The sequence below is a fragment of the Schistocerca serialis genome, chromosome 3 (genome assembly GCF_023864345.2).
Source record: "Schistocerca serialis cubense isolate TAMUIC-IGC-003099 chromosome 3, iqSchSeri2.2, whole genome shotgun sequence".
Lineage (NCBI taxonomy): Eukaryota > Metazoa > Arthropoda > Insecta > Orthoptera > Acrididae > Schistocerca > Schistocerca serialis.
Window position 1 is genome coordinate 862,624,696 of NC_064640.1, and position 576,716 is coordinate 863,201,411.

At 41.5% G+C, this 576,716-nt stretch overlaps 2 protein-coding genes across 3 annotated transcripts; one reads left to right on the forward strand and one right to left on the reverse strand.

Annotated features, from left to right (window-relative positions):
- The first annotated feature begins 1,094 nt into the window (after positions 1-1,094).
- LOC126471001 (rapamycin-insensitive companion of mTOR) lies at positions 1,095-266,354 on the forward strand. Its single transcript, XM_050099053.1, has 29 exons — positions 1,095-1,508; positions 1,593-1,637; positions 38,468-38,627; positions 38,709-38,840; positions 39,008-39,198; positions 43,462-43,690; positions 47,480-47,633; positions 73,954-74,132; positions 84,116-84,246; positions 95,659-95,903; positions 104,413-104,514; positions 111,987-112,172; positions 114,423-114,631; positions 126,995-127,084; positions 138,078-138,279; positions 149,811-149,980; positions 155,095-155,302; positions 173,691-173,934; positions 177,975-178,181; positions 178,272-178,416; positions 191,466-191,581; positions 217,447-217,687; positions 231,875-231,987; positions 234,247-234,420; positions 238,379-238,570; positions 240,829-240,957; positions 242,380-242,509; positions 257,347-257,485; positions 264,413-266,354. The coding sequence occupies exons 1-29, from the start codon at positions 1,448-1,450 to the stop codon at positions 265,676-265,678; spliced, it is 5,790 nt and encodes a 1,929-aa protein (XP_049955010.1). The 5' UTR covers positions 1,095-1,447; the 3' UTR covers positions 265,679-266,354.
- Positions 266,355-348,262: 81,908 nt separating this feature from the next.
- On the reverse strand, positions 348,263-496,922 carry LOC126471002 (acyl-CoA-binding domain-containing protein 5). Of its 2 annotated transcripts, XM_050099054.1 has the most exons (9): positions 496,761-496,922; positions 487,826-487,867; positions 389,790-389,983; positions 383,179-383,341; positions 365,890-366,047; positions 365,134-365,401; positions 357,021-357,184; positions 356,045-356,211; positions 348,263-350,006 (listed from the first exon to the last, which is right to left on the reverse strand). In XM_050099054.1, exons 1-8 carry the CDS (start codon positions 496,819-496,821, stop codon positions 356,068-356,070), a joined length of 1,194 nt encoding a protein of 397 aa, XP_049955011.1. In that variant the 5' UTR covers positions 496,822-496,922; the 3' UTR covers positions 348,263-350,006; positions 356,045-356,067. The 2 variants fall into 2 exon arrangements, with proteins under 2 accessions (XP_049955011.1, XP_049955012.1); XM_050099055.1 differs by lacking the exon at positions 487,826-487,867 and having other exon boundaries at positions 496,761-496,921.
- Between the last annotated feature and the right edge of the window lie 79,794 nt (positions 496,923-576,716).

Below are 576,716 nucleotides of genomic sequence, written 5' to 3' on the forward strand. Positions count from 1 at the left end.
TGTAAAATTGTCACAGTATGAAAATTTTTTCAAGATCTGCTTCGGCTAAAAGAAACACGTTGGTGGCAAAGTTCGGTTGTGAAACAAGGCAAAGGGAATAGTAACTTTGGAAAAACAAAACTTGCTCCGGGCTTGGTTGATAGCTACTTGGCGACTGCATGCGGCGAATGTGGAATACTTTTTGTTTTATTGAGTTTCTCTACAGATATTTGGAAAACTCATGCGCAGTGTATTTTCAACGCAAATACTCCCACTCCACTGCCTATTCTGATGATCATGTGAGCTTGCCAGTTCCAGCCACAGGCTGAGGCATAAGGCCCTTCCCAAAAACATAAAACTTTGATATTAATTATTGACTAAAGCGCTGACTAAACCAAATATCGGAGCAGAATTTTTCTCTGAAAATTATCTGTGCTTTTCGACGTCTTCGTAACCATCGAAATGTCACCCGGTACCGGTGTACTACAAAGAGAATTTTCACTCGCCCAGAAAACATGACATTTGTATTCCAGAAAATATCAGTTTTACGTGGTTTGTTTCTGACTGAACATTCAGGTGGAAGATTTTCATATTTATTCCTTCCTGTATCCAAACAAATACTGTATAAACGCTGTCTATGGAATTTTATATAGGGCATAATGCTCCGCCTTAAACTCAATTATACCAGTTCATCGTTACCCACGAATGTTTCTGGGGGATTTTTCTACGTGGCGATACCAGTACAGAAATGGAAATAACGTCCCAAGTAAATTTGAAATCCATCGTTCCACACTCAGCTCGTCTGAATTTAGTAAAACATACTGTAATTTATAAGACATGCCCATTTTGACGGGATATGGAATGTGCACAAATAAGAAAGTGTATCAAAGATCATTAGTAGTATAAAGACGCAATAGTAATTGATGTGTTGAGTCTCCGCTCCTTCTCTGTCCTTAGTGTTCAGAAAAGTCATATTTTAATGTATGCAGCTTCATATTTGCAATTCTGCCCTTACATTTTTCCCTATCAAAATACGCAATCGTACTTTTGACTGCAATGTCACGAAATGTCCTTTTTCATTATAGAACAGTATCGGCCCTTTTTTTGTTGATGTAGTGTATCAGGTGTAGACAGGTGGCTGCAAATAATATCTTTGCGTACGTTCACTACCGTCTAACTGCCCTAATTTAAAATTAGTTGAATTACCGCTTAATGCTATACAGCACATCCCATACAATGTGATAATAAAAACTGATGTGATGTAGTGATTTGATTCTTTTGGAGCGGCCTGCGATTTGTATTGTCACTCTAGCTTGTAGGAACTTTGGTTAAATTTGTATTGGTACAATTGAAGATCGTGACTTGTCAGTGTAGTGCTCTGACAGTAGTTGAATGAAATCCGTAATAAAATACGATGTATGCCATCGTGTTTGGGGTTTCTCATTGTCCTTTACATATGTAGTAAAGGATGGCAATCGCAAGTTGGATGTTAAGAGGGAGGAGTTCGCGTGCTGGCCGTTCCATACGCAGTGAGTGAGGTTGCGAGTGTCTTTCAGGCTACACTATATTAAAGATCGCCTAGTAGTTCACTTTTATTTTTTTTCAAATTTCAGGTCCACAGGATAGTGAAGACGATGTGCAGATCGACTTCTCCAGAGGTCAGTGAAAGCAGCAAATTTTAGACACATTACGATGTAGTGTTTTGGATTTTTGCTTACACAAGACTTGTAAATAAATATTGTAAGGAATTTTTTATTGGAAAAATCTGACGCGTCCAGTGTACGATGATTTGCTCATATTGCGGTAATAAGAAAGTACATATCACGCTGTAGGCCTATAGTTTCCCAGTGGAAAGCTATTGTTTATAGGTATGCCACTGACTGACAGGTAGCAATGTTTTCCCTAAAAGTGTTTGGCAACACTTGTTATAATAACAATATTGTTAAACTCTCAACAACTATATTACATTTAGACAAAGATTCCCAATTTCCACTTAATACTGGGACTTTGTATATGGAGCGTCGGTATTTAAATGAAGGATGTGTATAACAAGAGCTGGAGTGATTGAAGTTCAAACACTTATTCAGCCATTAATTAATTAAATGTTTTTGTTTGTATTGTAGTATTAAGTGCTTGTTTTGTAATACAAGACATTATTCTGGTCGTATTCATGAAATTTCCAGTAGTGAAGCTGAAGTATTAACAAAGTCTTCTACTTTATTTAAGTCCCTTACATTAATGAATATGACTATCATTGCACATATAAACAATAGTTAGGTAATTTTAGATTTAGTTTTTCATTCATGTTGCAGCGGTGGAGAAGGAATAATATTCGGAAAGTAATGTTGAAAACAATTATTAATTCACATTTTATAATAGTTTTTATGTTATAACTGTGCCAAACTTGCTTGGAGTAACACACATTTCTAATTTTATGCTGTGGACAGTATTATGTCACCTGTGTTTCAGTGCTCAAACAAATGGTTACTTAGTCATCAAAACTTTGATGTTAGCAATAAGAGAGATATAAAACTTAATAACTGTGCTAATGATGCAAGTAATAAATTTCTTTGAAGCAGTTGAAGTGATTAAACTTTGCATCAGTGGGAGAGCTCAGTTTCTTTTAGATTGTCAGACTGAGAATTGTTGTCTGTTTCAAAGTGTGATCAGCTTGTCATATATGTCTGTATACAACTATATACAAAATGTTTATTCTACATTCTCGACTGCATGTTAATTGCAATTAATATAGATTTAATTATCTTAGTAGCTTATCTTACATCTGTCCATAATGTACTTCAGGCCTTGGTTCAATACTTGCAGTATACACAAATCATAGCTTATTTATGAACTTCATATTACATATGTGTTGAAGTAGACCACCATACATTACTTTAGCATAGACAAATAATTTTCATGTCTAATTAATTTTCTGTAACAGAGATTATTAAAAGTAAATGAAGTTTTTCGCTCTGACTTTTTCTTCCTCCTGTCTACAGCAAGAAAAATCAATTACGAAATAAGTAGAAACATTTTAAAAATGATAGAAATTTCTGGAGACACACAGAGGTTAATCTTAGAGAGTACATTAAGAATAATTGAGGTATTTGTACATGTTCATCAGACTACAGTTCAAGAATTTTGTAGCTGATATTATAGTGTGTGAAATGGAAGATACCAGCTGCCATCACCTTTTTTTAAAGTGCCACTTGCTTCCTGTGTTACCTGTTCTTAGGTGTACAGGTGTATGAGGATGTATGTGCTGTGCTGCTCGAAACACCAATTGCAATCTGTCCGTCACAAAGTTAGTTTGAGCTTACTTCCTCCCGTATACAGCCCCACAGGGTGTTTAGAAAGTGTCCTTTATTCTTACTGTCATAAGTACTGGCCAACACTTCGGAAGAAAACGCACTATGTATTGAGAAACAAATACTTGAGATTGACTCATTCTGTGCTGTGACAGCAATTTTTCTGTTGACACAGTAAGAGCTGCTCAGTGTGTTTACCACTCATTCTTATACATCCTTCAGCCTTCAAAGAATCACACCATGGATTTCGTGTAGTGTTGGGCATATGCTCCTGCAACATGGTCGTTGTTGATGGATATGGGATCCAACAATGACATTAGAGGACATCACAGCAAGATCAAAGATATTACAGTCAGATGAATGTGGAGCTGGATTTTTGATCAGTTCAAGACTCATCGAACACTAGTTATATACTGTTGCATGAGGGAAATGGTAACATTCTCCATTAGTGCAAGCAGTTTGTACTCAGAAAAGGGAGTGATAAACCTCACCCGTCAACGTGCCAGCTAAACTGAATGGTCTTATTTTTATTGGGTCACCAGTAGTTCCTGCTCATGCACTAAAACTAAGTGAATATGATGCCTTGCTTCCACAATTACTTGAGCGTTGGCATGTGACTACATATGCATATTGTGTTAATTTATTATCCTGTTCTGTGTGAATCCCAACTTATATGTAAATGAAATGCAAGCTGTGAATGATGGTTCTCCATTGCTCCATCTTAGAATCCGTTGGCAGAAGTGTGATTGCGCATGAATATCTTGTGTGCTAAGTACTAGAACATGCTATTAGTGAAATGGAGAAAGTAACTGCTCATGCAGATGTCTGTACGTGAGCCTGGTTTATGTATTCAGTAGCTTCAACACGTTGCTTAGTTGTTTTAGGATTAAATTCTTCTCATTGCAATGCTAGCTCCTCCACATTTCCTAAATTGTAGAGTAATACCATACCTCCCGTCTCATGTATGGAATAATAAGTCTCCATTTCCATGTTTGAATTGTTTCCACCCCATAGAATTACTAATTTGTTCTGATGCCAGCACATCCTCAAAATACACATGGAATGGCTGATGTATATAGTTGTGTATATGGGTTAACTGAAGCTACTGATACTGGATTTTGGCTTTGTACCTTGATGTTATGATGTAGAGTGTGAACTCGTAAATTCAGTAGAAGGAAGAGAACAAAACACTTGGCAGTATTTCCTTTCTTTTTATACAGGGTGTTACAAAAAGATACGGCCAAACTTTCAGGAAACATTCCTCACACACAAAGAAAGAAAAGATGTTATGTGGACATGTGTCCGGAAATGCTTAATTTCCATGTTAGAGGCCATTTTAGTTTCGTCAGTATGTACTGTACTTCCTCGATTCACTGCCAGTTGGCCCAATTGAAGGAAGGTAATGTTGACTTCGGTGCTTGTGTTGATATGCGACTCATTGCTCTACAGTACTAGAATCAAGCACATCAGTATGTAGCATCAACAGGTTAGTGTTCATCACGAACATGGTTTTGCAGTCAGTGTAATGTTTACAAATGTGGAGTTGGCAGATGCCCATTTGATGTATGGATTAGCACGGGGCAATAGTCGTGGTGTGGTAAGTTTGTATCGAGACAGATTTCCAGAACGAAGGTGCCCCGACAGGAAGACGTTCGAAGCAATAGATCGGTGTCTTAGGGAGCACGGAACATTCCAGCCTATGACTCGCGACTGGGGAAGACCTGGATCAACGAGGACACGTGCAATGGCCAAGGCAATTCTTCGTGCAGTTGACGATAACCCTAATGTCAGCGTCAGAGAAGTTGCTTCTGTACAAGGTAACGTTGACCACGTCACTGTATGGAGAGTGCTACGGGAGAACCAGTTGTTTCCGTTCCATGTACAGCGTGTGCAGGCACTATCAGCAGCTGATTGGCCTCCACGGGTACACTTCTGCGAATGGTTCATCCAACAATGTGTCAATCCTCATTTCAGTGCAAATGTTCTCTTTACGGATGAGGCTTCATTCCAACGTGATCAAATTGTAAATTTTCACAATCAACATGTGTGGGCTGACGAGAATCCGCACGCAATTGTGCAATCACGTCATCAACACAGATTTTCTGTGAACGTTTGGGCAGGCAATGTTGGTGATGTCTTGATTGTGCCTCATGTTCTTCCACCTACGCTCAATGGAGCACGTTATCACGATTTCATACGGGATACTCTACCTGTGCTGCTAGAGCATGTGCCTTTACAAGTACGACACATGTGGTTCATGCACGATAGAGCTCCTGCAGATTTCAGTCAAAGTGTTAGTAGGCTTCTCAACAACAGATTCGGTGACCTATGGATTGGTAGAGGCGGATCAATTCCATGGCCTCCACGCTCTCCTGACCTCAACCCTCTTGACTTTCATTTATGGGGACATTTGAAAGCTCTTGTCACGCAACCATGGTACCAAATGTAGAGACTCTTCGTGCTCGTATTGTGGAAGGCTGTGATACAATACGCCATTCTCCAGGGCTGCATCAGGGATTCCATGCGACGGAGGGTGGATGCATGTATCCTCGCTAACGGAGGACATTTTGAACATTTCCTGTAACAAATTGTTTGAAGTCACGCTGGTACGTTCTGTTGCTGTGTGTTTCCATTCCATGATTAATGTGATTTGAAGAGAAAGTAAGCATTTCCGGACACATATCCACTTAACATATTTTCTTTCCTTGTGTGTGAGGAATGTTTCCTGAAAGTTTGGCCGTACCTTTTTGTAACACCCTGTATATAGGTTGGATTGAAAGGTGCCAGTCTGATTTGTGAATTGGTCAAGCTAACAAATGTGAATGTATAATCTTAGTTGTGGTGAAGTACCGATTTGTAGCATATCCTGAGGGCTATCTTAGGGTGAAATGTGGCAAAGTGGTATCAAAGGATTTGGTTAATCTGTATGTGCTGTGTGTCCAACAGAATCACAGTCATGATTTAAGTACGGAGACACACACAACCAATAATCAATCACTGTCATCATAAGGACTGACTGCTAACAATTGTCAGCACAAGTGAAATGATCTGTTATCTCAACAGACATTTCCAGACAAATGTTTGTAGGACTTTTCATTTTGACCACTACCTGTAAGAATATAGAACACTTTAACATCGTGCCTACATTTCACACAATGATTAATGACAATTTTACTTCCAGTGCAAAATGCATGAGTAGAATAGTAAAGGATAGAAATGGTTGTACCCTCCACTACACACCGTAAGGTGTCGAACAGAGAATATATCTAGATAATAAAAACTGACAGACACCTAAGCCAAAGTGTGTTTTTGTGTTCCACATTTTTGGGTCAAGGAAAAAAATGTCTAATTTGATCATCTTACAAAAAACTGAAATTTAAAGTGGAATAGTTAAGTGGCCTCTGGTAGGGTGTTTTTTGTGTGTGTGTGTGTGTGTGTGTGTGTGTGTGTGTGTGTGTGTGTGTGTGTGTGTGTGTGTGTCACGTGCAGGTACCTGTGAACTGCCAGTATTCAAAGTCCTTTTAAATATGGAAATTGTACATTTGAAAATGTCCTGTCATGCATTTTACATTGAATGCATACAGGTTTACTGGACATGGCTTTTTGTCCTAAGTTACATGTGGAGAGAGAAATATCTTGGGGCTGGTCTTTGATACTCTTATTGATCCAAAATCTTTCATTCCCTTGTAGTGTACCCATCACAGTGTAATTTTTGTTTTTAAATGCTCCACACTCATTCTTCAAAACTCAGTCACATTCTCAGGCATTAAAAATGTTGAGCATGGATCCTTTTATTTGGGAAGTGGAATGTACAGTTCAACTTTTATTGCATAAAACTTGCTATTGAAGCCTTTTACATTGCAAAATTCAGTAGCTTCAGATGGGAGAAAACAACATTGTAAGTTTCTGTCTTTGCCAATGGTACATGCTGCTTAGCTCAAGTTCTCCTACTGATGTAATTCCAAGCATTTTGTGTTGCTGTATGTGCCCTTATTTAAGGCTGAAGCAGTGTGTCTTTACTCACTGCCCTATAATAATCTTTTAGGTGCTCCCTGGTGGAAATTATTTTGGAATACCCTTTGTTAATGCTTTTAAGACTATATGGTACATATAACGTGCTATGAAGCTATAATTTGACCTGCTTCAGGACAGATTATTGTGTCTGTATCTGCTCAATTCTAGGCATATGCTCACTTCTGCACACTAACGTAACCATGTCTTTTCATTACTTTTATTTTTTTTTTCGAACTCTTAAGTAGGAGTTCATTAATGCCTTGTTATTCTTTGTTCATCTTGAACTGAGTGGTGATTGAAAAGTGTGGCCAAAAAATGATGCCAAATAATGTTTGCCTCTATTCTTGCCTGCAGCTTGTTTATATAAAAAAAACTTATGCCGTGAATGACTGAATGAGGGTTTCATATCAGAAGTCATAATGATTCTTGTGCATGATAAGAACCAACTAATTCTGCTCCTCCCTGTGGAAAATGAATAAATTCAGGAATGATGGAAAATCAAAGCAATGGTCTCAATAGGGCAGTCTATATGTTGTTGCAAAGAAACACATCAGAGAGAGTGGGAGAGGGGGGGGGGGGAGGTGGGGGAGGGGGTTCAGCACGTCTGTTGTCACATTCTCTTTATGTCTGTAACCACTGAACTACAAGCAGCCGCAACTGTGTCTGTGTGGATTTGTGTGCTCTTTTTAACTGCTATACTGCCATCTCTCATCTCCCACAGGGGATGACTCATAGAGGCTTGTCATTATCAGAAAACATGTACGTGCTTAGTGAAGATCAACACACTTCATCACAGCAATACGGTTAACCGCAGAGGATAATCTTTTGCTGTTTTCCTATCATTTGAACCTGTTTGGTGGTAGGTGGCTGTTGACCTGCACTCCAGTGAGCATTTCCTTATGTCAGTATATTTCCTCCATGACCTGCTTGTGTAGCTTAATTTGCAGCACTTGCAGGACTGAGGTGAGCCAGATGTGTATTGTCTCTCCACACCAGCTTAGCAATCATTTACCTGTTAGTGTATTGCGTGACTGTAATTTTCATGTTAGATTAAATATAGTTCATTCTGTACACTTGAAGTGGGGTGATCCTTGACAATGTGGAATGTGTCAGAAAAACAGAAATACATATTTTAAATAATCTGATGTGATAGTGCTGCTTCTAAAAATCCTGAAGAATGCTGGTTCACAAGGGTATGGGAAGTAAGTTTTTTCCCCATTTTCTTATATACAAATTGATTTAAAAGTGTACCATAAACATTGTAATGCATAAATTGTTTTTTAGGCTACTGCAGGAAGCATAATCAAAACAAAAGTAGGTTACAAGCCTCCTTATACAGATTGCATTACTTCACTGAAACTGTGCCAAAATCAGATATTACAAAACATTCATGTTATGTAATAGTGTTAATAACACAGGGCTGTGAAACTAAATTTTTGTCCAAGGCCTTTAATGCTGAAGGATGATTTTTATTAATTGCTTGAAGAATGTGAAGACACAATATGAATACATTTTAATATATATTAATACAGACCCATCTTTACTAGTAACATAGACCTAATTACACATTCCAAGTAATACGGAGACACTGCACTTTTATAGTACTGCTTCATCTTAATATTGAAATTTTGTCTTCGAGATTTTCTTCTATGCTGTAGCTCCACATTATCTCATTTTAGAGACCAAAGTAGTCAGCCGTCATCCCACCTGCCTTGATAATGTGATTCTATTTTTTTTGTGTCTTGGTGAGCCCTTTTGCCATGTTCTTTGCTAACATCTCCGAGATTGTCAGGGAAAAAGTCAAGATGGCTAGGAAAAAAAATGAATTTTAAGGTTCATATTTTTCAGAGCTGTTATATTTTCCACCATGGCTTTGAAACCTGGGTGTTCCCTATTACTTAATAAATTGGCAGCCACATTCATAAATTCTGTCAAAGCCAGTTGTTCTTCTTGTGTTAGTACGTTTTTATATACTTCATCTTTTATCAAACTTCAAATGTTTGGTCCCAGAAATAGTAGTCCCTTGAGTTTAGCCTCAGACAGAAATGAAAATTTGGAACTTTTGTACTTAAAACAATCACCATCTTCAGGCAGTGCTTTGACACACTGATTTGTGATTCACAGTTTAATATGAAGAGGCAGCAGAATGATTTTCTCTCATTTCACCAGAGATTGTCTAATCACATTTTTCTCCCTAGGATTCATTGTTGGTCTGATAGACCATTCTAGTCTACTCGAATGCAATTCACAGGCACGACCATCCCAGAGGCACAGGAAACAAGGAAACTTTGTAAAGCCTGACTGTTGTCCAAGCAGCATTCCTATTAGTTAAAGGTCTCCACATACAACCCATTAGTGTTTTGAATAGCTTAATGTCTTCAGCAGGATCTCCGTATTTTCATAGGTTTCTTTTACAGTGCACGGAATATGCTGCTGACACTGTCATGCTTATCTTCAGTATGTAGAAGTATGGGTGTGACGCCTCTTGTGTTAGAATCTATAAATATCCTTCATTCATTCATGTTGTATGTAACACCATATCTGGATAACAAACCATCAATGCTCTTACAATAAACAAGAGACCCAGATCTCCTTACAAGTCATTCAGTTCTTGTGTAAACTGCTCTTGTCCTTTTGTGGGTGTGGAGTCAGCAGGGTATGTAATTTCACTTGACGTTTGGTTTTTGGGGCACTCAACTGCACGGTCATCAGTGCCCATACAGAGTTCCAATTTTTACACAGTCCATTCTAGCTACTGTCATGGATGATGATGATGATGATGATGATAACAACAACAACACCACAAACACCCAGTCCCTGGTTAGAGAAAATCCCCAACCCAGCCAGGAATCGAACCCAGGACCTTGTGATCCAGAGACAGCAAAGCTAGCCACTAGACCACAAGCTCTGGGCAGTTTCACTTTATGATGATGATTCTAAGTAGTGGGCGGGTCGGCACAAGGATGTTAGAACCATGTGGTATGGGTCTTATGGCTGCTTTTAGGTTCAGATAAACAATTTCTTTCATTCTGTTCTTGCTATGCCTACCAACTTTCACCATACAAAAACAGCAGTCATCTACGCAGTTTTCTTATTCTCTCGATACCATTGGAATCTGGAAAAGTAAAGATATCTGTTTACCTTTTCTCCATATCCTCAAACTTGCAACAAGACAGATATGCTTTTTTAGCACATGAGATTATGTTCGCTCTCTTGCTTTTGAGAGTCAGAGTTGCAGATGTAATAAAACACATCAGGGTCATTCACATATGATCTTCTTGATAAAGTTGCCATTATTAGACTGATTTGAAATAACCTGGTGATACGGACACACACAAATTTGACTTAAAATTAATACTCAGATGATTTGTTTATTTGTAGAGTCTGAAATCCTTAGCATGACTTGATGAGTTACCTGAAAGTATGATACTTCGTCATCGTGGAATGAAAGTAATTAAATTATTCCAGATTTCTTTTTACACTATTGGCCATTAAAATTTCTACACCAAGAAGAAAAGCAGATGATAAATGGGTATTCATTGGACAGATATATTATACTAGAACTGACATGTGATTACATTTTCACGCAATTTGGATCCATATATTCTGAGAAATCAGTACCCAGAACAACCACCTCTGGCCGTAATAACAGCCTTGATACACCTGGGCATTGAGTCAAACAGAGCTTGAATGGCGTGTACAGGTACAGCTGCCCATGCAGCTTCGACACGATAACACAGTTTATCAAGAGTAGTGACTGGCGTATTGTGACGAGCCAGTTGCTCGCCACCATTGACCAGACATTTTCAATTGGTGAGAGATCTGGAGAATGTGCTGGACAGGGCAGCAGTCGAACATTTTCTGTATCCAGAAAGGCCCGTACAGGACCTGCAACATGTGATCGTGCATTATCCTGCTGAAATATATGGTTTTGCATGGATCGAATGAAGGGTAGAGCCACAGGTCGTAATACAGCTGAAGTGTAACATCTACTGTTCAAAGTGCCGTCAATGCGAACAAGAGGTGACAGAGACGTGTAACCAGTGGCACCCCATACCATTACACCGGGTGATACGCCAGTATGGCGATGACGAATACACCCTTCCAATGTGCGTTCACCACAATGTCGCCAAACACGGATGCGACCATCATGATGCTGTAAACAGAACCTAGATTCATCAAAAAAAAAATGACGTTGTGCCATTCGTGCACCCAGGTTCGTCGTTGAGTACACCATCGCAGGCGCTCCTGTCTGTGATGCAGCATCAAGGGTAACTGCAGCCATGGTCTCCGAGCTGATAGTCCATGCTGCTGCAAACGTCGTCGAACTGTTCGTGCAGGTGGTTGTTGTCTTGCAAACGTCGCCATCTGTTGACTCAGGGATTGAGACGTGGCTGCACGATCAGTTGCAGCCATGAAGATAAGATGCCTGTCACCTCGACTGCTAGTGATACGAGGCCATTGGGATCGAGCACGGCATTCCGTATTACCCTCCCGAATCCACCAATTCCATATTCTGCTAACAGTCATTGGATCTCGACTGACATGAGCAGCAATGTCGCGATACGATAAACCACAATCGTGATAGGCTACAATCCGACCTTTACCAAAGTTGGAAACATGATGGTACGCATTTCTCCTCCTTACACGAGGCATCACAACAATGGTGAACTGCTGTTTGTGTATGAGAAATCGGTTGGAAACTTTCCTCATGTCAGCATGTCGTAGGTGTCACCACTGGCGCCATCCTTGTGTGAATGCTCTGAAAAGCTAATAATTTGCATATAACAGCATCTTCTTCCTGTCGGTTAAATTTCGTGTCTGTAGCACATCATTTTCGTGGTGTAGCAATTTTAATGGCCAGTAGTGTATTTTTTACATCACCCACATCTGACATTTTCACTACATCAAAGATTTTTTAAAGTGTTTTAGAAGTTGTGCTGTATGTTCCTGCCAGCTGATTTTATGATGAATTTATAATGCCAAGAATTTTACACTGTCAACCTCCTACATCCATGGGTCTTCATATTTTAAGTGAAAATGTCTTGCAGTTTCTGAACTGAGCTGCACGTAAAGTGTTTTCCCGAAGTTGAAAGACCGTTATTTGGTGAGAAACAATTTATTACTGTCCATGGAAGTTTCATTGACAGTTTCATTCTAAAGCTGTAGCTAATTAGCATAGACGTGCATCATCTGCAAACAAAACAACCTTAGCATTTAATAGTGTTGCCATTGAAAGGTGATTTATATACACAAAAAAAGATGAAACATTGTAGGATGCTACATTTAACGCATTCACATGGACACTGACAACATATAGTCCAGTTAATGAAGGAAAGTTAGGGGAAAAAATTGTGTAGTTGCAAATATTTGTACTGTGCTAGGAGGGAGTGGCATGAACAACAAACAAAAATCTTGTCTGGAGGGGTGTAAACATTGGGGTGAGGGAAGTTTAAATGTCACTTTTTATGTTTTTTCTCGAATAAATAGAAAACTGCAGCTAACAAAATGTTTTCCGGTACAAAATTAAATTACATTAAATTTCCTACAAATAGGCCCTATTCATTTTTTTCTCTAGGACTAATAGTTCCCACTTTTCACAGGTTGGAAGTGACACAGGTTGTTGAAAATATTATTCTAACAGTGTGCAATTAATATTTATTTTTAAGTCAAGTGAGTTAAAAACAAATATTAAATATGTATTCCAAACCTAAGTGCAGTAGACCTGTATTAAGGGATAAATTGTGTTTCAGATGTGTAACAGGGTGGAGGGGGCAAATGGGAGGTAGGAGAACCAGAGAAGGTAGGTTTCCAGCTTGTGATCATGCACTTTACTCCTTCATAGGTTTGCAAAATTAGGAGCAAGCAGGTGATTCCCCTCTCTTACCTACACCACTATGTCACAAGAAGCAACTACAGGGTGTTTCACAAAGCTATAGTGACCATCCTCAGCCCACCTTATGAATCACTGGCAATGCAGTGTGCAGATGTTTCTGGGGGTGATTATTTACCAAAATGTGTGTTAACACCACATAGAAAGCAGGTGTGAGTTACTAACCACTAATGCAAGTAATGTATATGAGCAATGTTTATGCAAATCTCTGCTCATTGTTCTGCAATGCTAGAGGGAAATTGATTCTTAGTCATCCCTTATGGCAGCTGTAGTCTTCTTCTGGGAAAGGCAACTTCTCCTACATGAGCAGTGCTTGCTTTTCAGTTTACAACAGACTATACCTCCACAGCCTCTCCTGTCCAGTTATCTTATGTGAATAGATGAAATACTTCACTGAGAATGTGTTTTTAAGGCGGAGCTATTTTCAATTTATTTAGTACTTATTTGCAGTTAAGTTAGCTATTACAAAAAAGCTCAACAGCTGGAGCTGTCACCTGCTTGCCACACTGAAGAGCCTTTTCCAAGTGTAACATTGTGTCAACATGTATTTGACAATGTTGATTTACTTGTCTCCACTATCACTGCCTGGCATACTTTCCACAGAATGAGGGGATATCAAATGCATCTCCCCAGACTTAACTCTCCCAACATCTAAAGAAGCCCAGAGGCTTAAATTCTCCCCCTCTCCAACAGGAGGTCATTTAGGTGTTATATAACTTCAGATATTTCAACATAAGTCAAGCAGTGCATTTCAACAGATTACTCTTCTAGACATGAACATGATCGATTCCTTTGTATCAAACATTATCACTCCCATTTGAAGATATATTGATGTTCTGTGGTAATTGGCCCCACTCAGGGCAGCCTACACTACAGATGCCAGTGATTCATTACTGAAAAAAGTTTGTGCAGTCTGTGTGTAACAGGATTAATGGTAAGAGAAGCGAAGTAACTTTTTGGTCATTCATTAATTCACCACCAAGTGACTAAAACACAGTTACAAGGTTTTACAGTGTGCTGTCAATCATAGACGGCAGCAAGGTGCCACCAATCCAATCCAATCCAATCCCTTTCCCAACAACACTACATAGACCACTGACAACATCACACTCACAAATTAAACACACAGGAATGTATTTTACATAAAAGCTCGCTTAACAGCTGCAAATAAATAGTCATTCAGTAAACTGAAAATAACTCCACTTTATAAGTATGAGCTCATGGAAGCTTTTTGTCTATTCATTGGACAGGAACTGCAGGGGAGGTATAGTATATCTGCAAACTAAAAATCGAGAAGTGATCATGGTGGAGGAAGTGGAAGTCGCCTTTCCCCGAAGAACACTACGGCTCCCATACAGGATGACTAGGAATCAACTCCCCATTAGCTGCGTAGATATGTTGAGTCTGTCCAAAGGCATTACTTGTGTTAATGTTATTAGTATCTCATATCTGCAATCCATGTAGTGTTTATGCATTTTGTGCAAAATAAACACTCACCCATCATGTCTGCACTCTGCATCACCAGTGATTCGTAAGGTGTGTTATGGTGGGGCTATATAACTTTCTGTAGTTGTTTCTTGTGACATAGTGGGATAGATAGTGGAGAATCCCCTGCTTGACCTTCAGTTTGCAGACCTCCAAGGGAGGAAAGTGCATGACCATAATCTTGTGACCTACCTTTCCTTGCACTTCTATCCCACCCATCTCCCCCTTCCATCCTGTCACCCCCCCCCCCCCCCCCCCCCCCCCCCCGGAACACAGTTTAGCCCTTAATACGGCTTTCCTGCACTTAGATGTCATACACATTTAATATTTATTTATAACCCACTTTAAATAAAGATAAACTTTAATTTTATACCATTAGCACAATATTTTTAATAATTTACGATTTTTCCGTCTTCAGCAATGTGGACACTATTAGTCCTAGAGGAAAAAATGAATAGGACTATTTTTGTGGAAAATTTAATGTAATTTAATTCTGTATATCTGCATAGATACTCTGCAAGCCACTGTACGGCACGTGGCGGAAGGTAACCTGTAACACTACTTGTCATTTCCCCCCCTGTTCCACTCGCATGATGCTGTAATGAGGAAATGGAGGAAAAAAGGTTGTATGAACCTGAGTCTGGAAATGCATTGTTGCCACAGTAGATGGCGCTGATGAGAGAAAAACGACTGTTTGTACACATCCGTGTGGGCCCCAATTTCGCGCGTCTTATCTTCATGTTCCTTATACACGATGTATGTTGGTGGCAGTAGAATTGTTTCACATTCAGCTTCAAATGCTGGTTCTATAAATGTTCTCAATATTTAGTGTTTCTCGAAAAGAACATCGCCTTCCCTCCAGGGGTTCTCATTTGAGTTTCTGAAACACCTGCTTAATACTTTCATGTTGTTCAAACCTACTGGAACCAATCTAGCAGCCTGCTTCTGAACTGCTTCGATGTACTGGGAAACTTTTTTGCTAGAAGCTACAGTTTTTTAGTAATTTTGAATAACATAAAAAAGTGACATTTGAACACCCTCCACTCCAAACACACAAACTCCAATGGTCAAGATGTTTAGTACATTGTTCATGACACTCCCTCCTAGCAACATTCAAAAATTGGTGACTATATGATTTTTTCCCCCTATTGACCTTTTTTTGTCCTCATTGACTGGACTATTAATACATAACTCTTCTTCATGATATCATAACCATTTAGAATTCCAGATTTTGCCTAGGACAATATTTTATTTGTGGTCAGATGGTCAAGAAGTTGCTTATCTATATCTATACTACTATATAAAGACAAAGCATTAGATTAACATTGTTACGGAAAATCTCCAAAAAATACATGACTGATTAACTTCAAACTTTTACATGATGCTGTAATGAGGAAATAGAGGAAAAAATGTTGTATGAACATGTGTCTGGAAATGCAGTTGCCACAGTAGATGGCGCTGATGAAAGTTCCTGTGCCATATACTGTGTATTCCTTGTGTGTTGCAGGCTGTGTGATTGACGCAGCATATTGTAAGCAGCAGAATAGTCGATGGTCCAGTATTCATGTCGGGGATGGAAACAGTCTAGAGGCAGCACGGCTGTACCAAATCAAGTACCCTCACAGACCCCAACCACATCACACAACATGTCAAGCCTTTTTTAGGGCATTTGTGAGATCATGTGTCCTTTCAGGCAGATGTGCAGGGGGGCAGTAGACTGTGCGTACACCAGATTTTGAGGGCTGGGTTCTACAGGATATGCTGCCTCTCGACTATTTCAGTCTGCTTGGCTGTACACAGACACCATCTTGGCTTGTTCCTAGTATAAATACTTGACCATGCTGCTGCTTCCAGTATGCTGCATCACACGCACACGGTACATAGTCAGTGGAACTTTCAATTGTCAACATCACCTATCGTGGCAACGATGCATACTCGGACACATGTTCTTACAGCCACCTGTCCTCCATTTCCAGTCAGGAATCTGGCCCTGCAGTTTGTCGGTGGTATTAATGTTCATCCTGTGTAAATACATAACCACCTATGGGAGTATATGGCAGTGAGTCGTGGATCCCTAAAAAACGCAATAAACGTAAACTACAAGCAGCAGAAATGAGACTCCAAGAAAAGTGAGAAGTATTATAAGGAAAGACTGTATAAGAAATGGAGAAAATAGGAATGAACTAGATGTTTATGATATTAATGAAAAGATTAAAGAAATTTAAAAAAATTATGGAAACATCACCTACAAGCAATAAGTGCAAAGAGAATCCCACAATGCTGTGCCACCCAAGAGGAAGGAGAGGAATAGGAAGACCCAGAATAAGGTAGCAGTGAAAAGTGAAGATGGAACAGGCACAAGTGTCTAATCTTGAAGTGCAAAATAATAATAATAATAATAATTATTATTATTATTTAATAATAAATAAATAAATACTTTTATAATATCTAAAAGGGAAACTTTGTTAGCAAAAAATCTCACAAAGACCTTGATCAATTTACTTCAAATTTTTACGTGTGTGTGTGTGTGTGTGTGTGTGTGTGTGTGTGTGTGTGTGTGTGTGTGAGAGAGAGAGAGAGAGAGAGAGAGAGAGAGAGAGATGGCATTGTCAAAGCTTTACCCTCCATTGCCGGTGGTGAACTGGAGCCGAGCTCGCTACCGCAGACTATATGTACCTGGCGCGCCAACGTCAGAGGGCTTCTCACAGTCATTTCCGGTGCGGTTCTCCTCTTGCTACCTGCGACGGTCATTCGCTGCAGTACGGGAAGCCAGGATCCATTTACCTTAAGGCTTTCCTCTTTCTTGTTGAAACTGTTCGTGTGTTTTTGTATTTCTACAGCTTCTTTGAACAAGCGCACGTGATGGTGCTTCTCTACAGCCAGAACTTCCGTGTCGTCGAATTTTATTACGTGGTTGGTCTCGCTCAGTGCGTGCTCTGCCACAGCCGATTTCTCCACCTGCCCCAACCTGCAATGCCACTTATGCTCTTTGATCCTGGTGTTAATTGATCGTCCAGTCATTCCGACATAAACTTTTCTGCATGTGCGTGGTATACGGTATATTCCCAACATTGCAAGTGGGTCCCTTTTGTCCTTTGTCGATCTAAGGCACTCTTTGATCTTCCTTGTCGGTTTGAAAATCGTCTTTACGCCATGTTTGCGCAATATACGGCCAATTCTGTCTGTCACTCTGGGAATGTGTGGCAGAAAGGCCATACCCGACATTTCTTTTTCTGATTCCTTACGTCGCCGAGTGTTTGGCTCTGTTACACTTCTGATATAATTTGTGGAGTACCCATTGCTCCTCAGAACACTTTCCAGATGTTCCATTTCTCGTCTGAGGTGCTGCGGCTCACATACTCGTCCTGCTCGCGTTATGAGCGTATTAATCATGCCTCTTTTTTTGGCTCTGGTGGTGGTTTGATAGTTTATGCAGGTTGGTCCATGTGTGTCAGTTTTCGGTACACACTGTGTCCCAGGTTTTCACTGTCCCTTGTGACCAGCACATCTACAAATGGCAGTTTCTTGTCCTTTTCTACTTCCATGGTAAATTTTATGTTGGCATGGAGGCTGTTCAAGTGTCTTAGGAAGTCACCGAGCTGTTCTTCACCATGGCTCCACACCACGAAAGGATCATCATTCATGCAATCAGGAAAACAGTGTAACCACACTCTGCAGGGTGTCCCAAATACCTTGGGACAAAATTATGCAAATAGTTAGAGGATCCCAAACTGAATATTTTCAGACAATGAACTAATGATCAGAAAAGAATATTTAGTTCCTTATATAGGTATACAGATTTATACTTGACAAATTTTTTAAGTAATATAGGTGATTCTAATGTTTTTTGGTATGCTTAGTTCGTAAATGCTGAGGGTTTCACTCTATCACACAAGATTTTTCTCAAGATAATGATGAAGATCCGGAAAATTCATGCAAAATACGTACACTGAGGTGATGAAAGTTGTGGGATAGTGATATGCACATATACAGATGGTGGTAGTATCGCATACACAAGATATAAAAGGGGGTGCATTGCTGGAGCTGTCATTTGTACTCAGTTGATTAACGTGAAAAAAGTTTCTAACGTGACTATGGCCGCAAAATAACAGACTTCATATGTGGAATGTTAGTTGGAGCTACACAAGGGACAATCCATTTCAGAAATTGTTACGGAGTTCAATATTCTTAGATCCACAGTGTCAAGAGTGTGCTGAGCATACCAAATTTCAGGCATTACCTCTCACCATGGACAACGCAGTGGCCGATGACTTTCATTTAACAACCGAGAGCAGCAGCATTTAGATAGATTTGTCAGTGCTATCAGACAAGCAACACTGCATGAAATAATGACAGAATTCAGTGTGGGATGTACGATGAACATATCTGTTAGGACAATGTGGCAACATCTGGCGCTAATGGGCTGTGGCAGTAGAGCAGTAGATGACCGACACAAATGCCTTTGCTAACGGCATGACATCGCCTGCAGTGCTTCTCATGGGCTCATAACCATATTGGTTGGGCCCTAGATTATTGGAAAACTGTGGCCTTGTTAGATGCATCCTGTTTTCAGTTGGTAAGAGCTGATGATAGCTTTCAAGCGTGGCACAGACCCCATGAAGCCATGGACCCAAGTTGTCAGCAAGGCACTGTGCAAGCTGATGGTGGCTCTAAGATGCTGTGGACTGTGTTTACATGGAACAGAATGGGTTCTCTGGTCCAACTGAACCAATTATTGACCAGAGATTGTTATGTTTAGCTACTTGGAGACCATTTACAGTCATTCATGGACATCATGTTCCCAAACAACAATGGAATTTTTATGAATGACAGTGCGTTATGTCGTCACGCCGCAGTTGTTTGTGATTAGTTTGAAGAGCATTCTGGACAATTCGAGTGAATGATTTGGCGACCAAGGTCGTCTGACATGAATCGCACCTAACATTTATGGCACGTAATCAAGAGATGAGTTCATGCATAAAATTCTGCACTGGCAACACTTTTGAAATTATGGACGGCTATAAAGGCAGCAAGGCTCAGTATTTCTGCAGGGGACTTCTGACGACTTGTTGACACTATGCCACGTACTGCTGTACTACGCTGAGCAGGAGGTGGTCTGACATTATATTAGGAGGTATGCAATGACTTTTGTCACCTCAGTGTACATTCAGTAAAACTTTATTAAAAATGAGAAAATAAGGCACTCCTAACATTATAGTGAAGTACAGGATGATTCAAAAAGAATACCACAACTTTAAAAATGTGTATTTAATGAAAGAAACATAATATAACCTTCTGTTATACATCATTACAAAGAGTATTTAAAAAGGTTTTTTTTTTTTTCACTCAAAAACAAGTTCAGAGATGCTCAATATGGCCCCCTCCAGACACTCGAGCAATATCAACCCGATACTCCAACTCGTTCCACACTCTCTGTAGCATATAAGGCGTAACAGTTTGGATAGCTGCTGTTATTTCTCGTTTCAAATCATCAATGGTGGCTGGGAGAGGTGGCCGAAACACCATATCCTTAACATACCCCCATAAGAAAAAATCGCAGGGGGGTAAGATCAGGGCTTCTTGGAGGCCAGTGATGAAGTGCTCTGTCACGGGCTGCCTGGCGGCCAATCCATCGCCTTGGGTAGTTGACGTTCAGGTTTCATAACTAACCTTTTTCGTAGGACTCTCCATACAGTTGATTGTGGAATTTGCAGCTCTCTGCTAGCTCTGCGAGTCGATTTTCCTGGGCTGCGAACAAATGCCTGCTGGATGCGTGCTGCATTTTCATCACTCGTTCTCGGCCGTCCAGAACTTTTCCCTTTGCACAAACACCCATTCTCTGTAAACTGTTTATACCAATGTTTAATACACCACCTATCAGGAGGTTTAACACCATACTTCGTTCGAAATGCACGCTGAACAACTGTCGTCGATTCACTTCTGCGGTACTCAATAACACAAAAAGCTTTCTGTTGAACGGTCGCCATCTTAGCATCAACTGACGCTGACGCCTAGTCAACAGCGCCTCAAGCGAACAAATGTACAACTAAATGAAACTTTATAGCTCCCTTAATTCGCCGACAGATAGTGCTTAGCTCTGCCTTTTGTCGTTGCAGAGTTTTAAATTCCTAAAGTTGTGGTATTCTTTTTGAATCACCCTGTATTATGTTCTTCACGTCTAAAACAATGGCATAAATCTCAACGTTGGCAGTTGTGTTATCGTCAGTGCACTGACTGAGAACACTCATGTGCGGCATCCAGCAATTTTCAGCTACCATGCTAACTGACATCCTGTTGGTCCTAGTATATCCATTCCATTTGTTTAATGTTTTGATGGAACCTTTCTCCCTGTTCCTCACTCACAGCACCTAGATTTTCTAGAAAATAACTGATGCAGGTGCCCAGAAAGTAGAAGTTATCCAGCATGTTTAATACTAATTCTTATAACCAAGTTCTTTGCACTTGCCAAGAAACTTGTTGACAACTTGTTTAAAGAATATTCAACATGATCTGTAAATCTCATTCATTTTCCCTTCAAACATTTTGTCTTTCATTAGTTTCTGAATGTTAGGGCTGATGAAAACCCCTTCTTTCGTCTTAGCTTCTGATAGCCGTGGTATACTGACTTAATTGCCACATATTTGAAAATGTCACCACATTTTGGCAGGGCTTTAATGAATTCTTACATGATGCCAAGTTTCATGTGAAGTGGAGGAAGATTGATTTTTTTTTATTTTGTCCACTTTCGAATCGATTAGCATGTTTTTCCCTTCAACTTTTGACATTCTGTCTGGCGAACTTTCTTGAGACGAGTGCTTGTCTTTTGCATGACAGTCTCATCTAAACAGGAAGCAGTGGGATCTTTCTCACAACTTGAACACACTCAATGTGGAGTCCATGACTTGTTCTAATCCCAAACCCTTACATCAAAATATGCAAAATACATTCTTTGACAAAACTTGAGATAGCCTGTTGCTTCTTTTTCACTACAAGTTTGCCACAGACGTGTCAGAAATGACCAGAAAAATTAATATAAACTCTTGAAGCCACGAAATCTGCAAAAGCAGGCACCAGCTGATTTATTATTATTTGTTACTCATCAGAGAAGTTCGCATGAAAAACGTGTAAAACAAACATGTAGGCCTTAACATTACAATATCACCTAAATATATAGACTATAAAATTAAAAATCTATTTGTAGCAAGTTACATTGCAAATCTTCATAAAACAATACTGGCATTTTATGATGATTAAACAGCTACATTTTGCATATGTCATAGAAATTCTAAATTTGTGTCAAAACTGCATGTGAGTGAATACTTTACTTCAAATCAGCACCCAAACATGCACCAGGAAAATTCTTTGCTGTTAAGAAAAAATTTCGTTGTCAACCAGTGTTATTGACATAAGCAACATACATAGTAGAGCAAGAACTTAAGATCATAGCAACTGTTCAGTGACAATGGTCATTCTCAATCCATGCATTTTATATTTGCTGTAAATACTGCAAGTCACCTTTCAGTATGTGGTAGAGGGTACTTCGAGTACCACTAGAATTTCTCCCCTTCATGTTCCAGTCACAGGTGGTGCTCAGAATAGTGCCAGAAGCCGAATTTTGCCACACACACTCGACTGTCACTTCACTCTGTTTTAAAATGAGACAGCCAGTTTCTCTTCAGACTCTGAAGGGATATAATATGATGACAGTTTCATACAACCCCACAGGGAAAGATTCACTGTGGACACACCACAATCAATTGTGTATTGTTCTTCAAGGTACCATCACTTAACTTAATGCTATTGATCCCTAATTTCAAAATATTCATTTTGGGTTTACTGCTGTATGTATAATTTTGACCATAAAGATTTAATACATGCTGTATATCTAAAATTATTCCCAGTTCTTTCAAAATCCAAGACCCACTTCTTGCAGACAAACCCTTTGTTTTATAAACAGTGTGAATGCTCAGTGTATTTAAAAGAAACAGGCTGTGATGACGTGTGGAATTCAATAGCTTCTTGCATGATCAGGAGTCAATGTCAGATCAAAAGAACAATTATTTTGTAGCAGCTGCTCACTGTAGACTGATACCATTGTGCGGTCATTACAGTAACACACCCTCCCCCCTTCAAAATGATCACATGAAAAATGTTTTAGTAATTCTGTCATGCCAAACAGGCAATAATATTGCCCTATTTGAATTGGAGCTTAACGGATGCAGTGTAGATCATCATCAGCCCCTGAGAACAAGAGCTGTTGCCACAGTTGCAACACCTAAGTTTCCCTGTATGTAATCTCAGTGGCTGATTCTATTCTACTTCATATGCAAGAATCTAAAGGTTCCAAGCAATTCAGTTTTTCTGTTTGGCCTACAGACTTGTTGATCCCAAGAAGAAAGTGCAGTCATAAAGATTGCAAGATCACAAGTAAATGATTTCAGATGTAACATAGTTTAATTTACTTATAGGTTTCATGTGTTTTTAGTGAAAGAAAATAAGTTGCACCCTATATACCATGCTATTTGTGTTTCTGCATAGTATTAAATACACTCCTGGAAATGGAAAAAAGAACACATTGACACCGGTGTGTCAGACCCACCATACTTGCTCCGGACACTGCGAGAGGGCTGTACAAGCAATGATCACACGCACGGCACAGCGGACACACCAGGAACCGCGGTGTTGGCCGTCGAATGGCGCTAGCTGCGCAGCATTTGTGCACCACCGCCGTCAGTGTCAGCCAGTTTGCCGTGGCATACGGAGCTCCATCGCAGTCTTTAACACTGGTAGCATGCCGCGACAGCGTGGACGTGAACCGTATGTGCAGTGGACGGACTTCGAGCGAGGGCGTAAAGTGGGCATGCGGGAGGCCGGGTGGACGTACCGCCGAATTGCTCAACACGTGGGGCGTGAGGTCTCCACAGTACATCGATGTTGTCGCCAGTGGTCGGCGGAAAGTGCACGTGCCCGTCGACCTGGGACCGGACCGCAGCGACGCACGGATGCACGCCAAGACCGTAGGATCCTACGCAGTGCCGTAGGGGACCGCACCGCCACTTCCCAGCAAATTAGGGACACTGTTGCTCCTGGGGTATCGGCGAGGACCATTCGCAACCGTCTCCATGAAGCTGGGCTACGGTCCCGCACACCGTTAGGCCGTCTTCTGCACACGCCCCAACATCGTGCAGCCCGCCTCCAGTGGTGTCGCGACAGGCGTGAATGGAGGAACGAATGGAGACGTGTCGTCTTCAGCAATGAGAGTCGCTTCTGCCTTGGTGCCAATGATGGTCGTATGCGTGTTTGGCGCCGTGCAGGTGAGCGCCACAATCAGGACTGCATACGACCGAGGCACACAGGGCCAACACCCGGCATCATGGTGTGGGGAGCGATCTCCTACACTGGCCGTACACCACTGGTGATCGTCGAGGGGACACTGAATAGTGCTCGGTACATCCAAACCGTCATCGAACCCATCGTTCTACCATTCCTAGACCGGCAAGGGAACTTGCTGTTCCAACAGGACAATGCACGTCCGCATGTATCCCGTGCCACCCAACGTGCTCTAGAAGGTGTAAGTCAACTACCCTGGCCAGCAAGATCTCCGGATCTGTCCCCCATTGAGCATGTTTGGGACTGGATGAAGCGTCGTCTCACGCGGTCTGCACGTCCAGCACGAACGCTGGTCCAACTGAGGCGCCAGGTGGAAATGGCATGGCAAGCCGTTCCACAGGACTACATCCAGCATCTCTACGATCGTCTCCATGGGAGAATAGCAGCCTGCATTGCTGCGAAAGGTGGATATACACTGTACTAGTGCCGACATTGTGCATGCTCTGTTGCCTGTGTCTATGTGCCTGTGGTTCTGTCAGTGTGATCATGTGATGTATCTGACCCCAGGAATGTGTCAATAAAGTTTCCCCTTCCTGGGACAATGAATTCACGGTGTTCTTATTTCAGTTTCCAGGAGTGTATTTAAAAATTGTCTAGTATGATGGAGTCCTACATTTAATGTAGATGACTTGCTGTAAAATACAGTTTTGATCCATGTGTCTTGATATCTTATGTTGACTTCACATTACAGTCTTTTGTCGTCCTGTCAAGGAAAGCAGAAACAGTATTGTTTCCTGCTCCTTAACTTTTTTCAATATCTGTCATTTGATATAGGGCAATTTATTCTTGATGTGTTGCTTCAAACTTCACCAACATGCTTCTCAGTGTCTTCCTCTACTGGAGGTACAAATACTATTTAGATGTCATGCTCTCCTGAAAATTATTGTATGGTTTGAAACTATTCACTACGAGAATTTCAGTCAGAAACCTATTTTTATACTCATCTCTAGTGATTTACCAATAAAATCATAGCCAGCAATGTAATGTTTCTTTGACTCCCTCAGCATTACTTATTCTTTTCATGTATTTCATTCATTATGCAAGCACCACAGATTTTCTCCTGCACCTGTTTGCTGGCAGTGCAGCATTTGCTTAATACCTATCTTATCTTCCCTCACAAATATGGTAACTTTGCTGTCTTTTAGAGAAGCACACACATTGCTTTTGTTAATTTTCAATTTGTATCATATTCCCTTGGGTGTTTGCACTGTTTCCTTGAATTATAATTTTTATTTCTTCCACGGTTGAGTTCCCAGTCATTCTTTTATAACGCATATCTGTGAACATCTGGAAATCTGTGCAGCCAGAATTTTGCAACAGTTCAAAACAACTAACATATCCTGTGTTACAATCAGCCAGAGCTCAACCATACATGCTCCAGTCCATTGGTTTTTGTGGCTTGTACATTCTGAAGTTGATGTTTGCTTTGAAATGTACTGTGCTTGCTTGGATGGTAATGTTGCCTCTGTGTGTAAAAGGTTCCAAGAATTTGCTCTTCAAGAACAATACAATGTTTCCTACCTCTGTCTCTGGTGGAAGAGACTTGAAATGTCCAAACAGTTTGTATGAGTCCATGGTATGAGAACATATCTAAATAAAACAATTTGTAATCGAGCCAGAAATTTAAAAATTTATGTTTAGCATTGGACATTGGAGTGGCTATCATGGTCTGAATCACTCTCAGAAAAATTTTCAATTGCTGTATAGTCAAGCTTCTCTAGTTGTTTGACACATGTTGCTTTTGTAATGAGTGATACACAGATTATGATGTGCTGTATTGTTTTGTTTCCAGTGATCTTCAATAGCTTGTTACTAACGGTCTGGAAAGATCATACTGGTGTTTTTGGTGACCAGGTGCTTTGAATACGAATGCCATTTTTTGAACATAAATCTTCTGATTCTAATGGTGGTCACAATGCAGTGTGCACATTTCTGCAACCCCTAGCATTGTTGTAATCACCACTCACTCTACTGTATTCATCACTACTAATAGTTTTCAGAAGAATCATCAACTAATTGACCCACTGTCAGATTTTGCAGCTTCTAGTAGTATCGCAGCAATGACAAACTTAATGCTGTATAAAAAGATTTTAGTCATGAATTCAAGGAGAAGCTAGTTGGGCCATAGAAAATGGAAAATTGCTAAGTACTACATTGTGGGTAGATATCTTCCCTTGAATAATGCCCCACAATTCCCACCTTTTTATTGTTTAAGTGAAATTGCATTCTTAGATTTCTCTTTACCTACTGTCACTGTATCTTAAGACAGTAGAAAGTGGGTCACATCTATTGAACCGATGTTACTTTATGAAGCTTATAATGGTTCCTTGAGCTAGCTTACAGAAAGCTGCTTAGACTAGTTCTTCAAAGCTATTGGCAGAACATACCAAAGTTCAGTCCTTAACAGTGTACTGACATTATTTCTGCTTTATATTTCACCAAAATTTCCCTGAAATTCTTGTGTCAGTGTTATGGTTAAAGTCCTGTATTTCCTTCCAAACTATTCCATGTTTTAGAATATATTTTGTTATTTGCATCTTATAGGCTTGAAAAACATGATGGTGGTTATACACAAGTTCATTAGGATTAAAACTTAATATGCAAATGCTTTTGTGACTAATTATGCAAGACATGCCAAATGTAATTTCAATGAAATAAATCTAAAAAGACAAAAATTCTTTACGGGAACTGAGCCAATTTGTTATCTTTTCAGTCTACTATGTTATTACTTGAGTCACAAAAATGGGATGTGAATATACATTAACTGCATAGTGCAGAAGGAAAGTAAATCATGAAATGCTTATTTAACTCAACAGTATAGATATTATGCTGCTAGCACTCACCCACCAACCTTACTAACATGCTCTGCAAACTGCTTGAAAGGAGGTTTTCCCACTGCTTATGCTGGGTTGTCGAATCCACCTAACAGTGTTTTTCTAAAAGGCAACATCTCATTGCAGTCTTTTTGACCTACATAAGGCATACAAGAGTACCTGGCACCATCACATTTTACTTACCCTCCATGACTCTCACTTTCAAGGCTCCCTATCAATTTATATTCATCAGTTTTTATCTCACTGGTGTACTTAAAGACTGGAAAGTTGTACAAGTCACACCAATACCAAAGATATGAAATAGGAGTAACCCACTAAATTGCAGACCCATATCACTGACATCGATTTACAGTAGGGTTTTGGAAGATATACTGTGTTCGAACATTATGAATTACCTCGAAGAAAATGATTCATTGAAATATAGCATAGATTCAGACAATATCGTTCTTGTGAAACACAACTAGCTCTTTATTCTCCTGAAGTAAGGAGTACTATCAACGGGGGATGTCAAATTGATTCCATATTTTTAGATTTCCAGGCAGCTTTCGACACCATTCCTCACAAGCATCTTCCAATTAAATTTTGTGCCTCTGGAGTATCACCTCAGTTGTGTGACTGCATTTGTGATTTCCTGTCAGAAATGCCACAGTTCATAAAGATTGTCAGAAAGTCATCAAGTAAAACAAAAGCAATATCTGGCATTCCCCAAGGAAGTGTCATAAGTGTTTTAGACCCTCTGCCTTTCCTGATCTACATAAATGACCTAGGAGAGAATCTGACCAGCCCTCTTAGATTGTTTGTGGATGGTGCAGTCATTTACTGTGTTGTAAAATCATTAGATGGGCAAAACCAATTGCAGAATGGTTTAGACAAGATACCTGTATGGTGCATAAAGTGATTCTAAATAATGAAAAATGTGAAGTCATCCACGTTGAGTAATAAAAAAAACTGCTAATTGGTTACACAATAAATCTCACAAATCGAAAGGGTGTAAATTCAACTAAATACTTAGGGATTACAGTTACAAATAACTTGGATTGGAATGATCACCTAGATAATGTTGTGGGGAAAGCAAACAAAAGACGGTGATTTATTGGCAGAACACTTTGAAAGAGCAACAGGTCTACTAAAGAGACTGCTTACACCATAGTTGTTTGTCCTCTTCTGGAGTATTACTGTGTGCTGTGGGATCTGCATGAGATGTAACTGATGGAGAACATTGAATGCAAACAACTAGAAGTAGTTTAAAAGTTGTACTTTCAGGAGGTCATAACTGTGTACTATCACAGGTATGCCCCAAATTTTTGCACATGGGATATGCTGGGGTTGTCTTGCAAGTGTGCTTTTTTTCTCCTTATAATGGGAGGACAATTTGAAACTTCATCAATGTCAGACAAGAATGTGCCAAGTAAGGTTGAGAGAAATGGAAAAGACCAATCATGGGCCAATTGCCATGTTATAAAATTCCCTCAAAAGTAAAGAGAGTTTCATCTTCAATTTAAGCAAGATCGAGACCTAGTAGACAAACAGAAGCTGGATGAAGCCAAACTGAGTGTGAAGAAAATGAGTGAATTTGAAAGTAAAATTGTTCCTAACAATCTGATTAAAAATTGTAATAAATGAAGCTGGTAAGTGGATTGAAATATTCTGTTCAGTCACTCAGTGACCATACTGTCATTGAAACGGAATATGATGGAGAAACGCCTGAAATACTGAATTTGAACTTTTGAAAGTGTTTCACTGTGGAAGATGGTAATACAGTTCCTCCTTTCAGTCGGCGAACAAATGCCCTAATGGCAGATATTGAGCTATACATCTGGGGAATAGAAAATAACAAAAACTGGTCACCAATGGAAAGGCAACTGTACCGGATGAAATACCTGAAGGTTCTACAAATATTATGTGAAAGAACTTGTTCTCCTTATAGTAGCAGTTTATCATAGGTCACTGGAGCAACAAAGGGCATCTAGTGATCAGAATAAAGCACAGGTCATTCGTGTTTTCAAGATGGTCATTGGACAGTCACTCTTAATTATTGGCTTATGACTCTGAAGTCGATCTGCTGTAGAAATATCGAAGATGTTTTATGCTCATGCATTATGACATTTTTGGAGTTTGTATGAATTTCTGGCAGTGCAGTTGGTTTCTTCCACCAACTTTACATCTTGTGCCTGTTGCTCTTCTGTATGTTGACACTACGAAATTCCTGGAGCTCATGATCGATATGAAACTTTCTTGATCCTCCCACATGTCTTACCTGGAAGCCTGCTGTATGTGGTCCCTCAATGTCCTGTGTGCCCTCAGTGGTACTTCCTGGGGAGCAGATCGAACCACCCTCCTCTATTTGTACCAGTTTCTTGTCCATTCAAAACTAGACTATGGGTGTTTTGTTTATGCATCTGCATGTCCGTTGCTCTTATGCTGTCTCAATACTATCCACCATTGTGGCACGCATTTGGCCACTGGCAACTTATACACTAGCTTGGTTGAGTGTCTGTATTCAGAAGCTGCCGAACTACCGCTGTCCTACTGCCGTGACTTTCTCCTCAGCAGATATGCATGGTGTTTTTCTGCCATGCATGGCCACACATCCTATGCCTTCATGCCTCCTCCTTGGCTGACTCCTTTGATCACCAGTACAGGGCACATCCCTCTTCTCTGTTACCTCCTGGAGTTCACTTTTGGCTGTTGTTCTGGCAGCTTAACTTTACGCTACCTGCAAATTTCCTGGTGGGTGTGAACTCTTCACCATATTGGCTTCGTGCAGTGGCTAGTGTTCATGTTAGCCTCCATTTGCTTCCTTAGGACACTACTTCAGCCTCGCTTCATCGCCTTCAGTTCCATAACCTTCGCACAGGTCTTCACAATAGTACCTTGGTGTACACTGATGGGTCTCAGACTGACCGTGGTGTCGGGTGTGCCTTCGTCATTTGCATCGACGTTTTTTGGTATTGGCTTCAAGAACACTGCTCAGTATTTACAGAAGAGCTCTTTGCCCTGTATCAGGCCACGCAGTACATCTGGCGACACAGGCTTTCAAACTGCGTCATTTGCTCCAACTCTCTCTGTGTCCTTCAAAGCCTGTGTGTGCTGTATACCGTCCATCCCTTAGTGCAATGGCTCCAGGAAAGCTGTCACTTGCTCACTCTTGATGGAGTCACTGTGATGTTTGTGTGGGTTCCTGGTCACATCGGTCTGACAGGAAATGAGACCGCTGACGCTGCTGCCAAGGCTGCAGTCCTTGTATCTCAGCCCACTAGTTCTTACATTCCCTCCGATGACCTCTGTGTTTGCCATCTGTCAGCAGGTGGTGTCACTTTGCCATCACCACTGGTCCTCCCTTTAGGGGATCAAGCTCCGGGTTATTAAACCTTTCGGGTGACCACCTCTCTGCCCTCTCGCCATGAGGAGATCATCTTAGCTATGTTGCGTATCAGGCACTGTCTTTTTAGCCATCACCATTTGTTAAGTGGTGCTCTCCTACTACTTTGGGCTCATTGTCCTTTATTTAACGACTTACTTTCTCGTTTGTGTTTGCCGTCTGGGTTATCAACCGTTTTAGCGAATGATGCGTGGGCTGTCGACCGCATTTTACTTTTTATCTGTCATAGCAATATGGTGAAGGACATTTAATTTTTAGTTCAGGGCCTCCATTTTTCTATGGCGGAATTTCTCCATGTCCGTCTTTTAGCTGTTTTCTCTTCCGTCGATTGCGATTAACATGTAGTCATTTGTAACTCCTCTCTTTGTCTTCATGTTCTACAGTTTTGAAATGGGTGCGTATGACCCTAGTTGTTTTTGCACCTTAAAACGAAACAAAACAAAAACAAGAATGAAAGTCTCCACTGTAAAAAGCATCATGGAATCAGCAAATAAGAGATCTTGTGAAACTCTGTTCACTCTGAGATCTAGAGTGCTGTACATATATGTACATGTTCCTTGACTTCCAGAAGGCATTTTATACAGTTCCACACTGTTATTTAATGGACAAAATATGAACTTACAGAGTATTGGACCAGATTTGTGATTGAATTCAGGACTTCTTGGAAGGGCATTATGTCATTCTTACTGGAACAAGATTGAAAAATGTAAAGGTAATTTCTTAAGTATCCCAACAGAATGGTATAGAGTCACTACTGTTCACAATTTATATTCATGGTCTGGTGGATGATGTTGGAGGCTCTTTAAGACTCTTTGAGGATGATGCTGTTGTCTGTAGGAAGGTTGCAATACCAGAAGATGGTAGCAAAATGCAGGAAGTCTTGCAGCGGATCGACAATCTGTCCAAGGACTGGCAGTTGACTCTAATGCAAATAAATGCAATGTATTGTGCATAAGTAGGTGAAGAGGTCTTCTATTGATCGATTACGCTGTTGGCATCAAAACACTGGAAACAGTAACTATCGTAAAATACCTCAGTAGCCATCCAGAGTGACCCAAAGTGGAGTGATCATATAAAACAAATAGTAGGAAAGCAGGTACCAGACTGAGATTCATTGGCAGAATCTTATGAAAATGCCCTTAGGGGTTCAGCTTTCTTTTGCTGGGTATGAGCTTGGCAACCCCAGGATTCCTGAGGTGTGGACTGGTAAGCGCCGGCAGTCCCCTGTCACCGTAAGCTCTGGGCATGCTTCGGCAACCACTGTACGGTGTGGCAGTGGAACGTTGTGTGTCACAGGGAACGGGGCTCTTGACTTTACCACCTAGATTGTGAGGGTGGTAAAAACCTCTATAAAATACACCTCAGTCTGAAGATATAGTTTACGCTGATGAGATGCCTGGATGTTGAGGTGAAACAGTCATTAGCGGGCAACCTCTGGGGAACCTGCTGCACCTCAATTGTATAAGGCTTACTCAGGCATGCGGGGCTCTAAGTGGACCTAGCTGCTCGTGGGGCCGTAATGGAACCCTTGGAGTTTTCTCCTTCTCTTCAAGTGTGGCCCACTAGTAGGTACTAACACCCAATCAAATAAGAGGGCTCGTGTAGCTCCAGATTCAGGGGTTGCGCAGAATTCGTCTGTGAATAGTAACAGAATGCATGCTGCTGGTCAGAATGTGTTTTTAATTGAGAAACAGAAAGAGGGCAGTTTTGTAAAGGTTACACCTTTTTATATTCAAAAGTTTGTGGAGGGCATCACAGACACACTGAAATCCATTAAGCGATTGCGTAATGGCACACTGTTGGTTGAAACTGCTAGTTCCCCACAAGCAAGAAACCTCTGGAAAGCTAAATGCCTTGGTGAATATGCCATCAACATAGGGCTCCACAGCACCTTGAACTACAGCAAGGATGTTGTGTTGTGTAGAGATCTGGTAGACATGACCAAGAAGGACTTGAAAGATGGGTGGGCTCAAGAAGGGAGTGTCGATGTGTGGAATATATTGAAAAGGGTGGATGGGCATCTGGTAAAATCTGACTCCTTCAGCGTTACCTTCAATAGCACCAAACTCCTGGAGCATATCAAGGTAGGTTTCGTGTGCCCAACCCAATGTGCTGTTTAAGATGCCAGTACTTTGGGCAAACCACCTTAGGATGTAAGGGTGAACCCACTTGTGGGGAAACATGGCAAGGCCGCCCATGGCAGAGTTGCTTGCTTCTCACTTCCGAAGTGTGTAAACTGTGCTGGGGATCACCCTATCTGGAGTAGGGACTGCATTGTCTTCGTTGAAGAAAAGAGATACGAGAAATTAAAACATCTAAACACATCCCAACAGTGAGGCCAAGAAGATCTGTAAGTCCATGCAGCCTCCCTCATTTACTATATCTTTTGCTTCGGCCATTAAGAAGCCTATTTTGACAGCCAATGCTTCTACGCAGATTGAGTTTGCTAGTGTTAACACTAGTACCTGCGTTTATCAGTGTACTTGTCAAGCTGATGTTGTTTCAGAGCCCAGAGCCCCTCTAAGAGCATCTGAAAAGCCACAGTTACCACCAATGCAGAGCTCCCAGTACCTCCAAAGGCAGAGTCTTGTGAAACATCCAGCACAGCCTCTGCCACTGCTGCAGCAATTCCCACAAAGCCCTCCCAGACCAAATAAGCAAATGGGAAGCTTCCACCACACGTAAAAACAGGCGGTAGACTGTCAGACCATGTGACGTGATTTGACATGATGGTTATGCTGCTTCTGCTTCAGAGCCAATGGAACTCAGAATCTTGGCAAGGTCGACCCTCCACCCATTGTGGAGGGTTGGGTTCATTTGGGGGAAGAGATCAAACAGCGAGGTCATCGGTCTCATTGGATTAGGGAAGGATTGGGAAGGAAGTCGGCCATACCCTGTCAAAGGAACCATCCCGGCATTTGCCTGAAGCGATTTAGGGAAATCACGCAAAACTTAAATCAGGATGGCCGGATGCAGGATTGAACCGTAGCCCTCCTGAATGCGAGCCAGTGTGCTAACCAATGTGCCACCTCGCTCGGTCCCATTGTGGACTGCCCATCCTGGCAGACAGACAGAGTGAAGGTGTTAAATGTCTCCCGTACTACAGTGGAACACGACTAGGTTCAGGACACGTGGAGGAACTGAAATTCCTGCCACAGGCAGAACCCCTATGCTTGTGTTTACAGGAAACACATTTCAAAGCCACAGATGCCCCTGTGAACACAGACCACTCTTGTGCTCTCCCCTTGCTTACTGACCTACAAGCAGTAACCATTGCAGTTAATGCAAGTCAGATCATCACTATCTGCTCCCTGTACTTACCTCTGCAGGATGCAATAGGCTCTGAGACTCTTGCAGACCTTATTGAACAACTCACTCACATGATTTTTCTACTGGGTAATTTCAATGCCTGTAATGTATTATGGGGTTCAAACTATACTTGCCCCAGGGGTCAAGTCTTGGAGACCCTCATGATGTATCAGGAGCTCTGTATCCTCAACATGGGCAGTCCCAATCCTTTCTCAGCTGCTCTTGGGTTATCCTCAGCGATAGACCTGTCTTTCTGCTCTCCAGTCCTTGCAGACTCAGCACAGTTGGAAGCAGTTGATGACCTTCTTTCCAGTGACAGCTTCCCACTGTGGATCCACCTACTGAATGGAGGATTGCTTGAACAGAAGCCACCAAAATGGAAGATCAGCAGGGCTAACTGGGTGGTGTTTAGCCAGTTGGCTGTGTTTGAACATCGTGACAGCATCCAGGAGTGGGTGGACTGCATCACGTGTGTGATCCATCCCAAAGTCTTCATGTTGCCATAGGAGGCGACCTGTATCTTGGTAGACAGATGAGTGCCTTTCAATGATCCAGGACAAGTGTGTGGATCCTTGACAGTTTAAATGCCATGTGAAGACAGACAACATCACAGCCTTTTGCATCACAAGAGCCAAGGCTCTATGTGTAATGAAGGAGAGCAAGAAAAGGTCATAGCAAGTGTTCCTGGTCTCCATCAATCATTCCACTTGTTCTACAAAAGTTTGGGAATCCATCTAGAGGGTTTCTGGCAAACACAGTTGTTTACCCATAGCTGCAGTGCTGAAGCAGGGGTGTCTCCAGACAGTCCCTAGAGACATTGCTCAGATGCTTGCCGATCATTTTGCACAAACTTCAGCCAGTGCAAGCCAGGATCTGGTGTTCCATCGCTACTGTGCAACTGTAGAGAGGGGCAAGTTGGATTTCAAATCCAGCAGTTCTGAGTCTTACATCTACCCTTTCTCCATGTGGGAACTGGAATCAGAGCTGTCTGTCTTTCCTGTGGAAACATCACTGTTTGACATATTCTTTGGTATCATTAAGCCATATGACACTACTGAGAGACACAATTTACTCACACAAATGTATCAATAGGGCTTTCGTGGCCGCCTCCCCATCTTCATCGTACAGTCCGTCCTGTCTCAGTGGTTTCTTAGGATCCATGTTGATGACATGCTGTGAGATCATTTTGAGCAGGAGAATGGTGTCCCTCAGGACAATGTTTTAAGTGTTACCCTCTTTGCGATAGTAAGTATCATATCTATGGAAAGGAGTGCTGTACAGTGCTCGTTATTTGTGGACAATTTTACTTTTTTCTGTTCCTCCTCCAGTGCTGCAACAGTGATCTGTCAGTTGCAACTTATGGTGTAGAGGTTAGAGGAGTAGACTGCAAAGACAGGTTTTTAGTTTTCTGCAAACTGACTTGCATCTGAGGGACACCATTCTACATTTCCAAGACTCGGTGAGGTTTCTGGGCCTTATTTTTGGCTCTTAATTTGTCGTGCTTACTACACCTGAGGGACCTGAAAGCCATAGCCTAGAAGGTGCTAAATATCATAAACTGCCTTAGCCACAGGTCTTGGGGAGCAGACTGGGTCCATCTACTCCAGTTTTATTTGGCTTCTGTGCACTCACAGCTGGACTATGGATTCACAGTGTATGAGTCAGCAAGGGCTTCTTACCTTGATATTATCCACCATTAGGGGATTAGGCTGGCTATCATTGCTTAAAGGACCAGCGCTATATCCTCTCTCTGTGCTGAGGCTGGGGAATCACTACTCACCATCTGGTGGCACCTCCTCATGCTGCGTCAGGCATGTAAGTTCCTCACAGCTCTGACTTCACCCACATACCATCCTGTTGCTCATCTGCCTTTGGAATGCCCTTTCTTCTACAGTCCACTAGCTACAATGCCATTTGGGATCTGCGTGCAGCATGTGCTGGAGTCACTCAGCGTGGAGCAAGTACAACTCTAAATCCACAGTTTTAACCGCCTGCTGCACTTGCTACTGCAGAGGCCCAAAGTAATTTTTTAGATTTGGCGCAGTACAGGAGAGATTGCACTCCTATGTGTGTTTTTAATGCAATATTTTATGACGTTTTAGATGAACATCACAACTATGTAACTCTCTTTATGGATGTATCTAACAGGGGGACGCCGTTGGTTGCTCTGTTGTTTTCCCAGATCGTGTCCTCAAGGCCCAACTGCCTCAAGACATTATGGTCTTTGACACAGAATTATATGCAATCTTGCAGGGACTGGAGCAGATGGGATATCCTTCCAGTGCTCAATTTCTTGTCTGTTTCAGTTCTCTGAGTATCCTTACTCTCTAAAATGTTTGTACCCAGTAGATAAAGTAGTTCAGAATATCCAGGAAGCCATCCTCCAACTAAAATGACTGGGGAAGGTGGTATCTTTCTGCTGGATGCCAGGGCACATGTGTATTGTGAAGCACAAAGGGGTGGATTTTCCATTGTGTGGTGCTTGTGGTGTAGGGTCATTGTGCGCCATGTTTTAGTGGACTGTGTTTTAGTTTCCGACCTGCGGGCTGCTCTGGGTTTGGCAATGGATATACCCTCAATTTTAATTGATGTGCAAATGAATGCGATTAGAGTTTTAAAATTTTGTGAATTGTCCAACACTTTTCCCAAGATTTTAGGGAGATGGTTTTAATGTGTTAACAGGGTGACTGGCTCACTGATGTTTTTTGTTGGTGGTCAGCCACAGACATTTTCCTGTGCCTTTGTTTTACCTCCTTTGCCATTTTACTTGTGTTTCAATATTATGTATAGCCACTTTTACTCTTTCTCCATTGTTTTATGTGTGGTGGAATGATTGTGCAGTCAATTTGAGTACATGAGTGAGCAACAATTTTTGAAGTTTTATTCACACTCATTTTTTTTTTAATGAGTGTAAGGACGCTGAGAACCTCGCCATTTAATGCCCGTAAGCTACACACACACACACACACACACCTCTTATGAAAATGTAATTCATACACAAAAGAAGTGGCTTACAAAACACTAGTTTGTTTGATTCTTGAGTACTGTTCATAAGTTTGGGACCCTTATTTTACTAGGATCAGTGGTAGAAATAAAGAAGATCCAATGAAGAGTTGTGCATTTTAGTCAGCACGAGGGTCTTATGCATATGCATGAAAAACTCCCATGGAAGATTCTACAAAAGAGACATCGTGCATCTCATAATGCTTTATTGTTGCAAATTTGAGAGTGTACATTCAGAGGACCACCCCTCCCCCCTCACCCGCTTAGTTTGATTGAAAATGAGGGATGTTTTTCACATAGGATTTGTCAGTTCACTTGTATTAAATATTTACATTTATTTAATGTAAAAATAAAGTAATAATTTACTAAAAATGTAGGAAAATAATTTTATTATTAAAATTTTAATTTAGTGTCAACAGGTTAAACTAAGCAGTAAAATCACTTAGAAAATTTTTGACTTGGCTTTGTGGAATTTTGTACACATTATAATTCATTCAGGCACCCACAATCTTTCCCCGTGAAGTGCACTGATACCGCACGTATTGCGTCCCCTGTGCTCATTTGTTATATTGACAGCCGGTACAAGCTCTGCTGACATGTCAGACTATTCTAGTTGCCGTGGCAATAGGAACCCCCCCCCCCCAGACCAACAACTTTTTAACTCAATTGCTAGTGTGCGGATACATTTTTTTACAGATATAGTGATTATCATAATGCTTTTAAATATTGGTTTTACAATTGTTATTGACTTCAGTATGTGGCTATTAGATGTGACATGTTTTTGAGGATTTGTCTGCCTATTTTTATTTTGAAGGGCTTATAGTTTCCACTGTGTATGGCATTTTCTTTTGTAGGCCAAATCATTTTTCTCTCTGTACCATTATTTTTTTTTTTTACTTTATCGAAAGTTTTGTCAGGTCTGTGAAATTATTCTACTCACAGTAGTGAATTTATTTTCAATGTTTTGAAAAAAGTGAGATACCTGTAAACTTGCCCAGCTGTTGTCGCTTTCAATAAAACTTTTCTGGGTATGTGGCTGAATTGTAATGTTATTATTTAACGAAAGTTCCTGAAACAGTTGAAGGCAGCCCTGTTAAGGTTAATGTAATTACTGTAAATTAATTGCCCTGGTGATGAAGGCCATTTGAAACAGTGGTTCCAAGATTGGTCAATATAACAACATGATGATGCGTTCACTTACCTGGAAGAGTTATATTAAAGAACTTGTAGTGCTTGTTTATCAAAGATTTGAACTGAGGGTCAGTTCAATGATTTAGTTCAGTGGTTAGTTCCAGTACACACAAATGCATCCATCTAATGAACAGTTGCTGACAACCCTTGCACTTGCTGCAAGTTAGGCATATGTGGATTTAGATAACATTTGATATGACCATAGTAGTAGTTCATCTACTTTCTTTTGTGTTGAGAAGGTGCTCCATGTCTTATACTGTCAAATATGTTGACTGATTTCATCTGTACTCTTAGCAGCCTATACAGGGTGAACATACCAGACCAGCAGAGTTTGTTACTCCTCTAGCTCCTGTGACATGATATGTGAGATGGTTTTGTGATCGCCATTTCTACACTGTATACTTTAATGTTTTTGCTTTACATAAAGTGTTGCTTGAGCATAATGACATAATTATGTAACAATGGCACAGATGTTCATCTGAATACAAATTAAATTAATCTGTACAGTGAAATTATCTGTCCTTTTATAATGAAACATGCCTACATAGATGTTTTTCCTTCGGATTTTTTGAAGAAAAATCTGAGTGTTTGAAAAAGCCTCGTGCTGTAGTTTATGTTTTACATGTTAATTATTTACAATATGGCCTAGTAAAATGATTCACTGCATTTTTGCTTTTAGATGCTTCTGAAATATGCAAGGAAGTTCTGCATAATTTGTGCAGAAAAAAAGGTCTCACAGAGGGGAAAATATTTAGTTATATCAGTGCCCTAGTAAAACTGATATCGAAGGTCAATGGACCTTCAGAGCTTGGGTATTCTGTGGAACAATTACAGTGTTGGTAAGTCATGCCTTCTGTTTTTTATTTGTACTAACCATTGATGACTAGGAAATATGATATACTGCATCTAAACCTTTGTAGTTTGCGTGTTCCATTAATTCACGAGGCATCCCGTGTCAGAGCAGCAACTCTGCAGGCTGTGAGGTACACAGTGAAAGAAGAGAAGCATGTAAGGTCACTGTACTCTCTAAATTACCCTTATCTCATTGCCAGGTAAGTTTCATGAAATGTATTTTCTCTTTGAGTAGAAATTCATAAATAGGTGAAGTTTTAACTGTAAATGTAATCTTCATTTTGAGGTAGTGAAGTTTAGGACATTACAAACAATGATTTAAATAATTCAGCTATATACCCATAATAGTAATTTGTGTTTACTTCAGGTGCCTTGATGTGAACCTTCGAAATGATATGGAAAGGGTCCAGGCCCTGCGCCTTGTGCGCCGTCTTTTGGCTTTAGCACCAGGCCTTTTTCCTCCAGCTATTGTGCGTTCCCTTGTGTCTCTCGCTAATGGGGCTGTTGAAGAGAAAGATCAAATGCTGAGAGCCTGCCTTGCCACACTGGCTGAAATATGTATGTTCAGTATTTGCATTATTTTCATTTGTAAACCTTTTTTAATTCATAAGGAATTAATATCTTTCATCTGTGTGTGTGTGTGTGTGTGTGTGTGTGTGTGTGTGAGAGAGAGAGAGAGAGAGAGAGAGAGAGAGAGAGAGAGAGAGAGAGAGAGAGAGAGAGATAGTCAAATAAGAATGGTATGATTCCTCTAGAGTTCATTAAGTGAGCTTGAGACTGTTAAAGGCTCAGTAAAGTCAGTACGAGATGCTACAGGAAAGGCTTGATGCATCATGGGGAGTCTTGCTGTCAAGATTGTGTTTGCAGAAATTTGGGCTTAGAGAGGTAGTCACAATCTTTCTTCCTGCATACCATTTGTGAATGTAATATAAACAGAATAAAATGATTCTGGTGAACCATGCACTCACTGCCACATACTCTATGATTGGCTGTGAATTGCAAATATAGATATATATGTAGATGTAAATAATTTAGACAGTTCTGAACCAGTATTCTGAAATAACTTTGTTGTTTGTTTGTGCAATTGATCTCCACACAATTCGTCCCCTTATTTTTCTGTTTATAAATGCTTCATATTAATACAAATAATGAATTTAGTATTATTATTTAAGTGTAGTGTCATATTTTTGTTTATTTCAGCATGTGAACGTGAGTAGTAGGGCAGAATTGGGATCACAAGAGGTGTAAATGTGAGGACTGTTTGACATATTTAGAATAAATACGGTTTGGAGGCAGTGAGTTTGAAAATGATAGTGAAATGGTGTGACACGCCAGCTGAGCTCTTGACATTCACTTCTTTCTGTTGCAGTGACTGCTTCGATTGAACCGCCCAAAGTCAGATAGCTCCACATGGACTCAAATGCGGTAATCAAATCTGTCACATAGCGGAATAACGATATGGATAAGGGTGGCCCTGCAAATGAGTCCTGGGCATTGGTTCTCACACAGTATAATAAAAAGGGATCATCTAACTAATTAAATTAAAGATCAATTCAAATTAACCCCAGTTTATTATAATATTCTCTCTTCTTACACAGATCATTGTGAATTAGTGTCCAAATGTATTGAGGTCAATAAGTCACAGAGAACATGAAAACTAACATTTATAAACATTAAATAAATCTAAACTAACAATTGAAAAGCTTGACAAAGTCCATGTCAGATAGGTGAATGGAATGACCGTCATCTCGCACATCATCTCTAAAATTACATAACTGCGGTGACACACAGTGATCACTCAGATTTCGCTAGAAGGGCATATGACTACTATGTGCCAACAACATAACTACCCAGGTCATAAATGAGCCCTCAAATAGAAGAAAATGTAGAAATTGTGGAAATGAACAGTTGATAACTTTCATTCCTCCACTTGCCTACTCTGCAATTTCTTACTGTACATAGCATTCTGAAAGTGGAAAGCCGCAAGTGATGCAAGACCACAGCCACAAGTTGGGAACTGGATGCTGTAACCCCGTCGTTGACAACCAAGCATCTTCCTCCCAAGCGGAAGTCCTAAACTTGGCACTGCCCTGGGCTCAACTGCCGCAGACTGTTTCCTAGAGTTGAAAGTCCCTGACTGTGTCTTAAACTCCAGTGTGTCCTGAACATAACTCTCTGCCCTCTGCAAGTTTTTGAAATTCTCCTTTGACTTTAAAAGCTCCACTAAACACTGGCCAAAGATATTACTGTTAACAAACTAACTCCCCACCTTGAAAAAGTTTGAAATATAAGTCAGTTGGCTTCCTCCCCATGTATACTGGTTTTAAACAATTTAGTACAAACCTCCCAGTTGTCGATTAAGTCTTCAGTACAGCCAGTATGCTGATCCCTCGCACCTGAAATTCTCAGAACCTTGCACTCTGTCTCCCACATGTAATTTTAAGACTACCCACTGCCACTTTTTAGACATGAGGCATTTCACCCCACCTGGAGTGGTACCAAGATGTCTACACATTGCACTTACAAATAAAATTTCTGTTTTCAAGGCATCCATTTTCACGAGACAACAGAGATCTATGACCAAACTGTACTACTCTGCTTTCTAGGAAGTAGGCAGTCAGACAAAATTACATCCTTTAGAACTGTGGCTTGACCGGATTACTGGCCTTGTAAAACAGTAATATGCAGCATAGGGCTAGATTCTCATCACGACTCACTATACAATTTGTTCAGTTAAAACTCTGATCACATACCACACAGGGCATGGCTAGCGCGAGAATGTATGGGTGCCAGTGGCTGGGTGCCCAGCTGACATTGTGTGGCCAATGTTTGCTTTTGGCATCCAGAAGGGACATGTCTTCTCATACTCTCTTCATTGAAATCCAAGCCCGCTCCCCTGGGAGCACTGCCATACATCGTTATTCTCTTCCCAGATCATCACGACACTCCTAAAAATGTGCAACTACAGAAATATGCAACATGCAAACTATCACCAGATTAGAGGAAACAATGTGAGAGGAGTTATGGGCTGAATCCTTGCAATCTCTGCTATTTCCCATAATCTGCATTGACTATTTATTAATTGACCGGAGTATTGAATTAAACATAATGAAATATGAGAGGTGTCGGTTCAACAATGGACTGATGCATTTCAGTGGGTACTATTAAATGATACACAGAGCTTAAGCATTGAAAGTCAATGTATAATTTTTTGTTTTATTATACCTTAGGGGTTCAGATTAATGGAACAGATTTGGGCATAAATGTTTTGTTTGTCGTTGGGCAACAGTCTGTTGGTAGTAAATATGAAAATAGCGGTTTATTGACCATTTTTATGGTCATAGCAACAGATCAGGAGCAGGATAGTTTCTTAAGAAGTAGTATGTGACATAATGATTGGGAAAAAGACAATGCACTGGAAACTCAATCACTGGCTATAAAGGGAGGGAAAGTAGTTACAGTGTCAGATAGTATCTCAGTTTGTCCCTTTTTACTTTCTTACAAAACTCATAACCGAGATCTGATAAGAGTATTTAACCTTAAATGGGACAACACAATCAAGGTTGGTCTGGATAAATGAAAATAATTTGCAAGATGGAGAAAAGATGAGAAAAAGTTAGTGTTGTACTGTAAGTGGATGCAGCAAAGGAATGTGAAAGAGAATCCAACGGATGTTGCAGGAATAAGAGAGAGAATCTAGGAACAGAAGTAAGTGGCTAATGAAACTACTGTATTGCATCTTGTAGACAAAGTCACTGGGTGTATGGAGATGCTGGTTTTGACTGAGATGGAAGTAATTATAAGTACTTACTATAATTACATTGCTGTTCCATGGCTGTAATTAATGTATGTAGTAGTAGTAAAAAAAAACAAAACATTATGTAAATGTGGTTTTCCAGTGATCCATGAAACTTGCGAACTGGTAGTGGAAAATCATCCTTATCTCCCTCAACAGCATATTAAAATGTTAGTTAGTGCTGCATATGTTGGTGGTAAGTTCCTATGGGACCAAACTGCTGACCAAGCGAGATGGCGCAGTGGTTAGCACACTGGACTCGCATTCAGGAGGATGTTGGTTCAAACCCGCGTCCAGCCATCATGATTTACGTTTTCTGTGATATTCCCTAAATCGCTTCAGGCGAATGCCAGGATGTTTCCTTTGAAAAGGCCAACTTCCTTTCTCAGCCTCCCCTAATCTGACATGACCGATGACATCACTGTTTGGTCCATTCCACCAAAACAATCAGCCAACCAATCTGCTGAAGTCATTGGTCCCTAGGCTTACACACTACTTAATCTAACTTCAACTAACTTACACTAAGGTCAACACACATACCCATGCCAGAGGGAGGACTTGAACCTCTGACGGGGCGAGCCACATGAACCATAACAAGGCTCCCTAGACCACGTGGCTACCACGTGCGGTACACATGCTGGTTTAGTTGCATTTTTAGCCTTTGATAAGGATTGCTTTGAACTGCAGATTAATATTTACTCCAAGTGCACCAAGAAAGATCAAGGATTGAGAGAATCAAATTGCATTAGTAATAGGGTTGAAATATTTCTGCTGAGATACAAACAAGTGCAATTAAGACAGTGATCTAATTTAATGTGACTGTTGAAACCTGTCGGCATACTGTTTGGTTATTTCCTCAAATTGTGTTAGTTTAGTTTCCTGTCAACCTGCTTGCACCAAGAAGTTCCTGTGTAGTGTTTCCTGTAAATATCATAATTTTGCCTTTAGATGTTCTTAATAAATTAACTTGTTTTATGATGTGGCTGAGTGAAGTGGTTGTTAACCAAATTTAATTTCTTTTGTAGGTGTCCTTAATTCACCATTATTTATTGAATGTGGGGGTGTTGCAGCAGTATCTCGGAATGTATTGAGTTGTCAGATGCCTCGTATAAGTGAGACACTTTCAGGAGTGCTATTGTTCCTCTTGAACCATCCCAGCACACGAAGGCGAGCAAGTATTTTCCTGTCTACACTAGCAGCTCCATACTGTGACTTTCATGTAGATTGTAGCAGTCGAGCTGCAAACAGTGCAAAGTAAGTGCTTTCTTTTAGTTTTTAAGAATATTTTTAGAACATTCTATAGGTGTTTCTAGTGGTTGAGAATTTCCTGTTGGTGGGTGGGCTTAATGTGGTGTAGAACTTACCAGATGTGAAATACTTGGTATAGGTCTTAATATATTATATTTGAAAGTGACTTCAATTATATTAGAGGTCATCTGGCAACAATGTCTGAACTCATAAAGACAACATATGAAAATTTCGATACCAGATAAATTGAACCAAAGTCCTTGTTATTAAAATACCATTTTGTTAATCTCTTTCGAACTGAGACACTGGTGTTTCTGACCTGAGGCATTCGGTAAGATATGACCACAGCTTTTGCCAGTGTTTCAGCACATTCCTCTGGCTTTCCACAACAGTGCACCTGAGTATTCATCAAAACCACTGCTTAGTACAAATTTGCTTGCGTTTAATGTAACATCATTATTATAGATAGCACAGTTACATGTCAGCAGAAGATGTATTTAATGTATGTCTTGCCCAGGCATTGCCAGTCAGTGTGCAGATAATACTGTCATAAGCATGTACCTATATTTGTACAAAAAGGTATAGTACATTACAAAACATAACCCACTGACCAATACATGGAAACTCCAATTACTTGTATGCTGCTGCATGTGCTTAAATGTTTTCTATGTGTATTGTTGTGACTGCTATCTAATTACAGTTTGCCGTTGATACTAAGAAATTTAATGCACAGTGCATCCTTAAGTCACATCACTCATATACATCGCGTGCTTTGCAGCAGGCGTAGAGTTTTTGATATGTTCTGGGATTTTACATTTATTTCCTTGTGATGACTTCAATCTTTCCTCTGCCTCTCCGTGTCGCCCTACATTCTCCCTCGCTCTCCTCCCCTCCCTCGCCCTCCTGCCCACCTCCCTCCCTTTTGCTCCTTCACTCTCCATCCCACCTTGCCTCCCAGTGTCCCTCCCCCTCCCTTCCACCTTGCCACCCAACTAATGCCCCTCCCGCTCCCTCCCACCTTGCCTCCCAAATAATGCCCCCTCCCTCCCACCCTCTCACCCTACATGCCCCACCCCCACTCCTCCCCATTTCCCCCTACATGCCCCTGCCCCACTCCTCCCCCTTTCCCCCTACATGCCCCTCCCCCACTCTTCCCCCTTTCCCCCCACATGCCCCTCCCTTGCTCTCCCACTCCCTCCCCCTCTCCCCCCTACATGCCCCTCCCTCGCTCTCCCACTCCCACGCCCTCTCCCCTCTACATGCCCCTCCCTCCTCTCCCCCTCCTCCCCCTAGCCCTCCCCATCCCTCTCGCCTGCCCTCCCCATCCCTCCCTCCCGCCCTCGCCATCCCTTCCTCCCGCCCTCCCCATTCCTCCCTCCCGCCCTCCCCATCCCTCTCTCCCTCCCTCCACATCCCTCTCTCCCTCCCTCCCCATCCCCCCTCACGCCCACCTCCACTTCCCCCTCCCCCCACACACGCTCCCCCCTCCATCACTCTCCCTCCCCACTCCCTCTCCATCCACCACTCTCCCTCCCTCCCCCACTCCCCCTCCCCCCTCCCCTCACTCCCCCACTATCCCACCCTCCCCCACTCTCCCTCCCTCCCCCACTCTCCCTCCCATCCCCTTCCCCCTCCATCCCCCACTCTCCCTCCCATCACCTCCCCCCTCCATCCCCCACTCACCCTCCCATCACCTTCCCACTCCCTCCCCCACTCCACCTTCCTCGCCCACTCCCCCTCCCTCCACATCTCCATCTCCCTCCCCCTCCCTCCACCTCTCCACCTCCCTCCACCTCCCTCCACCTCTCCGCCTCCCTTCCCCTCCCCCCTCCCTCTCCACACCGTATCCATCCATCCATCCTCCCCCTCCCTCCCCTTCTCCACCTCCCTCCCCCTCCCTCCCCTTCTCCACCTCCCTCCACCTCCCTCCCCCTCTCCACCTCCCTCCACCTCTCCACCTCCCTCTCCCCTCCCCCTCCACACCATATCCATCCATCCATCCATCCTCCACCTCCCTCCCCCTCTCCACCTCCCTCCCCCTCCCTCTCCCTTCCCTCTCCACACCATATCCATCCATCCATCCATCCATCCATCTATCCATCCTCCCCCTCCCTCCCCCTCTCCCCCACACTCCCCCTCTCCCCCTCCCTCCCCCTCTCCCCCTCCCTCCCCTTCTCCCCCTCCCTCCACCTCTCCCCCTCCCTCCCCCTCTCCCCCTCCCTTCCTCTCTCTCCCTTCCCCCTCTCCCCTCCCTCCCCCTCTCCCCCTCCCTTCCCCTCTCTCCCTTCCCCCTCTCCCCTCCCTCCCCCTTTCCCCTCCCTCCCCCTCTCCCCGTCCATTCCCCTGTCCCCTCCCTCCTCCTCTCCCCCTGCATCCCCCTCTGCACCCATCTACCCCCTCCCCCCATCCACCCCCTCTCCCCCAGCCACCCCCTCCCCCCTGCCACCCGCTCCCCCTCCATCCCCCTCTATCCCACTCTCCCCCTCTACCCCACCATCCCCTCCTCCCCTCCCTCCACCCACCCCTCCCTCTCCCTCCACTCTCCCCTCCCCCACCCTCCACCCTCCCCTCCCTCTCCCTCCCTACCCCTCTCTCCCTACCACTCTCCCCCTCCAACCCCTTCCCCTTCCAACCCCCTCCCCTTCAACCCCCCCCCCCCCTCAACCCTCTCCCCCTTCAACCCCCTCCCCCTTCAATCCCCTCCCCCTTCAATCCCCTCCCCCTCCAACCCCCTCTCCCCCTCCAACCCCCTCTCCCCCTCCAACCCCCTCTCCCCCTCCAACCCCCTCTCCCCCTCCAACCCCCTCTCCCCCTCCATCCCCTCTCTCCCTCCATCCCCTCTCCCCCTCCATCACACTCTCCCCTCCATCCCCCTCTCCCCCTCCATCCCCCTCGCCACCCCCTCCACCCTCCCCTCCCCATCACTTTCCCCATCCCTCTCCCCTCTCCCTCACCCCCTCCCCACAGCCCCCTCAATCCTTCAATTCCTTTCCTCAGTCACCTTCCCTCTCTCCCTCAGTTCCCCTCCTTCAGTATCCTTCACTCTCTCCCTCAGTTCCCCTCCTTCAGTATCCTTCACTCTCTCCCTCAGTTCCCCTCCTTCAGTCTCCTTCACTCTCTCCCTCAGTTCCCCTCCTTCAGTCTCCTTCCATCTCTCCCTCAGTTCCCCTCCTTCAGTCTCCCTCCCTCCCTCCCTCGCTGGGCCCTCCACCCGAGCCCCTTTCTGCTACGACCCGCGACCCCCACCCCTTCGCTCCTCTCCTCTGCCCATTTCGTCTCCTTTTCCTCTGCACCCCGCTGCCCTCCTGAGGCGAACCCCCCGCTCCCCTGCCCACACCATTCCCCCAGCACTGTGCCCCGTTGTTCACTGTGACCTATGTATTACCAATAATTTATTATTAATAGTATTCATGATTGTAAATCATAGCTATAAGGAGGCTGTTACATCTGAATTGTTTTCTGAACATTCTTTCTCCTGGTCAGGACTACGAAGTAGGTTGCCACCCATTTTGCCATCTTCACATTGTATAACTTCCTTTCCATGTTTAACTTGTATCCTTTCTCTTGTGATTGGGTAAATTAAAAACAAATTAAAGAGTCTGAGATTAAATCTGGCTATTAAATTTGTGTATTGCCCAACTGAATATGTTCATGTTCCATTGCTCATTTTGCTGTCAGTATTCAAGAAAATACCTAATCGAGAGAGTTGATATTTTAAAATGTTATGTCATATGTCCTATTTTACACCACACCAATGTGTTCGCAGACTTCTTTTACTGCTTTTGCATTTTTCAGAGAAGACAGAGTTTCGAAGTTTGTAAGCAGCCGTTTAGCACTCCTGTCAGTACTTAGGTCATGGCCTGGTGTCTTGCACTTCTGTCATCCAAATAATGTTTCAGGCTTCCAAGCTATTGTGGACATTCTCTATCTGAGACAGCAAGAGGTCCGAGTAAGTAATTCATTTCTCATTTTTATAATAATGTTTGTGAACCAATCCTAACCTTAAACGTCTTCATCTTGCTGAAACTAAGAATTTATTTTTAGTGTTTATTGTTTCAGAAATAAAGATTCCATGATTCATTGTTTATTTTTTTGTTATGCTTGGGGACATTGATTATGGAGAAATTTTACATTAGCAAAGTTGACATCCACTTCAACATTATTTAGTGAAATGTAAATCTTGACTGACAGTTGATCAGCAGTACAAGTAGCATCTTTCAGATTTTGCCACAGATAGTGATGCAGCAGGCTGGATATTACAATTAATAATTTACCACAAAGTTGAACAATAATTTATGTTAGGAAAACTTAAGATTTGATGATGCAGCTAACATGACTTCATGCCATCTCTCACGACATGAAGAGACAAGTGCCCATGGACCAAGAAATTTATAATGTCCTTATTTTTGCTGTCTTGAAGATTCCTTTGTGTCCTATCACACATATGCTTGTAGACAACATGTTTTGGAGACTTTCAGCAAAGCATTGCATGTCATGAGGTGTAAGACAATTTAAAAGTGCACACAATGTGTAAGGGACAGACCTTATTGTGTTGGAATATGGAGATATGAAGCATTTTATTTGCAAAACTAGCTTTTTCCCCGCAGCATAGTTTGTGTACATTTTGGACTAATATATTGCCCATGTCATCCTCCCTCCCTCCCTCCTCCCCCAATCTCTCTACCCATCTCTTCCTCCCCCTCTCCGATTGTCAATCTCATCCTCCCACTGTGGGGTCTCCGAGGCCTGTTCTCAATTTATATCCAAAATTTCCTGTCGCTTCGTACTTTCTGTGTCCACGTTGGTGCCTCCCATATCCTGGAGAATGGGGTCCCGCAGGGCTCCGTATTGAGTGTATCTCTATTTTTATTGGCCATTAATGGTTTAGCAGCAGCTGTAGAGCCATCTGTCTCACCGTCTCTGTATGCAGACAACTTCTGCATCTCATACTGCTCCACCAGTATTGGTGCTGCTGAGCAGAGCCTACAGGGAGCCATCCAAAAGGCGCAGTCATGGGCTCTAGCTCACGGTTTCCAGTTTTTGGCCGCAAAGTCATGTGTTATGCATTTCTGTCGGCGTCGTACCATTCATCCGGAACCAGAACTCATGATCCACTCACTGTAGTGGAGCCATATCAATTCTTAGGACTGGTTTTTGACACCCAGTTGACTTGGCTTCCTCACCTTTGTCAGCTTAAGCGGAAGTGCTGGCAGCATCTCAATGCCTTCTGCTGCCTGAGCAACACCAACTAGGGTGAAGATCACTCTACGCTGCTGCAGCTCTACAGAGCCCTTGTTCAATCTCACCTTGACAATGGGAGTTTGGTTTATGGTTCAGTGGCACCCTCAGCGTTGCGTTTACTCGACCCAGTGCACCACTGTGGCTTTTGCCTAGCAACAGGAGCTTTTAGGAAGAGTCCTGTGACCAGCATCCTAGTGGAGGGCGGAGACCCTTCATTGCAGGTTAGGCGTGCGCAATTGCTCTCCAGTTATGTTGCACACGTTCGTAGTTCTCCTGCGCATCCGAATTACCGTCTCCTCTCCCCGCCCACGGCGGTTCATCACCTGCATCGGCAGCCCAGGTCAGGGCTTACAATTTCAGTTCATGTGCAATCCCTTCTCTCCTAATGGAGTCCTTGGCTGTATACTTGAGGTTCATTCACATACACTTCCATGGTGTACACCTAGGCCACAGCTTTGCCTGGACTTTTCACATGGCCCTAAGGACTCAGTTAACCCAGCGACTCTTCACTGTCACTGTCTCTCGATTTTCGACATGTACTAGGGTCATGAAGTGGTTTACACCGATGGCTGATGGTCACGTTGGCTTTGCCTATGTTCATGGAGAACATGAACAGCACTCCTTGCCAGATGGCTGCAGTGTTTTCACTGCAGAGCTGGCGGCCTTCTCTCGTGCTCTTGAGCACATCTGCTCATGCCCAGGTGAGTCATTTCTCCTGTGTACTGACTCCTTGAGGAGCCTACAAGCTATCAACAGTGCTACCATCATCATCCTTTGGTAGCGACTATTCAGGAGTTCATCTATAACATGGAACGGCCCAGTCGTTCAGTGGTGTTTGTCTGGACTGCAGGTCACGTCGGAATCCCAGACAATGAACTTACCGACAGGCTGGTCAAACAGGAAACGTAGAAACTGCTTTTGGAGATGAGCTTCTCTGAAACTGACCTGTGTTCAGTATTGTGCCACAAGGTTTTGTGGCTTTTGGAGATGGAACGGCATAACCTCAGCACGCACAGCAAGCTGCGAGCCATTGAGGAAAGTGCAAATGTGTGGAAGACATCTGTGTGCACCTCCCTCTGGGACTCTGTGGTTCTCTGTCGGCTCCACATTGGCCATACGTGGCTGATGCATGATTACTTCCTCTGTTGTGGGGACTCACCTTGGTGTCGCTGTGGCTCACGAATGACGGTCATCCATCTCTTGCTGGACTGCCCTCTTTTAGCTGCTGTGCGGTGGACTTCTATCTTTCCCAGCACCCTGCCTTCGGTGTTGGGCAACATTGCCTCAACAGCAGCTGTAGTTTTATGTTTTATTTGTGAGGGTAAGTTTTATCATTTGCTCTAAATTTTAGCACATGTCCTTTGTCCCTGTGTGTCCTCCACCCTAGTGCTTTCAGGGTGGGCGTTTTAATGTGTTGCCGAGTGGCTGTCTTTTCGTTTTATCCTCATGGTCAGCCAGCCATGGTAACCTGCTTTCTTGTTTTAAGCTCTTCTACCTGTTTCTTGCGTCTTTGTGGTTTTCTTTTCCCCTTTTTTCTGTTTAAGTGTTTGTTGCCCTTCAGTCATTGTTGTGGTTTTTCCTTTCATTTTGTTTTGTGTAGTCTCATTCCCACCGTTGTGGAATTATTTTAATTGGAACAAGGGATCAATCACCTCATAGTTTGGTCTCTTCCCCCCCCCCCCCCCCCCCCCCCCCACTTTTAAACCAACCTCTTCCTCTCTCTCTCTCCTCCTGCCCTATCCTTGTTTCCATCTCTTCCTGGCCTGCTCATCCTATCCCTCACTTCCCCCCCCCCTCCCCTCCTGTCCCTGTGTCGCTATCCATTCCTCTTCCCCACTTCTTGCCATTCATATTCTCCTGCCTCTCACCCTATCCACATCCTCCTCCCACATCTCCCTATCCACATCCTCCTCCTTCTCCCTCCTTATCTACATCTTCCTTCCACATCTATCAATCTACATCCTCCTTCCCCTCTCTCTGTCTACATCCTCCTTCCCCCCTCCCTGTCTACATCCTCCTTCCGCACTTTTCTGTCTACATCCTCCTTCCCCACTTTTCTGTCTACATCCTCCTTCCCCACTTTTCTGTCTACATTCTCCTTCCCCACTTTTCTGTCTACATTCTCCTTCCCCACTTTTCTGTTTCTCTCCTCCTTTTCCCATCTCTCTGTCCATCCCCTCCTGCTGCTTCTCCCTATACATCCTCTCTTGCCGCTCCCTCTCTGCCCATCCCCCCCTCTATCAAATTCAGCCTTCCTGCAGCCATGTCCATTAGCACATATAGCTCCTGCAAAACAATAAATAAAGAAGGCTGTTTTTACTCCCACAACATGCCTGTTGTGAAGAGTAGCATACATGTCTGAACTTTAAAACCGTTTTTTGCCCCCGATGTATAGGCTGCCATGTAAAGTATGTTGATAACCCAGGCCGACTCTACTCGAACACAACACAGCATTCGTGCAAGGCAGTCTACACTTCAGGGGGCAGAAAACCCTTCCTGATCTTGATCTATAGGTTGCTCTGCAAAGCAGGTTGACATGGCAGGCTGGTATGACTGCCACACAACATGCCTGTTATACTGGGTAGCCTGTATGACAGGGGCTGAAGAAAAATGTGTTATTGCTTATGTATCTACTCCTATTGGACCTAGGAGACAATAAACTCCACAGTGCTGATACATGCGAAGTTTTTTGTTTGTTTGCCAAATTTGATTGACCAAATTTGATTGAAATTGATGCAGTGGTTTTGGAGGAGATGCTGGATGTACACACATGCATACCATTAGCTCACTAAAGTTCTTGGAGGTGGGTGGTCCCACTGCCTGTACGAGTTACACTGTGATGTGAAGCCATTGGTTATAGTGAACTGACAATGTTATTTGATAAGGATAGATTGCTTCTTCTTGTCCATCCCTACTCTACCCCTACTCCCAATCTCTTGCCTCATGGCTCACGTCTCTGTAATAGATCTTGATGCAAGACCTTGGAAGACCTGTCCCATACATCCTCCCACCACCACCACCACCACCACCACCACCACCACCACCTACTCTACTCTGGTCACAAGCATCACCTACCCATCAAAGGCAGGGCTACCTGTGAAAGCAGTCATGTGATCTTCAAACTAAGCCACAACCACTGTGCTGTGTTCTATGTGGGCATGTCTACCAACAAGCTATCTGTCTGCATGAATGGCCACTGACAAACTGTGTAAAAGAGACAGTTGGACCACCCAGTTACTGAGCATGCTGTCCAACACGACATTCTTCACTTCAGTGACTGCTTCACGAACACCAGCTTTTCTGCATTGCACAGGTGGGAACTCTTCATGCAATATATCCTACATTCCTATAACCCTCATTCTCCACCCCTGCCCTGCCTCGACATTTGTTAGTTCCTGTCCTTAAACCACCTATCCACTTTAGAGTGCCTGTCTGTGACTTAACAACTCCACTGTATGGTGAGTAGCAACCTATTTTTCCATGATATATTTATTACTCCATCCTGGATTTTCCATTGTTTGATTTTGCCTAATGGCTTTTCTTCCATTCCGTAAGCCAGTGCTGTTTTCCTTTGTTACTATTTTCCATTGCATTACGTTACTCAGTGTCCTTCTATTCCTTTCCTGTGTTGTACATGTCGCCTTCTGAACTGCACCATATGCCCCGACTTAAAAAGCCACACTGAATCAACCGCCTCATCCATGTACAACACATGGCTTCATGACCTGGCTGATTGTTGTTGCAGCAGCATCTTATGTCCCACATTACTCCCACCATTATCATTAATGCTAGACCTTCAGACTGACCTCTCCTCCTGCATCACTCTCCATTTTTTGTACCTTCCTGTGCCACACAAAATTGTACCTCGTCCTCCCAACTAGCCTCGTGACACATTTTGTGATGGCATTAGTGTCAGCCTCCTACCCAGCTGCCTTCCTCCTCCAAAACCAGCAGGCTGAAGCTTCCCCCTTATGTTTTACCCCTTGTTGGGCTGAATCCTACAGTGAACCTTTTATTGAATGGGAGCTTCTTTTGGCGCTTTCTTCTTGCTATGATTCAGCTCCTCGCCCTGATTCTATTCATAACCAATTACTTCAATACGTCAATCCTCCACGATGACAGTATCTCCTCCAGCTGTGTAACTGTGTTTGGCTCCAAGACATTTTCTCCTCTCAGTGGAGGAACAGTATTGTGGTTCTTGTCCTTAACCTCAGCAAGGATCTATCAGCCCATCAACTTGACCGTTGTCCCATGCAAGTTATTAGAACTGATGGCAGCTCATCAGTTCAGTTGGGTACTTGAATCTCATGACCTTTTATCTCCTTACATGTGCGGCTTTCGGGAGGGTCAGTGTACGATTGATCATCTGCTTCAATTCAAAACCAGAGTTCGGCAGGCCTTCTATCAATGCCGCCATCTTGTCACGGTTTTCTTTGATCTTCGTAAGGCCTATGACACATCTTGGTGCTTATGCTCCTTGCGTGGGCTCTTCGGGGCCTCCTCCCAATTTTTATTCACCTGTTCCTGTCCCATCAGTCGTTCAGAGTCTGTATTAAGTGTCCTTCTTTCTCTAATTGCTATTAATGGAATTGTGGCCTTTGCTGAATTGTTGGTCACCACTGCTGTGCATGTGAATGATTTCTATATTTGGGCTAGCTCCCATTCTGTAGCCTCTATGGAATGACAGCTACAGGGTGACATCTGATGCACTTCCACGCGGACACGCTCACACGGTTTTTAATTCTCTCCCCTTAAGTCGAGGGTGGTGCATTTCTGTCGCCATACTATGGTCCATCCTGATCCAGAGCTCTACTTCGATACCCAACGCCTGACAGTGGTCCCCCAGTTCCATTTCTTTGGTCTTATTTTTGACAACAGGTTTACTTGGTTGTCCCCACATGCCTCATCTGAAGGTTGGCTGTTTGCGTAAACTCGGTGTTTTTCACATCCTTGCCCCCACCTCTTGGGGTGTGGATTTTTCAACCCGTCTCCACCTTTACCGGACTTTAGTTTTGTCTCGTCTGGACGATGGTTGTTAAGGTTATGGATCAGCTGCCCCTTCCATGCTGCTCCTCTAGGACCCAGTTCATCATTGTGGCATCCATTTAGCCACCAGTGCCTTTCGCACTAGCCCTGTCGGTAGTCTTCTGGTTGATGCTGGGATCACTCCCTTTTCAATTCGGAAGTCCCAGCTCCTGGTTTCCTATACCATCACTGTCTGCTCCCCCCTCCCCTCCCCTCCCCAGTCTATTCTTTCTGTGGCTTCTGGCCATTGCCCACCTACTGCTTGCCCTCGGGTGGGTATACTGGTTGGGCTCCCCTCGCTTCTCTCCTCCGTGACTTCCATATCCCCTCCATGTCCTCTACCCTCCCAAGCAACCCCTCCCCAATTGGTTGGTTCCTCGGCCATGGATTTGGATGGGACTCTTTTGGGGTCCAAAAGCCTCCATTGTTCCAGTGGTGTTATGTTGTTTGTTCTGAATGCTCTTATGGGAGTTTCAGGATGTCATTGTTTTTTTACACTGATTACTCTAAATCCACTGACCATGTGGGATATGCCTTCATGTCTTCTGTTGGCATGGAACACCATCTCTTGCCTGCCACATGTTGGGTGTTTACTGCGGAATTGACCCCCACTGTGTGGCGTTCTTCCCTCTACCTCTCATGGCAGGAAACCAACATCCTCTGCCTTCTTTGTATTGGTCATACTATGTTGATCCATGTTTTTTACTCTGCGATGAGCTGCTCCCCTTTTGTAGTCACAGGGCTCTGTGCATGGTGATCCATATGTTGCGAGTCTGCCCCCATCGTTTGGCCTTTCACACTAAATATGCCTTCTCCTCCCTAGTCTCGGGCGTTAGTGGATGGCCCTTGCATGATTATGTAGGTTATGTCTGGCCTTGGTTTTCTTCACAAAAGTGGTTTGTACTCTCAGGCATAAATCCTTGAATTTTCCTATGGAATTTGAGTCCCTCAGTTAGTGTAGACATTGGTTATGGAGGCCTTGACCTTGTCTCCACACTGGCTAGGTTCTCCCCACCTTTTCCCTGCATTTTGTCTGGTCTGTTGTGCTGTTTTGTTTCCCCTTCCCTTGTCTTCTTCCCCTGGTGTTGTCCCCATTGTATCGTGGTAACAGTATGTTATGGTGTGGGTGTGTAAGGACAGTTCAGTGGTGCTGCTGTTGCCCCAGTGCACATAGTGCTTCTGTGGCACCCTGCTCTCCCTATTTCCAACCACCTCCCTCCTGTTCTTTCCTCTTCCTGCTTCCCAGATGTCTCTTTTCCCCTCTTTGTTTGCGTACTATCCCTTCCTCTTGACTGGACTGTGCTGTTTCTTCCCTGATTTCTTCCATCCTACATCATGGCACCGATAACCTCGCTGTTTGGTCCCCTCCCCCGAATCAACCAACCAACCAACCAGCGTCCTCCCAATCCCCACCCCACCCCGCACTCTTGTTCCAGTATTAATTTACTAACCTCACCTAATCCGGTCTCATCTGTTGTCATCCTCAATCACATATATTCACCCACCAACCTGCATCCAAATTATCATCTTTTTATTTATTTTTATCTTTGATCTATTGTGTTTTCATGTCAATTTCAGTTTGTTTTTGACTTTCACTATTGGCCCTACTCCCTCAAGTTTCGCCTTGTATCCATACTTCATTCATTCCATCCTTTTGCTGATTTTTTTCCATGTATTTTTATGCATTTTCTGTATCTTTGTGATTGTTTTTGCACACATTTCTACACGATTTACATATTTTTAAGCATTTTTATCCTCCACAGTGGATCCTTGCTCCTTCCATCTGCACGGATATAGAGAAGTTTCCTTATCCTCAGCCAGAACGCAGTCCCACATACTATTCCTGCATTGTTGTTTGGCACGTGGAATCTCCCCAAATGGCCTCACCATCGAATTACCCATCTCCAGCTACAACCCCTCCTTCCACAATGACCTTCATCTGTTCACATTCCACCAGTCCTTCACTGTCACCAACCTACTACTGCAAAACCATGTAAATCAGGCCAAAAACACCTTGTGATACATCCTCTGCTTCTGTGAAATTCTGCTGCACTGCAATTCTAAATTCCTGTATCTCTCACATTGAAACTCTTGCAGTCTAGGAGCTATAGCAGCATGCACAATGCCACCTCAAAAAACTCTACAGCCTGTTCACCTTCTTCTCTTACCTTGGATTACCACCATCCATCACCTCTACAACAGCCTCCAAACCTCCTCTACATCCCCTCATAGCTGACAAACCCTGCCTTGCAGACCTACTACATTTATCATACCCTCAGAAACTCCCTCCCACTACCATGCAGAAAGTAGAACCTAAACAGGCCTGAAACACAGTCACGAACCTTTCATCCAAAAGCCTTGGTCTCACAGAAATATCAATCCTTTATAGAGACCTTATCTTTTGCCCTACTCCCAAATTCAGTCATGCTGGACTTGCTAAAGACCTCTCCTTCCTCCGGTCCCTACCGTGGAAACATTTTTTGCCAGCAACCTTACCAACAGACTCAACCCAAAACCAGTGTTGAACCCTGCCTATCTCAAGTCACTCCCCCATCCAACCGTGAGCCACCCCCACTGCACCAAAATTAACCCTTTTAACATTTCAGGATTTCTCAACCTCAAACCTTGCCTCACCATCATTCCCCAAATCCCTCAACATGCAAGCTAACCTTACATCCACAGAAAGAACCTCAATCCACCACCTAAAATCTGATCCCGGCCTTATACTCCTACCTGCAGACAAAGGCACCATCACTGTGGTTTTAAACCACAGGGATTACCTGATGGAATGACTCCACAGCTGTCAGATTTGTCTACCTACACAGTGTACCACAGTGACCCCATTCCAGAACCTCTCCCACGAGTCTGTCTCTCTTCCTCATACCTACCACTCCCAGCACTCCTACCTTCTACATGCTTCCTAAAGTCCATAAAACTAACCACCCAGGACACCCTGTAGTGGCCAGTTACTGTGCCCCCACTGTGAGAATCTATGTTCTTGTAGATGAACACTTTCAGCCTATTGCCTGCAACCTACCTTCCTATATAAAACATACCAACCATTTTCTCCACTGACCCTCCACAGTTCCTGTTCCTTTACCGTACGGTGCCCTGCTCGTCACTGTTGATGCCACCTCCATTTACACTAACATCCCTAATGCCCATGGCCTAGCCACTATTGAACACTACCTTTCCTAACATCTGATGTATTGGGTATCTACAACCTCCTTCCTGGTCACCATCACCAACTGTATCCTCACCCATAATTACTTCACCTTTGAAGGCATCACCTACAAACAAATCTGTGGTACAGAAATGGGCACGTGCATGACACCATCCTATGCCGACCTATTCATGGGCCATTTAGAGTAATCTTCCTAATCACACAGAATCCCAAATCCCTCATTGGTTCAAATTCACTGATAACATATTCGTGATCTGGATCGAGGGAGAGGACATCCTATCCACATTCTTTCAGAACCTCAACACCTTCTCCACCATTTGCTTCACCTGGTCCTCCCCAGCCCAACAAGCCACCTTCCTCAATGTTGACCTCCACTTCAAAGATGCCTACATCAGTACCTCTGTCCATATCAAACCTACCAACCACCAGCAGTACCTCTACTTCAACAGCTGCCACGCATGAAGTATAGCAGAATGCACAGTGCCACATGCAGTGATGAGCAGTCCCTCTCCAAATATACCATGGGTCTCACTGAGGCCATCACAGACCAAAATTACCCTCCCAACCTTGTACAGAAACAGATGTTCCATGCCTCATCTCTCCAGTCACCCACCACTTCCAAAAGCCCCACTGTCCGGCCACAAAGCGGCATTCCTCTCATGTCTCAGTACTACCAAGGACTGGAGCAACCCTGGCAGAGAATATGATTCAGTATTCTCCGCTGGGGTTTTGACTACCTCTTGCCATACCCTGAAATGAGGAATACCCTACACGGTATCCATCCTGCACCTCCCACAGTGGTATTCGCAGCCCACTGAACCTACACATCCCTACTCCACACTTGCTCCCAAGCCCTTGCATCATGGTTCACGTTCCTGTAATAGACTTAGATGCAAGACCTGACCCATAACCCCCCCCCGCCCCCCCCCCCCATTACCTACTCTAGTCCTGTCACCACCAATCCCATCAAAGGCAGGACTAAATGTGAAAGCAGTCATGTGATCTACAAGCTAAGTTGCAACCACTGTGCTGCGTTCTACATGGGCATGACTGGCAGTAAGTTGTCTGACCCCAAGAATGGCCACTAACAAACTGTGGCCAAGAGACAGCTGCAGCACCCAGTTGCTGAACATGCTGCCCAATACAACATTCATCACTTCAGTGACTGCTTCACAGCCTGCGCCACCAGGATCCTTCCTATGAATAACAGCTTTTCTGAATTGCAGGTGAGAAAACTCCCTGCAAAATAGCCTGTGTTCCCGAAATCCCCTTTGCCTCAATCTTCGTTAGTTACCACCCACATCTCTCCTTGCCTGCTCCCACTCTAGCACTACACAGCCTTCAATTCCACCACTGCACCCACTGTCTGTTTACTTCTCTCCTTCCTGCTGCCCCCCCCCCCCCCCCCTCCGCAACTCCCTCTTACTTCCCGACTCACCTAGTGCTCTACCCTGTCCCCATCATGTCCCTATATGCTTCCATAAGCAGCACTTAACTGTCCCTACTCTTACCCTGCTATCCCACCCCACCCCACTCCACCCCAACCCTCCTCCTTACCCCCCTGCCAACAAGATTGCCCTTCTCATCATTCATAGTTGCGTGCAGTCCAGCCCCAGTGTCCAGAGACATTGGTCGTGTGTGTAAGTTGTGCTTCTCTTTCTTTCTCTCTTTTTTGTATGTGTGTGTGTGTGTGTGTGTGTGTGTGTGTGTGTGTGTGTGTGTGTGTGTGTGTGTGTGTGTGTGTGTGTGTGTGTGTGTTTTCTGTTTAGAAGAAGACCTTTTTGGCCAAAAGCTCACTTGGTTTAGCAGTCGTTTTGTTGTGTCTGTCTGTGACTCAGCATCTCCACTATATGATGAGTAGCAATCCCTCCTTTCCATAATGTTGTCATTATTCCATCCTGGAGTTTCCAGTGTTTGAACATCAAAGTAAGACACATTTTTACTAAACCTTGGAAAGAAAAGCTCCAAGAACATTGATATTAACATTGATAACTTTCTCTTTAGAATAACAGAATGTAGCAGATATTAGAAAATGGAAAGCAAAGCTCGTTTACAAGGTTGAGTAGCTGTACTCGTATCTTGTGTAATTCTTCACAACATTATGCCACCTTAGGAGGTCGGACTCAGTACCTAACGTCATTTATTTGTACAGCCCATTTGTATCCTGCCCATTCCATGCATTTATTGACACCTTTCTGTGATCACATCACCAATGGCAGAGAGAATGAGTATCTGATCTCCAATGTAATCTTCTACTATTCCAAAATTATTCATGCTAAATTGATTTTTATTTGTTTATTCAGAGTTCTATTTTTGCTATCAAGACCCATTTGTTACTTCATTTGGAACACTTTGTGTGGATTGGTGTTCCTCCTCAAAATATGAGCCCATATTTCATGCTTTTATGATCAGTATCTGATTAAAGATCTGATCCCCAGTCTCCTCCATCTAATTGCTGTGCTGCTATTCATCATATTTTTTTCTTTCTATTCAGTTGTGTCCATTTGAGCATGTTATCAGTTCCCTCTATGCATCATGTCACTCTGTAATTCTGAATCCCTCTGATCCATAACTGTACCCCCAACCTGAGGAAAGAAAGACAAAACCCGTACTAATGAAACTGGTCCCATATTACGATGGAAGAGAAGAGTATTCAGGATAAATGTGGAGAAAGATTCTAGTACCTGTGTTCAAAGCATGCCCATTTTCAGATTACTGGCACATCTGTTCAATAGATAGACTCTATGAAGAAAAGGTGAGTAAGGATAGTACTAAAATGGAAGTGACTTTTTTTTCAATGACACAGAGGACATTTTGCTTCTCTCTACCATTTCTAACTGATATACATGTGGTGTATCAGTGCTCATGCAGGCCCGCTGAAAAAAAAACTATCAAAGAAGAAATGTTTTTGAATTATTAAGAGGTGATTGGTGCATTTTCACTGCAGTAATAAAATAGATAGATAGCTAAACTCAAGAGTGTGAGCTTAGACAATTGCAGAAAACAGTAATGTGTCATCCTTCTGCCACCTAAAAGGGACCGTGTGGGATGCAGTGCAATTTGCAACTGTTCCTTCTGTGTGGGGACACTGGCTTCACTTGTGGCACAAATGTGAGGCTCAGATTAATTATAGTGTACTGAGGCATGTCACACGATCCACAATCCTCTTAGTCATTTTTAATTCTCGGAGAAAGTTCAGCTTCCCATCTTGTGGAAAAATGTCATATTAAGACATCTCCTGAATCCTGCCGAAGACTGGAGCTGTTGAGGTGATACTGTCATCATTTGTTTTGTTGGAAAGATAGTGGATTAAATTGTGAACTACTACTTCATATGGCTGTCGAATCCAGAAAATTCGTAGTTGACTTCATAGTGGATCAGCAGATATCACTCCATCCACAACAACCTGACTGGTGGAAGCAGCTGTACAGCGGGCTTCCTTAAGCAGGCAACACACAAAATATATTTGTGTTGTCTTAGAAGACAATTACTGGAGCTGATCTCCTTGACATTGGGCTGCGACATACATGTTGATGGAACATGAACCTCTGACCTCAATTCTCTTAAGGTAGGTTTTAGTGTGTGATCATCATGGTTTGAAGTCTAGTTATGTGCTCCTTATTCATGGAAGAGTTGTCAGTTCCCTGGTATTCTTCCAGCCATGACACTATTACAGAAGCTTGCAGTTGCAAGATTGGTGGACTGAGTGGGAAAACTAGACATCTGTGTATGTTTTGTTTATCATCTCACGCATTACTGTTTATTTTTCCATAATGGAGAATGAGGTATACAGCCTAGAAACATTGTTAAATAAAACTGTTTTTGATCAAAAGCTTATGCAGTTGTAACACCTGAAGATCTTAAAATCTTAGGCTTTCTGTGCACTTATTGTAAATTGTTTTACCTAAGCAGACAACTCATTTTGTTTCTGGATTTCAGTTTTTGTTTGCAATATCACATCCTTGGCATTCAGTAAGCTACATGTGCCCACTGGATTGTGCCAAATGGTAAATACCTTGGGAAGCTCCGAGTTCGTTGGTTCTGTATGAATTTGATGAACACAGGCTTCCTGAGCTGGGCCCTCAGTTGTATAAGGGTTATCCAGGCAGGTGGAGCTCTGTCTGGGGGGATTTTTGTATCCCTCGTTGCTTCGTGGGAACACCATTGTGAATCCCATACACAGCACCATATTCCCAATGAGATGGGTGTACCATCTGGGAGTATTCACATCCACTCAGCAAAAAGACTGCAGCAGACTAGTCATCCTGTTAGTCTGATTAAAATTAGTAAATGAACACAATAAATATTGAATCAAAATGTGTTTCTGGTTATAAAGAGGAAAAGGAGGGGGGGGGGGGGGGGGGGGGGGGGAAATTTAAGTCTCCCATTTTCATATTCACACAGGTGTAGAGGGGACTTGCAGGTATCTTAATAATGACTAAAATATTGTGAAATTGTTCCTTTTGGGTTGAAAGTAACAGAGTAAAGCAAATGGAGCTTTGGTGAATTTGAGATAGTTGTTGATATTCACAACTCCCTCATCTTAAGCAAGGAAATGGTCATGTGCTGCAATATAATGGAAATGAATATCTCTGAACTTAAACAAGAATGGGTGTCAAAGGGAGCAGTTGACATGTTACAAAGAATATGAAGAAATAATGGAGAGATACAGAATAGACCATCAGTTCTCTGTCACTACCTGAGTATGTCACGGCATTGTTCCTCTGACTTGGGTCAAACCTTACATACCTAAAACTATTATGTGATACAAACGACAGCAATTTGATCACATAACATCGAGTTGCAGACGTGAAGAAACTGGCAGAAAATGTGTAAAAGTAGCCTATGAACCTGGGACTGATTGCACATATCCCACTGTATCATCAACCGCTGTGGGAACGATGCAGTCTGGAGCCAAGACTGCCCAATATTTCAAGATAAGAATAATTTTAATTTCTTTTAATTAATGTTGTTGTAATTGAGGTAAAATCTTAGTTCATGTGAAGTACAATGGTTTGTTGATAGATGGGCAATATGAATGTGAGGGGAAGATACAACTTCAAGTATCAGAATTACAACTTTTAAAGATGGTTTATAAACAGCAATTGAATAAAGTGATGCTTAATAAAGATTTCAGTTTGAAATAAAAATGGAAAGAAGAGGAAAATGAAATCTTCGGTGCACTTGTACGCTGATGATCTAAAAAATTATGATCACCTGTTTAATAGCATGTAGGTTCACATTTTGGAATGAAGTACAGCAGTAGTTCTTTGTGGCATAACTAAGTCATTGGTAGATTCTCAGAGCATGGAGCTAGTGCTCAATATCATTCCACATGTTCTCCACTGGGTTCAGATCAGGCAAATTTGGTGACCAGCACAACAATTTGAGTTCACTGTCATGTTCCTCAAAGCACTGGTGCACGATTCTGGCCTTCCTGTTAGAAGTTGTCATCACTGTTAGGGGAAACATCAAGGATGAAAGCATGTGGGTGGTCCACAGTAATGTTCACAGTCTGCAGCCATCATGGTGCCTTTGATTACTACCTTCAGGTCCCATGGTAGCCCAGGTGAATATCCTGCATATCATAATATTGCCCCAAATGGCCTGCATCCATGCAACTGTGCATGTTTCCAACATCTGTGCACCCAGTTGTGGCGTATCAGGACATGGCCATTGACCTGGTGTAACAAGAATTGTGATTCATTTGACCAAGAAACACACTTCCATTAATCCACGGTCCAATTTCTGTGATCTTGTGCTCACTGCTGCTGTAATTGACAGTGTCATTGAGTCAACATTCGAACATGTATGGGTCATCTGCTGCAGAGCCCCATGTTTGACAGTGTGCACCAAATGATGTGATCCAAAACACTTGTGATTCTTCCAGCATTGTATTCTGTCATCATATCATCACCTGTCCTGCTTGACAGAGCAGCCAAATCTGCAATCTCAATCTTCTCTAATGAGGCATAGACGTCCAACACTCTCTCCCCCCTCACCCCCCCCCCCCTCCACCCACGTCAATCCCCCTCCCCTGTTGTGGCTTTGGGGGTTAGAATAGACCCGAGGTATTCCTGCCAGTCATAAGAGGCAGGGGCAACTAAAAGGAGTTTCACACGTTTTGGCCTTTATGCGATGGTCCCCTGTCGGGTTTGACCTCCATCTTTCTAAATTTTCCCAAAGAGCGAGCCAGTTGGAGAAGGGCGCCTTACGTGTTGCATCGTGTCCATTGTGCAGTGAGATCTTTAGCCCACATTCTCGTCATCGCATTGCAGTCCCACTCATTCTCCATCTTCTCCAGCTCTTGGGTGAAGACAGCTTCCTGGGTGCGTTTTCCACCATGCACTATGCAGTGTCGCTTTCTTCACCGATGATGACCGTGAACTTCTTTGCACCTCATATCCAGCACGTTAGCCAGTCCGTTGTGGTGGGGCTGCCATGTACCCTGTTGGTTATAGCCCCCTGACCACATAGGGATCGCTCTGCTGATGCTTGCGCCATTAACTCCCCACATCAGCCAAAGAGTAGATGCCAGTCACCCTGGGGAATTGGGACTCCCAGCAATTGCATCCTGTCAGGTGGTCTTTGCTGTGGCGGTGGCGCCCATGGGGAGGGCCCCTGGTCAGAATGGGTGGCATCAGGGCCTATGACATGCGATGAAGCGTAGTACGTCATCTCTTGCTGGTGGTCAAACACCAGCAGTCTCTAAGCTTTCACGGGCTCAATTCAACGCACAGGAGTACGACCCCAAATTGTTCCCCTCCCTGGTCACACCATGGGAGGAACGTCAGGCTAAGGATGGCAGCGGCTCTTATTCGCCCCGGTACCTTGTAAGTTCAAGAGCTGATGGGGAATCTTTCATGACAATGAAGCCTCAGTTTTTTGTAGAGCACTTAAAGGACAAGTTTGGGGAGGTGGAGGGATTGTCCAAATTGAGATCTGGGTCAGTCTTGATCAAAACAGCATCCTCTGCCAAGTCACGGGCGTTACTCACTTGTGACAAGCTGGGGGATGTTTCTGTAACCATCACACCCCATAAGAGCTTAAATATGGTCCATATTTCACAGGGACCTTCTTTTGCAGTCTGACAATGAGCTGCGCGCCAATTTGAGCAGCGAGGTGCACATTTCGTTCGGCATTTCCTCTGGGGTCCGAGGGATAATCAGGTTGCCACTGGTGTCTTAATCTTGGCCTTTGAGGGTGATACATTACCCGAGAAGGTCAAGGTGATACTCTACCGCTGTGACGTGCCATATGTCTTCCCGCTGTACTTCCAGCCCCACATGTCAAGATTACGGATGCCCATCACATCCCAATACTCCATGTGACCCCCGTCTCATCTGTGTCAACTGCAGAGAGCACCATTTGTCTTGTTCGCCAGATTTCAGGATTCTCCAGAAAGAAAGGAAAATCATAGAGTACAAGACCCTGGATCGACTGACCTACACTGAGGCTAAGAGGAAATTTGAACACCTACATTCTGTACGTCTGACATCGTTTTACACCGCCACTACAACAGTTCTATCCCCATCAGCTCCGCCACCTCTCAGTCACATCTCAGAGCCAGTAAACTACACCTGCCCCCTTTATGGTGGGGGGCACTCCCTCCCTGTTACTCCTGCACCACCTACTTCAGAAGCAACACCCCCCCACCCCCTCGCCAACCATTGGGGATATCAGTCCCCACTTCTGAGCTGGAGAAGCATAAGTCTTCTTAGGCTCCTCTCGCTAGGAAGGAGTCTCTTTGGGTCACTCCCTTCCCAAGTTTCTGCTAGTCGGAAAGATGACACCCACCAATGGCTGAAAAGCCCAAAGCTGCTGGTTTTAGGGCTTCACAGTCATCCTCAGTCCCAGAGACTGAATCAGTGAAGTCCTCCCAACCAGGGAAACCCTAGGAGCAGTGAGAGAAATCCAAAGCACGCACACCACTGCTACCTACAAGCTCTGTGTCTTAGAATGTGATGGAGATTCTGGCATCTGCTGAGGACCTAGATCTCACCAGACCCTCGGACACAATGGATATAGACTGTTTAGGCAATAATTCGGTGGCAGCAGGTGACCCTGAGGCGTAAACTGCCTCATTGGATGTTCCATGCCTTCCCAGTCTCACGATGACGTCATCCTCCAGTGGAATTGTGGCTGTTTTTTCCACCGCCTGGCTGAGCTACGGCAACTGTTAAGCTTTACACCTGCTTTCTGCATTGCCCTCCAGGAAACCTGGTTCATGGCAGTGTGGACCCCTGCCCTCTGCGGCTATAGGGGTATTACAGGAACCGTAGCAAATATAATAGTGTGTCAGGTGAAATTTGTGTCTATGTCCTGAACTCCATATGCAGTGAACCTGTGCCCCTTCAAACTCCTCTTGAAGCTGTGGCCGTCAGGATGAGGACGACACAGGAAATAACTGCCTGCAAAGTATATCTTCCTTCAGTTGGTGCAGTACCCCTGAATGCATTGGCTGCACGGGTTCATCAACTCCCTAAACCTTTCCTACTTTTGGGAGATTTTAATACTCATAACCCCTTGGGTTCACCGTGCTTACTGGTCACGTCAGAGATGTCAAAACTTTCCTGTCTCAGTTCAACCTCTGCCTCTTAAATTCGGGGGCCCCCACACATTTGTGTGGCCATTGATTCAGCCCTCTGCAGCCCAGGACTTCTCCCATCCATCCACTGGAGGGCACATGACAACTTGTGTGGTAGTGACCACTTCCCCATCTTCCTGTCACTCACCTAGCACCATTCTCCCGGACGTCTACCAAGATGGGCTTTAAAGAAGGCAGACTAGGAAGCTTTCACCTCTTCTGTCACCGTTGAATCTCACTCACATGGCAAAATTGATGTGATGGTTGAGCAGGTGACTACAACAATGGTTTCTGTGGCAGAAAACGCGATCTCTCGCTCTTTAGGGTGCCCCCAGCGAAAGACAGTCCCTTGCTAGTCGCTGAAGTAATTAAGGAGCTTTGGCGAGCTCTACAGTGGCATAAGCGGCACCCATCCCTGGAGCACCTCATAGCCTTTAAATGGCTCCATGCCTGCGTTCGCCAACTTATCGAACAACAGAAGCAGGAGTGTTGGGAGAGATACGTCTCGACCATTGGGAGCCATACGTCACCTTCCCAAGTTTGGGCAAAGATCAAACGTCTTTATGGGTACCCGACCCCAACAGGTGTTCCCAATGTTAGCATAAATGATTTGTTATCTACCGACGCAAATGCAGTTGCTGAGCACTTTGCTGAGCACTATGCACAAGCCTCTGCTTCCGAGAATTACCCCCCAGCCTCTCGCACCCTCAAACAGCTGCTAGAAGGGAAAGTCCTCTCGTTCATTACATGGCACAGTGAATCCTATAACGCCCCATTTACTGAGTGGGAGCTCCTCAGTGCTCTTGCACATTGCCCCGACACAGCTCCTGGGCCAGATTGGATCCACAGTCAGATGATTAAACATCTCTCATCCGACTACAAGTGACATCTCCTTGTCATCTTCAACTGGATCTGGTGTGATGGCATCTTTCCATCGCAGTGGCGGGAGAGCACCATTATACCGGTGCTCAAACCTGGTAAAAACCCTCTTGATGTGGATAGCTATTGGCCCATCAGTCTCACCAACGTTCTTTGTAAGCTGCTGGAATGTATGGTGTGTCGGCGATTAGGTTGCATCCTGGAGTCATGTGGCCTACTGGCTCCATGTCAGGGCGGCTTCCGCCAGGGTCACTCTACCACTGATAATCTTGTGTCCCCCGAGCCTTTTCCAGATGGCAACACCTGGTTGCCGTCTTTTTTTTTTATTAACAAAAAGCGTATGACACGACCTGGGGACGACATATCCTTGCAACGACATATCCTTGCAACTACGTATCCTTGCAACTACATATCCTTGCCACATTATATGGGTTGGGTCTGAGGCTCGCTCCCGATTTTTATCCAAAATTTCCTGTCGCTTCGCACTTTCCATGTTCAAGTTGGTGCCTCCCATAGTTCCCACCCATATCCAGGAGAATGGGGTCCTGAAGGGTTCTGTATTGAGTGTATCTCTCTTTTTTAGTGCCCATTATCCGTATAGCAGCAGCTGTAGGACCGTCTGTCTCACCCTCTCTGTGTGCAGATGACTTCTGCATTTCGTACTGCTCCACTAGTACTGGTGTTGCTGAGCAGCACCTACAGGGAGCTATCCACCAGGCGTAGTCATGGGCTCTAGCCCACGGTTTCCAGTTATCGGATGCAAAGTCGTGTGCTGTGCACTTTTTCTGGCATTGTACCGTTCATCCGGAACCAGAACTTTACCTTCATGATGATCCACTCACTGTAGTGGAGACGTGTCGTTTCTTAAGACTGGTTTTTGACACTCGATTGACTTACCTTCGTCAGCTTAAGCGGAAGTGCTGGCAGCACCTCAATGCCCTTCGCTGCCTGAGCAACACCAACTGGGGTGCAGATCGCTCTACACTGCTGCAGCTCTACAGAGCCCTTGTTCAATCCCGCCTTGACTATGGGAGTGTGATTTATGGTTCAGCGGCGCCCTCAGCGTTGCGTTTTCTCGACCCACTGCACCATTGCGGAGTTAGACTAGTGATGAGTTTTTAGGATGAGCCCGGTGACCAGCGTACTGGTGGAGGCTGGAGTCCCTCCATTGAAGATAAGATGTGCACAACTGCTTGCCAGTTATGTTGCACACATTTGTAGCTATCCTGAATATTCTAATTACCAGATTCTTTTCCCAACCATGGTGGTTCACCTCCCGCATAGGTGGCCTAGGTCAGGGCTTACGATTGCGGTGCGCATCCACTCCTTTCTGTTTGAATTGGAGTCTTTCCTTTTACCACCTCTTCTTGAGATCCATTCATGTACGCCTCCATGGTGTAGCCCTACGCCGAAGCTTCAACTGGACCTTTCGCGTGGCCCTAAGGGCTCCGTTAACCCTGCTGCTCTCCGCTGACAGTTCCTCTAGATTCTTGAAATGTTTCACGGCTCTGAAGTGGTTTACACCGATGGCTCTACGGCTGATGGTCACATTGGCTTCACCTGTGTTCACGGCGGCCATATCGAACAGCATTCCTTACCCGATGGCTACAGTGTATTCCTTGCAGAGCTGGTAGCCATATCTCGAGCTCTTGAGTACATCCGTTAATGCTCTGGCGAGTCGTTTCTCCTCTGTACTGACTCACTGAGCAGCTTACAAGATATCGACCAGTGCTGTCCCCGCCATCCTTTGGTAGCGACCATCCAGGAGTCCATCTATGCCCTGGAACGGTCCAGTCGTTCCTTGGTGTTTGAGTGGACCCCACGACACGTCGGAATCCCAGGCAATGAACATGCTGACAGGCTGGCCAAACAGGCTATGTGGAAACCGCTTCTGGGGTTTTGCCCTCTCTGAAACTGACCTGCGTTCTGTCTTACACTACAAGGTTTTTCGGCTTTGGGAGGCAGAGTGGCATAACAGTACGCAGAATAAATTGCGTGCTGTTCAGGAGACTGCGAATGTGTCGAAGTCTTCCCTACTGGCTCTCTCCGGGAATCAGTTGTCCTTTGTCGACTCCGCATTGGCCGTATGTGGCTCATGCATGGTTACCTCTTCCATCACGAGGACCCACCCCAGTGTTGCTGTGGCTCCCAAATGACAGGCGCTGACCTCTTGCTGGACTGCTCACTAGTAGTCACTCTGCGGCGGGCTTTTAACTTCTCCAGCACCCTACCTTCGGTGTTGGGCGACAATGCCTCAACAGCAGCTTTAGTTTTGTGTTTTATTTGTGAGGGTGGGTTTTATCATGTGATCTGAGTTTTAGTGTATGTTCTTTGTCCCTCTGTGTCCTCCACTCCAGTGCTTTTGGGATGGAGATTTTAATGTGTTGCACCATGGCTGCCTTCTCCTTTTTATTCTCGTGATCGGTCAGCCTGCTGTGATCTGCTTTCTTGTTTTACTCTCTTCTGTTTCTTACGTCTCTGTTGCTTTCTTGCCCTCTTTTGTTCCATTTAGTGTTCATTGCCTTTCCTTTGTTCTTCTTGGTTTTTCCTTCTTTACGGTATTGCACTGTGCCTGTCTTTTGTTTTATTCTACCCTTGTTTTATAGGAACAAGGGACCAATGACCATGTAGTTTTGTCCCTTACCCCTCACCCCCCCATCCCCTCTCTTAAACAAACCAACCAACATCCAACACCTTGTCACCTACTCCTGGTTTCACTGTCATTTAACCACTTTCGACCTTTCCAAGCGTTCTTGTGGTAGTGGACGTCCGGTTTACAGCATGTATCATTGCTAGAATGATTTCCATTCATCCTTGCTCTGCTTATTTAGTTTTCTTACTGTGTCACATGCCTGTAAAGCCACAAGGCAGCATTCAGCTTCGTGGTGGGCAGTGGTCATGTCCTTGTACAACACAGTACACCAACCTATGTGAAGACACTCAGAAAATGACTGAAAATACCATATTCAGATGGAATTTCCAGTGAAATTTGGTGTATGTTGATGTTGTGTTGGTTGGCAGATTGGTTTAAGTAGTTTTTCAGTATTTTTTCCCTAATATATTGTCCACCCACACAGCAAGGGCCTATGAATTACAGAGATAGGTAACCCGAAATTGGCCTTAAACACATTTTGCTTGCTGACATTCCCAGCTCTCCATAGCTGAAAAAGAACTGTTACTTGATAATGCTAACTTATTAACTGTCAATTTATTTGTATTCTTTCCCCATTACCTGGCAGAATTTAGATTCGAAATCTTTTTCAAAGTTCCACTAACTACAGTTTTTTGTCTGTATTACACACTGGCCAGACTAGTCAGAGTTTTGACCACATGGAAGTGGAAAGTCTAATGCTTCACTTACCACTTAGACTTTGATTATTTATGGTGCACACAAACTCCTGAAGTACATCTGTATTCTCTCTCGGGATAACTTTGATTTGATTTGATTTAACCAGCAAGACGAAACAACATCGGCCTTAGCCCGCTGTAGCCCACACCAAAACTAAGTTGTAATAATTTAACAGTTTACCGTATGCAGCCATCCTAGGCCAGCACTCACAGTTGCAACTACCATCTCAAGTGAATGCATCATGAGGCTGGAACTGACTGACTCAATACCGACTGCAGACTAACTGAAACTGACCCCAAATGAAACACTTGACTGAATACCGACTGTAGACTAACTGACACTGACCCCGAATGGAACACTTGGTTCTTGATTGGCGGCAGATGCAACTCTGAGCGTGAAAAGCACTGACTCGCAACATTAAATTTCCAGTAACTCTCCCAGATGTGGTTATATCTGCTTCCTGTTTTTCTTACAATAAATAAATGTTTTAAGAGTGTTCTGTTTAAACTTTGATTCTGTTTTCCAATAAACACTGCTAGTACATTTTTTTAAATATATTGTGAGTATTGAACTCCACTTTCTGTCATCACTGTACCACTTAGTAACACATTGCTTCACTTAAAATTTGGTACATCTTTACCATTTTATAGCCAGAGTATGGTGCTTCTGACTTCTGAGTTATATCAATAAGGGTAAGATAGATGCCGCCTACAGAAAAATTAGAGAGATCTTTGGAGAAAAGAGAACCATATGTATGAACATCAAGAGCTCAGATGGAAAACCAGTCCTAAGCAAAGAAGGGAAACTGAAGGGAATTAGTAGTATGTAGAGGGTCTACACAAGGGAGATGTACTTGAGGGCAGTATTATGGAAATGGAAGAGGACATAGATAAATATGAGATGGGAGATACGATACTGTGTGAAGAATTTGACAGAGCACTGAAAGACCTAAGCTGAAACAAGGCTTCAGGAATAGATAACATTCAATTAGAACTACTGATAGCATTGGAGAGTCAGCCTTGACAGAACTCTTCCATCTGGTGAGCAAGATGTATGAGACAGGTGAAATACTCTCAAACTTCAAGAAGAATATAATAATTCCAATTCCAAAGAAAACAGGTGCTGATAGGTGTGAAAATTATCGAACTATCAGTTTAAGAAGTCAAGGTTGCAAAATACTAACACGCATTCTTTACGGACAAATGGAAAAACTAGTAGAAGCTGACTTCGTGGAAGATCAGTTTGGATTCCGGAGAAATGTAGGAACGCATGAGGCAATACTAACCCTACACCTTCTCATAGAAGATAGTTTAAGGAAAGGCAAACCTATGTTTATAGCATGCATAGACTTAGAGAAAGCTTTTGACAATGTTGACTGGAATACTTTCTTTCCAGTTCTAAAGGTGGCAGGGGTAAAATACAGGGAGCGAAGGGCTATTTACAATTTGTACAGAAATCAGAAGGCAGTTATAAGAGGTTAGGGGTAGGAAAGGGAAGCATTGGTTGAGAAGAGAGTGAGACAGGGTTGTAGCTTATCCCTCATGTTATTCAATCTGTATAATGAGCAAGCAGTGAAGGAAACAAAAGAAAAATTCAGGAAACAAAAGAAAAATTTGGGGTAGGAATTAAAATCCATGGAGAAGAAATAAAAACTTTGAGGTTTGCTGATGACATTGTAATGATGTCAGACACAGCAAAGGACATGGAAGAGCAGTTGAACAGAAAGAACAGTGTCTTGAAAGGTGGATATAAGATGAACACCAACAAAAGCAAAACAAGGATAATGGAATGTCGTTGAATTAAATCAGGTGATGCTGAGGGAACTGGATTAGGAAATGAGACAGATGAGCTTTGCTATTTGGGCAGCAAAATAACTGATGATGGTCAAAGAAGAGAGGAGATGTAAAATGTAGACTGACTATGGCAAGAAAAATGTTTCTGAAGGAGAGGAATGTGTTAACATCGAGTATTGATTTAGGTGTTAGGAAGTCTTTTCAGAAAGTATTTTTCTGGAGTGTAGTCATGTATGGAAGTGAAACATGGACAATAAACTATTTAGACTAGAAGACAATACAGGCTTTTGAAATGTGGTGCTACAGAAGAATGCTGAAGATTAGATGGGTAGATTACATAGCTAATGAGGAGGTACTGGATAGAATTGGGTAGAAGAGGAATTTGTGGCACAATGTAACTAGTAGAAGGGATTGGTTGGTAGGACATATTCTGAGGCATCAGGGGATCACCAGTTTAGTAGTAGAGGGAAGTGTGGAGGGTAAAAATTGTAGAGGGAGACCAAGAGATGAAGACAGTAAACAGATTGAGAAGGATGTAGGTTGCAGTAGTTACTCGGAGATGAAGAGGCTTGCACAGGTTAGAGTAGCATGGAGAGCTGCATCAAACCAGTCCTGGACAGAAGACGACAACAGCAACAACAACAACAACAACAACAACAGCAACTACAACAACAACATGTAATGGTAGATAATTTGTTAAATTTTACTATATTATAGGCCAAAATTTACAGTTACATGAAGAACCTTGAAAACTGGTGAAGGTAACACTGCAGAAATTTCCATAATATGGTTTTGTACCCAACCACATGTACTATTAAGATCTCAGCTTTATAGCTACAAATCTCAGCATATGTATTATTTTTGTAAAGCATCAATACTTCTGAAAATTATTGATCGGATGAATTTCAAACTCTGGGTTAATTACCTTTACATGTTTCTGAACTATTTTTATAAGAATCTGCACGATTACACATTTTCAGAATTTTTATTATGATATTAAGCAGTCATATGGAGACAATCACAGACTGGCAGTGCATGTCCTTAGCTCAGCTCCCAGTGCTACCTGGCACATATTGCTAGCTGTACAACACACTTGCTGCTCCACATCTGATTTTCAGCTAGAATAGTCTGGTTGAGTGGATACTTTAACCCTCGAGTGGGCACGCGGTTTTTCTTAAGATAAGCAGGTGCGCAGCGACTTTGTACACATGTAAAGAATAGCTGTCTTTATGTTACCAAGGTAAATTTGTATGAGCAGAATCACAGTTTAATCTTAGCTGAATTAAACAACGATAACATAAACTTACACAGTATGAGCTAATGCACTGTTTATTTAAACAACAATGAAATAAACTTTCATTTTATCACTTTGTTGCCACAGGCAGATGTTACTCCACAGTAATGGCCCACTTGCAGCAGCACAGTTGTATCTGATACCAACCAACTGCTTATTCAATTACTAATTGTCTCATAGATAAGTGCCTCATTGTAGGAGTGTGCTGCTAGCTCATAGTCTGGGTCATGTTCTTGCAGTGAAAATAAATTTTTTCTCACCTAGCTCACAGTTTGTTTTTTATTACTGCTTGTCACTTGGACATATGGCAACACAATTTATTACAGTGTTAGCTGAAGCAATAATGAAGAAATATGTATGGGATCGCAGTTGTGAAACAACAGTGGAATGGTGCAAATTAATTTTATGTGTGGCTGACGCACCTTATACACAGGCATTCCCACTCAAGCACACGCTCCGTCTTCAGGCCACAAGTGGTCCATCGGGACCATCCGACTGCTGTGTCATCCTTGGCTGAGGATGCGGATAGGAGGGGCGTGTGGTCAGCACACCGCTCTCCAGGTTGTTATGATGGTTTTCTTTGACCGGAGCCGCTACTATTCGGTCGAGTAGCTCCTCAATTGGCATCACGAGGCTGAGTGCACCCCGAAAAATGGCAACAGCACATGGTGGCCTGGATGGTCACCCATCCAAGTGCTGGCCATGTCCGGCACTGCTTAACTTTGGTGATTTGATGGGAAGCGGTGTATCCATTGCGGCAAGGCTGTTGCCTCACTCCCACTCAAGGGTTAAATTATTTGGGTTCTTTATTAGTAATATAATACAAATATTATTTTGGGGTATTCTGTGGTGTGTACGTTTGAAATTGTAATGTTGTTAATTTTAATGTGACTGATTATAATTTTCATTTCCTGCAGAAAGCAGTATTGGAACTTTTGTATGACCTGATTGATCTTCCTCACCCTGAATGGACCGATGAATTCAGTGTAGCCTTGGAAGCTGTGGATCCAGCAAGGCCACAAAGTGGTTGGAAGTTATCTGAAGGCTTTGTTGCTGCTGAAGGAAGAGCTGTGTTACCACATCTATCAAAAGTCAGGCAAGTCATTCTTACTGTATTGTTGTAGCTGCAACTGGTTTGTCACACTGAAGGAGTTAAATGTGGGTACAGCATATGCATTTTGGAAATATAAAAATTCTTATTAACTTCCAAAAAGCGGCTTCAACTGTATGTCACATGAATATTTAAAAAAATTGTTTAGATTTATCTAACCTCTTGCTTTCTTTCTGCTCTGCAGAGTAAAGTCGTGATTGATTATATGTAACGTAAATTAAGTCAAGAAAATTAATCAGTTATGAGGCAAAATTGCTGACCAGTACTTACGTTAAGGATGCAAAATGTAAAATGCCACCAATAGACACACATAAAAGTAAAAACAAAAGGGATGCGATACCCAGCTTTCAGAACTAATAGTGCATTCAATGGAGAGGACAGTGGGACAAGTTGGGGAAGGTTAAAAAGAAAGGGAAGATCACTCAGATCCGAGAATGAGAGAGACCCACCTGTAGTGAGGACAAGAGTAGAAAGCCTTGGATTCAGTTGTCCACCATTGCTTATTTGACAAAATACGTGCTTGCAGAATGTCTAGACAGGTACATGATATTAATGAAGGCTTTTATTGGAGAGTCCTCAGTGTCCCATTAATTTAGGGACCTGAAAATGTAGCACCTATTTTTTGCAAAATTAACATCTGTGTTTGGTAAAATTAGCATCTATTTTTTATTTATTTATTTTTTAAATTTTTATTTTTATTTTATTTTTTGTAAATGATTAGCCTCAAACCTGTTAGAATTGAGATACTTGCCTTTCAGCATAACAGGTTTACTTTTTGCGGAGTTACCTGCACATTTGCATGCAGCATGTCCTAATGTACACTGAAGAGCCAAAGAAACTGGTACACCTACCTAATGTCATGTAGGGCCCCTCCAGAGCATGCAGAAGTGCCGCAACACGACATGGCGCGAACTCGTCTAATGTCTGAAATAGTGCTGGAGAGAACTGACACCATGAATCCTGCAGGGCTGACCATATATCTGATGATTACCAGTGATGACCTTTAAAGATTCATAGCAAAGTGTCATGTCCAAAGCACTGTTCCTAACAAACACTTGTACAGTACTATGTGGTGCGATGTACTCATATAGCGTATCCAATGTTATGTGAGAACATTTTGTTGCATTTATTGATTCTAGCAATTTCACAACAGCAGGAAATGACTAGCATTCTTCTGCAGCTGACACTCCAAAAAGGACAACAAAAACGCAGTGTCACATTCTGTCTGTGGTTTCATCTTACAGGATGTTTGTCTTTCTTGTAGCTACAGCATCAGTGGTTAATTTCTTGTAATCAAAAGAAATTTCTAGGAATGGAGGAAAATTATTATGTAACACACAAGATTCAGTAGCCACCAATCAATCGTCACTGTTTCAATAGGGTATTTGACTGTTTCCTGAAAATTGTCTTAAATGATTAATTATGTCATTTTATGCCCCTAGCATGCTTTTATTCCTCTTGAATTCTTTTATAAAAACATAAATCAAATTCAAATAATTCAAAATCCCACTAAAATGCTCCATCTGAGTCACGTGACATCACTGGCTAGCTTGCTGCTCCTACTGTAATAATGCTAATTCACAGTGATGTCTTGTTTTGGAAAATGGGTTGCAAATGTTGTGTAGCACTGAACTATACAAATACATCTATAAAAACTCCTGGCACCACATTGACGCACAAGTCACTAACTTAATTAGAAACGTGTTGCACTTTCAAGTTAACATTAACTTATCTCCAAGATATGCTCTCCCATTGTTACAGTGAAGGATCGTGTCGTTCAACGAAATTAAACACCTAGTGGAAATTGCTTTTCCATCTACACCTCAATTATTCAGTGGCTCAGTTGTTAGAACGATAGACCATCAAATTTAATAAGATGATGTCCATAGATTGCTGGTTTGAATCTAACCTGAAAGAATATTTTAATTTATGTGCAAAACGACTCTACAGTCATCTCATTTAAAAACCAAATCATAATTACAAAACTTTATCACACTGATCAGAAAATGAATATTATTGTGTTTTCCTTGGTGTCTACATGTGCTTATATTTGCGATTGCTGTTCACACACGTCACATTCAGAAAGATATTTTGTAGTTAATGTGACAACACCCTTTTTACTTTATTAGAAATAATGTTCTTGTCTTTGTACTGTCCAGCTAGGATCCTTACTATTTAAACTTTTTGCAGTTACATCATGTCACATAAAGGTGAAGTAAGTGTGCTTCAGATGCTAATGTTAGTTTACGCTCACAAAAATCGTGGCCTTTACATTTGTGTCACTTGCATGTTGTACATGCTTTGTATCTTTCCCTATAACCTCATCGTCCTACACCTCGTTGTACTTTGACGTATGGTAATGCCTTCACTACTAGCAATGCTTTCCAAAAAAGTGAATTGTTTGTTCACAAAGTAAATTCATTTATCCTCTGTTGTCCATTTCTCAGACTAAGACTAATGTGAAACTATATATAATACATCCCACAGTTGAAACAGCTGCTGCAATCCGTTCTTGCTAACATTATTTTCGTATTTTGTGTAACACTTTTAAAAATATATGACACTTACAGGATTCAAACATGTGACCCCTTTATCTGCATTCAGATGCGCTGTCCATTGTGCCACTGAATGCCTGCACAAAACAGTAGTCTCTCTGTTGAGTGTTATGTACAGAGGAAATCATCACTAACTTTTGCCAAGAATAATTTTATTGTGCTTTCGTTCGGAGCTCATAACAATCTAGTTATAATATACATATCCATTTGCAAAAGTTCTACAATTCTTTAGTTTTGAGCGATTTTAATGATGTTGCAGGGAGCAGCGAAAAGAATGTCCATTACTGCACACATCTCTGCTGTAAATGGGTGGAGCATAAGCGCATCAACTTTTGCGAGGCTTCCACTATCAGTGTTCACAAAATTCCTTTCTGTTGTTACTTAAATGTTGTAATTGCATTTTCCATCACTAAACAGCTAAACTGTTTGCAGAAAAATATGTAAAAACCTCGTAACATCAGCTAATGCTCTTATAACACACATATAGCTTTGTCATACTCCTAGTCTGCAATGTCACCAGAGCGTCAGCCAACAACAGAGCGTTTTCATTCACATAACCCGATCTTGATATTTAATGATTTTTTTGTTTTTAATTATGTAAAAATAACAAATATTTTGTGGGAATATTGACCATAACTGCTATTTAAATGTTATAATCAGTAAGAATAACAACAATCTGAACCATATTTTTAACATAAGAAAATAGCCTGTTCAGTTAGAAGTTACTTTGAGCTGCAAGGTTATTTTAGGTCTGATTTTTTACAATTTCATTTTATCCACAGTAAAACAACCTTACAATGATAAAAATTAATGGGTTCATTATATCCGACGGTCATGATTTTATTTAATTTGTGCGAGACATGTTATGCCAAATAATTCCAATCGTCAGATGCTTTTTCTCTCTGTATTGTGATATCTTACTTGTGATGCTTGCTACGTATGACCTACTGCATAATTGTGAAGATTGTAATGTAGTGTGAACATGAAAATTTTACCATTACTGATGTATCTTGTCATATAGCTAGTGTCAATGTGAAAGTAATAATACTTGTAAAACATTGAAGTGAACTGTGTAAGTTATGAGTTGCATATGAGTTTCTGCATAAGAGAATATTCAAAATTTTGCTAGCACAGTTACTTTTCTATTGATCAGTATATATAGGACAACATACATCATCATTTTTGTGTGTTTACACTTCAGTGAAGTCACAGTTACACTGTAGCAACTTACACATGTCACATTAAACATCACACACAAAACCTCATAATATAGTAATAAATCACACTTCACAGTGTACCATCAAATTTTTGTATAGACTATGTCTTGTGTACATCAATTTGTCAAGAGTACAATTCGGCATTTTGTTGTGCACTATGAAACTAATTTCCATGGATGTGTGAGCACATGGAACAGGAAATCCATTTGTGGAATAGGTTTGGGGGTAGTGCCTGTTTGTGAAGGCCACCATGAGACGTTCAGCACAAAAAAAGAAAAAGTCTAGTTTTGTGAGTAGGGCTTAAATAATAATTTTTTCATTAATGTTAACACTAATCATGTCTACATATCCTGTAAATTGACTCGTTCCACATCATTTCAATAAAATAATTGTTTAAATGATCTATGGAACATTTAACTAACTAACTAACTAACTAACTAACTGTCTAACTTACTGGGTGAAGGAATTGCCATCACCACAGATATGCCATCCATGGGTGGCCGGGCTAAATGGGAGAGATTTTCTGGTGTGGAATGGGTGACAGTTGTCAAAATAAAGATACAGTTGGTACTTAGTGGGCTAGATATGGACAGAGGTGTGGATAAAGCCATCAGAGAAGGGGATGTTGATGTACAAGAAGGTGGCATATTGGGCTGAGGAGGACCAGATGAAGCAGATGGGAGAGGTGATGTTGAGGCTGTTGAGAGGAATGAGGCTAGGGAGTCTTGGCCCTTGTTTCAGATCATGACAGTATATTCAGTAAACCTGAACTAGGCAAGGGATTTGGTATTTTAGGAGGCCTGGAACGTTTCCTCTAGATGGCCCATAAAGAGATCGGTGTGGGATGGTGCCATGTGGTTGCTCATGGATGTTCCGCAAAGTTGTTTTTATACCCTCCTCTCAAAGGAGAAGTTGTGTGTGAGCATGTAATTGGTTAGATGTATAAGGAATGAGATAGTGGGTTTGGAGTTGGAGGAATGGTGGGAGAGATAGTGATGGGTCATTAAAGGATTCATCCATAAATTAGCAAAACTTTCACTTTGTGTGCCTGTCAACAACTTAATGTCTCTACTATTCAGTGAGTGGCCACCCTTAATCCTAAATTATTCTACCACAAGTTTCCTTACCATATTTATATCTCCTAGTGGCTCTCTTCAATCTCAGATCTCATGTCACCAGTTATTTGTTACTGTCCCACAATTCACATCTGCTTTGTCTCTCCCACATTGTCTGTCCATATCTTTCCCTTTGTTTTCCTTCTCAAGTTTGTTACATTCACTCATCAGTGGCCCTGGCCAGTGTGGTTATAAATGACTTTTGTAACAGCCAGAAGCACCAGTCACTACCACTTCGACTCTAGCGCAAGCTGTTCTGTAAACCACCTGTCAATCGGATCTTAGTTAAACATTATCCAAGCAGCAAATTACTATGTTTCATCTCCAAATCAACCCACCCCTCCTAAAACATTGCTCCTGTCATGATTTTACGTCTGTTCTTCTTTCCCTCCCTTCTGCCCATTGTGTGCTGCAATAGCTAATGTGTAATGCGCAAACTAATTTCCCCATCTCACAGAGCTATGCTACCGTCTTCAATGCCATTTCTTTCAACCTTTTCATTTACTGAACCTGTGCCTTGTTATCCATAGTTCCCTTTACAACGATCTAACTCTTTCATTTGTCTCTTTCCCGTGTCGTCCACTTCTCCATCCTAAGTAAGTAGAATCCTGTGCCATATGTCTGCATCAGTTCATAAAAGTTTCTCTATCCCTAGAATCCAGTGCCACATCTTGTTCCTTAAATGCTGCCTAAGTCATGGAACCCTCCCCCCCCCCCCCCCCCTCCATGACCTAACCAAAAAAATGCCCTTCTCTTGGTTCCACCCCTTCCTTTCACAATGACCTCCAAATCTTCATATTTCACCAGCACCTCTCCCTCTCAAACCTGGTACTACAGAAAAAAGTCTCTATGGCACAGGCTTCCCAGAACCTTCTGTGCTCCCTTCACAAGGAACTGTTACTGTGCAATCCCAACTTCCTACACTATATTTCACAAATTGAAACCCTGCCCTTCAACCCATGTTAGAGCACTTCAGACCCCACCTCCAATAATTATTAAATTTCTTGACATCCTGCACCCACCTCACGGCACCACTATCCCTCAACACCTGTACTACCCCCAGTGAGCCCGCACATCAATCCCTCATAATACCCAGACCCTGCCTTGCTGACATTTTCCACATCCTACAAAATTCACTTCCTTTCATGAAGCCCAGAACCTAAACACATTCAAAACACTGTTGTCAACGTATCCATCAGAAATTTCAATCCTAATGAAGTTTCAGTCCTATCTGAAGGTCTCACTTTTAGCCCCACACCCAAATTCCCCATGCTGGATTGGGTTGGGTTGTTTGGGGGAAGAGACCAAACAGCGAGGTCATTGGTCTCATTGGATTAGGGAAGGACAGGGAAGGAAGTCGGCCGTGCACTTTCAAAGGAACTAACCCAGCATTTGCCTGGAGCAATTTAGGAAAATCACAGAAAACCTAAATCAGGATGGCCGGACTCGTGATTGAACTATTGTCCTCCCGAATGCGAGTCCAGTGTTCTAACCACTGCGCCACCTCGCTCTGTAAACTATGCTGGTCTTGTCAAAGACCTACACTCCTTCTGATCCCTACAGTGGAAACACTTCTTTGCTACCAGTCCTTCCAACCAAAGCCTATCTCATCCCAACACTGAATCATGCCTCTCCCTGTTCGTACTACCATCCAACTGTAACACTCCCCCTCCTCCACCTAACCACCCCCCAATTCACCTTCCAGTAATTCATTACCTCCAACTTGGCCTCGCCATCCTTCCCCAGGTCCCTTCCCAAGAAAACAAACATCTCACAAGGGAACCTCCCCATCGCACCCCTCTCAGATTTAGTTATAAGTTGCCACAGTGGATAGACCCTGAAAAACTGAACACAGATCAATCGAGAAAACAGGAAGAAGTTGTGTGGAACTATGAAAAAATAAGCAAAATATACAAACTGATTAGTCCATGTGTAAGATATGCTCCATCAAGGAGAGACAGAACTCAGGAGCGCCGTGGTCCCGTGGTTAGCGTGAGCAGCTATGGAACGGGAGGTCCTTGGTTCAAGGCTTCCTTCGAGCGAAAATTTTAATTTTTTATTTTCAGACAACTATCAAAGTTCAGGCACTCACACATAAATCAACTTCGCTCTCCAAAATTCCAGGGCATATTCAGATTTGCTTGGACATATGCAGGATTTGGCGGTCTACACACGGAAAAATTTGAAAAAGTTAAAAAGATATGTTTTGACAGAGCGCAGGGAAAAGTGTGCGACTGTGAGACTTTTGGATTCATTTGTTGCAGTTTATGTGACAAATTCTGATGTTTTCATCACTTTTTGGGAGTAATTATCACCTCCACAAGAAACCCTAAATCGGGCAATGTAGATGAATCTTTTTACCCATTCGCCAAGTGTACAAGTTAGGTGGGTTGACAACATGTTCCTGTCATGTGATGCACATGCCGTCACCAGTGTCGTATAGAATATATCAGACGTGTTTTCCTGTGGAGGAATCGGTTGACCCATGACCTTGCGATCAAATGTTTTCGGTTCCCATTGGAGAGGCGCGTCCTTTCGTCTACTAATCGCACGGTTTTGCGATACGGTCGCAAAACACATACACTAAACTTATTACAGTGAACAGAGACGTCAATGAACGAACGGACAGATCACAACTTTGCAAAGAAAAATTTTTCGCCTGAGGGGAGACTTGAACCAAGGACCTCTCGTTCCGTAGCTCCTCAAGCTAACCACGGGACCACGGTGTTCCTCAATCGTGTCCCTCCTTGATGGAGCATATCTTGCACATGGACTAATCAGTTTGTATATTTTGCTTATTTTTTTTATAGTTCCACCCAACTTCTTCCTGTTTTCCCGGTTGATCTGTGTTCAGTTTTTGAAGGCCTATCCACTGTGCCAACTTATAACTAAATCTGAGGGGGGTGCGATGGGGAGGTTCCCTTGTCAGCAGAAGAAAGAGCAACAATTTTCAACCTCACTAATGACCCTGATTTAATCATTCTTCCTGCAGGCAAAGGCCCCACTACTGTCACTAAGAATCACAGTGACTACATGGCAGAAGGCTTTTGCCTTCCGTCTAACAGTTCCACAAACAAGCTCTGGCATAGTCTTCCTATCTCGGAAGACTAACACAACTTCCAATCCGTACTCAAATCCTTAGTTTCGTCTCAGGATCTTTCCCCTGAATCTATCTCTCCCATCACCTCAGTATTCCCCAGCTCACCAACCCTCGACATGCTTCTCAAAATTCATAAACCTGACAATCCTGGGCACCCCATTGTAGCTGGTTACTCTACTCCTGCTGAAAGAATTTTGTCTCTTATCAACCAGCACCTCCAGCCAATTACCTGTAGCCTATCCTCTCATATCAGATGTACAAACCCATTCCTCCACTGACTATTGACCATCCCCATCACATTACCAAGTGGATCCCTGCTTGTCACTTTAATGCTGTCTCCCTGTAGACCAACATCTCTTGTTCCCATGGCCTTGGTGCCCTTGACCACTGTCCTGACCCAAACTCCACTACCTTATTCGTAATACATCTAATCAGTTTCATGCTCACACACAACTACTTACCTTTTGAGGGGAAGATATATAAACAAATCTGTGGCATGGCCATGGGCACCAATGCCAGTCTGCTTACGGGCCATCTAGAGAAAACCTTCCTAGCCTCCAAAGCCTCAAACTCATTGTCTGGTTCAGATTCATTGATGATATCTTCTTGATCTGAATGCAGGACAAAGACACCCTTCCTCATTTCCTCCACAATCTTCTCAGCAATCTGCTTCAGCTGGTTCTCTTCAGCCCAACATGCTATCTTCCTGGATCTGCATCATGACAGCTGTCACTCGTTCCACAACAAAAAATTGTTCCAATTTAGCCTGGCCCCATGTGGATGACTTCTCTGGAGTGATGAGAATTCCCTTGTGCAGTATACTGAAGGTCTAACAAGGCCTTCACAGACATGCAGTACCCCCAAACCTAATCCACAAACAGTTTCCTTTCTCCATATCCTTACACCCTTCGAATCCTTCCACCATACTCAAGAACCAGCTGCAATGGAGCACTCCACTCATCGATACCTGATCCAACCACCAAGCCAGCACATCCTACTCAAGTCCTTTCACAGGCTTATTCTATCCTATGAGAGGCAAGGCCACCTATGAAATCAGCCATGTCATATACCAGCTCTTCTGAAATTTCTGCGCAGCTTTATATGTGGGTATGACCACCAACCAGCTGTCCACCAGAATGAATGGCCACTGCCACACTGTGGCCAAGAGCAGAGATGACCACCCAATGGCAGAACACACTGCTGAGAACAACTTGTTTGAGTTGAATGGCTGATTCACAACCCATACCATCTGGATCCTTTTCCTCCAGCATCAGCTTTTCTGAGCTACACAGATAAGAGCTTTCCTTCCCCTGTCCTGACCCTTCATCCCAATCCATGCCCCCACATCATCGTCATCATGCACTGCATGAGCTCATTGGCTCTAGTGCTCATGCGTCACATTCCTATCCTGTGCACTTGCTGCCACTCCCTCCCACATCTCTGTTCAACACATTTGCTCTCTCCCTCTGAGCCATCAACTACACTTCCCCAACCCCTCCTCTCACTTCCGATTCTTTCTCCTTCTATCCTCCCCACCCAACAAAATCCCACTCACCTCAGTCTGCCTGCAAAACTACAGTCCTGGTATTGGTGGTTCAACTGGCACAACACTGTAGCTGCACAGTTTTGTGTGTGTGTGTGTGTGTGTGTGTGTGTGTGTGTGTGTGTGTGTGAGGGGGGGTTAACAGTAGCGAAAAGCTAGCAAAGCATTTCTTTCTTTTTGTGTGCCTGTCGACGACTCAACATCTCCACTATTCGATGATTCGCCCCCTTTACTACTAAATTATTTACATTCTGTCAGAACTTTTGTTACCATAGTTCTTAATCTAGAGTTATGTTTCTCATTAGATGAAAAATAAATATACACGTTATCTGTGCAGAAATGAAACTACCAATAGGATATAAAAGGTGAATATATTTTGACCTGTATTTGTATGTAAATCATTAAAAGGTCTAATTTTTTCCTCTTTGTTCATTTCAGGCCAAACCTTTCTGAAGTACACATGGCTCTGCTGATGTACATATTTGTAGAAACAGGCCTTCTGGAGGCTATTGTTGAAGTTATTGTTACTTCAGATCTTTATATATCTGTTCGTGCTACTATGCTCCTAGGTAAGTAAATAAAATTTTCTGGCAATAAGAGAGACAGAAATTAAGACTCTCTGTATGCTTGAAAAGTTCATTCTTTACTTTTTATATATCTCTTTGCTTCTGTTATATACAGATTCCAGACCATTATCCATAAAATTGACATCCAATTTTAAATTCACCAATCTCAGATGAATTTTGGTTGAAACCAGTTTAGGCTTGTCGTTACTCATGGTATTCTTACATTTGATCTTTGCATGTATGTTTTCTCCCAGCACTAAGGAGTTGTGAGAGATAAACAAAAGTTGGTAGGCATGTTTCTGTATATGAAAAATGACGTCTCTTCAGATTTATCATCAGTCGCACAACAGTGGTGCTGGTAGCACCCCTATGAGGATGCAAATTAGGTTTGCTTTAAATACGCATTGTAATGAAACTTCCTGGCAGATTAAAACTGTGTGCCCGACCCAGACTCGAACTCGGGACCTTTGCCTTTCGCGGGCAAGTGCTCTACCAACTGAGCTACTGAAGCACGACTCACACCCGGTACTCACAGCTTTACTTCTGCCAGTACCTCGTCTCCTACCTTCCAAACTTCACAGAAGCTCTCCTGCGAACCTTGGAGAACTAGCACTCCTGAAAGAAAGGATATTGCGGAGACATGACTTAGCCACAGCCTGTTTTCCGCTGCAGAGTGAAAGTCTCATTCTGGACGCATTGTAATATTTGTGAGCATTAGTTACCTTTGAGATTGGATGTAGTTAGTTGATGTTAGTCAAAAATGACTTTAAAGCAACAATGACACCATTATCAAAACTTCACTTAGTTTGAATGAGGTCATGTAATAGGTCTGTGGGGAGCTGGATGTTCCTTCTGCGATATTGCAGGAAGACTTGGCAGGAACATAGCCACTGTACATGTTTGCTGGATGTGGTGGTCACAGGAAGGTATGGCAGCAAGAAGACGGGCTCCAGATAGCCACATGGTCCTACAGAGAGGGACGATTGTCATGTTCAACGTGTGGCTGTGGTGCATCGTACTGTGGTCTGCAGTAGGAATTGAGCAGAAGTTGGCACCTCAGTGAGAGAACAAACTGTTAGAAATCCGTTACTTCAAGGAAAGCTTCGAGCCAGATGCCTTGTAGTGTGCATTCCACTGGTCCCAAACCACTGCCTTTAGCGACTTCAGTGGTGTGAGACGAGAGCTCATTGGAGGGTGGAGTGGAGGTCTGACGTGTTTTCTCTTGATAGCCAGTTTGCCTCAGTACCAGTGATGGCTATCTGTTGGTTAGGAGGTGGCCAGGTGATGTCTGCAGCATAGATATACTAGAGCTGCACCTCGAGTTATGGTCTGGGGTGCGATTTCAGGAGCATTTTCATGGTTATCCCACACACTCTGACTGCAAATTTGTGTGACAGTGGTTATTCGACTTGTTGTGCTTCTGTTTCTGAATAGCATTCCAGGTGGTGCTTTCCTACTGGATAACACTCAGTCACATACCACTTTGTAACCTAACTTGCTCTACAAAGTGCACCATGTTGGCTTGGCCTGCTTGATCCTCAGATCTGTCTCCAGTCAAGTATGTATGGGAAAGCATCAGACAACAGCTGCAACGTCATCCACAACCAGCATTAACTGTCTCAGTATTGACTAACCCGGTGCAACGGGCATGGGACTCCATCCCGCAAACTGACATCTGACACCTGTCTGACACAATTCATGTACGTTTGCATGCTTGCATTCAACATTATGGCAGTTACACCAGTTATTAATGTACTAGCATTTCACATTTGCAATTGCTTTTCTCACAGTTACATTAACCTGTGATCTTTGCAGTGTTAAATATTTTACCTACACAAAAGTATTCCCAAAATTTCATTACTCTACATTAATTATTTTTTGATGCTAGGGTTTCTTTTCTGTCGATGTATCATGATTGCCACATATAAAATAAACAACAAGATGCTCATCACACACTTGAGCACAACTCTGAATCACTGTCCTGCCAATCATCTTTGACCCCTGCACCTCTATATTCTCCATGTCAGATAGCCCAGTCGCCCTTTTGAGGAGAACATCATGTGCTTTCATATCAGTAGTGTGGCTCTTTGCAGAAATTTGGTAACAATTTTACCTCCTAAGTTATACTGGTAAGGAAAATTTGAAATAAATAACATATATTTTTAGTGCATCATTAAGAGCCTTGTGCACTTCAGGTACAGTCATTGAGAGTCCTTGCTTGGACACTTTGAAGAGAGATGTCAAACTTTCAACAAAATCAAAAAATGCAGTGTTATTGCTCTTCTCTTTTTTAAAACAACATTGCATTTCTGTAGTCTGTCTCTTGCTTCTTTATTACTGGTTGAGTCAAACTGACCAAGTGTTAGAAGTGTTCCAATGACATGTTATAAAAATGTTCAAACTTTTCATCAATTTTTTGGGGTCGTCTGACTTCTAATTGGTTTGATGCAGTCACCAGGAATTCCTCTCCTGTGCCAGCCATTTCACCTCAGACTAGTACTTGCACCCAACATCCTTAGTTATTTGTTGGATGTCTTCCAAATGTCTGTCTTCCCTTACAGTTTTCACGCTGTACAGCTTCCTCTAGTACCATATAAGTTATTTCTGATATCTTAACATGAGTCCTATCATCCTGTCCTTTCTTCTTGTCAGTGTTTTCCACATGTTTCCTCTTTTGCCAATTCTGCAGACAACCTCCTTATTTCATATGAAGATGTGTTACCTAATGAGATCACTTAATTTTCAATATCCTTCTGTAGCGAAACATCTCAGAGACTTCTATTCTCTTCTTTTTCAGTTTGTCCACAGCTGTGATTTATTTCCATACAAAGCTGTGCTCCAGATGTGCATCCACATCTTCCTCAAATGAAAGTTGATGTTTGCTACTAGTAGGAACCTTTTGGATAGAAATGCCTTCTTTGCCTGTGCTAGTTTGTTATTTATGTCCTTCTTGCTTCGTTCAGTGTGTGTTATTTTGCCTCCAAGGTACTAGTATTCCGCCTCTTTGTCTACTTTGTGGTTCCCAATTTTGATGGTAATTTTCTCATTAATCTCATTCTGCTACTCCTCATTACTTCCATCTTCTTGGTTTACTCTTAGTCTGTATTTGGTGTGTAGTAAGCTGCTCATTCCAGTTGGTATGTCCTGTAAGTAAGCTATTTCCACTGTATATCTTTCGACTTTTCAGCAGTGGTGCCCCCCACTGACGCCATGTTCTACGTTTTTCCCCTTCACCTTCTGATAAACAACTGTGAAAGCAACACTTGAAATTTTCGGAGTTTCCTTTTCTGTTTTTACTGATGAGCATGCATGCATGCACACTGGAACCATGCTGTGCAGCTACGAACACTCTGCTCCGTTCGTTTGTGTGTGGCTGGTGTGGACATGGCTTAACAAGGAATCTATCTGGTATCAAACTTTTAAGAATCACCTCTGTGATGTCATGCACAGTAAATAGTCTGTCCTGTTTCACAGTTTCTTCTTTATATTATTGAAACCCCTAGGACGAGAGTTAAAAATCTGTGTCCCCTTGTGGAAAATAACTTTGAATTTTGTTGAATCTCCCAGAATCCATTAGGTACAATAGAAATCTGCTGTGTGTGTGATTCCGATTCTGAGCTGAACAGTTACCTGAAAATTGACAAAGTTCAATCCTTGTTCTTGCCCATGATGTTCTCATCTTCCATTAAGGACCTATTTTACAAATTTGAACCATTATGGCATTGTGTCAATGTTTTGTTTCATGGCTTTGGAAATGAATATGTCATTCAGAATGCTGTTGTAATCTATCATTATGATCCATGAAACAGTGCACTGTCAGCCGTAAGAAATAAAGCAGATCGAGCTGGAGATGTTGTGATGTCTGCCCTAATCAAACTAAAAGAAATCTTAACAATTAGTGACAATGAATGTAATTGTACAGTACTTTAACAATTGTAAGATTCTAAACAAGCAAATAACTAAGTTTCCCATAAACCCTGTTAAAAATACAAATTACAGTTGCCTGAGATTCAGTTTCTCAGAACAAAAATGTAAGTGTTTCTGTGTGATTTTGCATGTAAGTTCTGGTAGAATGTAAATACTTTAGGAATAAAGGAGACGACTTACCAAGGGTAGAAGTGCTGAGTCGTTAACAACGCACACAAAAAAGAAAGAAAATTTACTTGATTTCCTGGACGTTCACTTTCACCTCTGTGATGGCACCAATCACACAGCTATCCACATTAGACGCACTAACCGCCAACAGTACCTGCATTTTGGCAGTTGTCATCCCTTCTACACCAAAAAGCCCCTCCCATACAGCCTGGCCACTTGGATGTCGTATCTGCAGTGATGAGGACTCCCTTGTTGCTCAGTATGCCGAAGGCTTTCACAGACAGGCTCTACCTGCCCCCTATCCCCCAAATTCTAGTGCACAAAGATAAACAGATTTCTCGTGCCGTATCCTCACATACCCCTAATCCCCCCTTCCCAAGAATCGTCTACAAAGTAGTGCCCCCTTTGTCACCCAATATCACTTTGGCCTGGAACAACTGAATCATATAAGCAAGGGTTTCAATCATTTCTCATCGTGCCCTGAAATGAGGGACATCCCACCCCTCCTGAAGTGGTGTTCCATCGCCCACCCAGTTTACACAACATTCTATCCATCCCTATGCCACTCCCACTCACATCCCATTGCCAGAGGAATATGATCCCTGTGGAAGACCAAGGTGCAAGACCTGTCCAGCCCACCTACCCAGAAATTCCTATTTCAGTCCTGTAACAAGCTTATTCTACCTGATCAGAGGCCGAGCCACCTGTGATAGCAGCCATGTTATATGCCAACTCTGCTGCAAACACTGCACAGCTTTTTATATTGGTATGACTGCCAACCAGCTGTCCATCAAGATGAATGGCTACTGCCAAACTCTTGCCAGTAACAAAGTTGACCACCTGGTGCCACGACCTGCAACTGAGCATAAAATGCACAATTTCAGTGGCTGCTTCACAACCCTGGGCCATTTGGGTCCTTCCCTCAACCACCAACTTTACTGAGCCTTACAGATGGTAGTTATCCTTGCAACACATCCTTCACTCCCATAACCCTTCTGACCTCAACTCCATTAACCCCCTGTCCCCACATCTCCACCCAACAGTATCTCCTTCCTCCATCCTGCCACCCCCTCCTAATTCATGTCCCCACATCACTTTCAGTGCCCGCCACTTCCAACCAGGTCCAACAATCATACATCTCATGCCTAGCTTGTGCACCTGCCACCCCTCCCTCCCACATTGTTAGCAGACAAAACAGTGTCTTCCACCTCTCTCTCCCTCTACCCACCTCACTCAACACAACTTCCACCCCTAGATAGTCTGCCCCCTCACTCAAAACAACATACAACCCTACCTAGTCCACTTGCCGAAATGCAACACCGGTGTTGTGCATATAGAGGCATAGGTCGGCTAGAGAGAGAGAGAGAGAGAGAGAGAGAGAGAGAGAGAGAGAGGAGGGAGGGAGGGAGGGAGGGGCGGGGGGGTGCGTGCTTTGTACTCTAAGCTCGAATAAAGTTTTCCTGTGTAATAGAGAAATAACAAAAATCTATGTTGTAATTACTGTTCTTCACAGTGACCAGACATTGAGCAGGCTGGCTGTACTGATGGTTTTATTTTATAAAGAACATGGCACCTTGGTGACAACAGGGCGTTAATCCATTATCCCATTTGTTGAGGTCTTAATTATTTATCTGTGGCATGTGATGGACTGGATGACAGAAGTTAAAAGTTAATATTGCTCATTGATCAATAGAAAGGAGCTGGAAATCCCTGTAGGTTGAAGGACTGAAAGTTCCTATTAGCTGCATGAGAAACAAACATGGCATTGTAAGTAGGCTTCATATATTGAAACTCTGTTAATTTTTGCAACTCTGAATTTGGTCATATGAATATTAAATCAGCAGTGACATAACAGCAGTTACTTAATAAAACGGAGGGAGCATCAGTTGTTTTTACCATGTAAAATTAGCTTAAATATGCACAAATAACGTATAGCTGTTTAATTACAGCTTGTTGTTAGATTAGTGTACAGAATTAGTTTCCTACAGCTGCTTGTATCTTTTAATTTGTACCTTGACTCCATCTCATCCCTTCTCCACATTCTCTTTCATGATGGAATTTATAAAAGACAAATAAATAAATAAATAAATAAATGTTTTGTATTGCTACAATGTATTGCAATAAGATTCATCCAATTTCACAAGACCCTCTCTTCTATGCAAATGAAAATAGAAATGTGAACTAAATTTTAACTTGTACATATACATTAAAAGTTTACCTTGGCACTAGTTGTAAGTTGCTTGTTCAGGTATTTGCCAGCAAAGGTCTCCCTGGTATAGCTAGCTCTCTTACTCATTCATTACGTAATGCGTGCGGAGTTGAGATGGCAATAATGCAGCAACAAAAGGCCTTTTGTGTTCTGCGTCTATGTCCACATGTGCACTTTGCAATTCACACTTAAGAACATGGCATTGTTTTCGTCAAACCACTTTCACACTATTTCTCTACCATTCCACTCTTGAACAGCACTTGGGAAAAATGAACACTTGAATATCTCTGTGCAAACTCTGATTTCTCTTCTTTTATTATGATGATCATTTCTCCCTTTATAGGTGGTCATGAACAATGTAATGTTTTATTTGGAGGAGAAAGTTGGAGATAGAAATTTCATGAAAAGATCTCGCCACATTGAAAGACGCCTTTAGTTTAATGGTTGCCACCCCAATTCGTGTATCGTATTTGTGACACTCTTCCCTATTTTGCAGTAATACAAAACAAACTGCCCTTCTTTGCACTTTCTTGATGTTCACATCTTGAACAGGAACAATTCAGTCACATACGTGCAACACGATTTCATTGAGAGTACAACACTACTACCTACTACAGCTCAAAGCATTTGACAATGACACCAGCCAATTCAAGGCACTGATTGTTTATAAAAGGAGATAGCCACAAGTTGCCCACCATGTGCTCATTAAAGAATTGATTCTCCTGCTACTGGAGAATGATACAGCAGAATAAAATAGAAACGAGAGGAGGAAAAAAATAATAAAATAAAACTTTAGTGGCAAAGGAAATGCACCATTTTCAACAACAAAACACCGAGCACACACAAGCACCTGCAAGTAGCAAAAATATGTCAAAGGCCGTAGGGTGAAGACTATGTAATTCTTTGTAACAATAAACTGCTTGCTGCATGATGTCACAACTGTTCACATTAGGTTCATTAGTAGCAGCAAGCAGCCAGATGCCAACGAGAAAATTTTTTATCATGCGCCCTAGCTGCCAGATTCGCGCATGCACAGAATTGTCTGAGTTGTAGTGGGGAGGGTGTTAGTCTCTACGTGACCCTTGTTTGCGTTAAGTGATCTTGTTTTGTCAGAGAGAACACTCAACAGTTTTCCATGTCATCAATAAAAGTCTACACATCGCGCCAGCCCAGAGTTAGCCATTCCTCATGTGTGTCTCCGGGGTGTTCCATGTGGTGATAATGATTCAAACCATACAGGATTCATTTGCTACAAGCCCATGAAAATGAAGACAGACAATAATGTGTAGTTTTGTGAATTCATTCTGAGGATGAAGGTGGAAGAAAAGTTTCCTTTCACACTTAATGTTCAGTGATGAGGCTACATCCATTTAAGTGGAAAAGTGAATGGCCACATCATAATGCTGAGAACTCATCAGCCACACACCATAGTTGTGCATGAGAGAGACTTTCGAAGCTTCATGTGTCTTATGCTGTTTCCTGAGAAAAAATTCATGACCTGTTCTTTTTTGCAGAAATACAGTTAGAAGAATAATGTATCTGAATATATTTGAGATCTGACATTGTCCACAATTTGCAAGAACATGTGTAAATTTGATTTTCAACAAGTTGGATCACCACTATACTGCCATCTGCATATAAGAGTATATATTAACAATGAGCTGCCTCAGTGATAGATGAGCTGTAAGTGGTGTACAGGTATTGCATTGTACCATTCCATTGGCTTCAGAGGTCACCTGATCTCATGGTATATGAATTTTTTTAGGAGGGGGGGGGGGGTGAGAAAGGCTCTGTCTGTGTTTCTTCCCTTCTAACAACATTGAGCGAGCTGGTACAAAGTGTAACATCAGCAGTGAATGCAGTAACCCACATGCTGTCAAATGTATTAGTTGTGTTTTACAGCCTTCTGGATGCGTGTTGTACATCCAATGGAGGGCACATTGAATATTTGTGAAAGGTTGTATGTGAATGCATATAAAAGATCCAAACTTTTTGAAACACCTTGTGTAGTGTAAGGGCTACACAAATTTTCTGTAGGAAGCTTTTACATTAGCAATACTTGTGCAGGGTGTATACGATCCAGGACAACTGGGAAATCCTGGAAAACCCCGGGAATTTTTCAGAATTCCGGGAATTTTTCATTGTTTTAGCTTTCAGTTAAATTTTTGTAATTTTGACTGGTAAGAATTGATTCTCCTGCTACTGGAGAATGATACAGCAGAATAAAATAGAAACGAGAGGAGGAAAAAAATAATAAAATAAAACTTTAGTGGCAAAGGAAATGCACCATTTTCAACAACAAAACACCAAGCACACACAAGCATCTGCAAGTAGCAAAAATATGTCAAAGGCCGTAGGGTGAAGACTATGTAATTCTTTGTAACAATAAACTGCTTGCTGCATGACGTCACAACTGTTCACATTAGGTTCATTAGTAGCAGCAAGCAGCCAGATGCCAACGAGAAAATTTTTTATCATGTGCCCTAGCTGCCAGATTCGCGCATACACAGAATTGTCTGAGTTGTAGTGGGGAGGGCGTTAGTCTCTACGTGACCCTTGTTTGCGTTAAGTGATCTTGTTTTGTTTACAGCTCCCATGTAAAATGAAAACAAAAAGTATATCTGTGGCCGGGAGCTATCAAGTGAATTAAATTACATTCACATAACTACGGAGGGCAAAAATGGATTATTAGTTTCAGTTTTCTGATTTTATTTTATTTCCAAGTTATTAGCAGTCGAGTATTAATCACCATGCAGAACAATGAAGTTATTTTTGTAAGTCTGCTAAAAAAATTTGGCTTAAATCTTTCCGCTGAGGCAATAATTTTATTTGAAACGAAGTGTTTCTTTCCACAGTATTGGCTAGTTCTAACTGTTCGCTGAATTTCAAGTGCACGTTATCATCTTCTGCCATGTATGGCATTATGCCATAATAAAGAACCAAAAATGAGATCGTAGAGTACTGGTACTTCAAGAAAATTTACATCCCAAAAACCACACTGAAAACCTTAATATCATTGTGAATCTGGAAAAAACCAATGTGCACTTCAAGCTGAATTATGCATTTTAGTATGGTTTATGTAAGCGCTCTTAGTGCTTTATACATATGAACATGCGGGTTTCCTACACCACTGCAGCTGTGTACATGCAATAATGCCTGTTTTCTGGCGCTCTCGGGCAACTGGTAAATCAAACCTATTTCTAACAGTCTCTGGATAGTATTGCGGACGGCGGTTCGAAAAGCGTTACTTTCAAAGTAAATTTCTTTTTGCGCAAGATGAATTATGTTACGTGTGAGAAAGTGGGATGAATTTCTTGAATCACAGAGCGTTTAAAACTGAACACTTTGAGGACCAGCCACTTCCAAGAATTTCGAGCCCAGACATTTATGTCATAATTTTAAATGTACTGGCACATTTGTGTGATATATCTTAAAGTATAACACATGCAAAAAAAGATCAGTATTGCATGTGAAAGCTTAGCTTTTGTTGTAGCTTGTTAATCTTAGAGACCAATATTATATATGAAAGCTTAGCTTTTCTTGTAGCTATACTATGTATATTAATGTAAACCGTTAACTTTTCCTCTTTGTGTGTTCACGCTACGTAACCAGTGATCTTGCTATTGACTGACTATAATACGTGCCCTATGCTCTGAATATCTGCTGTCATCGGCTGGTGAGGTCACGTTGCGAGAGATATGAGTGGCCTACAAAAGGAAATCGCAAACTCGGTTTCAACACTCCGAAAACTAACGCTCTGTGTTTGGTGGAATTCGAATTTATACTTTTGTAATACAAAAATATGCAGTGTAAATGTTCCTGCAAATCAAAGGTCTTTCCAAAACTTCTCTCTCCCATCTTTATTTTTTTTCCGGGAAGTTCTACGCGAGGGTATAAAACGTTAACCATTCAAAGCATTGATAAGTTTTACAGTCCCGAGGGAAAAATCTATGGAAAACCTACTGTCACTTAGCACAGAAAAAGTGTATTTTCGCCCGGGAAAACGCATATTTTTAAACGGGATATCTGGGAATAATCTGGGAATTTTTTTTTTCCTTGTCCCCATATACACCCTGTTATAAGATCTCTTGTTAACCAGCAGTCAGTTTATTAAGTATTTTTTCATGAAAAAAAATAGTTCATAAATTAAGCTGCTGTTGAATATCCTTTGAGATTTTTCCATATAGATCTTGGAGCTTATGCAGACGTGGACTTTTGCACATCAAACTGATGTTTTTCATTAATATTAATTCCTGTTCATGAAGTCAATACTATTTGAAGAATTGCTGTCAAATCTGCCCATTTATGTAAAAGAGCTGAATTCAAAGTTATGGGGAAATGTTGTCAAATTGCATTATTTTCATTTAAATATCTCATCAATAAATTTTTTCCACATCTCAATGGCTAAGGTTCTTTATCTTTTAAAACCTTATTTGCTTTTTCTGGGTTTTATTCACACTAAACTTTTTAAAGTTCTACTTCATATAGTTATTTAATAATAGTGGTGCAACAGAGATATATTCACATAAACTGCTACATAATATGATTTCATCCAGAAGTTTATACTAGAGCTCTTCCAGTGGATGGTAAGAAGGCCTGCTTTGGAGGACTCCAGTCCTACTGAAGATATATTGATAAATGTGGAACACTTGTTGTGACCTAGAAAATACAGATATTTTTAAAGTTTAGCACATTGTATTATAATACTTATGGCTCTGTATTGATAGTAAATACTTCCCACATATATGAAAAGTGTGTGTGTGTATGTATGTGTCAAAACTAAATCAGGATGAACCAACAAAAACCATGAAAACAAAGTTACTCTCATGTACAAAACTGGTTCAGTGTGTTTCATTAGCAAATTGTGGTTAGATTTAATCTCTGTTTTCACTGCTGCAAAGACCCATATTATGTAACAACAAAGATTCAAAGACTCTGTAAGTAATTTATGCTACACACTTGTCTGTCTTCTATAATTTAGCTGTTATTGTTACAGTTTGATAGTTTTGTGCACATGTTTAACAATTATTGTAATTAAAGTGAGGTGGTGGTTTTTTAGATGGGTATAGTGTAGAAATGATTTATTTAGCCTTTTTTCCCTATATTTTCAGGTGTACTGTTGCACAAAGTACATCTGTTGCTGCCTCCAGAATGCTGTGACTTGACTCCAGCCTTGCCCAATCTCCTGTCTCATGCTGCTAATACTGAAGATAAAGTGTGTCAGCAGCGGGCCTTGGCTGCTGTTGCAGCACTTCATCGTTTGCACTCATTATTGAGCAGGCGACCTGCTCCTGCCTCCCTCTTCTTGGATCAGCTACTGCAGCCAGGAAGGAAATCTCATTCACGTTCTCTGCAGGTACTTTTTCAGATAAATTTCTCTCTCTCTCTCTCTCTCTCTCTCTCTCTCTCTCTCTTTCTCTTTCTCTCTCTCTTTGTGTGTGTGTGTGTGTGTGTGTGTGTGTGTGTGTGTGTGTGTGTAAAATTGATCACTGACTAGGCAAAAATCTGAAGTGTGTCAGCTTCATAAATGCATGTGTGCATGTTTCCACAACACAAGAATATGTATTGGAGGAAGCTGAAAAAGGTAACAAACTTTTATTATTTTAAGAACCATATGAAGTAAAATCCTCAAAAAATATCACTTCCATCTCTGAAATAAACAAAGAAATTTGAAGCTGAAGGATAGAGAGATGTTTGAATGGTACCAAGCTGAAAAGCTGTTACACCTACATTAATACTGCACAAGCCACCATGTGGTATGTCATGGACAATATGTTGTCTTTTACTATCGTTTCCCCTGTCGCAACCCTACACATCCTCCTATTCCATTTGAGAATGATGTGCAAGAAGAGTAATTACCAGTGAACCTCTGTAGCAACTGGAATTTCTCTGACTGAATTGCCATGTTTATTTCGTAAGTTATATAAAGGAGGAAGTAATTTGTTGCTTGACTCTTGTTGGAGGATACACTCTTAGTTTTAAGTGTACTTCTTTGTGGAGCACAATGCCTTTCTTGGAGCACCTGCTGTTGGAGTTAACTGGACATCTTGAGGATGAGCTCTTGACATCACTACTTATAAATATCAATAGTTTGAGTTTACTCTGTGTATGACTATCATGTGTTGACATTGTCTTAATGCATGCAATAATATTGGCTCCAAAACACTATTATTTGGGAGCTAGGGCAACTCATAGAGAATGCAACCTCAAATAAATAGCTGGTATGATTACAAGGTGGTCGTACACTTTTCAGAACTGGGGTTACACATAAACCTCCTGTTTCACCCTGTTGATGGTGGAGACTTGTCATGGTGAAGACTCTGCAAGACACTGGATGAATAGGGGGACAATGATGACCTATTAGGGGGCAAAGCTGATTCACAGCTGCTCAACAGCTGTCCACAACTTGTGAATGTTGGTCAGAACAATGTCAAAGAGGCACACCCTCTTGACAACATTCCATAAGTGCTCCAAAGGACTGATGTGAGGTGGCCACAGTGGAGATACAAGTAACTTTGTATCTGAAGAAGTTTGATTTACTTCCCAATGCATAGTGGGAGATACAGGGTTGTACATCACTGTGTGGGCATACAAAGTACGCTAACTGGTCCCTGTTTTGTTCACCCATGAAAGATGATGGCAGTTAAACCCTGAATTTGTTTATTTCCATGTCTAGTTCTGTAGGAGCAAATCTCCAAGGTCATGGAATGTGTTAGAACATGAAATTACAAAATAAAAGTAATAACAGATAAAATAAAATGTTTATGAACCCAAAAAAAGCAAGCCATAAGTTTAAGTAAACACAATCAACAATACAAATAAGAATCATCTTAATTTTTCAAGGAATTCCTCAATGGAATAGGAGTAGGGACGCTTGAGGAAACTCTTCAGTTTTGATTTGAAAGTGTGTGGATTGTTGCAAAGATTTTGAATTCTTGTGGTAGCTTATTGAAAATGGATGCAGCAGTATACTGCACACTTCTCTGCACAAGAGTTGAGGGAGTGTGATCCAAAAGCAGATTAGATTTCTGTTGAGTATTAACTGAGTGAAAGCTGCTGATTCTTGGGAATATGCTGATATTGTTAACAAGAAATGACAGTAAAGAATTTTTTTTTTTTGAGAGGCCAGTGTCAAAATACCCAGACTAATGAACAGGGGTTGACGAAAGGTTTGCAAACTTACACCACTTATTGCCTGAACTGCCCATTTCTGAGCCAAAAATATCCTTTTAGAATACCATATGACATAAGCAAATGAAAATAAATAGACTAATTTTCATGTTGAATGATCACTTACTTCAGATATTGCTCGAATAGTAAAAATGGCAGCATTAAGTCTTTGAACAGTACCCTGAACGTGGGCTTTCCACGACAGTTTACTATCTGTCTGAACACCTAGAAATTTGAACTGTTCATTTTCAGTAATCATATGCCCATTCTGTGAAATTAAAATGTCGGGTTTCGTTGAATTGTGTGTTAGAAACTGTAAAAACTGAGTCCTACTGTGATTTAGCGTTAGTTTATTTTCTACAAGCCATGAACTTATGTCATGAACTGCACTATTTCAAACTGAGCCAATGTTGCACACAACATCCTTTACTACCAAAGCTAGTTTCATCAGCAAACAGAAATATCTTAGAATTACCCGTAATACTAGAGGGCATATCATTTATATAAATAAGGAACAGGAGTGGTCCCAACGGTAATCCCTGGGGCACCTGTCATTTGACCGTACCCCACTCAGATCCCACATCACAGCCATTCTCAACACTGTGAATAATGACCTTTTGCTGTCTGTTGCTAAAGTAAGAGGAGAACCACTTGTGAGCTACTCCCTGTATCCCATAACGGTCCAACTTCTGGAGCAATATTTTGTGATCAACACAATCAAACACCTTAGTTAAATAAAAAAAATATGCCTAGTGTTCGAAACCTTTTGTTAAATCCATCCAGTACCTCACGGAGAAAAGAGTTGTTAAATGACTTCTAAAGATGAACTGTACATTTGATAGCAAATTATATGCTGTCATCATAGATACATGTGCCCCATAAAATGTTTCTTCCTCTAGTCTGACTTTTTTCATATGGGAAAGCTTCATATACTTTTTGGGCTTCTCTTATTCTGCAAGGGGCAGGAACCAATATGTGCCATATTCATCACTTCATACAACATTTATCCATCACTTGATGTTTTGTGGTCCTTTTTATTAATCCATGGTAATCTGTGTGGCACTACACATGCACTTAGCAGAGGTGCTTGTGTGAGGTACTGCCGTCTGTATCCTGAAATGAGGAGGCGCTAAGTGTAATGGCTCCTCAGTTTTGTTGTTGTTAACTTACACTATTTAACTGCCAAGTTATATGCTACTTTTCAGCTTTTCTGTCTATTTTACTAGCCTGTGGTGATTTCTGCAGTCTGGGTGTTATTTGCCATTGTAATTGTATCTGAATCAGAATACTCTGAACATCCTTTACATGGTGACTCATTAAAATTGAAGTGGCTGCTAATTACATAGCGGGAGTGTTTGGTGCCTTGTGACCCTAATTTATCTTAAAATAAGATGCACATACAGCTTGTTTTACCTGGCCTTCCCGCGACTGTCACTCACTCAGTCGGTTCAGTCTCTGTTGGGATCACATTCATCTACCACTTTAGTCTACCATATTAATCAAGGCAACAGGTTTGCCATCACCAATATGGCAACTATCTCTGACTTGATTACCCATGGGAGTGTCCGCCCCCGGTAGCTGAGTGGTCAGTGTGACAGAATGTCAGTCCTACGGACCCGGGTTCGATTCCCAGCTGGGTCGGAGATTTTCTCCGCTAATGGACTGGGTGTTGTGTTGTCGTAATCATCATCATTTCATCCCCATCGACGCGCAGGTCGCCGAAGTGGCGTCAATTCGAAAGACCTGCACCAGGCGAACTGTCTACCCGACGGGAGGCCCTAGCCACACAACATTATTATTTATAGCCATGGGAGTGTATTGTCTATCTGTCTAGATGCTAAAGGTAAGAGTGTTGAAACATATAGACCATATCAGTTTCAAGTTTGTCAGCTAACAACAAGTTCAAGTTGTGAAAAAGTATCCTGCAGTCACTGTCAATTTTGAACATCCTACCACAAAACATCAGAGTAAAACCATGGGCTGTAAAATGGAATCATCGCTGGCCGCTGTGGCTGAGCGGTTCTAGTTGCTTCAGTCCAGAACTGCGCTGCTGCTACAGTCGCAGGTTCAAATCCTGCCTAAGGCATGGATGTGTATGATGTCCTTAGGTTAGTTAGGTTTAAGTATTTCTAAGTATAGGGGACTGATGACCTCAGATGTTAAGTCCCATAGTGCTTAGAACCATTTGAAACATTTGTAAAATGGAATAGTCTTCCAAAGATGCATTGCACTGCATCTGTAGCAAAAGATACTGTGCAGAATCTGTGTTTCTGTGTATGCTGACCCAAATGATGAAACTAGGAGCTGCTCAAAGACAGTACAACAGTAGTTAGTTTGGTCTGCATGAAGATAGGTCTATTGTTAGCATGCTTGCTTGATTGAATGAAAGTTTGTATGTTTCCTTTGCTGAAGAAGGCTTTTGCTGAAAGCTATGTGTGAGTGTCTTTTTATTGTGCCTGTCTACATCCTTACAATGAGTTGCAATCTAGCTTTTCCTTATATTGTTAATATTTTGACATAGTGTTGCATGTCTGTTTGCACTGACAACTCTAGACAAATGCTGATGCTCTGTCGTCAGTGAAGGCCGCCGGCCAATGCTTTGTCTGTGGTGAGAGTAATGTCCGAAATTTGGTATTCTTGGCACACTTTCGACACTGTGGGTCTTAGAATATTGGATTCCCTAACGATTCCCGAAATGGAATTTCCCATTCATCTAGCTCCAACTACTATTCCACATTAAAGTCTGTTAATTCCCGTCGTGTTGTCATAATAGTGTTGAAAACCTTTTCACATGAATCACCTGAGTACAAGTGACAGCTCCGACAGTGCACCACCCTTTTATACCTTGTGTACGCGATAATACTGCCATCTGTATGTGTGTATATCATTATCCCATGACTTTTGTCACCTCAGTGTAGTTGAGAAGGGAGTGAGACAGGGTTTTAACCTATCCCCAATGTTGTGCAGTCTGTACATTGAGCAAGCAGTGAAAGAAACAAAGGAGAAGTCTGGAAATGGACTTACGTTAATTTGTCAGAGACGGTAAACGACATGGAAGATCTATTGAATGAAATGGATGGTGTCTTGAAAAGAGGTTACAAGATGAATGTCAACAAAAATAAAACGAGGACAGTGGAATGTAATCATATTAAATCAGGCAATGCTGAGGGAATATGATTATATGATACACTAAAAGTAGTAGCTATTTGGGCAGCAAATAAATAATGATGACCAAAATAGAGAGAAAATAAAATGCACATTGACAATATTTAGAAAAAAAGGAAACTTATTGATTTTGATTATAAGTTTAAGTGGTGGGAAGTCTCTCTTTCTGAAGGTATTTGTCTGACATGTAGTGTTGTATAGAAGTGAAAAATGGATGATATACACTTCGGACAGGAAGAGAATAGAGACTTTTTAAATGTTGTCGTGCAGAAGAGTTCTGAATATTTAGTTAGTAGATTGGATAACTAATAAAAAGGTAGGGGATCAAATTGGTGAAAAAAAAATCTATGGCACTACTTGGCTAAAAGAAGAAATTGGTTGATAGGATACTTTCTGAGGTATCACATAATTGCCAATTAGATAACTGAGGGAAGAGACAATCTTTGTGTGTGCGTGTGTGGGGGGGTTATAAATTGGAGAGGGAAATGACTGTAGTTTGCAGTAGTTGTGCAAAGATATAGAAGCTTGCCCAGGATAGACTGGTGTGGAGAGTTGCATCAAACAAGTCTTCTTACTGTAGACAACAATAACAACAATGGTGGTGGTGGTGGTGGTGGTGGTGGTGATGGAGTCTGACAAGTGCAGGTTGACATGGTGTATTTAGTACTAATGAAACATTACTTGTTGACACCAGGGGCCACATGATGAAGTTTGGTAATATTTCTTGGAGAAAATTTAATGTATCTGATCTCGGTATCTGATAATTGTTGGGCTAAGGATGTGATCAAACTATATACCACACACATTGCCTTTGCCAAGAAAAATTGTGAACTATTTCTGGGGGCCACAATGTGGCAGCAGTGTGTGTCGTACGTGTATGTATTAGATATGGCCTACACACAAATACCTTCTTGGCCAATACAGCCTTTGAATACTTTTCTCAAGTTATTGTTGACGGATTAGACATGTTAGAAGCTGAATAGGTTATTCTCTCCCCTGCCCTGTGCCCCTTCCAGTTGTGCACTGCACAGTGACTAGTTTGATGATTTGAAGTGTCATCTCTACATGTCTTTGAACTTATTGTCCAATACAGAAGTAAACTAGTCTATGTTCTACAATTATTGCATATTGATCCTTTTCAGTGATGATAGGTAGAGAAGTGGAGGGATGGTAATGTGTTACTGTTTTTCTAAAGTTTAGGTTGTACTGGGGGTTTATTTCTTTCTTTGTTCTAGTCTTTTCTTGTCAATCAGGGTCAGCTTTCCCAATTATGTGGCACCATCTGTCCGGTTTGTGGGCATAATCTCCACTAAGACTTAGCTTCTTCATATCACTTCGGATAGTCGTCAACCTAGTGGTTTGAGGTCTTCATCTCCCTCTCCTCTTTGTAGCCATGGAGAGGCACTTTTTCTTGACATGATATTCAAGTCTTAATGTTACGTGACTTTACTACCTCAGTATGGCTTCTGAGAGTTTTCTTTTTATGGGTACTACTTGAAAACCACCTCTTATGAATTCAGTGTTACTCCTCACACCCATTGTAAAATGCACATTTCTGTTGTATGGAGCTTCCGTTTGTAAGTCGGTCTTGGTGCCCAGACTTCACTGTCATACAATAACAGTAGTCTTGCTGCTGCTTTATAAATTTTGCCTTTGGTTTGTCTGGGCGTTTTTGAATTGCACAGAACCCCTGAAAGCATATGTAATTTGTTACAACCAGATGTTATTCTGTGATTTTAATGATTAATGAAAAACTACCTCAGCTGTGTTGTTATATGTTCATTGTGTTGTGACTAGTTTCTAGTTGTTGAGTTGTGCTCAAGACATAAATGCTCTGGTTGCCATACCTAGTGATAGAGACCATATCCAAGAATGCTGGTCGTAAACATTCTGCCAACTGCTTGGTGGAAGAATGGTGAGCAGACAGTGTGTGCTGCATGCAAGTGCCATGTCTGCTTGCCATACTCCTGCTAAGTGGCCAGCAGAATGTTTACAATCCGTGTTCTTGGATGTGGTCTTTAACATTACACATAACAGTCAGACCATTTATGTTTTATAAACATTAGCATACAACAGATATCATGGTGCTGATTTTTGTAGCTTTGTAGTTAGATAATTCATTTACAGTGATGTATATACACAGTGGCGAATCAAGGTTTGTACCAATGCTAGGATTCGAACCCAGCTCTCCTACTTACTAAGCTGATGTGCTAACCATTACACCACCCTCACAAACTGGCTTTGCACAATGCAAGGACTACCCCAGCATGTCTTCCGACCCAATCCAAATTACCATTCATGTCTCAGCCCACTTGGTATTTCCTGTAAACTCGAACAGCATTGTGAAGGTTCTCCAACAGTATTGGAATAGCACCTCAGCGTGGAATGAAACAGGGTATCCTGCCTGAAACCCAGGATTGGTGCTTTAATGAAATGAAACTGTATGATGGTGAATGGAATTTGGATTGAGAAGGGAGGCATGCTAGGGTAGTAGGTACAGTTGTGCAAAGCCACTGTGCCAGAGTGACGTAGCGGTTAGCGTCATCTGTCTAGTGAGCGGGAGACCCGGGTCATTGTCGCTTCAGTCTGTGTATATACATAATAGATGTTTGAGACTTGCAAATGGTCTCTGTAACTGTATAGTTTCAATAACAATAAGGGACTTAGGACATTTCTCTAACAGACCGTACATTAGGTGCTTCTGGTGTTACTGTTAAGTTAAAATTATAAATAATCTGTGGAGTGCATGTACTGCCAAAAAATGTTATGTTCAGTTCAACATACGCTCTAGTGCATTGAAAATATGTTTTCTGTTTCTTGATAACTAACACACATAACCATCGGTACCCTTTCATACTGTCCATCTTTTGGGTGCAATTGTTGTAAATACTTGCAGATGTAGTTTCATGATTGGAACCATAAACGCTCCATTCAGTTGGTCTGATTGGTAAGAATTTATTTATATTGATAGCTGTTAATGTCACAATTAACTCCCCAAGACTTTTTATGTCAGGTGGAATTCTTTCACTGTTGACTTAAAAATGAACCGCCTTCATTATTAGCAAGTTTTTGCCAGTTGGCCATCTCTGTGGTTCATAGGACAAATCCAGCTAGCCACATAGAATGCTTGTCACTAATATTTAGGTACAATTTTTGAGGAACCATGTATGGAGGGTCTGCAAGCCTCAATATATTACTGATCTAATAGGCGTACCAAAGCTGCATCTGCTACATAAATGGCATCCATAAGATATGTGTTATTGTCATTGTCTGTTTTAATCTACTGAAGACACATTTTCAATGTCTTTTTAGCTCTTGAAAGATTTTGTGTGCTTTATTTTAGGATGTATGTTGTATTTGTGATTCACAGATTTTGTTTTTAGCTTGAATGCTTTTGATGGACAAGACACAGCCTACAGTCCATTTTTTTAATATAATGCATTGTTATGTTTCATGAACTAAATTCCACACTAGCATGTAACATTCCTCTATACAATCTCCTATATTAGAATTTTGTTTTTTGCTTACAGCCCACACTGAAGGATTTTGATGACATACTTAGAGAATCTGCTGTTCTCTCAAACAAGGATGGTTTCTCGTGGAACTGGACAATTGTCCGTACAATTCTAAAGGTAATATATCAGAGGAGGGGCCCAATGCATCTGTTGTCATCCTTTATGGCTATTATTATTATTATTATTATTAGTGATCATGTCATCATAATGACTATGGTTACAAAAGTTAATAAATCAGTTAAGAAGGCTAGGTGAATGTTTCTCTCAGAAAGAGCAGAGAAACAGTTGTTAGCATTTCATTTAGACAATGAATTCATGTCATTTGGTTCCAGTAAGATATTAAGTGGATTAAGGATGGAAGAGACCCACTGTGGTTATTTGGGAAATAGTGAGGAAGCAAAAGCTGTTGCACTCTCCGTTCAAAGCAGACCACACAAATTAGAACAAGCAAAAGTTAGTACAGATTCATGCATCTGTGAAAAGATCTGTGTGCAAAGCACACAACTGCTACTACCGTCATAGCGTAGCAAAAGGGCTGGCTGAGAACCTGAGAAAATTGTGGTCCAATGCAAAATCGCTATGTGGGTTTAAAGCTTCTATCCAGTCACTCATTGACCAGTCTGGTGAGGCAGTAAAAGACAGCAAAATGAAGGCCAAAGTTTTAAATTTCATGGTTAATAAATCGTACATGCAGGAGAATCATAAAAAAATACCATCATTTGAATATTACATGCAGTCCTGTATGGACGACATAGTAATAAGCATTCCTGGCATAAAGAAATAACTGAAAGAATTGAAAAGAAATAAGTTACTAGGTCTGGATGGAATCCCAGTTTGGTTTTACTGAGTAGTCTATGGCACTGGCCCCTACTTAGCTTGCATTTATTGCAAATTGGACTGGAAAAAAACACAGGTGACTGCTGTATATAAGAAGTGTCCATTATAATTATCCGGGCTGTTATGCCGTGGTCGGTTGATGAATTCTGTGTCGATTCCCAACGTTTCGTCTCCGACTGCGGGAGACATCTTCAAGGGGGTCCGTAGCTCAATGGAAGGTCCAACACACCCACTGGCTCGCTACTGACTCAGTCAGCGTGGGTGCCATGTCTGGGCCCAGGAATAATACATTTTAGTTGCCTTGTGAGATTAACCACACTTCCTATTAGATCATGTTGATGAAAGCACTGCATACCTGTTTCAACATGCATTTGGGCTTTTTGGTGGATTTTTCTTTATCATGATGATGAAATCCAGTTGTCATGACTGCAAATTCGCAAAACTTCAACACTGTCAATCTCATTGTGAAAGTAGCCAGGTTCCAACTCCCGAGTACACTTACCGCCTCTTTATAATGTAGAGGAACTACATGACCTGTGCATGGAGATATTGTGGATCTGTAGATGTATTATCATTACAAGGAACAAGGAACAAGTCAAACTTTACCTGGGCAAATTGTAGCTCTTTTGTTTGTGAGGGTGGAACAATATGTAATTGGGTAGTTGGACTGAATTTTCCAAATTACGAATGAAAGATTTTGGAAATGATTGATACTATATGACAAGTACAAAGGGCATCTAAAACAAGTAGAAATATTTATATATTCAATAAACTAAAGAAGCAGCTGTGTCATTTCTCAATGAGGAACTTATAGTTCAGGACAGGACAGTGTAGAGCAACTGTACCTGAAGTTTAAAAGAATAGTTGACTGTACACTAGATAGATGTATACTTAGTAGAGCAGTTCAAGATAGGAGGGATGCTCCATGGTATAAAGTCACTGTAAAGAAGCTTCTAAAGAAATAGAGACTAGTCCATAATAGGTGTAAAACAAAGCATAGAGCTATGGGGAAGGAGATGCTGAATGGAAAACATTTGACTGTCATGAGGGCAATAGATGATGCATTCATCAACTACTGTAACAGAACATTATCTAAAGATCTCTCATAAAACCTGAAGAAATCCTGGTCATGTGTAAATGCCATTAGTGGCACCATAGTTAAATGTCCAGACACTCATTGATGAGAAAGGAATTGAAATTGAGGGTAGCAAAGCAAAAACAGAATTGATTAACTCCATTTTCAAATGTTCCTTTACAAAGGAATAGGAGTATTGCACTATTTTAATTCTCATACCACTGCAAAGATGAGTGAAATAGATATTAGTGTTGTGGCATTCAGAAACACCTGAAATTGTTAATTGAACAAAGCTCCAAGTCCTGATGGAAGTCTTATCAGAGTCAATACCAAATTTGCAGCTGAGTTAGCCTCTCTTTTTATCTATTATATGCCAAAGATTCCTCAAACAAAAAACTGTGCCGAGTGGTTGGAAGAGAGCACAAGTCAAAAAACTGCTGTCCGATATCATTATGGGCTTTTTTTGTGTGTGTGTGTGTGTTTGTGTGTGTGTGTAGAATCTTAGAACATCTCCTGGGCTCAAATATAATAAGGTATCTTGAACACAATGATCTCCTCCGTACCAACCAGCACAAATTCCAAAAACATTGATCATGTGAAACCCAACTTGAGCTTTTCTCGTCTGACATCCATAAAGCCATGAATCGAAGCAGGCAGGTAGATGCAATGTTCTTGACTTCCAAAAGGCATTTTGCTCAGTACCCACTTATTATGGAGTATAAGATGAGATTTGTGACTGGACTGATGATTTCTTGGTAGGGTGGACACAGCATGTTATCTTAGAGTGCCATTGACAGATGCAGAAGTAACTTCAGGTGTGCACTAGGGAAGTGTGTTGGAAACCTTGCTGTTCATTTTTTACATTAATGACCTTGTAGACAATATGAATGGTAACTTCAGACTTTTTGCAGATGATGCAGCTATCTGTAATGAAGAACTTTCTGAAAACAACTGTGCAAATATTCAGTCAGCTCTTGAAAAGATTTCAAAGCAGGTCAAAGATTGGCAATGTGCCTTAAATGTTTAACACTGTAAAATCTCATACTTCACAAAACAAAAAATGTAGTATCCTATGACTTCAGTGTTAATGAGTCACAGTTGCAAGCTGTCAACTTGTACTAATACCTGAGTGTAACAAATTTGTAGGGATATGAAATGGAATGAACACACAGGCTAACTTGGAGGTGAAGCAAGTGGCAGACTGTGGTTTATTGGTAGAATACTAGAGAAATGTAATTAGGTTACGAAGATGACTTTTTATTCAATGACCAGTACTATAGGCAGACAGATGGAGTTGTGATGGGAAGCCTGTTGTCACCTGTTATTGCCAATTTGTGTACGGAAGACTTTAAGGAACATACCTTGGAGTTGGCAGCTTCGAAATCCGTGGGTTTTTCAGATATGAAGATGATACTTTTGTTTGGCGTCATGACAGTGAGAATTTGAATGACTGTTTAGAACACTCAAATATTCGTTTGACAATGGAGGTGGGAAAGGATAGCTGCCTTCCCTTCCTTGATGTGTTGGTCAGGAGGAACATTGATGGTATATTGGGAGATGCCATTTATAGGATGTATACTCACCCTGACTTGTATCTACAGGCTGATAGTTGTCACTATATGGCTCAGCATAGAGGAGTACATTGTACCTTGGTTCACAGGGCCCACAGCATCTCAGAACCTGAGAGTTTGTCAATTGAGTGAGCCCATCTTTTCGTCAGTATGGTTATAGTGAAAGACAAATCAGATGTGTGTTGCACTATTTACCAATGGTGCACAGGGTGAGTGATGATAATACCGAGGTGGTACCAAAGTCTATGGCCTTTTTGTCTTACGCAGGGAGCATTTCCAACAGGATTGGCTGAATTTTGCCAAAATATAATGTGACGTATGTTTTTTGACAACTATATAAGATTAAGACCCTTTTACATTCTGTAAAGGATTATACTGATAGGCATAAGGTGAGTGTCTATTGCATTCCATGCAGTTGTGGCATGTCATCCCTTGTCAGAAAACAGGGAGTCAGAATTAATGTTATACATCTCCTCTTTGTTTTTCATTTTCATTATCGACAACTTCTATGTCAGTCATCTTTGGTTGTGTGGTGGTGGTGGTTTTTTGTGTGTGTGTGTGTGTGTGTGTGTGTGTGTGTGTGTGTGTGTGTGTGTGTTCATTTTTGTTTGAATACCTTTCCAAATTGCACTGCAAATCGAGGTAGATTCCCTTGCACAGGGCTGGCTTGCTGGGTGTGCACCAATCGAAATATCAGCAGTTGTCGACAGTGTCACCTAGCTGCACTCTCATGAATTATTTGAATATTGTACATACTGGGAGAATCTTGGTTCTTGCACATTTCAATTTTCATGTTAATGGAAATACGGAATCATTTTGTTAGGACAGTTTGGTAAGTGTTTCAAATGTTTGTATTTCTGAACCTTCAATTTTGAAGAGAGGTCTTGCAGTAGGTAGAACCTAGAATATCATGATCACAATATACACTTAAAAAGTTTTTGATAGTGTTGAAACACTGTCATTCAGTACTTTTTTGAAAGAATGAACCACCGCTTGATTGTATACTACTGTAGTGTTCTTCTGTACTATCTCGATTTTGGCTTTTATGCGATCATCAAGTACAATGTTGATAGTTCGTAGTCCATGAACATGTCATAATTGGTGAATTCAATAACTACTTAAATCTTAGAGGCATGTGTTGTTCTTGTTTACCTGCTTTGGGTTGACTTCACCAAATATGACGTGTTAGTGGTCTAAGAACTTTCGGCATTGTACCTGACGACGGTATAAAAGCCAAAATGTAGATAGTACAGAAAAAAATGGGGTAACATCCAGTCAAATGACAGTTTACTTTTTTATGTATTTTTTTAACTCTTTCCCTTGAAGACTGACTGTCTAAGTACCACACCAGCTTTTCAGGACAATTACTTTGCCACACTCATTATCTTGATCTGAAACTGCTGACTTTCTATGCTGTCTGGGCAGCATGTGTCTTTCACATTCCACATTGCATGTGTTAATATTTCGCTTTTAGTGATGTTTCATCCAATTCCCCATATTTCCCTTCAGACAATGTGTATTTCTACATCAACATCGACACTCTGCAAACCACTGTGAAGTGCATGGCATAGCATACTTCCCATTGTACTTTTTATTATGGCTTTTCCCCATTCCATTCAAATATGGACTGTAGGAAGTATGATTGCTTAAACACCTGTGCAAGTATTAATTAGTGTAATATTGTCTTTGTGATCCCTATGGGAGCAGTACAAAGGGTGTTGTTGTATATTCCTAGATTAATTACATAAAGTATGTCCTAGAAATTTTCTAAGTAGGCTTACACATGATAGTTTGTGACAATGTTCAAGCATTTCTTTCAATATCTCTGTGACTCCCATGGTTCATGCAAATCTGTGACTATTTATGCTGTCCTTCTTTCTACAGCCTCAATATCACCTATTAGTCCTCTTTGACATGGGTCCCACACACTTGAGCAATATTCTAGGGTGGGCCACTTGAGTGTTTTGTACCCAGTCATCTTTGTAACCTAATTACATTTATCTAGTATTCTACCAATAAACCACAGTCTACCATTTACTTTACCTACAACTTAGCCTAGGTGTTCATTCCATTTCATATCCCTACAAATTTGGTACACTCAGGTATTAGTACAAATTGGTAGCTTACAACTGTGACTCATCTACACTGAAGTCATAGGATACCACAATTTTTTGTTTTGTGAAGTATGAGATTTTACAGTGTTAAACATTTAAAGCACATTGCCAATCTTTACCTTGCTTTGAAATCATTTCAAGAGCTGACTGAATATTTGCCCAGTTGTTTTCAGAAAGCTCTTCATTACAGATAACTGCATCATCTGCAAAAAGTCTGAGGTTACCATTAATATTGTCTACAAGGTCATTAATGTAAAAAATGAACAGCAAGGCTTCCAACACACTTCCCTAGTGCACACCTGAAGGTACTTCTGCATCTGTCAATGGCACTCTATCCAAGATAACATACTGTGTCCACCCCACCAAGAAATCATCAATCCAGTCATAAATCTCATTTTATACTCCATATGATTGTACTTTCCATAATAAGTGAACATTTGGTACTATGCAAAATACCTTTTGGAAGTCGAGAACATTGCATCTACCTGCCTGCTTCGACTTGTGGCTTTAGGGATGTCAGATGAGAAAAACTCAAGTTGGGTCTCACATGATCAATGTTTTTGGAAACATTGGTGCCAAAGTCTAAGGCCTTTTTGCCTTATACAAGGAGCATTTCCAGCAGGATTGCTTGTATTTTGCCGAAATATAATGGGAAATGAGTTTTTCAACCACTATGTAAGATGAGGATCCTTTTAGATTCTGTAACAGAAAATCTGGGTTTGTGAAAAGCAGGGGCCTTATTGTATTCCTTGCAGTTGTTGCATGTCATATATTGGACAGGCATCAAGACCGTGGAAGACCACTGTAATGAGCATATCATGCACCCACTCGTCATCCTATAGAATATAAATACACAAACATTGTGGATGCACTTCCAGCTATTGAGATAATATTATAACGAAAGCAAGTAACCTTCCTGACTTACTCTGCAAACTGAGTTTTAAACTCTTTTGCACAGTGCTTGCTTGCAGCAGGCATGCCTTGAAAATGACAGGGTATGTACATGTCAGTATGTCAATAGTTGTTTTTATCACCCAGTGACTGCATTACTGGAAGTTATTTGTGCACTCGCGTATTGTTTGCAGTGCACAAAATCAAATTGGAGCAGAATTTGAAAAATCATAATTTTATACCAATGAAATTTTGTCTCACCACGTAAATATTTTGTAGTGAGTGATTAGACATGTCCAAAATTGAAGTGTGACATCTATCAGAGAGCAATAGACTCTTATGAGCTACCCTTCTCACTCCCTCATCATTTCTGTTGTCCTTCACATATTCCTGAAATGAATTAAGTGTACTGAAATGGGATGATTTAACCAGACGGGATGAAGTCATTGAAGATGCAGTGACATGAAATAACAACAATTGAAACAGTTCAGGTGTTCTAAATCTAAAGTGTAAAAAATATGTAGTGGCCCCTGAAAAATTTTGCTTGACTGCGGATTTGAACCAGATCTCATGCACATTGTGTGCACTCACGTTAATCATTTGACTGTTTGAGTATGCCTCCAGGCCTGACCCATACTTTCATTGTGACTGATGTTTCTGTTTATGATTTTTACATACTATATGGGAGAACAGCTGGAGGCATGGCCGAACAGTGTAATGGTTACACGACTGAGTCTGTTGGGCACAAACTTTCAATTGTTGGTGCACATTCACTATTATTTTTGTCTTCATGACTTAACCTATCAAGGATAGCTCCAGTATGTTAATCATTGAATGGTGGAAAGAAAAGGGATCACAAAAAACATTTCGTTGTAAGACCTGCTAAACTGCATGGATATAATGATTTTTATTCTATTACATCTTAATTATGGCACATTTTTCCTTTGTACTCTGTGTTTAAAGCATAGTCTGACTGGTTTACCTTTGTATATTCTCAGCCAATTAATGGAACAATGTTAAAAGTTTCTTAACATGTTTTAACCTTGTATTTTTTTACATTTTTGAAGTAAATTAATATTGATTTCTTGTTGTACATTTCAGACTCAGTATATTGGGCTGAAGAAATTAGAAGATTCCAACTGCCGAACATTTATGCGTCGCCTTGTTAATTATTTTAAACCATCCAGCAACCGCTTTAGTAGAGTTGAAGTGGGAAATAGACGTCAAACTCACATTTACACATTGGCCGGTTGTGAGCTTATAGACTGCTTGCTTGAAGCAGAGGAGGTATTTATAATCATTTCTCTCTCCCACTCCCCTCCCCTTTGTGTGTGCATGTGCGTGTGCATGCTCTTTTTCCAACAAAACAGTTCCTTAGAAATAATAGTCTATTGAAAATCCTTGCCAGATGGAGGGGCAAAATAGTAGGCATGTAATAATCATCTTGAAATGATTTTCTTGGTACAGTAAGGAGCAGTAGAGAAAATACAAAGTTATAAATGCAGACAAAAATTAAAATATGCAGTGCAGCTTAGAAAATTGGATGTAGAAAGTCTACAGAAATGAATAGCTTAGAACCAGAAAGGAATGTGTGTGTGACAGCATTAAACCAATTGAAGGACTGATGACTGTAAAAAAGAAGAAAGTCGAGGGAAAAGTATTTTAACCAGATGTTAACTTTCTTCAATTCATGGACTTTATACATAAATTGGAGTGCTAATATAGTCACTCTGAAAGTTGCATCAAATATTTCCATCAATTCCTCAAGCGCTTTAGAAATTAACTTTGCTCAGTCTGTTGCAAATGTTGTCATGTACTTAACTGAATATTTACACCTACTTAAAAACCACTGAGTAACTTGCGAACACCTCTCCCATAAACCTTACAGGTTTGACTAAAAATGAATTTGGCCTATATTTTCAATGTGTTTGCCGTTGCATTTATGCCGATTTTTATGCACCACTCACCCACAGGTCCCAACAAAATGCAAATAATGCATGTTATTAGCCAAAAGAGCAACCTTTGTGTGGTACACTGTGCAATTTAATAAGCCACATTGCCATGAAACCAGAATTCATTACAAAAACCTACTTTCTCGGATATTTTGACATATATTTCTAAAAGGGAAAGATAGTCAGGTTAACTGAAAATTGAGAGCTGAGAGACAGCTGCTAGGCAGAGAAGAGGAAGAGAATGCAGACAGAAGATGCTGACATAAGGTTCTTAATGAGGGAGAGTTAATTGCACAATCCGACTGTGCTGAATTTAAGGAAAAATGCTAAGCATATGTGAAGCAGGAGGAGGGACAATACTAGGGGACAAGGGGAGAATGAGTGTGCAAATAATAGCTTACTTCTTCAAATCTTGCACTTCTTACATCTCAATGTCTCTCTTTTTCACTATAGTATGGAGAAGTTACTAGAAGCTTGTGATATATTTGTTTCAGTCTCAGCAAAACCACTGTCTTATCTAGTTGATGTGCCCAGTCTTTTATTTTATATCTTATGGAATATGTGTTGCACTTCATTTATGAATAGCCTTGGGGTGTAATATTTCACAATGTACAGTTATGAGTAAACACATTAATTTTTCAGCTGAAACTAAGAATAATACTTTGACATTTCCTCCACCACCACCACCTCCCCCTGGTCTTTCTCACCCTCCCCCTGGTCTTTCTCACCCTCCCCCTGGCCTTTCTCACCCTCCCCCTGTTCTTTCCCATCCTCCCCCTGGTCTTTCCCATCCTCCCCCTGGTCTTTCCCATCCTCCCCCTGGTCTTTCCCATCCTCCCCCTGGTCTTTCCCATCCTCCCCCTGGTCTTTCCCATCCTCCCCCTGGCCTCTCCCATCCTCCCCCTGGCCTCTCTCATCCTCCACCTGGCCTCTCTCATCCTCCCCCTGGCCTCTCTCATCCTCCCCCTGGCCTCTCTCATCCTCCCCCTGGCCTCTCTCATCCTCCCCCTGGCCTCTCTCATCCTCCCCATACTCTTTCTCATCCCCCTCCTACTCTTTCTCATCCCCCTCCTACTTTTTCTCACCCCCCCTGCTCTTTCTGAGCCCCACCCCCTGCTCTTTCTCACCCCCCCCCCTGCTCTTTCTCACCGCCCTGCTCTTTCTTACCCCCCCTGCTCTTTCTCACCCCCCCCTGCTCTTTCTCACCCCCCTGCTCTTTCTCACCTCCCCCTGCTCTTTCTCCTATCTTCTCACTTTCTCCTCCCCCCTGCTCATTCTCCTTTCTCCTCCCCCCTGCTCTTTCTCCTCCTCCCCCCTGCTCTTTCTCCTCTTCCTCCTCTATGCCGTCCTCCTCCTCCTCCTCCCCCTCCTCCCCCTCCTCCCCCTCCCCTGCCCCCCTGCATCAAATGCATGAAAAGAGACTAAAATAACTAACATATTATTTGAACGAACCTTAGATCTTGTGCATTTATTTTGATGTTGTTTTTTTGTTACCTTCAGTATAATCTTTTTCTTAGCAGTAGCAGTAGCCTTAGCATTGGTATAAGCAATAATATTAATAGTAATAATTTTATTAAATCTATAGCCAGAAGGTGGAAAGCTTTTGCCAGAGTTGCTGGCAGACATCTGGCAACATATTGACGGAATCACATCATCAAAGACTGCACATGACTGCTTATTTAGCCCACAAAATATGCAGAATTCATTATGCCAGTATTATTTCTTATTTATTGGGAGAATGTGTCGTACTAACAGGGGTCAACAAACCTTGGAGAAAGCTGGTATTTTGCAACAGTAAGTATGACTTAAATATTTGCTATATATCATTAGTTCCAAGGGAAATATGTACATATAATGTTGAGGGAATCTGTAACATTGTTTTAAAAGTTAATTTTGCGTAACTTAGATAATTCTTCAACCTAGTGGATTTATTGCCAATGTGGTGTCTAAAAATGTGGATGATCTGTACTATCATTTTGCAACACACTCGCAAAATATCAGTGGAAAAAAAAAAAAAAAAAAAAGACGACTATTTCGGTATCACAGTTTGCTGTTCACTTTGTTTATCTTGGGTTAACATGAAACACATTTAGTGGTAGAATTATGAAAGAATGTTCTGTGAAACATTTCAGATTCTGTTTATTTCTGAATTCAGCAAACTGTTTCTTATCGGTTGTTTAATTTTAACACCCATTTACATTTTATGAAACTAGTGTCTTGAAATATCTGTAGGAAGGACAGCATTTGATTTAACTGTGTCCTTCATCAAATGTAGTCACAATAATGTTGTTCTTCAAATAATTTGCAGCAACTTTGCTGTAATTAAGATGTCCCCAGTACTCTTAACACTGGTTTCAGGGCACTATCAGTGCTTCCTGAAAATTTATATAACACCATTTACTAATTTACTACACAAACAAATGTTAAGTTGCTAGTGAAGTAGTTATAGTCATATCTGTTGTGTATCTTGCTTCTATACGCGCGCACACACACACACATAACACATACACACACACACACACACACACACACACACACACAAAAAATCATTCAACATTATAGTCATTAGCACCCAAGTAGTAACATCAAAAGATACGTGACAAAAATTCTTGTGATTTTTGTTGAGATTAAAATGTTCAAATCAGTGACAAACAGTTTTTACAGGATCAAATGATCACACAAGTAATGTGGTTCTTAATTTACTAGCACTTCCACTATCCTTAACAATCATCCAATTATTTGATTAGCAATGCTTTGCAGGCATTTTAAAGCACTTAGAAGAAACATTTTGTAAAACAAGAAAATTTCAATGGAAAAATGAAAGAATCACATTGAGAGTATTTAAACGTGTGTCCCATTCCAGATTATTCTGAGAAACAAACTTAAATTGAAAAGTGTTTAGAATACACAATCAAAACATCTGTTGAAATGAACAGTTATGTTTAATTTTAGAGCAAATCCAGTTTTTGTTTTTGTTTTGTCCGAATGCAATATATTCTAACTGAAAATGTCAAATTTATACAGCTCATCCTATTACTCAAGCATGTTAAATAATCTGTTAGTCTTTTTTAACTGGCTTTGAATGTTCTCACAGGTATTATTATTCAGCTTTCAACAATTTGTCTTGTACCCAGTCTCAGACAAACTAGGTGACTCTCTTACTTTGGCTACTAGCTATATGTATCTGCTTCCTCCTGGCATCTACTACCACACATCAGGAAAAGTTGGGCAAATATTCAGGAACACAAGGTCATGTATATGTTATGTCCATTACCTGGGATGAAGGCCTTGTTGGGTTCTGTAAGGATGACCTTGAACTTTGAAAACCAGGAATGTACATCATTCTTTGCAAGCATGAGAAAATTTGCGTAAGCCAGAGGATGTAGATAATATAGGAAAGATGCACAGAGCATAGGTACCACTGAACAACCAACCACCACTGATTTCAGCAATTACAGAACACATTCTCTCCACAGGACTCAACATGAGGTATGAAGGCACCAAGCTGTTACAACACACCAACATATTCTGCAGCTGTGTCTTAAAAGCATCCATGAAAAATGAAGTTCATGGTGCATCTATAAATAAGACAATGTTTTCCTAATATGTAAAGCATAGGATTCTGGTTTGACCATGTTCAAAACACACCAGGCTGGGGCAAGATCTGTTCATGTTGCACCAGCTGAAGAACTTGAAACGTACTGTGACTTCTCCTTTTTCTGTCAATAGTGGCCCACATATTGTGCCAGTGATAGTAGCAAATTAAGGATTGGTCTTGAAGATGCACTTTCCCCCTTACTTCACCATCAAAGCCATAATAGAGTGGAAGACTTATACGCTACAGCAGGAGGCAGCATATCTGTAAACCAGCATCTGTATGAACACACTAAGTTGTGATTATCTGAGAAGGGCAAAAAGTTACCTTGCTAAAATATTCCAGATGTGAATGATGCAGAACACCAATGAATAGTTCGAAATAGTCATACATTGGGAACCCTTGAATTCACCAATATAATAGTCAGATAACAAAACATTAAAAAGCCCGGTACTCTTTTGACTCTGATAACACAATTAATATTTAAACTATAAAATATTTATGAATTTAAAACTGGTACATGGTAAGGCTTATCTGGTCTTGCATTAGGATTAAATGTAGAGAAAATTTAAGTTAGTATGTGTACATTTTCCTTTAACTAATAAGGTAAATAATATTATATTTTTCATGGAAATATTGTACAGTAGGATTAACATTGACCAGCACAAATATCAGGAATATGCTATTATGGTATATTGTATTAGAGATAAATGGCAAGAGAAAAGATAACCACAGTTCACAGAGCCAACAGTGAACAAGATCAGGATATGGAGAGAGATGAAGATCACATAATGAGACAGGTTATGCATGTTAGCGTTACATTAATCGTGGAAAACAAGATGACATGAGAAATTGATATGAGGATAGTCCACAGCTCATGGTCTAGTGGCTGGCATTCCTGCCTCTGGATCACAGGGTCTACATCTACATCTACATCTACATTGATACTCCGCAAGCCACCCAACGGTGTGTGGCGGAGGGCACTTTACGTGCCACTGTCATTACCTCCCTTTCCTGTTCCAGTCGCGTATGGTTCGCGGGAAGAACGACTGTCTGAAAGCCTCCGTGCGCGCTCTAATCTCTCTAATTTTACATTCGTGATCTCCTCGGGAGGTATAAGCAGGGGGAAGCAATATATTCGATACCTCATCCAGAAACGCACCCTCTCGAAACCTGGCGAGCAAGCTACACCGCGATGCAGAGCGCCTCTCTTGCAGAGTCTGCCACTTGAGTTTATTAAACATCTCCGTAACGCTATCACGGTTACCAAATAACCCGGTGACAAAACGCGCCGCTCTTCTTTGGATCTTCTCTATCTCCTCCGTCAACCCGACCTGGTACGGATCCCACACTGATGAGCAATACTCAAGTATAGGTCGAACGAGTGTTTTGTAAGCCACCTCCTTTGTTGATGGACTACATTTTCTAAGCACTCTCCCAATGAATCTCAACCTGGTACCCGCCTTACCAACAATCAATTTTATATGATCATTCCACTTCAAATCGTTCCGTACGCACACTCCCAGATATTTTACAGAAGTAACTGCTACCAGTGTTTGTCCCGCTATCATATAATCATACAATAAAGGATCCTTCTTTCTATGTATTCGCAATACATTACATTTGTCTATGTTAAGGGTCAGTTGCCACTCCCTGCACCAAGTGCCTATCCGCTGCAGATCTTCCTGTATTTCGCTACAATTTTCTAATGCAGCAACTTCTCTGTATACTACAGCATCATCCGCGAAAAGCCGCATGGAACTTCCGACACTATCTACTAGGTCATTTATATATATTGTGAAAAGCAATGGTCCCATAACACTCCCCTGTGGCACGCCAGAGGTTACTTTAACGTCTGTAGACGTCTCTCCATTGATAACAACATGCTGTGTTCTGTTTGCTAAAAACTCTTCAATCCAGCCACACAGCTGGTCTGATATTCCGTAGGCTCTTACTTTGTTTATCAGGCGACAGTGCGGAACTGTATCGAACGCCTTCCGGAAGTCAAGAAAAATAGCATCTACCTGGGAGCCTGAATCTAATATTTTCTGGGTCTCATGAACAAATAAGGCGAGTTGGGTCTCACACGATCGCTGTTTCCGGAATCCATGTTGATTCCTACATAGTAGATTCCGGGTTTCCAGAAATGACATGATACGCGAGCAAAAAACATGTTCTAAAATTCTACAAGAGATCGACGTAAGAGATATAGGTCTATAGTTTTGCGCATCTGCTCGGCGACCCTTCTTGAAGACTGGGACTATCTGTGCTCTTTTCCAATCATTTGGAACCCTCCGTTCCTCTAGAGACTTGCGGTACACGGCTGTTAGAAGGGGGGCAAGTTCTTTCGCGTACTCAGTGTAGAATCGAATTGGTATCCCGTCAGGTCCAGTGGACTTTCCTCTATTGAGTGATTCCAGTTGCTTTTCTATTCCTTGGACACTTATTTCGATGTCAGCCATTTTTTCGTTTGTGCGAGGATTTAGAGAAGGAACTGCAGTGCGGTCTTCCTCTGTGAAACAGCTTTGGAAAAAGGTGTTTAGTATTTCAGCTTTACGCGTGTCATCCTCTGTTTCAATGCCATCATCATCCCGTAGTGTCTGGATATGCTGTTTCGAGCCACTTACTGATTTAACGTAAGACCAGAACTTCCTAGGATTTTCTGTCAAGTCGGTACATAGAATTTTACTTTCGAATTCAATGAACGCTTCACGCATAGCCCTCCTTACGCTAACTTTGACATTGTTTAGCTTCTGTTTGTCTGAGAGGTTTTGGCTGCGTTTAAACTTGGAGTGGAACTCTCTTTGCTTTCGCAGTAGTTTCCTAACTTTGTTGTTGTACCACGGTGGATTTTTCCCGTCCCTCACAGTTTTACTCGGCACGTACCTGTCTAAAACGCATTTTACGATTGCCTTGAACTTTTTCCATAAACACTCAACATTGTCAGTGTCGGAACAGAAATTTTCGTTTTGATCTGTTAGGTAGTCTGAAATCTGCCTTCTATTACTCTTGCTAAACAGATAAACCTTCCTCCCTTTTTTTATATTCCTATTAACTTCCATATTCAGGGATGCTGCAACGGCCTTATGATCACTGATTCCCTGTTCTGTACATACAGAGTCGAAAAGTTCGGGTCTGTTTGTTATCAGTAGGTCCAAGATGTTATCTCCACGAGTCGGTTCTCTGTTTAATTGCTCGAGGTAATTTTCCGATAGTGCACTCAGTATAATGTCACTCGATGCTCTGTCCCTACCACCCGTCCTAAACATCTGAGTGTCCCAGTCAATATCTGGTAAATTGAAATCTCCACCTAAGACTATAACATGCTGAGAAAATTTATGTGATGGCGCCGAATGAAACTTTGTTCTGTAACGATGTCTCAGTTTCCTTAAAAAGTGATAGTGACGTGTGTAAAATCTGCGTAAAAAAGGTAAAGAGAGGTATCCTATGCATCCAGTGCAGGTCGTGGTATCACGACAAATGTGTTAAAGTGAATCTAAAATATATAAAAGACGAACATGACTGGACATGCCGTCAGTGCGTTGTGAGTGTCACGAAAAACGAGGTAATGGACACGATAAAATCAAAAGAAAAAATAATAAGTGTGCTTACAGAGGATTTAATGACTATAAATACGAAATATGAAGAACTTCGGCAGAAATATCAAGAACTGGAAACGAAATACAAAGAGATAGAACAAGATCATCGTCTAGCACAAGACAGTGTTGTTAACCGTCGTTCTGCGCAAAACACGTGGCGTTTGCCGAAAAAAACAAACAAACAGACAGTGAGTACAGTTCCGGCAATACCGCTAGCAAATAAATTCACAACACTAGACGAAGACTGTGATAAGACAAAGAACAATGACAAACAAAAATCAGTGACGAAACTTCCAATCGAGTGCGCAGCCAAGAAAACATCTAATACGAAAAATAAATCAGTGAACATCAAACGACGAGTTGTTGTACTTGGTGATAGCCACGCCAAGAAAATTGCCGAAAAAATAAATGAGTACAGTACGTTATTCACGGCAACAGGTATGACGAAACCCGGTGCACCTTTGACTGAGATTATTAAGAGCAGCAACTCACTTAATGAGCTATCTAAGAATGATGCCGTCATAATCATGGGTGGAAGTAATGATGTATACAGAAATGAGAGTAAACATGCGACCCAGTGTTTAAAAACTACATTACTTGACCTGAAAGTTCCGAACATCATAGTTACTAGTTTGCCTCACAGATACGACCTGCAAGACAATTCCATCGTAAATCTGGAGCTTGCAAAAGTAAACAGACAATTCTACAAAATATGCAAGTCCCAACAAAATGTAACATTTCTTGATCTTCCAGATGCAAGAGATTTGTTTACAAAACATGGACTACATTATAATAACGCTGGCAAGTCATACGTTGGCAAAATGCTAGCGAAATTAATACAAAAAGACGACGACGTTGCAAGAAAACCAATTGCTGTGCAACCAGTTTCGACCAAGGAAATGGATAAACGAGAAAACAATTTCAGAATCGCAGCCACAGCGCCAGCTCAAACAGGAACATCACGTCCAGAAGATGAGACGCTGCCAGAACCAGCCTCAGAACATATAGCAAAGACTGAAATTATCGTCAAGAAAACTGTACCTACTCATCATCCAGATGCTCACACACAGGGAAACTGATGAAGGGGGCCAGTTCTATCCGAATTTGGCCCAATACAACGAATCCAGAACAAGCAGTCAACACTCAGGTGGATGTTCCGTTACTTTATAGTCAAATTAGTTTTAAAGACCCTCTACCTAATAATATATGCAGTAGTAATTTCGTTATGCACTTGAACATAAGAGGTCTGTCTGAAGGAATGATCAGGAAGCTTTATGATATAGAAATTTTGCTAGAAAGTGTGAAACAATCTGTGAAAGTAATATGCCTTAATGAACATTGGCTAAAATCTGAAAATATCAATCTCCTAAATAAACTTACAGGTTATAAACTGGCTACCAGCTTTTGTAGGACCAATGGGTATGGAGGCTCTTGCATATTAGTTCATTCCATGGTAGACTATGATATCAGACAGAATTTTAGCCATCTGAATGAAGAAGGCACATTTGAAAGTTGTTGTATAGAACTTAAAGAGTATAACACACTAATTATCAGCATATATCGCACCCCTGGGTACCATATAAGCTCTGTATTTTTAGATAAGTTTGATACATTGCTACATAAATTAAAATGTGAGAAACTGTACAAGAAAGTGGTTATATGTGCTGACTTCAACATAGATGTAAGGACTGATGACAAATTTTCTTCACACTTAAAGAACCTGGTAGCCACAAATGGTCTAAATCTCAATTTCGATCAGTATACAAGAATTACAGCAAGCTCTGCAACATGTATTGACAATATTGTAAGTAGTTATAATTATTATGTAAAAGAAAAGTTTCTTCTAGATTTAGGAATATCAGACCATAAAGCACTATTTGTATCACTACCGAAGCAAAATTCAGTCTGCACAACAAAAAGATGTAGGAATTTCAGTCAAGAAAATGTGGAAGTATTTTGCAAAAAACTAAGCCAAACCAAGTGGACAGTCAGCAAACACACTTCCACAAGTGACAATTACAATAACTTTTTAAGTGAATTCTTGGGTATATTCAATGAATGCTTCCCTTATGTAACAGTGAGGACCAGGTCCCAAAAAAGTAGATCCTGGGTAACAAAAGGAATTAGAGTGTCTAGTACTACTAAGAGGAAACTGCATATGGAGGCAAAAGTAAATCAAAGCCCTCAATTTCTTAAGTATGTAAGCACATACAAAAAAACATTTGACAAAATAGTTAAACTAGCAAAACGTACTGCAAATAACGACTTCATTTCAAATGCAAAAAACAAATCAAAAGCTGTTTGGTCTGTTATAAGAAGTGAAGTTGGCAGTGAGGCAGAGAGAAAATGCCCTTCTAAAATAGTGATAAATGGTAGAGCTGTTACAGAACCCAGTGCCATTTGTGAATCATTCAATGACTTTTTCATAAACTGTAACAAATTTGGTGACTGTTCACCACCAAATACAAAGCCCAATATGACAGATAGCAATTGCACATGTTTTAAGTTTTCTCGTGTTTCCATCTCAGATGTCATCAAAATCATAATGTCCCTAAAAAATTCAAAATCTGCGGGGTGGGATGAGGTCCCCACTGAAATAATAAAAATAGTCCGTCACAGTATTGCATATCCACTCTCTTTCATAATCAACCAATCATTTGATGAGGGATGTTTCCCAGATCGATTAAAATATGCAGAAGTTCGGCCCATACACAAAAAAGGCAAACAAGATGAATTGGGCAACTATAGGCCAATCTCACTGCTACCAATTTTCTCAAAAATATTTGAAAGAGCTGCATGTGATCAGATTGAAAATCACAATTCATCTAACAGCATTATCTTAGGCAATCAATATGGTTTCAGAAAAGGCCGCAGCACAATCCATGCAATAAATGAATTAGTCACAAAAGTCAGCAGATGTCTTGATGATAGAATGTGTGTGTCAGGCATCTTTTGTGACCTGTCCAAAGCCTTCGACACAGTAAATCATGACCTGCTTCTCCAAAAATTGGCACGCTATGGTTTTCAAGGCAAATCTCTTAGCTGGATGTCATCATACTTGGCAAACAGAAAACAAAGAGTACTTATTAACATCAACGGCAAGAAATTTCTCTCTGGCTGGAAAAACACTCAATTAGGTGTTCCACAAGGCTCAATATTAGGGCCACTGCTTTTTCTATATTATATTAATGATATGCCATGTCAGGTCCAGTCTGATACTATCCTCTATGCAGATGACTCAACAGCCGTAGTCTGTTGTAAAAATGAGGTAGACCTAATTCGTCATATTGAACAAACACTTGGGGAAGTGGAGGCATGGGTCAAAAACAATAACTTAACATTAAACTTTACAAAAACAGAAATTGTTCATTTTACCACAAAACAATCTGCACAGTCTATAAGTGAAATAAGGTATATGGACAAAAAATTAGAGACTGCAGACTGTGTCAAATTCCTTGGCGTGTTAGTCAATAAAAACCTGTTATGGAGTCGCCATGTGGACAACATACTAGGTCGACTGAATAGCCTTGTATATATTATGAATATCTTGTGTAGTATTACTGATTTAGCTGTAAGAAAAACTGTATATAATGCATATTTTGTTTCAGTCATTAGGTATAGTATAATTTTCTGGGGGTCTGAAAAAACAAATTTACTTAGAGCTTTTAGACTACAAAAAAGAATCATCCGGGCAATGGTGGGAGCAAAACCAAAGCAACACTGCAAACCTTTATTTGTAAAACTGGATCTAATGAGCATTCCAAGCATATACATCTATGAAACTCTCACTTTCACGAAAAGAAACCCAGAACTTTTTGAGGGCAACTTCTTCTTGCATCAATATGATACAAGACATAGAACGAGCTACATGTTACCTACCCACCGTTTAAAATCATATGAAAAAACCCCATACTATATGGGCATGAAATTTGTAAATAAAATATGGAAAGATATGGATGACCCAAATGTAAAAGGCACCAAAAGAGACCTGGAAAAATATCTGAAAGATAAATGTTACTATAGTGTAGAAGATTTCATGAATGGTAACAATGCATTATAATTGTAATTAAAATACCTCTTTGAAGATGTTACACCATGTATATTATTAGTTTGTTGTATTTTTAGTATTGTTATATATAGTGTAAAAACTGACAAGTCACCTATGTCACAATCTTTGATTGTATAAGGCATGTTATGTGATAATAAAAATTGAATTGAAATTGAATTGAATTCCAAATTTTCTCTCAGTTGTTCTGCCACTAATGCTGCTGAGTCGGGAGGTCGGTAAAAGGAGCCAATTATTAACCTAGTTCGGTTGTTTAGTGTAACCTCCACCCATAATAATTCACAGGAACTATCCACTTCTACTTCACTACAGGATAAACTACTACTAACAGCGACGAACACTCCACCACCGGTTGCATGCAATCTATCCTTTCTAAACACCGTCTGTACCTTTGTAAAAATTTCGGCAGAATTTATCTCTGGCTTAAGCCAGCTTTCTGTACCTATAACGATTTCAGCTTCGGTGCTTTCTATCAGCGCTTGAAGTTCCGGTACTTTGCCAACGCAGCTTCGACAGTTGACAATCACAATACCGATTGCTGCTTGGTCCCCGCATGTCCTGACTTTGCCCCGCACCCGTTGAGGCTGTTGCCCTTTCTGTACTTGCCCAAGGCCATCTAACCTAAAAAACCGCCCAGCCCACGCCACACAACCCCTGCTACCCGTGTAGCCGCTTGTTGCGTGTAGTGGACTCCTGACCTATCCAGCGGAACCCGAAACCCCACCACCCTATGGCGCAAGTCGAGGAATCTGCAGCCCACACGGTCGCAGAACCGTCTCAGCCTCTGATTCAGACCCTCCACTCGGCTCTGTACCAAAGGTCTGCAGTCAGTCCTGTCGACGATGCTGCAGATGGTGAGCTCTGCTTTCATCCCGCTAGCGAGACTGGCAGTCTTCACCAAATCAGATAGCCGCCGGAAGCCAGAGAGGATTTCCTCCGATCCATAGCGACACACATCATTGGTGCCGACATGAGCGACCACCTGCAGATGGGTGCACCCTGTACCCTTCATGGCATCCGGAAGGACTCTTTCCACATCTGGAATGACTCCCCCCGGTATGCACACGGAGTGCACATTGGTTTTCTTCCCCTCTCTTGCTGCCATTTCCCTAAGGGGCCCCATTACGCGCCTGACGTTGGAGCTCCCAACTACCAGTAAGCCCACCCTCTGCGACTGCCCGGATCTTGCAGACTGAGGGGCAACCTCTGGAACAGGACAAGCAGCCATGTCAGGCCGAAGATCAGTATCAGCCTGAGACAGAGCCTGAAACCGGTTCGTCAGACAAACTGGAGAGGCTTTCCGTTCAGCCCTCCGGAATGTCTTTCGCCCCCTGCCACACCTTGAAACGACCTCCCACTCTACCACAGGTGAGGGATCAGCCTCAATGCGGGCAGTATCCCGGGCAACCACAGTCGTAGTCCGATCAGGGGATGCGTGGGACGAGCTGGCCGTCCCCGACAAACCCCCATCCGGACCCCCACAGTGATGCCCATTGGCAACAGCCTCAAGCTGTGTGACCGAAGCCAACACTGCCTGAAGCTGGGAGCGAAGGGATGCCAACTCAGCCTGCATCCGAACACAGCAGTTGCAGTCCCTATCCATGCTAAAAACTGTTTTGCAAAGAACGTCTGAACTAATCTACAGAGAGCGCAAACAAATCGACAAAATTTAAACGGTTATTAAAATACAAGATTGCCTAGTAAATTCAGTAATGCTGCTACTTGCGCACTGCTGACACTGCTCGGCGGCGGAAGGAGACTACGCGAATTTACACTATTCAGGTACTAAAACGCGATGCTACAACTCTCAAATACTATAATACGCCCGAAATTTATGAATTAAACAATGCAAGAACCAAAAACACGCAAAGAAATTAAGAATTAAACTATGTAACAAATGAGTGAGCTAGGAGTATACGACTTGCTGCTGCAGCTGCTTATCCAACGGCGGCAGGGAGCACACTGACTGCGACCAACCGACACTGGCCGTTCAAAGCAAAACAGTAGACAAACGACTACGCGAATTTATACTATTCAGGTACTAAAACACGATGCTACACTCTCAAATACTATAATACGCCCGAAATTTATGAATTAAACAATGCAAGAACCAAAAACACGCAAAGAAATTAAGAATTAAACTATGTAACAAATGAGTGAGCTAGGAGTATACGACTTGCTGCTGCAGCTGCTTATCCAACGGCGGCAGGGAGCACACTGACTGCGACCAACCGACACTGGCCGTTCAAAACAAAACAGTAGACAAACGACTACGCGAATTTACACTATACAGGTACTAAAACGCGATGCTACAACTCTCAAATACTATAATACGCCCGAAATTTATGAATTAAACAATGCAGGAACCAAAAACACGCAAAGAAATTAAGAATTAAACTATGTAACAAATGAGTGAGCTAGGAGTATACGACTTGCTGCTGCAGCTGCTTATCCAACGGCGGCAGGGTTCGATTCCCAGCTGGGTTGGGATTTTCTCTGCCTGGGGACTGGGTGTTTGTGTTCTCCTCCTCCTCCTCATCATCGTCATTATCATCATCATCATTTGTGACTGTGGCTAGACTGGACTGTGTAAAAATTGGAGCTTTTTATGGGCCCTGGTGATGGCAAACCAAACATCACCACCGTATGAGAAATATTTAACACAAAATGCCGAATTATGCTGCACCAGTGTTCATTATGGGTGTATCTTTTTACTGTAAGTAGATACAGAACAACGTTAATGTAATGATGTTATTTTGTGCACTACTCTCTTTTCATAACTGTAGATCCTATGATAGCCTAGTTCGTAAACAAATATAGCATAGAATATCTAACCATACTTCATTGTTAAAAAAATCAGTCATTTTTAAATTATGTAGTTGCTTTTTCTTTTTTAGGTTGCTGAATCTTGTCGGAAACACCAATCATGAATGTTACATAAAGCTTGTTGTATCTGGTTTGGACTACAGTCTCGATGGTATACCCAGGTAAATATGTTGTAAACTTTAGAATTATCATCTTTATTTCTTTGGTCACATTTTGTCAATTCCAGTTGTTTTCTTATGCCACTTAGTGGCAGATAACAACTGTGAGAAACAATTAAACTGGAATATTGTATGTAATGTACTGTGCAATACACATGAAGGCTGGTCATGATAGATTGACATTATTTTTTCTGGTATTTGCTGTTATAATATAAAAGGAACTGACTGCCAAACTTTTATTGTAGATACATTAAAAATTGAGCTATCTGAGTGGAATATAGCAGTATAATAAAGTTTTGTGGGACTCACAATATTATTTTTCGTTTACTGCTAGCCAAAACTATGGCATATCAAACTTTGCTGGCAGACTGTTTACAAGTGACATATTCTGCAGCTGTTCGGCAGTGTAAGGAGAGATTCAGGTGGAGATGGGCAGCTGTTAGTGTTCTGAGTCTAGTACAGATATTATGACTTTTCTTCATTTGGAGATGCTTAGGCATGTATATTTAGTTACCGTATTTACTCAAATCTAAGCCGCACTTTTTTTCCGGTTTTTGTAATCCAAAAAACCACCTGTGGCTTAGAATCGAGTGCAAAGCCAGCAAAAATTCGGAAAAAAGTTGGTGGGTGCCGCCACAAATTACTTCTGCCGTCGAATATATGTAGCGCTACACAGACATGCTATGTAGGCACAAAGATAAATACTGGCGCCAAAACCTCTGCGTCAGTAAATAAATTAAAAAAAAAAAAGGTGGAAGACGAGCTATTTTCTCCGCGCCGAGTTTCGACCACTGCATTTTCATACATTATCCAACGAAGTAAATACGAATTCCGCATGGTTCATCTTCGAACGTAGCAGCATTTCAATGTACTACGAAAATCCGACTGGAAAGACTGTTTGGGATGTTTGTCAATATGGCCAACTCGTTCTGAATTTTTTCCTATCTGTGAGAAGAGATGGTTGCTATAGTAGGAACTTTTATAAATTGTGAATCACATGCAGTATTCTCGTCACCATAAGAATAATACGCAAATAAACATTTTGCCATGTATTGTTTCATGTTTGCTGCAATCTCATTTAAATCCGGTCTGCCTAATAAACTACGAAACTAGAGTGAGACAACAGCAAACGTGGAAGAATATACATATCATGTCATGTTTATATTCGTATTATTCTTATGCTTAATAGTGATACAGTCAGAAATGAAGCACGGCAATTGACTAGATTTTTAAATCTAAGATGACCCTAATTTCTGTGTAGAATGTAATGTACTAAAGAGGCGCCTGCAAAGATTTTCAAACGGAGAAAAATTTTCGCTAAACTCTAGTTCAGAACATCTTCTATCATACGCAGTCTATTATTTGGTTCTTGTTGATCATTATCAAAGACAGCAGCGGTGTAAGTAACAACAATTAGCAGTTTCTTGCCATTGTTTCGCTAATGAGACGATTCCTCTCTTCTTCTTCTTCTTCTTCTTCTTTTTTTTTTAAAGCTGTGGTAGCGCGCACAAAAGCAAGCCATGCCGCGAGCGGCCACAGGCCGTAAACACGCAGTATCAGAATGCGACAAACAATGCATGACACAGTACAGTAACGCATTTTCAGCTTAGAGTGACGTAAACACCTTTAACAAAGAAAACTGCGCTTATCAGATCAAAGAAAAATAAGCTATCAATTCAAACCAGACAAAGCACGTGGAAAAGGAAGGGTACCCATATAAATACGGACGGAGCGCCTGACGCATAGCAATGGCTACCTGGTAAAGCTTAACGGCTAACTTACGACTCGAACCAAACTACTGTAGCTGTATTGTCATTCATTCGACCTAAATTGTCTCATATTACAATGGACCAACTTTGTTTCGATTTGGAGATGCGGCCTATAATTTTTCTCTCCCCTTGAATTTCGAGTCTCAAATTTCAGGTGCGGCTTAGATTCGGGAAAATATTTTTTCCTTGATTTCGAGTCTCATTTTTCAGGTGTGGCTTAGATTCGAGTGCGGCTTAGATTCGAGTAAATACGGTATTTGATATGGCAAGTGTGTCCTGATTATGTAATTCAGTACCAAATCTGTGGCTGTAACTGTCCAAACTCTGTTATCATAAGGCATTGTTAGGGACATGAAAGTTTCACGTGAAGTACAATGCAACAAAAAATGCATCATTAGCAATTCTCACAAAATGTCTCACAAGTTTGCATTTTCCTTATTCTCATGTAAAAATTTAAGTCTGAAGGCAGCATCTGATTACAGTTGGTAACTGAAAATTATGTAGCTTAATTTTGTAATTGTATCTTGAACTTTTTCTTAAGGCTGAGTTTGGCATGTCACTGTAAAATGATAGTTCACTCCCATGTAAAGAACTGATGCCATAGAAGTGACATGAGGCAAAAATATCCTGCTTCCCTTGAACTCAATTCCAGCAACACTTCTTTCTGTCAACTGCAAATTTCCCAGCTCTTTTGCAGAACAAATTCTATCAAGGGCAACACATTTTGGAGAAGTCATTAATGCATTGTTTCAGTTAAAGTGCAGATTTCTGTAGTATGCAAAACAATATTGTCACTTTGAAACCACAGTCAAGTCCAAATGCAGAGGCATGATCATAGGTGAAGTACTATATTTTGAATTGAAAACATGTTTATTACTGACTCCAACATATAGGCAGAAAATAACTGATCTCCTGGATGAAGAGTGTAGCTGTTTATGCGGTAATCGAATATTCCAGATATATAAACATTACTCAAACATAACATATTTCTAAAACCTTTCACTAATGGTAAATATGGAATAACAAATAATTGCAGGTTGTTTTGTTTGAACTGGTGACCTGCAGCATGCCACCCAGCAGTGCTAACCCTACAGTATACCAAGGGCACCCATACCACTGTTTGTAGGAAGGGGTGGGGGCGTTAGACCTGAGGGTGTGGAATATTTTTAACAATCTGAAAGGCAAATGGTGACTTGTAAGTAGCCCTAAAAAACTTACAATTCTGACCCTATTAAAAACTTGTGTAATACCAACTTTCAAGGAAAGTTGCATTGCTCCCTCTCCTGGAGAAACAGTGGCCCACTATTTGACAAATTTTCATTGGGGCAAGAGCAGAAGCCTGGATCTAGATCTTGTCAATGGTCTTCTGTATGGTGATGCTGGTAGATACATTCTGGTCTTGTTGTTACATCCTCTTCACTATGATGAGCATCAAAGGTAGCCCTCATGGCAAAACTACATGACCATCAAGTGAGTCTTAAGTTTCCTTGAATCTCCCACCATCAATCTGCACCTCTGAACTGTGGTAGGGCTTCATATGGAGAACATGGATGACATCTCCATGCTTGTGTCCTGATGAAGAGGCCTCGACTTTGATGTCCAACAAGAGGTGAAGGATATGATATGGCTGAATGCAGTGCATTAGAAATTTTTCCAATAGTTCCGTTTATTGTAGAGGCGTAAAAATTCATACCAAGTTCCCAGGCTGTATCTCGTGGGCTGGTGCTTGACATTATTTCTCCTGAGCGTCCAGGGTCTGTATGTGAGCCAGCTGCCTTACTTGTATGGTGCGGTGGTGAGATGTTCCACGTAGTACTAATAAGTATCGTCTGGTTGAAATGGGAGCTGTGTATCAGTTGTCTTTTTGACCTCGTGGCTATGAAGAAGAAGAAGAAGAAGAAGGAGTGTCATGTAATCTGTTGTCTTGCTGTGCAGCATTGTATGCGAATGTCAATATGGTCAGTATTTCCTTCCAATTTTTACATTCAGTATTAATGTACATTGATAGCAACTTCACATTAAAACGTTCTGTGAGGCAGTTTGTCTGTGGATGATAGGCAGCTGTCATCTTATCGATGGTGTCACAATGTGTTATTACCTCTGATACTAGTCTCAACTTGAAAACTTTTCCACAATGAGAGATCATCACGAGGTATGCACAGTGCTTCAAAATAATGTCTTCTATAAGGAATTTTGCAATTTTCTGAGCTGCAGCAGTCGACACGGCTGCAGTGTCAGCATAGTGATTGAAGTAGTCAGTTCAGACTATTATCAGTCAATTCGCATTTGTTTACTTTGGAAACTCCCCAAGAGATCAATTTTAGTTCAGTTCAGATTCTTCTGCAGACAGGATTGTTACCAGATGCCCTGGAGGTAATAGTGCTGCAGGCTTCTGTCATTGGCATTCCTTACAGTGGCTGACAGTGTCTCTAATGGATCAGTAGAGACTTGGCTTGTGTTACCTACATCTGAACTGGTTACGAGAATTCATGAACCTCAGGTGACCAGATGTTAGAGCATCATGGCAATAGTTCAGGATTGTTGGCTGCAGAGGAGCTGCGGTGACAAGTAACTATTTCCTCCCCATTGGGTCAGAGTTCCTAATATACAATGTTCCTCACTCTTCAATGTTTCTATTGTTTTCAGCTGTGCTGGATCTTCCCACTGTTCTGCACAGTGTCATTTAATGCAGCGATGATTGAGAGTTTGTCCATGTTGCTGTGTTCTGCTGAAGGATCCGTTTCAATGCAGTCATTGTCCGTTTGTCTGTATCCATTTTGTATACCATTGCGACGAAGTAGTCTTGAAGCCTGAGTGCCCACCTTGCCACTCAACCTAACAGATCTTTCAGGCTAGTCAGTCAGCAAAGAGAATGGTGATCTCTCAAAACACTGAATTGTTTGTCAAATAAATATGGCTTGAAATTGATGGCCCAAACAACTGCAAGGCAACCTCCTCCTCCACCTCCTCCTCCTCTCCCCCCCCCCCTCCATTCCCGCTCCCACCCCCCCGCTCTCTCTCTCTCTCTCTCTCTCTCTCTCTCTCTCTCTCTCTCTCTCTCTCTCTCTCTCAGCTGTAAAGTAGTTTTTCTGTGACTTGGAGATCATGCTGGAAGCATAACGTGTCACCTTCCAACATTTTCCTGAATTTGTACTAGAACTGCCCCTATCCCGAAACCACTAGTGTTGGTGTGAAGTTGTGCTGTGGCCTTCTCGTTGCATAATGCCAGATTTGGAGATGATGTAGACCACCTCCTCAAAGAAAGATCTTTCTTGTGCCTCATTCTAAGAAAATTTGCCATCTCCCTACAATAGTTCTTGCAAGTGATGTGCCTTGATACAGATGTCCTTTATGAATTGCTGGTAGTAAAGTACATTCCAAGAAAACTTCTCACATCAGGAACTGCCAAGGATTCAGGATATCTGTGACTGTTCTTATGTTCTTATTTTCTTTGGATTGGGATGGATTCCATTTCCATTCACTAGATTCCCCAAGATTTTTATTTCTTGGGCGGGGATTAGCAACTTTTCACATTTAGGTGGAGACCTGCAGTCTGAACACACTTCAACACAGTCTTAAGTCAGCTTAGATGTTCTTCAAATGTCTTCGAAAAAATGATGTCATCCAGATTGCAAACACATGTTGTCCATTTAGGATGTTGGAGCAGGTTGTCCATCATCCATCTGAAGGTGACTAGAGAGTTATGTAGTCCAAATGGCATAAAAACTGTCAAGAGTTGTAAAGGCATCTTCTATTGGTTAGCCACATCAGCATCAATTTGCCAGTAGCCTCTCTCCATGTCCGTAGTTGAGAAATACGGTGCTCATTTCAAGCAGTCCAGAGTGTCATCAATGTGCGGCCATGGGTAGACATCTCTTTTGTTTGTAGTCAACACAAATTGGTGTTTTATAGAGGGTCCCTTGGTCTGCCTTTTCTCCACTCTGGATTTGAAAGAATCTGAAAGTTGAAGCAGAATGACAAACAGTCCTGTTGGAAGAACACACAACTGGTTTCGGACTGTTATAAGCCCTTCCTCAGGTTTCATAGCAGTGCTGTGGTCCCCAAGTGCTGCGAATACCAGGTGTGGTGTGCTGCCTGTAAGTGCAGAACAGCACACAGCGCTTGTTACATGCGGACCTCGGGGACCACAGGACAGCTATGACACCTGAGGAAGGGCTTATAACATAACAGTCTGAAACCAGTCGTGTGAAAATGAAGTAATTTACAACTGAAGCGGTATTTTCAACCTCTGCTATGAAGCAGAATGGCTATTTGTTGCTGGCACTGTTCCTCAGTCAGGCCAGATCCTGTCAGTAGTTCGATGGTAGCTAACCCCCCCCCCCCCCCAAACCCCAACCGCCCAACCCCCCCCCCCCCCCACCCCACCCCCGTGTTACCTGTAATGGTAGCAGAGCACATTTCTTTGTCGCTAGCACTAAGCTGACCTTCTAGGACTGGTTTGGCTCCCTCTGCACATACCTGTCGTGATCCAAAGTTTTTCTTGACCACTCTACAATGCTTATGATCATCGGTGACACTTAGATTTATTTTTTGAGACTGAATAGCTGTTTTACAATCGGCTAAAGCTTCACAGTTTAACTGTGCTTCTCAGTTGACAGCTGGAACTCACCTCATTGATGATGGTGGGGCAACAATCTCTTTGGTAGCAAACAACTGCCCAGAGCAATCTTTGTTATGTGTGCTTGTTGGAATAGCTTCATCGAAATGGAGCTCTGATCTTGCACAGTGTATGACTGCTTGTGATGCCTGCAAGAAATTCCATTTGAGAGTAACATCATGACTACATTCTGGTGAAACAACAAATTCAAAGGACTTTGTTCTGTCATAGATAGGTATTTTTGCAATACATGTTCCTGTCAGCTGACATATTTCCCATTTGTGACATTCAGTACAATTGCTTTCATAACATGGAACATAAGTCTTCATTAGCTGACACCAATAAATATCCGGAATTACAGAAAATGAAGCCCCTAAGTCAACTAGTGCTCAGACAAGTTGGTCATTGATGATATTTCCTGTCATCTTGGTAACTATTGTGTATGGAGGATTTTCATCTGTGTTGACTTCTCTTAGTTTTCCTGAATTCGGCAGCTAGGTGGCTGGCTGCCAACAGGGAACAGCTATGGCATGTTGGTGAGTGACCTGACCCACAGCACAGCAATGAGCTTCAGCCAACAGGTTGACTATAATTGTCAGCAGTTGTCACGTGTGAATAGGATTGTTATGACTGTTGACATCTTGTGGCATAATAGTTGTTGGACACTCATCTTCTTTCTCTGCAGTAGTGCCCGTGTCCAGGGCGTCCACAGTGAAAACAGACTGGTGTGTTGTCCTCCGTCCTCCAAATGCCTATTCTTCTGCTGGGCATTTTACTTGGGGGAGGAGTTGGTTGGATCTGGGTTGTTGTTTGACAGCAGCAGCCTGAGGCCAAGCTGGCCCATTCCATTCTTCAGCATATGTTTGAGTGGAGGTGGAAATTGGTGCCAAAGATTGATATACCTATAATTCAACACTCTCTGACTTCCTGACACATGGGGTTGATATTCAGGGCTGCTATCTCTTGTGTACTCAGGCCAACATTTATGACTGCCACATACTGTTGTATCTATTCTCTTACTGTCTGGTGTATAGGAGAGGTGAGCTCATGGCTGTCATCGACAACCACTGTAGGGACCACATTCGGGAGCCGATAATATCTCTTTCGTGCAACTTGTTTCTGTTGCATTTGCTCAATGCACTGGCACCACTTGCTGAATTCTTTTGTTTCTATCAAATCCTTTGCTAAAAGAACTTGGTACATGTCTTCTGCAACTCCTTTCTCAAAATTGATATTTTGTCAGCTTGTGACATTCGGGTTCACAATGGTGGGAAGGCCAAAACATTTGTATCTATGGCTATGTAATTTTGCCATGGCATTGGGTCCTGTTCCTCCATTGTTATTCTTCTAAGCAGACTTGCTGTTGGTTGTCACCATATGTTTTCTTCAGTTTGGCCTCCTGGAATTTGTCCCAGCTATTTGACTTCTCTTTTTTGTTCTCAAACCATTTCAGGGCTGCACTGTTCAGGTAAAAGTAAACATTTGCCAAATGTCATTCCACTTTTTGTATTTGGCAACTTTTTTGAATCCTTTCAGCCATTTCCTTTGGTCCTGACCAGCATCTGTGGGAAATACTGATTGATGCCTGATGTGAAGCAGACTTACTACTGATTAAGACTCCATCTATTTCTTGAATATACAGTATATATCTTAAAATTATTTGCTGCTTGTATTCTGATTCTTGTACATGTGAGTGATGGCTTTTACATTGCCTAACTGCAGCTACAGTGATGTAGACACTTTGAAGCACCTGGGGTCTCCGTCAGACAATGTCACATTCTAAAGCACAGTGAAGTCCATATATGAAGGCAGTGATGTACGACACTTAGAACTGAAAACACATTTATTACTGATAACAACATGCAACCAGAACAGAATTTACCTGGATGGAGAGTGTAGTTATTTATACAAACAGTGAATATTCCAGAATCCTAGTATTTATACAACCATAGAATATTACACATATACAAATATTACAAACATAGATATTTGAAGAACCTTCCAGAAGTGATAAATATGAAATAACAATTGCTGGTGATCTGGTTTGAACCAGCGACCTGCAACATGTCAGTCAGCTATGCTAACCACTACACCACACTGCATACACCACATATTGTGTCAGTATGAAAATTATCAAATATGGCACTTAAATTTTGTAAACACTTAAATCCACATGGCATCTGCTCGATTTGCTTCTGACAGCCAGTAAGCTCTCAGTCTACACTACAGATCAGGGTATCACTGCAAATTTAGTTATACACAATAAAAATAATATTGAGTAAATATTGTTATAAACCTCCGTGGTGTTCTCCTGTACTGCTAGAAACACATTTGCATGACATCACATTGTGTGATGTGATAGATTGATCATAGCAAACCGAGGAGGCACCATGTTGGTTTTCATCCTTATGGAGTTAAATTGCCCACTTTTTTAAACTCATGCACCATATTAAAGACATATCCAAAACACCTAGTTTTTGATAAGTGTTTTTGTGCAAAATTGTTAGGAAATATGTGGATAAAACTGTTACTTCTGTTTCAAGTTAAAATGCCTTGAAGATGAATTCATTATTGTGGAATACAGAATTTTTGGTGATGAAACCAGCAGTCTTTGAAAAACATAAAAAGACAAATACTTCATGGAGATTTGAAGACAACATGGAAATGCCTTAGGCTGCTCCTTCAAACTAGGCTGCCATCTCTTACGGGCCACATATCCATACAAGTCTGTCTCTCAACTCTAGGATGATAATGAAGAATTCTATTGATGATGATGTGGCAAAGATGCTGTTATGTATAACTGGAATAGCATCTCTCTGCAAGGTAGATACCTGAGGGGATACAAATCCTTCATTATTTACAGGAAAACCAATTTTCATAACAGCAGAAAATGTGGTCATAGCCATATGCCTACTGTTGTACTGAATGGAGTTTGGATTCCATATTCAAATATACACTCAGAGTGACTGTTTTCACAGTATAGTGAAGCTTTGATGGATCAGCAGCATAATAAAGGGAATGTTAAAAACAGTTAAATAAGACAAACTAGAGAACATACTGGAACTTGAAAGATAATCCAACTGAAAATAACACCAAAATTGGCCATAAAGTAACACCAAAGTTGGCCCTCAAAATAAAATGCTATTATCATGTTCATAGATATTGTCTATCAACCACATGTCAGTTTACAGATATCATATGAGACAGTGATACCATCTGACATACTCATCCCAATTTAGTTTGTATCAATATGAATTTCTGATCATTTGACAGGTTAAATTTGTGTGTCCTTATGTACTGGTGATAGTGGTAATGGATTATTTTCTGTGAGTTAGTCTCCTATTTGTATTATTGCATGTAACTTGTTGACTGAGCCAACATTAATGGTATTTTTTAGTAAAAACTTCATTGGTATGGCAGAAAATTTCTCTTGGTCATAACGTCAAAGCCGGGATGTCATGCACTAGTCAGTTTAATTCAGGACTGTCTTACACTGCCTATCGTAGTTCCTGAACACATTCAGCTGTATTCCTGGTAGATTGAAACCTAAAAAATGACTAAGACATAAATGGAGATGCAATGTAACTCAAAATGGGACTAAGAGAATTTTATTTCTCACCAAGAAAAATAAAAAAAAGTTACATACCCTTAGATGTGTAGTATATTTTATTTTGAATGCATTTCTAGATTCCTCAGCCATGAATATATGTTTATTGCTGTTGGTAACGTGAATGCTGATAGCTTTATTTAAGGGCTAAATTATATCACTTTTATTTGCAGTAGTTAGTATGATGATCAGATGTTTGAATGAGTGACCCTGAGTCAGTAACCATTTGAAATGGAGCTGTTTTGTTTGAAACTAGTACTGTGGTGTCACTGCCAGACACCACACTTGCTAGGTGGTAGCCTTTAAATCGGCCGCGGTCCGTTAGTATACGTCAGACCCGCGTGTCGCCACTATCAGTGATTGCAGACTGAGCGCCGCCACACGGCAGGTCTAGTCTAGAGAGACTCCCAGCACTCACCCCAGTTGTACAGCCAACTTTGCTAGTGATGGTTCACTGTCTACATACGCTCTCATTTGCAGAGACGACAGTTTAGCATAGCCTTCAGCTACGTCATTTCCTACGACCTAGCAAGGTGCCATATTCAGTTACTAACAGATAATATTGTGACTCATGTACCGTCAAGAGTGACGTTCATCATAAATGGATTAAAGTTAAGTATCAACTAGCTACGTCCGCTTTCTGAATTCTAATTCCTTGTCATGTTCAAGACCTCACGTCAGTATAGTTCTTCCCTCTTCACGGCAGCGTGCGTGAGCTAAAACGCATGCATTTCGGCCTCCTCTAGTAACACGGTGTTGGATCTTCTGCCAACCCAACAAGTACTAATGTAAAAATGAAACAAAAAGTAAAGGGCCTTACAATGAATCATTCTGCACAACAGTGTAATTATAAGTTAGCTATACACATACCTAATATCTTTTTCTAGTGTGCACAGTTATGTATCTTACTTCATTGCTATATCCATTAGTGTATATTTGTTTGTCCCTGTCCCTGCTCTTGCTGATGAAAACTTCTGTAATATTTTTATTTTTCAATTTCAGGACAATTTTGAGAAGAGTTCTTACAAGCACGTCAGAATCACTTCGCCTCTATGCAACTCAAATGATGACTGTTTTTCTGAGAGCTAAAGTTACTGATTTTCACAAGTGGGGTGTGGAGATGCTTGTCGCACAGTTACAGGATACATCTAGGAGTGTGTGCCTTGCTGCAGTTTCTGTTCTCATGGAGGCTGCTGAAGAGGAGGTATCTACTTTCCTTTATAACTTGTGTATAAGTATATTGTTTATTGATTTTTCCATTTCAGGTACAATAAAGGATTTTTTTGTTTTCTTTTTTTCTATAGATTGTTTCAGTTACACTGTAATTACGTTCAGATAATTATGAGAACCTATATAAATTATTACACCTGTTCATTATGTTGCATATAAAAATCCAGTATTACTAAATATTTGCATAACCAAATTTACTCTCCAGATTAGGATATTCTCGTATTAAATTCATTCTCAAAGTTTAAATGAAATGTGCACGATGCATCAATGCACAACAAAGATTAAATTTGATGGTGGAGTAGTTGACATTTCATATGTATTTATGTCAAATAGACGGAAACATTCCACGTAGGAAAAATATATCTAAAAACAAAGATGATGTGACTTACCAAATGAAAGTGCTGGCAGGTCGACAGACACGCAAACAAACACAAACATACACACAAAATTCAAGCTTTTGCAACAAACTGTTGCCTCATCAGGAAAGAGGGAAGGAGAGGGAAAGACGAAAGGATGTGGGTTTTAAGGGAGAGGGTAAGGAGTCATTCCAATCCCGGGAGCGGAAAGACTTACCTTAGGGGGAAAAAAGGACGGGTATACACTCGCGCGCACACACACACATATCCATCCACACATAGACAGACACAAGCAGACATATTTAAAGACAAAGAGTTTGTGCAGAGTCTCTGCCCAAACTCTTTGTCTTTAAATATGTCTGCTTGTGTCTGTCTATGTGTGGATGGATATGTGTGTGTGTGTGTGTGTGTGTGTGTGTGTGTGTGTGTGTGTGTGTGTGTGTGTGTGTGCGCGCGAGTGTATACCCGTCCTTTTTTCCCCCTAAGGTAAGTCTTTCCGCTCCCGGGATTGGAATGACTCCTTACCCTCTCCCTTAAAACCCACTTCCTTTCGTCTTCCCCTCTCCTTCCCTCTTTCCTGATGAGGCAACAGTTTGTTGCGAAAGCTTGAATTTTGTGTGTATGTTTGTGTTTGTTTGTGTGTCTATCGACCTGCCAGCGCTTTCGTTCGGTAAGTCACCTCATCTTTGTTTTTATATATAATTTTTCCCACGTGGAATGTTTCCCTCTATTTTTATATATATATATATATATATATATATATATATATATATATATATATATTTTATGTTTTGACAAGTCATCATTATTCTACCTACTGGAAAGTCTGCACACTACCACACAATGCTCAGACAATTGAAATAACTTTCAAATGTGGTACATTTAGTAAAAATTCCTACACCCCACCATGCTTTCTAATTGAAAATACAGGGTGGCTATAATTAAACTTTCACTACTTGAGCCAGTGTAAACAGAAAACTATTTACCGTATGGATGCACAACTTTATAGGAATGAACTTCAGACCATGTGCTGCAGGATATGCGTTGTTAGTAGTGTTATTTCATGAGATGTTGTTAGGGGCTGGTACTGGCACAGCAACGTAGTGTTGAAACGCGACCAACTGTGGGCATTACAGTTGCAGACAGTCAACATGGGTCTATACAAGGTGAGTGGGGCTTTATTTGTAAAGCTTTTATATGAAAACAACAGTAATAGTGCTGCTGCTCTTGATGAGTATTAACAAATGGTTCAAATGGCTCTGAGCACTATGCGACTTAACTTCGAGTATTAACACCTTAAAGGTATACGAAGAGGTCCTCTTTCTGCACTAGGGATGAATAACAGGATTTGGAAGTTTAAATTAACTGTTGATTAGGGAATTGCTCCTGGGAGAGGCCAATGGCTAGTTGCGCCACTAGTTATTGAAGAAGTTACTGTTGCCATGGCTAAGAATGCTGGACAGAGTTCAGTTTTCAAGCAGTGCACGAGCTGTGTTGTGACATCTGAACATTCCATGGTCCACTGTTCGAAAAGTGCTGTGAACAATTGTGAAATGGAATCTCTAGTGTAGTTCCAGGCTGTTGTGGATGCAGATGATTGTCACATTGAGCATTGTTTGTAACCTGGAATGTAAACATGGTATACTATTAATAAATGTTACCCTCACATGTGGAAATCAAAATGTATTTCTTTAATAGTTAATTCATTATTTCTCTTCTGTGTGTTCGTACAAATGTTTCCACAAAGTATCGTTGTCCTACGATCACTTGCTTTTCGTGGGAGCCTTCTCAAGTAGTGAAAATTTAATTATAACCACCCTGTATGCTGAATTACTTCATGGTAACTTTTAATGACGTAACAAGTAAGTTTCTTGCCTCCCCCTCACACATGCACACATTACTAATTTCTCATCCTGAAAGACTTTTAATAATCATCCTCAAGCTATGAATCCTTATGAAATTTGTCCAAGAAACTTTGTTGAAATTGATTGGAATTAACAAAGTTCAGGAAAGAATGCACTCGGTATCTAGTTTTAAATTTTTTTATTTTAATTTTCTGGTAAGCACCAAAATTTTAAAAATGTGTACACAGAGTGCCGAATAAGTAATGAGACAACTAGCTTTACATCCAAGCTAAGAACTTTGTTTCACTTTCGTTGTTATATAGATTCAAAACAATCCCCTTGCATCTCCACACAATGTTTACATTGATCAGTTGTGTTGTTGAAAAAATTCTGGAAGTCCTGACTGTGTACTTCCTTCAGTCTGTCAGTCACAGCACATTGGATGTCCTCAGTGTCACTGAAACATTTCCCTTGTAAATTTCATTTAATTTTTGGAAATATAAAAAAGTCTGTGGAGCACTTGTGCGCCACTAAGGCACTCATCCTCATAAACATGTTGCATGTCTTCATAAAATTCTGATGCTGTTTTTCCTAATTTGCATTAAAATTTTGTCACAGCTCTTTGATCCATGGTGCCTTGTTTGACTGTCACTACTTGCTGCACAATGTTACTTTAATGGCAGCTGTGGATGCAGTGGCTGAGTTATCAACATGATTGAAGCATCTGAGTGTTCAGCACAGTCTAGTGGGTCAAATGATAACCTGTTTGACACTTTCCTGAAAATATTCCTGGGGGAAAACGTTATTTCTTTGGCACACTGTGTACATAAGGTCAAGGTATGAGGTAGGTCTTAGCTGTTTCATCATTGTTATCTTCAGGGTGTATTACACCAACATATTTAGTATTTGCAGTTCTGTGATCCTGAAGATGCTGGAAGAGAGGAAGGATTATTGAGAAATAACAACCTAACATGCACTAAATTCCTTGATGCTCTCAAACCTCTTTAGCAAATGGAAGCAGGGCTGTAATTGACCACAACAGTCATTACTTTCTTCTACCACAAAACCATCGGAAGAACATGTTATTTGCTAGTTACTAGGGTTTATTCAAATCTGGAACACTTATAAACTGATGTAACAATCGAATAAAACTGTGGGGTACTCACTGGGAAAGGGTGCACCATTCCTATGCAGGCCATCATCTCAGTCCTTATGCAGACCCCTTCCTGATACCGGGATGGGTGACTAGAGGTGTGATTGAACAATGAGCAGTGATCAGTGAAACCCAGAAGATAATAGTGGTATTGATCCTTTGTGTCACAGCCCCAGAGGGCTCACAATTCTTTTGGGGGCACGTATGTGGGGAATGTGGAGCCCCAAGCCATTGCACTACATCTTCCTTTCCTGTGCTGCAGTCTTACACTCTGATTATATCTTTTCTTAGACTTCGTCTGTTGGACAAATTCCGTTCTGACAACGTAGCTTGCTTGTGGAACTTAAGTTATGGATTTTCCCTGTGTTGTTTCCATATTTTAAACCACCTAGTTTGGTTTAACTTATTTTCAGTCTTACAAATGATAGAACACAGCAGTTAGTCATACTTCTTCACAGGTTTTGTTTGACAAATATAGATTTCGGTTAGTGTCTAGCCATTATCAGTGCGTTATTTCATAGTATCAATGCATGTCAGTCCCCTGTTGTTCGGGTGTCTGTCACAGTTGTTTCAAGACTACTGGCAATCTTGAAAGAACTGTGCCAAATAAAACCTGCAAAAAAGGGTGACTCATTGCTGTGCTCTATCATTTGCAAGTCATATCACAGATGCTGAATGCACCCAGATTCATATTGCATCTGGATTTGTCCTAAACCTTATCAAAATTTTGAAGAAAGGTGTGTGTCATACGGGAAAGCTTGCACAATACTCAGCATGGTAGCCATTACCTCCTTGTGTATGCTAATAAGTACCTTGTCGTAGCCCCTTACAACGCAGGAAGGCGCTATTGATGCCTGGGCTGTTACCTCCTTGTGTATGCTAATAAGTAGCTGCCTGTCCATTTGGGGCAACAGGACTCCAAGCAATGGCTATTGAACCAGGTGGCCATTGCTGTGGCTGGGCAGCACCCGTAGGGACAGCCCTCATTCAGAGTGGGCAGCATCATGGCAGATGTGTGTTGTGAATAGACCTAAGCTAACAGCCTGTAGCCATGAAGCTGGTTTGCTCATGGACAGATGGAAAGTTCCTTCTCTCTGGAGAAATATCTTGCCTTTGTAAATTACAAAATGGTTAAGTCTTAAATAAAATGGGGAATAATACCCAGTCACATGTGCTACTCTCTTGTAAAAAAAAACTGGGTGACATGCCTGTTACCATAACACTCCATAAGAGCTTAAACATGATCAGGGTTTAATTTGTCACCAGGATTTAATACTGCAAACTTATGAAGAACTATGTGAACAGTTGGAGAAATGAGGGGGCCATTTGTTATGCTGCGTACATCTAGGCCTGCCAGACAACAATGTTGATAATGGAGCATTCATCCTTGCTTTTAAGGGGGATTTGCTTCCTGGGAAGGTTAGAATTATAGTTAAACACTGTGATGTGAAACTGTAGTTCTCACCCTTGATGTGGTACTTTAAATGTCAGTGCTTTGGACATATGACTTCTGCGGCGTACATACGACCTGATTCGTGGAGACTGGGATTGGCCACTAGTGCTTACAATGTGAGCTATCAGCTGCCCTCCATGTTCCCCATAGTGCAATACCTTAATTAAGGAATGCAAGATCTCGGACCTGAATATCTTTGATTATGTCTACCAATCTACCAATGACAGGACTCTCTTTCAGGAACTCTGTCCCAGAACTACACTTCAAAAACCTGACACCAGGCAGTGGCTGAAGTAACTGTGGACTGTGGGTCCTTGAACTATCTGATACTCTTCAGTTCACACAGCCACAGTGGATAAGCCCTCGTAAGAGTCCTGATCATTTAAAGAAGTGAAAGAGAAAAAGAAGAAATCACAGGAGGACGCTACTCCAGTGACTCTGGAGGCACCAGATCCTGCCACCCTGTCTGACCTATGTTTGTTGATGTTGTTCCACCATCACTAGTGGTGGCAGACATCGATCCTGCAGTGTCCCCTTGGTACCTTCAAGACTAACCATGATGCCCTTAACATTGTAATCTAATGGAACTGCAGTGAAAGTTGCTGTCATCTTCTAGAACTAAATCATTGGACTTCCTTTTGTTCTGTGATCACATGTTCCTCTCAAAGAAACACATTTCACTGATGACTGTTCTTCAACTCTTTGAGGTTACAGTGCACTCTGTTAAAACCTTACTGGACCTGAGAGAGCATCTGGAAGGGTCTGTTCATTGGTTTGCACAGATATAATCAGTGAGTGGATTCTTCTCTGTGCTGTAGTGGAAGCAGTAACAGTGCAGGTGCGAATGACCCCAGCAATCACCATTTGTGATGTTTATTTACCCCCAGACAGGGCACTTACTTACCTTGAAATGACCATTTCAATCCAAACCTCCTTTACTCTTACTTGGGGATTTCACTGTGCACCACCCCATGTGGGGAAGTAGCATGTTGTCTGGTAGGAGCCTTCTGATTGACCAGTTTCTTTTCGATCTTGATCTGTCTCCCATCACTGACAGTACTCTTGCCCTGCCACTCATGGCATCTTTTTGGCTATCAACGTTACGATCACTTTACCCCAGTCTTGGTGACATTGTTCACAGACGACCCTCATCACTTTTAAATGGCTCTCTGCAAAAGCTTACTATCTAATTAAACACAGTATGAAGGAATGTTGGGAACAGTATGTCTCCTTCTTTGGAATGTATGCCTCTTCATTCCATGTGTGGGCTACGTTTTGTAATCTACTGGGCTGCCAAAGATCAGTAACTGTTCGGGTCTCCTCCTTCTGGCAGTATTTCTCCCGATGCTTTGTTTCTTTCTGAACCCCTTGTGACCCCTTTCCAACAGTGTCAGCTCCCTCTTTTTAGTGGCTACCTGTAGAACACGTAAAAAACAATTGGGAGTTACACCTATCCTTCACCCTTCCACCATGTGAAGTATATAATAAACCTTTCATTGATCAGTAATGCTTCAGGCTTTTGACTCATCACATGAATGGCCTCACTCTCTGATTCAGTTCATAATGTTATGATACAACATTTGTGATACTCAGAAACCATCTAGTCTAAGCCTTAAGACTTATTTAGCTGGAAGGTGTTTTCCCTTTTCAGTGCTGTGATATCATCATCCCACTCCTTAAACCAGGCAAAAACCCAACATCCAGTGACAACTACTGACCGATTCGCTTCACCAACATGCTCCATAAACTGATTGGAAAGATGGAAACCTGACGATTATGCCAGGTTTTCGAATCCTGGAGCTTTTTGTCCCCCTGTAAATGTGATTTCCATTTTTTTTAAATGCAAACATCTCATTGCAATCTTTTTTTACCCATATAAGGCATAAAACATTGCTGTGCACCATCATATTTTACTTACCTACCTTGACTGGGGCTTGTGAGACACTCAAAAGATTTTTGTTATTAGTTTTTAATCTACTGATTGTTTCAGGTAAGTGTTGGTACATCGCTCAGCTCCCCGCAGGTCCAGGAGAAGGGTGTCCCTCAGGGCTCCATGCTGTTTGATACACTCTTCCTCATCGCCATTAATGGGGCAGTTACCTCTCTGAGACCAATGGTGCACTCGCACTGTGTGTCGTCGAGTTTTGCAAATGGTATAGCTCGCAGTCTGTAATCTTGGCTGAATGCCCTCTCCAAGGAGCCATTCAAAGGGCCTCCATTTCGACCCTTTCCCATGGCTTCCAGTTCCCTCCTGTGAAAATGCAAGTCAAGCTTTTCTGTCATTTTACCATGTTTCATCCTGATCCAGAACTCTACTTGAATGCCCAGCACATGGGTATTGTTGCGTAGTCCAAATTTTTGGGACTCTTCCAAGAATGAAAAGCTGATATGGCCGCCCCATATTCATCAACTAAAGACTAGCTGCATGTAAAATTTGAGTGTTCTCTGCTTCCTTTCACACACCTCTTGGGGTGAGTATTACACTACTCTACTCCATTTTTACTGTGCCCTTTTCTCACAACTGGGCTGTATTTGCTATGTTTATGCCTCAGTGGTAGCTTTGGCTTTGAAATTGGACACATTACATCATTGTGGAGAAAGACTGGCAACTCGTATCACCTGAACTAGTTCTGTAGCATCTCCTTGCCAAAGCAAGGATCTTACCTCTCCAATTCCAACAGTACCAACTCTTGCCCACTTACACAATCACCATACAACAATTTCCTAATCATCCAATGTATCAAATCCTTTTTTTATACAGTTGGCGTCAACCCCTTGAAACTCTCCCTTGGGTAGGATTACCAGTTGGAATGCACCTTGTGTCTGGCCTCTCAAAGCCATAGAATGTTCTCCCTGCGTTTACCCGCATTGCCCACTCCTCCCATCTGTTGCTCTTCCTAGTACCTGAAACATGAGTTAGGACCATTCCTTCTGGTAGAAATCCACTGCTGTTGCCTCCACATCAGTCATATTACTGCAACCAATAATTTTCTTTTAGGTGGTAAACCACCTCACGTGGTGGTTGTGGGGTGTTACAGACAGTAGCTGATATCCTGGCGGAATGAACCCTCCTGCTATCTCTCCTTGCTTAGCATATTCTTCTCGATTATTTGCCTCTACTATTGGTGGATCACTCACGGATTGTTGAACCTGGTCTTTATTTTCTCCATGAAAGTGGATCTTGTTCTCAGATACAACATTTTAAACTATTTTCGTAATGGGCAGTTTGGTTGCAGTTGGGGCTTATCCTGTCACATGCTGGGTCTGGATGACCAGTGACCCAGCTCCTGTGCCAGCTGCCTTGGTCATCTCTCTTTGCTCCATTTTTACTGCTTTTAGATGCAGGTGGCCCCTTACTTTTGTTGCGTCATATGTTTCATTTTGGGGGTTGCACTCCACTTAGCATTGGGTGTTATTGACCTCATTAATACTTTGACTATAGCAGATCGTGGGTGGGACAGTTGTGGGAGGGATGGCCCCTGTCACTTGCAGAGATCCAGGGGACATTTACATGGCCCCACCCTCCTACTGACCTGTTATTTCTTTCACATTCTTTTATTGTTGTCAGTTCAACTAATATCCATTACATTTTTAGGCTTCTCTCTTTTACTATGAGGAAACTCCTGGCTAGAAGACATTCTTTTGTCTATTACTGTCTCGGTGCTTAATTGTGTTGGCAGGGCAACCAGTTATGGGTGGGGTATCTCTTGCAACCAATGGGCCCTGGGAAACTCCTCATTCACTGTGATCTATATGCTGTCCTGATCCATATACTTTTACTTCTCCTTAAATTATTTCTCATCTCTAGCATCCATATTGCTTTCAAGGCCTCTATTTTACCACTGCTACATACTTTCATAGCTCGATCAAATTTCTGACTGCTGTCACTAACTACAGGTGAACTGTCTCTTGGCTGACAGTGTGATAGCCGCACTGTTTAGTCCTCCAATCAACCCGTCAATGAATTAAGACTGATTTATTTCAAAGAGCTAGATTTTCAGCCAGCCTCATGACTCTTTGGCATCTGTTCCCCTGTTTTACAGAATCATCAAAGTGCTACTGCCATTTACACTGGCCACTATAAAACTATGGATAGGGTGGGCTGAGCCCTTAATTGTTTTGGAGAGGAGGAGCCCTCATCTGCTCTCTGACCTGCATACTGGCCTGACCTATATACTTTTAATTCTCTTTAAATTATTTCCCATCTCTGAAATCTGTATTGCTTGGAAGGCCATTTTTCACATTCATGATGTAGTACTTAGCAAAATACAAGACAGTATAAAATTTTACATATTTACATTCATGTACAAAATCTGCCTGATGTCACAAACTCCAGATGAACTATCTCTTGACTGATGGATTTATGACCTCACTGTTTAGTCACTTAACCTGCCCCCTAGCACCAACCTACCTACCTACACTATGTGGTCAAAAGTATCCGGACACCCCAAAAAACATACGGTTTTCATATTAGGTGCATTGTGCTGCCACCTACTGCCAGGTACTCCATATCAGCGACCTCAGCAGTCATTAGACATCATGAGAGAGCAGAATGGGGTGCTCCGTGGAACTCATGGACTTCGAACATGGTCTGGTGATTAGTGTCACTTGTATCATATGTCTGTACGTGAGATTTCCACTCTCCTAAACATCCCTAAGTCCACTGTTTCCGATGTGCTGGTGAAGTGGAAACGTGAAGGGACATGTACAGCACAAAAGCACAGTTAGTCGGGAGGTGAGAAAACTTGGATTTCATGGTTGAGTGGCTGCTCATAAGCCACACATCACACTGGTAAATGCCAAATGATGCCCCGCTTGGGGTAAGGAGCGTAAACTTTGGCCAATTGAACAGTGGAAAAACACTGTGTTGAGTGACGAATCACAACACACAATGTGGTGATCCGATGGCAGGGTGTGGGTATGGCGAATGCCTAATGAGTGTCATCTGCCAGAGTGTGTAGTGCCAACAGTAAAATTTTGAGGCAGTGGTGTTATGCTGTGATCATGTTTTTCATGGAGGGGGGTTGCACCCCTTGTTGTTTTGCATGGCACTATCACAGCACAGGGCCTACATTGATGTTTTAAGCACCTTCTTGCTTCCTATTGTGGAAGAGCAATTGGGGGATGGCGACTGCATCTTTCAACATGATCGACAACCTGTTAATAATGCACGGCCTATGGTGGAATGGTTACATGAAAATAACATCCATATAATGGACTGGCCTGCGCAGAGTCCTGACCTGAATCATATAGAACACCTTTGGGATGTTTTGGAATGCCAACTTCGTGCCAGGCCTCACCGACTGACATCGATACCTCTCCTCAGTGCAGAATGTTGCGAAAAGTGGACTGCCATTTGCCAAGAAACCTTCTAGCACCTGATTGAATGTATGCCTGCAAGAGTGGAAGCTGTCATCAAGGCTAAGGATGGGCCAACACCGTATTGAATTCCAGCATTACTGATGAAGAGCACCACGAACTTGTAAATCATTTTCAGCCAGGTGTCCGAAGACTTTTGATCACATAGTGTACCTACCATTTTGTCTTGGACACCTTGCTCCATCTATTTATGCAGCATGGTCTTTTGGACTGACTGGGTGACACACCAAACTGTTGTGACATTTTAGTTTATACCACATTTTGACAGAGTACACTTAATTTTTTGTTGGCCATATTACATGTCATATTGTTATGCAGTTGAAAGCAATAATCACCAATAATTCTCATACTACGTATTTAAGTGGTGTAATAGCGTCACAGCTCCTTGGCGTTTGTTTCATTTGCTGATGCACTAATATCATCTGAACTCGTACAGGAACTAATAATTTGTGAGTAAGTGTTAATGGACGAGGGATGCTGCATTGCAATGTGCACTAAGTTAGAAATTCGAGTCAGACAGGAACCCGGATGGCTGAAGTGGTTAAGGCAACTGTTCATGAGAAGCAGTAAATCTGGGTTCGAGTCTTGGTCTGGTACAAATTTTCACCTTTCGACATTGCATTACCACAGTGCGCTGTGCTGCAGGAAATCACGAAATTCCATCCATCCCTTCCATTTCTTTCCACGTTCTCTATTTCATATAAATCGTCTTACTATATTGGGTAGACACTTTCAAAAGTGCAATGTTTTTATGGAAGTACCGCAAAATACGTGAACTCCAAGCAATATTTTTTTCAAAAACCTACATCCATGACTTCATTATTTCTTCTCAAATTGAACTAATTTAATATTTCTGCTAGTTTGTGTTAGGTGTATGATATTGGGCAAACATCCCAAAAAGAACTTAGTTTGACACACATTTTACTGCTGAACATTCTCATTAGAATCTACTTGATCATTTTCTGACACATTGCCAGTTTTAGAGATGACTTTTATGTTAACACTTGTATTCATAACAGCTTCTAAGTATATGAACATTAACAAAGATTATTAGTAGCTCACTATGTCCCCTTAATGTACTTTTTATTTTTTGTGCTGACTTTTATTTCTGTTCATGATTCCTGTGAGAGTTATGTTTTCAGTGATTTACTTTCTGATTATGATGTAGGTTTCATTTTCCCCATATTTTATCAGATTATTTTATTTGTTGTTAAGTCATGATGATCTGTTTGTATGCAACTAATAATTGGGGTATAAAATAATATTATTTGTAGCTAGTAATTGTTTTATTACAGATACATTTTCTCTTCTTGTCTCCAGGTGTATTTAGAGGCACTTATTTCTCATCGGCCTTCATTGCTGCATTTGGGAGACAGAGGGCTTCTCTTATTTATTCGTTTCTTCTCTACACCAGCTGGATTTAGCTTATTCCAAGATGACAATGTGGTTTCCAACCATCTTAATCATTGGTTTACTAGCTACAATTACAGGTGAGTTTCGATTACATTTGTACCAATGACAATTCGTAGTTCTCTTAAGAACATGAATTAAAATCCTTTGTTTATCTTTTTTTTTTTTATTTAGACTGGTGATGTATATTAGGGTGTTAACAGTTACACCTTTATTTGTACTATGCAGGCCTTCTTGTTATTTATTCTGGAGGGACATAGCAGTAATAGTATTAACCCTGGTAGCTACTCTTGTGGATGTCATGCACTACATGATTCTTTTTCACAATATTTCCACAGTCTCCCTTGTTGAGACAGGTTTCAAGAACGTTAAGATTAGATTCACATGATATTACATATTTTTTATGACATACTTAATAGACCTGTTTCAAAGGAATAATGTTCAAATTCTTATCTGGTGCAATTGATTTAGTATTTTATGGTTTCCCTAAATCGCTTTTCTCAAACGGGCAGCTGATTCTTTAATCCAGGGATACAGGTATGACCTTTATTTGTTGGTTGCTGCCCTTTCTCCTTGTCTTCTTTAATCAGTATACCATTGTAATAACCTGAGGCAATTGTTACTTGAAAATATGTTTACACAAATGTGTGACAACCTTCAAAAATTATCACACCACTTCAGAGTAACGGACTATGCCGTAACCAGATATTATAATCAGATGTTAGTCTTCTTTGCTAATGGTTTCAAACAGCACATTGCTTTTTGGTAATCATTAATCATAGTTGACAAATGCTGCAGGCACTATTACTATACTTCTGATGACACATATGTATCTCATGGACTCGTATCTCCCTGTGTGCATTGCAGTGTGGCACTTAACGTTTTGTGTCATCAACAATTCACTGTAGAAAGTTTTGATACTCATTGGCTTTCCTCAGTTTCTCAACAATCTTCTCAGATTACCTTTTTTCATAGTGAACGGCAGTGTATGAGAAAGTGCTTAGGCTCACCATTATTATGTGGTAAGATATATATATGTATGATCTCAACATGAGCTCCACTCTCACACTTCCCTGAGACACCCAACACTCAGTTCATTTCTGATGACGGTTTGTTGCTGAAGCCTTATCAAAAATAAAACATTTATTTCAAATCACTCTTCACTGCAACCATGAAAATGATGAATAGTGTATGGAATGTTAATAACCAGCTGCTTTAAAATGTAGCCTCAATTTTTGGCCACATGTAATATATGATTTATACTTGTCAATAGTGTATGTGACATACTGTAGCGACTTCATTGACTACTTCTGTTTCAGCAATCTGAGGAAAGAAATAAAACTGATATTTTGCAACTGATTCTTTTTAACGTATATTTTTAATGCTCAAAAGAAAGTTGTGTGTATATTTCAACACTGCATTCTTTAAGACTAAACTTCCTATCTGTAACAGTACTGTAGTGCGATAAATTGACTTACTGTCAACATTTTTTGTTGGTGTCTGCAGTAAACCTGATCAATATTTGGCAAACACTTCATGCCCGAGCTCAGTCTTGAATTACAGTCATAAAATACATTACGTCAATGTTGTTTTCTTTTAAAAGTTTTTCTACAAGTTTCTTAAAATTATCATAGCCACTGTACTTTGCATGGCATTACACTTGAAAAACATATAAGTTCTAAATTTGTGTTTTTTTGCCACTATTATTTAAAGTCAAATCTGTGGGATGAAATATCTGAGCTGAAGTCTTAAACCCCTAATGCTTGGGATCCTCCCTGGAATGAAATGTCTCAGCTAAAGCCATAAACCCCTTATGTGAGGGATCCTTCTTTTTCAGCATAGCAAGTTTGCCCCCCTCCCCCCCAGAACAAATATACAAATATGAACTAAAAACTGGTATGTTCCAATGCAGATGAAATCATTTCTAGGGTCTCTGTCTGTGCTGCTGTGTGGTTATGAACATGGTGTCTTCCTTGGCGAAGTTTTTATAGAATGAGTCTGAATCCTCTGTCACCTGCCTCAAACCAGCTCTAAGTTTAAAAAGAATTGGTGACCTGGGAATCAGATCCTACCCATCTAGCATGAGAACTACTTAATAATAAAACTTTCTTTCTTCATACTGATTTCCCTACATTCTTAATTTTCAATTTACTACTGAAAGTTTGTTGCGCCCTGTCTACATCTACATCTGCCAGAGGCTCATTGATTTCTAACTGAAGCAACAGGTTATACTTATTTTTCACATTCACCATGAAGCTGTCAGCTTAAATTACAAACCTGTTTCTTCTGTTATCACTTCCCACCTCTCTTTACCTTTCTCCCTCCTAAACATGTCCAGATCTTTTGTAGCCGTGTCTGATTCAGCCTGAAGGGCAGCAGTTTTTCCCTCCTCTTCTTCTGTCTCCCTGTATCTACTACATATCCTATGAAACCACTCAAGAACTTAATTTATTTCCCAAGTTCTTATGCCACTATAGTCACCCCTGTGGAAAAAACTAAAGCACCCATCACACCATACCCTGGAAATAACAGTTCTACTGCAAGTCTAGCACTTTTCACTTATGATAAAAATAATACTTTAGAAAGAATAAGTCAATTACATTACCAATAAAGAAGGAAACACAGTTTCAAAAGTTGGTATAAAAGTAACTGTATGTAAACAAATTACTATTGTAAATTCCTGAATCCAAACAACTTAAATTAACACTGTGTTCTGGAAATATGAACTAAATAATGAAGGAATACACTCAACTTAAATTGCTGGAAAGAAAAAAGGACAGTTAAATGAGATTCTCTAGTTTACTACACAAAACATAAACAAAAATACATCTACAAGAGAAAAAAAAAAACTCGCCCTTCTTGCTTGGTGCAGAGCTGTCAACTGTACCTATGATCCTGAGATCTAACCACTGAACTGGAATATGCACACCACTAGTAGTTCATACACACCCTCCAACTGGCTCATAGCAACTTCTGCAATATTCTCCAAAAAAAAAAAAAAAAAAAAAAAAAAAAAACAAGAATACATTTCAAAATGAGTAGATCAAAAGACATGTAAAACACGTGCTCTCAAATTTCCGTGGACACAAATGGAATTTATTTGTGTCATTTTAACCTCACCAACTTCACTTTGTTCAGTAAACACTACCTCCAGCTTATGGCTCCATGCTCAACTGTAAGATGAATCTCACTACTGGGCATTTCATGCTCACTAAAAGACAACACTCATCTAGAAAATCCAGAAAAGGACTAAACAGAATTACATGCCTGCATGTGGGAACACACCATTAGTTCTTGTAGTCTTTCCATATTTGAAAAGTAACTTCATCAGTCTTCGAAGGATCACTAACTGCTGACTTCAGTTAAACATTAAATCATCAGCTCCCCTCTACGGGGCACCTCTACCCCATGATGGCTGTCAGTAGACTTCTGGTTTCATGATTTAGCATTTACCCCTTTCAGTCAGTCAGTCATCAGGATAAGAATTCAAGAATCTCCATTGACTATTTCCTATTCTCATTACTAGAAAGTCTCTTAGAAGGTGCCGCTTCCTGCCAGAATTTCCAGAAGTTTATTTACATCAGGAGCTGGAAACCACTGGCAATCATGGGAAAATTACTCACCCTGCAGCCATCTAGTAAGCTCAGACCGCACAATCCATTTAGGAAAAGACTGCTCCATCATCTTCAAGTGAAACTGAAGTGTCCTCCTCCAGCTACTAGACTGTGGCCCTGGCATCCACAGTAACAAACAGGATGAGGACATGGGTGTGGGCAGGAAGTGATATGTTACAGTTGGATTTTCTGCCCTTTATCAGTTTATGTAACTCTTTGCAGAGGCCTTCTATGCTCTCATCATAATGTGAACACATTTCTACTGCAGATTTCTGTGGAATATGTTTTGTTTGTTTAATAAACAAAGTCTTGTTATTCTTGTTGATATTCATTCAATATCTGTAATGCTTCTTTATTTTCTTGTTGACATTAAATCCTGCTGAGGTATTTCCTTCCTACCCTGCTTCTCTTTCATGAAACACTTGGCTCAATTTCAATTCTATTTGGCACTTCTTTCATTTTTTCTGACGACACTGCTGTAACCCATTTGATGTTATCTAACACTTTCTCCATCTCCATTAACCTATCAGTATGTCCAAAAGTGGTGTCCTGTGTACCCTGGCCTAAAGACGTATTTTTGATTCCTTCAGCCTTCTAAGTTTGGTATTGTGGCACCAACATGCTGCCCATGTGCATGCAGAGCCATGAGTTCCTGAGTCAAAATAGTCATGTAACAGTCTTTCTGTTTTTGTTTGACTTGTAAAGTGTTTCAGTGAAAATGATTAGAGATCATGGCCCAGTTTGGTGAGCAGTCCATCAGCACTTGTTTGCCTTAAAGCTATCCGTCAGGCTGATTACATTATGGGTACTTCACAGTTACGTGGGGTGGATATCTTGAATGGATATTGTATGGTTCTCCTTCTTCTATTTCTTATTCTGGGTTGCTCATCCTATCTACAAAATACTTTTTATTTACAAACAAATGAGAGCAAAAAGAATAAAGTATGTACTTGATTGGAAGTTATGTATTTTTAATATATTTTACTTTTTTTCCATCGTGTTTATTTCGTTTCTCTTCCCTTTAATTCATATTTCCTTCTCAATCTGTTCTCATCATCTCTGGACTGAAACTGACACAGTGCTTACCAATATACTACCGTTGACCTCTTAGTATCTCTGACAACTCCCCCTTCATCTTTGTCTTGCTTTCAGCAGATGGGCATCTCTATTTCTGTGGTCAGAGTGGTCTGCCCTTCCTTTCAACCTTCTCAAACCTATCTCTCTTTCCCTTCTGATAAAGGAACTAGTAGTTCTGAAAGATACGACAGTTTCTTATACTTTTGTGTCTTTATCAGCAGTACTGAGAATTTTGCCTGCTGAAGGTAAGTACCCATTCTGTATTGTAGTTCTGTTTCCTCATACATAGTACACTTGATCAGCTGCATGTGAACATGTTTTAAGAAAATTTATATTAATAGTCTGTAAATGTACTTTTCCATATAATTATGAAATTCTATACAAAAGATGTGCAAAAAATGTTACTGACTCAACTCAACTAAGCTAATCCAGTGTAAATTGAATTTTTTGTAGGGTAGAATGGTGCATTAAGGGAGAAAATGTCTAATACTCTTTATGAACAGGTATGTTGGTGTCATTGAGGGCGAACTGCACGATTCTCTTACCTTACATAAAAGAGGAGAAGATGGGCGTTATGTCCGGCGGATCAGCAATGTGAAACAACGTGTTGCTGATGTATATGTGCCACCGCATCTGTATGGACAGTTATCTCAACATGAAGCTGGTTTTAGAATGCTTCTGGATGGGGGTCATTTGAGCTCCTATTTTCAGGTACAAAGGACTCAATGTAAAGGAATTTCTTAGATAAATCTTCAGCATGTCTGTTTGTCTAAGTAGAGTATACTTTCTGAATGTTTCACCATCATCTTCATTATGCATGACTGCAGTAATGCAAAGTCATTTGTTTTGTTCAGAATCATATAATTTTTCATTTGAAATTTGAAAGAATGCCTCATTTGTTGTTTACCACTGTTATGACATTTTGTCAGTTCTACAAAATCACTGAACAACAAAATGTTTGAAATCTGTAATGCTTAGGTAACAGTGCTAGATAAGAGTGATCATTCTAAAAGTTTAATAACTGTGACTCTGCTCAGTAACTGAAAATACTAGCAGTTGCAAGGTCTCATAGAACAGCAAACGCTTCTCACAAATGCGATTCGTGATTTCGTCGCGGCATCAAATGCGGGGCATCTCTCGTCGTTGTCTCTACCCTCCTTTTCCTCCTTATGACGAGACGGCGGAAGACTGGTCTGATTACGAAAAACGTCTTCGACAGCACTTCTTGGCATTTCATGTCGCGGATGACCAAACATGTAATTACTGATGTAAGTCTCTGTTCCTTTCATGGATTTCACATCAAATGTATCAGTTGTTGTTGCAATTGGCTCCTTTGAAAGATCCTGCGTCTTTGTCCTTTGCTTAAATGTGCTCACTTCTGTCCATCTATTTTCAAAAGCATATGCATGTGGTAGCCTCTCATGTTGCCTTTTATCATTGTCAAAAACAACCGAATCAATCCTATTGCGCTTGGGCTGCTGAACTTCACGGCCTCAGTAGAAAGTGTCAATTTGTTACTGAAATTCACAGAGAATCCTACGCCGATTCCATGGTATGGGATGCTATTATCCGATCGGCGCCCAACAAAGAAGTTAGGCAATGTCTACATCTACATCTACATCCATACTCCGCAAGCCACCTGACGGTGTGAGGCGGAGGGTTCTCCCTTCTATTCCAGTCTCGTATTGTTCGTGGAAAGAAGGATTGTCGGTATGCCTCTGTGCGGGCTCTAATCTATCTGATTTTATCCTCATGGTCTCTTCGCGAGATATACGTAGGAGGGAGCAATATACTGCTTGACTCTTCGGTGAAGGTGTGTTCTCGAAACTTCAACAAAAGCCCGTACCAAGCTACTGAGCATCTCTCCTGCAGAGTCTTCCACTGGAGTTTATCTATCATCTCTGTAGCGCTTTCGCAATTACTAAATGATCCTGTAACGAAGCGCGCTGCTCTCCGTTGCATATTCTCTCTCTCTCTTCTATCAACCCTATCTGGTACGGATCCCACACTGCTGAGCAGTATTCAAGCAGCGGGCAAACAAGCGTACTGTAACCTACTTCCTTTGTTTTCGGATTGCATTTCCTTAGGATTCTTCCAATGAATCTCGGTCTGGCTTCTGCTTTACTGACGATCAACTTTATATGATAATTCCATTTTAAATCACTCCTAATGCGTACTCCCAGATAATTTGTGGCATTAACTGCTTCCAGTTGCTGACCTGCTATATCGTAGCTAAATGATAAGGGATCTTTCTTTCTGTGTATTCGCAGCACATTACACTTGTCTACATTGAGATTCAATTGCCATTCCCTGCACCATGCGTCAATTCGCTGCAGATCCTCCTGCATTTCAGTGCAATTTTCCATTGTTACAACCTCTCGATATACCACAGCATCATCCGCAAAAAGCCTCAGTGAACTTCCGATGTCATCCAGAAGGTCATTTATGTATATTGTGAATAGCAACGGTCGTACGACACTCCCCTGCGGCACACCTGAAATCACTCTTACTTCGGAAGACTTCTCTCCATTGAGAATGACATGCTGCGTTCTGTTATCTAGGAACTCTTCAATCCAATCACACAATTGGTCTGATAGTCCATATGCTCTTACTTTGTTCATTAAACGACTGTGGGGAACTGTATTGAACGCCTTGTGGAAGTCAAGAAACACGGCATCTACCTGTGAACCCATGTCTATGGCCCTCTGAGTCTCGTGGACGAATAGCGCGTGCTGAGTTTCACACGACCGTCTTTTTCGAAACCCATACTGATTCCTACAGAGTAGATTTCTAGTCTCCAGAAAAGTCATTATACTCGAACATAATACGTGTTCCAAAATTCTACAACTTATCCACATTAGAGATATAGGTCTATAGTTCTGCACATCTGTTCGACGTCCCTTCTTGGAAACGGAGATGACGTGTGCCCCTTTCCAATCCTTTGGAACGCTACGCTCTTCTTTAGACCTACGGTACACCGCTGCAAGAAGGGGGGCAAGTTCCTTCGCGTACTCTATGTAAAATCGAACTGGTATCCCATCAGATCCAGCGGCCTTTCCTCTTTTGAGCGATTTTAATTGTTTCTCTATCCTTCTGTCGTCTATTTCGATATCTACCATTTTGTCATCTGTGCGACAATCTAGAGAAGGAACTACTGTGCAGTCTTCCTCTGTGAAACAACGTGCCCTTCAGTTGACGTCCTATCCATCGCTCAGTCTTTTGAAATTTCTCGCGCCGCTGGAGCGCAAATAGAGGCATGGTGTGACGTTGGGGAAATACAACCTCTGTGTGCTGTTGACGAAGCATGTGGTGTGTCCCCGCCGGCCGACGTGGCCACAGTACACTCCCAAGCGCAGCCTTGGCCTAACCGTAAACAACCCTCTAAGAAACTGCAGCAAAACCCACGGCAACTTCCTTCATGTCCGTGGTGTTTTACGAAAGATTCACGAGAGGATTGTTCACAACGTTGGGCCGTGTGTCACAACTGCAAGAAAAGAGGTCATGTGTCATCCGTTTGCAAATCCGAACGCATACTTGATGTTCATGAACATGGCCTTGATTCTGATTGTGTGTTGTCTGTCAATTCTACTTCTTCCCTTTCGGGGAAGTTATTCCTCACTGTCTAAATACTTGGTCGAGATGTTTGCATGCAGGTGGATACTAGTTGTGCGGCCACTATCATCAATTCTCAGACATATCTTCAGTTGGGTTTTCCAATCCTGTCATCTGTCACTAGGCAATTACAGACTTACAATAAACAGAAGATTTCTCTCTTAGGACAATTTGATGCTGAGGTATCTTACAAATCTGTCGTTTGCACTGTTCCCATATTTGTGGTCAACCATAGTAATGCGGAGAATCTTTTTGGTTTCGATGCCTTTCGCGTTTTTGGGTTCTCCATAGGTGAGTCTGTCAATATCGTCTCTGATGCTATTCCTTATGCTCAGTTGGATTCCTTGTCGACGACATTTTCGTCCCTTTTTTTCTCCTGGGTTAGGCCGTGCAAACGACTGTGAAGCTCATATCATGCTCAAACCCACTGCTCGGCCTAAGTTTTTTTTGGGCTCGGCCCATTCCTGTGGCCCTTCGTGATCAGATCAAACGGGAGCTGGATCGTCTCACTGCTTCCGGAGTCTTGCTTCCTGTCACTTCCAGTGAGTGGTCCTCTCCTGTTGTTGTCGTTGCTAAGCCAAATGGTGATATTCGTCTCTGTGGCGATTTCAAAGCCACTGTAAATGCTCAATGCCTTATGGACACTTACCCTATGCCTCGACCTGAAGAATTGTTCACTAAACTTGCTGGAGGCCAGTATTTTTCTAAACTTAACCTGTCAGAAGCTTATCATCAACTTCCTCTCGATGCTGCTTCCTGGCAGATTCTGGTCCTTAACACGTCTTTCGGCCTCTATCCATACCAACAAGTGCTATTTGGAGTTGCCAGCACCTCTGCTCTCTTTCAGCGATTCTTGGAACAATTATTGCTCCCTGTCCCTGGGTGTATAAATTACATGGACGACATTTTTGTCACTGGCTCCACCACTGAAGAACATCTTCAAAATCTCCGCACACTTTTTCATGTCTTACAGACAGCCGGTCTTAAGTGTAATCTTCAGAAATCAAAATTTTTTCAGGCATCTATCATGTACTTGGTGTTTCAACTCTCTCAGGATGGTATTCGTCCGCTTCAGCAAACTGTCGCTGCGATCGATGCCCTTCCTTGCCCTACATCTGTTAAGGAACTGCAGGCCTTCTTGGGGAAAATAGCATACTATCACAGGTTTTTACCATCTGCTGCTTCAGTGGCTCAGCCGTTGCGTCACCTGTTGCATAAAAACATGCCTTTTCACTGGTCCGCATCATGCGATGCGGCTTTCCAGAAATTGAAGACTATGCTGAAACAGGCCCCGTGCCTGGCTACTTATCGACCTGGCCAACATCTTGTTCTTGCCATGGACGCCTCTCAATACGGGGTTGGTTAAGTCCTTGTGCACCGTTTTTCTGAGGGTTCTGAACAACCCATTGCTTATGCCTCCAAAACGCTCACGGATGCCCAACAAAAGTATTCTCGAATTGAAAAAGAAGCTTTGGCCATTATTTATGCTCTTCATAAGTTTGGTGTTTTTCTCTATGGATCCAAATTTCATCTTGTTACAGATCACAAACCACTTGTTTCCTTCTTTCATTCATCAACGTCATTTCCCGACAAGGCTGCACACTGCCTCCAGCATTGGGCTCTTTACTTGTCTCGTTTCAATTATGAGATTCATTTCCGGCTGACGGTTAAACATGCGAATGCTGATGCACTGTCTCGCCTTCCCATGGGTCCTGATCTGGCATTTGATAGGGACGAACTTTTGTGTTTCCACCTGGATGTTGCCGAGCAGCGGGTTGTGGACGGGTTCCCCATCACTGGGGACCGGCTGGCGGCTGCTACGGTTTCTGACCCTACCCTCTCCCGGGTTTTACGCTGTATTCAGAAGGGTTGGCCAGATCATCTGTCTGCTAAGACTTCTGATCCATTGCGGAACTACTACACTTTGCGTTACCGCCTCACGGCTAGGGATGGTGTTATCCTCCTTTCCACTGACAATGCTTCACCGCGTGTTGTGGTACCTGCGTCTTTGCGGGCTTCGGTCTTACGCCTCCTTTACCTGGGGTGTCTCTCACACAAAATCTCTGTTGCGCCATCATGTGCACTGGCCCAGCATTGACTCTGAAATCGCATGCATGGTCGCTGCCTGTGGCCGTTGTGCATCACAGGCCGCCGCCCCAAAGTCATCTTTGTCACCGTGGCCTTCTCCTGAGAAGCCCTGGGAGCGTATTCATGCTGACTTTGCAGGACCTTTTTTAGGTGCTTATTGGCTTCTCGTTATTGACGCGTACTCTAGCTTTCCTTTCATTGTCCGTTGCACGTCGTCTACCACCGCTGAAACCACGAATGCTCTAGCTCGGATTTTCTCTTTGGAAGGCTTTCCCTCTACTCTTGTTACTGAGAATATTCTGCAATTTTCCTCTTCCGATTTTGCGGATTTTTGTGCCCGTCACAGCATCATGCATGTCACGGCCCCTCCGTTCCATCCACAGTCAAACGGTGAAGCTGAACGACTGGTCTGCACATTTAAGGCTCAGATGAGGAAACTCCTGACTTCTTCTGCTGCTGATGATGCACTTCTCCAATTTCTGGCTTCTTACTGTTTCACTCCCATGGGCGACCACAGTCCAGCTGAGCTCTTACATGGCCAACAGCCCTGCACGCTACTTCATCTTCTGTGGCCTCCCACCTCATGGCCGTGGGTGCCTTTGCTTGCCGGTTCACCGCCGGCGACCTTGTATGGGTACAGGAGTATGGTAGACAGCCAAACTGGAGTCCTGGCCGCATCTTACAACACCATGGCCAACGCCTGTATGAAATCCAGACGGACATGGGTGTTGCAGTGCGTCATTCGGACCAGCTTTGGCCTCATGTGCCAGCAACGCCTGTTCCAGATGCTGCTACACCACCTTTGGCTCTACCTGATGCTCGGGACCCTGGAATCTCTCATTACTCACAACGCAGTCCTCTCACCATCATATCGGTGACAGCACAAGAACTGACACCAACAGGAGACGTGGCCATGCAGGAACCAGATGACCATCTGTCGGAGCAACTCTACTCGCCTCCTCCTCCTACGGACGCGGAAACATCGCCCATGTCTCCTGTTATAACAACTGGACTTGCCGCAATGGGCAGATTGATGCACGGGGCCCCCGCAGATTCGACCCCCACATCTCCTGTCATCTCGACACATTATCATCGGGGACACTTCTGTCCGTATTGGATGCCTCCTCCTCGAGACTTTTAGGCCAGTCAAACACCACCTATGGACGTTAGCAATCTACAGGCCACCTCCACAAGACCTGTGCAAAAACTGCAAAGGGGGGGAAAGTGTTGTGACTCGTCGATCTTTCAAAGTGCCGACACACAGTTACGCGCATCCTCTACATGCGGCGCTGTCTGCCACCTAAGCGGCCAGCCAGTCAGCAGCCGCTAGACTCGGACTCAGTTACGATTTGACTGTTAAAGAGTATCCACGTCTTACTCTGTTTACTTGGTCTGTGACTTACATGTATTGCGTCGTCCTTGAAATATATTTTTTCAACTTGGAGTTATAACATACATAAACGTATTAGTTGGCACCTATGATACTTCAATAGCTTCTAACTGCATAGGAACACTCATGAAGGAATTTTCCACTGGAAGAGGAGTAATGCAGGGTGACCCTATATCCATGAAACTATTTATAGCAGTTCTTGAAATGGCTAGTTCCAATATTATTTGGAAAGGGGAATTGGAATAAATGAGAAGAGACTCACTAATGTAAGATCAGCAGGTGATACAGTAGGTCTAGCTAAAAATATGATGCATTCTCAATAAAGGATTTTTCAGATAGTTGTCAAAAACTGGGCCTTAAGATAAACCTATCCAAAACAAATACAAGGAGTATTCAACTAGTCATGCAATACTTTTTTCTCAGCCAATTTCAGTTGAAAAAATCAGGAACTTGTTGTGGGACATCATGGAAGATTCCCACTTCATGAAGTTCCGATATGTGGCGGCGCTATACATAGCCTTCAGAATGGTGTGTGTAATGGAGGTATGTTCCAAGCAGAGAGCTGTAATTGACTTTCTTTTGGCACAAAGCTAGAGCATTACAAATATTCACAGGTGGTTGCACAATATCTACAGAGACCTGGCTGTGAAGAAAAGCACAGTGAGTCATTCGATGAGGTGTGTCTCATCATCCAAAGTTGCACAAACCTGTCCGATCTCCCACGTGCTGGCCACCTGCAAACAACTGTGGCTCCTACAATGTTGGAACGTGTAGCCACTCTCATTTGAGGTGATCAGCAGATCACAATAAAACACCCAGTTGCATAACTGCATGTCTCTGTTGGTAGTGCTGACACACTAGCTCACCAGTTGCGTTACTGAAAGTTGTGTGGCCACTGGGTTCCTCCTTGCCTAACAGAAGGCCACAAAGAGCAACAAAGGACCATACGAGGTGTGGCTAGAAAAAAACTGGACTGATGCTGGAAAAAAACATTTATTTACAATTATTTACAATTTCATGTTATCTCCTTCAATGTACTCTCCTCCTCGGTCTCTACACCGCTCCATACGAATTTTCCACTGTTCATAGCAATGCTGCAGATCATTTTCGGTAAGTCCATACATTACTTCCGTCGCTTTTTCTTTTACTGCTTCAACAGTCTCAAATCTAGTTCCTTTCAAAGCTGACTTGACTTTAGGGAAAAGAAAAAAGTCACAGGGGGCCAAATCAGGTGAGTAGGGTGGATGATCTAAGATGGGAATGTTGTGTTTTGCCAAAAACGTCTTCACTGACAACGCACTGTGAGCTGGGGCATTGTCTTGGTGAAGGATCCGTGACTTTTTTCTCCACAAATCGTTCCGTTTTCTCTGTACTCGCTCACGTAGGGTAGCCAGGACGCTAATGTGGTAATGCTGATTCACTGTTTGTCCCTCTGGTACCCAATCAGTGTGCACAATCCCTTTGATGTCAAAAAAAAACAATCATCATTGCCTTGAATTTCGATTTCGACATTCATGCTTTTTTTTGTCGTGGAGAACCAGGAGTTTTCCAATGTATCGATTGGCGTTTAGTTTCGGGATCGTAAGTAAAAAACCACGATTCATCGCAAGTAATAACATTTTGTAAGAAGGTTGGATCACTTTCAATGTTTTCCAGGATGTCAGAACAAATCATTCTTCGGCATTCCTTCTGTTCAATTGTGAGACACTTTGGAACCATTTTTGAACACACTTTGTTCATGTTGAAACTTTCATGAAGAATCTGCCTAACACTTTCCTTGTCAACTCCTGTTAACCCAGAAACTGCTCTGATTGTTAAACGGCGATCTTGTCGATTTTTTCAATGTTTGCATCAGTTTTTGCTGACAATGGTCTGCCAGTGCGAGTGTCATCACTGGTGTCTTCGCGGCCATCTTTAAATCATTTAAACCACTCAAACACTTGTGTTCGCGATAAACAATCATCGCCGTACACTTGTTGTAACATTACAAACGTTTCACTTGCAGATTTTCCTAGTGTGAAACAAAATTTGATGTTAACACGCTGTTCTTTCTGTACACTCAACATTTTCCGACGCACAGACAAAACGTCAACTACTTAAAACAGACGCCACGGGCAGACTGAGTGCAGGAGGCAGATGAAACTCGAGCAGTAGGCGGAGCGAGAGTCACGTGACAGGCCACGCGACTTTCAGCCTTATTGCATTTGTTTTATTGTTTCACCAGTACTAGTCCGGTTTTTTTCTAGCCACACCTCGTATTTGCAGAATTTCTTGCTTATTACAAGGCTGATCGTGACAGATTTTTGTGAACATAATCACATTTGATGGAACATGGATTCCTCACTTCAAACCAGAAACAAAACAACAATGCCTGGAGTGGCAGCACACCGCCTCTCCTCCGAAGAAAAAGTTGAAAACCACATCTTTAGCTGGTAGACCCAGGGCAATGGTCTTCTGGGTCTCTGAAGGGGATATTCTCTTTGATTTCCTACTTCATGATGCAACAATAGACTCTGAAGAGTATTGTGCTACTCTCAGGAAATTGAAGAAATGATTTCAGCGTGTGCATTCCCACAAAAATGCAAATGAACGTATAAATCTCCATGACAACACAAGCCCTCACAGAAGTCTGTATACCCGAGAGTAGCTCACAAAACTTCATTGGACTGTTCTTCCCCATCCTCTCTACAGCCCCGATCTCGCACTTTCTGACTTGCATCTGTTTGGCCAAATGAAGTGTGCGAAGCAGTATTTTTATGATGGGGAGGTTATTGATGTAGAAAGACATTGGCTCCAACATTGGCCAGTAGAGTGATACCATGTGGGTATACAAGCCCTCCCAGTAAGTTGAGGTAAGGGCATCAGATTGAATGGAAATTATGTTGGAAAATAGAGTTTTGTGGCCAAAAGAGTGGGGAATAGTATGGTGTATTGGAATCCTGAATAAAACTCACTTGCTTTCAGAATAAAAAAGCTACTTGTGTTACATATTGAACACCCATCACATATACATAACAAAGGGTAACTGCAAAACAAATAATATTGAAAAGTTGTTTAAAAATTGTTAATGAATATGTTTATCTGAGATCCTGTAATTTTCTACCAAATCTAGCTTGGTTGGAGGGATTATGTAAGAAATGCAACCAGTTTAAACCCAGTATGCCAACAAACTTAAAAATACAATAAATAAATAAATAATAATAAATTTATTTTTGAACAGTGTGTTCTTCCCACACTAACATCTGGCTGTGAATTTTTTATTTTAAAAGAGTTTTTCAGAAGAAAACTTTGGACAGCTCAGTGAGCTATCGAAACGTCTCTCCTAGGTCTCATTAAGGAAGATGGGAAAAGAAATGAAGTCATAAGAGCAATAACATGTCCAAAAGAACAGACACCACAGTATATAATTGAGGTGAGGACAGCTAATGATCACTTCAGTGCAGATGCATACCAGGCCTGAACTCGTAAAGAAATTTGTGAATAGCCGCAAGCAATGAGAATAATGGGCGAGGGGCACTACATTAGTAGTGTGTGGATAAAGCGAGAATTTGGGCCTGATGGGAGGCATAGTCCACACAGTAGTGATGACCACTGTGTTTGGATGGTCCAGTGATGAGTGCATCAGCCTAGGAAGCCGGAGAACTGGGTTCGAATCATGGTCCAGCACAAGTTTTCGACATTCCCAATTGATTTAAATCGGTGCCCACTCGCAGCCAATGTCTGTAATTCCTTTGTATCTTAACATATGTATATTGCTTGGGATATTTGATACTAATTTTTATTGAAACTCTGTGGCAGATTAAAACTGTGTGCCCGACCGAGACTCGAACTCGGGACCTTTGCCTTTCGCGGACAAGTGCTCTACCATCTGAGCTACCGAAGCATGACTCACGCCCGGTACTCACAGCTTTACTTCTGCCAGTATCTCGTCTCCTACCTTCCAAACTTTACAGAAACTCTCCTGCGAACCTTGCAGAACTAGCACTCCTGAAAGAAAGGATATTGCGGAGACATGGCTTAGCCACAGCCTGGGGGGAGGTTTCCAGAATGAGAGTTTCACTCTGCAGCGGAGTGTGCACTGATATGAAACTTCCTGGCAGATTAAAACTGTGTGCCCGACTTGATCGGGCGCACAGTTTTAATCTTCCAGGAAGTTTCATATCAGCGCACACTCCGCTGCAGAGTGAAAATCTCATTCTAATTTTTATTGGTTTCCATTGGCAAATCTGGTGAAAGTTGCTGTTGTGACATAGTATTGCTCATATAGTGGCCATTGGCTCTTGACACCTGTCGGTGCTTCCTGCTGCAGCAGTGTGGTGTTTATGCCATGTAGTGAGGCTATCTCGGTAAGCAAGATCAGCCTACTTGTCTATAACAACTGGCAACCAAGACAGTGAGAGGTTGTAACACCCATTGTGATTTCATGTTGGAGAAGTCACAGTATTAAATATCCCCAGCAGTAAGCATCTATTGTTCCTTTGTATGCCAAGACACCCAGCAAATTTTAAATACTATATATTTTTTAAAGCAGTAACTAGAAACTACAGTCTGTCACCTTTATGAAGACAGCAAGGAATATCAGCCAAAAAATAACAGTGTTTAATCACACATGACACTGTCACACATTTAAATGAGTTGTATTGGAATGAACTTTGGGTGCGAAAGTCTATGATACTGAATAACTAACCTGTCTGGATAGGTATTGCACAATGGCACATTTAAGTTAAAAGCACTAAGGGGGAAAAAATCTTGCATTTCTGAAGAGGTATCAAGATTTCAGTTAATAGCTAAGTTTCAAGGGGTATGCATCAGCCTCTGTTCCACCAAAGCAATAATCATTGCCAGTGGGCAGACTGAGCCCTGCTGCATGACAGAATTCACCATTTTCACAGTAGGCTCGATGGCACTAACAGAAGATTGATGATCCTGCATGTATTGTTAGGTAGCAAACCGATGAGAATAGACTGGGAGAAGATCAGCAGACTGACATAGTTCCAAACCAACGTATCAAATACAACTGCGTCTGGCCACCAAAAGCCGAAATTGACCTGACTGTCACCACATGCTCGCAATGAAATGCCCATCATCAACACATCTGGATGCTTGTGAACCTGTTCAAATGAACCAGCTGCACAAGTGGTACCCAAAGGGCTCAAGTTCGTAGTGACTCCAAAATGGGTACGCACATATGAAGTAATAGTGTTGTTAGATATCTCGCTTCATTACCTACCCAGGGCACCAGATAGAAGCAGAGTACATCAGTCATGAGAGAATCCATACTGTGCCATGTGCAGAGCCAGCATAAGCTAATATCTCAAAGGAAGAATGCCATGCCATGTTATAACATAGGAATTTTATACTATTACAAGCTGGCAAGGCTAAAACATCTGTGATTATGAACTTAATTGCGACACTACTCCCAAAATAATTAGGCAGACACATACTTTAGTTAGAAACTCGAGATTACAGTATGGCACAGCAAGAATGGTCATCCCTCAAGACCCAACAGCACTGAGGATCTATGTAGTACCTAAAGGTACCCAAGGAAGCACACCCGTTAAGGCCCGTAGTTAATTTTGTTAATTTGCCTACATAACTGCCCACAAAATTCTTAATAACAAACTGAGAAATCTGATGAGTCATACAGAATCATATGCTCAGGACTCTATACATTTCATCGTGCACTTAAAGGGGCTACCAATTTCGCTCCTTAATGATGAACTTCAATGACAAATCCTTGATTAATGATATACCAGTACAGGATGTAATGAATACTTTACAAGAGCACATTACACTGAATACATGTTACCTCATGTGGGACTGCCTGATGACCACTAACTTGAAGTGGAAAGGCAACTTTTGTGAACAGAGAAATGATGTGGTAAGGGGCACTCCCTTCTCTCACCAATAGCTGGAGACCTGTTGACGGAAGCTTCATGGTGGAAATTGAAAAGGACAGTATGCCACATTTTCTGAGTGTGGTAGTCAGTAGGAAATTTGACGGGTAGTTTAGATGTAGAGTGTTCAGAAAGCCAAAAAGCGTGGAAAGATACCTGAACAGTCTGGCTCATTATCACACCAAATCAGATCATCTTCGTGATTCATATATTTATGACACTCTTGTATCTTGCTGCTAGTGCATGTGAGTGATTGTGCACCAAGTGTGGGGTCCCCATGCACGTGTGCTCGAATCAGGTGCCAACTGTATCAGCATGGGTCGGCCGCTGGAGACCACCTGTAGGAGGCGGGCATGTGGCGCGGTCTTCACTGCACCGTCCACTGGTGACTCACATGTATATATATGTGTGCAGAGTGGCGCTGACTGACCCTCTCTATTTTGATCCAGTTATATCACTCACATCTGTTGTTCTGTGTCTTGTTATGTGTGGATTCATGAGTAGCCGATTTCTGTTATTGTTTTCAGAGGTTTATGAATAAAGCTATATTTGTGTTACGTGGCTCAGTTTTGTGTATTACTTACTTACTACATGACTGGCAATGAGTTTGGAATAGTTTCCATATGTGCAGTCTTTAAGTACAGTTCCGTTAAGTTAGTCATTATGGATGCTGTGCTACCAGCCCTGATTGAACAGCTTACTTCGGCAGTGACTACTTTGTCGGCTTCCATTAACATCCACCCAGTTTTCCTCCATATGATGATTCAGCTGTCGATTGGGAAGCTTACAAAAAAAGACTCGGACAGCATTTTCTGGCTGTCGGTGTGACAGACTCAGATTTGTGCAAAGCCTCCTTCCACTCACAGATTCACCCTAAAATGTATCAATTACTGTGTCAGCTTGCCTCATTACAAGAACTCTGCAAACGAATGCATGTCCTAGCCACATGAGTTGGGGAAGTTTCTGGAATAGCGGGTGACCAAATTGAAAAGTTGGTCAATGTGACAGTAGTGTCAAAAGAGGCCCACTAGGACCACAGATAGCTTGCACGAGAAAGCAGCAGTGGTGGTGGTAAACATGTTGGGCCCAGTGTTGAGCAGCCCAAGGCTGGCCCAAGCATCCACGACCGTTACAGCACCAGCATCAAAAGTCTCTGTTTCCGTCTTTTCTCTTCTGTTTTGTCCAGCACAAACAATCGACATACTCTAAGCACTGGGCCAATTGTAATGCTTGCCACATTGCTGATACCGGGGTTGAGATGGACGCATTTCAGGCATTTGGATTTTCTATCACCAACGAAGTTCACCTTTTGTCTGATCAGGTATCTTATTCTCATTTAGAAACATTGTGTGAGGAGTTTTCAAACTTGTTTTTGGAAAGTATAGGGTGCACTATGAATTTTTTTGCTCATATTTCTTTGAAATCCACAGCTCGGCCTCATTTTTGGCAAGTGTATCCTATTCCTATTGCCCTGAAAGATCAAGTGTAAGCAGAATTGGACAGACTTCAGTCTGTAATGGTGGCGCAACCTGTTATGGCTAGTGAATGGTTGTGTCTACTGGTTGTAGTTGGAAGCTGTTGGGGAAACTTCACCTCTTTGGCAACTTCAGTGCTAGCATCAGCGTGCAGTCGATCATGGATGCGTATCCTCTTCGATGCCGGAAGGACCTATTGGCAAAAATGTAGGGTGGCCAGTATTTTTCTAAAATTGATTTGTATGAAGCATATCTGCAGATCCCTGTGGACAAAGAGTTCTGTCGAGTTCTGGTTTTGAATACTCCTTTTGGTCTCTGGCAACATTTGTGCCTTCCTTTTGGTATGGCTAGTGCCCCTGCTATTTCAAGTGATTTTTAGAGCAACTGATTATGCCTGTCCTGGGTTGTGTAATTATCTGTATGATATTGTTGTGACAGGCTCCTCCACAGCCAACCAGTTGAAAAATTTGCGCACTTTGTTACCTGTCTTACAGTCTGCAGGCTTATGGTGTAATGTTGCAAAATCTCAGTTTTTTCAACCTTTTATTTTTTATTTGGGGCTCAAGGTCCAGTGGGATGGGGTCAGACCACATCTCTGCTGTTACATCTGTGCCTCGCTCCTCATCCACAAAGGAGCTTCAGGCCTTCCTAGGAAAGATAACCTACTGCAATAAATCTCTACCGGGAGCAGCCACACTGGTCCACCTGTTGCATGATTTGTTACGCAAGAGTGTACCTTTTTACTGGAGCCCGGATTGTGAACATGCTTTTCACATGTTCAAATCCAAACTATTCTGGGACTATTATTAAACTACATTCTCTCTAGATCAGCACATAGTTTTGGTGACTGATGCCTCACATTAGTGCACGGTGATGGTGATGGCTCTGAACGACCTATCGTGTTCACATGTAAATCTCTCACTTTGGCCCAACATCCTTACTCTCAGGTGGAAAAAGAGGCTCTTGTCATAGTCTATGCTCTGTGGGGATTTTTTTGTTCTCTCCAGGTTTCACATTATTGCTGAACATAAACCCTTGGTTTCCTTGTTTAACCCTCACACTTCCTTGCCTGAAAAGCGAACACACCACCTACAATGCTGGGTGTTGTTCTTGTCTTGCTACAATTACAAAATCCGTTTTCAACCTACAACTAAACATGCCAGTGTGGACATCTTGTCCCATTTTCCTGTGGATTCTGATTCAAACTTTGATCTTCAAGATTCACTTTGTTTCCGTCTCAATATTGAAATGCAGGATGTGGTCGAGGGTTTACAAATTAGGAGCTTGCGCATAGCAGCTGCTGGTTCTCCAACAGGTGGTTCAGTTTGTTCAACGGGACTGGCCAGATACACTGCTCGGTCAGGCTTTGAACAACCTGTGCAACTATTTTTCTTTATAGGATAACCTCTCTGTTTTTGACAGTGTTTTGCTGTTGTCCACAGACAACCTCTCTCCCAGAGTAGTCATATCCACTGCATTATGGTGCGACGTTCTATGCCTTCTTCAGCAGAGCCATTGGGGAGCATTAAACTTTTAGCTAGGAGACATGCTTTTTTGCCCAGGGATTGATGGCAAAATTGTCAGTTTTGAGGCAAATTGTGAACAGTGTGCCCAACAACAGGCAGCTCCCAGGGCATCTCTGTCTCCCTGGCCCACTCCCCTGTATCCATGCGAACGCATTGTGGGTCTTTTCTTGATTTCCTATTGGCTCTTGGTTGTAGATGCATTTTAACGGTTTCTTTACATTCTCTGGCGTGCATCGACCATGCTGAGGTCACAATTCATATGCTTTTAAGAGATTTTCCTATTGAGTGGTTGCCTTGTATCTTGGTTTCCAATAATGGCTCCCAGTTCATATCCCACACCTTTGAATTGTTTTGTTCTCATCGCGACATAAGTCATGTTATGGCTCCACCATTCCAGCCTCAATCAAATGGTGAGGCAGAGTGACTAGTGGGTACATTCAAGTCACAAATGAAGAAGTTTATTGTGGATTCTTTGTGGGATGATTTTCTTCTCTGTTTTCTGAGCAACTATTGCTTCACGCCGATAGGAGAGTGGAGCCCAGCTGAGTTGCTTCACGGCTGGCAAGCATACACACTCCTATACCTTCTGCAGCCTGTGCTGCACCTGCCTTGGTTGGGTCCGTCTGACTGCTTTGCTCCTGAATCACCGGTGTGGATGTAAGAATTTGGTCGCCAGCCCAAGTGGATACCAGGCACTGTTGTCCACCACCAGGGACAACATCTTTATGATGCCCATATGGCTGACGGGCTGGTTGCGCACCACTTTGTTCAGTTGCACGTCCATTCACCACCAGAAGCTACTGGTTTGTGGGTGCGGCCTCCATCGCCACAGCCTTTCCCACTACCCTCCATGTGTGGCGGCTTGGGGTTCTTCCAGCCTCGGATCAGTTGTAGCCGTCTGCTGTTCCGGTCAGGGTTTCTCACCTGGCCCCTCATCATCTCCATAATCACCACAGCCATTGTCACTGGTGGGTCCAGCCTCATCTTCTCCACACTTTGACCTGCCTGCTGATGACAACTCGGAGAAGGTGATGGCAACCTCTGGTCCAGTGCTGTTGACAGTCGCCGTGCGGGCCCACTGCCCTCGGGCATGCCCGCGTCCTGCACTTTCTAGCCTTATTCTCCAGTGCATGCCCGGCACAATGTCCTGCCCCCTCCATCGGTATTGGTTGCTGCCACTCCATATCCAATGGATGTCTTTCTCATCGGGCAGCTGGCATCTCCTCCATTGCCTGGATGCCCAGTTCACACAAGGGAGATGTGTTCTGTGTATCTTGCTTCTAGTGCATATGAGTGTAAGTACACTGAGTGTGGTGTTGCTGTGCATATGTGCTTGAATCAGCCGCCAACTGTATCAGAGCACCCGACCACTATAGGCTGCCCATGGGAGGTGTGCACGTGGCGCAGTCTCAATCGCACAGTCTGTTGGCAACTCACGCATATATATCTGCAGAGCAGGCCTGAGTGATCCTCTCTGTGTTATCCAGTTGTACCGCTCACATCAGTTGTTCTGTGCCTTGTTACATGTGGGTTCATGAGAGGTTTATTTCCATTGTTGTTCAGAGGTTTATGAATAAAACCATATACGTGGTTATCTGAATTGGTTTTGTGTATTGCTTACTACAAACAGGGGTTTACTAAGTCAGCAATACTGACAACCAGGAGGGCAAACTCTGCAAGCTACAATCCACTTTCAGAGCAAATGCCCATAGCAAGGGTACCATAAAAAAAAGCTTTGGAACAAGGGGGACACAAGATCAAGAGCACGCAGCAAGCACCACCATGACAAATCTCCTGCCTTTGATATGAACGAGGCATTAGTGATAGTGTGGAAAAGATTCTGTGCTGAGAGAGAATGAAACCCACCTATTACAGCAACAATGAGGTAAGGAACTTTCTGGGTTCCACTGAAGATACCGTGAACGAGTTTTACATGCCAGGGGCATGTTAGCTTAGCTATGGTTGTGGACTGGTCTGTATTGGTGTGATGAGATGTCCTTTCAACACACACACTGATGAGCATTAACAACACACATAGGCATGTCAGCATCCCAAATCAACAGTTGTGTAAAGGGAAGACTAGTGCTCTGAGACCGTACAATTTAAAGAAACCATTGTTTTAGTTAGGCAGCAGAACTGTTGAGATATCAAAATGGCTGTCCTAAATGAACTGAGAGTAAGACCACAAACACTTGCCATCTTGGTTGCCAGTTAGTGCAGTCACTACAGGCCGACTGTGCCTGCAGAATTGTCCCAACATACACTGTAAATACCGCCAGTGCAGGCTACAGAAATCAGTTACGCATGGGCGCCACTGCCTACTATGTCATGAAGGCCACTTTCAATGGATATGCCAATTACAACCAATAAAAATTAATATCAAATATCTACCCCCTTGATTCTGTCACCCAGTCAAAACATGGTATTCCAGAATACCAGCCACTTTCAGATACCATATACACAGCCGATACTACAAAGTACTGTCACTCAAATGAAGAATGCCTAAATAGTAGCTAAAATGTTGGTACTTTTATTACATTTGATGTGGCCCCATACACATGTAAGAATTTTATTGAAATTAAGGATGTTGTCAATCTCTTGAGACAAGCTTCCACGAACCATCAGGAAATATTGGATGTATAAAAAAATCTAAGTAATTTCTGACAGGGCTGTCTTATGGGTATACTTCAATCAGTTACAGTTCACATTAATGTTTTGTACTTGTGTACCAGGTGCCAGTGAGTGGCATTAAAATTAATTTCATTATGTCCATTCTCGAACTCCCACCACCACCCCCACTCCCTTCACTGAGCATCTGCTTGCTGATGAAATGCTGAACAAATTCTTCACCTTGTTTCGTTCACTCTATTTTCCATGGTAGTTGGAGTTAAAAATAATAATTTTATGCAATCTCTCTCTCTCTCTCTCTCTCCTCTCTCTCTCTCTCTCTCTCTCTCTCTCTCTCTCTCTCTCTCTCTCTCTGCAGGAAAGTCAGTCACTTTACTATACTGGCATGTTAACATAGTTCTCTGATCATGGCAGATATATGTAAAAACTGTGGTATATCACCTGTATGAATGTATTTAATTTTCCAATCAATTTTTCATGCAGATTGTTCACGTGCAGAATTGCAGTACTGAGAAAGAAATCTTGGAGTTGAAAGCAGCATTGTGGGTATGTGGACATGTAGCCACATCAGTATCTGGCTTATCACTTCTATCAGAGGAAGGTGTTGTGCAAGCAATAGTTAAAATAGCAGAAACTTCTGACGTTTACTCAATTCGTGGTACAGCTGTCTATGTTTTGGGACTGATTGCAACAACATTTCATGGAGCTAATGAACTACGAAAAGCAGGTAAATGCTGTTTATACTTTTATATTGAGCAGTTGTGTATAACAACTAAAGGATACATTTTTATTTAAAATCTTACTTTTATTTTTGTATCTTCGGAATTGTACAATATTTGGTTAAACACAACTCTCATCTTAATTTTTTAAAAAATATATAAAGGTTTTCTTCAGAAGCAAAGTAGCACCAGTGATGTTCTTTGTACTCCTCATAACAGTACTGGAAATTATTAAAAGGAATATTTATCGGTTGATTTGCCACTCTTTCCATCAGGAAAAGGAGAAGATTAAAGTGATGAGGGAGACCAGGACTCTGAGGTACACCAGAAATGCTGTTCATATTCTGAAGTATCTGCACTAGCAGAATAGAAATGCATAAAACACAAGTCCAGAAACAATTAATTGGACTCGTCAAAACAAAACAATAATACAGTCTCCAAAATAACAACAGACTTGATCCCAACTGGGGATTGTCACAAATATAAAATAACAAATAATAATAAAAAAGACCTGACTGTTCACGGGGAGCAATCACAATAAACAAGTCTACAATGTCAAGATGTTGATCGACTATTCCAAGTCCATCTGCAAGAGATCAGCCAGCTAGAAGAGGCGTCTGGCAGTGGCTGCCAGCCCTGTATACTTCCAAGCGGTGCATCGAACTGCCCTTTGCTGGCAGTGCACCACCCTATAAAGCCTGTTTGGCAGATGTATCTGCTGATACTATCTGCGATCATGTGCCTGGCATATCAAAGTAGTTTCTGCCCATGCTGCAATCTGTGGTGAAGCTGTTCTGCAGGCTCCGTGAATGGATAGTGGTCCCTGGCAACCGTTGGTGGGGACCTGGTGTTTGTTGTGTTGTGACTACTGGTAAATATTTATCTTGATAACACAGACGATGTTGGTTTTCCTGGTGTATATAGGCCCTGTGAATTAGGTATCCCATGTTGGTTGGACGTGAAGTAGGATGCCGATGCAGTAGGCATTACGATGTATGAAGTGGGCAGCCACAGCAGACTTCCCCCCCAACCCCCAAGGGGTGAGTGGAAGGCTCATCTCGACATTGGGCTCCGGGGCCATCGGCCACAGGAGACCTGGGCAGGCACAGGCACAGGCACACGATCCACCTCCATGGGCATAGGGACCACTGCCAGAGGGTCCACCTGGGGTGTGACTGGCGATTGTGGCAGTTGGGAGGGAAGAGGAGCACCGTCATCCCCAAGGGCCGACAGCCGTGGAGATGGCACAGGAGCCGGGTGCGGACCACACCAGTGGTGAAGTTGCTTGGTGTGCTTCCGGCACACCGTGCTGGTGTTGAAGGTGACTGGCGCCATAGCTTGGCTGATGAGTGTGAGACCCTGGCAGGGACCCGCCTGGGACAATTCCATGTAAACACCATTGCCCAGACTGGATCCTGCAGAGAAAAATGGGGCCTTGCTGAAAGCGGAGAAGCTGGGCGGAGAGAAGATGGAAACAGGAGAGACAAGGGGGACCGATGGGGGCGGCCGTGAAGTTTTTCAGCTGGAGATGACCCCTGAACAGTTGATTTGGGTGATGACTGGCGTCCACCCCCCCCCCCCCCCCCACCCCCCGTCTAGCTCCAAGGCCCACTGGTGGAGGGAGGGCGGCAGCTCAACCTGCCAACGATCATTATCACCCAAGATGAGGAGGACCCTATCTCTGACAGACAGGTCGTGGCAGCAGTGCCAGTAGGCCTGGACCTCCGGCTGCTGGAACTGATGATGGTCTGACATTCACCCATGCTGAACGTGGAGGGTCGAGTCATCTGCAGTGCAGCTAGCCTGGCATCCAGCTGCTAATCAGCTACTACCTCAGCAGCGGTGTCATCCTGGGGGAAACCGGCAGCTGAGTCAGCATCGAACTCATGGTTGGCACCCACTGGGAGACAAGAGAGAAGATCCGCATTGACATGGAGAGCTGTGGCTCAAAAACGGGTGTTGTAGGAATATTCCACGAGGAACAATGTCCAGCACTGGAGACTGCAAGCAGTCCTCATAGGGATGGCGGATGTAGCACCAAACAATGAGACCAGAGGCTTGTGATCAGTGTATGAGGTGAAGCGACAGCTGTAGATGAAACTGTGGAATTTCTTAAACTCAAAGATGCTGGCCAAGGCCGCCTCCTCAATTTTTCTGTAGTTAATTCTGAGCCAGGGATAGCGTTTTGGAGATGAAGGCCACCGGGCACTCGACTCTGTCGATGATGTGAGACAAGATGTTGTCTGATACGTCAGCCAAGGTGAGAGTCTTGGCAGGATCATAAGGGACCAGGCAAGCTGGCATCAGGTGAGAAGACTTCAAACAGCGGAACACACTATCACAAGCCGGTGACCAGTCCCAGGCAGCCTTCTTACGGAGGAGGCAGTGAAGGGGTTCCACCAGAGCCGTGGCATGTGGGATAAAATGGCAGTAGTAATTGAGTTGACATAGAACTGACTTGAGCTGGGAGGTGTCCTACAGGGGTGGCAGCTGCTGAATAGCCTCGACATCTGGGGCAACAGTCGAATGCCATTAGTGCCCAAAACGTGGCTGAGGTAGGTCACCTGAGGAACAAGAAAAAGAGATTTCTCCTTGTTGCAATGTAAGCTGGCACCCTGAAGAACATGGAAGAGGTGCCAGAGGTTCCGGGCCAAGTCCAGGTTGGAGCCACCACTGACTAAGATGTCATCGAGCTAGTTAGCCAACCCCGGGATGTCTCTTGTCAATGTTTCCAAATAGCGCTGGAAGATGGCTGGAGCACTGGTGACCCCAAACAGAAGGCAGTTGTAACCAAAGAGCCCAAAAGGGGTATTGACTACCAAAATCGTTTTCGGCGAGTTGTCCAAAGGCAACTGGAGGTAGGCATCCCGCAGGTCAATTTTGACAAACACCTTTCCACTAGCCAACCTGGACAGGTTGTCATCAACCTTGGGTATGGAATAGGGGTCAATAACTCACTGAGCGTTGACAGTGGCCTTAAAATCCCCATAAACGTGAAGAGATCCATTTGGCTTCTCAAGGATCTCAAAGGGTGTAGCCCAATGACTATGGTGGAATGGGGTCAGGAAGCTCTCATCCTCTAGGCAACGAAGCTCCTGCTGTAGTTTATTACGGAGAGCAGATGGTACCGAGCGAGCCTTGTGGAACTTCAGAACTTCCGAGGGGAGGAGTTTGATGTGGGCTTCGAACCTGGAGACCCTCTGAGATGTGGGAGAGAACACGTCTGGGAAGTCGTCCAGAAGCTGCTGCAAGTGATTGTCTGCCAACAACGACTGGACGGCTTGGCATGAGTCGTGTATGTCAAGGCCCAGTAAGGGAAAAAGATCCATTCCCAATAAGACTACATTGAAAAATAAAATAACGTTTCAGTGATGTAAGTCCTTTTTTTCTATTCCATTCCGAGAACTGTTCAAACCACCCTCGTAATACCGAAAATAAGAACAATCCACCTAAAGATTCAAAGTCACTTTTGTCCAGAAAGATGTTCATTATCCAAGGACACATATTTTCAGTTAATTTGCCATCAGCCGTAAGAAGCCATAGGAAATCAGTTCTGAAAAAGTGTATTGAAATCTTGAAACCTTTGTGGCCACCACTGCCATACATGTACAGTATGATGAGTGCTTACCTTTACTCCTTTCATTGTTTATATGCCACAAAGGGTGGTGTAGTATGCAACTTACTGTTGTTAATTTTGAATTGTCATTTCATTTTCCTAGGAAATCTCTTTCTCATTAATTGTTATTTTTCAATAATTACTAATTAATTCTATGTAGATTATAATTAGTGAAAGAATCATTGTGCTCAGTGCCCAACTCAGATAGGTTCATTATTTGTCAGGTTAGCAGTCATGTTTGTGGATGATGACTGGAGTGGGCAAGGTAGACATGGTATGCATGTAAACATGACAGACAGATTTCACTTCTCAGTAAAAGAAATCTTTTTTTTTTCTTTGTATTCTCCCATTATTTAATTTTTATTATTTTTTGTAGGATACTTTACACAATTACATTTCTTTTTCTGTAACTGACACCACTTTAAATTTTAGGTTGGCTTAGTGTAAGACATGACAGGCATGAACGGTGGCCAATTATTGAAGAGCAGATAGATATTGATCTTTGCTCATCTAGTGAAGCTGACTCTGTTTCCACCTCTAGTAGTGCTGTGGATATGGATTGCCAAAAGAACTTTTTCATCGATGATGATGAAATAAGTGAAGATGAAGCTGCAGTATTGTCTTGGAATGACAGCTCAGGTTACTATGTACAAAATTCAGTTTTGGACCATGATTCTTATTTTGAATAATGTTTTTAAAATATGATGTTTAACGTAATTCTCATATTAGGAAGCAGTGGACCAAGGACAAGCAAGCCAACAAATATTCCGCAGCAGAAATCGCAAACACTTCCTCATTGGCGACCACCACGTCATGTGCGCAGCATGAGTGAGTGCAAGCAATCATCACCAGTGTGGGACCAGGCAGATACAAGGTTGGTTACATTGCAGACCACTGATTTACCAGTAGTTCTTAATCACAGTTTTTATTAATGCATTACATGGGAAAGAAGTTGTTGACTCAAAATAGTTGTGTATTAACCAAAATATTGTATATTAGTTTCTATGCTGCCCCTTGTGTAACTGAATTATTTTTCATTTTCCTTTTTATACTTTTACTGTTTTGTTTCATTAATCTCTTTATGTTAAAAGTTGAAGCAGTAAATTTATTATTACATTTGTGATACACTTTAGTTCACTTCGTTGAAGACACAATTTAAAAATAAATTTATGAAAGTTATTTCTTTCCTGGAATCTGTAATTGCATGACAGTCCTTTCTTGCAGTAAATGTGCCACCACCAGTTGTTGCCACCCTACACTTGTAGTATATTTTATAATCAGAATTCAAAATTTTGCTGCTAGTCACTTCTGAATTCAAGCTGTTTTCTGTTCCTAGAACTACATTCACCTTATTACTGCTAATAATTTTAACTAGTTCTGGAGCATTATCATAAATACCCTTGCCATTAACTAGTACAATGTAATTTTCTCTTCCTGTTCTGTAAGGCTTTCTATAACATAAAAAGGCACGCTGCCAGCCAAGTAACCACTTCCTATGTGTAGCATACCTCTTTACCTATCATAGGGGCCCCACAATTCTCCACCCAGTAGCAGACTTCGAGAAAATCACATCAGTGGTCATTGAGGATTCATCTGTGCTTCATCCACTCGTCTCCAAACCATAGACCCATGACATAGTTCTGGGAACAATGTAACAAATCACAAGATGATCTTCCAGCCTACATGCAATGCCAGCTGCCTTCACTAGTTCAGCCAGCTGCATAAAGGAAATCCATGTGGCAGATAACATGGTTTTAGTGCTGATCCATTATATGTTGAAAAAAACCTTATAGATAGTGTGTGTGGATCTACCAGTGTAAAGGGTATGTGGTATGAGGAATGACAGGGACGATATTTGATGGCAGTGGGTTGGATGGTGAAGAGATTCGTTAGTATCCTGAAAAAAAATTTGCTGGCAGTTTGGCAATAAGTGATGATCAAAGTGTAAATATATTCTTGGTGAATGTAAAATGGCCAGAATGATAGGCATGGGATATTGTGATGTTGTGTGCATGCCTAGATCACTGCACAATGTTTTGGCTATTTCTCTGTCTCCTAGTCTGATTTTGTTTACATGCACCTTTTTCATGAAAATGGAAAAAGTCCATCTCAAGTAGCAATGTTGTTTAGAGGCCCCTACAGTTCTCCACCCAATAGCAGACTCCGAGAAAACTAGTCGGTGGCCTTGTGCAGAAATTGGTTGTGCAAACCAACATATCACTGTCATGTGAGATAAAGGATAGGTGTGTGTGTGTGTGTGTGTGTGTGTGTGTGTGTGTGTGTTCGTGGACAGGGAGGGGGAGATGTCTTTATCTTTCTACTTGCACCTAAAGTTAAAATCTTCTCTCATCTTTGAGAAAATTTTAATTTTAACATATTCTGACTAATGAAAATATTGATATAGACGCCTAAAATGGTTAATATTATATGTATACTAAACATATGCAATTTAGTGATTGCTAGAATAGTAAAAGGAAAAGTGAAATTTAAATAAAGAAATGGTTTACATCCATTTTTATATTCATTTCCTCTTTTGCTTACTGTCTAATCCAGTTGTCGGTGGTATCACAATAATAATAATAATAATAATAATAATAATAATAATAATAATAATAATAATAACATCATCATCATCCTCCTCCTCACGGGGCTCATGACTCTTTTGCGAGTTCGTGAGTGGCTATCACAGGGTCCTGAGCTATTGCAGCACCTACATCCTTTCCTGTGCTGCAGTCTTTCATCTCTATCATTCCTTCTCATACTCTTTTTCTCATGGTGGCAGCCTTTGATATCCATCCTGCTATTCCTTAAGTTCTGTCTTCCTTTCTCGGACTATTCATTCATTTACTTTACATCATCTTTTAGCTGAAATAATTTTTTAGTTTCCTTCTGGGTTTGATCTTCATTTTCCAAATTGTTTCTGTAATGTAGGCCAACTGGGAAAGGATACCTTACATAGTGCTACTGCATGCATTGTTAAAGACTATCTATGCACAATACCTGCACAGACTTGTATATCCATTTCACTGCCAACACGGTAACCAATCTGACATGGTGACGTTTTATGTACCCTATCAAATGAGCCCACTGGCAACACAGGGATCACACTACAGATACCTGAGCTGCCAGCTCTCCAGCTGCCAGCTCTCCACACATGTCATGCTGCTCTCCTGTGGGGGGAGCTCTTGATCAGAGTAGGAGGCATGTGGGGGGAATGTTCCACACATGAAACATATTAAGTGACACCAAAACGATGTGTGTTCTGACCCAGCTGTGTCATCTGACGGGTATAGAAATTTCACTGCAGACACTAGAACACTACTGCTTTTCCTACACTGGCTATCCTAAGGGAAGAGTATCTGGGGAGTGAAACAATTGATCCAGTACTTTGTATGTGTTCGAACAGTTATTTTTGTGGAACATATTGAAGATAAATTTCGAAAAGTTGAGCCATTGGGGAAAATGCACAATGGATCACAGTTGATTGTCCTCAGCTGCACAGTCTACAGCTCTTCAGGCATGTGAATGCCTAGTTGCCAATAGTGTTGATGAATGCCCCACACAAAACTCTGAATATGGTCCAAGGTATCATCTTCCATAGAGGCATACGAGGAGACTCCAAACATACTAGGTGCTATGGACTAATCTTGAGTGGCTAGGTGTACGTTTTGTCCTACATGTCCAGAAAGGACCCAAGGGTAATCAAACAGATACAAGCACCTTTACCTTAGTCTTTGAAAGAAATGTTCTTCAGGAAAAAGTTAATCATGGTGTACAAGTGTGAAGTGAAACCTTGCGTCCCACCACCAATGACATGCTTCTGATGCTTATGCTTGGTCATATGCCATCCCACTGCCAGGTGGACCCAAAGTGTGGAAACTGTAGACAGCCACCCCACAGAGGTAGTCTTTGTGAACAACATCCTATATGTGTCTAATGCATGGAACTTCAAGCTCCACATTCACCAGTTTGCCCAGTGTTCAAGAAAGAAAAGAAAATGTGGGAACATAAATCTGTGGACCACCTGTCACTTGCTGAGGCATGAAAACAATACAAATGCTTGCATCCCGTTGATATGATGACCAGTTATGTGAACGTCGCAGTCCTCGCCCCCACTACCTTTTTTTTTACAAACCAGTTCTTCCAATGCCATTCTGTCTTGTGGTTCCCACTGCACCATGTTCAGGAACCACATCGCACACCTGGCCACATAAGCAGCTTCCTCGTCCAATTTCTACCAGTGACAGGGTTCTCTCTTAGGTCCCCTGTCTCTGGCAACCCACAGCTCAGAGTCTGAAGCAACTGCGACCTGTGGGTCCCAGGGCTGCCGACCTTTCATCCATTCCCATGCTCATTGCGGATAGGCCCTTACAAAAATATTGGTCACCAAAGACTGCGGAGGAGGAGGAGGAGAATTATTGGGAAAAGGCTACTCCGTTGACACTGAAGGCACCTGATCCCCACATGTAGTCAGAATATGAACCAATCGTCATTGACATAGTTCCATCCTCATCGGTGATAGGCAGTGATCCTTGGGCATGACCGGTCCTCCTGGCCCCTTCATGCCTAACATGGGTGCCTGTAATGTAATCATTCAGTGAGAATTCCTCCACTTCTGTAATTTTTCATATTCTACAAGCAACACACTTCGCTGATGACCATTCCCCTATGTTCCATGATTATTGTGCATTTTGTCAGAACCATGCTGGCCCAAGAGGGCATCTGGAGGGGTCTGTACATTTGTTTGCACACATTTGATTAGTGAGTGGATTGCCCTGTGCATCACACTGGAGGCAATAGTGATGCACATGCAACTCTTCCACTTTTCTCCCACTTGAAAACTTTTATATGCACCAAGGCATGTGGGGGAGTATCATTCCATTTGGTAGGGGCCTTGATTGACCAGCTTCTTACAGACCATGATCCATGTCTCCCCAATAATGGTACTCATATCCATTCAGCAACATACAGGGCATCTTTATAGCTGTTGACCTAATAGTATTTTTCCCCAAGCTCGTGGCTTAGCTACATTGGTCACTTGTGACAGTGATGACTTTCCAGTGATCCTGTCATTTCTTTGCCACCACCAGGTGGACCAACTACCATGTTGAGTGCTTTGAAGAGGCAGTTGGCAGTTGTATGTGCCTCTGCTTTTATATTCACCCTCTCTGTCATATTGCATTGATGAGGTTGTGCAAGGTGTATCCAACTGATTACCAATGATGTGGGAACTGCTATTCCCCTTTCAACAGGCCCTTCCATCGCCAGCTGGTGTGATGGTTGACCAAAGACATTGCAGGAGCTTTCCAGGATTGCTGAAGAGGCCTGCTACATTTCAAGTTATGTCCTTCACAGAAAAACCTTATCACATTTAAGCAACTTTGTGCTAAGGCTCGCTATCGTACAAAATGCTGTAAGAAGGAATGCTGGGGCACAATGTTTCCCCCTGGGAATGTATGCCTCTTCCTCTTCCAAGTTGTGGGCAAGCTACTTAGTCTTCCAGCTGCCAGTGATCAACAACTGTTCCAGGTCATGTCTTTCAGAATGGTCTTTGTACTGATGCACTGGTTCTTGCTGAACATGTTGCAACCCACTTCGTGACTGCATTGGTATCCTCTTGTTACTCGGCTACCTTTCTATGAGAGAAACGATAAGTTAAAGACATTTCCCTATGCTTCACCCATTGCCAAGCCGAATCGTATAATGAACCTTTCACTGGCTAGGAATTGCTTCAGGCTCTTTTCTCATCTCACAATACAGCCCCAGGTCCTGATCCAACATGTGAATGTTACCTAAAGGCTACACCTACTTAAGGTTTTGAGTCATATTTGGGTGGAAGATGTCTTTCCTCCACAATGGCAAGATAGTATCATCTTCTCAATCCCCAAACCAGGCAGAAACAACCAATTATCCTTACCAGCATGCCCTGCAAAATGCTTGAAAGTATGGTTGCCTGCAAATTCTGTTGGGTTCTCAAATCCCAAGGTCTTTTATCCCCCTGAAGTGTTGCTTCAGTAAGATATGGGCAAGCAGTTCTCTGCAGGAGGTGCACACAATGTAGGCAGCTAGTTTGTTGCCAAACCTTTATTAACAATCGAACATGAATGTAGAGCAGTGCATATGCAGCAGGCAGACAGTAGATGGCAGGCAAAGCTGTGCCAGGCAGGTGAGCCTAGCTGGACTATCTGGGCAGTGAACACAGAACTGCAGGGTGGACAGTGGTGGCAGGCAATGGCCATTGCTGTGCTGCCAGGAACTTTTACCTTGGCCTGGACCATGGGGGTGGCAGCAGGTGCCGGGGGCCCCGCACTCAGGCACTTCACAGCTCGGAGACATCAAACATTTCTGCGTCATAAATACGGCAACGAGTGGCACAAGCTATGTGTCATAGTAGTGCCCAGCAGTGCTGATCACAGTGGACTGGACCTCGGACTGGAATTTAAATCCCGTGGCCCAGCCATGTTTGTGCATTGCCTGGAAACTTCCGTAGTGGAAGCCAATGACTGGAGTTTGGCTGGTGTTAATGCGTCAATTGGTCAAACTCCGAAGCGTCCTGAAGGCTGTACCACTCCCAGGTTGTAGGCATGTGAGTGCAACGATACTGACGTGTTGGCGTCTGCTGAATTGCAGTACTGGCAGGGGTGATGTCCAGCAAGCAGACCTGATTTACTGTTTTGCGCTACTTTCCATGCTGCTAGAGCTTTTGGCCACTACACCTAATCAGTGTGATTTTGATGGGGGCTGATCCTCAACCAACCATCTGGTTAGGTTGGAAACAGCAATCCGACAGGATTTTTCTAAACACCGACACCTCATTACATTCATCACAATTTACTTACCCTCCATGGCTGGGGCTTTCTAGACTTCCTACCAATTTTTATTCATCATTTTTTATCCCACCGGTTGTTTCAGGTTATATTTGGTGCTTCACTCAGCTCTCCATAGGTCCAACAAAATGTAACCCCACTCGGCTCTGTACTGAGTGTAACACTCTTCCTCTTCCCCATCAATAGGCTAGTGACCTCGGTTGGGCCAGTGGTCACACTTGCACTGCATGGTGGCGGTTTTAGCATTTGGTATAGTTCCCACTCTGTAGCCTAGGGTGAATGCCAGCTCCAAGGCAAAAATCCAAGTCATGCATTTTTGTGAGCATACCGTGATCCATACTGACCAGAATTCTGCTTGGGTACTCAGCACTTGGATGTTGTTGCACAGCACCTGTTTTGGGCTTCCTTTATGATGATAAACTGGTTTGGCAGTCCCATCTTCTTCAGCCAAAGGCTACCTTCATGGGAAAAGCTTAAATCTCTCTGCTTCCGTGCCCACACCTCCTGAGATACAGATCGTGCTACTCTTATCCATATTTACTGGGCCTTGGCCTCATCCCAACTCGAGTGGTTGCCAGGTTTATTGGTGCGGTGGCACCTTCAGCTTTGAAATTATGGGGCCCACTTCATTACCATGACATTTGACTGGCCACTGGTGCTTTCAGGATTAGTCCCATAGACAGTCTCCTTGCCAAATCGTGGATCTTCCGTCTTCAGTTCCAGTGGTACGAACTCTTGGTCCCCTGTACAACTGCCACTCGACATTTCCCTGATCATCCAACATACCCCATTCTTTCTGTATATGAGGGGCATCAACCTCCTGATACACTCTGGTAGGGGTACCAGTTGGAATGCACGTCACAGCCTTCTGCCTGGATCTCTGCCTCTCCTCTCTGGAATGCACTCGTGTATTTTCTCATTCACTCTCACTTGGTTGGTGCCCAGTCCACAAATTAGGACTGATCCATTTTGAAGTCCTAAAGTCTCAGTCGCCCCCATGACCTTTTGGCATGTGTTGTGTTGAGTTCTTCACAAGTTTCAGAATACTACCATCTTTTACACTCTTGACTCCAAAACCACGAATAGGACAGGATGTGCTTTTACATCTCCTGCTCAGGAACAGCATTTGTTGCCAGGAGCAGTGTTTCTTTTTTTTTCCAGAGTAGCAGATAACCATTAGCAGAGCTGTCCGTTTTATTAAACAGGCCTCCATTGACAGCATTTTGGTATGTAGTGACTCTGTGATCAGTCTCCAGGCCATTGACCGAAATCACCCTGTAAGCTTTGTTATTCATGACCTTCTCACTGACGTTGGTCATACAGCATGCTCTGGTGTCTTTCTCTGGGTCACAAGTCGTGGATATCGCAGGGAAAGAACTGACTGACAATTTGGCTAGAGCAGCAATTTCTCCTCCATTCACTGTGACAGTCCCAGGTGTGGATTTGTGGGTACAAATATGACCTGTGGTCACTTGGAGATGGAATGGTATCAGGTGGGCTACTGCCTCCTTTAATAAACTCTGCACTGCCACGGAGACCACTGCTGCATGGTGCTCTTCCTTCTGTTCCTCCTGGAAGGAATCCACCACCCTTTGTCACCTACACATCTGTCATACCAGACTAACCCATAATTTATTTTATGTAATGAGCCACCCCAACATTGTAGTTTGTGGAGCCTTACAAGCAGTAAGTCATATCCTGGAGGAATGGTCCCTCCTTCTGGCCTTCCATGCTAAGCATGGTGTTATGAATTCTTTGCCTCTAATATCGGCAGACTATTAATGGATGGTTGAAGTGGTTGGATGTTTCCTCCATGAAAGTGGTTTTTGTTCTTGGATATAAGGTTTTAAGCTACCTTTGGGGCAAGAGTGCGGCAGTTGTAGTCAGGGTGTCCTCCACTGCATGCTAGATTTGGGGACCCCTGACACTACCTCCTTGACCAGCTCACTCTTTCATCCTTCCCTTACCCCTGTTTCAATTGCTTTTAGCTATGGTTTGCTGTGGTGTTCTTTAACGCCTTGACTATAGTGGATCAGGTGTGGCTTGGCTGTGGGTGGAGCGACTCCCATCACATGCAAAGCCCTGGGTATGCACACATGATGCCTTACCTGTCTCTCTCCTCTTGTTTTTATAATTGACCACCCATTATGTTTTTAAGCTGCTCACTTGTACTGTTCTCTGACAACTGGAAGGCATTCTTTGCGCTGCAACTGTCTTTGCCCTTCTTAGGGATGGCAGGGATCGAATGCGGGCTATGATTTCTGTTGCCTTGGATGAGTCCAGGGAGATCCTTTGTCTGCTCTGACCTAATACCGGCCCTTAATTTATTTCTAGGCCCTGGCATCAGTGCTGCATTCAGTGCCTCGGTTTTACCAGTTCTATGTACCTTCGTCATTGGAACACACTTGTGGTGCATTTCAATAATTCTGGATGAACTACCACTGCATCAAGGCACTGATGACCTTGCTGTTCAGTCGTAGCCTGCAATGAACCAATCAGCCATCCATCATAATTGTTGTCATCAACACTGTTACCATTATATGGAATGCTAGTTTCACCTAACCAATGAGAGACAAGAAAAGAGAGACAGTATTTCTATACACAAGCAGCAGTGACATCTATAATCTTGGTTGTACAAATATTTGACTGTTTGTTGTGACTATGTTATGATTTTTGAGGTGGAGGTTAGGGTTGGACCTAATACCAGTGCTTAAATTGCTGCAATGGAATTGGGCATCAATAAAATTTATAATCTGGGTTGTCACAAATATTTGGCTGTTTCTTCTGAATATTTTGCAATTTCCAAGGGTGTGGTTGTGGTGGATCCTAAGAACATATTGGACTTAGCATCTGTATTGATGTGAGAATGTGACAAATTTGATGATATTATTTCATCTCTTGCTTCCAAACATTTCATCTGTGCACTGCTGTCTCATTAGCTGCATAGATCGAGCAGCTAACACACTCCCGTTTATTGCCATCATATCTCCCGGCAAGTATTGACAACATTGCTGCACGAAACAATAAGTACGCCACTAGCCCCCATCTAGACTTTTACTGTCTGCCGCAGAGGTATATAATATTGTTGAGTATTAGTGCAATTTTAAAATCAATTCAATTCCAACAACAAGTGGATTCAAGCAAACTACAGTAAAAATGTGCTAAACATTAGCAAAAAGCCAAGGTATGCGGTATACATTCCCAGGGTTGGCAGCATGGCAAAATTTGCTGCCCTTTTGCAACTCCCATCCCAGCATTCATCCTTCTTCTCAGCCAAGCTGGTGTCACTGTTCCCCTTACAATGCTTCAGAATTCTTCAAAATAAATCTGCATGTGACATCAATTGTCGTATCTTCATCTTTAAATGTAAGACGACCCCTATATTAATCTATTACACAATGTAAAACCATACACCTCGACAGCAGTTGTTTAATCTGTGACTGTAAGATGATTCAGTATTTTTTTAATTACAAATTTGGGGAAAAAAGTTACTTGTTTTAGGGTGATACTGCCAATAGTTAATCAATTAACAATTTTATTTTATGTTTATATTATTTATAAAATAATCTACTTGAAGGACTAAGTTGATGATAACACATATCACAGAGTAAATTTCCTGTAAAGAATCACATACATAAAATTAACTTTGAAATGATTATTCCTTACATTTTCTGAAGTTCAACTACAGTGGACAGAAATTTAGTTGAGCATAAGCAGTTCCACATAAGTCCAGTAGTTGATCACTATGTAATAAATAAAGTCATTAAATTGGTAATTATGTCTGGGAACTTAACTGTATAATGTTTAATATAAATCATTAACATACTGAACAATTTTTTGTCAGTGGAATAAAACAATAAAACATAGTACACATAACTATAAACTTTACACAAGTCTGTTCAGTTTCATTTCAGTTTTCCAATATCAACAGGATGTTGAAACTTGTAACACAGCCTGCCTCCTGTAGAAGTAATAGAGGGTTCCTAGAAGTATTGCTAAAATTTGTGAAGACTCAACAGTGCTTACATCATCCTCATCAGTTTTAAATAGCATATTTCTTTTGGCTCATCTTTTCAAACCCGTTACCTCAATGTCCTCCTCTGCAGTAATTCTTTGAACAGGGCACACAAATCTATACTTGTTATCATCTTCTGGCCTGGAAACAAGATCAATGCAAAATCTCCTCCTCTGAATGCAGGCTTTCCAGTGTCATGTCTGTTCCCAGTGGTAGCAAGCTATTTATTACTGTCAGTGTCATGTCTGTTCCCAGTGGTAGCAAGCTGTTTATTACTGTCAGTGTCATTTTCTGATGTGTCTTCACTAGGACTTCATTCATCACTCCTGGATTCTGACGCTGAACTATCTTTTTTACAGGTTTCTTTTTTTGTGGTTTCTTCTCAGCATCTGAAAACGCTTTCCTTACTTTTCTTCTTTTCTCATTCATCTGTTTTGTCATTTTACATTGTTCTATTCTAGCTTGTTTGGCAGCATCTGTATTGGCTTTTAGGCTCTCTTTTGATTTGTTCCAGTCTAGTCGCTGTTTGGATGTTGTTGCATTGGTATCTACTCTCTCTTCCTTCCAGCTTTGATAGGGGATTCAGTAGGCCAGGTACTATGATCAGAAAAATGTGGACTGAGTCTGTTTTTCTGAGATGATTGGGATGAATGGTGTTTTTTGGAGTGTCTGCTTCAGTGTTGACTGGATGTGAAGAGGGCTCAGGAGGATCTGAACTGGCATTTTCTTTTATTGTATCTTGATCTCATGAATTTTCATTATGACATGTGGATGATTCATCTTCCAAGTCACAAAATATTTTATCGTTAATACACACTTGAGGATCTCCTGCTGGATTTTCTGATAAGGGGATGGATTGTTCTGTCCTACCTAAATGCAGAGATGACATGTTAGCATCTGTAGTTTTGTTTGTTGAAGGTGATATACATGAATCACGAATTTTATGCCAAACCTGAAACAATTCTTATGCTCCTGGATCGCCTTCCCATCCATTTTTCTCTGCTGCATGGAATTATTCCACTCTACCTCTCTTCATTAAAGATTCAAAATGCAAAAGATGTTCAACATCAAATGATGATGTTTGTAATGCATTACCACATGTTATAATAGGTGCATAATGTTTAGATTTGCTGGACATACGTCTAGCATAGTCCACTGCATCAGGATCATAAGAGAAAAGACCACACTTCATGAAACTGTTTTTCACTGTTTCAGGAGTAGCCTTTTCATTGAAGATAGTCTCAAGCAATGGGACAAATACTGTTTTTGTTACAGCTTTGTTGCCAGTTTTGTGTTTCCAGTTACGTACAGCATCTGTCCATCCAGATTTCAGGGGTCGAAATATTGCCTCTCTCTCTCTCTCTCTCTCTCTCTCTCTCTCTCTCTGTCTCTCTCTCTCTCTCCCTCTCTCCAGCTGCAGAAGGAAAATGTTGACAGCATATTCAAAGTAGAGGGCCCCTTTCACCCAACTCTGTTTTGACTTCCCAGTGCCCTATTCACTGTCCAAATTCTCAGATGTGTCCCTTGAAATTTTCTGTAGTGGAAATACAACCATTGGGGGTACAGTGTCTCCAGCAGCATTGCAATTCACCTTTACAGTAATGACCTCCTTTTCAATGCCACTTTTGACTTCATACAGACTGTCAAAAGAAATCGGACCCAGCACATTTCTGCTTTTAGGGCATGTTTCAAATCCTGTTTCATCTCCATTATAAATTTAAAATGTCTTAATTTTTACCCTGTTGAAGATGCTGATGAAGTTGATTGAACTGCTGCCTGACATTTTCCTCAGTAACAGCTGCTCTAGCAGTATTTATGCTCTCAGCATGCTGTTCTAATGCATCAGGGTGACATTTCATGACTTAAACCCTTTTCTCACCACGTCTCTCATCTCTGAATAGTATAAGTCTTCCATCTGCCAAAGCAATGTCACTCACAGTTTCGTACAGCATCCTTCACTTGATTGGAAATCCTTTTTTAGTGTTGGCATGAATCCAGTTAACCAATAAATTCTCTTCATCCTCTGTCAAAGTTGAACCTGGTCACATCTTATGCTCCATAGGTGCTTTTCCTTTGATTTCATGATTTAGCATATTAAATAGAATACCAAATTCTTTTGCAGCTCTCCTCATAATGACTAATACAGATTTTATCTGTATGTCACAATAATTGTTGGTTAATCATATGTACACTAGCGGTGATTGCCCTGATCAATTACCGGGGGCCATATAAATTTCAAATTTCCATCAGTATGGGTCAGATGAAAGTAATGCCTACATGGTCCATGGTTAAAAGCAACTTGTTGTGAAAACATTCTAAAAAGTACCAGTAATTGATCAGTATGACCAACTACTGGAAAAAATGCTTTTATGCACTCTGGTAGTTGATGTACCCCGTTATACATCAATGAAGCAATATTTCACACTTCCTATGTGATAAATGATACCATCAATCATTCATAATGAGTTATCTCTTAAAATAGTTCATCACATTTCAGTATTTGGTACTTGTATCACTGTAACCTACCTTACAGTTAGTCTTGACGCTCTGACTCAGCACTTTTCAGCACAGCACAAAAGGAAAGATTTTCTCAAAGCTATCAGTTCTCTCCAAATGTTGTAACAATAGAAGATACAGGTTTACCAATGTAGGTTCTTTACATTCTCCTACATTTTTAAATGTGCCAGTGCCACCAACTCTTAAAATTTAAAGATTAGAATGAAACTGATAAACTACCGGGTGGTGATCAACTACTGACTGGGGCACCATATAATTGGGTAAATATGGTAAATGGGAATATTATATCTCCAGTAAGTTAATATAGACTGCCATTGTGCCTCATGTAATATAACAAGAATAGATATTTAAACAATCAATGACTCCCTAAGTTAACTTCTTTATGTAGTTGGTGAAGAAATGATAAATATAACGAAAACTTCATATTTGTGTTGTTAACTTTTATGTCAAGCAGAATTTACACATATGTGACTATAGTCATAATGCTTAACTCAACATTCTGTGTTAATCACAGCATACAACTTATTCTTCCCTTTTCTGATGTGTCAACCTTTTTTGTTACAGTGATCGTGTTCAAAAGCTGAGTCCAATACCCAGTTCCACTTCACTAAATACACTTAAATCAAGCAATCAGCAACGGAGAAATAGCCATATAAGCTACCGAAAGCATTCTACACAAGGTAATTTGACAGTACATTTAGGCTAACTGTTAATACCATCATTGAAGACAATGGTTAGTACATTTTAGTATAGAAATGTTAAAAATACACTGTTGTGCAAAACTTAAGGATGAAAGTAACTTTTGCATGATGTGTCACTACTGTAACATGGTTCAATGAAACTTGGACCATACATAGAAAGAACTGATTAAGTGTAGTACAGAAGGTAATTGAAAGAAATATGCAATTAGACAAACAGAAATTTCACTTTTATTGAAAGACATTAGTTACACCGAAGCCAGTGCAATTTATGATGGTTCCCAGAACTTACAAAAGGTGGGAGTTTTTTCTTAATAGATTGTATGAACACCATGGATGGCAAGCAAGCTCTGCAATGTGCTCTCATGGTGGCCACAAGTGTGGTAAGGAGTTCTTGTGGTAAGGCATTCCATTCCTCCACCAGTGCTGTTGACAACTTCTGAATGGTCATTGGTGCATGTGGACTGGCTGCAGTTCATCTCCCCAAAATATCCCACATGCACTCAGTGGGGTTTACGTCTGGGGAACAGGCAGGCCAGTCTATTCGTTGAATATCTGTTCATTCCAAGAGCTGTTCCATCTACACAGTTCGATTTGTTTGTGCATTGCCATCCATACAAATGAAGTCAGGACAGAACGCGCACCTGGAAAGGTGCATATGGGGAAGAAGCACAGTGTGACAATAATGTTGACCAGTGTATGTACTTTGTTCAGTGATTTGGCAGCCAGTACACCCATCCAACTTATTCCTCCCCACATCGTAACAACTGGACCAACGAAACGATCATGTTCAACAATGTTCCTGGCTGCGTTATGCTTTTCCACCTGGTGCCACATTAGGGTATGAAATGCATCTAGATACAGTTAGTAGCTTGCAGTTGTGGCAGACGGTTGCACTCTCCAAACACACTGACATTAGCATTAGCATCAACATCAGCGGTTGCTGAATGCTACCTGTTGTATTGAGTACATTCCAGTGCTTTCCAAAATTTCTGGATAGTGTCTGTCTGATATTTTTGCTAAAAATATCATACTTTCTTAATTTTCATTCCCTTCATGCATTCTGTGATTTAAAATTAAGTCCAGTGAATATTTGTGGGGTGTTTACATTCCTGGGCTGTAGATTCTGCTACCTGCTCTTCGCCCTCCCTGGTGAATACGGTTGCAACGCAGCCAGTGAACCGTCAATTCAAAGAGGATTATTCCCAGGAAGATTTCTTGCATACCTCGAGGTCGCAGCCATCTTGCTCTTCTGCAAATCGCCAAAAGTCAAAACAATCATCCAAAGACAAACAGTCTTCCCCCTCTCCGACTCGTCAGCTGTTTTTGACTCAAGCTCCATTGATCCTGCTGAGTTGATGGACGAAGATCCTCCACCTGTGGATTCCAGTGGCCATCCTCCCTCAATGGCTCACCCTAAGCGGCCGTCGAGGTGAGTGTTTCTTTTTCAGTGTTCCTAAATTTTATGCCTCTTTTACAATGGAATATCCGTGGCCTTCGGTCTAACAGGGCGTACCTCCAGCTGCTCCTGTGATCGCAGTGTCCACTTGTTTGTCTCCAAGAAACGAAGCTACGTCCTCAAGACCATTTTGCTCTTTTCCATTTTACTTCGCTCTGGATGGACCTTCTCCTTACAGTGGGGATTCCTGCTCATGGTGGGGTTGTACTGCTTCTACGAGATTATGGTTGTCATCATCCTATCCCCTTGCACACCCACCTGCAAGCAGTTGCTGCCCATGTTTTCCTTCCCGAATTTACCGTTTCCCTCTGCACCATTTATATCCCGTCGTCTTCTGCTATCACTAGAGCGGACCTGTCGCAGCTTGTTACTCAGCTTCCTCTACCCTTCCTGCTCCTCAGTGACACCTATGCCCATCATCCTCTGTGGGGCTCGCCTGTCGCCTGCCCAAGAGGTTCTCTTTTGGCGGATCTTCTTAATCATCTTAATCTTGTGTGCCTTAACAACGGCGAAGCCATGTTTCTCTCTGATTCCACGCACACTTATTCCCACTTAGACCTCTTGATATGCTCTGTCCAGCTCGCTCGACGTCTCGAGTGATGTACTCTTTCCGATACTTACCTGAGTGACCGCTTCCCTTGTGTGACTCGCCTGTACAGTCATACCCCGCCACAGCAGCCCACTCATTGGAAATTCTCTCTTGCTGACTGGAGGCTCTGTTCCTCCTTGGCAGTCTTTGATGAATGGCCGTTTCCCAGCTGTGATGATCAGGTCGAGCACCTCGTGGATGTTATTCTCTTGGCTGCTTAATCCTCTATCCCTCGTACTACTACTTCGCCTCATCGGGTCCCGGTCCCGTGGTGGACTGTGGAGTGTGGCAATGTGATTCGTACCTGACGATGTGCGCTTCGTGTCTTTCACCATCATCCTACGTTAACAAACTGCATCCGCTACAAGCTACTATGTGCGCAGTGCCGTTGCACTATCAAGGAACGCAAGAAAGCATGCTGGGCTTCCTTCACCAGCTCGTTCAACAGTTTTAGCCCGTTTACCCCGGCGTTCGCCGGCTTTCTGGGACTCCGCCCATTCCCTGGTCCCTGGTCTGACTGTGGCAGGAAATGTAGTCGACCCTGTAGATGTTTCCGACTCTTTGGGCTGTTACTTTGCAGAGGTTTCAAGCTCCAGCCACTACCATCGTGCCTTCCTTCCTCGGGAACAAGTGGAGGAGGCTCATGCAATCTCTTTCATCTCTTTGAATTGAGGGTGATACAATACTCCTTTTACTATGAGGCTGTGTTCTTTGATTTGGAGAAAGCCTACAATACTTGTTGGCGGACAGGCATTTTACGTACTATGCACATATGGGCCTTCGCATTCGTCTTCTCACTTTCATCTGGAAATTTTTACGGAATGAGTTTTCTGGGTAGGTGTGGGTTCCTCCTTATCCCACACCTTTTCACAGGAGAACAGGGTGCATCAGGGCTGCGTACTGAGTGTTGTCCTCAACCCAATTATGGACTGCCTTCCAGCTGGCATTTGCGGCTCTCTCTCCGTTGACGACTTTGCTATTTATTGCAGCTCCCAGCGGACGTGTCTCCTGCAACGCTGTCTTCAGTGTTGTCTGGACCGTCTCTATTTGTGGAGTGTCACAAATGGTTTCCGCTTTTCTGCTACCAAATCAGTTTGCGTCAACTTCTGGCAGTACAAGGCGTTTCTTCCAGCGTCCTTATGACTCAGCTAAAATACTCTCCCATTCGTGGGTGCAACAAAGTTCTTAGGGCACGCTGCACCCGGTCCCTCAGTGTCCTTCGTGTATTGAGTGGTACCTCTTGGGGATCCGTAATAGCCCAGTTGAGAGTCTAAATGCAGAAGCCGGTGAACTACCATGGTCATACCGGCACGACATCCTACTCAGTAGGTATGCATGTCGGCTTTCTTCCCTGCCAGGCCACCCAACCTTTGACCCACGTTTGATGACATTCTTGACTGCCAATACGAGATATACGTTTCTTCTCTGCAGCCTCCCGGCAGCAACTTTCATCACCTGCTTCAGCAGCTGCAGTTCAGACTTCCTGCCACTTTCCAAATGGGTGAGAGCCCTTCACAACCTTGGCTTCAGGCACCGGTTTGTGTTCATTTTGACCTCAGCTCATTCCCGAAGGATTCAACTCCTGAACTGACCTATCGCTGCAAATTTCTTGAACTTTGCTCACAACATGCGGATAGTGTATTCTTTTACACGGATTGTTCCAAGTCTGCCCATGGTGTTTGCTGTGTTTTTGTCATCAGGGATCTATATCTACATCTGTACTCTGCAAGCCACCTGACAGTGTGTGGTGGAGGGTACCTTGAGTACTTCTATCGGTTCTCCCTTCTAGTCCAGTCTCGTATAGTTTGTGGAAAGAAAGATTGTCTGTATGCCTCTGCGTGGGCTCTAATCTTTCTAGTTTTATCCTCATGGTCTCTTCGCGAGATATATGTAGGAGGGAGCAATATACTGCTTGACTCCTCGGTGATGGTATGTTCTTGAAACTTCAACAAAAGCCCGTACTGAGCATCTCTCATGCGGAGTCTTGCCCTGGAGTTTATCTATCATCTCAGTAAAGCTTTTGGGATTACTAAATGATCCAGTAACAAAGCACGCTGCTCTCTGTTGGCTCTTCTCTATATCTTCTATCATTACTATCTGGTACGGATCCCGCACTGATGAGCAGTATTCAAGCAGTTGGCGATCAAGTGTACTGTAACCTACTTCCTTTATTTTCGGACTGCATTTCCTTAGGTTTCTTCCAATGAATCTCAGTCTGGCATCTGCTTTATCGATGATTAATTTTATGTGCTCATTCCCTTTTAAATCACTCCTAATGTCTACCCCCAGATAATTTATGGAATTAACTGCTTCCAGTTGCTGACCTGCTATGTTGTAGCTAAATGATAAAGAATCTTTCTTTCTATGTATTCGCAGCACATTACACTTGTCTACATTGAGATTCAATTGCCATTCCCTGCACCATGCGTCAATTCGTTGCAGATCCTCCTGAATTTCAGTACAATTTTCCATTGTTACAACCTCTCAATATACGACAGCATCAACTGCAAAAAGCCTCAGTGAACTTCCGATGTTATCCACAAGGTCATTAATATATATTGTGTATAGGAACGGTCCTACGACACTCCCCTGTGACACACCTGAAATCACTCTTACTTCGGAAGACTTCTCTCCTTTGAGAATGACGTGCTGCATTCTGTTATCTAGGAACTCTTCAATCCAATCACACAATTGGTCTGGTAGTCCATATGCTCTTACTTTGTTAATTAAACGACTGTGGGGAACTGTATCAAACGCCTTGCAGAAGTCAAGAAACACAGCATCTACCTGGGAACCCGTGTCTATGGCTCTCCGAGTCTCGTGGACGAATAGCGCGAGCTGGGTTTCACACGATTGTCTTTTTTGAAACCCATGCTGATTCCTACAGAGTAGATTTCTAGTCTCCAGAAAAGTCATTATACTCAACATAATACGAGTTCTAAAATTCTACAACTGATCAACGTTAGTGATATAGGTCTATAGTTCTGCACATCTGTTCGACGTCCCTTCTTGAAAACGTGTATGACTTGTGCCCTTTTCCAATCTTTTGGAGCGCTATGTTCTTCTAGAGACCTACGGTACACCACTGCAAGAAGGGGGGCAAGTTCCTTCATGTGTTCTGTGTAAGATCAAACTGGTATCCCATCAGGTCCAGAGGCCTTTCCTCTTTTGAGCGATTTTAATTGTTTCTCTATCCCTCTGTCATCTATTTCGATATCTACCTTTTTGTCATCTGTGCGAAAATCTAGAGAAGGAAATACAGTGCAGTCTTCCTCTGTGAAACAGCTTTGGAAAATGACATAAGTTTCAATACCAGCTTCTCAACCAGTGCACAATTTTTACCACAGAGCTCTTTGCCCTCTATCAGGCTGTTCACTACATCTGGAGGCACCAGCTCATTCGCTGTGTGATCTGCTCTGACTCCCTCAGTGCCCTTCAGAGTCTGGATGATCCATATCCAGTCCACGCCATTGTTCGATGAATCCAGGACTTCCTCCATTTGTTCCTGGATGGGAGAGCTCAAGTGATGTTCATGTAGGTTCCTGGCCATGTTGGTGTGCCTGGGAATGACACTGCCGATGCTGCAGCCAAGGCTGCAGTCCATCTCGGTCGGCCCGCCTCTTACTCTGTTCCCTCGCAAGATATTCGTAATTCTCTCTCTCGGCATATCACGTCACTTTGGCATGACCATTGGTACTCCTTTCATGGGAACAAACTCGGAGAAGTCAAACCTTTCTAAGGCCGACTGGAGGTTTTACTCTTACTCCGCGACTTCCACAACATATCGCCAATTGTGGCGACCAGGTAGACTACCTTACCAACGTTATTCTTACCGCCGCAAAACGTTTCATTCCTCGCACTTCATCTTCACTTTACCTATTCCGATCCCTCGGTGGACTGAGGCATGCCGTGATGCAATTAGTGCTCGGAGACGAGCTGTCTCGCTGTGAGGAAGTAATGTTAGCTCGTTTGCGAATAGGGCACTGCCACTTTAGTCACCGCCACTTGTTGAGTGGCGACCCTGCACCCAGCTGTCCTTTCTGTAGCCAGCCATTAACTATCATACATTTCCTGATCCTCTGCGCCTATTTTAGCCACTTACATCTCAGGGTCGGGCTGCTGCGCGCTTTGCCGGACATTTTAGCAGATGATGTCTTATCTGTGGCTCATGTTTTAAGTTTTTTAAAAAGCAGTAATATCACAAAAGAGATCTGATTTCTACCTGGTGACTTCAGTGTCTTGTTGACGTCTTTTAGATACTCTTCCGTAACGTCATGACGTTTTAGATTTGTTTTTTTCTTCCTTTCTGCATTGGACCTCGAAACGCTCTTTTACTCTCACGGTCCCAGCATTCTATGGTTCTGTACTGGCGTTTATGACCTTTGATGTTTTGCGCCCTAACCCCCCCCCCCCCCCCACCACAAAAAAAAAAAAAAAAAAAAAAAAAAAAAAAAAAAAAAAAAAAAAAAAAAAAAAAAAAAAAAAACCTCCCCCAACGCAGTGCTTTAAGTGGTGGAAGTTCGGCCATATGTCTTCCCGCTGTACTTCCCAGCCAGAGAAACCCAAGTATCAGCAAGAGAAATCCAGAAAGAAGACCCCCCAAGACGAAGGGAATTGCGGTGGCACCTACACGACTGCTGCCTACAAGCTGTGCGTCTGAGGATGAGGTGAAGATTCTGGCGTCTGCTGAAGACTTACATCTCGCCAAACCCTCGGGCACAATGGATACAGTCTGTTCAGGAAATAAGTCAGTGGCAGCAGGTGGCCCTGAGGCATAGACTACCTCATTGAGTGTTTCATGCCTTCCCAGTCTCACAATCACGTCAACCTCCAGTGGAATTGCAGCAGTTTTTTTCCACCACTTGCATGAGCTACGGCAATTGTTAAGCTTTACACCTTCTATCTGCATTGCCCTCCAGGAAAACTGGTTCCTAGCAATGCAGACCCCTGCCCTTCATGGCTACAGGCGATATTACAAGAACCATAGTGAATTGTGTTTATCTCCTGTACTCAGTATGTAGTGAACCTGTGCCCCTTCAAACTCCTCTTGAAGCTGTTGCTGTCAGGATACCGGCAACACAGGAAATAACTGTCTGCAATGTAATCTCCCTCCCTGAACATATTGGCTGCACTAATTGATCAACACCCGTAACCCCTTGTGGGGTAGCACCATGCTTACTGGCCATGGCAGAGCCCCGGAAAACGTCAAGAATCGAGAGGAAATGACAGCGTAGAGCAGTGGGGTTAACAGAGTCCTTAGCGCCACGCAAAAGGTCCAGACGAAGTTTCGGCTGAGGTGTATGTGAATGGAGCTCAAGTAGAGGTGGTAAAGGGAAGGATTCCAGTTCTGAGAGAAGGGATCGCACGCGAACCGCAATCATGAGCCCTGACCTGGGCCGCCGATGTGGGAGATGAACTGCCTTGGGAGAGAAAAGAAGACGATAATTTGGATGCTCAGGAGAACTACGAATCTGTGCAACGTAACTGGCGAGCAGCTGTGCACATCGGATCCACAATGGAGGGACTCTGGCCTCCACCAGGAGACTGGACGCCGGACTTGTTCTAAAAGCTCCTGTCGCTAGGCGAACGCCACAGTGGTGCACTGGGTCAAGTAAATGCAATGCTGAGGGTGCCACCGAACTGTAAACCAGACTCCCATAGTGGAGGCGGAATTGAACAAGGGCTCTGTAGAGCTGCAACAGCGTAGAGCAATCTGCACCCCAGTTGGTGTTGCTCAGGCAGAAGAGAGCATTGAGGTGCTGCCAGCACTCCCGTTCAAGCTGACGAAGGTGAGGTAGCCAAGTCAATCGGGCGTCAGAAACAAGTCCTAAGAATCTCCACTACAGTGAGTGGCTCATCATTAAGATAAAGTTCAGGGTCCGGATGAAAGGTACGACGCTGACAGAAGTGCATGACACATGACTTCGTGGCTGAAAACTGGAAGCCTGAGCTAGAGATCACAACTGTGCCTTGTGAGTGGCTCCCTGTAGGCACTGCTCAGCAACACCAGTACTGGAGGAGCAGAAGTAATCCGCATACAGAGAAGGTGAGACTGATGGCCCTACAGCTGCCGCTAGGCTGTTGATGGCCACTAAAAATAGAGATACACTCAATACGGAACCCTGCAAAATGCCATTTTCCTGAATATGGGGGGAACTATGGGAGTCACCAACTTGGGCACAGAAAGTACGGAGCGATAGGAAGTTTGGATAAAAATCGGAAGCAGGCCCCGAAGACCCCACTCACACAATGTGGCAATGATATGATGTTGCCAGGTCATGTCGTATGCTTTACGTAAGTCAAAAAAGACGGCAACCAGATGTTGGTGTCTGGGAAAGTCTGTTTGGATGGCAGACTCGAAGGACACAAGATTATCATTGTTAGAGTGACCCTGGCAGAAGCCACCCTGACATGGAGCCAGAAGGCCATGTGACTCCAGGACCCAACCCAACCACCGACACACCATACGTTCCAGCAGAAAGTTGGGGAGGGTGATGAGTCGATAGCTATCCACATCAAGTGGATTTTTACCAGGTTTTAGCACCAAAATGATGGTGCTCTCCTGCCATTACAATGGAAAGACACCATTGCACCAGACCTGGTTGAAGATGAGGAGGAGATATCATTTGTAGTCAGACGAGAGATTTTTCATCTGACTGTGGATCCAATCCGGCCCAGGAGCTGTGTTGGGGCAATATGCAAGGGCACTGCAGAGCTCCCACTCTGTTAATGGGGTGCTATAGGGTTCACTGTGGCATGTAGTGAACAAGAGGACTTTCCTTTCCTTCTGCCATTTGAGGGTGCGAAAGGCTGGGGGGTAGTTCTCCAACGCAGAGGCTCTAGCATAGTGCTCGGCTATCGTATTTGCGTCAGTAGAGAGCACGCCATTGATGTCAACTCGCGGGACACCTGTTGGGGTTTGGTACCCAAAAAGACGTCTGATCTTTGTGCAGACTTGGGAAGGTGATATATGGCACCCAATGGTTGATACGTACCTCTCCCAGAACTCCTGTTTCCGTTGTTTTATAAGCAGGCGAATGCAGGCACAGAGCCGCTGAAAGGGTATTAGGTGCTTTAGGCAAGGGTGCTGCTTGCATTGCTGTAGGGCTCGCTGATTCTCTTTAATTGCCTCATTGACTTCTGGCAACCACTAAGGGACTGTCTTTCATTGGGGGCACCCTAGAGAATGAGGGATCGCGTTTTCCGCCACAGAAATTATCACTGTAGTGACCTGCTCAATTACAACATCAACGGCACCATGTGGGGGAGGTTCAACGATGACAGCAGAGGTGAAGGCTACCCAGTCTGCCCCGTTTAAAGCCCATCTCGGTAAGCGTCCATAGGCATGATGCCGGGGAGTGACAGGAAGGTGGGGAAGTGGTCACTATCATACAGGTCATCATGTGCTCTCCAGTGAATAGATGGGAGGACTCCTGTTCTGCAAATTGATAAATCAATGTCCGAGTAACTACCATGAGCCATGTCCGAGTAACTACCATGAGCCATGCTGAAATGTGTGGCAGCCCCAGTATTTAAGAGGCAGAGAAGTTGGGACAGTAAATGGTAATGTTGGCTTTGTCTATGTCTACAGAGGCCATATTGAACAGCATTCCTTGCCCGCTGGCCGCAGTGTACATCTTTTCCTGTTCTGGTGAGTCGTTTCTTCTCTGTTCTGACTCCCTGAGCAGCTTACAAGCTATTGATGAGTGCTGCCCATGCCATCCTTTGGTAGTGAACAGTCAGGAGTCCATCTATTCCTTGGAATGGTCTAGTCATTCAGTGGTGTTTATGTGGACCCCAGGACACGTCGGAATCCCAGGCAATGAACTTGCTGACAGGCTGGCCAAATAGGTTACGCAGAAACCGCTCCTGGAGATGGGCATCTCTGAAACTGACCTGTGTTCTGTCTTACACCGCAAGGTTTTTCGGCTTTGGGAGAGGGAGTGGCATAACAGTATGCACAACAAACTGTGTCATTAAGGAGACTGCGAATGTGTGGAAGTCTTCCCTGTGGGCTTCTCCCAGGGAATTAGTTGTCCTTTGTCTACTCCGCATTGGCCATACATGGCTCACACACGGTTACCTCCTGCATCGCGAGGACCCACCTCAGTTTTGCTGTGGCTCCCAAATGACAGTCGTCCACCTCTTGCTGGATTGCCCACTTTTAGCCACTCTGCGGCGGACTTATAACTTTCCCAGCACCCTACCTTCAGTGTTGGGTGACAATGCCTCAACAGCAGCTTTAGTTTTACGTTTTATTCATGAGGGTGGGTTTTATCATTTGATCTGAGTTTTAGCTCATTTCCTTTGTCTGTCTGTGTCCTCCACCCAAGGGCTTTTAGGGTGGAGGTTTTAATGTGTTACAGAATGGCTGGCTTCACCGTTTTTATTCTCATGGTCAGCCAGCCATATTAATGTGCTTTCTTATTTTTAATCTCCTCTCCCTGTTTCTTGTGTCTCACTGGGGTTTTCTTGTCCTGTTTTGTCCATTGTAGTGTTTGTTGTCCTGTTGTTCTCCTGATTCTTCCTTGTTCCTATTGTTGTGCTGTACATTTTCTTTGTTTTATTCTTTCCCTTGGGTAATTGTAATCTAAGAACAAGGGACTGATGACCTCACAGTTTGGTCCCTCCCTCCCCCCCACCCCTCCCCCCCACCCTTTTAAACCTACCAACCATCTTGCAGAAAGTGTAAGGAGGCCACAAGCACACAAACAAAGTTCGTGTGATTATTGGAGTCAGAGAGGCACATTTTTTAAGTTAGTCAGGTTGTAGACAGACAGTCTTGAAAGAAATTGGAACAGAACGGGACCACAATATACAAAGGATGTTCAAGGAAGACTGTTACCGAATTTTTCTCCATACTTGAATGACTGCTTGCAACTCCTGTCCATGCGCTGTTGAATTACGTACTCTAATGAGTGATGGCAGCTTGTGAGAATGAACGTGTTTCATAATCAGCTCTATAAACATTGTCATGGGTGATTTTCATGAACAGCATTTTGCTATAAAGTTTTGTGTTCCCTAGAAGAAAAATGCTACCTGAATGTACAACGAACTGAAGAGAGCTTATGTAAGCTCTGAAGTATCTCATCAAGCATGTTTCCATTGGCGTCATGCTTTCAAAAATGGCTGGGAAGATGCTGAATTGCTGGGAGGAGCAAGTGCACATGTTACTGCTGTAACAGAAACAACGATCAACAGAGCAGGTGAAATTATTTGTGATGACATGTGTCACTGTGAGACAGCTTGCACACATCCTTGGGTTAACAGTTGGGAGAACTCTCACAATTTTAAAAGAATTTTTGCAAATGTCTACGGCGTGTACATGATGGATACTGCGACTGCTTACTCCACAGGAAATGCAGGCTCGTGTCGATGTGTGCCACTATTGGAACAGAATGTCAGGGTGTATACGACCTGGGAGAACCGGTGAAAATCGTGGTAATTTTTTCATCTGTGAGAAAACTGGGAAAAACACGGGAATTTTTCAGAATTACAGGAATTTTTCATTGTTTTAGTTTTCATTAAATTTTTGTAGTTTTGACTGGTAAGAACTGATACTCGAGCAAAGAATGTTACTGTATCGTGCTACTGGAGAATAATACTGCAGCAATAAAACATAAAAGAGAGAATAATTAAAAAAAACTGTAGTTGCATGGGAAATGCACCATTTACAACAACAAAACACTGTGCCTGCACAAGCATCTGCAAACAGCAAAAATATGTCAGAGGTCTTAGGGTAAAGACTATGCAATACTTTGTATCAGTAAACTGCTTTCTATGAGCGTGATATCAAAACTGTTTACATTTGGTTTGTTTGAGCAGTCACCAGTGAGCTCATGCGCATGCACAGTTGACTCATGTGTGAACAGTACCTTCTCCCGCTTCGGGCTACTTGAAGTATGGCTGTTAGCTGTATCGGCAGTAGCAGCAAGCAGCCAGATGCTAACGAGAAAAATTTTTCTTACTCTAGATGCCAGTTTCGTGCATGCACAGAGTTGTCTGAGTTGTAGTGGGGAGTGGGGTAGTCTCCACGTGATTCGTGTTTACATTAAGTGATTTTGCTGTTTCCTCTTTGTTTATAGCTCCCATGTCAAATGAAAACCAAACAGATTTCTGTGGCCGGGAGCTATCAAGTGAATTTAAATCATTCATATGATTACAGAAGGCAAAAATATATTATTAGTTTAAGTTTTACGATTTTATTTTATTTTCACATTTTTGGCAGTCAAGCATTAATCACCTTGCAGAACAATGAACTTATTTTTGTCACTCTGCTAAAGAATTTTGGCTTTTATTAATCTTTTCTGCAGAGGCAGTTAACTTGCGTGAAACAAACAGTTTCATTCCACAATATTGGCTAATCTCAACTGTCCACTAAATTTCAAATGCACATTTTTATCTTCTGGCATGTGTGAAATTATGCCATAATAAAGAACCAAACATGAGACAATGTAGTACTGTTACTGTGAGAAAACTGGTTCCCCAAAATCCACTCTGAAAGGCTTAATATCATGTGGCACCTACTTCATTGTGAATCTGGACAAACCAATGTGCACTGCAAGCCTAATTATGTATTTTAGTAGGCTTACAAAATTCCACTGCTCTTGGAGTCTCCTTTGATATCCTGTTTCTTTTATGGCGTAATGTAAGGTCTCTTAATGCTTTATACATACAAACATGCAGGCTTCCTACATCACCGCAGCTGTGCACTCACAATAATGCTTGTTTCCTGGCGTTGTCTGGCATCTGCTAAAACAAATCTCTTTCTAACAGTACTGCGAATGTTGTAGCTTACTAATCTTCAAGACGAATATTATATGTGAAAGCTTGGTTTTTCCTGCAGCTACACTATGTATATTACTGTAAACCATTAACTTTTCCTCTTTGTGTGTTCGCACTACTTAACAGTGATCTTGCTATTGACTGACTACAACACGTGTCCTATGCTCTGAATCTGCTGTCATCAGCTGGCGAGATCAGTTGGCATGAGGTATGGTTGGCTTACAAAAGGGCAATGCAATCTCAATTTCAATGCTCCAGAAACTAACTTGCTTTTTGGTGGCATTTTAATTCATACTTTCGTAATATGAAAATATGCAGCATATATGTTGCTGCACATCATAGGTCTTCCAAAATGCAGAATCATTTCTTCCAAATATTGGCTGGTAGGTACCCAACATCAACTGCCATAAGTACAGGTAATGACTTCTCCTAGGCAACATGGATTCATATCTCAGACCAAACAGTGCATGTGATATTACATTAGGGTGATCATTTCAGAAGACCAATGAGAAGTTTGGCATTGAACCAACAGAACTGAAACAGTCAAAGTTCTGGGGCTCTTGTACATAAACACTAGACTATTGCAAAATGGAGTAGTGTCTTGTCTGCTGACTAGTTTGTGACTGGATACTAGATGTGTTAGGTTTGAACACCAGGAATGCCAATACGTTCAGGAAGTCCATCCGTTTGCAGGTGAAAGTGTAATGATCTGGACGGCAATAATGATAGGACAGTGGACCTCTGTAACCCACATCTACATCAATTTGACTGGTGTCTGATACCCCCAAGAGGTCCTACAAATGATTGTAAGGTCAACAGACGTGATGTTGGTGACAACTTCATCCTAGTCGATGACAATGCAAGACTGCACCGTGCTCTAGCAATGTCTTGATATCTTAAAAGATGCAATATCAACCGAATACATTGGACAGCATGGTCCCCAGACATGACTGGAATTGAGCATGCATGGTACCTGTTCAAGATGGCCATTGCACAGCGTCTGAATCTGCATGACAATCTTCAGGATTTTACTGTAGCTGTGATTGAGGAATGGGACCTCGTACCCCAAGATAAACTTGATGGTATCATCCAGAGCATTCCTCACAGAGTGGAATAACTCATCTGTGTGCGGGGAGGACATACTCACTACTAAAGACTGATAATCCATCCTCATGAGATAAAGATTTTCACTGTTTTGTTTACAGGGTGTACACTTATGAGAGAGCCTGCTTTTTTTTGTAATGATTTGTTTCTAACCAACCAAAATCGTTCTTGTTGTCAGAAGGAATCATGTTTATTTTGTTAATTAGGTATTGAACAAACCTCAATAGGTGTACCGTAAGAAGTCATTGCAGCAAACTCTGTGGTATTCCAATTTTTTTTTAGGTGTGTAACCCTAAGATGGCTTTATTCATGAAGCATTCAATTACAACAGAAAACAGACTTTGTGGATCCCCACGTAACAAGACACACTACACTGATATGAATGGCACATTAGCAGTACACACAAGAGAACCCAGTTAGCACTGTTCTGTGCATATATATGCACGAGTCACTGGTAGATGGCGCAGTGGAATCCTAACCGTGTGCATACTTCCAACAGGCATCCTCCAGTGGCTGGCACATTTTGATACAGTTGGTGACCAATTCAAGCACACTTGAGCAGTAACAGCACCCTTGGAGCACACACACTAGTCGCGGGATATAACACACCTCTCCATCATGAGAAATGGATGCCCAGGCGACGGAGGAGACACTGGTGGCCTGTTGAGACACACATCCATCTGGGTTGAAGCGGCTGCAGCCGGTGCCAACGGAGAGGGTGGGACAATGTGCCGGGTGAACACCAGAGCATAAGGCCACAACGTGCAGGGATGCAGGCTAGCCTGAAGGTGGTGGGCCTACATGGTGCCTAATGACAGCACAAAAAGGAGGGTGCCATCATCATCTCATCGTCGTCATCAGCAGGCAGGTCCCAGTGTTAGGGCAGCAGGACTGGACCCTCTGTCAATGAAGGGTGATGTGACAATGGAGAGGGGTCCGGTGCAGGCAGCCTGACAAGCACAGCAGGCTGCAGCAACAGACCCGAGGCTGGAGACAGGCCAGCACACGGCACCAGAAGCTGAAACCCCAGCATGCCACACATGGAGTAGGCAGCCAATGGGCTACGTCGATGGGGGCTGCACGCACGAACCAGTAGCTTCTGGTGGCGAATGGGGGTGCAACTGATCAAGGTGGGATGTCACCAGCCCATCAACTGTATCGAAGTCTCACAGATGGCGTCCCCAGTGGCAGACAACAGTAGCTGGTATCCACTTGGGCCAGCAACCAAACTCTCATGCCCACACTGGTGATCCATACACAAAAAGGCCACGCGAATTGGTGTGCAGCAGCTGCTGCATAGGCCGCAGAAGGTGGAGGACCCTGTGTGGCTGCCAGCCATGAAGCATCTCGGCTGGGTTCAGCTCCCCCATAGCGTGAAGTGACAGGTGCTCAGGAAATGGAGAAGGGCATCAACCACAGGAGAATTCACAACAGACTTTCTCATTTGGGACATGAACATATGCACTAGTCGTTCTGTCCCGCCATTTGATTGAGTATGGAATGGGGGAGCTCTAACATGAAGAATTCCGTGACGAGAACAAAAAAATTGAAAATTGTGCGAAATGTGAACTGAGCCCCATTACCAGAATCTTAAAGTACAAGGCAATCTCTCAATAGAAAGAAACCCTTAACAGCATATGAATTGTGACCTTAGCCGACATCAATGCCCACCAGAAAATGTAAGGAAACCATGAAAATGCATCCACAACCAAGAGCCTGTAGGAGTTGAAGAAGAGACTGGCAAAGTCTACATTAATATGTTGCCATGGCTGGTGTGGAATGGCCCAGTGGGACAGGGACACCCTGGGAACTACCTGTTGTCCAGCACACTGCTCACAAGCTGCGATGAAACAGACAATTTCACCATCAATCCCTGGCCAAAACACGTCTCCTAGCTAACAGTTTAGTGCGTGAAACTCTCCAATGACCCTGCTGGAGAAGGCGTAGAACCTCGTGCCATAATGCGGTGGAAATGACTACCAACAGAGTATTCAAAACCAGAACTCACCAAGACTCTTCATCCACAGGAACTTGCACGTGTGCTTCAGACAAATTGATTTTGGAAAACTATTGGCCACTCGATAATTTTGCCAACAGTTCCTCCTGGCATGGAAGAGGATACATATCCACGATTTGACTGCGCATTGACACTAGTACTGAAGTCGCCACAGAGGTGAAGTTTCCCCAATGGTTTCCAAACTGCAACCAGCGGAGATGACCATTCGGTAGCCATAACAGGGTGCACCACCCCTGTCCAATTCTAATACCACTTGGCTTTCAGGATGATAGGAATAGGATGTGCACAACATAAAAGGGTCCGAACTGTGGGCTTCAAAGATATGTGCACAGTAAAATTCGTAGCACATGCCATACCTTCCAAAAAAAGTCTGAAAACTCCTCACACAGTGTTTCCAATTAAAAGTAAGAGTCAGATGCCGTAAATTGTCCCACCATTGCAGTGTTCTTTTGTAATAACTGACAAGGTTCCACGTGACCGATGTCAACAGCAGTGAGCCTAAATTCGCATAGGTTTGAGAATTCAGTAACTTTCACTGCAGTACCAGTGTCATTCTGTAGCCGGATCACTTGGTGAAAAACACTTAACTCGATTAACAACTTGGGAGAAGTCACAAGCATTGGAGTCACACAGTTTACGTCCACGTCCATATCCTGAGCAACTGTCGGCGGAGGCGATGTGGACTGTCTCCCAGAAAGCATGGCAAGTAGCCCAGTGCTTAGGGCTTGCCGAACGTTTGTTTACCGCTGCCACTGCCGCTGCCTCGTGCGAGCTATCTGTCGTCCTAGTGGGCATATTTTGTGACACTACTGCTACATCGCCTCAAGCTTCGGTTTGGTCACCCACTACCCGAGGAACTTCAAAAGATGGTGCTATTTGCAAAATTTCTGCCAATGGGCTTCTGGCACATTTCTTTGTCCAGAGCTAAACGGATAATTGTGGTTTGCACTATACAGTATGCATAAGAGTCATTATGGGCATCAGTAACGAATTGACACTTCCAGCTAAGAGTGTGAAGTTTGGCTGCCCAGGCCCTGGATGGCTGGTTTGGTTTCTTGTGGGATCGGTAGAATTCAACTCGCGCCACTATGACATGCATTAGTTGGTGATAGTAGTTGGACAGTGAACTGCACATGTGATCAAAAGTATGAGCTGCTGGTTCTTGTAAAGGGGCAAGTCGACACAGTAAGTGATACACCTTCGGTGGAGTCCATGAGTGTGTGTGTGTCACTCTGAAAGCCAAAAAATGCTGTCTGAGTCTTTTTTCATAATCTTCTCAATCCTCAGCTGAATCATTGTAGGAAGGAATGCAGGTGGATGGGTTGGCGGAGCAGTACCCTGTCTGTTAATGGAAGCCGACAAGGTGGTCACAGCTGAAGCAAGCTGTTCAAACAGGGCTGGTAGCATGGTGGCCATAATGAACAAACTGCACATAAATATTGCGCACACCGAAACCGATCCAAATGTGCTGTCAATTGTATACCAACTACGTAATACATGAGACCTGTCCAAAGTAACCCAAATATGGCTGTATTCATGAAGCACTCAATTACAACTGAAAACAGACTCTTGTGCATCCCTACATAACAAGACACAATACACTAACATGAATGGCTCACTGGCAAGATGCACAAGATAACTCGGCTAGCACTGCTCTGTGGATGTATATGCGTGAGTCGCCAGTAGACGGCACAGTGGAGACCTCACCACAGGCACACCTCCCACAGATGGCCACCAGCAGCCAGCCCACTGTGATACAGTTGGTGATGGATTTAAACATGCATGTATGGTTACACCATCCTCAGAGCACACACACCAGTTTCAGGATATAACAGTGTCAGTATTTGAAGTAGCTTTCCTAAAAGGTTATCCAGAAAATTCATTAAAAATACACGAGCTATGGTCGATAACTAGGGGAATTAAAATCTCGTGTAATAGGAAGAGGGAAGTTTGTATGAAGGACAAAATAAGTCAAGATCCAATGTTACATGCATACTACAAAAAATACTGTAGTCTTTTAAGAGAAGTTATGAAAATCTCCAAAAGTATGCATGTCCTGGCAGAAATAAATAATGTAGAAAATTAGGTTAAAACTGCATGGGATATTGTCAAATGGGAGACAGGACAGCTTGTCAGGGTATGAGATACCATAACAATTGAATTAAATTATGATGTCGTGACTGACAATTCACCTGTTCCAATTTCTTTTTACAATCCCTTTCTAAATGTAACAGCAAAAATAGGATTAAATTGTTCAATTGAATAAGTAGGAGACTATATTAAAAATATCATTGCACAAAACTTCAAGAAACTAGATGTAACACCAACATCCTTCACTGCAAATAGTAGAATTATAAAAATTCTAAAAAATGAAAGCTTGTATGGTGTTGATGGACTTTCAAACAGAATTCTGAAAAGTTGCTCTAGTGTGATAACTAATGTTCTTGGTGATATATGTAATGCATCACCCAATTTCTGTACTGATGTCTTTTGCAAAAATATTCTAAATAGTAATGTACTCCACAATAGTCTCACATTTAACTAGAAATTACTTAGCATATCACATTTTGGATTCCAGAAGGGTTGCTAGACTGAGAATGCTGGTCTTACGTTCGCTCACCAAGTATTACAATTCTTAAATAATAAAATATCAGCAGTGGGTACTTTTTTTGTTATCTTTCCAAGGTGTTTGAGTTTGTAGATCATAGTACATTCTTAGCAAAACTTAAGTTTTGTGGAATTCTTGGCTTCGTACACAACTGGTTTGAATCCTACTTAACAAACAGAATACAAAATATTGTGCTGAATAATTCAAACAATGTTGGAAAGGTAGAAAATTTTATTGATTGGGGAGACATCACAAAGTGAGTGCAACACGGTTCAATTATGGGTCCTTGAATGACCTTCTACTTAACATTCAACAAGCAGAATTGTTACTTTTTGCAGATGATAGTGTTACAATAGGTACCACTAGAAAGAAACCAATGGAAAAGATTGTTAATGATGTTTTTTAAAAGACCACTAAAATTTTCTCTGAAAATAGACTCTCCCAGTTGTTAGAAAACACACTACATTCAATTCTGTACAATAAATAGAATCATACCAACAATTTTGGTAGTGCATGGACAGGAATCACTAAATACGATAGAATGCTCCAGATTTGTGGGTCTACAAGTTGGTGAAAACTTGAACTGTAAGAAGCGTATTAACAAGCTTCTCAAAAGTCAAGTTTGGCTACTTTTGCTCTTAGTGTAATTGCTAGTCTTGTATCAATCTGCAGGCATATTTTGCATATTTCTACTCAATAATGTTGTACAGCCCCCCATGAACCCTTGACCTTGCCGTTGGTGGGGAGGCTTGTGTGCGTCAGTGATACAGATAGCTGTACTGCTGGTGCAACTACAACAGAGGGGTATATTTTGAGAGGCCAGCCAAACGTGTGATTCCTGAAGAGGGGCAGCAGCCTTTTCAGTAGTTGCAGGGCCAACAGTATGGATGATTGACTGATCTGGCCTTGTAACATTAACCAAAACGGCCTTGCTGTGCTGGTACTGTGAATAGCTGAAAGCAAGGGGAAACTACAGCCATAATGTTTCCCAAGGGCATGCAGCTTCACTGTATGGTTAAATGATGATGGCATCCTCTTGGGTAAAATATTCCGGAGGTAAAATAGTCCCTCATTCAGATCTCCGGGTGGGGACTACTCAGGAGGATGCAGTCACCAGGAGAAAGAAAACTGACATTCTTTGGATCAGAGCATGGAATGTCAGATTTCTTAATCTAGTAGGTAGGTTAAAAAATTTAAAAATGGAAATGGATAGGTTAAAGTTAGATATAGTGGGAATTAGTGAAGTTTGGTGGCAGGAGGAACAAGACTAATGGTCAGGTCAATACAGGGTTATAAATACAAAATCAAATAGGGATAATGCAGGAGTAGGTTTAGTAACGAATAAAAAAATAGGAGCACAGGTAAGCTACTAAGAACAGCATAGTGAACGCATTATTGTAGCCAAGACAGACACGAAGCCCACGCCTACCACAGTGGCACAAGTTTATATGCCAACTAGCTCTACAGATGATGAAGATATTGAATAAATGTGTGATGCGATAAAAGAAATTATTCACATAGTGAAGGGAGACGAAAGTTTAATAGTCATGGGGAACTAGAATTCGATAGTAGGGAAAGGAAGACAAGGAAAAGTAGTAGGTGAATATGGAATGAAAGAGGAAGCCACCTGGTAGAATTTTGAACAGGGCATACTAAATCATAGCTTGGTTTAAGAACCATGACAGAAGGTTGTATACATGGAAGAGGCCTGGAGACACTGGAAGATTTCAGATAGATTATACAGGGTTATTACAAATGATTGAAGCGATTTCACAGCTCTGCAATAACTTTATTATTTGAGATATTTTCACAATGCTTTGCACACACATACAAAAACCTAAAAAGTTTTTTTAGGCATTCACAAATGTTTGATATGTGCCCCTTCAGTGATTTGGCAGACATCAAGCCGATAATCAAGTTCCTCCCACACTCGGTGCAGCATGTCCCCATCAATGAGTTTGAAAGCATCGTTGATGCTAGCTCACAGTTCTGGCACGTTTCTTGGTAGAGGTGGTTTAAACACTGAATCTTTCACATAACCCCATGGAAAGGAATCGCATGGGGTTAAGTTGGGAGAGCGTGGAGGCCATGACATGAATTGCTGATCATGATCTCCACCATGACCGATCCATCGGTTTTCCAATCTCCTGTTTAAGAAATGCCGAACATCATGATGGAAGTGCGGTGGAGCACCATCCTGTTGAAAGGTGAAGTCGGCGCTGTCGGTCTCCAGTTGTGGCATGAGCCAATTTTCCAGCATGTCCAGATACACGTGTCCTGTAACATTTTTTTCGCAGAAGAAAAAGGGGCCATAAACTTTAAACTGATTGCACAAAACACGTTAACTTTTGGTGAATTGCGAATTTGTTGCACGAATGTGTGAGGATTCTCTACCGCCCAGATTCACACATTGTGTCTGTTCACTTCACCATTAAGAAAAAATGTTGCTTCATCACTGAAAACAAGTTTCGCACTCAACGCATCCTCTTCCATGAACTGTTGCAACTGCGCCGAAAATTCAAAGCGTTTGACTTTGTCATTGGGTGTCAGGGCTTGTAGCAATTGTAAACGGTAAGGCTTCTGCTTTAGCCTTTTCCGTAAGATTTTCCAAACTGTCGGCTGTGGTACGTTTAGCTCCCTGCTTGCTTTATTTGTTGACTTCCGCGGGCTACGCGTGAAACTTGCACGCACACGTTCAACCATTTCTTCGCTCACTGCAGGCCGACCCATGGATTTCCCCTTACAGAGGCATCCAGGAGCTTTAAACTGCGCATACCATCGCCGAATGGAGTTAGCAGTTGGTGGATCTTTGTTGAACTTCGTCCTGAAGTGTCGTTGCACTGTTATGACTGACTGATGTGAGTGCATTTCAAGCATGACATACGCTTTCTCAGCTCCTGTCGCCATTTTGTCTCACTGCGCTCTCGAGCGCTCTGGCAGCAGAAACCTGAAGTGCGGCTTCAGCCGAACAAAACTTTATGAGTTTTTCTACGTATCTGTAGTGTGTCGTGACCGTATGTCAATGAATGGAGCTACAGTGAATTTATGAAATCGCTTCAGTCATTTGTAATAGCCCTGTATAGTGGTTAGACCGAGATTTAAGAACCAGATTGTAAGACATATCCAGGGGCAGATGTGGACTCTAACCACAATTTATTGGTTATGAAATGTAGATTAAAACTGAAGAAAGTGCAAAAAGGTGGCATTTTAAGGAGGTTAGATATGGATAAACTGAGAGAACCACAGGTTCTAGAGAGTTTCAGAGAGAGCATTATGGAATGATTGACAAGAATAGAGGAAAGAAATACCATAGGAGGAGAGTGAGTACCTTTGAGAGACGAAATAGTGAAGGCAGCAGAGGATGAAGCAGGTAAAAAGACGAGGGCTAGTAGAAAACCTTGGGTAACAGAAGAGACTGAATTTAATTGAAAGAAGAAAATATGAAAATGCAGTGATGAAGCAGGAGCAAAGGAATACAAACGTCTCAAAAATGAGATCGACAGGAAATGCAAAATGACTAAGCAGGGATGGCTAGAGGACAAATGTAAGGATGTAGAAGCATATACCACTAGGGGTAACATAAATACAGCCAACAGGAAAATTAAAGAGACCTTTGGAGAAAAGAGAACTACCTGTATGAATATCAAGAGCTCATGTGAAAAACTGTTTCCAAACAAAGAAGGGAAAGCGGAAAGGTGGAAGGAGTATATAGAGGGTCTGTACAAGAGTGATGTACTTGAGGGTAATATTATGGAAATGGAAGAGGACATAGATTAAGATGAAATGGGAGATACGATATTGCATGAAGAATTTGACAGAGCACTGAAAGATCTAAGTCAAAACAAGGCTACGGGCATAGACAACATTCCATTAGAACTGCTGATAGCCTTGGGAGAGCCAACCATGGCAAAACTCTTCTATCTGGTGAACAAGATGTATGAGACAAGCGAAATACCATCAGACTTCAAAAAGAAATAATAATTCCAATCCCAAAGAAAGCAGGTGTTGATAGGTGTGAAAATTACTGAACTATCAGTTTAATAAGTCATGGATGCAAAATACTGACACGAATTCTGTACAGACGTATGGAAAAACTGGTAGAAGCCGACCTTGGGGAAGATCAGTTTGGATTCCGTTGAAATGTTGGAACATGTGAGGCAATACCTAACCCTACGACTTATCTTAGAAGGTTGATTAAGGAAAGGCAAACCAACTTTTCTAGCATCTGTAGACTTAGGGAAAGCTTTTGACAATGTTGACTGGAATACTCTCTTTCAAATTCTGAAGGTGGCAGGGGTAAAATACAGGGAGTGAAAGGCTATTTACAATTTGTACAGAAACCAGATGGCAGTTATAAGAGTTGAGGGGCATGAACGGGAAGCTGTGGTTGGGAAGGACATGAGACAGGGTTGTAGCCTATCCCTCATGTTATTCAATATGTATAATGAGCAAGCAGCGAAGGAAACAAAAGAAAAATTCAGAGTAGGAATTAAAATCCATGGAGAAGAAATAAAAACTTTGAGGTTTTGCTGATGACATTGTAATTCTGTCAGAGACAGCAAAGGACCTGGAAGAGCAGTTGAACAGAATGGACAGTGTCTTGAAAGCAGGCTATAAGGTGAACATCAACAAAAGCAAAAGGAGGATAATGGAATGTAGTTGCATTATATTGGGTGATGCTGAGGGAATTAGATTAGGAAATGAAACACTTAAAGTAGTAAATAAGTTTTGCTATTTGGAGAGCAAAATAACTGATGATGGTCGATGTAGAGAGGATATAAAATGTAGACTGAGAATGGCAAATAAAGCGTTTCTGAAGAAGAGAGATTTGTTAACATTGAGTATGGATTTAAGTGTCAGGAAGTCGTTTCTGAAAGTATATGTATGGTGTGTAGCCATGTATGGAAGTGAAACATAGGTGATAAATAGTTGAGACAAGAAGAGAATAGAATCTTTCGAAATGTGGTGCTACAGAAGAATCTGAAGATTAAATGGGTAGATCATGTAACTAATGATGAGGTACTGAATAGAATGGGGGAGAAGAGGAATTTGTGGCACAACTTGACTGGAAGAAGGGATCGGTTGGTAGGACACATTCTGAGGCATCAAGGGATCACCGGTTTAGTGTTGAAGGGAAGCTTGGAGGGTAAAAATCGTAGAGGGAGACCAAGGGATGAATACACTAAGCAGATTCAGAAGGATGTAGGTTGCAGTAGTTACTCATAGATGAAGAACCTTGCACAGGATAGAGTAGCATGTAGAGTTGCATCAAACCAGTCTCTGGACTGAAGACAACAACAACAACAACAACAACAACAACAACAACTTACAGAATAATTTTGTTGAGAACTCATCACTTAGAAAGAAAATATTGATTGCACAAAAACGAGGAGTAAGAATAATATGTGTTATTCACCTGCAATCATCATGTAGGTACCTCATCAAGGAGTTAAGTGTTTTAACTACACCATCACAACAAACACATTCACTAATGGAATTTATCAAAAATAATCCATCACAGTTTGAGAAGAATGGTGATGTCCACACCTGCAATACCTGAGGAAAAAATTACCTCTATTACCTGTTATTAAAGCTGTCAGTGGCACAGAAAGGAGTTCAGTATGCAGCAACAAAATTATAGATAATTTTTCCCAGTAACATGAAAGTCTGACAGGTAGCAAAGCAAGTTTTGTATTCAACCTGAATTCATTTCTTGTGGACAGCTCTTTCTATTTCATGGACAAATTTCTCTTTAAAAACTGGTAACCTGCAAAAGAAAAAAAAACTAGTTTGTAAGTGTAGTTGTGTTAGTAGGATTAAAAAATAACTTGTTCATTTATGTTAACACCAAACATTTATGCATATGCTGCAAACTGACTCGTTCCACATCATTTTAATTAAAGAACTGTTCAAAAGGTCTGTGGAACATGTAATTAACTGACTGACTGACTAACTTGTCAAACATGATCATTGAAGTGGTCCTGGTATTATGGTGTTGTGAGGCAAAATGTTATGCAACTGAATCGAACTGCGTAGGTGGAGGTGGCCTTGGAATGAGAGGATATCTGGCAAATGGACTGGCCCATTTGTTCTTCTGAATCGCATGCCGTTGAACACGTGCGGCAGGATGTGTTGGGGAGATGTACTGCAGCACGTCCGCATGCACCAATGACAATCCAGCAGTTGTCAGTCATGCTGGCGTAGGAATGGATTGCCCTAACACAAGAACTCTGTGCCAACCTTGTGACCAGTGACCAGCATGGGAGCATGCTGCAGAGCACACACTGGTGTCCACGATAATCTCACACACTATTAAGAGTCTTGGCTTGCCGTTTGTAATGTTCAAGGGACCATCGTAAATATCACAGACTTCAGTGTAATTATTGTCTTTTAATAAAAGTGTCATTTCTGTTTGCCTCATTGCACATTTCCTTCAGTTAATTCTGTAATATAGTGTAGCAAGTCTTTCTTCGTTTGGTGCAAGTTTCATCGAGCTATGTTACTTGGCAGTGACACATCATGTGAAAGCTACATTCAGTCTTAAGTTTTGCACACCGGTGTACCATCTTGACATTTTTGTTGACTACAGTGCTGATGGAGTATTTCGTTAATTAGTTACCATCTGCCATTTATCTGTACTTGTGTTTTCTGGCTGTACCAATTTTTATGTGTGTATATTATAATGCTGAGTGTTACTGTTGTAGAGCATAAATTTCAGCTTCATTTGTGTGGCTGCCCTGCATATGTGAAAATGCTAGACATTGGTTTCACAAAATTTTATTTAACTTTTTATTAATACTCATGTCGTAGTCATACTAGTTATGCAGCCATCTTGTGCTGTAAACCTCATTGTCATCCTACATGTCACTGTGAAAGACCGGCTACACATTTTTGCCCAAATATCCCAACCCATCCTGTGCAAACCGTCCTGTCCTCATTAGTTAATCACATTCTCTCTGAACTCTGTTTCAGCACACATTATATACTTGTAACACACCACTGTTGTAAATTAGATAGACCATCAAGTCCAACTCAACAAAGTACCACACACATGGTATATGCAGCCAGCAAAGTCATGTAGACATAAGCTGAATTTATGATAGTATCCAAACAAGAGCTCACAGATGTTAGTATCACCAGCAAAATGAAAACATAGTCAAAAGCTATTGTTTATTTTGAGTGTTAGATCACATTTTTTTTGTCAGTTCCTTTCTTTTAATACTACTTGGTCAGAAGGATTGGAAATAAATGATAAATTTCTTCTATATCTTATGTTATGTTTCAGGCAGTGTATCTTCAGAGGGTGTTGCTAGTTCTCCGGATGCTACCAGCTCAAAACTAAGTCATCAAGACTTGCAAGGCTATGCTACTTTACGCTCACTGAATCGGTATCGTCTTCCATTTTATCCTGACTCTACAACTCTTGCTGCGGAGGAGTTGCTTTATTTTGAGGAATTTAAAGGCAATACATCACTGTTGCTAGCTCTTCGAATGAGAAGTTCAAGCAATCAGTTTTCGCAACAATCGTAAGTAACCTATTGATGTATGTTTCTTTTTTATTGTACCTTAATTTGCTCATGTGGTATATTTTTTCCTTTGACCACATTGAATTACACAGTCAGTCCCAGTGTGTCACACAGATTTTCTTCATATAGTAGCCTTTCAAAATTTGAAGTGCATACATTAAATATTCACACACCATTACGCTGAAATGTGTAACTTTGGTACTGCCCAAAATTATTGAAATTGTAGTTATTTTTATTATTCAGTGTACTATATGAACTTTACAACTAATCACTTATCAGTACAAACACTTTACATGAATTAAGTCCTTCAGAAGAGACTACATGAAAAGTATAAAGTAGAACAGAAATAAATATACCATTACTTTACTGCACAGTGTCAGCTGATATAAAAGCAAATAATAATTCTTGCATTGTTGTTAAACTCCACAGAAGTTTGTAACAGAAAATGTGGCTGCATCTAACGTTGTGCTATAATAAAACTTCTTGGCACAACAAAAATTGTGTGTCAGATCAGAATTAAACCCAGACTGGGTAACAATATATTTTGATCCACAGTAAGCAATAAAATCATTCTACTAGTCATGTCTCTTGAATGTAGATGGAGATTCACGGTAATGAAGGGTTTCTATAGAAACTTCATGTCACTTAAATCATCTGCTTAATATATCCAGTGTGTTTCAGTGTACATGAAGTTGTAAAGTAGATGATGATCAGTTTATTCTTATCATTCTGTTCCAACTCAGCCAGTATGTAGACTGTTCCTGAGCACTCAGTTGATACATTGTTAAACTATATCATTTAATTTTTTCCATCAGTGGTTTTGAAACCAATAACAACTACATCTATGTTGAAGCTTATCAGAGAACCATCCACTGAAAATAAAAATTACATTTATTTTCCACTTAACACAACATATTTGTGTGCTACTGGCTGCAGGCTTTACAGTTTTCACTTGTTGAGGATCATAACACTTTAATTTTTTTCTGCCTCTTATGTGCACCCAACAGCCAAACATCTGGGACACTGTAGACAAAACAGCAGAAAAATTGGGCCATTTTGCAATAACAGTGAAATAATTAGACTAGTGTGTGACATCAGATAGAGGGAGTAGATCATTTATTAAGGAAATGTGAGATATCTGACGTTTATTCTGTATTCACCTATGCCTTGTGTGCTAAGGATGGCTTACTTTATGACACAGATTATGGACCTGACTGAATGTTTGAATCACAGTGACAATACCTGGATACTGACAAATATGAGTAACAGAGGCTGTAAAACTTTCAAGAATTAATTTGTAAGGGTTCACTATCTACCATTCAGGCTTAATTAAGGATGAAAACAAATTTTAACAAAAAGTTTTTCCCACCTAAGTTCGCTTATCTTCATTGTTCACAACTTGAAATAATAACTTTGCATGTTTTGGAGTGAAGATTAAAGCCACAAAATTACCTTCTACTAGCCTACCATGTAATGCGTTCAAGAAGACAAATGTTACATCAGTTTCTTGTAGCATAAAGATTAGAAAAGTGGAATGTTAATCTGAAGGTACAGAGTTCACAACTACATATTCCCGTTTTTTTTTACCGTTTGTACAAATTCACTAGAAAGAATAAGACAGCCATATTTTGGACAATGTTTACTCAAATTATGAAATTAAGTGTGAGGGTAACAGTGCAGCATATATTGCTGCATATCTACTTCACTGTAATTGAAATATTTTTCTTCAAGCAGCTAAAGTCACGAAAGATACAGTGTCTCACATAAGAGAAACTATCCAATCACAAAAGCATATTATATTTTTGAGAGTTATTCTGAAAAGATACAGTTTAACATGAAATCATTATGGTACCAGTTCAGTGTAAGAAGTGTAACAAATTTTTACAGGTACGTGTAAGTGTTTATAAGTGATTAACAGCAGAATACTTCAACCAAGAGTGTAAGGGTAATTAGTACTAGTGTGCCCACAAACAGCCATTAAAGCTCTCATGAATGGGCTATATTATCAAATTAGTAACCCAGTTTTACTGAATCACATACTTATCAGAAAATATTAACTGTTATATACAAAATCTAATATGGACTTCTAGAAATAAAGCATACCCACAATTCAAAGCCTTACAAAGGAGTCTGACTCAAACATAGGCATCTCAGGTAATGAGATAGGTGCTATTAATGGGTTTTTAGTTTGGTATAGTTTATTAAATATGAACCAAATGTTGTAGTTAAAGGATGAAAACAGTAGAAATTGTGATTCGCTGTGTCGCCCTGTCACTGACCTACTTAGGCAAAATGTTGTAACTCGATGCACTAGTGTATACCTAGAAATATTGTCCATCACATGTGTGTAACTATTATTTCACTTTCCATTCCTGTGACAAAATGCTTTTGTAGGATCCAGTGCAATGTGTGCTATGAAAGGTGGTACTACAAACCCGTCCAAGACAAAAAAAAAAAAAAATAATAATAATAATAATAATACGGTTTCTTCATGCATTTTATAATGTTATTCAGATTTTTGTTATAGATGGTTTATGTCTTCTACACAAATTCTAGGGCACAGTATATTGTGTGGATGCGTGGACAGTCAGTGAACACACCGCTGGATGTTTTGCTCATGTCCGCAGTTAAACTCAAACCGTTTACTTCCAGTTAACTGTAATATGCTCATGGTGCTGATTGTGTATGGGTGATTGTAACTGAGGTGTTGTCAAAGTGGTTTATTACTTATGTTAGACATGGTATAGTGATCTGATGCCGAGTTATTTATCTTGTCAAGTTGATGATATCAATCACATGGCCTGTCCTCTGCAGTGAGCCTAGCTACAGCTGTACAGGATTCAGCAAACACCTGCAGTGTGCATATAAAGTGACTTGCTATCCACACTCGTCACATATTTGGCGCATTTATAAGTTTTTAGCATCCTGCATATACACAACAGTGATTAAACTTCAGTGTTACTAAACTCGAGTTCTGGATCCAATAAATGAATGATATTCAGGAGCAACCAACAACTGCCTGACATACATTACATATACATTGAGCTGACAAAAGTCATGGGATAGTGATACACACATGTTCAGATGACTGTAGTATTGTGTTCACAAGTTATGAAAGTGTAGTGCATTGGCAGAGCTGTCATTTGTACTCAGGTGATTCATGTGAAAAGGTTTCTGACATGATTATGGCTGCACAGCGGGAATTAACAGACTTTGAACATGGAATGGTAGATGGAGTTACATGCATAGGACATTTCGTTTCAAAAATCGTCTGGGAATTCAATATTCTGTGACCCACAGTGTCAAGAGAGTGCCGAGAATACTACATTTCAGGCATTGCCTCTCACTCCAGACAATACAGCGGCTGGCAGGCTTCACTTAATGACCAAGAGCAGTGACGTTTGCATAGAGTTGCTAACAGACAAGCAACAGCGCGTGAAATAAATGCAGAAATCAGTGTGGGACATATGATGAATGTATCCATTAGGACAGAGCAGCGAAATTTGGCGTTAATGGGCTATGGCAGCAGACAACCGACACGAGTGCTTCTGCTAACAGCACGACATCACCTGCAGAGCCTCTCATGGGTTTGTGACCATATTAGGTGGACCGTAGATGACTGGAAAGCCACAGCCTGGTAGATGAATCCCTATTTCAGTTGGTAAGAGCTGATTGTAGGGTTCAAGTGTGATATAGATCCCACAAACCCATGGACCCAGTTGTCAACAAGGCACTGTGTAACCTCATTGTGGCTCCATAATGGTGTGGTCTCTGTTTACATGGACTGGCCTGGTCCCCCTGGATGTTCAGCTACTTGGGAGATCATTTGCAGCCAATCGTCGAAGTCATATTCCTAAACAATGGGATTTTTATGGATGGCAATGACCCATTGGTCACCCAGATTGCCCAACATAAATCCCATCGATCATTTATGGGACATAATCAAGAGGTCAGTTCATGCACAAAATCCTGCACCAGCAACACTTTCACAATTATGGACAACTATAGAGCAGCATGGCTCAGTACTTCCGCAGGGGAAATCCAACGACTTGAGCCCATGTCACGTTGAGTTGGTGCTCTACTTTGGGCAAAACAAGGTCCGAACGATACTGGGAGGTATCCCATGACCTTTGCCACCTCAGTGTATGTCTGCAGCAGATATTTCCAGTATGCATGATTTTTGTTTCCTTTTGTTTGAGAATTAGACATTGGACACATATGTGTTACAATGGTTCAACAATTGGCATTCAACAATTAGGCCAAACAGCCATTCTCTGTGTTTTATTGTCACTATTATTACTCACTGAGTACACATAGGGCAACACTAACACAGTCCGAAAATAACATTGCCTTGGACCAAGTTTAACTGGTTCTCTCCATCTTACAGCCTTGTTTCCATCTGCAGCAGGAGATCAGCCAAACAGACTTTTTCTCTTTATTTAAGTATGTAGAAGGTGACTATAATTAAAGTTAAACTTTCAGACTGCCAATAGAATATTATTGGAGATGGGGGGAAAACATGTGGCAGAAGAAAAATAAATAGTTACCAAATCTAGCAATAGATTTAATTTAATAGTGGTTGACTGCAAATGACAAATGAATCATACAACAATGCCTAAGATGTGAGTTTGATATTAAACAACTTGTACTGCTCAGCGTGCAAAGGTGTACAGGTGTGATGCTGTTAGTTACGTGAGCCCATCCACCACCCAAGGTCATATCACATCAGATGGGAAAAATCGGTTTTTAATTGTTCTGAGGCCAAAAACTGCATAAAAAGCATAAATCACATTGGTTTTTAATTGTCCTGAGGCCAAAAACTGCTTAACAAGCATCAATCAGAATCAAATCGAATTATTAATTTCCATGTGACTGGTGCAAAACATGTTCAATATGCTGTCCACTATTTTCTGCAACAAGTTGAAACTGAGAAACAGCATGTTCCACAACTGACCGAAGTGTTTCCAGGGTCATGTTCAGAGTATGTTGCACAATGTGTGCCTTCAATGCAGCTAAGTTTGCAATTGGAACACTGAACACATCATCTTTCAGATAGCCCCACAGCCAGAAGTCACACAGATTAAGATCAGGTAATCGGGCCGGCCGGGCTGTAGGGAAATGGCAGCTGATAATTCTAGCATTTCTGAAATGGCACTTCAGCAGCTGCTTAACTGGATTTGCAATGTGCGGAGGTGCACCATCTTGCATAAAAATGATCCCATTCACACATCAATATTGTTGGAGAGCTGGAATGATATGATTGCGCAAAAGACACTCATAGTGCTTACCAGTGACGGTACAGGTAACAGGACTGGAAGCACCTGTCTCTTCGAAAAAATATGGCCCTATGATAAATGATAACGTAAACCCGCACCACACAGTGACCTTTTCAGGATGAAGTGGTACTGGCTGATTTGTGTGTGGATTTTCCATTGCCCATATTGGACAAGTCTGCGTATTGACATATCCTGTCACATGGAAGTGGGCTTCATCTGCCCACAAAATCTTCCATGACCAGTCATTGTCCACTACCATGCAAGCAAGAGATTCTAAAGCAAAGGTCTCTCTTGCTGGCAGGTCAACAGAAAGCAACTCATGCACATGGGTAATTTTGAATGGGTAGCAAATAAGAATGTTTCGTAGGATTATACACACTGTGCTCTGCATACTACACGTTTGCACACCACCACTCCTCTCCTCCTCCATTCCTGTGGTCACTGCTTCCACTCACGTAGAATCAATTCGTTTCATTTTCTTCAGACCCACGGCAGTCATCGGACCAGCATCTTTTTCAAACACTTCAGTGTCTGGAACTTCGGCGGTGCGATGGGTGCACAGTCATCATTCTTGTAATACAGCTTTACAGGCAGAGCGCAATCCTGCATTGAGATAATCATGGCGAAAGTCGCAGACAGGAAAGGAGCAAAAGCCATGTACCCGGCGTATTTATACCAACTTCAATGGGTCATGTGCAAGACAGGTGTTTTCATTTACGTATTCTGAGACACAGCGCCATCTATTGATCAATTTTCACGCTATTTTTTTTTCTTTTGCCATACGTTTTCCCCTTTCTTCGATAATATTCCGTTGCAATTTGGCGTCATTCTGACCAGTGGTGTTATTTCTACAGCATTTTGAAAGTTTAACTTTCTGTACATTTTAAAGAATCTGGCCTCAGACACAGGCATGCTATAGATGCAAGAACTTTACGGCACATATATTTTGTTTGAATTCAAGAAAGTTTCCTGAGAAGTGGTTCAGAAATGTTTATTCAGGGAAAAACATAGACAAACACATATGCAAGACGAAACTGTCCATCTTGCAGGTAGGATTCAAATCCATGACCTCTGAAAGTGGGTCTTAGTGTCTTGTGGCCCATTCCGCCCTTACAAGCTGGAGTCACATAGGCTCACTGGCAGAATTATAGCTGCAATAATTTTTGAATAGCTCTTCATTTAGAGCGTCACCACTGCAGCCTGTTTCAACAGAAGTAGGGTTATTTCTTCCTTAGGTATCAGGATAAGAACAAGAAGCAGAAATCACATTGTGGGAAGTCAGTTGCAATAGCTCACTGGGTGCATTCAGTTTGAGACAGAATTGTCGCTCTGATTGAAGGCGTTAGGGGGTTGTTTTTTTTCCCCACCCCCCATTAGAGAGGCAGACAGGAGGCATGGCAGGCCACGTCACCTACTACTAAAAGAGATGTAGGAATCATGTTGAATGACGCACTATCAGAGTTCCTGTCTCAGGCGGGAAGAGAACAACGCACCAGGAGTACACAGAGCTTGTGAGTATGACAGTTTCCCTACCTAAAAGCGAAGCAGTTTTGATGAGACCAACTTCCTCAGTACCAGTGACACACTTCACTGAGGGCTGAGGAAAGCTTTACTGCAGGCACAAAGATTTGCTGCGAAACAGGAACTCGTTGAGGAAAATGTTTTATACTGGCCAGCAGTTGCGTAGCTCCATCTAAATGCGGCATGTGAAAACATAATTATAATTTTCACTGATGGGAAGGTGTTTTCCACAAGCTACGATAGTCCAAGAATGGTTTACAGACTGTGAAGGATAAGGCATCATGAAGAATACACAGTGACAGCGAGAAGTGGTCAGCTATCGATTTCCTCCTAGTATTGGATTTCTGCGAGGGGAGCACATGGCTTTCTTTTAAATCACCTTCGTTCTGAAAACATCCTTGTCTTGTCCTTTTTCTCTCTCCTCTAAGGTAAAAGGAATCATGACATACTTTTCTATGAGATCTACTATTCTTGCTTTCCAATCTCTTATTTTGCGGTTCTACCATCCTTCCTCTTCTCTCTCTCTCTCTCTCTCTCTCTCTGTGTGTGTGTGTGTGTGTGTGTGTGTGTGTGTGTGAGAGAGAGAGAGAGAGAGAGAGAGAGAGAGAGAGAGAGAGAGAGGGGGGGGGGGGGGGGTAGGTCTGCCTTAACATCTTAACAACCAAAGTCAGAGGACACAGTGACTAATGTCAGTAGCAAGCATATCAGCTTCTCCAGGCAGCTATTTAGTATGTGTGGGTATTGGGCAAACTACATTTCATGTACGGAAGAACTGAACGAACTATAAGTTATATCCTTGTGACTGGGTATGGATGTTCATCCACAGTTTCTGACTTCTGAAATCCTGTTGTGAATAAATGCAGAGGTGCGAGACATTTTGGTGGTAGCTGCCAATAGTGATTACTGGTTGGCAGTTTTGTAGTTAAAAGTAGAGATGTGGGAAGTGGTATGAGGAAGAAGCTGGTGGTGTTAATCGAAGGCAGCACTTCATGAAAATAACTATCAGTTGGACGCTCTTTAAAAGGAGAATGAACTGTATTGTTCCCAAGAGATCTGATGTTCTTGATTTCCTGTGACTCTTTACTTTGAATATTGGTCTTGAGAATTCTCTTTGCTCACATTTTTGATAACAATGTAGTGTTTTAACTGTGAGTTAAGTTGAGATGGTCAAGTGGAGACTGTAAGTGATGTACGTGTCCAGTCCAGTGGTAGGGATTTGGAACTTAACATAATGTAATCAGATTTCTACAGAGCTGATAGTAGTATGTACAGGGTAACATTTGTTTCTTCGTCTCTTCTCTAAACTATTTTGGTAGTACCCTAGTGTTTTAGTCGCACGTCCATTGTTTCAGTTTAGATTTCTATTTACTTGTACACAGTTGAACGTGTTTATGGTGTGTAGTGTGTAACGTGTTGTGCCTGAAGAAAGAAATGTTGTTTCGTGGGTAGCTGACCATCCTTGAACGTTTACGTATGACAGAACTGTTTTATATTGTCGAGTTTGCGAGAAAAATGTTTCATGTAAGAAAAGGTTTCAAATAGACCAGCATGTCAAGACAAGTTTTCATATCACAGGAATGCAGAAGAAAGGGCCACGGCAACAACTTATGAGTAGCAGTAACCAAAAAAGTCAGTTTAACATTGATCTATGTGAGGCATTGATTGCAAGTAATTTGCTTAAATCAAAATATACCAGATGAATCAACATCGTGTAAAAATTACATACCGACAATTTACATAAATGTTCTGGAAGAAATATGCAGTGAACTCAAGGACAGCATTATCTGGATTTCAGTTGATGAAACTACAGACACTTGTGGCTGTTACATTGCAAATTTAATTGTTGGTGCTTTAACAAAAGAGCCGCCTTCTTCATATTTAGCAACCTGCAACATACTCGAAAAAGTAAATCATTCTGCGATTGCCAGATTTGTGAATGAGGATATTAGAAAAATATTTCCAGAATCTTCTGCAGATGAAAGGGTGTTTGTGTTTATTTCAAATGCTGCTCCCTATATGGTCAAAGCAGGGAAAGCCCTCCCAAGTATTTTATCCCAATTTGAATCGTGGGATGTGATGTGCTTTGCTCAAGGAGTACATCGCTTTGCTGAAGAAGTATGTTCCACGTTTGTGAATGTAAATAAACTGATTTCGTCCACAAAGAAAGTGTTTCTAAAGGCTCCTGCTCACATAAAGACCTACAAAGAAAAACCACCAAATGTGCCTTTACCTCCCGAATCAGTGGTAACTTGTTAGGGCATGTCGGTTGAAGCTGTGTTGTTTTACAATGAATATTTCAAGGCCATTAGAGGGGTAGTGTACAACTTCGATAGTGCAGAGGCTTTGTCAGTTTGCCAGTGCAAGGAAGCTTTTAATGTTTCTGGTATTAAAAAAGACATTGCTGTGATAAGTACTCATTTTTCCCATATGCCTGCAAGTATTAAAAAGCTTGGAACTCAAGGCTTGGCGTTGAATGAATGTATTCAGTTAATGAATAAAATTATTCTAGTGAACGCCTCATTGCCAGAGGTATTCCCAAGAAAACTTAAAGAAAAATTTGAAAACATTTTAAACAATAATGCAGGTTTGAACACTTGTGCAAATTGATAGTTTATTAATGGGATGGGTGAACTTTTACCAGAAGCAATAAGTGCCAACTTATCACCTAAATTCAAATACTGCCCAGTTACCTCAGTTGTAGAATGGTCCTTTTCTGCATATAAAAATGTTTTGAGTGATTTGAAGACACAATCTTACTACCGAACATTTGGAACAGTACTTGGTCATTTATGTTTGCAATAGTAGAAAAATGTAAAATAAATTGTAAATGATGCTTTGGTCCAATAGTATTAATTTAAAGTTAATGCTGTTCAAAAAAATTCATGATTGTATGTTGTTTTTTAAATAAAATATGACGGAGTTTTTGAGTGTGCCGCACTGCGTGCAATATAACTCGAAGTTGGTACTGTACAAATTGATTGTTTCGCTGTGACTCGCTCACATCACATCCGCTTGTTCCTGACAACAATAGCAAAGAAGGAACAATTCTTGAAACACGATATGCATCCCCATTTTGCAAATTTTTAGAAAATAATCCCAGAAAGGCCCCTTCCTAACCTTTACCAGAAAGCTTTCAGAAAATGATAGTGTTTTAAATGTTCAGATTTTGTGCATGGCCGGCACTCTTCCTCGTAATTGATGTGCACAGGTTTGACTTTGATATATAATGCACACAGTAACTACCATGCTTTTTTATTATTTGATCTTGCATATTTTGACACTTTTCAAGCATTGTTTAAGCATTTTTCATGCGTATGTGCATGCATTTTAAGGTTTTTTATGATGCGTATAATCCAGTCTCAAATCATAAGCCTGTACACTATTGTATTGGTTTAAGAATGGCTTCAAGATAGCTCTTGGGCACATTTACTTGTCTGCAGATATTATTGCTCACCAACTCTTTTTTTAATGGAAAAAAAAATTGCAGGCAACTACTGTAAAACCAGAAAGACCAATAGACATGAAAACTAGCGATCTGTCATACAAAATCAACACGGACAAACATGAAGAGCCATTGGGTAATCAAAAAACGAAACAGAAACATACATTGCTTAACCCCCAACTAACATCCTGCAGTGTCATCAGATATCTCAACAAAACAGGAAAGCAAGAAAAACAAAAAAATATTCTTTATACTCAGTTTAATAGACCTCATAACAACCATTAACTCCCATTACTAATTAATTGCTCTATAAGGCTGTCTGGTTACTTACACAATCTTCTTCTGTTGAAGAACGAACCTGCTAATAACCGATCAACACCAATAGCTCCCACTATAAGGCAAACACTTGTGTGCTAAATAACAACACACATGTGGATGTTGAATACTGGTGATGAGACTCAGCATCCACACATAGACACAGAACTTATTCTTGTAGTCTTCCAGTATCAGAATGAGGTTGGCAAGTGCACAGGGATTCCAAATGTCAGTTTTGATATATTTATATACTACCGTAATAAATCTTCGTCCATTTGGCCATGAAGACGTCTCTTCTGTCCCCAAGGAGGGACAACTAACTCACTCATCAATACCACCAGGTCCTTGTGGTCCCTGAAATATTTTAAGATCTACGCATTTTTTGCAGATCAGGGCTGTAGCTACAGTTTGTTCGGCAGCCATCACTACTGGGAGTTACCGCCATAATCTCTCGCATGTCTGCACTTAATTACAACACAATGCAGAATTAAGAAACTGCTGATGAACATCCATGCCCAGGCACAGGTGCATAATTTATAGTTCTTTCAGCTTGTCCATACTCGAACTGTAGCTTGTCCAATCTCCATGGATCCCGAAAAGCTTTCTGGAGAAACTATTATCCACTGAAATTAGTCACTGCATCCTACGACACTCTGGACGCTAAGATGCGAGAGCGCGCGCGCAGGTGTGTGTGTGTGTGTGTGTGTGTGTGTGTGTGTGTGAGAGAGAGAGAGAGAGAGAGAGAGAGGGGGGGGGGGAGGGGGGAGTGGAAAAGGAAGGGGAGTAAAATTATACAATAAAAGATTGAAAAGCAAGAAAATTAGATCTTATAGAAGGAGAGACATTACAAGAAAAAGCATAATTTTAATTGAAAGTGCTTGATTTGTTTATTAATTTTGAAAGGATGGAGTGAGAGCAAGTAAGGTTAGAGTGTAAGAGAAAGAAAGATGGGAGGGGAAATTAAAGATGAGCAAATATTAGAAAAAATCTTTTATATGTTTTTGGGAGGATGCAAGGGGTATCAGTAGAGGGGAAGAAAGAGATGAATTTGAAATAACAAAAAATAGCATTAAAATCACTCTAAATTTATCACTTTTCAAATACATAGGCAGGGAGCAAATAAAAGAGGGGTAATATTTAAAAAAATATATTTAAAAACAACTTATGTCGGTTAAGAAACATAATTAAAAGCTAACTCTTATGTCAGATTAGATATTTTTCTGTAGCCAAGTGATCTTCCACTGGCTCTCACTGACAGAAAGTTGAGAAAAGAAGTAAATGAAATCGAATGTTTTTAGTGTTATAATATCTTGTCCAGAATCCACCATTATTTCTAACTTATCTTGACATGGAATCTCTGAAGTGTCAGACACATTTGCCAGAAGAGGCAACTTCATCCCTGGCTTCAAGAACGCAGTCCCAAAGAATGTCGGCAACAGCCAGTTAGTTTCTTGGCCAAATATGTGACTGTGTTCATGTAACCTCAGCCCATATATCCACCACTGGATCCATATTTCAGGAGCTCATGGCGGCCAGTCCATGACCTTAATGCTCATGTTGGACAGCTGCTGCTGAATGAATGTGGACTTATGCACAGGAGAATGATTTTCCTGTAATGTGAATTCTCCTTCAGTGCATAGCATTTGCACTGAAGGCTGCCATCAAAGTCTTCATTATATGTGAGTACTGCCTGGAATTGTAAGTTCCCTCAATTCTGTGAAGTACTCCTGCTTCATATGCAGAAATCCGACCCCCACAGGAAATTGATAGTCGCCTTGGTCTTCTAGTCATCACGACATATTCTTCGTGATGTCTTGACCCTTGCAATCTGCTAAGTACTGTTGGGCAGTTGTTATGCATGGAAAACACCATCTCATCATTGAAAATTACACTTTTCCACACCATGTTCATATTGAGCTCTGTAAATTCCAGCTGGAATAAAATATTTTACTGTTTGAGTTTTTCTTTCACTGTGGAGGTTTGTGCATGCAGTCCAGCTGCCCTCAGCCTTCAGTGAATTGTGTCATTGGAACCGAGGAATATGATCTCTTGCTGCAACTGCTTCACGATTAGTGAGGGAAGCTGTCAGGTCTTAACGTGCAAGCTCTGTGTTCTCCTGGTGTGTGCTTAGTCTCTTCCTGCCTGAGCCAGGAACTATGTTGTTAGTGCCTATTTAAACCTCATTCCTCCACCACATCTTTGCAGTAGTACCTCCTGCCAGAATCTCTAATTTAAAACGTGCCTACTTCAGTCAGAGCAATGATTCTGTCTCTTAACTGAATACTCCCAGTGAACCATTGTGACTAATGGCCCCAATGATATTTCTGCTTGCTGCTCTTATACTGATAACTGTGTAGGAAGTAAACATATTTTGGTTAAAGGGTGTGGCAGTGGTGACAGCCTGGAGGAAGACCTATTAAAAACGTCTTGCTGCTTTAATTCTGCCCTTGAGCGCGTGGCTCCAGTCTGAAGAGGCTGAATGTCAGTAGTTAGCATCTGTAGCAGGCTTGTTTCTTTGAAACATATGTATCTAAACAAAGAGAGAAAATCTATCTGTCAAACCTCCTGTTGCAAATGACAGTAATAGTAGATTTGACTTTGCTCATAGGCATGTTGAGTTTATGTAGTCTTTCTGCATACTTAGTGAGTACTAATAATGACGATAAAACACAATGAATGGCTGTTTGGCCCAATTGTCGAATGCCATTTTCAAGAATATGACCCATTGTAATACATATGTCTCTAATGTCAAGTTCTTAAACAAAATTAAAAAGAATCATGCATAATGGAAATAGCTGGAGCAAATAAATTTGTAATCTGTGTCAGGCTGTCATTGGTTTGTCCTGAATGACATGCATTTATTGGAACCAGAGCCTGAGTCTTATTGATAAAATTGATCTGTCACTCTTCATTAATCCTGAATGGTAGACAGTGAGCCCTTATAAGCACATTCTTTTAAGATCCATACCCTCTGTGCCTCATACTTTATGGTATCCAGGTGCTCTCCCTGCAATTTGAACATTCAATCAGGTCCATAATCTGCGTCATGAAGTAAGCAGTCCTTAGCACATGGGACTAGGGGAATACAAAGTGAGCAACGGGTATTCCGAATATCCTGAATCAATGATCCTTTCCCTCTGTCTGATGCCATGCTCGGCCCAGTTTTTGCCAAATGGTGTGATTTTTCTGTCATTTTGTCTACTGTGTCCCAATTTGTTTTTCTGCTGAGAGTACACATTAAATCTGTGTGACACATTACTGAGGAAGGAAAAACAATGGAAGAATTTCAGTTTCATTCTTGAAACATTAGATTGAAGGATTAAGGATTAGTTTTCACTTCCCTTCATCACATATGACTTACCTAGTGATGGAAGTTCTGAGAAACAAAAAATTCAAATTTTATTTAATTAAATGTAATTCACATGCATCATTCCTGTTTGTGTGAATTTAAATGTACTGTTGGCAGACCTTGTCAGTGTATTAAAACCAAAAGTGAAGTAGTTAGTGCACTCACATCTTTGTGAATGTAGTATAGTATTAATAGGTCCTTGAAACAGATTCCCTATATTTCTCGATAGTTTCTTATCACTCACTTTTCATTGTTGTATTTTGTGTTGCTTAATTTCTTTGTAGGTTGTGTGAATTTGAAGCCAGTATGCCACCTCGTTTAGGTGGTGTCCCTAGCTCAGCATCGTTGGGCTCCAAAGGATACTTTCCGAATTATTTCAGTATTGGTCGACAAACAGGTATTTTATCAATTTCAGATGCAATACAATCTTCCAAAATTAGTTTCTTGTAAGGAATTTTAAATGATGTGTGTATATCAGTCATCGCAATTCAGTAGTATAATTATGAAACTATAGTTTATTTGATTTGAATCTTTTCATATGTTTTCCACCCCCATTAATAATAATAATTATTATTATTATTACAATGAGCTATTTAAAATGAATTCCTCAGGTGTAATTCCGAAAAGGAATGGCTAATGAAATACTTTAAGTTAGGAAATGTTAGCTGCTACACATTTATAATGTTATTATGATGATCATTTTATTCATTAACGTGTGTCCAAACTCAGAGAGAAAGTAATCTGTAATAATTAAAAACTGCAGATATACAATATTTTATAATTCCATAATAGCTACTGTACCTTAAATACAAGGTGATCAATCATTAATGCAACCACTTTTGTGGCATATAGTTGGATGGTGAAACTGGCTGCTGTGCCCATGGTGTGTGTGTGTGAGAGAGAGAGAGAGAGAGAGAGAGAGAGAGAGGAGGTCCACAGTAAATATAGTATGGTTGTTGCATAAGTTATTTCTAACATACATAACATAAATGTTTCAAAATAAAAGTATATTACTCACATTTATTAAGCAAAAAGATGCTGGAACTGTCCCCCTTCATTGTTCAAACATTTCTTACATCTGTTTAGGAAATTGCTCATTGCACTCTGCAGTTCCCTCTGATAAATCACAGCAATTTCTTGACAAATGTTAGAATTAAGTTCATATAAAGTGTGTGGATTTGATTGATACCCTTTCTCTTTTAATGCCGCTGCCCCACCCCCTCCCCCCTCGAGATAAAAATTGCAGGGTTTAAATTGGGTGGGGGGAGAGGGGGGGGTTGTAAGAGGAGGCGATGTGTTGTTAGTGATAATTGTATGTTGGAACACATCGTGAATTTCTTGTAATGAAAAGATGGCTGCATGTGCCATCACAGAGTCCTGTTGAAAGGTCATGAAAGCACAGTCTCTCTCAGTTAAGTGGGGAAATAAGGGAAGGGGGGTTCAAAATGTATTCCACGTATCTCTTGCTGTTAGTTGTTCCTCTAAATAGAGCCTAGTATTCTCTCACCACTAATAGCACACCCCACTTGTGTTTTTTGATCATGCAGGTGTGCCTTGGGTATTAAGGTAGGCTCTTCAGAATTCCAGTAATTGTTGTTTTGTGAATTAATGTATCCACTTAGGTGGAACCATGATTCATCCGAAAATAAAGTTAGGTGAGGGTCAGTCCCTCTGTCATGCAACCTATTCAAAATCCATTCACAGAACAGCAACATTTATAAGGGTCACCCAGTTTAAGTTCTTGCACTGCAGTTATTTTATAGAGCTGTAACTTCAGTAACTTTGAACACAGCCATAGCCCATTTTCTGAAAAAGATGTTGAACTGATGGCCATAGCCCATTTTCTGAAAAAGATGTTGAACTGATTGTCTAGGAGACCTTTCCAGAGCATACCCAATGTTATCGAGAGCTTCTTCTGTGAGTACTATATGTGATTGTCTTTGCTTCCTGTCAAGAACACTTCCCGTTTCACAAATTTATTTAGCAATTGATGAATTGTACTCCAATTAGGAACTTGAATATCAAGAAATTCCTGTTGAAATAATCTCCTTACAGCAGACGCTGATTCTTGTACACATGTATGGATCTTTCAGGAATACACTTTGGCAGGTAGAATACTTGTATTTCACCATTTTACTTGAAATACTTTCACACATTACACTGTATTTCATCATCTAACAAACACATGCTACCTGCACAACAATTCTACACAAACAAAGGCTTCACAGCGGAGGGGGAAATATTCTCACTGCCACCCACTGGCTGACAGTGGGCAAAAAATGTGTGCCAGGTGGTTAGATTAAGGACAAATCATCTAGTACATTATTGTACCAAATTGGGATGTTTTTGATAGTACACATCTTCTGCAATGAAGTTTTTAAAAGCTTCTAGTAACACTCCGCATCTCTTATAAATAGCTTACTGCAGGATCTGTCCACTTCTAAATGTAAATTTGTGGTGGTAAATATAGTTATTCTAGCCATCAAAAATGTAAATTATTTTACGCCTTTTTCAAATACATGTGGTCTGTTCCGTAGGATCTAAAAATTGTCCGTTTATGAGAATCTAACTGTAATCCAAATATTGTTTTAATAATTTAAATAAACTGATGTGCTGTATTTTGTTCATTTATTACCAAAAGGGAATGTTTTAACAGGCCCATCCAGACAACATGATGAAACTCGCCAATGCTATATGGGTATCAGCTTACCACAACAATTGAGTGTTCTTTTTCCAACAGAAGAGTGTCATTCACAACAACACTCTGTAGCAACTATGAGGCACAGGTGCTCTGTGTCGTTTAGTGAGATGGATGAAGTTGCAGAAACAGGTACTTAAATTATTTTAGGAGATTGCAAATTGAAGTAATGTTACTTTTTTCCAAATAAGAAGTAAGGCATATATTACATATTGTGCAGGCATACATAGTCTCACTGTGTAGTTGAATGTAAACTCTGGTTCTTGGTATTTCCACAAAGTTTTTCTAACTTGCTTGGCTGTATAAGTAAATTTTCCTGGAGTGTCATCTTGGAGGTCATGCATTTTACACTGCAAATTTGTTATTCCTTTATGATCTATTTGTTTCAAATGGATTATAATTTAAACAAAATGATAATCATCATGAGCTATTTGTGTTAATGAAATTTGGACGTCTCCATCTGTAGAAAATGGTTTTAAAGGGTAACACTCTGTTCAAAGAATGAACGATAGACATTTCATAAATATTGTGGTACGTAGCTTCTTCTTAAATGTAAACACTAGATTGTAACAGCACTGCTAATGTGCCACCACATGCTTCCATTATTTGACAGATTTAGCATTCAGTGTATAAGAATTCCTTTTCTAGATATTCCCTCAACCCCAAATTGTTGTCACTGCATTGTCCAAAAAGTAAATGAATATATAGTTGCATGCAAATCAGCACAGTTCCTATTTTCAAATAGAGCAACCTTTAATTTAGACTGTATTGTAATATTGCACAAACACAATATCAGAATTCCCACCAATCAACTTTTAATTAGCTTCCACATGAAGGAAAATATGTACACACTGTATGACATAGTAGTCAATACAGACACACACAATCATGGCGTACATTAAGGCATTGTCTCATCATGGAAGTACACAATCATCACATAAACATTAGGGTGGCTGAGGGCCCAACATACCAGCTTATATGCAGCTGTTTTGCACATGGCGTAGCACTTGCTGCTCTTTCTGTACCAATGTAAGGTGACTTCTTCAGGCCAGCTGTGGAGACACACATAGTTTAATTATGCATCTCACTGCATAGAGTTACAATACTCCTTCCCACTTGGAAAAATTGTTCACTGTAGAGGTGTCCATGTTTTCATGAGAAGGCGCTACTGTTAGAGCAGGTGCTTTGCCACCAGAGGAGCATACAATCTGAAATAGCATGGGTGTGGACAGGTGGGGTGCCCACTCCCTCGTGAGAGCCAGTGTGGCTGCATCAGGAAGGAATTTATGGTTGTAAGCAGTCTTTCCAAGAAAGGTCCGCAACTCTTTGACACTAGTAGGATGTGGAAAAACCACAGTGGCATCAAACATGCTGGTGTTACGCCTTGACACCAGCACGCGAGACTTCAAAACAGAGATAGACACTAGATGGCTGAAAAAATTGTGATTTTTCCCAAGTTGCTTTCAAGCCAGTGACCTTCAGCAATGTGAACAAGGCACAAATGTTCCACAGGTGTGCATCTGTTGAGGTACCAGGGACCACAATATCATTCTGGTAGTTAAAGCACCACAGCATGGAGGCCATGAGTTGCCCCAAAAATTGATGGAAAATTGCACTGGCACTAGCCACGCAGAATGGCAGGCACTGGCATTGGCATAACCCAAAGGGGGTATTCACTATGAAGATACATTTGTAATCATCATCCAAAGACGGATGCAAGTAGGCTTCTGACAAGTCTATTTTGGAAAAATATTGGCCTACAGAAAGGTATGCTAAGAGTTCATCCTGATAGGATATCAATAATAGACTGTGAAAATCACCACAGAGCTGAAGGTTGCCATTAGGTTCTGTGACAGTTACCAACATTGTAGACCGTTCATTAGAGGAGACAGGTATGAAAATACCCAAGGATGGAAGTTGATCAAGTTCTGCTTGGATTTGTTCCCATAAAGCTATCGGGATTGAGCAGGCACAGATAACAGGGACACATCATCGGTTTCATTGTGATGTGAGCCTTGAAATAAGTAACAAACTTGAAACCTTCCAAAAACAGTGAGGAAAATTCTGTGCAGAGCACATCCAGTAGTTGATTTGGAACATGATCTGATACCAGATGCACTTCATCATAAACAAAAAAAATCTAAAAATTTTGAAGGCGTCTATCCCAAATAAGCTTTTAGCGTTGGCATCATCCACCACTAGAAAGGTCAAAGACTGAACAACTGCCGTATACATTACATGAGTAGAAAACTATCCCAGTATGGATATTTGTTGTTTGTTGTAAGTCACCAACTGATGAGAAACGGGACAACAGCGGTGATCCAAGATCCACATAGGTTTGAGAATTTAACATAGTCACTGTTGCACCCATGTCTACTTGCATTTTTAACAAATTGTGCATTTTTAACATCATGTCCATAACATGTACTTGTTTGGAGCTACTGTCACTTGAGAAACCAGTTCATTTCCATGTTCACATGTCTGATGCAGGAGGTTGAGAGTCGCACACAGAAGAAATATGTCACTTTTTTTGCAATAGTTGCATGTCACACAACACTTTGGACGTGCAACTCACTCACGTTGAACAAAACGATAAGGGCAAGAGGCAAGAGGAGCACAAGGCCGCTGTTGAAACACTCACAGCTGTTGCTGTTTAGCACAACAGTGCCCCATGTGTCATGGAGACCATGATTGCACAGCCGTGATGTCATCTTCCCTCCCCCCCCCCCCCCCCTCCCCACCTCATGAGCTAACCGACCATGGCTGAGGAGGAGAATCATTGGCGACTACTACCATACCAAGCTTTTGTCTGATTTCCTGCTTCCCTAGATACCCCAAACAACTGGGCAATGTACAAAACCTCTGTGAGAGAGGGATTTTCACATTGTAAAATGGCATTTGCAACTTCCCTATCAGAGGTCAAGCGTATTGCAGCATCACGAACGATGGAATCAGTGTACAAGTCCCAATGAGCTTTAGTAACAAACTGGCAATGATGGCTAAGCCTGTGATGTTCTGCTGCCCAAGCTTTGTACGAATGTTGTGGCTGCTTTTGACAAGAGTATATCTCAGCATGAGCAACAACAACATGGATATGTTTGCAGTGATAGTAGAGAGCAACTGATATGTTTCATCAAAAGAGAGACTAGCAGGTTCCTGAAGAGGAGCTAGCTGATACAAAAAGTGATAAACACAAGGAGAAATCCATGACAAAAGCTGTACACATATTGGGGTTGATGAGACCAAAAGCTTGAAAATATTGATGAAGCCGTTTTCATATGCGTCCCAGTCTTCCACAGAATCCTCGTACAGAGAATACTATGGGTGTTACGTCAAAGTCAGCCAACCCAGTGATGTCATCAAGGCTGCTAAAGTGTTTTGTTCCATGGAAAAAGCCTGCTGCTGGTTGGTGAGAACTAACTGCTGTGCAACAAGGGATTGAAGAATTTCTCCTACTGACATATAGGAAACTGAACATGCTGAGTAGAACACCACACTTGTCACCAAAAATATCGTAATGTTGCACGCGCGCGCGCGCCCACACACACACACACACACACACACACACACACACACACACACACACACACACACACACACACACACTCTCTCTCTCTCTCTCTCTGTCTCTGTCTCTGTCAGAATTCCCACCAACCAACTTTTAATTCTCTTCTATATAAAGGAAAATACTTGGACACTGAATAACATCGTAGTCATTACAAACATGAAATGAAGGATTACACTAAGGCACAAACTAACAGTGAAGTATACAATAATCACATAAATATTAGTGTGTCTGAGGGCCCAGCATGCTGTCTTATATATGGCTGTTTTGCACACAGCGTAGAGATTGCTATGCCATCTGTGCCGATGTGAGGTGGCCTCTTTAGGCTGGCCATGGAGATGCACGCTGTTTAATTATGCACGCTCTATGTAAAAGGTTAAAACAGACTATATTGATGTTTTCATGTGCATTAGATGATTTTATATTTTTTTCTTATGAGAAGTTTTCAACACCTTATGTGTGGCTGTCACTTTAATGCTGGTATTAACTATCATGAACCTAGGGAGTATTTCTTTGTTATTTTAGATGAACCTGTTGGAGCAGATTCATTGTTGGAATCATCTTCATCTTCATCAGAAACTGAAGACTTGGATGGTGGCTTAAAGGAGGTGCAGAAACCTGTGTCCAAACCTTACCATCATCTGTCAGCAGCATGTTTAGCCTGTTGTCGCACTAGAAGTAGGAAAGTTTCATCGAGTTCGTATCGTCATAGAACAGGTAGTATCTCATTAGTCTCATAAGGAATAACTCTGGTGTAATATTTACATAAAGAGGTGAGCTCTACAATGTGCTCAGAATAGTAGAAGAACAGAATTACTCTGGATACACTTAGTCACTCCAAACAGTTATGAGGAAGTATATAAATAAGGTAAAACTACAAGGAGACAGTATGGCTGGCCAGTGTCTTCAGGTGGCAGAAATCCTAAGTACACATCTAAAAGTACAAAAAACGAGCATATCTTTTCTTGGCAAGGAAAGAGGGGAAGATTAGAAATGAGGAGCAGGTCACTCGGGCTTTGGGATGAGAGAGATTCACCTGTTATCCAAAATAGGGAAGTGTCACTGTTTGATTTACCACTGCTACTTTATTCATTTCATTACATTTACTTGCATATGAATAGAGTTGGCATTCATTTGCAACAAGTGCTGATCTTCAGTTTGTCATTGTAAAATTCTTGAATGCCTGCCCCTGTTACATTGTAAATTCTCCATAGTAGTTTGGCACACAGGCTTATTGTCATCTTCAGGTGGTTCCCGATGACTGTTGCTCTGCTCTTGTCAACAGCCTATATCTGTTGACCATTACCCCCTCCATCACTCCCGTCAGGGAGCTTTCCACAAAAGGACTCCGTGGAACTGATAAGCAGGAAATCAAGAGACCATCCTTTCCTGCTCAATGGGTATTATGAACAGATGGGCAGCATTCCCATAGGGTGTTATCTGTCGCTGCTCTGATGAATTTGTTGAGGGAAGATTTCAAGGAGAAGGCCCTGAAGCAAGCACAACTAAAACCAACATGTTTCTACTCTTATGTGGACAACATGCTCATCATTTGGCCATGTGAGTGGGGCACCTTAGATGAATTTCTCCATCACCTCAACTGACTTCACCCCAGCATACAGTTTACCATGGATGTGGAATAGAGTAGTGCCCTCCCATTCCTTGATGTCCTGGTGAAACAGAAACCAGATGGCGAGCTAGGCCACAGTGTGTACAGAAAACCTGCACAGACTGATGTGTATCGACAGTTATCCCATGGTCACCACAACTCCCAACATAAAGCCGTTTTACACACCTTTTTTTTCACTGAGTGCAATCCATCTGCAATCAAGACAACCCTCCAACTTAACTGAAACACCTGGAAACAACATTCCAAAGAAGTGGGTGCAGCAGAAAACAGATAAGGCCTGTGTTTAAGCAGATTATACTTAGACAATGGTAGGAAGAAAAAGAGATGCACAGCACAAACCACAAGCGTGCATACTGTTTATTGGCAATATCTCCAAGAAAGTCGGGAGAATCTTGGAGCAACATAATGTTAAATGTGTATTTCGTCCACCCCCCCCCCCCCCACCCCCCCACAAGACAGTGACACTACTAGGTCCAGTAAAGGGTAATTGAGGCCTTCGCACACCAGGTGTGACCAAATCTCCTGCCAGTGTGGGAAAACATACTTTAGGGAAACTAATGCGCAGTAAAAGAGAGGGGCCGTGCACACATACACCACACTGAATTACACCAGAGCATTAAATCATCCATGGCCAATCATAATATAAAAGCTGTAGATTACAACAAAATCAATATATGTAGGCAATCTTCCTCAATCTGGGATTGCATGATTATAATGGCCTTTGAAATTAGGGTCCAAGATGATGTAATGAATAAAGATATGGCCTACAACTGAGTCAGGTGTGGAATCCTGCCCTGAGCCAGAGAAAGAAAAGCATTCCTGTACAGTGAGGTCTGCACCTGATGATGATGACGATGACGACGACGACGACGACTGTGCAGACACTGGACAACACAGTTCACAGTTGGGCATCACCCCATCATCACTCCCTACAGCAGTGTCATGGACAGCAAAAGGACAGAGTGATGGAGGGTGGCCAACATATATAGTATGCACACACACACACACACACACACACACACACACACACACACACACACACCACAAAAATGGGGAGAGGAATTGGGATACCAAAGAAACTCTTCCAGTTCACATGGGTTTATTTAGGAACAAAGATCAGGATGGCAGACTGAGACATTCACCCACTTTTAATTACAGGTGTAATGTTTCATAACTGGGGTAATTCTGTTCTGTTGTAATGTATTGAACACAGATAGTGTCCTGCTGTTTTTACAGATTTCATTATGCAAATTTTCCAACAGACTGTTCGTGTACTAGAAGTAGTTTAGGCGTTTATCAGTATTCATATCTATTCAGGTTCATTATGCTTTCTTTTACTTTACAGATACTGAAAGCAGCTGTGGTGGAGCTGATAGTCCAGTTATTTTAAATCGTAAAGGCCGGACCTGTAATGCTGCTATGCTGGTTGCTAACTCAGGTGGAAGTGTGGACAGCAACACCTATTTGGAAATACGTATGTTAATACAGTTTGGTCTTGAATTGTAGGATGCTCAATGTATTCCATGACATTCTTTTTTATGACTTGGTGTTCCCCCTAAAACATTGTTTTACTTCTATCTCCAACACCAGCAAATACAAGTTTGTAATTAGAAAGTCCATATTTCAGATTTTGGGCTATAGTGATGCTGATAGTAAATTTCTCATGTCTTGATAAGTCACCCCAAGTGAATAAAAAGGTAACTCAATGACCAACACAGTGACTAGTTATCAGAAGGTACTTCATGTGCAGTGATACAGCTGTTCATAGAATGGTAAATGTTGAAACAAAAAATAGTGTCGTTTTATCATCTTTGAGTCTCACTAATAATATGATTCTTTGGTTAAAATATTTCAAAATTCATTATTTATTGTTCCATGATACTCCTGATGTTTCTATTGCTTCTACATTGTGTTACATTATTTTTGCTTTTAGTTTGTCTTACCAAATCTCCACATCCACTTTGTAAATTTCCCCCCAGTGGTTATATGCTTATTGTGCTGCTGGTAATGTCTTGTGTTGATTTCACTGACAGCCTACATGATTAAATGTGGAGAGCAGTGAAAGAACAGAGGTGCACTGTGTTGCTTGCAATTTTCAACTTGAAAGGGAGGCAGTATATAACATATGGTATATGAAATGACAGTTGATGGTTCAAATGGCTCTGAGCACTATGGGACTTAACATCTGTGGTCATCAGTCCCCTAGAACTTAGAACTACTTAAACCTAACTAACCTAAGGACATCACACACATCCATGCCCGAGGCAGGATTCGAACCTGCGACCATAGCAGTCGCACGGTTCCAGACTGAGCGCCTAGAACCGCTAGACCACCGCGGCCGGCGACAGTTGATGAAGTACTACTTTAAATACCAATAAAATGCCATTGTAATTAAAGTGACAGGTAAACAAGTAAAGAGAAAGATGTCAACATTCATTGTGTAGGCCCAAGAGTGACATAGACTTCTGGCTTCATTTACGTATGGTAGATAGTTTCTTGGAAGACTACAGTTGTCAGATTCAGCAACCCCCCCCCATCCACACACACACACACACACACACACACACACACAGCTACTACTACTACTACTACTACTACTACTACTACCCCTCCTCCCCCCATCCCCTCTGCCTCCCCCCATCCCCTCTGCCTCCCCCCATCCCCTCTGCCTCCCCCCCCATCCCCTCTGCCTCCCCCCCCATCCCCTCTGCCTCCCCCCCATCCCCTTTGCCTCCCCCCAATCCCACCCCCCCTCTCTCTCTCTCTCTCTCTCTCTCAAACCTGTATTTTCTATTTTTATACTGAAGAAGACATCTTGAACTTAAAGTATTTTAAATGTTTACTTCATTTCTCAATAATCTATGCCTCTTAATGTTTTTTTAAATGTTTTGTGCAGCACCAACCCAACAACAAGAAGATGAAGATATTGTCTTGAGCAAATCCTTCGTTCGGAAACAAATCTTAAAAAACATAGAACGTATGAGCAACCCAGTGTGGACCAAGATATCAAAGCAATCTTTGCTGCAGTAAGTAATTACATCTCATTTAATTTAAGTGCTTTTTGTGTGGGTTGTCCTAATCATTGTCATACTTGAAAAATGGTTCAACATTGTTGTGTGAAAATGACTGTTGGATACTATAGGATGGAGTAGTGGTCTGCCTTCTGAAAACCTTCATAAAATTGATGTATTTAATTATACCATAAATTAGAAGTTACGAGATGTTTTAATTTTTAAAACTGATGTTTTACCCAGATTTCACTCTCATACACAACATAGAACTAGTGGGATATGAGCAACAGCTCTTAAGCAAAAATGTAACATGTCTTACAGCACTGGGTAATACGTGTATGAGATTTCATGCATCACGTTATTCCATGAAATGAGTTGCCAAAATATTTACATTGTAAGCATAACCTTTCTTATATTAATATTTGTTTGCTTTTTACAGTGACATTAATAGAAGCAAGACCACAAGAGTTGAATATGACATAAGTGTGGCCACGTGCAGGGCACTACTTTTGTAATGAATATTTGTGACATGTACAAGATGTTGAATAACATTACATGACAGATTAGATTGCACATTCATAATACAGGGTGTTTCAAAAAGATCCATCGGATTTCTCAAGACTATATCTTCTACATGAATAAAATTAGAAACTTCAGATGAATTTTTTAAGTTGTGCATAGAGGTGAAAAAAAATCTTTGTTTCCAAAAGAACCATCTAATTATGTGTGCTCCACATGCATGAACATACAACCTTGGGGTGGATTCTATAATTACGGCCCCCTGCGGTTTCGGGGTTAAGAATAGGCCTGCGGTATTCCTGCCTGTCATAAGAGGCGACTAAAAGGAGTCTCAAACATTTTGGCCCTTATGTGATGGTCCCCTCTTGGGTTTGACCTCCATATTTCAAAATTATTCTGAAGAGTGAGCTGATTGGGGAAAAGTGCCTTACTTGGTGCATTGTGTCCATCGTGCGTTGAGACCTTTAGCCAGCTTATTCATTGTTGCATTGCAGTCCCACCTGCTCTCCATCTCTTGGGCATGGATACATTTCTGGGTGCAATTTCCACCATGCACTGTGCACTGACAATGACCATGGACTACTTTTCAACTAATATCTAGCATGGTAGCCTGTCTGTTGTGGTGGGGCTGCCTTGTACCCTGTTTGTTGTAGCCCCCTGACAACACGGGGATCGCTCTACTGATGCCTGCGCCGTTAGCTCCCCATGTATGCCAAGGAGTAAATGCCTATCTCCCTGGGGCAACAGGACTCCCGGCATTGACCATGCTGCCAGGTGGCCCTTGATGTGGCTGGGTGGTGCCCGTGGCGAGGGCCCTTGGTCGGAGTGGGTGGCATCGGTGCGGATGACCCGCAATGAAGCAAAGTCTGTGATCTGTCGCTGGTCCTCAACCAGCAGTCTCAAAGCGAGGAAAGCATCAGTACAATGTCAGGAAATGTGATTCGAACTCTTTCCCCTCCGTGGCCACACTGTGGGAGGAACGTCAGGCTAAAGAACACCATGAGCCATATTCACCCCGATTCCTAGTTTGTTTGCATTCTGATGGGGAATCTTTCACCACCTTGAAGCCTCAGTTCTTTGTTGAACATTTACAAGACAAGTATGGCGAGGTGGACAGTTTGTCCAAGATGTGTTCTGGGTCTGTCCTAATTCGGACAGCATCATCTGCTCAGTCGAGGATGCTCCTCACCTGCGACCACCTGGGTGATGTTCCTGTCTCCATAATGCCCCATAAAAGTCTCAACATGGTCCAGGGTCTTATCTTTCACAAAGACCTCCTTCTGCAGTCCGATGATGAGTTGCGCGCCAACCTCGAGCGACGAGGTATTCACTTCGTCCAGTGCATATACAGGGGCCTGAAGGACAATAGGGTTGACACCGGTGCCTTCATCTTGGCTTTCGAGGGGGACACCTTACCCAAAAAGGTCAAGGTGATAAGTGTATCACTGCAATGTCCAGCCATACATCCCTCCCCCTTATGCAGTGTTTCACGTACTGGAAGTTTGGACATATGTCTTCCAACTGTAATTCCAGCCTTATATGCTGTGATTGTGGACGTCCTTCTCATCCTTACGCTCCATACGCTCCCCCTCCTGTCTGTGTCAACTGTGAGGGCACCACTCCACTTGCTCGCCAGAGTGCCCAGTTTTCCAGAAGGAATGAAAAATAATGGAATGCAAGACCTTGGATCGTATAATTTACACGGAGGCTAAGAAAAAGTTTGAGCAGTTAAACCCAGTCCGCATGTACGTTTCATATGCCGTCACAACTGCACAAGTTTCCAGTTCCTCAGTGACCACACCTGCCCCCTCAGCAGTGGGGGCTCCCCCTCTCACTGTTGCTCCCACACCTCCATCTTCGGGAGCAACGCCCTCCCGACCGTCAGGGCCGCCGGTCCCCGCATCTGAGCTGAAAGAGTGTCCCCCTTCTTCGGCCCCTCTCCCACCTACGGGGTCCCTTGGGGCTCTACCCTCAAAGGCCCCACACAGTGTACAAGTGGAACATAGCCAGTGCTGCAGGTCGAAGGGCTTCCCACTCTTCAACCTTACGTGATGCTGCTTCTGGAAAGCCCTCTCAGTAAACTTCGAAAGAGCGGCAGGGGGACAAACCAAAGATGAAGAAGAAGAAAGAACCCGTTCCACCGAAAGAGGTTCCGGTGGTCCCCACTCTACCACTACCCACCAGTTCTGCCTCCGAGGATGAGGTGGAGCTTCTAGTGTCCTTTGAGGATCTAGCTCTCGCCGATGCCTCCCATAAAATGTTCCTAGCCATTAGTCCTCCACCAGTAGCAGCAACTGACTCTAGGGAGTAACCTGCATTCTCCATCCTTCCATGCCTTCACAGAACACAGAAAGCATTATCCTGCAGTGGAATTGTGGCGGTTTTTTCCACCGATTGGCTGAACTAAGGCAGATTTTGAGCTCAACACCTGCTCTCTGTATTGCACTCCAAGAAACCTGGTTCCCAGTAATGTGGTCCCGCCTCCGGCCATCCTGATTTAGGTTTTCCATGATTTCCCTAAATCGCTTCAGGCAAATGCCGGGATGGTTCCTTTGAAAGGGCACGGCCAATTTCCTTTCCCATCCTTCCCTCACCCGAACTTGCGCTCCGTCTCTAATGACCTCGTTGTCGACGGGACATTAAACACTAATCTCCTCCTCCTCCCAGTAATGTGGACCCCTGCCCTTCATGGCTATCGGGGTTTTTATAAAAATTGGACTGACTGTAACAGGGCATCAGGTAGCATATGTCTGTATACCCTTACCTCTCTTTACTCTGAATCAGTGCCTCTTCATACAGCTTTAGAGGCTGTTGCTGTGAGGATAAGGACAACCTTGGATATTACCGTCTGTAATGTCTACCTTCCTCTGGATGGTGAAGTACCTCTTAATGAATTGGCTGCTCTGATTTCCCAACTCTCGCTACCATTCCTACTGTTGGGGGACTTCAACTCCCATAACTTCTTGTGGGATGGCCGGGGTAGAGATGTCGAGAATCTTCTCTCTCAGCTCGACCTCTGCCATTTAAATACAAGAGACCCCACACATTTCAGTGTGGTTCATGGCACTTATTCGGCCATTTACCTCTCGCTTTGCAGCCCAGGACTTTCACCATCCGTCCATTGGAGGGTTCATGAAGACTTGTGTGGTAGTGACCACTTCCCAATCTTCCTGTCACTACCCCAGCATCACATTTCTGGACGTCTGCCGTGATGGCCCCTTAATAGGGCCAATTGGCTGGCTTTCACATCTGCTGCCACTGTTGACACTCCCGCTCATGGCTCTATTAATCTGGTGGTCGAACAGGTCACTGCGCCAATCATATCAGCTACAGAACTCGCGGTTCCTCTTTCTTCCTAGTGCCCTCGGCGTAAAACTGTGCCTTGGTGGTCGCCGGAAATCGCTGAGGCCATCAAAGAGCGTAGGCGGGCCCTCTAACGACATAAGCGGCATCCATCATTGGAGACTCTCATTCTTTTTAAGCGGCTCCGTGCCCGTGCCCACCGCCTGATACGACGACAGAAGTAAGAGTGCAAGGAACGATATTTTTCCTCCATTGGTTCTCGTACCCCTGCCTCTCAGGTGTGGATTCGGATTTGCCGCCTTTATGGTTACCCGATCCCGCTGGGGGTGCCTGGGATTTCAGTAAATGGGACAGTGTGCACCGACTCCGGTGAAATTGCCGAGTTATTTTGCTCGGTGTTCTGCATCTACAAGTTATCACCAGGCTTTTCGTTCATTGAAAGATCGGGCAGAACAACAGCACTTGTCTTTCCCATCACACCATCCTGAGCCATACAATGCTCCTTTTAATGAGTGGGAATTCCTCAGTGCCCTTGCCCATTGTCCTAACACAGCTCCAGGCCCTGACGGAATTCACTCCCAATTTCTCAAACATCTGTCTGTGGCCTCACTGCATCAGATTCTGTATATCTTGAATCGCATCTGTGGCGAGGGAGTGTTTCCGTCCCAGTGGCAAGACAGCATCATCGTCCCAGTGTTGAAACCTGGGAAGAACTCCGCAGTGTTGGACAGCTACCGCCCCATTAGCCTCACCAATGTTCTCTGCAAATTACTCAAACGAGTGGTGAGCCAGAGGTTGTGTTGGCTCCTGGAGTCTCGGGGCCTTCTGGCTCCATCCCAGGGTGGTTTCCGCCGAGGCCACTCGACGACAGATAATTTGGTGTGCCTTGAGTCTGCCATCCAAAGGGCTTTTTCCAGGTGCCAACATCTGGTAGTCATCTTTTTTTATTTACAGAGGGCCTACAACACAACCTGGCGTCACCACATCCTTGCCGCATTGCATGAGTGGGGCCTCCGTGGCTCGCTCCCAATTTTTACACGGAACTTTCTCTCCCTACGTGCCTTCCATGTTCAGGTAGGAGGCTCCTTTAGCTCCTCCTGTGTCAAAGAGAATGGGGTCCTGCAAGGCTCTGTATTGAGAATTCCACTGTTTTTAGTCACTATAAATGGCCTAGCAGCAGCTGTAGGGCCGTCATTGTTCCCTCCTTATACGTTGATGATTTCTGCCTTTATTTCAGTTCCTCAACCATTTGTGTTGCTGAATGCCGACTACTACAGGGAGCCATTCGGAAAGCGCAGTCATGGGCTCTCGCCCATGAGTTTCACTTCTCTGCCAACAAGACCCGTGTTTTGCACTTCTGTCGGCAACGTACAGTCCACCCTGACCCTGCACTTTTTCTTGATGTCCATCTACTACGGGTATCACTTTTTAGGACTGGTTTTCGATGCCCGACTAACATGGCTCCCCCAAATTTTTCAGCTGAAGCGAAAGTGCTGGCGGCATCTTAACGCCCTCCACTGCCTGAGCAACACCACTTGGGGGGCAGATCGCTCTACATTGCTGCAGCTCTATAAAGCCTTAGTTCAGTCACTACTCGAATATGGGAGTGTAGTGTATGGTTCATCAGCACCCTCAGCATTGCAGCTGCTTGATACTGTGCACCACTGCGGGCTCTGTCTTTCAAATGAGCCCAATGGCCAGTCTACTAGTGGAGGATGGAGTCCCTCCACTGCACATCAGGCGCTGCCAACTGATCGCCCACTATGCGGCACACGTCCGTAGCTCTCCTCAGCATCCGAATTACCGTCTTTTGTACCCGAGCACTGTGATTCATCTCCCGGAACGGCGGTCTCAGTCAGGGATAACGATCGCTGTACGTGTCCGTTCCCTACTGTTGGAACTCGAGTCCTTTCCTTTCCAGCATCTCGTGCGGGTCCGTACACATATGCCTCCGTGGTGTGTGCCTCGGCCAAAACTACGGCTGAACCTATCACGTTTTCATAAGGACTCTGTTCCTCCTGAGGCACTCCGCAGTCATTTTTTTATCTATCCTTGGTGAATCCCGGGGTTCTGAAGCCACCTATACTGACGGCTCGCTGGTTGATGGTAGCGTAGGCTTTGCCTATGCTCACTCAGCCTATATCAAACAGTGCTCCTTGCCAGATGGCAGCAGTATCTTCACTGCCAAGCTAGTGGCCATCTCTCGTGCCCTTGAGCACATTCGTTCCTGCCCCGGTGTGTCCTACCTGGTCTGCAGTGATTCGCCGAGTGGTTTACAGGCCGTTGATCAGTGCTACCCACGCCATCCTCTGGTAACAACTATCCATGAGTTGGTTTATGCCCTTGAATGATCTGGTCGATCATAGTCTTTGTATGGACCCCAGGGCATGTCGGCATCCCGGGCAATGAGCTCATTGACAGACTGGCCAAACAGGCCACTCGTAAGCCGCTTCTGGAAATTGGAATACCCGAACCTGACCTCTGATCGGTGTTACGCTGCAAAGTTCTCGGGATTTGGGATGCTGAATGGCGCAGCTTAGTTTCGCCCAATAAACTCCACGCCATCAAGGAGAGCACAACTGAGTGGAAGTCTTCTCTGTGGCCTTCTCACAGGGACTCTGTGGTCCTCTGCCGCCTTCACATCGGCCACACATGGCTGACGCGTGGCTGTCTTCTCTGGCGTGTTATTGCTGCGGTTCACGTTTGACAGTGATCCACCTTTTGGTGGACTGTCCACATCTCGCTGCCCTAAGACGGAACTTTAATCTCCCTGACTCCCTTCCTTCTATTTTAGGAGACATTGCCTCCACAGCTAACTTGGTTCTATATTTTCTACATGACTGGTTTTTATTCTTCGGTTTAAGTTTTATTTCCTGTCCTTTGTCTCCCTGTGCTTTCTACCCTTGTCCTTTTAGGTTAGAGATTTTAATGTGTTGCAGAGTGGCTGTCTCATCCTTTTTTATCCCCGTGATCAGCCATCCCAGGCCATCTGCTTTACTGTTTTAAGCTCTTCTGCCTGTTTCTTTTATGTCTGTGCTTTTCCTAACTTCTGTTGTCCCTAGTGTGTTCAGCTTTGTGTTTTTACTTTTTGTCCATCTCGAACTCCTGTGGTGTCTCCTGTATGTTTTAAGTTTTATCCCATGGACTTAGTTCAATGGAACAAGGGACTGATGACAAAGTAGTTTGGTTCCTTTATACTTCAAACCAACCAACCTATAATTACGTTTAGGTTTTCATTTATACAGTATAAATGTTCAGTATACCTTCAACTGGATGCTCAGTTAACATCCACACAATAGTTAAAACTTGGCCCATGCTTCTGTGTCAATGTGGGTTACCACATTCACTGCTGGTACTATGCAGCATCATACTTGACCCAAATTTGTCAGAAGGGGAGGTACATATGTGGAGTTTTCTCAGACTGCCACAAAAACCTTAGTAAAATCAGGTGATTTTGGATACCAATGGTGCAACGAGAGATCTGCATGCCCTATATGGCTGATCCATTATTCAGGTGGCTCATTGTTGAGAAATACTGTTCTTATATTTGTCAGTGTAGTGGTGTACCATACTGCTGAAAAATGATATTTCTGGCATGTTCAGTTAATTTTGATAAAAGCCAGCTATACAACATATCGAAGTATGTGATTCCTGTCCTTCTCTGGAAAAAGGACAGAGCTTTCCTGCCAAAATTGTGCAAAACAAATGGTGCTATGAAGTCTGTCTCTTGTGCTCGACTATCTACATCTACATATACACTCCACAAACCACTATGGAGTGCATGGCAGAGAATACTTTCCATCGTACCAGTTATTAGGGTTTCTTCCCGTTCCATTTACATGTGGAGTTCGGGAAGAATGATTGTTTAAATTCCTCTTTGCATTCTGTAATTAACCTAATATTGTCCTCACAATCACTATGTGAGTGATATGTAGGTGATTGTAGTACATTGTTAGAGTCATCGTTTAAAGCCAGTTCTTTAAACACTGTAAGCAGACTTCCTTAGCGTATTTTACGTCTCTCTTCAAGAGTGTCAAGTGAATTTCTTCACTGCTGCTGCAACACTCCCAACACTCCCCCATGGGGCAGACAAGCCTGTGACAATTCATGCTACCTGTCTCTGTGTATGTTCAATTTGGTATGGGTCCGACACATTTGAGCAAAATTCTAGAACAGGTAACATGAGTGATTTGTAAGCAAACTCCTTTGCAGACTGATTGCATTTCCCCAGTATTCTACCAACAAACAGAAGTCTACCACCTCCTTTTCTCATGACTGAGTCTATGTGATAATGCCATTTCATATCCCTACAAAGTGTCACACCCAGGTATTTGTATGAGTTGGCAGATTCCAGCTGTGATCCATTGATACTATAGTCATAAGATACTTTTTTTTTTGTGAAGTGCACAATTTTACTTTTCTGAACATTTAAAGTAAGTTTCCAGTCTTTGCACAACTTTGAAATCTTGAAGATCTACCTGAATATTTATACAGCTTTTTTTAGGCAGTGTTTCATTATAGATAACTGCATCATCTACAAAAATCCTGAGGTTCTTATTAATATTATCTGCAAGGTCATTAATATACAACATGAACAGTAAGGGTCCCAACACACTCCTCTGAGGCACACCTGAAGTTATTTCTACATCTGACAAAGACGTTCCATCCAAGATAACATGCTGTGTCCTCCCTACCAAAAAAGCCTCAGTCCAATCACAAATTTTGTTTGATACCCCATATCATCTTACTTTCAATAATAAGCACAGATGACCGAGCGAGGTGGCGCAGTGGTTAGACACTGGACTCACATTCGGGAGGACGACAGTTCAATCCCGCTTCCAGCCATCCTGATTTAGGTTTTCCGTGATTTCCCTAAATCGCTCCAGGCAAATGCCGGGATGGTTCCTTTCAAAGGGCATGGCTGACTTCCTCCCCTGTCCATCCCTAATCCGATGAGACCAATGACCTCGCTGTCTGGTCTCCTTCCCCAAACAACCCAACCCCCAAGGCCAAGCTCCAGTAAGCATAGATGTCGTACTGAGTCAGATGCTTTTGAGACATCAAAAAATACTGCATCTACCTGACTGCCTTGATCCAAAGCTTTCAGTATGGCATATAAGAAAAGTGTGAGGTAGGTTTTGCATGATTGATGTTTTCAGAACCCATGCTGATCGGCATGGAGGACATTGTTCTGTTTGAGATACCTCATTATGTTTGAGCCCAGAGTATATTCTAAGATTCTACAACAAACTGATGTCAAGGATATTGGATGGTAGTTTTGTGGATCACTTCTACTACCCTTCTTGTAAACAGGTGTGACTTGTGCTTTCTTCCAACTTTTGGGCACAATTTTTTGTTTTAGGGATCTGTGATAGATTATAATTAGAAGAGTGTCTGATTCAGCTGCAGATTCAGTATAGAATCTGATAGGGATTCCATTGGGCCTTGGAGCTTTGTCCAGTTTTAACAATTTTAGCTGTTTCTTGACACCATTGCCACTAATACTTATTGCACTCATCTTTTCACTGGTACAAAAATTAAATTGGTTCACTTCTCCTAGATGTTCTTTTATAGATGAACATGTCAAAATGGAATGAAACATTTCAGCTTTTGTTTCGACACCCTCAACTTCAGTTCCAGTCTCATTTGCGAGCGATTCGACACTAACTTTGGTGCCACAAATAGCCTTTACATATGAGCAGAATTTCTTTGAGTTTTGTGAAAGATAATTTGACAATATTCTGCTACAGTAGTCTTTGAAGGTTCACACATTGCTCCCTTGACAGGCAAATGCATTTCAGTCAGCATCTCTCTATCTATAGCACTATGCTTTGTTTTACATCTATTATGCAGTAGTCCTGTTTCTTTAGGAGTTCCTTCAAAGTGACTGTATACCATGGAGGGCTGCTCCCATTATGAACTGTTCTGCTTGGTACGTACCTATCCAGTGCACAGTCATCTAGTCTTTTAAACTTGAGCCATAGTTCCTCTACATCGTCCTGTCTTGTGCTTAAAGTTTCAAGTTCCTGATTGAGATATGACTCCACAGTTCTTTATCTAGTTTACTGAACATATATATCTTTCCACTTGTTTTAGTTATCCTTTGTACATCGGTAATCATTGTTGCCACAGCTGCGTCATGGTCATGATACCAGCTGTGATGTGGACATCCTCAAAGGGGTCTAATGGCATTTGTTGCCATTAGGTCTAATACATTTACATCATGAGTGGAGTTACAAACTATCTGTTCTACGTAGCTTTCAGAGAAGGCATATAGTAATGTTTCATAGTCCATCATTAACAAAACTGTAATTTCCCAGTTGATTGTTGGGTGATTAAAGTCTCCACCGATAGGTACACTGTGAGTGGGGAACTTACATACAAGCGAACTGAGCTTTTCTCTAAAGTTTTCGGTTACGTCAGGAGGTGAGTCTCTTGGGTGATAGAAGGATCCAGTTACCATTTTAAGCACACCACTGATGCTCGAGTCTTGCTCAAACATGCAGACTCAATTTCTATTTCGTTAGATTTCGAGTTTCTTGTCTAATGCACCAGCTCCATTTTCCATTAACCCATGCTATTGATATACATTTAAATTTTCCCCAAAAACCTCACTGCTATCCATTTCAGGTTTCAACCCACTTACTATTACTAGTATTATGTGAGCTTCACTGTTTTTCAGGAGCTCTTCAAACTCTGGCACTTTGTTGTGAATGCTCTGACAGTTAACTTCTAAGATTTTAATACTCTTGCCTGGGGGGGGAGGCATTCTTTTGAATCTTACACTTATGCTTCTGGGTCTCCTACAGCACTTGTTATCTGGACAGGATAAAGAGTCGCCTAATCTAAAAAACCCTTGTATGCACCCCACACATAGGCAGCTACATCTCTAGCACAAACTGATGTGTAGTGCACCCCTACAGTTGTCAACCATATTACACAAGTCCAGGAAGTTGCCACCTAGATTGTCAGACCCTTCAAAGTCTCTGGTTTACCCCTTCCTCTCAACTAAGAACCAGGGGGGCCACGATCAGTTCTGGGGACAATACTGCAAATTATGAGCTTCATTGAAACTTCATCTGCAAGGCTGATCTTCTCAGACTTTCTTGCCAGTCACTGGAATGATGCAACTGTGACCTTGGAGCCCAGATTACAGGCATCATTTGTTCTGACATGTGCCACAGTGTGCAGTTGGGTGCAGTGTAATCCCTCAGTAGTTGCTGGAATAGCATCTTCAACAGGTTGAATGAGGACCCTAAGCGTACACACTGATTGCACCTGGTGTTCCTTCCTGTCCATTGCTTCTATTTCCCTAATGGGGACCATTATTCGCCATACCTTTGAACTTCCAACGAGTGATAGATCCCTACCCTTTTGCATCTGCCATCTCTTGACATAGGACTTAACAGTTTCAGTGAAAGACAACACTTCGAATTAGTTGGTTAGGAGAATCAGTGTAACACCCTGAGTCATCCCTGATCACTGTGTCCCCTGCATAGGACACCTAGATCTACCATTGACACACCACTGGCAATCAAGTAGACAAGTAAGGACAGATCTCATACTTCCTGAAAAGGAAACAGGGCCTACAGGAGAGGATAATACTTGAGGTATCTAATGTATCACAGATATCGGTACATGACTCTCAGGAAGGAACTCTCCCAACACAGCAATTTGCAGCTGCCACCAATCATATGACAGTTGCCAGGGCAATTTGCACCTGCTTGCGAATGTCAACTAACTCGTCCCATGTTCAAAAACAGTGTTCACAGTGGGGCTGCATTGTAGCTGGTGTAAAGCGTTACAACACAGTGAACAAATAACTTTAAACTTAGCCATTGAACGTGTTCAGCTAAAAAATTACTAATTCCCTACAACAGTTGAAGCAAATATACAAATAGAGATTTCTATTAAGGCAACCGAAAAACCTGTGGTAAGAATTACTGGTTTCCTAAAAATTTTTGAGTTTAATTATATTCGGTAACAAACTCAAAAGAGAGTTAATTTACAATAAACATAGGTAATATACACTCATCATGAAAGGGAAAACTTAGATGTAATACACTATCTTAGTTACAGTATGTGCTACACTAACTAAATCATAAATACTGATTTACTGCTAATTAGTTTATGCACAACACAGTGCTAACTTCTTAATATTCTCTAAAATGAATGTCTACTTGCGTTGATATACACTGAAATTCGGGTTATCTATTCTTTCCCATTAACTGTGAATGACAAATGATTTGCTACAAAATAAGTTATCCACAACACTTGTATCATGAAAATTTAAGAAATATAGTTTTGTAAGCATCTGAAAATTCCCAAAAATAATCTGTTTCTCATGTAATTATTTAATAAAATTAGAGAATAATTGTTCTAAATGAAGATGGGCTTATTGTTTCCAAAAAAGTGTACAAATAAGTTTAAGCCTACAATTGACGATAACATTATGAGTTTATTATGTCTCACAAATGTTTGAAATTTCATAATACACACATCAAAAAAAAGTTTTGCATCACCTCGGTTCCCAGAACTCCTGAAGATAGTCATTAACTGTGGGTATTGTATCACAGACACAGTCCCTTTGACTGATGAGATGTCGCTAAACACGCCCAAAAATGTAAACAACCATGCATGAGCAGTGCCTATTAGACAGTGGATGTCCAACATCCGATCAGTTCGTCATTCCACCAGGTGGGAGGTACACGGCTCATGTTGTCTGTATAGTTCAACCATATCTAGACTGTCAATACCATGGTTCAATCTTGCGTGCATTGTTACTTCGTGTCAGGAAGGGCTCTCAACAAGCGAAGTGTCCAGGTGTCTCGGAGGGAACCAAAGCGATGTTGTGATGACGTGGAGAAGATACAGAAAGACAGGAACTGGTGATGACATGCCTTCCTCAGGTCGCCCAAGGGCTACTACTTTAGTACCAACAGATTATGGCTCGAAGGAACCCTGACACCAACGCCACCATGTTTAATAATACTATTCATGCAGCCACAGGATGTCATATTACGACTCACATGGTGCACAATAGGCTGCATGATGTGCAACTTCACTCCCAATGGCCATGGCGAGGTCCATCTTTGCAACCACTACACCATGCAGCATGGTACGAATGTTCCTGCCAGCAACATGCCGAATGGACCGCTCAGGATTGGCATCACATTCTCTTCATCGATGAGTCTCACATATGCCTTCAACCAGACAATTGTTGGATATGTATTTGGAGGCAACCCAGTCAGGCTGAATGCCTTAGACACATTGTCGAGCTAGTGCAGCAAGGTGGAGGTTCCTTGCTGTTTTGAGGTGGCTTAACGTGGGGGTCAGCATATGCCGCTGGTGGTCATGGAAAGCGCTGTAATGGCTGTATGATACGTGAATGCCATCCTTCGACCGATAGTTCAACCGTATCAGAAGCATATTGGTGAGGTATTCGTCTTCATGGATGACAATTTGCACCCCCATCATGCACATCTTGTGAATGACTTCCTTCAGGATAACGACATCACTCGACTAGAGTGGCCAGTGGCCAATTGAACGTATCTGGGATAGATTGAAAAGGGCTGCATATGGACGACGTGACCCACCAACCACTCTGAGGGATCTACGCCGAATCGCTGTTGATGAGTGGGACAATCTGGACCAATAGTGCCTTGATGAACTTGTGGGTAGTGTACGATGACGAATACAGGCATGCATCAATGCAAGAGGACGTGCTACTGGATATTAGAGGTACCAGTGTGAACAGTAATCTGGACCACCACCTCTAAAGGTCTCGCTGTATGGTGGTACAACATGCAATGTGTGGTTTTCGTGAGCAGTAAAAAGGGTGGAAATGATGTTTATGTTGATCTCTATTCCGGTTTTCTGTACAGGTTCCGGAACTCTGGGAACAGAGGTGATGCAAAACTTTTTTCATGTGTGTATATCACAATAAAAAAAAGTATTGATACAATCAATGAAAGATTATGCAGCAGCAATGTGAAGCATAAAATATGTGAATCTGTAATGTCAGACCAGCCCATTAATCTGCCACACACAAAGGAAAGTTCCAAAGTCTGTTTTGACATATAAATCACATGGATCTTTTACTTAGCTAATTCTATGACAACTTCTATACTGGTGTACTGAAAATGAACACTGCAAAGTTTATCTCAGTCAATATCATGAAAGTGTACACCACCAACATAGCATGAAAGCCTGGAGCAGCTAACAATGATACGTAGCTCTTCAGTAACCCATATTCTTGCATTGTGGTGTTTCACTTTTTCACTCAAATGGAACATAGCCTAATCACTGAACACTAAACTTGAAAAGGAAATTATCTTCCATGCCCAGAATGAATCCACAAAACTCTACACATTGTTGTTTATCACTGTCCCCAAGGGCTTCTAACAGTTGAGTTCTCTGTGATTTAAAACACAAATGTCACAGCAAAACACCCCAGAGAGGCACATGAAGAATGACTAACTCTTGGTTGACACAACAAGTAGATTTCTGGCAACTAGAAAACTCATGAAAAGTGGAGTTATGTAGGAAATTCTTTTATATTCCTTATGTGTATATTTTTTTCATAATTGACTGTCATTTACAACTGATTATTGAAAAGAATAACATAGTGTTTACACCACAGCTGGATCAAAATGCACCCATTTAAAAAAAATGATGTGAAATGCATCCCTCACTGTGTTTTTTGATGAATTTCAATATTTTGTAAGTTATAGGGTTGAAATGTCACCATTATAACAGCTCCAATCATGTGTGAGTTCTATTTAATAGGAATATTTTGTTTCACAGTCTTGTCATATCATTATTCTAGCTGTTAACTAATATGCCAAAGTATTTCTAATGTCATCATTTTATTGAAATATTGTGTGGATTAAATAGAACCCACAATGAGTTAAGTAGACTGCAGTTAAAGTCTACAGCAACAATGTATAATATGTTTGATATTCTTTTGTATTTTTTACTCCTAATTATCTCGAAGTTAATTGTATTGCTGATTTTGGATTATTTTTCAGATTGAAACAAAAATATCCAGCAAGTTTCCAGGATGTTTGTCTGTATTCAGAAGTATCGTATAAGTTGGCCCATTCTACATATCGTCTTATGGCACGGCGTTTTATCCAAGAACTTTTCCTCGACTTGACTTTTGATGTGGTATGGAAAATTCATTTGAAGTAAAACTATTTCTTAACAGTAGGTTAAAAACCTCCTTCATTCCATAAACTGACAATTAAGAAGATATCCTTTATGTTTGAAATATTTGCAAAAAAATGTGACAGTTACACTACATACAACTGTACTTTTTCATATTATCTTCCCTGTAGGAGATCTTTACAACAGTTTCATAAAAGCGGTATATTTTTAGCACTATGACCTCTAGTGTTCCTACCATGTGGCATGGTACATGGTTCACCCCCTCCCATTGTTAACGCATTAAAACTCAATACTTACTTGTTTGTGCAGTCATATATATATTAATGACAGTACAGAGCCAGGTTACCCTTCATAGGAATATAGCACATACAGTGATGTGTGAATGTGTTGTGTGATGCTGTTAATTGTGGTGTATGAGAACTACAAACGAAGTTAATGTGAATCCACTTGCTGAGATACTTTCAGTGGAAGGGGTCTGGGAAGAGGTCTGCAAGCAGCAACAAGAGAGTTTTCTGAACATGTTTTGTTGGATACAGGCTGCCACAGTGAGCTCGAATGGTCAATGTGCTGAGTTATATGCTGTTGTGTGCCTAGCTATATGCAATTGTTTGTTCATGAAATGAGATCTGTCGTGTCAAGCATGTTTGTCTTGTAATTTGAAAATCACTTATTTTGTCAACATAAAGACATATATATTTATCTTTATGTGATTTTACTTCAGGAAAGTTCACATTTGCACCTGTGTTTGCTTGAGCTCTAAATATATTTTGAGAATTCTGCCTTGAGCAAAACACAATGGCTTGTTTCTTATCTCTGTGCCCATATATGTTGTGCCTTAGTGTTATTACAGCATCATCAGTGAGTTTCCATGTATTCATAACAGTATGTTTTGTTGTTAATATTTCTGTCTGTTTTCTGCAATACAACTGGTATTGTCGCAGAGTTTGTAATTGGCCTCTGCTTCTCGCCAAATTTAAATGTGTCTTTTTATCACTTCACAAGTTGAAACTTTATATGTTATTTAGATAAAGCTTTTTTTGGTGATTTTATTTTCCTATAGACCTACTTCACTTTTCCATGGTATTGCCATTCACTTGTAAGCACTTATAATTTTGCACTAGCTTCTTCAACTCCTCCACATAGAAGTTGTTTGCCTGGGTAGTGAACCATTTTAACAGTGCTAGTCTTAAGTTCCTCATCATCTTTAAACTATTGTCCACCAAGGCATTTTTCAATTGCAAGAAGAGGTAATAGTCATTGTGTGTGAAGTTGGGATTGTAGAGTGGATGCTGAATAAGTTCCCAATGGAAATGCTTGTAAGAGCAAGGTGTGTGAACATGTGTTTTTGTGGATGAGAGCTATTGTGGATGATAGTTGTGTACATGCCAGTTTTGGGCAATATGTTTCAATTTGGTGAGTGTTTTGCTGTAATTGCTGATTCACATTTCATTAAATTGACCAGCAGAATCCCTATTTCATCCTAGGAAATGATAGCCATGATTTTTCGATTCAAGTAAAGAGATTACTTGAATTTTTCTGATTTTGCAAACCTGATTAGGGCCATTGTGTTGACTGTTGTTTTGATTCTGTTTGGTGTAGGATATTCATATCTCATTGTCTGTAACTATGTGGGAAAACAAACAATTTACAGCTTGTCCATAGCAATCCAAAAACACCTATCCATTTGACATTTTTTGCTCTTTGTGTTTGTGCATAAACATTATCAATGGGCACATTGGGCAAAATTTGCAATATCTAAGCTTTTACATGATAACAGTGTAAATAGTATGCATCAAACATGAGGAAATTCAGCATGCAGAGCACCAGTCGTCAACAGATAACAGTTTTTGGTCCACTTGTTGCACGGTTTCATTAGTCTTGATACTGGACCAGTCACTTGGATCTTCATCATTCACATTTGTATGGACGCTTTTAAGTCTCAGCACCATTGTCTAACCTTTCCTTTACTCACTATTAAGGCCTATAAACTAGACAAACTTACAGTATGCACTGTGTGACTGACAATGAGTTTCAAATCCATTATGACACATAGTCAGACAAGTACTTAATCAACACAGTGACTTTTGTGGCTTCTTAAACATATAATAAATGGTGCTTTATTCATGCTAGTTTGTTCTCAGCTGCCAACATTTTAATATAAGCAAACGGCTCTTACTTTTTAAATATTCATCGTACATCATCCTTCCAGTGCTGCAATAGTAGCAGACTTTCCTTGTAATGGGAGTCTGTCCTAATCTTTTCACTATATAACATTGTGGCTTTAGATGGGTGCATTGTCTTCAGTCCTTCGGTCCTTTAGTCTTTGACTGAATATTGTCACTAGAAATGCACTTACAAATTGATGGAACAACTATAAGCAGCAAAAAGATTGAAATTTTGCAAAAGATAAAAATTGTAGATGGTGACCAAAGCTTTACTATACTAAGTATGTTCAGATGGATGTAGGTTGAATTAGTTTGCAGAGATGAGAGACTTGTGCAGGATAGACTGGTGTAGAAAGTTACATCAGACCCCATCTTTGGACTGAAGATTACAAGCATAACCACCAACCATAAGATTTGTATCAACCGAGATGTTGAACCAAGATATTTTGAATAGAGCAGTACACTTCTTAACAACATTTGAAAATTCTTAAAAAGTGGGTTCAGTAGTATACTTATTTTTTATGTTGAAACTTTTTGAAAATCTTTTGAGAAATGTGGTAAACTTGATGGGCAAGGTGGCTGAAATCCACTATTGTGGTGTAAATACCACCACCTAGGGCTCAAACTCCAAGGCTCTGTCATTATGTCAACTCTTTCGACTGTTTACTTATCTACAATGCAGAATTAACAGGAAATAGCATGTATAGACAGACCTGCCTGCTATGTTATAACTGCTCATTTCTTCTTAACCTTTATTGCATGCAGACATGTACATCAGTAACGAAAAGCTACAATTTATTTGAGTAGCATATCTGTCAGTATAATAAGGCAGTATAAAGATATCTACCTAGATTTCTAGTGTTGCTCATGCCAGGATTTTGTATGCATCTGGACACTAATTCAAACAGGCAGACTGAGGCTGAAGAGGAGAGCTGTAGCTGACAGAGCACACAAGGAAGCTACTGTGGTTCTGTTGCTCATCAATTTGCACAGTTGCATAAGACATATTTCCAAGGGATGTAGCACCAGCCAGATGTCTGTCATTCATATCTTTCATTGACATAAATTACACTCCATTCACCTGTCATTACAACAGGAACTCTTAGATTGTGACTTTAAACATTGTATTAAATTTTGTCATGCTACTCTGCAACACACGAGGAAAATTGGTAGTGTAAATTTCTGTAATATACAGTACTGAGCTACAGACAGTTCCTATTGGAATCATCATGTGCAGTGGCAGTGGTTGTAGAGCATATGTGAATGGTGCAGCCTCACAGGTGATTTCATTGTGATATCTCACTTCACCTCAGTCAGCCATGTTAAATGTAGGTCATTTCAACAGCTGTCCAGCTCACATTTCTCTTGTTCTAACACAAACAATGAATGGAAAAAAATTTCCTGGTCATTGGGATAGGACAGAATCCTGCAGTTAAAGGCCAGCCAGGTACTCCTCACTCCTGTAGGTTTCTTTCTGTGGGGAGCACCTAGCTTCATTCTGTCATGAATCTCTAACCATAACTGATGTTATGCACCACTATATCATCCATTGAAATAATCTTGTATGTTCATCTGTGTCTCAAGCATTGATTGGAAATGTGTGTTGTAGCTGATGAGAAACAATTTGAGCAGTTGCTAAAGTGAAGCATAACAACATCTATTTTAAGGAAAGTATTTATTTTGTAGGAGACTGGTAGTTATCAAATCATAGTGAATGAAATACTCAGTTAATTGAATACACATGTCAGAGTAGTATCTTTATTCACAGTTGTGCATCAGGAGGGTGATAGAAAATAAGTGTCCAGGCTGTACAGAGATCAACCTTCTATGAGATGTATGTATTACACTTCACAAAATGGACATTGTCAACAATCAAGAATTATTCAGAACAAGGCAATAACTTGCACCATTAACACCAAATGAAAAATGGCGCACCACGGTGGTCACAAAGGTTCTCCCCATCGAGATCGACGGGGAACTCCTTGGAAATTACAAACCGTGCAGGACATTCAGCTCGATACCGACTCTTAAAGAATGCATATAGAACCATATTGGTGTAATGGGGTGCTGAGAACTGATGGAATGTAACCAAATGCAAAAAAGTCTGAGGTGGACCTTACTGCGAAACTGGCTATTTTTAAAGGCATAGCTGCAGATAGTGCGATAATATGTTTTATAGGCAAGGAAAAAACAAACATCTAGGGAGTGAATTTGTCCAGTGGTTCCATGTGGTATGAATTTCAATGTCACACACTTTTCAGGGGGGATAGTATGCTCTAAAGGAGTATGATTTTTATATGCAGATCAGAAATCATGCAAAAACAAGTCTTTTTGACCAGCTATTGTCCAAAAGCAGTGTTCACACCATAGTTGTACTTCTCTTACACCCATTTTCCCACTCTTGCTGTGACATAAATATTTCCTACTGCCCTTGCACAAGATTATGCACACAAGTATGCACACAAGAAAGAATCATAGGTGACAGAGCACCTCCAACTTCTCGCAGCACAGTAAATAACTTTCTAGCCAATTTACCATACAGATTAACAGTTGGCATAATTGATATGAATGCATTAAGGCACTGATATTAGTTGATCTTGATACAACTCTCCTGGTATCTTTAATTTCCAGGGTTCCTTTCATATGTATTTCCTTTTCAAATCCTGATTGGTTGGAGTTGAAAGCAAATTCCTTGCTGAGCAATGGAATAAGTTTGTTTATCTCATCTACAAAATTTCAGGCTGATTCTGCAGTTTGCTGTGCATTGTCAAGTTGATGCTTTGTTTCAAATTTTGTTACCTTATGCCTTCCAATTTTGTAGCACTATTTGAAGTAATGCAACCGTCCACTGCTTCCCTTGAATTCACTGTAATCTATGTCACGTACAGTTTGCTGTGCGTAACATAGTAGGTGACTGTCATGCACATCCTGTAAATTGTATTGAATATACATAGTTTTTCTTATGTACTGTGCAGTCATATTGCTGCAGATTTATTCTAAACTAGGTCATAATTGTGAATTGGGTGTGTCTTTTTTCACTGCACTGCAGATGATCTTCCATATACATTATTATGTTTAGCATCCACTCCTTGGACAGCTGTTGTCCTTTGTATTGTCATCAGTGTACTTCTCATATACATTGTCTGCACAGTCAAGCGTATATGACACCACATATTCCACTGACTCATGTTGCAGAAATGCTAATAGTTCTTCTGACACTTGTTTCTCATGCTGCAAAATTTCCTGGATCCATTTCTGACGAAATGTTGACTTCGGCAACTGTTGTTCTAGATATAATGCAATGTTTACTTTGTTTATCATCGTTCTGCTTTGTTTCGACACCACTAGCACTGTAGCACTGCTGTGAGTTACTCGTCGCCTAAGTAGTGCAACTATGCTCTGTAGCCTCATGCTGTGCTCACCACTGGATACCTCTAGTCCCACCCCCTGTTGCCATTAGCAACCAATATTGTGGTCACTTGGTAGATAATATGTGGGGCATCAAGTGCCGCAACAGTGGCCTTTTGCGACCTCACACTCGAGGGATTCCTTATGAGTAAATACACATCAGATAACTTTTTTGCCAACACAAAATCAAATTCAGATCTTTCTACATATTGAAAATGCAGCTATTTCCACAAATTCTGCTCACTTAAACATATGGACATAAACAGTTTTGAAATAATTCTCCTAGGGTCCTTCATGTGTACTAGAAGTCTACATGCTGTTCTAGTTGCAAAAGTCAGATCTGACCCTGTATCTCTATCTTATAAAGTAGGACAAGTTGAAATAACTTTCATCTCCGTAGTCTGTATGTATCTACATGCTGCATTTGATGATGGAGCCTGACATGGGAGCCGTGTATAGTGGTGTTTACACCACAATAACTGAGTCCAGGTACCTAGCCTCAAAACATTGCACAAAAGTAGCTGAGTAGTATGCCAAAACTAACACCAGGATTAACAAGCATTATTTAAGGTTGGACACAAGTTTTATCACTGTCCACTTCTTTTCTACAGCTTTCAAAAACCATTGAGAGAAATATGTTGTTGTGCACTGTAGTTTCTCAGTTGATACAAGAGTTAAAAATGTTAATAATATAATAAAAGGATACTCCCTCAATATATTATGATTTGCTGAAAACCATGTTTCAATATCTTGAACAGTTCAGGTAATAAAAGTAGTGTTATGTTTATCAAACTCATAGTGTTATGTTTATGCAACTCATTCTGTGTATATAAAAGAAAACAGCCAAGAATTTGGTGCCCTTGCAGAATGTGGCTTTTCTTGAAATAAGTTGAAGACTTCACCAATCTGCTGCACTTCAAGGAAGGCCACAATTTGCAATAGTGTTTGAACGTAGGAGGATTTATTTGTAATCAATAATGTTTGTCATATTTTTCATTTCTTTACACTCTGCACTCTCATTCTGCTACATTTTTATTGCAACAGAATTTGTTATTGTGTCAGTATTAGGTTAAAATGGTCATGCTACTTTTGTTTTTCCATAAAACACTTCACACAAAACAATGTGGTTGATCAATTACCTGTCATTGCATGTGTTAAAGATTGTGTATAGTTCTTCAGTAAAGATTTTTTATTAAGAATTTCAACTAACTGCAGTTCACTGGTACAACAGAAACATATGTGCTGTTAAAAATGACATTCAATCACTGCACCTTCACTCCCTAAAATTAATTTTAAACATTTGTGAAAGTATTGAAAGTGTAGCTTGTAGAAATAAATTTTCATTTCTTTTCAGTTATACGAGGAACCAGTTGCAATTCTGTCATCGCCAGCTTTATCAGTACATTCGAGAGACGATCCATCACTATCCCTACTTGCTAACAAGGATGCTAAAGATACAGAAGACATCATGTCATCTGCTTCAACTCCGACAGTATATGTCAGTGATGTTAGCAATATTACTGACAAGTCAAATTTTCCATTTCCAGTGGGTTACAGAAATGAGAACCATCCTACCGGAGATACTAGTCAGAAACTGTGTGTTGATAGTGTTTCTCTCTGTGCAGCTGGTGATGAACCAAATGTATATCTGGATTCATGTAGTGGTACAACAGCTTTGGTAAATGTGTCTCAACAAAGTGAATGTGTAAAACAGTTAACGAGTGATGTGTTGTCAGGAGTTAGGTTTCCTACTACTCAGTATTCTGTAAATAATAGGCTTGGACTCAAGTCACAAGCACAAATTCAGCAGTATTCAGGGCCCTTACATCAGGATAATGGGGATATACCAATGATAGATGAAGCTATTAATTTTACCTGCATTGCATCTACTGAAATATCACGAACAGAGGGAGGTTGTGAGCATCCAGATTTGTATAAGGAAAGGAGTTCTTTGTCAAATAGAAGAGGTATTACACTGCCAAAAGTAGGTATCATTGGATCTGGAGTACATTTACAGAAATCTGCTATAGAAGTAGATGAACTGCTTGGTACAGGCAATGCTTCCTTACGTATAAATGGTGAAGACTGTGCATTGGGATCTTCAAGACTATCAAATGTTATTAAATCTGAAGACTGCAACGCACCATCCAGTGACAAAACTCTGTTGACAAAGTTAGGGGCCAAAGTCATTAAAGAAAAAGAGAACAGTAGGAATGGAAACAGTCCAGAGAAGTTGTATGATGTTAATCAAACAACCAATGAGACAGCCAATCTTAGCTCAAGTTCCTGTGATCATCTAGACTCCACAACTAACCAGTCTCCTTCAGAAGCTGTGATATTGGACAGAGAGGCTGGGCAGTCTTCCAACAAATCTCCAACACCTACCTCTTCCTCTTTTTTACCATTAACAGACATTAACAATGATGTAAACAAAGATAAACCCACAGTGGTTATAAGGCAGCGTAAAATTGCAACTGTTTTGGCACCTAATATATCACTCACAAATTTCAATTCAAGCATATTTTCATCAGCTGATAAACATGAAGACTCAAATGTTCCTAATGACATAAGAAGTAAAACAAGTGCTGTAACTGAAGTCCTCAGTAACAATACAAAATGATGTTAGATGATTATGTGATCCACAACTAAACCAAAGTTCAGGATGTTTTGTGCCATTCGATTGTCTTTCAAAATATAAAGAGCAGAAAATTGTTGACCTCGGACATTAAAAATAACTGTTCAAGGTTTTCCTCTTTGTAAATCAACTGGTACTTTCCCTATGAATTACCTGAAAGACAATTGTTCCAAACATTTGATTTTTAATTTTTTAGATCTGTCACTTTATATGGTGAATGGATTAAAACCTGTGATATATTACATAAGTGTGAAAATCTTTGGGGGAAAATGTACCAATCAATTAAAATTCTGTTTCCTGTTAAAAATGCAATGTGGCCAAAATTGTCAAATTGTAGTGACTGCAAAATATTTTTAGACTATATTTAATATTGAGTGGTGTGTACAAAACCAATATTTATTTGCTGTGGAAATTCCTGTTGTTCAGCTAAACTTATTTATTGCTTAAGTTTCTAAATATGTAATATTGTTAAACAATTTTATTTTATTGTTTGAGAAACATTTTACTTCTGCTGACTGTTTTATAATAAATGCGCCTAAGAAATAGACTGTATATGATTCTAGTCAACCCAAGTAATTATTGTAATAACATAAAAATTGTACTTAATTTCTGTTGCAGTGTGACTTCAGATACTGACAAGAGTACTGAAACTCTTTATTTGTAATAAAGTCTGCCCAATAGGGCATCTCTCCTAATTCTTGTGTTGCTTATTCTGGAATTTAATGTTGATTTTCATAGGAACATCATCATTCAGTTTTGAGTGTTGTAGTCACTAAATTTGCATTATGACTATGTTTGAAAACATTCCATTTACAAATTCAGAGGAACTAAATGTTAGACTGAAAACAGGGGTAATTTTTTTAACAGTTTGAGTTACTGTAGTGTTACCAAGTCAAACTGACAGTCCATAAACTGAAATTATACGCAGTATGCATGTTCACTTTGTGATAACTGGAAGAAAGAAAACTTCTCAACTCTGAAAGTATGGACTCTGGTTCTTGATTTCTATAACTTCTGATAACACACATGTTGGCAAAGATGTGTTGGATAAATAAAAGTACACATTCTGAAAGTACCCACAATGAAGGAAATTTACTGTCATCAGTGCCCTTGACTATGACTCTGTTATAGTTTCTAGTTAATAGAGTAAATTGGATAACAGAAAAAAATGATTATTTGTGGAGTCAGAAAGAGCAGTAGGTTCTATGTGGCATGAAATTTTTGAGTCCTAAATGCAAGGGTAAGTCAATTATTGTCCACAAAGTAGTTATAAAATTTTATTGTAATCAAATAGGAAACTTACGAGAACATGATTTTCTGACATAGTCTCCTTGTGTTTGAACACACTTGCTCTATTGTTGTACAAGCTTCCTGATGCCCTCATAAAAGAAGGTTCTTGGTTGAGCTGTGAGCCAGGAATGCACCACTTCTTTCACTGCTACGTCTGAGGCAAATCAACAGCCTCTTAATGCCTGTTTGAGTGGACCAAACAAGTGATAGTCAGAAGAGCCAAGATCGGCACTATATGGAGGATGTTCCAGTACTTCAAATTTGAGTTTCTGGAGTGTTTCAGCAGTGTGGGAAGCAGTCTGCGGACGGGCATTGTTGTGCAACAACACAACATCTTTTGACAGCAATCCTCAGTGTTTGCTTCGAATTGCAGGCTTTAGCCTGGCAGTAAGCATCTCACTGTAATGCACACTGCTTATTGTTGTGCCCCTTTCCGATAATGTTCCAGTACTGGACCTTGTGTGTCCAAAAAACCATAAGCATCAGTTTACCTGCAGACGGTTGGGTCTTGAACTTTTTCTTGCACGGCGAATTTGGATGTTTCCATTCCACACTGTGCTGTTTACTCTCCAGCTCATAATGATGGATCCATGTTTCATCACCAGTAATGATCCTGTCTAAGAAGCTGTCCCCTTCGTTACCATAGTGATCCAAATGTTTCTTTGCAGATGTCCAAGCATGGAAACAAAAATGACAAGATGAACAGAAAAGGTTTTGCTATAAGATCCATAAGACAAAATAAAACTAAATAAAGTAAGAATATAGTTTAGTCAGCTCTTACTGAAAACAATTCAGAAAAAGTTATGGTAAAGGTATTATTTAGTTTGCTGATTCGTCTTACATTTTTAGTGTCTAGTATATGCAGAGGTGCAGCCCAAGCATGTACAGTAACTGCAACCATAAAGTATGAAGGTGAGTCAGTGTTTTCTTTGTGAATACATAATGAGCTCAGCTGGAGTTGAAAACATGCATTTCATGTAAGGAATAATGGGCAGAATGACGTATCATATTGATAAACTGAAGGAAAACACGTGTGAAAAAATGAGGTCTGCAATGGAAACAGTGGATTGTAATGTACCCTTTGCCACACACCGTAAAATATAGATGAAAACAATTTTAAAGTCAAACAAAACAATTATACTGAGCATACCACCACAAATACTGTGTGTTTTCTGTATGACACTAAATCAGCTAGTGATACCCCACAGTCTCACAATTTAATCATGTTACAAATTTGTGGAACAATTTAGAATCCTTCGTTAAAAGGAATCAGTCTGCAAATATAAGTGGTCTGGCGAAATCATTTGTAGAAGCTTGAGGTAAAATATCAGCAGTGGAGAAACTGAAACTAGTGGAATCGATTAATAAATGCTTTCCAGGAGTAGGTATGCAGAAGAAACAACACTTGCATTTAGGATGATTCTTAGTCTCACACAAAGTAGGCTCTTATTAATTTTTCTGTGCATACTTTTGTCAATTTCAGATTTTCAGCCTACTCTATATTGATACTATAGTAGCAATTGATCCCCACATCTATATGACTACTGTGTAATTCACACTTCAGTGGCTGGTAGAGGGTTCATTGAACCACCTTCATAGTATTTCTCTACCATTCCACTCTCAAACAGCACCTGGGAAAAATGGACACTTTGGGTACAAGCTCTGATTTCTCTTATTTTGTAATTATGATCTTTTCTTTTTATGGGAGTTGGTGTTAATAAAAGGTTTTCACATTCAGATGAGAAAGTTAGTGATAAAATTAAATGAAAATATCTCGCTGCAATGAAAAATGGCTTTGTTTTAACATAACCTTCAAAATCAAATGACCTTCATTCCAGGTTACATATTTTTTCTTTTTAGATTTCCAGTTACATTCAATTTATGTTAGCCCAAGAATTTGGCCTCATAAACTGTTAAAAGAAATATTTGTGCATCTAAAATGAGTGACTGCCTGGAGCTTGATATTATTTGATGCAATGTTTAATATTTAATTACTTTGTTTACTTCACATATGAAACAAATATGCAGCATATGCAATCTGTGGTGCACATTGTTGTTAGCACATTGATTTATTTCCTTGAGAACCTCCAGTGCAAAATCTTGGTGTCCAAATGCACTTTACACTTCATGTATGTCAAGATAGATCGTAGACAGATAAGTGAGAAAACAACTACATCGGGCTACTCCAAATGAAACTGATCTAATGAATGCCATAGTTATGGCAACACAATCAAATGCTTTCTGTCCCTAACATATATACAAAAATATTATTCACCCTGGAAAATGAGTAATGTACTTTCAAACAACGGAACTTCTATGATGGAATAACAATAGTATTATGAAAAAGATAGCTTGCTACTCACCATATAGAGGAGACATTGAGTCAGTCGCACACAGGCACAATGAATAGACTGCTATACATTTAAACTTTTGGCCAAAAGATCTCCTGAAACAAAACACACACACACATTCATACAACTAACACACACAAAACCACTGTCTCGTGTTATTAGTCATACCTGTACCAGTAACCTGCAAAGAAGAGGTACTGCTGGATGCCTAATGTCTTGAAATGCTTCATGGTTCCTAAAATGGTGAATCAGGCATGTTACATTTCGTCTTTCTAAACTAATATATTGAGAAAAAAATGTGCCATTGTACTTAATATTTTGGTATACCTGTGAAATATTACCAGGCCCTTGATTTTCTCTTTTTTGGTATCAATATGCATTAAAATTATTGCATATAGTATAGCTACTCATGCCAAACAAGTAATATAGTTCAGTGAAAAGACCAAATTTGCATCGTGTATTGTGTGCCATTGTAAGCATGCCAGATTGTACATGAGCAATTCACTGTGTCTAGATTACATCTCCGTTTATGTCTTGGCTGACTGCCTTAGTTCGCCAGATGTTTAAAGTTGTTGTTTACAGACTCCAAGAGTACAAAGGATTTATGACATCGTGAGTGTGCATACATTCCTGAACGTCTCATGAAGCATGCTTTATTAGAAAGACTTTGAAGTTTTTGAGTTTCTTGAGATAGATACTTTTATTTCCCAACCCTATTTCTAACAAAGTGATTGGCATACATCCAAAAGTGAGGGATATGACCTTTAAATTTGCCATACTATAAGAAATAAGAAATTATAACTGCATACAGTGTGTATTCTTTAACACCTAATGTCATTTCTTGCTGTAGATCTTTGTGGTCATTAGTACTTACACAATATTTAATTTTCTCTACACTGGTAAAACTACTGTTGGCTGAGTTTTCCCAGTAGACTTGGTCAGTTAGGATTCTACCTGCATTATCTGTACATAAGATGTGTTGCATACCTGTTGGGTGTTACCTCATTTCAATTGCTTTGTTTTGGTATGCGGTCACTGTCTCACTGGATTCCTCTCAAGACAAGAAGTGTTGGACAGACTAGAAATTGAGTGATGATATATAAAGGACCACACAACATACAAAACATTAGTAAGTGACCAACATTCTTCGGCATGTGTCATCATTTGGACGTGTGGGAATTGTACAATACAAGGACCATCAAAAACAAGACAGAAGCCATGTATGAGTACTGTGGAACCATGCATACATCATAATGCAGTGATTGCTTGTCTATGAGAGAACCCCCAGAAGTGTGCACACTGTCCACAATCTATCAAACGCATGGCTCGGGAATATGTACAGAGATCAGGAAAAATTTCAAGGGCCACTTCTGAAATGACTGATGAAACGTCAGTGTCTAATGTGTCTGTGACCTCACCTGAAGATCAATCTATTCTCTTGAATGCCACATTATCAGATCCATCCAACACTTCTACAAAAATTTCTGACAAATGTTCATGAAGTTGTCGCTAGAGCTGTTTGTGCTTCAGGAGCATCATTATTTATGTTAGACACCCAGTACTGGAGGAAAGTTTTTCATTTCATTTGTCCTAGCTACAAGCCACCTAACTGCCATGCCATGAGTACCATATTGCTCAATGCTGAACATCAAAGTTTTTACACTGTTGTCACAGATAAGATTAAACATTTAAATGCTCTTGCTGATGGATGGACAGATGTGTCCATTTTCTTTGATGGTATTTGTCCTAGTGACTGCAGAGAAACAGCACAACTACAGATACAAAACACACAATGGACTAACAGAAAAATGTGTTGTTCTAATTGTGTGTGTGTAAAAAAAAAAAAAAAAGAGAGAGAGAGAGAGAGAGAGAGAGAGAGAGAGAGAGAAGTCTTCGGCTCCCATTTTTTTCTTGTACACATTCAGTTATGTTTCTTTCCATACCAGTGCTACCAATACCAACAGTAATTCTACAATCTAGTACGTCATTTATATACTGTAACACAACTACCAAACAATAATTTTGGTAGAATGCTACTCTAGTTTCCTACTTACAAGAATTAATTTGCTCTGGAAATATCATTCAGGCATCACAACTTGCCTTCTAGTTATTTCTGCATAGTTTTACCATTCAGGATCTTAAAGATTGCTTGTAATCCCATGGCAATTTTAATAGTCCTTGTCATGGAGGGTTCCCTCAGGAAATATGATGCAAATATAGAAGCCATATTGAGTTGTACTGAATCACCGAGTCACTTTTAATTCATGTCAGTAAATTACTCTCTGACTTTCAGTATGGTTCAGAAGATGCTTTAACCTATATGTCAGCTATATAACAAACTCCAGTGCATGAAAACTGAATGTTGGTGAACATGAGCATATACAGGACATCCATAATTAAAATTCCAGTTTCAAAATGTTGTAGAAAGAGAACCATTGCTCAGAATAATGTCAAATTTGAATAGAATATTACTAACACAGGAGGAAATGACATGGAACAAAAAAATTAACAAACATTTGACCATTAGATGGTACCATAAGCATCAGAATATGTACACCAACAGACATGCAGTGCACAGCTGTTCCTCAGTTTGTTGTGAGACTACTTCCAATGTGATTGTCTCCATGAAGGAACATGTGCTGCTGGTAAAACTCCTTTACAAGAACGGTGCTTTGTGCCAGAAGCCCTGCAGAAGTTCTGGACACTCAAGGGTATGAAAAAAAGGCATTAGTCTGATGTCTGCTAATGATCTGGAGAAAATGATTAAAAAAAAATTAGAAAATACAGGTTCTTTTCAAGTGCAATATGGCAGAGGGTGGAAAGCAGTTGATCCATTGTCTGTCGAAAGTGTGGCCACAGCATCACAGGAGGGGTCAAGTGGTGGTGTGCGAGCATGCAGTGCACAGGGAATTGCTGAGTGTTGGAAATGCCTGTGAGCATGATGCACAAAATCCTACATCTACATCTACATGGATACTCTGCAAATCACATTTAAGTGCCTGGCAGAGGGTTCATCATACCACTTTCACAAGTCTCTATTATTCCAATTTCATATAGCGCGCAGAAAGAATGAACACCTAAATCTTTCCGTACGAGCTCTGATTTCCCTTATTTTATCGTGGTGATCGTTTCTCCCTATGTAGGTCGGTCTCAACAAAATATTTTTGCATTCGGAAGAGAAAGTTGGTGATTGGAATTTGGTGAGAAGATTTCGTTGCAATGAAAAACACCTTTCTTTTAATGATTTCCAGTCCAAATCATGCGTTATTTCTGTGACACTCTCTCCCATATTTCTGGATAATACAAAATGTGCTACCTTTCTTTGAACTTTTTCTATGGTAAGGATCCCACACTGCGCAGCAGTATTCTAGAAAAGGACGGACAAGCGTAGTGTAGGCAGTTCCTTAGTAGGTCTGTTACATATTCTAAGTGTCCTGCCAATAAAACGCAGCCTTTGGTTAGCCTTCCCCACAACATTTGCTATGTGTTCTTTCCAATTTAAGTTGTTTGTAATCGTAATACCTAGGTATTTAGTTGAATTTTCGGCTTTTAAATTAGACTGATCCTGTGAAACATCCTGCATTGTTATCCGTACAAAATTACCCATGAGCATATGGAATAGGTTCACAGATATGTGAGTGGCTCAAAAATCTTAAGTTATAGAATCCCCTATGTTGTCCTTGAAAGTGAATGTTAATCAGACACAAGGGTATCATCAGGAGTGCACCAGGAAAGTGTGGTAGGACCACTGTTATTCTCTATATACATTAATAATATGGCAGACAGTTTGGGCAGCAATCTGCAGCTGTTTTCTGATGATTCTGTGGTGTACGGTAAGGCGTCGTCATTGAGTGTCTGTAGGAGGATACAAGATGACTTAGACAAAATTTCTCCTTGGTGTGATGAATGGCAGGTAGCTCTAAAGGTAAAAAATAATGTAAGTTAATGTGGATGAGTAGGAAAAACAAACTTGTAATGTTCAGATACAGCATTAGTAGTGTCCTGCTTGACACAGTCACATCATTTAAATATCTGGCACAGTGTCTCATAGCAATATGTAATAGAACTAGCATGTGAGGATTGTAGTCAGAAAGTCGAATGGTTGACTTCAGTTTATTGGAAGAATTCTAGGACAGTGTGGTTCATCTGTAAAGGAGACTGCATATAGGATGCTAGTGCAACCTATTCTTAAGTACTGTTCGAGAGTTTGGGGTCTATACTAGCTCCGATTAAAGGAAGAGATTGAAGCAATTCAGAAGTGGGCTGCTAGATCTGTTACTGGTAGGTTCAAACAACACTCAAGTGTCACAGAGGTTCTTCGGAAACTCAAATGGGAATCCCTGGAGGGAAAGTGACATTCTTTTTGAGGAACACAATTGAGAAAATTTAGAGAACCAGCATTTGATATTGACTGCAGAACGATTCTGTTGCCTCCAACATACATGTCTCGTAAGGACCATGAATATAAGACAAGAGAGATTAGGGCTCATATGGAGGCATATAGCAGCTGTTTTTCCCTTGTTCTATTTGTGAGTGGAGCAGGAAAGTAAGAAATAGTTGTACACGGTATCCTTGACCACATGCTGTAAGGTGGATTGTGGAGTATCAATGTAGGTGTAGATGTAAATGACCTGCCAGCAAGACAAATGTTCACTTTGGAATTTCTTGCTCACATGGAAATGGACAATGAATGACCATGAAACACTCTGTGGACAGACAAAGCCCATTTCCATCTCCAAGGACATGTCAATATGCAGAATATGAACAACAGAAAATCTGCACACATATCAACCAGTACCACTTCATTCTGCAAAGGTGACTGTGTGGTGCAGGTTGATGGTGTCATTTATTGTAGCCCTGCAGTTTTTCAAGGAGATAAGCCCTGCAGGTTCTGTTACCTGTACCATCACTCGTAAACACTATGAGAGTCCTTTGCACATCAATAGTAATGAGGATAATGAGCAAAGGACACTATATTAGTAATGCATTGATAAGTTGATAATTTGGGTCTGATGGGAGGCGACTAGGGTAGCCTGTGCACATGTGATGCTCACTGTGTACGAATGGTGTAGTGCTCGGCACATCTGCCTAGTAAGCAGGAGAGCCGGGTTTGAATCCCAACCAGCACAAATTTTCAGCTTCCTCATTGATTTAAATCAGTGCTCAATGGCAGCTAATGTCATTAATTTCTTTGTGTCTTAAGTCATGAATCATTTGCTCATCTAGGATTTTTATATTTTGCCATCGCCATGGGAAAGTTAAAGAAGTCAAACTGTGGGCATTGTCTGGGATCTTAGTGTGAAAAATGAAAACACGAATGCTGCTTATGTTTTTACAGAAGAAGAGAGAAGAGACCCCCCATATTAATAGCGGGGTATAAAAGTAAAAATAGAGGATGTATGCATAACAAATATGACAGATTTTTTGAAGGTGGTGTATGAAAATAAAGAAGACTGCAAAGTGTTTTCAAAGTAGACTTCAGAAGAAGCAAAAAGACAGGTATATTAGACATAGAAAAGTTTGTGTATTTTGGTTTTTATTCTTGATAAAAACAGTTATGAGGTTTTCCAATGTCACTATTACAGAAAGAAAAGTGCAACAGAAGGTGAGCGGAGCAGTAGGAGTACTATCAGAGGTTTCAAGATTTTAAACATGGCTGCCAACAGCAACTGTTGAAATTCTTCACGATAAAGGATGACAGCCAAAACAGTTGCAGGATAAAAATTTTATTAAAATTCTTGACCAAGGTTTCAGTACATATAAATATACCTTCATCAGAAGTAAAAAAATCTAAAATTACATCATGCAATGGAGATTAACAAATCAATTGTGCCAAAGGTGTCATCAATAATTAAGACATCTTCTCCATTTGTACAACATGACTATGGGCACAGGGTCAATGCGAACAGTTTAGCACCAGTACTTCGCATATGAACTATCGTACTGGTGCTAAACTGTTCGCATTGACCCTGTGCCCATAGTCATGTTGTACAAATGGAGAAGATGTCTTAATTATTGACGACGCCTTTGGCACAATTGATTTGTTAATCTCCATTGCATGATGTAATTTTAGATTTTTTACTTCTGATGAAGGTATATTTATATGTACCGAAACCTTGGTCAAGAATTTTAATAAAGTTTTTATCCTGCAACTGTTTTGGCTGTCATCCTTTATCGTGAAGTACTATCAGAGGTAGTACAAACTATGGAAAACATAGGAAAAGAAAATACTCCAGATTTGGTAGAATTAATGAAAATTATTTAGGTTCAGTTGAGTGAGTTTAGGAGCTTGAAATCAGAAACTAGTGAACAGTTTCAGAAGGCCATAGAGAAATCAGTGGACAGTCACACAATTTCAGGGTAGAAACTAGTGAAAGTTAGAGAACATTAGGGGAAACAGTGAAGAAAACAGTGAGAGACTTAGCAAAGTTGTGTGTAATCTTGATGAATAATAAACAAATTGTCAGTTTAAAATCTTATGTTGAGCTTAAAGGTTATATGTTCCACAGTGGACGTAGTTGAAGACAAAGTAGGTAGTTTAGTGAAGTTGAATTTGCCAAAGAAAAAAGTAAACGTGAAAACAACTTTGATGAGATTGGAAACGTGATTAAAGATGAAGATGATAACTTCAAGGCAGAACTATGTAATATGAAAGAGGCTTTAGAAAATAAAAAGTGTAAGCTAACTTATTAAGCAGAGGGAAAACTGATTAAATTAAACTCAAAGTTAAATGAAGTGCAAAGAATGTGACCACTGATGTTTGTATTTGCAAAAATAATGTGTCTGTGTCAGAAGGTGAACTTACCAATGGAGGAAAAAAAGAAGTCTTAAAGAAAATCTATTTTAACAGATGTGAGAAGGTGGTAGATTATCATATAAAACATGTCTGTAGGGAGAGTAATCAGAATTTGATGATTAAATCATATTATGACCAATTTATACCAGACTTACTTGATTTTAGAAATTATTATATAGCTAATAGTTCATGGAAGTTTCATTGTGGGAAAGTGCATGTTAAGTCAAGATTGTTTGTGATATAACTATTTGAAAAGGTGAAAGGAAATTTGTTAAATGAAAATTATAATGTTATGAAAAGGATAGATCGCTGCTCACCATATCATGGAGATCATGAATCACAGACAGGTACAATAAAAATACTGCCAAACAATTGGGCTTTTGGCCATAACGCCTTCTTGTAAAGTAGACAAAACACACACATTCCCGCAAGCACAACTCACACACACATGACAACTGTCTCTGGCCACTGAGGCCAGACTGCAAGCAACTGCAGATGATGGCAGAAGCAATCTGGTTGGTGGGGTGTAAGGAGGAGGCTGGGGTGGAGGTGGGGGGGGGGGGGGGATAACAGGATAGGGGTGGGGGACATAAAGTGCTGCTTGTGGCAGCATACAGGGACACAGTGGGGACAGGGTAGGGCAGCTGGATGCAATCAGGAGGTTAGATGGAGGGGGGAGAGGGGGGGGGGGAGGGGGAAGGGAGTGGAAAGTGAGAGAAGTAAAGAGACTGTGGGTGTGCTGGTGGAACAGAAGGCTGTGTAGTGCTGGAGTGGGAGCAGGGGAGTGGATAGGTGGGTGAAGGACAGTGAATAATGAAGGTTGAGGCCGAGGGGGGGTTAGGGAACATAGGATATACTGCAGGGAGAGTTCCCACCTGCCTAATTCAGAAAAGCTGGTGTGATAGGAAGGATCCAGATGGCGCTCGGTGTGAAGCAGTCATTGACATGAAGATCGTTGTATTGGGCAGCGTGCTCAGCCATTGGTTTCATTCAGTTTGAGCAACCTCCCAATTCATTTTTGACTATTTTTCTCTTTAAACAGTCAAGACTTGCTATAAGCATAATATCATAATACTCATAGACAATTTCTCATATTTTGACATAATGTAAATGCTAAACTGCTGTCTCCACATTATAAAATATTCTGACCATAGTGTATCATTTCTCAAATAATAATCATCCATCATATGTTCAACACCTTCAAAAATAACAAAACAACCCCTCAACATATTTCAAAAATTAATCCTGTTCACACATAAAGTTACTCATGTAAGACTTGCTTATCACCTGTTATAATTTTCAAAGACTGTGTGGTCTGAAAAATAATCTTCTCAACTTACGAATTACTGATAGCAAGATGTACTTTAGATAGTTACAGAAAAGTTGTTAAGGTTTACAGTTACATCTCAGTATTCTCTTCTCATAGCAAAATCTTTATCAATGATTCTATTTAACAGCTATATTCAAATGCTATATTCAAATGCTGAATACAGACCTCGAAAATAATAACAGTAAACCAACATGTCTGACTTCTATCTTCCCTGTTACAAATATAGTAGAAAAGTTCCCCAAATAAATCCAGAATTTAGGTTTATGCATTTTCGATGAAACTAGACAGCACAGCAACTCAATGAATACCTAGTGTCATCAAAAGCAAAAACATTTCTCCTCAGAAACATCCACAAAATATTCCTTCTCAAAATGCAGGACTATTCTTCACTATACAAGCATAAATGTAAATATACCTTCTAATCATAGCAGTGCAAAGTATCTTTAGAGTAACCATGTTTCAAATACTTCCAGATTTAATCATTTTGACATAAACTTCATTTCAAAAAGAAAAGAAACTTTTGGAAAAATAATTAACAAACCACTAGCTCAGGGCTCTACGTACACAAATCACATGGTATACAAATGGGTGTATACCTCCAAAGTGTATGTAAATCATCACTATTTTTGAAATCATCTGTGTCTGCTGCTAACTTAAATTTGTTTGAATTCACTTCTTTTAACTTGTTGTTACACACGTACATCGAAAAATACAAAAGTGGCTTGGAATATCTCTGAATATAATTTTACACCAAATAGCTACAGCTCAGTTTTGCACAACACAAACTCATAACACGTTTAGATTCTCACAGTGCCATTTTTACCTTTTTCATTCTTTTGAGCAAATAAACATTTTCATTGGTACTTACATCTAAATAACTTTTCTTTCCATAGTTTCATTCAAGTTTACAAATACAACAGTATCTTCTTTAGAATAGATTTGAGATACCCATTTGCTAATGGTTTGTATTTGTTTAAATGTTACCTTTTTATTTTAATTTTCTGCTATTTTAATTTCCTTTCAATGCCTTTACTTCTGCTTCTGTTAATATTTAGGTGAACTATGGGTACATTATTGGTAAAATCTTTAATTTTGTTTCTGACATGTGAAACAGTTTGTTGAATAACAACACCCCTTGTTGCAAACCTATCTGCACTGAGAACTACATTTTTGTATCTATTGACAAAATTACATTTTCTGCAGTGCATATGTTTTCAACTTCATTTACCTAATTTTTTCTACATTCACAATTTGTTTTCAACAAGACCGATCCATGCATCTGATTGTCTGTGCCATGGTTCTACTGCAAGTTTCCTTTTAGTTCTGCAACCTGATTAATAAAGTTCGATATTTCATGTCAAAAAATTTTTACTTTGTACTTGTGGCATCGATTTTACCCCTTAAATAACTTTTTGATGCTTCAGTTCTTCTGCCCACTGACTGTTCTAATCCATTCCTTAGTTCACTTTCTGACACCTTTATACTACCGCTCAACTCAGTTTTTGACATCTCAGTTCTGTTATTTGTTTCTTTCACATTGCTATTTAGATCATTTTCCATTGCTTTGATTTGTCCTCCCAGAAATCATGCAAACTGTTTAAAAAGGGCTGTGTTGTCTCCTAAAAGTTCTCTGTGATCAAAACCTCAGAATGGACTGCAAGCACTACTAGCATTCCTGTCCACTGCTCCTTCATCATGACTCTGATTAAATTCTACATTATTATTCAAATTTATTTCTGCTTCACTAAGATTATCACCAATTTCCATGTTGTCTTTCATATCTAATATTGTATAAATACTTCACAACCTAAAAACGAAGTTTTTCACATTACCTAAGCACTGTTTTTCACTACAGAACAGAAAAAAATTAAATCTGTTGTAATTATCTTTTTCTGTGTTAATAACGATGATGTCCCACGTAATCAATTTCCATTCATTCAGTTCGTTACATTACTTTATTACTAGGTCTGTGTCATTTACCAGTCATGACTGGACAGACTGTGTCAGGGTTATATATTTAAGATTTGGTTACAAAAATGGTTCAAATGGCTCAGAGCACTATGGGACTCAACATCTGAGATCATAAGTCCCCTAGAACTTAGAACTACTTAAACCTAACTAACCTAAGGACATCACACACATCCATGCCCCAAACAGGATTCAAACCTGCAACTGTAGTGGTCACGTGGTTCCAGACTGAAGCGCCTAGAACCGCACGGCCACACCGGCCGGCATTTGGTTACAATTTTATACAACATACAGAAAAGTATTCACAATAAGGGCAGACATAACATATGAGTACAATATTATTTTGTCCATTCACTTTGGACAATATTGAAAAATTCTTCAATAGAATATAATGGGTGTTCTTTCAAGTCCTGTGCAACTGTCCTTTTGAACAATCCTAGTGGCAGAGACTGCACTTGTAGGTCCAGTGTACTGAACATTTTTAGGGCTACTCCTGGAAAACTGTCTTGGTTCCAGTCAGTCAACAACTTGGTACTTCAATTTTCCTCTTGTTGCGGGTGTCCTGATTATGAATGTCTTGTCTTGTGCTGAAATCATATTGGTTTTCCTTTACTCTGCTGAGGCATACAAACACATATTAACTGAATACTGTCATTATCCCTAACCTGGTAAATATAGGTTTGCAGTGCTCCTGTTTTTTACTTGATGTAATGATCCTGACAGCTTTTTTTGGAGCATTAACACCTCTTTACAACCTGCAGGGTGTCCCCATAACAGCAGACCATAATTAATATGGCTATGAAAGAGTGTATAATAGAATGTTAATAGGTACTGGTCAGTTAATAAACCTTTTAGTTTTATTAGCAGGTATATAACCCAAGAGAGCTTGGAGCACACATACTCTGTGTGCTTGTTCATTGTCAGTTTACTGTCTATCATGAAGCCTAGTAGTTTGACAGCCTCCATGTTATCCTGGCACCTGACATTGCTGAGACTGCAAATCATGTGTTGGGTTTTTTCTTGATTCATCTTTATGTTATTTTTGATGAACCACTCTTTAATGCTTTCAAAGAGTACATCTGCTGCCAACAGAACTTGTTCAGCCATTTTCGCCTTGGCAAAGAGTATGGTATCATCAGCAAACTGTAGAATGTCATATATACGACCTATATTATTCACATAGATAAGGTACAGGAGATGTCCTATGATGGATCCCTGGGGAACACCATGCTCCAATTTTTGCTCTTGGGAGGTTGCTCCATGGACTGATACTATTTGTCTTCAGTTTTCAAGGTAGAATTGAAGAGTAGTTAGGACCGCACCGTCAACACTTGAGCTTATTAATTAGTATCTTGTGCGAGATGCGATAAAATGCCTTGCTCAGGTCGCAGAGTGTCTATGCCACACTCTCTCTATCTTCAAACCCCACTCTTATCTTCATGATTAAGTCCATTACTGCTGAAACTGTTGACTTTCCCTTGCAAAAACCATGCTGCATGTCCTGGAAGAGTTTATTGTTTTCAAAGTAATTTTGTATCTGATGTTTTGATACAGACTCCATGACTTTAGCAAGAATGGGTGTTATTGAAATAGGTCTGAAACTGGTCACTTTGCATGGGTCACCTTTCTTGTAGACTGGTAATATCTGTGCCACCTTCAGGAAATCTGGAAAGACACCAGAACATAAAAGCTTGTTAATTACTGTGGCTAGTGGCTGAGCAGGCTCTGGTATTATTTTCTTCAGTGCTGTGCAGGGCATACCATAGATATCTGGACTCACTGAATGCTTATAGAACTTCACTATTTATACAAGGTCCTCAGGGTGTATTTCCTCCGAGTTTTTAAATGTGCAGCTTACACTTTTTATATTGGCCATGGGATCTAAGCCTGAAACTGGAATTTCATTTACCGTACTTTCCACTATGCTAACAAAATACTGGTTGAAGGCATCAGGACTATCATAAGTTAAGACAGAAGTAGGCTTTTTCCTGTGCTCATTTACCAGATTCCATGCTGCTTTACATGGATTATGAGCGTCTTTAATGAACTTGTCACTGTGTTTCTTTTTTGCTTTTTTGCACCCTTCACTGTCTTTCTGCAGAATTTTTTGGCTCTTAAATAGTTACTGTGAAGCAGGTCTTTAGTCAGAAGATCTACAGTTATTTTCATATGGTCTCTGAATATTTTGGTGATGCATTGTAATTTATTTAGCTCAGGCATATACCATATCTTGCCTTTAATGGGGTTTTCCCTTCATTGTGACTTTTTTTCAGGGTTATTCTTGGGGATTTCTGGTCAAATGTCATCAAATTTTGTTTTTAAGGTTTGGAACAGACATTCGAATGAGTCACTATTCCCCATTTCTGCAAGTTTCTGTTGTCAGTTTACACTAGACAGTGCTGCTTTACGGTCGTTAAATATTTCTTCTTTGATAGCCAGCCGGCCGCGGTGGTCTCGCGGTTCTAGGCGCTCAGTCTGGAACCACGCGACTGCTATGGTCGCAGGTTCGAATCCTGCCTCGGGCATGGATGTGTGTGATGTCCTTAGGTTAGTTAGGTTTAAGTAGTTCTAAGTTCTAGGGGACTGATGACCACAGATGTTAAGTCCCATAGTGCTCAGAGCCATTTTTTGATAGCCATTTTACTGAATGTGTAACTTGAGTGCCATGTGATTCGTTGCAATTTACATTTTCTCTCCATACTAAGCTCCATTCCTTGTCAATAATGCTGTTGTCACCATTTATGTCCATATTTTAGAATTTTGTGTGGAATTTTGGTTTTTTGGTACATAGTAACCTGAAACTTAAAAAATTGGTTAAGACATTTTGACTTTTTCAGCATATGCCAGCTCCTCCACCATATTAAAATTTAACTAGCCTTAGTGGCCACATTTCAGTTACTTAACTTGTTCAGTGTCAAAGAGATATTGAGGTGTGTAACTCAGCTTTAATGTACTGTAGTTCCTCCGCTGAAACTATCGGCTGGGTTCAGTTTTACACATTGATGGGTGATTTGTGACATGTTCACCAATAAATAATGTAGTCAAAGTGCACAAAATACTTTTAAAATATGTTTTTTGCATCAAAACAAAACTACAACTGACATGGATTTAATACCAAAAAACTGACATAAGATTGATGCAATACTAACTTGATACTAACTCGCAGTGTCTACCAGCACAAATCTTTATATAAGATGCAACAATTACATCATCACTTCATCTATCATTTAAATTGGACATAATTGAACTTGCAATTAAAATTAATATTCTTTCATAAAACTGATTATGGATTTTAACTTTACAGATCATGATAATATCTCTGATAAATGAAATATCACAGTTTTCATATTAAAATAAGAGTATTTATATTTGTGCATGAGTAATGAGAAATTTTCTTTTTGCTTTACAAAGGAAACATATAGTCTGTTGTCCCAAACTAGAGAATACTTTCAGGATGAATTGCTATTTAATGTTTTCTGTGTTACCATTCTGTCAAGTTTAATGGAGAGTTATGTGCATGAAACTTGAATATATTTATGTTGTCATGAAAATTAAATTAATATTCTATTGTTGTACATATGGTCAACCTGTCATGTGCTAGTCAAATTGGGGGTTTCTTTTTCTGTAATGTTGAATGCTTAATGTTGCCAGCTAAAGAAGATTATGTCCTGTAACACAAAAGTGACGATGGGAAGATATATTGCAAGAACAACTATCAATGACAGAACACATCCCTTAGAATTTTTGTTTTATCAGCATGTAGTCAGATCAGTAATGTTGTTCTTGGATGGGATTTATTGTAGGCATCACAAACTGCCATAACCTGTAGAAATCAGAGTTCCAGATTGACGAAGCTGTTTCAACAAGCACACATAACAAAGATTGCTCCGGGCACTTGTTGGCCATTAAAGGTGTTGTTATCCCACTGCCATCAATGAGATGAGTTCCCGTCATCAGTCTAGGTGTTCAGTCAAACTGTGAAGCCTTGTAGATTGCAAAAAGCTACTCTGGCTAAAATAATAAATCTACCTGCCAATGATGATTGTAAGCATTGTAGGTTGTAAAGGAGAACTTTGGTGCACCAGTTGTCATGAGCAACCACGCCTCATACCCCAAAGCATCTGCATAGGAACAGTTAAACCACTTCAGAAAGGGCCACTTAATACCATCAGCAAAGAATTGTGATCTGCTACCATTACAGACAATAAAGGAGAGGAAGCTACAACTGAACTGCCTGGTTAAGAAACAACGTCAGCAAGTAACAGACATTCTGCGCCAATTTTCAGATGTTTCAAATCTGGAGTGGAGATACAACAGATAAAGTACCCCATGATAAAACACCATGACAACACTGGGGACTGTCCACCAATAATCGAGTGCTTGTATAGTGTGTCACCAGCTACCTGAGAATTGACTGTGATATGTCATTCCACTGTGCATGCTTATCTCAGTAAAATAATGAAGGAGAGATGTGATCAAGTGGAGTCATATATAGATGCATGTAAAAGTTTATTAGTCTGAGTTTGGTAAACACCACATCATGATCCGAGTGAAAAGTCATCAGATATTTGAATTTTTATGTAGCTTAATGGTCCAGATTCAAGTGCACCAGCAGCAAGCAAGGTCAGCCACTGGTGAGAGGAACAGGTGCTGGTGCCCAGAAAAACGCAAGTCAGCATGATGGAAATTCAGACTATGGCCGCTGGAAGTGTTCGATGGCTAGTGTATGAATACTAACAGTATGAATTCTAACTGAAAAAAATAAAAATATTGCGTAGTTTACAGGGACGGGCATCCCCATGCTATGACGTGGTGGAGGAATCCAAGGGAGCAAAGAAGGAAAGAGGAATAATGGTGCATGATAAAGTTACACATTTTCATAGTTAGGAGGGAGGAGAAATTCTGTCAGGTATTGTTCTGAGAGTGACTGCATCAGAGTGGTTAATTTAAGCTGGTATAATACTCAGTGCATTAATAATTATGGTGTGACGTCACTGACATTAATGTCGGCAGCAGTGGAGGCGAGACATCATTGTTAGGAGAGAACATGACTGGAGTTGGAGGGGTTCAGATGTGTGACGAATGGCAGCTCCATATTTATGATATAATAAGCTTTGTTTTTGCCCATATTGAGTCAGTAATGTCTAATCAACAAAAACTGAATAGGAAGTGAATTTGTTTGGTGTTGACAAAGTATATTTTGAATCATGACAACATACACAGACAATGATGATGGTAGGTAATGAGTGAAGCTTGTGGTAGGTTCGATGCCATTGCTTCATTGCATGTTGGTAAGTAAAATGCTTTGTCAGTTTCTCAGTGTTGTGATTTTATCATTACTGATGACCACTTGGTTGTGACAGTGGGGTTAGTTCATTTGTGTGTCTTGGAGAATATTGGGTTATTAATTATGGCCCTCAACAACACATTAAGATTTTACCAGATTTGTCTGCCATTCATTTATGGGTGTACCAATCTCTCCCAGGGAGTTGTGTGAGAATAATCGATTATCAGAGTACATACGTGACAACACAACATGCTAGCAGCTGCACTGCAGGTAACATCAGGAAAGTTTAACAGGTCGAGGAGGTGCAGATGGACTTTGAAGGTGCAGAGCCAACAGGTAGTTCTGCTGTTCAGTTGAGCCACACACCCCCGTTAGGTTTCATCTTCCTGATACAGGTGGTTTGTTTCTTACAAATTGTTGGGATTGTTGGGATAGCAGTTATTTTATCCTGTTGTCAACTGATGTGTTTTGTTTTGACTGGCACTAAAAAGTTTCTAAACGTTTGAAAATGGTGTGTCATCATTCTGGGAAGCAACATGGAAAGTGCAATGATTGAGTATTTAATTTCTCAAATATTCACCAAGAGTGAGTTTTTAGTTGTAAACTCAAAACTGACAGGTGACAGCTGGAGGTCGAAAAGTGTTCTGCTGGTGGCAAAAAGTGAGAGTAAAGTCATAAACATGTGGTCATAAGTGGTCCCAGCTGGCAGATAGGATGTGATGGTACCAGGGGCATGCAGCATGGAACAGTGGTACAGCCATTCAGCTCAGCAGCGGATACAGCTGGAGCAGCAGCAGATGATGCGACAACAAACTCTTCATATTCTATATTCAGCTGTTGGTCACACTAGCAACTTTACAGAACATAATGGTACAAATTGCGAAAGACCCAGCAGATTCCATTTCACCAGGTGGAATAGAGGGTATAGTTGACACAGATAGAATTAAGAGAGAGCTAAGCAGTGCAGAAGTTTTCAGTCCCGATATGTACTCAACAAGAGTAGTGAATGAGTAGGAAATGGGGTTAATATCTCCAAGAATAGTATCTTTTGCAATGTTAGGGAATCTCAAGAATAAATTAGAAACAGAAATGATTACAATCAATTCCAGTGTGTAAATGGAAATAAGTGGGGTTAAGTTTCATGTGTCAGTGGCAATGAAGAAGTTAAAATCATATGCAAAGCATGATATAAAAGAACAGTTTGCCCAATACTGAGTAGCAGGTTGCTGTAAAGTTGAAAAACATTGTTTCAAAAGCAGATTCAGATATGAGCACGGTGCACAAAAATTGTGATGCATGAATTAAGGAACTGAAGGAAAGATGATGAAAAGGTTGGAAGCTAACGAAACTCCCTCTTTTGCTTTCACTCAGCAAATAGGGCCAAAGTATTCAACACATACAAAGGCAGGGTCCAAGAAATAAGTTAATATCAGTGATAAGATAATGCTTGATCAATGCACTAATTTTAAGGAGGTTCAGACTAGTTTTTCATCAGCTATTCTATTATGTGCCAGCTGTTCTGTTTGAAATGACTCACATGCTGTTCAATCAGTGCCCAGCTTCCCAATTGGAGCATAGTTTCCTGTAATGTACAATTCCCCTCATCATTCCTTCTCGAAATTGATGCTGCAATGTGTCATCAATGTGACTCGCCCCTTTGGCCATACTTTTGGCCTTATTCTGTTGACTAGAGAATAATAAACACTCACAGTAAACCAAAGTCCATATTGACTCATAGATCTACAGTAAATTCCCTTCATGTGTGCCCAAGTTTCTGTCAAATCACATACAAGAAATTTACTTTGAGCTCCTCCCACAGTTCCAGTTTTAACCATTTTTAATAGCACACACAGTCTATGACTTCACTTTAGTTTGGATGCTAAGTCACAACTGTCCACAAATTCACTAAGTTCATCTTTATTTCCATCAAAACGTGTTGGAATTAACTTAAATGTGTCAGACAAGACTATGTGCTGAGTGGGGACTTCACTACATTCAAGATTCATATTAGATGTTTTTTTTTTTGTTCTTTTTCAAAGCCGTAGACCGCATTTCCATACTATTTTGTGAGGCAGTCAGGCAGTGCCACTGTGTTGATGTCTTGTGCAGGTGTGAAGTTTGATTTTGAAGTTTGATTTCAGTGCAGTCAGCACACACATGCTGCTGACTCAGCTGTCACTGGCCCCAATCTCGAGTGTTGTAACTGCTGCAAAAGATGTCCTCTCTCATTTAGTGCTATGACACAGGAGGGTGATTTCTTCTTTCTTCTTTCTCATTTCTTTCCTGCAGTACACTAAAAAGGACTGCTCTGCCTGTTCAGTGAGCCTGACCTACCTTGAAAGCTCAAGCCAATCTGCCCTAAGATGAAGCTTGCTAGTTCTCCTAAGAGAAAATCCTATCTTCTGTACTCTGAGCACCTTACATTTCAGTAAAGGTACTCATTCAGAAACTGAAGACTGGGCCCCACACCTGACACCAGTTTTGTACAGAGTTTCAGAAATTCTCGTTACGAACTTCCGGGACTTGTGTAGGGGAGTGGGCACATAATATTTTGAATAGGAACCTACGTCTGGAAACTTACTGTTTCTGTGCTACAGCAGTTTGAAAACATGTTTGCTACACAATGTCCAACTCTATCACATACCCTTTCCACCACAATTATGCAACGACTTTGAGAAAGAGTATCTTCACCGTCAACAGGCTTGACTGTGGTGCTCCAAGGAGACACTGCACACCTGAACTGGAAGAAGCCATACTGCAACACATTGAAGAGAACTGGTTAATGAGATCATGAGCGATTTCTTTGACTGTTAGTGAGTGGAATTGTAAAACAAGTGATGTACTGGGTCATGCGTAATTACTAATTTTTAAAAGTGGCCACGTTACCAACATGTTTTCAGATGGTTGTAGCACCAATATGGTACATTTTGGGACATGGGTTACAATTAAAAATATCATCTACTCACTCCCCTCTACAAGTTCTAGAAGTTTCTAACGGGAATGTCCGAACACTCTGTATGTCATAATCTGCCATGGGTCATGACATACTTAGTGGCTCACGCTCAGAACAGAGGTGACGCAGGATTTTAGGTCATCCATTTCTTGGTATGCGAGTGGCTGCACCCAAGAAAAATGGTGGTGGGGTCAAGCTGTGATTTTTCAGGGATCTGTGGTTGGAGGCAGTGCAGAAAGACTTCGTTGTTAGGCGTAGGGGGTAGATATGGGGATGGTACGGGAAATGAGACTCTGAGTTGTTTTACTGGTCTGCTTTTTACTGCTTCTTCGCATGTTTGCAATAAACATGCAGAAGAGCTCAGACACAGGTTTATAAAAACGTAGATGAGGCTTACTAGATTCTCCAGTAAATTACAAGAACAAAAGGCCAACCTGGCTTATAACTTTGTTAAGATTTGGGTATACACAGTACAGTATGGTACTACATACCATGAACCATGGAAGTGGCAGACTCTATTCTTCTAATTGAACCCTTGGGTTCACGTACTTGTCACAGTGAAAGTGACATACAGACATAGGTACATGTGGAAAAATGTATGCTGGAAACCAATAATGCTAATTTGGAGGTACATACAGGAAAGCATTTTGCTAGTCCCTCTTAGTATACAAGGTTAACTGAAGATAATGCTAACTCACATGGATTCCACAGTAGGCTGTCAGTCATCCAAGGCTAGAATTCTTCTGATCGTTGGTCTCTTGATTTCTTGAACTCCACCTTGCTTGGCATTTGAGGGCCTCTCCATATGGTGTTTGGGGCTGTTTGCTTATGGTGGTGACTGCATCACTTTTTACTTCCAATTTGCAATCAGTGAGCATCAAACCTGCAGTTTCTCAGAGCATATGACTTCTTAATGGTCTGAGGAGAGTGGATTGCACTGTGTGCCTCTACCTAAGATACAAGACTTACAGTTAATATTCATACATGGATGATTTTTTTTTTCTGGCAACTTTCCATTATTCAGTCATTACATCATGCTTTGGGAAGCTTCACTATCATGCAGCTCTGTGCAACTGAGGTGAATAGAACAATTCTTCCATTCCTTGTTCTATTCCCCTCCTCTTTTGTTTTCTCTATAGTACTTTGTAGTGTATACGTGGCATCAGAGAAATTTTCATGAAGTAATTGGTAGGGAAGTTAATGAAATGACAAGAGAATATATGAAGTAAATAAAAGGTAGATACAGAATGGACTGCAGGTAGTATGAGAAATAAGGAACTACCAAAGTTCAATCAGTGTGAATACAGGTTGTAATATAGGGAAATTAACAAAGGTAAGATGAAGTAGAGACGAGGCATAACTCCAGATAAACCAGGATGTTGGAAGCAACTCTCCAAGATACAGGGTTATATGTATAATTATACATTAAGAACTATATGAAATAAAATCATCATAACTTCTGAATGGTTTGTGTTAGGATGCTCAAATTGCACAGTTTTCCACAGAGCATGATGGGAATTAGTCGGCCATTTGCACGTGAAAATGTGTGAAATGAGCAAAATTGGATTGCAAGGTCTCTTCACCCTCAACAGGTTACTGTGTGGTGTTCAGTCACGGAATAATTGGTGCGATATTCCTTGATGACATGGTGACTACCGAATGGTATGTGAAGGTTTTGGAAGATGATTTCATCCCCATTATCCAAAGTGATCCTGATTTCGAGAAGATGTCGTTCATGCAAGATGGAGCTTGACCCCATCAAAGTAGGAGAGTGTTTGATGTCCTGGAGGAGCACTCTGGGGACCACAGTCTGGCTTTCAGGTACCTAGAGGCCACTGGCATGGGCCTCGATTGGCCGCCATATTCTCCGGAACTGAGCACATGCTGCTCCTTCTTGTGGGGCTAATTACAGTCAAGGTGTGCAGCAACAACCGCAAAGCTATTGTTGAGCTGAAAACAGCCATTCAGGAGGTCATTGACCATGTCGATGTTCCAACACTTTGGCGGGCCGTGCCGAATTTTGCTATTCATCTGTGCCACATCATCGCCATGATGGCAGTCATATTGAACATGTCATAACCTAAATCCGAATATCTGTAGTGACATGTTGAATAAAGTATGTGCACACAGTAGTTTGTAGCTAACTTACATTTTTTTTCATATAGTTCAACAATTGTCACCCTGTATTTACGTATGTGTTTTTGTGGACTGAGTTAAAAAGATTAAAAGAGGATTATGTCTAAAGGAAATTTAGTTTGAAACTAAGGTAACGGGATGAAATGTATAATATGTACGTGGGTGAGGTTCTTGTGTCAAAGAGATGAGTGCTTTGTTTTGCAAACTATTGATTGATCAGTAAATGTGATGCAGTAGGCTAAGGAAACGGAAATTAAACAGCATAGTGTTAAGTGGAGTAAATTATCTTATGTCATGTTTTTGGTAAATTACAGACTGAGACACGTAAAGAACCAACATAGTGTTAAATTTTTTAATGTGCATAGTTCCAAGGTTGTAAAGATGAAATAAAGAATGAGCAGCTATGAGTGCCAGAAAAAAGGGTAGAATATGTTGTCTACATATATAAAGATTTGGGAATGAGGTGAACTAAGTGAATGCGCTCAACAAAGTGTGATATTCGGTGGATCAAACAAAGATATTACAGGGACTGACCGAGTAAAGTAGATGGAGTTATGGGTGGTAGTTTTTGGTCAAAGTAAACCACGGCGAATAATAGAAGTAAGCTACCAACGTTTTCCCATTCATGAGTAAAGGTATTTCAAAACTACCTGGAAAATGTAATCGAACAAAGGGACTGGATCTAGGTTGGAAGCAAATTTTGTTATGTGGTAAGGCAATAACTGGCCTTCAGGCCCCATTGTGAGGCAAAATTTCTGAGATTTGTGAACCAAGCCCACTGTTCAGAAAGAGAGTTATGGAGTAGGGATTGGAGCAGACAGCGGCATTCAAGAGGAAGGAGACGACATCATTGCAGAGGTGGCATGCAACAGTACCCTCCAGTATCTCATGCCTATTGTTAGACCTTATGGTGGAGAATCAGAGCCACTTCCCTCCCTCCCCCCCCCCCCCCCCCCCACCCACCACCAACATATCTTTTCAGTCAACATACCAACACTAGCTTGAGAAACTGTGTGATGAACTCAGGGACAGAGTGTTAGGTAGTGTGACAGAGCAACTGTGAAAACAGTATATACATCACATATACAGACGGTCTTATTGTAATATGATGCATTAGATTTAATTTCAGATTAGATATACAGAGTGACTATAATTACAGTTCCAATTTCAAAATGCTGCAAAGAACATCTGCTCAGAATGAAGTCAAATTTGAACGGAATATTATCGAAGGAAAAAAAAATAGCAAAAAGTTTACCATTCCATGGCATTGTAGGTGACAGAGTATGCGAAATAAAAGGCATGGGGTACACGTCTCTTTCTCACCGTGCGTCTGAGACAATTGGCATGACTGTCTCAATACAGGATCACAAGCTGCTGTACAACTTTTTACGAGAACAATGACTGTGCGCCAATAGCTCTGCAGAAGTTCCGAATGCTCAAGGATTTGAAAAAAAGGCGTTGGTCCAATGTCTGCCAAATGTCTGGAGAAAATTATTATGAAATTCAAAACGACAGGTTCTTCTGCGGTGCAGTATGTCAGAGGGAGGAAAACAATTGAGCTGAAATCAGTAGAAGACATGGCCACAGCATTGCAGGAGAGGTTGAGTGACGCTGTGCAAATGTGCTGTGCATGGGGGATGGCCTGAGCTTTAGACGTGCCAGTGAGAATGGTGCATTAAATTCTACAAAACATCCTGCATTGTTACCCATACAAAATTATGCATGTTAGGGACTTACTTCATGCTGACCTGTGTTTGCTCTACAAGTCCTTGCTCACGTGGAAGTCAAAAATGACGGGCCACCGAAAATTCTGTGGACAGATGAAGCCCATTTCCACCTCCAGGGACATGTCAATATGCAGAACATGTGCAATGGAAAATCCGCTTGAACATCAACTGGTGACCAAGCGAGGTGGACTCACATTCAGGAAGATGACTGTTCAAACCCCCGTCCAGCCATCCTGATTTAGGTTTTCCATGATTTCCCTAAATCTCTTCAGGCAAATGCCGGGATGGTTTCTTTGAAAGGGCAAGGCTGACTTCCTTCCCCATTCTTCCCTAATCCGATATGACCAATGACCTTGCTGTTTGGTCCCCTCCCCCAGATCAACCAACCAACCATCAATCAGTGCTGCTTCATTCCAGAAAGGTAACAGTATGTTGGGGGTTGACAACATTGTTTATTGTAGGATCATAATTTGTCGAGGAGCACTGGCACTGGTAAATGCTATGGCTGTCTTTACCATAGCAACACTTTCCAACCCCTCAACAGCATGGAAATGTGGGTAGGATCAACTTATACAAGACTAGCAGTTGCTTGAAGATAGGAGGCTGCATACAAAGATTCAAACCCATACAATTAAGTGAGGAATCGAAGACAATGCTACAGTTTCCTACATATCATTTCCATAGGTACGGTAAAGAGAAGAGGAGAGTAATTATAGTGGGTACAAAGGCATCTAAGCAGTCATTCTCCCGTGCCTCCTGCAGGAATAGAACAGGAAAAAACTCTGATATGTGCTGCAATGAGGATTATGCTCTGCCATGTACTACACAGTGGTTTGCAGAGTATGGACGTGTAAGTGACCAACGAACCTGGCAATCCTTCGCAATTGCTAAATATGTACGGAAATTGGATACACGTCGTACTCTCCTCCTCCCTCCTGTCTCTGTCCATCACCTCCAGTACCCTCTCCCTTTCCATCTCCTCCTCCCCACTCTCTTTCTCTCTCTCTCTCTGCATCTTCTCCCCCTCTCTCTGCCATCTCCTCCTTCCCCCTCTCTCTGTCCATCCTCTCCCATCTCTGTTCAGCTCCTCTTATCCTCCCCCTTCTCTAACCTCGAGCCTTGTTAATTTGTTTATGGTTACTGGAAACAAAACCTCGATTGAGAATTAAAGCAGTTTAAACTGAATGACTAAATCAATCTTTGGTACATGGGGTATGAAGAGATATCTCTAGAGCTCCTGGCTCTGTGAGTATGGTAGCTGCAATGACTATTTCCCACAGTTTTAATCTGAAAATGGATAAGATTATTAAGTTATAACTTTCCTGCTTTCTGTTACAGTCGACTGCGAGGAGATGAAACAAAATTATGTATAAAGACAAAGAATATATGTGGGAGAAGCGATTTGTCTAATGATTTAAATGCCCTTTATTGTAGTTAAAAGTGACTGCCGGAAAGAAAATGAAACCGCTCATTTCCCCAGCAAAGCATAGCCGTTTCTGTCTCACAGTCATTTTTAACAGAAAATCTGTTCATTGTTGTTTAAAAAAATTAGCCTGTGTCCATCTCAATGTTGACGGGAGCATCGTGTAAAAATCAAGAGGTAAGTCAGTTAAGAACTTTTCATAATTTTTATTAACAACATTATTCTCTTTATATACTACATACAATTATACACCATATATATTTTTAAAAATGTAGCCTGAGTCCTCCTAAATGTTAATTAGAGTATCGTGCAAAAACCTGAAGTGAATTCATCAAGAATTTTTCGTGATTGTTGCTAACAACATTATGCTCTTTATATAATATATACAATTATATACCATATATATTTTCAAAAATGTAGCCTATGTCCTTCCAAATGTTTATTAGACTATCGTGTAAAAATCTAAAGTGAATGTATCAAGAATTTTCCGAGATTGTTGCTAACAACATTTCCCTATTATATATTTATATAGCATGTATATTACAAATATGTACCATAGCCAATGCCTGTTCAAACGTTTATTAAAGCATCGTGTAAAAATTTAAAGTAAATCATTCGAGAACTTTTCGAGATTTTGCTCCACAAATTTCACAGTCGTTGCAGCAGCTGCTGCAGACCCATTTTGGAAATACTAGAATTATCAGTCGTCATTTCCCTACAGCCTGGCTGTCCAGATCACCTGATCTTAATCAGAGTGACCACTGGCAGTGGAGTTATCTGAAAGATAATTTTTGTTCAGTGCTCCAATTACAAACGTAGCTGACTTAAAGGCACACATTGCGCATCGCATTCTGAAGGCAATCCTTGTGACAGTCTGAGCTGCTGTGGAACATGCTGTATGTCGATTTCAACTTGTGGTAGAAAACATGGGATAGCATATAGAACATGTCTTGTGCCAGTCACAGGACAGTTAAACACCGATTTCATTGTTGCTTTTCATGCAGTTTTTGGCCTCAGGCCCGTTAGCAACCGATTTTATTGTTGCTTTTTGTGTGGTTTTTGGTCTCAGGACAATTAGAATCCGATATAATTTTGCTTTTTATGCGGTTTTTGGCCTCAGAATAGTTAGAAACCTATGACATTTTTGCTTTTTATGCGATTTTTTGGCCTCTGGACAATTAAAAATCGAATTTTGGCATCCGATGTGGTGCGACCTTTCCATAGTGGATGGTCTTACCTAACAGTGCCACAACTGTTGAATGCTAAACTTGTGCAGTCATGCACATTGCACAGTACGGTTGGTTTAATGTGCAACTCAAACCATAACCATCATACTGGGATTCATCTGCCATTTGTAGCTGAACCCATTTACGCTATACAGTGGAAACATTTCGGATTTTTTTGTTTTTTTGTTTCTATAAGGTTTCCTCCCCTCTTCTGCATCTTTATCTGAATCTACGTCACTACTGTGCAATTCATACTTAAGTATCTGACAGAGTGTTCTTTGAAACACATTCAGATTATTTCTCTACCATTCGACTCTCGAACAGCGCACAGGAAAAATGAACACTAAAATCTTTCTGTATAAGCTGTAATTTCTCTTGTTTTATTATGATGACCATTTCTCACTTTTTGCAGGTCGGCGACAATAAAACATTTTCACATTCAGTGGAGAAAGCTGGTGATTGAAATTTCGTGAAAAGATCTCTCCGCAGTGCAGAACACCTTTGTTTGATAATTTCCATACCAGCTCGCTTATCGTATCTGTGACACTTTCTCTCCTATTTTTCAATAAGTCAAAATGAGCTGCCCGTCTCTGGACTTTTTAGATATCCTCTGTCAGTCCTGTCTGGTAAGTATCCCATACCACACAACAATACTCTACCAGTGACAAACAAGCGTATTGTAAACAATCTCTTTAGTAGACCTGTTGCATCTTTTAACTATTTTGCCAATAAAACACAGCCTTTGGTTTGCCTTACCCACAACATTATCTGGAAATCTAGAAACATGGAAATAATTTGAGATCCCTTGTCAATAGCAATCATTATTTTGTGTGAATTAAGAGCTAGTGGTATTTGCATTTTGTAGTCGATGGGCACAGCCCAGTGGTACTTCATATACAACATGGTAGAACCATAGCCATAATTGTGTTTCACAAGAACGATATTTTCTGAATTCGTGCTATGTGACAATAGACCATTATCTTTGGGGTACGGTAATTCATAATGCTCGAGGACAGTATACGTTCTAAAATCCTACTGCATATTGACACCAGTGATATGGGTCTGTAATTCTGTAGCTTACTCCTATTTCCTTTCTTGAGTGTTGGTGTGGCCTGCCCAACTTCCCAGACTTTCAGTATGCATCTTTTGTTGAATGAGCTGTTGCATATGACTGCTAAATATGAGGCTATTCTGTCGACATGCTCTGAAAGGAATCTAATTCGAATGCTGTCTGGACTGGAAGTCTTGCCTTTGTCAAGCGCTTTAAGCTGCTTCACTACACAAGTTACACATGTTGGCAATTGTTCCTGATCCGAATTGTGGAATATTTATTTCGTCTTCTTTGGTGAAGGAACTTCAGAAAATTGTGTTTAACAATGCCACTTTAGTGGCGCTGTCATTGGTAATATTATGATTGGTATCACCAGTGGCACTGATCTGATCAGTATAGGACAGAGATTGGTGACCATGATGTCATCTAGAGACTATGATTATTAAGGTTAATAAATCAATCAAGAAGGCTACCAGAGTATTTTTGCTAGAAAGAGCAGATAAGCAGTTGTTAGCTTCCCTCTTGGACAATGAATTGACATCATTTAGTTCTAGTATGTTGGATGTAGAGGAATTATGGGCAAAGTTTAAATGGATTGTAAATCTTTCTGCGGAGAAGCACGAGGGCTATTCAAAAAGAAATGTCTGATCGGTTGAAATGGGTACCACAGTGAAAATAAAACATGTTTTATTTGCAACATATTGCTTCCCCTTCCAGCTACTGATCTACATAGCCATCACTCCAACTTAGACATTTCTTGTAACGTTGTACCAGCCTGCCAATACCCTCGTCATAGAAGTTCCCCACTTCTCTATGCTGGTCTTCAGTTCGTTGGCTGTGGCAAAATGATGTCTTCATAGCCAGTGGTTCATGTGAGTAGAGCTGAACATCAAAGGGAGTCAAGTCTGGGCTGGTTGACAAAACACTTCCCATCAAAAACGCTGCAGGGGTATCCTCATTCCCCTTGGAGTATGCGACCGAGTATTGTTATGAAGAAGAAAATGCATGACAGGAACGTCATGTGAGGTTGCATGAAATCAGGTGAAATCTCAGTTCGTTGGTTGATTTTGGGGGGTGGGGGGCTGACCAAATAGCGAGGTCATCAGTCCCATTGGATTAGGGAAGGATATGCAAGGAAATCGGCTGTGCCCTCTCAAAGGAACCATTCTGACATTTTCCTGAAGTGACTTAGGGAAACCACAGAAAACCTAAACCAGGATGGCCGGATACGGGATTGAACCGTTGTCCTCCCGAATGCGAGTCCAGTGTGATAACCATTCTGCCACCTCACTCAGTGTGAAATCTCTTAGTGGGCACCAATATGTGGTGGGAGACACTATTGTTTTAGGCTTCTTTTCGTGCTCACTGCTTGCTCAGAACTGAAAAGAGCGACGTGACGTAATAGACAGGCATACTAGAGACACTGCCCAATATATCTTCAGGTGTGCCCCAGGGAAGTGTGTTGGAACTCTTGATTTTCATGTTGTGTATTAATGATATTGCAGACAATATTAATACTAAAATCAGGCTTTTTGTAGATGATGCAGTTATCTATAAAGAGAGAAGCTGCATAAATATTCAGTCAGATCTTGATAAGATTTCAAAATGGTACAGAGATTGTGAACTTGCTCTAAATGTTCAGAAATGTAAGATTCTGCACTTCACAAAACGAAGAAACATAGTATCCTATGACTGTAATATCAATGATTCGCTGTTGGAATTGGCCAACAAATACAAATACCTGGGTGTAACACTTTGTAGTGATATGGAATGGAATGATTACATAGGTTCAGTTATGGGTAGTGACATGAAATGGAATGATCACATAGGTTCTACCATGGATAAAGCAAGTAACAGCCTTCAGTTCATTGGTAAAATACTGAGGAAGTGCAATCAGCCTGCAAAAGAGATTGCTTACAAAACATTCATGTGACCCATCCTAGAACATTGGTCAAGTGTGTGGGCCCCAAATCAGATAGGAGTAACAGGGGATATTGAACATATACAGAGAAGGGCAGCACAAATGGTCACAGGTTTGTAATTATTTGGAGAGTGTCACAGAGATAGTGAAGGAACTGAAATGGCAGACTCTTGAAGACAGACATAAACTATCCCAAGAAAGTCTATTAATGAAGTTGCAAGAACCGGTTTTAAATTATTATTCTATGGATATATTACATCCTCCTATGCATTGCTCACACAGGGATCATGAGGATAAGATTAGAATAATTACTGCACTCACAGAGGTATTCAAACAAACGTTCTTCCAACACTCCATATGTGGATGGAACAGAAAAGAATCCTAACAACAGGCACGATTGGATGTACCCTCTGCCATGCACCTCACAGTGGTTTTCAGAATATAGATGCAGATGTAGATATCTGTGGATAGCTTTATTGGGTTTTCATTGTCATTTCCATTTCGCGACTTATCGGACCTTACCTTCTGAATAGCCCTCGTATATACTAGTAGGCGGATTATGGATAGACTCACCATAATTTAAGAACGAAATTCGGGGATGAGGAAGCAAAGGCTGTTCCAATATCGGTTCACAAGGGAATGTTTAAATAACGACAGGCAAAAGTTAGAAATTCGTGCAACTGTAAAAAGATGGATACAAAGCATATAATAACTACTTCCATCATATCTTAGTAACAGATCTTGCCGAGAACCCGAGAAAATTGTGGTCTTACGTCAAGTCGCCAAGCGGATCTAAGGTTTCTATCCAGTCACTCGTTGACCAGTCAAGTGTGGCAGTAGAATAAAGTTAAAGGTAAGCCATAGTAACAAATTTCGCATTTAAGAAATCGTTCACACAGGAGAATCGGACAAATATGCCGTTGTTTGACCATCACATAGACTCTTATATTGAGAACATAGTACTAAGCATTTGTGGCGTAGTGAAACAACTTAAAACGTTGAAAGTAAATAAGACGCCAGGTCGGGATGGAATCGTAATTGGGTTTTACAAATAGTATTCTACGGCACTGGTCTCTTACTTAACTAGCTTCCACCATGAATCTCTCGCCCAGCACAAGGTCCCAAGCGACTAACAAGCAAAATTACAGATCCTTAACATCGATTTGCTGCAAAATTCTTGATCATACTTTCGGTTCGAATGTAGTAAATTTCCTTAAGACGGAGCCCACGAATCAGCAGTTGTAGAAAGCACCTCTCTTGCGAAACTCAGCTTGCCCTTTTTTCACATGATATCCTATGAACCATGGATGAAGAGCAACAGGCAGATTTCATACTACTAGATTTCTTAAAAAGCATTTGACATTGTGACCCACTACAGACTGTTAATGAAGGTACGAGAGTAGTATGTATGTCTATGCCAATTCTAATACAAGGAGCATTTCCAAGTCAAATTTCCAGGATGCTGACCAAGAACCCAATTTCCCAGTTCCCCAAACCAAAAAATCTCATTTCTCTATACCTAAAAATTAAATTCTGCATAAATACCATGGAAACAAAAATGAAAAACAGAAGCACTCCGTGTTCAGGCCAAAAGTGGCCCATCGGGTGAATTTGACTGCCATGTCATCCTCAGCTGAGGATGTGGATAGGAGGGGCTTGGGGTCAGCACACCGCTCACGCAGTTGTTACAATGGTTTTCTGTGACTGGAGCCGCTAGTATTTGTCGAGTAGCTCCTCAATTGGCATCATGAAGCTGAGTGCATTCCGAAAAACGGTAACAGTGTATGGCAGTTTGAGCTATTTAAAAAAATTATAAAGTTATAGAAAAGGAAATCTTAATGTAAATAAAAGAAAAATACAAATTTTTAAGAACTTCCAAATTCAATAACATGAATTGGACGATGTTTATTTACTTTTAGCTTATTAAACAAAATGTCAATTTACAAGTTTGTCTAATTTATCATTATCATTTTTAACGATTTTAGTATTACAATCTGAAAGAGTAATCTTATATTTCATATCTAAAGATAATAAAATTTTATCCCCAAATTTAGTAGGTAAAAATTCAGCTTTTGAAATTGCATAACATTTATGTTTCTTAAGCTCTGATAATTTAATGAACACTTCAGAGCAACCATTACTATAATTATTAAGTTCACTTAATAGATTTTCAGTGCTAACATTCATGGACATTTGTATTTACAAAGAAAAAAATTTAAAGAATAAAAAGGAATTAAAATATTTTCCAAACGTTTGGAGAACATTTTAATTTTTGAAGAACCACAGTTTTCAGTTTTTCTCTTCTCTAGTTTTACGAAAATATTTCAAAAGGAGATGAAAACAAGAAGTTAAAAGTTCTTTAATTTCTTCTAATTTTTCATTCAATTACTTAATTAAAATATTCAGTAAGCATTCTATGTTGGAAATCATTTTTCTTACCATACATAATAAGATATGCAATAGTATCATTTGGAATATTCTCGTTAAAGAATGCACATAATTTAATTGTTGTTTTTTTGAGTAGTTAAAACCTTCCTTCTCCTAGTCATATTTATTACATAAAAGGGGCAATTTAAATAAAATTTAAAGGACTTACATTTACATCATTATTTGATCGAGCTGTTCTTTTAAAATCTCTAAAATAATCATACGCTTTTAAGAAATTATTTGTGGAGCAAGATTCCTTAATCCTTGTGGAAAAACTTCATTTCTTCCACTTTTACCTTGGATATTTTGTAATTTAACATGATCAAATAAAGAAGGATCAAGTAATTGATTATTCACTGAATTAGTATGGAAAACAACTAGAATAAAGTAAGCCATACCTAATTCTGTAGAATTATAATAATTAGTAATATCAAATTCAATATTTTTTTCCACTGTAAACAACCAATTTCAGTTGTTTGAAGCTCAATGAAAGAAATCTGAATTTTTTGATTTTTAAGTCATACTTGTTCTAATTGAAGTGAATACTCTGGTTCATATTTAACGAGTGGAACATGAATTTCCATACTTTTTACAACGATGTTACGTTTCTTTCGAAGGATAGAATTATGATTATCTGTAGTCAAATGAAAAATTGAATTTTCTTGATCTTTTCTAGAACTGAAAGTAAAAATAACATTTAAATCATATTTATCATATATTTGTAGGTGGAGATTTTAAGTTTCATGAATTTAAAGAATTATGTAGTAAATATTGGAATAAAGATAAATTTGGTTTTATAACAACTGATATGACAAGAAAAAAAATAAAGGTAAATGTAGGGAAAATATTTAGACTTTTTAAACATCGAACATAAACATAAAATATAAACATTGAAAATAAAAAAAATTTATGATAATTTATTCTTAATAAATGTTCCACAAAATACAATCCAAAAATCGTTAAGAAACCAAACAAAATAAAAAATTAAAAGAAGAGTTTAGGTAAAGGAAAAAACCTAGTATCAAATATTAAAAATTTAAGAAAGTACACCAACCAGTTATAGATACAATTGAAAAAGTTAACCAAGGAATTTAAGGATTTGGAGAAAACGTTTTAAAAGAAATTTGAGAAAATTGAGAATTCGAAAAACTTGTAATCGACATTATTTAGATGAACTTAATGATATTCCTCTACATAAATTCCTGGTAAGTATGACTCCACATTAAATGAATCAGAAATAAAATATGTGTTGGAGAATTATGAAAAAGATAGAACAAAATTCAAAACAAAGATGTTAAAAAAATAAGTATAAATGAAAGAATTTGAGAATTTATCAATCATAGTGCAGATCCTAGTTTTGGATTAAGACTTTTTGGTCATCATATGTATATTGGTAAATTACCACTAGAATTCAATGGTGACAAAATAAAAATTGATGGAATAGAATATGAAGGAACAGGTGGATTAATGAAACTTTAAACTAAAAAACAGATAACAATGGATGATTTCGGAACAGAAATTGATTGACATCATGTACAAAATTATGCAAGAATTTTATTTCTCTCAAAACCAATATATAATGAAAGGAATCCTAATAAAATAAAATCAAGTAGAGGAAGTAAACATAATAATTCGATTAAAACAATTTTTGGAGAATATTTTCCTAGTTTTCGAGAAAGGAATCTTAAAGATTCATTAGAAAAAGTTGGTGAAGTCTTAGTAAGAAATATTCAGAAAAACCAGTCGAATATGTTTGGATGAATGGTGTTGGAGACTTAATTAATAGATTAACAGTAATTCAGGGTGAAGAAATTAGCAGGAAATAAAAAATAAAAATTATCATAATGAAAAACCTGGTATAATGCAAATTTTAAAAAACAAATTTAACAAATTTATCATTAATAATCCCAAAGAAACTCCTTGTTAAATTATATTTAGAATAATTTACCACATATGTTTTAAGAAACTGAGAAACATGGAAAAGGTCTAGTAAATAGGTCTTTAAATAATTTACCAATGCCAGAGATGCATCTAACAGGACCTTTTACTAAACTAGAAGAAAGATTATGTAGAGGAGTTCAAGGACGTAGTCCATTAGATGAAAAATGTAAGGAACATGATATTGCTTATACAGATAATAAAGATTTAGAAACAAGGCTTAAAGCAGTTAAAGAACTTCATTTATTTGCAAAAGAAGCACTGTCTGTGGCTTGACAAAAATGGATGGGGTTTATAGATTTTTGAAATTATTTCTTAATCTAGATAAATGAATAACTTTTGTATTGATCATAATTTGCTACCAAGTGGCAAAACTAAACAAAAATCAATTAAACTTGAACTCAATAATGAATAATTAAATATTGTAGAACCATATTTAACTGATATTCAAAAAATAAAGAAAGAGAAAGAACTTGTGGAAATTTATTTGTTTCGTTAACTATTCCTCTTGTGAAAAGGATTATTGAATATCTAACAACAAAGAAATAAGGTAAAGGACTAACACAACATGAAGTTGGATTTCTTCTATTATTATTAGCCAAATAACCTTATGTAGCAACAATTGGCTCCCATTGTGGTGGAACTGAAGCAGTTACAAATGCAGTCATAAATAAGGAAAAAGGTGGTAAAGAATTATAACAAACAAAGATATAAGTTGAAAATGGAAAAGAAAGTAAAATGAATAAAAAATTTAGAGAAAGAATTTAAAAAATTAATATTCCTTTATCAAGTTTTGAGATAGGAGAATTAGTTACACAATTAACAATTTCATTTTCATGGTGTTTCTAAGATTGATAAATTACCTAATGAACCAAAAAATTTAAAATGTGGTATAATAAGTTTAGATACTTCTCATCATGTTGGCACTCATTTGATTTGTGGTTATTAAAATTAAGATATAAAATTTGTTTTTAATTCATATGGAGGAAATATTCCAAAACAAATAGTTAAGTATTTGGTAAAATTAATCTTTACTACACATCAAGAGAATTCAAAATTTTGATGAAGTAATTTGTGGACATTTGTGTTTATTTGGTTATTGTGTAAGAATTATAAGTTTACTGATATTTTAAATTCAATCAATTGACATTTTTAAATTAAACTAACTGACGATTTAGAAAAAATAAAAAATTTATAATCGTTCGAACCTACAGATTTCAATCAAAAATCAAACATATTCAGTCTTCAGTAAATACACAATTAAATGATATATCAGACAAGTTCATTTTAAATGCTAAAGTTATGATGGTTTTAAAGGTAGAAGACTTGCAAATATAAATGATCCAATACATACAAAAGATGTAGTTAACAAAAATTATTTACAGAATGAGCTATCAAATCTTGAAACTTCCTGGCAGATTAAAACTGTGTGCTGGACCGAGACTCAAACTCTGGAACTTTGCCTTTTGTAGGCAAGTGCTCTACCAGCACTTTCTCCAGAAATGATTGAAGCGATTTCACAGATCTACAATAACTTTATTATTTGAGATATTTTCACAATGCTTTGCACACACATACAAAAACCCAAAAAGTTTGTTTAGGCATTCACAAATGTTCGATATGTGCTCCTTTAGTGATTCGGCAGACATCAAGCATGTCCCCATCAATGAGTTTGAAAGCATCGTTGATGTGAGCTCGAAGTTCTGGCATGTTTCTTGGTAGAGGAGGTTTAAACACGGACTCTTTCACATAACCCCACAGAAAGAAATCGCATGGGGTTAAGTCGGGAGAGCGTGGAGGCCATGACATGAATTGCTGATCATGATCTCCACCACGACCGATCCATCGGTTTTCCAATCTCCTGTTTAAGAAATGCCGAACATCATGATGGAAGTGCGGTGGAGCACCATCCTGTTGAAAGATGAAGTCGGCGCTGTCGGTCTCCAGTTGTGGCATGAGCCAATTTTCCAACATGTCCAGATACACGTGTCCTGTAACGTTTTTTTCGCAGAAGAAAAAGGGGCTGTAAACTTTAAACCGTGAGATTGCACAAAACACGTTAACTTTTGGTGAATTGCGAATTTGCTGCACGAATGCGTGAGGATTCTCTACCGCCCAGATTCGCACATTGTGTCTCTTCACTTCACCATTAAGAAAAAATGTTGCTTCCTCACTGAAAACAAGTTTCGCACTGAACGCATCCTCTTCCATGAGCTGTTGCAACTGCGCCGAAAATTCAAAGCGTTTGACTTTGTCATTGGGTGTCAGGGCTTGTAGCAATTGTAAACGGTAAGGCTTCTGCTTTAGCCTTTTACGCAAGATTTTCCAAACTGTCGGCTGTGGTACGTTTAGCTCCCTGCTTGCTTTATTCGTCGACTTCCGCGGGCTATGCGTGAAACTTGCACGCACGCGTTCAACCGTTTCTTCGCTCACTGCAGGCCGACTCGTTGATTTCCCCTTACAGAGGCATCCAGAAGCTTTAAACTGCGCATACCATCGCCAAATGGAGTTAGCAGTTGGTGGATCTTTGTTGAACCTTGTCCTGAAGTGTCGTTGCACTGTTATGACTGACTGATGTGAGTGCATTTCAAGCACGACATACACTTTCTCGGCTCCTGTCGCCATTTTGTCTCACTGCGCTCTCGAGCGCTCTGGCGGCAGAAACCTGAAGTGCGGCTTCAACCGAACAAAACTTTATGAGTTTTTCTACGTATCTGTAGTGTGTCGTGACCATCTGTCAATGAATGGAGCTACAGTGAATTTATGAAATCGCTTCAATCATTTGTAATAGCCCTGTAGTTTTAATCTGCCAGGAAGTTTCATATCAGCGCACACTCTGCTGCAGATTGAAAATCTCATTCTTATCAAATCTTGTTACAAATCTTGAATATACAAGTATTTTAACACAGTTGAATAATTATATTAATAAAAGAAGAATTTAGTGATTACTTTACAAAAATGGATATAAAGACTTTTTTCTGGATTATATTTAACTCCAGGCCTAAAAATGATTTAAAGCGGAATTATAAAGTATATGATAAAAAATTATTGAATTTACTTTTATGACTGGAGGCAAACAAAAACATAAACAGAGATTTTATGTTTGATGATTTTGATATTTCGATTAGTGTTGAAGACAGACTTTATAAAATAACTTCTGAAATCCGAGGAATGAAAATAGTTTACAAATCAAATTTTCGAACTGTAATATTAAAAGAGTGTGTTACAATTGTTTCAGTTGATGTAAAGATAATCGTATTTGGTGAAATAATTTAATTATTTTTAATTCCTTGTAAATGAAGAATGATAATCGCATTTACTGTTTGAAGTGCAGAAAGTATACTGAAACACTTCATCCTTACACATTAACAACTAAAAGTGGGAAAAAAAATTGAAGGAGTTTGTTCAAATTTTGAAAGTAAAAAGACTAATTTGTTAAGAAAATTTTGTAGGTGAAGACCTAAATATTTGTGAACTAATGATTAATAATTTACATAAAACAATTAGAAAGGATCTGAAAAGAAAAATGTAATTTCTTTTTAAATAGATGAATTATGGCAATCTGCTTGAATCGAAATGGATTCTGGAAAGTTGAAACGAATTTCGAAAGTAAATAAAGGATATAAATATTTATTAAATGTTATAGATGTTCTTTTAAAATTCGCTTGTGCTAATCCAGTTAAAGACAAAGCAGATGAACATATAGCTGATTCTCTTTAGAAAATATTAATTACTAGATCACCAAAAAATTGGAAAACTGACAATGGTAAAGAATTTTATAACAAAGAATTTCAAGAATTAATGAAAAAATTAAATATCAATCATTATTCAACTTTTAGTGAGTTACAAGCAACTCTTAACAGTTAAAGAAAGAACGTGGAAGTAATTTGCTGTTCAAGGAAGTTATAAATGGGTTGACTTAGTTTCGAAATTAGATGACAAATAGAACAACAGAAAACATTCAACAATAAAAATGGCGTCAAAGGTCGTAAATAAAGAAACTGAAAATATTTTATTGAAAACTCTTTATGTATAAGTGATTTGTTAGTTACTGGACTGAAATATAAAACTGGCGACAAAGTTAGAATTAGTAAACCTAAAGGATTTTTTGGAAAAGGATATACAGCAAAATCGTCACTGAAATTTTCGAAATTGAAGATGTCAGCCACTCCAAGACAATCATATGTAAATTGAAAGGTTTAAACGTTGACCCAATAAAATGAAATTTTTATGTACAAGAATTATTTAAATTAATTTTCCTTAAGAACATTTTTAATAAGAAAGGTTTATGTTAAATGGTTGGGTTTCGATAACTCACACAGTAGTTGAGTAAATAAAACAAAAGTAATTTTTTTAAATGTTAATAAAAAATTTTATATATAAACCAAGTATGTTATTGATAATCTAGACATGTTTGACACTGAATATAATTTTCTTAATGTTTAATGTACCATTAAAGAAAATAGAGTCTATTTTGATATCTAAATAAAGGTTAACAATAACGACTTCATGTCAAAGTTATTTGAGAATTTTAAATTTGAGTTGTTGGAATTTAATGATAAATTTACAAAATTTTGTTTATTAGAGCCATATAAAAACACTTATGAATGTGTTATGGAATTTAATTACGAAAAAAGTATTTAGAAATTTAATTTTATATTTTAAGAAACACTTGTTAGTTTAATTATATCTTCAGCCAATTATTCTCTTGAATTGTATCTACCACAAAATACGTTTATTGTATGTATAAAAAGAATCAAGTACTACAGGCCACTGAAGATGCTTCTCAAATAAAAGAAGCGAAACACATATAGCAATAAACAAACTGCCTTCAGTCAGATGCATAGATGGAACATACCTCCACGAATTTAAAGCAACTGAGGAAAGATAGGAAACAGAAAAAATGATGATACCCAATAGAATGTTTAAATGGAGGCACATGCATCGGTGTGTTCAGAAAATAAGCACCTTACAGGCGATATTGGAAGATAAACGAGAGGAATTCGTAGACGAGGCTTTAAGTTACGTTTAAATCTTGTGTGAAGAACCTGGCATTTCTATTGAGCCTCTAGTTTGAATTGGGAGGTGCATTTGTGGCGACAGAAGTAAAGATGTCGGCTTATCGTACGAAGATGAATTAAAATAAAAATGACTTCGTCATTACATAAAGTAACTGCTGGAATTCATGAAAGTATGGAGGAACTTTAGAATTTGGCCTAAAATATGGCTTTGTAAGGTCTGCAATAACACTGGGCATCCACCTAGACCGATCTTCTCAAAATACTGACAGATAAGAAATTAAACTTGAGTGTGTGCATCCTTCATCTCTTGTAGCTACAACAGACTGTAAGAAACAACTTACTGACTCTGAACCAATATTTACATTAAAGTTTATTTATGAGTCCAAACTTGAAGAAGATTACCCAACACGCTTTTATAATGCTAATTGTAAGTTCATTTTCCAGGGCAACACGCACTGATGTTCGAAATAATGGTTGAGACAGTTTGCTATAGTGTTCTTGTGTGGTAGGCTGGAGCAAGCGACCTTTTGCAAGCAGTATTGCTGGCGCAATCAGGGGCCCTAACAGAATGTTTTTACTATACGCCATAAAGATATTACTAACAATTAAATAACGTCATTAGGTACTTATAAACAGAAAGTTCTTGATTTTGATGTCAATAATTCAGCTCGTTTTGAATTTGTTTTTCTCTGTTTGAGAACAACCTGATTCAAATCCGAAACGTTGTGAAACTTTGACGTTCCTTCTCTTGTTTTAGCAACGTCTGTGAGAACATCCGCTGTCCTCGATCCTGTGTTCCAACTCAAGTGCGACCCATTCAATTTCGTTACACAAAGTAATCTTAACTACAACAGATAGGTTAAGGAAACGTAAATTACATTAAAGTTTCGCTTTAACTCGTTAGACGAATGCCACTGTTTTTATCCCTAGCTACAGGGAAGTCCACTCTCCAAATTGAAACCCTTCTCCAACTAACATATGCCTGCCACCAAAAGATAATAGAACAACACGTAAGTGTTACAAAGCTGCTTTAGGAACTCAAATGGGAATCCCCAAGGGGAAGGCGACGTTCTTTTCAAGAAACACTACTTTAGAAAATTTAGCGAACTGGCATTCGAAGCAGGCTGCCGAACGATTCTACTGCCGCCAATATACATTGTAAGTAAGGACCATGAAGATACGATACGAGAAATTTGGGCTCATAGGGAGGCATATAGTCAGTGGTTTTTCCCCTCTCTCTTTTTGCGAGTGGAACAGGAAAAGAAATGGCAAGTAGTGGTACAGGGTACCCTCTGTCACGCACCGTTTGGTGGATTGCGGAGTATCTATGTAGATGTAGATGCTGAAGTTAATGCATAAGAAGTCACCGTCGAAAATTAGAGATGCTAACAAATCTGAAACATGCAACCTTTACCCTGAAGGAGTCTACCTGTGTTCTATACTTTGCCGGTGTTTCTTATTTGGTCTTATAAATCTCTAGTCTGCGGGATATTCCATTTGGATTAAATATATCAGCCAGCAAGTGCTGAGGTAACTGATTGACTGGCTTCCACCTCAATGTAAGCATTCCCATTGGCTCATTCCCCTCTTCTGCTGCTGGTACTATCCTCCCTGCTACTATCGCTTTCCTCCTTGGTGATACTTCCTGGCATAACCACTCGATACTATTACTTTCATCCCATGCTACGATAAACTGAAAAGTTTGTGCCTAAAGGTAAGCTCTTTTGGTTGGTGGAATTTTCATGAACTCAGCAAAGCCAGGTTCAACTGAATTCGTGCCATCAACCAATGGTAAGCCGACACATGGAGCGCACCTGTCCATAGGCAGACTTGATGCACATTGTTTAATGGGAGGTGGAAACGCCTACTGAGCTTCCAGCAACAAGCAAATATTATAGACTAAATGCTCAGCAAATCATTCCACAAACTTAAATGAAAATAGCATAATTTATTTCTATTAATGCCCATTACCTACAGGCTCAAAAATTATATATTAAAAATTACTTACTTCTCAAAGAATGAATTCTCTTCCTTGAAAGTATTTTAAATATATGAAGCTTTTCTTTGATGTTATGGACAACTCACACAAATACTTCATATAAATAATCTTCGAAAACGATTTCTTCAGCATTATGGAAAGCATAGATGAGATCCAAAAAATTATGCAGGTAAAATAAATAGCAACTTCTGTGTCTTATTTTGATAACCTTAAACCAAGAACTACTACACATTGTCAAAGATCTCTATTATTTTTTACTCAACTGCCAAAAAAAGGGGGCGATAAACTTAAGCTTCACACTAGTACCAGATTTCCACACTAATTCATTGAAGATTCCAATAGCTATTTCCTGAAGGACTTCATCAGTAAGTTTGTCAGCAGTTTATTGATGGGATTTTTGGACCAAAGAGCATTTTGGATTAAAAATTCCAGGTTAAAAACCAAGTTTCTAATTTTGCAGTTTTCCCCAACCAAAAAACCACGAAACGAAATTATCATTTAAAAATGAACAACAAAGTTGAACTAATTTTGAAAAATTAGAAAATTATAGTAAAGCAAATTTTAAATTTAATAAAAAAGGAAGAAAATTTAAAAATTTATTAAAATTCAAAAACATGAATCAGACGATGTTTATTTGTTTTTTACGTTGATAAATAAAATTAAATCCAACAATTTTATCTGCTTTACCATTATCACATATAAAGATTATACTATAACGATCTGAATAAATAATTTTAAATTTACCATCTAAAAGTAATAAATCATTTTTCACCAAACTTATTGCCAAAATTTCAGTTTTTGAAATGAGGTAATATTTATGTTTTATCTGTTCTGATAATTTAGTGAACATTTCTGAACATCCATTACAGTAACTGTTATGTTCATTTAATAGATTTTAAAGAAACTTTTTATGTTCATTTTGTTTTGAGGTTATTTAAATAGAAAAAAATATAAGAAATAAAAAATAATAACGCTTTCCAAGCGTTTAGAAAAAATTTTAACTTTCTAAAACTTAAAGTTTTCAGTTTTTATCTTGTTTAGTATTCTGGAAATATTTCAAAAGGTAATGAAAACATGAAGTTAAAAGTTCTTTAATTTTTCTAAATTTTCAATCATTTATATAATTATATATTTTCTGTAAGTTAAATTCTTTTTGCCATACATAATAATATATGAGATTCTATCATTTGGGATATTTTAATTAAAGAATGCACAATAGATTCATTGTTGTTACTTGAGTAGTTACAACATTACTTCGTTTAGACACATTAATTACAAAAATAGGATGATTTTGAATAAAACCGAATGAACTTACATATTCAGGTCACTATATAACTGTGTTATTCTTTAAAAACTCTAAATTAATTACAAGTTCTTAAGAAGTTATTTGGTGGTTCTAGATTTCATAATTCTTAAGGAAGAATTTCATCTTCCAATTTTAATAAAGATATTTTATAATTTGACATAATCGAAGAAAGAAGTATAGTTTAACTGTTAATTTCTTTGGTTAGTTTGGAAAATGACAAAAACAGTAAGGTATATCAAATGCAGTAGAATTATAATAAGTAATAATATCCAGTACAAAATTTCTTTGTCTCTATAAACCAGCAAATTCAGTTGTTTGGATTTCAAAGAAAGAAATTGGAATTTTTAAATTTTAAGTATTTCTTGTCCTAGTTCAAGTTCATATTTTGCAAAATGAACACGAATTTCCGTACTTTATGCAACAGTTTTTGAAGTGTAGAATTATCATTTTCAGTATTCCAACGGAGACTAGAATTTCTTGACCTATACTCGAACTCCAAGTCAAAATCTCCTTGCCACATAATTTCCTTATACTCTTTAACAATCCACCAAATAATAGTAATAGATAAAGAACTTTGTTTGGTTTTAACTTTTACATTGTTAAGAACATGTCCTTCCATATTTAAGTCATTTGAAACAGATGAAGTTAATCAAATAAGAGTTGAAGAAGAAACACAGGATGTTCGATTTTAGATAAAATATTATTTCCTTTTTCGATTGTAATAACATCAATTAATTTTAAAACATATCTATCAATTAGTTTAATATTTGATTTACCATCGATTGCATAAAAATCAGTTCCATCTGTATGAATAACATCAAAAGTCATATAATGTGGCCAACAAATAGGATGAACCCAACCATCACCAGTATTAATATTAATTTAAGTGTCTTTGTTAGGATGACTTAAAATGTTATTAATTTTCTCATTAATGGGAAATGAGTAAAATTGATAATTTTTTGTTTGGTCCATGATTTATTGAGGATAAAATTTGTTAATTCATTTCTAAAATAACCATTATATAAGCAACATTAAATTCAATAAAATTACCATTTTCATTTGTTGTATTGATTCCTAAATTTTGAATAGTATCAGAAATTGTAATATTTATATGGTGATTTGGTTCATAAATTATTGTATCATTAAATCCAGAATTAGGTTTAAATAAAGCAATAATATTAGTTTCTCAATGAAAATGATCATTATGTTTCACAAACATCCCATCAGGCAAAGTTAAATTTACATTTATTTAGTCAAATGGATTGATTTTCGGAACATCTTTAGCAACAGTTCCTTTATTAACTCTAATAATTTAGTAATTGAATCCTAAGACTTGCCAACACAATCTTCTTTATTCATGAATAGTATGCATCACTTTCATTAATAATTCTATTTGAAATTTTATCTTGTGTAAAATGAATATTTGGATTTTTCGAATGAGTAAATATCGATGTACAGGATTTTCTCCATCACAGTAAAATTTTTAATTTTCAATGTAATATTATTAGTTGAAAAAGTTGAATGAATACCAACTAATGAAACAGTTTTATAAATTTCTCTTATTGGAACAGTTAATCTCATTTCCAGAACAGATGAATCATCACTCAACTGAAACAATGTAGTCATTTATATAGAGAAAAATTATGTAAATAATGATGGATTGGAGTTGGATTAGGAATTCCAGAGAAATTAAATAACCAAACATGGTAAAATTCTACCAAATTTTATTAAATGTCCAATAATAGAACATGTGGCAGTGGAAAACAACATTAATGTTTGATAATTGTATTCTAGCACCTGGATGGTTAAACTAAAAAATTAGCCATTTGTATGTTTATTCTTAAAGTTTTGATCAACCAAAAAATCAAGAATCTATAAAAAGATGTAAAAAAATTGGTAATGTAATTAGCGAGGTAGTTACTAGTTTTATTGCACTAATGATTAAATTAGAGTATTAGTTGAGTGTGAAGATAATTCGGTTGTAGTTTTTGATCATTTCATTCTTGAAAATTTAGTTAGAGTTTATTCTACTAGAAGAAGACTTAAAGGAATAGACTGTTTTTATACAAGTCAAACATATTGAAAAACGCTGAAAGGTTAGAGATAATTTAAATTTTTTGAAATATTTTTAAGCAAATTGTTACAAATTTCAAACATAATTGTCATGAATTTTTAGTGGATATTTAAAGTTTGATGAATTTTAAGGAATTGGTAGTAAATGTTAGAATAAAGATAAATTTGCCTTTATTATTACACATATGACAAGAGAGATAAATGAAGGTATATACAGAGAAAAGACTAAGATTTTTTAAAATGTTGAACGCAAAAATTGAACATCAACTTTAAAAAAATGTTAAACGTAAACACTGAGTATGAATGTTGAAAATAAGTTGTTGACAATAAACGATAAACATAATCGTTGAATGTAAATGTTACACATGAAATCTACATAAAAGTTAATTATAAACATCAAATATAAAATTAAATAAACGATTATCACTTTTTTATTTAATAAATGTTTGCTAAATACGATTTACATATTGTTAAAAAAGCCAAACGAAATTGAAAAGACGATTAAAACAAGACTTTAAAAATAGAAACAACAACCAAGAACAGTATACGAAAAATCTTAAAACAAGAGCTTATTAAAATTGGAAAAGTTAACCAATGAATTGAAGGAATAGTAGAATCAGTTTTTAAATCAACTGAAGAAAGTAGAGAAGTTCAATAACAAATGGTTCCTTATAATTAACATTTTCTGGAAGAATTTTATAATATTCCATGAATATGAAAGTTCACATTTCGACAGTACTTTACATGTATTAGAAATGTGTGATTTTTTTAATAAATATGGATGAGTAGTTATAGTCAGAAAGAACAAAATGAAAAGAAAAAAAAGTGTTAAAAAATATAATCGAAAAAATGTTAAAATTAATCAATCAATTGTGAGTAGAATATTTTTGGATTAAGACTTGTTGGTACATTTATTGCGAAACTACCAGTATTATTCCACTCGAATGCTGCATGTAATCAAAGAAATACAAATAAAAAATCAAGTAAAATAGATAAATATTATAATTTGATAAAAACAATTGTTGAAAAATATTTCCCATAGTGCTCAGAGCCATTTGAAAAATATTTCCCTAGTTTTTCAGAAAGAAATGTTAGTATTTCATTTGAAAAAGCTGGTGAAGTTGTAGTAAAAAAATATTCAGGAAAACCAATTGAAAACGTTTAGATGATGGTTATTCATCAATTAATTAGATTAACAGTATTGTATGTGAAGGATTACTTGAAATAAAAATTATCATAATGAAAAAGTTGGAATAACTCAAATGTTAACTATTATATTTAGTGATTTTATTATCAATGATTCAAAACGAATGCTTTATTTTGCCATATTATTGAACAATTTACCTCCCAAGTTTTGGAAAAGTGGAAAATATTGAAAAGCAATAGTTAGTACTTTAATTAACAAATTTTTAAAATTCATTTGCCTGGATATCAATTCTGTAATATAGTACAAAATTAGAAGATAGATTAGCTAGAAATGATAAAGGAATTAATGTATTAGATTATGCATGTAAAGAACATAGTATTTCTTGTAGAGACAATAAGGAATTAGAAAAAATGACATGAAAAGTTAAATAACTTGAATTATTTGCAAAAGAGAGAATGCATGCAACAGGTTCTTTATTAGGAGAAAATATTGCTTCAACTCGAGTTAGGGGAAAATTGATTGGAAAACAAAAATTATGAAAAGGATTTAGATGTTGATAAAAAAGATGAGTTTTTAAAAGTTCTTTAATAATTTTCATCTATATAAATGATATCTTTTCAATTGATGATACTTCCTCACCTAGTGTGAAAACTTAACGAAAATTATTAAATTTACATTTAAAATGAATAATCAACAGTTAAATAATTCTGAACCCTTGTTATTGGTGTTCAAATAAGAAAGAAAGTGGAAATTCGGCTGATAGATTAGTTATTCCTGAGTGAAAAAGGTTATTAAATATTTAATGAACAAAAAAGTAACAAAATACAACGTTGAATCTTTACCATTACTATTACCTGCATTACCATATTTAGCAACTACTGGTCCACTTGCTGGTGGTTCTGCAGCAGTTGCAAATGCAACAATAGATAAGAAAAAAGGTGTTAAAATTGGAAAACGGAAAAGATATAATTTATTAATGGAAAAGAACGAAATAGAAAAAAATTCAAACATATATCAGATTTCATAACCGTTTATCGAATTTTGACATAGAAGAATTAGTTAGACAATTAAAAATTTGAGAATTTCGTGGCGTTTTGTGGTTGATGAATTACCTAATGAAACTAAAAATTTAATATGTGGAATAGTAAATTTAGGTACTTTGGATCATATTGGTACTCATTGATTTATTATTATAAAAATTCAGATAAAATATTTCTTTTTGATTCATATTGAGGAAAACCACTAGTTTACTATTTGTGAAAAAGTAATATTTACTACACTATCGAGGTAATACAAAACTTTGATAATTTAATTTGTGGACATTTGTGTATATTTGTTTCAAAATTATTAATCATAAGGTATAAGTTTAATGGTATTTCAAAGTTTAATAAATTTGTTTTTTGGAATTAAACTCAATAACAATTTGCAGTATAAAAGATTTTCAGTCGTTAAAACAAAAAATCAACAATGAATTAATTTCAAAAATTTAAAATATTCATTTATCAGTAGACTCAAAAATAGTTAATGTAATTAAACAATTGCAGAAACAATAAAATGGTGTTTTTAATTTAGGTAAAGGTTATATTGGTTTTAAAGGTAGAAGGATTGCAAACGTAAATGGTCAGATCATGCATGTAGTGACGAAACATTATTTACAGAATGAGTTATTTAATCTTGTTCCAGAATCTGAATATACAAGTAATTTTAACAAAACTCAATAATTATATTACAAAACATGAAGTAAGTAACAACTTTACAAATAAGGAAATTTAAAAATTATTTAAAAAATAGATTTAACTCCATAGTTAAATGAGTTAATGAATCTTAATTATAAAGTACATGACAAATTCTTGAATTTACTTTTATGACTGGAGGTGACCGAAATTTTACAGAGGCAAAGAATATGATATTATTCCTAAAAAGTTTCTTGTTGTTGGTGAAAATATGAAGAGAGATTTAACATTTAATCATTTAGAAATTACGATGAGTGTTGTTGAAAAGACTTGACAAAATACCTCCTGTTAGTGCAAGAACAAGAATAGTGCACAAATGAAATTTTCAAATTGTAACACGTAAAGATTGTGTTAAAACTGTTCCAGTTGGTGTAAAGATAATGGTCTTTCGTGAAATAATTCAATTATTTTTTTTTAAATGGACAATGATAATAACATTCACTGTTAGAAGCGTGAAGCTCTACTGAAACACATAATCCTATTAGATTAACAACTAAAAATGAGAAATAAAAAACTGATGGAATTTGTTAATTTTGTTAAATTAAAAAGTGTAAATTCTTTAAAAAAATTCTGCAGGTGAAGGCTAAATATACGTGATCATATTATTAGTGAATTACATAATAAGAAAAAAATTACAAATAAGAAGGGTAATTTCTTTTGGAATAGATGATTTGTTGCAAGGTGATTTAATTAAAATGGATTCAGGTAATCTGAAAGGTATTTCAAAAATAAATAAAGCATTTACTAACTGTTATAGATTTTTTTCTTCAAAATTTGCTTCAGCTATTTCAGTTAAAGGTAACAAAGGTAAAATATTGTAGGTTTTTCTATAAAATATTCATCAGTAGAAAACCGAAAAATTTGCAGACAGGCAATGGGGATGATGATGATGATGATGATGATGATGATGATGATGATGAGTTCCATACTCCTTTACAGAGCGTAGGGGAGCTACGCGAGAGTTCCACGCCGCTTTACTAGGCTAGGTCTTAGTGGAGGTAGTTTGCCATTGCCTTCCTCTGACCGTAATGGTGATGAATGATGATAATGGTATAGGAATTTATAATAAGAAATTTCAAGAATTAATAATGAAATTTAACATTATTCATTATTCTAGTTTTAATCAATTAAAAGAAGCTGTTGTTGAACGGTTTAATAGAACACTAAAGAAAATATGTGGAAGAAATCTGCTTTTCAAGCCAATAAGAAATGGCTTCAGTTAGTTTCTAAACTAAATGATGAACATAACATCACAAATCATTCAATGATAAAAATAGCCCTGAAAGATGTAAATAAAGAAACTGAAAAAATACGCTAGGAATACTTCAGATCGCTTATTGAAAACTGTTTACACAACACATTTGTTAGATACCGAATGTAAATATAAAATTGGTGATAAACTAAGTATAAGCAAACTGAAACGAATTTTTGAAAGAATTGTAATGCTAATTGGTCAAATGAAATTTTCGAAATTGAAGATGTTAATCATTCCAATCCAATCACATATAAATTGAAAGATTTATACAGTAAACAAATAGAATTGAATCTGTATCAAGATTAACTATCGAAAACTAATTTTTCAGATGTTTCTCTGGTTGAAAAGTTTTTAATTAGAAAGGTTATAAAGTTAAACTGTTAGGTTTTGATAATTTGCACGATACTTCAGTAAATAAAATTTATGTAATTTTTTAAAATGTTAATGAGAAATAATATATATAAATGGAGTTAGATACTGAAAATCGAAAATTGTTTGTTATTGATTGTAATATTCATTATGTTTATTGTTTCATTGTGGAACATATAGTTTATTTGACATTGAAATAAAAGTTAAGAAAAACGGCTTAATGTCAAAATCGTTTGGACATTTTAAATTTCAGTTGATGGAATAATATGGATTTAATGAATTCTGTTCATTAGATGTACATAATAATTTTTATGAACGTTATTTAAAATTTTGATCACAATAAAGTACTTGGAAATTTAGTTTTATATTCTAAGAAATGTTTGCTAGATTATTTATATCCTAATGCAATGGCACTCATGAATATTTATTTTATGTATTGAAATAATTTTGATGGCAAATAATGTTTAAATTCTCTTTCATTTGTTGTGATTAAATTACTGTATTTGTTAGATTATTAACTCTAAAAAATTTGTCGCAATTTTGATTCCTGTATCTGATAATATTTTGAACATTTTCAAATTGTGTTCAAATAACGTAATATCTATAATTAAAATCATGTAATTTGAAAATAAGTGATCTTAAATTTTTTCACTTAATTGAGGAACAACATTTGGCAATAATGTATTCCTTTCCTTATTTCTTGAGTTTATTATTCAAACTGCATGACGAATTACTTCTGTGAATCTTTCTATACTGTAACCTTTGATTTTATTTTAATTATCCAAGTGAGTTATTTTCTCTTTCATGTTATATTCACCATGTATTCTAATGGTTGGTAAAACTTCTTTATGAAGCCAAGGGTGAAAATTTTCTGCAAATGATATTGTAAACTCATAACTAAAAAATATGAACGAGATTCATTAATAAATTTTGTATGTGGATGAATATTATTAGGTAGCAGTGAAGAACCGCAGCTGAAATTTTCGTATGTATTACAATATAATTCTTTAACAGCATCTTGAGAGTATTTATATCCTAAAGCACCACCAACTAGATTTACATTAAACCGCAGGTTACTTTTTTCATCAATAGTTATTAACAGTTAAATTGTTATATATAAGTTTGTTACTTTTATATCTACACGTGATCTCAGTTATATATAGTAAAATTTAATTATATTTTTTATGTTTTAATTTGGGTAATTTTTTTCATTATAAATGGAAAGTGAAAATAAAGTGATTTGCACGTTGTGAAATCAAGAGAGAGTTAATCATAAAGAAATTAAAATAAGACATCAGAAATACCTTCAAAATAAGTTGTAATGATTTTAAAACACAGACACAAAAAAACATCATCATAACTAGCAAATTAAAACATTTATTTGTGAAAGGCATGAAAAGAAATTAAAAATTCCTCTAAATATATTCATAACTGCCATCATTCAAATCTTGCAAAAATAGCTTTAATTTACGAATAAAGTACAGGTTATCAAAAGTTGAATACTTTTGTGGAACATTTGTTTATAAAGTTTATTTGGAAGGACATCGAAAATCACCATATGATGAAAGAATATTAAGAAAGTCATTAATTTTTATTTTACTTAATCTTCTGTGCAACTGTTAAATTCTGGTAAATTATTTTTATCATCTTTTAATTTAAGTTTAATTTATAATGATAATATGGTAATGTATTAATAACATCGTCTATTACAACACATTTACCGTCATCACCACTTAAAACAATTTTGTTACATTCAACTGTGTAAAGTACATTTTTAAATGATCTTTCGAATTCATTTGCATATATTGCCTTATTTTGTCAGTTAGACATTTTTTATAATCACCAGAAGTATCTTCAGTATTCACATCATATTACTTAGCTCCTTTAGATTTTTCCTCCTCTTTATCAACAATGTTATATGCATACATTTTCGATCTTAAACTCACTCGTTCTAGCATAATTTTTACACAATTTACATCTTTCATTTTTCCTAAATATTATTATTTACTAGAGGAAGTACATGTATATTATCTTTTCGATAACCTCTTGTATCAAAGTAATCAACCATTGATTTCATAACCTCTTAAAAATCTGTGGTCATTATATGATAAATTAAAGAATCAGTATCCATATAATATATATCAATATTTTCACCATATTTTGGTTTCATAGCATTATAGCGAAAATCGTACATACTTATTTTCGAAATGTTTTGAATACTCATTCCAATATAAATTCGTTTATTGAACATTATATTTATTTCATTTATATGAACTGCTAATGAATTTACTTAAAATACAGTAGTATCTTCATAGCTAGGTTTTGATATATATTTCTTATATTTTCTTGGATCTGTTATTATTTTAATATTTTGTCTTCTGCTATTTCTAATATTTTACATTTCTTATCCTAAACACTGAATTATTCATTAACTTGTAGAAATCTCTTTCAAAATCGTTAGCTGCCTTTCTTCTCATTTCTATATTAAAATCTATGTATTTCTTCAACCAATATGATTTTTCAGAACATAAGATTCTATGAATTTTCTTTAATTTTAATCCAACATGTAAGCATAGTTTAAGATTTCTATAATGTGAGGCATATTTTTTTAATTATTTAATGTTGTTAATAATTTACTTCCTCCTTCAGGTGTTAATGGTAAATCTAAATGTAAATCATGTAATTACTTTGGGTATTCTAACTCAACTTCTAAAATATGAACATATTTATATTCATCACGTATTTCAAGTATTTATTGAGAATTAAAACTTTCTGGTTCTAACCAACAGAAATTTTTAAATAGTGACAGATCAGTGATTACACAACTATATAAATTATCTGCATCTAGATGTGCAAATAATTTGATTGCTTTTTTATCTCAGAGTATTACATTTATATATTATGTGATTTAGGATATCTTTCAATACTCTGAGAAATTTCACCTCGATTTCCATTTTTCAAGTAACAAAATCATATCATAATTATGTAATAAATGTAATTCACTTTTTTCATTTTTAACATAGATTTCCAAGATAATCCTGGTGCAGTAAAATTCCGAGGTGGATCAAGTTTATAAGTTTTAATAGATGTATATTTATAATTTCCAAAGATGCCTGCTAAAATTAAAACATCAGATTTATTATATAATTTTGTATATAGATCTATAGTTTTAATATTGAATAAAAACATTCTGTTTTGTGTAAATTAATTTCTTGTATTTTTTCTTCAGGGTCCATATATTCATAAGGTTAAACTCCTTTTTTAGTAATTAAACCTAATTGTTCACCTTCAAAAGATATTGGTACTTTTCTTTTGTGAGATTAGAACAGGCTCATCCTGCTAGCGACCACGATCGCCCACGGCCAGCGCTCCGGGCGAATTCGTATGTTGCTGCAGTGGCTGAGCCGTGCCACTTAGCTGGCCGTGCGGACCGCCTGAACGCCAGCCGATAGATATATTTGTTCGCAGGTTTTCCCTTCGGGCACAGGACGTTTCACAAGTGCTTCGATTGACCTACAGTGCCATATCTGCCTGAAGGACCGCTTTCTTATGTGTAAAACTTTGGATGACTTTTACAGCTGTCTTCCACGAGAGAAATATCCTCTTTTGCACAAGCACGCGGCCAAAGTTCTCTCAATGTTTGGTTCCACGTATATTTGTGAGCGCTTTTTCTCTCTTTTAAAGCTTGCTAAAACTAAGAACCCTTCATTTCTTGGCCATAAAAATTTGACCAATTCTTTGAGGTTAGCAGTCTCACAGAATATTGTACCTAGCCTAGACAAAATCGTTTCCTTGAAGAAGAAAAACGTGTAAAATGTTAATTGTCTCCATTAACAATGTTGACTCTAAGAATTAAAGAGCTTTATAACCTTAATTCCATTTTAATACGTTTTCAAACTTGGTCAGTTAAAAATATAACATACAAAACAGCAAACTGAGGATCCGATTTCTAAACTCTGGAAAGGGATACAAAAAATTGTAGCACGAAGTATAACAAAAAATACTTACTTGTAACTACAAATAGTGAGAATGAGACTCTATACCCCTTACATAAAATTAATTCTAAAACAGAATTTTTGTTTACATTAGATCTGACCGCGGAACAGTCCAGCGCAGAGCAGTGCTGTTAACTCTCACACTCGTTCTGCAGCGCTATCTCTCTCTCTCGCTCTCTCTCTCTCTCTCTCTCTCTCTCTCGCTCCTATGTCGAAACTAGTGACACACGGTCGCGGACGGGGCGCTGAACCACACTGCCTTGCGCCCGCGGGGCGCGGGCATGCCCGTCGGGCGCAATTCTTGAATGAGCCTGGATTGGAAGATAATTTATCGATACTTTGATCTCTAATGCATTCAAAAATCTTAATGTTAATCCTGCAGATCATATTTACTAAAAGAAAGATATTTTTGTTCGTTATTTGGAAAAGAATCAGTATCTTTAGTATCTATTGCTAATTCTTTGAAGAACAAATGAACATCATAATTTGTTAAATTCTGAATATAAACTGGAATAAATTAAGGATTTTGGCAATTAAGATTACAATCTTCGTGTACAACTCCTCGACATTTTCCTGTTAAATGGCAATGATTTCCTACTGTCTTTTCACTAAAGGTAAATTCTTTTTCACAAATAAAACAACTTTCTGAATTTTTAAAATTGATTACATATTCTTTAGTCATTACCATTGGAATATTTCGTCTATGTATTATAGCAATTTCTCTAGATTCTTCCTTTAACATTACAAAGAATTTTTTGCTGCATCTTTATAAGTATATGTAACAGGATTTTTATAATAATCATTAGAATATTTAACACAATAACTGAAATTGGTAAATGCTTTTGATATTTGTTAATATAAGATTCTTCAGGATTTAGTTAACAAGTGTTAATATCTTTTAACAGACATTCGAAATCTGCATAAATTACAAAAGGTATCCTTAATGAATAATTTTTAAATTAATTTCTTTGACCTTCAAAAGGCATATCTGTTTTTACTTCTTTATATTGTTCTTTTCAATCGCTTTCATGAATCTCTAATTTTTCTTGTGAATTATAAATTCTTGCACTGTGTTCACTTGTTTGTGAACTAATTAATCTACATAGATTTATTATGCAACAATAATGAGAATTATTTTCTTTTCAAATTAAGAAAAGATTAGCATGTTTTTCCTGTTTCTTTTGTATATGGCAAAGAGGATATGCAATAATTTTTTCTTCTTCATTGCTTGCTGTCTGCAGCTCATGGTCTAGTGGCTAACATTGCTACCTCTGGATCATGGGGTCTCGCGTTCGATTCCTCTCTAGGTTGGGGATTTTCTCCATGCAGGGACTTGGTGTTAGTGTTGTTCTCATCATCTCATCATCATTCGGAAAGTGTCGAGATGTGAACTGGAATGATTGGGAACTTGTATGGGCACTGATGGCCTCGATGTTGAAAGCTCCACAAACCAATATCATCATCTTCTTCTTCATTGCCTTTGTATGCATAAACATTAATTTAAATAATTGATTTATTTACAGATTTTGGAATATATGTTAACTGAACCAGAAAATTAATTTTCTCTTTTTAAAAAAGTTGATATAATAATAATCTAATACTTTTATAATTATTAACTGTTTCTACATGATCATTAGCTGGATATTAAGCTGATATTACTGAATAAGAGAAACATTTTTGATCTGCATTTTTTACATTAATTACAGCTTTTTTATCTTGAATTGCTTTTGGTAAATCGAAATAAGAAGAACCATAAATTGGATTGCGTTGAATAATATTTAATTCTAAATCATCTATATGAAATAAAGACCAACCAGATCCTTTCCTTTTCATTTCTTCCATTTCAGTTAATATTTTATTCTTTGATTTTTTATAATAATCTTCTGGATCAGTAATTATTCTGGATTTAAAAATAAAAACTTCTACTAATTCGTTTAAGTGATTTGAAAAAAATCTTCATCATCTAGAAAATCGAAACCCAGTAAATTTTTCTGGTAATACTTTTGCTTAATTTCTTGATATTTACTATTAGATGCTTTTGAAAATAAGTCTCATTATTGTTGCTATTAATTTTACCCTCAGACCTACTGATAAGATTAATTCTTGTTTATTAAGATTAAAATATTTTTCGTTTTACAGATTTTAAAAAGATCATCTAAAGATTTTTTACTGATATCGTTATCATTATTAATTTTATTTCAGATTTTTTCATGGGATCAATTTGTTTTCTTTTTTAAGTTTAGAATAATATTTCATTTTTTCATTTTACAGATATTGTGAAGTTCTTTTGAAGATTTTTTATTCAATTCATTTTTGTTATCATTGTTGTTAATATTGTCAACAGGGTTTACTGTAAAACTGATTAATTTTTATTTATTAAGTTCAGAATAATTCTGCCAATTTCCTGTTTTACAAATTGATCAAACTTCTTTTTTAGTTTTCTTTTTTAGTTCTCTCCTCTTCATTTCTTTTTTCATTCTTTCTTATTGAAATAATCAATAATTTTCATCAGATCTTGTTTAGTTATATTTGTATAACCATTTTCTTTACAATAATTTTCTAAATCTCTATAACTGAATCCATTTGATTTGATTTGATTTTGGCAGAGAAGCTAAAACAGCTTTGGTCTAATCTGCCACTGCCCACACTGAAGCGGACTTCATTGTGCAGTATTGACCCCTGTATATCTAGTAAAGCTAACCAATTCCCTTAAATAGTGCAAGGAGTCCCTTTACTAGTTCTTTGTTAGACACAATTTCCTCAGGTCTAGTTCTCCTAAAAATTCTGTGTATCTTGCTCTCAAGTGCTGTGCATTCGAAGATGATGTGTGATGCAGTTTCTTCACTCTCATCACAGATCCTACATTCTTCTTCCATTATATCCATTTTATGTAGGTGTTTTTTGAAATTCCCATGGCTGGTCATCAGTCCAACCATGAGTTTAATCTCATTCCTGTTCAAGCCCAGGATTACAGAGCTTATTTTAAATCACAGCTTTGGCATCATTACCTTACCATGTTATTGTTTATAGACTTGGCCAGTTGGTGATTGTCAGGACAGGTTCCGGTCCAATGAATGGAGCCTTTGCCCCCATCCTGGCCAATCTGTCGGCTTGTTCATTGCCATCAATCCCTAGGTGGTCAGGAACCCACACTAGGTTTACCCTATTGCTTCTGCCTAGCTCCACCATAGCGCTGTGACATTCTGCAACAATCTTAGATCTCGTTTGCAGGAGCTTCCAATGATTTCAGGGCTGCCTGGCTGTCTGAATAGATGTAGATGCTATGGTCCTTGTAGCACCTATGCATATTCGCCTCCACACACGCCCTGATTGCAGTAATTCCAGCTTGGAATACTGAGACCAGTTTTCCTAGAGAGATGATGCCCTCCAGTCTTGGCTGAACCCCACGCACCCCGGCCCCAGCTCTTGTTCTGATTTTGACCCATCAGTGAACCAGACAATGTCCCCAGTATGGTGTTGACTTGTTTTTTCCCCACTGCTCCCTGCTTCCAATTATTATATTGTGAGGCTTGTTCAAGCAGTTGGGAGTTATTATATAGTCAGCCAACATTTCCCCAGCCACACCTACATTTACCTCACTCACTATTTTAGTGTATGATTCTGGATATCCCAATGAGATCCATTATTTACGTTTTGAGTCTGAATTCACCAGCTGCTGCCTTCATCTTGACACAAAGTTGTAGTGGAGGCATGTCAAGCTTGGCTTCCATCCCAACAGTTGATGTGCTGCTAATTCCGCCTGTTATGGCTAAGCACGCCAGTCTCTGCGCCTTAGGAATCTCCTTAGCTGCAACCTGCCGTTCTACCTTCATCCACCACACTACGGCCCCATAGAAGATCCTAGGTCTAACCATCGTGGTGTATATCCAGTGTATACCTGTGGGGCTTAGACCCCAGTTTTTGCAAAAAGTCTTTCTGGTGGTCATTAGAGTACCTTATGTCTTGGAGCAGATGCTAATAATCTGAGGGCGTCCATGTTAGTTTATCATCCAAGGTTACCCCTAGATATTTCACTATCCCCTTCACAGGTAGAGTTTCATCGAAAAGCTTTAGATTCCAACTTGAGTGTTGGATATGATTCTTAGTTAGTGGTACCACAACAGTCTTCTTAGGATTAACCCTTAGATCCTGTTTAATGCACCAGTCTTGCACAATGTCCAGCACACCTTGTGCTATATTCCTAACTGAGTCAGTAAATTTGACAAGTATTACTATGACAAGATCATCTGCATATCCTTGGCAAAAGCATTGTCTGGAATTTAGTTCCTCAATGAGTTTGTTCACCACTATTTTCCACAACAAAGGGGACAAAACTCCCCCTTGTGGACAACCTCTAGTGGTGTTAATTACCATCTTTTCATTCATTATGGTGGTCTCCACCTTCCTTCCACTAAGCATGGTCCTAGTCCACATACATATAGTGGTCCCTAGGTCATGCACCTCTGCTGTCCTTACCATAGACTCGAAAGTTGTATTACTAAAAGCCCCATCGATGTCCAGGAAGATGCAGAGGGCTATTTCTTTAAAGTGAAGTGCTTTCTCTACCCTCCCAACAAGTTGATGGAGAGCTGTCTCACATGATTTATCTGGCTGATATGCATGTTGGTTTGAATGTAGAGGAGCCCTAGTTAGCCTCCTCTCCCCAACATGTACATTAACCAGTTTTTCCAATGTTTTAAGAATGAAGGAGAACAGACTGATTGGTCTCATATTCTTGGGCTTTCGGTATGATCAGTTCTCCCTGGCTTTGGAATAAAGACAACTTTCACTGCCCTCCAGGCATTGGGAATGATTCCTGCTGGTAGGCTCTGCATAGGACTCTTATAAGATTCTCTCCTGCCTATTGCAGGAGAGCTGGAAAGATTCCATCTGGGCCTGGTGGTTTGAATCGTTGGAATGTTCCCACTGACCATTGTATTTTACTGAAGTCGACAGTCTCCTTGGCCGATTCCCAATCCTCTCTTCGAGTGCCTGAAGACCATTGTCTCTCAGGCATCACATTCTGGTCTATGTTATCCGCCAGAGTATATTGAGGAAAGTGAGTTTTGAGGAGCAGTTCCAGTGTCTCATGTGCTGTCTTTGTATATCCCCCATCCTCCTTCTTCAACGTACCTCCTGGATTAGTTGATACTCTAGTGATGATTTTGTGAAGTCTGGCTTGAGCAGCCATACCCTCCACTTCCTCACAGAATGCCTTCCAGGATACCTCCTTTACTTGTATAATTGGAAGGTTGTATTTTGCCCACTGTCCTTTACGTCTTGCAAGGTTAAACAGTCTTCATACCTGTTTTCTTTGCATTTCCAGGTTATTGTTCCATCAAGGCACACTCCTATTCGTGCACTTCTTGGTGAATGAGCAGTTGTCCTGCTGCTTCCTCAAACTCTACTAGATTCCTTATTGAGGTTTTAATTTCCGATAAGCTTAAGTCAGGGGCCCTCCTATATGTCTCTCAGTCTGTTTTCTTGGGATTCCTATAGGCTGTGGTCTATCTGCATCCTATTTAAAACTTGAATTTAATATACATGTGGTCCGATGAGGATGGCTCTGACACCATTCGCCATTGTTTGACATAGCTGCCCAACATAATGGAACCAAAGGTTATGTCAATTACTTTTTTCCTTCTTCTATTCATGAATGTAGGTTTGTCACCCCTATTCTGGACCTCCAAGTTGTTAGACAAGAAAAATTCAAGAAGATACTCACCGCTACTGTTGATGTCCTTGCTGTCCCACACTAGGTTGTGGGCATTGGCATCACATCCAACCAACAGTTGGTCACCTTGCCGATGACAGGCTTATTTCAGTTCCCTGGCCTCCAAAGGAGGTATGCTGAGGCCAAAACAATTTCCCTCGTGATATCTTCCTCACGTTGCTGCATTTTGATGGTCACCAGGTCCCTGGAACTGGAATCCATCACTGACATGAAAGAAATTCCATTTTTCACATAGATGCATGTTCTGGAGTTTCTTAGATTTCTAGCATAAATCAGCTTACCTCCAGTGCCACTGAGGTCTGATACACCCCTTTATATGCAGGGTTCTTGTACCAAGGCCACGTCCACTTGATATCTCCTCAGGCTATGGCTCAGGGCAGCAGTGGCCCCCTTACTGCGCTGCAGATTAATCTGCAGCACCTCAAGTCTCCATCTTGCTGCATAACTGCCTTTGAGGTCTTTGATTACCCTGATGGTGACCTGCGAGAACCCTAAAAACAATGTCAGATCTCACTCTCATATCACTTTCAGGAACTTCTCTTCGACCTCCACCACCAGGGTTCATCCTTCCGGTACAGTCTTGCGGTTGACTACTCTCCAATCCTCTGTCGAGGTTTTTGGGTTCTGGACCCCTATTTTCTCGAACAGAATCTTTGGAGAGACATCCTTAAGGATCTTTGGTACCCATATTGAAACCTTTGCGGTCTTAGGAAGCTCAGCTGCTGTCTTGACCAGCAGCTTCACATCCTCCCATGGGGATATTATGGGTACCTTGTCCTTGAGCCATTCTACCGTATGCACCCCCTCACAGACAAAAATGAGATCACCGTGCTCTAGATAGACCCTCCTGAAATTTGGTCCTGGACCAGCCCCCCCCCCCCCCCCCAATCTTTTCAAAGATGGCCATCTATATGAGCTTCTCCTGCTGTGAGGTGATACCTACCAGTGGATAGCCTTCCTGGATAACTGCCATCTTAAAAATCGAGACTACAGTACTAAAGGTCTGTTTCCCTATTTCTTGCCTTGGCTTTTTCTGTGCATGCTTGTCCTGAGAGAAGGGAGTCCTAGATTTCTCCCTTATCCTCTTGTAACCTGTCTTTGACATTGTGGGGGTCTGTGTATCCCTTTCAGCCTGAGACAGTTTTTTCTTGGGGGTCTTGGGCTCAAGCTCTTTTAATTCCCTCCACTTTTGTTCGGGAAGCCATTCATTTCCTTCCTGAGAAGTTCCCTCCTCTGGGCCCCAAACAAGGCTTGAATCTTGATCTGGTCCAACTTCTTAGTTACAGTTCCCACTTCTTGCTAAGGTCTAGACCCTGATTCAGAAGTGGAAATGGATTCCATCAGTCATGACTCCGATGTTTTGGTGTCTGAGGTCTCAGTTTGGCCCTCAGTTTGTTGTAATTCATTTTCGTCACTTTTGTCCATCTTGGTCTCATGCGATTTGGGGATCTACACAGTCTGCACCACAGAAACCCCACACGATGTGAGGCTACTTATTCAAGGAGGTCACCCGGTATCCCTGAGGCTCCGTTTGCAACACATCTTCCCATGTGCCACGCATCCCTTGGCACGGATTGCATCACACCTTGGATTGGGGAAGGTTGGTTGGTTGTTTTTGGGGAAGGAGACCAGACAGCGAGGTCATCAGTCTCATCGGATTAGGGAAGGATGGGGAAGGAAGTCGGCCATGCCCTTTCAGAGGAACCATCCCGGCATTTGCCTGGAGTGATTTAGGGAAATGACGGAAAACCTAAATCAGGATGGCCGGACGCGGGATTGAACCGTCGTCCTCCTGAATGCGAGTCCAGTGTCTAACCACTGCGCCACCTCGCTCAGTATTGGGGAAGGGAATTGGGTAAAGACTAGGAGTGGATAAGGGACATTGTTGGTCGCTCTTAGTCTGATCCATCAACTAAGGCCTTTCTCGCAGTAGGTCCTGTACCCTCATCATAGCCCTCAGGTTCACACAGATACACAAGCCTCTCCACCTCCACGGACAGTGCTTCACCAAGGTGGTGTCCCTTGGAGAGGACTGAATCCATACTTTCCCTTCCTATAATTTTCTAAATTTTTGAATAGCTCAATGTTGTTATTCAATTTGTTTTTATTTTATTTATATAGAATGAAATTTGATTTTATTTTATTAAAAAGTTTACAGTTAAAATGTATGTAGGTAAGGTTTGATGATTATTATTTATAAGGAATGAAATTTATTAGATTTGTAAATTTTTAAATGAGAATTTTTTGGCATAGGCAAATAAGGTTTGATGGTTCTTGTTTATAAAAAAAATTATTGGATTTGTATATTTTTTATTGAGACTATGAGACTTTGGTTTTTTACAGTATAGGTAAATGAGGTTTGATGGTTCTTATTTATAAAGATTAAAATTTATTAATTTGTAAATTTTTAAATGAGAAAATGAAAATTTCGTTTGGTGGGTACAGATAAATTTTTAGTTGGGCAAAACTGTGAAATTAGAATCTTGGTTTATAACATGGAATTTTTAATCCAAAATACTCTTTGGTCCAGAACTCTCATTAACATACTACTTTAGTCCAACCACTATTCTACCCCACATGGTGGACATATCTTTTTCGCTGGAAATTCTTTATTTGTTTTTGAAGATGACACATATGCTCTTCCAAAATTTCTCATTATTTTAGCGTTTCTGACTACCCAGTTGTCAGAATTCGGTTTCCTTTCCTTCATTTTTATCTTCTCACTTACTGCTTCTGTTAGAATGCTATTGTCATTCTCTTTACTTCCACACCTATTTTCGCAGGGACTGTTAGTTAACTTTGGATTTTCTGTTGGTCACCTTCTAAAGCATTAGTATCAAAAAAAAAAAATGGTTCAAATGGCTCTGAGCACTATGGGACGTAACATCGATGGTCATTAGTCCCCTAGAACTTAGAACTACTTAAACCTAACTAACCTAAGGACAGCACACAACACCCAGCCATCACGAGGCAGAGAAAATCCCTGACCCCGCCGGGAATCGAACCCGGGAACCCGGGCGTGGGAAGCGAGAACGCTACCGCACGACCACGAGATGGGGGCAGCATTAGTATCATCACTGCATACTGGAGAAATACAGTACTACTGTTTTTCTTTCATTTTCCTCACATGCATGCAGACAGGACTCTATGACCTACATGCAACGCCATAAACCTCACTTCTGTCACTTTCAGGTATGGTAGCAACAACAATTGCTCCTATTTAGTTACAGGAAGTCATTATGGACGATTTATTTTTATAACCCTTCGCTGATGTAGTAATTTATTTGTTACTTCAGCACTCGGATTTGTTTCATTGGCTTCGTGTCCTTGAAGACTTTCCAGATGAGCAGAATGTCCATCCTTCATATTATCATGCAATGCGTCATGCTAAAGTCCTCATGACACTGTCATTATTGTTCAGGAACAGGGGGGCATGTATGAATATATTCTACAAATGTGACAAAACGCACACTATCCTGAACTACATGTCAAAAACCGTACAAGTGAGGAAGTTCTAAAATAATTCGTCTAAAGTAACGCAACTCAAAATATCATCAACACATCATCATGACTAATGCAATTCACGCTACAATCAAGAGCATCGAGTTTACTTGGGCAGGCTAACTACGGTTAAATTAGAAAATACCGAAGTTTGTATGGCCGAGGCATGGAAAAGGCACAAATCTTTCAATTTGCAGTACACTTCTGACCGAAAGAAATTAAATAATAATAAGAGCAGCATGTTTACCATCTCGAGTGTGGGCAGCGTTGACGTGAATTTGGTACAGTTTCCTCCCAGTTTATTACCTGATTGGTCCTACAGGCGTTATTACTACAAAAATATTGGCGTATTCATATCGACATTACTATAGAGGTGTAATCAATGAAATACCTTACTACGTTCTGTCCTATTAAATTTCTATCTAATCTTAATTCCACCCCATGTGGCACAACTTGACTAGAAAAAGGAATCGGTTGGTAGGACATGTTCTGGGGCATCAAGGGATCACCAATTTAGTGGTGGTGGTGGTGGTTAGTGTTTAACGTCCCGTCGGCAACGAGGTCATTAGAGACGGAGCGCAAGCTCGGGTTAGGGAAGGATTGGGAAGGAAATCGGCCGTGCCCTTTCAAAGGAACCATCTCGGCATTCGCCTGAAACGATTTAGGGAAATCACGGAAAACCTAAATCAGGATGGCCGGAGACGGGATTGAACCGTCGTCCTCCCGAATGCGAGTCCAGTGTGCTAACCACTGCGCCACCTCGCTCGATCACCAATTTAGTACTGGAGGGCAGCGTGGAGGGTAAAACTCGTAGAGGGAGACCAAGAGATGAATACACTAAGCAAATTCAGAAGGATGTAGGCTGCAGTAGGTACTGGGAGATGAAGAAGCTTGCACAGGATAGAGTAGCATGGAGAGCTGCATCAAACCAGTCTCAGGACTGAAGACCACAACAACAACTCTCAATGATGTACTCAAATGTATTCCGAATTTCTCTCACTGCTCCCTGCTTCGTTGATTTTTGAAAGCGTTAACTCGTCTGGCAGTCGGAACTTAATGCAGAAAGCCCTCGCTTGTTGTATACCATCAACTCGTTTAAGTTGCTAGCTGCTCTGTACAACGATTCGAAAATAAAGAATATCTGAAATTTGTAGAGCACAGTGTCTTGCGCTAGGTTAGATGTTCGGATCCGATCTTGCAAGATTCCTTTTGCCACTAGCGCAGTCAAGATTTCGCAACGCTGTAGGTATTGTCAGGCAACTCTGCTGTGTTCCTCTGAAAGGGCACGGCCGACTTCCTTCCCCATCCTTCCCTAATCCGATGAGACCGATGACCACGCTGTCTGGTCTCCTTCCCCAAAACCAACCAACCAACCAACTCTGCTGTCATAACAGTGATTTGCGAGTGTGGGACTGATTGATTCTGCTAAATTCGCCTGACTTTTTCTTGTAATCTTGGTTAAATATTCTGAATAATTCCCACTTTATATATTACTGTGAATTAGTCAGGTAAACGTTTTTGATTCCAAAAATGTTGTTTCTTCTGTGAACTAGCCCTACTTTCACCTTTCATGTTGCGAGCCATCTACCTCAGCTACGATTACGATGAGAAAGTGTTCACTGCAGCAATGCCTCGTCCACATAGTTGTTAAGTGTTACCAGCCGGTGTGGCCAAGCGGTTCTAGTCGCTTCAGTATGGAACCGCGCGACCGCTACGGTCGCAGGTTCGAATCCTGCCTCGGGCATGGATGTGTGTGATGTCCTTAGGTTAGTTAGGTTTAAGTAGTTCTAAGTTCTAGGGGACTGATGACCACAGATGTTAAGTCCCATAGTGTTCAGAGCCATTTGAACCATTTTTTGTTAAGTGTTCCCTTCCTAAAACGGTGGCAGCTTTCGAAATCAGTTCCCATTTTTCTACAAAAATTTTATCTTATCATTTCCTTTCGCTTCTACTTTAACTGAGCTGCTATCTGTCATAAGTCAAGTGATGAATCTTAACATGTCATATGTCTCCAAGAAACATCGTTAACAGCTACCACAGTCGCCTGCATCACGAATACCACGTTACATCAACAACAAAAAAAAAAAAAAAAAAAAATGTAAAGTCTATGAACAAATTCAAAGCAAATATCAGTCATATGAATCTGTATTTTGTTCATCATCTCGGTATCAAACAAGATGGCATAAATCACAGGAGAAATGAACAAGCTTCTTAGTATGCATTACCTATGGTGGATCTGGAGGCGGAAAACGTATGACAGTGCACAACTGCACATTTGCCTGTTTTGATTCTGCTTCAGTAGTGACATGTTCAATTTGTCTCTGTGAATGCACGATTTGATTTTTTTATTCTGTGGTACTGATGTATTAGTCTATCGCACATAATACCTCCACATTTTGCTGGTATTCCTGAAATTTTGGATATGTATAACACTAGACTGGACGTAGAGGCAATCCATTTGAGATCAAAAGTATGCAGTATCTTACTGTTTATTGACATTTTGTACAGGGTAGTTTTGCACACATTTTGAGTTTTGTTGAGAAACGTTTCCGTCGCAAGCCGAACAGCATAATTGTGCAACTCATTTGTATTTTTCAATGGTGTATTTCACTGTGGATCTGAAGCTGTCCCTTACATCGGCGTCTGGTAGCGCCGGCTGGCTGGAGCAAGCTGTGCATAGCAGTGAGGACATTGTGAGCTGTCCATGAAATTCTTCATATTGCTATTGCAGTTGAGACTTGGCAGTATTGCTGACGATGTTTGGCACTTCGTGATCGCTCACTCATTTTCGGGATTGGTGCTGAGTGATCCTGCTAAATACTTGTAATATTCTGTTTTCATAATGACGAATTAAGCTGAATAATCATCGCGTTTATATGAGACAGAGATGGTAAATTTAATTTTTTGACTCAAGGAAGGTAATTCTACGCTTAAATTTCAACTGGTTCTGTATTTCATGTTGTGAACTGTCTGCATTAACTACCACCAGAACAATGGCAGAAAGCTAAACAAAGGATTGTCACCTTTGGTCCGTGGTGCTATGCTCATCTAAGGCAAGGGTAGTTAATTGCTGGTTCAGATCTCGCTGGAGGACCGATGTGTTTCGCATCATTTTATTTTCTCTCTCTCTCGAAACAGCTAGAACGGAATTCAGTAACAAAATGGTAAGAAAAAGTTTGCACTGAGCCAACTTAATATCAGCCTGTTTTTATTTTTTTAATTTCTAATTATCAACATTCTTCCTTAATGCAATAAACTTAATTAATTATTGGACTCCAGGAATGGCTACTTCACGTAAGTAATAACTGTTCTCATCTTTAACATCGCCTTATGAGGCTCAGCGACCAATATTGCGATGAGAGAGATCTCCTGGCAGCAGCATCTCATTTGTTCCCTACCTGTCTCAGACAGCAAGGACAGCGTGAGTTCTCAGTTGTAATCGCGGTGTGAGGCAGTGCACTGCAGGTTATTATTTCCCGTTTTATTTAATGCCGCTGCAAATCGCTAGGAGAAATTCTTTACCAAGTCTGAAGAAAACCCTAATTCAAGGCCGGCGACGGGTGCCGAACTTCATGCCTGCAGCGTGTGGGAGCAGCTGGAGGTCCAAGGCCCGACCTGTCACTCGCCTTTGCGCGGTCCTTCTCAGAAGTACCTGGAATGGTGCAACACTTTATTTAGCGTTGCGGTATTTTGCAGTCGGCACAACTATCTGAGTTCAGCAGAGTCGTGGTACCAGCACTGTTTAGCCTTCGCTATTTGTTCGTGGTATGAAGGATGTTCACAGGTCCATTGGCTGTTCGCATAAGAAGAGGCAGTCTAGCGATCTATGGTCACAATCTTTTAAAATGAATGGGAATGACAGAAGAGAGGAACGAGAATCTTCAATTCGCATAAGCGACTGGTATCGCTTATTTGCTACAAAACGAGATTATAGTACCGTGCAGAAAGAATCTATACTTTAAACAATGAAAGAGCAAAAAGTTACAACTATCGACACAAGGATTCATCGTTCTGGAGTGTGAGGGTAAGTTAAATGAAAACCTTAAATATTTTTTTACATATTATTTATTGTGCAGAAGTGGTACGAAGCTATATCACTTTTCAACATAATCTCCCCCATGCTCAATGCAAGTCCTCCAGCGCTTACAAAGTGCGTAAATTCCTTTAGAAAAAAATTTTTTTGGTAGTCCTGGCAACCACTCATGCACCGCGTGGCGTACCTCTTCATCAGAACAGAATTTCTTTCCTCCCACTGCGTCTTTGAGTGGTCCAAACATATGGAAATCACTTGGGACAAGGTCTGATAAGTATGGTGGATGAGGAAGACACTCAAAGTGCAGGTCTGTGATTGTTTCAACTGTTGTATGGGCAGTGTGGGGCCTTGCATTGTCATGTTGCAAAAGGACACCTGCTGACAGCAACCCACATCGCTTTGATTTGATTGCAGGCCGCAGATGATTTTTTGGGAGATCTGTGTATGATGCACTGGTGACAGTGGTCCCTCTGGGCATGTAATGCTCCAAAATGACGCCTTTTTCGTCGCAAAAGAGAATCAGCATAACCTTCCCTGCTGATGGTTCTGCTCGAAACTTCTTTGGTTTTGGTGATGAGGAATGGCGCCATTCCTTGCTCGCTCTCTTCGTTTCCGGTTGGTGGAAGTGAACCCAGGTTTCGTTCCGAGTAATGATTCTTGCAAGGAAGCCATCACCTTCTCGTTCAAAGCGCCGAAGAAGTTCTTCAAAAGCATCGACACGTTGTTCTCTGATTTCAGGAGTCAGCTGCCGTGGCACCCATCTTGCAGACACTTTGTGAAACTGGAGCACATCATGCACAATGTGGTGTGCTGACCCATGATTAATCTGTAAACATGCTGCAATGTCATTCAGTGTCAGTTGGAGGTTTTCATTCACTATGGCTTCAATTGCCGCAATGTTCTGTGGAGTCACAACTCGTTGTGCCTGACCTGGACGAGGAGCATCTTCCACTGAAGTCACACCATTTGCGAACTTTCTACTCCATTTGTAGACTTGCTGCTGTGACAAACATGCATCACCGTACTGAAACTTCATTCGTCGATGAATTTCAATGGGTTTCACACCTTCACTACGCAAAAACCGAATAACAGAACGCTGTTCTTCCCTGGTGCAAGTCGCAAGTGAGGAGACCACCTTTATACTGATACTGCGACGGTATGTGTGCATCTGCACTATGCTGCCACCTACAGGCCTATTCTGTACACTGTTTGTAGCACGCTTACCAACTTACAGGATAACGGCGCGAAATTTCGATTTGTTATTACAAATTTAAGGTTTTCATTTGACTCACCTTCGTACTTGAAGGAATTGATGGTACAAACAGTAAAATTTCTGAAGTCGCAACCATTATTCCATGTTCAGATGCAACAGTTTTCAGTGGAAATGAAAGAAGAGTATGATGACTTTATACCGGATGATCAAAAAGTCAGTATAAATTTGAAAACTGAATAAATCACGGAATAATGTAGATAGAGAGGTACAAATTGACACACATGCTTGGAATGACATGGGGTTTTATTAGAACAAAAAAATACAAAAGTTAAAAAAAATGTTCGACAGATGGCGCTTTATCTGATCAGAATAGCAATAATTAGCATAACAACGTAAGACAAAGCAAAGATGATGTTCTTTACAGGAAATGCTCAATATGTCCACCATCATTCCTCAACAATAGCTGTAATCGAGGAATAATGTTGTGAACAGCACTGTAAAGCATGTCCGGAGTTATGGTGAGGCATTGGCGTCGGATGTTGTCTTTCAGCATCCCTAGAGATGTCGGTCGATCACGATACACTTGCGACTTCAGGTAACCCCAAAGCCAATAATCGCACGGACTGAGGTCTGGGGATCTGGGAGGCCAAGCATGACGAAAGTGGCGGCTGAGCACACGATTATCACCTAACGATGCACGAAAGAGATCTTTCACACATCTAGCAATACTTTTTTTGTTTTGTTCTAATAAAACCCCATGTCATTCCAAGCATGTGTGTCAATTTTTACCTCTCTATCTACATTATCCCGTGGTTTATTAAGTTTTCAAATTTATACTGACTTTTGATCACCCGGTATATTACTGCAAAGGGAGTTGGCTAAGTCAAGCAGCATGTCTGGAACGATTTTTCGATTTAAATCTAGCTATTGTTGAATTTATGGAGGAAAAAGAAGTGCAAAATGAAAATTAGAACATTCGGAATGGACTGCAGTCTTCGCATTTTAAGTGGACTTGACTGCACACTGCCTACGGTATGACACTGCAAGGTTCCTTTTTTGGGATTTGATGTGGATACGTTTAACAAGAAAATCGCATTATAGAATGGACATATTCTGAGAAAGACAATCCATTTCCCTAAGTTCACTGGCGTTTAGGAAAGCGCGAGATTTGAAGAATTCATGACCTTGCAAGAATTACAACGATAGTTTTATATAGATTTTGAAGACTACATCTATTTTCGAGCTGTTTTCGAGACCGTTTGCCTTTTCAATTGAAAGAGCCCCTGTGCATATGCAGATGTAAATGATTGACTTGCAAGGTAATTCCAGTTTTAATTACAAATCCCTTTACGTTAAACATGTCCAGGATGTCTAACTACTTTTCTCAGGTAGATTTTCCAAGTCTCCATAATGAGTTTACAAAAGTGACACAATATTTCGATCGACATGTTTATTACGTGGCAACCTGAGAGCGAAACTTTGAAATTGTCTGCGTCTCTCCATATGAGGACAGTTTGTACCAGATAAAAATTATGTCTTCAGCGCGCCAAAAATAGTTAATTAATATTGAAAACTTGTTTATTTGTGTTCTGTGCTGTTGACAAATGTGAAACATAAAACCAAGTCGCATGCATTGCAGCTACACTGCCATTTAAATGCGACGCGTTCGCCGTTTTCCTCTTCTCCCCCTCCTCGAACTGATAGCGTGCCGTGGCGTCGGGGGAATGTGAAGCGAGGTTGAGCGCTTTGGCACTTGGGCCCAGGCACGGCCTAAGAGCCGAAATCTCGGCCGCCCCTCCCTTAACACATTAAATCTTCTCACAAGCTTGACTCAGTAATCTACGTTACTGGTCATAGGTGTCTGCTGTGTGAATACCACGCTTCTTCACTCTACAAAAGTCTCCAAAGAACTTCGACTTGACTGTACACCATACGAATTTGAGTTTTGTTCGTCACGTAGGATCCACATGTCAGGGGAACAGTTATGAAGTGAATATAGTTCCTCGGTCCTAAATCTGTCAATAATGATTAGGCGCCACTGTAGATGTATGACACTAACGTTGGTAGCTTCTTTCCAACACAGGGCAGCTTCAAAAATGGGCAATGTAGTTGGTTTAAATCTAATTGAAAACCTTAAATATCACTTTCGATCGATGTTAAGTTATCCATAGATCCAGATATGGACCTCAGAATGCGCAGTATGCCTGCGCTATTATAGAGCATGCACTGCTAGGTATTCACACAGTTTATCACATACACTGATTATGACCACTGCCCACCGCGATGTTGGTTGTTGCCTGGTGGCATTTGGGCATGTGATGCAGTAACAAAAGTTTGTAAACACAGCAGACACAGACGGGGAATCACACCAGCGAAAATACGAGCTGCAAATGAGGAAATCCATTGAGATAAGCGACTCTGAGAAAGGGCAGATTATTAATACGCAGAGCCTGTGAATGAGTATCTTGAATGTTCACATGCTACGGTCGTGAACATCAATGGAAAGAGATTGGATGTCCACGACTCTTCACAGAACATGGAGTTCGGAGGCTTGTCTGCTCTGTAAAGTAGCATGAACGGTAATTTGTGGCATCTCTGCCAATAAACTACAATTCTGGTGCACACACAAGTGTTTAAGAGTACACTGTTCATTGTACATTGTTGAACATGGAGCTAAGCAACAGACCACACATGTGTGTTCACATCTTGATTTGAAGATATTGGCAGTTTACGATTGCAGTGGGCATGGGACCATCGGGATTAGAATGTCGATCAATAGAAACAAGTCGGCTCTTTGGGTGTGTCACGTTTTTGTTACACTACGTCAATGGTCGTGTCCACATACGCCATCATTGAGGTGAACGGTGGCTTGAAGTATGCAGCGCGCCATGGACGCAGGCTGGTGAGAGCAGTATTGTGCTATTATGCCCTGTGCTTGCACGGGACCTGTGATAGTAATAGCAGACATGCTGACAGCTGCAAACCACCTGCATCCCTTCATGCTTGTAGCAGTGAGATCGTTTGTCTTTGAGCCGGAACTTTGCTACATGGTTTGAGGAGCCTATAGTGAATTCAGTGTTGATGTCTCGGTGACCAAATTCGCCTGATGTAAATCCTATGGAACCTATCTGAGTTGCTATCGGGTGCCACCACCAAGTACAAAAATCAGCTGCCTGTTATTTACGCATAGACATATATAAACCAGCACATGCCACCACAAGCCTACCAACAAACTGTCAGGTCTCTGATACACAGGATCAGTGATGTATTTCATTCCAGAGACGAACAGACCAGCTCTACTGACTATGGCTTGACGAAAATATACTAATTTCTGATGAAAAAATATGGAACTAATATTTTCTAAAAGGAAAATAAACAAGATATAAAGCAATAAAAACAACATGGTAAGGTAGTCAGAATAGACTGCAAACTATGAAATTAACTTTGAGCCGTACTCATGATCTTCATACACTGAGGTGACAAAAGTCGTGGGATAGTGATAGGCACATATACAGATGGTGGTGGTATTGAGGACACAACATGCAAATGGCAGTGCATTAGCAGAGCTGTTATTTGTACTCAGGTGATTCATGTGAAAAGGGTTGAGACGCGACATTGGCCGCATCACTGGAATTATCAGACTTTAGACAAGGAATGGTAACTGGAGCTAGACACATGGAAGATTTCATTTTGGTGATCATTAGGGCATTCAATATTCTGAGTCCACAGTGTCAAGAGCGTGCCGAGAATACCAAATTTCAGGCATTATGCATCATCACAGACAATCCAGTGGCCGACGGCCTTTACTAAATGACCGAGAGCAGTGGTGTTTACGAGAGTTCTCAGTGCTAACAGACAAGAAACACTACGTCAGATAACTGCAGAAATAAATATGGAACATAGGATGAAAGCATCTGTTAGGATAGAGTGGAGAAATTTGGTGTTAACAGGCTACAGCAGCAGACAACTGATACGAGTGCCGCCTTTGCTAACAGCGTGATATAGCCCGCAGTCCCTCTCCTAGACAACTGGAAAATCTTAGCCTGGTGAGACGATTCCTGATTTCAGTTGATAAGAGCTGATGGTAGGCTTCGAGTGCGGCACAGACCCCGTGAAGCCGTGGACCCAAGTTGTCAACAAGACACTGTGCAAGCTGGTGGTGTTTCCGTAATGGTGTGGGCTTTGTTTATATAGAATAGACTGGGTTCTCTGATCCAACTGAACTGATAGTTGACTGGAAGTAGTTAGGTTCAGCTACTTGGAGACCATTTTCAACCTTTCATGGACTTCAGGTTCCCAAACAATGATGGAATTTTTACAAATGACAATGCAACCTGTCACTGGGCCACAATTGTTCGCAAATTCATTTGAAGAACATTCTGGACAATTTGAGTGAATGATTTGGCCACCCACTGAACATTTATGAGACTTAACCGAGAGTCCAGTTCGTGCACAAAACTTGCACCAGCAATACGTTTGGAGTTATGGATGGCTACAGAGGCAGCATGGCTCACTACTTCTGCATGGACCTTCCAACAACTTTTAGAGTCCATGCCACATCAGGTTGCAGCACTATGCCGGTAAAAGGAGCTATAACATGATATTAATAGGCTTCCCAATGACTTTTGTCACCTCAGTGTGTTAATGTAATGCAATACTCATCACATAAAAACTGGTTGTCTTCCTTTGTTGCAATCAAGCATGAAATGCTAATTGCAGACTTTTGTTGTTGTTGTAACTCAACAAAAGTAAAGCATTTTATACTCTGAAAAGTGATGAGCAATAGCTGGCGCTTTCGACAGTGTGAGGGAGAGCAGTGTCACTGTGGCAGCTGCTGCTGGAGGCTACCAAGTGGGCCTCGGAGAGCTCTGTGCTTGCGCCATTCACAGGCAGACAGTGCGCCAAAAAATCTTACACACAAATGTTACTGGGTGGAACTGTTATTAACGGTGTGTCAGAAAGTGAAATACATTGTGCTGTGTTACCATTACACTAAACACTTCTGCATTCAGATGAAAGGCACTATAAGAATTTAGGCAACAAGGGGTTTTTAATGCGAGCCATTGCATTCAAATGATGCACTGTTTACTGATGTACAATGGGTGCAGACGTAGGATAACACCTAGAACAGAAGACTAGGTTTCCTCCAAGAACTACCACAGCCTGCAACGCTGCTATCTTGTGGAGATAGCCAGACTTAGTGTATTATCACTGAAGCCAGTTTATTTGTCCCATGTTGCAGTCAGCGTTCAATTGAACTTTGCGATGGTTGGCTGCTGGCCAGGTTTCATGCGAAAGATTGCACATCCCATTTCTCTTTATCTACAGTGAACCAGGTGGTCACAGTACAAAAACCAGATTCTTAGGGCTATGGCTGCGAAGAAATGTAAAATGAAATGAACATACAAGATACCATACCACAAAATTGAGTAAGACACATTACGTTATTTGCTCACTATAATCATCCTTTAGTGAGAAACCAGCAAAGCATGCATATCATGCCTGCTTTCACTCTCACGTTAAATATGGAGTCACATTTTGGGGAAACCCTAAACCAGCTAACGCACAAATGAAAAAATGGACCATTAGAATGATGTTTAGATGCAAACCTAGATACTCGTGTAAACCTCTGCTTAAGATATCTGGTATTCAACCTTTATCATGTATACAGGGTCTGTCCCAAAAGTTCCCAGAATGATTTTTGGTAGTTGGCAGCACCGGCTGGCGGGGCAGAACTTCAGACAGAGAAGTTGGTGAGGAATCTAAGCTCCGTAATGAGACCAGTGTCAGTCAACTGGGGCAGTTGTCAAGGCAGGGTCACACACTGCACAGAGGTATCTACTGCACACTCGTCTACCAAAAAACGGACTAGTTTTTGGAGCGGTGTTATGCAGTCAAGTTCTGTGTCAAACTGGGAGAGCCAGAGCAAAGACACTCAAAATGCCATGGAAAGCCTACAGTGAAGGGGTGTTGAAACAAAGCCAAACTATTATGTGGCACAAGAGGTTCTGGGAAAGTCGGGAGTCTGTCAATGACGATAACAGCACAGTACGACCGTCGATAACACAAATGCACGGCCCTGTGCAAAAGCTGCATCAAGTTGTGGACAAGGACTGATGATTAAGTGTCTGAATGATTCCAGAGGAGTGTGGAATACCCAAAAAACTGTTCACTTCATTTTAAATGAGGATCTTCAAATGACGAAAGTCTGCATGAAAATAGTGCCGAAAATCCTGACAACTGAGATGGAAGAGCAGCGTTTGGTTAAGTGCCAGTAATTGTATGAGCACTATGAAATGGACTCAGAATTTTTAGACAGAGTGATCACAGAGGACAGCATGTGATTTTTGAGTATGATACTCAAACAAAGCATCAAAGCAGCGAGTGGCACACCAAGTAGTCTCCTCGCCAGAAAAAAAAGCAAGGACAGTCGTGGTTCACAGTGAATTTGTGCCATAAGAAAGAGTTTTACTCTGAAGTGTTCAAATAATTGTACAACAAAGTTCGACATGTCTGAAAAGAAATTCATGACAGTTGGATTGTGCACCATGACAATGTCTCAAGCCACACTGCACTCATTGTCTCTGAGTTGCCAGTGAAAATGTGCAGGTTAAAGCTGCCCCAGCCGCTCTACAGCACCAATCTGGTGCCAGCGGATTTCTTTTGTTCCCGAGGATCAAAAGAATGGAAGCAGCTGCAATGGCTGCACGGAAGGAGATTCCCATTGATGATTTCTAGGTTGCCTTCAATTATCAGGTGTAGTGTTGGCGATGATACATTGAACCAGGAGGATAGTACTTTGAAAAGTTCTGAAAAGATTGTAAACTGATACTGAATAAATGATTTAAAAAATTCATTCCAGGAACTTTTGGGACAGACCCTGTATACATTATACATACTTACTACCCAGTCGTCACCAGCACTGTAGATCATGTACTGAATTAACAATCAATCTCCACTGCATTCTGTCTGTTGCTGTTTACTCCAAACTGACTACATTCAGAGCTTCTGCTTCTTTCTTTACATCATCTTCCCATCTGTTTCTTGGCCTACCTAGTGATCTTTTTATTATAATGTGGGTAATGAAAGCTCGATTAGGAAGTAGGGTCTCTATCTGCATTATGGAAATCCTTATCCACTATTTACTTTATTGAAACCCTTATATTATTTAAAATAAATGTAACAGATAAGGAAACTTGCATACCGTCAAAAATTAACTCATCCCTCATAAAAGCATTTAATGAGGTCAAACCATTGTAAAATCTTTAAAGCCATATTTACATCATCACTGTTTTTATTCCATTGAAGAATAGTTAAATTTATGAAGTATACTATACAAATACCAGTACGTTCCTGTATGAAGTATATTATTTATAATTTTAGATAAGTATGCAGAGAGATCACTTTCAACTGTATATCTATGAAGTGACTTTTCCAATGTCTTATGCATAAGCTGCTTTTGTAGACAACAGGACGAATAGCAAATGCAATACACGTAGGTGTTAAAACTATGTATATCTTTCTGGTTTTACCTCTTTAGATATAGTTCATTGTAACATGTGAGAGAGAGTTGATTGCTTTAATCTTTCCACATAATGAACATTTGGGAAAGATGAATTTCATGTGTCTGTTTGTTGACATTTGATCTGGAAGTATATAAGGTATAATCTGTGGTATTCAATGTCTCCTGACTGTGTGCATTCCTCCCAATAGCTTCTTCTCTTCAGAAACAATTCTGGCCTAAAGTAATAAGCTATGAAGAGAAAACTGTTGGAATTTTGTTAGAACAACGGTTCGCATTAATTTTCAGAGGTGAATGAAGAAGAAAGGACAATATGTGGCTTTTGGAAAAGTGGTATTAGCAGTGCAAGGCACAGCAACTGTAGTCTGTACATGATCAACAAGGTGAAGATAAAAGGTTAACATGTTCAAACATTTTCAAGTTAAAATGAAACTGAAAAGGTGTCTTGCATAAGGTGGAATTCCTTGTCCTATTCTGAAAATATCAGTAAGTGAGAAAAAAATTCTGAACAGTGAGAGACAGCAACTGCTTCAAATGGAATGGCTAAAAAGGAAAATATCATCCAACACTAGCCAGAAATCTTATGACCCATTTTCTGGGTATTTAAGGAATAAAGGAGCTGCTGTGGGTAGGACAGCCTACTGTGATTTGGTCATTGGAGTTTTTCTGAAGAAACTATAGAAAACATAGTAACAAATACCAAACATGAGATAGCGTGGACCAAAATATAAACACACTAGAGCTGCAAGTGATCATCATTTACTCCTGGCAGTAACACTGTAAAAATTTCAGTATTTGTAGGTTTATCTTACTTTGCTGGAGTGTACAAAATGAGGATTATGCTCACCAGTGAAATCTTTCACCAGTATTTATAAACTGATTTTTTGAGAGACTGTGCCTGAACCTTATTTTAGATTTCTCACTACAATGGTAAAGTTTGAAACTACTTAAAGATGTGCGAGAGAATAATGCCATCTTATAATTATGATCCATGAATTACATCATTACTCTATGAAGAAATGTTTTAAACTACAGAGACTATCACTGTGCTGTATCAGGGCACATATGCCGACAAGGGAAAAAATTCTGATTTTTCTTGGATTTCCCAGTTAAAAATGCACTCCCCCCCCCCCACGTGAAAATACACTTTTCCCATGGAACTGTAAAACTTATCAATCCTTGTAATGGTAAAGGTTTCATAGACCAGTGTAGAACTTCCTGGCACTTTAGGGAAAAAAAAAAAAAAAAAAAAAATGAATATTGGAAAGATCTTCGATGCATTGTAACATGTACACTGCATATTAATTCCACCAAACACAGCAAATTAGCTTCCAAAGCATTGAAATCGATATTGCGATGCACTTTTGTCAACCAATCATAACACCATGTCACGTCCTTATGCCAGTCAAGAGCAACAGCATGAACACACAAAGAGGAAAAGTTAATGGTTTAAATTAACACACATGTAGTATAGCTACAGGAAAGGCTAAGTTTTCACATACATAATATTGGTCTTTTTTGAGTATGTTTCCCTTTGTGATATGGCAAAAATGAATGTGCCAGCAAAATTTAATGACATAAATGCCTGGTCTTCTGGGCCCAAAATTTTTGTAAGTTTTGAATGCTAGTCAAACACTCTGCAGTTTAAGAAATTCATCACACATTCTCACATGTAACATAATTCATCTTGACTAAGAGGAATTTTACTTTGAAAGTAACCTTTCTCAAACCACCATTCACAATATTTTCCCATGAACTGTTAGAAATAGATTTGCTTGACCAGTTGCCAGAAAACACGCGTTACTGCGCACTCGCATCTACAATGTCATAGGAAGCCAGTGCTTGGGGTTTGCTCTGCTTGTATGCCTTTTGTCACATTTCTGTTTGGGATTTCGTGTGTAGTGGGGCATCACATGACCACGTGCAGCACTGCAGCATGTTGTTTGGAGGGGACATATGGAGTTATTGTTCTTAGGGCAATTGTTAATCATATCCCACTCACATAATGAATGTAAAATAAGAAAGCAGTCCTTGGTGAATATTCATTTCAAAACATGATTCTACAATTCAAAGCACCCTAATATTTTGCTATGTGGTGATTTTAAAGTGGATTTTTTAAATTTGTAATCTGTAATACTGTTGTCTAGCATTTCCAATCAGATTTACATCCATGCAGCACTGCAGAAAGGTTATAAGGACGAATACAAATTTCGTAAAAAAAAAAAAAAAATAAAAAAAAAAAATAAAAATAAAAAAAAATAAAAAAAAGTTTTTCATGACTTTTTCAAACTGTATAAAAAATTAACAAGGTTATTTGTGAAACCAAGAAACTGTATAATTGGCAGCTTATATTCTACTGCAGGAGTAAATATAAAGCCTTGTTGGGGGTTAAAATGATAAAACGCAGAGTGCTGCTAGTCTATTATTTAGCAAAGGATGGAATTTTTTTTAAATTTAAGGTGTAAACAACACAAATTAAGCAATAATGTCAAGCCTAGAAGAGGTACCTGACAAGTGTTGAAATACGTCTCATGACTGAAAAACACTGTGTTCCACGGAAAGTTTACATGTAAAATTCTACTAAAGATGTCAATATATTGCAAACAAAACATTTTATTCAATACTACTGCCCAAATTTTCCTGCTTACTCACCTTCAAGTGAATATTTACATAAGTTCATGCATACATAGTGTGAAGAGGTCTTACATTATGTCATAAAAGAAACAGGACATCAGAGGATACTCCATTAACATCAGAATTTAATAAACCACACTAAAGTCAATTTAAAGTGCACATTTGTATGCCCAGATTCACAATGAAACAGGCCCCCACCTAGTATTGACAAGTTGCCAGTACTGGTTTTGTATATCTCATGTCTGGTTCTTTATTATGGCATAATGTCACACATGCCAAAAGATGAAAATGTGCACTTGAAATTCAGTGAACAGTTGAGACTAGCCAATAGTGTGGAATGACACAGTTTGTCTCAAATCAATTGACTGTCTCTGCAGAAAAGATTAATAAAAGACAAATTTCTTTAGCAAGCTAACAAAAATAACTTTATTGATCTGTAAAGCGATTAATGTTTGATTGCCAATAACATGGAAGTAAAATAAAATCAGAAAACAAACTAATAACATATTTTGGTCTTCTGTAATTATGTGAGTGTATTTTAATTCACTTGATAGCTTCCAGCCACAGAAATCTATTTTGTTTTCATTTGATGTGAGAGAAAACAGTAAAATCACAAAATGTAAATGTGGGTCACATGGAGACCTGCCTAGGTGCACCAGCTATTGGTAGGAATCACATCAACATGACATCTCACACTCATTATAAGTAGCAGTTCAACCACTGAAATAACCCTCTCAACAGATATAAACCTCACTCTGATCTAAAACTGAATTTTTTAGTCAAATTAAATTTTCTATTTTACTTGGAGGAAAAAAAAAATGTTCCTTCACTTCTGATTTCACACCCAGCAAATAGGAATTTCATTAATGTAAGAAGAAACAACTACTCTCCACAAATGTCAGACTACTCCATCATTATCCCAAAACAGACAATGTCATAAGTTGACATGAATAGCTGCAGTGTGTATTAACTACTGTCCACCCTATATTGATCATTACAGAAAGTTCTGATTTATCATTCATTAATAAACGCAAGTGCACGCATGCACCCCCCACCCCACCCCGAGACATCACTCTAATGCCGTGTATCATTGACTCTACCCTTGATTATGGCTTCAGTTTGGCGAGGAAGTGAGTCAGTGCATTTCTTGCAGTATGTTATATCCAGCTGAAGCCACTCACTGATCAGATTCTGAAGAGTCATCATATTGTAGGATGTTGATTATCGTAATTTGACCCACTGTTCAGAAGTCCAGTATCCACCCTGTGTGATAGATAGGCAGGATTATGTTCAAAAGATGCAGTGGTGTCTGATATTGTTATCTTATCCATGGAAAGGGCAATGCTACAGTTATGTGGGACAAGCAGGGTTATGTTAAAGAGCGGCAGTTGTTATGGTCTGATCCAGTGTATCACCGACTCAGTGTTGAGCTGACAAATAGGGTAGAGAGGAAGACTAAAAGCCTCCTGAAGAAATGTTCCTTGTTGCAAGAGTATATCAAGAGCCTTTACTTTTGTAGTGCTATGCCCTATGTTATATGGCCAAAGATCCACTAGGGAGGGGTTGCTCTTGCGCCTTGTCAGTAATATTGATGGTCTGATAGACTGTAGCGAAACACCTTGCTAATCTATAAAGGCCCCTAGTAGGCTAGTGTGAGCACCACATTAAGAACTTGGCAGATTCTGTTTTGCTGATTAGATGACTGCATTTGAATGACGCCAATATTTTAGTAAGTTTTCATTTGGTTCTCCCTTCTCTCAAGTTTCTCTGATCAGTTACAGTTAATTCAGGTTAGGTTTGGTGTTGAATTAACTAATCTTTTTTGACGTGTTGACCTCCACTTATTTTTTGTTCAATGACCAGTTCTACGAGCAGTCAGATGGAGTTGCGATGGGAAGCCCTATTATTGGCAACCTGTTTACGGAAAATTTTGAAGAATAACCTCGAGTTGGCAGCATTGAAACCTGCATACTTTTTTAGATATGTAGATGATACGTTTATTGTTTGACTTCATGCACATGAGAATTTAAACAGCGTTTTAGAACATCTGAATTCACTCCACCTGGACTTTTGCTTCACTATGGAGATGCAAAAGGATGGCGGACTTCCTTTCCTTGATGCTGTTTATAGGTAGGCAACTCACACTGATTAGTAGCTTCAGGCTCAGCTTATAGTAAAAGACCGATCAGACATGTGCTGCACTACAGGGTTAGTGGTGATGATAACGAGGTGGCACCTAAGACTATGGTTTGCCTTACACAGGTGGCATTTCCAACAGGATCTGTCATATTCTGTGGAAAGACAGTGTGAAGTGTGTTTTTGACCTCTATCTATTATTAGGGTCCTTTTAGTGTCTATAAAGAGTGATCTCAGTTTGCGTAAGTTGGATGTCTACTGTACTCTTGCAGTTGTGTCATGTCATCATGGGTCAGACATATTTGGCTGTATGGTGGCTCTGTGTGTGTGTGTGTGTGTGTGTGTGTGTGTGTGTGTGTGTGTGTGTGTGTGTGTGTGTTTTTTTTTTTTTTTTTTTTGCATATGCTTATTATGGTATCTTCTGTACCCTCAAAACAAACATTACAGAACCACCCCAGCCTGAACTACAACCTCGAAATACTACAGGTTAGTGCATCATTTTAAAATAGCTAAAATTGTGACTTGTTGGGTCACACAACCACTATCTGACACACACACACCACATTACAGCCACGACTTAAGTCAGTATGAAGGGTCACATCACTGCTTGATATCACTTCTACACCATCTACAGTGCTCCAATGTGACCAGAGTGCTCTTTTAAATGAGTACCAAGTGATACACTGCAGGTATCAGGGGAAGAACCACAGTGGTAATGACCAGGGAAAGGTCCTCAGACATTGGCACTGCGAGGATCCGTAACTGCTGGGCTGCGGGCTCAACTCCAGTCCACAACTAGTAACGAAGGGTGAATCTTTTACAATGCAAGTCACTTATGACAGTGAAACATCAGAAAAATCTTTAAACGCATGTCGGCAAAATGTCCCGAGATAAAAACTAACAGGCAATACAGCAACAAGTGGCACAAAAGCTTCAACAATTTAACAGTGTATAGTGTACACAAACTGCATTGTCCTATTCATGGTTGGAGACACACTGTGTTCTATTAAAATGCAGTTTCCCTTTTAATTCACGGAAGTGCCTGTATGCAGTGATTTTCTACGCTAAAAAACATATTGAGAAAGAGGTTTTTAATCAAAAAAACAGAAATTATACAAAGCACAAGGGTGGTACAAAACTAGGTTTTATCTCTCTCTCTCTTTTTTTTTTAGCAGTTTTCACAGTTAGGCAGAGAAAGGAGATTGAGGTTCATCTGCAGAATAACATGAGACAGTAAAATGATACATGTCATATTCGTCAATACATTTTATTTTGTTATTTGAAAAATTTAAACTCAATGAAAATATAACAAAAAATAGTGGAAGACTGAAATGATCTGCAGTATTTTTAACAACACTGCAGATAACAAAATTCTTTGTTTTGCAATTCAAACTTGCTCACTTCATGAAAAGTACTTGTCTTGTAAATAATAATATTATTACTTCACTAAATTTTTTCTGCAGTTTATTTTAAAAGTAATTATGTCTGGCCAAGTGCAACACTTATCACATTACAGATATTTTTCAGAAAAAAATACAAGAATGAATTAACATTCAATTCTTGGCCATGCCAAGAATACCAATTGAGACTTTAAGGTGATGTTGTATTTCAGTCACTTTTCAGCCTGTTCATGGCTGTTTCTTATTACTAATAATAGTCTTTTGAACTAGTCACATTAAAACTTTTATTTAAAATATTTGTACTACTATAATTCCATGTAATTTAAAGTAGGAATACAAAATATAATTTTTAAAATACAAAGTCAGACATTACTTTTCAACATCACATTCACATTGGCAAATCAGTTCATCGTATACCCTTCTTCTTGGTGTTCCCTTCTCAATAGCCAAGGAATCAACACTAAGTAATAACGCAAAGACTAGCAGTCTCAATACTGGGCACCTTAAGACTAATTAAAGTCAGTAAAATGCACTGCAAAATAAATGAGGCTGATATTCCAATTTCAGCAACATGTAAACACCATTTCACCTTTTGATTATTTTTTATTGTACTGAGAAAATAATGTTTCAGAAAGCCCTCTTCCATCCCAGTCACCTATAATTTCCACATATAATGTATGATACAAAGAAGTTATTTTAATTTTGTTTTGTTTTCTAAATGGTTATTATATTGCAGCCTCCATGAACTAAACAGTGTACAACACAAGTGTAAAATATTATTAAAGAGAACAATTCTTGTGCACAAGAAAACATTGTAGTTCTATTTTAGAACACGTAAGAAATAATATAGCTGTGACAACATGAACTGAACATAGCAGAACAAAAGCTAATGAAGAAAGTCAGCAATATTCTGTGACCATTGCATAGGTGGTGCAATTTACTTTACACTTACATCCACCCAAGCCATGTTCAACTACTTTTTGTCCCAAAATGACCTTCAGACACTTATCATCATCTCCTCATACAAACAACAAACATTGTTACTAAGAAATACAAGAACCATTTTGGTACCAAATCAAAATACATTGGTAGGTGTCATGCTTAAACTGGTATCTGCTTACTACAGAGATTGACAGAGAGAGAGAGAGAGAGAGAGAGAGAGAGAGAGAGAGAGAGAGAGAGATGGAGTAGAGGCAGTGGGGGGCAGGATATGGATAAGGAATAACAATAGTTGATTCATGTTCATGTAACAGAATATCCTATCACAAATACACTTTGCCTGCAGGTTTTTTCTCTACACAGCAGATACCAGTGTGCTGTGGCAGTGGAGATAGTTTCGTATCTGTAGCCTTTTAACTTTGTCCATCCTGAATGCTGACACTACACAGACTGTCCAGGCAAGGAGACACGACTGCTACCTGTAATGGAAAAAAAATAAAAAAATAAAAAATTAAAAAAAATATTTTGTACAATATTTCTACGAACTATATTTACCATTTTGTGCGGAATTGCATTACAGTACAAACACAAAGCCTGCATTCACCAAAAAGTATGAAAAACTTTGCTAAATATTATTTTATTGATAGTGTCAAACAGCTTTTCAGAATTAAAAAGAAAGGGAGTGAAGGCACCAGATAAGACAGAATCTGAGACAAAATAAAGATTGTGCATAAAGGAAAAGGGAGAGGAAGTGGAAAGGAGAGGAGGGAGTATCAACAATGAAATGTACAAACCACAGATATGAATTGTACAGTTGTGTACTAATTCAGTACCACAGCACAGACATGAAATACAAAAACAGAGCTAACAGGTTATCTGTTACCATAAAAAGTAACAACATTATAGACAGTCAAAGAGCTGTCTTGAGTCAACGTAAACAATTAAAAATAGTGAGATTCCAATTTTGGTGATTTAAATGGTGGAAAATACTGCTGGTTTCACAAAAAGTAACATAGTAATTTGTAAAAAAATATTGAGCACTATTAGAGGGGAACGCAGATATCATAGTAAGGAAAAGTTGGCATAAATTTGCAAATGCAGTAGATGGCAGAGTAGTAAGCATATGTTATCTTTTGTTTCTTTTCTCACAAGCAGGTGAGAGTAAGTTGGAGAGAAGTAGGAGGATGGGTGAAGCTGAGGACCCAAGAAGTGGACACAACATAGACCACAGATGTTGACAGGCATACGAGGAAAGGAAGAGAGTAGGAGACAAAAATAATGAAAGGATGAAGACGCAATGAAAAGACAACATCACTGTATAAATAGAATAGACCAAAGCAGGGAAAAAGTATGTGAGTGTTGCAGAAGTTTGCAGAACAAGAATTTTTTCTAGAGCAAATTTTCAACCATGACTGATGATCTATCAAAACAAAAATTAGCTCCCACTTTCTGTGGCAGTAGTATAGAATTTTAACATTAAGACTGATCAAATTGTTCACATTTTCCTGTTTTGTGCTGCACAATATATAGTACCACAGGAAACAAGCTTCCAACCTCATCATTTTGTTACTTTCAGCCATAATGGCTATAATTGTGAACCGTGACTGTGTGGAATAATTATTTATTTCTAGTTTCTGCTAGCAGTAACTTTTTTTATTTTATGTTTAATCCAATACAATACAATGCATTTCGAACATGTTCTGTTCATCTTCAGGCGTACATACATACGTAAACATACACACAGAGAAATGTTACTTAAAAATAAACAGTTTTAAACTAATCTAGAACTACTTGTCCATTGTTTGTTACTGTAGCAGCTGGTGTGTGTGTGTGTGTGTGTGTGTGTGTGTGTGTGTGTGTGTGTGTGTGTGTGTGTGTGTGTGTGTGTGGGGGGGGGGGGGGGGGGGGAGGGGGTTGGAGGATGGGTAGGTGTATGGCTAGAAATCTAAATCAGCGATATCTTCTGCTGGTTTTGGTTTTCTTCCTTGTGGTTGACTATGTATGATATCACAGCCTGTATAGGATGCAGAGAGATTTGTATCAGTTGTGTGTTACGACAATAGTGTGAAAGGCTTTTATATGACAGTTGATCACTTACAATTTCATCATCTTGCTGCTTCACTTACATCACTGGTGTAATGGCGGGGCTGTTGATTGACATTACACTATTGCACATTGTATTTTGTCACTGATTGGCAACGTAATTCATGGCACAAATTGCTTCGACGTTATGCACACAACAGAAGATGGCGGACTGTAGCATGTCAGTCTGTATCGATTATCGAGGTTTTGTATCGATATTCTTGGTACTGACAGATTTGTAGTCAATTATTTACATTGACGTATCTTGAATCTATTGAGTTAGAACTGGCTCAAGACTGTTTAAGAATTTTGAGTTTTTGAATTCGGTTATTTCATTAAGAATGTTATCTCCATGCTTTGTATTATGTATGAAAATATCCATTTCTTCCATGATATCCATTGTTGTACTTTTTCCTATTTTGTGTAAAATTTCGAGGTTGTCTTCGATTTTTAAAGAGTGTCCTGTGTCTTTAATGTGAGTTGCTACTGCTGATTTGTTACATTTATCAAGCCTGTAGCAGTCTAAATGTTCTTTGAATCGGCTTCTGAAATTTCTGCCTGTTTGGCCAAATTAATATTTATTACATTGGCTACAGGTAATTTTGTAAACGCCAGATGCATCAAGACTTGTATCTGGTGGTTTTATATTGTGAATAAGCTTCCTACATAGGTTGTTGTTGGTGCCGAAGCTGATTTTTACTTCTGTGTTTTTGAACAGATTTGCTAATATGTCAGATACTATTCCAAGATATGGCATTTTTACATATTTGACTGCTGAGGAATTGTCAGTTGTGAGTGTAGTTTGATGTTGTTTGTTCAGTTTATTTTTTATCTGTTGCAACATTGTATTAATTAGAGAAGGATCATATCCATTGTTTATTGCAGTATATGTTACGGTTTCTATTTCTTGTTGGAGTTCTGTACGTTGAAGTGGAAGTTTGTGTGCTCTGTACAGCATTGATGTATAAGCAGCTTTTTTGTGGGAGGGGGAATGAGTAGAGGAGTTTGATATATTGGTGTCAGTGCCAGTATGTTTTCTGTAAACATTGAAAGCTAACTTTTGGTTCTGTTTTGATATTTTTATGTCAAGAAAAGGTATGGTGTTGTTTCCTTCCTGTTCAAGGGTGAATTGAATATTTTTATGTAGGCTATTGCATTTGTTAAAAGGGTTTGTCACTTCATCCTCTGTGCCATCAAATAGACTGAGGGTGTCATCTACATATCTCTTATAGAATTTAACTTTGCTTGTGATGTTATCATTTAGTGTTGGAATTTTATTTTCTATATGGTTGATAAATATTTCAGCTAATAGGCCACTGAGAGGGCTTCCCATTGCTAGCCCTTGGACCTGCTTGTAAATTTTATTGTTAAAAGAGAATTATGTGAGAGCACTAAATTAAGTACATCTACAAGTTGTAGACATGAGACCACTATCTCTGGCAGCTCTGACTGGAATGCCAAAATGTCGGAATGCATTCTGCGGTCTGAGCTGCCAGAGGTAGTGGTGACAATCATCTTTTGGGTTTGCAGCTCTTGTATTTCTTCCGTGTTTGCAGTTAAAATTGTTGGCTATATGTTCCACCTTCCACCTTTTATGCTAAAAAATGTTTTTTCTTGTTACCCAAAAACGTTTCAGCACCTCTGTGCCATCATCAGTGGGTTTTGTTTATTGGACAACTGCAAAAGTGAATATATTTTAGGTTATAACTGATCTACGAAAATGAGACCTAATGACAGTTTTTGTTCTTACCTTGATTTTACATTATATGGTTTTGCAGGATCATCAGTATAACGTCCTGCACTGATAGGTTGTCATCTGCAAGCCAGGCAATGTAAATGTGAATTTTATTAGCGAGTTAAACTATCCTTGATTTTTAAAAAATGTTATTTTGGTGTGGCAACATGTTTTATGCATATATTTGTTATTGCTCACATTTAGTTGTGACTGATCCTCCTCCTTTCCCGTTCCAAGGGCACTGCAAAGCATGTATATTAAATGAACTTGGAACTGTTTCACTTTTGCAATCGCCTTTTCACTTCGAAAAATGCAGTGTACATGATGTAGTTGTGTGTCCTAATACTGTTGGCATTCATTTGTACCCGAGTGAGTTTGGCATGGAACTTTAATTTTGTTTAGTTTTATCTTTCTTTTTCTGTGTGTGTGTGTGTGTGTGTGTGTGTGTGTGTGTGTGTGTGTGTGTGTGTAAGCTCTTTCAGCTGTTTGTGATGCCATTTCTGTAAACTCAGGACATGGGAGACACTCATAGTCAAATTCAATAGATCAGGAATATATGAACTCACATGCAACACTTGCCAGTCAGTATACACAGGGTAAACATGCAGGGACTTTATAAAACAAGATATTCAGAACACCTTAGAGCCCCAAAAAGTAACAGCACCCATAGCACATTTGCTGACCACCTAATAGTCCATAATCATTATCCAACTACAATAGCAACAGACTTAAAAATACTGAAATCCAGCCACAGCTTATACCCCAAACAAACATCAGAAGACATTTTTAAATGAATACACTACACTGTGTAAAGGCACATTATTTAAAACATTAAAGGCACTTTACAGAAAAGAGAGCAAAGTGAAAAGGCAATTTCAAAACCAAAAATACACAAAATGATCAGTCACAAAAAATGTGAGTAATAACAAATATATACACAAAACATGTTACCACACCAAAACCACATTAAAAAAATTGGGGGATGGGTTAACTCACTGATAAAATTCACATTTACATTGTCTGGTTTGCAGATGACAAGCTATCAGTGCACGACACCATACAGATCACGCGCGCATGCTTTTCTTTTCTGAAGAAGGCTTAGGCTGAAAGCTCACTGTGTAACTGTCTTTTCGTTGTGCCTGTCTGTAACTCAGCAAGTCATATTTATGCTGAGTAGTAATGTATCATTTCCTAATATTGCTTATGAATAATGTCTTATTGATTAACCGTGAAAAACATGAGAAATACAACAAAATATGAAAGTTCAACTAGGAATGTCATGACGACAGAATAAATATAAACCTAGTGATGGAAAACATGACCCACTATGGAACAACTTGCAACTGATAGAGTTCACTATAAACAGCCTACCATTTATTTAGATTATCTCGAGGCCTATGAGAAAGACAGGCTATTGCATGTACGTCACAGCATGTGACATGGAAGGTCCTACAAGTGCCAGTAGCCATGTATGGCGGCATGCAATTAACTATTTCCGACTAGTTTAATAATTCTTGACTGTGTGTTTAAATGCATGCAAGCTCTCGATAGCACACAACAAGTTAAGACTTTTAATGGGTACATTTTCAATTACATATTGATTTCCCATGTGCCCTGCATGAAGCGAAACATTTGCGAAGTGTGGCGGACATGCTGACTAATATGACATCACAAGTTCACTGCGCAGCCCATACTTCTTGTGGGCATTGAGATTATCTGTAACAACTTCACCATTAGTAGGTAATTTAATCTGAGATTCTGTACATATACCGTTATCTTGTTCTAGATGTTTGGCACAGTTGGCAGCTGGTGCAATATTTTTATCTGCCACCTTGCCTTTATGGAGGAGCATGATATTTTCAGAGGAGGTATAACAACATTTTTGAGAACAAAAATGCAAAGGCAGCAATATATAATCCACAAGGAGTAAGATTGGCAAAATCTCTTATTAGTACAAGGGGCCGAAAACTAGGTGAGATTCTGCTGAACTTATTACTCATTTTAGGACAAAGATTCTGATAATCAGAAGCTTGTTGGGGGTGACATCATCTGAGACTACCTAGGACAACAAACACGAGTCTGAAAAGTGGGGCTGTGGTTTGACAACAAGAGTAATATTTCCCTACTGCTTGCCATTTCCAATGTATTTTGCTTCTACAATGCCAAACACACATTGTATTGCACACACAGTCTATAACATTTTCATATTTGTGGAATTTACACAGCATTACAATCTTGTTGCAAGCTAATGAGCTGTCCTTTACGCACCCAATGACACACACAATAGTATGGACATCATTAACATGCACCCTACCATGTTCCTCTTGTGGGTTTAGAGCAACACGTTTCAAAACATCAACACAAACAATAATATAATATTTCACTGCAACATGTTGAGGAAGAAAGGAACATTATGGTTCAACATCCTGCTAACAAAGAAGTTATTAAGAGACTGAGCACAAGCTCAGAACAGGGGATGGATTGTGGAAGGAAATTAGCTGTATCTTATTTACAGAACCATCCCAGCATTTGCCTTCAATGGTTTGAGGAAACCGCAGAAAATCTACATCTGGTAGGCTACATGAGAAATTGAACCTTAGCCCTTCTAAAATTGAGTCCACAGAGTGGCCACCGAACCACATCTCTAGGTATCCCATACTGAGACTTATAAGCAATAATGCCAGATTATATAATACATACCACCAAAACACTTGCTTATCACATCAGAGCAAGCGCCTCTGTCGTCTCCTCTGAAGCCATAACACTGTAAAATGAAACACAATGGGCCACAGAATTACAAATACCGCAAATCCTGGAGGAACTTGACGAAATGGCCACCACCTTGGCATGTTGCGACTAGCTTCCTTCTGTAAAGAAAAAAAAAAAGCAACTTATTAGCTGTGTAGTCATCCTGCCTGACCTCCCCCCTCCCTCCATTGTAATTATTCTATTTCTTCTTATTTAGTTTATTTTATTCCTATTTAATTTATTTATCTTTCTACCTGTGAGCCTTTCTTCCATTTATAATCTATTTATTACACTTTACTTCTATTTTTCTGTCAACTTGCAAATTTTCTTCTCCTCCTCCTCCCCCCCCCCTTTTCCCCCCTCCATGTCCATCTTTACTTCTCATTCTGTTTCTCCTCAATCATCTTTGAACCCAGAGCATTAGTGAGCAATGTGCAAGCCTATTTTTATCCATCAACTCTCTCTGAAACACTATTCTTTATCTTTGTCTCCCTTACTCCTTGTACAAGGTAAGTCCCTCTTACTATGGGTCCTGAGTAACCTGCTTGGTGCCCTTCCTTCTTAACAACAACAACAACCACCACCACCACCACCACCCCCACCACCACCACCACCACCACCACCACCTTTTTCTTTTTCTTCCCTGGAGAAGGTATGCCTTGTTTCAAAGCTACGAGTGATTATTTTTAATTTTTTTTATCATCTGTCCTGGGAGTTGTCTCTCCTGAATGTAAGAACTAAACAAGCAAACTGTATCTGAATTTACCAATTCTTTCCATATACGTTTAAGATAAATCTATCTCATTTAACTGGAGTAATCCTAGAAATGAATCTGCTTAATTTTATTTCCATATAATATTAATTAGTTACTATACTTGTTATTTGACTGTATACTGCACAGCATGCAGTGTAACATAATACTACTTACTCGAATTGTTGAGACAGTGTGCTCTAGATTTCTCATCCGGCCACAAACATCATTCAAATCTTTCTGCAACTGAACTACAGCTGTTCTTAATTTATCAGTGACTTCCAATGGTTCTAGCAGCTTCTGTAGTGTTTCTTCTGCAGTCTCTGGAATACACTGATCATCTGTTGATAAATAAACTAATATATGTCTGCTCAAAACGTATATTTAAGAAACCAACACAAAAATGTTACTTAAATGTATTGCAATTTAGTTTAATAACAAACACTAAAAAGAGATTGTCTGGAACATTGGATTCAATGTGGGCACATTAAAAATAAAGCAATAATTCATTTCTATAAGGATTTCAGATGAAATTGCCGTGCTTTTGTTTAGGGAATCATTTTGGGTTTCTCTCCGAGTACTTAGGGAACCCATGGAAAATTGACATTGGGATTTCTGGACTGGGATTTACATATCACTCCTTGCAGATCTAAATTCAGTGTTTTAACAATGAACTTGTTCAAAAACTTTGAGAATTAATTTTTTGAAGTTGTAGAGAGAGCTCGAAGTTGAACAGGAAATAAGATCTAAACATAATGCAAACAGTGCAAGGTCCAAAATGAGCAACTATGGAATCTATATTAAATCTGTTTTACTATATCAACCTGAAGACTGAAATTTTACAGATTTTGTTACAGGAAATATTATTGTACCAATGACTAATTACAATATGATATATGGAATATGGGATAATACCAGTATTTGCATATGAATAATTGCACAATACTCTGTAGCAATTATACACACCATAAGTCAAGCAATTATATTGCACTGGCAAGTGAATTGGTCAGGACAGTGTAGCTGTGAACATGATTTAAATTGAACCTGGAAGGTTTTTGTTGCCAAAAACTACTGCCTGTATTATACTAGTATATTTAACACTCCATTTACTAAACAATTCAGCTCTGTCTGTGCTCAGGGTTACAAACTTGCAATTACTCACATTTAGCACTGTGTGCTGGCTTCCAATCACAACCTCATTATTGAATGTGGTATATGAGTCTGGTGACTACATGACAAGTTGCTGGAGATGCAGAATATTTTGGAATACTGGCACCATCATGTCTCCAAATTATATACTTGTTACTCCTAATATCCACCTACGAAAGAAATCAGTGGGCTGTTGAGGATCCATCTAAATGGCTAGAGGGATTCAGTGGAGTTGCTAAGTACAATAGGCAGTATACGTCTACTTTGACACACTAGTCAAGTAGTAGTTCAAGAGCAACTGAGACATGCTCAATAGATACAAAATGCACAGCTACAGATGTGAAGGGTATCTTCACAATAGAGAACTTTTTCGAGTGGTGCCACTAGATTAATACAATGTGGCTACAAAAGAGTAGCCCTAAAGAAGTTTGACAAATTTCCAAATGTCCTGTGACATTGTTAGAACAACATCAGGTTATTACATCCAATGTAAGCAAACAGCAAAAAAGAATAGGTACTGAAATTTCTGACCTTAACTGGTATCAACTCCAGGCAACAGGAGGCAGCACCAGTGGTTCAACAAGAGGTGCATCAATCTTTGTTACCCCCTCTCTATTACTGGTTATCCATTCACGTGAGACTTACACAATAGCTATCAAACAACAGACAAGCTTCCTAGTAATCTAAGTGTAAAAGTCACATAGCCAATTAAAATGTAGAGCTGATACCTCGAGCACAGTGGAAAATACATTGCATTTTCGATGGGCACAAAAACACTGTTGTCACGAAAGCAAAAGACTGCTTGATAAATATGCCATGAGATATCGACAATTACAATATCATCCAAACTAGCCTATTGTAAGTGAACAATGCCAGACTTCAGGATGAAGACCATGATTTGTTTCCTGGCTGAGGACACTTCCAACTGGGCTGCAGTTATTGCAAGTTCTCATGTAAAGGTTCTAGCAGTTACAATGAGGAAATCTTAAAACAGGGTCATCATATGGAGGTGAGGCCACCACAGACAGAAATCGTCCATGAAAGGAAATTCCAAAACTATCTTCATTAAAAATCTTCCTGTCTGTGTACTAGTAGACTCTGTGGCTTTCTTTTCTGTCATATTTGATGTCTGTCAACAAAGGCTGAAAAAGACTATTTTCTGAGGTTCAACAGACACACACACTGTTGAATGTTTTGAACAAAAAATATGTCAGTCAACTGGAATACAATTCAGAATAACATCAGTGACCGAACAAGGCCTTTTAAATTTTTTATTCTTCCACATATTTCAGGCATTAGAAGCAATTATAAGGTAAAGAAGATTGGAGCTCCCAACTGATTAAGTGATGTCAGTAAGTTTGAGTAACAAAACTGTTCTTGGCAGTTGTGAACAACTGAAGATATTACTATGCCACAGTTCTCTACAAGATAAAATACAGTAAAAAATTCAGAATTGCAGCTGAACTGTAACCGATTATGAAAGAGCCCTCACACTCATGAAAGAAACTTACATTTCAGTGTTTATCTTCAGTATAAAAATTGGATGGCAGCAACACTGGACTGCTGATTGCTGGAAACAACCACAACTCACCCCTAATGGTGTTTGCCGAGTAACAGAAAAATCAGTACAGGAAGGTCAGCCCAGCTTCATTGAAAAAATATCATTACAAGGGTAGCTACTACCCAAGCCCCAGTATTTCCCGTCTCAACCGGGGAGACACATCGATAGGTATTTCTTGTGCACACTGTTCTGCAGCCTCAAATTGTGTGAGAAGTACGCTGTTGAAATAAGGTCCACCAGAACAGCTTTTATTATATTTTATTTCCCACCACCAGTTTTGAGCGATGGGTCATTCTCAGGTGGCACCTAGATACAATCAAACTAATATCAGAATATATACAGTTCTTTGTTGTAGTATAATTATAACATATGGTATAAGATCTTAAACGTTATGTTTAAGATATAATCTACTTTTGTTTTGTCATATATGTGAATGTAGGCAAAAATTATAATACAACAAAAAGTTGTACATTTACATATGTATAAATATACAGGGTGGTCCATTGATAGTGACCGGGCCAAATATCTCACAAAATAAGCATCAAATGAAAAAACTGCAAAGAACGATACTCGTCTAGCTTGAAGGAGGAAACCAGATGGTGCTATGGTTGGCCCGCTAGATGGCACTGCCATATGTCAAACAGATATCAACTGTGTTTTTTTAAAAATAGGAAACCCCATTTTTTATTACATATTCATGTAGTACGTAAAGAAATACGAATGTTTTAGTTGGACCACTTTTTTCGCTTTGTGACAGATGGGGCTGTAATAGTCAAAAACGTACAAGTATGTAGTATCACATAACATTCCACCAGTGTGGACGGTATTTGCTTCATGATACATTACCCGTGTTAAAATGGGCCATTTACCAATTGTGGAAAAGGTTGATATCGTGCTAGTGTGTGGCTATTGTGATCAAAATGCCCAACGGGCGTGTGTTTTGTATGCTGCTCGGTATCCTGGAAAACATCATCCAAGTGTCTGGACCATTCGCCGGATAGTTACATTATTTAAGGAAACAGGAAGTGTTCAGCCACATGTGAAACATCAACCATGGCCTGCAACAAATGATGATGGCCAAGTAGGAGTTTTAGCTGCTGTCGCGGCTAATCTGCACATTAGTAGCAGACAAATTGCGTGAGAATCGGGAATCCCAAAAACGTCGGTGTTTAGAATGCTACATCAACATCAATTGCACCCGTACCATATTTCTATGCACCAGGAATTGCGTGGCGACGTCTTTGAACGTCGTGTACAGTTCTGCCACTGGGCACAAGAGAAATTACGGGACGATGACAGATTTTTTGCATGCGTTCTGTTTAGCGACGAAGCGTTATTCACCAACAGTGGTAATGTAAACCAGCATAATATGCACTATTGGGCAATGGAAAATCCACGATGGCTGCGACAAGTGGCCCCCATTTTATCGACGGCAACCTAAATGGTGCAATGTATGCTGATTTCCTATGTAATGTTCTACTGATGTTACTACAAGATGTTTCACTGCATGACAGAACGGTGATGTACTTCCAACATGATGGATGTCTGGCACACAGCTTGCTTGTGGTTGAAGTGGTATTGAATAGCATATTTCACGACAGGTGGATTGGTCGTCGAAGCACCCTAGCACAGCCCGCACATTCACCAGATCTGACGCCCCTGGATTTCTTTCTGTGGGGAAAGTTGAAGGATATTTGCTATCGTGATCCACCGACAATGCCTGACAACATACGTCAGCGCACTGTCAATGCATGTGCGAACATTATGGAAGGCAAACTACTCGCTGTTGAGAGGAATGTCGTTAGATGTATTACCAAATGCATTGAGGTTGACGGACATCATTTTGAGCACTTATTGCATTAATGTGGTATTTACAGGTAATCACGCTGTAACAGCATGCATTCTCAGAAATGATAAGTTCACAAAGGTACATGTATCACATTGGAACAACCGAAATAAAATGTTCAAACATACCTACATTCTGTATTTTAATTTAAAAAAACCTACCTGTTACCAACTGTTTGTCTGAAATTGTGAGCCATATGTTTGTGACTAATACAGCACCATCTATCACAAAACGAAAAAGTGGTCCAACTAAAACATTCATATTTCTTTACGTACTACACGAATACGTAATAAAAAATTGGGCTCTTATTAAAAAAAAATGCAGTTCAGATCTGTTTGACCTATGGCAGCACCATCTAGCGGGCCAACCATTGCGCCATCTGGTTTCCCCCTTCAAGCTAGACAAGTTTCATTCTTTGTAGGTTTTTTTTTTGTCTGATGCTTATTTCGTGAAATAATTGGCCTGGTCACAATCAATGGACCACACTGTATATGCTGATTATAGCTTGATTGTATCTATGTGCTTTCAAATTTGAATGAGAAACAAGACAGAATAGACAATGCAAGGAGAAATACTGTATCAATAATCAGGTCATTCACCCATTAGTGCTCAAGGAGGATTCCCCCTTCCAAGAAACAGGTAATTCCCAATAAAGTGGAGAACGTGCTATAAGGTGAGATCATTCAATCGTCCGATAGCCCACTATCCTCTCCTGTGGCCCTCATGAAGAAGGGTTGTTTCGGAAAGGAGACCACAGACAGCGAGGTCAGCGGTCTCATCGGATTAGGGAAGGATGGGGAAGGAAGTTGGCTGTGCCCTTTGAAAGGAACCATCCCGCCATTTGCCTGCAGCGATTTAGGGAAATCACAGAAAATCTAAATCAGGATGGCCGGATACGGGATTGAACCGTTGTCCTCCCGAATGAGAGTCCAGTATCTAACCACTGCGCCACCTCGCTCGGTGGCCCTCATGAAGAAAAAAGATGGCACATGGTATATCTGGTTTGGTTACCAATGATGGAAACATATAATCAGACAGTACACATATACATTGCTGTAAGTCAGTGACATCTCAGACTGTTGGAAACATTAGTATTATTTCTCCACAGATACACAATTTCACTACTAACAGATTATGCTGACTGAGAAACAATGGCCTCTAAAAATACAATGTTATGTTGGGTGACCTACGCAATGTTACTGGCACCCAAAAACACATGGTGCATAATATACTTTATTTGTTCAATCAGCAAGCTGCATGTTATTCACTACTGTAATGGACTACCATTCTTTATGTTGACTGACAAGCACGAAGAATCAATCAGGATAACTACCATGGTGGACTATTGGGAAAATTAGAATGATTTGGTATACAAGAGTGAATGTAAAAATTAATGTGCTGACAGTCATTCAGCAACACACTGAAAGAACCTGCCAAGGTCAAAATACATGTCATCACTGCATTAAAAGACATTAAGACTGGAAAGGGGAAGATACAACAAAAGGAAGATACTATCAAAGTGTAACTCCAATTAATGGAGGCAGCAGTGCATACAACAAATTACAATCAAGTATGATGAATATGACTGCTTGTCCAAATTCATTATGGACAACTACTTTGAAGGTGTTTCATTACACTCCACCTAATTACCCTGAGACTTGGTACAATACTAGACAAAATTTGACACAAATATCACTGGCCAAACCTGTACACACTACGTTAAGAGTTTTAGATAATTCATGTGATTAACTTACCAATGGGACATCTGGTGACCATTCCACCTGAATTTGCCTCATTTCAGAACACTGAACCTAATCTCTTGAGGGAATATCTTCACTTGACAAATGGGAATCCATGGTCAGTAGTGTGAACCAGCTGCCTTAGGCCTTACATTGCCACCAAGATAATGTTGACTTCTGTGGCTGTAAAAACTGCAGACTTCCTTGTGGAAGACATTACTCTGAATCACTAAGCCCCAGCTGTAATAATCTGTGATTGTGTAAAACAAGTGCCTGAAATGATTTCACATTGTAATAAAGAGTCACTACGGCATTTTCTTTAAGAAATTCAGGAAAACCATATACAACGTAAATCTGAATGACCAGATGGGGATTTGAACTCTGTTCCTTTTGGTATGGAGTTGACATTCTTAATCACTCCATCAAGAAGACACAAACACAAAGACGTTGTCAATGTCTCCACATTGATGGAAAGAGTTATCTTTGAACAGAGAACTGGTGGAGAGGATATAACCAGAAGTTGAGAAGGTTCATGTACTATCACGTGAAGGCCACACAAGAAGTTCAGGATGAAGACTATTAAACAGCAAAACACTGTTTTCCGAGTAAGGGAAGCACATTCCCAAAGCCTTTGTGTCATTTAGTATTGTAGCACTTAAGAGTCACTGACTGACGTTGTACTGGTCCCAAGTTCAATTCAAAACTGTTGCCTGAATGTGTAACTTAACATTTGAGAAATTTAGAATAGTCCAAAAGTTTCTTATTAACAGAATGCTTACGTAATTCCAAAAACTCAATGTTATATGTAAATACGAGCACATTTCACTCACTAGGAATTTATCTGTGACATGCAATAAATATTCTTTCACTAATCAATAATCCAGCCCTCAAATTTTATACAAAATCCTGGTGTGTATGTGTCATTATTTCAAATCGTGTCATTATTTCAAATCGTGTCATAACTATCCATATAACACAATCTAAAGTATTAGGAACATAAAATATGAAGAATTGTGACATGCTTTAATTGGGCCACTGCCTCATGAACCAAAACCTGAATAAACTTTTCAACTATGGTAAGCCTCACTTGTGTAATTTCTAAAAATAAGTAGAACTTCTAGCATTACATTACAATCAATAATAACCCTGTCATGAATGATTAAAAGTGCTAGCAACACTTGACCTAGGAGTTCACAGTAGCTAAACTGCACAGATTTAACTGCACCAGCTTCCACAAAGAATAACTTCATAGATCATAATATTGAGAGACACTTTCTATGCCTTTGATTCTCAAACAAATTTGTCAATTTGATTGAATAATAGCTGCATGGTGGTGTTCTCCTTCCATTGCTACCTCTGAAAGTTTGCAGTGTTTCTATTTCAAATATTTGTTTGTTTGCGAAACAGTTGTTTGCAACAGGAGAAAGTATGAAATTTGGCACACTGATAAGAAATGTGAAAATGGCAAAGAAAATGCTCCACAAACATATACACCAATGGTGTGTATTACAACATGAACAAATGAAGATTATGAGGAAATGTATGATAGAGTGACAAACAGACTGCAGACTAAGTAGTTACCAAATTGCATTTTCTATTTTTTTAATTCCTCTTACCACTGACCTAAAATAACATCCTTCACAGCATGAACTGTACTTTCATATTCCACACACTGCACCAGCTGTAAAATTTCTCAAGAATTCTTCTGGAAATATAATGCTGATATAAAATCATTTCTGGTTTTTTGCCACGTAAAATTACAACAGATTTCAGCTTCTGAAGATGGAGGTTCACGTAAAACAGTTCTTGTTTATTGCAAAAACAGTAAGAGACAAGTAGCACAAAAATTTGCAATGGTAAGTAATACAAGATCAGGTGGAAAATATTAGTTTCTCCTGAGTCGAAGTCCATGCTGTCAGTACATGGGAGTCTTTCTGATAAAGGAATGAAGAGTAGTAAAATAGGTGAAGTATAATGCAATATCAAGGTGCTTACCTGTTTGTATGTTTACTCGTTGATTGTTACGTTCACGAGAACGTCCTCTTTCCTGGTACGTTGCTCTGGCATTTTGACATGCAGCCTCTATAGATTCAGGGTTATGCCTACCCTTCAGACTACTTGGCTTCTTTTTATAACCATTTGAGACTACAGAAGGCTGATCAGTGTAGACAGGATCACTTCCATTAACAGCATCAGTCACGGTTGGTGGTGGTCTAATTGTAACTTTTAGTGCTGTTTCTTTAGAGGTATTGTCTGGTTCTGCCTGCATAAGTAAAATTATTTTGAAATTTTAAAATTTTCAGAGTTTAGAAGTATTCAAAAATGTGAAACATATACATAAAAATATATCAGAGTTTGGGACGAAAAATTTTATGCAAAAATCCAGTAACCAATAAAACAACTGGATATGTTACTATTTAACCATGAGCAAACCTCCAAGTTTATTTCTGACAGACTTTCCTTAATAGAACTAATTCTGCTGCATGACTCCACAGGGACATAGGTATATTATGGTACTTATATAGACAAACTAACTATAAATATTATTATAATTTAAGCCACAACAAATCATAAAGTAAAGAAGGCTCATAAACACATTTCATCTTGTATCAAAATGTAAATTTTCAATTCAGAATTAAAAAGTACAGATCATCTTATATTGGATATTGGTGCAGTCAAAAGTAATTTTAAATTAACGCTGTTGTACACATCAAACTGTATTCTGAAGATGCGTATGGCCAATGACTGTACCTCAACTGTGTCAATGAACTCTTCATCGTCATCCTCATCCATCTCATCTAGTTGCGGTGAAGGACTGTAGCTGCTTGCTGGACTTGTTTCAAGACTTGATGTCAAAGGATGGCCATTTGTTGTAATTTGTATTCTGCTGGGTGATGCCTCTCTTGATGCTACCAAAATAAGCAAATTAATTTGATTCATTTTATTATACTTGGCCTAACGTAACAAGTAACCTACAACCACTTACATATATTAAAATTTTTGCTTAATCATTCTCATAATAATAATTATGTGGGTTCTACAGCACGCACAAATATGATAGAAATGATACTGACAAAATTGATGAAATTAATATGATAACTGAAATTCTGGACAGAGTATAAACAGTGGCATCAGGGAAACGAGGAGCTGAGGAACAACTAAGATGGGAGACAATAGCAGCAGAGGGTCGGAATATGTGGACAGAGTTCACCCAAATGCAGGCACAGGAACATGTGTGTTGTACACAGTGATGGATACAAAGAGGAGAGGAGAGAAGAGAAGAGAAGAGAAGAGAAGAGTTGAGGGGGAAGCAAAAGAGAGGAGTGGAGGTGAGGAGAAGGGTGGGAAAAGGAGGGGCAACAAGAGATAGAGCAGAAGTAATATTGAAGGGGGCATTGTGTGAGAAGGGGTGGGAGCAGAGGGATGGCAACAGACAAGAGAAGTGAGGAGAGTGTAGTAGGTGGGTGGTGGGAGCGGGGCCGGCGCGGGGGTGGTGGGAGCGGGGCCGGCGCGGGGGTGGTGGGAGCGGGGCCGGCGCGGGGGTGGTGGGAGTGTCAGTCCCCAATCCTCCGAAACTAACTATTTAAGCATAGAGCAGATTGAGGCGTGCGTGGCTCGTCTTCGTGCCATCTCTTATTTAACATCCTGTTTTCACCGTACTACCACCTCGTTACGTTAATTTCAATTACTGATGTCACTAAGTTCCTGCCTTGCCGGCCCATGTGCGGCGGCAGCAGCAGCAGCAGCAGCAGCAGCAGCAGCGCTTATCGATATAGGCCTTGCCATATTATTTTTGCTGGACTGCTATTACTTCCAGGTTATTGTGCGTCGTCGGGTGGAGTTGGAACATGCCAGCAGTGGAGTTCGGACTAGCCAGTCGGAGAGTTGGGATACGGCAGAAGTTCAGTCAGGTTGGAGTGGCAGGGAAGTTTGGATAGCCATGACTCGCCCGACGGTTGCCGACACACATGGCTTCAGTGGGGACAGTCTCTGTTGATTGTCGGTTGGTCGTCTTACATGACGACGTGTATTTGCTCACTGATCACTTATGAGTCGGCAGTGTGTGTCTCAACTCATGGTTCGTCCTTGTGATTGTACAGTCACTGCTTTATCATTGGTCGTATTCTTTGTCCAAGTGTTTGTGAAATTGTGTGTAGCACGTGATGTCGACGGCCCCGCTATTTCAGTGCTGTATCTGTGCTGATGTGTAGCTGTTGGTTGGTTGGCGCAGTCGCATTGTAGCTCCAGTGGGGCATGCAGCACCAAGAAGGCACGGATAGCCATCACTTGCCAATGATTGCCAACACACATGATTTGAGTGGGGACAACGTTGGTTGATCGTCGGTCGGTCATCTTGTCGGATGACGTGTTTTTGGCCATTGATCAGTTGGCTGTGTGTGTGCTGACTCATGATTCGTCCTTATTATTACACGGTCACTGCCACTGGCATCATCTAGTTCTTCGTGCAAGTGTTCATGAAACTGTGTGTAGTTTATGTGGTTTTGACTGACAAGTTAATTTAAATGTTGTCGGCGTACTGGCTCTGGACTGTTTGGTTGGTTGGTGTGGAGTAGCGAGGAAGGACAGGATAGCCATCACTCACCCGACGATTGCCGATACACACATTTGAGTGGCAACAACCTTGCTTGGCCGTTTGGTCGGTCACCTGATTAGACGACGTGTATTTGGGTCATCCACCGCTTATAGGTTGTGATCTGTTCTTGTTGTTGTTCCAGTCTCTGCTGTTAGCATCATTTGAGTTTTTGTGCAAGTGTGGAGCGGAACTGATCTTGATCATTGGTCTGTTGACTGTTTGTCAGTTGGGTTGTCGTCAGATTGTGAATGGTTGGCCCAACTGCCTGTCTCACCTAAGCGAGTGTTAGTGTTTGAAATCCAGGCCGACCCTCTACCATCTGAGTACCCTTGGGTGTACTGCCCTTTTTTTTTTATTTGTTGTTTGCACTTGTATGGCTTCTAGCCGATTTTTTAAAAATTAAGGTTATTTTGCCCTTAAGGCGTAAGATTCTTTAAGCTTTCAGCCTAATTTAAAGAACTGTTTCACATAAGACCTTTGGCATTTTAAAGGTTTTAATGTTACTGAATTTGAAGTGTTAGGCCTTCAGTCGATTTGAATTTAACTTGTTTACTCTTTAAGTGTCTGACTCTTTGGGCCTTCAGCCTAACTGAAGAACTGTTTTACGATAAGGCTTTGCCTTTTAAATTTCTGTTTTGGTTGAGTTTTGCCTAATTAAGAACTGTTTTATGTAGGGCCTTTGTTTTTTATTTATTAATATTTTTTTAAATTTAATGTTGTTTAGCCTTAACTGTTGGACTTTCAGTCGATCTTGAATTTAAGTTCTTTTGCTCTGAAAATCTCATATTCCTTCGGCCTTCAGCATAAATAAAGAAAGAACTGTTGTAAGATAAGGCTTGTCTTTTAATTTCTGATTATGCTTGCGTTTAAAGTTATTGGCCTTCTGTAGTTTTTAAAGTGGTATTGCCTTTGAGACATGAAATTGTACAGCGCGTGCAGCCTGTGATCAGGTTCCAAAGACGAAAGCTGTTTTTGGTTAAAAAAAATTCTTGATCAAGTAAATAAAGTCGTATGTTACAGTGTAACTGACAGCCGCTTATTTCGGTCCCTTTCCACAATTTATACTGCATGTCCTTTCCTGCGGGTTTAGCAGGGTGTATCACTGGTAGCAGAGCACAGTTACGCTTGTGCTTGCCGCTCTAGTTGCTGTCAGTTTCACTCTTGTTCTGTTTTTGTGTTCTGTGACACCATACTGTTTTGGCTGTTACTTGTTTCAGGTGCTTATCGTAATGGCAGTCAAACAGTGTAAAAAAAAAAGTATTGACTACAACTGAGATATACATACCAAGCACATTAATCTGTGAGTAGGTGTGCGGATGCATAAAGTGCACCAAACACAAATAAAAAGGTTTACAGCATTCTCTTGTTATTTCACAATTGCAAGCCCATACCATTCCTTCATTATTGCTTCAGCTAACACTGTGATAAATTGTAGGTCAGAAAAAAAATTATGATCTGTACAAGAAAATAACCCACATTATGATAGCGAGTGAGTGAATAAGCAGTTGGGTAGGATCTGATGCAACTGCACTGCTTAATGCTTCAAGTGGGTCATTACTATGGGGTAACATCTGTCTGTGGCAACAAGATGATATGATGTAAGTTTATTTTATTGTTGTTAATTAAACTAAGATTAAACTATGATTTTCCTCTTACATGTTTATCTCAGTAATAAAGACAGTTATTTTTACATGTGTGGAAGGTATGCCACGTGCCCGGCCGTGTTATGAAAATTGGTGTGCCCGCTCGAGTATTGATACAAGATGGAACTGATCCACCATGGTACATGAAACATGTCACAACACTGTTGCAGAAGCAATAAAACTCATGCCCAATTTAAAAAATGCAAAATCTCTGACATTGGTGATGTTTCACAGAAGCTTGAAATTTAATGTGGACTTCAATGCAAGATGCTTTTGAAAGTTTCCACAACAAAAATCTCAAAATATGGCACTAAATCCAAAGAGATTCTGGTTGTATAATGGGACTTGAATGAGTAAGTAATTCCCTGGTCACCGTGTGAGGCTGGGTAAATCCGATAACTTGACTTTCAGGTGGCAGGTTGCATTTTCTAGGAAAAGGAGAACTTGGTAATTTCCTTTTTCCATTTTGCAATTCAAAGAGCCCAGCCACTCTTCCACAAGACCACTGCCTTTTTATTGCATTGTCATGTGGCTGATAGCATACCGACAGCTGTGTTTTTGAAAGAGCAGGGTTTTGCCGCATTTCCTGTCACCAGTGGCTTTTCCATTTCACCTAACATATTTCCACACAGCAGTATAGTGAGTCTTTCCTTGGGTATTTTTCTGCCAAGAGAGGAGGAAAACTGTGCTTCTTTTCACCTCAAATTGCTAGAGATTTTGAAGGTAATGCATGATAAAACAGTCTCATTTCATCAGCACTGAACACACATTTCGGGTCATAATTTGCAATTAGGTTGTGCAGTATTGTCTTCCTTTCTGTTGTTAAGTTTCCCGCACATCCTTAGCTTCCCCAACACTTCATTCCACACAATGTTGTGTCTAGCTTTCAAACTGTCCAGTCATCCCTTGGATACCTTAAACTCCGTATTCCCAAGCTTTCAGCACCTCACAATGTGCATGCAGAAGAAATGTAAATTTTTCACTTCCTTCATTACCTCATTAATTTCTTCATTCTTGTCTTCTTTGCCTTTCTTTTCATTCGCTTGTTCCTTTTCATCCATTCATAATGTATCTTATCCTTGTTTCTTAAAGTTTTATAAATTTGTATTTTACCATATTTTAATTGCAACATCATTTTGACCACACAGTTTGTCTTTCCCACTTGCCTCAATTATCTCAGTCTTTTTGATAAGTCAGAGACACATACTTTTTGTTCAACATCATGGTGTCAGTGAAAGTGCTACAAGTCAACTGAATCTGGCAGAAAATAACGAAGGTAGTACATTTCTTTGGAGTGCTTGACCTTGCCGGGTAAAGCCATTGTTTAATAGAACAACAATCACCTCTTTCTCAGAATAGCTTTGTCAGGGCTGTATGATCTTCGTGTTAGAGTAACATCCTAGTATAGACAAGGCCAGTGATCTTTCCTCAGTGGTAACATCGGTCACCGAAGTTAAGCGCTGTCTGGCTTGGTTACCACTTGGATGGGTGACTGACTGGTTTGCTGAGCACTGTTGGCAAGTGGGGTGAACTCATCCCTTGTGAGGCATACTGAGCATGCTATTTGATTGAGAAGTAGCAGCTCCAGCCACAAAAGCTGACAACAGCCGAGGGAACGGATGTGCTGATCACATGTCCCTTCATATCCACATACAGTGACCCCTATAGGCTGAGGATGACATGGCGGTCGGTCAGTACCATTAGGGTCTTCCAAGACCTGTTCAGTCTTGGAAGAGAGAGAGAATAGACAAGAATAACTAAGGTATACTGTAATACAGTAGTACTGAATGAACTTTTTCTGCATCATACAATGAATTATTAATCACGTCTTAAACTTTGCATTCCGTTTCTGCAGTAGGCCTGTTCCGGCTTATACAAAAAATAAGCATATAAAAGTATACTGAATGCATTTGGACTGAAATATCTGTACAGTTTGTCCAGATTTCTGAATTGTACATGTTCTGCTTTGATCAGGTTTTACTGTAACTGACTGGAAGTTATCTAGTGAAACCTAAGTGATTTTATAGGCCCTTTGCTGGTATTAATCTATATAAATGATTTAGGAGACTATCTGAGCAGCTCTCTTAAGACTGCTGGCAGATTATGCCATTGTCATACTTTATGGTTTTCATAAGTGAAGATTGTCTTATAGAAGATGTGGACATCTGGCACAGAGAGTAGAGAAGGAAAATTACACAAAGCTGTATGTATACAATTCTCTGATTTCAGATATTATGTTTAGTTGACAAAGAATGAACATTTTTTCATCAAATGATGAATAGGTGTGATCCACATGTATGACAATAGCACTTAGCACATAGGTAGACCTACTGAAAATGTTTTTGCTTGTATCAGGTCTTAATCTGAACTTTACTTTTCTCTATTGCAGCATCTGAAGATGATCATAAATGAAATCTGGTCAATATCCAACTAGAGTTCAATTCTCAAGTTGTACCATGTATCACAGCCACATAAAGCTGTGGGTCACCCTATTAGTGGCTGCACCACAGATTGGTAGGACATAAGAGGAAAGAGAGTACAATAAGGGTATCAGCATCAAGCTTCATTATTCACTCACTGGCCATATTATTATTATTATTATTATTATTATTATTATTATTATTATTATTATTATTATTACATATTGCGCATATTCTACACACAAATATAGAAGAATTTTTATGCTCTTACGGTTTACCCTTTGAGCCGACTTTGGCATCCCATCCTGACCAAGCCTGAGAGAAACTACAAAATTTATATATGAAATATATGTGGGGCATTTGAAAAGTCCATCCAAGGTCCGAGAGATGGCACCACCAAGCGTATCGAGGTCACGTTTAGTTAGTAGCATCTTTGTAAAGAATTCACACCAAGTTACAGCCATATTGGTCTATTTCTTTGTGTTTGGCATTCGTGTGAATCAAGGAAGTCGAGTTATTGTCAAAAATGGATGCAGTAGAATTTCGTGTGGTGATTAAACATTATTTTATGAAAGGCAAAATGCCTCAGGAGACTAAAGAGAAGGCTGATAAACATTACGGTGACTCTGCACCTTCGATTAAAACAGTTTATAAGTGGTTTCAAAATTTTCAGAGTGGCCATATGGGCACAAGTGATGCTGAACATTCTGGATGCCCTGTGGAGGTTACTGCTCCAGAAATAATTGATAAAATCCATGATATTGTGATGGATGACAGAAGAGTTAAGCTGCGTGACATTGCTAGTGCTGTGGGCATCTCAAATGAATGGGTACATATTTTGAATAAACATTTGGACATGGGAAAGCTATCCACAAGATGGGTTCCACAAGTGCTCACACTGAACCAAAAACGGAATTGTGTGAAGTGTTGCAAGGATGGTTTGCAGCTGTTTAGGAAGAGTCCACAGGACTTTAAGCATTGTTTCGTCACTGTGGACGAAACATGGATACATTACTACACTCCTGAGACCAAACAACAATCTAAACAATGGGTTACCATGGGAGAATTTGCACCAAGAAAGGCGAAAAACCAGCCCTTCAGCCTGAAAGGTTATGGCGACTGCTTTTGGGATTCGAAAGGGATAATCCTCATCGACTATCTGGAAAAGGGTAAAACTACTACAGGTGCATATTATTCATCATTATTGGACCATTTGAAAACCGAGCTGCAAGAAAAATGCCGGCGATTGGACCGTAAAAAAGTCCTTTTCCATCACGACAATGTACCAGTACACACCTCAGCAGCTGTGGTCGCAAAATTAATGGAAATAGGATTCCAACTCATTTCACATCCCCCCTATTCTCTAGACTTGGCTCCCTCTGACTACTATTTGTTCCCCAATTTGAAGAAATGGCTGGCGGGACAAAGATTTTATTCAAACGAGGTGACTGCAACAACTAATAGCTATTTTGCAGACTTGAACAATTCCTATTATTCGGAAGGAATCAACAAATTAGAACAGCGTTGGACAAAGTGTATAAGTCTAAAAGGAGAATATGTTCAAAAATAAAAAAAAGGTTTACCCCAAACATGTAAGTAGTTTTTATTTTTACACAGACTTTTCAAGCGCCCCTCGTATAACTACAAAATGTTTGCAAGATCACACGTTTCTCGATCCAGGATGTACACAGGGTGTTCATTTTAACTGAAGAAATTGAAATATCTAAAAAACTATGCATTGGATAAAAAAAGTTATAATTCCAATTTGTTTGTCTCTGAAGGGGACATCCAATGATACCACACTTGGCCTGCCACACCATTCTACGCGTGGTTGGCGGGGCACAATTTTGGTATCTTTAATGGAAACCCTCTCCAGTCTTGGAAACTGACATAGGACTGGGAGAGTGGTGTGCTGACCACATGCCCCTCCATATCTGTATCCTGTGATGTCTATGGGCTGAGGATGACACAGTGGCCGGTCGGTACCATTGGGCCTTCATGGCCTGTTTGGGAGGAGTTTAGTTTTTTTAAATGGAAACCCTCATTTTTTTTATAGCAGATTATAATTCTAATGCAAAATCTACATAAGTTTTATCTGAGGCATTTTCTTCATTTCATTACATATGGCACTGTAATCAGAGGAATAGAAATGGGTACACAATCGTAATTTATGACATCCACCTAAAAGCTGCAAGTGTAGGACAGGCCAGTAATTGGTAACTTACAATTGGAAACACCATTCACACCATTGTATTCCTCCAACATATCTAACAGGGGACTACTCGAAGCACCACTGTGGCCATGGAGCGAACTACGAAGTATCACAACATGCAGTACACTACGACTGGTGCTCCATATTGTGTAGACGTATAACAGATAGCGGCTCTAAACAAGACAATACTTGTGCAGCATTTATTGCCTGCATACTTGCCAATCATTTGGAGAACAGACGTCCAAGTGAATATTGTAACCATAGAAGAAAAAAATTGAAATAATCCTGATTTACAGAGGATGTAGGAGAAATGGGGAGGCTGCTGTTGCCTTGTATGCTGAGCGTTTTCCAGAGAGAGCTCACTCTCTTTCATTCTTTTACAAGGTTCTGAATGCCTTTGTGTCTAATAACACTGTAGAGACTCTCAAAAGGAAATGAGGCAAACTTATAACAGGAGAAGCTAATGAAGTAACTGAGTAGCGGCAGTGTATAACAACCCATGGATAAGTGCCTGACAATTACAGTGCAATTCTGGTATATCTGTAGGTAGTATTGTCACAGTACTATACTCTCATAAGTATCACCATACCACACGTCACTGCATCAAGAACTTCATAGCACCGATTTCCATAACCGGTCAGTATTTTGTGTATGGGCACAGCAATAAATCCAAACGACCCTCATGTTCTTTGCTGAGGTATTATTTTCTGATGAGTCTACATTCACAAACCATGGTAGCATTAACAGGCACAACATGCATTACTGGAGTGTAGACAATCCCCTCTGGTTACACCAAGTTGGAGGTTGGATGCTTAAAGGGACCAAGCTACTACGTCATCAGTCCCTTTGTCCTCTAACAGACAGCTTTATACGACTGTAGACCAGACAGCCTACCATGCAAAACCCAGGGGACAAAAACCACCAAGGTCTACCAATTTCAGTGGGAAAGGACAAGAAGAAGAAAGGGAGACAGTGGAATAAAGGAAGCAAGGTGCTCCATCTAGGAAGTAGCCGGAAGCCCCTGAAAGCAGAGTGCAATGAGGGGACATACATCGTCCAGCCCCCGCGACTTACCAGAGGTACTCTACTTCGGAATTGCCTTAGAAAGACTAGCAACAAGGACAGTGCAAGAGAAGCACACAGAGACAAAAGACGAATAAGTCTAACAGACCACACAAGATGGGGGAAGAAGAGTAAAAGAGTAGGTAGGGTAAGGACAGAGCTGGACCACTGAGCCCAGGCATGTGCAGCCTGGTCTGGGCAGAAGAGGCTGATAGGGTTAAGCAACTCTCCTTTGCAGAGAGTGGTAGAAGCCTGCTTCACGAATAAAATGTAAAACTAAGTCAGCCACTGGGGCATCATCTCCTAACACCAGGTGTAGCGAGTCAAGGATATTAAGAATCCACCCCAGGGCAGCTAGGTTGTGACAGTCCAGCAAAATGTGGACCACCGTCAAATGGGTGCCACAACAACAGTGGGGTGGGTCTTCGCTATGGAGGAGATGACCATGAGACAGCCAAGTATGGCTGATGCGGAGCCAGCAAAGGACAGTAGAGTTCTTGGGAGAGGCCTGCATGGAGGACCTTCACTTATTTGTAGTCTCCTATATCACCCATAGTTAGTTTGGTGAAGTCAGAGTGAGCCATTCCATAAACTTGACAGTGTAATATCAATCGGAGGCCTGTTTCATGTTCAAGGGCACACAGGGAATCCTAGATAGCAATGACCCAGGGATGGCAAGAGTAGCTCTAGTTGAGAGCTTGCAAACTGCTCAAGGAGTCACTGCACATGAGAAAGGACCCACCAGTGCAGGAACGGATATGCTCAAAGAGCTCGAGGGATGGCTAACAACTCTGCAGTGAAACACTACAACCATTTCACAAGGAGACGAGGTCAATATGTCATGCACGAGTATGAGCAAAGCCTACACAAACAGAACCATTGATCCATAAATGCAGACGACTTCTGAACCAAGGGATGTGCCAAGGATAGAGAAAAATTGGCGGCAGAGGGTCTTGGTATGAACCGAGTCTTTTGGACCGGTAGTTTGAATGATTAGGGGAGCAGCGAATGTTGGTAGCATAATTGTCAAGCTGTTGTTGGCAGCAATGGAGGAACCCCAGCCTCCAGAAGTAAGCTGTTCACAAGGCTAGTTGAAAAAGCTCCTGTCACGAGCCGAACCCCACAGTGGTGTGTCGGATCCACTGTCCAAAACACTGAGGGTAATGCAAAACCATATGCCAGACTACCATAATCAAAGTGGGAATGTATCAGGGCTTTGCAAAGCTGCAGAAGGGTGGTGCAGTCTGCACCCAGTTGGTGTTACTGAGGCAGCAAAATGTATTAAGGTGCAGCCAGCACTTTCGCTTAAGCTGACGAAGATTGGGAATTCCTGACAATGGATAATTTCAGATCAGTCCTAAAAAGTGATAAGTCTCAACCACAATGAGCAGTTGGTCGTCAAGGGATAGTTCTGGTCATGAGTGAACAGTACGACATCGACAGAAGTGCATGACGTGAGTCTTGGTGGCAGAAAATCGAAAGCCATGGGTGAGGCCCCATGCCTGTGCATTTGCAGTTGATGTTCAGTGACACCAACACTACAGGAGGAATAGTAGAGGCAAAATTTGACAGCATACAAGGAGGGTGATATTGAGGACCATACAGCTGCTGCTAGACCATTGATGGCTACTAGAAAGAGGCACACTGAGGACAGAGCCCTGCAGGACCCCATTCTCTTGGATATGGGGGTACTGTGGAAAGCACTAACTCGAACCTGGAAAGCACTGCATGATACAAATTTTAGGATTAAAATCTGGAGCAGATCTCAGATGCTTCACTCATTTAAGGTAGCAAGAACGTGATGTCATGTGGTGTCTTAAGCCTTTTGCAGATTGAAGAATAGGGCTATAAGGTGTTGACAATTGGCTAAAGCTGTTCAGATAGCAGACTCCAGGTAAATCAGATTATCAGTAGTGGAACAGCCTTGGTGGAAACTGCCCTGGGACAGAGCCAGAAGACCTCGAGACTCAAGGAGCCAACACAGATGCCGGCTCACCATGCATTCACGCAACTTACAGAAAACATTGGTAAGACTTATTAGGCAATAACTGTCTATCCCTAGAGCAGTACTGAGCCAATGGTGGTTTCTCCCCATTGCGTTGGGAACTTGCCCTCGCTCCAGATGTGGTTAAAGATGGCAAGGATATGATGCTGACGGTCTACTGGTAGGTGCTTGATTATTTGGATGTGGATGTTGTCTGGCCCTGGGGCTGTATCACAGCAGCGGGCAAGGACACTGATGAATTCCCACTCGCTGAATGGACCATTATATGGCTCCAGGTGGCATGTTGTAAAAGATCATTTCTTTTGCTCCAACTGCTGTTTTAGGACATGAAAGGCACATTGATAATTCTCAGACACTGGCATTTGATCATAGTGTAGTGCAAAATGTTTGGTGAGAGCCTGGGTCAGTGTAAACAGTGCCATTCAAGGTAATATCGGACACACCTACAGGTGCCTGTTATCCATAGACACACCTGATCTTAGCACAAACCTGTGAAGGAGAGGTACACGGTCCGATGATTGAAACATACCATTCCCAGCATTTTTTTCATTAGGTGGTGGACCCGGGCATGGGGCCGCTTAAAGGTGATTGGCTGCTCCATTGATGGGTACCACTTATGGCATTGGAGAGCCCTCCTATAATCTCAAATGGCCTCTGCAATTTCAGAGGACCACAAATATACTATTTTTCATCGGGGTGGGCCCAAGGAACAGATGATCGCTAAATCAGCTGCCGAAATAAGGGTTCAGTTGTATTGTGGGCTGTCTTATTGATGTCTCCATGTGGTGGGGAGTGAGGGTCAATAGCAGAGGTTAAAGCATCCCAGTCAGCACGAGAGCCCATATGGGCAGTGTCCAGGTGAGTGACACTGAAGGAGGGACAGGAAGATTGCGAAGTTGTTAGTACGACACAGGTCATCCTTGACCCCTCCAGTAGATGTGTGGCAGAAGACAAGGGATGCAAATTGAAAAGGCTCCGTGTGCTACACTGGAGTATGTGAGGATACCAATTTCAGGAGGCAAAGGTCAAGTTGCACCAGTAAATTTTCAAGGTCCTTATTGTGGCCAGTGACCATGGTTCTGCTCCACAAAGGGATGTGGGCACTGAAATCACCCCAGATTAGAAAATGTGGGGGCGAGCCAAGGAACCAATGCAAACAGTATGTTCTGAGACACTTCAACATTGGGAGGAAGGTAAACATTGCAGATGGTAGTATCTTGAAATGCCTTTACCGAACAGCCACAGCCTCCAAAGGTGTATTAAGAGGCACAAGTTCACTATATGGAGTCTCTGGTACATATGTGCAAACTCCACCTGACATCCTGTCATGGGTAACATGATTCTTATAATATCCCTGTGATCCACGAAGGGCCGGTGTCCATGCTGCTGGAAACCAAGTCTCCTGAAGGAAAGTCCAGAAGGCAGGGGAAGTGCTTAAAATATGTCGTAGCTCAGCCAGGTAGTGGAGAAATTGCTACAATTCCACTATAATAATGTTGTCGATGTACAGTGAGGCCATGAAGGGACCAAGAGGACAGATTATGGCTTACGGTCACCTGCTGTCACTGTCTGAGGGGTTATGACATCAATATACATAGGTTCCAGGTTTCATTGTGTGGTGCGAACCGGAGCCTCAGGGGCCACCGGAGCCTCCGCCCCGGTGGAACAGGCAGGATCTGGTGGCATGAGGCCACTGGAATGTCCTCCTTATTGGAGGACTTTTTCTTGTCTTTCCTATTGTTAAGAGGATTTCGATGACTGCAAGGGCTTCTCTGAATCAGTTTCAGATAAAGAGGATGATCGCAAAGCCTTGCAATGAGCAGCCTGGGGCTCCTTCAGCCACTGGCTGGTGTCCAATTGTAGACCAGCAAGAACCATTGAAGATAGTGACCTGAGGGACTCCTTCCTGGTGAGAGAAGCCAGAGGAAGGCGAGTTGTCTTCAGCTGGGAGATGGGGGAGAAAGAGATGAAGCTAGTGATGTAATGTAAAGACAAATGCCCAAATTTCAAGCACATTAAGCAGTGCGTAGAGGGGGAACATACGGTTTCGCATCACATCAGGATACCATCACCTTGACCTTTTCAGGCAATGAATCACCCTCGAATGCCAAGATGAAGGCACCGGTAGCAACCCTATTATCCTTTTGGCCCCCTACGTACATCATGGACAAAATGTACACCCTGTTACTCCAAGTTGGCGTGTAGAACATCGTCAGAGTTTAAGAGCAGGTCTCTATGGAAATTGATGCCCTGAAATAAATTCAGACTGTTATTGGGAGTGAAAAATCACTGGTGTGTCACCCAGCTTGTTATAAGTGAGGAGTGCCTGTGATTTGGCAGGGGATGCCGTTTTGATCAGAACTGGCCCACTTTTCATTTTAGAGATGGCTGCCACTTCTCCAAACTTGTCTTCCAAGTTCTCCACAAAGAACACAGGGCTTGTGGCCAAGAAGGAATGACCATCAGTCCTTGTACAAACCAAGTATTGTGGAGAGTATTGCTCTGCTAGCTGCTTAGCCTTAAGTTCCTTCAATGGTGAAGCCAGGGAAGGAAACATTTTAGGGTTGTATTTTTCAGCATTGAAAGAGAACTATCCTTCCATAGAGACTGCAGGAGCCATATGGACACCAGTAGGAAATGACCTCATCCACTTCATTTGCGGCTGATCTGCCATGGTGGGAAATATTTAAAAGATACGGTGCACCAGCAAGTGCCAACACGCCATGAAGACATGGTCAGCTGCATCAGAAACACCTGTTCTGACATTCCTGTAGATATGCTTCTTTACTGTATATGATCATTTGAAAAGTGGATCACTAAGTGTACTAAAGTTGGCAGTACTACATTTGAACACTTACTCTTATTAGGAAAGTAGAGTAACGTTTGCCATGAGCCATGGCCACCATGGGACATTAAGTAGTCCCCTGTTCAATTTGCTGGAGAAATACAATGTTTCAAATGGGGTTTCCAACAAGAAGTTATGAAATACTGGCCTCTACTATCCTCGTAGCATGGGGGTGTGGTTCCACATGCCATTTTATATTGAAGGGCCACTGAGTAGCATGTCATAAATTACAATTGTGTACCCATTTCTATTCCTCCGATTAAAGTGCCATCTGCGGCAAATTGAAGGAAATGCTTCAAACAAAACATAGGTACATTTTGCCTTAGAAATGTAATCTGCAATAAAAAATGGGGGTTTTCACTGCCTAGATGAACTCGTGGTTCTATATCAACAAACAGTCATACCAACGAATGATGTAGCACATGAACAGGGGTCAGTGAATAGGGCAGAATGCTCAAAATTTTTGGGTGTATATATTGATGAAAACTAGAACTGTAAGAAGCATATTACTGAGCTTCACTAACAATTAAGTTCAGCTATTTCTGCTCTTCATATAACTGCTAGCCTTGGAAACTAATTAATCAACTTCCTAACATATTTTGTGTATTTACATTCAATAATGTCTTACGGAATAATTTTCGGCGGTAACCCATCACTTAGCAAGAAATTATTGATTGCACAAAAGCAAGCAGTAAGAATAATATGTGGTATTCACCCACGGTCATCATGTAAGTACCTCTTCGAGTGCACATTCATACTGAAAATTTTCATGTTCATGAAAGCTTGAATTTTAAAATGTACTTCTTTCAAAAATATAAATACAAAAAAAAATAAAAAATCCAGTGACAGTTTTCTAGCCCTGATTTTTCTAATACCGAAAATTTACAATTCCACTTAAATAACCTGTTGGTTTGTTAATTATAATTTGAAAATTTAACTTTCTAGAAACTTTTTAACAAACTTTGGAAATCCCCATTCACATTAAATTGCTCTCCCATCAAGTAGTAAAAATAATTTTGCTATTTTCTAATTATACAGTTCTTAGTTAAACAAACTTAGTTCACTGCCTAGTGTATCTTTGTTCCTCCTAATCTTTCTGTCTCTTGTGTTAATACCTAAACCAGAAGAGCTTACTATTTTACCAGTTTTAAATTTTCTTTAATGCAGAAGTATATAAACAGGCACTGTGTACACTACTGTGTGCTCAGGAGTGAAATTGTAAACATCATGTAGTTTGCTTGATTGTGTGTTATTATTTAGTGAGTACAGTCATGTAACCACTTGAAAAACTCTGTTAAACCACTCTTATGTCACGTGAAGCGCTGAGTTACGAGATGAGGCCCATTAAAGCAGAAGTGGTATAACTCTACCTCCCCCCAGCACAATATGCAGGTGCAGAGTGTTGGGAAAGACATGCCATTCATAAACATTAACATCACAGGTGCTATAGTTTTGAGTTTATACACTAGGAGCACTGCTGTCACATCAAGTGACGAGCCTGTCCGAGACCTTGAGTAAGTACGTGAATCAGACCCACAGGTCACCAACAATTGCCCATATCCAGTTTAAAGCAACAAATTAAACGAATGTAACAATTCATATGATATTAAGCCATTATTTATTGCGAATGACCTTATTAATTAGCTACAGAAGGTGAACATCAACAAGCTTCATGAAACAAAGTCACAGATCACTAAACCTATATACTGATGAGGATTTTGTGATGTGCAATAGCATATAGTCTGCAAAAACATACAACTAGAGAGGCCAAAAATGGCCTCGTCTATCCAGATCACTGTGGATCAAAATTTTCTAATACAGATTCATGCAGAAACCACTAGCAGAAGTGAAACAATATATAGGCTGATTTTGAAACTTCGACATGTGCACAATGAACAAATTTGTGGCGATAAAAGTGTAGGTCCATTTTGATAATGCTCTGACATGAGCTGCTTCTCCCCCCCCCCCCCCCCCCTCCCCCTGCAGTTACTGAGGAATAAGGGGACAGGGGAGGAATTGTTCTGCCTGTACTTGAAAACAGCTCACAAAATTTGAAAAAAACTAAAGTTCTGCACACATTGGCAAGAAGATATCATTGACTATCCTTGTAGCGATAGAATTAACTGTAAATAAAAATCAATATATTAACAAAACACTAGGCTATGAGGTAAAGCCTACATGTTAGTATGCTATATGAAAATCCCTCATGATAATATTAAGAACAACAACAAAAACAACAGCATGCACAGCTCTACTGTTAATATACTAACAACTCTTATTTGATATATGTTATATGGAAGTTCTTGTAAAATATAATTACTTTTGGATTGAAGGAGACCACTCATGAAAAAACAGAAGCATTGAGTAGTCAGTCAATAAGCACCCACAGTCCAGCTGGCACCATGTAAGGGGGGAGAGGGAGAGAGAGGGAGAGAGAGAGAGAGAGAGAGAGAGAGAGAGAGAGAGAGTGAGTGTGTGTGTGTGTGTGTGTGTGTGTGTGTGTGTGTGTGTGTGTGTGTGTGTGTGTGTGTGTACAAATCAATGCTTTAGCTTTTCTTCTTTAATCTACAAGTTTGGGTAAAAACTACACTAAACAAATATGAATATTGGATTAGGCAAACATCTATTCCCTCGCACATCCACAACAGTATATTATCAAAAAGGTCTATAAAGAAATACACAGGTAGTTTTGTAAGGTACACATGCTGTGTTGTGGGGCAAACATTATGTTTGGAAATGAAGAATGCAGACAGCATAGTGCCGTGTGGCAAGCTAGGGAGAGTCCTGTTCGCCATCTATATGCATGGATGATATGAATACATTGGGTGTGTCTTATGCTTTGACTTCACGTGATGTAACATGGAAATTTTATAATAATTTCTGTAAGATCATATTATGATAGCATTAGGTTGTTGAAACCAGTCATTCTGGAACAATAAAAGTATCTACACTGCAATCACTGTGTACAAAGTATGTTGTTCATTTCCACACATATAACTGCGGATATCTTCTAGTGTTGCAGTATTTATTAATTTTGCAACTGTTAAAATAAGTGACAACTTTGGAATTAAAAAGTGCCAGTACTACTGAAACAAAATGCACGAACTACTTTTATCGCAGCTCAAAATCTTGATACCAACCTACCACCACTCACGTTTCCAGATTTTTGCTTAAATTATATACTTAAAATATTCTATTTGAAGAAGCACTTTAATTTAAATAAAACTGACAAATAGTGTGGCAGCTAACTAAAACATACCAAAGGGTGATCCACTAAGGGGAGAACCAGGTTGTGAACGTATTCTTTCGATAACATTTCCAACTAAAAGCTCAAGGTCTTCAACAGGCACCGAATCATAAAATGAACCCAAGCTGCCTAAGAAGTTAGCAACATTATCCGTGTATGACATTGTCTCCACTATCTGAAACACACAATTACAAGCACTTTAGAAGCAATTACAATAGAACCACCACCACCACCACCACCACCACCACCACCACCACTAAATTAGTACAAGAGCAAGAAATACTATTCGTTAATGTTGTTTCCAACCACTAATTAAAATTTTAGACTTTTAATTATCTTTTGGTTACTGCTATGTTGCATGTTGGGACCCAATACATTATCTAAGGAAATTGTGAAATATAAACTCAATATGTCAACTCAAATGCAGCAAAAATGTGGCCATGTGTGAATTTGCCAGTTCTTACACTTAAGACACAACTCCTTAAAATATATTCCCTCTTCACAGCAATACTAATCTTTTGGATCCATTGTCCCTCTAAAAGCCTGATCTAAATCAATTTGTTTTCTTATGGTTTCAAAAATCACTTTGCAGCTGTCTAGCAAAATTTCATATATGACGATTAAGTAAAAGTTGAAAGGTTGGTTTGAACACCACAGTTTTTTTTACAAAGCATAGTCCTGTTGGAGGTGGTATGTTCTTACTTTCCTGAACTGACTGACTTAGCCAATTGTGTGACAACACTGATGCCAAATCATGGTGCAGTGTGGCATATTTCACATTAACTAACAATGACAAAGGTGAAAGAAGAGATTAGTGACAGATAACCACTAAGTCACCCAAGTAACTACCGAAGAGTCTCAGACTGTTTCAAACCAAAGTATTAAACAGTATACAGGTTATTGAATATGCTTATTAGCACTTCAGAATAAATCAGTCTGTTCTAAGAATACGAATAGTAGACTGCACAAACCTTAATATCCTAAACCCTGCTGCAGAAATTCACTGTGAGCCAAAGCAAAATTAATTACCACCATGACAGAGGATACTTTCGTTAGTATTTGCCTATAATCCTTTGGACCAGGAGCATTCAGGCTCTTAGTGCCAAAATATTATTTGTGCACAGAAAAGAATAAGCCCGTAGTCTGACCTCTGGGGAAAGGGGGGAGGGGAGAATAGGTGGTTTGATAGGAACCTGGGAATCCACAGATCAGTAGATCAGTCTAGACCAACTTGCTGACTCGTTAAAAGGATGGCAGTCTGAAATTGCTATCATGGAGAGAAAAATGAATCATCATGATCTAGGTGTACTTGGACTCAGCAAAACACAGTGGAAAGGACGGGAACACTTCTTGTCTCAAGTAAAGAACACACTGTATTTTTTTGGATGTGGGTAGGAATGGCCTATAGTGACTCCCAAGAACCTCTGTAAGGCTTTCATGGGTTAAGGGCCTATTTTTGATAGAATAATCTCCTCTAAAATTAAAGCTTCTCCTTGCAGTATCACATCATTTAGGTTTATTCTCCCACTGCAGCTCCCTTGGACATAGAAATTGATGCATTTTTTAAGTTGCAGGAAAATGCAATGAAAAAGCTACCTAAAATGGAAATATCACTCATCCAGGGTGATTTTAATGTGAAGATACATGAGACTATAGACAATGGACACATTAGATCTGTGGTTGAAGTTTAGGACTTGGGAGTGAGGAATGAATGTATTGAGTGGAGCAGTTACTGGAATTTTTTTGTGGACAATGACATGTCAACTTTCTTCCAATATCATCCACGACGTCACTACACATGGATTTCTCCTGGTGTTAGGGTCATAAATACAATCAATTTCATTTTGGTGTGCCAACGTCGTCGTACTTCAGTCATGTATTTCTAGAGCTATCCCGGTGCCGACTATGGAAGTGGTCATAGTATGCTAAACATAAAAATACGGATAAAACAAATTCATCAAGAAGGCCAGAATAAGGCAGGTTCTATTACAGACAAAAAGCTTCAAAGAGTTTGAAGAAAGAATACGGCTCAAACTCTGGCAATTAACGGAGGAAGGAGTAACCTTAGTACTCAGTGATTCATTCTTTAGACTCATTGCCTCAATTCTTTGTGGCAGTCTTATTCACCCTGCTACGCAAAGAATCATGTCTACGGACATTCTTTGAACAATACGCAGCATGTTACCTAACTTCAAAGTATTGTAAGCTATCGTTTGAGAACAACTCCATAGGGAAAAAAAAAAAAAAAAAAAAAAAAAAAAAAAAAAAAAAAAAAAAAAAAAAAAAAAAAAAAAAAGAGACACATGCAAACTCAACACCTGTGTGTTTTTAATTTTTCCTACAAAAAGTAAAACATGTCTGACAAATTACTTCAGCAAGGAATCCACTTTTGATTCATTTGTATAAACTTTTATCAGCAGTGTAGCAGATGACTCAACTTTCAGCTTTCTGTTTCCTTTCAATCAAAGCTAGATTGTTTTCACAGTGGCATTGAGAAATTAATCATAGTTCAGCCAATTTGCTCAAACTATGAGGACTGGAACTTAAATAGTGACAACTATTTATTCACAACCAATACAAGCGAGTTAATGTTTTCACCTGTTACTGTCCTTCAAAGTAGTCACCAGTGTTGTGTAGAACCCACTGCCAGCAATGTGGAAGGTGTAAGTATACCGTTAGCAGAGCCTGTTCTGTTGATGGTGAGAATGGAGCGGTCTACTGTGTATCGAATCTCTGAAGCGAATGCCATGAAGTGGTTCCTTCATCTTCAGAATCAAATCAAAGTTACAAGGACTTAAGTAGTGTTACTGTTCGTTTTTTGGAGCATCACCTGCAACCTGCTTTGCTAAGGAAGCGGCGACACTTTCTGTGCAACCCACCCATCATTTTGCACCACAATGCACGGGCACATACAGTGCAAGCTGTGGCTGCTCTGTTCGGTCAATGGGTACAGTACTTCCCAAGTACTGTACCATCCACCATACTCTCCGGCCTTAAGTTATTGTGACTTTGATTTGATTCCAAAGATGAAGGAACCACTTCGAGGCATTCACTTCAGAACTGTTCCAGAGATTTGACAGGCAGTAGAGCACTCCATTGACACCATCAACAGAACAGGCTCCGCTAATGGTATATTATGCCTTCCACATTGCTGGCAACGGGTTCTACACATTGCTGATAACTAAAGGACAGTAACAGGTGTAAACATGTGACTCTTTAGTATTGGTTGTGAATAAATAGTTGCCACTATTGAAGTTCCAACCCTCGTATTTATAAATTACATACACAAACATTCCTCATAAATCAGTCTACATATTAGTAAAAACCAAATCAAAATCAGTACAGTAGTTCTTGGGATTATCCCACATATACAGAAACAAACAAATGAAGGACTTAAATTTACACATGTAGCGAGACTTCCACTCATTATTACGAGACAAAATAATATTCTGGGGGAGTTCTTCAGTTATACGTAAGATATTCACGACACAAAAATGTACAATAAGAATAGTGTGCAACATACGTCCTCAGTCTCCCTGTACATGACTATTGAAGCTGCTAGAGACACTAACAGCAGCTTCATGAGATTTGTTTGGATATTGGTTTAAGCAACCAAACATAATTAATACCATCTTCACATCACATTTATTCCCTCATTAAGCTTGCATTACAAAAAACTTTAACAGTTGGAAAATAATATTACCATTGATTAACTCAGTACAGCCGTCTTTACCCCAAAGATTTGTTTGAACACTACAATGCTTTATTAGATATGGCATTGTTGGGGTATGTCACCTTCTGACCTTCAAACTGACTGATGTACCTAGCCATTTAAAGGGGATTACAGTTTAGTATTGATTCCTACCAATGGTACAATTGTACTATTTGTTACCAGGGCTGAAAGAAGTGACAGAGTACAGAAAATTCCAGGACGTACAAGGAACCTCAGACTTTCAGATTTTTAGTTCAACTCTTACCTGACGATAACAGGGAGACCTCTGACATGCCTAACTGATTGAACTCACAGTTGGCACATAGATTATGTACAAAATAAAATGAAAGACTAAGGTATTTTGGGTCAACATGGCTCCATTTTTGAGAAAACAATCCCTGAACTTCATTACACATAGTAGACTCAAAATTGATGGGATTAGCAGGCAACTGAAAACTGAGCATTTTTCATTATTGTATGTGGCAATCACAAGTGTGTATTTTCCTAGAAATTGAGGAAAGAAACTTATGACTCCACCTTACGTATCCATCAGATAAACTCCCTTCAATGAAAGCATTGCTGGTGTTGTGAAAAAGGCATCTGGCTGGAGAGCGTCTGGCTTCATTCGTAAATGCACCCTGCAGATTTTTAATTTATATTTTTTCCATACTGAAACTGGTAGAAATAGGAGCTGGTTAATAAGGTAATCAATAAGGCATAACAACAAAGTAGGTAAATAAATTTCTCAAACAACTTGGATTAGTACGGAATTAAGATTTTAGCCCTGGCTGCCTTGTGATGACTTTTTCACTAACTCTATTTCATGTCCTCATTTCTCTTTGAACAATTACATGGGTGGTACTTGTCATATAAACATTCGAAGTAAGTAAGTACTCGTGGCACCAAGAACATGTAGTGAATGCAGTCTTCAAGCAACTACATTGTTCTTTAGAAAGATTTGGTAGAAACAGCTCTTGGTATACAGTTTAAAATATTTATTTTATGGTAATTAAATTTAAGGCATACCATGCATATGATAACATTGTCTGAAAAATCATTGCTGAAAACTGATGGTGAATTATGCTATGAACGGTCTTTGCACCCCCAAAGTTGTGCAATTCCTGCTGGGTTTTCAGATGAACACTGCAATTTTGAAACATCCAAATAAGGTTGTGTACCACGCCTCACTGTAATCAACCAATGCACGATCAGTTGTCTGTAGTTCTGGCCAGTTAGTCTTTATATGGATATGCTTAATCAATAACTAAATTAATTTTTCAGCATTTTATGGGCCACATGGTTTGTGGATGGGAGCATTGGGTCAAATATGATGTGTTGAAGATGCCATCTCTATATGTAGAATTAGATTTTATGATGAATTTGTAAACCTCACAATTTATTTTAATGAGAGACACTAATTTGGCTTCAATTAGAAACAAAAATATGATCAAACACTGACCGCAAATGCAGAACAACATGATCTCCGATGTGAACTCACAAAAGGGTGTACACCAAGTGACATGATCAGCAGAAAAACGAAATGTAATTACATTCAAAGCAGCTCCATCTGTCAACGCTATATAATTTAGATTTGGTATTTGCAATAAATAGCAAGTGTTAAACAGGAAGAGCATTCAGCAAGTCATTAAATAATTCATCATTAAAATATTTTTTTTTGTTTCTGCATTTTACATCGACATTTTCATCAATTACAGCTATTATAAATTTTGAGGGGATTATTTAACGAAAAGGGAAGAGTTCACAATTCTGAAATTTCAATAGAGACTGAAATACTGGAGTACTGAAATGATATTATTCAAAATGAAGATGAACAAAACAATCAAAATTAAACAACATATAAAGTTTTCACTGTCCATATAATGAAGATTTCACAACTTTCTTTCCAGTGATTACTCAGCTTTCTGCAAAAATTTACAAAAATATTAGGATATTTTCAATGATACACTAACACTATGGAGAAAAATTATTTTTATTACTATCAAACAAATGTTGTTAAGTAGTAGACATATTGAGGAGTGATAGAGTAATGACTGCAATATTTTTGAAATGACTACCTCAAGACATACAGTTGAATGTTCTTATTAGTGCTCACTTTTGCAGAATAATTACTTTATACATTACCCCAAAGACGATTTCAGATAAGAAGGAATAAGCACATGCTAAGCAATTACTGTAAAAATTTTCCAGCTTCACAAATATATTTTTCACATAACTGTGACATTAAATGACAATATGTATAATTGTATGTACATCTCCTCTTTTTTTTGTGCCTTTGCCTCACATCGGTGCAGGGTAGGCATTGATACGAACAGATTTGGCATGGTTGGTTTAAGCGGTTGCCGGATGCTCCTCTTATCAACCCCTCCCCCTCCCCCCCCCCCCAATCCCTCCAGACACCCCCCACCCCCCACCCCCCCGCGACGGAATATTTTTCTCCCCAACTGCCAGCATGTAGTGTCATGTGGAAGGGAAAGAAAGTGTCAATCTTTACAAATCATGTAACTGAGGCACGACTAGTACCAGTCCCGTATTCACCTAGTGGGATGTGAGAAACTGCCTGGATACCACATCCAGGCTGGCTCGCACACCAACCCTCATTGTTAATCCACTGGGCAGATTTGATCTGGGACTGGTGCACAACCTGTCCCAGAAGTGGCATTTTAGCATGCACAGCTATCTGCGAAGATCCGTAGGTAACTGTATGTACATGATCTAAATATTTGCAGTACATTTAGGAATGTAGCGACATTCAGATAATCTCGGACACTGAGTTTTCTGATGCAACCCGATTTCCATACGAAATAAGATTATCTGATGAAACTAATATTAGTAATAAATATATAAGCACTAAAATTTAACTACTAATGTTTGTGTATTAATAATTTCAAACCTTCTTTAGTTCCTCTACATAGTTGTTCATAGCCTCTTCTTTGCTCATATCACCAAGCTTGCTCCACGCTTCCCACTTCATCTTTTTTACAACCTCCCAAAATGATGGACGAGGAGCTGTACATGGGCCCTCAGTTGCTTGTTTATAATATGCATAGAACCTAAGCATTAACTCATGGGATGGTTGGTATGATCCTGGAAAAAATATTAGAATTTATTACAACATTGGTACAAAATATGTTAGAGGAAGGAAAACACACACACACACACACACACACACACACACACACACACACACACACACACACACACACACAGAGAGAGAGAGAGAGAGAGAGAGAGAGAGAGAGAGAGAGAGAGAGAGAGAGAGAGAGAACATTTAAGTTAAAGTGCATGGAGAAGTGTTAACGCATCTACAATTCTATCTATGTGCGTGCATGTGTGTATTAAAATTACAACTGCAACAGAGTGCTGTTCCAATTTCCACAGATAAAGCATAATAATTGCTTCTATATGAAAACCATTCTTGAATACCAACACTCTTTGATAATTGCCCACAACTACAAAAATTATGGTGAATTTTTAACTGAATAGGTTTTTGATTAATTTACTGTTCAGAAACTGACAAGTAGATCAATAAGGCATCTCCTTTCATAACTTAGATACCAAACACTAGTGACACCTTAGATAGTACAGCATACATCTGTTAAAGGATTAAGAATTCCTGGGTTTTAGCAAACAGAACAAAGAGTTTTTGAGTTTTATTTAGTGGGAGGAAAAATTCACACCAGAGTTATCTACCAAAGTGTGGGCAGTATGTACATGGCTGATGTGTTATGATTTGGAATTGTTACTGTTTTAATTGTATAATTATCATAGAAAACTGTATCTCATACTATGATAAGTGTCTCAAAAAATGTTGGCTGAGAGTGATGTTAGGTGAACACAATGACCAAGACAGAGTCCTGCGTAAAAGTCCTTTTCCATCACTCAGTTTTAATCCACAACCAACTGAGTGTATAAACATGAATGAGAATTACTATGTTTAGATATTGCTGCTTTAGTTTTTCCTCTAGGTATTCTTCCAGAAAGCAAAAAAGAACTCAGTGATTAAGCCCAGAGGCTCATGCAAAGCTGACTTGTTGCCATATCATACTGTGCTAAACGGAGTCATCGAACTTTTACTCTCCACCCCAAAAGTCTCTCTACTACAGTTATCTGAATTAAAGCCAGAAATAGAAATATAGTTGTGAACCACTTCCCTCTCTAATATATATTTTAAAAAAATTTTTAAAAAACCATTCAGCCATCTGATATAAGCACTGCAATAATTCGAACTATACATCTTAATGAAAGGGTCAAACTATCAGCATAAAATTAGTCAGCAATGAATCGCCGCTTAGTTTCTTCTCTGTGTTGTAAAAAAAATTAGATGATTAGTTACAAAAGATTGACAACTCTAACTGATGAGCAGACTGGCCATACACAATCATACATCAAGTCTAACATACAAAACAGACGGGAACCTGAATTTAAAAAATGGAATGTTTACAGCCAAAATGAAATTTCAAGATCGGATACTTCTGTAACTAGCAAAAATAAACGAGAAAAAACTTACGGAATGAAATCAATAAATATTCAAATGAAACAAATATATGAGGCATATTTGAAAAGTGAAGACCATTTGATTCCATTTACATGTTGGCAGCTCTCAACAAAGCTGAACACCAATCGATTTTTTATTAAGCCACAGAACTGACTGCGAATTAAAGTAACAAAAATCATTGCTTCCACCAGTTGCAAAGTATGTGGTGTAATTCAGTTTTTATGCACTAAAGATCTACAGTTGCTGCAGTTTACTAGTATTTGTGTCCAGTTTATGGGACTCCAGAAATGAGTGAAGGACAGGTTTGACGGATGTGACCATATAAATGTACATGAAAAGTGGCCGATTCAGTACCTAGACCAGTGAAATCATGCAATAGATGGATCAAAAACTGCAATATGATTGACAATTGATGACTGGTGTACATACACATGTATTTCATCATGTTGAATGCACTATTATTTACACAAATTGTGTACAAGGTGGCCATCGAAAATGCTTACAGGCCCACACAAAGTGCAACTTACAGGCCAACACAAAGTGCAAACCATGCCATGTGGATGAGTGTTGCTGGAGCACTGTTGACAAGAAGGACGATTTGCTTCTTCCCCATTGATATGGGTGATAAGACATGGATATCATACAATAACGCAGCATCAAAATCATTCAACTTCACCAAAGCAAAACAGTCAAGCACTCTAATCTGTATGCCAAAAATGATATCTACTGTTTTCTAGGACAAAAAAATGTGTCTTTCACTTCATGGACCATGGGTCAAGAATTACAGGTGCTGTGTACTGCAAAACACTCACCACAGTAAGAAGTGCCATCCAGATTAGACAGTGCAGGAAATAATTGTCAGGGATAGTCCTCCTCAGTTACAATGTACAATGTGTGCCCACACAAAGTCACTTGTGCCAAAGATAAAATTCAGCATTTCCATTATGAACTTCTGGCTAACCAACCCACCTGAACTCTCATTCATGACTATTACCTCTCCTTCCACTTCAAACAATGGTTTCATGGACATTGGGCTGAAGGCAACAAACTCAAGACTGCCATAGTCAAATGGTTCATTTCCCAGACAAGTAACTTTCTATGCAGACAGACTGAAGAAGCTAGTCATTGTTTGGAAGTGAAGTAGGGATGTAGGAAATTGAAACTACCAATCCTTTTATGACAGATGTCGGAGTATGCCTGAAAAAATGAAAGAGGCAAATGCAACAAGCACAAGGGAAAGGATGGTGCTGCAGAGAGAGTGAAAAACATTAAAGGTGAGTTTGGTTCAGACAGAGATGGGAGGGACATAAGTCGACAAAAATACTGGAGGCGCGAACAAACACTTCAGTCAAAGCAGATGGTAAGTGTCAAAAGTTTGCCACATATGTAGCATACAGAACATTCAAATGATTCTAGTGATAAAATAAAACACAATTAAAGACATCACAGGCAGCATGTGTAACATAATAAGTTAGGAAATGATGAAGTGGTTAACCGGACCTCAGAGGCAATATCACAATGATTCTACTGTGTGTGCAGTTACGTGGATGTGTTTTAAGTTTCATAGGAACTGTTATTCAACAAGTATGTTTCAGTGGTTTGGCTCCAACATACAGACCTTGACTGCCCTCTTGCTGGTTTTATGCCTGCACAGGGCACGTTTGACACTTGCTGCCCAACACCTGGAACCAATTTTGAACAAACTCCCATCATATATTAAGCACACTAATCATTCTCCAGACTGTCTACTTTCTTCCCTTCCAACTTATAACCTACAACCTACTCTTTAAATTGATAGGAGCTCCATGACTAGTAACATTTATTCTCCATACAGCAATATTTCTGTCCCCATTTATTTATAGTAAATATTTACTCCACCTTTGTGGGCGATTTCTTTTAGGTAACCATACTTTTCAGTGGAAATTTTAGCTGGTTCCATGGGATCATGAGGGAATTAGTTGTCTCAGATATTTGTACTGACAGTTTGCCTAAACTTCTAAATTTCCTGAAGCAACATTTATTACTTCTCACTTCTCACATTTACACAGCTGTCTTTAAAATGAGGAGGCATTTCTGTCAGCTTTTTTGACCCCCCCTCCCCCCCCCCCCACCACCACCCACTTGTGACTGGAAAAATATGTATTTTTATAACAATGTCAACTTTGGTTTCCTTGTCTGTGGGCCTTACCAGGCATGTTCTTTCTCATTTGTTCGAGAGACAAAGTGTACTCAAGATAAATTAAATGTGGAATACTAAGTATGATTGCTTAGCGCTACCTCTCTGAAGAAGGAATACTAAAGAAAAGGGGGAAAAATTGAGCTGACCCTGCGTATACCAAAGAAATCCAGACCACATTATATAATTGCTATGCATTCATTATGCTTCATCAAGGTATGCTATTTAGGCTTTAGCAGCAGAATTAAAAAGAAAATTGTGAAGTGTCAGCTGATACGAGGATACTTCAAGAAATAAGATACACGTCATCACACATTAAGACCACTGCACAACAGTGCTGCATTTTCAGAAGCGGGTACTTGTTTCATTGTGATATGGATAACAGCATACTGTTGGAGTGGCAACTGTAAATGTACTCTAAATATGACATATACAGGACACTACGGTTCTTGTGGGCAAACCATTTAAATTGCACACACATTCACCGTGAAATTCTGGCAGTATTGAACAAAATTTAATGTTATGTTCCAGCCATAGTGAAGTGCTGCCAATAACTTTAGCAAGTCTGAACAAATGTGTGTGATGCCAACTAAGAATTCCAGATTCTGCACCACATGATTTCTAGATTTTTGGCAAGCTGAAAGAACACTTGAGGAAAGAGATTTTCTAACACTGACGACATTCTCACAATGGTTCTTTAATGGTTCTGTGACCAAGGAGTAGATTTCTGTTGACATGGAACTGAACAATTGGTAGACTGTTTACAGAGACTAAAGTTACCTGAGTTGACACAATAATGTGTAACTTACTTTGTTTTATGTCCCTTGTACAACTCCAACATTAACACTACATCTGTTTTCCACAATTATCGTGCAAATTTGACCAAATAAGTATCTAATTACCACATGGGAAGCCCCATGACAATCCTGTGCAAGTACAGAGTACAATTCATTACGAAATTTCTCACCTAAAACTGATATTCCACAACTGCCAACAAAGAAATGAACTCAATCTTAAACTGTACACTTCTAAGAGTAACGTCTTAGACATCTTATACAGATAACTTTATTGAAGTTTCTCCACATATATCCAATCATCAAAATAGGCTACATATTTCATGACTTTCAGTGGTAATGTCACACTCATTCTTTCCGCATGGTCCTTCTAGTTCTCTCTATGTTCATCTATTATATCATTTGGTGGTTCATTTTATTTTTTCCTTATATCTTCATTTTTTATTTTAGGTAATAACAATAAGTTCAATTACATCTACTTACTCCAGGACACCATTTACAAAAAACATATAACTGATAGTTGCCCGGTATGTGTAAATTACCTACTACACTTACCACCACCTCATCAAGTATTTTACACATTTTTAAAATATACCATATGGCTGTTCACACACACACACACACACACTTGCCTTCCTCCGATGTTTGAACTGACTGACCCAGTCACTATTTTTTTTTTTTTTGGGGGGGGGGGGGGGGGTTTAATGGGGACTTCAAACAATGGTGCAATTCAACATAACTCTACTTTAACTCTCAGCCTATATCTTATCTGCCTCTTGTAAATTCAATTCCTCCCTTGTTGAATATCTGTTCCTCAGATTTTCAGTCAGCATAATGTTTTCTTCTGCCCATTCATTCACCTTCATTCAACCAATTGTGTATCTTTTTCATTCTCAGTCGCTTGTATGTTCTGCATTTAAATCTCCCCACATTTCACCTATGTATTATATTTATTCAATTTTATTCTCTATGCTCACCACTTTATATCTAAATTTTACTCTGTAAACTAAATTCTGCAATTTAGATGCTGCAATCAATTTTTTGTGTTTTGTTTCACCTCAGTACCCTGTTGTTCTATCAGTAGAACTTAAAGATCCTAGGTGACTTACACTTCTGTCTCCTAGCTCATCCAAATCCCTTTATCATACTATTGCTTTTTATTTTACACAGTTCAGTTTGTAGCTTCACCTTTTTAAATGCAAATTTTAAAATTATATTTATTTTCCATCCCTTTCAAGGTTTACAAAACTTCCAGTGAAATACATAATAAAAATAACAAATCCAAAGAAAGAAATAAGACATAAATTACAGTGCTCAGGAAATTAAAAGTTAATATGATTTATTTATTAATTGTATTTTGTGTCTACAATCAGATTTTATTGATGGAAGCCATTTAGGCTGTTCTTTTGTTTCGAAATAAACATTTCATTATTTAGTAATTTGCTGATTTTGCTCCTTTAGAAATTATAAAGCTGCCAGGAGCAAAAAGCAATAACGTAAGGTGTCGCAACTTGTGAGAGTAAGATGAAGTGTGTTGGCAAACTCACCAACAGACTTTTTAAAATCAGTGAATGAAATGCTTTACTGGAAAAGCAGGGGCATTCGGTCTCAATGTGAACAGAGCCAAGGAGGGGCAATTGATCTATTCTAAGAATTCATTAGCAGTTTAATGGTTTGGTAACACTTCCTTTTTCTAATGACTCACAGAGCTTGCTAGAGTGTTGGAAGAGGTTTGCTACACCTTGTTTATAGGATGAAGTGTCTTAGCTGTAGTGGGAGGAGGTCATCACTAAGTTTTATGGTCTGTTAATTCACTTGTGGTGAATTGTTAATTAAGTTTATTTTTGTGATACCCACACGAGTTGGTACCTGTGCCATAGTATCTTTTTCTGTGAAGCTCATGAGGCAAGAGGATATACAGTGAGCAGTCAGAACATTACGACCACTGACGTACTATCAATATAAAACCCTTCCAGGCGATGGTGTCACCTGGTGAGGAACGACCGATACACATATGCACTGCACATGTCACATCAGTGGGTGCGCTGTCCATGTGTAGAATGGGGAAGGTGAACGATCTAGCTTATACGAGCTTGACTAACAAAGGAACCTCCCCATCGCACCCCCCTCAGATTTAGTTATAAGTTGGCACAGTGGATAGGCCTTGATAAACTGAACACAGATCAATTGAGAAAACAGGAAGAAGTTGTGTGGAACTGTGAAAAAATAAGCAAAATATACAAACTGAGTAGTCCATGGGCCACATAAGCAACATCATGGACGAAGTGTGCTTAGAAGCGCCGTGGTCCCGTGGTAGCGTGAGCAGCTGCTGAACGAGAGATCCTTGGTTCAAGTCTTCCCTCGACTGAAAATTTTACTTTCTTTATTTTTGCATAGTTATTATCTGTCCGTTCGTTCATTGACATCTCTGTTCACTGTAATAAGTTTAGTGTCTGTGTTTTGCGACCACACTGCAAAACCGTGCGATTAGTAGACGAAAGGACGTGCCTCTCCAATGGGAACAGAAAACATTTGATTGTAAGGTCATAGGTCAACCGATTCCTCCACAGGAAAACACATCTGATATAGTCTATACGACACTGGTGACGGCATGTGCGTCACATGACAGGAATATGTTGTCGACCCACCTAACTTGTACACTTGGCGAATGGGTAAAAAGGTTCTTCTACCTTGCCCATTTAGGTTTTCTTGTGGATGTGATAATCACTCCCAAAAAAGTGATGAAAACATAAGAGTTTGTCACATAAACTGAAAATAAAAAATTAAAATTTACACTTGATGGAAGATTTGAACCTAGGACCTTTCGTTCCGCAGCTGCTCACGTTACCACGAGACCACGGCGCTCCTGTGTTCCTATCGTCCTTATTGTTGCTTATCTTCCCTTGAACTACTCAGTTTGTATATTTTGCTTATTTTTTCACAGTTCTACACAACTTCTTACTGTTTTCTCAATTGATCTGTGTTCAGTTTTTCAAGGTATATCCACTGTGCCAACTTATAACTAAATCTGAGGGGGGTGCGATGGGGAGGTTCCCTTGTAAGGGCAGACTGTGATGGCCTGGAGGCTCAGCACGAGTATTTCGGAAATTCAGGATAAGATATTTACTTTGCAGCAGAGTGTGCACTGATATGAAACTTCCTGGCAGATTAAAACTGTGTGCCGCACTGAGACTTGAACTCGGGACCTTTGCCTTCACGGGCAAGTGCTCTACCAACTGAGCTACCCAAGCACGACTCACAACCCGTCCTCACAGCTTCAATGCTGCCAGTACCACATCTCCCGTTCGCAGAAGAGCTTCTGTGACGTTTGGAAGGCAGGACTGAAGCTGTGAGGACAGGCCGTGAGTTGTGCTTTGGTAGCTCAATTGGTAGAGCACTTACCCAGGAAAGGCAAAGGTCCCGAGTTCAAGTCTCAGTCCGGCACACAGTTTTAATCTGCCAGGAAGTTTCATTTCAGAAACTGTATGACTTGTCAGGTGTTTGAGGAGTGCTGTGGCAAGTATCTTCAACACATGGTAAAACCATGCCCAAACATTTTGTGGTTGGGTGCCCACCCATCATTACAGATGTCGTAGTATGGACAGAGTGGTAAAGTGAGACAGGCAGCAAACTGTGGCGAAACTAACATCAGACTTTAATGCTGGGCAGAGTGCAAGTGTGTGTGAACACAAAGTGCACCAAACACTCCTAACAAAGGGCACCAGCAGGCGACCACCAAAGCATGAGCCAATGTTAACCACCACAACATCGGGAACTACGACTGAAATGGGCATGTGACCATTTCACCAATGCATTGGACACTGGTGCAGTGGCAGAGCATTGCATGGCCTCATGAATCCTTATATCTTCTTCTTCATGCTGATAGGAGGGGACAAAACAATCATCTTCCAGGGGGAACAGCTTCTCAACATCTGTACTGTGGAATGGAGACAAGCTGGTGGCAGCTCTATTACGCTCTGGGGAACATTCACATGGGCATCCATGGATCCAATGGAGCTCATGCTAGGCACCATGATGGCCAAGGAGTATTGCACACCGGTTGCAGAGCACTTACATCTTACATCCCTTCATGACAATAATGTTTCCCAATGGTACTGTCATTTTTCAACCAGATAATGCACTATGTCACAGGAGTGTGATAGTGTTGTTTAAGGAACATAGTGCCGAGTTCCAATTATTGTGGTGACCCTCCAAATCACCAGAGCTGAGCCCGACCTAACACATCTGCGATGTGATTGAACATGGTGTCAGAGCTCATAGCCTCCTCCCTGAAATTTACAGAAATTAGGTGACTTGTATGTGCAGATGGGTGCCAACTCCCTCCAGCAGCTTACCAAAGCCTCATTGCTTCCACGCCACGATGCACTGTCACTGTTATCTGTGCCAAAGGTGGACATACCGACTATTAGGCAGGTGGGCATAATATTCCGACTGATGAGTGTATTACGGATAACACTGACCAGTAGTTGAAGACAGCTCATAAGATCACAGAATAGGAGGAAACTCTAGCCTTCCTCAGTCCATATGTGCTTCAAGGCTGAAGTGGTGACAATCAGTTCAAATACACTATGCGATCAAAAGTATCCAGACACCTAGTGGGAAATGTCTTACAAGTTTGAGGCACCCTCCCTCGGTAATGCTGGAATTCACTATGGTGTTGGCCCACCCTTAGCCTTGATGATAGCTTCCACTCAAGCAGGCATACATTCAATCACATGCTGGAAGTTTTCTATGTGAACAGCAGGCCATTCTTCATGGAATACAGTCCTAGGTGGTCCCACATATTCTCGTTTGGGTATAAATCTGGGGTGTTTGGTGGCCAGTGGAGTACAGTGAACTGATCCTGGTGCTCTTCAATCCACACATGTACACTGAGAGATGTGTGACACGTTACACTGCCCTGGTGCGGAAAACAAACTGCATGTATGGGTGTACACGGTATCTAGGGATAGATGCATACTTGTATTGATCCACTGCATCTTCCAGAATGACGATATCACCCAGAGAAAGCCACAAAAGCTGTCCCCATACCATAACGCTCCTTCCTCCAGCTTGGATCTTTCCGACGATTGTTGCAGGGTGCCGCCATCTGTCCAATGGCGCATAAAACGAGACTTGTCTGAAAATGCCACCTCTCCCCACTCAGTGGACGTCCAGTTGCGATAAGCACTAGCAAGCAAATTCCAGCCTTCGTCACCAATGAACAGCAACCGGCACGAATGCATGAACCAGGACCCTGCTGTGGAGGCCCATATGCAGCAACGTTCAACGTTCACTGAACGGTCATTGAGGAGACACTGTTTGTTGGTATCCCCCTTGGTTCACCTGGGATGTCAGCTGCTCAAAAGTTTCACGTCTATTCGCCCGTATACATCCCCACAGCCGTCGTTCATCTGGACATCTATGGCCTGTGGTGCACTACAGTTGCCTCGGCAACTTGGATAGCGCCATTTTGGCATGCACTGTACGGTTTAACCGTGGCCATACACGATCAGTTTACAGATTTAGCCGTTCGTACGAAATCCAATGATCATTCCCTTTTGGACGCCAGATAAATCGCTCCTTTTCCGCGTTACGACAACCACTGCACTGCTTTCCGCGTCCCTCCCCCCGACACGCTTTACATAACCTTCACTGCTAATGCTGCCACCTGCCGCATTTGACTGTTCATCGCACGTTGATGTCTAACGTCGGCGGTGTGCCGCATTTGACTGTTCATCGCACGTTGATGTCTAACGTCGGCGGTGATCACATTAGGGACAGGACCATGTATTTTTTTTTTTTCTTCAAGTCCGCCTTACCTTCCAACTGCCTGTATTGTTACGTGGAACAAAAGAGGATGAAAGTGACTGCCATGACTAATATATAATTTTTTTGGACATAGTTACAGACCTCATTATTTCTCAGGGGCGGGGAAGACAAAATCTCTGCCTCTTTCTCAAATTAATTTGCTAAGTACCGTGCGTCAGCAGATAAGTGTGTGCTGAGTTTATAAGGAACTACTTTATCTGCCTACATAATTGCAAAAACAGAAAAGACACACGAGAATCCCGTAACAGAGTCCAAGCTGTCTCTCACCAGTCTGATTAGCTTAACGCGAACGAATTAAAAAACTGAAATGCCGTATCCTGCAATGAGCCACTTCCTCGCAGCGAGGAGCACCCAACTAGTACTAAGGTATTTTCTGACATTTCTCCAATCGGCTACCGAATGGAACTATTGAAGTTCTGAAACTTCCAACCATATTTCGCAATGCAAGTACTAACAGTTGTCTTGATAGCAGTTCTTATTAATACTCACCAGTTACATGTCTTTTGTGATTCCAGTGCCCTTTAAAAACCATCTCTTTTGGTAACGGAGCTTGGCAGCGTGCCATAAACACAATCACATCCATTAAATTAGCAGCCTGCATCCGACAGTACGACTGATCGCCAAGGTTAATGGCACGAGTTTAAAATTTGGGCACGCGCTCTCGACTAACGACGTGGACAAGCGCACGGCACCGATACCAGCGGCAGCTCACTACTCAATCTACAGCTGCCGTTAACAATTACAACGCGATGACAAATTATCACCACAAAAATTTAACATTAAGATATCTTCGTGAAACAAGATCCTGTTACTTCAGTGGAACAATTCCAGAAATGATTGAAATTAGTTTCTTCAACGCCCACCGGTCGAAGATTTATCCGGAAAATCCATAGAAATTAAGATTTTTATCTCGAGATCAAACTTATGAAGTGAAAATGACTGATCAAAAAACAATTCATATTTCTAGTTCGAGTAATGGTCCGCTACAAGGCATTTAAATCTTAAATTACTGATGTATTAAAAGACACAAACTTTTTCATAAATATTGGGTTGGTGCATACGTTCATAGCGTTTTTCTTTAAGTTCAATAAACACAGCAGATACTTTAGTCGTCAATAATGTATTAGCCTTCACTATTTACAACACCCTGCCAACGCTGAGGGAAGTTTTCGATTCCGCGACTGAAGATATCCGGTGGTTTTCAGGCCAAGAACTCGTCGAGCAATGTTCGGAGCGTATCTTCATCCGCAAAGGTAGTTCCTTGAAGGTTATTCGATAGAGAGTGGAAAGGTAAAAATCAGAGGGCTCAAGATCAGGTGAATATGCGGAATGACTTCCTAACCCTACTTCTGTATGGTGTTTGTCAGTCTAGTAGAATGCGGGCGGGTGTTACGTGGAGTAGCATCACTTCACGTAATCTTCCTGATCGTTAGTCTTTGACTGAGTCTGCATAACGTCTCAATTGTTGGCAATAAGTGTCACCAGAGCATAACAGAAGCAATTCATAGTACGCCACACTGACCCTCTTCCACCACATGCATAACATTATCTTTTGTAGATGTGCGCAGGTCTTTGTACAGTGAGTTAACTGCTTAGTTTTTGCTCAGCCATTACTGTCTTTTCCTTATGTTAACATAAAGATACGATTTCTCGTCAACAGTAACGATACAGTGGAGTGGAATGGTCGATATTGTTCACGAGGCATTTGACGAAGAGCATGCTGAGATGTACATGTGGCCAACCACCGATTTTTGTGATTTTTGGCTTAGAGAATGCCGTACCCATACGTCCGATTTTTGAATCCTACTCATTGCATGCGAATGTCGCCAGACGGTGGAATGATAACCTTTGCCAGTTCTAGATTACACTGATGGGGAACATTGTAGATGAATGCGTTTAAACCATCTTCATCAAAACCGAAGGTCTTCCTGAACATGTAGAGTCACTAATGTCAAATCGGTCATCCTCAAAACGATTAAACCATTTTCTCGCCATATTCTATCCAATGGCATTATCCCCTTACACAGAGCAAATGTTTCTGGCCGCCTCCGCTACTGTCACCGTTATACTGAATTCAAACAGAAGAATAAGTCAGAAATGTTCCGATTCCTCCTCTTGGCATTCCACTTTATAGCGTCAACAGCCTCACTCACTATTTCCAGATGACAAAATGTCAATATGTATACTTAAATAGCAACAGCGAAATAGAAATAAAAAATGACAATGGATAAATAAACCCATAGCAACTGGAATACCAACACGTAAAACAAAAACGCTACGAACTTATGAAACCAACATAATAGCAAGCACATGAGGAAACTCCTCGAATGGAGGAAGAAAGATTAGTATTTAATGTCCCATCGACAATGATGTGATTAGAGGCGGACCAAAAGCTCAGATTAGGGAAAACTGAGGAAGGAAATCGGCCGTGCTCTTTCAAAGGACCCATGCCGGAATTTGCCTCAAATGATTTAGGGATATGAAAGGGAACATAAATCTGGATAGTCGGACAGGGATTCGAACCACGAATAGCGGCAAAATGTCCCCTTGCAGACGAAACAGAACATATGCTAAGCTTAGTATAGTACAGCGACGTACTGCTGTATCCTGAATGGTCGCCTTACAATGAGCAGAGGCTGGAAACGCTTGGCGACAGGTTGCAGTTAATGAAATTCGCACATCATAAAGCAGTACTCATTTTGTGACATATCGGTATTGCAAAAAGTTAATTTTTGTTGAAGAGTTACGGGATTTATATCGGCGAACATGGTACCGGGTTCCCAGAATGAAAATTTCACTCTGCAGCGAATTGTGCGCTGATGTGAAACTTCCTGGCAGATTAAAATTGTGTGCCGGACCGAAACTCGAAGTCGGCACCTTTGTCTTTCACGGGCAAGTGATCTATCGATTGAGCTACCCAAGCACGACTCATTAACCGTCCTCATAGCTTTAATTCCGCCAGAACCAAGTCTAATACCTTCCAAACTTCACAGATGCTCTCCTCAAACTTGCAGAACTAGCATTCCTGGAAGAAAAGAAACGTTTCACATCAGCGCACACTCCGCTGCAGAGTAAAAATTTCATTCTGGAAACATCCCCCAAGCTGGAGCAAAGCCATGTCTCCGCAATATCCTCTCTTCCAAGAGCGCTAGTTTTGCAAGTTTCGTAGGAGAGCGTGCTTCGGTAGTTCTGTCGGCAGATCACTTGCTTGCGAAAGGCATAGGCCCAGGGTTCGAATCTCGGTCCGGCACACAGCTTCAATCTGGCAGGTAGTTTCGTGGTACCGGGTGGTTATAATTAAAGTTCAGCTATGCACAAAGATCCAATGTACGCTGTAATTATTGTATGGCTAAGGAATTTTTAAGATATTTTATTGTTTTCGTGCGGAACCGATATACTCTGGAAAAAAATGAATTCCAATGTTGCTCACCAAATGCAAATCTGACCCTGTGAAGACAAGAAAGACGTATGGAATTGTTTCCACATGTAATGGATAAGGATCGGGATGTGGGCAGAGAACGCGAAACAAGTGAGAAAGGCATAATGTTTATTTTATTATTAACCACCGTTTACACAATTTGTTCAATATGAGCACCGGAGACGGTGACTAGATGCTATACAGCGCCAGACTAGCAACTGGTGGCTAAAATTGAAACTAATTTTTTTCCACGTAAATCGGTTCCGCATTAGCATATCTACCACGTTTCACTATCGTGCGATAATTTCAGACCACTCTGGACCTTCGTGAGTGCCTGCACTTTAATTTTCCCCTGTAACAGCAGCTTCTCATCTTTAGACAATTCACCCGCACAGTACGAAATTACAAAAGCTGTCTCTCGGGTTTTCAGCACGAGTCGTCTGCTCTTCTTGCTATATCTATGTGACTGATGACCCAACTTACCTGAAGCAAGAGGCAGAATTGGAATCAAGCGCGAAGCAGAATAGGAATCTCGGCGGACTATACAAGACACACTGACGAACCAAAATATTACAACCAGTTGCTTAGAAATGCATTGGTCCACTTTTGGAACACATTAAAGCAGCGAGTGTGCTTGGTATGAAATGGACAAGTCCTCGGCAGGTTTATGGAGGTATGGGCCAACAGGTGTCTAAGCATGTAGCATAATACGGCCCCACCACCCATACCGGCCTGCAACCATGGCGCGGTGGATGTTTCTATCAGGGGTTATCCTTGATGACGGCGTATCCGACCAGGGGTAACAAGAAAGTGATTCATCCGACCAGGTGACACGTTTCCACTGATTCACGGTCCAATTTCGATGACTCCGTGCGCATGGCAATTATAACTGACGAAGTGAATCTTTTCTTTCTTTTTATGTCGCAGAAACAACTGAAGTCATATGCGCCCAAGTCATAACCTTAGAACACTAATAAGAAAAAGAAGTTAAAAGCGGCTATACGTTAAGCCCAATCGATGGAAAGAAACAGAGTTAAAAACGACTTCTCCTTGAGAAAGGTCCACAAAAGACTCCGTAGAGACAGCAGAGGACCCGAATCAAAGATTAAATGTCCTTTGCCATACGGCTACGACGTATAGAAAGTAAAACGGTCGACAGCCAAGCGACGTTCGCTAAAACGGCGGATAACTCAGACGCCAAACACACCGGAACCTACGCGATTGAGTCAGGAAAGGCGAACCGCCAAATGATGTTGACAATGAGCACAAAGTGGTGCGGGGTCACCAAATAACAAATGGCAATGGCTAAAGCGACAGTGCGTAATACGCAGCCTAGCTAAAATGATCTCCTCCGCCGGCCGGTGTGGCCGAGCGGTTCTAGACGCTTCAGTCTGGAATCGCGCGACCACTACGGTCGCAAGTTCGAATCCTGCCTCGGGCATTGATGTGTGTGATGTCCTTAGGTTAGTTAGGTTTAAGTAGTTCTAAGTTCTAGGGGACTGATGACCTCAGCAGTTAAGTCCCATAGTGCTCAGAGCCACTGCTGACCTCAGAAGTTAAGACCCATTGTGCTCAGAGCCATTTGAACCATTTTTTCATCTCCTCCCGACAAGAAGGCCAATAGGAGGTCGACCAATCCGTTGGGGGAGGTGTAAATGCCGGGAGTTTCTTCCCATGAAGAAAAGACCAGTGGCGATGCCAAAGCGACATCATCTTCCGACAACCAGCAACACGGAGATCATTCCAAGAAATGGAAGCGCTAGCAGGCCGAGGTACGAGGACTGCAGCCTAGGCAGCAGCGTCAGCAGTCTCATTTCCCAGCAGACCGACATGACGAGGGACCCCACATAGACATCACAGTGGCTCCATCGACAGCGAGCACGTGGAAGTTTTCTTGGACCCGTTGCACTACGGGATGGACTGTGTACAGCAGACACAGGCTCTGAAGGGCACGGAAAGAATTGAAGCGTATGTCAATTAAAAAGCCTGTGTCTCCGGATGTACTGGGTAGCCTGATAGGGGGCGAGGAACTCTGCTGTAAATACTGAGTAGTGTTCTGGAAGCTGATACCGAAAATGGTCAGTGCCAATGATGAAGGCACATCCGACACCATAGTCGGTCTTAAGAGCTGTCAGTGTACATTAGGGTACTATTGTTAAGTTGCGTGAGAAGACTGAAGAACTTGCAGCAATAGGTCGAATCTGTAGTAGTGTCCTTGGGAACCAAATGAAATCCAAGATGAACATCGGCCACCGCGCGAAGCCAAGGCGGTGAAGGGTACACACCAATTGGGAACGTGGCAGATAGCTTTAAGTTGCTGGAGCAGTAGCCGAAAGCGAACTCCGGGAGGTAATAGAGAAGAAGAGAGCACTCTATACTGGCGGTCAAGGGAATCATCAGAAAAAGGGGGCCTAGGATGGGTGACCGAGCATGGCAGATGAACGGCATGCGTATCCATTGAGGAGGACATCACGCCGCCATGACAGTGGTAATGTGGCAGCTTCTGCATAAAGACTCTCAACTGGGCTGGTGGAAAAGGCGCCAGCGGTCAAACGTATTCCACGATGGTGGATTGTGTTAAGACAAAGTAAGATAGATTGACTTCCATAGTCTAGTTTCGATCGGACAATGGATCGGTACAAACTGAGGAGGGTGGTCCGACCCGCTCCCCAGGAAGTACCACTTAGGACACACAGGACACTGACGGACCGAGTAAAGCGTATTGCCAGGTAAGACACAAGTTTCCTATCAAGCATGAGCTCTAGGAATTTTGTAGTTTCAGCGAACAGAAGAAAAACATGCCCAAGACGTAAAGACGATGGAAGAAATCCACTGCACCAACAGAAATTCATACTAACGGTTTTGTCCGTGGAAAAGCACAAGCCATTGTCGCTGTCCCATGGGTAAAGATGATAGAGACATCACTGAAGACGCCGCTGAAGGAGACATGTCCATGGAGAATTTCAATAGATCGTAAAGTCGTCGACAAAAAGGGAACCAGAGATCCCTTGTGGGAGACAGTCCCTAGTAGCATTAATGGCTATAACAAAGAGAATAACACTCAGGACAGACCCTTAAGGCACTCCGTTCTCCTGGATAACGGTGTCCGACAATGCCGAACTCTCAAGTACCTTGAAAACTCATTCTTTTAAGAATTCCTAAAGGAAAGGGTGCAGGCTGTCTCGGAAGCCCCACTAGTACATAGTACGGAAGATACCAGTCCCCCAGCAGATGTCTTAGGCGTTCTCCAAATCAGAAAACCGTTCATGACATGAGTTAATAAAAGTACGAGATGATCAACTGCAGAACAGCGAGCACGAAATCCACACTGTGCAGTGTTTACTAGATTGCGAGACTCGAGCCACCATATCAGCTGGCCATGAATCATTTGTTCCATCACCTTGCAAACACAGCTGGTGAAAGAAATGGGGCGGTAGCTAGAAGGAAAGTTTTTGTCCTTACTGGGTTTAGGTATGGGTATGACCGTGGTTTGACACCAGCTTCTGGCAAGCATACCATTTGCCCAAATGCAATTGTACGTATGAAGGAGGAGGTGCTTGCCCGGCCTTGATGTGGAAGACTGGGATGAGGTGAGCGCATGGGCAAGGTCACTCATAGTAAAAGGCGGCATTGCAGCATTCACGACTATGAGAGGAGAAGGTTATCAGCCGAGCCGCCTCCACTCGTTTCTGATGAAGGTACGCAGGGTGATAGTGGGTAGAGCTCGAAATCTCCGCAAAATAGCTGCCTAAGGTGGTGTAGATAGTAACAGGATTCACAATGATATCATCTGTTATGGTCACGCCGGAAATCTAAGAATGAACCTTGGTCCCAGAGAGCCAATGGAGGTTGCCCCACACGACAGAAGAGGGAGAGAAACTGTTAAAAGAACTAGTAAAGGAAATTCCTCTAGCTTTTTTGTTATCCAGAAGAATGCAACAACACTGCACACGCAACTGTTTATAATGAACACAGTTCACCATCGTAACATGTCTGTTGAAAATGCAATGAGCACGTCTCCACGCTAGGATCACATCGCGACATGCCTCAGTCCTCCAGAGGACCAGGACATGGTGTAGTAAAGAAGGTGTGTGACGTATGGAACATTCTGTAGCGGTAAGGATAACATTGGTCAGGTACTCCACCTGGTCATCACAACGGGGAAATGTTCGTCGAAGGTCGTCAAGGAGGAGTAAAGTCTCCAGTCAGCCTTAGAAAGCTACCAATTGGATTTACACACAAGTGGGGTAGTAGTCAGCAAACGAATAGCACATGGGAAATGGTCGCTCAAGTACACGTCAGAGAGCGGGACTACTTGAGACAAGGGACAAGCTGGACTGTGCAGAACGAGAGGTCCTAATACAAATACGTGTGTGTGGAGTCTGAAACGAACGTGCGTGCTACAGTGTTAAGACAGATGAGACTGAACTGATTGAGGTCAGTCAAGAGGGAACCCCTCGGACAGGTTCTCGAAGAACCCCAAAGGGTATGGTGGGCTTTAAAGTCGCCGAGCAGCAAAAAGGGGTGAGGGAGCTGACTAATAAGTTGGAATAAGTCTGGTCTGATGACAGTGAATGACGAAAAGCTGTATACGTTACGAAGAGGAAAGGTAAATGTCCTTCGTGAAGTGAGGTGTAGCAAGAACGGTACTGTAAGTGCCAGATGGTAAAATTCAAGGCTCTCTACTAGCCAACAACTTATGAGCGACAGGGTAGGTTACTTTTCCCTTCAGCCAGATCTCCTGCGTGGCATGCTCATCGAGATACATGGCACTCATCGGATGAGGTGGCACGGTCACCATTACAATTGATACAGCTGGAGGAGGAGGAGGAGGAGGGCAATCGCCCGCATGAGCATATCTACAACAAGTAAGGCATTTGGTTATGTCTTGACAGGACACGCCAAGTGTGGTTATAAAGTTGACACCGGTAGAATTGCATCAGGTTTGAAATATATGGTCGGACCATGATGGCTTCATAGCCTGCCTTAAGCTTCGACTGAAACACTACTCGATGAAATGTGAGAAAAAGTGCATGAAGGCACTAGGTTGGCATAAACCTTTTTCATTACCCAATGGACCGCAGTAACTCCCTGATGAGAGAATTTTGAATATTCCCCCCCCCCCCCCCCTCGTTAGGCCATCAAGCAGTGAAATGTAAATAATACCATGCGAAGAATGCAGCATACGATGGGCCTCGACACGAACAGGACTGCAATGGAGGAGCAAAGCTGTGAGCAGTTGTTGGACTTAAAAATCCCAATTGATCTCCAGAAGCAAAGTCCTATTACGTAAGTGAGAGTAGGATTTCACAAGGCCTGCAGCTGCATCAATACCTTCCTGACTAATAACCGGATTAACTGTAGCAAAACACTGACCATCTACAGTATACGACACCACGAGGAACTGAGGCGCAGCTGGGAGAGTTGTCGAATCTTTAGCCTCATTCTGTTTACGTTTAGTACATGTAGACTGAGATGATGATGACTGGCTTACTGCGAAAAAATACCCCACAATTGCCAGCGTCTCGGATGAAGCGCTCCTTCCAATTGGGGCCCCTCACCTCCTGAACTCCAGACAGAGGGACCAATTGGCAGCTGAGAAGGTAACAGCTCAGGCAATCACCACTGGCCTGTACGAGGGGGTATGTGCGAATCCTACCTGTCGACGCGGGGCTGGGAATTATGCGTTAACCAGTCACCCGTTACGCGTCAAACGCGTGGGCCAGCCTTCAGGAGCGCACAGGGAGGAAGAGGAAACAAAGAGAGACCTCAAAAGCCGAAGCAGAGGAAGGGGAGAAGACGCAGAACAAAGAAAGAAGGAAAAAATAGACGAGGGACTGTTCTGACGCCGGGCTACCGAAACGTCAGAAGGCATTCCCAAAAATATCCACGACATGTTCCCCAAGCGAGGTGAAAAAGAATAGCAGAACGGAAAGTGAAGAGGTGCTGGAAAAGCTGGGGCCCCGTGGTAGCCAAGCACGAACTCACCAAACAGTGGTGGCCTCGTGGGGCGGGGGGAGGGGGGGGGGGGTTACGATGTCAATGGGTCAACACGGGAAGACGTCTGCTTCGGAGTATTTTAAACAATGTGTGGTGTACTGTGCGCTCTGAGCTAGTGATGGGAAAAACAGACCGGTTAAAACTGATACCGGTAAAGGAATAATTTTTATTCGTAAAATTTGCATTGGTTTGAAATACTGCGTTATTCTAGAAAATGGGAAAAGCGATCAGTGGTATTTTAATTACAATGTCGACCGAAACGAGCAACAAATAGATGGCATAAGAATTAGTACACCATTGCTGAGATCATAATATCCCTGCCGCCGTGTGTCGTGGCTTAAGGTACATGTGCACGTGCAGTGTGCAAGATGTGCTCCCACTTGGTCTATACGGTAGTTTCTCGTTGTCGTCGCTGGAAATCCGTTGTATTGTGGAATGGCACCGACCCTAGCCTGGAAATATTTTTGCGAAATGACGTAGCAGTGAAGAACAGTGCTTCATTTGCTTTAAACGATTAAATATGTATCTGACATTTCTACGCAAAAATACAGGAGGAAGGAAATTATGCAAACAATAATACATTAAATACTTAACAATTCATTCATTAAATACCATAAAAATAGAAGGTAGCTTATCCGCTACCTGTATCTACATAATGTACCTTTATCCCTTGAAAACGGACAAGTTAACGCGGGAAACAGTTGTTCAACCTCAGTTTTCATTCTTTAGCAGGGACTATTCGTAATGCCAAAATAATCGTATGATCCCAATTACAAGATTTTTGAACAGAGTTTCAAAAAATTACAATCACTATCAGAATGCTGGTGATTTCTGTAGTATTCAACCACTTATCACTTTTCGAGAAAAACAGCGAACGGTGGACGGACTAAGTTTTCTTTTATTCGCCTACTTATTTTCCTGTTTTGATTCTATGTATCTTGAAAAAAAAAAAAGAATATTTTCCACCTTTTCTTTTCGATTTCTACGTTTAGCACAGGAAATAATACAAACAAAAAACCGAAAATTCTGAGCGGTTTTAACAGTCAAGTTTAACTACTGAGGAAAAAACAGATACAACCGAAAGCCGTCTGTTTCAGCAATAACCGCCATCCCTACTCTCAATAGTTGGGCCTGCACCAGATCTACAGTAGATATCAGCTTATCCTGGTTAACAGAGCGGATAAGCTTCGGACTACCACGTTCTGTGACGTCCACCTCGTTGTCACTCCTCGCGTTTCACCGCCATTCAAGCGCTTTAAATAGATGCTCACGACACCAGCACGCAAACATCCTACCAGCTTCGCCGTTTCCGAGATGCTCTATCCCAGGTGTCGAGCCATAACAAACTACCCTTTGGCACATTAGCTCGTATTATTGAATTTGTCCATTTGTGGTCAGTATCGTCGCTAGAATGATTCCCCACGAGTTTATGCTCCACTTACATACTATACTTTCCTTACCACGTCACGCTGCCAGGCAGCATTGTCTCGCTGTTTGCACTCGTCATCATCACTCAAAAAATGGTTCAAATGGCTCTAAGCACTATGGGACTTAACATCTGAGGTCATCAGTCACCTAGACTTAGAACTACTTAAACCTAACTAACCTAAGGGCACCACACACATCCATGCCCGAGGCAGGATTCGAAACTGCGACCGTAGCAGCAGCGCGGTTCCGGACTGAAGCTACTAGAACCGCTCGGCCACAGCGGGCGGCCTCATCATCGCTGTATTATTAATTTATTTTTAGTTGAAATGGCCTGATCAAATATTAAAATATACAGTGCGTCGGTTTTCCTACCGTGAACTTTAATATTAGGTTGGTGCATAATTCCTTAGCATTTTTGTTTTGTATCTTGGTATCCAGGTAGCTATGGGTTTGTTTATGGTTCGTTATTTTTTATTTGTCGTTCACTGTTGCTATTTGATTTTACATATTGCCATTGCGTCGTTTGGAGATGAAGTGCCAAGTGGAGAAATCTGAACATTTTGGACATAGTCTTTTGTCTGAATTGAATAGAAGGATGACAGCAGCGCAGGCAGCCAGAAACATTTGCGCCGTGTATGGGGATAATGCCATTGGATAGAACACGGCAAGAAAATGGTTTTCTCGTTTTGAGGAGAATCGGTTTGACATTAGCGACTCTCCACGTTCAGAAAGACCTTCGGTTTTCATGGAGATGCTTTAAACGAATTAACCCACAATGATCCACGTCAGTGCACTGTAGAAGTGGCAAATGATGTTATTCCACTATCGTACGACATTTGCAAGCAATGAGGGAGGTTCAAAAATCAGGTGTATGGGTACCGCATTCTCTAAGCCAAAAACCAGAAAAATCAGCGGGTGCCCATATGGGCATTTCTGATTGCTGTTCATCAAATGGATCGCGAACAACAGCGACCACTCCCGTCCTGTATCGTTACTGATGTCGAGAAATGGTGTCTTTATGCTAACATCAGGAAAAGAAAGGATGGGATGAGCCCAAAAAAGTAGCAACTAGCCGTACGAAGACCTGTGCGCATCCACAAAATATAATGTTATGCATCTGGTGGAACAGCGTCAGTGTGGCGTACTATGAATTGCTTCCCCAATTATTTTTAGTAGAACTGGCCTGATCAAATATTATTGTCAACAATTGAGGAGTCTTGCTAACGCAATCCACGAACAACGTCCAGGTACACTGCGTGAAGTGATGCTACTTTATGATAACGCCTGCCCGCATTCTGCTAGACTGACAAAAAACACCATAAAGAAGTTGGGTTGGGAAGTCATTCCGCTCCCACCTAATTCACCTGATCTTGCGTGCTCAGTTTTTCGTCTTTTCCGCTCTCTATCTAACAACCTTCAAGGAACTTCCTGTCCCGATAAAAATGCCCTCCGAACATGGATCGACGAGACCTTCGCATCATAATCACACGATTTCTACAGTCGCGGAATCAAAAAGTTACCCCAACGTTGGCAGAGTATTGTTAATAGTGAAGGAGAATACATTATTGGTGACTAAAGTATCCGTTATGTGTACCTGTAGCGTTTGTTAAACTTATGGAAAAACGTTACGAACTTATGCACCAACCCAATATTTATCAATTGTAAACAGGATATAAAGTTAAGAAAATTCTTCTGGGTTTGTGACCACACTGTCAACTATAAAATTTCGACGTTTCGGTGACTATTGCAAGGCGCCTTCCTCAGGATGTATAGTTGACAATGCGGTCACAAACCCAGAAGAATTTTATTGACTGCGACAACGGCCGCGAAAGCCTACGTTTACACAGGATACGAAGTTCTACATTTTTGCGCTGTCAGAGCGTGCAGTTCTCACAGATGAAGAATATCGAGCACCTAATGAATCGATTATGTTCAGCTTTACAGAAATTCCTAATCTTTCTGAGACCATTAGTCTTCAGTACAATCAGATACTAGCTAGTCCCTCCGCCTATTCGTATCCCCTGCTCCCTTGCGACATTTCTTATGCTTGAGGTCAATAAAAATATGAGTCCCAGTTCAACCGTGCCACAAATCCAACTTGTGGATTTCATCAATGCCATGTGATTACTTTCAATGGCTGCAGATTCTAGGTCTCTGGTCCTAGAGTTCACTTGTCATATATCAGGTTTCTGTAAGTGCCATGTAAATATTGATATGTCAAAATATGTCTTCACAGCACAACGTTTATTACGTAAACTACTTAGAAATGACTATCACATTATCAACCGACGTCGGACACGATTTCACACTATTTCCAACTTACATATGGATGGAATTTACAGAAATTATAATTACTGTAGGTCTCTACTACCTAAAGAGTGAAATGAAGGTCATCTGGCGTCTGTTTGTACACATCCCTCTCCCCACCGGATATCAGCTTACAAAATCGAAGTTCAAATATTAATTTTAATACAAGAATTCAGTTGCTCGAAGACTAGAGCTATTTTAGTTTAGGGTTAGTAGTAAATAGTTTTACTTTTATATATTAAATTTGTTTAAATGTATATCAATGCGGCAGCAACCATACTTCATTTCACCATATTTCCGCAACCCAGTCTGGAATTTTTACGAAATTTAAAACGACAGAGTCTCATCTAAAAGAAATTTTCGAGCTGATTCTAGAACTGGTCTAAGATTTTGTGAGTCTGTAATATTTGCGAAGACATGGGTAATTTTATTATAACTTATATTTTAATAATACTAATTCACTTGATGAGACTGGGTTACAATGTGAGTAAAAAAGGGCTTTTTGTCCTCCAGCATCAGTTGAATAAACTTAACTTTTCAAAACAGACGTTTAATGAAATTGGAATGTTGCAAAACAGCTTCTGTTCTGTTAAGAGGGGATCTAATTCCGGAATTAACCAAATGAGTGGATTACCCATGAAACCTGTTATCCTATTACGATCTTTAGTATTGCAGTTTCTCAAATCATGATAATAAAATATGGGGTGATGAATTTAACTGGTTTCAAAATTTGCAATATAGATTTCTTACAGGAATCTTAAAATATAATTTTAGAGGTACTGTATGATCTCTATGGAACCGGCACGCAATCAGCAATGCCGTGTTGCTGTAATAAATATATCACGTGTATAAGAAAAAAATGGAATTTGCGAGTTATAAATTTAGGTTAGGGTCAAACAGTTTGTAGTTGGGTGTCGCGATCGCATTTGCTTGGATAATCAATTATGCATCACATCTCCACCATCATCAGCATTAGCGCGTAATTAAACTTTAGAATGATAAACGTCTTTGTCTGAAAACTTATTTTCAAAATTACGAAGGGTAAATGACATTTAGTTTTTGTAAATGTGTTATTAAACCATGAACTAATTAAGTCAGTGAAACAATTGGTACTGTTTTTATAGAACGAAGCTATTCTCAGTACATCACGAGTGCTACCTACAACTTCTCATCACAAAAAGAGAGACAACTATCCACATTGAGGATACACACTCGTTACAAATCGTGCCTCCTCTGCATCACTCCCCTCCTTAGCGACGCTTGTTTCACGCACGTCCAGCACTCACATTTAAAACAAATGAAGTTAAAATGAGTGCATTATACTTTGTAAATGATTTGGTTACTTGACTCCTTACTTCTGAACTGTCAAATACGAAGGCTTCTGATTGCCAATGCTTTCTGTACGACCACTGCCATAAATAACAATAATAATAAAATAAAAATAAATAAATAAAAATAAATAGAAAAATAAATATATAATAATAATAATACGAGGGCAGTTCAATAAGTAATGCAACACATTTTTTTTCTGAAACAGGGGTTGTTTTATTCAGCATTGAAATACACCAGGTTATTCCCCAATCTTTTAGCTACACAACACTATTTTTCAACGTAATCTCCATTCAATGCTACGGCCTTACGCCACCTTGAAATGAGGGCCTGTATGCCTGCACGGTACCATTCCACTGGTCGATGTCGCAGCCAACGTCGTACTGCATCAATAACTTCTTCATCATCCGCGTAGTGCCTCCCACGGATTGCGTCCTTCATTGGGCCAAACATGTGGAAATCCGACGGTGGGAGATCGGGGCTGTAGGGTGCAAGAGGAAGAACAGTCCACTGAAGTTCTGTGAGAAGTTCGTTCAGATTTTTGTGCCTACGAACACGCTGAAGTCGTTTCTTCAATTTCTGAAGAGTAGCACAATACACTTCAGAGTTGATCGTTTGACCATGGGGAAGGACATCGAACAGAATAACCCCTTCAGCGTCCCAGAAGACTGTAACCATGACTTTACCGGCTGAGGGTATGGCTTTAAACTTTTTCTTGGTAGGGGAGTGGGTGTGGCGCCACTCCATTGATTGCCGTTTTGTTTCAGGCTCGAAGTGATGAACCCATGTTTCATCGCCTGTAACAATCTTTGACAAGAAATTGTCACCCTCAGCCACATGACGAGCACGCAATTCCGCACAGATGGTTCTTCTTTGCTCTTTATGGTGTTCGGTTAGACAACGAGGGACCCAGCGGGAACAAACCTTTGAATATCCCAACTGGTGAACAATTGTGACAGCACTACCAACAGAGATGTCAAGTTGAGCACTGAGTTGTTTGATGGTGATCCGTCGATCATCTCGAACGAGTGTGTTCGCACGCTGCGCCATTGCGGGAGTCACAGCTGTGCACGGCCGGCCCGCACGCGGGAGATCAGTCTTGCTTGACCTTGCGGCGATGATGACACACGCTTTGCCCAACGACTCACCGTGCTTTTGTCCACTGCCAGATCACCGTAGACATTCTGCAAGCGCCTATGAATATCTGAGACGCCCTGGTTTTCCGCCAAAAGAAACTCGATCACTGCCCGTTGTTTGCAACGCACATCCGTTACAGACGCCATTTTAACAGCTCCGTACAGCGCTGCCACCTGTCGGAAGTCAACGAAACTATACGAGACGAAGCGGGAATGTTTGAAAATATTCCACAAGAAATTTCCGGTTTTTTCAACCAAAATTGGCCGAGAAAAAAAATGTGTTGCATTACTTATTGAACTGCCCTCGTAATAATACCGTACAGTTAAAAGGAAGTCACGCTTGATCAAGGTCCGCGTCACTTTCCATTTTTAACCAGACACAACGTCTGAGAAAGGAAAGAAATAATAATAATAATAATAATAATAATAATAATATTTTAACACCTAGTTACTATAGTGTTATGCAGTCAATTAGTTGGTTTATCTATTGTGAAGTGAATTTCTAGTCCATTGTGGGAGCTACATACAACTCAGACAAAGAATTTTCATACATATTTGTGCATATGTGACACACTGATGAGCCACAACATTATGACCACATGCTTCAGAGTTTGTTTGTCCGTCCTTGGAACTAAATACATAACAGATTCTGCGTATCATGGATCCGACAGTTCGTCATTAGGTATCTGGCATTCGCTGTCTACGCACAGGCCATGTAATTCGTGGAAATAACGGGCTGCTGATTTGCGTACGCCGTGATGGTGCCCGATAACGACCCAGATGGGTCCCACAGGATTTACATCAGTTTTGTCGCCGAGACATCAACGTGAGTTCACTATAATGTTCGTCAAACAACTGTAGCACGGTTCTGGCTCCGAGATACGGACACTTACACTGCTGAAAGATGACATCACCGTCGGGGAAGACATCAAGCATGAAGGAATGCAGCTGGTTCGCAGCTGTCAGAGTGTCTTCGATTAGTATCACAGGTCCAATGCAAGTGCAGGTGAATGTCTCCCATAGGATAATACTGCTCCCACCAGCCAGCGTCCTTGGCGCGCTGCACGTTTCGAACAGCCATTCACCTCGAGGGCTGCGTTTGTGAAGACGACCCTCGACCTAGTGTACCAAAAATGTGATTCACCCGAAGAACCGACATATTTCCACTGATGGACGGTCGGATCCCGATGGTCCCGTTTCCACTGCAGTAGTAATTGACGATGTCGCTGGGTCAACATGTGAGCACGTAGGTGGGCGGTCTGCTGCGGAGCTTCATGTTCAACGATGTACGACGAAGGGTGAGCTTCGAAACACACGTGCGGGCACCAGCATTTTGCTCTTCCGGCAGAGATGCCACAGATCACCATCTACTTTACAGAGCAGACAAGCTTCCGACACCCACGTTCTGTGAAGAGTCGTGGACGTCCAACCATTTAGCGCCTAGAGTTAGTTTCACTGTTCTACCTCTTTCCGTACATGCCCGCCAGAGTAGCACGTGAACATTCGACCAACTTCGCCGTTTCCGAGATATTCATTCCGAGGCTCTGCGTAATAATAGTCTGCCCTTTGTCGAAGTCGCTTATCTTAATGGATTTTCCCATTTACAGATTGTATCTTCGCTAGGGTGAGCCCCGTCCGGGTTTGCTCCGCTTACATACTTCTGTTACCGCGTCACGTGCCCGCAAAGCCACCAGGCGGCAACATCGTCGCGGCGGTGGGCAGTGATCATAATGTTTTGGTTTATTAGTGTACATGCCTCAGTTTTGCTCTCACCTACGTACGGTACAAGGTATGTGCGTAGTAAGTTGACTATGTGAGGAAGATGATGATCATACACTCGTTTCACAAGCTGTAACCTCCATCACAATGTGTCACATTGTAATGCCGCTATAAAAAAAAAAAAAATAATAATAATGTAATAATTGGTAACATATGTAATGAGTGTTAGAGTCTTAAGAAACGGGACTTACCTTTTCGAAATGATTTACGTTCGTGATCGAAACACAATCAAACCCTTTTGTTTTTACACCTTATAAAATTTCATTTTACCCCTCACGGGGTAGTTACCACCACGTTGCGAACAACCGAACTACTATATCCACAAGAACAGTTGTCAGCGTTTGAGACATAGAAAGCAGTAAATCAATGCCTTTTGCATATTTTCATTCGCCAGTGCTCTACGGGATAATATTTGAAGCAGCTCCACACTTAAAGAAAATATGTCGGGTGTAGTGAAAAGTACATATATTACACAAAATAGAGTAGTGTAAACTGTGAGCCGGATTCAAACGCATTAACACCTTGTAGACGTTATTTAAGCACTAAGAAATACTAACAGCAGCTTCATACTACATTTGCTCACTGATAATATTTGGTGTCAACATACAGAGTGCGAGAATAATACAACAAGAAAAAAATGCACATTGTCCCGTAGCGAAATTAATTCTGGCTCGGGACGCTATGCACTTCTCAGTCCTACCAACAGAAATTAAATATCTAACAGAGTGTAGTATTCAGCTGAAACAGAAACTTCTGTTGTTTCGCCTTAGAACTCCTTATGTAGCATAAGTGGTCAGTTCTAACTGGAACGGATCAAGACACACACTTTTGGGTATATTTGTAACTAATGTTTGAAACTGTTTTACGAATGACATGTTTCACAAAATAATGTTTATCGTATCAACTACACAACATGCGACAACCCAAACTCTACGCCCCCATTGCTTTGTCAGCTACACTATTGGCCATTAAAATTGCTACCCCACGAAGATGACGTGCTACAGACGAGAAATTTAACCGACGGAAAGAAGATGCAGTGATATGCAAATGATTAGCTTTTCAGAGCATTCACACAAGGTTGGCGCCGGTGGCAACACCTACATCGTGCTGACATGAGGAACGTTTCCAACCGATTTCTCATACACAAACAGCAGTTGACCGGCGTTGCCTGGTGAAACGTTGTTGTGGTGCATCGTGTAAGGAGGAGAAATGCGTACCACCACGTTTCCGACTTTGATAAAGGTCGGACTGTAGCCTATGGCGATTTCGGTTTATCGTATCGCGACATTGCTGCTCGCGTTGGTCGAGATCCAATGACTGTTAGCAGAATATGGAATTGGTGGGTTCAGTAGGGTAATACGGAACGCCGTGCTGGATCCCAACGGCCTCGTATCACTGGCAGTCCAGATGACAGGCATCTTATCCGCATGTCTGTAACGGATCGTGCAGCCACGTCTCGATCCCAGAGTCAACAGATGGGGACATTTGCAAGACAACAACAATCTGCACAAACAGTTCGACGACGTTTGCAACAGCATGGACTATCAGCTCTGAGACCATGGCTGTGGTTACCCTTGACGCTGCATCACAGAGAGGAGCGCCTGCGATGGTGTACTCAACTACGAACCTGGGTGCACGAATGGCAAAACGTCATTTTTTCGGATGAATCCAGGTTCTGTTTACAGCATCATGATGGTCGCATCCGTGTTTGGCGACATCGCGGTGAACACACATTGGAAGCGTGTATTCGTCATTGCCATACTAGCGTATCACCCGGCGTGACGGTATGGGGTGCTGTTGGTTACACGTCTCGGTCACCTCTTGTTCGCATTGACGGCACTTTGAACAGTGGACGCTACATTTCAGATGTGTTACGACCCGCGGCTCTACCCTTCATTCGATTCCTACGAAACCCTACATTTCAGCAGGATAATGCACGACCGCATGTTGCAGGTCCTGTACGGGCCTTTCTGGATACAGAAAATGTTCGACTGCTGCCCTGGCCAGCACATTCTCCAGATCTCTCACCAACTGAAAACGTCTGGTCAATGGTGGACCAGCAACTGGCTCGTCACAATACGCCAGTCATTACTCTTGATGAACTGTGGTATCGTGTTGAAGCTGCATGGGCAGCTGTACCTGTACACGCCATCCAAGGTCTGTTGGACTCAATGCCCAGGCGTATCAAGGCCGTTATTACGGTACCGATTTCTCAAGATCTGTGCACCCAAACTGCGTGAAAATGAAATCACATGTCAGTTCTAGTATAATATATCTGTCCAATGAATACCCGTTTATCATCTGCATTTCTTCTTGTGTAGCAATTTTAATGGCCAGTTGTGTATTTTAACTGAAATATCTTCTACTGTCATCAAATCTCGTCAGCACTCTTATATCTTACAATAAAATAAGTTTCATCCTTGTGAAATCAAGTAATACGGCGCGATAATACTTGAGACGAAGTTGTTAACTATACGACAATACTTTACCAGAAACTATCTTTTCGACAGATCTAGGGTATCTGTGATTTTCACAACAGATAGAACGTTTACTAGTATCACTTTCACAAACTGGTTTTCGGATTGGAAAGCCATTATAAGGTGCATGTGCAAGTAGCGGTTTGCGAAATTCGTAAATTTAGCAACATTATTCACAGTTTTGCATTTTTCATCCTTAAATATAGCATTCAGTACGACACAGAATCTATAATGCCGATCGAAGGCTCAGAAAAAGCCAGAGTCATGCCTGACAGAGGTGCTTTGCACATGTTACTGGCCTGTGTGTGACAATGTATTATTCATGGTAGAGGTGCTCGGCGCAGTTTCACTCTTATGTAAACCGCTCTGCTCTACTTTTGTCTTCACACAGTACACAAGCAAACATGATAACTTTCGTTTTAATAAGGCACTCAATGGAAGCAATTTATTCATTTGTTTATTTGGGGGAAGGGGGTGAAGGTTGCCGCCCCAGAAACTGCTTGAGAAATTTTTCATCATTGTCTGATCTCTGACATAACGTTTCTATTTTTAATCAGAGTACAGATGAAATACTTTCCAACCTATGCTGTTATTTTCATAAAATTTATCTGTATCATCACAGTAAGCAACGAATAAAAGACGAAATCGGCAAAAGTAAACAATCAATTATTTTAAAGTTGTGATTTCACTTTAGAACCAATGCGACACACTGTTTTCAACCATCCACCGTATCGTGAGGTATATTTTAAAGCAATTTCGCATTTTTCCTAGACACATTGCCACACCTCTGAACTTCCATGAACTCAATGCCTAAAACAAATTATAGTCCTAAATAACAAGCAACAATGGGCATAAAATTTAATAAACTTTGATCAAAGTGAATACTGCTCCAGCGGGTTCACTTCGAAACCACTCACTCATAACAGCAGTAGTACAAACTCAAATTTACTTTACAATAACGTTAGATACACTTACTTCCACTGTCAATGATCTCAATACAATCGCTATACAACGCACTACATTCGTAGAAGCACCTCAGTGTACCACTGAAGGTCTGTCTTGCAAGCAGCATCGTGGTTTCATGCGAGAGGGACTGGTACTTCAAAAAATTAATAACATTGTGGCTTCAGGTAGAAACCGTTGGCACTGAACGCGTTAAATAGTACTACAATTACACTGGTGTGTAACTGTATAACATATTCTCTTTCTCCGCTAAAGTATATACATCTGAGAGTAAAGCGAAAATTTCCGACCTGGCACAGAATGAGCATTGACACTAGGTTTTTTTAAGGTTAGTGTATGTTGCAATAACTTACACTAAGTGTCCACTTAATCTGCAAAATAAGTCTGTTTATAAGGCTTCTTAAAGCAGCATTCCAAAGAAAGCAGGTGTTGACAGATGTGAAAATTACCGAACTATCAGCTTAATAAGTCACAGCTGCAAAATACTAACACGAATTCTTTACAGACGAATGGAAAAACTAGTAGAAGCCAACCTCGGGGAAGATCAGTTTGGATTCCGTAGAAACACTGGAACACGTGAGGCAATACTGACCTTACGACTTATCTTAGAAGAAAGATTAAGGAAAGGCAAACCTACGTTTCTAGCATTTGTAGACTTAGAGAAAGCTTTTGACAATGTTGACTGGAATACTCTCTTTCAAATTCTAAAGGTGGCAGGGGTAAAATACAGGGAGCGAAAGGCTATTTACAATTTGTACAGAAACCAGATGGCAGTTATAAGAGTCGAGGGACATGAAAGGGAAGCAGTGGTTGGGAAGGGAGTAAGACAGGGTTGTAGCCTCTCCCCGATGTTGTTCAATCTGTATATTGAGCAAGCAGTAAAGGAAACAAAAGAAAAATTCGGAGTAGGTATTAAAATCCATGGAGAAGAAATAAAAACTTTGAGTTTCGCCGATGACATTGTAATTCTGTCAGAGACAGCAAAGGACTTGGAAGAGCAGTTGAATGGAATGGACAGTGTCTTGAAAGGAGGATATAAGATGAACATCAACAAAAGCAAAACAAGGATAATGGAATGTAGTCTAATTAAGTCGGGTGATGCTGAGGGAATTAGATTAGGAAATGAGGCAATTAAAGTAGTAAAGGAGTTTTGCTATTTGGGGAGCAAAATAACTGATGATGGTCGAAGTAGAGAGGATATAAAATGTAGGCTGGCAATGGCAAGGAAAGCGTTTCTGAAGAAGAGAAATTTGTTAACATCCAGTATTGATTTAAGTGTCAGGAAGTCATTTCTGAAAGTATTCGTATGGAGTGTAGCCATGTATGGAAGTGAAACATGGACGATAAATAGTTTGGACAAGAAGAGAATAGAAGCTTTCGAAATGTGGTGCTACAGAAGAATGCTGAAGATTAGATGGGTAGATCACATAACTAATGAGGAAGTATTGAATAGGATTGGGGAGAAGAGAAGTTTGTGGCACAACTTGACCAGAAGAAGGGATCGGTTGGTAGGACATGTTCTGAGGCATCAAGGGATCACCAATTTAGTATTGGAGGGCAGCGTGGAGGGTAAAAATCGTAGAGGGAGACCAAGAGATGAATACACTAAGCAGATTCAGAAGGATGTAGGTTGCAGTAGGTACTGGGAGATGAAAAAGCTTGCACAGGATAGAGTAGCATGGAGAGCTGCATCAAACCAGTCTCAGGACTGAAGACCACAACAACAACAAAGCAGCAGTGACTGCTTCATTAAATTATATCGTACTGCAATAAAATTTTTAATTTTTGATAACTTATCGAGAATGGAAATTTAGATAGCTTTTGACAATGGAAATTCATCCAAACTGTTGATGACTTATAAGGAATCTACCAGTTAAGTTTAAACAGTAACGAAGTGGGAGGTCGAATTCTGACGTGTCCGTACTCCCCTTGAGGCTGACATCTGGAGGAATCTAAAAATTGCAACTCCAACTGAAAATATCAAGAAAGTGCTGTACCAAATAGCTGACTATGTATAGATCAGAAGAGCAAGTACGGTTCTTCTTACACGAATAATTATTTCAGAGCAAGCTTTGCGCAAGACAGGCGGCGCCTTCGTTGTATGCTGACCAAAAGCTAATATGAAAGCGAATCTATCAATTATTTTTGCACAGTTTTAGGAAGAACCAAACTGATTTTGTGCGTAGATTTTTGCCTTGCATGCTAGAAAAGCAGCAGCTATCAAAACAGAGGGTGGAATCTGGTGGCCTTGCTGCAAAAAAGGGCAAAGTCGATTCCGTATGCCACAAAGGTTATAGACAATGCTTTCTGATGTGTAAAAGTGATTCTACTGATTACTTACTTTGCAAACGACAGAACAATAAATGGGGAACACCATGCAAGTCTTCAGTAACAAGTAAGAAAAATTGCGCGGGAAGTGGCCCGGACTGCAACACAAATATCGGCTTCCGTTCCAGGACATTGTACCCACCCACATATGTGGTTTGGCAATAGGTAAACAGAGGAGCTTCAAGTGAGAATTTCTGGAGCATACACTCTATTCACCAGGTTTGGCAACTAGTGATTTCCACGTATTCCCACATCTCCAGGAAACTGTGGTTGCCAAACGTTGTGTGTCCAATGAATAAATTAGTTATGACATTCGTAGATGGGTATTTTCAGAAGTTTAAGAATCGCAATTCAACGATGGAATGCAAACATTGGGAAAAAACCTCTGAAAACAAAGTACACTGACTAAAGAGGAAACACACGGAAAAAAATGCATTTGTTACTTCTGAAAAACTCTGTCGTAGTCAGCATGCTTGGTTCAAAAGTCAGTTCGACCAGGTTACGACATACAGAAAGCGATGAGAGCGGTCAGTTGGATGGAAGTGTTGTTTCTCGACTTTTGGGCGGCTTTTTGTACAGTTACAAACAATCGGTTACTAAATAATACATGCATCTAGGGAATACATGATCACACACGCCACTCGTTCGGAAACTTCCTTGTCAGGTAGAACGAAAGCGAACGTAATATCGAGCGTACATAAATGTGTTAGCTGACATTGTCAGCAGCCGAAAACCCAAGCGAGGTGGCACAGTGTTTAGCACACTGGACTCGCCTTCGAGAGGACGACGGTTCAAATCCGCGTCCGCCCGTCCAGATTTAGGTTTTCCGTGATTTCCCTAAACAGCTCAATGCAAATTGTGGGATGGTTCGTGCGAAAGGGAACGGCCGATTTCCTTCCGAATCCGTGAAATATTCCAGGTGTGTGCTCCGTCTCTAATGACCTCGCTGTCGACGGAAAGTTAAACCCTGATGTTCCTTCCTTTTGGGGCACTAACAATGGGGTATTCTCGGCACACGGCATGCACGGGAGGATAAATACATTTTTCCTGCAGAAGACTCTTTAATGGCACACACACACACACACACACACACACACACACACACACACACACACAGAGAGAGAGAGAGAGAGAGAGAGAGAGCGTGTGTGTACCCTAATCGCAACAGGTATAAAGTTGTGTACTTTTCAAAACTCAATCACATGTCATCGGATTGCTTATGGATCAACCAACCCGCTTTCCGATAATTCACAGCGTGTGAAGTTTAGGGGGAGCATTTTGCGATCGAGTGAATATCGGGAAACTCCTTCCTTCAATGACTGACAGCTACTTACAATCGGTACTATCTTCCAGTATGTGAGAAGCGGAGGAGGAGGAGGAGGAGGAGGAGGAGGAGGAGGAGAGGGGGGGGGGCTAGCCACTCTGCAACAAACTGAATCTCACATCCCAAAATAAGAGACAAAAAAAAATTAAAATACGAACGAAAACTCGATTCCTCGTCAGCTAAAGTAAAATGGCTGCTCCTTATTTAGAGAGTAGTCTCACTCTTGTACGAAAATAACACTTTATTAAAACGTATACGTGACTGGCACTAACGCTGACGTGTCTACTTGTAGAAATAAATCAGCTAGATGTCGAAGGAAAGTGCCTCAGATAAGTAGGGGAGACTTCTAACGTTAACTGTGATCTGAAGGAAGTAGGATCCAGTTTAGTTGTTGCTCGAATTAAATGCACGTCGTTTTCCCTCACTTCCAGTGTCGTCCGCAGCTCGTGGTCTAGTGGCTAGCGTTGCTACCTCTGGATCACGGGGTCCCGGGTTCGAATCCCGGTCGGCTGGAGGATTTTCTCTACACGGGGACTGGGTGTTGGTGTTCCTTATCATCATCCGTGATAGTGGCTGGATTGGACTGTGAAAAAATTGGGACTTTGTACTGGCGCTGATAACCGCGCAGTTGAGCGCCCCACAAACCAATCGCCATAATCACTTTCAGAGTCTTTTTTGAACAGCTACACGAATCTCAGACTCGATAGCGACGGACTACATGGCTGCTGGGTCCACTTTCCTGGATTCCCATCTGTCCCAGTGTCTCGAAGTGTGTCAAAATCTACAGTTACTTTCCTCGATGGAGGCAAGACTGCTTAAGGGTCTGAATAATTACTGCTGCTGGGTACATCGGCTGAATTTCCCCGTGGATACCGACAAACTGAGGTTACGAGGAAGATCTGCTCTCAGTCAAGCCGCATACGCAGCAGAGCCTTCAAGGTCACCATTGCAAAAAGTAAATTCTGTGCTCCGTGCCTAAAACAACTGGAGGTGTTAAGCGCTTTGGGAGGGGGGGTGAACTGTTTTAAAAAAAGTATTCATACAGAGTTATCTGTTGAAAATGTTTAAAATCTATTTTTTAAAATTCTCCTGTCTCCTGACTGTCAGATGAAAATTCTGCGTCAATGTTGTGATATTAGAGGATTTAAGGACAAAAAATTATACACGATTAAGTGACAACAGGCTTGGCTTCTTTATACGACGTGATATTGTTAATGGAAGTTTCTTAGAACGGTAACTTTAGCTTTTTCGCATACCGTTCTCTTCTTCAAAAACTTAGGGAGAGGACACAGTGGCACGATACTGGACTCTCACTTGGGATGACGTTCATTTAGATCGCCGGGTGATTATCCACATTTAGGTTTTGCATGACTTCCTTAGATCGTTTAATGTAAATGACGGGATGGTTCCTCTGAAAAGACACTGCTGTTTTCCTTCCCCATTTTTGCACTTCGTCTCTAACGACTTCGTCGTCGACGGGGCGCTAAACCCCAATGTTTCATCCTTTTTCGCTTTCAAAAATATCAAAGAACGCTACGGCCTCGGTATCTGAATTAACATTGCAGGAAATAGTGTATATACAGGGTGATTCAAAAAGTCATATCCCATAAGACAAAGCCTACATTGGTGATTTGGTGATTCAGTAGTCTTGGCCAAGACGCAGTCGTATTCAGCGATATGACAGAAACGATCATTACAAGCAAAAAAATGCAAAATGCATACTTAAGAGCTATGAGCACTTCTTCAGTAGAAGACGTGTTTCACAGTAGCGAAAATAAACAAGTGCTCATAGCTTTTAAGGTATGAATTTTAGATAGAGCCTATGTTTACTAGACTTTTTGCTTCGATTGATCGTACCTGCCACATTCCTAAATACGACTTTTGTCTTATGGGCCAAGACTGCTGAATCATCAATGTAGATCTTTTCCTATGGGACAGTCTTTGGGGTCCGTCCGTGGAGCCGACCGAGGAAATCTGCACGTAGGACTTCTCAAGATCTACGAATATATGCAGTTGGTGAATCCTACGTAGAAAATTCCGTGATGTAGCCGCCTTCAACAATGTCCGTTACGAACTGCGAAATACCATACCAGAGCGACGAATTCACATTGAAAACGACACAGAACCTGATTTGAATTCCAGAACTCAGACTAGGCAACGGTTCTCTCTACACAGATAGGGAGACCAACTATACAGGGTGGTCAGAAATTCCCGTTACAGACTTCTAGGAAACGTCACCCAACGAGACTACAGAGCGTCAAAGTTACAGGCGCGGGCGTCTGTAAATGTACGTATACATGGGGTGGTTCCGTGATGATACTACAGAATTTCTAGGATGATGGAGAACGATAAATGTATTAATTTGAAGTAAGGATCCCTGTACCGGAAACGAACGAGTCTAACGTCATAAACGAAAACCGTTCTGATACCTCTGACAGTTGAATACATGTACCGGTTCTTGTGCTGCGAAGAGCGTAGGGGTTGGTAACTTTCAGAGGTGGTAGTATGGACAAAAACAAGAAAAAATGTCAAACGTGGGCTCTAAAATTCATGCCTGAGGAGCTATGACCATTTGTTCATTTTGACTAACGTGAAACACATCTTCTCTATTGAGCAAATGTTCATAGCTGTTAACGTACGCACTTCAGAGCCCACGTTTGTTGGACATTTTTTCTTGTCCATACTACCATCTCTAAAAGTTACCAACCCTACACTCTTCGCAACAGAACCGGTACATGTATTCAACTGTCAGAGGTATCAGAACGGTTTTCGTTTATGACGTTAGACTCGTTCGTTTCCGGTACAGGGATCCTTACTTCAAATTAATACATTTATCGTTCTCCATCATTCTAGAAATTCTGTAGTATCATCACGGAATCACCCTGTGTATACGTACATTTACAGACGCCCGCGCCTATAACTTTGACGCTCTGTAGTCTCGTTGGATGACGTTTCCGGACATGGGTTCCTATTCAAAATACGATGTCCTCACTGCTCTCTACAAGCCCTAGAAGTCCGTAACGGGAATTTCCGACCACCCTGTATAGTAACTAGTCGCGAAAGCAGATTTCAGGACAGGATTAAAATAGTTTCTTTTATCTAGCAGGCAACTTGTCATGTTTCTCGTATAAAGTTAGGCACACACAGAGAGAGAGAGAGAGAGAGAGAGAGAGAGAGAGAGAGAGAGAGAGAGAGAGAACGCGACTTCCGTATTGCGTTGCTGAACGTTTACGTGACGTGGTGTGTAACGGCCTACAGACAATGCTGCACCCACTTGCTGAAGAACAGTAAGCTTCGTCGTTGAGGAAACAAACTCCATGAAAATATCAGCGAAATATTGTGTCTCGAGGACTAGAGATTTCGATTTTAGCACAAATTCGACACTACAGCCGCTCTCTGAAATGCCCCTTACAGCCTCCAGTCTAATATATTCTGAAGTTAGCTGCGACGCAATGTGGAAGTCACTAACTGCTACCATGCTCTCTTCTTGCTATCTTCAATGGTATCTGCAAATTTTTCCTTCGCTACCTGAAAACCAGTGGCGTTCCCTACAACTGTCCTATGCTTTAATCTCTCCAAGAGCCGTAAGCCTGCCAGTAATTTCAGAGGGATCTGTGACTCAGAGAAGCGTTTTCAGAGCTCGACTATAGGCCGTGGAATATATGATTAATTGGCATAGCGGACTGTGTTTACGATATGATACAACCTTCCCTGGATGCTGTCTCTTTCTAAACATAGACAGCGTTCAGTTCGGCTTGTTGAGTGCATCGTTTGACGGCTTGCTTTTGGGCACCTTTCAGTCAGATAGGAGGATCCAGATTTAGAAGTGATCATTGGAGTGTATGTCTGTGATCGTTCACACTGGCCAGCGTTGTGAGGGTAAAAAGACATAGCAAACTCTCAGTTACCAAGCATACCACACACTGTATTGAACTGCGTGCTGTCAAGCCTTCACAATCTTTCTGGCGTCATACTATAACTTCAGAGTTTCGTAAATGGCAAACCAAATGACGTCGCGAACAACAAGTATCTCTTCTGGGAATGACACGTCACATTACACAGGATGATACACCCCCCCCCCCCCCCTCCGGTCAGAGCCATACACACTTTTTATGTCCTTTGCGTATCTTTTACGATACGTGGATAGGTACGTCACTTAATGACGCAGCTGTCTAACAGAAAAACACTGATAAGGTAAATAACTTCAAACATCTTCAACTACACTTACAAAGCTACAACACTAAACGTGAGAAGAACCTAAAATGAACTTTCGTAACGAGAATCAGGGATCTCTACTGTCATTAGAAATGTTTCAATGGCACGTGCGTATTGTGTACAAATGAAAGAGCAACACCTGGTTCGTTACGAATATAACGGTGGACTGTTGAGGGTGAAGTTCATGGACGCGTTACGATAACGATTATCGATGTACATAGGACTTTGTCCATTTGAACAGAGTACCTGCGATACTCTTGTCACGTGAAGACAAACGCTCGCTGCTGAAATAAATCTTCAGTTATAAATTCTCAATACTCTTATGTCTTAAGGTTCGCCGTCTCCACGTATATGAATTTAATAGCTCTGGTGCTCAAGTTTTTGTTCAGAATCTCTCGCTCCATTATTTTATTTCTAGAAAATACTAAATTTTGCAATACTCAAAATCGGTAAAATACTTTTGTAGCTGGCAATCCATAAAGGTGCCTTTCCTGATCGATACGCAATAACTACAGCAAAAATAAAAATTTGTTTCTGGATATGTTCTGCTCTGGCAAACCCAATAAGAAAAAACTCTATCCAGAAACAACTTTATTTGTAAGCAAACAAGGACAAAAGACAGAACTTGTCTTAAAGATGAATACAGCAAAACGTAACATATCCCGCGTTTAATTTGTTTGGCTCGTCGCCTACGTCCTGAGCCCTTTTCTGTTGCCAAGTGTAATCAGCTTAACGCTGAGGACAGTAATATTGGGTTACCTGTTACTGAAGTGAATTTTGGTAGCCAAAGGTTAAATAAATCACACTACGCAATCAGAAACGCGGCCTGTACTATTCTCATAACTGGATAAAAGCATATTTGAGATTAAATATATGGTAACGCATAAGAAGTTCTTATTGGCTCATTACATCTGATAGTTTTCCAGGGCAGGCTTCCGAATATCCGTCTCAGACGTGCACAGCACTGGATTACGCCTTGAGAAGGGCCACACAGCACTGCCTCGTAGGTTTTGCACGTTCTTCACTCTACCGCCTTACGAAACTGAAGTAGTAGGCTTACCACACGTCCAGGGTTAGCCCGGACACTCCTGGTTTTTTAGTGCTGGCCGGGGTCGCAAAAATGTCCAGTGTTTGAAAATTTTATGACTGACGAGGATTTTTTTTTTTTTTAATTTTAAATCTATGTTCGACATTGCCTTTATAAACATAATCTTATGGCTCATGCCTCTCTCAACCGATCTTTGATAAAGCGTTGACGTCGATGGGAAGGCGACAAGTTCTGCCACAACTTCCCATTTGCATGTGCTTGTGTTGTTTTCGTGTGTGAAGTGTTTTAGATCATTTTATCTCTATTCGTTTTTTTCTCATCGTTCAGCAATGGGCAAAAGAAAAGGGCGAATTTAATGTTAACCTAAAACAGGAATTTTTGAAATTGTGTAATGACAGCAACAATGAACGTGTTTATTGCACACAACGTATTGGAGAATTTTATGTTGCACATAAAGGAAAACATGATATTAAAGACCACGTGAAAACAGTTTAACATAGAAACGCTATTAATGCTTGTACTTCACTAAACATACGAAATTTTTAAAAACCAAAGATGGGAACTGTGATCTGGAGTGTGCTTCTAAAGTGGCTACACTTTTATACAACACTGCTAGACACGAACTCAGTTTCAAAACATTACACTGCACATCTAAACTGGTTAGTGATAGGACCCAAAAGTTTGCATCTGCTAGAACCAAAATCGAAGCAGTTACTGTTAATGTTATTTCACCTTTTATATTTGATAACGTGCTGCGTTCTCTGGAAAACATTATGTTAACAGTAACTATGGATAGCTCACACGGCATTGACGTAAAACTTGTTCCCACTGTTGTAATAACTTTCAGTCTGGAGAAGGTAATTCAAATTAAACTTTTAAATTTAGACGAAAAGCCACGTGAAACTGCTCAAATTTTGATTCAGCATCTTTTGCAGTGTGTGAAAAAAATACGAACTTTTCTTAAAGTTCGTTTTTTAAGGTTCAAAGAGATTTAGACAGACATTTTTCTTAGAGTTTGGTTGTTCAGCTCACATTGTACACGAAACATTTTTGATAAAAGTAAAAAAGTCATATCTAATGAGAAACGCAACTGCGTGTGTAAAGTAAACTTGAGTTTTAAGTAAATTCAAAAATATCTACTGCGTTAGATCTAAAAATACATGCTAAGCCTATCAAGTACGGCCAAAATGACAATGTATTATCCGACAAACACACACAAATGTATTTTTGTTTTTAACATCAGCATTAGCTCAAATAAGTTCATCGGACAAAAAGTCAGTTACCCGAGGGCGCACGCACAATGAATCGTCAAGGATTGACAGATGGCGAAGCGATCGAGTAAGTGCTTAACCGCGCGCGCACTGCCTCTACGTGAGCATAAGAAAGTAGCAATCAATATGACATTTGTGTTTCAAGCAGTCCGCCGACATAGCTGAGTGGTCGGCGAGGCAGAATGCCATGCGAGGGGCCAGGGTTAGATTCCCGGGCAGGTCGGAGATTTTCTCCGCTCGAGAACAGGGCGTTGTATCATCATCATCATCATCATCATCATCATCATCCATACGCGAGTCACCGAAGTGGCGTCAACTAAAAAGTCGTGCACCAGACAACAGGTATACCGGGGGGAGAGGGGTAGGGGTAGCAGTCCTAGTCGCACGCACACTTCATTTATGTTTCAAGCGGACATTGTATGTTAACATGGGTAAATGTAAGGACGATGACAGAGTGGCAAAAAGGGGCAATCGTGTTTGGCCGCGCCCATGGCCACACGGTGTGTGAAGTCGCTAGATTTCTTGTTTCGCGGCGGTGCCTACAAGCAGTGATGAAACACCTGCCCACAAAACACGTCAGGAATGGTGTCGGAAAAAGATCCTGACAGAGGGACTGGAGATGCGTTTCAGGACTCGTGAATCAAGGTAGCACGAGGGTCACCTATAACTGAAACGAATCATTGAAAATAAATGATACGCCTTAAGAAGAAAATGCTCGTAAATGTTAATCATTTAAATACGGACGTAAGATATCAGCAAAATATACAAATCAAGTCTGATAACTTACATAATACGGCGTGGAGCCACGTTAAAGTGATATTTGACTTGCGCAGTTCCAAATATGCATTCAGTACATCCTGAATTGTTTAGGATGTTATCTTTCAGGTATCAAATTTGTTCCACATATTCGAAACTTCTCCGAATGACGATGACTGAGATAAAGCTCTTTATTTTTCAGCAGGAATTATGCAATAATGTGATATGTTCTTGTCCAAATACCACACCCCTAAGTCATTTTATATATAACATATTTCTCACAAAAGCCAAAGGGAAAATCTGTTAAGCTCTTAAATGAAACAGGTAAAGAAACCAACGAACAAAACGCTAGTCTTAATTTACAGTCTACACGAGGAAGGGAAATCAGGGTATAACGTCGCGTCGACGACAAGGTCATTTGAGACGAGCAAAAGCTCGGATTAGAGTAATGACGGGAAAGCGGATCGTCCGTGTCGCTTTCGAAGCACCATCTCGGCATTTGCCTTAAGCGATTTATGGGTACCACGGAAAATCTGCATCTGGATGGCCAGGTGGGGATTTGAACGCCCATCCTCTCGAATAAGAGTCAAGTGTGTTACCATTGCGCCACCCAGCTCGTTAGCCGAGTTGTGCGGATATGGGATGAGGTTAATATTTCTGCGGAGCCCCAAGTAGTTTTTTGCCTTCACATTCGCTGGCATTGCCAATTCATAACCAAACTATCACATTCCAAATTTACTTAGACTTCGTCTGAAGAGGGGCAAACCAGCCTGAAACTTGTAAAGGCCAAATAAATTATTATAAAATGTGATGGTCGCAGTTTTTCAATCTTTCAAAATATATTAAAACTGACAGTCACTGTGGTAGATCATTGCACTCTGTGCTACACTGCTGGACAGGAATCAAATTCTCAGAGTACCTTATCTCGGCACAAGTGTACCAGCCCCCGATAGTCCGCTCACTAATATCATTGCAATTCGTGTGCGAGAAGTCCCTGTACCGATGTAACACCTAGTATCAAATGATGTTATGTAGACTGGTGGCTGCGTTACTTCTTATCAACTGTTGGAACTCCTATTTACACGTTTTCACACTCGCAGTCGAGTTTTAATTTGTAGCCATGGCAGCGTGAGCAGTCGTTAACACTGCCGAGGAGAGCTTAGTGACAAGTGTGTGGGTGCACGAATGACAACACACAGGGTAGACAATGAGAGATTGTGGGAGCATTCCAGGAAAGATTTAATAAGACTCCACCGCGAAAGGCAACATTTTTGTATTGGGAAAGACGTGCTTTCGCTCTAGGCAGTGTTAAAGACAGGCGGCGGAGTGGAAGGAAGAATGCACGAGAAGGAACATGAGCCGGAGTCTTTGCTTCGATTGAACAGTCTCATATGAACTAGACACCCCGAGGACAACAACGTGACACCACATGAAAAATGACATTAAGGTCAGACCTTTTTGACCGACGTTGGTAAACGAGTTATCGGATATAGACCGGAATGAGCGCGTTTTAGCATCCCGTGCTTTGTTAACTCAGTTTGCAAATGCAGTGAACTGTGCCTATGTTTTCAGATGAATGTGCTATTTATCGCAGCTCACGTGCTGGAAATATTGTCGTTTGACCCAAAGAGAATCCTCATTACACAGTCGAGTTAGAAAGCAACCCGCCTCAAGTAATGATATGGGCAGCGATGAAAACACAACCTCTGCTTGGACCGTACATGGCGCAAATTAGTTACACGTGTTACAAACTTGGTTAATACCTTGAGGATATGGATGCAGCAATGCGGAACGCCTCCTCACCATGCTCTTGCAGTACGCGAGCTCCTTTGAAATGGCCACCAAGAAGTTCCTCGTTGCGGGGAGTCATTAACGCGCAAGTATTTGCACGTCGTTATGTTACAAACGAAGAACTGTGTAAAGCTACTGAGACTGCATTTCGCACTGTGATAACGGACATGCTGAAAAAATATGTCAAGGAGAAGATGGAGACGTATGGAAATTTGTTTACAGCACGACTAGGAACATACCGATATACTGGACACTTAATACGTTAGTACGTATTTGTGCTAAAACAATACAAATTAACTAGCATTCGATATTAGGGGGTACGGAAACTCCTCGCCCATCCTGTATACCTGTACAGTATCAGTGAAAACCGGATTTATTCACTAGCAAGCGACTGACAAGAAATGAAGTTTCAGTTGTTTACACTAGTTTACGACCGACAATGATTCTTACTGCATAGGTACTACACTCAGCATTCCTCTAACATGCCACATCTCTAGCTGCACAGAAGATGTTATTAACCATTGCTAGAAAGCAAAGAAGGCAGATCAAAGTTTACGTTCAATCGATGAACCAATCAAGAGATGCAGTGCGAGCTTGCATCAGTGAAGCTAATCGAGCGTGTCATTTCAATAGAACCACCACAGCATTTGTCGATTTTTAGAAACCACTGAAGAACTCTGGATGGCCGGTGTGGTAATTGAATCTTAGTCCTCCCGAATGCGAGTCCACTATCCACTGCTGATTGCAAGGTGTTTTCCCAAGGTTATCATAACCAACGTCGAGTGGCACCCACTGTGCGAAATAATCGACAAACAACGCTGCGTAACGTGATACCGCAGTTACACGTCCGAGTTGGCAGGCTTTTATCAGACATGGCAGTGAGGCGTTCCTTGAATGTGGGGACTGACGCATACCACATTATGTCACGGGACTACGCTTTTGCAGTATTTAACACGCTTGTCATGGACCTGTAGTGTAAGTGTGAGATGGGTTACTGCAGTGTGGACCACTTCTACGAATTTCCTTTCTAGGTCAGACGATGTTGACTGATTAACAATAAAGTCTATTTTAGGCTCAATCGCAATTCTTCATGCAGTTTTCATACTGCTACTGGATATATGAAAACAGAACTTTGCGTATGTGCATAAAGCAAGGGCTGTCCGAAATCCATATGCTCGCATTTGTGTCATTGGCCTCTTCGTGTTTAAAGTCTTAAGAACGTCAATACTTAAAGGACGTTCGGCATAATAATCAGCAGTCAATTTATCCATCAGAAATTCTTAATTTACAAGAATCCAACAAAGCATCCTGTTTTATTTCATCTTCAGGGTGAGTTCAATAGTTACCAACAATAAGAAAGAATATTTTTTAACGTAGAAGTAAACATGTTACTTTAAAGTAATTAAACACCATTTCTTCACAATAAGGAAAACAGGAAAATTTCTTAATTTATAAACACAGAAATAATAAATATTTGTCGGCAAAAAATGTTTACAGATATGTTCTTCTATCTAAATGTATCATTTTACAGTATGAATGACGCACTGCTTGTTCTTCGTCCAAAATTATTCTCTATCTTATGCCGCTAAACAAATTTCTTGTGTACACACAATAACACGGCGAAAGCTGCGTGAAGAAAAAGAAAATACATTCACGTTTAAATTTATTGTCTTAATACCAGACATAAGGGCATTGCGTGAAATTTTCAGAATATCCGACTGGTGCACTGATATCTGAGCGGCAGATATGCTGTAAACAAACTGAATGATACGTTATCACTTACAAGTGTCCCCCGAGGGCAAGTTCCATATTCAGACATACATGGGCACTTCTCGGCGCAATTTCTAATATCTGCAGGACCACATACATCCATACATTCAGTCTTGTATTGTCACAGAAGGCACCAAACATGCTTTAATATATTGCGTTACTTCGGTGAATGTATTTAAAAAGATGTTTCTACCTGATTGTCCACTACAGGTGTGCTGAATGTACTAGCTTCCACTACAGAAAACAGCTACTTGGTTCTAATTTCAGAGTGTTTCCCATTATTGCACGATAATCAGGCGCGTGTCCCACATGCATTTATAGAATAATTAAATGCTTGCGGAGTGCACGCGCGATTATCGTGCAATAACGGGAACCAGTCTGAAATAACACAAGTAAACCGGTTAATGTCTGCCCCCTTAGCTGAGTGGTCAGCGCGTCTGACTGCCATTCGGCGGGCCCGGGTTCGGTTCCCGGCCGGGTCGGAGATTTTCTCCGTTCGGGAACTTTGTGTTATGTTGTCCTTATTTCATCATCATCGACACGTGAGTCGCCCAATGTGGCGTCACCTGAAAAGACTTGCAACTCGACGGCCTAACTCCCCGAGTTGCGGACTACCGACCATCAATTCCACACGATAATTTAATTTCATTTACTGGATAATGCTACGAATTTTAACTGTATGCAATTCTCAACTGTATTTCGTATCACTTGCGCTGCTCCACCTGAATACCATTTTCATTTAACAATATTAACGGCGCTTTCATCTGAAGTGTGTGCACCGTCTGGAATGCCTTGTTGTCTGCATCACGTAGAAGGAAATTACCTTAAATGCCTAGAAGCCAAATCAAATCTAATATGAAAAATTTTGTAAACCGCAGTCCACACTCTCACCGTATCAAGATAACACCAGTGTGCATTTTCCCCACTGACCACAGCAATGTGGCAGTTACGTGACTTTCCGCATGCATCAGTACTGAGCCTTTGGCTCTAGACAACTTTCTTTTAAATTCTGGATATTATACTACTTACATAGTCCAACCTTTGAACAACAGTAACGATTAACGATTCACAGGCTGCTCAAAATCAATGTACGTCTGTATTAAATGGGGAGAGGGGGGGGGCGAGGGATGGGGAGGAGGAGAGGGAGGAGGAGAGGGAGGGGGAGAGGGAGGGGGGAAGGGGGGGGGAGAGAGAGAGAGAGAGAGAGAGAGAGAGAGAGAGAGAGAGAGAGAGAGAGAGAATACAAAATACACTAAAAATTTACGACTGCGGAATATAAGCAATAGCTGAGGTCATCAAATTTCTTATTCACTCTCGTTACGTTTATGGCGCAAATCGTTACTGCATTTCGTAGACTGCCCTAATAACGTCAGCACTGTCCCGTAAAAAGTACCAGTACCACTTTTTGAAGCCTTTCTAAGCGAATCGAGTTATCTCAGGCTTGATTATGGTATTAGACTTGGGCGGTTGCTGGATATCAGCAATATATGACGGATTGTCAATATTTCATGAGACCGCTGTTATGTCGGTGTCTCTAGCTACATAAATACCACAGTCTAATATATTAGACTGTGTAAATACTCCGAGGTGACAGAAGTTGTGGGATACCGCTGTACACATATACATATGGCGGTAGTATCGCGTACACGAAATAAAAAGGGCTGTGCATTGGCGGAGTTGTACTCGGGTGATTCACGTGAAAATGTTTCCGACGCGATAATGGCCGCACCACGGGAATTAACAGACTTTGAATGTGGAATGAGCTAGACACATGGGACGGGCCGTTTCGGAGATCATTAGTGTATTCAATATTCCGAGATCCACAGTGTCAACCGAGTGCTGTGAATACCAAATTTCAGGCATTAGCTCTCACCAGGAACAAAGCAGTGGCCGAGGGCCTTCACTTAACGACCGAGAGCAGCGGCGTTTGCGTAGAGTCGTTCGTGCTAGCAGACAGCAACAATACATGAAATAACCGCAGAAATCAATGTGGGACGTATGACGAACCTGCTTTGGACACTGAGGAGAGACTTTGCATTAATGGGCTATGTCAGCAGACGACCGACGCGAGTGCCTTTGCTGCAGCGTCTCTCCTGGACTAGTGACCATATTGGTTGGACAGACGACTGGAAAAATGTGGCGTTATCAGATGAATCCCGATTTCTGTTTGTAAGAGCTGTGGTAGGGTTCAGATGTGGCGCAGACCCCACGAAGCCATGGATCCAAGTTGTCAACTTGGCATTGTGCAAGCTGGTACTGACTCCATAATGGTGTGGGCTGTGTCTACATGGAATTGAATGGGTCTTCTGAGAGTCCAAGTGGTAGTAGAGTGGTAGTAAGATCTTTGCTGTTGGGGGTCTAGCTTAAGATGATTTAAATTATTCGTCCTTACGCAGCCGCGAATTAAAGGTTCTATTTTGGGGGAGGGCGGGGGTGTGGGAATCCTGTTTGTTTCAGTGTCTCCGCATCCCTCCCGAACTTTACCTGCCTTCAGCACCACTTTTAACGTGCCATATACGCCTACGATTATAACAGGAATATTAAATCATATAACATTTTTAATACAATAATTGTTTGTCAGTGAGTACTTCGCTTTGGTGGAAGTTCCAAGAAATTCGATTTCAGACAAATACATCTAGAAAGCATTTTTGTAACACAATTGCCTTAAGAACTATAATAGCGACAGACTCTCATAACTATGACATCAAAATTTGTACACATTAAAATCAAAATGTGCATTCACCATTTTAAATATTTCACTTGGCACTGCATTTATGAACACAGGTCTGCAGAATGTAACTATGCAAGATTGTAAATGGGGGGAAATGGTGCTTCAGTGATTTTCCTTTATGTTCCGGAAGTTGGTCTTCATTTTTGTTCTCTGTGGGGGGACAGGATTTTTTCCTTTCTGCCTTGGCTTACCCAACTTCCTATGGTTTACCGGTCCAACCTGTGGACTCTCAAACGGTGTCGTATTTGTTGTCGGCAGCGGTGCTGTCATCTTAAGAATGGGCGCCCTTTTCTGGTTCGAATATTCTCCACAAGCGGTCAGAATGCAAGCTCACTCACGTGAGCAAATAGCCGAAAAGTAGCTTGAAATTTTCGAGACTATAATTTTTTACTCTTCTTTATTCTCCGAAAATTTGGCGAGAAAATTGGAAATTTACGTATGTGAAAGTATAAACGCTTTCTCTATAAGCTTTTTCGGGAGCGTTCTGGACTCCCACGAAGCTGCCTGCCCTACTTTCAGTTCACGCCTGCAGACCTCAAGACTTACGTTGATGTCTAATTTATGCTCAAAAAAGCATGGTGAAACAGGTAAAATACGAGCTAGAGATGTCCTCCGGAATCAGTAAGCGGAATAGTCTGGTTACTATCCAGGATGGCCGAAATGCAACTGGTGCAAAAGATATTTGTAATCAAGACTGTCGCGAAATAGACCCTTGTTGTCGAACATCACAGAGATTATCCGCTACCAAGTTTTGTACTGCAGACGTGGCTGGAGGCTTTGCCGAAACACCTCCAGATGAACTCTTGTGCAAACAGTTGCGCACAAGTTTTCCACGAAATGTCCTTCACGTAACACTCGCTAATCAACACGCGCTGTTTTATTGTGAACACCTTTTTGTGTTGCATTCAATTAGTCACTAACCACGTCTGCTACTCGCAGTCCTCAAACGCAATGACACAGCGAAGTACTCGGCACAAAGCAGATGGGAAACGTGCATGCGCAAACATGTGCCAGCAACCGAGTGGTGCATCGAAATCACGGTTTCCAGCATTGTCTGTGTTGGGCAGTTCTCCTTCTCATCAATAAGGGTCAGTTCCGCGTCACTCTTACGAATATCTTCCGGGCCATTTTTATTGTATTACCAAGTAGATTCTTGACGGCATTTCCAGTCGTCTGGGTTTTTGCTCGCAGTCTATTAAAGATTCAAGAACCCGTCGTCCATTCTATGGCGCATATACAACACGAATTGTAAATCCATCGGAAGCGCTACTGATGCTTAATCTCTCGTTTGCTATTGCCTTTACCTTGGTACGAGGAAGCCACTGGAGCATTTTAATAGATCTTGTACTACGTAAAATTGTGAGAAACAGACCATCAATAACTTCACATGTTCTCATTACCAATCAATAATGCAAGCAATACGAAAGGCATGCTTTTATGAAACGGACTAGTAGTTTGCAGTCCGACAGATTTGTCAGCACGACCTTTATCCGCGGAAGGTAAGAATCTCGATTTGAATACCGGTCGAGAGTACAGTTTTAATCTGTTAGGAAGAATCACACAAATTATTGCTAGCAGTATATTTCTTAAATTTTGTGCGTGTTTTCTATTTACGAGGTTGCATCTCGTGTTCTTAACTGTAAGTGAAATTAAGGCAGTCGGCAGTGCAGTTTTCTTCTTTTTACAGCCAGCTACACAGCTCAAATGTTTCAAATGGCTCTAAGCACTATGGGACTTAACATCTGAGGTCTTCAGTCCCCTAGACTTAGAACTACTTAAACCTAACTAACCTAAGGACATCACACACATCCATGCCCGAGGCAGGATTCGAGCCTGCGAATGTAGCGGTCCAGACTGTAGCGCCTAGAACCACTCCGGCCGGCAACCAGCAACAGTCTATAAGGGTTCACATGAGAGTCTTCAGACAGAAAGATTAGCAGCACTGCAAATATACACACAATGAACAAACGGGGGCCGCAGTATGTAGAAATCAGTCAACAAATTCTTATAGTTTTAATCCAAGTTGATACTTGTCGACATTCAACAACGTAACTACTGAAAAAAGTTGGCTGTATTAATTTGATATGATATTAAAGTAGCAGTAGTTCATCAGTACCTTGCCCAATAAGGCTATTCAAATAAAAGTGAATAACAGCAAGGAAGGAAATACGAAGGTTACGGTTTAACGTTCCGTTGACGATGCGAATATTAAAAAACGGAGAATAAGTCGAATTGGCGAAGGAAATACACAGTATCCTCGTCAATGGGACCATCTTGGAAATCGCCATTATCAGTTCTGAAAAGCCACGGAATGTCTAAATTTGGATGGTCGAATCGAGATTTGAATCCCACCTCTCCAGAATGCGAATCCACTGCCCCAAACACAACAGTATTACGTTAGTAACCTAGAGAACATTTGTGTACTAGTGTACGATCACAAAAGCTTTTCGAAGGAATCGAGGAGAACAGGCAAAAGGCGAGCTTGTGTGAGGGCTCATGGCTCCTCAAAACGCGCCTGCGCACAGACTTTTTTTTTTTTTTTTGTGGTTTTAGGGCGCACAACTACAATGGTCATTAGCGCGCAGGCTCAGTTAGGAATGCACCGCGAGGCACAAGGTTAAAACAGCAACTAAAAGGGACAACACTATGTAAGACGTAGTAACAGGCATAGGATTAAAAAAAAAAAAGCATAATTAAATGTCCTTAGACAGGTTTGTCAAGTTGATAAAACGAAGAACGCGAGCAGCTGCTCCTAGGTCATCCGCTAAAAATGGCATCCAGAGTACATGGCAGGCCAAGATCAAGACGCAGTGTAGTAAAATCCGGACAGGACGTTAAAATGTGGCGGACCGTCAGCAATTGCCCACATGGGCAGAACGGCGCCGGCGCAGCCGTCAGCAGATGGCGATGGCTGAACCGGCAGTGTTCAATTCGTAACCGGGCCAAAACGACCTCCTCCCGCCGAGAAGGGCGTGAGGCGGACGTCCAAGCCGCGGGAAGAGGTTTCAAGGCCCGAAACTTGTTGTCAGTAAGTGCAGCCCAATCGGCATGCCACAGCGATAAAATGCGCCGACAAATGACCCTGCTACAATCTGATGAAGGCACACAACAAGAAGCCGTCCGAGGCTGGAGAACCGCAGCCTTGGCCGCGACATCTGCAGCTTCGTTCCCAGGGATACCGACATGGCCAGGAACCCACATAAAACTAACCGGAGAACCGTCGTCCACCAGCTGCTGATGGGAGCGTTGTATCCGGTGCACGAAAGGGTGAATCGGATACGGATCACTGAGGCTCTGGATGGCGCTCAGGCAATCGGAGCAGATGACGTAAGCAGAATGCCGGTGGCGGCAGATGTAAAGAACAGCCTCCAGCTTGGGGCGGACGATCGACCGATATCGGCGAAGTAGGACGGTTCGATCCGCTCCCTACGACATACCACTGAGAACACGGAGGACATTTAGAGAACGGGTACAACTGGCAGCCAAATATGACACATGTGGAGACCAGCTAAGTTTCCTGTCAAATTTAAGACCTAAAATTTTTGTTGTCTCCACGAATGGGAGAGCAACGGGACCGAGTCGTAAGGACGGTGGGAGAAACTCTTTGTAGCGCCAGAAGTGAATACAAACCGTCTTCTCGGTAGAAAAACGGAAGCCATTGGCGACAGTCCAGGAGTAAAGACGGTCAAGAGAACGCTGAAGACAGCGCTCCAAGAAACATGTACGCTGCGCGCTGCAATAGATGGTAAAATCGTCCACGAAAAGGGAGCCTGATACATCAGCTGGGAGGCAATCCATTATTGGATTGATTGCTATGGCGAAGAGAGCGACGATCAAAACTGAGCCTTGTGGCACCCCATTCTCCTGGCGAAAGGTGTCTGACAGGACAGAACCCACACATACCCTGAACTGTCGATCCATTAAAAAGGAACGAATAAAAAGAGGGAGGCGACCGCGAAGGCCCCATGTATGCATGGTGCGGAGAATCCCGCCCTCCAACAGGAGTCGTATGCCTTCTCCAAATCAAAGAACACAGCCGCGGTCGGGCGCTTCCGCAAGAAGGTATTCATAATGAAGGTCGACAAGGTAACCAGATGGTCAACAGCAGAGCGGCGCCTACGAAATCCACATTGTACATTGGTAAGTAGGCGTCGAGATTCGGGCAGCCAAACCAAACGAGAGTTAACCATTCGCTCCATCACCTTACAGACACAGCTGGTAAGCGAGATGGGTCGATAACTAGAAGGCAAGTGCTTGTCCTTCCCCGGCTTAGGAATCGGCACAACAATAGACTCGCGCCAGCATGCGGGAACATATCCCTCAATCCAGATGCGATTATAAGTACGAAGAAGGAAACCTTTACCTGGAGGAGAAAGGTTCTTCAGCATCTGAATATGAATAGAATCAGGCCCTGGAGCGGAGGACCGTGACCGGGCAAGTGCATTTTCGAGTTCCCACATGGTGAATGGGGCATTATAACTTTCACGATTCGAGGAGCGGAAGTTAGGTGGCCTAGCCTCCTCTGCCTGTTTTCGGGAGAGGAAGGCAGGGTGGTAATGAGCGGAGCTCGAAACCTCTGCGAAAAAGCGGCCGAAGACATTGGAGACATCCTCAGGGGCCACAAGGACGTCATTCGCGACCGTCCAGCCAGAAACTGGTGAGTGGGCCTTAGTGCCAGATAGCCGGCGCAGGCTACCCCAGACAACAGAAGAAGGAGTAAAACAGTTAAAGGTGCTTGTGAAAGCAGCCCAGCTGGCTTTCTTGCTTTCTTTAATAATACGACGACACTGCGCACGTAATCGTTTATAATTGATACAATTCGCAATTTGGAATATTCAGCAGCAGTGAGAATGACTTCCGTGATGTGTGCGACCTGACTATCGCAGCTTGTGAAGGTTTGATCCTGAAAGGTCGCCCTGGAAGCGAAGAGCCCCCAGTCTGCTTTGGAGATGTTCCAACTAGTTGAAGACGGAGAAGGGGTATGATGCAGGAGATGGATAACACACGGGAAGTGGTGGCTCTAATATGTATCAGAAAGTGCATACCACTCAAACCGGCGTGTAAGTTGGGTAGTACATATAGAGAGGTCTAAATGGGAATAGGTGTGAGATGTGTCCGAAAGTACTGAGATGTGTCCGAAAGTATTGAGACAGACAAGATTGAGCTGGTTGGAAAGGTCTGCTAACAGGGAGCCCCTCGGGCAGGATGCTGGAGAGCCCCAAAGGGGATGGTGGGCATTGAAGTCTCCAGTTAACAAAAATGGTGCAGGTAGCTGAGCAACAATTTGCATCATGTCTGCCCTGGTAACGGCAGACGACGATGGAGTGTAAACGGTACAAATGGAAAATGTAAAAGCGAGGAGAGTAATTTGGACGGCAACTGCCTGCAGGCCGGTGTGCAATGTGATGGGATCGTAGTAAATATCATCCCGGACCAGCAACATAACCCCTCCATGAGCCGGAATACCTATCACAGGGGGTAGGTCAAAACGCACAGAGGTGTAGTGTGCCAAGGCAATTTGATCGCATAGGCGTAGCTTCATTTCCTGGAGGGCTACGACGAGCGGACGGTGCAAGCGGAGCAGCAACTCCAAGTCCTCTCAGTTGGAGCGAATGCTGCGAATATTCCAGTGAATAAGTGCCATCGTGAGAAGGAAAGGAAGATGAAAGAAGGGGTCACCTCGAAGGCCGCTGAGGGCCTGACTTCGAGCGAGCACTGCCGCCGCTATCAGTAGGCGGACAGTCATCATCCATTGGTTCTATAGGTTCATCGGCCATCTTGTTAAGATGGCTGGGAGGGGGAGCTTCCTCTGCAGGTGAACGGCCAGATGTTCGGCTACCAGCGGTGCGGCCAGGCGAAACGGATGACGGCCTGGGGCGGCAACCACTGGGTGGCGCAGGAGAAGAAATGCGCCGTGGCGGTGAAGGAGAACTGTGCTTCCTATGAGCCTTCTTGGAAGATCGTTTAGTGGAAGTACTGGTCGATGGCTGGGAGTTCGAGGTACGTAGGAAGTCTGCACGGGACGGTTCCTTCTTGAAGGCCCGTGCATCTGACTTCTGGGTCTTCGTCTTGGCAGAAGCTGATGAAGGTGCTTGTGTCTGAGGGGTGACGGGAGGAAGAGAAGACGTCGACCGCGCGATCTTAGCACTGGCCGAACAGACGACCGTAGTGATGAAGGTCAGATCGCATGTCTGCGTCGCCACCTCCCTGGTAGTCCGAGGAGAGGGGAGGACAGTACTGTATTTCACTGATGGGAGCAGCGGGGGCGTCCTACTAGCAAATAGTTTGTGAGCAGCCGAGGTGGACACTTTCTCTTTGACCCGAATTTCTTGGATACAGCGTTCTTCCTTGTAGATGGGACAGTCGCGGGAGGACGCTGCATGGTCATCCTGACAGTTCACACAATGAGGAGACGGAGGTGGACAGTCACCCTCATGGGCATCCCTGCCACAAGTGACACATTTAGCCGCATTGGAACAAGACTGGCGAGTGTGATTAAAACGCTGACACTGGTAACAGCGCGTAGGTGTCGGGACATAGGGGCGAACAGAAATACCCTCGTAGCCCGCTTTGATGCGCGACGGCAGCTGAACACTATCGAAGGTCAAGAAAAGTGTCCGGGTCAGTACAAGGTCATTGTTGACCTTTTTCATGACCCTATGGACAGCCGTCACGTCCTGCTCAGCGAGGAAAGACTGAATCTCCTCGTCAGTCAATCCGTCGAGTGATCTAGTATATACCACACCACGAGACGAATTCAAAGTGCAGTGAGCCTCCACCTGGACATAGAACGTGTACAGGAGTGTGGCCCGAAGCAGTTTTTGTGCCTGAAAGGCGCTCTCAGTTTTTAGTAACAAGGTACCATTACGCAACATGGTACAAGACTTGACAGATCCGGCTATGGCATCTACGCCCTTCTGGATAACGAAAGGGTTGACAAGAGGAAAAATCCTTGCCGTCCTCAGATCGAGAAACTACGAGGAACTGTGGGGCAGGCGGTAGTACTTTTGTCACTGGTGGCTGGTCAAGTTTCCGTTTGTGGTCAGAAGTCGACAGAGAAGAAGAAGAGATATCCATTGCGGAGGAATCCTCCATGATTGCCAGCGTCTCCGATGGCGCGCTCCTTCCTTGTGGGAACCCTCTCAGAGGGCAATCCCACCTTGGGTGAATGTTTACACCTCAGGTCACACCTCCCGAGAAACAGACGGAGGGACCAATCGGCATGGTCAGAAGGTATCAGCTCAGGCAATCACCCCTCCCTGGGACTGGCCTTTACCAGGGAGTACGTACGTGCCTTACTTGTCTACCCAGGGCGGGGAATTACGCGTTACCCCGTCACCGGCTACGCGTGCGAACGCGTGGGTCGGCCTTCAGACGCGCACAGGGAGGAAGGAAGAAGAGGAAAAAGAAGAGAGGGAGAGCGAGAGAGAGGACAGACTGTCTCAAACGTCGATGCGGAGACCAGAGGAGGCAAGGAGAAGGAGGCAAGGAGAAGAAGGCAAGGAGAAGAAGGCAAGGGAAAAGTAAGTAAGACAGTGAGATGGAGAAGAACAAAGAAAGGAACCAACCAAAGGAAGGAAGAAACGAAAAGTGAAAAACCAAAATGACCGCAAATATAGGTCGTGGAACCGTCCGTCTCCGGACGCAGGCGCTAACGACCCCCTTGAGGGGGATGGACTCCTTTTAGTCGCCTCTTACGACAGGCAGTAATACCTCGGGCCTATTCTAACCCCCGGACCCGCAGGGGGGGCCTGCGCACTGAAAAGCCGAAATACAAGCATATCTTGAAAAATCAATACACACTTCTGCACCTACACTAGTGCCCAAATTTCTCCAGGCGTAATTTCTTTCTTTTCCTAAAACTGAAATAAGTCCTTCGTGGCTATCATATTGAGTTCATAAAGTGGATTTGTGCGCCTACTCACAGTTCCCGAATTGGAAACCTCCGCTGTAAACAATATTAAAGGACAGTCGATGAGTAACAGAGTTATTGTGTATCAAACTTGGATAATGATGTGCTTTATTCATATTAACTGATAGTTCAACGATAAACCGAGATATGGCAGCTCTATCTCAAATCTCAGTTTCTCGCTATTGGCAACTGTCAGGGTGTGTGAATGTGAAAAAAAAAAGTGCCCAAAACATAGTTGCCAGTAGCAGCAACATATGCTATGTTATTGCCAGAAAAGGGGTTTTTAGGGGCGATTTGTTGGAATCTGAAGATTATGTGGATACCTACGACTCAGATAAAGCTCCTGTATATCTTCCTGAACACAAAAGCCCTTCAAAAGTTACTGTTAATCAGGTAAATGAATTTTTATTTAAGCAACAAACAATGTTAACTTCTGTTCCTTACCATAGTTTCTGTGACTGTATGTGAACGGATGAGAGTAGAAATGTTACGGAAGTTTCATATCAGCGCACAGAAAAATCTCATTCGGCATCCTTAACATTGTTTACGTGCTGTAGAAAGATGCTGGTTAAAATTAATTTTATACAGGGTGATTCACGAAGATATGCAAATATTTTAATATTCTATTCTACAAGTAAAACTAAAGAAAAAGTTCACATAAACATAGGTCCACAGATGTTTAGTTACGGAGATGACACTAGTAAAAGATTTTGTCTGAAATTTAGCAACTTCGCTAATATGAAGCCATCGCAAAACTGTACGAGGTTAAAGTAAAGCACGATTTCCATTTATTTTGTTTTTACTGATCTGGTGAATCTTATAAAACATGTCCCAGACGTGTATCTGCAGCAGTTTTCCAGAACATCCAGAGAAGCAAAGACGTAATTTCGTAAAATTTTTAATTTATAACTACTTGGGCCAATTTGCTTTTTAAATTCCAGACAATTGCACAAAGTTTTCAACAGAGCATTTAATTTTGGAAAAACGATGGTAATAACGTTAACTGAAACTGTATGAAAATCTGCTTTTATTAATACAATAGCACACGTGAATTCATTTTAAACCAGAAAAAAAAACAAAGCTCTGTGTTAAAGAAGTTGTACAGTGTATATACAGTTTCACAATACATTCACAATAAATGTTGAAAAACGTCTCCATAGAGTTCAATGCATATAGCTGCACGTGTATGAACAGATTTTGTTGCTCGTTTTGAGTTTCACAGGGTTGTTCTTAATTTCGTCTACTGCATTCATAATGCGAGCAAGTAATGCCTCATGTGTATTGACTTTGTCCCCATAAACTGAACAATACAGAAAACTAACTCGTTTCAAGGTTAGGAAACGACTGAAACAACTCACTAAAGGTTGCCAACAATGACAAACGTTTCTACATTCTTAATGGAAAGTAAACAAATTTGCTTTTATAATAATCTAATAAACACGTCTGGGACATGTTTAATTAGATTCACCATATCAGTAACAACAAAATAAATGGAAATCATGCTTTACCTCTAGCAGTTTTGCGATTGCTTTATGTTCGGGAAGTTGCTGAATTTCATGCAAAAATCTTTTTTTAGCCTTAACTCCGTAACTTAACATTTGCCGACCTATGTTTATATGGACATTTTTCTTCAGTTTTACTTGCAGAATAACAAATTAAAATATTTGCATATCTTCGTGAGTCACCCTGTATAGTGCCGAGTTTGATTAATCTTTGAGCTTGTTATACTTTATTACTACAATAACTGTTAATGCATTTCTTAGCATCAAACAGTAAAACAATTCGGACCTTTTAACATTGTATTTCTGAGACATTTCGCAATAAAGCTTCGTTAATTCGACCAGCAAGTAAACAGTGGTCAGTCAGTGCTAACCAATGTTGAGTGTTCTCAGTTTGCAAGTAAACAATGTAGAATACCCACTGACGAATTTTTAAGAATAAAATTCTGGGTCGAGTTTTCCGTTTTAAAACTATATAAAAGATACATTTGAAAATAATTACGTATCTGAATAAAAAGTTACTTGACTTGAAATATTTTATGAGATTTTATTAAAATTGTTCTGAGCAATTTCTCAAAACAACCAGTGGTTACAGCCGAGTTCTTCAGTTAACTTTCAAGGACGCGTATCCTGCAGCCTTCATTAAGTTGTTTGAGAGCCTGGGAAGAAGTAGGCAGCTTATGCATATTTCTTGGAAGGGATGTGAAGCTCACGAGAAGTCAGGTTCCAAGAGTGATTATTGTAAGTGAGGTAACTAATCCTGTCTTTTATCTTACACAGCTGACTGGTAAATAAAATAAAATAAAAATTATTAGATACGCACGGCCTTAACAGTTTTGTTCCGTCTCCTGCGCGAGTTTAGAGAATCTCAGTAAACAATGGTAGATACTTAACCAATGTTACACCTGTGAGGTTATGGTGTCAGCATGACTTTTAGCCAACGTATCTTACCCGATACAGCTAACCGATCAGACTGCGACAGATAATTAATTTTCTGAAAGTTATACATAGACCGAGTGTCTCTCCTAGAGCCTCATCGGACGCATTTCTATGCGGTTGCTGCAGATATTTGCAATTTGCCGTTTGCAATGTGCAAATGGAATTAGCCCAAACAAATACGGTGTTTCATGTGACGGCCTGTCACCGTAAAACTTCGGTTTGTTTCTCGTTAGAAACAAATCCCCCTCTTTCCTAGCGTTGTCGTACTGGGTCCGCTATTTACATGTTTTGACAAATTTATTTGAATCTCGTGGCTGGGTGCTCTTCCTGTCTCTTAGTCGTCAGTCAACCTACAGTGGGTATTCGTGTGTGCCATTTGTGAATTCTGTAAACTTTTTTAAAAAATACATTTCTGACATTTGACTTAATTGTTCATTTATTGTACATAATCATGATTTCGACTTTTTAGCTATTCTCAAGTGTATATTGAAATGTTAAAATATGCCCGACCTGTCGGTGACATGTCATCGTAGGAAATATATATTTCTGGTATTTACGACGATGACAAGTCACAGACAGGTCAGGCACATTTTAACATTTGAACATGCACTTCAGAATGACTACAAAGCCGAAATCACGATTGTGTACAATAAATGAACAATTAATAGTCAAATGGAGGAAATTTCGTTCAAAAAAATTCTATTTGACTGAGGTTCCCCACGAAGAGAAAATTAACTTTGTTTTGAGTATTACGGTATTTAACTGCGTATCGTATTTTCTGAGGAAGAGAATCGGGAGCAACCCAGCATTTGCCAAAATGGGAGTGGAAAACCGCCTAAAACCGCTCACACAAGCCGGCTGGTGTAGCATACTATACCAATCGTTAATCCACCGCGCGTATTCGATTCTGGTCTGGCTCATCTCGCAAGCTAGTGCGCTGCGCGTTAAGCTCTACGAGCAGGTCTCGTCTAAAACTTTTTTCTTTCTTTTTAAGGAATTTTATGCACATAGGAAAAGAAAGCCACTACTAAACAATTTCACTACTGACGAAAAACTGCTGGAACCAGTGTCTCCCGCAAAATATCTTTGTGTAACTATCCACACTGACTACATAAAACAGGTATTACGAAGAGCAGATGACAGACAGGTTCGATGGAAGAATCTCAAGGAAATTAAACTCATCCACGAAGGAAGTGGCTTATAAGGCGTTTGCTCGACCGATTCTTGAGTCTTGTTCATCAATTGGGACGCTTACACGGTAGGACTGATAGTAGGGGCGCAGAGAGAGAGAGAGAGAGAGAGAGAGAGAGAGAGAGAGAGAACCCTAATCGCAACAGACCCAGCGAAGAGCGACGCGGGATTCCTTAGTTGCCGCGAGAGCGTTACCGAGACGCTCAACGAATTCCGTTGGCACTCGGCACAACAGACGCGTTGTGCATCACAGAGAGCACTTTCCAGGATGAGTCTGACACTGTATTACTACCTACCACATAGATCGCGTGTAACGACCATGAAGAGAAAATTCGAGAAATAAGAGCCAATACAGAAGGTTACAGACAATCATTCTTCCCACGCGCCATTCGTGAATGGAACAGAGTACGGAGAATCGGTTTCTGGTACCAGAAGTACCCTCCGCCAAACACCATTACCTGGCTTGCGGAGTATGATGTAGATGTAGATATTGTATAAACCGGTCCAAAACCAGTCTAGTGCGATATTCGTCTTAACAATACGTATTAGCAGCCCAGTCGGAGAACAAAACAGGTCGATTAGGGTGGAAAATCGTGTACTCGCAAATTTTTGCACAGAGCTAGGAGGGAGTGTCCTGAAAAATATACAAAATTGTAACCGGCGAGGTGTGAGCGTCGGGGTGGAGGAGACCGGGCTAGAAGGTCATTTCTTTTATGTTATTCTCTAATAACTAAGACCACGGCTCCTAAAGAAAATGTTTCCCGGTACAAAATTAAACTACACTAAATTTCCTACAAAAAAGGTCCTATTCATTTTTTCCTCGGACTAATAGTTCCCGCGTTGCAGGGGATGCAAAAATCGCAGATTATTACAAGTATGTTCTAACGGTATAACATTAATGTTTACGTTTAAATGAAGTGGGTTGAAAATAAATATTAAATGTGTGTACCACTTATAAGTGTAGTAGAGTCTTATTAAGGGATAAATTGTGTTCCATGGGAGTAACAGGATTTAGGGGAGAAATGTGGGGTAGAAACGCGAGTGAAGGTACGTTGCCATATTGTGTTCATGCACTTCCCTCCTTCAAAGGTCTGCAAACTGAAGATCGCTGAAGATCGAGAAGTGATTGCCCACTATCTATCCCACTGTGTCACAAGAAGCAACTACTGGGTGTTTCACCAAGTTATGAAGACCCTCCACAGCGTGTCTTATGGAATCACTGTTGATGCACTGTGCAGTTTATTTTGCACAAAATGCGTTAACACTACATGGAACATAGATACGAGTTATTAGTTAAGGGAAGTCGTGCATATGCACAGAATCTATGTAAATCTGCACACTGTTCTACAAGCTAGTGTGGACACGGATTCTTAGTCAGCCTGTATGGCAGCCATAGTGTTCTCCTGGGAAAGGCAACTTCCCCCACCATGACGATGTTCGCTTTTCAGTTTACAGACATACTACTTCCCCAGAATTTCCTATGCCGTTCTCTTATGTGAGTAGACAAACAAAAATCACTGAGCTCGTGTTTACATAATGGAGTTCCTTTCTGTTTATTAATGAGTACTCACTTGCAGTTGGTAAGAAGGCTATTATGTAAATAAGCTGAACAGGAGGAACTGTAAGCTGTCCTCCACACTGAAGAGTCTGTCTAACATACTGTCAATATGTATTCTACAAGGAATACTTTTCACGGCATGAGGCGCATCAAATGCACACCCCAGCCTCAGTATTCCCAAAAATCGGAAGAGGCCCAGAGGCTTTAATTATCTGTCCGACCCCGGTAGCTGAGTAGTCGGCGCGACAGAATGTCTATCCTCAGGGCTCGGGTTCGATTTCTGGAGATTTTCTCCGCTCAGGGACTGTGTGTTCTGTTGTCCTAATCATCATCATCATCATTTCATCCCCATCGACGCGGAAGTCGCCCAAGTGGCGTCGAATCTAAAGACTTGCACCCTGCGAACGGTCTACCCGACGGGAGGCCCTAGGCAGACGAATTTACATTTTAATTATCTCCTCCTCCAACAGGTCAACTAAGTGACTTTATTACTTCAGATATTTCAACGTAAGTCTTGCAGTGCATTACAGCGGATTACTGTTGTATAGTTTAACATGATCCATCCAACATAATCAGACCCATCTTGGAAGAAATACTGTGGATGTGTGGTAAGCAAATGGCACCACTCAGTGCAGCCCATATTACTAATGCCACAATTTTTTAATTGGGAAGTTTTATGCAGTCTACCAGCAACACAATTTAGTGGTGCAAGAAGACAGCAACTTTTCGGTCAATCATTAATTCACCATCAGGTGACAAACACAATTACACGGCTTGACAATACAGTGTCAACGAAATACAGCTGCAAGGTATCACATATACAAATCCAATCCCTTTCCCACCACCATTACAGAGGCCACTGACAGCATCATATTTAGAAATTAAACATACAGGAACGTGTTTCACATAAAAAACTCGCCTAACAATTGCAAATAACTAGACATCCAATAAACTGAAAATAAATGGGTCTTAACATCTCAGGTCATCAGTCCGCTAGAACTTAGAACTACTTACACCAAACTAACCTAAGGGCATCACACACATCCATGCCCGAGGCAGGATTCGAACCTGCGACCGTAGCAGCCACGCGGTTCCAGACTGAAGCGCCTAGAACCGCACAGCCACACCGGCCGGCTAGACTGAAAATAACTCCACTATATGAACACAAGCTCAGGGGAGATTTCTTTGTCTATTCGCGTAAGAAAACGAGGACAGGAAATGCAGGAGAGGTAAAAGGTTATTTGCAAACAACGGTTGTGGTCGAACAAGTCACCTTTCCCAGAAGAACACTACATCTCACATACTGGATGACTAAGGATCAACGTGTATTCTGTCCATATTCGTTACTTACGTTAATTTTATTAATAACTCGTATCTGCATTCCATGTCATGTAAACGCGCTATGTGGAAAATAAACATCCCCCACTGGGAACGACTGCTCACTACGGCGGCACTGATTTACAAGGCACGCTGTGGAGGGTCCGCGTAACTTCGTGAACATCCTGTAGCTGCTGCTTGTTACGTAGTGGTGCAAGCAGAGTGGGGAATCTCGTATTCGACGTTCAGACTGCAGACCTACGAAGGCGAGAAGTACATGGCCACAATCGGGGGACCTATCTTCCCCCACGCGCTTCTACCCCACCCATCTCCCCCTCCATCCTGTTACACCCACAGAACACAATTTATACCTTAATACGGCTTTACTGCACTAAGATGTGGTACACACAATTAATAATAGTTTTTAATCCTGTTAAAGACAAACGTCAATTTTATACTATTAGAATAATATTTTTTAATAACCTGCGATTTTTCCATTCCCTGCAACGCAGAAACTTTTAGTCCTAGACAAAAAATGAATAGGACCTTTTGAGTAGTTTCATTTTGTACTGGGAAACATTTTCGCTACGAGCCGGGGTTCTAAAGTTATTCGAAAAAACAAAGTTACTTTTATAACGACCCCTGCCCCCAACGCTCACATCCCACTGCACAAGATTTTTTGTTTGTTGTTCGTGACACTCACTCCAAGAACGGTGCAAACATTTGCAACTATGCGGTTTTTCCCGTGATTTTCCTTCACTGAGTGGACTGCAACAGGGTGGTGTTCGAGTGGGTGGAGCAGTCTACTCCATGGATAGTGACGGGGATTTTTCCTCGTTCAGTTCCTCCAGGACGGCTCTACGTCTACTCAGCCTGCTATCAAACGAGTACGGGGGTCTTTCCCGGTGGTGAAAGGGGGCCAGGACGATAGGTCCGCCACCTTCCCCCCTCGTAGTATAGCAAGAACAAAGGCTACTACTCTACCTGCCTCAGGCCAGTAGTCTGGTCACGATTTGACTATTTTAATTATTAACAGCGACAGTGAAACAAGAATCTCTCTACTCCAGCAGCATGTAGCGCTGCTGTGTGGTAGTAGCAGTCATACAGCACGGCGTGGCGGGCGTACGAAACGAGTGAATCGGAGAAGATAAACGATGATATGACACGAGGAATATTCAATAAGTAACGCACATATTTTTTCCTGTACTCAGGTTGGTTTTATTCAGGATTCCCCACTCTTTTGGCTCTGAACCCCTATTTTTCAACATAATCTCCCTTCAATGCGACGCCATTACGCCATCTCACTAAAAGAGCCTGTATGTCTGCACGGTACCACTCTACTGGTCGACGTCGGAGACATCTTACTAGATCAGTAACCTCCTCATCGTCCACGTACTGCTTCCCGCGGAGTGCATCCTTCATTGGGCCAAACAGATGGAAGGTAAGAGATTCGGGCTGTTGAGCGGATGAGGAAGAACAGGTTTGCGCGAACTTGTTGCGATGACAGACGCCTGGCCCACCGACTCACCGTGCTTTTGGTCACTACCAGGTCTCCGTAGACATTCTGCAAACGCCTATTAATCTTTGCGTTGCTCTGGTTTTCCGCCACAAGAAACTCAATGACAGCTTTCTGCTTGGGACCCACCTCCGTTATACACTTCATTTTGAAGGCTACGTATACCGCCACCACCTATCGGAACTTCATGAAACTACAGGGGCTGAAGCGGGAATACTCCATCCACGACGTACCTTTACAGATTCCGCAACTTTCAACGGAAACTGGCCAAGAAAAAAAGTGTTACATCTCTTATCGAACGCCACTCGTGTGTGTTAAAGGACATGTCGTTAAACTGAATATTGTACAAGGTTAATTTGGAAGCGCTCCACTGAGTGACAACACAAAATTCTTTTTAAAAATTCTGTAACGAGAAATAAATCGATGTTTTCCGATAACACTGGGCGTCGCATGAAACACGTCAAGAGCAGCATCTTCATCTAACATTTCAAAAATAAAATGTGCAAATATGTGCCGCAGCTCCGGAGAAACACTAGAGAAAATGCGCCTGCCGACTCTCAGAGAGGGAGGGAGGGGGAGTGGGAGCGGGAGGAGGGGGCGAGAGGGCGAGTGTGTGTGTGTGTGTGTGTGTGTGTGTGTGTGTGTGTGTGTGTGTGTTTTTTAGTTTTCAATGAAAGACACAAACATTCGACACGACTCTTATGAAGGTTTCCTACATTGTCATTAACGGCTTCCGAGAACTTTCTGCCGTAGTCCTACACTTAAAACACGGCAAAGCTTAAGGATGAAAGTATGATGTGTCACTGCGAAATAACATAGCTCGAAGAAACTTTGATCACGCAGCGAAAGAACTGTTCTAGTGTACTACAGAAGGAGTTCTAGTGGTAGGGCGTCCGTTGCACCACCAGCGCAGTTTACAATTGCTGGGTGGTCGTTGATGCATGTCGACGTACTGCAAAATGTCTCACCCACGCATCCAACACGTGCTCGATTGAACTTAAGTCAGAGGGAACGGGCAGGCCAGACCGTTCGCCCAATAATAGTTCCTCCACCAGCGCCGTTCGATGCGACCGCGCGTTGTCATCCATAACTAGTCACACAGGAATGTAGCACAGTGTCACTATAACGTTGATTGGCGAGTGTGCCATGTTCAGATTTGGAGAAGAGTACGCCCATGCAATTTTATGCTGCCCCACAGCGTAACGCCTGGACCAACAAAGCGACCATGTTCGACAATCCTCCTGGGTGCATTACGTGTTCCCACCTCTCGCCACACGAGCGTACGTCCAGAACCACTTCTGAGACTGTATCTAATCTCATCCGAGAAGAGCATCCGACCCCCACTCCTCGTTGATCTAATCGATATGGTCTTGGCACCATCGCAAATGGCGCCGCCGATCTTTGGGTCTCAACGAACCACAACATACTAATCATCGGACAAAGATCATCCTTATGCAGTCACTGCGCCTGTGTGTAGCGTGGGATTGCGTCCCCTGCGGTTCTGTTGAATATCACTGCAACTGCACACACTGTTTGACGTGAGTCCCTTCTTGCCTGTTGCACAATATAGCACTTCATCTGCTGCTGCAGCTGATCACGGCTGACAATCTTCCTCTCTTTCGGGTAGCAGTGCCTGTGGTTCGGAACGCTGTGAGCAATATCAAACTCCTAAGCTCCAACTCGTCACGCTATGCTCTCCTTCCAGTTTCCCGATGATTCTGCCCCATGTGAAGTCATTCAAATTTTGTCTTCGGGAAATGTAATGAAGCACCGTAACAGCTTGCTGATTGGCACACTGTCTTTTTCCCGTTCCTCCAACTGCCTGGATTTGCGGAGCCAGCCCTAGATGTATCTATAGTTACGCTGACATGTAATGTGACGTCCAACTTACTGTGCACTACTGGGAGACTTCTCGCAACATCTTCCCGCCATTTTATTCATTTCAACCGAGTCAATATTTTACTTCATCTATGCCATTTTGAAGTTCCGCAGAGCAGTTTTTGTCCACCAATTCAGACAGTAATAAACGTTAGCTCACAATCGGCAGCGACAAGCTAGACTGTAGATCAGAGATGGCCTACCACGCAAAATCCCACGGTAAAAAAACCCCAAGGTCTACCAAAGGTCAAGGAAGGCTAGATAAGGGACAAAAAGAAGAAAGGGTGATACAGGAAGAAAGGCATGCGAGGTGCCCCATCCACGGAGAAGCTGGAAGCCCCCGCTCCCCCTCCCCCCCAAGCAGAGGGAATATACATCTGTCACTTACCAGAGGTAGCCTCTCACAAAATTGTCTAGGGAAGACTAGCAAGACAAGAGAAGGACAGTAGACAAAAGACAAATAGAACAAACCACACGAGAGGGGGAGAAATAGTAAAAGAGCAGGTAGGGTGAGGGCCGGGGTGGACTATCCAGAGCAGATCGCTGCAGCCCGGTCTGGGCAGAGGAGACAATAAGAGTGTTCTGCCAACCTCTCAGTGGGCCGATAATGTTAAGTGGCCCTCCGTTAAAGAGAGTGGTGAAAGTCCCCTTCACGAATAACACACGAAAGTAAGTCTGCCGTTGAGGCATCGTCTCCTAACTCCAGGGTTAGCGAGTCAGGAAGATCAAGTGTGTGCGCAGGAAGGCTAGGTTGGGACAGTTCAGCAAAATGTGGACCACCACCAAACGGGAACCACAACGCAAGTGGGGTGGGTCCTTGCGACAGAGAAGATGACTGAGTCAGCCAAGAATGGCCATACGGAGCTGCCAAAGGACGGCAGAGTCCTTGCGAGATACCTGCATGAAGGAACTCCACAGATTCGTAGTCTACTATATCATCCATAGTTAGTTTGGTGAAGTCAGAGTGAGTCAATCCGTATTCCAGATCCCCGAAACTTGACGTAATAAAGACTGGAAGTCTGTTTCCGTAATACCGATAAAGGGTCGGCTTAGCAGTAGCCAGTTTGGAAAGGCTATCTGCGAGTTCATTCCATGGGATTCCAACGAGGCCAGAGTACAGACGAAGGTCACTGAGCATCCACATTGTTCAAGGGAATACAGGGAATCCTGGATAGCCATGACCAAGGGATGACGTATGTAACACAAGCCGAGAGCTTTCACACTGGTTAAGGAGCCGCTGCAGATAGAAAGAACTCACTGGTGTAGGAACTGATATGCTCAAGAGCACTAGAGATGGCTGCCAACTCCACAGTGAAAATACTACAGCCATCCGGCAAGGAATGCAATTCAGTAAGTCCCGTGTGAGTATATGCAAAGCCTACGTGACCAGCAACCATTGAGCCATCAGTATTGACTACTTCTGAACCCTGGGTGCGCTGAGGATGGAGAAAAATTGGTGGTTAGGTGAATGGAACGTAAATGATATGATTAAGAATTCTTTCGCATGTAATTGTTTGGATTACGTTTCTTATGGTGAAGAAGGAACATGTCTTCCATGAAAAAGTTCCGATCGGGATGGGTGCTCCAGCGCGGTGGCAGATACTTACTCTGCCACGTACAGGAAGTGTCGCAGCCGACTTTATTGGCCACTATAGATCAATTGCAGCGGCGTTGTGCCTGTGCTCGCACGGTCATGGTTGCGCAACGCCTGATGCAGCCGGTCCTCGGGCTGCAGCATCCTCTTCTCCGATCTCCCCTGGCTGCAGCTGACTTAGCCATCAACACAGCGGCAGCAAGTGCTTATACATTTTTAACGCCTTCTAATTACGATTTGGGTCAGAGCATTAAGTGACTTGGCACTGCCTTGTGCTAATGTGGCACCCCAAGTGTACTGAAGGAAGGGTACGACCGATCAATTACCTTCCCTGAGGGAATGACTTCGAGCGTACCCATGGTTAGTGGGAGTCCTGGACTTCAGTAATAACCAACCACCAGCATTGCGCCCCCTAATCGTCCACTTTGTATCACCACATCTCATACGAAGGGTAGTCAAAGTTTTAATTATCACACATAAGAAACGGGTATGCAATTTTTTTTTTGTTTGCAGGTAATGTCTACAGCCCTGGTAAACATTGAAATCCCCGCGGCACACTGCCTGAGGAGCCAAAACAAAATGACGCATTTTGTCAATGGGCTGCCTCATTTTGCCTCCTCAAGCAGTGTGCTGCGGCACTGTAGTGCGGTGATTTCAATGTGTACCAAGACAGCGGACATGTACCTGAAAACAAACAAAATATTAATTACAACACTATGTTTATGATGTGATAATTAAAACTTCATTATATCCGTCTACTATCATGGGCAGTTTGCCAGACAAATTCAGAACTTCCATATTTCTACGCACATGGATCTTGTTCTATAGGCGTAATAAAAATCGTTGTATTCAAAATACGGGAATAATCGAAGTTTCAAAACATTTTTTTCAAAGCCGAAATGTATTCTAACCAGTAGCGAGCCCGATTTTGTCTTTCACCACATTCCACACAGGGTAGAAACGCTAAATGTTAAGGATGATGGTGACTGTTAGTGAACATCTACTAGCTGTCGGCAAAAAACGTTCGTCTACGCGCTGTTGGCGTAAAAAATAATCCTTGATGGTGCGAACGAGGAAAACCATTCTCAAAAATACACAGCCGGTAAAAGAATTAGTACGCCCTTTTAAAGGTTTACAATTCACTCAAAATTGGTTACACCAGTGCATATGGAGTACATGAAATTATTACATTTACTGAACACTAGCACAGGCAGTTCTGAGGTACACGGTATCGACCCATAGTGAACACCCATATTAATAAGTGGTGTAGCCTCTACGAGCGACAATGCAAGCATGGACTCTGGCATCCTGTCGATCGTACAGATGGCAAATACCATCCTCAGATACGTTATTCCACGCCTGTTCGACCTGTTCATATAGTTCTGCAAGAGTTATCGGATGACTATTCGCACTAGTCACTTCTTGTCCCCTTATACCCCACACGTGCTTGACTGGAGACAAGCCTAAAGATTGTGCTGGCCAGGGAAGTTGCTGCACGTCTTGAAGAACTCATTGAGTTTCAAAGGCAGTGCGTGGGCGAACATTATCTTGTTGGAACAACACGTCACATTCCTGTTGCAAGAATGGCAAAAGAATTGGTCTAACAACATTCTGCATGTACCAAGTGCTAGTTAGCGTCCCGTCCAGAAACACCAAACGTGATGGACAGTTGTAGCTTATTGCACTCCAGACTGTAAGGCCTGGAGTGGGGTCAGCATTTCTTGGATGAGCAGCACTCATCAGGTCTATGTCATATGCGCAAATAATCACTTTCGTGCAGGGAGAATCTGCTTTCAGCTCTAAAGTTTTCGGCGCGCCATTCCATCTTCCAAGTGATCCCCTGATGGCACCAGTCGAAGGCGATCTAGAAGTAAGCGTGCCCGTAGTCCCACTGCCAACAACAAGTTCGCAACAGTGCTGACACGTCTGAGTTCACAAGCTCTCTTATCTGTGTTGTGGTAGCTGTAAGATCTGCCGTAAGCATCTGTGCTGCGTGGACGCCCAGAACCTTGTCCACAAGTGTGAGAATTTTGTTTTTTTGTTTTTTTGTTTTAGGGCACACAACTTCAATGGTCATTAGCGCCCAGACTACGTTAGGAATGCACCGCGAGGCACAAGTTTAAAACAGCAACTAAAAGGGAAAACACAATAAAAGACAGATTGACAGGTATAGGATTAAAAAAACAGCATAATCAAATGTCCTTCGACAGGTTTGTCAAGTTGATAAAACGAAGAACGCGAGCAGCTGCTCCTGGGTCATCCGCTAAAATGGCATCTAGAGTACATGGCAGGCCAAGATCAAGACGCAGTGTAGTAAAATCCGGACAGGACGTTAAAATGTGGCGGACCGTCAGCAATTGCCCACATGGGCAGAACGGCGTCGGCGCAGCCGTCAGCAGATGGCGATGGCTGAACCGGCAGTGTCCAATTCGTAACTGGGCCAAAACTACTTCCTCCCGCAGAGAAGAGTGTGAGGAGGACGTCCAAGCCACGGGAAGAGGTTTCAAGTCCCGAAACTTGTTGTCCGTAAGTGCAGCCCAATCGGCATGCCAAAGCGAAAAAATGCGCCGACAAATGACCCTGCTACAATCTGATGAAGGGACACAACAAGAAGCTGTCTGAGGCTGGAGGACCGCAGCCTTGGCCGCGGCATCTGCAGCTTCGTTCCCAGGGATACCGACATGGCCAGGAACCCACATAAAGCTAACCGGAGAATTGTCGTCCACCAGCTGCTGAAGAGAGTGTTGGATCCGGTGCACGAAAGGGTGAACCGGATACGGATCACTGAGGCTCTGGATGGCGCTCAGGGAATCGGGGCAGATGACATAAGCAGAATGTCGGTGGTGGCAGATGTAAAAAACAGCCTGGTAGAGGGCAAAGAGCTCAGCTGTGAAGACCGAACAATGGCCATGGAGCCGGTATTTGAAACTTTGTGCCCCGACAATAAAAGAACACCCGACCCCGTCATTGGTCCTAGAGCCATCTGTATAAATGAAGGTCATATTAATGAACAAAACGGGAGCGGTATACCGAACCGGGGGTAACCTCCTTTGGGAGCGAGCTGAGGTCAAGGTGAACGCGAACCTGAGCCTGGAGCCAAGGTGGCGTGTGGCTCTCGCCCACTCTAAGGGTTGCAGGGAGAGAAAAATCAAGGTGTTGAAGGAGGCGACAAAAGCGAACTCCAGGGGGTAGCAGGGCAGAGACATACAACCCGTATTGACGGTCGAGAGAGCCATCAAAAAAGAAACGATAAGACGGGTGGTCGGGCATTGACAGTCGCCGACAGGCATACCGACAAAGCAGTATATCGCGCCGGTAGGTGAGTGGCAATTCACCGGCTTCAGCATGAAGACTCTCGACGGGACTAGTATAAAACGCTCCGATCGCAAGACGTAAACCCCGATGTTGTATGGAGTTGAGGCGGTGTAAGATGGACGGCCGTGCAGAGGAGTATACAAAGCACCCATAATCCAGCTTGGAGCGGACGATCGACCGATATAGGCGAAGTAGGACGGTTCGATACGCTCCCCACGACATACCACTGAGAACACGGATGACATTTAGAGAACGGGTACAACGGGCAGCCAAATATGACACATGTGGAGACCAGCTAAGTTTCCTGTCAAATTTAAGACCTAAAAATTTTGTTGTCTCCACGAATGGGAGAGCAATGGGACCGAGTCGTAAGGACGGTGGGAGAACTCTTTGTAGCGCCAGAAGTTAATACAGACCGTCTTCTCGGCAGAAAAACGGAAGCCATTGGCGACAGTGCAGGAGTAAAGACGGTCAAGAGAACGCTGAAGACAGCGCTCCAGGAAACATGTACGCTGCGCGCTGCAATAGATGGTAAAATCGTCCACAAAAAGGGAGCCTGATACATCAGCTGGGAGGCAATCCATTATTGGATTGATCGCTATGGCGAAGAGAGCGACGCTCAAAACTGAGCCTTGTGGCACCCCATTCTCCTGGCGAAAGGTGTCTGACAGGACAGAACCCACATGTACCCTGAACTGTCGATTCATTAAAATGGAATGAATAAAAAGAGGGAGGCGACCGCGAAGGCCCCATATATGCATGGTGCGGGAATGCCCGCCCTCCAACAGGTGTCGTAAGCCTTCTCCAAATCAAAGAAAACAGCCTCGGTCAGGCGCTTCCGCAAAAAGTTATTCATAATGAAGGTCGACAAGGTAACCAGATGGTCAACAGCAGAGCGGCGCCTACGAAATCCACATTGTACATTGGTAAGTAGGCGTCGAGATTCGGGCAGCCAAACCAAACGAGAGTTAACCATTCGCTCCATCACCTTACAGACACAGCTGGTAAGCGAGATGGGTCGATAACTGGAAGGCAAGTGATTGTCCTTCCCCGGCTTAGGAATCAGTACAACAATAGACTCGCGCCAGCATGCGGGAACATATCCCTCAATCCAGATGCGATTATAAGTACGAAGAAGGAAACCTTTACCTGCAGGAGAAAGGTTCTTCAGCATCTGAATATGAATAGAATGAGGCCCTGGAGCGGAGGACCGTGACCAGGCAAGTGCATTTTCGAGTTCCCGCATGGTGAATGGGGCATTATAACTTTCACGATTCGAGGAGCGGAAGTTAGGTGGCCTAGCCTCCTCTGCCTGTTTTCGGGGGAGGAAGGGAGGGTGGTAATGAGCGGAGCTCGAAACCTCTGCGAAAAAGCGGCCGAAGGCATTGGAGACATCCTCAGGGGCCACAAGGACGTCATTCGCGACCGTCAAGCCAGAAACTGGTGAGTGGACCTTTGGTTTTTTTTTTTGTTTTGGTTTTAGGGCGCAAAACTTCTATAGTCATTAGCGCCCGGTCCGTGACTTAGGAAACAGTAAAAAGCCGAAATTGAAAACCAGCAGCAATGGGAACCAAAGTCACAAAATTGGAGAAACTAAAAGCAGAAGGAAGGCTTAAAAATCCACTACAGAAAGGGGTTGGTTGTCCCCAAAAATAGCTTCAAATGACTGACGTCATTTCACTGGCACTAATAAACTTGAGAACGCGGTCGGCTGAGCGCGTGTCACCTGCTAAAATCGACGATATATCAGGCGACAGCTGTAGACGGGAGCGTAACGGATTAAAATAGGGGCACTAAATTAAAAGGTGTCTTACCGTCCACAGCTGAGAGCAGTGGGGACAGAGTGGAGGAGGGTCGCCACTTAAAAGATGTCGATGGCTAAAAAGACAGTGCCCTGTCCGGAGTCTAGTTAAAATTACCTCCTCCCGACGACGCGTTCGGGAGGAAGAGGTCCAAGCACAAGGAAGAGCTTTCATGTCCCGCAATTTATTATGGGTAAGTGTCGACCAATGCGTGTGCCATAAATGAACAACATGTCGACATAGAACGCTCCGTAGATCGGCGAAGGGAATCGATTGAATAGCTGGCCGAGGAAGAGAGACTGCAGCCTTGGCTGCAATATGGGCCGCCTCATTTCCACAGATACCAACGTGTTCCGGGAGCCAGAGGAACGCCACCGAGACGCCCCCCAGGTGGAGCAAGCGCAGACAGTCCTGAATCCGGTGGACCAGAGGGTGCACAGGATAAAGAGCTTGGAGACTGAGGAGAGAGCTGAGAGAATCTGAGCAGATAACGTACTGTATCCGCTGATGGCGGCGGATGTAGTGGACAGCCTGGAGAACAGCGTAAAGCTCCGCAGTATAAACCGAACACTGGTCGGGAAGCCGAAAGTGATTTGGGGTGTCGCCAACAATATAGGCACTCCCTACACCTAACGATGTTTTCGAGCCGACGGTGTAAATAAACGTGGCGTCCGTCATTTGTGCACATAGAGCAGCAAATGCCAGACGATAAACAAGTGAAGGGGTACCATCCTTGGGAAATTGACAAAGGTCACGGAGCAGGCAGGTCTGGGGACGGAGCCAAGGCGGTGCGGTACCCCAAGTTGTCAAGAAGGTTTTAGGAATGCGGAAGGAAAGAGAATGGAGCAGTTGACGGAAGTGGACTCCCGGTGGTAGTAGGGAGGAGGGGCGGCCTGCATACCCTACATCAAAGGAGGCATCGAAAAAAATGTCATAGGCTGGATTAGCAGGCATGGAAGACAGATGGCTAGCATAACGACTCAGAAGGACTGCTCGCCGATTGGACAGTGGAGGTTCAGCAGTATCAGCATAAAGGCTTTCCACAGGGCTGGTGTAAAAAGCTCCAGACACTAAACGTAATCCACGGTGGTGGATAGAGTCGAGACGCCGAAGAATAGACGGCCGAGCAGAGGAGTAGACTATGCTTCCATAGTCCAATTTCGAGCGCACTAAGGCGCGATAGAGGCGGAGAAGGACCACTCAGTCCGCTCCCCAGGAGGTACCATTCAGGACACGGAGGGTGTTGAGGGATCGCAGACAGCGAGCCGAATGATAGGAAACGGAAGGTTGACAGGTCCTACATGTAAGGATGGTGGAAGAAACTCCTTACGTCGCCAAAAATTAACACAAACGGTCTTACTGGGAGAAAAACGGAAGCCGGTTTCGATGCTCCAAGAGTGGAGGCGATCGAGACATCCTTGAAGACGTCGTTCAAGAAGGCTGGTCCGTTGAGAGCTGTAGTAGATCGCAAAATCGTCCACAAAGAGGGAGCCCGAGACATCAGGAAGGAGACAATCCATAATTGGATTGATGGCAATGGCAAACAGTACAACACTCAGCACTGAGCCCTGGGGTACCCCGTTTTCTTGGGAGAAAGTACGGGAGAGAGTAGTGTTCACCTGCATCCTAAATGTGCGCTCTCCCATAAATTCGCGAAGAAAAAGGGGCATCCGACCCCGAAAGCCCCAAGAGAACAGTGTGCGGAGGATGCCTGTCCTCCAACAGGTATCGTATGCTCTCTCCAGATCAAAAAATATTGCTACTGTTTGGCGTTTCCGGAGAAAATTGTTCATGATATAAGTGGAGAGAGCAACAAGATGGTCAACTGCAGAACGATGCTTTCGGAATCCGCATTGGGCAGGTGTTAAAAGACTGCGGGATTCCAGCCACCACGCTAAACAGTAATTCACCATACGCTCCAAAACCTTACAGACACTACTCGTGAGAGAAATGGGGCGATAGCTAGAGGGGAGATGTTTGTCCTCTCCAGGTTTCGGAGCAGGAACGACGATAGCTTCCCGCCATCGTCTGGGAAAAGTACTGTCGGTCCAAATTCGATTATAAAGGCGAAGGAGGTGACGCAGACTATGGGTTGATAAATGCAGCAACATTTGGACGTGGAGACCATCCGGTCCTGGGGCGGAGGAGCGAGAAGAAGAGAGTGCATGTTGGAGTTCCCGCAAGGAGAAAACAGTATTGTAGCTTTCGCGATTTTGAGAGGAGAAGCAAGAGGTCGCACTTCCGCTGCACGTTTCTTCGGGAGAAACGCTGGCGGGTAATTTGAAGAGCTCGAAATCTCAGCAAAGTGCTGACCCAACGAGTTAGAAATTGCGACGGGGTCCACTAATGTGTCATGCGCGACAGTGAGCCCAGAGACCGGGGAGAAACTAGGCGCGCCTGAGAACCGTCGAAGCCGATTCCAAACTTCCGAGGAGGGAGTGAAGGTGTTAAATGAGCTAATAAAGAATTTCCAGCTTGCCTTCTTGCTATCGCGGATGACACGACGGCATCGCGCTCGGAAGTGCTTATAGCGGATACAGTTGGCCAAAGTAGGATGGCGGCGGAAAACGCGGAGAGCACGTCGCCGCTCACGTATTGCATCACGGCATGCCTCGTTCCACCAAGGAACTGGGGGGCGCCGGGGCAATTCGGAGGTGCGTGGTATTGAATGTTCCGCAGCTGTAAGAATAACGTCGGTAATATGTGTGATCTCATCGTCGACGCTGGGAAAGTGACGGTCATCGAAAGTCGCTAGAGACGAAAAAAGTGTCCAATCGGCTTGGGCAAACTTCCAGCGTCGCGGGCGCATGTAGGGCAGTTGAGGCTGCAGTCTAAGAACACATGGAAAGTGGTCACTCGAGTGTGTATCATCAAGGGCGAACCATTCGAAGCGCCGAGCTAGCGGAACAGTACCGACCGCAAGGTCCAAATGAGATAAATTTGTTGTGGAGGCAGACAAAAATGTAGGGACCCCAGGGTTGAGGCACACTAGATCTGCTTGGTGGAAGACGTCTAGCAATAGTGAGCCGCGTGGACAAGGATGTGGAGATCCCCAAAGCGGGTGGTGGGCATTGAAGTCCCCAACCAGCAAATATGGGGGTGGAAGCTGACCAAGAAGATGAAGGAGATCAGCTCGTGCCATTGGTGTGGACGATGGAATGTATACAGTACAAAGAGAGAACGTGTATCCGGAAAGGGAAAGACGGACGGCGACAGCTTGGAAGGAAGTGTTTAAATGGATTGAGTGATAATGGAGAGTTTCATGGAGAAGAATCATGAGTCCTCCATGTGCTGGAGTGCCTTCAACAGAGGGGAGATCATATCGGATGGACTGAAAATGAGGGAGAACAAAGCGGTTATGGGGACGCAACTTTGTTTCCTGAAGACAGAAGATGACCGGCGAGTAGGATCGTATGAGGACCGACAATTCATCCCGATTGGCTCGAATGCCGCGGATATTCCAGTGGATAATGGACATAGGGTGAACAGAAAATGGAGGAATGTGACCAAGGTCGCTGTCAACGACTGCTCAGAGCTTGCGACCGACAGCATGGAATGGCATTCAGCCGAAGGCAGAAGATCCTGATCCATAGGTTGGTCAGGAGCAGCTCCTGCCTCCAGCGATCGGCCGGTTGAGCGGCCGCCAGCAGTGCGCCTCGGCGACACAGAGGACGGCCGAGGGCTATTTCCGCCAGGTGGTGCTGTAGATGGGACACGCCTTGGCGGAGAAGGAGAGGAACTGGGTTTCTTTGTAGCCTTCTTGGAAGTATGATGTTTAGAGGAAGGAGGAACCGATGGTTGTGAAGTTGGGGTACGTAAAAACTCTTCACGAGTATGCTCTTTTTTCGAAGTCTTGGTGTCTGACTTTTTGGCTCGAGATTTAGCAGAACTCGACGAAGGGTGAGCCAGAGAGTGGGCAGGCGAAAGTGGTGAGGTTGAACGGGCGGTCTTTGCGCTGGCCGATCTGACGACCGTGGCACTAAAGGTGAGGTCGCAAGTCTGCGTGGCCGCCTCCTTTGTTGGTCGAGGAGAAGCAAGGGCAGTGCTGTATTTTCCTTTCTGAGGCACGGTGGGCTGTCGACTGGCGAATAATTTTCGACCAGCAAAGGTCGACACCTTTTCCTTTACTCTAATTTCCTGGATGAGCTTTTCGTCCTTAAAAACGGGACAATCTCGAGAGGAAGCAGCGTGGTCACCCATACAGTTGATGCAGCGAGGGGATGGAGGTGGACAAGCACCCTCATGGGCATCCTTGCCACATGTAACACATTTGGCCGGATTGGAACAGGACTGGCTGGTGTGATTGAACCGCTGACACCGATAGCAACGCGTAGGGTTTGGTACATAAGGGCGAACGGAAATTATCTCATAGCCTGCTTTGATTTTCGATGGGAGTTGAACTTTGTCAAATGTCAAGAAGACAGTGCGGGTTGGAATGATGTTCGTGTCAACCCTTTTCATAACCCTATGAACAGCCGTTACGCCCTGGTCAGACAGGTAGTGCTGAATTTCTTCGTCAGACAATCCATCGAGGGAGCGTGTATAAACGACTCCGCGCGAGGAATTTAAAGTACGGTGCGGTTCCACCCGGACAGGGAAGGTGTGTAGTAGTGAGGTACGCAGCAATTTTTGTGCCTGGAGGGCACTGATTGTTTCTAACAACAGGGTGACATTCCGTAATCTGGAACAAGACTTTACAGGACCTACAATTGCGTCGACACCTTTCTGAATAATAAAAGGGTTGACCGTGGAGAAGTAGTGACCTTCGTCAGACCGAGAAACAACAAGGAACTGTGGCAATGATGGAAGAACTGACTGTGGCCGAGACTCAGTGAACTTACGTTTGTGAGCAGACATAGTGGAAGATGAGGAAACCATTGCGGAAGAATCCCCCATGATTACTGGCGTCTCCGATGGCGCGCTCCTCCCTTGTGGGGGCCCTCTCTGAGGGCACTCCCGCCTTAGGTGATTGTTCACACCTCAGGTCACACCTCCCGACAAACGGATGGAGGGACCAATCGGCACTTTCGGAAGGTATCAGCTCGGGTAATCAACCCTCCCTGGGCCTGGCCGTTACCAGGGGGTACGTACGTGTCCTACCTGTCTACCCGGGGCGGGGAATTACGCGTTACCCCGTCACCGGCTACGCATGGAAGTGCGTGGGTCGGCCTTCAGACACGCACAAGGAGGAAGAAAGAGAAAGCGAAAGGAAAGAAGAGAGGTCTCAAACGCCGCAGCGGAGAAAAGGGTAAAGAGAAGAGGTAAGGAAAAGAGAAGGACAAAGGAAGGATGAAGGCATACAAGCAAGGAAGGCGAAGAATGCGGTACATTTACAAGCGTCCGTCTCCGGACGTAGGCAAAAAACCATACTCCCAGAGGGGGAGAAAGGGAAGGAAAGAGCCAGAGGTGAGGGAGGGGGGGCCAAGATGGGGGATGGGGAAGGATGCGGAAAGGGAAGGTATGCAGCCCGGAAAGGAAGGAAGGCCACATTAGCTCGGGGTCCCGTGCTCGCTACGCACGTATCCACAAAAGAGTTGTGGACCCCCTGGGGGGAGAGTGGACCTTTGTGCCAGATAGCTGGCGCAGGCTACCCCAGACAACAGAAGGAGGAGTAAAACTGTTGAAGGTGCTTGTGAAAGCAGCCCAGCTGGCTTTCTTGCTTTCTTTAATAATACGACGACACTGAGCACGTAATCGTTTATAATTGATACAATTCGCAATTGTAGGGTGGCGTTTAATGGTGCGTAAAGCACATCGACGAGCATGTAAAGCATCTCTACATGCTGCGGTCCACCAGGGGACCGGTACGCGACGTGGAGAAGAAGTAGTGTGAGGGATGGAATATTCAGCAGCAGTGAGAATGACTTCCGTGAGGTGTGCGACCTGACTATCGCAGCTTGTGAAGGTTTGATCCTTAAAGGTCGCCCTGGAAGAGAAGAGCCTCTAGTCTGCTTTGGAGATGTTCCAACTAGTTGAAGACGGAGAGGAGGTATGATGCAGGAGATGGATAACACACGGGAAGTGGTCGCTCTAATATGTAACAGAAAGTGCATACCACTCAAACCGGTGTGCAAGTTGGGTAGTACATATAGAGAGGTCTAAATGGGAACAGGTGTGAGATGTGTCTGAAAGTACTGAGATGTGTCCGAAAGTATTGAGACAGACAAGATTGAGCTGATTGGAAAGGTCTGCTAACAGAGAGCCCCTCGGGCAGGATGCTGGAGAGCCCCAAAGAGGATGGTGGGCATTGAGGTCTCCAGTTAACAAAAATGGTGCAGGTAGCTGAGCAACAATTTGCATCATGTCTGCCCTGGTAACAGCAGACGACGATGGAGTGTAAACGGTACAAATGGAAAATGTAAAAGTGGGGAGAGTAATTCTGACGGCAACTGCCTGCAGGCCGATGTGCAATGTGATGGAATCATAGTAAATATCGTCCCGGACCAGCAACATAACCCCTCCATGAGCCAGAGTACCTATCACAGGGGGTGGGTCAAAACGCACAGAGGTGTAGTGTGCCAAGGCAATTTGATCGCATGGGCGTAGCTTCGTTTCCTGGAGGACTACGACGAGCGGACGGTGCAAGCGGAGCAGCAACTTCAAGTCCTCTCGGTTGGAGCGAATGCTGCGAATATTCCAGTGAATAAGTGCCATCGTGAGAAGAAAAGGAAGATGAAAGAAGGGGTCACCTCGAAGGCCGCTGAGGGCCTGGCTTCGAGCGAGCACTGCCGCCGCTATCAGTAGGCGGACAGTCATCGTCCATTGGTTCTATAGGTTCATCGGATATCTTGTTAAGATGGCTGGGATGGGGAGCTTCCTCTGCAGGTGAACGGCCAGATGTTCGGCTACCAGCGGTGCGGCCAGGCGAAACGGATGACGGCCTGGGGCGGCAACCGCTGGGTGGCGCAGGAGAAGAAATGCGCCGTGGCGGAGAAGGAGAACTATGCTTCCTATGAGCCTTCTTGGAAGGTCGTTTAGTGGAAGTACTGGTCGACGGCTGGGAGTTCGAGGTACGTAGGAAGTCTGCACGGGACGGTTCCTTCTTGAAGGCCCGTGCATCTGACTTCTGGGTCTTCGTCTTGGCAGAAGCTGATGAAGGTGCTTGTGTCTGAAGGGTGACGGGAGGAAGAGGAGACGTCGACCGCGCGATCTTAGCACTGGCCGAACGGACGACCATGGTGCTGAAGGTCAGATCGCATGTCCGCATCGCCACCTCCCCGGTATTCCGAGGAGAGGCGAGGACAGTACTGTATTTCCCCACTGGGAGCAGCACGGGCTTCCTACTAGCAAATAGCTTGTGAGCAGCCGAGGTGGACACTTTCTCTTTGACCCGAATTTCTTGGATACAGCGTTCTTCCTTGTAGATGGGACAGTTGCGGGAGGACGCTGCATGGTCACCCTGACAGTTCACACAACGAGGAGACAGAGGTGGACAGTCACCCTCATGGGCATACCTGCCACAAGTGACACATTTAGCCGCATTGGAACAAGACTGGCGAGTGTGATTAAAACGCTGACACTGGTAACAGCGCGTAGGTGTCGGGACATAGGGGCGAACAGAAATAACCTCGTAGCCCGCTTTGATGCGCGACGGCAGCTGAACACTATCGAAGGTCAAGAAGTGTCCGGGTCGGTACAAGGTCATTGTTGACCTTTTTCATGACCCTATGGACAGCTGTCACGCCCTGCTCAGCGAGGAAAGACTGAATCTCCTCGTCAGTCGATCCGTCGAGTGATCGAGTATATACCACACCACGGGACGAATTCAAAGTGTGGTGAGCCTCCACCCGGACAGGGAACGTGTACAAGAGTGTGGCCCGAAGCAGTTTCTGTGCCTGAAAGGCGCTCTCAGTTTCTAGTAACAAGGTACCATTACCCAACCTGGTACAATACTTGACAGATCCGGCTATGGCATCTACGCCCTTCTGGATAACGAAAGGGTTGACAGAGGAAAAATCCTTGCCGTCCTCAGATCGAGAAACTAGTAGGAACTGTGGGGCAGGCGGTAGTACTTTTGTCACTGGTGGCTGGTCAAGTTTCCGTTTGTGGGCGGAAGTCGAGAGAGAAGAAGAAGAAAAATCCATTGCGGAGGAATCCCCCATGATTGCCAGCGTCTCCGATGGCGTGCTCCTTCCTTGTGGGGACCGTCTCAGAGGGCACTCCCGCCTTAGGTGAATGTTTACACCTCAGGTCACACCTCCCGAGAAACAGACGGAGGGACCAATCGGCATGGTCAGAAGGTATCAGCTCAGGCAATCACCCCTCCCCCGGCCTGGCCTTTACCAGGGGTATGTGCGTGCCTTACTTGTCTACCCAGGGCGGGGAATTACGCGTTACCCCATCACCGGCTACGCATGCGAACGCGTGGGTCGGCCTTTAGGCGCGCACAGGGAGGAAGGAAGAAGAGGAAAAAGAAGAGAGAGAGAGAGAGAGAGAGAGAGAGAGAGAGAGAGAGAGAGAGAGAGAGAGGACAGACTGTCTCAAACGCCAAGGCGGAGACCAGAGAAGGCAAGGGAAAGAGGGCAAGGGAAAGAGGGCAAGGGAAAGAGGGCAAGGGAAAGAGGGCAAGGGAAAGAGGGCAAGGGAAAGAGGGCAAGGGAAAGAGGGCAAGGGAAAGAGGGCAAGGGAAAGAGGGCAAGGGAAAGAGGGCAAGGGAAAGAGGGCAAGGGAAAGAGGGCAAGGGAAAGAGGGCAAGGGAAAGAGTAACGAAGACTGTGAGATGGAGAAGAACAAAGAAAGGAACCAACCAAAGGAAGGAAGAAACGAGAAGAAGTGAAAAACCAAAATGACCGCAAATATAGGTCGTGGAACTGTCAGTCTCCGGACGCAGGCGCTAAATACCCCCTTGAGGGGGAGGGACTGCTTTTAGTCGCCTCTTACGACAGACAGAAATACCTCGGGCCTATTCTAATCCCCGGACCCGCAGGGGGGGGGGGGGGGGGGGGGAGGTGTGAGAATGTTCACGTTACCAGTGATACCACCAGCATCGTTGTACAACTGATGCAGCGTGTCCAACATGGGTGGCATTTCTCTGAAAGGACCATCCCGCCAAACGAAAGAACACAATTTGACCCCTTTCAAACTCGCTCAGTTTGCTGTAAGAAGCACGAGTGCATCTCTGTGACGTGGTTGACTGCTTGCTTCACACATCTGCATCACACTGTGCCTTCTGGTTGTGAGCATTCCTTATTAAAGAACAGACACAGATGGCGCTCTGGTAACTATGCCACTAAAATATCTGTTGGCTGATGACGCTGAAACCAGTATCAGTACATCTACTATACCCAGGTGGCATATGGAATTTGTCATCATATTAAAATCGACGTTGTCTTTCCAAGTGTACTAATATTTTTTCCGGCACTGTATTATGTCCTTAACATTTGAATAACGCGGTGGTGATATTCAAAAGTAATAGGGAACTCACAGGTCTACACCAACTGAAAATACAGTACTGGGTGCATCAAAATGGCTGCAGACTTCCGTATCGAAAGTAATACAAATGACAGTTCAGTGTCTGAAAACATTCTCTCTGGTAACAGAAACAGTGAACAGCTTCAGGTACAGACTGTTCATTGTGCTATATCATCTTCCACCATGTTATTTCATACTTTCAGCTGAGGCTCCCAAATTCCTTGACTTCTTAAATTCGTTGTTTTAAGTCTGTTACCAAATGATGGAACCTGTAAGTGAACCTCTTAATGCATTAACAATTCATTGCATTCCAGACAGCAAACAATTTTAACAAAACTGTATCTTTCTAGATCCCACTGAAGATGCCTTACAGTAAAAAGAGGCGAAATATGTGTGAGGGAAATAAATTACAGGGCAGCAAGAAAAGGCGGTTTTTATTTACAAAACAAATATTATTATCAGGGTCTAACTTCCATACACTATCCGTTCAAAAGTATCTCGGCACCTGTTAGTGGAAATTAAAACGAAGTGTGACTACCCTTCGCCTTTATGACGACTTCAGCAGCTTTCAGTGAGGTGTCAATGTCAGTGGAAGAATGGTAGCCCTTTCTGCTTCAAGAGCCAAAACCAGAGAAGTTAGTGATGACGGACTCTGGGGTCTGGAGCGAAGCCTACATTTTTTTCTCATCGCAAAAGTGTTCCACTGGGTTGAGGTCAGGATTCTGGCCAGACCAGATCAATTCAGCAATGCTAGTGTCCACAAGCCACTGGCTTACAGGCGCTTCTTTATGAGAGGATGCATTGTCATGCTGATACAATCATCGTCTCCGAGCTACTACTCCACTGTGTGCAGCGCACATTGTTACAAAATGTGTTAATACCCTTTCACGATTTCTTACTCGCAATAAAGAGACCATACCCGATCCATGAGATATACCCGAACAGTACACATAGCAAGTAACGTTCCCCAGGCCCAAACGCTTCCATCGGATTGCCACGGGTATAGCGTGATTAATCATTCCAAATCACTCGTTTCTAGTTATCCACTGTCCAGTAAAGTCGCTCTTTGCACCGTCCCAAATGTCACTGCAGAAGGGTGTGGCTTATGAGGGGCTACTCTACCATTGTACCCACTTCTTCTTAACTCCCCAAATCAGAGGAATTTCGTTGGCTGGACTGCTCGTGAGTGATTACTTTCTCTAATTTCATGCGATTTTCTACAATCATCCTCTGCTACGCCACCGGTCAATGTCCGTCGGTACATGAGGTCTGCCTGGTCTCGGTTTATCTGTGTTTACTCTTTCACGTTTCCACTTCGCAATCACATCACCAACACTCGACTTGGGCAGCTTTGGTTGCTTGGTTGGAGGAGGAGCAGACAGTGAGGTCATCCGTCTCATCAGATTACGGAAGGACGGGGAAGGAGTCGGCCGTGCCCTTTCAAAGGAACCATCCCAGCATTTGCCTGAAGTGATTTAGGGAAATCACGGAAAACCTAAATCAGGATGGCCAGACGCGGGATTGAACCGTCGTCCTCCCGAATGTGTGGGCAGCTTTAAAAGGCTAAAATGTCCCTGATTGATATACAGGGTGATTCAAAAAGAATACCACAACTTTAAAAATGTGTATTTAATGAAAGAAACATAATATAACCTTCTGTTATACATCATTACAAAGAGTATTTAAAAAGGTTTTTTTTCACTCAAAAACAAGTTCAGAGATGTTCAATATGGCCCCCTCCAGACACTCGAGCAATATCAACCCGATACTCCAACTCGTTCCACACTCCCTGTAGCATATCAGGCGTAACAGTTTGGATAGCTGCTGTTATTTCTCGTTTCAAATCATCAATGGTGGCTGGGAGAGGTGGTCAAAACACCATATCCTTAACATACCCCCATAAGAAAAAATCGCAGGGGGTAATATCAGGGCTTCTTGGAGGCCAGTGATGAAGTGCTCTGTCTTGGGCTGCCTGGCGGCCGATCCATCGCCTCAGGTAATTGACGTTCAGGTTTCATAACTAACATTTTTCGTAGGACTCTTCATACAGTTGATTGTGGAATTTGCAGCTCTCTGCTAGCTCTGCGAGTCGATTTTCCTGGGCTGCGAACAAATGCTTGCTGGATGCGTGCTACATTTTCATCACTCGTTCTTGGCCGTCCAGAACTTTTCCCTTTGCACAAACACCCATTCTCTGTAAACTGTTTATACCAACGTTTAATACACCACCTATCAGGAGGTTTAACACCATACTTCGTTCGAAATGCACGCTGAACAACTGTCGTCGATTCACTTCTGCCGTACTCAATAACACAAAAAGCTTTCTGTTGAGCGGTCGCCATCTTAGCATCAACTGACGCTGACGCCTAGTCAACAGCGCCTCAAGGGAACAAATGTACAACTAAATGGAACTTTATAGCTCCCTTAATTCGCCGACAGATAGTGCTTAGCTCTGCCTTTTGTCGTTGCAGAGTTTTAAATTCCTAAAGTTGTGGTATTCTTTTTGAATCACCCTGTATTACTCAAGCGATGTCCAATGAATAGTCAATGTTTGAAGTCCCTGAGCTCTCCTGGCTGACCTGCTGTTGCTGCTTCTCTATTGACAACGCAATATTCCCGCCTCCTTTTATGCTGGCGGGTCTCCATCTTGTGGTCAATTCCGCATTACATATGGGAGGCCTGATACTTTTGATCAGATAGTGAATATTAGAAGCCATACGTTGTTTTCAACAAAGTTGTGTCGTAGCTCCTACTCTCAACTTACACTAGCACTTATGGGATGCCTTCATATCACTGCCAAAGAAACAAAAAACGTACCATGAAGGAGTTGCCAGAATGGGACGTAAATCTGTAGATGTGATTCAGAAAAATTGGATGATTTCTTCAAGAGCTTCACAAATTAAGCAATTCAATAACGTGATGATCCATCTCTGGCTCTTATGCAAGCAGTTATTCGCCTCGGCAGTGACTGATAGAGTTGTTGGAAGTCCTCAGGAAAGATATGTTGCCACATTCTGTCCTACTGGCGCATTAGCTCGTCAAAATCCCGAGAAGAGCCATACCCATAAAGCTCCAAATGTTCTCAATTGGGGAGATCTGGTCACTTTGCTGGCCAAGGTAGAGTTTGGCAAACACGTCTTCGTTGGTCATCGAAGGCGCAGACTCTTCAGTGATGAAGACCACAGCACAGTGGCACGTCGACGATATTCTACGCCCCATTTTTTGCCCTTCATGGAAAGCCATCCTGCGCTTACATTTCAGTAAGATAATGCCCGCCTGCACATGGTGAGAGTTGCTACTGCTTGTCTTCATGCTTGACAAAGCCTACCTTGAGCAGCAAGCTCGCGAACAACGTATGCAGCATTATGGGCAGGGCCCTCCATCTAGCTCGGGATTTTGACGATCTAACACGCTGTTTCAATAGAATTTGGCAAGTATCCTTCAGAGGGACATCCAACAACTCTGTCAATCAATGCCACGCTGAATAACTACTTGCACAATGGGCAGAGGTTGACCAACGCGTTATTGACTTGCCTAATTTGTGAAGCTCGTTCTCTTGAATAAATCAGATAATTTTCTGAAATTGTAATCATTTGTTTGTCGGTGCATGTCCATTAAATCTACCGCTTTCCGTTCCATCCGGATAATTCCTTCGCCGTGTGTCTCTCTTTTGTCTTAGTAGTGTAAAACTTGGACCCTCCTGTGGATGCTGTACGCAAGGTGGACGAGACGTTGCTCTCTTCAACAACAGCCCTCGGGTTATCTTGTGTGAGGATACACTGCAAGAGTCAACTGGTCCAAAGCGTGTTCAATCAGATTCATGTCAACATATAAGGTTGGCTATTCTATTCACTCAATTTCTGCCGCCTGGAGAGAGGTGTTCACGAGATGAGCCCAACGATCTGGCGTTTTTTTTAAGATGACGTGGTGACAGCAGTGTTAGACAATATGATGGAGGATACTGTCTCGATACTTCAAAGAACATAAATAAAAGACAGTTTATTTTGTTTTCCGCTTCTTAGTCCCTGCATGCCTTTTGATGACGACGGCAGGTATTTAACTGCCATATAGCCGTCAGTAGACCTGTATGTTCTTTGCATAGGCATGGTTTGCTTTGCACAATCTGCCTGTTCATGCTCTACTGCTGTTGGATAATGCACCATCACGTCCATCTGAGGAAGATTTGGTGAAAGGGGACATAACAGCTCTCTTTCTGCCTTCTAATGTGACCTCACTCATCCAACCAATGGATCAGGGCGTTATCGAATGGTTAAAAAGGTGATATAGCGGAAAGTATATCAGCTCAATCTTGGAAAAATCTGATGGAGATTATAACTTATTTGAGGCAATGGAATCCCTGAACATCAAAGATGCTATCTGCACAATCGTTGCAGCATGGGATGAACTGAAACCTGACACACTGCGGAAATCATGGCGTAAGCTTTGGCCACAAGTTATGACTGAAAATGAGCATACCGAAGATGAGCAAAACAACGACGCACTCGAGATCGTTAAAGATCTACGAACTCTGGACCCGAACGTCCCTGCCAATGAAGTTGAAGAGTGGATCAACGAATGTGACAGACTGTGACACTTTGAAGAGTTCAATGACGACCTGATTGTTGCCCCTGTTAGACAGGAAACTGTGAATGAGGACTCGGACGGCGAAGACGAACCCCCCCCCCCCTCCCCCCGCCCCCCACCACGAGATCTTCAGAGGTGGTGGTCCAGGCAACTGTACATACCAGTACCTCTAATACCCAGTAGCACGTCCTCTTGCATTGAGCATGCCTGTATTCCTCGTGGCATATTATCCACAAGTTAATCAAGGCACTGTTCGTCCGGATTGCCCCACTCTTCGACGGCGATTCGACGTAGATCCAACAGAGTGGTTGTTGGTTCACGTCGTCCATAAACAGCCCTTTTCAATATATCCCAGGCATGTTCGATAGACTTCATGTCTGAAGAACATTCTGGCCACTCTAGTCGAGCGATGTAGTTATCCTGAAGGAAGTCATTCACAAGATGTGCACGATGGTGGGGCGCGAATTGTCGTCCATGAAGACGAATGCCTCCCCAACATCCTGCCGATATGGTTGCACTATCGGTCAGAGGATGGCATTCACATATCGTACAGCCATTACAGTGCTTTCCATGACCACCAGCAGGGTACGTCGGCCAATCGTAATGCCACCCCAAAACAGACGGAACCTCCACCTTGCTGCACTCGCTCGACAATGTGTCTAACGCGTTCAGCCTGACCGGGGTTGTCTTCAAACACGTCTCCGACGATTGTCTGGTTGAAGGCACATGTGACACTCCTCAGTGAACAGAACGTGATGCCAATCCTGAGCAGTCGATTTGGCATGCTGCTGGGCCCATCTGTGCCGCACTGCACGGTGTCGTGGTTGCACAGATAGAGCTTGCCTTGGACGTCGGGAGTGAAGTTGCGCATCATGCAGCCTATTGTGTACAGTTTGAGTCGTAACACGACGTCCTGTGGCTGCACGAAAAGCATTATTCAATATGGTGGCTCTGCTGTCAGTGTTCCTCCAAGCCATAATCCGTAGGTAGCGGTCATCCACTGCAGTAGTAGCCTTTGGGCGGCCTGAGCGAGGCATGAAATCGACAGTTCCTGTCTCTCTGTATCTCCTCCATGTTCGAACGACATCGTTTTGGTTCACTCCGAGACGCCTGGACACTTCCCTTGTTGACAGCCCCTCCTGGCACAAAGTAACAATGCGGACGCGATCAAACCGCGGTATTGACCGTCTAGGCATGGTTGAACTACAGACAACAAGAGATCCTTCTTCCTGGTGGAATGACGAACTGGTCGGCTGTCGGACCCCCTCCGTCTAATAGGCGCTGTTCTTGCATGGCTGTTTACATCCTTGGGCGGGTTTAGTCACGTCTCTGAACAGTCAAAGGGACTGTGTCCGTAATACAGTATCCACAGTCAACCTCTATCTTCAGGAGTTCTGGGAACCGGGGTGATGCAAAACTTTTTTGATGTTTGTATTTAAAGCTGTGCAGACGTACGTCAAACTTCAATTACTCACGTAGCACAAGAGTGAAAGACAGGCATAAAGTGTAGTATGAGAAACTCTGAAAACCTAAAGCACTTTGAAGTGGAAATACGAGTACATACCCTACACCACATTTGCAAACCACTTCATATTAACAGAATCAATACGCCACTGGCAGTAACAATAATTGGTAGACAACTAATGACAACCTACCACAAAAAAGATCCAATACAGTAGCTGTAAGCATAACATAAGCCACCCTTTTCACTTGAACAAATTATTTTTTTTGATGTTATAATCTATGCCTAAAATGTCGAATTAAGATTTTGATTATTTGAGGTTTCGAATAAACCTGCGATTTCAGTCCATAGATACCGAACTATAACACGATTGATATTTTCATCCTCAAGATGCCACAAATTTTCTCTTTCTCGTATTAAACTTAACAGTTTCTCACGCTCCGTAACGTAGGTCGAATTGAGTGAAGAAAACAAACTGATTTGGATTTCAGCGATTGTCGTTCGAAGTCTGTACGTTCGGGAGATACGATCTCACATCTACATCTACGTGATTAATCTGCTGTTCACAATAAAGTGCCTGGCAGAGGGTTCAGTGAACCACCTTCAGGCTGTCTCTCTACCGTTCCACTCTCGAATGGCACGCGGGAAAAACCAGCACTTAAATTTTTCTATGCGAGCTCTGATTTCTCTTATTTCATCGTGATGAACATTTCTCCCTATATGGGTGGGTGTCAACAATGTTTTCGCAATCGGAGGAGAAAACTGGTGATTGAAATTTAATGAAAAGATCCAGTTGCAACGCAAAACGCCTTTGTTTTAATGATTGCCACTCCAATTCACGTATCATGTCTGTGACACTATCACCCCTATTTCGCGATAATACAAAACGAGCTGCCCTTCTTTGAACTTTTTCGATGTCATCCATCAGTCCCAACTGAGGCAGATCTCTCACCGCAACGCAATACTCCAGAATAGAGCGGACAATCGCGGTGTAAGCAGTCTCTTTAGTAGACCTATTGCACATTCTAAGTGTTCTGCCAATGAATCGCAGTCTTGTTTGCTCTAGCCACAATATTATCTATGTGATCGTTCCATTTTTGGTTATTTGTAATTGTAATCCCTAAGTATTTAGCTGAATTTACAGCCTTCAGATTTGTGTGACTTGTCGCGAAATCGAAATTTAGCTGATTTCTTTTAGTACTCATGTGAATACATTCACACTTTTCTTTATTCAGGGTCAATTGCCACTTTTCGCACCATACAGATATCTTATCTAAATCATTTTGCAAGTCGTTTTGGTCATCTGATGACTTTACAAGACGGTAATTGACACCATCATCTGCAAACAGTCTAAGACGGCTACTCACATTGGCTCCTATGTCGTTAATATACACTCCTGGAAATGGAAAAAAGAACACATTGACACCGGTGTGTCAGACCCACCATACTTGCTCCGGACACTGCGAGAGGGCTGTACAAGCAATGATCACACGCACGGCACAGAGGACACACCAGGAACCGCGGTGTTGGCCGTCGAATGGCGCTAGCTGCGCAGCATTTGTGCACCGCCGCCGTCAGTGTCAGCCAGTTTGCCGTGGCATACGGAGCTCCATCGCAGTCTTTAACACTGGTAGCATGCCGCGACAGCGTGGACGTGAACCGTATGTGCTGTTGACGGACTTTGAGCGAGGGCGTATAGTGGGCATGCGGGAGGCTGGGCGGACGTACCGCCGAATTGCTCAACACGTGGGGCGTGAGGTCTCCACAGTACATCGATGTTGTCGCCAGTGGTCGGCGGAAGGTGCACGTGCCCGTCGACCTGGGACCGGACCGCAGCGACGCCTGGATGCACGCCAAGACCGTAGGATCCTACGCAGTGCCGTAGGGGACCGCACCGCCACTTCCCAGCAAATTAGGGACACTGTTGCTCCTGGGGTATCGGCGAGGACCATTCGCAACCGTCTCCATGAAGCTGGGCTACGGTCCCGCACACCGTTAGGCCGTCTTCCGCTCACGCTTCAACATCGTGCAGCCCGCCTCCAGTGGTGTCGCGACAGGCGTGAATGGAGGGACGAATGGAGACGTGTCGTCTTCAGCGATGAGAGTCGCTTCTGCCTTGGTGCCAATGATGGTCGTATGCGTGTTTGGCGCCGTGCAGGTGAGCGCCACAATCAGGACTGCATACGACCGAGGCACACAGGGCCAACACCCGGCATCATGGTGTGGGGAGCGATCTCCTACACTGGCCGTACACCACTGGTTATCGTCGAGGGGACACTGAATAGTGCACGGTACATCCAAACCGTCATCGAACCCATCGTTCTACCATTCCTAGACCGGCAAGGGAACTTGCTGTTCCAACAGGACAATGCACGTCCGCATGTATCCCGTGCCACCCAACGTGCTGTAGAAGGTGTAAGTCAACTACCCTGGCCAGCAAGATCTCCGGATCTGTCCCCCATTGAGCATGTTTGGGACTGGATGAAGCGTCGTCTCACGCGGTCTGCACGTCCAGCACGAACGCTGGTCCAACTGAGGCGCCAGGTGGAAATGGCATGGCAAGCCGTTCCACAGGACTACATCCAGCATCTCTACGATCGTCTCCATGGGAGAATAGCAGCCTGCATTGCTGCGAAAGGTGGATATACACTGTATTAGTGCCGACATTGTGCATGCTGTGTTGCCTGTGTCTATGTGCCTGTGGTTCTGTCAGTGTGATCATGTGATGTATCTGACCCCAGGAATGTGTCAATAAAGTTTCCCCTTCCTGGGACAATGAATTCACGGTGTTCTTATTTCAATTTCCAGGAGTGTAGATCAGGAACAATAGAGGGCCTATAACACTTTCTTGGGGAACGGCGGATACTACTTCTGTTTTACTCGGTGACTTTTCGTCTATTACTACGAACTGCGACCTTTCTGACAGGATATCCGGAATCCAGTCGCACAACTGAGGCGATACTCCGTAGGCACGCAGTTTGGTTACAAGACGCTTGTGAGGAACGATGTCGAAATCTAAAAATTTGGAATCAATTTGACATCCTCTGTCGATAGCACTTATTACTTCATGAGTGTAAAGAGCTAGTTGTGTTTCACAGGAACGATATTTTCTGAATCCGTGCTGACTGTGTGTCAATAAATCGTTTTCTTCGAGGTACTTCATAATGTTCGAATACAGTATATGTTCGAAAACCCTACTGCAAATCGACGTTAGTGATATAGGCCTGTAATTCAGCGGATTAGTCCTACTTCCCTTTTTAGGTATTGGTGTGATCGGCTGTAGTGCGACCGTGCACGTAGTGGCGTACTGATTTGAAAAGATTGGCCGTCTGCGGCCGATGTAGGCCGTCGACGGAATCCACCGATATCGGAGGCACTGTGACCGCAGCTTAACCCGGTCAAGTTCCCTGAGGTGCTCGTCGTTTGATGTGACCCAGGAAGCTCATCAAACTCCACGGATATGTTGCGTGTTACCGACCGTGGTGCGGTACAAGTACAAACAACAGCAAACATACTTCACTGCAAGAAGAGGAATTTCATGTGCGTGCAGCACTGTGGTTTGTTTCGTATACAACACATTACTGCATGTTTCTGACTAGCAGTCATTGCTCTAAACGTAACGCTGCTATCACCTGGACGGGTTTATACTGACAATAGGTCAGTAGTCATAATGTTCTGGCCGATCAGTGTATTCAGGTTGTGCAATCAATGATCTGAAAATCCACTTTTGCAGTTTGCTCTATGAGCCCTTTTGCCAGGCTTTATCATTTGTGTTTGTTTTGGCTCAATACCATAAGGCCATTTGTGTATGCCTATCGCTTGTGGTAGCTATTCAATTTTGCACCATTCCCTCGCTAAAATACGCATGCCCGATGACCTTGTCAAACAACAGATTAAATGAAAGTGGCGACATTATTTCACTGTGCCTTCACAATGCTACATAAAATGTGAATGTTCCTTCTAAAGTGTTAATGTATTAATAACTGCACAGTGATTACAGTTTAATGTATGGTACATTACTGGAGACAAAACGCCACTCAGACTGCAGGGGGGGAGGAATCAGTCAGCATTATTTATGAAGAGTTACTCTGGGAATTACTGACATCAATCTAGCATGCAATCGATTCTTCAGTTCATCCCAAAGAAGTATGATGGAGTTCAGACAGTGGCTTTGAGCAGACTCATCCACGAAATCTATTTGATGTTCCATGATCCATGGCTGAATGTTTCAAGGGTTGTAGGCAGGAAAAATATTAAGCTGTTATATGTAAGTGAGCATATTACTTTTAACAGTAAAAGTTTACAAACTGTAATAAAGTTTACAAACTGTAATAAAGTTTACAAACTGTAATAAAGTTTACAAACTGTAATAAAGTTTACAAACTGTAATAAAGTTTACAAACTGTAATAAAGTTTACAAACTGTAATAAAGTTTACAAACTGTAATATAGTTTACAAACTGTAATATAGTTTACAAACTGTAATATAGTTTACAAACTGTAATATAGTTTACAAACTGTAATATAGTTTACAAACTGTAATATAGTTTACAAACTGTAATAAAGTTTACAAACTGTAATAAGGTTTATAAACTGTAATAAAGTTTATAAATTGTAGTAAAATATTTAATATCTAAATTGATATTGATGTATAAGTAAATTTCAACAACCCATGACTACAACTTCACTGATGACTGTGTCCGACACACAGGGAGGGAAGAGTTATGTGATGTTCCTACAGTACAACACATGGATTGCCGGATCAAACTTTATTCTTTTCATTGACTCATTCTAACAGAAACCATGTCTATGGTGACAAATTTTATGTACACTTATATACCTTTGGGAAAGAGCCTTGCGTCTTACCTGTCCACATTCATTGTGGTGTCCCAGCACATTTGGGCATGGCCAGATTGTTTATGCCACGATTACTGCACCAATAAAGCAACACAATGGCTCTCTTCAGTATCTCACTGCAGCACACCAATCGGATTCTAGGCTTTGAGAGACTTAATAGGCATTCGTCAGGATACTACTGGAGGAACAGCATTAAATCAATGAGGAAGAAAGGTTTCCTACCCTGGCCACATCAGGGTCATAATGAATACAGCACTAGAGTTTAACTGGGTATGTGTCAGGGTGAACATCAGTTGTGCCTTTTTTCCCTAATGAAATTGTCCCACCATTTGCTTGAAATGATGTAGGAAAATCTCTAAAACCTAAATCTGGATGCTGCCTCGAAAGATGTAGGTGCCCATGGAATAAAAACATAATGGGTCATAACATGTGTCTTGTCTCTGTCACTTCTTGTGCTTTAAGCTAGATTATAACTGACATCAGTGTGGATTTTGTGTATTTTAACAAACAGTTTCTACAGTCTTACATTTCTCGAATAGACCACACTGAAAGAAGCACTGATGAATGCCTGCTGAAAAATAGAGAGCATAACAACGAATGCTCACAGTTTAGATCTCAAAATTGGGGGTTTGTCACATTCCTCATTCAACTAGAAAATTTCTGAAACAGCTTTAATCCATACATTTGTTAAAGAAATGTTATCTTGTGCAATATTCCAGTATCATTAACCATGATGTACACAGGGAAGCCTAAAAGCAAATGTCTTTGCAGACTGTAAGAAATAAAACATGACACTCAAATGGTTATGAAGAAGAGATGTTTAGTGCAACGAACAATATAAATAACAAGAAATAAATAAAAGCCCAGATTTGATTTTCAGTTGCTGGACTTACGAGAAAAGACAATTTACACTGTGGTCAAAGAGTGTTAGACTGAAGGTACCCCCCAATATGCAGGGCACAATGTGCAGGGAGACCCAGGAAAAGGTATATAATCCTTATACCACCAAATCATCTTCAAACGGGAAGCTTTGCTCTAGTGAGATCAAGGAAACATATGGCAAATAAAGGCCAACAATGGAGCCCTGGGACACTATACAAATATGTTAAAGATATTTGCCTGTGACTACCTTGTAGACACCTATCAGGTGTCATTCTAGTCTAAAAAAAATTATCTGTTGGTTTCATAAATCAATATCTATTACCAATGGTAAATAGTTTTGGTAGGCAACATTTCAAATAAAATAAGTACCCACATTATAATGAACACAATGTAAGATAAAACATGAAATTAAGTTCTGCTTTAAGTTTCTATACAATAAAGGACAATTTTTTTACACATGTTTATAAACTATTTTGGAACAACAATATTAAATACTACTTACAATGAATTAACCTTCTGTTGATTTACACACTTAAATGTATGACCTTGTAACAAAAGCTATTCCATGGCAGACCACAACGTTTGGAGCATGACAGAAGTAAAAACATCTCTCACAGTTGCATAATAAGCTACACAATAAGTTCAGATAATTATAATGCATATAAAAAACTTACGTATATCAAACCACTACAGGAACTAACTGCCATATAAAACTGTCTGCTAATAAAGTAATGTTTTGAAATGTGTACCAATGCAAATGGTAGTCTTGGGTATTATATTACGGGAAGGAGGAAAGGGCATATTTCCTCAGGAATGAAGTTCTTCCTACATTAACCCTCCAGGCACAGTTAGTTAGTTTCATGTTCCAAGAATAATTTTGCATAATAGTTCATAATGATGTGGAATGAGTCATTCTACATTCAAATCGCAAATTAATTTGTATATTCAGTTCATTCTGAACTTTTCTCAGTTTTTTGTCCACAAAGAAAAAAGATATTCAGATGTGAGTTAGTAAGGCCCACCTACCACCTTTTACAAATTACAGTAACAGAAATTCTTCTATGGACTAGGAGGAGCTATAAAGGAGAAACTTTCAGTTTCTTTTCAAATTTTACTCCACCACCACCACCACCACCACCACCACCACCACCACCACCACCACCACCACCACCGCCACCACCAAATTACACTCTTTATCTTCATAATTGTTCAAACATAATTGTTCAAACATATCCACAAACAACATGAGAATTTTTAGACCCTCTAATTTTTGCTGAAGACATAAAATATTTACCTGAAGATAGAATTACTCTGTAGTTACATACGAGATGCTATCCAAAATTTTCGGAACTGGTGCTGCCGTCTGTTGAAAACCTTACCTTTGGACTAATGGTCACCATCACCCTCGAAGAAGTTCCCATCCACATGTGCACACCAGTCCCAGCACTTCTGCCACTACTCACACCTTTTCTGGAAGTCCTGTTCTTTGAGGGTGTTTACCACTGCCAGCGATGCTTCTTGAATCCTCTCTTGAGTGTCAAACCGATGGCCTTTCAACTTGAGTTTCAGTTTTGGGAACAGCGCGAAGTCGCAAGGTGCCAAATCTAGCGAGTACAGTGGGTGAGGTACAACTGCCATCATGTTTTTTTTTTGCCAAAAAGGTCTCTGTGAGCAAAGACGTGTGACAGGGTGCGTTGTTGTGATGCAGCAGCCAGTTCTCTCGACGCCAAAATTCGAGCCATCGTCATTGCACATTTTCACGGAGCCGCCGCAAAACATCACAGTAGTACGCAGAATTCACTGTTTGGTTGGGTGGGATGAGTTCTTTGTGCACAATTCCCTTGGCATCAAAGAAAATGATGATCATGTTCTTCACCTGTCTTGCTTTTTTGGGTCTTGGAGAGCCCGGGCTCTTCCACTGGGATGATTGTTGCTTTGTCTCTGGGTCATAACCGTAAATCCAGCTCTTGTCCCCAGTGATAACCCATGACAAGAAGGTTGGATCATCAGATGCAGTCTGACGAAGGCCCGTGCACACTTCAACACGATGCACCTTCTGATCAGCTGTCAAGATCCTTGGCACAAATTTTGCAGTGACACAATGCATGCCCAATTCATCAGTCAACATTCGTGACATGTCCCATAACCAATTCTCACTTCATCCACAAGGTCTTTAAGGTTCGATGTCGATCCGCACGAACCAGTTGTTGAAGTTTGGCAACAATGTCTGGCATTGAGTGACTAATGGCCCTTCCAGTGTGAACATCATCTTCGACGTCTGTACGGTCGGCCCTGAACCAAGCATGCCACTCAAACACCCGTGTACGGCTCATGTTCTGTCCCCCAAACAGTTGTTGAATCATTGCAAGGGTCTCCGTAGCACTTCTCCCAAGATTCACACAGAATTTGACACTCACTCACTCACTCACTCACTCACTCACTCACTCACTCACTCACTGTTCTGTTCACGTATCCATCATAAAATCACCACACACCAAACACGGAGTATTACGGAAATCACTGTCAACACGCAACACGTCCTCCCATCCTGAATGCCACTCTGCACACTAACTCATGAGATATGCAACTCTCATCACCTAGCGGTGCAAAAATGTTGGATTCCACCTAGTATACCACAATTCATAAATGCTGATGTTGCAGTCTTCAGGCCAAAGACTAGTCCGATGCAGCTCTCCACACAGGTCTATTAGGTGCAATTCTCTTCATCTATACATAGCTATAGCAACCCACATCTATCTGAACCTGCTTACTGTAATCAAACTTTGATCAACCTACACAAATTCCACCCCCAAAACTTCCCTCAAATACCAAATTTACAATTCCTTGCCTCAGGATGTGTCCTGTCAACTGATCCTTTTTTTTTAAAAAAAAATCATGTTGTGCCATACATTTCTTTCTTCCACAATTCAATACTGTATCTTTTTATTCGTTATCTGATCTACCCACCTAATCTTTCCCCAATGACATCATCCTCATACATAGCTCCCATTCACAGATAGAAATGATGGATGAATAGTGATACGACTAAACTTATTTGATTGCAGACAGACATGTTTCATAAGACTCGTTCATAACCCAAAAATCCCATTCTGTAAAACTGTGTAAGATGAAAACCTGATTGTTACCACACTATTGAAGGAAAAAATGCGTAACAGCATTCTTTTTCAGAAAGCACATTAATTACTTCTGTAATTGAGGCTTTGTAGTAAAATTTTTAACATATAAAATTTGTAAGGAACTCGTTCGGTATGAAATTCAAACCTGGAGTTAAAAATGTGAAAAGAACATGGACATTTCAAAATAATGACAGTCATTGCCTTCAAAGCATTAAAGCTTCTTCTCTGATTCTCTCTTCTATACATTAATACACTTGTAGAAAACCCCAGAAGAAAGATAAATAATTGTTATACGGACAGACAACCACTCATCACACAGGGGAATACTGAGTGCTGGGCATGCACACAATGCCATGATTACTTCTGTAACCTCATGCACTTTCGCTGTTCAGTGCACAAGCAGCCACTCTACTGACAGAGCAACTTCACCACTCAGGCCCAGCATCAAGATGTCACACTGATGAATGGAACATTGAAAACTGACCAGCAATCTTCACTGCTTTTTAAATTTTTTTTCTGAATTGCTTAATCCATGCACAGTTCAACGTGTGACTGTCAGCCCTCATCCCATTATAAATGTATAAATCACGTACATTATACAACAAACTGACCATCAGCTCCAACAGAAGGATTTTACTTTTAAAAATTAACAACACTTTTGATGATGTTTCATTTAAGATAAAAGAAACTGAATGATGGACTCACCCGGACTACTGAACAGAATACTCCTTATTGCACCAGCTTTAACTGCAAGACAATTTAATTTATTTCACACATAGTACCATAGGAGTAATAATGACAGCCATAAGCCATTAAACAGAATGCATAGTCAATCACACATTTGCGTGTTCCACAAATTGTGCACGCTAACTTGTCTGGAACTTGAACATAGCAGTTGCTTCACGAAAGTGATATATCTTTTGCATGATAGTGAAGCAACTCATTTGGTCTCAAAATGCACATTTCTTAAAGGAATGGGTAAACTGTGTGTGAATCTCTAATTACAGCACAGGATTACAAACTGAATCATACTTGTTCAGGTCTGTTGAGGAAAATTATTCTATATTTGGTCAATATAGTGAAGAGCATTTAAAAACTTAATGTAATGTGATGTCGAAACCACAGTCCACAGACTCCTAACAGAGGCCTACGTAATGTTTGCAATCTGACACTACATACTTCTTCAACATCTTATTTCATACCTAGAAAAATTCTGTGGATCTTTGATGTAGTTACTCTTACTCATGTATCTATTTATTTTCATGTTTGAGCATTTTGCACGCTACTGATGTTAACAGCTTGTAGAAATTGGATAATATGTAATGATACATATAATAAACAGTTAACTCAAGTAGATTTGCATACAAGCATACAACGAGTATAGCCTACGTGAGAATTTTAAATTATCTTTTTCACAATCAAGAAAATCCATTATAGCAGTGAAAGCCTTGTTTTTAGCTCATTTTTGTATAACATTTCTGAAGGTTTTTAATGAGGCAGTGAGTGGTTCTGGTGACAGGGCACTGTGCATCTAGTGGCAGTGCAGTGAACAATTTTGCTCCAAGGTATGTATGGCTATTCTGAGTCTTGCTTAGTCTCGTAAAGAGGTAGTCACTGTTTACTAGCCAACCGAGTATAAATAATGATGGTAGTGCCACGACACCTAGTTTCTTCTAGAGCAGCTTACAGGACACATTGTTTTTGAATACAGCAACACATCCGGTGACCTTTCTCTGGCACATTAAAACTCTCTTTTTTCCCAGTGAAGCTGCTCCAAAGCAGTGTTCGGTACATTCTGTGGCTATGAAAAAATACGTAATAGGTGCTAAGCATCAGTTTTCGCTTTCACATGCTCTAAGTTAGCATAACAGGTATATGGCTGTTGATAATTTAGTGCATACAGAATCTGTGTGGAGGTTCCAAGTTAATTTGGAATCTAAGTGTACACCAAAAACTTTAACATACACAAAATCATTGTTGGTAATGTATAAACTAGAAATTACATTTTTGGTTTTACTCTGGTTTCCAATTAATTCATTGCCTTTAAACCAGATATTCTTATGCTTGCTTTGCTTTGTTCTTTCAGGTCCTCTGTCACTTCCAGTTGCAATGAAAATTTCATCAGCATACAGAACAAATCTAAAGTCACGATACTGAGCAGGTCATTACTATAAATTATAAACAATAAGGGTCCCAGCACAGAACCTTGGGGGCACACCTCTTGAAAATCTAGGAATCCAGAGCTCATACAATTAAAATGTATCTATCCCTTCCTACTCTTAACATATAGTTCTATAAGTGTTCTGAATATCGAATGCCTTAGCACATCAGTTGTCTATTAGAATACGATGACTTACTGAGTCAAATGACTTGCTCAGATCAATCAGAAGAGCATCAACAGACTACTTTGCTTCAAAGGCACTGAGGATTGTTGAAACAACATTTTCAACACCTTTCAGTGAAATGAATTTTCCCTGAAGACATACTAAGTGTGGGTGTTCCATTGCAGGTGAAACATTTGTAAATTTTTTGATACATGCAATGTTCTGCTATAATTATTGAATGTATAGCTGAAAGAGTTATCAATAGGTATCAACACGAGTTGCTTCCCTTTCATGGTATCTTTAAGCAGGCTGGAGAAAAAAAACAACTCACAAAAATCCAATTTATTAGTACCATAACATGGTCATAGCAAATTGTCTGAAATCTTTTTAGTATCAAAATTTGACAGACTATACAATCTTCTGATTTTCAGCTGCTCTGGAATATAACACCATATGGAGTCTCACAATGAAAGTAACCGAGTGAACAAACTTTTATGTATGTTACATTCTTACACTGTTAAGCCAGCAAACTTTTTTCATTTGAAGCACAGTATCAAATATGTTTGTGGGCAAATTTCTTTCTTTTTAGAGTATCAGCTTGGTACTAAATCTTCACCAACTCACTGCTTGCATAATGCAAAGTTAATCTGCATGGTGTTGGGTGAACAAGGTGACAATATGTGACAGTACAAACTACACTCATGACAAGGTCAAAGTGGAAATGGTCTTTCTCTAATCCAAAGATGATGTATTACAAGGGTGATCATATTGTGTAGATAACTACAAAAACTGATTGCACAGTGTAGTTTTGTAACTATGTTGTGCTGGATTATGTTTGAAAGGACAAGGAAAGAGTGTAAACGTGTGTTGATAAAAACCTTCTCCTTTTTCAATAACACCAAGGGAGTTGTATAGCTCAACAATGCATTTTTTTGTGAGTTACTAACAACAGTATTACATCCAAACTGGATAAGAAACTGCGGGGAACTTTATAATTTTACAGACAAACTGTGTGCACAGTTGTATGGCTGGGTGCTGTCTGCTACCTCTACCCCCCTGGCAATCAGTTAAACATTTTTCACAATCACTACAAAAGGTTACTTATGGACTGAACTTCAATATTTCAATGTGGTATGCGGACCTTAGATTCAGAGGAAGGAAGGGGGGTTGGTGTGTTTGCTGTCACATCGACATATCATATGTTTCGTGTGACACACAGAGTCAACAGAAAAAGTCTGTTGTTTCCCATTACAAACAAAACAATTTTTAAAGCAAAATTTTATGTGGCTGTTTGATAGGGTGATCCCAGATTACTTTGGTGCTATATTCGGTTTAGTGATATGTACTATCAGAGACAGTAAAACATGAAAAATAAACAGTGCCCAACAGGGACAGCACTGCCCTGATCTGCACTGTCGGCTAGTGCAGTAAGCAGCCCTGCTGAGTTGCTGCTAGAGTACTGGTTAATTTTCATGTTTTACTGTTCCTATTAAAACATACTGATATGACAAATACCACATTAGACTAATTTGGGACGGCTCTACGGAATGGGCAAGTAAAATTTCACTTTGAAAATAATTTCTTTAGCAATAGGAAACTGGCACTATCCATTAACACTGGATGTTACACGAGAGATGTGATAAGCAGTATTTTACAAAAATGAAATTGAAAATGTCTCTCCTACGAGTTGGCAGGCTCTTTTTCTCTGGAGTTTTGTCAGATATTTTCAATTTTGTTTTTGCAAATGAATTTTTTTTTTAACAGACCATAACTCGATGTTGTGCTTTATCAGCCATAACCAACAGGCCTCAGAGTGCAAGACTTCAAGTGGCAAGCAGTTCTGTGGTACAGTTTCCCCCCCCCCCCCCCCCCCAGAGTTTCACTATGGGTTCAATGGATCTGTGCACAAGGAAACATCTTCAGTACCTGGAAAAGGCTGTCTGCTTTGCACAACAATATTGAAATAGTTTAGAGTTTTTTCGAAGGGGGTGATTAAATTGTTATTTACTCAGCAGTGAAGAGAATAATTCTGCTGTACGAAATTAGCGCAGAAAGATTGAGGTGCATTGTAACACCAGTTAGGGAACACTCCTTTGGACTGTTTGAACCTACAAAATACACCATTATGCAAGGATATATTAAATTCTTTGTGGGCACTGAGATAAGAGCAGGTGGAAAATGGAAACTACCAGTCTGTGAAAAAAAAAAAAAAAAAAAAAAAAAAAAAAAAAAAACCCGCAGTTATTTACTTTGTTCTAATGGCAATCTTGGAAAGTGTAGTGCTCGACACTGAAAAACCAAATATCGAGAGGTGTTATATGGAACACATTCCACATCAAGTAGCAAAACTATTCGAAAAAATCAGTCCAAGACTGAGATATCACAACTACCAATACTTTAATGGCAACTATTCAGCTTTAGTAGTCTCTCAAATTTGTGAGAAACTTCCTACAACAACCTGCCCAATATGACTGATGTTTCTGAAAATGACGACTTGGCTGAACAACTAATTTTTTGTAGTGAAAGACAATGACTGTGCCAATCTGTAAATGAGTTCATAAAAATACTCACTGACTGGTCTCGAAAGCTGAAAAAATATCCCATGTATAGTAGAACGAGTATCGAGAACGAAAAATTAATGAGACTTAATTGTAAAGCTGTAACTGGTCAAGGACTTTTGATACCTGAAACTACTAAAAGATAACTACTAAACTACATACTACTAAAACACAAAAAATATGAATGCATGCAATGGAACAATAACCTAAAATGCATCAACAGAAGCATCAGATTCCACCTGTCTGCTTTGACCCATGACGTAATGGTAGTGGTGTGTGTGACGTCACTACAGCACAGGGTTTCTCAGTTATTGTGTTGTAGATGTCATGTTGTTGCATTTAATCATGCCCTCTGGTGGTGTATGTGGACATGCCGAGTTTAACATATGGTATTGCGTTCATTTGAGGTTCGGTTGTCATTGTTCTAACGTGGTTTTGAGTTTAGGTAGTTGGTGCGGAAAGCTGCAGGTGCTATTTGCTTGGTATTGATATCTGCAGTTGACGTATACAGGGCAAGGGAAATGTTTGACTTCTGTGGTTTTGTTGGTGTAGTAGAATGTTGAAATTTAAATTTTTGATATTATTTGTTTTGGGATGGTGGGGTGCTTTTTTTATTATTGCATATTTAGCTTGTACCAGCCCTACACCCCCAATATCCCGCAGTTGTCCTGCTGGTTTCATTTTATTTTTGGAGCGAGACATTATTGTGTCATTCTTATTTTTGTTCGCATGTGTATGCAGTGACACCGTTGTTGTCATTTTGTTTATGCTGGGAGTACCCGTTTCCATCACATTGATGCCGTCATGGGTCAAAGCAGAAAGAAGGAATCTGACGCTTCTGTAATACCCCTAAAATTACATACAGTAAACACAGCATTTAGTTGGTGGAGTGCTTTCAGGCAACAATAATGTAAAGAGGGAAAGGTAATTACAATTGTTTGTCATGCACTTTACTACAACATGCTACCCATATCTACAGTATACAGGGATACAACAAAATGTGTGGCTAAGCTTTCAGTACACATTCCTCACAAGTGGAAGAAGAAAATGTGGTAAGTGGACATATTTTTGGAAATGCTTTAGTTCCACATTAGAAATAATTTTCTACGACTCTTCGTAGGTTGACATTAAACACAGGAAACATACAGAAATTGACTGTATCAGCATACCACTTGAAGCTTGCTCTTAACTGAAAAGCTCAGAATGTTCTCCATTAGTAATAATACATGCATTAACCCACAATCACATTAAATTCTATATGTTATGACATAACACTGGAGTACTGAATATGGTTTTGAAGACTTCTTCAATACAGAAATGTAGAGTCTTCTGCACATTGTTATGTTTGATACACAAGAGTTTTCAAGTACCAAAACAGATAAAAGTGCAGTGGGTTTAGGCTAGGAGAATGCAGAAGCCATCTGATTTGTCCATCTCATCCTATACATTTGACACACAATCCTGTGAACTTAAGAATTACGACTTAACTAGGCATAAGCAAGGGGAAGAGTGACTATTTTATGAAGGAAAAAAAAAGTGGTATGCTGGTACGGTCTGATACTTGCTGTTTCCTACAGTTAATGTATCATGAAGAATTTCAGGAAATGAGGTTTTACATGGAAATATAAGGAAAGTATCCTGAAAGTCTGGATTATAGTGCTCTTACACCCAACATAATAAAAATATAATAGGAATGTAAAAATTCTTTGGGCATAATCAAGGAGTGAAAATATAACACTTTTCATGCAGGATATGTGGCTCACAATTAATAATTACTGTGGGATAACACAACTGTGCATTAGTGCATATGTAGATACAGGAAACAGAAGCCAGCGGTTAATGCATTCTACATGGCAGCAAGCCACAATATCATGCCAGATTAGTTAGCTAGCTCGCCCTATTCCAACCAATAATTTCACACCTCTAATCACGTGATTTAGATTTCAATTTTTAAGTAACTGATATTAAATTGGTAGTGTGGACAAAATCTTTGGAAGTATCTAACAGTAGGCTTTCTTTAATAAGAAGTTGTTAATGCAAGCAATCCAGGGCACAGTATCAGCAGCAATAGAATAGATAAGAGAAACTAATTAGCATGTTCCATACCATAACGTGTTACTGTGCACATCATTTGTGGAACACACAATTAACTAGCAAATTATAATAAGTTACCTTGTACTTCTACTATCACCAGTACTTTACAATACGGCTATAGCCACATATCAAGAATTTTGAAACATTTTCTTGTCATAACTGTTCACACAATACCAACAGAAAAAAAATTACAGGTAACACCAGTGTGACAAAATTCTGTACAAGAGCACAAAGGAGGAAGTGTAAATGACTATTCTGCAGGAGCTGATGTTACCCAGCCTTGGTAAAATGTCAACAGTTATGACACTGAGTTAAATGTGATTGTTACATGACAAACAAAACACAGCCAAGAGGCTATTCATAAATTGCCACCATCACAGAATATAGAGCAACTACTGCAGTGAAGTGGCAGACTAAAAACTGTCTACAAGTCAGTGATGTCCATCTAATTAGCAATTCAAACAGTAATGGTGAAAGTTAGAAGAGGTAAAAAAAAATGCAAATGCTACGATGCAACTTAATTTAGAGAAAATATCTTTTAACTTCTGATTCAACAGATAGGTACTGATAACAAACGTAGTCCCTAATACATTGCATTGCTGTTAAAAAAGCACAAAAGTAGCGCAAGGCTTCTTCCACCAAGTATAACAGCAAAATACAAGAAAAAAACCTGAAAAAAATATCTGGGACTGAATTGCACCTTCACCGTAAGAAAACCTGCTACAATTATGCAGAGCAATTAATGAGTGCCATGACATATATAAACACACAGCAAAGCTAAAGTATGTACAGAATAACACTAATGTTTAATTGCTGTTCTTTATAACAATCCATCTGCTGTTTTTACTTTTACTCTGCACACTGTTTATTTTCCAACCCCACTGGCAAAACATTTATGAATAAGATCTGAAGGTAGGACGATTAGACTTTAACATCCCATCAATAGTGTCATCATTAGAGACAGAGCACAAGGTCCCTTTATGAAAGTATGAGGAATAAAATGTGCTGTCATGCACTGTTCAAAGGAACCATCTTGGCAATTTAGGGAAAGCACGGAAAACCTAACTCAGCCTGGTTGGATGTGGATTTGAACCACCGTCTTCCAAGTGCGAGTCCAGTGTGCTAACCACTCCATCATCTCACCTGGTATGAATAAAATCCGAAGAATCTATTGTGAAAATTAGGGCCAAATTTGTAGAAATCATTTTTTGAGCACTAAATCATAAATGGTTTCTTCCTGAAACATTTTACACTGAACTCTGACAGCGTTTCCTTGTCAAACATGTAAAAATTGTGAAAGCATACAAAGAGCAAGTCCATGAAATGATCCGTTTAAAAGTGTGAGGTTTCACACACACACTCACAGTAACAAAGTAAATTAATTGCACAGTTTATGTTACATTCCAACCCATAATTTATTTATTTTTAAAAAATCTCTTGTGTTGCTAGTGACATATATCGTGCCACCACCACCACGAAAAACAATGATGACAACCAAATCATCACATGAATGGCTAATAACAATAGTCCAGTTTAAATGAAGAAGTATGTTTATTTTCTAAAATAGTTCATACTCCCTTAAGACCAAAACAAAGTAATTATGCAAAAAAAATGTGATTAGCAAAAATGGTTATTTATAGAATAATTGTCTCCTCACTCACACACACACACACACACACACACACACACACACACACACACACACACCCACACGAGAGGGGAAAGGGGGGGGGTGGAGGGGCGCGAGGAAACTAAACTATTTGAATCATTCAGGATTAGAACAATCTATCTGCATGCCACGTTTAGTCTAACATTTGTCAACATGTTACTTTCACAGTAGACATGAGGTAAACATTTTTACGAATTTTCCGAAGTTATTAGCAGTAAATATTGTTTCACCTGCTAACTAGCAATGGCATCAATTGGCAGAAACAAACATTGAATATCAACATTCTGAATGGCAGAACATACAATTCCTTACACAGTATAAAAGCTAGAAGACTCTTCATGAAGGTAAAACGCTACTACTTGTAAGGTATCGTCCTGTGATTTTATAATTTGATAGTCATTGCAAATAGCTGGTATCTCCTGGCAAACCGTGATGTTATAAACACTGAGCTCCTTTCTGATTACTGCAAATGGGGTCTTTAAGTGAAGGGAAGCACTAAAACTAACATTTAACAAAATGCGAGTGACAGTGAGTTTATTCCTTCCATATCTTACTACCAGAACGACATGGAATCCCGAAACAGTTGGAGATTATTCTCAGCTTAGAGCTATAGTAACAGTAACAATATTTTTAGCCACTCATTACTCTATTCAAGAGTCTCGTTGCAAATTGTGCTTAGCTTCCAAGCGAATGCACGTCATTAATTTATATATTTATGGCTTTTAATTGTAGTTATCAATTTTAAAGGTATTGTTTCAACACATCAGAATTTTATCACTGCCTATCTACTCACGGAATGAATGCAATAAAAACTTCAGGAACTTTACTGAAGTCCTCGTTTAAACGGTAATGCTATAATATCACAACAATAAAAAAACAAACTATGATACTTTCAATTCAAACCTATTCTCACAGCAGTAATCACTGACACACCAAATAATTATTTAAGTGATATATTTCGCTGGTTAAAATATAAAAACGCACACTGTACCTACCATTTTTTGGTAAATTCCGGATGACATTAACAGCTGCTCTAAATTTTTCTTCAGTAGTCATTGCGGGAGCTAGCTTTCACACCACTTCCCCCAACCAGCACAAACACTTCGTACACACTGCCACTTCCAACTCCACTGAGCACTGACGTCTACTCAGGTTTGCTTCTCGACCCAAGTAAAACAACTGCGCATCACGTGACGCTAACAGAGTCGACTGACACTGTTTTCAAGGATACACATCAGGCGCAGCGCGTGCGCTTCCAGCAATAATAAAATAGAGTATGCACATATACAATAGGAAGATAATTAATTCTACATGCACACACTTTATAGTATACTATGTAGCACAGCTATTGTATTCTTCACTTAAGATCGCTAAACGTGCACCATTAAAAAGTAACAAATGCCTCGCGGTCCAAAACATACAGAAAAAAAGTGGTAAATTTTTTGCTTGAAGAATTCGCTTGCACAGCTCCAGAACTGTAGAACTTGCTGGCCGCTATTGTCTCGAGGTATTTTCGCTGCCTCGTACAGCAGAGGCAAAGGTTCGAGTCCCGCCTTGGCATTAGATTGGAGGCTTTAAATTCGCCGTGACTTTTATGCACCGGTACACTATAGCTGCAACATTGAAACAAAAATTTGCTGATTATAAATGAACTAATATGTGATTGTAAATTCAAATGTGGTTGACTTCAAAACTAATGACGTGGTTACACAATATATAGCCTATATACGAATGCAGATTAAAATAATCAGAGCTTGAGAGAAATTACGTTCACATAAAATGAAAATACAATAAGATTTCATTGTAGGAGTGAACAGAATGACTATAATGGTCCCGGTGCACTTGATCAAAAAATTTTGTAATTTGTTTACATTTGTGACACCACAAGCCATGTATTCCCTTATCAATAAGTCATCATCATCATGTGACAAACCACGCTGCTTTTCAATGACGACAGTACGCCCCTCTCTCTCCACCTCTTGTCTTGAAACACATAGTCAAAAAGTTTTAATCATCATGTCAAACGCTTGGTATCAAGTTCGCAGTAATGAGATATTTAAAATTCGAAGATGGAAGTGGTTGGAAATTTTTTAAAAAATACGCAAAAGGCAGTGGGAGAGAAATATAAAAATACAAACAGGCGTTGATGGGAAATTTACAAATCCAAGGAGGCGATGGTGGGAAATTTACAAATGCAAGATGAGACACGAGAAATTAAAAAAAATAGCAGTCATTAAAATGAAAGAGCCAATAATAGAGCAGTATTTTTTACGTAAAATGAGTTAGACCAACTGGTATATAGCCCACCATCTTCAAACGTATTTAATTTTCTTTCACCATATCTAAAATAAGTATTGCCAAGAGTTTCTTATTCACCTTCAACACTTTTTAGAATATGATCTATTGTAAAGCATAGGTTGTTACAATTCGAGTAAATATCTGAGACATCTGCATTGGCTAACCAAGTTTTGACAGCGGTATCTGTCTTAATAAAATTGAACTGACACTGAACTGAATTTTATGGCAAACAGTACAGAATGTGAACACATATGCATTTGTTAAGCTCTGACTTTCTGTTACGACTAGCTTGCAATATTGGCAATTTAATTCTGCCTATATGTACAATTCTCCTTTGAAATCGAATAAGATCTCTCGCCATATGTTCCCAGGATCCAAAGCATGCTATTAACTAAGTGAAAACCCATGCAATATTAATGTGAGAGGTTTTAAAATCTATAGAATTTGCAAAATGCACTGTTTTGGATGTCTGTTTTCATTTGCAACTTCCTATTCCGCAGTTGAGCCTCTCACTTTATTTTCCGCAGCCTTTCTAAACTTCAAGTAATAATCCCTGGTTGTTGAAGTTCGCCGGCCGATGTGGACGAGCGGTTCTAGGCACTTCAGTCTGGAACCGCGCGACCGCTACGGTCAAATTCTGAAATATACATTCCCTAATGGATTCCGTTGGTGGAGAAGATTCGATGGTTCAAAGCTAGGTACTCCACTGCAAAAACTACATTGCTGTCATATTACAGTGAACTTCTTGTAATGAGAAATATTTTAGCCAGAACTGATGTTGGAGTAACATTAGACAAAACAGATTGGTGTGATCGCTCCGTCTGCGATGTCCTGCTCTAATTACGCAATTACAGATCGTCAAGTAACATATCGCCAAAAACCATGTCTATAAAGATCCAAAAACCATTGCTAACAAAAATCTAAAGATACTGCCTAACATGCACTGCAAACGGTGTCCACAATGATACCTGCACCTTCCCAAGCAGATGCACAGTTCTAGAAAACACCATTAGTGCATAGTGCACTGTGCCTGGAGCACCGTGTGACCTGCACCTTCCCAAGCAGATGCACAGTTCTAGAAAACACCATTAGTGCATAGTGCACTGTGCCTGGAGCACCGTGTGAGCTGCAGCACTGGGAGCAGATTCACTAGCCGCAGCAGTCTGCTGTGCCACGCTGCTGCATAGTGTGGGACTGTGTTTCTTCGCACGCAACCAGAAGTTGCTCCACTTTGTCGGCGTCTTGTGGCTGTTGTATTGCTAGCACTCTGATGCAGTCTGTCGGCCTGTAGCGGTTGCATGAAAGACATTTACTGAAAGGAGTGCTCACTGAACAATATAACGGGTGATCAAAAAGTCAGTATAAATTTGAAAACTTAAGGGGATACGGAATCGGATTTTGGGTTAAAAAATCGAATTTTTTTTTATTGGCGTATTATATTCTGCCATGTTTCCTCTTTAAAATGACGTATCATACATAGCTCTACTACAATTATAACTATTTTATTTTTATATATTTGTGAGATCGGGTATTGCGCTTTAGTTATACACGTCTCTCGTGGCTGACCATGAACTTTTTGGCAGTACCTTTAAAGTGACATGAATTCAAATATCCCGGTTTCCAGCGACTATTTATACACTAGTTGCCCGAAAATGTTTCTCTCTGGTTTCCTCAAGTTACTCTTTGACTTTGTGGCGGGACTGTTTTGTAAACAGTGTGATATAAGAAAGTAGTTGTTGTTGAGTTATTTCGTATTTAGTGCTTCATTTTTCGCAGTGAAAATGCCTAGAGCTAAAGCAAAAGTATTTAAAAAGCGTGTGAACTGGCAAAAGAAAAGAAATAATGATTCATTAGCAAAGCAAAGCAGTTCATCATCATCACTGTTGGAAAATGTGAATCCACTTATTACTGATTTGCCGAACGAACTTACACCAAATGAAAACAGTGCTTCTCATAAAAAACTAAGAGATTTGGAAGAGAAATATAATTTACTTGATAGAGGGAATGAAGTTTTTGAACTCATTGATACGAATATATTGTGTGAAGCTCTTGAAAACAGTTTGTGCTGCAAAAAATGTCATGGAAACGTTTCTCTGAAAGTAGAATCCCATGTTGGCCTGGCTGCCCAGTTTAATTTAATATGCAGTGTTTGTAAATACAGCTGTAAGTTTCCAAGTTCGGTTTCAGTAACTGTAAATAATGGATACAAGAAAACTGAACTTTATAGTGTAAATATTAGGTTAGTTTATGGATTGCGAGCAATTGGTAAGGGCAAAGCAGCTGGTGATATGCTATGTGGTGTTCTAAATCTTCCAAGTGCACCTTCAAAGTTTGAAGCTTACAATTATGTACTAGGATCTGCAGTTGAAGATGTAGCACAGAAGTCAATGCAGGTTGCTGTGGAAGAAGCAGTGGAAGAAAATGACGGCAGTCGTGACCTCACAGTGGCGTTTGATGGCACGTGGCAGAAAAGGGGCCACACCTCCAACAATGGTGTTGTAACAGCAACTAGTGTTGATACTGGCAAGGTTATTGATGTTGCAATAATGTCTAAATACTGTAGGTGCACAGGCAGGCTGAAAAATGAACACAGTGATGACTGTATTGCTAATTATTATGGTAGTAGTGGTGGCATGGAGGTTGCTGGGGTGAAGAAAATTTTTCATCGCTCTTCACAGTGGTATAATGTTCGCTATGTCAAATATCTGGGAGATGGTGACTCTAAAGCATTCAAAGAAGTTTTGGAAAGCAAACCATATGGGAACAGTGTAAATATAAGCAAACTTGAATGTATAGGACATGTGCAGAAGAGAATGGATGCCAGGCTGAGAAGGTTAAAATCAGTTATGAAAGGGAAAAAACTAGATGATGGGAAAACCTTGGATGGCAGAGGAAGATTGACTGATTCCATAATAGACCACATTCAGAACTGCTATGGCCTTGCAATCAGGCAAAATACAGGCAATCTTGAAGAAATGAGGAGAGCTATATGGGCTTTATATTTCCACACCGCATCCACGGATGAGCATCCACAACATGGTTTGTGCCCCAAAGGTGAAAACAGCTGGTGTAAATACAATAGGGGACTAACAACAGGAGAGAAATACATTCACCACCACAGTCTACCATCAGCCATCATGGCAGAAATAAAGCCCATTTTCAGAGATCTGGCTGACAGAAGTCTTCTCATGAAATGTCTTCACGGAAAAACGCAGAACCCCAACGAGTGCTTGAATAGTGTGATATGGCATCGTCTCCCAAAAACAGTGTTTGTCGGAATTAATACACTACATTTTGGTGTGTATGATGCTGTGGCAACCTTCAATCTTGGAAATATAACTAAATGCCAGGTCCTTCAAAAGTTGGGTATGTGTGTTGGTTCCCGTACGGTACGTGCTATGTTCTTTTTAGATCAGCACAGACTAAGGCATGCTGATAATATAATCAAGACATTAGTGAAAAAAGCAAGACAGGTGCAGAGGGGTGCCAAAAGAAGACTTGAAGATGATTATGAAGACTGTGAAGGGGGTATTAGCTACGGATCAGGAATGTTTTAATCTTCTTTCTCCGTTTCCCGTAAGTTTACTTTTTACTTCATCTAGGAACATTATCTCAGGTACTGGTCAACCTAGAAGTCTGAAATTTTTATGATGTAGTGACATAGGTCCCTATTACATACTGAAACAACGATTTTTTAATTACTTGATTTACAAAAGACTTAGGGGTGATAGTCTAGTAAAAAGCGATGGAAAAAATTTACTTAAAAATAAATGTACAATATCTCTGTAAGAAAATACTTTGACAATAAACTGTTGTTTCAGTATTGTTGTAGCATATGAATGCACATACAGTAAAATTTTTACCTCTCTGTCTCCAGTAGTTTGTGAGAAAATGTTCCCTATAGTAGGCATATATTAACATTGCGGGGATAGGTGATTCCGTATCCCCTTAATAAACCACGGAATAATGTAGATAGAGAGGTAAAAATTGACACACATGCTTGGAATGACATGGGGTTTTATTAGAACCAAAAAAAAAACAAAGTTCACAAATGTCCGACAGATGGCGCTGGACAGCAAAACGTCAGTGACTGCACATGACAATCGTGTATAAAAGGAGCTGTAATCAGAGAGAGAATCAGATACGCCAGCAGTCGCAGCATGTTGACGTTACCTGAAAAGGCCCTTTTAGTGAAGCTGTATTATCAAAATGGGGAATGTGCTAGTTCAGCGTTACGATCCTATCGCCATAGGAAGGGCATTCGAACGGGTAAAGGTCCGTTGACAAATGCAGCTGTGGCGAGAATGATTTCGAAGTTCGAAGCCAAGGGTTGTTTAGACGATAGACGCCGTAGTGGCCGACCGAGCACAAGGCGTAATGCTGCTGAGACAGTTCAGGAAGATATGGAGACTGTAGCGGGTTCGTCTATGCACGGGGAAGTCAGCGCTCGTGCAATCGCAGGTCGCACCGGCATTCCATACGCTACTGTTTGGTTGGTATTGAGGCGTACCTGTACAAAATCCATCGGCATCATGAACTGTTACCTGGCGATTTAGTGAAGCGGAGGGCATTTGCGGTGTGGGCGTTTCGAAAGATGGCGAAAGATGACGATTGGTTGAGTAACGTGTTGTGGACCGATGAAGCTCATTTCACGCTCCGAGGGTCTGTCAACGCCCACAACTGCAGAATTCTGGCTACCGAAAATACTAGAACTGACGTGGAAACTCCATTGCACGACGAGAAAGTCACGGTATGGGTTGGATTTACCACATCTACCGTTATCGGGACTTTTTTCTTCGAGGAAATGCGTGATTCTGGTTTTATAACTGCTACCGGATAGGTGAGAGGCACGTTGATATGTTACAGAATCGCATCATCCCCAGCCTGGCTGATAAACACCTGCTGGAACGTACGATGTTTATGCAGGATGGCGCTCCACCCCATATTGCTAGACGAATGAAAGGTCTCTTGCTCGCGTCGTTTGGTGATGATCGTGTGCTCAGCCGCCACTTTCGTCATGCTTGGCCTCCCAGGTCCCCAGACCTCAGTCCGTGCAATTATTGGCTTTGGGGCTTCCTGAAGTCGCAAGTGTATCGTGATCGGCCGATATCTTCAGGGATGCTGAAAGACACTATCTGACGCCAGTGCCTCACCATAACTCCGGACATGCTTTACAGTACTGTTCACAACATTATTCCTCGACTACAGCTATTGTTGAAGAATAATGGTGGACATATTGAGCATTTCCTGTAAAGAACATAATCTTTGCTTTGTCTTACTTTGTTATGCTAATTATTGCTATTCTGATCAGATGAAGCGCCATCTGTCGGACATTTTTTGAATTTTTGTATTTTTTTGGGTCTAATAAAACCTCATGTCATTTCAAGCATGTGTGTCAATTTGTACCTACCTATCTACATTATTCCGTGACTTATTCAGTTTCCAAATTTATACTGACTTTTTGATCACCCAGTACTTCATGCATTCTGTGTGAAGGATGCTCATCCCTTGTGAACCACCCCATACACCAGCATGTTTGCGTCAGCAAACCTGTAGCAGCAGCTTCAAAGACCTTCCTAGAAAGACTGACAAACGACAGTGCATTTCCTGTCACCTACACAGGTGGGGGCCTTGAGGGATTGCTCTGCTTATCCTGTTGGCGTCGGAATGACTGTGATCACCTGAGAATTTGAAAGACGCTGATAAAAGCATAAAGTAGTTCCTGGAAGGATAGAGCATTTTCTGTCACCACACACAGGTCATCCCACACAGGTGGGGCACTTGAGGGATTGCTCAGTTTATCCTGTTGGTGTCCGAAGGACTGTGATCACCTGAGCATTTGAAAGACGCTGGTAAAAGCATGAAGTAGTTCCTGGAAGGATAGAGCATTTTCTGTCTCCACACACAAGAGTTTGTATCAGACACATTCGGAAAAGTTGTATGGCAGAGGCCAGGACACTTACCATGGCTGCGATGTAGCCAACAACTGGTTTCCAGGTGGACTGGCGAACGGCGACGAAGACATTCCCCATTTTCCCACCTGCGTTCGGTATGTGGGTGATCTGAAGGATGGAACAATACCTGTCCCAGGGGTTTGCACCTGTTTTGATGTAGCCGACAACCGACTTTTCTGGGAAGGACTGGTGAACACCGACAAAGGCATTCCCTGTCTTACCACCTGCAATCGGTATATGGATGGTCATGAAGGACGGGAACAATACCCAACATTCTGAACCTGCAGGTTTCAGTTTCCACCTGTATAAGTGTTCCTATAGGTTCCCACCAAATTAGTGGGCAGAACTTCAGTCTGTACAGGCAGAACATTAATAAAACCCAGAAACTGCAGGGACATATTCCTGACCGGAGATGGAGAAAAAAAGGTACTATGGAACTTGTGTCTGGAAATGCATTTTTGCCGCAATAGATGACACTGATGAAAGGAAGTTTCTCTGACCACATGCCGTCTGTTCCTTGTGTGTTGCAGGGTGTGTGATTGACACAGGATACTATAAGCAGCAGACTGGTCCGATATCCATATCGGAAACAAGTTGATATGGTGTTTGTGTACGGCTAACCAAATGGAAATGCTCCAGAGGCAGTACAGCTATACCAAGAGAAGTACCCTAACAGGCACCAGTCACATCACACAATATTTCAAACCCTTTTGGGCGTTTTTATGATCATGGGTCCTTTTAGACAGAGGAACATGCAGGGAGGCGACGAACTGTGCATACACCAGATTTGGATAATCGAGTTCTGCCTCTCGACCGTTTCCGTCTGCTTGGCTATACACAGACACCATATCGACTTGTTCCTGACATGAATACTGAACCATTCTGCTGCTTACAGTACAGTGCGTCAATCACACAGTCAAGGAACACATGGCACATAGTCAGAGGAACTTTCATTCATCAGCATCATCTACGATGGCAACGATGCATTTCGGGACACACGTTCATAGGACCGTTTTTCCTCCATTTACAATCAGTAATCGGTGCCTGCAGTTTGTCCGGTTTATTAATCTTCATCCTGTATAAGCCCTACCCCCTCCACAATCATTTCCATTCTACTCTAGAATGTGAATACGTTCGGTCACCATCGTTAGTGCACCCGTTTGCTTCTTTTGTCAAGTTGTCGTCATCTAACACAGCCATGAAGCGATTAGCCTTTACAAGCAGCATAAGCAGCGTCAGTGGCAGAGGGAAACGTCCGATGCAGTGCCTGGAGGAATTGCCGTGTAAGTACACATTTTCACAGCAAGTGTTTCTGTGTTCGTTGCTCTGAGTCTTCAAATTTCGACGTATATTTATGTTTTTTCGTTGCTCTGAGTGTTCAGTTTTTGTTATAACGAATTTAGTAGCAAGTGTTCATCAAATTAATGTGTTTAGATTTTGAAGTATATTTTCGTTATTTCATTGCGTGAGTTTATCAGTTCAGTAGTATATTTTCACTAGAAGAAAGTTTCCTTGTTGTTACAACATTCATTCATGAAATGTTGCCTGACCTCGATTAGCAGTGGAAGCTGAGAGGAAGCAGACTGCCGAGCCTGTACAGCCCTCAGAGCAGCCTCCAGCGGTGATTCCGACATGTTAAGTACACATTCTTGTGAAAATTTTTTTTCGTAATGTTGTATTCCCTGTATTCGTATAAGTTTTTAAATCTATATGCTCTTACTGTTGTAGGTGATTTCGAGGAGTTGCACCATCCCTGACAAGCCTATCGCAGATGTCGCGTAAGAACACATTCTTTTCGTTAATTTTTTTCATAGTGCTGTTCCCGATTTTTAAATCACTATGTTATTAAACGTCCTGGCAGATTAAAACTGTGTGCCGGACCGAGACTCGAACTCAGGACCTTTGCCTTTCGCGGGCAAGTGCTCTACCAACTGAACTACCCAAGCACGACTCACGCCCCGTCCTCACAGCTTTACTTCTGCCAGTATCTCGTCTCCTACCTTCCAAACTTTACAGAAGCTCTCCTACGAACCCTGCAGAACTAGCACTCCTGAAAGAAAGGATACTGCGGAGACATGGCTTAGCCACAGCCTGGGGGATGTTTCCAGAATGAGATTTTCACTCTGCAGCGGAGTGTGCGCTGATATGAAACCTCCTGGCAGATTAAAACTGTGTGCCAGACCGAGACTCGAACTCGGGACCTTTGCCTTTCGTGGGCAAGTGCTCTACCAACTGAGCTACTCAAGCACGACTCACGCCCCGTCTTCACAGCTTTACATCTGCCAATATCTCGTCTCTTACCTTCCAAACTTTACAGAAACTTGGGTAGCTCAGTTGGTAGAGCACTTGCCCGCGAAAGGCAAAGGTACCGAGTTCGAGTCTCGGTCCAGCACACAGTTTTAATCTGCCAGGAAGTTTCATATCAGCGCACACTCCGCTGCAGAGTGAAAATCTCATTCCACTATGTTATTGTTGTTGTAGGTGATATCGGTAAGCTAGACTGGTTGGTTCTTGCTGCGCCATGCAAAGAGGTACTGCAGTGAGAGCTGCTGCTCTGAGAATTTGAGCCGGCCGGTGTGACCGAGCGGTTCTAGGCACTACAGTCTGGAACCGCGAGACTGCTACGGTCGCAGGTTCGAATCCTGCCTCGGGCATGGATGTGTGTGATGTCCTTAGGTTAGTTAGGTTTAAGTAGTTCTAAGTTCTAGGGGACTGATGACCTCAGCAGTTAAGTCCCATAGTGCTCAGAGCCATTTGAACCATTTTGAGAATTTGAGCCAGAGATATCGGCGCAGGCGGAGGCTGATGGAGGTAATTTATTTTTTGTAATACATATAATTAGTGTTCTTTCTTTCTTTGCAGCAGCAGCAGTAGCAGGCGAGTTTTTACCATGTGTACTTATTTTTCTTTATTCTTTCTCTAAGCTTTTGACAATGTTGACTGGAATACTCTCTTTCAAATTCTAAAGGTGGCAGGGGTAAAATACAGGGAGCGAAAGGCTATTTACAATTTGTACAGAAACCAGATGGCAGTTATAAGAGTCGAGGGACATGAAAGGGAAGCAGTGGTTGGGAAGGGAGTAAGACAGGGTTGTAGCCTCTCCCCGATGTTGTTCAATCTGTATATTGAGCAAGCAGTAAAGGAAACAAAAGAAAAATTCGGGGTAGGTATTAAAATTCATGGAGAAGAAATAAAAACTTTGAGGTTCGCCGATGACATTGTAATTCTGTCAGAGACAGCAAAGGACTTGGAAGAGCAGTTGAATGGAATGGACAGTGTCTTGAAAGGAGGATATAAGATGAACATCAACAAAAGCAAAACAAGGATAATGGAATGTAGTCTAATTAAGTCGGGTGATGCTGAGGGAATTAGATTAGGAAATGAGGCACTTAAAGTAGTAAAGGAGTTTTGCTATTTGGGGAGCAAAATAACTGATGATGGTCGAAGTAGAGAGGATATAAAATGTAGGCTGGCAATGGCAAGGAAAGCGTTTCTGAAGAAGAGAAATTTGTTAACATCCAGTATTGATTTAAGTGTCAGGAAGTCATTTCTGGAAGTATTCGTATGGAGTGTAGCCATGTATGGAAGTGAAACATGGACGATAAATAGTTTGGACAAGAAGAGAATAGAAGCTTTCGAAATGTGGTGCTACAGAAGAATGCTGAAGATTAGATGGGTAGATCACATAACTAATGAGGAAGTATTGAATAGGATTGGGGAGAAGAGAAGTTTGTGGCACAACTTGACCAGAAGAAGGGATCGGTTGGTAGGACATGTTCTGAGGCATCAAGGGATCACCAATTTAGTATTGGAGGGCAGCGTGGAGGGTAAAAATTGTAGAGGGAGACCAAGAGATGAATACACTAAGCAGATTCAGAAGGATGTAGGTTGCAGTAGGTACTGGGAGATGAAAAAGCTTGCACAGGATAGAGTAGCATGGAGAGCTGCATCAAACCAGTCTCAGGACTGAAGACCACAACAACAACAACTTTCTCTACAATCAGTAAGCCAACACTGTCGGGGGTATGGTCCACTACACCATCCTTGCAGTACACAGTAGCGTAGGTGCTGGGGCAGGTGAAGAGGGCATTGCCAAAATACGACCCTGTGTGACACGCCTCACCCCCCAGGACGAGGCTCGCCGTTGCACGAGCCACAGCAGCCTCAGCTGCCACCGCCCCGGCTGTTCTCGCCCTGCCACCTCCGCCGCTGCTTTCGACGCCACGGCACCACTCTGGCACCATGGGCTTCGACCCCTCCAGTCGTTAGGACATCTCCACTGCAGGCAACCAGACTGTGGCCGCGAAATGCCGGCAGCTCACGGCAGCCATCCGTGCAGCCTGGGTGCTCCTCCTAGCCCGACGCAGGCATCTACTCATCGTCTGAACTGGCGCCCTCATAGGGATGTGGCACTGTGCCACACACCTTGTGGCTCCACCACACAACCTGCTTCACTCACAGGATGGTCGCAGACCTCGGTTGCTACTAATAGTGGTAGTAATAGTGATCATGTGAGTAGTGGCAGTTCCGTCTCCCATCCTAGTACAGACAGACTCTAGGTTAGTAGGGTAGTACAACAGCAAAACTACGAGGTGACTGATTATGCATTTAGAACCCAGCAGAGACCTGACTGGTTTTCTGAAATCATACTTTCCTACGAGGTGCATTCAAGTTCTAAGGCCTCCGATTTTTTTTCTCCTGACTGGAAAGAGGTAGAAACATGTGCATTGTTTTAAAATGAGGCCGCGTTCATTGTCAATACGTCCCAGAGATGGCAGCATCGTACGGCAGATGGAATTTTACCGCCAGCGGCGAGAATGAGAACTGTTTTAAATACTTAAAATGGCGACGTTTTCCTTACTTGAACAGCGTGCAATCATTCGTTTTCTGAACTTGCGTGGTGTGAAACCAATTGAAATTCATCGACAGTTGAAGGAGACATGTGGTGACGGAGTTATAGATGTGTCGAAAGTGCGTTCGTGGGTGCGACAGTTTAATGAAGGCAGAACATCGTGTGACAACAAACCGAAACAACCTCGGGCTCGCACAAGCTGGTCTGACGACACGATCGAGAAAGTGGAGAGAACTGTTTTGGCGGATTGCCGAATGACTGTTGAACAGATCGCCTCCAGAGTTGGCATTTCTGTGGGTTCTGTGCACACAATCCTGCACGACGACCTAAAAATGTGAAAAGTGTCATCCAGGTGGGTGCCACGAATGCTGACGGACGACCACACGGCTGCCCGTGTGGCATGTTGCCGAGAAATGTTGACGCGCAACGACAGCACGAATGGGACTTTCTTTTAGTCGGTTGTGACAATGGATGAGACATGGATGCCATTTTTCAATCCAGAAACAAAGCGCCAGTCAGTTCAATGGAAGCACACAGATTCACCGCCACCAAAAAAATTTCGGGTAACCGCCAGTGCTGAAAAAATGATGGTGTCCATGTTCTGGGACAGCGAGGGCGTAATCCTTACCCATTGCGTTCCAAAGGGCACTACGGTAACAGGTGCATCCTACGAAAATGTTTTGAAGAACAAATTCCTTCCTGCACTGCAACAAAAACGTCCGGGAAGGGCTGCGCGGGTGCTGTTTCACCGAGACAACGCATCCGCACATCGAGCTAACGTTACGCAACAGTTTCTTCGTGATAACAACTTTGAAGTGATTCCTCATTCTCCCTACTCACCTGACCTGGCTCCTAGTGACTTTTGGCTTTTTCCAACAATGAAAGACACTCTCCGTGGCCGCACATTCACCAGCCGTGCTGCTACTGCCTCAGCGATTTTCCAGTGGTCAAAACAGACTCCTAAAGAAGCCTTCGCCGCTGCCATGGAATCATGGCGTCAGCGTTGTGAAAAATGTGTACGTCTGCAGGGCAATTACGTCGAGAAGTAACGCCAGTTTCATCGATTTTGGGTGAGTAGTTAATTAGAAAAAAAATCGGAGGCCTTAGAACTTGAATGCACCTCGTATTCTGGAAACAGAGCTCCTCAAAATCATTAACGCAGTGCTGTGTTGTGAGTTCATGCATCCTCCCAAACAGGACTCTGGGGTACCTCAATCGCTAAGTGTTTTCATGATTCCACTCTGGGTGCTATACAGGCCAAGTTTTCGAAGATGGAAGTTAGAGGTTGAGGTAAAGCACTCAGCCGAGTACTACACCTCGACATCCACACACATGTCTTTGACCCCGCAAATGGGGGATCCAGCTATATCAAGCTTCATAAGAATATAGAGACAAAGCAGGCATGTATTAATGTCCAAATTAAAAAAAACTCAGTTATTGTTTTGCATGGTCAATTCGGGCTTGACGTTCGTGGGTTGTATAACTTTGACAGTATCAAGTTCCCTCTTCAGATCCAGGGCGTTTCTAAATCTGAGGCACAGAATACTGGGATATAAGTTCACGTTTGTGGTCTGAAGGAGAACAAGCCAGATAAAGACGGCAAAGTTACAAAGTTGTCAGATTCCTTCATTTATCTGAATTTGCCAGTCAGTTTAAGCTGCTTGTAAATATGTTGTTATTCTCTGATGGCGATAATAATAATAAGAATAAGAATAATTAGAATAAGAATAATAATCACTACAGATGCGTCAAATATATGTCTCAACTCCCTTCATCCCAATTGTAAAAAAAAAAAAAAAAAAAAAAAAAAAAGTTAAATAAAAAACGTGTAAAGCATTTTTGCGTTAGGTGCCTCAATGCATTGTCCACAAGTGGGTTATTGGCAAAGTACACATGGATTGCTCTATCAGCAAACCAATATGTGTTGTCGTGCCCACTGAGGAAAACAATATCTTAAAGATTAAGAATGCCCACCATTAGGAGCGTTGCCATCTTGTACTGTATGCTGACTTTGTGTGCCTCCTCACTACTGTGACACATATTCACAGAAAAGCATATAGTATACGTTTCAGTGTATCAGGTTGTATGTTCATACGATTCAAGTCTTAGTCATAAAAATCATATTTTGGGGATAATCCCACGATTTGGCTACTCTCTGAGCTAGAAGAACTTTCATGGGAGGTTGATAAGCTTTACAGCACCTAACATTCCCATGACCAAGTCAAAGTAGAATGATTATTTGCACAAGAAGGTGGTTGATTATCATATCGGTAGGCAGCCGTTATTCTGGGAAATGGAAACTCCTCATAGGGACCACTGTCATCTAACAGGGAAGTTCTGCAGTGCCACCTGTAACACATGCAGTCTGAAGTACAAATTACCATACATATACCCATCTTTTTCCACAATTTGAGGGGTATGATACCAACATTCTTGTTGGGCACTTGGCTGATTTCGGTACTGAGAAAGATTACATCAGTGTCCTGTCTGAGAGTGTCGAGGAATATATTTAATTCTCCAAATGAATGACAGCAAGAATTATGCTCAGCTTTCTGGACTCATTACATTTTATGTAGGAACCACTCCAGGAACTTGCTGAAACTCTGCCTCAGGAGGATATACATATCACTCAAGGTGCTTATTCCAACGACCCAAGGTTTCAGGTTGGGCAAAGGAAAGTGGTTTTCCCAAACAAGTATCTGGATTGTATTGGAAAACTCAGTGAAACCAAACTACCCGACATAACTGCATTCACCAATAACCTTACAGGCGATGCCATATTGGATGCAGAGTATGAGCATGCTGTGAATGTTTGGCAGGAGTTCAACATCCTAAATTTAGGGGAGCCTGCAGAGCTTTATATGGACATAGACGCGTTGGAGTTTATAACTGACCACATATGCTGCGGACACTGCCTCTTGTTACACAGTACCTGGATTGTCTTGGGACACTATGCTCAAGAAAACGGAAGTCGACGTCGAAGTATTGACCAATGTTCACATGCTTTTCGTCTGCAAGTGAAGGATCCGTGGAAGACTTTGCCAATATTTCAATAGGCACGTAATGCAAATATACCACGGATGGACGAGAGGTTCAGTGCACCCCTTGATTCAAGCTACATCATGTACCTGGATGTGAATAAGTTGTAGGAGTATGCCATGCAATAATCGCTGCCAATTAGTGAGTTTCGATGGCTGTCCAAAAACGAATGTAAGAGATTAGGTGGAAATATCATTGGCGTGGCAGCTGACTCTGGTGTACGGTATGTCGTGGAGGCAGACCTCAAATGCCCTATTAGTATGGATGATGCACACAGCGATTTGCCACTATGTCCAGAGCAACTAGTTCTGTGAGGAGGGTCCATCCCAAAACTGATGACAACGCTGGGGAACAAGCAGAGATACGTCATGCATTACAGAAACCTCCAGTAGTGTCTCAGCTTAGGGACGGAACGGGTTAGAATCACCTGCACCATCTCCTTTAAGTAGTCACTCTGGTTAAAAGAATACAGGGTGTTACAAAAAGGTACGGCCAAACTTTCAGGAAACGTTCCTCACACACAAAGAAAGAAAATATGTTATGTGGACATGTGTCCGGAAACGCTTACTTTCCATGTTAGAGCTCATTTTATTACTTCTCTTCAAATCACATTAATCATGGAATGGAAACACACAGCAACAGAACGTACCAGCGTGACTTCAAACACTTTGTTACAGGAAATGTTCAAAATGTCCTCCGTTAGCGAGGATACATGCATCCACCCTCCGTCGCATGGAACCCCTGATGCGCTGATGCATCCCTAGAGAATCGCGTATTGTATCACAGCCGTCCACAGTACGAGCACGAAGAGTCTCTATATTTGGTACCGGGGTTGCATAGACAAGAGATTTCAAATGCCCCCATAAATGAAAGTCAAGGGGGTTGAGGTCAGGAGAGCGTGGAGGCCATGGAATCGGTCCGCTTCTACCAATCCATCGGTCACCGAATATGTTGTTGAGAAGCGTACGAACACTTCGACTGAAATGTGCAGGACCTCCATCGTGCATGAGCCACATGTTGTGTCGTACTTGTAAAGGCACATGTTCTAGCAGCGCAGGTAGAGTATCCCGTATGAAATCATGATAATGTGCTCCATTGAGCGTAGGAGGAAGAACATGGGGCCCAATCAAGACATCACCAACAATGCCTGCCCAAACGTTCACAGAAAATCTGTGTTGATGACGTGATTGCACAATTGTGTGCGGATTCTCGTCAGCCCACACATGTTGATTGTGAAAATTTACAATTTGATCACGTTGGAATGAAGCCTCATCCGTAAAGAGAACATTTGCACTGAAATGAGGATTGACACATTGTTGGATGAACCATTCGCAGAAGTGTACCCGTGGAGGCCAATCAGCTGCTGATAGTGCCTGCACACGCTGTACATAGTATGGAAATAACTGGTTCTCCCTTAGCACTCTCCATACAGTGACGTGGTCAACGTTACCTTGTACAGCAGCAACTTCTCTGGCGCTGACATTAGGGTTATCGTCAACTACAAGAAGAATTGCCTCGTCCATTGCAGGTGTCCTCGTCGTTTTAGGTCTTCCCCAGTCGCGAGTCACGGGCTGGAATGTTCCGTGCTCCCTAAGACGCCGATCAATTGCTTCGAACGTCTTCCTGTAGGGACACCTTCGTTCTGGAAATCTGTCTCGATACAAACGTACCGCGCCACGGCTATTGCCCCTTGCTAACCCATACATCAAATGGGCATCTGCCAACTCCGCATTTGTAAACATTGCACTGACTGCAAAACCACGTTCGTGACGAACACTAACCTGTTGATGCTACGTCCTGATGTGCTTGATGCTAGTACTGTAGAGCAATGAGTCGCATGTCAACACAAGCACCGAAGTCAACATTACCTTCCTTCAATTGGGCCAACTGGCGGTGAATCGAGGAAGTACAGTACATACTGACGAAACTAAAATGAGCTCTAACATGGAAATTCAGCGTTTCCGGACACATGTCCAAATAACTTTTCTTTATTTGTGTGTGAGGAATGTTTCCTGAAAGTTTGGCCGTACCTTTTTGTAACACCCTGTATATTGATTTAAATATTGAAATGAGGATTTCTGTGGAGAATGATTTCGAACAAGAGTGTTTAAACTAATAAATAACGCAATTTTCGGCAAGACGATGGAAAATTTGAGAAAACACCTTGAAGTTCTTATTAGAACACGATGGGATGGGTGTTGGGGTGTAAAGAAATGTATCACCAGACTAAATTGTAGATAGGTCACCATCTTTAGTAAGAACTTCTTTGCTATGGAAATGGTGAAGACTGCAGTAGAATTCATGAAATCTCTCTATGTGGGGATGTATGTATTAGACCTGTACAAACTCCACGTATACCAATTCCATTATTATTACGAAAATTCATTTCGATGATTAAAAGTTACTTTATATGGATACAGATAGCTTCATCTATTGGGTGAAGGAATTCAATCCATTTGAAGTAATGAGGTGCCCCACCAATGCATTCAAAATGTCTTTCTATGTGGCCAATAATCATTACAATATTGTTCCACAGAACGAGAAGGTTATTGGTCTTTTGGAAGACAAGGCAGTTGAGTTGCCAGTTGTCGAGTTTGTGGGCCTCATATCCAAAATGTATACATATTGCACAGTGGGAGGTGCCACCCAGAGGCCGGAAACGGTCGTGCATTTTGCAGCATGAAGGGTCCTCATGACTGAAGACTACTTGCAGTGCCTGTACAGTTGTGTTTGTCGTACTCCATCACAGCCACAGCACATGGTACAGAAAACTAGTATTCAGTGGTGAGGGCATGAGAAGCATACTGTGCTGCAATCTAAAATCGGTCTGCCGTCTCAGGACAATAAGTGAGTCATTTGTGAGGACGAGACTGAAACTCGCTCATACTAACACTGTTCACTTAATGAGAGCAGTGTTTGTGAAAGAGAGTGTAAATACTGGTTGTATGTGAAATGGTATGTTCCATTATCATAGTGCAACATTTTTTGTGTGCATCTACAAGGTGGTCCATTGATAGTGACCAGGCCAAATATCTCACGAAATAAGCATCAAACGAAAAAACTACAAAGAACTAAACTCGTCTAGCTTGAAGGGGGAAACCAGTGCGCGCTATGGTTGGCCTGGTAGATGGCGCTGCCATAGGTCAAACGGATATCAACTGCGTTTTTTTAAAATAGGAACCCCCATTTTTTATTACATATTCGTGTAGTACGTAAAGAAATAAGAATGCTTTAGGTGGACCACTTTTTTCGCTTTGTGATGGATGGCGCTGTAATAGTCACGAACTAAGTACGTGGTATCACGTAACATCCCGCCAGTGCGGACGGTATTTGTTTCTTGATACATTACCAGTGTTAAAATGGACCTTTTACCAATTGCGGAAAAGGTCGATATCGTGTTGATGTATGGCTGTTGTGATCAAAATGGCCAACGGGCGTGTGCTATGTATGCTGCTCGGTATCCTGGACTACATCAAGTGTCCGGTCCGTTCGCCGGATAGTTACGTTATTTAAGGAAACAGGAGGTGTTCAGCCACATGTGAAACGTCAACCACGACCTGCAACAAATGATGATGCCCAAGTAGGTGTTTTAGCTGCTGTCGCGGCTAATCCGCACGTCAGTAGCAGACAAATTGCGCGAGAATCGGGAATCTCAAAAACGTCGGTGTTGAGAATGCTACATCAACATCGTATGCACCCGTACCATATTTCTATGCACCAGGAATTGCATGGCGACGACTTCGAACGTCGTGTACAGTTCTGCCACTGGGCACAAGAGAAATTATGGGACGATGAGAGATTTTCTGCTCGCGTTCCATTTAGAGACGAAGCGTCATTCACCAACAGCGGTAACGTAAATCGGCGTAACATGCACTATTGGGCAACTGAAAAACCACGATGGCTGCAACAAGTGGAACATCAGCGACCTTGGCGGGTTAATGTATGGTGCGGCTTTATGGGAGGAAGGATAATTGCCCAGCATTTTATCGATGGCAATCTTAATGGTGCAATGTATGCTGATTTGCTATGTAATGTACTACCGATGTTACTACAAGATGTTTCACTGCAGGACAGAATGGCGATGTACTTCCAACATGATGGATTCCCGGCACATAGCTCGCGTGCGGTTGAAGCGGTACTGAGTAGCATATTTCATGACAGGTGAATTGGTCGTCGAAGCACCATACCATGGCCGCACGTTCACCGGATCTGACGTCCCCGGATTTCTTTCTGTGGGGAAAGTTGATGGATATTTGCTATTGTGATCCAGCGACAACGCCTGGCAACATGCGTCAGCGCATTGTCAATGCATGTGCGAATATTACGGAGGGCGAAGCACTCGCTGTTGAGAGGAACATCGTTACACGTATTGCCACATTTATTTAGGGTGACGGACATCATTTTGAGCATTTATTGCATTAATGTGGTATTTACAGGTAATCACGCTGTAACGGCATGCGTTCTCAGAAATGATAAGTTCGCAAAGGTACACGTATCACATTGGAACAACCGAAATAAAATGTTCAAACGTACCTACGTTCTGTATTTTAATTTAAAAAACCTACCTGTTGCCAAATGTTCGTCTAAAATTGTGAGCCATATGTTTGGGACTATTACAGCGCCATCTATCACAAAGCGAAATATTGGTCCACTAAAACATTCATATTTCTTTACGTACTACACGAAAATGTATTTTTTTAAAAAAAGCCGGCCGCGGTGGCCGAGCGGTTTTAGGCGCTTCAGCCCGGAACCGCGTGACTGCTACGGTCGCAGGTTCGAATCCTTCCTCGGGCATGGATGTGTGTGATGTCCTTAGATTAGTTAGGTTTAAGTAGTTCTAAGTTCTAGGGTAATGATGACCTCAGCAGTTAAGTCCCATAGTGCTCAGAGCCATTTGAACCATTTGTAATAAATAAATGGGGGTTCCTATTTAAAAAAACGCAGTTGATATCCGTTTGACCTATGGCAGCGCCATCTGGCGGGCCAACCATACCGCCATCTGGTTTCCCCGTTCAAGCTAGACAAGTTTCGTTCTTTGTAGTTTTTTCGTTTGACGCTTATTTCGTGAGACATTTGGTCCGGTCACGATCAACGGACCACCCTGTATATGCATACGACATGTGCTGACATAGTTGTGTACTATGTGCACTTGTAAACATATGGACACCACGTGTGCAGCGATAATGTAAACAGACCAAAAGTAATGTAAAATACATGCACACCATGTGTGCAGTGATACTATAAACATAAAAAATCATGTAAAACATATGTGCACCATGTTTGCTCATAGAATGCATACATGTAAATAGCTGTTAAGATGCATACACTTGTAAATAGCCTCTACACAACACGTAAATAGAGTAGTTTTTAACTTTCGCCTGTCACTAATCATTCAAGTCTGACTAGTTTTTAGTGTAGATATATTTCACCCTGAGTCCATCGAAAAAAATCATGAATATTTTCAACTAATGCTACCCATCGAAAAATTATTAATATTTGCAACTACTGCTTATGTAACCTGAAAATTCTAAATGCTCAACCAGTGCTACTGTTTGGTAGACTGTGTGTGTGTGTGTGTGTGTGTGTGTGGGGGGGGGGGTTCTTCAAATCATAATTATTAGTATTAGTAATAGTGTTTAAATTAAAAAACCTCTGCATTGAAAAATATTATGTGCAAAAGATCCAAATTGTATCAGTGTTATGAAGAAAGAACCAAATTGTATCTCAAGAACCATATTGCATCTATATCTGTGAGAATTGAATAAATGAATTTCATTACCATACATTTTTGTTGTTGTTATTTATAGAAAACCTATCCCCCATCGCATTGTATGTATAAAGAGTGTGGAAAACACACATATGACATTAGTCTTCAAATTATGTGCTATTCAGGAGGTGAAGGTTAAGATGGAGAATAACAAAATATATGTATTAGTTGCATGGGATTTCACGTTTCATGCTGCACAAATTGGGTTATGGGAGCAGGTGGCAAGGTGGCGTTGCATGTGACCCTGTCCACTTCCAGAGGCATATAGCAGACAAATGAAATTATATCAGTAGCGCTTGAGGAGAACCACAGACGTCGTATCTGGAAAAAGCTGCATACTATATAACTATCGAAGTGTGAGCAGGGTGAAATAAATAAAAATAGTACACAAATGTAAGGTAAAAATTCATTTATTTCTCATCCAACTTAAAAGTAATTTTACGTTTTCGTAAGCAGACACAACACTATTTTGAAACATCTTCTTCTTGAGTCGTTGGAGAGCAGGGCACCTATAGAAATCCAGGTCTTGAATAGTTGTGTACTTGACGATTTGACACATTCGTGTGAGCCTCTCCTTCCCTTTGACGTAGATGATGGTATCCATGCAGTCACATAATGGAAGGGATGTCACCTTATCTTCATTGTATATTCCAAGATTGTCCTAGTGAATTCCATCGAAGAAATGTGTTAAACACTTTGCACTCCTTCATGTTTTAGCACACTTCACAGCCTTGAAAGACATTGGCGATGCAATGTATGCTGAGAATGTCTCTATTACACCAGTATCTTCTGTGAATGCTATGGACACAATATCTTTAAATATGAACTGCCAGCGTTTATTATCATAGAAACCTTGAACGTCTGCAATGATGTTCACACTCTGAGATGCCATTGTGAAATTCTCTGTGTATGGCACAACACCTGTTCATTTATACAGATTGCTGCACAAGCAATAGCTAATCACTTGGTCAAACAGAATTAGAGCATACGCCACAGTGCATTCTGTGAAATTTGCTTAAAGATTCAAATTCAAATAGTACATCTATCGATCGCAATTTAACTATCTCGTTGTGTTTTGAACAGTCTATTACGATGATTGGTGCCAACTGCTTGAATATCCGAAGGCTAAGTAGGCATCGTTCTTCTTCATCATCCTCATAGTAGGAAGCATAGAGCTTTGAACACATATCAAATGCTAGACTGTACACATTTTCATGCCACTGCAGCAGTAACTTGTATATGGGTAGAATTCCGAATTCAAGGAGATTCTGGCATTAGTTAACTTGCAACTGTCAAATGCGGTGGAATCATTTGATACATTTTCCCCTTCTATCGGTCTGAAATGCAAGTATGATGAATCTGAGCGTCTCCAGTTGAACTGAGATTTTAACAGTCCACGTTTGTCCGATTGCCATAGGTAACAATGGGTACTCAAAAATCTTTGTGTGGAAAATTAATGGCAGGCATGAAGCAGCATTCAGAACTTTTAAAAGTTTCAAATGCTCCTTGTCTGCTACAGTGATGTGAGGCATTTTCCGTATTATTTTATTGATGATGGCCTTGTCCCCCACTTGTGTTCTTGGAACGTATGAGTTGTTATCCATCGCACTCCATACTAGGATAAGCTCCTGTTTAGCATTCATAACAATGAGCCACATGTCCTCAAGGTATCCCATAAGCAGTGTTGGAGGTATGCAGGCAGTAAATCTGGATCCACTGGATCATCTATGAACCATCCTGCATTTTCTAAAGCAGGGCAAGGCAGAGAAATAGTTTTACGGGTTGATGCCACGCTTATATTACGTGTACAGTCAATCTCAACCTGTTAAGTTCTTCGTATCTCCTGAAAGTGTAATGCTAAAGTGTTAAGTGTTACCTTAGACTCCACTGTAGGAGAACCATCCTTTTTCCTAAATACCCTATCAAAATATATGAAACTCTTGCATGGGAAGGTTGAAGTCTTGGTACTCTATGACAATCCTCATTTCGTCGTTCTTCTTATATGTGATTGAAGTGTAAAGTTTATGCGAGAATCATTCTTGGTCTATCATTCGCTCATCGTATTCTACTGGGGCCGTTATGGTGAGCGACGTCATCGCTGGGTTTCAGGCCCAGTGATTTAAGAAACTCGTAGTCTGCACCTGTTGTCGCCTTGCGCTTCTGCTGTGAAGTGCTGTGCTGTGGGTTGTGTGCGCTGGTTTCATGACTTACGCCTGTACTGTCTTAGATGTAGACGCACAATGATTTCCTCTTCACAAAAGTCAACAAGTTGATTATTGTGAATCTTCAGGTTTTGGCGGCGCAAAGACTGTTCCATTAAGTTTCGGGTGTGCAGCCGCAAGAAATCTTCTCCTTCTTCTAATATTTCGGCTGTAAAACGTTCAGCCATCTTCAGAGTGAGCCGCAAGACTGCCGCTCCAGTTTTTTTTTTTCTTTATTGTAATTTGAACACCCCATACAAGGTGGGCTGGCAGCGGAAAAGTGTACTCCGCTCTTCAGCCATAAGTAGTACAATAAAAGTGAAATGGAGACAGAAAAGTAACAGACTGGCGGCTTAAAAAAACAGTAGATACAATAATTAAAAAACATGAAGCCGTTCACACTCGACGAAACAAACAAGAAAACTGGCGGCACTAAGCACAAACACTGACGAGTTAGATGACACATGTGAACGAAGGAGCGTGGACGGCGAAAAACACTGATGCACAAACACGACGGCACAGACACGAAACCGAGGGCGATGATCTCCGGCGCGCGAATGTTCACAATGCGTGTGCGAGTCCAGGGACCTGCCAAGAGAGGAGGAGGAGGAGGAGGAGGGGCAGGGGGAGAGCGAGAGGGGAGAGCAGAGACGCTACAGGCAGGGGAGAGAGGGGGGAGAGAGGAAGGGGAGGGGAAGCCCAGGGGAAGAGGGGTGGAGGGAGGGGACGGGGGAAAAGGAAAGAGAAGGGAGGGGAAGAGAAGGAAGGGAGGGTGCCTAAGGGAAAGGACACCGGAAGTGGGGGGGGCACGGTCACAGTTGATAGGAGGGGTAGATGGAGGGGAGGAGGACATCATCAGGGAGGGGGAGCTGGCGGAAGCCACCTTGGGAGAGAGTAAGGAGGGTGGAGAGATGGAGACCGGGCGGGACGTGGGAATACAGGCGCGGCAGCGGGCGGGGATGGGAGAGGATCGGGGATACGAGCGGGTGAGGAGGATCAAGTTTATGGGAGGTGTACAGGATCCGTATCCTTTCAAGGAAAAGGAGGAGGTGGGGGAAGGGGATGAGATCATACAGGATCCGCGTGGGGGAGGGGAGACGGATGCGATAGGCAAGGCGGAGAGCATGGCGTTCAAGGATTTGGAGGGATTTATAAAAGGTAGGGGGGGCGGAGATCCAGGCTGGATGGGCATAACAAAGGATAGGGCGGATGAGGGATTTATAGGTGTGGAGAATTGTGGAAGGGTCCAGACCCCATGTACGGCTGGAAAGGAGCTTGAGGAGACAGAGGCGGGAACGTGCCTTGGCTTGGATTGTCTGGAGATGGGGAGTCCAGGAGAGGCGACGGTCGAGGGTGACGCCAAGGTACTTAAGGGTGGGAGTGAGGGCGATGGGATGGCCATAGACGGTGAGATAGAAATCAAGGAGGCGGAAGGAAGGGGTGGTTTTGCCTACAATGATCGCCTGGGTTTTCGAAGGATTGACCTTGAGCAACCACTGGTTACACCAAGCGGTGAATCGGTCAAGATGGGATTGGAGAAGGCGTTGGGAGCGTTGCAGGGTGGGGGCAAGGGCAAGGAAGGCGGTGTCATCGGCAAACTGGAGAAGGTGGATGGGGGGTGACGGCGGCGACATGTCCGCCGTGTACAAAAGATACAGGAGGGGGGAGAGGACGGAGCCTTGGGGCACACCGGCGGAGGGGAAAAAGGTGTAGGAATCCGTGTTATGGATGGTGACATAGGAAGGACGGCGGGAGAGAAAGGAGCCGATCAGACGGACGTAGTTAATGGGAAGGGCGAAGGTTTGGAGCTTGAAGAGGAGACCGGAATGCCATACGCGGTCATATGCACGTTCGAGGTCCAGGGAGAGGACGATCGCGGAGCGACGGGAATTAAGCTGTTCAGAAAGAAGATGAGTGAGGTGAAGGAGAAGGTCGTCGGAAGAGAAGGACGGCCGAAAGCCACACTGGGTAACGGGAAGGAGGCGGTGCTGGTGGAGATGCTGGTGGATGCGTCGGGTGAGGATAGATTCCAGGACCTTGCTGAAGACCGAGGTAAGGCAGATGGGACGGTAGGAGGAGACGGCGGACGGCGGTTTGCCAGGTTTAAGGAACATGAGGATACGGGAGGTTTCCCACAGGTCGGGGTAGTAACTGGTGGACAGGGCTACATTGTAGAGCCTGGCCAGGGTGGAGAGGAAAGAGACAGGAGCTTCACGAAGGTGACGGTAGGTGACACGATCGTGACCAGGAGCGGTGTTGCGTTTTGTGTGGAGTGTAGCAATGAGATCCTGTGTAGTGATAGGGGCATTGAGTTCCGTGTGTGCAATGTTGTCCAAGTACTGGAAACCCGGGCCGAGGGGAGGGACGGAGGTGTCAGTTCGATCGCGGACATCCGGGAAGAGGGAGTAATCGAACTGGGGATCATCGGGGATGGAAAAGACATCGGAGAGGTAGGAGGCAAAGTGATTGGCCTTACTAAGGGTGTCAGGGAAAGGGTGATCATCATGGAGAAGAGGATAATAGGGGGAGGGTTTAGTTCTGGTAAGGCGATGGAAGGCTGACCAGAACTTGGACGAGTTGATTGGCAGGGTATCATTTAAACGGGTGCATGTCTGTCGCCAGTCCCGGCGTTTCTTAGCCGCGAGCAAATTACGAATGTGTCGCTGGAGTTGCCGGTGGCGTCGTAGTGTGTCCGGGTCACGCGTGCGGAGGAAGGCACGGTAGAGACGACGGGATTCACGGAGGAGGAGAACAGCCTGTGGGGGTAAGGTAGGACGGTGGGGGTGGATGGCGACAGTAGGGACGTGGGCCTCCACGGCCTCAGACAAGGTCTGCTGGAGAAAGGAGGCGGCATGGGTGACATCGTCAGGGTGGTGGTAGGGGAAAGGGTGGCTATCGACCTGGGTGGAAAGGGTAGCCCGGTAGGCATTCCAGTCGGCACGGGAATAGTCGTGGACAAACTTAGGGGGAGGGTCAGTACGAGGGTCGGGGCGAGGGCGACGACCGTCTGAAACAGTGAGGAGGACAGGGAGATGGTCGCTACCAATAGGCTCCAGGACATCCACCGTTATGCGGCCAAGGAGGTTGGGGGAGGAGAGGATAACATCAGGATTGGAGTTGGATTCGGGACGGGTATGCTGGGGGATGGGGACCAGGTCGCCTTGAAGGGTGGAGAGGAAGCCGCTCCAGTGCTTGCTTCGTCCCTTTATACTGTTGTACCGCGCGACTGCGCATGTGGCCACAGATGCAAATGCGCCAGAGACGTTGGTCGGCGGCAGAGACGTGCATAATGCGCGAGTTGTATCTATGACTCCGCAGTTGATCTTTGTTGGCATATCGATATATCATTGTGAGCTGCACTGTGACGACGTGTTTGCGAGTTTATTACAGCAAGTGCCGGATTCCAGGATTTATCAAGATTGAAACCACTGTCTCTATTAATTAAGTTCGTCGTCAAGCGAATTTCAGTTGCCTCCTTTACTATCGAGTCCCAAAATGACGATGTAGTTGCCAAAATTTCTACGTTGTCATACAACATAATGTGACCATTATCAATACAGTGCTCTGCCACGGCCGACTTGTTAGGTTGTAAATGTCGTGTGTACCTCTGGTGTTCTGTACATCTTTCTTGGACAGTACGAGTTGTTTGTCCGATGTAAGAGAGGCCATCGTCTGATCAGATCTGCAAAATTTATTGGAATCCTTCTTCAAAACCTCTCCTTTTGTGAAACCCAGAAGTCGTCCTATTTTGCGTTCACCATTCTTATTTCGGATTTAAGTGTACTGATTTTTGCATGTGGCACAATCCCTTTCCCACGCCGTTTTAAAATGTCATTAATATCGTATGCACCAGGCTCTATTTCTACAATTTCTTTTCTATCATTAATTTCCAGATGCAGTTGATTGTTAGCCTCTGTGATATTTGGGATGCTGTCGTTTGTCTCCAGCCCAATCAGAGGAATACTCCATTCTCCAATGATTAAATCAATTGATGTCCAGTAATTTGTACATAACACTGACGATCGTTCTTCTAATAATACGACATTGCACCTGAACGTCAACTGGTGAATGGATGCTTAATGTACTTCCTTATATAGCCTTCTTCGGAAACGTCAGAAGGAACATGATGACCACAGAGGTAAGTATTGAAGTCTTGGTAGATTTGAAAATTGTATAACACTTGTCTTCTGCTGGTGAAGTATCGATGGTATTCTTCTAGAGTTTGCAGATCGCCAAATGAGTCGAAACAGTAGACGTTATTTGTATTTTTTTAACATATGCAACCCACTTGGTTCCAGGTCCTCCAGCATCATCTAAATACACAATTCCACATTCTCTGGATATCCACATAGTCTTCAGTAATGTATTCCGCGTAAACACTCCGCAGAACCTTGGAATATTGACTTTTTTCAAACAAACTTAAGCATATCTGTGTTTGTAAGCACTCTATCCGGTAAGAGGACTAAGGGGCTTCTTTTATTTATGAAGAGACCTAGTACTTTCTTACATGGTTTCAGGTGTAGTCATTTCCCGATGGCTGCTGTTTTCATCATGTAGTTATGTCTTCTTGCTTTCTCTAATTGCTCCCACGTGTTCTGTGCGTTCTTGACTGTCCTGGCTATAGCTGCCGCAGCACCATCAACCAGAGAACTTCCTGCTGAGAAACCTGTGAGGGCTGGAATAAAGAAGGGTATAATTCCACCTGACTTCTTGGGTACTGGCAGAACCCTGGACGCTTTAATCGCTCCTATATGCTGCAGAGGGCTTTCAGCTGCGTACATCGCTGTCAGGAAACACTTGTTTAAACACACCCGCTTCTTCTTCTTCATTGTTATCATAATCATCATCATCATCATCATGATCTTCTTCTTCTTTAGTGCGGGATGTGCTGTGTTCATAACTTGCTTGAAACTCAACCCAAGCCCAACTTAATTTTATCACACATGAGTTTTTCAACTGCACATGGCGCATTGTGTTGTCATGTACCAACATCCCTTTCGCACATATTGCCTTGGCTTTATCAGTTAAAATTCGATCTGTAGCATGGAGATCCTTATCTGCTGCGTATGCAATGTCATGTTTCAAAGACGCCTTGTCAAGCAGATCAGTCCCCTTATTACCATGTGCCACCTGTCTTTGAAGCTTTGTTCCAAGTCCATGATAGTTGCATCTGGGAATGTGTGATTCGACTGGTAGTTTGTCGAGAATACCACCACCTCCTTTGATGCGTCTCCTGACACAGATGTTATACTACTGTGGTGGTTCTGGTCTGTACATCCCACTATATAGCAAATCGTTGGCGTCAATCCAACTGTTTCGTGTTGCAGGAAAACCAAGCTGTTTAACTAGTGCTCTATTCTCTCCATGTCTTATGACACTCTTACGAGAAACTCGTCCGGTTCTGAGCTTTTCCGCATTTCCTGTGTGTAAAAGCATCCTGCAGTTTCAATACCACTGCTATCCTTTAAGACATAAGTTCTAGGATTCGTTCTTTGCACCTTAGAAACTATAAATATCTCAGTTGATCAGTTTAGTATGTATGATTTCTCAAATGCTATCTTGTGTTTTGACATATGTACTAAATCACCCACATTAAACTTCTGTTTGCGTGCATCCAGCATTTTAATGCGATTTTATACTGTATCTAGGATTCCATTATCATGAATGTCGATTGGCCTCATTTCTGTTGTGTAGTATTAGGTTCCGTTATACTGTGAAATTATTCATGGGAGGATATGCATCCATTTGTATGAAATGCAACGAGTAAAATGCATTCACATTTGATCTTTTATTTTTGTGGTCAGATATTCCACGATTCTCGCCTTCAGGTGGGTGAATTTTGCGTAATGCTGTATTTCATACCACTTCATCACAGTCTTGAAATATTTATTGTAAAACTCCCCAGTATGATTTGTTTGAATGTTATCCAGACATCGATACGTTCCTGTCTGCAACAAACGCTCAAACATCTCTGTCACATCACTCCCCGTTTTTGTTTTCACAGGTAATGCTCAGGCAAATTTAGAGTATGTCTCAATGACCATTAAAATATACCTGAAACCATTATTCACACATGAATATTCTCTCATACCTACAAGATCAGCCTGCCGTAGGTCATTCAAATCTTTAATCATAACTTGTCTATGAGAGTTTGTTTTGCGTGATGGTTTGTGTAGTTCTTGAACTACTGTGTGCATACTTATTCGATGATACCTCTCTCTCTCTCTCTGTCTCTCTCTCTAAGCTCTGAAATTGTTGAAACAACCTCATTCGAATGATCTGTATTACCAGCAGCAGCTGATGCCATGAGCAATCGTAGACGGTCTGATAGCTCATTGGGATTTGTCATTATATATATTTTGCGGGAATCGATTGTTCACTTTTTTTATGCTGAGTGTTAATACCATCAACGCCGATATTTTCACCGTCTAATATAGATTTTATAATGCTTTTGTATTTGTCACTGCTTTGGAATTTTGTTTCTCCATTTGCTTTGTTATGTACACTCCTGGAAATGGAAAAAAGAACACATTGACACCGGTGTGTCAGATCCACCATACTTGCTCCGGACACTGCGAGAGGGCTGTACAAGCAATGATCACACGCACGGCACAGCGGACACACCAGGAACCGCGGTGTTGGTCGTCGAATGGCGCTAGCTGCGCAGCATTTGTGCACCGCCGCCGTCAGTGTCAGCCAGTTTGCCGTGGCATACGGAGCTCCATCGCAGTCTTTAACACTGGTAGCATGCCGCGACAGCGTGGACGTGAACCGTATGTGCAGTTGACGGACTTTGAGCGAGGGCGTATAGTGGGCATGCGGGAGGCCGGGTGGACGTACCGCCGAATTGCTCAACACGTGGGGCGTGAGGTCTCCACAGTACATCGATGTTGTCGCTAGTGGTCGGCGGAAGGTGCACGTGCCCGTCGACCTGGGACCGGACCGCAGCGACGCACGGATGCACGCCAAGACCGTAGGATCCTACGCAGTGCTGTAGGGGACCGCACCGCCACTTCCCAGCAAATTAGGGACACTGTTGCTCCTGGGGTATCGGCGAGGACCATTCGCAACCGTCTCCATGAAGCTGGGCTACGGTCCCGCACACCGTTAGGCCGTCTTCCGCTCACACCCCAACATCGTGCAGCCCGCCTCCAGTGGTGTCGCGACAGGCGTGAATGGAGGGACGAATGGAGACGTGTCGTCTTCAGCGATGAGAGTCGCTTCTGCCTTGGTGCCAATGATGGTCGTATGCGTGTTTGGCGCCGTGCAGGTGAGCGCCACAATCAGGACTGCATACGACCCAGGCACACAGGGCCAACACCCGGCATCATGGTGTGGGGAGCGATCTCCTACACTGGCCGTACACCACTGGTGATCGTCGAGGGGACACTGAATAGTGCACGGTACATCCAAACCGTCATCGAACCCATCGTTCTACCATTCCTAGACCGGCAAGGGAACTTGCTGTTCCAACAGGACAATGCACGTCCGCATGTATCCCGTGCCACCCAACGTGCTCTAGAAGGTGTAAGTCAACTACCCTGGCCAGCAAGATCTCCGGATCTGTCCCCCATTGAGCATGTTTGGGACTGGATGAAGCGTCGTCTCACGCGGTCTGCACGTCCAGCACGAACGCTGGTCCAACTGAGGCGCCAGGTGGAAATGGCATGGCAAGCCGTTCCACAGAACTACATCCAGCATCTCTACGATCGTCTCCATGGGAGAATAGCAGCCTGCATTACTGCGAAAAGTGGATATACACTGTACTAGTGCCGACATTGTGCATGCTCTGTTGCCTGTGTCTATGTGCCTGTGGTTCTGTCAGTGTGATCATGTGATGTATCTGACCCCAGGAATGTGTCAATAAAGTTTCCCCTTCCTGGGACAATGAATTCACGGTGTTCTTATTTCAATTTCCAGGAGTGTAGATCAGTCTAATGCAATATTTCGCCATACATTTCTAGGTCTTTAGCTGCGTAACTAGTCTTACGAAAATAAGGTTAAGTAGATCTGGTGTTCTTTGAAATTCCCTATAACTGATCCATATTGTATCAGTTAAACTTACAGGCTGTGTACCCAGCATGTACCCTGATGACGCCGAATATTCTGTCTATCTTAGCATTGCTGTGACATTTGTCTTCCCCAAGCTGGGTGGACCTACAATTATCGTTCGTATATTATCGGGAAGGACTATCCCATTCTTCTTCTTCTTCCGGTCTTTCGCATCATCATAGGACCAGTCAAATCATCAACAAAAATCCACTAGTCCATTTTTTCACAATATTTCCCAAATAACTGTTTCTCGTATGAACTCCATTTTGCACGTATTTCCTTCAAACTGATGGGAGCATCACATCACAAATCTCGCGTATTCCATCTGTAAATTTAGTGTGGATGGACCCCATAGCTACTGGAATCGACTTTGGGTACTGCACTGATACCTGAACTAAAGGACTGTTCTAAGTCATCTACTTATACACTGCATACAGGGAGATAGTTAACAACGTAATTGTAAACAGCTTAAACACATGGTAGCCATCGCCCTAGTCTCTCTAACACGCACGCTGTCACCATCCTTAATCCAAATAAGTTCGCTACAGTGGTGTGCTGTAAATAAATGGATCGGTCTCCACATTTCACCCTGAGTGCTGCATCATCGTATATTGAGATAGTACCAGCCCAGTACACAAATGTCCAGGGCACTCAGAGGTGGGCTATGCTCCATAGTCATATGAGCATTGCTGCAGGATATTGCACGACATAATTCTTCTCATTCCAGCTCAGTAAACTGCAGTTTAACACTCTCTGTTGCATTTTAGATCTCCATCACCACACGCCAGTCACTGTCTGCTGCTTTTATGCCCATAGTAGAACGCTTTGATCCACTAGCAATTAAATTATATATGGAAGTGAGTAGTAGTGGTGCACAGGGAGCAACTGATATCTTCTCATCCATCACACCCACACTCCAGCGTCACTGGAATGATCTGTGATTCAGTGGATGGTGCTTATGTTGGAGTCCAGTACTGATCTGTAGCATGTTGTTTGAAACACCTGCTGCACTTCTACTAGTCGGGGACATGCTGAGAGTCTTCATCGATAAGCAGTACAGGCAATAGCAACTCCTTGTTCTGACCCAACAAGCCACAGGAGCCCACATGCTGGAGATCTGCCGAGATCACTTCCCCTGCTGCAGGTCCTGACACGTTGTAGGCTGCTGCAGGTCCTGATAAGTCAGAGGCTGTTGCTGCTGCTGCAGGTCTCAACATGCTAGAGGCTGCTGCTGCCGCTGGTCCCAGCAAGCTGGAGGTTTCTGCCACTTTTGTGGGTCCCAACACATTGGAGGCCACTGCTGCTGCAGATCCCGACATGCAGGATGTCACTTCCTCTGTTGAAAAAAGAAGAAGAACTATTATCTGTGGGAGAAAGAAATTGAGCTGGCCAAAGAAGAAGCAATAGCAAAAGCAAAGATATGTAATTAGGATTTATTTTCCTGCTTCTTCCCATTCTGGTTGGAGGTGCTGTATGACTCAGCTGCTGCTGCTGTTGACACCTCATGGTCCTTCCACTGACAGACTGGTGGGCTACCGCGTTCACCTTGTATACCCTACGTCATAATCATGTGATATAATGCAGCATTGTCGTTGATACCTGCCAATTTTTTAACCCCTGATGTCCCAATTTTGAGAGCACTCTGGTGGTGGTATTGTGAACTAGGTCAGTCGGGCTGGGGCAACTAAAGAGCACAAATTAGTCTGTTAGGCATATTGATTGGCCATTTCAAAAAAGGTAGACAGTGCCAGCACAAGCAACTATCTGTGTGAGTTGCGAAATGCATCTTCAGCCCATCCTCCTGCATCACCATTATTTGCTGAAAAGTATTATTCTTCTTCTCACACTCCTTCATTATTTTTCCTTTCCAATCCTCATGTAGGGCACTATGGATGCAGTTCTTGGCTACATGATTACAGATAATGTGGTTATTAAACCCCTCTTCGTCCAACACCAACGTCTCATCAGTTCAACACATTGTGAGCTTTCCCTGCCTAATAAAGAGATCCACACCCTGTCTCCCACAAACTGATTAAATAAAGAATATGCAAACTGAACCTCATAAGCAAACACTACATCTTCTGCAATGTAGAGGTTCGAGTCCTCCCGCAGGCATGAGTGTGTGTGTTTGTCCTTAGGATAATTTAGGTTAAGTAGTGTGTAAGCTTAGGGACTGATGACCTAAGCAGTTAAGTCCCATAAGATTTCACACACATTTTTTTTCTGCAATGGAATTGACACTGATTTCAGTTTCGTGTCGTAAGATCTTTCCAATCCAACAGCTCAGCACGAACTGAGAAAATTTTCCCGCCTATTATTTTTCTAGGAGGTGTGGGGAGAAGGGGAGGGGAGGGGGAGAGAGTGGGGAGAACTGCGGATTTCCCAGAGGGGAGAGGGAGGGACCACTCATTGGGCTGGGAATATCCTGGAGAAGGAGAGGGTGATTAATTGATCAATTTAATTAATTAATTTGATATCGAAAGTACAACATTACTACGCTGACACTGGGAGGCAGGGGGCAAGAGCGGGTTGAGGTCCATTATCTTGAATAGATTAAAACTTCGCTTGTACCAACGTTACCCCACTACTGATGGTGACACTGTGCCGAGTAAAACGTGCCTCGTCCACCCAAAGAATATTCCCTAGCCACTTGTCATCCACTTCCATGTGTGCTAGAAAATAAAGTGCAAAGTCACGCCATTTAGCCCACCTTTGGGCTTTATTTGGATTTTTTTTTGTGCACATTCTGAATCTCATAGGGATACCAGTGTAAAATGGGCCGTAAAATCTTTTGAACTGTTGACCAGGGGAGAGACTATTACTGTGACACAGCTCGAGCACTAGCTGCACAGTTTGGAGCATGAGCTGCATGGTCAGCTATAGTTACAGCAAATTCATCAACAGTTGGCATGGGAATGCGCTGCCTTCCTCTCTTGCTGTACCAGCTAATCCACCTATTCTTCAAATTTTTTGATCATATTCTTTAGCCTTTTTACTGACATGGAGCTTCTTCACAGCAGTTTGTGTTCGCGACATTCCTGCAGTTCAGTACTGCCACTGCTGTCATTCTGATAAAACAGCTTTATAAGCAGTGCACGATCTATCGTCTCAACAGTCATTGCGTTTCGTATGGAAAACTTCGATCTTCTTAATCCCTTACACCAACAGTCACTTCACAAAAGAAATAAACACGCCTCGCTAAGCAACAAACAGCGTACTGACGACAAAATAGGAAAAATTCTTTTCACATTCTGATTGCTGATTGCTGATTGGAATCGAATCCTTATCCTCCCGAATGTGAATCCAGTTACTATCTGTGATTCACTTCGCTCGGTTGAAAACGTCCAGTTGCTTGTTGTGTACAGCTGATGCAGAAAGACTGCAGCGCCGCGTTTCAGTATGTACTAGTTTCAGGCAATATTATTCTTAACTTTAAAATGCTTTATTCTGCTTTGAGAATTTTTACGTGCCATCGGTGTCGTCCAATGAATAATTAAATAATAGATAAATAACAACAAGTAAAAGAAAATAATGCGAAATAGATGGACTGCACGAATTATAGATTACAATCTGTTGCTTATCTGAAGTTCATTAAAATAAGGATGTATGTTATTTGTCACACGCTCGTGGAAATCTCGCACACATTAAACTCCTATACTTTTCATCCGTATTTGAATTGTATGTCTAGTTACTCATATTTAGGCCATGAACTAAATTCTGTAGGTCATACTTATTAAGATTTCCTTTAACATAGACAAGGAAACTGTGGAAAAAACATACTTAATTTTCATGTTGGTTACTTTTTGCGACTTTACCCCTTATTTACAGAAACCAAAAGACAAGATTCCTGGCAGTACGTACTTCTAAACGGAATCTGAGTGAAGACTCTGCACAACATTAGGTAAACGGATCTTGCTGTATTTCACGAATACCTGCAAACCTACAAGTTGGTTATTCTAGCTAATTCAAAGATATACACACACCAAAAAAAGTTTTGCATCACCCCAGATCCCAGAACTCCTGATGATAGACACTGACTGTGGATATTGAATCACAGCCATAGTCCCTTTGACTGTTCAGAGATGTCACTAAACCCGCCCAAAGATGTAAACAACCATGCATGAGCAGTGCCTATTAGATGGAGTGGGTCCGACAGCCGACCATTTCCAGTCATTCCACCAGGAAGGAGGTACACGTCTCGTATTGTAAGTAGATCAACCATGCCTAGACGGTCAATACCGCGGTTCCATCGCGTTCGCATTGTTACTTTGTGCCAGGAAGAGATCTCAACAAAGGAAGTGTCCAGGCGTCTCGGAGTGAACCAAAGCGATGTTGTTCGGACATGGAGAGACAAGAACTGTCGATGACATGCCTCGTTCAGGCGGCCAAATGGCTACTAGTGCAATGGATGACCGCTACCTACAGATTATTGCTCGGAGGAACACTGACAGCAACGCTACCATGTTGAATAATGCTTTTCGTGCAGCCACAGGACGTCGTGTTACGACTCAAACTGTGCACAATAGACTGCATGATGCGCAACATCACTCCCGACGTTCACGGCGAGGTCCACCTTTGCAACCACGACATCATGCATCACGGTACAGATGGGCCCAACAACACGCCGAATGGACCGTTCAGGGTTGGCATCACGTTCTCTTCACCGATGAGTGTCGCATATGCCTTCAACCAAACAATCGTCGGAGACGTGTTTGAATGCAACTCGGTCAGTCTGAACACCTTAGACACACTGTCCAGCGAGTGTAGCAAGGTGGAAGTTACCTACTGTTTTGGGGTGGCATTGTTTGGGGCCGACGTACGCCGCTGGTGGTCATGGAAGGCGCCATAACGGCTATACGATACGTGAATGCCATCCTCCGACCGATAGTGCAACCAAATCGGCAGCATATTGGCGAGGCATTCGTCTTTATGGACGACAATTCGCACCCCCATAGTGCACATCTTGTGAATGACGTCCTTCAGAATAACGATATCGCTCGACTAGAGTGGCCAGCATGTTCTCCAGACATGAGCCCTATCGAACATGCCTGGCATAGATTGAAAAGGGCTGTTTGTGGATGACGTGACCCATCAAGCACTCTGAGGGATCTACGCCGAATCGCCAGTGAGGAGTGGGACAATCTGGACCAACAGTGCCTTGATGAACTTGTGGATAGTATGCCACGACTAATACAGGCGTCCATGAATGCAAGAGGACGTGCTACTGGGTATTAGAGGTACCGGTGTGTACAACAATCTGGACCACCACCTCTGAAGGTCTCTCTGTGTGGTGGTACAACATGCAATGTGTGGTTTTCATGGGCATTAAAAAGGGCAGAAATTATGTTTATGTTGCTCTCTATTCAAATTTTCTGTACAGGCCCCAGATCTCTCGGAACCGAAGTGATGTAAAACTTTTTTTTGATGTGTGTATTTATATGACATAATAAACTTTTAATCTGAAGGGAACATACACTGATGATCCGGAAACACTATGATGGCTTGCTTAATAGCATGTTAGTTCACCTTTCGAACACAATACAGCCACGAATCTGCCTGAAGTGGATTCGGCAAGTCCTTGGCAGGAGTCCAGAGGTGTATAGCACCAGATGTCTACCCACAGGTCACGCAATTCCCGTAAATTATTGGCTGGTGGTTTGCGGGCACTGAGTTGGCACCCGATAACGTCCTAGGTGTGTTTCATTGTGTTGAGATCAGGTGAATTTGGTGGCCAAGATATTAACGTGAGTTCGCTATCACGTCTTCTCAAACAGCACGATTCAGGGCTTGTGACCCTGACCGTTGTTCTCCTGGAAGATGACATCGGCCTTGGGGAAGTCATCAAGCACGAAGGTATGCAGGTGGTCCGCACTAATGTTCTCGTAGTCCACAGCTGTCATGGTGCCTTCGGTTGCTACCACAGATCCCATGGAAGTCTAGATGGGTGAGCAGGTGAATGTCCCCCTCACCCACAGAATAAGAGTGCTTCCAGCTGCCCGAGGCTGTGGCACAGTGCATGTTTCGAGCAGCTATTCGCCTGGATAATGGCGTGTCTGGACACGACCATCGATCTGGAATAACAAGAAATATGTTTCACCCGGCCAGTTGAGCTCTCTGCTGTGGCCGAGCGGTTCTAGGCGCCTCAGTCCGGAACCGCGCTGCTGCTACGATCGCAGATTCGAATCCTGCCTCGGGCGTGGATGTGTGTGATGTCCTTAGGTTAGTTAGGTTTACGTAGTTCTAAGTCTAGGGGACTGATGACCTCAGATGTTACGTCCATAGTGCTTAGAGCCATTTGAACCATTTTTGAACCGGCCAGGCGGCAAGATCTTATTGATCCTTGGTCCAATCTCGATGATCCCGTGCCTACTGCAATCGTAGCTGACAATGTCATTTGGTCAACATGGGAACTCATATGGGGACGGTCTTCTCTACTGCGGAGCTAAATTTTCAGCAATATGCGCCGAAAGATTTGCTCCGAAACACCTATGTCTGCCTCAGGACTGAGGCACTGTACTGTGTCGCCCCTATCCTGATTTACAGGAGCCTCCGACTCCACGTTCTGAAACGAGACGTGGAGTACAACACCTTGTCGCCCGCTCGTCGTTTCATCATCCTTGAACCACTTTCCATAGATGCTGATGACAGTAGCACACGAACAGCCGAATACCTTCCCAGTTTCCGAGATGCTTGTGCCCAGGTTCCGGGCTATGACAATGTGCCTTTCATCAAAATCGCTTAAGTCAGTGGATTTCACTATTTACTGCCCGTATCGCCACTAGAATGATTCCCCATTCGTCTCTGCAACGCTTATGTACTTTGCTTACTGCTTCACGTGCCCACAGCACCAGCATGCGGCATTCAGACTGGCGGTGGGCAATGGTCATTATGTTTCGGCTCCTCAGTGTACTTCTTATTATCCACTATTACAGCGTAGCTGAGAAACACAGAGGAAGCATTCCTTGCGCCAGTATGCTATCTTTCGGTCTACTGCTCATTAGTTAACGCTGTCTGTATAAAAATCATATCAGCGCTATGACTTTTAATGGTACAATTTTTTGGTGCAGTTATTATGTTCCGTGAGGCATTTAAATTGAGGAACGTTGACCTTTGCTGCTGGTCTGTAACTTCAGTTTCCCCTCTTACCATGGAAGGTTAGTGTATACACTGAGGTGACAAATCATGGGATATCTATTAATATTGCGTTGAACCTCCTATTTCCTGGCGTAGTGCAGAAAATCGACGTAGCATTTACTCATCAAGTCGTTGGATGTCCCCTACAGAAATAATGAGCCATGCTGCCTCTATAACAGTCCATAATTGCGAAAGTGTTGTCGGTGCAGGATTTTGTGCACGCACTGGCCTCTCGATTATGTCCCATAAATGTTCGATGGTATCCGTGTCGGGAGATATGAATGGCTAAATCTTTCATTCGAATTGTCCAGAATGTTCTTCAAACCAATCGTCAAAAATTGTGGCCCAATTACGTGATGCATTGTCAGCCATAAAAATTGCATCGTAGTCTGGGAACATGAAGTCCATGAATTGTTGCAAATGGTCTCTAAGTAGTTCAGTTGGATCAGAGGACCCAGTCCTTTCTGTGTAAACACATCCCACACCATTATGGAGTCACTAACAGTTTGCACACTGCCTTGTTGATAACTTGGGTCCATGGTTCAAATGGTTCTGAGCACTATGCGACTAGCTTCTGAGGTCATCAGTCACTTAGAACTAGTTAAACCTAACTAACCTAAGGACATCACACACATCCATGCCTGAGGCAGGATTCGAACATGCGACCGTGGCGGTCGCTCGGCTCCAGACTGTAGCGCCTAGAACCGCACGGCCACTCCGGCCGGCCTTGGGTCCATGGTTTCGTGGAGTCTGCTCCACACTCGAACCGTACCATCAGCTCTTACCAACCGAAATCGGGACTCATTTGACCATGCGAGGGTTTTCCAGTCGACTAGGGCCAACCAATATGGTCTCGAGCCCAGGAGAGCCGCTACATGCGATGTAGTGCTGTTAGCAGGGGCACGAGCGTCGGTTATTTGCTGCCATAGCCCAATGACGCCAAACTTTGCCTCACTGTCCTACCGGATATGTTTGTCGTACACCACACACTGATTTAGGCGATTATTTCACGCAATGTTGCCTGTCTGTTAGCTCTGACAACTCTATGCAAATGCGGCTGCTGTCGGTCTTTAAGTGAAGGTCGTCGGCCACTGCGTTGTCCGTGGTGAGATTTAATGCCGGAAATTGAATATTCTCGGCACACTCTTGATACTGTGGATCTCGGAAGATTGAATTCCCTAACGATTTCGAAATGGATTGTTCCTTGCATCTAGCTCGGGCTACCATTCTGCTTTCAAAGTCTGTTAATTCCCGTCCTACGGCCATTATCCCATCGGAAATATTTTCAAATGAGTCAGCTGAGTACAAATGACAGCCACACAAATGCACTGCCCTTTTATGCCTTGTTTACGCGATACTACCATCGTCTGTACGTATATATGCATATGGCTGTGCCATGACTTTTGTCACCTCAGTATAAGTAATCTGCGATCATCTTGACAAAATATTTGTGTCGTAAACACCACTTGGCGACACAAGTTGTTAGTACTGAGAAGGGAGCACTAACAGTCGGTCGGGATGTTATCAAGAACTCGGTGACCTTTCTCCCATGCTCATAAAGTTTTCTAAAACCGCGAGTCATCTAGATGCGTTGTTCTTAATGAGAACGACGCAGGTACTATCTCGGCGCCACTGACAGATATCTAGTGGGCTCTTGTTTGTTGGTGATGTCGGTATATAGCCGAACACACTTTTGCGTAAGATAAACGTTGTCCCAGGGAAACCATCTCAGCATTCGGATCGTGAATTTCGTTATCGTGTTCAGTAGTGGGGTGCCTTTTATTTTTTTATTGTTTCAGAGACGACTACGGTAGACAAAAAAGTACCAAACTCAAGATTTGTTACAACTACACGGGAAATTGTCGAGGAAATTAAATACAATTTCTAAAAGCAGCATTTTAGCATGTTACGTCAGCTTACCTTAATATGCATCACGGAGTAGACGATTTTATTTGTGTCATCTCGATAGTATTGTAGCAACTGCCTAGATGATGACCTGTTAACTTACCTAACGCAAGGTACCATCTTTTGAAGAAGTGGCGAAGAAGACGGAAGGGGAATGGGAAGATGCATTGTTTTCACCTTCACTATACATTAGACAGTAACAAATTCGGCACGATTCGTTAGTCGCACGTTACTTCTCTCTTGTGTTGTTTCTGAAGACTTACAACTGTAGTCGTCAGGCAGAAGCCCTTTAGTTACTACGCTGTACAGCACTATTCCATAGTTACCAAAAGCAAGCAGGTTCAGGGACCGATGACGGTAGCAGTCTGGTTCCTTTAATCCCCCAAACCAACCAACCAACAAGCAGGTTCGGAGCTGATTACTGGCACTGTCAAGGTTTTATTCGCCCGCGACTCTCTATTTATTCGCTTGAATTCTGCGCTTAAGGGCTATATACCAAAGGCATTGCAGCCCACATTATTGTACATGTATATTTTTAGCGTGTTATGATTAACGGGAGTACAGTAGGGTAGGAGGGAATGAAATGAAACTTCATGTGATGCTATTTCGGTGATTAGAAAATCGTATCAAATTTCCATTCGGCAGGCCACCTTTCAGCATGAGGTTGCGACCTCTATGGCCTGAATCTATGCCTTGTTAGGTAGGTGACGGGTGTAATGGTTCTTTATTTACGTGACCATTACGGCACTCCAACCCCAGTTCTCGATAGCAGTAATTCGTACTACTTTTCTGCGAAGTAACAGACATATTTTTGTGACAATATTCACATTTGGTTTTATTAATGTATAGGTACTCCGATGTATCGATATATTACAGTGATATGGTTCTTGTGTGTATTCATTTCTGTGAGACTGTCATAATCTTTGACTTACTTGTAACAGTTTTGGCGCGAATGCGCACAGAGCAGTCTTTGTTTCACTTAGCAGAAGTTAAGTTGTTATTTCGCTTTGTAAAAGAACAGTCAAGTCTTGTGTTTGCTTAAAGTGGAAATTAAATATATGAAGATTGATATAAAACTGTTTTCTTGATGATGTGACAATTAAGAAGAAGCATATGTTAATTTACAAGAAGTTTAATAAAAATGTGGATCGTGAACACAAAGTCAAAAATTATTTCTACCATACCATTGTTCTGATCTGGGATTGTTTGATCATTAAGAATTTCCTGAAAAACGCATTTGTTAGGTCTTCAAATATTGCTAAAATACAGATCTGGACCTTCTGGCAGTCAAAGTGGAATCACCATAGAATCAACAATATGAGCCATAACAACTTCGGCGAAATCTACGTGGGAATCCATTCAAGATAAGTGCCAAAATTAAAGACTTTTTTTACAGTGACTTCATTATTTCCATTCTGACGATACCATCCAAAGTCAATAACTTTGTTGTTGCCCGATAAAGCGAACATATGCTGCGTGAGCAACATTATTAATCTGATTTCTAACCTACTTTGTAAGTGGTGGTATTGTTACACGGGGGAGGGGGGTGGGGTGAGGTGTCATAAAGCAGTTGTATCTTCTCATGAGCCAAGGTGGCCCCCAATTGTTGCAACTGGTCCTTAATATCCTTGATACTGGAACTTGTACGGATCTGATGTGCGAGCTGGTCACTCACGTCGTGCCCTAATTTCTCTTATCCTGTTGTCCTGATTCCTACGCGAGATATACAACGGTTACAGTAGAGTAGTCAAACAGACTTCTCAAAATACAGGTTATCTAAATTTCCACACCACGTATATTATGAATCACCTTGAAGAAAATGACTTATTGATACATAACCAACACGGATTCAGAAAATATCGTTCTTGTGCAACGCAGCTAGCTCTTTATTCCCATGAAGTAATGAGTACTGTCGACAAGGGATCTCAGATCGATTCCATATTCCTAGATTTCCAGAAGACTTTTGATACCGTTCCTCACAAGCGACTATTAATCAAATTGCGTGCATATGGGGTATCGTCTCAGTTGTGTGACTGGATTCGTGATTTCCTCTCAGAGAGGTCACAGTTCGTAGTGATAGACGGTAAATCATCGAGTAGAACAGAAGTTATATCAGGCGTTCAGCAAGGTAGTTTCATAGGCCCTCTGCTGTTAATGATTTACATAAATGATGTAGGTTATAATCTAAGCATCCCCCTTAGATTGTTTGCAGATGACGCTGTAATTTACGTCTAGTAAAATCATCAGACTATCAGTTCCAATTACAAAATGATCTAGAGAGAATTTCTGTATGGTGCGAAAAGTGGCAATTGGCACTAAACAAAGAAAAGTGTGAGGTCATCCACGTGGGTACTAAAAGAAATCCGATAAATTTTGGGTATACGATAAATCGCACAAATCTAAGGGCTGTCAATTCGGCTAAATACCTAGGAATTACAATTACGAGCAACTTAAAATGGAAAGACCACATGGATAATATTGTGGGGAAGGGGAAACAAAGACTGTGTTTTGTTGGCAGAACACTTAGGAGATGCGACAAACCCACCAAAGAGACATTACAGTTGTCCGTCCTCTGCTGGAATATTGCTGAGCGGTGTGGGATCCTTACCAGGTAGGACTGACGGAGACATCAAAAAAGTGCAAAGAAGGGCAGCTCGTTTCGTGTTATCGCGCAATAGGTGTGACAGTGTCACTGATATGATAAGCGAGTTGGGGTGGCAGTCACTGAAAGAAAGGCGGTTTTCTTTGCGGCAAGATCTATTTACGAAATTTCGACCACCAACTTCCTCTTCCGAATGCGAAAATATTTTGTTGACACCCACCTACGTAGGAAGAAATGATCATCATAATAAAATAAGAGAAATTAGAACTCGAACGGCAAGATTTAGGTGTTCCTTTTCCCCACGCGCCGTTTGAGAGTGGAATGGAGAGAAGTAGTATGAAAATGGTTCGATGAACCCTCTGCCAGGCACTTAAGTGTGAATTGCAGAGTAACCATGTAGATGTAGATGTACATATTGATTCGATATCTCTAGATTTCCAGAAGGCTTTTGACACCGTTCCTCACAAGCGACTTCTACTCAAATTACGTGCCTATGGAATATCGTCTAAGCTGTGCGACTGGATGCGTGATTTCCTGCCAGGAAGGTCACAGTATGCAGTAATCGACGAAAAGTCATCGTGTAAAACAGTAGTGATATCTGGCGTCCCCCAAAGAAGTGTTACAAGCTTTCTGCTGTTCCTAATCTATATAAACGATTTAGAAGACAACCTGTACAGCCCTATTAGACTGTTTGCTGATGATGCGGTCATTTAACGTCTAGTAAACTCATCAGAAGATCCAGATCAATTGTAAAACGATTTAGACACGATGTCTGTTAGGTGAGATAAGTGACAACTGACTCTAAATAAAGAAAAGTGTGAGATCGTCCACCCGAGCACTAAAAGGAATCCGTTAAATTACCGTTACATGATAAGTGAAACAAATGTAAACGCTGTCAATTCGACTATATGTCTAGGAGTTAAAATCACGAACAATTTAAAATTGCAACGATCCCATAAATAATATTGTGGGCAAGTTGAACCAAGGTGTGTGTTTTATTGGTAGAACAATTAGAAGATGCAACAGGCCTACTAAAGACACTGCTTACACTACGCTTGTCCGTTCTCTGGTAGAGTATTGCTGTGCTGTATGGGATCCTTACCATATGGGACTGACGGAGGATATCGAAAAAGCTCAAAGAACTCGTTTTGTATTATCGCTTAACAGAAGACAGAGTGTCACAGATATGATAATCCAGTTGGTCTAGCAATGCTTAAAACTAACAACGAGAGGACGCCTACTCGTCATCGCCGAATTCGTCCAAATTTATTGTACATTTAGGGCGTGGTGAGACAAGAAAGTGCCCCAAATGGAAATTCCAGACGGCCAAGCGTTTAGGAAATGGTTCAAATGGCTCTGAGCACTATGAGACTTAACATCTGAGGTCATCAGTACCCTATAACTTAGAACTACTTAAACCTAACTAACCTAAGGACATCATACACATCCATACCCGAGGCAGGATTCGAACCTGCGACCGTAGCGGCCGCGCGGTTCCAGACTGAAGCGCCTAGAACCGCTTGCCCACAACGGCCGGCGTTTAGGAAATAAAAGCAATTTTGATACGGATCAGTCACCATGTGGATGTTATGAACTGTCTCTGTGACAGTGTGGGTTTCAAGCGGTGTTTGGCTCAGCGGTAAGAGATCGGATTCGCATTGAAAGACACCGCCAAGAGCGCAGAGGTTCATCCCCCGTCCCACACACATATGAGATACACTAAAAATAAAGATGAACAACACCATACGCCAAACCCAGAAGAAGCAGGAAATGCTGAAAAGTAAACCCTGCACCAAATAGCTATACAAATAGCCTTAAGAATGTGGACAGAGCAATGAAAGAGTCGCAGGTTCGATTCCGCCCGGTGGTAAATATGTTTGTGCTCCTTGGCAATGCGTACACTACTGACATCACAATTAAACGCAACATCATATAGGTATTTTATTAATTTATATAAGCAGAAAAAGAATAGCCGTAGGATCAGATGCGGAACTGCAAACATTTAAAAAGGGATTTAATTAACGCGTACACGTACGTCGTGTATGTAAATCGATACTTCGATTCTTTTGCAATTGATTACTTACATGTACCGGGGTAATATTCATCAAAGACACAGGGGAAGCAATAATTGTGACCGCATCTCTCGCACGTTATAAACGTCGCCTTTTCGCAGTGACATGGTTTTCATAATATCTCCATAGAAAAAGAAACTTCATTGACATTCTGAAAACAGCTTCTTTCATCGTACAGTCCAGCAGCGAACCACGCGTAAGCAGCATGTCGCTGAATACGTGTGAGGATAGCTGGTGATGTATAATGGAATGTAGTTTGATGCAAGCTTCTCGGGAAGTGACTTCTTCTTCTTTCTCGATGAGGTAAGTGCAGTTTTGACATTTTTTTTTTTAGAATTTTTACCTGACGATAAAAATATACATCGCAGGGTTGCACTAGTGGCGAACATTTCGGGGAATTACTTTGATACTGCACGTTGGCAATCCCTCTTCATCTTGGAACAGTTCGTCTTATATTTGTGGATTTGTTTGTCCTTCCCACGAGTCAGTCAACAGAAGACATTTATTCTTATGCACGTAGGGCTTCATCACATCAGTTAAATATTTGTTGTACAAGTGTGTTGTCAGTTTACCGGATTTTGAAGAAGGAGCATAAAAATATTTGGTACTGGGTGGAGTCGAACCCGCACCCCTTTCAATAAGAATCCGTTTTCTTATCACTTTTTTTTTTTTTTTTTTTTTTTTTTTTTACCACTGCGCCAAACAGTGCTTGCTAAACACGTTCTCAAAGGGGCAATTGATAAAGGTGATAGATCCGAATCAAAATTCCTTTTATTTCCTAAACGCTTGGCAATTTGAAGTTCCCACTTCGAACACTTTCATGTCTCACACCCTAAATGTACCACGAATTTGGACGAATTCGGCGATGGGGAGTAGGCGTCCTCTCCTTGTAAGACGTTTTTCTTTGGGCGTTTTCCCACGCGCTGTGCGAGAGTGGAACGGTACAGAAATAGTCTGAAGGTGGTTCGATGAACCTTACGCCAGGCACTTAAGTGTGAATTGTAGAGTAGCCATGCAGATGCAGATAGATGTAGATACGCAAAACGTATGTCACTTTCTTCTAATGCTTCCGATTTAAGTTTCTTAAGCATTTCTATTACACTTCTATATGCGCTGTGCCGAGCTGTTACCATCCTAGCGGCGCATCTTTGAATCAGTTCGATGTCTAATGTCTAGAACGGGTCACACTGGCGTCTTGTACGGGATTTCTTAAACAGATGCTCTGTATTTTGCCAGATCCCTTCCAAAAAATCTGTCTTCTCTAATACTGATTCTACATGAGTGTCCGATTTAGAGTTACCTCTAATTACTTATATGGTTTGATGTGTTCAAGACGTTCGCTACTAATCGTAAAATCAGATAATATCGGGTTTTCTCTCTTTGTTGTAGACCTTACCTTACACTGATACAGATTTAATAAGTTCAATGGCGGGCCAGACATGATTAACCCTTAATTGTTAACATAGCTTCCGACAGATCCCTAGCATATTTAGTTGAGCTAAATTTATATGAACAAAGTTGGTAACACTGCTTGCCGTCTAGCAATCCTCTCTCATATCTGTTTACTTCCCGCCACCAGTTTTTCATTCCTGTGTTACTCATTGTTAGCGTTTGACGGTTATGTAGTGGCTGGGGAGTTCCTAATCCCCCGCGTTAACACTTCCGTTCCAAGACAGTGCCGAACAAACTGGTTTAAATTCGCATACTCGTGCTTTGCTGTCAGTTTGGAGCTATTGATTTGGAATTCTCATCACTTTATCTCATTTTTGTAACAGATGATGGAAGAAGACACAATTGCTTCATTGAGGAGGTTTCATGAAGATGCCTCTGTAGATGGGTTGTCTTCTGATTCTGTGTCAGACAACTGTATCATGTATGAGGAATCTGGTGGTTCAGATGGTGCAGATTCAGATGCCTCTGATTTTTTCATAGGTAAAGACAAGAGTACAAAATGGAGGAACTTTCCTGCCAGTCAGAGAGTCAAAGCTAGATGGAGAAAGATCATAACTCATCTTCTGGCGTAAAGGAATCGGCAAAGACTTGTAAATCTCGCAAAAAATGTTTGTGTGCGCTAATAGATACCACACTTGTTAGTGCTATTACAATTAGTACAAACATAAAAATTGATAACGAGAAGAAAAAGAATAAGAATGGCAGTACTGCATGTTTGACTGCTGCTATTGAAGTAAAAACCGTCAGTGGACTTCTGATTTTAGCGGATCCATTTATTCAGGTCACTGAGACTTGTCCGACTAGTGGAAAAACAGAGAATGGGAATTCAAGTTTTTCCAAAAACAATTAGTTGGGTCTCTTTCGTGTCTCCTCTCAGTTACGTGCGGCTCGGTGACATAAACACTCGACCACAAAGTAAACAACAAGACAAACTAGCACCGATTTGGTTTATATTTGAACATTTCATACTCAACTGCAGAGACATTTACGTGCCTTCTGAATATTTGACAGCAGATGAGCAGCCTCTTCCATTCAGAGGTCTTTGCAGCTTTCGACAGTATTTGAGAAGTAAACCGGCCAAGTATCGCGTCAAAGTCTTCCCTCTAACAAATGCGAAAACTTGTTCCATGGAGATTTACGTTGGAAATGAAAATGATAGTCCATGCAAGTTATCCGCCCCAGCACCTCATGTCGTTATGAGACTGATACAAACACTGAGTGGCACAGGTAGGAAAATAACTGTTGATAACTGGTTTTCCAGTATCCTTCTTGTCCAAAGATTGTTGCAGTAAAACCTGACATATGTCGGTACGCTGAAGAAGAGCTAGCGAGAGGTTCGTCTCGAATTTGTGGCTAAGGAGGGAGATGTGAAATCCACAATGTTTGGCTTTCAAAATGACTTCACTCTACTCTCCTATTCCACAAAGAATAATACAAACGTACTATTAATTTCTTCTATGCACCTTGAAGGTACGTCAATAGCCCCCTCCACTGGTGAAAAGAAGAAACCGAACGTAATCACATTATACAACGACACAATAGGGGGTGCTGATGTAGTGGACAAGTTGTGTGCCACAGACTCAACTGCAAGGAAGTGCAGTAGATGGCCACTGACGATATTCCTTCGAATTACTCATCCAGGTGGAATTAACAGCCTTCCAGTTTTTAGGAGGAATAACACTGAAAACAAAGCGGCAAGGAAGGATTTTATTTGGGCAATTGGATTCGGCTTGGTGTATGACCAGCTAAAGAAGAGGGCAATAATGGATCACTTACCCAGAGAAATTTGCCAAAGGACAGCAAAAGTCAGTGGATCAGCCCCTGCTGTCAATGACAAACCAGCACAAGAAGAGGTACCAGCTGCGAAAAGGAGGAACATTATCTGCCGTTTAAATAAGGATGTAGCAACTCGATTTACTTACTAACTGTATGGCAAACATCCATGCATGAAACATTTGCTTGCAGTCTGTGATCAGTTTCTGAATGGTAATGGTAATGAGCCATCAGAAGAAGACCGTTGAATCACTGGATGCTCAGTTTACATTGTGTGAACTTAACTATAGATATTATCTGTTTTCTAATGTAATTAAATGCATTATTTCTTCAAATAAGCATTAAATGATTCGATTTCATAATTTATGTAGTTTCCACTACATTATTTTCTATTAAATAACCTAGTTATTAACATTGTACGTATATAGCAACATTAACACATCATGGGAATCCACTGGACTCCACGTTACCATTTGTGTAAAATAATGCCGCGTTAACAAAGGGAAGGTTAAAAAGATTGCAGTTATGGAGACCACAGAAGTAGCTTACGTCCAGGGAGTTTTCCGAACAACTTTTTTGAGGGCGATGGCGTGATTTATTTTCTTGATAAATCCACATGTGTCCTTCGGCGTGTTGTCGGCTAACAAACCGATGGACATGGTTGGACATCCGCTTCGCATTTCTTTTAGCGGGAAGAGACTATGATGGACACACTAGGGATTATTTTCATCTTACACTGCCTGACAATAAAAAAAGAACCACTCAGACAACATGGTTGGTTGTCAACGTAACTTTGTACATGTATACACCACCGACTAGTTTGTAAACAATTAGAGTCGCAATTCCCTGTGACAGGTAAAACGGCCACCAGAGAGCATTAGTGTTGTTTGTCTTTAGTGTCATTACCAGGCCTGGTAGGGTATAGATGGAATATAAACAGAGTCAGATGTTAGGTGATCACTGGAAGGACAGGAAATGCCACACACTAGCGTGACGCCGCGGTATCAGCACCTGACAGATTGAAAGGGGCCTCATTGTAGATTTCCATTTTTCTGGATAGTTGAATAGTACAATATCGAGATTTTTGGGGTATTCGGATGTGTCGGTGGGAGGCATACTCGTGGGCAAGGTTTCGGTCGACTAATTATTACCATCACAAAGGAAGATCGCAGCGTTGTGCAACAAGCAGATCGTCACACAAAGTTTATAGTCCTTCAGACAAGCATGCATATCTAAAGGAACAGACACCGCTGACTACCCATAGCTATCTTAAATATCACGAAATTTATTCGCTGACTTCCAGTTCTCTAATATTATCTCTATGAGGTTTACGAGGGACGTTTGAAAAGTCCGTACAAAGTCTGACAGATGGCACCACCGGCGCGTATCGAGGTCGTGTTTAGTTAGTAGCATCTTTGGAAAGAACGCGCACCAAGTTTCAGCCATATTGGTCTAGTTCTTTGTGTGTGGCATTCGTGTGAATCAATGAAGTCGAGTGATTGTCAAAAAATGGACGAAAAAGAATTTCGTGTGGTGATTAAACATTACTTCATGAAAGGCAAAACGCCTCAGGAGACTAAAGAGAAGGTTGATAAACATTACGGTGACTCTGCACCTTCGATTAGAACAGTTTATAAGTGGTTTCAAAATTTTCGGAGTGACCATATGGGCACAAGTGATGCTGAACGTTCTGGACGCCCTGTGGAGGTTACGACTCCAGAAATCATTGATAAAATCCATGATATGGTGATGGATGACAGAAGATTTGCTGGTGCTGTGGGCATCTCGAATGAACAGGTACATAATATTTTGCATACACATTTGAACATGAGAAAACTATCCGCAAGATAGGTTCCGCGATTGCTCATGCTTGACCAAAAACGGATTCGTGTGAAGTGTTGCAAGGATGGTTTGCAGCTGTTCAGAAAGAATCCGCAAGACTTTAAGCGTCGTTTCGTCACTGTGGATGAAACATGGATACATTACTATACTCCTGAGACCAAACAACAATCTAAACAATGGGTTAGCAAGGGAGAATCTGCACCAAAGAAGGCGAAGACCATTGCTTCGACCAGAAAGGTTATGGCGACTGTCTTTTGGGATTCGCAAGGGATAAGCCTCACCGACTATCTGGAAAAGGGTAAAACTATTACAGGTGCATATTATTCATCGTTATTGGGGCGTTTGAAAACCGAGCTCCAAGGAAAATGCCGGGGATTGGACCGCAAAAAAGTCCTTATCATTCACGACAATGCATCAGGACACACCTCAGCAGTTGTGGTCGCAAATGAATGGAAATAGGATTCCAACTCGTTTCATATCCCCCCTATTCCCCAGACTTGGCTCCCTCAGGCTACTATTTGTTCCCCAATTTGAAGAAATGGCTGGCAGGACAAAGATATTATTCAAATGAGGAGGTTCTTGCACTAACTAATAGCTATTTTGCAGACTTGGACAATTCCTATTATTCGGAAGGGATCAACAAATCAGAACAGCGTTGGACGAAGTGTATACGTCTAAAAGGAGACTATGTCGAAAAATAAAAAAAGGTTTACCCCAAACATGTAGATACACTATTTATTACATCTACATCTACATACATACTCCACAATCCACGGTACAGTGCGTGGCGGAGGGTACTGTGTACCACAACTAGTCGTTTCTTTCCTCTTCTACTCGCAGATAGAGTGAGGGAAAAACGACTACCTATATGCCTCTGTATAAGCCCTGATTTTTCGTATCGTATCTTCGTGGTTCTTCCACGAAATGTACACTGGCGGCAGAAGGATCGTTCTGCCGTCAGCTTCAGTTGCTGGTTCCCTAAATTCTCTCTGTAGTATTCATCGGAAAAGACGTCGCCTTCCCTCCAGGGATTCCCATTTGAATTCCCGAAGCATTTCCGTAAACTGGCGTGATGTTAGAATCTACCGGTAACAAATCTAGCAGCCGATCTCTGAATCTTTTTTTAATCCGACCTGGTGCGGATCCAAAACACTCGAGCGGTACTCGAGAATATGTCGCACTTGCGTCCTATATGCGGTCTCCTTTACAGATGAACCACACTTTTGTAAAATTCTCCCAGTAAACAGAAATCGACCATTGACCATCCCCACCATAATCGTCACATGATCGTTCCATTTCACATCGCTTGGCAAAGTTACACTCAAATATTTAAACGGCGTGACTGTATCAAGTAGGACACTACTAATGCAGTGTCCGAATATTGCAGGTTTGTTTGTCCTAAGCCGGCCGGGGTGGCCGAGCGGTTCTAGGCGTTACAGTCTGGAACCGCGCGACCGCTACGGTTGCAGGTTCGAATCCTGCCTCGGGCATGGATGTGTGTGATGTCCTTAGGTTAGTTAGGTTTAAGTAGTTCTAAGTTCTAGGGGACTGATGACCTCAGAAGTTAAGTCCCATAGTGCTCAGAGCTATTTTCACTAATAGATGGTATATCTATACCTCATACAGCGAATGTCCAAAAATTCGCAATCAGCGAATAAATTTCAGCACATCGCAACGGTTTCACATCTGTGCCTCTCACCCGAGAACTCCTTGCAGACCGAGCGAGGTGGCGCAGTGGTTAGACACTGGACTCGCATTCGGGAGGACGACGGTTCAATCCCGCGTCCGGCCATCCTGATTTAGGTTTTCCGTGATTTCCCTAAATCGCTCCGGGCAAATGCCGGGATGGTTCCTTTGAAAGGGCACGGCCGACTTCCTTCCCCATCCTTCCCTAATCCGATGAGACCGATGACCTCGCTGTCTGGTCTCCTTCCCCAAAACCAACCAACCAACCAACCAACTCCTTGCAGAATTCTGTGTCATCCCGCAACGTTGCTCGGAGACTAGTAGCAACCAGTGCCGTTAATATCAGAAAACAACGGTTGCGTTTGGAGTGGTACAATGACCAGGATGCAGGGAATGCTGATGAATCGTACTGTGTTCAGCGAAGGATTGCGGCTCTGCACCACTACGAATGGCCTTCGTTGGCGAGTATAGCGACAGCTGAAGAGAGATGTCGTTCTTCCAATGTTTTGGAGAGACACATAGGAGTCACTCATGGTGTCACGGTGTGAGGAGGCATCGGGAATGACTTCTTGGTAGTCTTGAAGTACCTTTGAAGACACAACGAAATGTCACTGACAACCTGAGTTCTCATGTATTATTTCTCATGCGACAGTATTGTGGTGCTATTTTTCAACACGATAATGCCCATCCACAGATGGCACGTGTTTCTTTGAAATGTCTGCTCGATGTTGTGGAACTGTCATGGCCAACAACATCCTCAGATCTGCCCCCGAAGAACGTATTTGGGAACAGCTCGGACATCAAATCCGTCTCAGTGCCAGTATCCATGACATCAACGAACGGTTGAAACACTTGTGCGCCATCTTACCTCAGGAGAGGATATAACGGCTTTATGAAATCCTTCATCATCGAATCAGTGCATGTATCCATGCCACAGGGTGTGCTACCGCATACTGATGAGTGGGCTCATACTGCCTTAGTAAATTTGACTCGATTTTGTAATCACTGAAATAACATCACAAACCCTCTCAGCCCCTGAAGTTTCATTTCATTTCCTCCTCCCTGCGGGATGCTTCACTTTGTTTGTCACGCAGTGTACACTTAGACAGCATTTTCGTATAACTCACTCCCGACGTACACATGCTACTGTAATAGCTTCCATAACCATATGCATATATGACGCATATCCTCTCAATCTGCTACTGCCATTCTTGAATATAAGTAACTCTATGTACACTGATGAACCAAAACGTTACGACCATCTGGTTAGCCGGCCGGAGTGGTCGAGCGGTTCTAGACGCTTCAGTCTGGAACCGGGTGACCGCTACGGTCGCAGATTCGAATCCTGCCTCGGGCATGGATGTGTGTGATGTCCTTAGGTTAGTTAGGTTTAAGCAGTTCTAAGTCTAGGGGACTGATGATCTCAGATGTTAAGTCCCATAGTGCTCAGAGCCATTTGAACCATCTGGTTAATAGTTCGTTTGTCGGTCTTTGGAACGAAATACATCACTTATTCTACGTATCAGTGATAAGACAGTCTTTTGGTAGGTCTGTGGACGTATGTGGCATTAGATTTCTGCGCACAGTAATTCATGGAAATAACGAGCCGCTGATCTGCGTACACGATGATGGCGCCCGATAGTGACCCCGACGGGTTCCAAATGATTTACATCGGGCATATCTGGTCACTGACGCACAACGTGAGTTCAAAACAATGCTCCTCAAACCGCTGTAGCAAGGTTCTAGCTCCGAGACACGGACAATTACATTGATGAAAAATGACATCACCGTCGGGGAAGACATCAAGCATGAAGGAATGCAGGTGGTTCGCAGTTGTCAGCGTGTCTTCGATCACTAGCAGAGGTCCCATGCAAGCGCAGGAGAATGTCTCCCATAGCATAATACTACTCCCACCAGCCTGCGTCCGTCGTGCGCTGCACGTTTTGAGGGCTGTCGTTCTACATCTACGACTACAGTGACACACGGCAAGGCACGGTATGGCGCATGGCGGAAGGTACCCTCTATCACTACTTGCCATTTCCCCTCCTGTTCCACTCGCAAAAAGAGTGAGGGAAAAACGACTGTCAGTACGCCCGAATTTCTCCTATCTTATATTCGTGATCCTTACGCGGGATGTATGTTGGCGACAGTAGCAGTCAGCTTCAAATGACGGTTCTCTAAATATTCTCAATAGTGTTTCTCCGAAAGAACGTCGCCTTCTCTCCAGAGATTCCAATTTGTATTCCCGAAGCATCTCCGGAACACTTACGTGTTGTTCGAACCTACCGGTAACAAATCTAGCCGACCGCCTGTGAATTGCTTCGATGTCTTCCTTCAATCCGACCTGGTACGGATCCCAAACACTCGAATAGCACTCAAGAATAGTTCGCACCAGCGTTCACCTCGATTACGACATATGTGGAGACGATCATCGAACTAGTGTAGCAAAAATGTGATTCAGTCGAAGCGCAGACACATTTACATTGAACTACGGTCGAATCCCGATGGTCCGGTGCCCACTGCAAGCGTGCTGGCGCTGTCGTTGGGTCAACATGTGAACATGTAGGTGTGGTCAACAACGGAGCTCCATGTTCAAAAATGAACGATGAATGGTGTGCGTGCACAAGCATTGTGCTTTGTCGGTAGAGATGCTACAGGTCACCATCTATCCTACTTCACAGCGCAGACAAACCTCCGAAGACAACGTTCTGTGAAGAGTCGTGGACGTCCAACCATTCAGCGTATAGGGGCAGTTTCACTGTCCTACTACCTCTTTCCGTAGATGCTCAGTACAAAGAACATTCGACCAGCTTCGCCGTTTTCGATATACTCGTTAACAGGTTCTGCGTAATAATATTCTACACTTTGTGCTATTTTGTCTAAAACTGCCATGGTGAGACCGTGGCTGTGTATCTTGTGAACATCCGTCTGAGGATGAACTTGTCATTTCGAAACCGGTTACGGCGCTATTTATTTAAATACGAGGGTTGGAACTTTAATAGTGGCAAGTACACTATTGGCCATTAAAATGGCTACACCACGAAGATGACGTGCTACAGACGAGAAATTTAACCGACAGGAAGAAGATGCTGTGATATGCAAATTATTAGCTTTTCAGAGCATTCACACAAGGTTCGCGCCGGTGGCGACACCTACAACGTGCTGACATGAGGAACGTTTCCAACCGATTTCTCATACACAAACAACAGTTGACCGGCGTTGCCTGGTGAAACGTTGTTGTGATGCCTCGTGTAAGGAGGAGAATTGCGTACCATCACGTTTCCGAATTTGATAAAGGTCGGATTGTAGCCTACCGCGATTGCGGTTTATCTTATCGGGACATTGCTGCTCGCGTTGGTCGAGATCCAATGACTGTTAGCAGAATATGGAATCGGTGGGTTCAGGAGGGTAATACGGAACACCGTGCTGGATCCCAACGCCCTCGTATCACTAGCAGTCGAGATGACAGGCATCTTATCCGCGTGGCTGTAACGGATCGTGCAGCCACGTCTCGATCCCTGAGTCAACAGATGGGGACGTTTGCAAAACAACCGTCTGCACGAACAGTTCGACGACGTTTGCAGCAGCATGGACTATCAGCCCAGAGACCGTGGCTGCGGTTACCCTTGACGCTGAATCACAGACAGGAGCCCCTGCGATGGTTTACTCGACGACGAACCTAGGTGCACGAATGGCAAAACGTCATTTTTTCGGATGAATCCAGGTTCTGTTTATAGCATCATGATGGTCGCATCCGTGTTTGGCGACATCGCGGTGAACGCACATTGGAAGCGTGTATTCGTCATCGATTACTGGCGTATCATCCGGCGTGATGGTATGGGGTGCCATTGGTTACACGTCTCGGTCACCTCTTGTTCGCATTGATGGCACTTTGAACAGTGGAAGTTACATTTCAGAAGTGTTACGACCCGTGGCTGTACCCTTCATTCGATCCCTGCGAAACCCTACATTTCAGCAGGATAATGCACGACCGCATGTTGCAGGTCCTGTACGGGCCTTTCTGGATACAGAAAATGTTCGACTGCTGCCCTGACCAGCACATTCTCCAGAAATCTCGCCAACTGAAAACGTCTGGTCAATGGTGGCCGAGCAACTGACTCGTCACAATACGCCAGTCACTACACTTGATGAACTGTGGTATCGTGTTGAAGCTGCATGGGCAGCTGTACTTGTACACGCCATCCAAGCTCTGTTTGACTCAATGCCCAGGCGTATCAAGGTCATTATTATGGCCAGAGATGGTTGTTCTGGGTACTGATTTCTCAGGATCTATGCACCCAATTTGCGTGAAAATGTAATCACATGTCAGTTCTAGTATAATATATTTGTCCCATGAATACCCGTTTATCATCTTCTTTTCTTCCTGGTGTAGCAATTTTAATGGCCAGTAATGTATTTATTTACAGCTCGTACAAAATAGATACGTTTTTCGAAGTTTTACTGACCTTTAAAGTAGTCACCATCATTGTTTACAACCTGCTGCCAGCGATGTGGAAGTCGTAGGATACTCTTAGCAGTGACAATTGTGTTGACATTTCAAGCGGCGCGGTCTATTGACCGCCGAATCTGTAGCAGTTTTGAAGCGAATGCCGTGGAGTATTTCCTTCAGTTTAGAAATCGAGTTGAACTCACGAGGGCTTGAGTCAGGGGTGTGCAGTAGGTGGTACAGCACTTAGCAGCCCAATCAGTCAAACAAATCAGTAACAGCTTGCTCTGTACATGCTTCAGCATTGTCCTGCAAAATGATGGTCAGGCCCGCAGACAGTATCATGACTTCTGTTTCTAAGCTGGTCGTAGGCTGTGTTCCAAAAATGAACAGCATAGTGACAGAAGTAATGACACTTTCTGCAGGACCTGACCATCATTTTGCCGGACAATGCTCAAGCACGTACAGTGCAAGCTGTTACTGATTTGTTTGACTGACGGGGCTGCTAAGTACTATAGCACCTACTGCACTGCTCTGACTTTAGCCCTCGTAAGTTCAACTCCATTTCTAAACTAAAGGAAACACTTCACGCCATTCGCTTTCGAACTGCTACAAATTCGTCGGGCAATAGACCGTGCCGCTCGAACTGTCAACACAACTGGCACTGCTACGAGTATCCTACGACTTCCACATCGCTGGCAGCGGGTTATACACAAAGCTTGTGACTACTTTGATGGTCAGTAAAAATTTGAATCACGTATCTATTTTGTGCGAGCTGTAAATAAATAGTTGCCTCTATTACAGTTCCAAACGTCGTAAAAAGCATTTTAATAGTGGCTAGTTGCTGTCTTCTTCTTTGCAAGAGCCGGCCTCGGTGGCCGTGCGGTTCTAGGCGCTCCAGTCCAGAGCCGCACTGCTGCTACGGTCGCAGGTTCGAATCCTGCCTCGGGCGTGGGTGTGTGTGATGTCCTTAGGTTAGTTAGGTTTAAGTAGTTCTAAGTTCTAGGGGACTGATGACCACAGCAGTTGAGTCCCATAGTGCTCAGAGCCATTTGAACCATTTTTTTCTTTGCAAGAATCTACCTACATTAATTCTGCACTTCGTCACAGTCGCTTATCTCAGTGGATTTCCCCATTTGCAGCCCATATCTTCGTTAGGGTGATACCCCGTCCGTGTCTGCTCCGCTTACATGTGTTACCGTGACACGTGCCCACAATGCCATCAGGCTGCATCGAACATAGCGGTGGGCAGTCGTCATAATGTTTTGGCTTATCGGTGTAAATACTATGCTGAAATATAGTTCCTATAATTAATCAAGTTTATGATTAAGACTGGGTTTGTTATGCCTTGCGTTCACTAAAAATGATCCCTTCTTCGATCTAAAGTCCACTCATAGTACATGAACACACACAGTATTCCCTTTTTACTGGAGTTAGCCAGTTTTGAATAAGATTCAGTTTCACTTAAAGAAAATTTCAGTGATTCATACTGCACAACATTAACCATAAAACAAATACTTCGCGGCCCTATCCGGGCGAACAGCGCCGAGCCCTGGCTAGTACTTATTCACTCAATGAACCGATCTCGCGAACTAACTGCCTACAGGCTTCTTCTGCAGGCGCCAAATCTCGTCTCAGTTCCTACTCGAGGGAACATCCTTGGGTCTAGGAGATATGGATATCGATATTTGTATCTTCACAGGCTTCCCAGAACATTGATCTCTTCGTCAGTTCCGACGAGACGATTGTTTTAAAGTCAGTTAACTTCGTTCAGTTATATTTTGCTAATGCCAAAGCGAAATTGCCCCTATGATTTTCTGTGCAGATGTTGTGCGGTCTTCAGTTCAGAGACTGGCTTGTTGCAACTCTCCAAGTTAGTCTGTTCTGTGCAAGCCTCTTTTATCAGCATAACTAATGTAACCATCATCCACTTGAACAACTTCTCTGTAGGCAGTCCTCGGTCTCCCTCTGCAATTTTTACCTATCGGATTTTCCTCCATGATGAAATTGGCTATTCCTTGAAACTCCAGGCTGTGCCCAATCAGGCTATTCATTACTTTAGTTAAGCAGTGTTATAAGTTTCTTTACTGAAACAGATGACGGAAAGCAATATGTGTGTTACATAACTCAGAAAATATTGGCTGTAAGACGTATAGAAACACCATCTATTAGTGACACACAAAAAGTTGTTGGTTAAGGCGACCGTTCGCGATAAGCGGGAAATCCAGATTCGAGTGCCAGTCTGGTACAAACTCTCATTTGAACCTAATAGAGGGTATACCTATACCTCATAGAGCTAATCTCGAAGAATTCGCAGTGACCAAACAATTTTTTTAGCAACGTCTGTTCCTTCAGATATGCATGCATGTCTGAAGGAACAGACGTTGTAAAATAAACTTTGTATTAAGATGTACTTGTTGCACAGCATGGCGATCTTCCTTTGTGGTGGTCAGACGTAGTCTACCAGATCGTCGACGAGTATATCTTCTGTCACATTATCATGCAGTCCATTGCCGGGCCACTGACACATTCGAATGTCCAACAAATCTCGACCAACCGGCAAAAATGTAAACCAACAATAATACCACTTTCAAACTGTGTCAGGTGTCGATAACGCTGTGTCACACATGTATATGGCATATCTCTATCCTTCATAGTGATAGTAGTGGAACAAAGTTCGGATCTCCCCAATCTGCATTGTTGCCAAATTTATTCAAGATGGCGGATCGAAGATCGCGGTGATAGATGTAGAAAGTCACAATGACGTCATGGTGGGAAGTTCAAATTTTGGCAGGAAAACAGGTCAATTGGACCACGTGCACTAAAATAACCCCTCTCCTCCCACATTTCCTTCCCTTCCCCTTCACTCCCCAAGAAAACCACAGGAAAAAATGTCGGGAAGAAGGTCACTTGGGCTACCTCCACTAACCTAAGAAAATGGAGGAAAAATTTTGGGGGAGGTTCCTCTTCCTTGGAATTGGAGGACAAAGGACTCAGCCTGTGCTGGGCTGCTGGATAGCATGGATGTAACTCTTTATTTTGCATGCATTGTTTATTTAAATAATTTGAGTTGTCATAGGCAGTAGCTCTATCCAATGTGTTCACTATGAGGTCCGGAGTCCAACTAACCTAGTACACAGTACTGCTACCAGAGGGCTCTGTCGTCCCTCTCGAGAGGTAATCCGAGATGGTGGTCTTGGAAAAATGGCGGGAAAAGGACTCAGTCTGTGTCCAGCTGCTGGAGAGAGGAAGGAGTGTACTTTCTTTATTTTCAGTGGGAAGTTAGAACAATTTATTTAAGGACGGATTTCATATATTTTATTTATTTATCACACTGATACAAAAAACTCGCCTTGACATGCTTGGGGTCACACTCATACATTACAGACCTGAAAACTGCTCGAAAATGACCGAAATAATTCAGTACACTGATGTACAGACACGAAAACAACTCGTAAATTGTCAAAATAATGCATGTAAACGCTATGCAAATACGCTCACTAATTATAAACCGTCGAAATGATGCACTGAATAGCCCACAGACCTGCAAACTACTCGTAAATTACTGAAACAATGCATTTCACTGATGCACAGACACTTTCACTAAACATAAAATTGTCAAAAATAATGTATGTATAATGCTCTGCAAACACGTTCACAACGCTTAACAGCCGAAAATAATGTGTGCATAAACACTCATGGCATGTAAAAATGCTTTCAAACTATCGTTAAGAAATTCGACCGTGATGTATCAGCGAAGAGTTCCCTACAGAGCTCCAAGACGTCACGCTGAGCGGCACACACAAACACTGGTCCGGCCATGTCCCACATGCAAGACGCGTTTTTCTGCACGCACATGTTTACCTAGGCACCGTTGCTAGCGCAACGACTCGTAGCAGCGAGATGTTTGCCTAGCATCCTCGTAGGTGCAGCTAATTGGTTGTCAATGTTATACTGTCATGTCTATGTAAATAAGAGCCAAGTCTCCCTCTGGACGCGATATAGAAATCTTTTGCTGTGCTTTCAGAAACTGTTTACGAAAATATCCCAGAATACCGCAGGATGCAGTCTTCCTAGCGATCCTAATGGGACTGCCTGTCGGAATTCGTAAAGTGTTGCAGAAATACAATGTTTAAATTTAGCAAACGTAGGGATGGTTTGCTTGTCGTGGCATGCAAGGCTGCTTAACAATCTACCTCTCTTGAGACGTAACTTGTCAAACTCACATATGTTCTGCCATTAGAATTAAACGACGGGCGAGTGCGGTACTTGTGAGAGAAAGGGTGCGCTACAGGCATGAGGAATTGTGCTTGGTGTCCAGACAATTGCTGTCACTCCATCTCAAGATTTCAGCGAATCTTTCAGCGGTATCCTGGAACTGGGTAGACAGCGCCACTTGGGCACTGGCTGACTGGACTGGACGACAAGCTAAGGTTCGTCAAATGACTAAATACGATGGACTCGAAGCCCGAACGCAAGAAGACTTACCAACAAGACGTACCGTGTTTAATCTCATGGAGAAGACTTTAGACGATGCTGCAGTTTCGATGCTAGAGAAGCGTCTGAATTTTGCACCTACATCAGGGACCATTCCCATCCGAGATGTGACTAGTAGAATAGAGCAGGCTGCTTCCAAACTTCCTAAGGATGCTACCGAAGAGATTAGGCATGTCACACGCCGCATCTTGACTCAAGCTTCATCTAAGAGGTCCAACTTTAACATCACCTCAAGTGAAAGAAATGCTCTACGAGAATTGTGAGAAGGCCAAGACATCGTGATCTTACCTGCTGACAAAGGAAATGCTACTGTGCTTCTCTCATGCACAGAATATAACAGCAAGATATACAAACTTCTCGACGATCCTGCATATAGTTAATTAAAAGGTGATCCGAGGGGTAGGATCCAGAGAAAAAGTATGGAACTCATCAGGAAGAGCTCGATTCCAGCGAAAGTCGCTAAGGGTTTGCGTCAACAGGTTGCAGTTCCTCCTAGAATCTACGGCCTACCCAAGAACCAAAAGAATGGGGTGCCTCTCCGTCCCATTGTAAGTAACATAGGAGCACCTACTTATTTTGTTGTCAAATACCTGACATCACTATTGGGACCTCTCGTAGGCAAGTGCGACCATCACATTCGAAACTCTGAAGATTTCATAGGTCGCCTGAAAACTCTTAGATTGCAATCATCGGATCTGTTAGTAACTTTCGATGTTGTGTCTTTATTTACAAAGGTGCCCTTGCAGGACTCTTTGGAGCTCATTAGCAACAAGTTTGAGGAGGACATAGTAGCATTATTTAAACACGTGCTTACTTCAACATATTTCTTATTTCATAACCAATATTTTGAACAAGTGGACGGTGTCGCCATGGGAAGCCCTCTGTCTCCTGTGGTGGCCAATTATTTCATGGAGGACTTTGAAGAAAAAGCACTACAGTCAGTCACTCTTAAACCCTCTTGTTTTCTGCGGTATGTGGATGATACATTTGTGGTGTGGCCATATGGACTTGATACTGTACCTACGTTTCTTCAGCATCTGAATTTGCTCCATTCGAATATCAACTTCACAACGGAAGTGGGAAAAGATGGTGCTTTACCTTTTCTTGATGTCTTGGTACGAAGGAAAGCAGATGGAACCTTGGGGCACAGCGTCTACCGCAAGCCAACGCATCTATATCTGCAGGCCACAAGCTACCATCATCCTGCACAATGCGGTAGTGCATTACGTACGCTAGTCCATAGAGCACATGTAGTATCGGATCCTGAGAGCCTGTCGAGTGAAATACAACATTTGAAGACAGTGTTCCGACAAAACGGTTATTCTGAGAGACAGATACGTAATTCATCAGGCCCAGGCGAGTTCAATCTATGGAGCAGAATGTAGATACGAAGACACCCACCACTTTGACCTTTCTGCCATGTTTTTGTGCCATGTCGTCAAGAATCGGAAGAGTCCTAGAAAGATATGGAATTAAGTGTGTTTCTCAACCTTCTGCAAAACTGAGAAACCTGTTGGATGCGGTTAAGGATGACCTTGTCCTGAAGACTGAGCACAGCCTGGAAAGCTGCATAGGCTGCTATTAAATCACGACGCGAAGATCAAGATTCTTCGATAATAGGCCCGTCATAACATTGACTTAGTATGGCCGTTGGTGAGTAACGTCTGGCTGCATTGTTGACAAACACAGCGTACAGCGTACGCGCGAGAGAGTCGCTCTGCGATTTTCGACAGAGGGAGTTTGAATATGGCAAATCATTGCGCATGCGCGATTTCTGCCGCTGCGCATTCTTCGACCGCGTGTTCTATAAAGGGGGCGTCGACGTGCGGATACCGTCAGTCGTACCTACCCACCAGCAAGGTTGAACCACCTGAAGATGTCGGACAGTTGCTCTGAGCAAATATTGTGGAATTTGCACAATTTGATCCGGCGGCAAACCCGTGAAGACTATTTACAGTATTCTTGTTGTTTGTAAAGAGGGCACTGTCTAAGCACAGTCAGGAAAATCAGAACAATCACACAAACAGAATTCGAAGCACTGTCCTACAGAAGAGAAAAATGGGTGGAATTTTCGGTGTCCTATAGCTACTGGTCTGGAGATGTCCTACTGCCACAGTGGCAAATGAGGGACAGTATCCCACCAGAGATGGATGGTCTGCTTCAACTTGTCTTTGAACACTTGAACAAAGAAGACATCATGTTACTCTCAGAACTTTCCATAGATACCTTGTCCCCAGTCTGTAGAGGCTCCTATGTCCCAGCACAAAGGATGTCTTGTGAATGAATGGAGAATTTTGATGGGCTTTTAGTGAATTGACCCGCCAAACTACTGATGCTCCTGGTGTGAGGGCCCTGACACCATTTTTTTTTGCAGACGAGACTTTCAGCGGCAAAACTATTTTGTACAGATTGCCATATCGCACTGACAATTAAAACCTGCAAAAGTGATCTACAGATAATGAAAAACGGGAATACACTTCCTCAATTAAGCTACTCTGCTGTCCGCCCCGATAGCTGAGTGGTCAGTGTGGCGGATTGCCATCCTACGGGCCTGAATTCGATTCACGGCTGGGTCGGGGATTTTCTCCGCTTAGGGACTGGGTGTTGTTGCTGTCTTCATCATCATTAGATCCCAATCTGGTGCGCAGGTCGCCCAATGTGGCGTCGAATGTAATAAGACCTGCACCAAGGCAGCCGGACCTGCCCCGCAAGGGGCTTCCCGGCCAATGACGCCAAATGCTCAATTCCATTTTTCACTGCTCTGCTACTGTCGAGGAGAGCTTGAATATTTCAGTGTGAAACTGATATTCAACCTGGCTATATCATCATATACCATATCGATGTAGTGAACACACAATTCGTATCCTGCACTGAACAAAATCATCACTTCTGCATCTTGCATATAGCCATCGACCATCAGACACTCGTATATATACACCGTAAAGACAGACGGAATAATCGCAAGGACAGTATATAGTACTCACAGCACTAGATATTTCCCGCGAGGGCGGACGGTCATCCACCGCAGCCGACTGTTCACAAGTCATCCGCCCCCCCTCGCCACCCCCCCCCTCCCACCCCCACGCACACTGCCCCCACCCCCTCCCCACACGTGACCAATGCACCCTCAGCAAACCGAGTACACTCTCCGAACTGTTGTACAAAGGCTGGCTCCATTATTTCCCTTCGCACAAAGGCGTTACTGTTTCTGGCCCCGACCTGCTTGCTTGCTTACTTTCGTACTCCCACTTTACAGACTCTGGGATTACAAGAACATACGTATTTTCACATGATTTTCCAGAATATCATACCATTTACGCGATACTTTTCGATGCACATAGCAGTATGCTACCGATCACTTGCACAGTAAAAATCCAAAGATATAGAGTGGAAATTATTTCTCTAGAAACCCGAAACATTAGCGAGATGCAGCGAGGTGGAGCATGCTGTAAACCACTGAGTAACTAGAAACTTATCTCAGCTGCGAAGATCTTTATGTGAAAACTGTAAAGAAATGAGGAAACTGATATTTCCACTCGCAAATACCGATGTTGGTCATATAACAAATCTCAAATAATCCTTATAATTTACTAAGTCAACTAAGGTGTTTCTCAGGTTAGAGAACCATCAAACGTATCTTTCACCCGTCCTGCATCTGCTACATGCACACAACACACATCATAATCGATGTTTCCTCAACCAAATAAAGATGGGAAATGTGCAGACAATTTACATGGGAGGGAATAATGGTCCAGTGCAAACATACGTCCATATTGAATCTTCTCAAATTTCCTCGGAGAACATACGTGTTCACGAAGGCTGCCCAACGCATACTGAGTATTATTTCGCTGTTCAGCCGTCTAGAGGGCGACACGGTTAAGTCAGCTATATTCCTGTACTCCAACCCGCCTTTCCATTCGAACGGCTCCTGCCGTTAGTCGGAAATGTTGCAGGCCACCGACGCTGTGTGTTACACACCCCCAGACAGAATCGTCCTAGGAAACCACCCACATATGTAGTTGATACCTGTATTTAGAATTAAAATTACGATTGCAGCCACAATTTGATGAAATACGACAATGAGTGAAGTATCGGAAATAACCCCTCCTGACGACTGTGGCTCTGGTAATAGAAATATCTGTCCAATTCTTATGACTGGACATAATTTTCCATGTAAAAACATATCTTTCATTCCCTGTGCACATGTCGCAACACACACACACACACACACACACACACACACACACTCACACACATCCTTCATAAGTTTGATGCTCAAGACGAATCTATCACGCATCTGCTACTACTAAGGATAATAGTTCACCAATAACTGAATGCTGGCGATACGAAACAATATTGAGCGAAAACCAGTGATGAGTGAACATGTCTCGTAAGTTTTTCTTGCGAGTGTACCACTGTGTTTTAGAAAGAGAAACGTAACCTTCTTACAAGCTGCCGGATGTTAAAAACACAATCGCAACGACCATGTTACTGTCACAATCGGTATTGGTTCTACTGGCGGACACAAGCATCCGGTTTAAAAAGTATACAGGCTTTATAAATCGAGGTATGGCATTACTTCCGAATTGTGTGGTTTTTCCACTCAAATACAGCGACACTGAATATAGACGCTGCTCATCAGCCTTTTCTCTCCCATCCCTGCAGCTCTGCGGACGTGATGGTTTCAATTTAAGTCAGGAATGAGTAGAAGTCGGTGAGAGCTATATCTACCACCTTTTGCAACCCGTGCAGAAACAGAGTGACCTGAGTTAGTGCGACAGGGCATGTTTTGACTATTTGGTGGAAATGGGAACACATGTTTTGACCATTTTGTGGGAATGGGAACATGTTGTCATAGCTTCCCAACCGTGTGCGATGTGTAAGGTCACCGCCAAACGAAGCCCAGTCCTGCGACACGAGGTAGTATAAAAGACAGTATGGGAGCTGGGAGAAGGATGAGGATTTTGCTACTGCGTCTCCAAACTACATACAAATGCTGCAGTCCGAAGCAGATCCGCATCCCTAAAAGCCCATTTACGTCTATCACGCCAACATTCAACAGAGAAAAATTAAGAACTATAAAAGATTCATTAACTTCATCCGATAGAGAATCCGATAAGATTTTTACGCATCTCTCTCTTCCGATATATCGAAAACAAATGCAGCGTGCGTGCCAGCATCGAGCAAATGCTGTGATCCTATTAAATACACAGGTATTGATCCATTGCACAGACCAGTGTAAAGTTTCATCGGCTGTATTGTAAGAGGATGACCTATCCCACAGACTATAAGTCACAAGAGAGGGTCCCTGTGTCGTTGTTTGAAACATTGTTTTTTTCTGCTGTATCACACTTCATACACTGCCATACATTTTGTTTTCTCCACCACGACTTTCAGGTTTGCTTCAGATTCTAAACTGATATAAACATGTTCTGATCCATTGCCTCTCACAGAAAACTGGACGTCCCACAGTGTAAATCACGCTATTGATGCTGCTACCACAACACACACACACACACACACACACACACACACACACACACACACAAACACACACTGGATGATTTTAATTAAAAGATAGTCACAAGATAAGGAAACTGGAAGAGTTTGACGGCGTTGCGGAGCGTTTCCTAACTGCTGTCCAAAACTGATTGACAGAGCCTACATTTAAAGTCATCTGTTACAGTACTGGATAGCTGATGGCTCTGTATTCTGTTTATATTGATTCCTCATATTGCAGTCATGTATGCGATCACTGTTTTGGTGCTAGCCATCCCCAGAAGGTGTTGCCCCTCGACCAAAACTCTTTCTCCATCTCAAACAAGCGATCTCAGTCAATCATTATGTGGTAATCAACAGCGTACCAGTGAACGAATGAGATGGAAAGGACACCATCGATGTACTGTGATAATAAGCATCACAGTTTATAGTGCAAATAATTTTATAGTAATTTCAACACCGACCACTGATGCGACAGTATGCTTCCCAGATTCTGTATCAGCGCTAAACAGCCCCTCCTCTACTTTGCAAGTACCACTGCAAATATAGATAGATGACTACGTAGTATGTCCATTCATTGCTAATTCTCTAACATGTACATCAAAGTATACTAAACAGTGAGTTACATATTTCTAGCACTTCGAGCATAGCACGTAATTTACGATGTTTCTCTACGTGGATCGGAGTCACATAGCATTCTCGCATTCTTACGATAAAGTTAGAGACTGAAAGATCCCATCACACTGTCTTTGACCTGCCAAAAAAAAAAAAAATGGTTCAAATGGCTCTGAGCACTATGGGACTCGACTGCTGAGGTCATTAGTCCCCTAGAACTTAGAACTAGTTAAACCTAACTAACCTAAGGACATCACAAACATCCATGCCCGTGGCAAGATTCGAACCTGCGACCGTAGCGGTCTTGCGGTTCCAGAGTGCAGCGCCTTTAACCGCACGGCCACTTCGGCCGGTTTGACCTGCCCGCCCTACAGTACTGTCACCGATTTAATCTGCAGCTGACCAGAAGTAGACCACTACATTCCACGTTTCGTGAATGAGTGGAGTGAACCGAGTCCGTAAATGCTGTTCCAAACCCATCCAAGTGCGCAAGATTTCTCCAGATGCTTGCATGTCGAGGAGGTTAGCACCCCTTATCGGTGTATAGTAGTAGATATGAAAGTGTTGTGATGTAATAGCAGACGGTTAAGAAGAACAAGAAACGGGTGGTTTTTATGCATAATGGAGCTTCAGATGTACAGAGTTCGAAGCATTTTACGTAAATCAACTACGCTATTAATTCTAAAGGATTGTTCTAGTGTCTGGGATCAGTACCAAGAAGGTATTGGTAAGAGAGAACATAAACACATATACTCCTATGGCTACACGGTTCTACACTTACAACAGGCTATAATGTTAGATTGTTGCAGTTTCCAACCTATTAGTCATGTGGAATGCAGCGTTGTTAATATTCCAATATAAGAAATATATTTCCAGCGCATGACATACATCCCTCTTGGTGGTTTCTCTACGATGAACTATGATGACAAATTGTAAAATGAAAAAACTACTTCCTTAAAACATCAGTTCTGTGTGATACATGCACAATATAGCTTTCCAGAGGTGTACAGCGTCCACTGTTCACATCCGATCATGATTCAGAAATTATGCTATGATTGCATCAGCCCTATAGAAAATGATCGTTAGTAACAGAGAATACCTCTCACAAGGAAACAGATAATAGAAAATGATCGTTAGTAACAGAGAATACCTCTCACAAGGAAACAGATAAACGCATATCAGTGGCGTTTGACATGTGCAATCACACATCATGTCGCCACTAACTCTGAAAAAAGGACATCTGTCAGGCAGATGTATACACAGGGATTGCAGTGCCTCACAAACACTTGTCGCTAACTTAGAATCATCTTAGTTGTGAAACTGAAGTCTCGATTTTATATCCAAGATGCCACAGGGGAATGGAGTACGTCGCATAAATCTTCGTTCGTTTAGAGGAATGTGTCGAAACAGGAGGGTCACGTTTCATCACACATGAGATGGAAGTCCTCAGATGACCGAAAGGTATGCTGTTAACGATTGCAAGTAGACAGTACTCTAAGCCACACACAGAACACGTGGCTGTATACAAGTGGAACGCAGGCTATGTCACACAACTGATGAATCCTGACAGAACAATGGAAAAAAATGGTCAAATGACCTGCAGCAACATCTCTCTCTCTCTAGAATGAGTCATCAGTCTACCATTAAATCGTACCTGGTTACAACTCCATCTCAACCGATCGCTCCATTCATTCTCTCTCACCCTTTAACGCACATGCAAGAAAGCTTAGAGGCAGGTGGTTCTCTGTTTTTTTAGGGAAGCATCAAAGACAGCAGTCAACTCGGGTGTATCACTATTACCTCAATAGTCATACAGTAGAATGTTGCCTCGACGAAAAAAAATGACTGTTTCCCTGGTTCCCGGTGCTTCCATATCAACGTTTTCTCGTTTTCCTCTTGCTGTCGCATACTCGTTCCCATGTACATGAATTGTTCTGCGCCAACCAGGAGACACGCAAGTACTTTAATTTCCCCGCATTTTGATGTACACTCCTGGAAATTGAAATAAGAACACCGTGAATTCATTGTCCCAGGAAGGGGAAACTTTATTGACACATTCCTGGGGTCAGATACATCACATGATCACACTGACAGAACCACAGGCACATAGACACAGGCAACAGAGCATGCACAATGTCGGCACTAGTACAGTGTATATCCACCTTTCGCAGCAATGCAGGCTGCTATTCTCCCATGGAGACGATCGTAGTGATGCTAGATGTAGTCCTGTGGAACGGCTTGCCATGCCATTTCCACCTGGCGCCTCAGTTGGACCAGCGTTCGTGCTGGACGTGCAGACCGCGTGAGACGACGCTTCATCCAGTCCCAAACATGCTCAATGGGGGACAGATCCGGAGATCTTGCTGGCCAGGGTAGTTGACTTACACCTTCTAGAGCACGTTGGGTGGCAAGGGATACATGCGGACGTGCATTGTCCTGTTGGAACAGCAAGTTCCCTTGCCGGTCTAGGAATGGTAGAACGATGGGTTCGATGACGGTTTGGATGTACCGTGCACTATTCAGTGTCCTTTCGACGATCACCAGTGGTGTACGGCCAGTGTAGGAGATCGCTCCCCACACCATGATGCCGGGTGTTGGCCCTGTGTGCCTCGGTCGTATGCAGTCCTGATTGTGGCGCTCACCTGCACGGCGCCAAACACGCATACGACCATCATTGGCACCAAGGCAGAAGCGACTCTCATCGCTGAAGACGACACGTCTCCATTCGTCCCTCCATTCACGCCTGTCGCGACACCACTGGAGGCGGGCTGCACGATGTTGGGGCGTGAGCGGAAGACGGCCTAACGGTGTGCGGGACCGTAGCCCAGCTTCATGGAGACGGTTGCGAATGGTCCTCGCCGATACCCCAGGAGCAACAGTGTCCCTAATTTGCTGGGAAGTGGCGGTGCGGTCCCCTACGGCACTGCGTAGGATCCTACGGTCTTGGCGTGCATCCGTGCGTCGCTGCGGTTCGGTCCCAGGTCGACGGGCACGTGCACCTTCCGCCGACCACTGGCGACAACATCGATGTACTGTGGAGACCTCACGCCCCACGTGTTGAGCAATTCGGCGGTACGTCCACCCGGCCTCCCGCATGCCCACTATACGCCCTCGCTCAAAGTCCGTCAACTGCACATACGGTTCACGCCCACGCTGTCGCGGCATGCTACCAGTGTTAAAGACTGCGACGGAGCTCCGTATGCCACGGCAAACTGGCTGACACTGACGGCGGCGGTGCACAAATGCTGCGCAGCTAGCGCCATTCGACGGCCAACACCGCGGTTCCTGGTGTGTCCGCTGTGCCGTGCGTGTGATCATTGCTTGTACAGCCCTCTCGCAGTGTCCGGAGCAAGTATGGTGGGTCTGACACACCGGTGTCAATGTGTTCTTTTTTCCATTTCCAGGAGTGTATTTTCCCTCAATTTTTTACGTGTCTTCCGTCATCTTTCGTAATTTTATTGATTTTGCGTCACTTCTATTCATGCTATCATGACATCACTTCTCGTTCCGAGTTCTGGAATTGCTTGTAAATGTAATACAACATAGTGCAAATTCACTATTTTTCTGGTCGGGTGGTGTAGTATAGCGCTGTACTCGAATGTGTCAGTCACCTCCACAGACATATTCAACAGTTGTAGTGCGTTTGCTTTGTTTTCTGTATCTCTATGGAGATGCAGTAGCAAAATCCTCGTCCCTGTTCGCTACTGTCTTATACTACCTTGTGTCGCAGGAGTGGACTTCGTTTTACGCTGACCTGACACACTACACACCGTTCGGGAGCTATGACATGTTCCTATTTCCACTGAATGATCAAAACACGGTCCTGCCACACTAACTCACGTCACTCTACACGAGTTGCAGAAGGTGGTAGATAGAGCTCTCTCGTGACTTCTGCTCAATTCTGACATAAATTGAAACGATCACATGCACAGAGCTGCAGGAATGGCAGAACAGAGTCTGATGAGCAGTTACAAGATGTATAGAGACTATTTAAAATCACGTTGGAATTTTACTGTAGCAGATAGGTTCGAAAAAGTGACTCGTTTCGAGATATGAGAGTGCCACGAGTATGATTCACTAGTGGCTGTAATCATTTAAATACTTCTCCATAGGATCCAACGCAGGTATGTGATTGAATGGAAAGACTTGATTCCAAATGATGTCTTCTTTGTTCGAGTGTTCAAATACAAGTTGAATCAGACCACCCATCTCTGGCGGGATACTGTCCCTCATTTGCCATTGTGGCATTAGGACATCTCCAGACCAGTAGCTGTAGGACACCGAAAATTCCACCCATTTTTCTCTTCTTTAGGACTGAGTTTCGAATACTGTTTGTGTAATTGTTCTTATTTTCCCGTCTGTGCGTAGACAGTGCCCCATTTACAAACAACAAGAATGCTTTTACTGTTAAAGGTATTTTCCCAAGTATGCACAGGTGTTATGAAGGCTTTTATCGGCGAGAACGTTTATTGGTTGAATTTCTTAATGATTGTTCGAATGCGTTTTTACATGCAATGAGTGTTTGTGCACTGCATTATTTTCGGCTGTTTAAGCGTTGTGAGCGTGTTTGCAGAGCGTTATACATGCATTATTTTTGACAGTTTTATGCACAGTGAACGGGTCCGTGCATCAGTGTATTGCATTATTTCGGTGATTTTCAAGTAGTTGACAGGTCTCTGGGCCGTGAAATGCATTATTTCGACAGTTTACAATTAGTGAGCTTTTTTCAGAGCGTTTTTTACACATTATTTTGACAACTTACGATTTGTTTGCGTGTCTGTACATCTGTGTACTAAATTATTTCGGTAATTTTCGAACAGTTTTTCAGATCTTTAGACTGTACTTGTGACCCTCAGCATGTCAGGGCGAGTGTTTTGTATCAGCGTGATAAATAAATTCCATCCCTAAATAAATTGTTCCAACTTCACACTGAATATAAAACAAGTACACTCCTACCTCTCCCCAGCAGCTGGACACATACTTAGTCCTTTCCAGCCATTTTTCCCCAGACCCCCATCTTGGATTACGTCTCGGGAGGAACGACAGCACACTCTGGTCGCAGTACTGTGTACTAGGTCAGTTGGACTCCAGACCTCATGGTCACATTGGATGGAACTACTGCCTATGACAACTCAAACTGTTTAAATAAACAATGCATGCAAAATAAAGACTAACATCCATCCTGTCCAGCAGCCCATTGTGACCTTTATTCCCTGTCAAAATTTTCCCTCCATTTTCTTAGGTTAGTGGAGGTAGCCCAAGTGGCCTTTGTCCCGCTATTTTTTGCTGTGATTTTCGAGGGGGAGGGGGGAGGGGTGGGTTTAGGTTAGTTGAGGTAGCCCAGTTTACCTATTTGGACTTCCTGCTGTGACGTTAATGTGACATTGCCACATCTATTGCGCCATCTTGGATCCGCCATCGTGTATAAATTTGTCAACAATGCAGAGCATTGTGACACCAACTTTGTCCCACTTCTAGTTATCAGTAAACATCTGACACTGTTCACACTCATTACATACACTACCATGTCTGGTAACAACGCTAAACATGAACAATATACCAGTGCACTCTGACAGCCGTCTTACATGTCACAGAGAACTGCAACTCTAATCATTTAAAACTTGCCGATGGTGTGTATGTCAATGAAGTTAGCCAGCCATTTTGTCTGAATATTTCTTTTTGCAGGCAGTGTAAGCTGAAATAAACGCCTACTATGTCCACCGTAGTCGCTCCCTGCCAAAGGAAACGGGAACCGGCTATCCAATCATGTCCATTGGTTTGTTAGCCTACAACACGTCGAATGAGACATGTATATTTATCAAGACAATAAATCACGCCATCACTTCCAAATGGTTCGAAAAACTGTTTGAAAAACACCCCACAGACGTAAGAGTGCTAGTGTGGTCTGCCTAAGTGCAATCCTTTTAAGTAGCTCTTATTAAATTTGTATCATTGTAAGATAAGGCCTATAGCAATGATAGAAAACCCAATACTACCTGATTACAAGATTAGTGGTGAGCGTTTTCAACAGGTATAATCGTATAATTATTTAGGGATGACTCTCAGAAGGAGTACGACATGGAACGCTCAAGTAGAATCCTTATTAGGGAAGGTGAATGGAGGAACAGATTTGTTGGAAGGGATCTGGGAAAATGCTATGATCTTCAAGGAAGAAGAATGGAAGTAAGGTTATCGTTTAATATTCCGTCAACAAGGTCATTAGAGAGCTCGGACTGGGGAAGGAAATCGTCCGTTTCGTTTGTGAGGGAATTATCTTTTCGTTTAAGTAAAACGTTGCGTATGGAAAGGACAGAGAACTCGAGAATAAGTTATATATGGCAAAATTGGTATACTGAGTACGAGTTAAAACTGACATAGGGAGACCAAGTTAAATTTAGACAGGACCACGGCAGTCCACCTCTTTTGTCTGTGTATTGTGTATGAATTGTGGATCGCCAAGTCAAGGGCAATAGTTACTTTCAACATAAGAAAGATAAACTTCACTCTGGAAATTAAGAGCTGTACTAGATCGAAATACATTGCTAATAAAGAAAAATAAAAAGGGATCTTCTTAGTAAGTAAATAATATATTCTTGTACTACAAATATCAATCACACTTCGAAATTAATGACTATCGTTCATGAGCTACGTAATACTGATCAAGGAGTGAAAAACATTCATGTGATAGAAGAAAAAACCAGAATAGAGTTTAGGATGCAGTCTATGAAGTACATGGTGTTCATAACTTCTTGTATGTGCATACAATTCTATATGCTATGGTGGTATTACGTACTACATTACTCGCCGGCATAATTGAAATTTAGTTTGGAAGAAGCAAGTAGTGGTGTAGTTTACTGTTCGCAGAAAGTAGAACACCTTAGGAACGTGGATAAATTAAGACTGAAAACTCACTCCGATATGCATATATCACGTAGCCGAAAAATCAGATACAGATGATTGTTTTCTTATTTTTATTAAGAGACGTTATTTGAGATAGCACTCATCGACAATTAACATTTGGAAGTCCTTTTACTAATGTCTACCTTAATTTTTTTTTTGTAGTCAAAGTTTAACATTCTTACAGTAAACAGAAGTAGTCTGTAACAATTTAAGCTAAATCTAGTGCACACGGAAAACTACGAAATATTTTTTTTAATTATGTCTGTACGGACAAAGATTTTCTGAAATGATATTAACGATAAGGATTTTACTCGATCTGCAACAGAATCACAGAAAATACCACTGCCCTTTCTCTACCCGTGCTTCTCAAATAATACCAGCGTTTGTGTGATTTGTTATTAAACAATATTTCGTTTGGAGTATGAAATGGTTGCTGTTAGTCTCACGAGACACTGATACGCCACTGAGTTACATGCCGATGGATAAGAGTTATTATGTACTATGTTGGTTTCTTCAACGTCCTATGTATATCAACACACATACCATGCTCTGATTATAGGGCTCCCATGCTATATCTACTGATTTAAGTATCGAGGGTCATTGGGATGCCTCATGTAAGTTTCATTAGCCTATGTTTAACGACGTTTAGTCGAGCTTCTTAGCTGAGGCCATAAGGCACCGAAGCACGTTTACAGTGCGTGAAAGTCTGGGCCCCAACGTGTCAAAGGAAAGCTGCCCCAACTCATTCAGAGCTTAAACCATTGTACAAAAGCTCATTTATTGTAATTAAGCTTGCAAAAATTGGTTACCTGGAAGCGTACTATCTGAAATACATGCTGGCCATTAAAATTGCTACACCAAGAAGAAATGCAGATGATAAACGAGTATTCATTGGACAAATATATTATACTATAGCTGACATGTGATTACATTTTCACGCAATTTGGGTGCATAGATCCTGAGAAATCAGTACCCAGAACAACCACCTCTGGCCGTAATAACGGCCTTGATACGCCTTGCCATTGAGTCAAACAGAGCTTGAATGGCGTGTACAGGTACAGCTGCCCAGGCAGCTTCAACACGATACCACAGCTCATCAAGAGTAGTGACTGGCATATTGTGACGAACCATTTACTCTGTCACCATTGACCAGACGTTTTCAATTGGTGAGTGATCTGGAAAATGTGCTGGCCAGGGCAGCAGTCGAACATTTTCTGTATCCAGAAAGGCCCCTACAGCACTTGCAACATGCGGTCGTGCATTATCCTGCTGAAATTTAGGGTTTCGCAGGGATCGAATGAAGGGTAGAGCCACGGGTCGTAACACATCGGAAATGCAACGTCCACTGTTCAAAGTGCCGTCAATGTGAACAAGAGGTGACCGCGACGTGTAACCAATGGCACCCCATACCATCACGCCGGGTGATACGCCAGTATGGCGATGTCGAATACACGCTTACAATGTGCGTTCACCGCCATGTCGCCAAACACGGATGCGACCATCATGATGCTGTAAACAGAACCTGGATTCATCCGAAAAAATGACGTTTTGCCATTCGTGCACCTAGGTTCGACGTTGGGTACACCATCGCAGGCGCTCCTGTCTGTGATGCAGTGTCAAGGGTAACCGCAGCCATGGTCTCCGACCTGATAATCCATGCTGCTGCAAATGTCGTCGAACTGTTCGTGCAGATGGTTGTTGTCTTGCAAACGTCCCCATCTGTTGACTCAGGGATCGAGACGTGGCTGCACGATCCGTTACAGCCATGCGGATAAGATGCCTGTAATCTCGACTGCTAGTGATACGAGGCCGTTGGGATCCAGCACGACGTTCCGTTTTACTCTCCTGAACCCACCGATTCCATATTCTGCTAACAGTCATTGGATCTCGACCAACGCGAGCAGCAATGTCGCGATACGATAAACTGCCTTTATCAAAGTCGGAAACGTGATGGTACGCATTCCTCCTTACACGAGTCATCATAACAACGTTTCAGCAGGCAACGCAGGTCAACTGCTGTTTGTGTATGAGAAATCGGTTGGAAACTTTCCTCATGTCAGCACGTTGTAGGTGTCGCCACCGGCGCCAACCTTGTGTGAATGCTCTGAAAAGCTAATCATTTGCATATCACAGCATCTTCTTCCTGTCGGTTAAATTTCGCGTCTGTTGCACGTCATCTTCGTGGTGTCGCAATTTTAATGGCCAGTAGTGTAATTGCTTGGTGCCACGAAAGACATTGTTACAGTATTTTCTAAACATGTGGACCTTTCTGGGTCGCAAATGTTTGTAGGTGATGTCATTACTATATGTTTCATGTGACAAGGGGCAGTGTTTAGCCCTCCCGTAGTGCAATATAACCACACAGCAAACTAGGTCTTAGAGAAAATGACTTACCGTCTTTCTACAACATATGTTGAATAGATCGCAATCATTAATTTACGAAAAAAACGTAAACTAACCTTCAAGCTACGCTTCTTATTTATTCATATGATACTTTTCTTACATTTAAGTGAGACCACTGACAGTGATAGTCAAGCAAAAGCCACAAAACATAGATGTATCGAAGAATATTAAAGAAAATTGAAAAATATAATGGGAATTTGAACAAACATTTCATCCTCGGTGCAATCAAGCCGCAGATATGGTATTTTACCTCTATTATTACACCTTCAGTAGTGAAACTTCATGGCAGATTAAAACTGTGTGTCGGAAAGAGACTCGAATCCAGAACATTTGCCTTTCGCGGGCAAGTGCTCTACCATCTGAGCTGCACAAGCACGACTCACGCCCCATCCTCACAGCTATAATTCCGCCAATACCTCGTCTCCTACTTTCTAAACTTCACAGAAGCTCTTCTGCGATCCTTGCAGAACTAGCACCCCTGGAAGAAACGAAATTGCGGAGACATGGCTTAACCACAGCCTGGGGGATGTCTTCAGAATGAAATTTCCACTCGGTAGCCGACTGTGCGCTGATTTGAAACTTCCAGCCAGTTTAAAACTGTGTGCCGGACCGAGACTCGAACTCGGGACCTTTGCCTTTGGCGGGCAAGTGCTCTACCATCTGAGGTCCTCACAGCTTTCATATCAGCTCACACTCGCCTGCTGAGTGAAAATTTCGTTCTGGAAACATTCCCTAGGCTGTGGCTAAGCCATGCCTCCGCAGTATCCTTTCTTCCAGGAGTGCTAGTTCTGCAAGATTCGCAGGAGAGCGTCTGTAAAGTTTGGAAAGTAGGAGACGAGATACTGGTGGAATTAAAGCTGTAAGGACGGTTCATTAGTCGTGCTTGGGTACGTCAGGTGGTAGAGCACTTGCCCGCGAAAGGCAAAGGCCCCGAGTTCGAGTCTCGGTCCAGCAAACAGTTTTAATCTGCCAGGAAGTTTCATATCAGCGCACACTCGGCTGCAGAGTGAAAATTTGATTCTACTTTCAGTAGTTATTTTACAAGAAGGAACTTTTTCACAATAGAAAATTCATGAGTAAATGAAATCTACATTCAGAAATTATAATGAACCGTGGATAGCCTTGCTCACGGAGTGCTCGAGTACACACGGTCCGAGAGCGCCGACCACCAGCAGCTGTATTGACTTTTTGACAGTAACACTTCCCGTTGACTTAATTTTCAGTTTGTAGTGGAGTAATAGTAAGATGGAAAAGAGTCATTATGGATAAGGTTTTTGGCTGCAATTATAGATTCTTCAGTTTAACGAAAACTGCGTGGCTGAGGCAGTGTTGTGAACGTAAAATGTTATACGTACGGTTGAGAAATCAAGTAATTAGTTAATTCACCCTCTTTATTACCAACTAACAATATTTGGGAAAAATGAATATAAAGGTTTAACGTTGCATCAACGACGAGATCAGGGGAGGCGGAGTGCAATCTCCATTTCGGAAAAGATGGGTAAAGGTATTGGTCATGTCCTCTACAAAGGAACCATCCTGACATTTGCCTGGAGCGGTTTAGAAAACCGCAGAAAATCTAAATCTGCGCGATTGGAAAGGGATTTGATACAGGTGTGCTGATGTTAACCCAACAGGTATCCATGAAACGACTAAATTCCACGGTGAAGAAAATATACGAAAATGTCAATTAGCAACGAACCAGTTTCTTGGACCCAGTCAGTCACTGGAACCCGTCATAACCATTGTCAAGAACCTAGGCGTATCTATCTAGAGTGATAAAAGATCTCTCGATAGCAAGAATATAGCCATCTTCAAGGAAGATGCTACTTTAAATTTATCCGAAGAATAGTAAGGTAATGTGGTTCACCTACGGAAGTACCTATTCATAAAACCCTTATTCGAGTAATTCTCGAACTTGCGAGCCCTGTTCACGTTGCATTAACGCAAGAGTCAGAGAAGGCTCAATATTTCAGCACTTCATGGTTGGCTTATTTGGACTACACAACAGTGCCACATAAATGACCCACAAACCCAAATGAGAAAAATTATAAGACTCGCAGGAGCTTCGTGAAGGGCCTTACTCTCACAATTAAGACAGTCTATATTCGCATACGACATGAAATATGCAGTACTTTCTCCAATATGTATCTCACAAATTGTTCACTAAAGTAAAATTAAAGAAACTTTCTATTCCTGCACCATACATGACAAGTCCTTGAATGCTGGACATTAAAGAACACTTTGTCCTACCCCCTACACCTCATCATCATTATTATCATCTTCATTGGAAAGATCAGGAGTGGGTGACTGAACTAGGTCGTCAGTGCTCGGAGGGTCAGTAGTTCATTACCCTGGTCGGGGTTGCCATGGAGCGGCAGGTAGATGTTAAACATTCATTTTATTGCTCAGGTAGTTACAAGGGGCGTTCAATAAGTTTTGCAACACAGTTTTATCTGAAATTAGGTTGTTTTATTCAGGATTCCAACACACCATATTATTCTCCACTCTTTTGGCTACAAAACCCTATTTTTCAACGTAATCTCCGTTAAATGCGACGGCCTTACAACTTGTATGCTCGCACGGTATCACTCTACCGGTCAACCTCGGATCCAACGTCTTGCTGAATCAATAAACTCCCCATTATCCAAGTACTGCATCCCGCGGAGTGCATCCTTCATTGTACCAAACTTGTTGAACTTTACGGTCCTCAGTTGCACGGCGAGAAAGCCAGTGGGCACACATCTTTGAGTAACACCCCACTGGCCGGCCGTAGTGGCCGTGCGGTTCTAGTCGCTACAGTCTGGAGCCGAGCGACCGCTACGGTCGCAGGTTCGAATCCTGCCTCGGGTGTGGATGTGTGTGATGTCCTTAGGTTAGTTAGGTTTAAGTAGTTCTAAGTTCTAGGGGACTGATGACCTCAGAAGTTTAGTCCCATAGTGCTCAGAGCCATTTTTTGAACACCGCACTGGTGGACGAGTCTGTCGGCACTATCAACAGCGACGTCCAGTTGTGCTGCGAGGTGTTTGACTGTGATCCGTCGATCACCTCGAATGAGGGTGTCCGCACGTTCCAACATTGCATGAGTCACAGTCGTGTGCGGCTGGCTGGCACGTGGAAGACTGGACAGGTTTACGCGACCCTGTGACACTGATATCTGAAGCATCGCCCAACGACTCACTGTGCTTTTGATCTCTGCCAGGTTTCCGTAGACGTACTGCAAGCCCCTACTAATGTCTGTGATGCTATGCTTTCCCGCCAAAAGACACTTAATGGCAGCTCTGTGCTTGGAACGCACCACCGTTACAGACGCCACTTTGAAGGTTACACATAGTGCCACCACCTGTCGAAACTTTATGAAACTATAGGGGCTGAAGCGGGAATATTCCACAACAAATTCTGCAGTTTTTCAACCGAAATTGGTCGAGAAAAAAAGTGTTGCATTTTTTATTGAACGTTCCTCGTTCAACAGTCGTGACGGTGCTCAGGGGAGCCAACACCCCCATGGGTATGGCTGTATTCGGCAGGCGAGGAGCTGCTGAGGAGGGCAGCCAGCAGTTCGCTACAGACGTGACAGATTGTCACTTGGCAGCGTCCAGCGGCCAGCAAAGTGCTGAGATCAGTGAAGTGGATTTGAGTAGCAGACGGCAGCCCACATCAGTCGCCACACAGACTAGATACGACAACGTAGCTCAGGATGGGGCACACCGTGGTGCAGCATTGCCTGCCCACGCAAGGGGAGATAGGCAGCAGCAGAGTTTGCCTGCACAGGCAGAGATGGCTGAACCGTTGCACGGCTCTGCGCTCAACCTGTAGCTTACCAGTGTAGGAGGCTGGCAGCGACTGGAAGTAGGCCAGTTGGTGTCCCAACAGTTGGGGGGGTGCTAAGTCAGCAGCGTCAGACTTAGAATGGACGGTAGGCCCATAGCTTGAGGAGGCCAAGTCTGGTGGTTGCATATTCTCA

Bases quoted from the DNA above. Each gene is read 5' to 3' on its own strand.
- LOC126471001 (XM_050099053.1), top strand. From the start codon at position 1,448: ATGGCAATCGCAAGTTGGATGTTAAGAGGGAGGAGTTCGCGTGCTGGC. The intron at 114,632-126,994 runs GTAAGTATGACT...TTTCTTTTTTAG, and splicing joins AAAGCTGGTATTTTGCAACA to GTTGCTGAATCTTGTCGGAA. The intron at 127,085-138,077 runs GTAAATATGTTG...TTTCAATTTCAG, and splicing joins AGTCTCGATGGTATACCCAG to GACAATTTTGAGAAGAGTTC.
- LOC126471002 (XM_050099054.1), bottom strand. From the start codon at position 496,821: ATGACTACTGAAGAAAAATTTAGAGCAGCTGTTAATGTCATCCGGAAT. The intron at 487,868-496,760 runs GTAGGTACAGTG...ATTGTCTTGCAG, and splicing joins CCGGAATTTACCAAAAAATG to TTAAAGCTGGTGCAATAAGG. The intron at 383,342-389,789 runs GTTTGAAATTAT...TGTGTGTTTCAG, and splicing joins ATGTAGAGGAACTAAAGAAG to ATAGTGGAGACAATGTCATA.